Source organism: Schistocerca piceifrons, chromosome 2 (assembly GCF_021461385.2).
Source record: "Schistocerca piceifrons isolate TAMUIC-IGC-003096 chromosome 2, iqSchPice1.1, whole genome shotgun sequence".
In the NCBI taxonomy this organism is placed as follows: Eukaryota; Metazoa; Arthropoda; class Insecta; order Orthoptera; family Acrididae; genus Schistocerca; species Schistocerca piceifrons.
Window position 1 is genome coordinate 1,060,682,610 of NC_060139.1, and position 576,716 is coordinate 1,061,259,325.

At 42.4% G+C, this 576,716-nt stretch overlaps 1 protein-coding gene across 1 annotated transcript; it reads left to right on the forward strand.

The window, feature by feature from the left end:
* The first annotated feature begins 12,109 nt into the window (after positions 1 to 12,109).
* LOC124776121 (MFS-type transporter SLC18B1-like) lies at positions 12,110 to 319,249 on the forward strand. The gene is made up of 12 exons (XM_047250961.1): positions 12,110 to 12,769; positions 100,677 to 100,772; positions 132,528 to 132,601; positions 169,386 to 169,533; positions 186,277 to 186,345; positions 200,725 to 200,815; positions 215,265 to 215,404; positions 229,796 to 229,989; positions 244,668 to 244,763; positions 267,296 to 267,370; positions 282,481 to 282,574; positions 318,986 to 319,249. The coding sequence occupies exons 1-12, from the start codon at positions 12,257 to 12,259 to the stop codon at positions 319,247 to 319,249; spliced, it is 1,854 nt and encodes a 617-aa protein (XP_047106917.1). The 5' UTR covers positions 12,110 to 12,256.
* Positions 319,250 to 576,716: the final 257,467 nt, after the last annotated feature.

Consider the following 576,716-nt stretch of genomic DNA (forward strand, 5'->3'; position numbering starts at 1 on the left):
GTCACAAGCGATTAACTCCCGTGACCGGGCAGAGGATGCTGTTTTGATTAAGACTGACCCAGATCTCATTTTGGACAAGCCCTCCACCTCCCAGAACTTGTCCTCTAAATGCTCAACTAAAAACTGAGACTTCATCGTCATGAAAGATTCTCCATCAGCTCCATAACATATAAGGTACCAGGGCAAATAAGATCCGCTGCCATCCTTAGCCCGACGTTCCTCCCATGGTGTCACCAGGGAGGGGAATGATTTGAGGTTGTACTTCTGTGCATTGAATTTAGCTCATAATCACTCAGAGACTGCTGGTGTTTCACCACCAGCAAGAGACGACTGACTACCCTACATCGCATGTCATCCGCCCTGAAGCCACACATTCTGACCAGGGTGCCTCCGCACAGGTGCCACCCAACCGCAACAAAGGCTACCCGGCAGGATGGCCATTGCCGGGAGTCCCAATGCCCCAGAGGGATGGGCATCTATGCCTTGGCATACGTGGGGAGTTATGGAGCAGGCATCAGCAGAGCGATCCTTGTGTTGTCAGGGGGCTAGAACCAACAGGGTACATGGCGGCCCCACTACAACATACTGGCTACTGGATATTAAGTGCAAAGACGTCCATGGTCACTGTCTCTGCAAAAAGCAACACTGCACAGTGCATAGTGGTAATCGCACCCAGGGACGTATCCTCGCCCAAGAGATGGAAAACGAGCAGGACAGCATTGTGACGATGAGAAAGCTGACTAAAGTTATCAATGCACGATGGATACAATGCACCATGTAAAGTTCCCTTCCCCAATTGGCTCACTCTTCGGAAGAATTTGGAAAGATGGAGGTCAAACCTGAGAGGGGACCATCACATAAGGCCGAAACTTTTGAGACTCCTTTTAGTCGCCTCTTACAACAGGCAGGACTACCACGGGCCTCTTGTTACCCCCGAACCCGCCGTGGGGGACTGAGACTTGAGGTAAACAATTGCACCATGTGCAAGTGAACTGCGTACTCACACGGTTAGTAAGGACGATGCTACATGTTTCCGTTCCTATTTGTTTTCATTAGTTTACCCGGAAATGGTAAAGAAAAGGGATATGTTTATTAGGAGTACTTTGTTCAGAATCGCCACTAGTAGCACCTCTCAAAGCATGTATCTTTCCTCCTGACACACCCTGTATATTACAGATACATTAATTTGGCACAGATGGTAAAATATGAAATAAAGATCTTGGGTATTGGCCACGGCCTATCCTTAGTAACCATCCCAGAACATACGGGGTGGTGGCAGAGAACATTTGGTTGTGCAATTCTGTAGTCATGTGCTGGTGTGGTACTGGATTTGCGGTGTGTTTCTGAAAATAAATCAAAGGTATGTTGAATGAATTACTGAACATCTTTTGATTGAACCTGGCAATAATGGAAAGAACAAACATAAGTAGAATAACATCAATAATGTTAAATTAGAAAAGAACTAAGAATGTACAGATCAGTAATATGAATTTTGTATTTATCGTACACCACTGCTTCGTCAATGAGGTGCAAATCAATTTCAAATGAAGTACCTAGGAGTAAAAACTCCTACATTTGTGCAAATATTAAGTTGTCAACTGGTGAAACACATAATAAGCTAATCTGATCAGGTATTGCATTCACATTGTAAGTGGGCAGCTGGAGACAGCGATGTTAGTGTTTACAGACGGTCATTTTGTAGGTGCATCTTCAAGGCATTAAGCATTCTAAAAGCATCTTCACAATATATGCACTTATTAATGAGGCTAGACATACATATAGCATCACAATTTCAAACAAATAATGCTTTCTTCCACTCATTCATCATATTCTGTACATCCAATTAAGAAAGTGAACCTACGGGGCTACGGAACAAAAGATAACCAAACACAGCTTAAGCCGTACACTACATTAACAATAAACTATAACAATAATGCTTAATGCTAGTTCTGTTTATGCCATTAAATGTGTTCTAGTGAATTAGAAAGAAAGCTGCAGCTACTACAGGTATATTAGGCAGCTGCAGGCTGTGTTATTGGGAACAACCTATTTACTTGGTTGATCAAGTATTTTTCAAACAGAAACCTAAATTTGTAATTACAAAGGAAAGTTTACAACACACTTTGCCATCCAGCTAAAGGAGGATTCAAATCCTTGAACTAAGATAATCAGGGAAAGGAGTTACTAATGAAGTATGTTTTAAATTTTCTTTTGATTTGGCTGAGATAATCACTTACTTGTTGTATGTTAAATGGGAGCTTTTCAAATGTCTTCACACCATACTACATAACTTTGTTAGATCCTAGGTAAGGATTCAAAGTTTACACGAAAGTCATATTTCTGTCTTGTATTGAGAGTGCAGATCATAGTTCAATTTGAACTGGTTTTTCACAACTACACTACACCTTAACTAAAATAACTCTGTGGTCATGGCAGTGGCTAGGAGTCAGCCAACTGCACTTCTTTCTTGGAACTATGTGCCTGCCATAATCACTAATTTTATTAGGCACCATACAACTTTCTCTGGCACACTAGTATGCATGGGAAGGGAAGAACTAACTGCTTCTCTAACCACCACTGCCGCTAACATACTTCCCACTGACACTGACGACGACAACAATAAAAATAATCTGCATGTACAGTTGGTTGGTTGGTTTGAAAGGGGGGGGGGGGGATTTAAATTGCTAGGTCATCTGTCCCTTGTTCCGATTAAAATAATTCCACAAGGGTGGCAGTAAAATAATCGACACATACAAAACACAGCTCTGCTGGATGAAGGAGAAAACCACAAGAATGAAAGGACAAAAAAACACTTAAATGGACAAAATCGGACAGAAAAAATACAGAGGTACAAGAAACATGTAGAAGAGATGAAAACAAGAGAGCAGGTTACCATGCCTGGCTGATGATGAGAATAAAAAGGAGAAGGCAGCAACTCTGCAACACATTAAAACCTCCATCCTAAAAGCACTAGTGTGAAGGACACAGAGGGACAAAGGACATGGGCCAAAACTTAGATCAAATGATAAAACCCACCCTCATGAATAAAAAGTAAAACTAAAGCTGCTGTTGAGGCAGTCTCACCCAAAATTGAAGGTAGGGTGCTGAGAAAGTTAAGAGTCCACCGCAGAGCAGCTAAAAGTGAGCAGTCCTGCAAGAGGTGGACAACTGTCATTGGTGAGCCACAATGACGCCGAGGGCGATCCTCACGACGAAGGTGGTAACCATGTGTTAGCCATGTATGGCCAATGCGGAGCCGGCTGATGACAACTGTTTCACTGTGAGACGACCACATGGAAGATTTCCTCACATTCACAGTCTCCTTAATGACACACAGTTTGTTGTTCATACCGTTATGCCATTCTGCCTCCCAAAGCCGAAAAACCCTGCACTGTAAGACAGAACGCAGGTAAGTTTCAAACATGCCCATCTCCAGAAGCAGATTCCGTGTAGCCTGTTTGGCCAGAATGTTGGCAAGTTCATTGCCTGGGATTCTGACGTGTCCTGAGGTCCACATAAACACCACTTAACAACGGGACCGTTCCTGGGGCATAGATGGCTTCCTGGATGGATGCTACCAAAGGATAGCACTGGTTGACAGCTTGTAGGCTGCTCAAGGAGTCAGTACACAGGATAAATGACTCCCCAGGGCATGTACGGATGTGCTCAAGAACACAAGATACAGCCACCAGCTCGTCAGTGAAAACACTGCAGCCATCGGACAAGAAATGCTGTTCAATATGTCCTCCATGGAAATATGTGAAGCCAACGTGCTCATCAGCCATTGAGCCGTCAGTGCAAACTACTTCATGGCCTCGGTACATGGTGGTGGTTGTTGGGATGTTTAAGGGTGACTAAACAGCTAAGGTCATCAGTCCCCCATTCCAAAAACAAGCGAGACAAAGAGACAAAGTTGCAGAGCAGATAAAACCCCAAGGGGGAGGAAAGCCCCCCCCCCCCCCCCAGGCACTAAAGAACACAAATTAGGCAACGAAAACGACAGAAAAGAAGAGTACAGACGAACACAAGACAGAAAGAAACAGAAGAAAAGAAGATGGCCGGAGACTGGCTGACTGACCACAAGAACAAAAAAAGGGAAAGAGTCAACCATTCGACGACACACCAAAACAGCAACAAATATTGAGAGATGCGAGGACAAAAGACACAGAAAGGGAAAGGTGCAGGACCCCCCTAAATGGAACCATAAAAAGGACTACCACGGATAAAACGTAAAACATTGTCAGCCACAGAGGCATCGTCGCATAAAATCAAAGGCAAAGTGCCTGGGAGATTAAAAGACTGCCAGAGGGTGCGCAGTCGGGGACACTCCAATAAAATGTGGGCGACCGTCAGCCGGGACCCACACCGACACGGGGGGGGATCCTCCTGACGCAAAAGATGGCTGTGCGTCAGGCAGGTATGGCCGATGCGCAGCCGACACAGGATTACAGAGTCCCTGCGAGAAGCCCGCAGGGAGGAGCGCCACACATCGGTCGTCTCCTTGACAGCCCGCAGTTTATTTGGGGCTGTCATGCCACGCCACTCAACAGACCACATCCCAAGCACCTTACGGTGCAACACCAACTGCTGATCGCGAGCCGTAAGGCCGATCTCCAAAGCTGGGGCGCCGATCGCCCCTTTGGCCAGCCTGTCAACACGTTCGTTCCCTGGGATGCCAACGTGACCTGGTGTCCAAACAAAGACCACCGAACGACCAGAGCGGGTAATGGTGGAAACAGACTCCCGAATAGAGGAAATCAGGGGAGAAGAGGGATAGCAGCGGTCGATGGCCTGAAGGCTGCTCAGGGAGTCACTGCAGATGACGATGGACGTACCTGAGCAGGAACGCATATGCTCATGAGCGCGCAATATGGCCACCAGCTCTGCAGTAAAAATACTGCAGCCAGCCGGCAAGGAGCGCTGTTCAACATGGGCAGCATGAGCAAAAGCGTAGGCAGTGCGACCATCAACCAGGGAACCATCAGTGTAGACAGGCTCACGGCCAGGAAATGAGGCGAGGAGCGCAAGAAAACGGCGACGGAGGGCCACAGGCGGAACTGAGTCCTTGGGTCCCTGTGCCAAATCCAGACGGACGGCCGGGGCAAACACCAGGGAGGCGTAGGTGCACGGATCCGGAAGGGAGGCAGAAGAGGGAATGACCCTAGTTCGGACAGCAGGGACTGGACGCGGACAGCTATGGAAAGCCCAGACCTAGGTCCCCGTTCAGGCAGATGGAGGACCACGGCAGGGAAAAGCAGGCGATGATTGGGATGGCCGGGCGAGCAATGTACGTGGACAGCATAGTCGGCGAGCAGTCGATGGCGGCGAATCCGCAGCGGGGGAACCCCGGCCTCCACCAGTAGACTATCCACGGGGCTCGTACGGAAAGCGCCAGTTGCAAGCCGAACCCCACAGTGGTGTATGGGGTCTAATGACTTCAACACTGAGGGTGATGCAGACCCATAGGCCAGGCTCCCATAATCTAGCCGGGACTGCACAAGGGCTCCGTACAATCGCAGCAGCGTGCAGCGATCTGCACCCCAAGACGTGTGGCTAAGGCAGCGGAGGGCGTTGAGGTGCCGCCAGCACTTTTGCTTCAGCTGAGTAACATGAGGAACCCACGTGAGCCGGGCATCAAACACGAGTCCTAAGAAGCGGCAAGTCTCCACCACTTCAAGCAGGTGGCCGTCGAGGTAAAGTTCAGGATGAGGGTGGACCGTCCGACGCCTGCAGAAGTGCATAACTCGAGTCTTGGCTGCAGAGAACTGAAAACCGTTAGTCAGAGCCCATGATGCTGCCTTGCGAACGGCTACTTGCAGCCTGCGTTCGGCGACTCCAGTAGTTGTGGAGCTAAAGGAGATGCAGAAGTCGTCGGCATACAAAGAAGGAGACACCGACGACCCCACGGCTGCAGCCAGACCATTAATGGCCACCAGAAACAAGGAGACGCTCAACACTGAGCCCTGTGGGACCCCATTTTCCTGTATATAAGAGGAACTAGAGGCGGCACCCACTTGCACCCGGAAAGAGCGGCGCAATAAAAAGGTTTGAAGAAAAGCCGGGAGCTGACCACGAAGACCCCAGTCATGTAACGTAGCAAGGATGTGATGCCTCCATGTGGTGTCATACGCCTTCCGCAGATCGAAAAATACAGCAACGAGATGCTGACGTCGGGCAAAGGCCGTACGGACAGCAGATTCCAGCCGCACCAAATTGTCCGCTGCAGACCGGCCCCGACGGAAGCCACCCTGGGATGGAGCGAGGAGACCGCGCGACTCAAGGACCCAACACAAACGCCGCCCCACCATACGTTCGAGCAATTTGAACAAAACATTGGTGAGGGTAATGGGACGATAGCTGTCCACAGCCAGTGGGTCCGCACCAGGCTTCAAGATGGGGACAATAACACCCTCTCGCCATTGCGACGGGAACACGCCTTCGCTCCAAATGTGATTAAATATCGCGAGAATGTGTCTCTGGCAGTCCCTGGAGAGATGCTTCAGCATCTGCGCGTGGATGCAGTCTGGTCCTGGTGCTGTATCAGGGCAATCGGCGAGGGCAGCGAGGAATTCCCTCTCGCTGAAAGGAGCATTGTATTTTTCAGAATGACGTGTGTGGAATGAAAACGGCGTCCGCTCGGCTCGCTCCTTTAGAGAGCGAAAGGCGGGGGGATAAGATGCAGTCGCAGAGCTCTGAGCAAAGTGCGCGGCAAGCCGTTCAGCAATGGCGGCAGCGTCCGTGCAGACAGCGCCGTCCAAGGAGAGCCCAGGGACACCCATAGGGGTCTGGTATCCATAAATCCGCCGGATCCGGGACCACACGAGCGAGGGGTAGACATGGGAACCCAAGGATGAGACATACCTCTCCCAGCACTCCTGCTTACGCCGTGCAATAAGACGACGGGCCAAGGCACGGAGCCTCTTAAAGGCGATGAGGGTCTATAGAGACGGGTGCCGCCTATGACGCTGGAGAGCCCGCCGACGGTCGCGAATAGCCTCAGCAATCTCCGGCGGCCACCAGGGTACAGCCTTCCTCCGAGGGAGGCCACAAGAGCGGGGTATGGCAGCCTCGGCCACCGAAATAATTGACGTGGTGAAGACGCGGACCACCTCGTCAATGTCACCCTGTGGGGGAGACTCAATGGTTGCAGCGGAAGTAAAAGCCGCCCAGTCAGCCCTATGGAGAGCCCAGCGGGGCAGGTGCCCAGAAGAATGACACTGGGGCAGTGACAAATAGAGGGGAAAATGGTCACTACCGCACAGGTCAGGGTGCACCCTCCAGTGGAGGGATGGGACAAGTCCGGGGCTGCAAAGAGAGAGATCGATGGCCGAGAACGAGCCATGGGCCACACTGAAATGCGTGGGAGCACCGGTGTTCAAGAGGCTAAGGTCGAGCTGAGCCAACAAATGCTCCACGGCCCGACCGCGGTCATCAGACACACTCCCACCCCATAGAGGGTTGTGGGCATTGAAATCGCCCAGAAGCAGCAATGGTGGCGGGAGTTGAGCCAGCAGCGCAGCCAAGACATGTCGGGGGAGCTCCCCATCCGGAGGAATATAAACAGAGCAAACAGTAATAGCCGGCGAGAGCTCAACCCTGGCAGCAACTGCCTCTAAAGGCTTCTGAAGAGGTACTGGCGAGCTACAGACAGAGTGGTGAACAAAGAGGCAAACCCCACCTGACGCTCGTTGACAGGCAGCACGGTTCTTATAGTATCCCCGATAACAGCGAAGGGCGAGGTTCCGCAGTGCAGGAAACCAAGTTTCCTGCAGAGCAATTCAGAGAACAGGGGAAACACTCAGAAGCATCCGGAGCTCAGGCAGGTGGCGGAAATAACCGCCGCAGTTCCATTGGAGAATGGAAGCAGGAAGGGACTGGGGGAGGGGGGGGGGGGGGGGGCGTGAATGCGACTAAGAGGCAGACAGCGCTTCAGAGCCAACTGCCGCCACCGGGGGAGAGTTAGCTGAGTCCATAGGAGAGGCCCCCAAGGGTTCTGTGAGGGCGAGATCCGCGGCAGAGGCGAGGATCTCCACCTCATCCCCGGAGCCAGGACTATGTACAGCAGGCGGTGCTGAAACCGCCGGAACGTCCTTCTTCTTGGACACATGCCGTTCCTTCTTCTCACGTCGGCCCTTAGGGTGAGAGGGCTGGGAGAGCTTCTCTGAAGGAGCGTCAGAGGCTGACGACGACGCAGAAGCCCTACGACCAGCAGGTGGCGGAACCTTCAGCCACTGGCTGACATCCGGCTGGGTAGGAGAAGAAACGGAGGAAGGGAGAGCCCCGAGGGACCACTTCCGCGAGAGAGGAACCGGCAGAGGCAACACAGGCGGAGAAGGAGGGGGAGGGATCGAGCCTCCCGGTTGTGGAGCAGATGTCACTCCCGAAGTAAGCGTGGGGGGAGCGACAGAAGAGGGTTTGCCCCGAACTGCGAAGGGGGCAACAGAGGAAGGCTTGCCCCCAGACATGAGGGGGGCAGACAGAGATACACGGCTCCGAGGGCCCACTGAAGGCGGCACAGATGAGGCGACAACCGTCGCTCGTGCGGGCGATGATAACGTGGCTGCAGCATAAGATGTTCGAATGGAAGCAGGATACAACCTTTCATATTTCAGTTTTGCCTCTCGATAAGTAAGCGGGTCCAGAGTCTTAAATTCCATGATCTTCTGCTCCTTATGAAGAATGGGGCAATCCGGCGAGCATGGAGAGTGGTGCTCCCCACAGTTGACACATACAGGCGGAGGCGCACATGGAGAATCGGGATGAGAGGGGCGTCCGCAATCTCGACATGTAGCGCTGGATGGGCAACGGGAGGACATATGCCCAAACTTCCAGCACTGGAAGCACCGCATCGGGGGAGGGACGTATGGCTTGAGGTCGCAACGGTAAACCATCACCTTGACCTTCTCGGGCAAGACATCACCCTCGAAGGCCAAGATAAAGGCACCGGTAGCCACCCTGTTAGTCTTGGGTCCTCTATGTACACGACGGACAAAATGTACACCACGTCGTCCCAAGTCGGCTCTCAGCTCGTCATCGGATTGTAACAAGAGGTCACGATGGTAAATAATCCCCTGGACCATATTTAAGCCACTGTGGGGAGTGACGGTAACAGGGACATCACCCAGCTTATCACACAAGAGCAACGCTCGTGACTGGGCCGGGGAGGACGTCTTGAGGAGGATGGACCCATTCCTCATTTTAGACAACCCCGCCACTTCCCCAAACTTATCCTCCAGGTGTTTCACAAAAAACAGAGGCTTCGTCGTAAGAAAGGAGTCACCATCAGTCCTGCTGCAGACAAGGTATTGCGGTACGTAAGGCTCCCGCTTGGCACTAGATCGGCGTCCCTCCCATGGCGCAGCCAACGAGGGGAACGACTGAGGGTCATATTGCGCAGCATCAAAGGCTACTCTACCTCGCTTAGAGACGCTGGTGGCCGTGCGACCACCAGCTTGGTGTGATTTATTGCGCTTCATTGCGCCACATCCGCCCAGGTGCCACCTACTCCGAACGAGGGCTCTCCCCAAGGGCGCCACCCAGCCAAAGCAACGGGTACCTGGCCGATATCCCATTGCCCGGAGTCCCCGTGCCCCAGACAAGATGGGCACATACTCCTCGGCATGCATGGGGAGGAAACAGCTCTGGCATCTGTAGTGCGATCCCTGCGTGGTCAGGGGGCTACCACCAAGAGGGTACATGATGACCCCACCACAACGGACTGGCTACCGTGCTGGATTTTAGGTGTTGAAAGGGTCCACAGGTGTCGTGGGCGCTAAGAAGAAGAGTGCGCACAAGACGAGAAGGAGACAACCCAGAAGATGTTGGGCATAGTCCCCCCCATACGACAAAAGGTAACATGCAAGATGGTGGAGCATGATGGACCAATAGAAAAACACCACGTAAGATGTCCTTCCCCAAATGGCACGCACTAACACCGGAAATTTGGAAAAAAGCGGAGGTCAAACCCAAGAGGGGACCATCACAGAAGGCCGAAACGTTTGAGACTCGTTTTAGTCGCCTCGTACGACAGGCAGGAATACTGCGGGCCTATTCTTACCCCCGAACCCGCAGGGGGGCCTCGGTACATGTCAAGAGGAAGTGGCAGCGGCGAGCTGCAGGGTTAACTGAGTCCTTAGGACTATGTGAAAGGTCCAGGTGAAGCCATGGGCTATGTGTACACCATGGAGGTGTATGCGGATGGACCTCAAGTATGGCTGGTAAAGGCAAGAACTGCAGATCGGAAACAAGGAATCAGACACAAACTGCAATTGGAAGCCCTGACCTCGGCTGCTGATGCAGGAGATGAACTGCCGTGGGTGGGTAAATAAGACAGTAATTCGGATATGCAACTACGAAAGTGTGCAACGTAACTGGCCAGCAGTTGTGCACATCTAACCTGCAATGGAAGGACTCTGGCCTCCACCAGGATGCTGGTCACCAGACTCGTCCTAAAAGCTCCTGTCACTAGGTGAATGTCACAGTGGTCTCTGGATGTATGTTTTGCTCATTCTAAGCATGTGGAATGTTGTATACAGCCAACAACCCTGCACCCGTATAGTTTGTTTGTCAGCCATCAAGTTATTTTAATCAAAATTTATAATAAATAATAATCATTTATCACTAAATCTGCCAAATGTTCATGAAAGTTTTCAACAATGGCCACAATAGTTTTATTATTTTCCTACTAAAATAATCTGACAGGAACCAAAACAGTTTTAAAACTTTATGGTCTATCCATTATAGATATGGGACACTGTGACTGTCATGAATAAAGGTTTCCAGAAATTACTGCTATCAGCTGCCTTTTGTATTATTTTTCAATATTTATTTAACATGGCCAGCTTTGAATCACTGTCATCAGATGGTACATATTATTGTATGCTCGCAGCATTTTTGGAGTTGGGCAGCTGTGCTGTGGCCAAACATGAACTGTACTTCTCAGAACATTCAGTGCACACGTTTTCTCACATCTTGCCATAGCTACTAGGCCACAAACAGAACTGACAGCATACTTATATTCACTCTGTCCTACAGCATTTTCTTTTCAAGGAGTGCAGCTAAGATCTAAAAATTGTCCATCTTAACACTGAAGTTCTTATACTTACATCCCAAATCATTTAATCCCTAATGGTACTTATGATTAGTAACAAAGAGTAAATTTAGTAGACATTGATTTGATATTCGAAATTTCTTAATGTCAGCTGAGGCATTCTTATAAACCCCCACCTGCTTTTTCAGCATCTGGTTTTGCAAATGCAAATTTCCCATAGTATCTCCTGTTTTTCTTTCCTGCACGTCTCCTTCTACTTCAATATTTCAGTAACTGAGAATAAAGTTAAAGAACTCAATTTAAATGAGAGTAAACTCTGAAGAAGCCTACCAACCGTGATTACAGCAGTAATGATTTGCCTACAGCACACCTAAAAAACTAAATTTGCTGTTTATAACGCTCATCAGTACATCACAGTATTAAATAAATCATATACATTTATATTCTATGGAGAAATATGATATTTTCACTGCAATCATTTTAACTGTTCAACTTACTTGCCTCCCAGAATGTGAATGTATATTACATTTCCTATTTTATCTCCAACAATTCTACAACAATTTTGCAATCCGACTTTCATGTCTAACAAATCATAGTACCGCGCAGCATATGGCTGAATGGCCGAGTTTCTACTACTGTTCTCTGTAGCATCACAATCCTGACGAAAACAATGACAAACAGTCAAACACACACCTTCCCGCCCGCAAAAAATTTCGTGTTCGAAGTGATAGCAGACTATCGTACTAGTAACAACGCCATCAACTGAATGTTGTAACTTCTGTGAACTGCGTCAGTTCCCGTGTTTCGCTGTCGCCGAAGCCATGTTGTTTTGGTTCGTAAATCTCATATTTTATGGATAAAAATTTTAAGAAATGAAGACTTTGCTACTCGCGATTGAAAACAAGTATTGTGCATGTTGTATTATCAGAGTTATTATTTTTTTGTTTTAAGATTTTTCAATGTGCGGTAATTTTAGATAAAAACGATGATTTTAAGTACAAAATGCCATAATTTTGTCTTCTGAGGTTGGCAACACTGTTATGCAGTACAGTACCACAGTAGGCTGATTTCGTCTGCTATTTGCGTGTGCGAAAATGTTTAGTATTTCAGTCGGTTATAGAAGGCACGTGAATCGTGGTGCTGGATGTGAAACTCAGTGAAATTGAATGTGTCGAGTTACTGTGTGCTTCACTATATCGTATAATTATGGCGAGTTTTGATATTTCCGTTTTGTACTCTGATGTGTATGGTGTTACGTCTGAAATTTCAGTTGGTACAGATGATTCCGATGATTTGGAAGGTAATTCAGATAGAGACAGTGATTCGCTAGGTTCCGAAAAAAACTTTAATTTCAATAGGTGTGGTGCGATGATAGGCAGGAATGTGGCACATAGTGCCGACGCTACATTAGTGACAATGGACACCACATCTCGTGAGTTTGACAGTCACTGGAGAAGAGAAATAATAAGAACTGAAGAATCTGGAAACGTGAGGAAGTATATCAGAAGTCAGTCTCTATCGACATTTCAACAAGTGAAGTATACTGCTGGTGAAATCCGGTGCATCAGAGACCGCTTGTTGTTAGCACATAAGAGCTCGCGTTCTGGTTCTCTGAGAAACTTCACTCGTATGCAGAAATTGACACTGACGTCGTTGGCATTAGTAGACTTCACGAGCTTCTGTTCTATGTCGATCATGGCACCCTTTTTCCCTAAAGAGGTTTGTTTAGATTCTTTGAAAAATGTAGTATAAGTAAGCATGCTACACAAATATTCAAGTATATGTCGTTTTGCTGATAATAATTTAATGCTAGGCTGGTTTGTTGGAATTTTTCATTTATGAAACAACAATTTGTGCATATTGTAATAACTGATTGACCCAAGTATGGTATAAAATAAAAAACATGAAACATGCTGAAAGGTGATGTCATGTGACTTCTTTGAGCACTGATAACATACTTAAAACTATAGTGATTGGCATGCATGCTTTGCTAAGTAGTTTGTTATCTCTTAATTTTTTCACCCTGTATCACAATTTGTGAAATAACACTGATCTCACAAACAATGTGAATCACAAGAGGTTATTGTAGAATTTGAAAATCTAATTATCAGACAAATAGGACATTTGTGGTAAATGGATTAATAAAACTGGTAACCGTATATACAGAAGAGTAATGTGTAGAGAGGAGCCCTAACTGTAGAGGTAGGCTATGCCTTGTATAGCATGTTTTATGGCACCTGGCCTCCTTCATAGATTTGTGCACTTGCCAGATGAATAGTAGTGCAGCTTAAGAATTTCCTAATGTTATAATAACCGTACAATGATTACTGTTATTCAAATAACCTATGAGAACGCAACTAAGTGAAGTTGGCAATTGCCGACATTTTGACTGGTGCACACCGTGTCATTTTCAAGGCAAAAGAACAGGTCAACATCACCATTCCCTTAAGTTATTGAACATTATATACGCTAGGAAAAACTCAGGTCTCATGTGAGGTTTTTTACCTTCTGCAGAGTGTTTTTGTGTTGTCTGTATGTGACAAGACACCTAAATGTGGGACCAGGATTCAAACCCAGACATCAGTGCCATACAAATTACACCTCAGCTCAAAGCATCAACTTACTAGGGATTTGCAACTTTCCTTTCAAGATCTGCAAAGCTCTTTTCCTTATTCTCTACACTTGAGCAACAACTTTGAAGCTGAGGGCAAGGCACTCACCTGCTGTGCCTGTTTCCTGAAACTGTTTATCTCATAGCAGTGTAGGAGAGCTATTGAAGTGTTTGGGAGATCATATGACCAATTAAAGCAATGAAGGGTGTTTGGATGGGGTAGTTAGTTGCCATCTATCTGAAAAAGGCACAGATCCTAGTTTAGCACACAGCTTTAATTTGTCAAATATAGTGAAATGAAATTGACTGGATTGAGGTATTTTTTGGTAGGGAGAGCAGCATGTTATTTTGGCTAGATACTGATCAACATACATAGAAATGATGTAGGGTGTGAGCCAGGGAATTATGTTGGGATCCTTATTGTGTGTGTGATATATATTAATCAACTGTCATACAATACATTAGTAACCCATACTTTTTGCAGATGATGCTTTAGATGTTCAGGAATGTAGAATTTTGCACTTCACAAAATGAAAGACATAGGAGCACCTGGGATGTAGGGGTCAATTGTCGTCCAGCTATTGTACGAACGACTACTTGTTGTCAGTGTGATGACAGGTGTGACAGGTTTTTCTGTAGTTCTCTGGCATCTTTGCATTGTCTCTTCAGTTCAGGATGACCGAGGCTCAGGTGAGCCTACACCCAGTCGAACTGAAGAGAGAATACCAAGATCCTAGAGGACTACAGAACAACCAGTCACACTGACACAACGACAGGTCATCCACACAAGAGCTGGATGACAAGTCAAATTCAAGCACCCCTACATCCCAGATGCTCTGCGCTTTAAGGGGGAGCCATGTGGGAACGAGAGACCAACCTGAGAGTTGCATTGTTTATTCCTTGGAAGAGTAACTGATTTTGAGAGTTAGATGTTTATTCTTTGTCTTTCTTTAGAGCTGTTGCTAACTAAATAATTTCTCGAAGTGGTTTTGGTTTCTGACCTACACTACAGTAGGAGTTACAGTTGGGATTATTCAACTCAAACAAATGCCAACATGAGGGGATGAGCGGAATGATCACATAGGCTCAATTGTAGATGAAGCAAGAGGTGTTAAAAGTTAAGAGCTAGACCACCTTGCATCTTGCGTAGTTCATGTACCAGATATATGGATAATATGCATCAAAATATTCTTTGGAGACTCATGATTATCTTACATAAATTTCCTGAATTTACCTTGCAGTTTTAGTTTTATGATGAAAGTGCTTTAAATATAGGCAAGCGCGTTCAGATATTGCATGAATATAAATATTAGGCTATGCTACACTTCTTTCTGTTAAAAGATTTTTTTTATACTCTCTCTCTGCCCCTTTTTTTTGGGGGGGGGGGGGGAGGAGGGAGTGCAAGTGGCAAATTTCAGTTCATGGTTAGGATACTAGGAAAATGCATTCAGACTACATATTAGATTGCTTGAAAAATGCTTGTGTGTTTCATATCAAAATACTGTTGAAGTGTGTGGGATTCATTCCAAAGAAGAGTAACAGGTGGTACTGAATCTTTGAAAACCTACTCACAAAGTATGAAGACCCCTGCATTGAGGGAGGAACTTAGGAAATAATTGCCACCTCCTACATATTGCTCCTATGGAGCAATATGTAGTAGGCTATGTGATTTCATACATACACGATGACCGTCACAGTAGGACCCATTGCACCTTTTGTTTTAAGAGAATGATAGTTTTAAATGTGTTTCTTAGTGTTAAGTGAAACTGATGGTTGTAGTACTACTTGTTGGCTTTAATGCATGACCTTCATTTCAAGCTCGTTCTATGTGGTGATCATGAAGTCAGTTGTTACATACATGAACAGACACAAATAACATGAAAAATATTTACGTGCAGAAAAAACACGAAACTAATTCAACTGCTATCTGAATTAGGGGGTTTTGTTTGGGGACAACTAAATATGCAACAATCCTACAAACACAAAACTCAAGTAAACAAAATCCTCAGGAGAGGGGGGGGGGGGGGGGGGGGGAGAGACTGGTAACAGAAATTTCAATGAAGCTCAAACAAAATTCATGATAGCTCAAAACCCCACACAACTTGATGAATCCAGTATTTAACCCAGCACTGGGCCTATCAGCTCAAATGACGTTTGCAGCACCGCAAAACCAAAACTCGCTCATGTAACAAATATGAAAAGCCTAACCTCACCAATGTGGGTGAAACAAACTTCACGAATACGTACCAACCACAATCCAACATACTTCCCTCCCTCCCCTCCACACAGAGGGTGGGACTGACATCATTTTTGCAACTACATGCACCCATGGGACCACAGGGTTTGCAGCCCTCCTTCCTGTCCGTACTGCAACTCTATCCTTCTAGTATCTTTTTTTTTTTTTTTTTGCCTCTCTGCCTCTGCTTGTGCCTTTCCATTGGATGGTCTTCTTAGTACGAGTTCTGGTTTGTGATTTTGAGCATTCACTTTCTTCCCTTCCAGCATTGTGTAACTTCATTTTTAGCTATGGTCCACTTGTTGGGTCTGACTTGGTACTTATCAAAATTTTACACAAGTGCATATTCTGCAGGGAAGGTCACACAGTGTGGTGTATATTCCACCTCTTTTGCCTTCTTTCTTTGGACCATTCCTTCCTTGCAAAGGTACTACACCCAAAACTCAGCATGGTAGCCTAATGGCCCCAGCAGTCTCTTCAGATGGAAAAGATTATTATAAGGCAGAGAGATATGACCAACAACATTCTCTTCCCTGTGTACAACGTTGGACATTTCTGAGAGCAAAATATTTCACCCAGTACTTGTTCTGTATACAGAGTGATGGGGTTACTTTTACAGCAACAAAACCGTTATTTGTTGTTGCAAACATTGAAGACAGATTTGGGGAAGTTAAGTCTCTGAGGAAAACATGAAATGGTTCGTATTTAAGTATAACTTCCTCTGCTGCACAATCTACAGCTCTTCAGGCATATGATTGTGTACGTGTCATACCTGAAGCCATTGGCCCCCACACAAAACTTCTGACTTCTTATTCTCCAACTGGATGAGAAACTATGGCCTAATCCCAATGGTGAGATGTACATTTTATCAAACATATACAAAAATCACTCAGGAATAACCATAAGGATACATGTGCCTCTCTGTTGGCTTTTTAAGGGAATATTCTCCCAGAGAAGGTTAAGGTCATGCTCTACATCCCCCTACGCCCCCTTCCCTCCCCAGGGGGTCCACAACTCTTTTGTGGGTACATGCGTAGCGAGCACGGGACCCCGAGCTACTGTGGCCCTCCTTCCTTTCCGGGCTGAATACCTTCCTTTTCCACATCCTTCCCTGTGCCCCATCTTCGCCCCCCCTTCCCTCACCTCTGGCTCTTTCCTTCCCTTTCTCCCCCTCTGGGAGTATGGTTTGTGCCTACGCCTGGAGACGGACGCTCATAAGTGTCACACATTCTTCGCCTTCTCTGCTTATATGTCTTCATCCTACCTTTGTCCTTCTCTTTTCCTTACCTCTTCTCTTTCCCCTTTTCTCTGCTGCGGCGTTTGAGACCTCTCTTCTTTCCTTTCCCTTTCTTTGTTTTTCTCTTTCTTCCTCTCTGTGCGTGTCTGAAGGCCGACCCACGCATTTTTGTGCGTAGCTGGTGACGGGGTAACGCGTAATTCCCTGCCCAGGGTAGACAGGTAGGACACGTACGTACCCCCTGGTAACGGCCAGGCCCAGGGAGGGGTGATTACCCGAGCTGATACCTTCCGAAAGTGCGGATTGGTCCCTCCATCCGTTTGTCGGGAGGTGTGACCTGAGGTGTGTGAACAATCACCTAAGGCGGGAGTGCCCTCAGAGAGGGCCCCCCACAAGGGAGGAACGCGCCATCGGAAACGCCGGTAATCATGGGGGATTCTTCCGCAATGGTTTCCTCACCTTCCACTATGTCTGCTCACAAGCGTAAGTTCACTGAGTCTCAGCCACAGACAGTTCTTCCATCGTTGCCACAGTTCCTTGTTGTTTCTCGGTCTGACGAAGGTCACAACTTCTCCACGGTCAACCCTTTCATTATTCAGAAAGGTGTCGATGCAATTGCAGGTCCTGTAAAGTCTTGTTCCAGATTACGGAATGGCACCTTGTTGTTAGAAACAGTCAGTGCCCTCCAGGCACAAAAATTGCTGCGTACTTCACTGCTCCACACCTTCCCTGTCCAGGTTGAAGCGCACCGCACTTTAAATTCCTCGCGTGGAGTCGTTTATACACGCTCCCTCGATGGATTGTCTGACGAAGAAATTCGGCACTACCTGTCTGACCAGGGCGTAATGGCTGTTCATAGAGTTATGAAAAGGGTTGACACGAACATCATTCCAACCCGCACTGTCTTCTTGACATTTGACAAAGTTCAACTCCCATCAAAAATCAAATCAGGCTATGAGATAATTTCCGTTCGCCCTTACGTCCCAAACCCTCCGTGTTGCTATCGGTGTCAGCGGTTCAATCGCACCAGCCAGTCCGATTCCAATCCGGCCAAATGTGTTACATGTGGCAAGGATGCCCATGAGGGTGCTTGTCCACCTCCATCCCCTCGCTGCATCAACTGTATGGGTGACGACGCTGCTTCCTCTCGAGATTGCCCCGTTTTTAAAGACGAAAAGCTCATCCAGGAAATCAGAGTGAAGGAAAAGGTGTCGACCTTTGCTGCTCGAAAATTATTCGCCAGTCGACAGCCCACCGTGCCTCAGACAGGAAAATACAGGACTGTCCTTGCTTCTCCTCGGCCAACAAAGGAGGCGGCCACACAGACTTGCGACCTCACCTTTAGTGCCACGGTCGTCAGATTGGCCAGCGCAAAGGTCGCCCGTTCAATGTCACCAATTTCGCCTGCCCACTCTATGGCTCGCCCTTCATCAGTTTCTGCTAAATCTCGAGCCCAAAAATCAGACACCAAGACTTCGAAAAAAGAGCATACTCGTGAAGATTTTTTACGTACCCCAACTTCACAACCATCGGTTCCTCCTCCATCTAAACATCATATTTCCAAGAAGGCTACTAAGAAACCCAGTTCATCTCCTTCTCTGCCAAGGCGTGTCCCATCTAAAGCACCACCTGGCGGAAATCGCCCTCGGCCGTCTTCTGTGTCGCCGAGGTGCACTGCTGGTGGCCGATCAACCGGCCGATTGCTGGTGGCAGGAGCTGCTCCTGACCAACCTATGGATCAGGATCTTCTGCCTTCGGCTGAATGCCATTCCATGCTGTCGGTTGCAAGCTCTGAGCAGTTGTTGAGTTGACGGCAACCTTGGTCACATTCCTCCATTTTCTGTTCACCCTATGTCCATTATCCACTGGAATATCCGCGGCATTCGAGCCAATCGGGATGAATTGTCGATCCTCTTAAGATCCTACTCGCCGGTCATCCTCTGTCTTCAGGAAACAAAGCTGCGTCCCCATGACCACTTTGTTCTCCCCCATTTTCAGTCTGTCCAATTTGATCTCCCCTCTGTTGAAGGCACTCCAGCCCATGGAGGACTCATAATTCTTCTCCATGATACTCTCCATTATCACCCAATCCACTTAAACACTTCCTTCCAAGCTGTCGCTGTCCGTCTTTCCCTTTCTGGATATACCTTTTCTCTTTGTACTGTATACATTCCATCGTCCACACCAATGGCACGAGCTGATCTCCTTCATCTTCTTGGTCAGCTTCCACCCCCCTATTTGCTGGTTGGGGACTTCAATGCCCACCACCCGCTTTGGGGATCTCCACATTCTTGTCCATGTGGCTCACTATTGCTAGACGTCTTCCACCAAGCGGATCTAGTTTGCCTCAACACTGGGGTCCCTACATTTTTGTCTGCCTCCACGACAAATTTCTCTCATTTGGACCTTTCGGTCGGTACTGTTCTGCTAGCTCGGCGCTTCGAATGGTTCGCTCTTGCTGATACACACTCGAGTGACCACTTTCCGTGTGTCCTTAGACTGCAGCCTCAACTGCCATATATGCGCCCGCGATGCTGGAAGTTTGCCCAAGCCAATTGGACACTTTTTTCGTCTCTAGCGACATTCGATGACTGTCACTTTCCCAGCGTCAACGATGAGGTCACACATATTGCCGACGTTATTCTTACAGCTGCGGAACGTTCAATACTACGCACCTCCGAATTGCCCCGGCGCCCCCCAGTTCCTTGGTGGAACGAGGTGTGCCGTGACGCAATACGTGAGCGGCGACATGCTCTTCGCGTTTTCCGCCACCATCCTACTTTGGCCAACTGTATCCGCTATAAGCAGTTTCGTGCTCGATGCCGTCACGTCATCCGCGATAGCAAGAAGGCAAGCTGGAAATTCTTTATTAGCTCATTTAACACCTTCACTCCCTCCTTGGAAGTTTGGAGTCAGCTTTGACGGTTCTCAGGTGCGCCTAATTTCTCCCCGGTCTCTGGACTCACTGTCGCGCATGATACATCAGTGGACCCCGTCGCAATTTCTAACTCATTGGGTCAGCACTTTGCTGAGATTTCGAGCTCTTCAAATTACCCGCCAGCGTTTCTCCCGAAGAAACGTGCAGCGGAAGTGTGACCTCTTGCTTTCTCCTCTCAAAATCGCGAAAGCTACAATTCTGTTTTCTCCATACGGGAACTCCAACATGCACTCTCTTCTTCTCGCTCCTCCGCCCCAGGACCGGATGGTATCCACGTCCAAATGTTGCTGCATTTATCAACCCATAGTCTGCGTTACCTCCTTTGCCGTTATAATCGAATTTGGACCGACAGTACTTTTCCCAGATGATGGCGGGAAGCTATCGTCGTTCCTGTTCCGAAACCTGGAAAGGACAAACATCTCCCCTCTAGCTATCGCCCCATTTCTCTCATGAGTAGTGTATGTAAGGTTTTGGAGCGTATGGTTAATTGCCGTTTAGCTTGGTGGCTGGAGTCCCGCAGTCTTTTAACACCTGCCCAATGCGGATTCCGAAAGCATCGTTCTGCAGGTTGACCATCTTGTTGCTCTCTCCACTTATATCATGAACAATTTTATCTGGGAACGCCAAACAGTAGCAATATTTTTTGATCTGGAGAGAGCATACGATACCTGTTGGAGGACAGGCATCCTCCGCACACTGTTCTCTTGGGGCTTTCGAGGTCGGCTGCCCTTTTTACTTCGCGAATTTATGGCAGGGCGCACATTTAGAGTGCAGGTGAACACTACTCTCTCCGGTACTTTCTCCCAAGAAAACGGGGTACCCCAGGGCTCTGTGCTGAGTGTTGTACTGCTTGCCATTGCCATAAATCCAATTATGGATTGTCTCTTTTCCTGATGTCTTGGGCTCCCTCTTTGTGGACGATTTTTCGATCTACTACAGCTCTCAACGGACCAGCCTTCTTGAACGACGTCTTCAAGGATGTCTCGATCACCTCCACTCTTGGAGCATCGAAACCGGCTTCCGTTTTTCTCCCAGTAAGACTGTGTGTGTTAATTTTTGGTGATGTAAGGAGTTTCTTCCACCCTCCTTACATCTAGAACCTGTCAACCTTCCGTTTTTCGACGTCGCTAAATTCTTGGGTCTTATGTTTGACAGAAAAGTGTGCTGGTCCTCCCACGTTTCCTATCTTTCGGCTCACTTTCTGCGATCCCTCAACACCCTACGTGTCCTGAATGGTACCTCCTGGGGAGTGGACCGAGTGGTCATAGTCTACTCCTCTGCTCGGCCGTCTATTCTTCGGCATCTCGACTCTATCCACCACTGTGGATTACGTTTAGTGTCTGGATCTTTTTACACCAGCCCTGTGGAAAGCCTTTATGCTGAGACTGCTGAACCTCCGCTGTCCAATCGGCGAGCAGTCCTTCTAAGTCGTTATGCTAGCCATCTGTCTTCCATGCCTGCTAATCCAGCCCATGACATTTTTTTCGACGCCTCCTTTGATGTAGGGTATGCAGGCCGTCCCTCCTCCCTACTACCACCAGGAGTCCGCTGCCGTCAACTGCTCCATTCTCTTTCCTTCCGCTTTCCTAAAACCTTCTTGGCAACTTGGGGTACAGCACTGCCTTGGCTCCGTCCCTGGATCTGCCAGCTCCGTGACCTTTGTCAGTTTCCCAAGGATGGTACCCATTCACTTGTTTATCGCCGGGCATTTTCTGCTCTATGTGCACAAATGAAGGAAGCCACATTTATTTACACTGATGGCTCAAAAACATCGTTTGGTATAGGGAGTGCCTATATTGTTGGCGACACCCCAAATCAATTTCAGCTTCCCGACCAGTGTTCGGTTTATACTGCGGAGTTTTACGCTGTTCTCCAGGCTGTCCACTACATCTGCCGCCATCAGCAGATACAGTATGTTATCTGTTCAGATTCTCTCAGCTCTCTCCTCAGTCTCCAAGCTCTTTACCCTGTCCACCCTCTGGTCCACCGGATTCAGGACTGTCTGCGCTTGCTCCACCTGGGGGGCGTCTTGGTGGCGTTCCTCTGGCTCCCAGGACACGTTGGTATCTGTGGAAATGAGGTGGCCGATATAGCGGCCAAGGCTGCAGTCTCTCTTCTTTGGCCAGCTATTCAATTGATTCCCTTCGCCGATCTACGGAGCGTTTTATGTCGTCGTGTTGTTCTTTTATGGCACGCACATTGGTCGACACTTCCCCATAATAAATTGCGGGACGTGAAAGCTCTTCCTTGTGCTTGGACCTCTTCCTCCCGAACGCGTCGTCGGGAGGAGGTAATTTTAACTAGACTCCGGATAGGGCACTGTCTTTTTAGCCATCGACATCTTTTAAGCGGTGATCCTCCCCCACTCTGTCCCCACTGCTCTCAGCTGTGGACGGTAAGACACCTTTTAATTGAGTGCCCCTATTTTACTCCTTATGCGCCCACTTACAGCTGTCACCTAATATATCGTCAATTTTAGCAGATGACACGTGCTCGGCCGATCGCGTTCTCGAGTTTATTAGTGCCAGTGAAATGACATCAGTCATTTGAAGCTTTTTTTGAGGACAACCAACCCCTTTCTGTAGTGGATTTTTAAGCCTTCCTTCTGCTTTTAGTTTCTCCAATTTTTTGAGTTTTGTTCCTATTGCTGCTGGTTTCCATTTTCGGTTTTTTACTGTTTCCTAAGTCACAGACTGGGCACTAATGACCATAGCAGTTTTGTGCCCTAAAACCAAAACAAACAAAAAAAAAAAAAAAAAAAAGAACAGGCTAAGGATGGCAGCAAACTTTATTCGCACCGGTACCTCGTATCTAGGAGAGCTGATGGGGATTCCTTTGTTTCTATGAAGCCTCAGTTTTTGTAGAGCATTTAGAGGACAAGTTTGGGGAGGTGGAGGGTTTGTCCAAAATGCGATCGAGGTCAGTCTTGATAAAAACAGCATCCTCTGCCCAGTCACAGGCATTACTCGCTTGTGACAAGCTGGTGGATGTTTCAGTTACCATCACACCTCATAAGAGCTTAAATATGGTCTAGGGTGTTATATTCCACAGGGACCTTCTTTTGCAGTCTGACGACGAGCTGCGCACCGACTTAGTGACAAGGAGTTCATTTCGTCCGGCACGTCCATCGGGGTCTGAGGGATAATCAGGTTGCCACCAGTGCCTTCATTTTGGCCTTCAGGGGTGACACATTACCCGAGAAGGTCATGGTGATGGTCTACCGCTGTGATGTCAAGTCTTATATCCCTCCCCCAATGCGGAGCTTTAAGTGCTGGAAGTTCGGGCATATGTCTTCCCGCTGTACTTCTAGCATCACATGTCGAGATTTTGGACGTCCATCCCATCCCAGTAATCCATGTGCCCCGCCTTCCATCTGTGTCAGCTGCGGAGAGCATCATTCCCCTTGCTCACCAGACTGCAGTATTTCACAGTGAGAAAGGAAAATCATGGGATACAAGATCCTGAACCGAATGACCTACACTGAAGCCAAGAGGAAATTTGAGCATGTACGTCTCATGGCTATGACCTCTTCTTATGCCGCCGCTATGAAAACGGTTGTAGTCCTATCAGTTCTGCGAGTTCCAGTTGGCTACACGTGCCCCCTTGATGGCGGGGGGGGGGGGGGGGGGGGCACTACCGTACCTTTTGCTCCTGCACCACCTACCTTGGGGCACTGTCCCCCCAACCAGTCCTCACTTCTCAGCTGGAGAAGCTTACGCCTTTTTTAGACTCCTCTCGCTAGGAAGAGGTCCCTTGGGTCACCCCTTTCCCAGGTTTCTGCTAGTGGCAATGATGACACCCGCTGGTGGCTAAAGTGCCCAAAAGCAGCTGGTCATAGGAATTTGCACTCATCCTCAGTTCCGGAGACTGAATCAGTGAAGCCCTCCCAGCCAGAGAAACCCAAGGAATAAGCGAGAGAAATCCAGAAAGGAGACCTCCAATACCAAGGCAGTTGTGGTGGTACCCACACAAACTCTGCCTACAAGCTCTGCGTCTGAGGATGAGACGAAGATTGTGGCGTCCACTCAAGACCTAGATCTTGCCAGGCCCTTCAGAGACACTGGATATAGCCTGTTCAGGAAGTTAGTCGGTGGCAGCAGGTGACCCTGAGGCATAACCAGCCCTCTTCCGCACTTCATGCCTTCCCAGCCTCATGACAGTGTCATCCTCCAGCGGAATTGTGGCAGTTTTTTCCGGCACTTGGCTGAGCTACGGCAACTCTTCAGCTGTACAGCTGCATTCTGCATTGCCCTTCAGGAAACCTTGTTCCTGAAATGCGGACCACTGTCCTCCGTGGCTGTAGGGGATATTACAAGAACTGTAGTGACTATTATAGTGTGTCAGGTGGAGTTTGCTGCTACGTCCTGAACTCAGTATGCAGTGAACCTGCACCCCTTCAAACCCCTCTTGAAGCTGTGGCTATCAGGATAAGGACGACACAGGAAATAACTGTCTGCAACGTACATCTTCCTCAAGATGGTGCAGCACCCCTGAACGCATTGGCTGCACTGATTAACTCCCTAAACCTTTCGTACTTCTGGGATGTTTTAATGCTCAGAACACCTTGTGGGGTGACACTGTGCTTACTGGCTGATGCAGAGTTGTCAAAACATTACTTTCTCCATTCGACCTGTGCCTCTTAAATACAGATGCCCCCACACATTTCACTGTGGTACATGGCACATATTCGGCCATTGATCTCTCGGTTCACAGTCCTGGCCTTCTCCCGTCTATCCACTGGAGAGCACAAGATGATCTGTATGGTAGTGACCAGTTCCCCACTTTCCTGTCACTGACCCGGCGTCAGGCCCATGGACGCCTGCCCAGTTGGACTCCAAACAAGGCAGACTGGTGTGCTTTCACCTCTGCTGTCACCATTGAATCTCCCCCACATGGTAACATTGATGTGATGGTTGAGCAGGTGACTACAACAATTGTTTCTGTGGCAGAAAATCTCGCTCTTTAAGTGTGCCCTGGTGAAAGGCAGTCCCTTGGTGGTCGCCGGAAGCAATGAAGGAGTGTAGGCGAGCTCTGCAGTGGCATGAGCGGCACCCTTCCCTGGAGCACCTATAGCCTTTATACGGCTCCATGCTCGCATTCGCCAGCTTATCAAAAAGAGAGTGTTGGGAGAGATACGTCTCAACCATTGGGTGCCATATGTCATCTTCCCAAGTATGGGCAAAGATCAAATTGATTTTTGGGTATCAGACCCTAACAGGTGTCCCCGGTGTTAACATAAATGGTGTGTTATCTACCGACACAAACACAATTGCTGAGAACTTTGCTGAGCACTATGCTCCCACCTCTGCTTTGTAGAATTACCTCCAGCATTTTGCACTCTCAAAGGGCGGATGGAAAGGACAGTCATCTCGTTTACAACATGCCACAGTCAACCCTATAACACCCCGTTTACAGAGTGGGAGCTCCTCAGTGCCTTTGCACGTTGCCCTGACACAGCTCCTGGGCCTGATCAGAACCACAGTCAGATGATTAATCATCTCTTGTCTGACTACAAGTGATATCTCCTCATCATCTTCAACCGGATCTGGTGCATTGGCATCTTTCCATCACAGTGGTGGGAGAGCATCATCATTCCAGTGCTCAGACCCAGTAAAAACCCGCTCGATGTGGATAGCTATCGGCCCGTCAGCCTCACCAACGTTGTTTGTAAGCTGCTGGAACGTATGGTATGTCGGCGGTTGGGTTGAGTCGGGTCCTGGAGTCACGTGGCCTACTGGCTCCATCTCAGGGCAGCTTCAACCAGGGTCGCTCTACCACTGATAATCTTGTGTCCCTTGAGTCTGCCACCTGAACAGCCTTTTCCAGATGGCAACACGTGGTGCCGTCTTTTTTGACTTACGTAAAGCATACGACATGACCTGGCGACATCATATCCTTGCCATATTGTAGGAGTGGGGTCTCTGGGGCCCACTGTGGATTTTTATCCAAAACTTCCTGTCGCTCCATACTTTCTGTGTCCAAGTTGGTGCCCCTCATAGTTACATCCATATCCAGAAGAATGGGGTCCCCCTGGGCTCTGTATTGAGTCTCTCTCTATTTTTAGTGCCTATTAATGGTCTAGCAGCAGCTGTCAGCTGTCGGGACCCCCTCCTCACTCACCTTCTCTGTAAGCAGATGAGTTCTGGATTTCATACTGCTGCCCCAGTACTGATGTTGCTGAGCGTCACCTACAGGGAGCCATTCACAAGATGCAGTCATGGGCTGTAGCCCACGGCTTCCAGTTTTCAGCCACAAAGTCATGTTTCATACACTTCTGTTGGCGTCGTACCGTTCATTCGGACCCAGAACTTTACCTCCATGATGATCCACTCACTGTAGTGGAGACATATCGATTCTTAGGACTGGTTTCCGATACTTGATTGACTTGGCTTCCTCATCTTTGTCAGCTTGAGCAGAAGGGCTGGCAGCACCTCAATGCCCTCCGTTGCCTGAGCAACACCAATTGTGGTGCAGATCGCTCTACGCTGCTGTGGCTCTACAGAGCCCTTGTCCAATCCCGAATTGACTTGGGAGTGTGGTTTATGGTTCGGCAGCGCCCTCGGTGTTGCATTTACTCGCCCCTGTACCCCACAGGGGGTTCGACTGGCGACAGGAGCTTTTGGAACGTGTCTGGTGACCAGTGTACTGGTGGAGGCTGAGATCCCTCCATTGCAAATCAGACATGCACAACTGCTCACCAGTTATGCAGCACACATTCATAGTTCTCTCTCCTGAGTATCCAAATTACCGTCTCCTTTTCCCACCTGCAGCAGTCCATCTCCCGCATTGGCGGCCCAGGTCGGTGCTAATGATTGCAGTTCGCAAGCGGTCCCTTCTCTCCAAACTGGAGTCCTTCCGTTCACCAACTCTACTTGCAGTCCATTCACGTATGCCTCCATGGTGTACGCCTTGGCCACAGCTTTGTCTGAACCTTTCACGTGGCCCTAAGGACTCCGTTAACCCTGTGGCTCTCCGGTGTCACTTCCTCTTGATTCTTGACGTGTTCCGGGGCTCTGAAGTGGTTTACACGGGTGGCTCGATGGCTGATGGTCACGTTTGCTTTGCCTACGTTCACGGCGGCCATATTGAACAGCATTCCTTACCCAATGGATGCAGTGTATTCCCTGCAGAACTGGTGGCCATTTCTTGTGCACTCCAGTATCTCCTTTCATGCCCTGGGGAGTCTTTTCTTGTATGTACTGACTCCTTGAGCAGCCTGAAAACTATCGAACACTGCTACCCTTATCATCCTTTGGTAGTGTCCATCCAGGAGTCCATCTATGCTCTAGAACAGTCCACTCGTTCAGTGGTGTTCGTATGGACCCATGTTCATGCTGGAATCCCAGGAAATGAACTTGCTGACAGGCTGGCCAAACAGGCTACACGGAAACCACTTCTGGAGATGGGCATCCCCGCAACTGACCTGCGTTTGTTATTACGCCGCAAGGTTTTTCAGCTGTGGGAGACGGAATGGCAAAATCTCAGAATGCACAACAAACTGCAAGCCATCAAGGAGTCCACAAATGTGTTGAAGTCCTCGATGAGGGCCTCTCACAGGGACTCTGTGGTTCTCTGTCATCTCCAAATTGGCCATGCATGGGAGACCCATGGCTACCTCCTGTGCCATGAAGACCCACCTCAGTGTCGGTGTGGTGTCTCGTTGACAGTGGCTCTGACCTTCTTTGGCTGCCCTGTGACTTCATCTTTGGTTGCCGGACTTTTTATCATTGATTTTAGCAGACAACGCCTCATCGGCTGATTTGGTTTTAAGTTTCATCCGTGAGGGTTTTATCATTCGATTTGAGTTTTAGAGCATGTCCTTTGTCCCTCTGTGTCCTCCACCGTAGTGGAGGTTTTAATGTGTTGCAGGGTGGCTGGCTTTTCCTTTTTATTTTTGTGGTTGGCCAGCCACTGCAATCCGCTTCCTTGTTTTACTTTCTTCTAACTGTTTCTTGCATCTCTGTTGTTTTATTGTCCTTTTGTTCCTTTAGGTGGAAGAGGTCCCTTGGGGTCACTCCCTTCCCAGGTTTCTGCTAGTGGGAAAGAGGACACCCTCCAGTGGCTGAAGTGCCCAAAAGCAGCTGGTCATAGGGCTTCACACTCGTCCTCAGTCCCAGATACTAAATCAGTCAAGTCCTCCCAGCCAGGGAAACCCAAGGAGCAGTGAGAGAAATCGAAAGAGAAGGTCCCCAAGACCAAGGGAATTGTGGTGGCACCCTCACCACCACTACCTACAAGCTCTGCATCTGCAGATGAGCTGGAGATTCCGGCATCCATTGAGGACCTAGATCTCGCTGGACCCTCAAACACAATGGGTATAGACTTCTCAGGCACTAAGTTGGTGGCAGCAGGTGACCCTGATGCTTAAATTGCCTCCTTGAATGTTGAATGCCTTCCCAGTCTCACAATGTCATCATTCAGTGGAATTGTGGCGGTTTTTTCTACTGCCTGGCTGAACTACGGCAACTTTTAAGCTTTTAACCTGCCATCTGCGTTGCCCTCCAGGAAACCTGGTTCCCTGAAATGTGGACCCCTGCCTTCTGCGGCTATAAGGGATATTATGGGAACCATAGCGACTATAATCAAGTGTCAGGTGGAGTTCGTGTTTATGTCATACACTCTGTTTGTAGTGAACCTGTGCCCCTTCAAATCCCACTTGAAGCTGTGGCTGTCAGAATAAGGGTAATGCAGGAAATAACTGTCTGCAATGTGTATCTTCCACCAGATGTTACAGTATCCCTGAATGTATTAACTGCACTGATTGCTCAGCTCCCTAAACTTTTCCTACTTTTTGGAGATTAATGCAGATTAACGCCCATAACCCCTTGTGGGGTCGCACCGCGGTTACTGGCTAAGGCAGAGATGTCGAAACTCTACTGTATCAGTTCAACCTCTGCCTCTTAAATACTGGGGTCACCACACATTTCATTGTGGCTCATGGTTGTTACTTGGCCATTGATTTTTCAATTTGCAGCCCTGGCCTTCTCCCATCTATCAACTGGAGAGCATAAGACAGCCTGTGTTGTAGTGACCACTGTCCCATACGGATGCCTGCCTACATGACCTTTAAACAAGGTGGACTGGGAAACGTTCACCTCTGATGTCACTGTTGACTCTGCCCCACATGGTAATATTGATGTGATGGTTGAGCAGATGGCTACCACAATCATTTATGTGGCAGAAAATGCGATCCCTTGCTCTTTAGGTTGCCCCCAGCACAAGGCAGTTCCTTGGTGGTTGCTGAAAGCCGCAGAGGAAATTACAGTGTGTTGGCAAGCTCTAGGTGACGTAAGTGACATCCTTCCCTAGAGCATCTGATAGCCTTTAAGCGGCTCTGTGCCCATGTATGCCAGATTATAAAACGACAGAAACAGGAGTATTGGGAGAGGGACCTGCCGATAATTGGGTGCCATACGTCACCTTCCCAAGCATGGACGAAGATCAGACGTCTTTTTTTGTACCAGACCTCAACAGGTGTCCCTGGTGTAACCATCAATGGCGTGCTATGTACTGATGCAAACGCGATTGCCGAGCACGTTGCCGAGCACGTTGCCGAGCACGTTGCCGAGCACGTTGCCGAGCACGTTGCCGAGCACGTTGCCGAGCACGTTGCCGAGCACGTTGCCGAGCACGTTGCCGAGCACGTTGCCGAGCACGTTGCCGAGCACGTTGCCCGAGCCTCTGATCGGAGAACTAACCCCCAGCCTTTCACACCCACAAATGGTGGATGGAAACTAAAGTCCTCTTGTTCACTACATACCACAGTGAAACCTACAACACTCCATTTATGGAATGGGACCTTCTTAGTGCACTTGCACATTGCCCCGATACAGCTCCTGTGCCTGATCGGATCCACAGCCAGATGATTAAACATTTCTCGTCTGACTAAAAGTGCCATCTCCTCATCATCTTCAACCAAATCTGGTGTGATGGTGTCTTTTCATTGCAATGGCGAGATAGCACCATTATTCTGATTCTCAAACCCAGCAAAAACCTGCTTGATGTGGATAGCTATTGGCCTATCAGCCTCACTAACGTTTGTAAGCTGCTGGAACATATGGTATGTTGGCGGTTGGGTCCTGGAGTCATGTGACCTATTGGCTCCATGTCAGGGTAGCTTCTGCCAGGGGTGCTCTGCCACTGATATCATATCCTTGCCACATTATACGGGTGGGGTCTCAGAGGCCTGATCCTGATTTTTATCCTGAATTTCCTGTTGCTCCATACTTTCCGTATCCAAGTTGGTGCCTCCTGTAATTCCCCCATATCAAGGAGAATGTGGTCCCGCAGGACTCTGTATTAAGTGTATCACTATTTTTAGTCTCCTTTATTTGTCTAGCAGCAGCTGTAGGGTCGTCCATCTCAGCTTCTCTATATGCAGATGACTTCTACATTTCGCACTGCTCCACAAACACTCATGTTGCTGAGCAGTGCCTACAAGGAGCCATCCACAAGCCGCAGTCATGGGCTCATGCCCACGGCTTCCAGTTTTTGGCCACCAAGTCATGTGTCATGAACTTTGTCAGAGTCGTACCGTTCATCCAGAACCAGAACTTTACCTCCATGATGATCCACTCACTGTAGTGGAGACATACAGATTCTTAGGACTGGTTTTCGATGCCCGATTGACTTGGCTTCCTCACCTTCGTCAGCTTAAGCGGAAGTTCTGGCAGCACCTCAATACCCTCCTCTACCTGAGTAACACCAACTTGGGTGCAGATTGCTCTACACTGCTGTAGCTCTACAGAGCCCTTGTTCAATCCCGCCTTGACAGTGGGAGTCTGGTTTATGGTTTGGTGGTGCCCTTAGCATTACATTTACTTGACCCAGTGCATCACTGTAGTGTTCGCCTAGTGACAGGAGCTTTTAGGATGAGTCCAGTAGCCAGCGTCCTTGTGGAGACAGGAGTCCCTACATTGCAGGTTAGGCATGCACAACTGCTGGCCAGTTACATTGCACACATTCATAGTCCTCCTGTGCATCTGAATCACAGTCTCCTTTTCCTGCCCACTGTGGTTCATCTCCCGCATCCGCGGCCCAGGTCTGGTCTTCCAATTGCAGTTCATGTCCAATCCCTTCTTTCCAAACTGGAGTCCTTGCCTTTACCACCTGTGTATGAGGTTCACTCATGTACACCTCCATGGTGTCCACCTAGGCCGCAGCTTCGCCTGCACCTTTCACATGGCCCTAAGGACTCAGTTAACCCCGCAGCTCTCCACTGCCACTTCCTCTCGATTTGTGACGTGTACCGAGGCCATGAAGTGGTATACACTGATGGCTCGATGGCTGATGGTCACATCGGCTTCATGTATGTCCATGGAGGACTTATTTACAGCATTCCTTGCCTGCTGGCTGCAGTGTTTTCACTGCCGATCTGGTGGCTATATCTCATGCTCATGAGCACATCTGTTCATGCCCTTGGGGGGGGGGTCCTTTCTTCTGTGTTTAGACTCCTTGAGCAGCCTACAAGCTATTGCTACCCTTGTCATCCTTTGGTAGTGACCATCCAGGAGTCCATCTATGCCCTGGAATGGTCCAATCGTTCAGTGGTGTTTGTCTGAACCCCAGGTCACGTTGGAATCCCACGCAACAAACTTGCCGACAGGCTGGCCAAAAAGGCTACGTGGAAACTGCTTATGGAGATCGGCTTCTCTGCAAGTGATCTGCATTCAGTACTATGCTGCAATGGCATAATCTCAGCACGCACAACAAACTGCTTGCCATTAAGGAGACTACGAATGTGTGACAATCCAGCCTCTCGCTGGGACTCTGTGGTTCTCTGCTGGCTCTGCATTGGCCATGCCTGGGTGACACACGGCTACCTTCTGCACCATGATGGCCGGCCGGAGTGGCCGTTTGGTTATAGGCGCTTCAGTCTGGAACCGTGTGACCGCTACGGTCGCAGGTTCAAATCCTGCCTCGGGCATGGATGTGTGTGATGTCCTTAGGTTAGTTAGGTTTAAGTAGTTCTAAGTTCTAGGGGTCTGATGAGCACAGCAGTTAAGTTCCATAGTGCTCAGAGCCATTTGAACCATTGCACCATGATGACCCACCTCAGTGTTGGTGGGTCGCCCGGCTGACAGTGGTCCATATCTTGGCGAGCTGTCTTTCTTTGGCTGCCCTGCGACGGACTCTTCAGTTACCGGACTCGTTGCCATTAATTTTAGCTGACAACGCGTCATCGGCTAATTTAGTTACAGCAACCAGCCACTTTTTAACGCGTTTTATTAATAAAACGCATTAAAAAGTGGCTGGTTGCTGTATTTTTGCAATAAAATATCATTATCCACGGCCATGGAGCTCAACAGTCCAAATATAATGGACAAATTGTTAATTTAGTTTTATGTTTTATATGTGATGATGGGTTTTATTATTCTATGCAAGTTTTAGTTCATGTCCTTTGTCCCTTTGTGTTCTCCACTCTAATGCTTTTAGGGTGGATGTTTTAATGTGTCACAGAGTGGCTGGCTTTTCCTCTCAATTCTCGTGGTTGGCTAGCCATGGTCATCTGCCCTCTTGTTTTTACACCTTCTACCAGTTTCTTGCTTCTCTCTGTGGTGTTCTTTTCCTGTTTTGTCTATAGTAGTATTGATTGTCGTTCTTCTGGTTCTTCCTTTCTCCTGTTATTGTGCTGTATGTCTCCTTTTTTTTTCTTTTTTCTCTTGTGTAGTTATTTTACTGGGAACAATGGGCTGATGACCCCACAGTTTGGTCCCTCCCCCCCCCCCCCTTTTAAATCAACCAACCAACCAGCATCATGGTAGTGTCCCTATCTTTTCCTACAGCTTTGCAACATGCCACCCAACTTTTGCCTCACAGGGCGAAGTCACAAGCTATACAACCAGCAAGTTGGAAAAGACAGAAGAAACACTCCTGTGAAGTATTTCTACATCCCTCCAGCCAACCAACATATGAGTCTTCCTCTGCTAACCGGAAAGCCTCAAAGAAGTAGAAAAAAAGGCATACGGTCTTCTCCTTCGCAGACTCTGAGATCCCCTTCAACGGTGTTGCCACGTGATACCCACGCCCGGCTCACCTTGATATCGCTGGTGTGCACCATCAACCGTTCTGCTGCACTGAACTCTGCAGATTGACAGAGGGAGAATGCCCACACTTCTGTAGACCTCGTGGAGTGGGATCCTCCTACATCTGTGCCCTATAGTAGTCAGTCTTCGAAGGCTGGCACTCAGCAGCGACCGATGTGACACCTCTTCGTTTTTTCCTCAGCACAACTCTCCTGCAATGGAACATTCACAGCCTCAAATCCAAGAAAGAGGATTTATGGCTGCTCTTAGAATCACACCGCCCACTTGTACTTTGCCTTCAGGAGACAAAATTGTATGCTCACGACCGCTTTGAGCTTACATTTCTTCCCAATCCGTTTTGATCTCCCCCTCGAGGACGGAATTCCATCTCAAAGGAAGTGATGCTGCTCATAAAGGACTTTGTCTCCAACCTTGTCATCATTATGGGGTGTCCAGGACTCCTTCATACTCAGTTTGCTAGACAATCAAATCAAACAAATCGTATTACTGAGTTTTATTACAAAATGAAGAGAGACAATACTTTACTTTGTGATTACACAGATGTCACAAGCAAAGGGCAACAAACAAAATATTAAAGTTTCTTCAGTATAAACAATCCTAAGTTGTTTCGATACAAGTCACTAGTCTTGACGCTACTATTGAACTGGGCTACGACCAGTCGGCCACAGCCTTTGTGCCCTCTTCACATAGGGGCTGTTGCTGTCACATTATCATCCTGGAGAAGGGTTGGTCAGCATTTGATTGGCTGATGTCTTCTCACAGCCATTCTTCTCTGTCCTTCCTGACTGGTGTGCCGGAGCTTGACTTTACACTGTAACACAGGATGACATTCATAGTCAATCTATTTCCCTGACTACCCACCTTCAAGTTGTTGCAGTTTGACTTTTCTTTCCTCACTTGACCTTTCCCCTTTCTACTGTTTACATCCATGTGTCTTCAATGTCACAAGGGCAGACTTCCTCCGGCTTATTGGGCAGCTACCTCACCCCTTTCTGCTGCTTGTTGACTTCAATGTACATCACCCCATTTGCAGTTCTTCCAGCACTTGTCAGACATACCCTCTTGGCTGACCTTCTTAATCAACTTAACCTCTTCTGCCTTAATACAGGAGCACTCAATTTCTTTCAGACTCAGCACACACCTATTCCAATTTGGACATATCCTTTTGCACTCACAGCTTGCTTTGGTGAATTGACAGAAACCACCGCGGCAACACCATTGGTCTTCAGTATGATCCAGAAAATCAGAATATAAGGGGCTCTTAAATGAAAATGACAGATGGAAAAACATTAAGTAAACAGTTTATTATTTCAAATATAATCATCATAACTGTTAATACTTTTATCACACTGTCAGACAAGATGGTCAATAACTCATGGAAGAATGTTTGTGTTTGCCTACAGAACCATGATTTTACTCAGGCATGCACGTCTTCCTATGAAGCAAATCAAAGGCTATGAATATCATTCTTCAAGGCTCCGAAAATACAAAAATTGCATGGGGAGAGACTGGGACTGTCCACATGGACACTGCAAATTTCCAGGGATGTTGACAGATGGCATCCTTCCATTGCAGGTTAATGTCAGCCCACTTGTTGTCAGGGTTATTTTGACTACATTGCTGCACAGCTCTTACACGTTGGCCACACAGTCCCAGTCTGTCGCCATGCGATTTCCATATTTTTGGAGCTCTGAGAAAGACATTTTTGGCAGTCGATGTGCTGTGGAGGGGGTACAATCATGGTTCCACAGATAATTGCAACATTTTTTCATGAAGGCATTGGACCCTTGTCTCACAGTGGGATAGATGTATTAACAGTTATGACAGCTAATTTTGAAATAGTAAACAGATTACTTCTTTCCATTTCTTCTGTTTTCATGTGACTGTCCCTTTTACCATTCAGGGACATTGAGACTGCCTGTTCTGTTTGCATGCAAATTATGTTGTACCAGGTTGAGATGTGAATAGAATAACTAAAAGTGTATGAAAAAGAAATATGTGATTACATTTTTTAATGGATTACAAAAGTTTTAAATTTATATTAATTAGAATGCTGTCATGTGGATAACACAAATTGTCTCCATGCAGGTATTCTGATATTGTACCTAGATTGTGATAATTCAGTTACTTCAAATTTAGAACATTTTTCAAAGAAAGTGTTGTGAAGTAGAATGAGCAGTGCTGGCATGTCAGACTTTGCAGGATTACTAGATGGAAGGTAACTTCCTCCTCCTCCTCCTCCTCCTCCCCCGCCCCCCCCTCCCAGTCTTTAAAGAATTGGGGATATACTGGTAATTTCTAAAAGAGAAACCAGACATGAAAATTTGAGTCACATGCACAAAGCTATTTATTTTATTAGTCTGTTTATGAGTGCCATGGACCCTTGCTGTGAGTGGTATCACTAGGATGTAGAACATATCAGATTATTATAGTAATAATCATATGTCATGAAGCTTACACTCTAAATCATATGTAAACAGATGCATGAAAAGTGAGGTTAAAGTGTTAAAATAACAACACAGTTTATAGTACTGATAATGGTCATATGAGCAAATTATAAGGCTTACATTCTAATTCATATAAAAAGCACCCTGTCAATAACTGACATACCAGTGCTACATAGTCCTTATGGGAATGCTTAAAATTAAACACATTTCACCAAGTATTACACGTTGCCAAAATTTCCTGTAAGGAATAGAAATAGCTGCCCAAAGGATAAAGTTTTAGTTTTTTCGTCATTTAGTCATATCCTCAATGACTGATTTGACATTAACTGGAAGTTTATTGTGTACTTTTTTACTTGAATAACATACTCTTTTGTTTACTACACAGAGTTTTTTTTATATGTTCGTGAAGATCATTTTACGTCTTGTATCGTGATCATGATATATGCATTGTTTGTTTTGTAAATTGGATCATTATTGTTCACAAAGCACATTAGTGGAAAAGTATGCATGGTGAGGGTGCCAAATTGTTTGAACAAATTTTTGCAGGAGCATCTACAGTGCACTCTGCTCGTAATTCTGATGATCTCCTTGTGTGCAATAGAGACTTTTTGTTCCTGACTGGTTTCACCAGAATATGCCGCCATATGTCATAAGTGAATGAATGGAAATGTCTGAGGTATGCAGCTTTGATAGTACTGAATTCAGCATTTGCCATTCACTCAATTGCACCTGTTTGTACAGGTGCAATTGAGTGAATGGAAAATGCTGCTGAATTCAGCCTTTTACATAGGCCACTGATGTGAACTGACCAGTTTAAGTTGTTAATGTTATCCCAAGTATGTGAAAGACTCAACTCTCAATACATCTGTCACCATATTTAAATTAAACATTTTCATGTTTTTTGTTTGCTGTTTTAAACTGTCCAGCTGCTTAGCTGGGTGGTAACGTGCTTGCAACCCATGCAGCGGGCTTGGCTTTGATTCCCGGCCATGTTGGAGATTTTATCTGTTTGTAAACTGGGTGTTGTGTTGTACTCATCATTTCATCCTCATCACCACATGCATGGTGTCCAACGTGGCGCCGACTGAAATAAGACTTGCAGTCGGTGGCCGAACTTCACCGGATGGGGCCTCCTGGCCAACAATGCCATATGCTCATTTCCATTTTTGTTTGAAACTGAATGAAATGAGTTTTGTTAACATTGTGGGACAGAACATTTGAAGTGAACAGATCTGGAACTTCTTTCAATATACTGCTCGCAGTGTTCTCTATATTGCAGTCAGCTACTTTGTCAGTCAAAATGGTTGTCATCTACAGGTAGGGTGTGTTTTTTTGTGTCATACACAATGGCGGGTCATTGATAAAAATTAGGAAAATTAAGGGATCAAGCACCAAGCTCTGTGGCACTCCACATTTCACTGTGCCTGAGTCAAAGCAGACAGGTGCCATTGCAGAATTATTCAGTACTACCTCCTGACTTCCATCCTCTAGATATGACTTGAGCCACATTCCTACTTTATCATATAAGCCATAGTGTTCAGTCTGTCAAAGTAGAATTTTGTGATATATACAGTAGAATACTGTAGAGAGATCACAAAAGATTCCAGGTGGTGACATTTTATTGTTGATGGATTTGAGGAGTTGGTCAACAAATGAGAAAATGTTCAGTTGAAATACTCATTTGGAATTCAAACTGATGATAGAAATGAAACTGACTGGTAGTTGATAGCCTCAGATTTATCACCTTTATTGAACAGTGGTTTAACAGTTGCATATTTGCGTCTATTATGGGCATTACGTAGATATATAGACTCAACAGATATGTCGCAAATAAATTTAAGATTTAGTTGAGTACTTTGATAGATGTAGTATACACACCAGTGGAATTTTTATTTTTTATTTGGCTTATTACCAACTCAGTCTCATCAGTTGAGGTTTGGGGTACATGCATCTAACAAGTTTTTGCTCTGCACTGGTTTCTATAGAAGGTACATGGCTTCAACCAGAGTCCCTTTGCAACCAAATTGATCCACTACTGTCAAAAATGGTTGTTGAGAATATTGGCATGTATTTTACCTTCATCTACTTTGCTTACATTATGTCAGACTTCAATACTGTCTGTAGCTTCAGAAATTTTTCATATCTCCACTTTGATCACCTTTCAAATTGTTTTTATTATATTATTTGAACTGTAAATTTCAGATTTAATTAACATACTGGTGGTTTTTTAAAATTAAATTCTTTAGGACGCTATAATATAATTTGTAGTGCTCCCTAATGTGAGGTTTATTAGGATTTCTGATTAGAGTGTAAATCGTTATTTTTGTTTTACAGGATGTTTAGATTCCCTTAGTGAGCTACTGTCTCCTGCAGTTACCCAGGTCACCAGCTTCAGGAAGGGTAATAAATTCATGCCAAAATGGGTTAAATTTATCATATACTATGTTCCAGTCTAAGTGCTGCAAATGTCTGCTGAAAGTTTCCAGGGTCGACAGAAGCGTCCGATCCCATGCATCGGCTTTGACCCGTGACGTAAGGGTGTTGTCGTGTGTGACGTCATGACGGCGCGGAGTTTGGTTTGAGTGTGGCTGTCTCCAGTTTTGTTTTATCTTATTTTAGTTACTTTTCTGATCTGCTCGTTCTATCTCGTGAGATTTTTTTAAAATTTAAAAACACTTATTACTTATTTTAATTATGTTTTTCCTCGAATTTCTGTTTTAGTTTATTATATTTATCTTTCTGATCTGTTAGTTCTATCCCATGAGATTTTTTTAAAAAGACAAAAAACACTAATCAGCTACTGAAGCATCTTTATCTTCTATGGGTTGCAGGGGTTACGACCCCTGGGGAGGTGGGTGGGTATTCATGCATGGCTGTCTTCACTTACACATTGTAGCTACGCAAGGCATCTAAATTTGTTTATATTTAGTTTGCCCCCCACCCAAAACACCCCATTTCCCGCGCTTGTCCCGGTAGTGTCATTAGGCTTCTTGTGGAAAGTGTGTGTGTTTGTTTTTGTTTCCGCCATATTTGTGACGTCATGGGTCAAAGCAGACGGGTGGGATCGGACGCTTCCGTATTTCCAGTGTCCAGATTCTAAACTACTCTTGGTAGCAGGACCTAACAACATGCATTTTCAACAGCTACCCATCCATCATGGTTAGAAAGGCCATTTAAGTTTTGTGACACATGTGTTATCAATTGTGTTATTATCTACTAAAGTATTGTCAACCAGATTTGGGCAGTTCTTTGTCACTCTTGTGAGGCAAGCTTACAATTGCCTGTAGCTTAAGAGCTCATTACACTCTCATAACCTGTTCTATCATTATTACAGGCAAAAAAAAAAAAAAAAAAAAAAGAAAAGGAAAAAAAAGGAGAATTAAGGGGTTATTTCTTTAGTTTTTGAGAGCAAGCAAATTAAAAGCGATACTACTAGTTTGGAAGCTCTGTAAACAGTAATGGCATAAAAAAGTAGTGTATTAACATACAGTTCAGTGTAACACCCCTCAAAGTGTTGATAAACACAACAATTTATTACACCTGTAGACTTACACACTATACTATTTTTCACATATGCTATCACTCCACCTTTATCCATTGTATTTCTAGTGTAATAAGCCACTAAGCTGTATTTATCTAGTTGCATCATATCATTCCTTGCCTTCAATCTTTTTCAGTAAAATATAATATATGGACATTGTTTACTGAATAACTGTCATTAATGCAGACAGACAACTGGTCCAGTCTGTGCCTTAAATGCATTATATTCTGGTGAAATATTCAAAGTTTGTCATTCCCTAAGCTCTTTGTCCTGATGACACTGTTTTGTTGTGAATTAAAATTAGAGATTATAGGAAGTGTACCTGCAAGTTTCTGACTTAACAATCTTGAATATGGCTGACATTTAGGAACCATATTTAAATTTTAATGAAGGATAAAAACAGCCAACCGGCTGCACAAATTTTATTGAACTTACCTAATTTTGATACCGATAAGGTTATCAGGTCTCGGGTGGGGGGGGGGGGAGGGGGGGGGGGATTAATCAGGAGGACGTCGTTATCAGGAGAAACGAAACTGGCGTTTTGCGGTTCGGAGTGAGGAATGCCAGATCCCTTAATTGGGCAGGTAGGTTAGAAAATTTAAAAAGGGAAATGGATAGGTTAAAGTTAGATATAGTGGGAATTAGTGAAGTTCAGTGGCAGGAGGAACAAGATTTCCGGCTAGGTGAATATAGGGCTATAAATACAAAATCAAATAGGTGTAATGCAGGAGTAGGTTTAATAATGAGTAAAAAGATAGGAGTGTGGGTAAGCTACTACAAACAGCATAGTGAATGCATTATTATAGCCAAGAGAGACATGAAGCCCATGCCTACCACAGTAGTACAAGTATATATGCCAACTAGCTCCGCAGATGACGAAGAGATTGAAGAAATGTATGATGAGATAAAAGAAATTGTTCAGATAGTCAAGGGAGATGAAAATTTAATAGTCAAGGGGGATTGGAATTCGATGGGAGGAGGAGGAGGAGGAGGAGGAGGAGGAGGAGGAGGAGGAAGAGGAGGAGGAGGAGAAAAAGTACTAGGTGAATATGGAATGGGGTAAGGAATGAAAGAGGAACCTACATGGTAGAATTTTGTACAGAGCCTAACTTAATCATAGCTAACACTTGGATTAGGAATAATGAAAGGTGGTTTTGTAAGTGGAAGAGGCCCAGAGACACTGGAAGGTTTCAGATAGATTATATAATGCTAAGACAGAGATTTAGGAACCAGGTTTTAAATTGCAAGACATTTCCAGGGGCAGATATGGACTCTGACCACAATCTGTTGGTTATGAACTGTAGACTAAAACTGAAGAAACTGCAAAAAGGTAGGAATTTAAGGAGATGGGTCCTGGGTAAACTGAAGAAACCAGAGGTTGTAAAGAGTTTCGAAGAGAGCATTAGGGAATGATTGGCAAGAAGGGGGAAAAAATACAGTAGCGGATCCTTGGGTAACAGAGGAGATATTGAATTTAATTGATGAAAGGAGAAAATATAAAAATGAAGTAAATGAAGCAGGCAAAAATGAATACAAATGTCTCAAGAATGAGATTGACAGGAAATGCAAAATGGTTAAGCAGGGCTGGCTAGAGCATAAATGTAAGGATGTATAGGCATATATTGCTGGGGGTAAGATAAGTACTATGGACAGGAAAATTGGAGACCTTTGGAGAAAAGAAAACCACTTATATGAATATCAAGAGCTCAGATAGAAAACCAGTACTAAGCAAAGAAGGGAAAGTAGAAAGGTGGAGGGAGTATATAGAGGGTATATCCAAGGGCAGTGTACTTTAGGGCATTATTATGGAGATGGAAGAGGATGTAGATGAAGAAGAAATGGGAGATATGATACTGTGTGAAGAGTTTGACAGAACACTGAAAGACCTAAGTCGAAACGAGGCCTTGGGAGTAGACAACCATTCCAGTAGAACTACTGATAGCATTGGGAGAGCCAGCCATGACAAAACTCTACCATCTGATGAGCAAGATGTAAGAGACCGGTGAAATACCCTCGGACTTAAAGAAGAGTATAATAATTCCTATCCCAAAGAAAGTAGACATTGATAGGTGTCAAAATTACTGAACTATCAGTTTAATAAATCACTGCTGCAAAATACTAACTCGAATTCTTTACAGACGAATGGAAAAACTGGTAGAAGCCGACCTCGAAGAAGATCAGGTTGGATTCCATAGAAATGTTGGAACATGTGAGGCAATACTGACCCTACGACTTATCTTAGAAAATAGATAAAGGAAAGGCAAACCTACATTTCTGGCATTTGTAAACATAGAGAACGCTTTTAACAATGTTGACTGGAATATTCTCTTTCAAATTCTGAAGGTGGCAGGGGTCAGATACAGGGAGTGAAAGGCTATTTACAATTTCTACAGAAACGAGATGGCAGTTATAAAGAGGTGAGGGTCATGTAAGGCAAGCACAAGGTTATCTGCATCAGAATGAATTACAGTTACCTATGTTTAATAATTTTTTTCTTACATCTTTGTGTTTTGTCACAGCCTTGGATACTTAGGGTGGTAAAAATCTTACGGTCTTGATCACATGGTTGTAGCCTATCCCTGATGTTGTTCAATCGATATATTGAGCAAGCAGTAAAGGAAACAAAAGAAAAATTTGGAGTAGGAATTAAAATCCGTGGAGAAGAAATAAAAAGTTTGAGCTTTGCTGATGTCATTGTAATTCTGTCAGAGACAGCAAAGGACCTGGAAAAGCAATTGAACGGAATGGACAATGCCTTGAAAGAAGGATATAAGATGAACATCAACAAAAACAAAACAAGGATAATGTAGTGTAGTTGAAGTGATGCTGAGGGAATCAGGTTAGGAAATGAGACACTTAAAATAGTAAAGGAGTTTTGCTATTTGGGGAGCAAAATAACTGATGATGGTCGAAGTAGAGAGGATATAAAATGTAGACTGGCAATGGCAAGGAAAGCGTTTCTGAAGAAGAGAAATTTGTTAACATCGAGTATAGATTTAAGTGTCAGGAAGTCATTTCTGAAAGTATTTGTATGAAGTGAAACATGGACAATAAATAGTTTACACAAGAAGAGAATAGAAGCTTTAAAAATGTGGTGCTACAGAAGAATGCTGAAGATTAGATGGGTAGATCACATAACTAATGAGGAGGTACTGAATAGAATTGGGGAGAAGAGGAATTTGTGGCACAACTTTACTAGGAGGAGGAATCAGTTGGTAGCACATGTTCTGAGGCACCAAGGGATCACCAATTTAGTATTGGAGGGGTGCATAGAGGGTAAAAATCGTAGAGGAAGATAAACAGATGACTACATTAAGCAGGTTCAAAAGGCTGTAGGTTGCAGTAGGTACTTGGAGATGAAGCAGCTTGCCTAGGATGGAGCAGCATGGAGGGCTGCATCAAACCAGTCTCTGGACTGAAGACCACAACAACACAAGGTTATCTGCATCAGAATGAATTACAGTTACCTATGTTTAATAATTTTTTTCTTACATCTTTGTGTTTTGTTACAGCCTTGGATACTTAGGGTGGTAAAAATCTTACAGTCTTGATCACAGCTGATGTTCAGCAACCATATTTCAGTTCTAATGAAGGATAAAAACAGCCAACCGGTTGCACTAATTTAATTGTATTGACCTGGTTTCAATACCAACGAAGGGTATCTTCATCAGAGTAAGTTACAGATACCTGTGTTTGATAATTTTCTTCTTACATCTTTGTATTTCATTACAGCCAACTGGTTTTATCCTTCATTAAAACTTGAAAATTGTTGCTGAATGTCAGCCATGTTCAAGGTTGTAAGATTTTTACCAGCACAAATATCTAAGGCTGTGATGAAATACAAAGATGTAAGAAGAAAATTAGTAAACACAGGTAACCGTAACTTACTTTGATAAAGATACCATTAGTTGGCATCAAAATAGGTACATTCAATAAAATTTGTGCAACTAGTTTGCTGTTTTTATCTTTCATAAAAATTTAAATACTTGAGCTAGTCCTGGAACTGAGATCAGGTACCAAAATTCCTGTAGAGATGTGCGTTTCCTGATTCTTGCACTTCTGAGATCATAAGAACTCACACCGTAACCTTAGAACACCAATAAGTAAAAGAAGTTCAAAGTGACTACACGTTGAGCCCAATTGATGAATGGAAAGATAGCTTTAAACAAGGACTTCCTCTTGGAGAGAGGTCCACAAAATACTCAATAGAGACAATGAAGGTTCCAACCCAAGATTAAACGGTCTTCGCCGTATTGCTATGACGGATGAAAAGTAAAATGCGGTTGACAGCTCACGCATCATTCACTAAAATGGCTGATAACTGAGACGGAAAACATATGCTGGAATGTAAGTGAATAAAAAAGTGTGTTTGGTCAGGAAGTGGCAAATCATGAAAGGTTGATGACAATGGACACTGTGGGAGGACCAAACTGATGAAAGGTCTTGAGCCGCTGATGACACTGCTGGTAATGAATACAAGGGGACAGCAGTTGTAGGCTTGATGGCTGCATTTCAGACTTGCAAGATCACTGTTGCTGCACTTGAAGTTTGTGATAATGTTCCTGCCGATTCTTCCATTGTGTGCACAGGTATGGTTCAGTCTCCTAAACCTGCCTCTGCTGGCAGGGGAATTGTGATATTGTTTACTTTAGTTGTTGGCACACACGGCTTCTTTACCCCTGTTATTTCTTTGTGGACCATGTTTTGTAAAGAACTCTCTTACAGAGCTTTGAACTGGCATTAAAGTTGCATTGGGAAATGATTTGCAGTTTTTTTTTTTCTTTTTTTTAGTCTCCTGTTTGTGTCTGCAATTTCAGTATTAACACATTGATTATTTTTTTGTTTAATGAAGTCATGCCTCCATGCAGAAGCCATAGCAAAAAGGATGACAGGTGATAAGTAAATACAAGTAAAAAGGTTGATACTGAACGAATTGGATAATTCTAAGCAATCCAATCTAGTAGCTGAAAATTTATGTTTTGTACTGTATGATTAAATGATGATTGCGTCCTCTTGGGTAAAATATTCAGGAGGTAAAATAGTCCCCCATTCGGATCTCAGGGCAGGGACTACTCAAGAGGACGTCGTTATCAGGAGAAAGAAAATTGGCATTCTACGGACCGGAGCGTGGAATGTCAGATCCCTTAATCGGGCAGGTAGCTTAGAAAATTTAAAAAGGGAAATGGATAGGTTAAAGTTATAGTGGGAATTAGTGAAGTTCGGTGGCAGGAGGAACAAGACTTTTGGTCAGGTGATTACAGGGTTATAAATACAAAATCAAATAGGGGTAATGCAGGAGTAGGTTTAATAATGAATAAAAAAATAGGAGTGCGGGTTAGCTACTACAAACAGCATAGTGAACGCATTATTGTGGCCAAGATAGACACGAAGCCCATGCCTACTACAGTAGTACAAGTTTATATGCCAACTAGCTCTGCAGATGATGAAGAAATTGATGAAATGTATGACGAGATAAAAGAAATTATTCAGGTAGTGAAGGGAGACGAAAATTTAATAGTCATGGGTGACTGGAATTCGTCAGTAGGAAAAGGGAGAGAAGGAAACATAGTAGGTGAATATGGATTGGGGGGAAGAAATGAAAGAGGAAGCCGCCTTGTAGAATTTTGCACAGAGCATAACTTAATCGTAGCTAACACTTGGATCAAGAATCATGAAAGAAGGTTGTATACCTGGAAGAATCCTGGAGATACTAAAAGGTATCAGATAGATTACATAATGGTAAGACAGAGATTTAGGAACCAGGTTTTAAATTGTAAGACATTTCCAGGGGCAGATGTGGACTCTGACCACAATCTATTGGTTATGAACTGCAGATTGAAACTGAAGAAACTGCAAAAAGGCGGGAATTTAAGGAGATGGGACCTGGATAAACTGAAAGAACCAGAGGTTGTAGAGAGTTTCAGGGAGAGCATAAGGGAACAATTGACAGGAATGGGGGAAAGAAATACAGTAGAAGAAGAATGGGTAGCTTTGAGGGATGAAGTAGTGAAGGCAGCAGAGGATCAAGTAGGTAAAAAGACGAGGGCTAATAGAAATCCTGGGGTAACAGAAGAAATATTGAATTTAATTGGCGAAAGGAGAAAATATAAAAATGCAGTAAATGAAGCAGGCAAAAAGGAATACAAACGTCTCAAAAATGAGATCGACAGGAAGTGCAAAATGGCTAAGCAGGGATGGCTAGAGGACAAATGTAAGGATGTAGAGGCTTGTCTCACTAGGGGTAAGATAGATACTGCCTACAGGAAAATTAAAGAGACCTTTGGAGAGAAGAGAACCACTTGTATGAATATCAAGAGCTCAGATGGCAACCCAGTTCTAAGCAAAGAAGGGAAGGCAGAAAGGTGGAAGGAGTATATAGAGGGTTTATACAAGGGCGATGTACTTGAGGACAATATTATGGAAATGGAAGAGGATGTAGATGAAGAAGAAATGGGAGATAAGATACTGCGTGAAGAGTTTGACAGAGCACTGAAAGACCTGAGTCGAAACAAGGCCCCGGGAGTAGACAACATTCCATTAGAACTACTGATGGCCTTGGGAGAGCCAGTCATGACAAAACTCTACCATCTGGTGAGCAAGATGTACGAGACAGGCAAAATACCCACAGACTTCAAGAAGAATATAATAATTCCAATCCCAAAGAAAGCAGGTGTTGACAGATGTGAAAATTACCGAACTATCAGTTTAATAAGTCACATCTGCAAAATACTAACGCGAATTCTTTACAGGCGAATGGAAAAACTGGTAGAAGCGGACCCCTGGGAAGATCAGTTTGGATTCCGTAGAAATGTTGGAACATGTGAGGCAATACTAAGAAAAGGCAAACCTACGTTTCTAGCTTTTGTAGACTTAGAGAAAGCTTTTGACAACGTTAACTGGAATACTCTCTTTCAAATTATGGGGGTGGCAGGGGTAAAATACAGGGAGCGAAAGGCTATTTACAATTTGTACAGAAACCAGATGGCAGTTATAAGAGTCGAGGGGCATGAAAGGGAAGCGGTGGTTGGGAAAGGAGTGAGACAGGGTTGTAGCCTCTCCCCGATGTTATTCAATCTGTATATTGAACAAGCAGTAAAGGAAACAAAAGAAAAATTCGGAGTAGGTATTAAAATTCATGGAGAAGAAGTAAACGCTTGAGGTTCGCCGATGACATTGTAATTCTGTCAGAGACAGCAAAGGACTTGGAAGAGCAGTTGAACGGAATGGACTGTGTCTTGAAAGGAGGATATAAGATGAACATCAACAAAAGCAAAATGAGGATAATGGAATGTAGTCAAATTAAATCAGGTGATGCTGAGGGTATTAGATTAGGAAATGAGACACTTAAAGTAGTAAAGGAGTTTTGCTATTTAGGGAGTAAAATAACTGATGATGATCGAAGTAGAGAGGATATAAAATGTAGACTGCGAATGGCAAGGAAATCGTTTCTGAAGAAGATAAATTTGTTAACATCGGGTATAGATTTAATGTCAGGAAGTCGTTTCTGAAAGTATTCATATGGAGTGTAGCCATGTATGGAAGTGAAACATGGACGATAACCAGTTGGGACAAGAAGAGAATAGAAGCTTTCGAAATGTGGTGCTACAGAAGAATGCTGAAGATAAGGTGGGTAGATCACGTAACTAATGAGGAGGTATTGAATAGGATTGGGGAGAAGAGAAGTTTGTGGCACAACTTGACTAGAAGAAGGGATCGGTTGGTAGGACATGTTTTGGTGGGCATCAAGGGATCACAAATTTAGCATTGGAGGGCAGCGTGGAGGGTAAAAATCGTAGAGGAAGATCAACAGATGACTACATTAAGCAGGTTCAAAAGGCTGTAGGTTGCAGTAGGTACTTGGAGATGAAGAAGCTTGCACAGGATAGAGTAGCATGGAGAGCTGCATCAAACCAGTCTCTGGACTGAAGACCACAACAACAACAACAACAACAACAACAACATCAGAACCAACTTTTACTATGCAACAATTTCATTTGATGAACAAGGGTCTTCCTTTAGAGTGCTTGCATCAACTGTTGGTTTACCATAGGAATGAAAAAATCAAGAGAACTGTATCACAGTGTTATGTGCACATTGACTGCACATTTTTTATGTGCACAATTGACTGCTCGATGCTTCAGCTGTACAGTGCGTTGTTTCCCCACTCCCCCCAATATTGATTATGATTTAATCAGAGTTTCTAAACCTACATCCATTACTCTATAATCAAGATGGCATAAGAAGATCCCTGATAAGCTGACAACAGTGTTGCGAGCTTTCAACTGCGAAGCACTAATGGCTGCATCCAAAAACAGTTTCCATCTACAGAGCTGTGAAAGAATGAGGCATTACTATAGAGTCTTTTACAAAATTGTGTTACGGTATTGGCATTGCATTGTTATCTGACACAGGTGGAAGGTGTGCTTTGTTGGTGATCTGCTATTTTCATGATTTTGACTGATAAATTGATTATACAATGCTTTCACACTCTACTGTACTAGAAGGCATTGCAAATTCAGTTAAGTAAAAACTCTGTCTGTTGTGCATGTTTATTTATATTTGTGAACTGACTTAAGAATTATCTGCACAGTCAGAAAGGTCTGATTTGAAATTCTAAATTCTGATACTTTACTGCATAATTTTTCATTATTTGTGTCAAGAAGTTTGGGTATTATAAGATATTGTGTATTTTTGAATGTTGGCAAGTGCCATGCAAAATTCATACTAAATTGTCAGTTGTACATCTAATTTGTGCTTTCTAGAACTTGTCTAACCTCTTTCAAAAACAAATGTCCCTTAATCTCATTATTCATTTACATGAAAATAGTGTCAAAGTTTGTTTCCCCTAATTTTACTGTATACATACATGCATAAATAAATTTTTGAGACTTTCCAGAAGTTACAAGTGTTGTGCATAACATGTTACATTCTGTAGTAAATTGGTGTTTGTGATTTACAATTAAAAGCTATTGTGGATGGGTTTGGTGGGAGGGCTACAGAGAGTTGCACATTTCCAGCTTATGGTCACTGTGATCGGCCACTGCGCCTAGTGTCAACTTGGTTTGCACGGATAGTATCAGTCGCCAAAAGTACTTCAAATACTATCCTCTCCTGTGGATACTATCTGCTCTACAGGAAACAGGATCTATCACTACTCATACACTTGACTGTGAATGGCATGTCAGTGGTAGGTCTGGGTGCCCTGTACAGAGGAGACATGGACCAGGGAAAACTCGGGGTGTTCCTCTCATGTTCCCCAACCAACAACTTTGTGGTGTCTATGGGACTCACTTCACCTGTGGGGAAATGTGCTTTGTTCTGTGTCAAAGGGAGGCAAATGCAAATGGGTGGGTTGCATTGTTGACAGTTGAAATGAATGGAAAATAGTGGTATCCCTTAGGGAAGCGGCAACAAAGAATGGAAAGAAACACAAGGTGCACTTAATGACTCTGCCTGGGGACTCATTTAACTTGTTGAAGAGGCTGTTTCAGCAGCAAGAAACATCATGCAACCAACTCTGGATTGTGGCACACATTGCAACGAACTGTGTCTGTCATCTGGGCCCAGAGGTCATACTTGGATCATACCATGATTGGCAGAGATGGTTGCAAGGCCAGTGTTGCTCACAAAATTTCAATGAAGCTCACAGTCTGCATCATTGTTCTCAGAAGTGATTGTTGCCCCCAGGTTCTAAGTCAAGTAGAAGGCTTCAGCCAGAGACTTCAGAATTCTGTGACAAGCTAGATTGTGATTACAGAGACATGTGCCATAGTGTTGAAAATTGAAGTGTGCCTTTAAGTGGGTAAAGTATGCATTACACATCAGAGGAGGCTACCGAGGTAGCTGACTGTTTGTGGGTGCAGAATTTTTTAGGTAATTGACCTGAAAGTATCTATAAAAGATCCAAAGAAATGCCCCAAAGGTGAGAGTATTTATCTTCTAGTTTTTAGTATTCACAACAAAGTGCCAGAGTTTGAGTGTACTGGAGCTCACATAATACTTAGCACACAAAGCTGTTTAAAACTTGAAATTTATAGCAGGTGGATTTTTGGTGAATATTTAAGTGTAGATCCAAAGGCTAGGTTAATGCGAAATGGAGGTGATGTATTTGTTGCTCAGACAAGAATCTCAAATCCACCAAATGGAAATTGAAGCTGCACGTGAGTTTATTTTGGCAAGAGTGATTATCAAAAGTTGCCACAAACTTATAATTGCTTCTAGACTCATGTTCAGACATAATCAAAAACTTAAGATAAAATCTCAGTTTGCTGGTACAAATTCCCCTATCATACTGTTGTCATTGGGAGAAAAATTTAAATCACCCAACAATTAATTGAGAAAATTAAAGTTTCGTAAGTGGTAAGCATGACAAAACATACTGCGAAACATACTTAATGTCTTCTGTGGTAACTATCTAGAACAGATAGTTCAGAAGCCTGCTCATGGCCGTTTAGAGAACTTCTACATTGAAACCAGTATCAGTGACTATGGGTCATTTCAAGTAGCAACAATGATTACCAAACCACAACAGGAAACATTTAACTCCAGAGAGGAGCATGTAGAAGAACGGTGGCTGAAATATAAAAGAGTAGTTGATCGAGATGTAGCGGGCAAAAATACACCTGTCGGTAAAAAGGTGGTTTCTTTACTGTGTTGCAGGAGGAGGCCAAGTGGATGCTAAAAAACATAAAATATTAGTTCACTTTATTATAACACAGATAAGAAAAATTGCTTAACTTCGGATAATCCATTTCCAGATGAGTGTCATGTGTATTTATGATTGCCTCTGAGCATTATCATTCAGAGTACATTTCACAGTAACTTTTCATGTTCTGCCTTATACGTTGATCACACAGCTAGCCTACTAGAAGACAATGATGTCATATTAGTCAATGATCACAGGCTGAACTGAGCAATCCTGTACTTGGCTGTAAGTAGATGATCTGTAGCAGAAAGTTTTTGGGCAAGGCTCTGCTCGTGTTACTGTGTTACTCATTCTTTTCTTGTGGTTGCATTGTGAGGTACATACTTTTCTTTGACAACTCACTGTCCCCACCCCTCCCCCACCAGATGCAAGTGGATCTTCTTGGGTGGTGTGATGATCATCTGAGAGTGGTGTGTCCATGGACATCAGTTCGGTCTGCAGGACAGACGCAGACATCAGTGGTGACACCGGCAGGGCATTGACCTCCGTGGGCACCACTGTGGATCGTGCCGGCTTCGACTGTTGAAAAAGTGGAGGCAGCTGTTTGCGTGGAGCCCGGCTGTGTGCTGGGTCTGTAGGCAAAGTCGTAAGTGTGCTGCAGCTGGGTCTGGTGATACAGATGCACCTGAACGAAACCTTGTATGACAGAAGAAGGATTTCAGATGGCTTTTGTAATGACACCGTGCTCCAAACACTGTTTCTTGCCAAACATTTGAAAGAAGACTTCATCCTGAGGCTGAAACTTTGTCTTGACAGGTCGAATAAAGTGTTTCTGTGGCAGACGCAGAAGAGGCAAAAGGGGAAGAGGCCTGAAACTGTGTAATAATTCTGTCGGTGACTTCCCGTCGAGTGGCAAGGAACTGTATGAGGACAGAAGAATCTTTAAGGCTTACTCCCATGTATGGGAGGAATGGAATTTCCACATGTGATTATTGATTATTTGAATGAACTGTTCAGCTTCACCATCGGACTGAGCATGAAAAGTTACAGTAGTCACATGCTGGATGCCATTGGTGGCACAGAACTGTTGGAAATCAGCTGACTTGGATTGTTGTGCATTGGCTGAGACAGTGCTCTCAGGCAGACCTTAGAGACAAAAAATAAATGACAAAGCTGGTACTGTACTTGAAGCAGTGATGGATGTAATGGGAACAACAAAAGGGCTTTGGCCAACAACCATCGTATAGACAAAACTTCCCAGTGCAGGGTGTGAGGAATCACAACACACACATTGTCGTTCTCCATGTGCAACAGCAGTACAACTGTCTGTGCAGATAGTGCATGATGATGATGCAAAAAATAGCAAGACACACAGGGCGAGGAATTTCTTTCAAATAACACAGCCACCCGTAGAACATGTATTGCAAAACAACCTGAAGGGTTGGGTCAAAAGTAGTTACGGAGGCAATGTCCCGAAAGTTGAGAGGAAAATTTTCAAGACTTTAAGATTCGTGTGTATTGACTTGAAACATGACCAGTAGTAGAGACAAGAAGTCAGCATTCGAATGTTGAGCACTGGGGATGTAAAACAGCTCATACTCATCAGAAAATAAGAGTCCAGTGTTGCAGCTTTTGCACTGCCTGAGGTGGAATGGACTTGGAAGAATTAAAAAAGGCTGCTGATCTGCAATCAAATAGAACATCCCACCATACTAATATTGGTGGAATGTGGTAACACCGTAGATAAAGGTGAGCATCCCTTTTTCAAGCCGAGTGTTCTTTCACTGCGCTTAGTTAAGAGTTTTTGAGCCTAAAGCAGTACATCTATCAGAAGAAACACTTCTGTGGGAGAGCACAGCCCCAATGCCATAAGGAAATGCATCCACAGTTAATGCAACAGGCATAACTGAAGCAAAATGAATCTAACAATGATGACATAATAATGCTTCCTTTAGTTGTTGAAATGTTCCATGTTCCTTCTGTGTGGTTCCAAACATGTCATGATGCATTTTTCCAGCACACCCAGTTCATTGTTGCAATGATTCGTGCAGTGTTTTTAATGAATTTGATATAATAGGTAAGCTTCCCCATGAGAGCTTGAAACTTTTTAATGCTATCGGGTGCCTGCAGATCTTTTATCACAGGCAAGTGCAAAGCAGGAGCATGAATGCCCTGTGCATTTATTACATCCTAAAAGTCAAGTTCTTCTCACAAGGGAAACTCCCCATTGCACCCCCTCAGATTTAGTGGTAAGAGAGCCCAGTCAGAAACAGAACACAGATCAAGTATGGAAACAGGAAGAAGTGTACTTGACTGTGAAGAAGCAAAAAAAAGCCAAATAGAAACAGTGTACAGTGAAAGAACAAGAAGTGCAATATAGAGCAGGTGGTAAAAGAAATGGCCTTCTGGTTGACTGTCAATCAGGTGAGCCGTATTCAAAACCTCCCTCATGCCAATTTTCCCTTGTCAGAAGAAGGAACACTTTTCTTTGTTGCACTTTAAGCCAGCTGCAGAAAGAACTGTAAACAAACAGTCTAAATGTGCCAAAAGCTCAGCTGGCTTATGACCCTGACCACAGTATATTCCAAATAATTTGTATGAGAAGGGAGCTTCACTGTTAATTGTTCCACAAACTACAGAGAAATAGCAAGAGCTGAAGCTCTTCTGAATGGTAGCCTCTGAAATTGCAGCGAACATAGGTGAGTGTTAATCACAAAATATTGCTTGGACTGCTCATCCAGCAGTAACTTTAAGTATGTTCACATAAATCAGTCTTGGAAAAGAACCTTCCCTTTCCCAGTCCTCCATTAATTCCTTCAGTTGCCGAAGAGTAAAAGAGTCCACAACAGTTTGTGGATTTACTGTTGCCTTAAAATCAGCACATAGACATAAACCACCTGATGGCTTTTTTAGAATAACCAAAGGCAATGTCTGTTGACCTGCAGAAACATGTTGGATAACCACAATTTCTTTCCATCTTTGAATTCCTAAGCAGCCTACTCACATATTGCATGGGGGATAGGCCATGCATGAAGAAATCATGATTGTGCATTGTCTTTAACAGTTATGTGCACTTCAGAATCATTAGGCCTATCTAAACCTTGTAGGAACACTTCCTTGTCTTTATTACCAAAGTCAGAAACATTTGTGTGAGGTACTGAAACATTGATTTGCAGCACATTGTCTTACATGTACAGGCTGAAAAAATCAAACAAGTCTAACCCTAAAATGTTTGCAATGCTTCTTGGACTGAGTACATGAAATGATACACCTTTTGTAGCTCCATGAAAAGTTGCTGGCAAACTGCACATACCAAGTATTGGAATTTTGTGTCTTTTATATGTGGACAGAACAAAAATAGGGTGCTGAAGCTGTGGCTACCAAACCTTTCATGTGTGTCTTTACTAATGAGGGAAACAGAAGCACCAATACCTAAGTACAGTTTAATAGCTCTTTCAGCCACTCTTAATTGAACAAAAAGTTTGTTGTCCCATCTGCCTACTGCAACAAAAGAGCTCTGCAAAGTGGAAGTACAAGCCAATACTTTTGCTAGCTGTAATGGCCTCACTGCTACAGAATGCATTTGTTGATACTTTTTCTGCGGTCATGCACCTGCATGGCATTGGTTATTGCCTGAGCCTGGATTGCCTTGTAAGTACACTGTTTGAATATGACGTTGCTTTTCACACTGCAATTTTCTGTGCCATGACAGACAAGTTTTTGGTCATGATCCTAAGAACACTGAGGACAAGACTCACTCATAGTATTCAGTAGTACACATTCTGTACCAGAAGACTGAAAGTTTTTATGTCTACTTTTACTGTTTGCTGAGCCCTATGTTTATTTACTTTAACACTAGTATTAACTTTAGACTGAGTCATGCACTTAGAACAAGAGAGATAAATAAAGCCTCCAAATCAGTTTTAGTTGTGTCCACAATAGATCGAGACTCCACAAAGACAGAATTGTTTTTAGATCAGGATCTGGCAATTTGAGAATAGCAGTGTGAATACATGTGCCTGAAACATTCTGCATGATTGCATCACTGAGTCTACAAGAACACTTAAACTGACAATGTCTTCTGCATGAGATTTTCACTCTGCAACAGAGTGTGCACTGATATGAAACTTCCTAGCAGATTAAAACTGTGCGCGAGACAGAGACTCGAACTCGGGACCTTTGCCTTTTGCGGACAAGTGCTCTACCATCTGAGCTACCCAAGCACAACTCACTCCCTGTCCTCACAGTTCCAATTTTGCCAGTACCTCATCTCCTACTTTCCAAACTTTGCAGAAGCTCTCCTGCAAACCTTGCAGAACCAGCACTCCTGAAGGAAAGGATATTACGGAGACATGGCTTAGCCACAGCCTGGGGGATATTTCCAGACTGAGATTTTTCACTCTGCAGCGGAGTGTGCACTGATATGAAACTTTCTGGCAGATTAAAACTGTGTGCCGGACCGAGACTCTAACTTGGGACCTGTTTTGAGTCTCGGTCTGGCACACAGTTTTGATCTGCCAGAAAGTTTGACAATGTCTTGTTAGCCCTCTGAGTCTGGCAATCCACTGTTAGAAATTTTTGTGCCAGCTAGTGCTTGAGTCAAAAAAATTTGAACCTTGGTGAAACATGCACCTGTGGTCAGCAGCTGAACAGCTGATCATAAGACAAGAATCAGGACACAGTTTTAAAGTCCAAGACAGTACACATTGGTTCCAACAGTCAATAGAAAAAATGCTTTGCAATCCATATATGTAATGCTGTATGCAGTTAAATGGGTCTCCAGCTGCACCCCACACTATGACCATTCCTCTTCTGTACTATTGAAAGGTGGTCACTGAGCAGTAGGTGCTCAATATAATAGGCCTGTAACTGAACAGCTTTGTTAAGAGAAAACACTTTATATAATAAACAAAAAAATAGAATTAGATAGATGGCTAAGACATGTGCAGCATGCGTACATAAACACTTCAGAAGCAGGTGAGGCAAGTGTATATAACAACCAGCCTCAGTACCATTTGTGTTACCAGACAAAAATATGCTCATCAGTAAAATACTGGGATCTTCACTATGCTCTGAGATGAGAGCAAGTGGATACAATAATACATAAAATATTAGATCACTTCATTGTAACATACATAACAAGAATTACTTAACTCTGAACAGTTTGTTTCTACAGGAATGTCATTAATGTTTACAATTGTCTCTGAACATTAACATATCACTAGTTCACTGTATTATAACATAGATAAGAAGCATTACTTAACTTTGGACAACCCATTTCCTAAGGAGCGTCACAAGTATTTACAATTGTCTCTGAACATTAACGTACTACTTGATAACAACAAAATACAAGTGTCTCACTCAGAGTACATTTAACAATAACTTTAATGTGAGTTGTGCATAATACATTAATCAATCAGTTTTTCTACTAGATGATGTTGTTTTAGTTGACAATCATGGACTGGGCTTAGTGGCCCTGCACTTGGTGGTATATAAAAGATCCGTTGCAGTGTTGTAGCAAAACATTTATGGACATGGCTATGCTGGTGTTGCTCATTTGTTGGTCCAGCTTGCAGTGCCTATCTCTTCATGTGGTTACATTGTGAGGTACAAACCTGACTTTGGCACCTTGCTCTTTGGACAACACCACAGACCGTGTAGTTGATAGATGTGTACCTTGAACAGTTTGTGATGGGAGGAACCCACTGTGGTATCCAGTCACTGTAAAGAACACAAAGAAACAGCAGGAACTACACAGTAATTTCCAAAACAAAACAGCAACAGGTCAATAGATGATGAATGAAACACATTTGTCTGTCGAGAGCAATGTGTGAATGTTCAGTGAGTACCATAGCATAATGTTAGCAACAGATCTTTCACAAAAAACCAAAGAAATTCTGTTCATATGCAATGTTAGTGGCACAAAAGCTAGTGACCAGACATTTATGAATGAGACAGAAACCGGAATTGAGGGTAGCAAAACAACAGAACTGCCGTAATCTGATTTCAAATCTCCTTTACAGAGGAAAATCTGGGAGTACTGTTCCAATTTAATTTTTGCACAATTGCAAAGATGAATGAAGTAGATATTAGTGTTGGTGGAGTTGAGAAGTAGCTGAAATTGTTAAAACTGAACCAAACGTTAGGGCTCGATGAAATACCTAGTAGTGGTAGAGTTGTCCTCTTTCTTAATCATATAATATACCGTAGATCCCTTGAACAAAAAACTGTGCTAGGTTATTGGAAGAAAGCACTAATTAGGCCCGTAAACAAGAAAGGTAGCAAATGTGATTGCCAAAACTTTTATACAGTAAATATGACATCAGTTTGTTCTAGTACATTAAATGTATGAGGTATCACAAACAGATAACTCTTGGATTTTCCATTGTTTGATCAAGGCAGTCAGGTAGACAGTAGGGCCTATTTAATGACTTCAGAAAAACATTTGACTCAATACCATACCTATGCTTTTTATTGAAACTACAATCATATGGTGTTTCAAGAGAAACTGTCTTGGATGGAGAGTCATCAACAGATGTAGGAGGTACTTTAGGTATGCCCCAGAGCAGTGTGTTGGGCCACTTGCTTTTTGTGTTGTCTGTTAATGACCTAGCAGAGAGAATTAAGAGTAGCCTCAGATTTTTTTCAGGTTGTCGTCGTCGTCGTGGGGTCAAGATTATTGGGTATACAGATGGTATGCAAGTATATTGGTGGCTGGATTGCCTTCCTAATTGCACGCACACGCGCGCGCACGATTGCAGTCTCAGACAACTGTAGCCACACTGCGAGCAGCAGCAGCAGCAGCAGCAGCAGCAGTAGTGCATTATGGGAGTGGTGACTGGGTGGGGGTAAGGAGGAGGCTGGGGAGGGAAGGGGGAGGAGTAGTAGGGTAGGAATGGCGGGCAGTGCAGTGCTGCTGGGGAGCATGCAGGGACGAGGTGTAGAGGATATGGAACCAATGTGCAGTTGGGAGGTTAGATGGAGGGCAGCAGAGAGGTAAGGAGAAGGGGTAGCAGAGAAGGAGAGAGGTAAAAAGACTGAGTGTGGTGGTGGAATGGGAACAGGAAGGCTGGATGGGTGAGAACAATGACGTTCTAACAAAAGTTGAGGCCAGGAAGGTTACAGGAACATAGGATATATTGCAGGGAAAGTTCCCACCTGCGCAATTCAGAAAAGCTCATGTTGGTGGGAAGGATCTGTATGGCACAGACTGTGAAGCAGTCATTGAAATGAAGGATGTCATGTTTGGCAGCTTGCTCAGCAACCAGGTATTCCACTTGTTTCTTGGCCACAGTTTGGTGGTGGCCATTCATGTGGATGGACAGATTATTATTTGTCATGTCCACATAGAATGGAGCACAGTGGTTGCAGCTTCGCTTGTAGATTACATGACTGGTTTCACAGGTAGCTTTGCCTTCGATGGGATAGATGACGGTTGTGATCGGACTGGAGTAGGTTGTGGTGGGAGGGTGTATGTATGCGTCTAGGTCTATTACAGGCTTATGAGCCATGAGGTAAGGGGTTGGGAGCAGGGGCTGTGTAGGGATGGATGAGTAATGAGTATTTTGTGTAGGTTTGGTGGATGGCAGAATACCATGGTGGGAGGGGTGGGAAGGATAGTGGGCAGGACATTTCTGATTTCAGGGCACGATGAGAGATAGTCAAAACCCTGGCAGAGAATGTAATTCAGTTGCTCCAATCCTGGGTGGTACTGAGTTATGAGGGGAATGCTCTTCTGTGGCCAGGTGGTGGGGCTTTGGGAAATGATTGGGAGACTGGAAAAATGAGGCTTGGGAGATTTGTTTTTGTACAAGGTCGGGAGTATAATTATGGTCTGTGAAGGCTTCAGTGAGACCTGAGCCTTATCTTGTTACGTTATTTTTTCATCTCAAAGGACAGGAAGCGACATAGCTGAAAAAAATCCAATTAATTCAGAAGATGATTCGATATACAGTATCACATTATTGGCGGGGAGACCCCGTCAGTGATTGCTTGGCCACCTGGTGCAGGTCCTCCTGTTTGATGGCTTCAAATGGCTCTGAGCACTATGGGACTTAACTTCTGAGGTCATCAGTCCCCTAGAACTTAGAACTACTTAAACCTAACTAACCTAAGGACATCACACACATCCATGCCTGAGGCAGGATTCGAACCTCCGACCGTAGCGGTCCCACGGTCCCAGACTGTAGCGCCTAGAACTGCACGGCTACCCCGGCCGGCTTCCTGTTTGATGCCACTTTGGCAACTTGTGCATCAGTGAAGATGAATGAAATGATTACGACAACACACACACTCAGTCCCTGAGAGAAGAAAATCTGTGACCCAGCTGGGAATGGAACCTGAGACCCCTTAATCCAGAGACAGCAGCACTAGCAACGAACTGTGGACATTCCAGAAGACAAAGATGAGGAACTAGCAAACTCAGTTAGATGTATGGCCAAATGGGGATTTGGAGTAAGAAAGGAAGTGAAAGACATGAAAACCTATCTGACTGAACACTGCATTTATACTACTTCAACCAATAACACATTAGCAAAAGACTGGTTCCAAAACTTCACGGTACACCATGATCTGACAGGAGGAAACCAGAGCCCTTACAGCCAGCTAGAAGAGATGTGACAAATGTTTCATTCATAGTTAACAGGTTTTATGTCCTGGTGAAAGATGAAATGAAGTGACTTGCTATAAAACATGATCCTAAATGTATTTACAATTTTGGCAAGATCAGTTTCTGCCTTCTTTCAGGTGGCTCATGACTCTTTTTGTGAGTACGTGTTTGGTGAGCATGAGCCCCAAGCTATTTGTGGCACCTACTTCCTTTTTTGTGCTGCCACCTCCCATCTCATATTGTCCTTCCTTCTTAAGGAAGGTTCTGCTGTCCTTTCTTAGAATATTCATTCATTCGCATTACATCACTTTTTGAGAAAAGTAATTTTTGTTCCCACGGGGTTTGTCCTTCATGTTCTGATTTTTTCTGCAGTGTGGACTGATGGTGCACACTGCATGCAGTGTTCAAGACATCTGCACACAGTACCACCATAGGTTCTTATATGCATTGCAAAGCAAATGCAGTAGCCAATTTGATGATGTGGGGTCTTTATGCATGCACCCTTTTGCATGAGCGTCCTGACAAACATGGATCACACTGCTGATGCCAGAACTCCTAGCTCCCCATGCATGTCAAGGAGCAGATGCCTATCTTACTGGACAATCACAACTCGTGGCAGTGGTCATTGTGCCCAATGGCCTTTAATGCAGATCGGTGGAGATAACCCTTGATTGGAGTAGTCTTGTGACCAATCAAAGATCTTCCTTCCTTCATCTCATCCTTCAGGGTGGTCTCTGTGCTTACACAGTGGCATTTGCTGATCACTTTGAGACACACTGTGTGTTGGTGACGGTATCGGCCACATCTTCTTATGCAGCTGCCTTTCATATGTGTAAACAATGAAGTGGAGCTATCTTCCATCTCCTTCACTCCTCGATCTCCTAATTATGTAATTAACCTTTCAGTGACTGTGAGTTGCTCACTCTTGTCTCACATGGCCCTGAACCCTGATTCCATTCACTATCAGATGATATAACATCTGACTTTTACTCTTACACTTCCATATCCTCAGGATATTCAGCCATATGTGGCTCAGTGGTGTCTTCCATTCACAAAGGTGAGATAGTATAATTATTTCAATCCTTAAGCTGGGAAAAAATACAATACACTCTGCAAATTGCTTAAAGCAATGGTTGCCTGCCATCTATGGGGGTTCTCAAATCTCAAGGCCCTTTGTCCCCCTATCAGTGTGATTTCTGGGAGGGATGATTCACAACTGACCATCTGGTTTGGTTGGAATCAGCACTCTGACAGTCTTTCTCTAAATCCCAACACCTCATTGCAGTCTTTTTTGACCTACATAAGGCCTACAGTACCACCTACTACCATCACATTTTACTTACCCTCCATGAATGGAGCCTGCTGTCAATATTTGTTCATCAGTTTTCATCCCACCAATTATTCTGGGTTAAGAGTTTGGATTTCACTTGACTCTCAGCAGGTCCAAGAAATTGGAGTCCTGCAGGGCACGGTGCTGAGTGTCACACTCTTCCTCATTGCCATCAATGGTCTAATGACCACTGTCCGGCCACTGGTCACCCCCCTGGGCTATATGTTGATGACTTCTGCATTTGGTACAGCTCCTACTCTGTAACCTTGGCTGAACGCCAGCTCCAGGGCACCAATCCACTATCCGTCCTGAAAGAGAACTCTACTTGGATACTAAGTGCTTGTATATTGTTGCACAGTCGATTTCTTGCTTGGACTGTGGTTGCCAGTTTTATGGCTCAGGGTTGCTACCTTTGGCTATAAAATTATTAGACCCAGTCCTTCATCATGGAATTTGACTGACCACTGGTGCCTTCCGAACTAGTGTCATAGACAGTCTCCTTGCGGAAGCAGGGGTCTTTCCTCTTCAGTTCTGATGGTAGGAACTCTTGTTCACCTATGCAATTTCTATTCGACAGTTTCATGATCATTCAACATATACTATTCTTTTTACATACAAATGCTTGCCTTGGATGGGATTTTTAGATGGAATGCACCTCACAGCCCTCTGCCAGGACCTCCTTAGAATGCAGACCCCATGTTTTCTTACACATCCCCCTTGGTTGGTACCCAGATCATGAATTAGCACTGATCTATTTCAAAGACCTAAAGTCTGTCACCCCCATGAACTTTCAGATTCTGTTCCTTTCAGCTCTTCAGGTGTATCAGGTTGCTACCATCTATCACACTGATGGCTCTAAAACCATGAATAAGACGAGTTGTTTCTACATCTGTCTCTGGCCAGAAATAACATTTATTGCTGGCAACAGGGAGTATTTTTATAATAGGGCTGATGCCCACTGAAAAAGCCTTTCATTTTATTAAATGGGCCTCTCTTCACTGCCTTTTAATATATGGTGACTCAGTGAACAGTCCCCAGGCCATTGGGCAATGTTAATTTTGTCATCCTTTGATATCTGCCATTCATGACCTTCTCTCTGAACTTAATCATATTGCCTGCTTGGCAGTCTTTCTTTAGATCCTGAGTCATGTGGATATCCCAGGGAATGAACTGGCAAACTGAAGAACTGATTACTTGCCCCCTCCCCCCATTCACTCTGATACTAGCTATGGATTTGTGGGTGTAACTATCACCTCTTCTTACTTGTAGATGAAACATCACCTGGTGTGCTACTGACATACCTAATAAACCCTGCAATGTCAGGAAGACTGCTGCTGCGTGGAACTCCTTCCATCTCCTGGAAAGAATCCAATGCAGCATGTCACCTCCATATCAGTCATATCAGACTGTCCCATATTTTTATTTTATGTAACCAGCCATCCTGACATTGTGGTTGTGGAGCCTTCCTGACAGTTAATCACATACTGTTTGAATACCCTCTCATTCTGGCTCATGCATAACACAGTCTTCTGAATTTTTGGCCTCTCACATTGGCAGGTGACTCTCAGACATATGAACTGGTTCTCCATTTTCTCCATGCCATTATTCTCAGAAATAATGTTCTCAAACTCACTTCTGGGTTCTGGTTAGGAGCACCTCTTGCCACATGCTGCATCAGGGGATCCTTGAACCTGCCTCCTTTGCCCACTGCACCTCCCTTCTTTCCTCTGTTTTAATTGCTTTTAGTGGGCAGTTTGCCTCTTTTTCTGCTACACCCTGTTTCTCATTTTTGGAATTGATTAGTGGGTGCTGTCCTCCTCTGTGACATTTTGCCTATGATGGATCAGAGGTTGGATGCCTCTACAAGTGAAGAGGGCAGGCCCTCTTCACTTGTAGAGCCCCGGGGAACGCCCACATATGACCTTAAATATTTCTCTCATCTTGTTTTGTTATTAACAGTCCAACTGATGTCCATTCCATTTTTCGCTTTTTTCCTTTTACTATTCTCCGTCTCTGACTAGAAGGAATTCTTTACTATGTAGCTGTCTTTACCCATAATCAGATTGGTGAGGGTTGGATGTGGGTAGGGTTTCTCTCGGCGTGGCTGAGCCCAGGAAGACCACTTATCTGCTCTAACGTACATACTGATCCAGTCCATATATTGTTACTTCCTTGTAAATTGTTGTCAGATTCAGCATCAGTTATGTCTTTGGTACCTCACTTTTACCACTAATAAGTACTGTCCCCTTTGAAGCACATTCCTGGTGGACATCACTACCTCTAGATAAACAAACCCTTTATCAAGAGACTGATGACTTCACTGTATAGTCCCTTACCTGCAGCCAGCCAGCCAGCCAGCCAACCAACCAACCAACCAAACAACCAGTTTCTGCATAAAACCTTAATTGTAAACAAAGGAAAGATCTGATGGATGTTGAAATGAGGTTTTTAAGTGTTAGGAGATGATAGATATTGGTGGCCATTGAAAGAACAAGTGGAAGTTTTTTCAAAATTTTTCTTTTCTTTTGGGCCAACCAAGACAGAGTTGACTGACATGTTTGTCATTGTTATTATGGTCTCCAGTCCGAAGACTGGTTTGATGCAGCTCTCCATGCTACTCCATCCTGTGCGAGCCTCTACATCTCCAAATAACTACTGCAGCCTATATCTTTCTGACTCTGCTTACTGCATTTGTCTCTTCGTCTTCCTCTATGATACTAAATTGGTGATTCCTTAATGTCTAAGAATGTGTCCTATCAACTGATTCCTTCTTTGGTCAAGCTATGCCATAAATTTCTTGTCTTCCTACTTCTTTTCAGTAAATTCTTATTAGTTATGTGATCGACTCATCTAATATTCAGAATTCCCTGTAGCACCACATTTCAAAACCTTGTATTCTCATCTTGTCTACACTGTTTATCATCGGTATTTCACTTCTGTACATGGGTACTCTCCAGACAAATACCCTCAGCAAAGACTTCCTAATGCTTAAATCTATTTTTGATGTTAACAGATTTCCCCCTCTTCAGAAATGCATTTCTTGCCATTGCTAGTGTTCATTTTATATCCTCCGTACTTCAGCCATAATTAGTTATTTTGGTGTCCAAATAGCAAAACACATATAATACTTTAAGTGTCTTGTTTCCTAATCTGATTCCCTAAGCATCACCTAATTTAATTTGACTATGTTCCATTATCCTGGTTTTGCTTTTGTTGTTGTTCACCTTATGTCTTTCTTTCAAGACACTGTCCATTCTGTTCAACTGCTCTTTCAACAGAATTGCAATGTCATAAACAAACCTCAACATTTTTATTACTTCTTTGTGAACTTTAGCAAAGAATTCGTGTTAGTATTTTGCAACCATGACTTATTAAACTGATAGTTTGATTATTTTCACAGTGTCAGCAACTTATTTCTTTAGACTTGGAATTGTTACATTCTCCTTGAAGTCTGAGGGTGTTTCCCCTGTCTCATACATCTTTCACACCAGATGGAAGAGTTTTGTCATAGTTGAGTCTCTCAAGGGTATCAGTGATTCTGACAGAATGTTGTCTTCCTCTGGGGCCTTATATCTTTCAGAGCTTTGTCAAATTCTTCTTACAGTATACTATCTCCCATCTCAACTTCATCCATGTCCACTTCCCTTTTATAATATTGCTTTCAAGTTCATCTCCCTCATATATGTGTTCTATATACTTCTTTCATGTTTCAGCTTTCGCTTCTTTGCTTAGGACTGGTTTACCATCAGAACTCTTGCTATTAATATAGCTACTTTTCCTTTCCCCAAAGGACTCTTCAATTTTCCTTTCGATTGTATATGTCTTTCCCTAGTGAAATATGGCTCTAAATCCATACATATGTCTTGTATCCATTCCTGCTTACCAATTCTGCACTTCCTTTCAATCTCATTTTTTTAAACGTTTGTATTCCCTTTCACTTGCTTCATTTGCTACATTTGTAAATTTCCTCCTTTCATCAATTAAATTCAATATCTCTGTTGTTATCCTAGGATTGCTACTGTGCCTTGTCTTTTTATCTGTGTGATCCTCTGCTGCCTTCACTATTTCATCTCTTAAAGCTACCCATCATCTTCTACTGTATTCCTTTCCCCTGTTCTAGTCAGCCATTATCTAATGCCCCCTCTGAAATTCTTAGCAACCTCTGTTTTTTCCAACTAATGTAGGTCCATTTCTTTAATTTCCTACCTTTTCCCAGTTTCTTCAGTTTTAATCTACAGTTCATCACCAGTAAATTGTGGTCAGAGTCCACATCTACCCCTGGAAATGTCTTACAATTTAAAATCTGGTTCCTAAATTTCTGTCTAAAAATTATGTAATGAATCGGAAACCTTCTGGTGCCTCCAGGTCTCTTCCATGTATACAACCTTTGTTGATGTTACAAGGCCACATCGGTCAGTCATCCAGAATGTTGCCCCTGCATCTACTAAAAAGGCTGCTGTCCCTCTTCAGTAACTACACATTTATCTGGCTTCTCAACGGATACCTCTCCTTTGTGGTTGTACCTATGGTATGGCTATCTTTATCACTGAGGCACCCTAGCTGCTCCACTGACGGCAAGGTCCATAGTTCGATGGAGGGCCCTTAAGGTTAGAACCAATTAATTATGTGAAACTACTCTACAGCAGTATCAGAAAGTCACAATAAGCTCCCCTTAAGATTCGAAACGTTAAATTTAGGTTGTGAAATTTGATTTATGTTGTAATGCTCATTGTTCCATAAATGTCTGAGATTTATCCTATTGCATGGGGTTATTTGCAGACACCTTGTTACTTTTTATTAGTATCTTCTGTGAGATAATTGTGTGAAATCTTCTCCAGATAATAATTTTCCATCTGAGGACATCACACAAAGAAAGTATTAGAAAACCATTGGTATCAGAATTACAGCAAAAGTTAATCTTTTCTGAAAATTAGCCCAGGCTACACTACATGTTTTATGTATGGATTGGAAAACAGGTAAGAAAAAATGATTATTTAAGGAGTGGCATTACAGCAAGTGGAGCAATGCCACATTACCGTGCTTCAGTGTCTGAAGTACCTTGTTTTCTCTACTTGTACTTTGTCACAGGTCACTGCTTTACAATTTAATTTTCTGATCGCCATTTCCAGTTTGGTCATGATGGTTTATGGAAAGGTCCCAAAGTTGTGAATTTTTTGTATTTTCTATGTGGGTTGTCTATAGTGTAACGTCCCCCCCCCCCCTCCCCCCCTCTGCGGGTCTGGGGGTTAGAATAGGCCCGAGGTATTCCTGCCTGTCATACGAGGTGACTAAAAGGAGTTTCACACATTTTGGCCTTTATGTGATGGTCCCCTGCAGGGTTTGACCTCCATTATTCAAAATTTTCCCAAAGAGCAAGGCCAATTGGGAAAGGGCACCTTACAAGGTGCATTGTGTCCATCGTGCACTGAGATCTTCATTCCACTTTCTCATCGTTCCATTGCAGTACTATCCATTCTCCATCTCTTGAGCGAGGACACCTTCCTAGTGGAAACACCATGCACTATGCAGTGTCGCTTTCTGCATCGACGATGGCCATGATCTTCTTTGCACCTGATATCCAGCATGGTAGCCAGTCTGTTGTGGTGGGGCCGCCATGTACCCTGTTGGTTGTAGCCCCCTGACTATATAGTGATTGCTCTGCTGATGCCTGTGCCATTAACTTCCCACATATGCCAAGGAGTATATGCCCATCCCCCTAGGGCATCGGGACTCCTGGCCTGTGGGAAGGGCCCCTGATTGGAATGGGTGGTATCAGGGTGGATGACACGTGATGAAGTGTAGTCCATCATCTCCTGCTAGTGGTGAAACACCAACAGTCTATAAGTGATCACGAGCTCAATTCAACGCACAGAAGTACAATCCCAAATCGTTCCCCTCCCTGGCCACACCGTGGGAGGAACGTCAGGCTAAGGATGGCAGTGGATCTTATTCATCCCAGCACCTTGTATGTAAGAGAGCTGATGGGGAATCTTTCATGTTGGTAAAGTCTCAGTCTTTTGTTGAGCATTTAGAGGACAAGTTCAGGGAGGTGGAGGGCCTGTCCAAAATGAGATCTGGGTCAGTCTTGATCAAAAAACATCCTCTGACCAGTCACGGGAGTTATTCACTTGTGACAAGCTGGAGGATGTTTCTGTAACCATCACGCCTCATTAGATCTTAAATATGGTCCAGGGTATCATATTTCATAGAGACCTCCTTTTTCAGTTCGACAATGAGCTGCATGCCATTTTAGAGCGGTGAGGTGCACATTTCGTCCAGCGTGTCCACCAGGGTCTGAAGGATAATCAGGTTGCCACAGGTGCGTTCACCTTGGCCTTTGAGGGTGATACATTGCCCGAGAAGGTCAAGGTGATGGTCTACCAGTGTGATACAAGGTGCCAGTTCTGTCACCATCAGCTCTGCCAACCCAGGTCACCTCTGAGCTGGAAGACTACACCTGCCCCCTTGATGGTGCATTTCCCTTCCTGTTACCGCTGCACCACCTACTTTGGGACCAACGAGCTACACCCCCCCTCCCCCCGCCCCCGCCAACCATTGGGGACATCCGCCTCCCCATTTCTAAGCTGGAGACGCTTAAGACTTCTTTGGCTTCTTTCACTAGGAAAGGGTCCCTTGGGTCACTCCCTTCCCAGGTTTCTTCTAGTGGGAAAGACGACACCTGTCAGTGGCTGAAGAGCCCAAAAGTAGCTGGTCATAGGGCTTCACCTTCAGTCCTGGAGACTGAGCCAGTGAAGTCCTCCCAGCCAGGGAAACCCAAGGAGCAGCGAGAGAGATCCAAAAAGAAAACCCCTAAGACCAAGGAAATTGCAGTGGCACCCACACCACCACTACCTACAAGCTCTGCGGCTGAGAATGGGGTGGAGATTTTGGTGTCCCCTGAGGACATAGATCTCACCAGACCCTCAAACACAATGGATATAGACTGCTCAGGCAATAAATCGGTGGCAGCAGCAGGTGACTCTGAGGCGTAAACTGCCTCATTGAATGTTCCATACCTTTCCAATCTCATGATGTCATCCACCAGTGGAACTGTGGCAATTTTTTTCCACCACTTGGCTGAGCTACGGCAACTTTTAAGCTTCCACCTGCTATCTGCATTGCCCTCCAGGAAACTTGGTTCCCAGCAATGTGGACCCCTGCCCTCCACAGCTATAAGGGATATTACAAGAACCATAGCAACTATAATCAAGTGTCGGGTGGAGTTTGCGTTTATGTCCTAAACTTGGTCTGTAGTGAACATGTGTCCCTTCAAACCCCCCTTGAAGCTGTGGCTGTCAGAATAAGGATAATGCAGGAAATAAGTGCCTGCAATGTATACCTCCTCCAGATGGTGCAGTACCCCTGAATGTATTAACTGCACTGATTGATCACCTCCATAAACCTTTCCTACTTCTAGGAGATTTTAACGCAAAGAGGGGAAAGCAGAAAGGTGGAAGGAGTACATAGAGGGTCTATACAAGGGCGATGTACTTGAGGACAATATTATGGAAATGGAAGAGGATGTAGATGAAGATGAAATGGGAGATACGATACTGCGTGAAGAGTTTGACAGAGCACTGAAAGACCTGAGTTGAAACAAGGCCCTGGGAGTAGACAACATTCGATTAGAACTACTGACAGCCTTGGGAGAGCCAGTCCTGACAAAACTCCACCATCTGGTGAGCAAGATGTATGAGACAGGTGAAATACCCTCAGACTTCAAGAAGAATATAATAATTCCAATCCCAAAGAAAGCAGGTGTTGACAGATGTGAAAATTACCGAACTATCAGTTTAATAAGTCACATCTGCAAAATACTAATGCGAATTCTTTACAGACGAATGGAAAAACTGGTAGAAGCCGACCTTGGGGAAGATCAGTTTGGATTCCATAGAAATATTGGAACACATGGAGGCAATACTGACTCTTCGACTTATCTTAGAAAATAGATTAAGGAAAGGCAAACCTACGTTTCTAGCATTTGTAGATTTAGAGAAAGCTTTTGACAATGTTGACTGGAATACTCCATTTCAAATTCTGAAAGTGGCAAGGGTAAAATACAGGCAGTGAAAGGCTATTTACAATTTGTACAGAAACCAGATGGCAGTTATGAGTCGAGGGGCATGAAAGGGAAGCAGTGGTTGGGAAGGGAGTGAGACAGGGTTGTAGCCTCTCCCCGATGTTATTCAATCTGTATATTGAGCAAACAGTAAAGGAAACAAAAGAAAAATTTGGAGTAGGTATTAAAATCCATGGAGAAGAAATAAAATCTTTGAGGTTCGCTGATGACATTGTAATTCTGTCAGAGACAGCAAAGGGCTTGGAAGAGCAGTTGAATGGAATGGATAGTGTCTTGAAAGGAAGATACAAGATGAACATCAACAAAAGCAAAACGAGGATAATGGAATGTAGGCGAATTAAGTTGGGTGATGGTGGGGGAATTAGATTAGGAAATGAGACACTTAAAATAGTAAAGGAGTTTTGCTATTTGGGGAGCAAAATAACTGATGATGGTCGAAGTAGAGAGGATATAAAATGTAGACTGGCAATGGCAAGGAAATCGTTTCTGAAGAAGAGAAATTTGTTAACATCGAGTATAGATTTAGTGTCAGGAAGTCGTTTCTGAAAGTATTTGTATGGAGTGTAGCCATGTATGGAAGTGAAACATGGACAATAAATAGTCTGGACAAGAAGAGAATAGAAGCTTTCAAAATGTGGTGCTACAGAAGAATGTTGAAGATTAGATGCGTAGATTACGTAACTAATGAGGAGGTATTGAATAGGATTGGGGAGAAGAAAAGTTTGTGGCACAACTTGACTAGAAGAAGGGATCGGTTGGTAGGACATGTTTTGAGGCATCAAGGGATCACAAATTTAGCATTGGAGGGCAGCGTGGAGGGTAAAAATCATAGAGGGAGACCAAGAGATGAATACACTAAGCAGATTCAGAAGGATGTAGGTTGCAGTAGGTACTGGGAGATGAAGGTGCTTGCACAGGATAGATTAGCATGGAGAGCTGCATCAAACCAGTCTCAGGACTGAAGACAACAGCAACAACAACAACAACAACAACAACAATAATAACCCCTAGTGGGGTGGCACCGCACTTACTGGCTAAGGCACAGATGTCTAAACTTTACTGACACAATTCGACCTCTACCTCTTAAATACTGGGGCCGCCACATGCGGCCAAGTACTTCTCCCATCTATCCACTGGAGAGCATATGACAACCTGTGTTGTAGTGACCACTTCACCATCTTCCTGTCACTGCCCCAGTGTCGGGCGCACTGATGCCTGCCCAGATGAGCTTTGAACAAGGGGGACTGGGGAACTTTCACCTCTGCTGTCACCACTGAATCTCCCCCACATGTTAACATCAATGTGATGGTTGAGCAGTCGACAAGCACAATTGTTTCTGCAGCAGAAAACATGTTACCTCGGTCTTTAGGGTGCCCGAGGCGCAAGGCAGTCCTTTGGTGGTCGCCAGAAGTCGCTGAAGCAGTTAAGGAGCGTTGGCAAGCTCTACAGCAGCATAAGTGGCACCCTTCCCTGGAGCATCTCGTAGTCTTTAAATGGCTCTATGCCCGTGTTCGTTACCTTATCAAACAATGAAAGAAGGAGTTTTGGGAGAGAGATACATCTCCACCATTGGGTGCCACATATCACCTTCCCAAGTCTGGGCAAAGATCAAACTTATTTTCGGGTACCAGGCCCCGACAGCTGTCCTCGGTGTTACCATAAATGGTGAGTTATGTACCGATGCAAATGCAATTTCCAAGCATATTGCTGAGTACTTTGCTCGAGCCTCTGCATCAAAGAATTACCCCACAGCCTTTTGCACACTCAAACGGCAGCTGGAAGGGAATGTCCTCTCATTCACTACACACTGCAATGAATCCTATAATGCCCCATTTACAGAATGGGAGCTCCTCAGAGCGCTTGCACATTGCCCCGACACAGCTCCTGGGCCTGATCGCATCCACAGCGAGATGATTAAACATCTCTCATCTGACTACAAGTGACATCTTCTCATCATCTTCAACTGGATCTGGTGCGATGGCATCTTTCCATTGCAATGGCGGGAGAGCACCATTATTCCAGTGCTCAGACCCGATAAAAACCTGCTTGATATGGATAGCTATTGGCCCATCAGCCTCACCCACATTCTTTGTAAGCTGCTGGAACTTATGGTATGTCAGCGGTTGGGTTGGGTCCTGGAGTCACGCAGCTTGCTGGCTCCATGTCAGGGTGGCTTCCGCCGAGGTCGCACTACCACTGATGGTCTTGTGTCCATTGAGTCTGCCATCTGAACAGCCTTTTCCAGATGACAACACCTGATTGCCATATTTTTTGACTTACGTAAAGCATACGACATGACTTGGCGACATCATATCCTTCCCACATTGTAGGAGTGGATCTTTAACCAAAGCTTCCTGTCCCTCCATACTTTCTGTTTCCAAGTTGGTGGCTTCCATAGTTCCAGCCATATCCAAGAGAATGGCATCCCACAGGGATCTGTATTGAGTATGTCTCTATTTTTAGTGGCCATTAATGGTCTAGCAGCAGCTGTAGGGCTGTCTGTCTCACCTTCTCTGTATGTCAACAACTTCTGCATTTCTTACTTCTGCTCGAGTACTGTTGTTGCTGAGCAGCACCTCCAGGGAGCCATCCACAAGGTGCAGACATGGGCTCTTGGCCGCAGCTTCCAGTTTTCAGCTGCAAAGTCGTGTGTCGTGCACTTCTGTCAGCATCATACTGTTCATCCAGAACCTGCACTTTACCTTAATGACGATCCACTTACTGTAGTGGAGACGTATCAATTCCTGGGACAGGTTTTTGATGCTCGATTGACTTGGCTCCCTCATCTTCGTCAGCTTAAGCAGAAGTGCTGGCAGAACCTCAATGCCGTCCATTGCCTGAGCAACACTAATTGGGGTGCAAATCGCTCTACGCTGCTGCAGCTCTACAGAGCCCTTGTCCAATCCTGAATTGACTATGGGAGTGTGGTTTATGGTTTGGCAGCACCTACAGCATTGCATTTACTCAACCCTATGCACCACTGTGGCGTTTGATTAGCAACAGGAGCTTTTAGGATGAGTCTGGTAATGAGCATACTGGTGGTGGCTGGTGTCCCTCCACTGCAGATCAGGCATGCGCAACCACTCGCCAGTTACACAGTTCACATTCATAGTTTCCCTGAGCATCTGAATTACCATCTCCTTTTCCCACCCATGACACTCCATCTTCCGCATCGGTGGCCCAGATTGGGGCTAACAATTGCAGTTCGCATGCAGTCCCTTCTCTCCAAACTGGAGTTCGTCCCTTTACCACCTCTACTTGCGGTCCATTCACGTATGCCTTTATGGTGTACGCCTCGGCCGCAGCTTCGTCTGGACCTTTTGCATGGCCCTAAGGACTCCGTTAACCCTGCCACTCTCCGCTGTCACTTCCTCTCGATTCTTGATGTGTTCTGGGGCTCTGAAGTGGTTTACACAGACGGCTCAATGGCTGATTGTCATGCAGGCTTCTCATATGTTCATGGAGGACATATTAAGCAGCACTCCTTGCCAGTTGGCTGCAGTGTTTTCACTGCAGAGCTGACGGCCATATCTCATGCTCTTGAGTACATCCGCTCATGCCCTGGCAAATCGTTTCTCCTGTGTACTGACTTATTGAGCAGCCTACAAGCTATGGACCAGTGCTGCCCTCGCTGCCACCCTCTTGTAGCATCCATTCAGGAGTCCATCTATGCCCTGGAAAAGTCCCACCATTCTGTGGTGTTTGTGTGGAGCCCAGGACACGTCAGAATCCCCGGCAACGAACTTGCCGACAGGCTGGCCAAACAGGCGACGTGGAAACCGCTTTTGGAAATAGGCATCTCCAGAGCTGACCTGCGTTCTGTCTTACACCGCAGGGTTTTTCGGCTTTGGGAGATGGAATGGCATAACAGCACGCACAACAAACTGTGTGTCATTAAGGAGACTGTGAGCATGTGGAAGTCTTCCATGCAGGCCTCTGACAGGGAATCAGTTGTCCTGTGCCAGCTCTGTATTGGACATACATTTCTAACGTATGGTTACATACTCCATCGTGAGGATCCACCTCAGTGTCGCTGTGGCTCCCAAATGACAGTTGTCCACCTCTTGCTGGACTGCCCACTTTTAATGCGTTGCAGAGTGGCTGGCTTTCCCTTTTTATTCTCGTGGTTGGCCAGCCACTGTAATCTGCTTTCATGTTTTACTCTCTTCTGTTTCTAGTGTCTCTCTGTTGTTTTCTTGTCCTCTTTTGTCCCTTTTAGTGTTTGTTGGCTTCCCTTTGTTCTTGTGGCTTTTCCTTTTGTTCTGTTTTTTGTTATATGTTTCGTCCGTTTTATTGTCACACTTGTGGCATTGTTTTATTAGGAACAAGGGACCAAAGATCTTAGTTTGCTCCCTTCTCTCGCCTTTAAACCAACCAGTCAACCAACCTACAGTGTAGAATCGAAGTTTTCGAACCTGCAACTGTGTGCTAACTTGTGTGCAACCAAAAAGTGCAGATTTTGAAAATTTTTAAGTGTTTTGCCTATAATTTTCCCTGCTTGTATTTAAAGATGAAAAGAAAAAAAACACAGACATTCTTGTAGAACATTAAATTTTGAACAATTTTCACTGGTTAAACTTCTTTTTAACCCACTTACCAATGGCAAATTTCCCAGTCATCAAAAAGCTTCAAAAAGTTTACCTTTTAGCATTATACCTTTAATCTTGCAAGATATTTTTTAAATAGCATAATGTCATGCACCTCAAGCAGTCCCCACCCATCTGATCAGTGGATGATTTGGGTAGACAAGTATGCCAATTACCTTGACAGAGGAGAAGTGATCACTTCACTCCACTCCTCCATCATTGCATGGGCTGTTGTTGAAAGTGGGATTTCTTTTCATAGCATTGGAGTCCTTCTGCAGTGCTATGGATTCATCACTTCTCTTTGCGTACCCAAATGAAGAACTTCATTAAATCTGAGTGAGTGGGTTACTAGAAACTGCATTTCAAATGTGTGGAGAAAAAGGTTCTTTTCTTCTATGCATCAGGTCTTTCAAACTATGCTGAAAGTGCACATCTGTACTAGAACTCGCTCGACCTAAAAGGCAAAATAAATCCTCAGGAACTTCAAAAATTCATGGCTGAAGGCTACTTCATTATTCACTGCACTGAAAAATCCTTGTTGGGCATGTGAATAGAACATGATCATAGAGCAGGACCTAGTGACAGCGATGAAGAACTATAGAGGGCTGTCTCATGGTCACTGCATAACATATAGTGCATTATCTTGATGGAGATTTGGTATGCTATTCCTCTGAAATGTTTGAACAAATAGAGATGTTCACTCAGGTACATTCAGGAACATCTGAACAACACAAAGAAAGGAAACCATGCCATGTACCATCATTTGTTGAGACCGAGACTGAGGAGATAATCACTTATCACAGGAACAGTAGGCCATGAAAATGTGACTGTTACTTATCTCAATAAGTTAGCATCATCTGCGTGAAGAAAATAGTCTGAGAAGATTTTGGAGCTGTGTAGTTCACAGTAAGGGATAAGTTTATTATCCTACCCTCAGTTTTGTGTGTCTTGAAAATTGCAGACAGAGAGGGAACAGCCAATGCTTTTAGTCACTTCCAGTGTATTTGTATTGTCAAGCAGTCTTGTCTGAAACCGAGAGAATTGTTCAAATTTGAGCTTTTACCTTTTCCAATGTCTCTCTTCACGGAGGGTATTGTCTGCAGCTGCTCAAAGTCAGTGTTGTATGCAGCATTCACTGTAACAGGTGAAGATGAAGACCTTGGGACTCACATATGTACAGTAATTGACAGTGGATATGTTCTGAATGAAACTGTACGGAGCATGACTAAAACACCCATATTCAAGACACTGTTCAGCATCTGTATGGACCGTGTGTAAAAATACTTAGCACAGGAACAATAGGTATCCTTGTGCTATCCATTACGAAAGCAACAGGCTTTACTACATCTGTACAAAAAATTTAACTTCTCTGCAAACTACTGTTACCTTGTCACATGAAATTTATTTTACACAATGATGCCAAAAAAAAAAACTGAATTTCATTTCAATGTTAATAACTGAAACAGCTGCAAAGTAGGCAATAGAAGATACGAACATAATAATAATAATAATAATAATAATAATAATAATAATAAACACATCTTTACAAGAGGCTGCTGATTTTGGTAGTGTTATCATAACTTTCCAGTGAAGATACCCTGGTATTGCTGACAGCATTAGCCTCTTCTCAAAATAATGTCTATTCCCACAAGAATATGAGGATCAATTCTATCAGAGTTCTGTACTCGTTGTATGTATGTATGTATATATGTATGGTATTCTGCCTTAGGATAGGCCTTGTCATGGGTTAAGCCTCTTCCACGTTTGTCTGTCCATAGCCAGTCTTTTCATTTCTGAATATTTGTCTTCTTTGATATTGTCTAGCATTTGATATCCTCTTTTTCCTCTTCCCCTTTTCCCTTCCACCATTCCTTCTATTCCTTCCTTCAATAAACAGTCCCTCCTCACTCTAGAACAAACAGCTGGATCACAAAGGGAATAAGGGTTTCATGCCAGAAGAAAAGACATACTTCATGAAATATGTAACTCAAAAAATTCCTCACCTGTAGTACACGCATACTATAAAAAATACTCCAAAATATTGAGAAAAGTAATAAAAGCATCAAAAATAATGCATAATGATGAAATCATTTATAATTCAGCTAATAATCAAAGGCTATGTGAAGTGTTATAAAAAAAGAATGTGGAGAATACAGACAACCTTTCAAAAATATAACACTATCACATAAAAATAAAAATGTAACAAACCCCTTAGAAGTAGCCAACACATTTAACAACTTTCTCACTGGTGTTGCTGATAATATGTTACAATCAAACGTAAAGAGCTCCCAGGCAAATGAATATAAAATAAGTGGATGTAGAGGATCAATGTACATCAGTTCTGTTTCACAAGATGAAGTAGCTAAAGCAATAAAAGGACTAAAAAATTCCAAATCAGCAGGTATTGATGGTATACCTGCAACAATGTTAAAGAAGAGCGCATCAAACCTAATTGAAGTACTCACACACTTATGCGACTGCTCACTTCAGGCAGGCACTTTCCCTGATGATGTGTTGAAAACATCAAAAGTTATTCCTGTACATAAAAAAATGGAATAAAGACAATGTAAATAACTACAGACCCATCACAATTTCCTCCTGCATCTCTAAAGTACTGGAAAAAGTTATGTATGAGAAACTTATGAAATTTATAAATAAAAACAGCATCCTATGTAATGAACAGCATGGATTCAGAAATAAGAGGTCAACGACAACTGCTGTCTATGAGTGCATCAATTACATCCTAAACCTGATGGACAAAAAACAGGAAACAATAGGAGTCTTTATTGACTTGTCAAAAGCTTTTGGCATGGTGGACCATAAAATCCTGCTATCAAAGCTAGAAAGATATGGTATTCGAGGTCTGTCCAACAAGTGGATCAGTTCCTTCCTGACTAATCGTATGCAGGCAGTGTGCATCAAGCACACAAATATTGAACTAAAAACTGTGTCAAATCACTTATCTGACTATAAACAAATTAAATGTGGTGTACCCCAAGGATCAGTATTGGGACCCCCTCTGTTTCTTCTGTACATAAATGATCTAAGCTTAAATGTTGATGCACACAAAACAATCATATTTGCAGATGACACCACGATTCTACTAAAAGGAGACGATGACGAACAATTACAGCAGACAGTAAACACGGCCACGAAACAACTTAGCAGCTGGGCACAGAGTAATCAGCTTGTAATAAACAATAAGAAAACCATTGCTCTAAAATTCCACAATTTTCCTAACAAGGACATGTTTATCCCATCAGTCTCTATCAATGAGGAACCAATTGGTAACAATACTGAAACCAAATTCTTAGGACTTCGGCTGCAGAGTAACGTCAGATGGAATAAGCGTATTGAATGTCTCAATGCAGAGCTGAGCAAAACATGTTACCTTCTTTGTTCATTAAAATCGTGCTGTAGTGAGAAAACAGTATTGAATGCATATCATGCGTACTTTCATTCTCGTCTTAGATATGGTGTCACCTTCTGGGGAGACTCTAAAACAGCTAATAGCACTTTTAAACTACAAAAAAGGGCCATTAGAATCTTGTTTGGGTGCAAGCCTAGAGACTCTTGTAAACCCCTGTTTAAGAAATCTGGTATTCCTCCATTACCATGTGTATACATTATGGAAACCCTTTTGTTCATTAAATTAAATGTAATAGGCAAGGACCGGAGACTGCAAAAAAACTGTGATGTACATGAGCACTTTACCAGACAAAACAGAAACTTACATGTGACTCAGATCAGCACAGCACTGTGTCAAAAAGGTACTTTTCACATGGGAGTTAAGCTTTATGACTTTGGAAAATCTCTAAAGTCATATTTACAGCATCACTGCTTTTACTCCATTGAAGAATATTTAAATTTATGAAATGTGTTATATAAATACTTGCGCGTAAAGTGTATTATTGTAACCTTAAATATGTATGCCTTGAAATGACTTTCAGCTTGTATATTTATAACTTGACTTGTCCAATGTCTTATGCATAAGCTGCTATGTAGACAACAGGACCAATAAAAAATACAATACAATACGATACAATGTCCAGTCCTGTTCCGTTTTCTCTTTCTGATGACTTTCGGCATGTTTCTTTCTTCTCCTACTCTTCTTAATACTTCTTCATTCCCTGTTCGGTCTTCCCATTTCACTTTTCCCATTCTTTTCCATATCCACATCTCTAGTGCCTCCAATCTTCTTTCATCTTCCTTCCTCAATGTCCAGGTCTCCGCACCATATAGTACAATGCTCCAGATGCAACATTTGGCAAGTCTTTTCCTCAGATTTTTGTTTAGTGGTCCACAAAATAATTTTCCTCTTGAATCCTTCTTTTGCCATTGCAATTCTTTTCCAAATTTCTTTTGAGTAATACATATCATCCATTATTACACTTCCCAAGTAATTGAAGTTATTCACTTGCTCTATTTCCTCTCCCCCTACTTTCATATGGCATTTTCTCCCCTTTCCTCCAGTTACCATGCTTCTTGATTTCTTCTTGTTAATATTCATTCCATATTATTCTAATTTTGTGTTTAAATCCTCTAACATTTGTTCCATCTCTCTTGCACTCTCTGCCATCACAACCATGTCATTTGCAAATCTTATACGCTTCACTCTCTGACCCCCTATACAAACTCCTCTCCTTCCATCAAACTTTCACTAATAATTTCCCCCAGATATATATTGAACAGTGTCGGTGATAAACAACCACCTTGTCTTACACCTCTTCCCAGTTCAATTTCTTCGCTCATCACACTTCCTATTCTTACTCTTGCTCTCTGGTTCAAATATAAATTTCTAGTTAACCGTCTATCCCTCCAGTCAACTCCATGTTTCCTTAGGATTTCCATCAGTTTGTCCCATGTGACACAGTCAAAAGCCTTCTCAAGATCAATGAACACAACATACACCTTCCTTTTCTTCTCCATGTACCTCTCCCCTATCACTCTCAATAGCCCAATGGCATCTCTAGTTCCCACTCCTCACCTGAAGCCAAATTGTCCATCTCGTATTATGCAATTCAGCTTTCAATATAGTCTTCTGTTGAGTGTACTCAGCAGGACTTTGGCTGCGTGCAATATCAGGCTCACTGTTCTATGTTCCTCACAATTTTTCCTGTTCTTTTTCTTTTCTATAGGTATTAAGATATACATGGAAGAACCCTGGAGATACTAAAAGGTATCAGATAGATTATATAATGGTAAGACAGAGATTTAGGAACCAGGTTTTAAATTGTAAGACATTTCCAGGGGCAGATGTGGACTCTGACCACAATCTATTGGTTATGACCTGTAGATTAAAACTGAAGAAACTGCAAAAAGGTGGGAATTTAAGGAGATGGGACCTGGATAAACTAAAAGAACCAGAGGTTGTACAGAGATTCAGGGAGAGCATAAGGGAGCAATTGACAGGAATGGGGGAAATAAATACAGTAGAAGAAGAATGGGTAGCTTTGAGGGATGAAGTAGTGAAGGCAGCAGAGGATCAAGTAGGTAAAAAGACGAGGGCTAGTAGCAATCCTTGGGTAACAGAAGAAATACTGAATTTAATTGATGAAAGGAGAAAATATAAAAATGCAGTAACTGAAACAGGCAAAAAGGAATACAAACGTCTCAAAAATGAGATCGACAGGAAGTGCAAAATGACTAAGCAGGGATGGCTAGAGGACAAATGTAAGGATGTAGAGGCCTATCTCACTAGGGGTAAGATAGATACCGCCTACAGGAAAATTAAAGAGACCTTTGGAGATAAGAGAACGACTTGTATGAATATCAAGAGCTCAGATGGAAACCCAGTTCTAAGCAAAGAAGGGAAAGCAGAAAGGTGGAAGGAGTATATAGAGGGTCTATACAAGGGCGATGTACTTGAGGACAATATTATGGAAATGGAAGAGGATGTAGATGAAGATGAAATGGGAGATATGATACTGCGTGAAGAGTTTGACAGAGCACTGAAAGACCTGAGTCGAAACAAGGCCCCCGGAGTAGACAATATTCCATTGGAACTACTGACGGCCGTGGGAGAGCCAGTCCTGACAAAACTCTACCATCTGGTGAGCAAGATGTATGAAACAGTGGAAATACCCTCAGACTTTAAGAAGAATATAATAATTCCAATCCCAAAGAAAGCAGGTGTTGACAGATGTGAAAATTACCGAACTATCAGCTTAATAAGTCACAGCTGCAAAATACTAACACGAATTCTTTACAGACGAATGGAAAAAGTAGTAGAAGCCAACCTCGGGGAAGATCAGTTTGGATTCCGTAGAAACACTGGAACACGTGAGGCAATACTGACCTTACGACTTATCTTAGAAGAAAGATTAAGGAAAGGCAAACCTACGTTTCTAGCATTTGTAGACTTAGAGAAAGCTTTTGACAATGTTGACTGGAATACTCTCTTTCAAATTCTAAAGGTGGCAGGCGTAAAATACAGGGAGCGAAAGGCTATTTACAATTTGTACAGAAACCAGATGGCAGTTATAAGAGTCGAGGGACATGAAAGGGAAGCAGTGGTCGGGAAGGGAGTAAGACAGGGTTGTAGCCTCTCCCCGATGTTGTTCAATCTGTATATTGAGCAAGCAGTAAAGGAAACAAAAGAAAAATTAGGAGTAGGTATTAAAATTCATGGAGAAGAAATAAAAACTTTGAGGTTCGCCGATGACATTGTAATTCTGTCAGAGACAGCAGCGGACTTGGAAGAGCAGTTGAATGGAATGGACAGTGTCTTGAAAGGAGGATATAAGATGAACATCAACAAAAGCATAACAAGGATAATGGAATGTAGTCTAATTAAGTCGGGTGATGCTGAGGGAATTAGATTAGGAAATGAGGCACTTAAAGTAGTAAAGGAGTTTTGCTATTTGGGGAGCAAAATAACTGATGATGGTCGAAGTAGAGAGGATATAAAATGTAGGATGGCAATGGCAAGGAAAGCGTTTCTGAAGAAGAGAAATTTGTTAACATCGAGTATAGATTTAAGTGTCAGGAAGTCATTTCTGAAAGTATTCGTATGGAGTGTAGCCATGTATGGAAGTGAAACATGGACGATAAATAGTTTGGACAAGAAGAGAATAGAAGCTTTTGAAATGTGGTGCTACAGAAGAATGCTGAAGATTAGATGGGTAGATCACATAACTAATGAGGAAGTATTGAATAGAATTGGGGAGAAGAGAAGTTTGTGGCACAACTTGACCAGAAGAAGGGATCGGTTGGTAGGACATGTTCTGAGGCATCAAGGGATCACCAAGTTAGTATTGGAGGGCAGCGTGGAGGGTAAAAATCGCAGAGGGAGACCAAGAGATGAATACACTAAGCAGATTCAGAAGGATGTAGGTTGCAGTAGGTACTGGGAGATGAAAAAGCTTGCACAGGATAGAGTAGCATGGAGAGCTGCATCAAACCAGTCTCAGGACTGAAGACCACAACAACAACAACAACAACAGGTATTAAGATACTGTCTGTAAAGTCCTTTGGCCATTTCCCTATCATGTATATTTGATTACACAATTCAATCAACTCCATTTTCCCTTCCTTCTCCAATGACTTTAACAGTTCTGCGGGAATCTCATCAATTCCCATCGACTTTCCATTTTTCATCTCCTTCATAGATTATTCAGTCTCACTAGTTAGTATTGCATTTCCTTTGTCATCATCTGCAACTAGTTCTTCTTCTTCTTCTTCTATCCCAAGGTCTTCTTCACTTGGTTGGCTGTCTGCAGTGTATAGCCATCCTATATATTCTTCCCACTTCTCATTATTTCTTGGGGTTCACTCACCGTTTTCCCATCTGCTGCCTCTACGTTCTTTAGTCCATTGTTGTTTCTCTTTTCTGTGAATGTCAAATCCATTGCTTATTTGTACATCAGATCATATTTTCCTTCTTTCTCTAATTTCTCTATCTTGTCACACTTTTCTGTCAGCCATTTGTCCTTTGTTTTTTCTGTCTCCCTTCGTAATTCATTATTTAACCGCCTGTAGTTGCGCTTCCCTTCTTCTGTGTTTACAGTTTTCCATTTCCTGCAGTCATCCATCTTGGTTATCATATCTGGTGTTGCCCATTCTTTCCTCTCCTCGACTCCAAGCGTTTCCTTAGCTGCCTTTTTGATCCCATTTCTGCGCATTCTGTTTCCTGTCCTTTCATCATGATTTCACCATATGCATTCTCTAATTTTTCACAATTTCCTTTGTCTTTCAGTTTCCCAAAGTTAATGAGCTCTCTCTTCTATCCTTTCCAGGTTCTTTTCAATTTAACTACAACCTCAGCTATTACTAATATATGATCTGAATAAATATCTGGCTCTAGATAGCTTTTGACACTCTTTAGGCAATTTCAGTATCTTTGTTGTATCATTATGTAATCAATTTGATATCTTTTGTTGTCAAATCGAGATATCCAAGTATACCATCATCTTTTGTGGTTATCAAATAGAGTATTTCCAAGTACCATGAAATTTTCATTGCTGTATTCCAACAACCTTTGCCCTCTCTCATTTCTTTCTCCCAGTCCAAATTTTCCCAGAGCTTTTCCTTCTGGTCTTTCACCAACTACAGCATTCCAATCACCCATTATAACAATACATGCATTTCTTTTCTCTCTCTGTGCTAAGTTTTCTATCGTCTCATAACATTGTTCTACCTCTTCATCTAAATGATTACTTGTTAATATAGACCTGGATGATAACTAAGTCTTTCTTTTTCCCTTTCAGTCTCATAATCATTATTCCTCCACTAACATATTCAACCTTGATAACCTTGTCCTTCAGACTTTTACCTATCAAAATTCCAACCCCATACATTCCATTTTTATTCTCACCTGAATAGTACAATCGGAAGTCGTCACTTCCTAGTTCTCCACAACCACCCCACCCCATCTTACCTCACACATTTCGAGTACATCCAATTTGTTTCTTGTCATTTCATGTTTGGCATTTTCTAATTTCCCTTCCTGGAGGAGGGTTAAAAGAATCCAAATCCCAATCCTCAATAACCCTTCCTTCTTCTTCTCCTTCCTTTTCGATTTGCCCTAATCTCTGGAGTCCTCATTGTATTCCCCTCCTGGAGATCAGATTGACGGGAAGCTTTACCTCTGGAATATTGTACAAAGAGGTCCATCCCATGAACATCTAGGGAAGTAATTCCAGTGGTGGTTTCCCATTGCCTTCCACTGTCCTCCACATCCTGTCGGCTTGCTGACCCAGTTCCCCACCGGGGTTGGTTACCCAACCTTCCACTGGGTTGCTCAGCTTAACGAGGGCACCACGTGTAGATAGGATTTTGAGAGAGACTAAGAGAACTCTATTGTTGAGTTCTTGTACTCGCATCTCACCCCCATTTTTAGCCAGAATCGCAAGGTTGTAGCAGCGACTCCGCCAGTTAATCTCCCGGGCCCTGTACTCGTTAACATCATGCAAATTCAGTCCACAGGATATTCTTTCCTTTCATGCAGCAGTTGGGGATGACACTATTTCAATCCTCTTTCGACAATGGAATGTACATAATCACCACTTATGAGAAAAATGCTCCTCTGCCTGTCTTGGTATTTTCAAAAAGTCAGATGCAACAGTATGCCAAATTTCTGAAAGAAGGGAAAGGTTTCCTGTGACATTGTAAGGTGGGAACTTAAGAGACATACACTGGAATATATTTCCCCCTTACAGTTCTTTAAATTTGTAATAAAATCCAAATTCCAACTAGTGATCCTGCTGCCGACTTGAGAAATCACCCAGTACTTTTCTAATCATATCTAACTGCAAGTACAGGCATCGCTGGGTAAGTAAAAGATTTGATCATTTTGGTGCTGGGCACTAACAAATGGATGGGTAGTTTCCATAACACCAAAAAACTGAGGCTCCAGACTTCTCAGTAAAAATCATTTCTTGCAAATTTATGAAAGAGTGCAACACTTAGGAGCCTGGAGCTTCAAAACAGCAGGACTCTGGTGCTCTGACTTTGGCAAATATTGTTTGGCTGCACATGTGAGAATTCATTTGAGTTGGTCCTAAATGGGGAGGATGCTGAGGGAGTTTACATGATGGGGATACCCTAACTGATAACATTATTATAATGACTATGGAGGGAGATGCTGATGTACAATTTGACTTGCCTTGTGGACCAAAGTATTAAAGGCATGAACTTTCGTGTCTGGTTCTGCATTCTGTCATATGCTTTTCCGTTTATAGTAATTTTTGTTTTTTAAATATAAATTTAGCTGGTAAGAAATGACGATGTACTGTATGTAATGGAAATTGTTGTAAAACATTCATTAAATAGATGAAATGTTGTTTTCTATGTTTTAAGGCATTTTATTGTACATCATAAGCTGCACATAACACATTAAATTGTCACACTGTTATCTGGGCTCAGAGCCCATTGTAAGTGGCATCTGATACAGAGGACAAGCAAACAAATTTATACATACTGATATCTACATCATAACAATTGCTATTCGCTAAGTAGTGGGGATAGACAGGCACAACAGAAATACGTCTATACATTGAGCTATCAGCCAAAAGCCCCCCCCCCCCCCCCCCCCCCACACACGCACACAAAATTCACTCATGCATAACCATTATTTCTGGCTGCTGTGGCCAGACTAAGTTGTAACTGTGCCTGATGGGAGCAGCAATGCTGTGATGAGAGTAAGGAGGAGGCATGGGAAGGTGGGGGGAGGGGGAGGGGGAGGGGCAGGGGCGTCAAGAGCAGGGTGTGTTGTAGGAAGATGTAGTGCTGTATGTGGGAGCATGCAGGGATATGTCAGGAACAGAGTACGTTTGCTAGGTCACTCCAGTGCAACACAATCGTCTATTCCACCAACACACCCACTAGTCCTTTTCCCCTTTTCTACTCCTCTCCTTCTCTTTCCAATTTCCCATCCCCCCCCTTCCCCTGTCCTTGCCACCAAACTTCCCCAACTGTACCTAGCAGCCCTAGCCAGTCCTTACTCTGTTCCTTCATGCTCAAAGAAGTATCACCATATCTTCCCCTCCCCAACCCATGCCTCCTCTGTATCCCCCACCACCAGAGTGCTGCTCTCATCACACACAATTATGACTCAGTATGGCCACAGCAACTGGACACAGTGGTCATGTGTGTGTGTGTGTGTGTGTGTGTGTGTGTGTGTGTGTGTGTGTGTGTGTGAGTGTGTGTGTTTTCTATTTCAGAAGGAGGTCTTTCAGCTGAAAGCTAAATATATTGCAGTCTTTCTGTTGTGCCTGGCTGCAGCTCAGTATTTCTCTGTATGTTGAGTAGCAATCTATCCTTTTCATAACACAGTTATTATTCCAACCAGGACTTTAAATTGTCTGATACAACAATTTGTACACATATCAGTAGAACCCCCACCCCCCTCCCCCATGAACCATGGATCTTGCCATTGGTGGGGAGGCTTGCGTGCCTCAGTGCTATAGATAGCTGTACCGTAGGTGCAACCACAACGAATGGGTATCAGTTTGTAAGTAGGCTGTGTAGGTTTTTTATATTGGTAACGCTACGTAGCGTTCTGATGAAAATCACTGGCTGTGCTGTGTGCAGTCTGTGGCTAGTTTGCATTGTTGTCTGCCATTGTAGTGTGGGGCAGCGGCAGCTGGATGTTAACAGCACGTAGCATTGCGCAGTTGGAGGTGAGCCACCAGCAGTGGTGGATGTGGGGAGAGAGATGGCGGAGTTTTGAAATTTGTAAGACTGGATGTCGTGAACTGCTATGTATATTCCATATGAAACGTCCCCTTAGAACAATTATACATGACTGTGCTTAAACTGACACACAATATTTTTTTAGTGCAACGCAATCTGACTTTCAGTAATCCCTACAAGAGAATGGCCCTGACTAAATTAACCTACACGTTTCACAAATCACTTACCTCACAAAAATCTTCGTTACTCGAACTACTGCAATACAGCGAGTGCCACTACTGCCAGCTAAATAAAAGATTCAAACTACGGAAGGCACTAACTACTGATAGGCATAGTTAGCAAATGAAAGATTTTAATAGAGAACAAACAATGTATTTACCTTAATAGTGTTGAAAACTCATAATATACATAACAGTTCATGACATCCAGTCTTACAAATTTCAAAACTTCGCCATCTCTCTCCCCACATCCACCACTGCTGGCGGCTCACCTCCAACTGCACAATGCTATGCGCTGTTCACAGCCAACTGCCGCTGCCCAACACTACAATGGCAGACAACAATGCAAACTAGCCACAGACTGCACACAGCACAGCCAATGATTTTCATACAGGGCGCTACGTAACGTTGACAATAAGAAAATCTAAACAGCCTACTTACAAGTTGAAGGGGCCACACAAAGATGTGGTTCCCGAAGAGGGGCAGCAGCCTTTTCAGTAGTTGCCAGGGCAACAGTCTGGATCATTGACTGATCTGGCCTTGTAACACTAACCAAAATGGCCTTGCTGTGCTGGTACTGCGAACAGCTGAAAGCAAGGGGAAACTACAGCCGTAATTTTTCCCAAGGCTTTACTGTATGGTTAAATGATGATGGCATCCTCTTGGGTAAAATATTCCCCCATTCGGATCTCCGGGCAGGGACTACTCAAGACGACGTCGTTATCAGGAGAAAGAAAACTGGCGTTCTACGGATTGGAGTGTGGAATGTCATATCCCTTAATTGGGCAGGTAGGTTAGAAAATTTAAAAAGGGAAATGGATAGGTTGAAGTTAGATATAGTGGGAATTAGTGAAGTTCGGTGGCAGGAGGAACAGGACTTTTGGTCAGATGAATACAGGGTTATAAATACAAAATCAAATAGGGGTAATGCAGGAGTAAGTTTAATAAGGAATAAAAAAATAGAAGTGCGTGTAAGCTACTATGAACAGCATAGTGAACGCATTATTATGGTAAAGATCGACACGAAGCCCACGCCTACTACAGTAGTACAAGTTTACATGCCATCTACCTCTGCAGATGATGAAGAAATTGATGAAATGTATGATGAGATAAAAGAAATTATTCAGGTAGTGAAGGGAGACGAAAATTTAATAGTCATGCATGACTGGAATTCAAGAGTAGGAAAAGGGGGAGAAGGAAACATAGTAGGTGAATATGGATTGGGGCTAAGAAATGCAAGAGGAAGCTGCCTTTGGAGAAAAGAGAACCACTTGTATGAATATCAAGAGCTCAGATGGACACCCAGTTCTAAGCAAAGAAGGGAAAGCAGAAAGGTGGAAGGAGTATATAGAGGGTCTATACAAGGGCGATGTACTTGAGGGCAATATTATGGAAATGGAAGAGGAAGTAGATGAAGATGAAGATGAAGATGAAAGGGGAGATATGATACTGCATGAAGAGTTTGACAGAGCACTGAAAGACCTGAGTCGAAACAAGGCCCCAGGAGTAGACAACATTCCATAAGAACTACTGACAGCCTTGGGAGAGCCATTCTTGACAAAACTCCACAATCTAGTGAGCAAGATGTATCAGACAGGTGAAATACCCTCAGACTTCAAGAAGAATATAATAATTCCAATCCCAAAGAAAGCAGGTGTCAACAGATGTGAAAATTACCGAACTATCAGTTTAATAAGTCACAGCTGCAAAATACTAATGTGAATTCTTTACAGACGAATGGAAAAACTGGTAGAAGCCGACCTTGGGGAAGATCAGTTTGGATTCCATAGAAATATTGGAGCACATGGAGGCAATACCGACTCTTCGACTTATCTTAGAAAATAGATTAAGGAAAGGCAAACCTACATTTCTAGCATTTGTAGAATTAGAGAAAGTTTTTGACAATGTTGACTGGAATACTCTCTTTCAAATTCTGAAGGTGGCAGGAGTAAAATTCAGAGAGCAAAAGGCTATTTACAATTTGTACAGAAACCAGACGGCAGTTATAAGAGCCGAGGGGCATGAAAGGGAAGCAGTGGTTGGAAAGGGAGCCAGACAGGATTGTAGCCTGTCCCTGATGTTATTGAATCTGTATACTGAGCACCAGTAAAGGAAACAAAAGAAAAATTACAATCCATGGAGAAGAAATAAAAACTTTGAGGTTCGCTGATGACATTGTAATTCTGTCAGAAACAGCAAAGGAGTTGGAAGAGCAGTTGAATGGAATGGACTGTGTCTTGAAAGGAGGATATAAGATGAACATCAACAAAAACAAAACGAGGATAATGGAATCTAGTCGAGTTAACTCGGGTGATGCTGAGGGAATGAGACACTTTAATTAGTAAAGGAGTTTTGCTATTAGGGGAGCAAAATAATCGATGATGGTCGAAGTAGAAAGGATATAAAATGTAGACTGGCAATGGCAAGGAAAAGTGTTTCTCAAGAAGAGAAATTTTTTAAGATCAAGTATAGATTAAAGTGTCAGGAATCGTTTCTGAAAGTATTTGTATGGAGTGTAGCCATGTGTGGAAGTGAAACATGGATGATAAATAGTTCGGACAAGAGTAGAATAGAAGCTTTCAAAATTGTGCTGCAGAAGAATGCTGAAGATTAGATGGGTAGATCAAATAACTAATGAGGAGGTATTGAATAGAATTTGGAAGAAGAGGAGTTTGTGGCACAACTTGACTAGAAGAAGGGATCAGTTGGCAGGACATGTTCTGAGGAATCAAGGCATCACCAATTTAGTATTGGAGGGCAGTGTGGTGGGTAAAAATCGTAGAGGGAGACCAAGAGATGAATACACTAAGCAGATTCAGAAGTATGTAGTTTGCAGTAGGTACTGGAAGATGAAGAAGCTTGCACAGGATAGAGTAGCATGGAAAGCTGCATCAAACCAATCTCAGGACTGAAGACAACAACATCAGTAGAAATGTAACATTACATACATGTTGTGCATGTCCAAATTAAATGACCTGTCTGTCAATTATAAAATCTCTTTGTAGTTAAAATTGACATGTATCTAGAAGACAAAGAACACTAATTGACATGGATCTAGAAGACAAGGAACACTATGTCTATTTAAAATCTAAATATAACCACATCTACGTGATCATGATTGGATCCCACTTCAATGTGGCGTACTTACAAGCTGTGGAGCACCAAGCAAACAAGATTTTCACTTGTTTTCTGTGTAGTTTCAGAATGGTTTTCAATTTAAGGGAAGAAAAGGAGGTGGGGGTGGATATTCACAAGGTTAAGGAGTAGAAACACTTACTAAAAAAAATGCATTTTTCTACTTGTGTGTGTGTGTGTGTGTGTGTGTGTGTGTGTGTGTGTGTGTGTGTGTGTGAAAAAGATTATAGAGAGTAAAGCGGTCAGAATTTTTAAAAATATTATGATATTTGTTCTCTCTATGTGACCTCCCTTCAAAATCTTAATGGAATTTCTAAGTAGCAGCTCTACAATTTCTGTTATACCCAAGAAAACTAGGGGGCCCAATATACATAGTTGTTCTAGGTGATAAGTAGTAGGCAAAGATGCATAGTTAGTAGCTCCAGGTTCAAAGTAGCTATTACATAATGGATTTTGTGCAATTAATTGAAACAAATTAAGAAAATGTTGTTAGGTTCAGTAATCTTCATGGTGTATTGTTGCTTCTGTTTACGCTTCTGAGTTATATGCATTATGGTTTAAACATGGTTGACTACATTACGCAATATTTTAAAAGACATGCAAATTACATACATGACTTTCCCACAGCACATTTAGAAAGCAAATCATGACTCAATTTTTCTGTGCCAAATATGATGCACCTTTCCAAAGACAACACTATTTTTGCCTATTGATTTACTTACAAGGAGAAAATTTCAATGAATGACCTCAGAAAATAGAGAAAACCAGAGTTATAAACAAAATATCTTTACTGGCCTCCAAAGTGATCACTGTTAGCTAGAACACACTTCTGACATTGGTTGTAATTCTGTTGGGAACTTTTAAAAAACACATCTTGTGGAACAGCACAAAGTACTGTGGTTACACTTTGTAGGATATCTGCAATGCCTGTATGTTTTACTTTCTCACTCAACAGTAGGTGACTGTTCCTGAACACCTTCCTAATTTTCTAGATTTGGTGCCAGGTGATTTCTTTTTGATTCCCCTCTGTCAGTTACCTTGGAAAGGCTTACGCTTCACAGACAATCGGTGTGACCACTTTGCTTCAAGTGACTCCACAAGAAGCGCTTTCTGACAGATTCCAACAGCTTGAGAACTGGTGTTAGAAGTGTACTGAAGCTAATGGTGATTACTTTCAAAGCCAGAAAAGATAATTTGTTTTTAACTCTTGTTACCTTTGTTTTCCGAGACCATTCACCGAACTTTTTGGATGCACCTGTATGAGGGTCACTGATGATTGTTCAGATGAAGACTAAATATCGAACACGTATTGGTAACCTGAAAGTAGTATATCCACTTTTTTTATAACAATATTCTATATAAATACAATGTAGCATTACTATTTCCAATAGTGCAAGTACTTTGATCAGGATTGTCTGTTAGCGATGCTATTGGACTACATTGCAGTTCAACGTTGTACCTTGTCTGAATGTGAATTCTCAAGTTTTAAATATTGTTTTAATGTTATGAAAGTCCAAATATGACATTAGTGCCATTATTTGTATGAATTAGGTGTATGTTTGAAATTCGATTTGAAACACAATTTTCTACTTCTATACTCTGCAAACCACTGTGAGGTGCATGGTAGATGGTACGTCCCATTGTATCAGTTATTAGGGTTTCTTCCCAGTCCATTTGTGTATGGAGATTGGGAAAAATAATTGTTTCAATACCTCTGTAATTATTCTAATCTTATCCTCACGATCCCTGTGTGAGCAATACATAGGGGGCCGTAGTACATTCCTAGAATAATAATTTAAAGCTGGTTCTTGAAACTTTGTTGATAGACTTTCTCAGGATAGTTTACATCTGTCTTCAAGAGTCTGCCATTTCAGTTCCTTCAGTAACTCTGTGACACTCTCCCGTGGATTAAACAAACGTGACCATTCATGCTGCCCTTCTATGTATACATTAAATATCCCCTGTTAATTGTATCTGGTATGGGTCCCACACACTTTTGCAACATTCTAGGGAGGGTCACACAAGTGATATGTAAGAAATCTCTTTTTGCAGACTGATTGCACTTCCCCAGTATTCTATCAATAAACTAAAGTCTACCGCCTGCTTTACGCACGACTGAACCTATGTGATCATTCCATTTCATATCCCTACAAAATGTTACACCCACGTATTTGTATAAGTTGGCTGATTCCAACAGTGACTCACAGATATTGCAGTATAGTCATGGGATACTACATTTTTTCATTTTGTGAAGTGCAAAAATTTACATTTTCGAACATTTAGAGCAAGTTGCCAGTTGCTGCAACATGTTGAAATCTTATAGAGATCTGACTGAATATTTATCCAGTTTCTCGCAGATACAACTTCATTATATATAACTGCATCATCTGCAAAATACTTAATTTTACTATTAATATTGTTTGCAAGGTCATTAATATACAATTTGAACATCAAGGCTCACAACACACTTCCCTGGGGGCACATCTGTAGTTCCTTCTACATCTGACGATGACTCTCCATACAAGGTAACATGTCATGTCCTCCCTAACAGAAAGTCTTCAATCCGATCACAAATTTCACTTGATACCCCGTATGATCGTAATTTTGACAGTAAGGGTAAGTATGGTACTGAATCAAATCAAGAAACAGTGCATCTACCTGGTTGCCTTGATCCAAAGCTTTCAGTATGTCATGAGGAAAGTGTGAGCTGGGTTCTACATGATTGATGTTTTTAAAAACATTGGTGCTGAGGAGGTCATTCTCTTAAAGATACCTCATTATGTTTGATCTCAGAATATATTCTAAGATTGTTGTTGTGGTCTTCAGTCCTGAGACTGGTTTGATGCAGCTCTCCATGCTACTCTATCCTGTGCAAGCTTTTTCATCTCCCAGTACCTACTGCAACCTACATCCTTCTGAATCTGCTTAGTGTATTCATCTCTTGGTCTCCCCCTACGATTTTTACCCTCCACGCTGCCCTCCAATACTAAATTAGTGATCCCTTGATGCCTCAGAACATGTCCTACCAACCGATCCCTTCTTCTGGTCAAGTTGTGCCACAAACTTCTCTTCTCCCCAATCCTATTCAATACTTCCTCATTAGTTATGTGATCTGCCCATCTAGTCTTCAGCATTTTTCTGTAGCACCACATTTCGAAAGCTTCTATTCTCTTTTTGTCCAAACTATTTATCGTCCATGTTTCACTTCCATACATGGCTACACTCCATACGAATACTTTCAAAAATGACTTCCTGACACTTAAATCAATACTGAATGTTAACAAATTTCTCTTCTTCAGAAACGCTTTCCTTGCCATTGCCAGCCTACATTTTATATCCTCTCTACTTCGACCATCATCAGTTATTTTGCTCCCCACATAGCAAAACTCCTTTACTACTTTAAGTGCCTCATTTCCTAATCTAAATCCCTCAGCATCACCCGACTTAATTAGACTACATTCCATTATCCTTGTTTTGCTTTTGTTGATGTTCATCTTATATCCTCCTTTCAAGACACTGTCCATTCCATTCAACTGCTCTTCCAAGTCCTTTGCTGTCTAAGATTATGCAACAATTTGATGTCAAGGAAATTGGGCAGTTGTTTTGTGGATCACTTCTATTATCCTTCTTGTAGACAATGTGACCTTCCCTCCCCCCCCCCCCCCCACCCCCCCCCGCCTCCGAAGAACTGGGCGTGGTTTTCTGTTCGAGGGATCTACGATAGATTATAGTGACAAGAGGTGCTAACTCAGTCGCAAATTCAGTATAGAATCTGCCCTTCAGGGCGCTCAGCATTTAGTTGCTGGGTACGGGCTTGGCAACCCCGGGGTCCCTGAGCTGAGGACTGGGAAGCGCCACCAGTCCTCAAGACCGTAAGCTCTGAGCGTGCTTAAACGACCACCGTAAGGTGTGACGGTGGAACGTTGTATGGTATGGAGCCCGGGGATCTTGGCTTAACTGCCTGGGTCGCGAGGGTGGTATAAACCTCTATAAAAAAAAACCTCAATCTCAAGGTGTGCTGTGTGCCAAGGAGACGCATGGCTGTTGAGGTAGAACAGTTGCTAGTGGGTGACCTCTGGGGAACGTGCTGCCCCCCCCCCCCCCCCCCTTCCCCGGTTGTATTAGGCTTGCCCAGGCAGGCGGGGCTCTGTCTGGGTGGACATTCCTTCCCCTAGCTGCTCGTGGGAACACCGTGAAATGAAATACGAATAGTGTGCAAGCACGAGTCTCTAAGAAAGGAAAGTTTAATGCTTTACAGTATGACTCCCAATCGTTCCCTTCCCTGTCCACACCAGGGGAGGAACGGCAGTCTAAATTACCTGGTGTGACGTATTCTCCTTGATTTCTAGTTTGCAGCCGAACAGATGGGGATGCATTTCTGACCACAAAGCCTCAGTTTTTTGTGGAAAATTTAGAGGACAAGTTTGGAGAAGTTGAGGACATGTCTAAAATGAGGTCTGGAGCAGTCCTCATACAGACAGCATCCCCAGCACAGTCACGGGCATTGCTTGCTTGTGACAAGCTCGGTGATGTTGCAGTCTCCATTACGCCTCATAAGAGCCTCAATATGGTTCAGGGACTTATTTTTCATCGTGACCTGTTCTTGCAGTCTGACGACGAGCTCCGTGCAAATCTGGAACGCCGCAGTGTCCACTTTATACGACGTGTCTTCAGGGGACCCAAAGATAGTAGTCGCCACCGGCGCCTTCATCTTGGCTTTCGGCGGAGACACCCAGCCCGAGAAAGTCAAGGTGATGATATATCGATGTGATGTTAAGCCTTACGTCCCTCCTCCCATGCGCTGCTTTAAGTGCTGGAGGTTTGGGCACATGTCATCGAGATGTGATGCCAACCCTACCTGTCAGGATTGTGGACGTGCCTCCCACCCCAACGTCCCGTGTTCGCCGCCCCCTGTTTGTGTCAACTGCGGGCAGAAACATTCACCTTGCTCATCAGCCTGCATGGTTTATCAAAAAGATTGGAAGATTATGGAGTATAAGACCTTGGACAGGCTCACTTACACAGAGGCCAAATGCAAGTACAACCGACTTGACCCTGTGCGCACCTCATCGATGTTTGCTGCAGCAGCTCTGATGTCACCATCCCTGGCGACGAGCCCCCAAGCTCAGCCACTTTTTGTGGGCCCTCCAGCCCGGCTGTCTATTCCTGCCCCCCAGGTAGTTGGGGGAACACCCTCTTCCGTTGCTCCCCTGTTATCAACATCAGGAGTAACAACCATTCCTTCTTTGGGGATTCAGTCCCCACCTCTGAGCCGGAGAAGTGCCCGCCTCCTCCGGCTCCTCTTGCACGGAAGGGATTGCTTGGTACCCTCCCTTCCATAGTTACTGCCCCTCCAGCTGTCAGCCAGTGGCTGAAAAAGCCACCACCTAAGGGCTGTAGGGCTTCCAGGTCTTCCTCAGTCCTTGAGACTGGGTCGGAAAAGCCCACCCAGCCTGATAAACCGAGGGACAAATGGGGCCCTACCAAAAAGAAGAAAAAGCAAAAGAAGAAGGCATAGAGACAGAAAAGGAGTTCACCACAGCACCTGAAGATGATGTGGAGCATCTAGCGTCCACTCAGGAGCTAGATGTTGCTCGACCCGCAGCTCCTATGGAAGTTGATCAGGCTATTTTGCAATTGGTGGCGGTGAGCACTTCTAAGGCGTAACCTATCCCCCCCCCCCCCCCCCCCCCCCCACACCCCAGGTTCTTTCATGTCTTCACAGTCGGATACCATTACCCTTCAATGGAATTGCTGTGGTTTTTTCCACCACCTTGCTGAGTTGAAACAGCCTTTGTGCCACAGGAAACCTGGTTTCCTGTTCGGCGAACCTCCTCCCTCTGTGGCTACCGGGGCTACTATAAGAACAGTGTAAAATACGACAGGGTGTCTGGCGGTGTCTGTGTTTATGTTCTTGCCACTGTTCCTAGTGCCCCAGTGCCACTTCACATGGCTCTCGAGGCTGTGGCTGTTCGAATCTGGGCAGGAATGGAGCTTACCATCTGTTGCCTCTACCTTCCCCCGGATGAGGTTGTCCCTCTTGCCGACCTAGCTGCCTTGTTCGCCCAGCTCCCCCCCCCCCCCCCCCCATTCCTACTTTTGGGGGACTTTAATGCCCACCACCCTTTATGGGGTGGGGCCCAGATCTCAGGCCAGGCTAGGAACGTTGAGGCTCTCTTGGCACAGCAGGACATTTGCCTGCTTAACACTGGTGCTCCCACTTATTTTAGCTTGACTCGTGGCACATACTCGGCCATTGACCTCTCTCTTAGTAGCCCAGGTCTTCTTCCATACCTCAGTTGGAGGGTCCACTACGGCCTCTGTGGAAGCGACCACTTTCCTATCCTGGTTTTTCTTCTTCAATCCCAACCCCCTGACCAGCTGCCGTGATGGTCTCTTCGTGGAGCTGATTGGGCAGCCTACACCTCAGCTACTATGGCCATTGCTGCACTTCCTGGTGACATTGATTGGGCAGTGGACGAGGTCACTATGGCCATTGTTTTGGCTGCCAAGGCAACTGACCCCTGCTCTTCAAGTACCCTAAGGTGTAAGTCAGTCCCTTGGTGGACACCAGAGATTGCAGAAACTATCCGGGACCGCCGGAATCTGGATGGAGGGCGTTTTCCCAACTCGTTGGCAGTATAGCGTTACCATCCCGGTGCTGAAACCCGGTGCAGATCGGCTGGTGGTTGATAGCTATCACCCAATCAGCCTTACCAATGTTATGTGCAAACTCCTGGAATTGATGGTGAGTTGGCGGCTCATGTGGATCCTCGAAGCTTGGGGCATCCTAGCCCAGCAACAGGAGGGCTTCCATCAGGGCTGCTCAGCGATCGACAATTTAGTCTCGCTAGAGTCGGCTATTCGTACAGCTTTTACTCAGCGAGAACATCTAGTTGCTGTGTTCTTTGATCTTCGGAAGGCATACGATACCACCTGGTGCCATCATATCCTTGCTATGCTACACGAATGGGGCTTATGTGGTCCACTTCTGATTTTTCTACGGAATTTTCTCTCCAATCGCTCCTTTCGGGCTAGAGTTGGCACTTATTTTAGCTCTGCTCATATTCAGGAGAACGGTGTCCCGCAGGGCTCGGTTCTCAGTGTTCCCCTCTTTTTGGTGGCGATTAATGGTCTAGCAGCTGTGGTGGGCTCATCGGTCTGTTCCTTTCTATATGCCGATGACTTTTGTCTTTATTACAGTTCCCCAAGCATCAGTGTCACTGAACGGCGGCTGCAGGGAGCTGTCTGTATGGCACATTTTTGGGCATCCAGCCATGGTTTTCAGTTCTCAGCCTCTAAGACCTGAGTGATGCATTTCTGTCGTCGTCAAATGGTCCATCTCCATCCAGGGCTCTACCTTGCCAATGAACTCCTTCTTATTGAGGAGACGCATTGCTTCCTTGGCATGCTGTTTGATGCTCAGCTTACTTGGACACCTCATCTTCGTGAGCTTAAACAACGGTGCTGGTGGCACCTCAACATGCTTCGCTGCTTTAGCCACACTGTTTTGGGGCTGCACGAACAACCCTCCTACAGCTCTATAAGATCTTAGTCCAGTCCTGTCTCGACTACGGGAGCATCGTGTATGACTCAGCAGCATCTTCAACATTTCAGATCCTCGACCTGATTCTCCATTGTGGCGTCAGACTGGCAACAGGTGCTTTCCGCACTAGTCTGGTGACTAGCCTTCTTGTAGACGCTGGAATCCCTCCCCTACGATTCTGCCGACAACAGTTGCTTGCGTCATACATCGCCTGCATCCATGCCTCGCCCGACCACCCAAACCGCAGGCTCCTTTTTCCATCTTCTGCACTCCCCTCCCCACGACGGTGGCCTAGGTCGGGTCTCCAGATCGCGGTCCGCATTCGTTCCCTTCTCTCGTCGCTTGAGTCCTTTCCCCTTCCTCCATCCATCCGGCCCTCTTCTTCTACCCCTCCTTGGTCCCTCCCTCGCTTGCGGCTTTGGTTGGATTTGTCCTGCGACTCCTAGTCCTCTGTTCCACCTGCCAGTCTTCATCAACAATTCCTTGCTCTTCTTGCCTCGTTTCGCGATGCAGATGTAGTCTACACCAATGGTTCTGTGGTCGATGGATGCACTGGGTTTGCTTTCATCCACGGCGACTACATTGAGCAGCCTTCCCTGCCTTGTGGGAGCAGTGTTTTCACTGCGGAGCCGTTTGCTCTTTATTGTGCACTCGCTCACCCTTCTGGGGAGTCATTTGTTATATGCAGTGACTCCCTGAGTGGATTGCAAGCACTCGACCAGTGTTTTTCTTGGGTACCCTTTGGTGCACGGTTTTCAAGATGCTGTTTTTGCTCTCGCCAAGTGTGGTCGTTCAGTGACGTTTGTGTGGACCCCGGGGCCCCATAGGCATTCCAGGAAACAAATGTGTCGATCGGTTGGCCAAGCAGGCCACCACTTTGCCACCCCTGGCGCTTGGTCTCGTGGAAAGAGACCTCCGGTCAGCCCTACATTGCAAGGTCCACGATGTCTGGAGCTCTGAATGGTCTGTCTTGAACACACCAAATAAGCTCCGCATGGTCAAGTCGTCCATGACCGTATGGAACTCATCCTTGAGGGACACGCGTAGGGACTCAGTTGTTCTCTGCCGCCTCCGAATTGGACATATGTGATTGACCCACAGCTATCTCCTTCGTCGTGAGAACCCGCCCAAGTGTCGCTGTGATGCAGGGCTGACAGTGGTCCATCTTCTGATGGACTGCCCCCTTTTATTCCCCTTGCGGAAGTCCTTTAAGTTACCAGCTGCACTTCCTTTAATTCTTGGTGACAATGACTCTATAGCTGACTCAGTTTTACATTTTACCCATGCAGCTGGGTTTTATCACTCACTCTAGTGTGGGCGCTCTCCGTGATTTCTCAGGCTACACCCACTCCAGTGACTTTTAATTGTGACGTGGGTACCAAAATAGTGTCTTTTATGGTAACAAGTTGTGTTCATACCTCTATGAATGCTTTCCAGCTGGAGGTTCTTTGTTTATAGTTGAGTGGTTGAGCTTTTACCTGATCCATCAACCAGTGTAGTCTGTTTTACTCTAGTCAACTATTTGCTCTGCTCCTTTTGAGTGTCCTCTATTTTGTGTTACTGCAGTGTTCATTTTTGCTCTGTACCTCTTGGTGTTCCCTCTCTCTGGGTGCAGAGGTTACGCTTTTACTGTATAGGCCTTTTACAAGTATGTCTGTTTGGAACTGGGGACTGATGACCTCGATGTTTAGCCCCCATCAAACCCCAAAACCAACCAACCAACCAACCAGTTTAGAATCTGACAGGGATTCCATTGGGCCCTGGAGCTTTGTTCAGTTTTAACGATTTCAGTTGTTTCTCAACGCCACTGACATTAATGCTTATGTCATTTAATGATTATAAGGAATCCACCTCGATTGCAAATGGAACCCGGATGTTGACCTAAGTTTTGGTGTGGATAACCATGCCTTCTTCAGAACACACTAAAACTGCAAACCGCCTGAAGAGGCATGGTCCAACAGTTTGTAGTTTTAGTGTGTTCCAAAGGAGGCATGGTTATCTGACGTGAGCAACCACCTGTAGTTGGCTGCACCCTGTGGTCTTCATCGTATCCAGGAGGACCCTTTCCACATCTGGAATGACTCCACCCTTATGCACATGGAGTGCACATTGGTTTTCTTTCCCTTCTTGTCAGCCAAGTCCCTAAGGTGGTCCATAACACGCCTAATGTTGAAGCTCCCAACTAACAATAACCACACCCTCTGTGGTTGCCCGGATCTTGCACGCTGAGTGGTTTCCTCTGAAACAGGGCAGGCGACAGCATCTGGCTCAGCGAAAGTGTCAGCCACAGACAGCATCTGGAACCTGTTTGTCAGACAAACCAGGGAGGCCTTATGTGCAGCAGTCTGGGAAGTATTTCATCACCTGCTTTGCCCTGGGGCAACCTCCCACTCTACCACAGGTGAGGGGTCAACTGGGTTGGCCACCGGTGAGGACCAATCAGAGGACTCGGACATGCTGGACGTCTGTTGGATCCCCACAGCTGGCCCACAACAGTGGTGCCCATCCACTGCAGCCTCAAGCTGTGTAACCGAAGCCTTCACAGCCTGAAGCTGAGAGCAAAGTTTCACCAACTCGGCTTGCATCCACATACAACAATCGCAGTCCCTGCCCATACTAAAGACCGTGGAAAACTAAACTATGCAGATAAATGGACTATTGGCATGTGCTGCGCAACTCTACTGTAGACCCTGATGAACACGCAGGAACTTTTTCTTATAATATGCAGATATTCAAAAACTTAACTATCGAAGCATTCAGGTGAAACTAAATAATTCGCCCCTGATTAGGAACTTGTTATATGTGACAAAATCGGTTTACTTTCCAACAAAAATGAAAACACAAGAACTGTGGCTATTAGATATTAAATTTACATGTAGTTGCATCACTGTTAATGGCAGCAGCTGCAGCAGTAAAAGTACTACCTAATGAAATCCATTATGCCGTGCTTCATCATCTGTACCCTGAAGCAAAAGGACAGCTTTTGTCTTGTTTCAAACTGGTCTGGTTTCATGGACACTACCCCACAATTTGGAAGGAGGCAATATTAATTAAGTTCTTGAAACCAGGCAAGGACTGTAGTGCTCCTAACAATTACAGGAATGTAGCTCTCACCAATTGTATGGGTAAGTCTCTTGAATGTATGGTCAACTGCCACCTTGTCTGGCTGCTCGAATCCTGAGCTGCTCCCAATGCGGTTTCAGGTGCTACCCTCCCACCCTTGACAACTTAATTCTACTGCAGATGGCAATTCAAGAGGCCTCCTTACACTGAAAACATTTGGTTTGTGTGTTTTTAGCACTCGAAAAAGTGTATGACACTACTTGGAGGTACAACATCCTTCGCCAATTTCATGAATGGGGACTATGTGGATGCCTGCAACTTCTTGACCAATCCTTTCTCGAGGACTGGCAGTTTGTTATTGCATTTGTGATACCTTGTCTGACTATTGTGTTCATGAGAATGGGGTCCCTCAGTGCAGTGTCATCAGAGTCCCATTGTTTGCCATCAGTGTCAATCGCATTTTCTCCACAGTCAGGAGCCCTGTCAAATGCTCTCTGTTTGTGGATGACTTTGCAATTTTCTACTCTTTGTCTGATCTTACAGTGACGATGAGACAGCTGAGTTGACAAGTAGGAGGCTGGAAATAGGGGTCCAAGACAACTGGTTTTTGATTCTCGCTCGAGGAAGACTGCATGTATAAATTTTAACCATGCTCATCGAAGTTTTAACCAACCAGTGCTCACACTGGGGGACAATATTTTATGTTTTCAAGAAATTGTGCACTTCTTGGGTTTATTATTTGACTCACTATTAACTTGGCTCCCACATCTCAAAGACCTATGCACAAAGGGCTTATAGTCATTGAATATTGTGAAATACCTTACTGGAAAAACAAGAGGATCTGACAGGTCCTGCCTCCTGCAGTTTTATAGGGCATTTGTTCAATCATGTTTACCTTATGGCAGCATGGTCTGTGGATCAGCCCGTAATTCCTACCTCAAGATGTTAGACGCTGTCCACCATGAGGGCATTCAGATATCGACTGGAGCCTTTCAGACCAGCCCAGTTCTGAGCCTGTGTGCAGAGGCTGGTGAACCACTACTCTGGATTTGACTCTGTATACTTTTGGCTTGACAGACACTGAAAATCTCAGCATCACCTCAGTCATTGGCATTTAGTGCAGTGGTCCAACCCACCGCTGAATGGCTGTTCAGAAATTGGCCCCATGTGACCAAGCCATTTGGGATACGTGATACAGACTGTCTCAATGATCTGGATGTATCAGATATAAAAAAACAGAGCCAGGGATGCAACGCATTGCCGCCTTGGTGTCTTCAGAGGTACAAAGTGATTTTAAACTTGACAAGAAAACTTATTCTCCAGATTATGTACTTTACAACTTTGTTTTTGCCCATTTTAGGTATCTACCACAGCAAGAGAATGTCCTCGGTTGTTTCTGCTGTTTTCCGTGATAGTGGTTTTAAAGTGTGTCTTTCTGAATAATTTGCAAATTATGATGTGGAATTATAAGACATTCAGATGGCCCTGGAGAGGATTCATGAACATCACCATACAAGTTTTCTTCTCTGTTCCGACTGACTTTCTGCACAGCAACCAGTTCACCAAATGTATCCAGTAGACCAGCTGATTCAGCTTATCCATGACTCCTTACAGTGGCTCCAATATTGTGGCAAAGAGATTATCTTTTGCTGGGTACCTTACCACATTGGGATACAAGGAAATGACATGGCCGACAAAACTGCCAAGGAAGTGTGTCGGGATGGTGCTGTCACTCAATATCCCATCCTGTTGCATGCCATCATCTCATTTTCTGACATATGCATCAAGCTTTGATGGGAGACTGGTTGCAGATGACGGAAAACAAACTGCGGTCACTCAAATCAACCACAGAGTCATGGCCGCCTTCATGTCAGCCTCACCACTGGAAGGAGGTTCTACTTACCAGACTGTGCATCAGACGTAGCCCTTTAACACATGGCTTCCTCTTCTGGCAGGAGGAGCCAACACCCTGTGAAGTTTATGTTATGCCATTTTCAGTTCAGCATATTTTGGCAACGTGTATCCTATGTATTGATATTAGGGCAGCCCTCAGTCTCCGTGGTGATCTGCCCATCATCCTCACAGATACTGATTTCAGTGTTACAAGAGTCATGAAATTTTGTGAACTGTCAGGCCTCATCCCTAAATTGTTGGGGAAGGGAGGCAGACTTAAGTACATTATAACCTGCTTCTCGTGTGGGGACAGCCTTCGTCCACACCCATGAGATTGGCATACTGACTTTTTGTCAAGGCACTAATGACTATGATGTTGAGGGCCCCTCACCTCAAATCATCATCATCACCATCATCATCATCACCACCATCATCATCACCACCATCATCATCACCACCATCATCATCACCACCATCATCATCATCACCATCATCATCATCACCATCATCATCATCACCATCATCATCATCACCATCATCATCATCACCATCATCATCATCACCATCATCATCATCACCATCATCATCATCACCATCATCATCATCATCCATATAATGACTGTTCACTGAGTTTGATAGAGTCATAACAAACAAGAGAATTGCTGGTCCTGCAATATATCATCTCTCTGCAGTCTTGCTCACTGTTTCTGACATTTTCTAACTTAAGGTTTATTTGGGACATTATTTCTGTTTGTTGCATTTTAACAAACTTGAATGTTTTTGAGATTTCAGTTGTCATTGCCAGGTTTATATTTTCTCCTTTGTTTTGCAGGCAGCCCAGAAAGGAATGAGTGACACCATCTCAGGGCTAGTGTTCAGCTTCTATGCCTTAGTAATGTTCATCTCTTCTCCCGTGTTTGGTAAAATTGTAAGTTAATATTGTAGTTAATTTTCTTCATAAAATTCCTAAGTAAAGTGCTCTCTGTGATGTTTAGTTGTGCCAGTGCAATAGTCCAATGGTCCTTGTGTAAATTTATGTGGCATGTAATGGTAATATCAGCAGCAGTAGCAGCAACAGTAGTTGTCGTTGGTTGATAGATTGACAACGTGTGGTAGTATAAAATTAGATTTACTGAATAAATATACTAAGCATGTTAGACATCTAACTGTGGAGAAGCCAGACTACCATATGGTTCTTAAAGAGAGCAGCTGTTGTTCAATATTTGTAATAGCAAAATTTTGTTTTGGTACAAATTGTTTTATGTTTCTCAAAACAAACTGCCTGCACAAAAAAAAAGTGAATCACCAAGAGGATGTGATTGGATGACACGTAAGTTTTACTGTACAGCCGGAAGTCACACTCAGGGTTGACTGGTTTTGCATTTTTATTTAACAAGAACATGATCAAAAACTCTGGAATTTACAGGAATATACAAAGTATGATGATACGCACACTTACATTGGCATTAAAGAACATATTCCATTTATATTATGGTAATTTGCATTTAAAGTACAGTAGTTGGCTGATTACATTGTCAATATATATGGTTTGAATTTCTCAGTATATATCAATTACTACATTCTTATCAAACTATGGTAAATTGCTACCATTTGTTATGAAATTTAATTTTCTGCAGAAAGTAGAAATATAACCACTTTTATGAGCTTGTATACAGACATGTTGTTATCGCACTAGAGAAAATTTCATTGTGCTGTAATACCTGTTAAAATAGCTCTTAAAATACAATTTTGTCATATGATGACATGTTGGAGACCGTGGCTGTTTTTGAAGACAAATGTTGAACAGCAAAAAAAAAAAAAATTCAATCTCTCTACACTAATGTAAAAGACATTACAGTTTTGTAAAAGAATATATGATCCTTTCCAAACATAGGACATCATCGTCAAATGTTACGATATATCATAGCATCTGTGACACCCATATGTTGGTAAGCTCTTTGTATGTACCAAAACATGTGGTGCGTGGTTGGAATGAACTCAGTGACAAATCTAAAGTGTACAGTGAGAACTATTATGTGTGCAACAACGAGGATGCAGTGGGAATGCATTTACATCGATTGGATGAACGTTATAGAAACAATCACTCGAAACCGACGTTTCACGTAAGTCACATGCAACGAAAATCTGCAACGCAACCATCTGTGTGTGGCGTGTTTGTAATTGTGTTTTGTTTATATTTTAGGACAATTAATCTGTAAAAAACACACCAAATGTAGAAAGAAAGTGTGTAAACCGTCTGATGATGAATCGCAACGATTCGAAACCGGTAACGGTTTCCTTTGAATAAAGGAACTCAAAGTAAATTTGTGGCTGGTTGCTGTCCTAACACGATCAACATTTGCTCTTAAAATATCTTTACACATATATCGTTAAAATTATAAATTTAAAAATACAGTTTCTAAAAATATATTTGTTAGGGTAATATGGCAATAGATATTGCTACTCGCCATATAGCAGAGTTGTGACAAAATAAAACACCTACAGCCGTCCTTATGATTGTATTTTATTTTGTTGCAACCAGTTTCAGTGCTTGAATGCGTCATCTTGAGGCTGCTGTTGATGCGGTACGTGTTGATTTGATCCCTGTATATATCACATCAGTTGCCAGCATTACTCAGTTGGAAGTTGATGGTTGGAGTGCTGACACATCATCTGCGAATCCAGTAATGCAGGGATCACATCAACCTGTACCGCATCAACAACAGCTGGAAGATGACACATGGAAGCATTGAAATTGGTTACAACAAAATAAAATAAAATCATAAGGATGGCTGTAGGTGTTTTTTTTGTCACAATAGGAAATGGCCATTGTCCCAGAGACCTCCTGCCAAAAGGATGGACATACAAAAAATATAGCAGAGATTCTGAGTTGCAGATAGGCAGAACAAAAAGGCAGCCAGAAATCAAGCTTTTGGCCAACAAGGCCTTCATCAGAAATGGACAACATGCAAACACAACTCACACACATGTGACCACAGTCGCTGGCTGCTGAGAACAATCCATCCTGGATTTTCCTGGGTAATACGGTAGGTAGATGACACATCTTGGCTGATTATCTACAGCACTTTCACAAGTAACTGAAAGACTCCATGTAAATGAAATTCTTTTTGTTCATTTAATAAATTTTGATGGTTTTCTTGTTTTCTATGAAAATTTCTAATTCTTCTAAGACGTTGAGCAAAGGATGTTTATTGTGGTGTGGATGATTTTCATAGATGAAATCTAAATTGAACTGAGCATGTAACTGCATTGTGCAAGAAGGCATCTGTATCTCTCCATGCCCTACAAAAATATAAAAAGCCCTTCCATCTTGACACGAAAAAGAAACTTGTACAAACACTTACACTCCAATTATTGATTACAGCAATGTTATCCTGCATGGCCTTTCTCAGAAAATGTCACAGCAGTTGGAACTGATTATGACTCCCTGTGTTTGTTATATCTGTGATGTTTGGCTTTTTGATCATATTTCACCATCATATGCACAATTATCCTGGCTGCATGTAGACAAGTGCAAAGAATTCCATACCCTCTATCTTGTCTATGGCCTTATCAATGAACACTTTCTCTCACATCTCTCCTCAGCATTGATGCTCTTGTCGAACAACGTGGTGGAAAAACCCACTCCTATTAGAGCAAAATCCTTTCTGTCCCACTGAATTGTTCTGCCAACTTCTCAAAGTCCTTCTCAGTAGCGGGAACCTGACTCTGGAATAATCATCCATATTATGTTAGAGAACTAAGTAATATGTCCAGCTTCAGATGGCAGTTAATGACACATCTATTAAAGCAACAATAATGATTACCATTGTCCCTGTATGCACACATTACCCTCATACATTCCTCATTTGTACCTGATCTGCATTCTCAGCTGATGCAATCTCCTTAAATTTCCTTTTCTCAGTATTCACAATGTCTGAATACACCTATTTTGTACACCTATAAATTCTTCATACATCTGCCACTATCATGATTATTGTCAGTGTAATTATTAATCATCATCATCAGCAGCAGCAGCACCAGCACCATTAGTGGCATCAGCTGCAGCAGTAAAAGTACTACCAGTATTAACTTTATTAGATCATAGGCGGAACAATTTACTCACACTGCCATTTCAGACACTCAAATCATTTTAATACTACCTATCAAAGATGTAATAATTTTAATATGAAACTGTGATTAAAAAAAAAAAACCGTGCTGTAGGCATGAAACTCATGACCGATATAACAGGGAGCCTGATGATCCTAATCAGATCAGGTTAAACAAATAAATATGTACAAAAAAATTAATTTACATAGATTCTTCCAGTTTCCTGGAGAAGTGTTGAAGATAGGCAGCCAGGGCATAATCTCAACTAACTGCCACATTACCCTAACAGAAATATTTTAACAAAACTATATTTTTAAATGAATTATTTAGGAACAAAAGTGATGTCTCATCAAAAGGCAGAAGCTGTGTGTCGTTGACAACCACAGAAACAAAATGTATGAAGCTTAGCTAGCTTTTGGAATGCACTTTCTTTTTCTACCTGTAGGAAAAACATGCACGCACACGCACACGCACACGCACACGCACACGCACACGCACACGCACACATCTGGCTCCCTACATTGTGTTCAGTCAGTGGTGCCAGCTCTTTACCGGCCCACGGTGAGTGTACTGGAATGAGGTGAGGGTGTGGGGTGAGCAATTGAGAGGCAGGTGGCAGGGAAAGGGTTGGGGGGAAATGTCAGGCGGCTCGTGGGGGAGTGGGAAACTGTCTGTGGGTTAGCTATGGGTGCAGGTAGAGCGGATGGGTGACAGGCAACTAGGCACGCAATTTCATAGACATTGTGTGAGATGGCAGCACACAGCTAGCTGATGTGGGGGACAAATTGGGCATGGTATGGTGTACACACACACACACACACACACACACACACACACACACACACACACACACACCTAGTTGAAGCTGGTTGGTTGTCATACCAATGTAAAATGCTTTGCAGTGGTTGCAGAAGAACTGGTTTATAACAAGGCTGCTTTCACAGGTGGTCTGGCCTCTGATGAGGTGATGGGACTGGAGTAGGTGGTGCTGGGTGTGTATATTGGGCAGGACTTGCATCTGGATCTTCCATAGGGTATGGTCCCTGTGGCAGGGAACTGGGGGTGAGAGGGGCATAGGGGTGGGATAGGAAGTTGTGGAGGCTGGGTAAGCAGCAGAACCCACCTTTGGAGTGGTTGGAAGTATCTTAGGTGTTATGTCCCTCATTTCAGGGCATGACGATAGATAATCAAAAACAAAGTATATACTTAAGTTGTTCCTGTTGGGGTGTTATTGGTTTACAGGGGGGGTGGGGGGGGTGGGGGGGGGTGGAGGAGGTGCTTCTTTGTGGTTGGTGCTTGGGATAGATGCGAGGATCAGGTGTGTGAGAGGATATGGCACAGGAAATCTGTTTATGAATTAGATATGGAGGGTACTGCCTGTCTGCGAAGGCCTGTTTGAGGCATTTGGTTTACTGGGCAAGAGAGTTTTCATCACTGCAGTAGCCACACTGTATGGCAGGGATTTATTTGGTGTAAAAGAGGTGACAGTTATCAAAGTGCAGGTACTGTTTGTGATTAGTGAGTCTGATGTGGACCGAAGCATGGATGGAGCCATCTTAGAGCAGGAGATCGACACCTAGAGAGGTGACATGATGGGTGATGGAGGTCAGTCCAGGTGAAGTGGATGAGAGGGAAGGTGTTGAGGTTGTGGAGGAATGAGAATAAGGAGTCCTGGCCTTGGATCCAGATTGTAAAGATATCATCAACAAACCTGAACCAGACCAAGTTTTTTTGTTTTGGGAAGTTAGGAATGTTTCCTCACAAAGACCTTTGCAGACAGGCAATATCCTGCAGACCTGATTCATAAACAGATTTCCCACGCAATATCATCACACACACCTGATCCTCACATCCATCCCAAGAACTAATCACAAACCCACCAGGGAGCTCACGGTTCTTTCGTGAGTATGTGCGTGGCGAGCATGGGGCCCTGAGCTATTGCAGCCTTCCTTCTTTCCAGGGCTGCATTTCCTTGCCCTTCCCCTCCTTTCCTCTCCTTGCTCCTTCGCCTTCGCCCTCTCCTCTCCCTCTCTTGGTGTCCTTTCTTATTTTGGCCCCGCTATCCTCCTGGTTATGTTGGTTTTGCAATTTAGTTTTGTTGCACAATCACCTCATCCTTTTGGCATTCCCTGGTCCCCCTCTGGGGTTTGACCTCCATTACTAAATTTCTATTCCATAGTGTGAGCCATTTGAGGAAGAGCACCTTACCTAGTGTCTCCTAGTTCATTCCACCTTTTCTTTAACGTCATTTTCTGATGCTAGGGTGCATAGCCAGCACGGTAGCCAGACCGTGTGGTGGGGTCACTATGTACCCTGTTGGTTGAGCCCCCTGAACACACAGGGATCACACTTCTGATACCTGAGCTATGACTTCCTCATGTCAGCCTAGGAGTGGTTGCTTGTCAACCTGGAGCATTGGAACTCCCGGCAATGGCCGCTGTGCCAGACGACCCTTGCTGTGAGTGGGTGACGCCCGTGAGGAGAGCCCCTGATTGGAGTGGGTGGTATCAGGGCGGACGCTATGCAAATGAAATGCATACAGGTCCAGAACTCTAGCCGTTCTTCTGCGGCCGTCTCTCTTCGTGGAACTGATTCTTTTAGTGCTGCTTCTCCTGCCCCTTCGGCCTTCCCTTCCATGGCTACCCCCTGGGAGGAGGGTCAGGCCCATCGGTGAGGGGTGAAACCTTTTCCCTGGTATCTGGTTTGCACTAGGACTGATGGGGATACTTTCAACAATACCAAACCTTTATTCTTTGTGGAACATGATAAAGACAAGTTTGGCGAAGTGGACCCCCTGAGCAAGATGCGGTCGAGTTCGTTGTTGATCAAAACTGCTTCGGCTGCCCATTCTGTGGCCCTTCACGCCTGTAACCATCTTGGCACAATTCCTGTGTCCATTACCCCTCACCAGTCTCTAAATATGGTTCAAGGTGTGATTTTTCACAGGGACCTCATCCTTCAAACTGATGAGGAACTTTGGGACAATCTCGGACGGTGGGCTGTTCACTTTGTTTGCCATGTTTAGAAGGGTCCGAAGGACAATCGCATTGATATTGGTGCCTTTATCCTGGCCTTTGAAGGAGATACCCTCCCTGAGAAAGTAAAGATTATGGTTTATCAATGTGACATGAAGCCGTACATCCCACCTCCTATGAGGTGTATTAAGTGCTTGCGTTTTGGACACGTCTTCCCGCTGTTCTCAGGCCCCTCTCTGTGGTGACTGTGGATACCCACTTAATGAGGGAAGTTCCTGTGTTCCCCCTCCTGTGTGTGTTAATTGTCATGGCAATCATTTTCCATGTTCACCAGATTGTCGAGTGTATAAGAAGGAAAAGAAGATACACCTGCTGCCTTAACTGCCCTTCTTCAGCAACTTCCTCCTCCTCGGGGATTTTAATGCTCAGCATCCCTTGTGGGGCAGTGCATTTCCATCTAGACGAGATCTTCTCATAGACCAGTTTATTGCAGACCACGACTTGTGCCTTCTTAATGATGGCTCCCCTACTCATTTCAGCATCGGTCATGGTACCTTTTCTGCCATTGCGCTTTCTCTTTCTTCTCCCTCCCTCCTCCCTTAATTACACTGGTCGCCACCCGCCGACCTTTGTGATAGTGACCATTTCCCGTTGATTCTCTCGCTCCCTTCCTGCTCCCCGATGGACAAGTTACCTCGTTGGTCTTTCCATCGTGCCGATTGGCCTGTATACACTGTGCAGGTTGTGTATTCTCCCTCTTTGTCGGGTTGAAGTGATGACGTCATATGTGACCTGTCTCACGTGATTGTTCGTCCTGCTAGCCTTGCTGTACTACACTCATCTGGACCATTTCGCCACTGGCAAGTCCCGTGGTGGAGTACAGCCATTGCCATTGCCATCTGTGATCGCCGTCGAGCTTTGCAACACCTTAAGAGGCACCCATACATTGCCAACCTTATTACCTTTAAACACCTTCACGCTAAAGCCCGTTATTTAATCAAACAGAGCAAAAAGATATGTTGAGAACATTTTGTTTCTTCCCTCAGTACTACTGTCGCTATGTCACGGGTATGGGCTACACTTCGCTCTCTCCAAGGTCGCCATCGGCAGTCCACCCTCCCAGGCCTTCATCTCCCAGATGGCCTTTGTATGGACCCGTTGATTCATGCGGAACATCTTGCGACCCATTTTGCAATGGCATCAGCATCAGCCTACTATCCGGCTGCTTTCCTTCACCAGAAACAGCGGGCCGAAGCTTCTGCCTTATGTTTTACCCCTTGTCAGTCAGAATCTTACAACAAACCTTTTACTGAATGGGAATTTCTTTCTGCACTTTCTTCTTCTCATGATACGGCCCCTGGCCAAGACTCCATTCATAACCAACTGCTTCAACACTCAGTGCTCCACAACAGCAACATCTTCTCTGGGTGTTTAACTGTATTTGGCTCCAGGGTGACTTCCCTTCTCAGTGGAGAGATAGCATCGTGGTTCCTGTCCTTAAGCCTGGTAAGAACCCCCTATTTGTTGAAAGCTATCAGCCAATTAATGTGACAAATGTTGTTTGCAAGTTACTTGAACGGATGGTAGCTCGTCGGCTCAATTGGGTCCTCGAATCTTGGGATCTATTGTCCCCTTACAAATGTGGCTTCCGAGAGGGACGGTCTCCGATCGATCATTTACTGCAGTTCAGCAGGCTTTTTCCCAATGCCGCCATTTGGTTGCAGTGTTCTTCGATCTTCACAAGGTCTATGACACGACTTGGCGCCATCACATCTTACTTATGCTTCATCAGTGGGGTCTTCGTGGCCCACTCTTGATATTTATGCACCAGTTCCTGTTCCATTGGTTGTTCAAGGTTCGGGTTGGTACTGTTTTTAGTTCTCCATGGACCCAGGAGACTGGCATCCCACAGGGTTTTCTATTGAGTGTACTTCTTTTCCTCATTGCTATTGATGAACTTGTGGCCTCTGTCGGTCCTTTGGTCGCCCCTGCTCTGTATGTGGATGATTTCTGCATTTGGTTTAGTTCCTCTTTGATGGCCTCTGCAGAGCGGCAGCTCCAGGGAGCTATACGGTGTGCCTCTGCATGGACCTTCTCACACGGGTTCCCATTCTCTCCTTTAAAATTGCGGGTGGTCCACTTCTGTTGCCATACTACGATCCACCCTGATCCGGAGCTCTATCTCGATGCACAATGATTTCCTGTGGTCCCACAGTTTCGTTTCCTGGGTCTTCTTTTTGACAACAAGCTCACTTTGCTGCCTCATATCAGACTTTTGAAGGTAGGATGTTTCCGTAAACTCAATGTTCTCCGCTTACTTCCCCACACCTCTTGGGGTGCGGATCACTCCATCCTTCTCCGCCTTTATTGTGTTTTAGTTCTGTCTCACTTGGACAATGGTTGTCAAGTTTATGGCTCGGCTGCTCCTTCCACACTGCACGTGCTGGATCCAGTCCGCCATTGTGGTATCTGTTTGGCCACTGGTGCCTTCCCTACTAGCCCTGTTGATAGTCTCCTGGTTGCCTGGTTCAAGTTGGGATTACCTCCCCCCGCCCCGCCCCGCCCCCCCTTTCTGTTTGGCAGTCCGGGCTTCTGGAGTCATATGCAGTCGCTATCCATTCCTCTCCCACTCTTCCTTCCTAGACTATCCTGCTCACAGACCATGGACGTCGCCCACCTGATTCCCGCCCTCAGGCGGGTTTACCAGTTGGGTTCCCCGTGCATCTCTTCGCCGTGATTTTCAACTTCCTTCTTTGTCCTGTCTCCCACGATCCCTCCACAACACCCCTTCTTGGTTAGTTTCTCGGCCCCAAATTTGGATGGATCTCTGCCAAGGTCCGAAACATTCCATCCCCCCCCCCCCTCCCCCCGCCCCCGCCCGATGGTGTTCCTTTTTCTGCTGAATTTTATGGGAGTTTCGAGATGCTGTTGTTTTTTGCACCGATGGCTCTAAATCTGCTGATTGTGTGAGCTATGCCTTCACGTCCTCTGTTGGCATGGAAAATCATCTGCTGCCACCTACATGTGGGGTGTTTACTGCAGAATTGATGGCAATTTTCCAGGCCCTTACCTTTATTAAACAGTCCCAACACAAGCACGTTTTGTTATGTACGGACTCAATGAGTGACCTTCTGACTATTGACTGGTGTTTTTCACGCCATCCCTTGGTCTCGGCCATCCATGACGATCTCGCTGATCTTCACCGTGCTGCTTGTTCTGTTGACTTCCTTTGGTTCCCTGGCCATATGGGTATCCCAGGTAATGAGCTTGCTGATCGTTTGGCTGGGGGAGCAGTCACTTACCCTCCATTCTCTGTAAACCCTCCTGCAGCGAATTTACGGCTTCACATCAAATCCCACTTTGCACAATCATGGGCCAACTCTTGGGAGGCCACCTCCCTGTCCAATAAACTTCATGCAGTTAAGGTGACACCAGGCCCGTGGTGTTCTTCCTTTCATCTCTCTCAAAAGGACTCGACCACACTGTGTCATCTCCGCATCGGCCATACCAGGCTGACCCATGGTTTTCTTGTGCATAATGAGCCACCCCCACTTTGTGGTTGTGGAGCCTTCCAGTCAGTAGCCCACATTTTGGTGGAATGCCCCCTTCTTTTGGCTCTTCGTACTAAGTACAGACTTCTCCACACTTTACCTTTAATGTTGGCTGACGATTCCCATATAGTCGAACTGGTTCTCAGTTTCCTCTGGGAAAGTGGTTTTTATTCTCAGTTTTAAGGTTTTTAATCTCACTCTGGTGTGGGGGCAGGGCGGTGAGTGTTCAGGTACCTCCCACTGTAAGCTGTGTTTGGAGATTCCTGACTCCCATCCTTGGCCAAGATCCTCTTTTCTTCCCCTTTTTCTCTGTTTTTATCATTTTTTAGAATTGGTTTGTCTCCTTTTCCCATATGCACTTCTACATTCTAGTGGTTGAATGCTTTTAAGTTGCAGGTGGTCTTGCCTCTACTGCTTCAGAGGTGGGATATTTCCTGCCTCTAGTATAAGCCTTGGGGTCACTCTCTTGCTGACTTACCTCATTTTGTTTTTACCATTGACGACACGACTGCACTTTTACATTTTTTTAGCCTTTTCCCTTTTATTGTTCTGACTTTTCTGAGATGTCAAACTATCTGAATAGACCACATTTGAAACAAGGGACTTATGACCTTGCTGTTTGGTCCCTTCAACCCCAACCAACCAACCAATCACAAAGAAGCACCCCCTTGTCATCCAATACCTCCCCGGACTGGAACAAGTGAATCATGTCTTCACCTCCATAACATTCTAGTCCATTCCTATGCCACTCCCACCCCCAGTCCCCTGTATAATGCCTCTTCTTCTTGATGATTTGGTTTGATTTGTGCTTGGCCTTGGCTAAAACTCGGCGACAGTCGGTAGAGTGTTGAGATTGTTATCAAGTTACGAAGACGACGTTACACAAAATAACAGTGCTGAACCGAAATGTCAACGTGCGAGAGATATTTACTTCACCAAGAATCGTAATTAATTGTTTGTAATCGATGTTTAACTGATTAATGATAAAATATTAATGATAAAACCAATGCAGTCACATCCACAACAAATTCCCTACAAGCTGGTCATAATTTCAAGTATCCAAGAAATCGTAACAGTGGTCTTGTTATTTGAGTCAAAGATTCTACACAAGCGCCGAGCGCTACAGTCAAATATTATCGCTGCGCTTAATTGTTACTCGGGAGTTTCATGTCAATAATTTGATAGAATTTTAAATCACAAATGCACGACTTGGCATGAGAGGGTGTTTTATTGCACAATATCAGTCACTTCCTAACCGAGCCTTGAGAAGAAAACTTTCCCAGGTGTTGGGAGGATTTAAATTATATGCTTTGGATCTATCAATGAAGTTCCATAAACCACTGGCTATTATGAATGAAAATTGTCTATCAGTGTTTGTTGCCTAAATCACTGTCTAAGTAATGTTTAGTTCAATTATCTAGTTAAAAGTTCACTTTATTCTAGTAGGTAAGTCCTCCGTTCGAATTCTAATGCCATGATATTTGAAGTCAGAAGATCGTATTACTGCATCATAATAGATCGCAATTATTCAGTCTCAGAAACAATCTAAGCGCGCCTACATGTATGAGCGTACGAGCATTCAAATATATGACCTGCTTCGGCTAACTCTCGTAACATAGTGACAATGTATTGAATTATACTTAGTCATTATTCATGATCCCCAAAGAGTACTCACATGGAGTATTCTTTGGGATCGTTGGTTCTACTTTGCAAATGTTAATTTATGCTAATTTTGCAATTTATTATGATTTTGATTTTAATTTTACTGAAATTTAATCTTAATTTCGTAGATTGCTAAATTGTCAAGTCTTAGATTCCTGATTTAATTACTTGTTATTGTTCTAATAATAGTGATAAATGGAACTTCGTTCACTTATTCAGTTTTCTGGGAATTTGGGACTTGGAGGGAAATCTTTGGCGTATTGGGAGCTAATTTTTGATTTTTATTTCTCATTCGAGGAAGTGGCATTACACCTGCCACGGGTATCATGCCCCTTTGGAAGACCCAGATGCAAGTCCTACCCAATCCACCCACCCAGCACCACCTACTCCAGTCCTGTCACCGGTTTATCTTCCCCCTTCAGAGGCCAGGCCACCTATGAAAGCAGCCATGTTATATACCACCACTGCTGCAACTACTGCACAGCATTTTACATTGGTATGGCAACCAACCAGCTTCAACTAGAATGAATGGCCACTGCTGAACTGTTTGCAAAAAACAAGGTGGGCTGCCAGATGGCACAACATGCAGCAGAGCACAACATGCAAGATTTCAGTGGCTGCTTCATAACCTGTGCCATCTGGATCCTTCCCTACCGCCACCAGATTTTTTAAGCTGTGCAAATGGAAGTTATCCTTAGTGCACATCCTTCACTCCTGTACCTTCCTGGCCTAAACCAAAAGTAATTCGTCAGGTGCAAAACTGTTCTTTGCAAATTTCTTGTTTGTGTTTGAGACCCTACTTTCAAACAAGATTTGTTACGTAAGAGTGCTCAGATGCAAATGTCTTGGCCATATCTAGAGCATCATTCTTCATCTCTTGTTATTATGCTATCTTTCCAGAAAGATGCTTTTCTATTCTGCTAGATGTTTCATTTGTCTTTATTACATATGAACTATATGTTACAAAACACTGATTTTCAACCACTTTAGAAACATTTCTGTTTTTTGGAACTTGCATTCATCTTTTAGAATGTAACATTCCCCTTTTAATGCTTTGGGCCTGTAAATAAAACACACATTTAGAAAAAAGAAACAATGCAGATTTATTTTCGGGTGAAGATTACTTAATAAGGGCTGCTGGGGGAACAAAAGAAGGTACCTCCAGTGGCCCTGGAGCAGAAGGGAAGTGAAAAGGTAAAGTTTGATTTACAAAGCCTTTGAACATATGCTCTGATTTTCAACTGAAAACAGAAGGGAGCTCTGTTCAGTGGGTGCTGCTCTGAAAGCCCTCTGTCTCATAAGCCAAGTGACACTGTGTCACAATTTGATTGGTAGGATAACTTTGCTGATGGCAATTTGGTTTACGTTGCATTAAACTCCTCAGTTGTTGTCACTTTGCCGCACAGAGCGGCTGTGCCATGTCACGGACTGTGAGGCCCTTCCCGCTGGAGATTAGAGTCCTCCCTCTGGCGTAGGGGTGTGTGTTGTTTTGAGCATAAGCTAGTTTACATTAGTTTAAGTAGTGTGTAAGTGTAGGGACTGGTGACCTCAGCAGTTTGGTCCCTTAGGAATTCACACATTTTGTTGTCACTTCAATGAAAAGGCAACAAATGGGCATCTTGGATGTCTTCTCCTCTCTCCCTGAAACAATTCAACACAGATGAATTTGGTAACATCAGTGGGACCTTAAATTTATGGATAAAAATATTGTAATGCCATTCAACAATTCAAGTACTGAAACAAAAGTACAACAGTTATTACAGTCATTTTAAAATTAATGATGGAAGTGATTGATTGATTTCTAGCAATGGTGGAGGAAGAAACAGGTCTTGCGTGATCTGTTATAGAACAGGGGCATTGTCAGGATTCAGTCTGTCTTTCAGAGTGATGGGGGCCTACACTGTCAAACTTCGTTACAGTGACTATGTAACCACCAACTGGTCGATAAGACAACAGTTTGTTTTAACTGTAATCAAGGAGAACAGAAACCTTGCAAGTAAAATCTATTTTTAATTTGTTAGCACCACCAATTATGTCCTAAGTTGTATCGTAGCTGTAGTTTAGTGATTAAAGAAAAGTTGTGAAACTTAATATATATTAATAAAAAACAAAGATACTGTGACTTACCAAACCAGAAAGCAGTGGTAGATAGACACAATAAAAACACACAAATTTCAAGCTTTCGCAACACAAGGTTGCTTCATCAGGAAAGAGGGCAGGAGAGGGAAAGACTAAAGGGTGTGGGTTTTAAGGGAGAGGGTAAGGAGTCATTCCAATCCTGTGAGCGGAAAGACTTACCTTAGGGGGAAAAAAGGACAGGTATACAATTGCGCGCACGCGCAAGTGTATACATATTTACATATGTCTGCCTGTGTCTGTATATGTGCGGACGGGTGTGTGTGTGTGTGTGTGTGTGTGTGTGTGTGTGTGTGTGTGTGTGAGTGAGAGAGAGAGTGCATACCTGTCCTTTTTTCTCCCTAAGGTAAGTCTTTCCGCTCCCGGGATTGGAATGACTCCTTACCCTTTCCCTTAAAATCCACAACATTTCGTCTTTCCCTCTCCTTCCCTCTTTCCTGATGAAGCAACCTTGGGTTGTGAAAGCTTGAAACTTGTGTGTCTGTGTTTGTGTTTTTTGTTGTGTCTATCTACCAGTGCTTTTTCGTTTGGTAAGTCACAGCATCTTTGTTTTTTATATATATTTTTCCCACGTGGAATGTTTCCCTCTATTATGTTAATATATATTAATGCACAGAAGACACCAACTCAACAACTTGATTAAATATAACACCAACTACAAAACATGATGCTGCATACTGAAGCAAGATATTGTATAGACAAATATTATGTTACTTCAAATGGCGGGAACAGATGGGAGGATGATTCCTTTGAGCCAAATTTGTGCGATTCCAACTACAAAGTAATTAAGTTGATCAATACTCTTTGGAAATATTGTAAAAATAAATGCTATAATAAAAGACTTACTTTCAAGCAATCACAAAAGTAAATGGTTCATAAAAAAAACAATGGAAAATCCAGGATGGAATGTAACAATACCAGAGAAGGGAAGTTGCTACTCACCATATAGTGGAGACACTGAGTCACGATAGGCACACCAAAACGATTCGCACAGTTGTAGCTTTTGGCCATAAAGGCCTTTGTCAGCAATACACACACACACACACACACACACACACACACACACACACACATGCAAAAGCAACTTGAAGCAACTTGCAGACACGTCTGCAGCCTCAGAGAACTGAAACCACACTGCGAGCAGCAGCACCAGTGCGTGATGGGAGTGGCAACTGGGTGGCAGTAAGGAGGAGGCTAGGGCGGGGAGGGGGAGGGATAGTATGGTGGGAGTGGTGGACAGTGAAGTGTTGCAGTTTAGATGGAGGGCAAGAGAGAAGGTGCGGAGGGGGCAGGGGGTAAGTAGCAGAAAGGAGAGAAATAAAAAAGTAATTAAAAGAATGGGTGTGGCGGTGAAGTGGCAGCTGTGTGGTGCTGGAATGGGAACAGGGAGGAGGCTGGATAGGTGAGGACTGTGACTAATGGAGATAGAGGCCAGGAGGGTTATGGGGACCACCTGTGCAATACAGAAAAGCTGGTGTTGGTGGGAAGGATCCATATGGCAAAGGCTGTGAAGCAGACATTGAGATAATGTTTGGCAGCGTCTTCAGCAACTGGGTGGTGCACTTGTTTTTTGGCCACAGTTTGTCGGTGGCCATTCATACTGACAGACACCTTGTTGCTTGCCATGCCTACATAGAATGCAGCACAGTGATTGCAGCTTAGCTTGTGAATCACATGACTGGTTTCACAGGTAGCCCTGCCTTGGATGGGATAGGTGATGTTAGTGACCGGACTGGAGTAGGTGGTGGTAGGAGGATGTATGGGATGGTCTTGCATCTAGGTGTATTACAGGGGTATGAGCCATGAGGCAAGGGATTGGGAGTAGGGGTTGTGTAAGGATGGACAAGTATTTAGTGTAGGTTCGGTGTACGGTGGAATACCATGGTAGGAGGGGTGGGAAGGATAGTGGACAGGACATTTCTCATTTCAGGGCATGACGAGAGGTAATCGAAACCCTGGCGGAGAATGTAATTCAGTTGCATCAGTCCCGGATGGTACTGATTTACGAGGGGAATGCTCCTCTGTGGCTGGACTGTGGGACCTTGGGAGGTGGTGGCAGACTGGAAAGATAAAGCATGAGAGATTTGTTTTTGTACAAGGATGGGAGGATAATTACGGCCAGTGAAGGCTTCAGTGAGACCCTCGATATATTTTGAGAGGGACTGCTTGTCACTGCAGATGAGTCGACTATGGGTGGCTAGGCTATATGGAAGGGAGTTCTTGGTATGGAGTGGGTGGCAGCTGTCGAAGTGGAGGTATTGCTGGTGGTTAGTAGGTTTGATATGGACGGAGGTACTGATGTAGCCATCTCTGAGGCAGAGGTCAACATCTAGGAAGGTGGCTTGTTGGGTTGAGTAGGACCAGGTGAATCAAATGGGGGAGAAGTTGTTGAGGTTCTGGAGGAATGTGAATAACGTGTCCTCACCTTCAATCCAGACAGCAAAGATGTCATCAATGAATCTGAACCAGATGAGTGGTTTAGGTTTCTGGGTTTTTAGGAAGGATTTCTCTAGATGGCCCATGAATAGGTTAGCATAGGTTGGTGCCATGTGGGTGCCCATAGCTATACCATGGATTTGTTTGTAGGTAATGCCTTCAAAGAAGTAGTAATTGTGGGTGAGGACATAGTTGGTCATGGAGACTAGGAAGGAGGTTGTTTGTTTGGAATCCATAGGGTGTCTGGAAAGGTAGTGTTCGATAGCAGTAAGGCCATGGGCATTAGGAATGTTAGTGTACAGGGAGGTGGCATCAATAGTGACGAACAGGGCACCGTGTGGCAAAGGGACAGGAGCTATGGAGAGTCGGTCGAGGAAATGGTTGGTATCTTTTATATAGGAGGATAGGTTCCGGGTAATAGGTTGAAGGTGTTGGTCTGTGAGAACAGAGATTCTCTCAGTGGGGGCACAGTAACCGGCCACAATGGGGCGTCCTGGGTGGTTGGGTTTATGGACTTTAAGAAGCATGTAGAAGGTAGGAGTGCGGAGAGTGGTAGGGGTAAGTAGAGAGGTGGACTCTGGGGAGAGGTTCTGAGATGGGCCTAAGGATTTGTGTAGTGACTGGAGATCCTGCTGGATTACTGGAATGGGATCACTGTACCATAGTTTGTAGGTGGAAGTATCTGACAGCTGACAGAGTCCTTCTGCCACATAATCCTTGCAGTTCAAAACAACGATGGTGGAACCTTTGTCTGCAGGTAGGATTATAAGGTCGGGATCAGTTTTTAGATGGTGGACTGCGGTTCTTTCTGTAGATGTAAGGTGAGTTTGTATGTTGAGGGATTTGGGGAATGATGGTGAGGCAAGGTTCAAGGTTAAGAAACTCTGGAAGGTTAACAGGGGGTGGATCACGGTCAGATAGAGGAGTGAACAGAGTTCGGCACGGTTCAATAATGGACTTTGGTTGAGTCTGATTGGTCAGGTTGGTGGCGAAAAAGTGTTTCCACTGTAGGGACTGGGAGGAGGAGAGAAGGGCTTTAATTAGTCCTGCATAGTTGAATTTGGGAGTGCAGCAAAAGGTGAGGCCTTTGGAAAGGACTGATATTTCTGTTGGACAAAGGCCTCTGGAGGAAAGGTTCAGAACTGTGTTGCGGGTCTGTTTAGGTTTGGGTTCTGTGTGGTGGTGGGAGGGAGTTTTGGAGAGTGGGGTAAGTGTAGTAGGTCTGCGAGTCAGGGTTTGTCAGCTAAGAAGGGGCATGGGGGAGATTTGGAGGTTGTTGTAGAAGTGGTGGACAGTGGTACTCTGAGGCGGGAATAGGAAATGAGCGGGACTGAGAGCTTTTTGAGGTGGTGTTGCGCATGTTGCTCAAGTTCCTGTAGGGCAAGAGTTTGTGTGTGTTATTGGTTCCAGAATTTGGGATTACATAGCAGGATAATTTTGCGGTTGGAGAGAAGGTACTGCAAGGAGGATTGGGCTTGGTTGATATTCTTTTGCAGCATATTGTTGGTGAGGGCTAAGGATTGCCGAAATCTGAACAGGTGGAGGTCATTATGGAATGAGGGGTGGCAACCAGAGATGGGTAATTTGATGGTAAGGCCATTAGGGGGATTGCATGAGCCAAACAACAATGCAGGAACAATATGTGGGACTGGGATCGTGCTAGGAATAAGGAAACTTTTCTGTATTGATGCAGATGGAAGGAGCAAGGATCCATGGTGGTGCAAAAAATGCGAAAAACTATGCAAGAAAGTAGAATTACGCCCGAAAGATTATGCAAAAATTACCCAAAAATACACTCAAATACGAGTGAAAAATACGAAAATGGCAAAATGGATGCACAAGGGGAAAAATGAGATGAAATCTGAGGAAGACGATGGTGTGGAAGGCGAAAACTCACTAAAATTGCTGAGAAGTCACAAGGGTCAAAGTAGAGAATAACAAATCATTAATAAAATCAATATAATAGAAGGAAACATTCCACATGGGAAAATTTTTATATAAAAACAAAGATGAGGTGACTTACCGAACGAAAGCGCTGGCAGGTCGATAGACACACAAACAAACACAAACATACACACAAAATTCAAGCTTTCACAACAAACTGTTGCCTCATCAGGAAAGAGGGAAGGAGAGGGGAAGACGAAAGGAAGTGGGTTTTAAGGGAGAGGGTAAGGAGTCATTCCAATCCCGGGAGCGGAAAGACTTACCTTAGGGGGAAAAAAGGACAGGTATACACTTGCACACACGCACATATCCATCCACACATACAGACACAAGCAGACATATTTAAAGGCAAAGAGTTTGGGCAGAGATGTCAGTCGAGGCAGAAGTGTAGAGGCAAAGAAGTTGTTGAAAGACAGGTGAGGTATGGGTGGCGGCAACTTGAAATTAGCGGAGATTGAGGCCTGGCGGATGACGAGAAGAGAGTATATACTGAAGGGCAAGTTCCCATCTCCGGAGTTCGGATAGGTTGGTGTTGGTGGGAAGTATCCAGATAACCCGGATGGTGTAACACTGTGCCAAGATGTGCTGGCTGTGCATCAAGGCATGTTTGGCCACAGGGTGATCCTCATTACCAACAAACACTGTCTGCCTGTGTCCATTCATGCGAATGGACAGTTTGTTGCTGGTCATTCCCACATAGAATGCATCACAGTGTAGGCAGGTCAGTTGATAAATCACGTGGGTGCTTTCACACGTGGCTCTGCCTTTGATCGTGTACACCTTCCGGGTTACAGGACTGGAGTAGGTGGTGGTGGGAGGGTGCATGGGACAGGTTTTGCATCGGGGGCGGTTACAAGGATAGGAGCCAGAGGGTAGGGAAGGTGGTTTGGAGATTTCATAGGGATGAACTAACAGGTTACGAAGGTTAGGTGGACGGCGGAAAGACACTCTTGGCGGAGTGGGGAGGATTTCATGAAGGATGGATCTCATTTCAGGGCAGGATTTGAGGAAGTCGTATCCCTGCTGGAGAGCCACATTCAGAGTCTGATCCAGTCCTGGATAGTATCCTGTCACAAGTGGGGCACTTTTGTGGTTCTTCTGTGGGGGATTCTGGGTTTGAGGGGACGAGGAAGCGGCTCTGGTTATTTGCTCCTGTACCAGGTCGGGAGGGTAGTTGCGGGATGCGAAAGCTGTTTTCAGGTGGGTTTGATGTGGACGGACGTGTGAAGTTGGCCATTGGACAGGTGGAGGTCAACGTCAAGGAAAGTGGCATGGGATTTGGAGTAGGACCAGGTGAATCTGATGGAACCAAAGGAGTTGAGGTTGGAGAGGAAATTCTGTAGTTCTTCACTGAGAGTCCAGATCGTGAAGATGTCATCAATAAATCTGTACCAAACTTTGGGTTGGCAGACTTGGGTAACCAAGAAGGCTTCCTCTAAGAGACCCATGAATAGGTTGGCGTACGAGGGGGCCATCCTGGTATCCATGGCTGTTCCCTTTAATTGTTGGTATGTCTGGCCTTCAAAAGTGAAGAAGTTGTGGGTCAGGATGAAGCTGGCTAAGGTAATGAGGAAAGAGGTTTTAGGTAGGGTGGCAGGTGATCGGCGTGAAAGGAAATGCTCCATCGCAGCGAGGCCCTGGACGTGCGGAATATTTGTGTATAAGGACGTGGCATCAATGGTTACAAGGATGGTTTCCGGGGGTAACAGATTGGGTAAGGATTCCAGGCGTTCAAGGAAGTGGTTGGTGTCTTTGATCAAGGATGGGAGACTGCATGTAATGGGTTGAAGGTGTTGATCTACGTAGGCAGAGATACGTTCTGTGGGGGCTTGGTAACCAGCTACAATGGGGCGGCCGGGATGATTGGGTTTGTGGATTTTAGGAAGAAGGTAGAAGGTAGGGGTGCGGGGTGTCGGTGGGGTCAGGAGGTTGATGGAGTCAGGTGAAAGGTTTTGCAGGGGGCCTAAGGTTCTGAGGATTCCTTGAAGCTCTGCCTGGACATCGGGAATGGGGTTACCTTGGCAAACTTTGTATGTGGTGTTGTCTGAAAGCTGACGCAGTCCCTCAGCCACATACTCCCAACGATCAAGTACCACGGTCGTGGAACCCTTGTCCGCCGGAAGAATGACGATGGATCGGTCAGCCTTCAGATCACGGATAGCCTGGGCTTCAGCAGTGGTGATGTTGGGTGTAGGATTAAGGTTTTTTAAGAAGGATTAAGATGCAAGGCTGGAAGTCAGAAATTCCTGGAAGGTTTGGAGAGGGTGATTTTGAGGAAGAGGAGGTGGGTCCTGCTGTGACGGAGGATGGAACTGTTCCAGGCAGGGTTCAATTTGGATGGTGTCTTGAGGAGTCGGATCATTAGGAGTAGGATTAGGATCATTTTGCCACGAAGAAACTTGTGACAGGATACTATCCGGGACTGGATCAGACTCTGAATGTGGCTCTCCAGCAGGGATACGACTTCCTCAAATCCTGCCCTGAAATGAGATCCATCCTTCATGAAATCCTCCCCACTCCGCCAAGAGTGTCTTTCCGCCGTCCACCTAACCTTCGTAACCTGTTAGTTCATCCCTATGAAATCTCCAAACCACCTTCCCTACCCTCTGGCACCTATCCTTGTAACCGCCCCCGATGCAAAACCTGTCCCATGCACCCTCCCACCACCACCTACTCCAGTCCTGTAACCCGGAAGGTGTACACGATCAAAGGCAGAGCCACGTGTGAAAGCACCCACGTGATTTATCAACTGACCTGCCTACACTGTGATGCATTCTATGTGGGAATGACCAGCAACAAACTGTCCATTCGCATGAATGGACACAGGCAGACAGTGTTTGTTGGTAATGAGGATCACCCTGTGGCCAAACATGCCTTGATGCACAGCCAGCACATCTTGGCACAGTGTTACACCATCCGGGTTATCTGGATACTTCCCACCAACACCAACCTATCCGAACTCCGGAGATGGGAACTTGCCCTTCAGTATATACTCTCTTCTCGTCATCCGCCAGGCCTCAATCTCCGCTAATTTCAAGTTGCCGCCACCCATACCTCACCTGTCTTTCAACAACTTCTTTGCCTCTACACTTCTGCCTCGACTGACATCTCTGCCCAAACTCTTTGCCTTTAAATATGTCTGCTTGTGTCTGTATGTGTGGATGGATATGTGCGTGTGTGCAAGTGTATACCTGTCCTTTTTTCCCCCTAAGGTAAGTCTTTCCGCTCCCGGGATTGGAATGACTCCTTACCCTCTCCCTTAAAACCCACTTCCTTTCGTCTTCCCCTCTCCTTCCCTCTTTCCTGATGAGGCAACAGTTTGTTGCGAAAGCTTGAATTTTGTGTGTATGTTTGTGTTTGTTTGTGTGTCTATCGACCTGCCAGCGCTTTCGTTCGGTAAGTCACCTCATCTTTGTTTTTATATAAAATCATTAATAAATATATGTATATTACTGTGGGTAGCAGGTTTGAGGGCAGATAAGCATAAAGAAGGGGAACGGCAGGTGTGACTGGATGAGGTGGATTTAGTGGGTGCGAACAGGGATAGAATGGAGAAAGTGTAGGGGATGGTGGGGGTTCGTAGGTAGCGATGTAATATCGCATGACACTGGAAAGGTATGGGAGATAACACGCAATTACTTCTCCTTTGAAGGCATTACCTAAAAACAAATCCATGGTACGGGTATGGGCACCCACATGGCACCATCCTATGCTGACCTATTAATGGGCCATCTAAAGGAGTCCCTCCTAAAAACCCAGATCCTAAACAACTCACCTGGTACAGATTCATTGATGACATCTTTGCTGTCTGGATTGAAGATGAGGACACATTATTCACATTCCTCCAGAACCTCAACAACTTCTCCCCCATTTGATTCACCTGGTCCTATTCAGCCCAACAAGCCACCTTCCTAGATGTTGACCTCTAGCCGAGAGATGTCTGCATCAGTACTTCTGCCCATATCAAACCTACTAACCACTAGCAATACCTCTACTTCGACAGCTGCCACCCATTCCATACCAAGAAGTTTCCATTCTTACAGCCTAGCTACCCGTGGTTGTTGCATCTACAGCGATGAGCAGTCTCTCTCAAAATATACTGAGGGTCTCACTGAAGCCTTCAGTGACCTTAATTATCTTATCCTTGTACAAAAACAAATCTCCCATGCCTTATATTTTCAGTCTCCCACCACCTCCCAAAGTCCCACAGTCCGGCCACAGAGGAGTATTCCTCTCGTAACCCAGTACCATCTGGGACTGATGCAACTGAATTACATTCTCCACCAGGGTTTCGATTACCTCTCATCGTGCCCTGAAACGAGAAATGTCCTGTCCACTATCCTTCCCACCCCTCCTACCATGGTATTCCGCCGTACACCGAACCTACACAATATACATGTCCAACCTTACACAACCCCTGCTCCCAATCCCTTACCTCATGGCTTATAACCCTGTAATAGATCTAGTGCAAGACCTGTCCCATACACCCTCTTACCACCACCTAATCCAGTCCGGTCACTAACATCACCCATCCCATCAAAGGCATTGCTACCTGTGAATCCAGTCATGTGATTTACAAGCTAAGCTGCAACCACTGTGCTGCATTCTGTGTAGGCATGACAAGCAACAAGGTGTCTGTCAGTATGAATGGCCACTGACAAACTATGGCCAAAAAACAAATGGACCATCCTGTTGCTGAACACGCTGCCAAACATGATCTCCCTCATCTCAATGACTGCTTCACAGCCTGTGCCATATGGATCCTTCCCACCAACACCAGCTATTCTGTATTGCGCAATTGGAAACTTTCCCTGCAATACATTCTGTGTTCCCGTAACCTTCCTGGCCTCAATCTTCGTTAGTCACTGTCCTTACCCATCCAGCCCCCTCCCTGTCCCCATTCCATCACCACACAGCCGTCATTTCACCGCTACACCCAGTCTTTTAATTTCGTTTTATTTCTCTCCTTTCCGTTACTTACCCCCTCCCCCTGCCACATCTTCTCTTCTGCTCTCTGTCTAAACTGCAACACTTCACTGTCCACTGCTCCCACCATACTATCCCTCCCCATTTGCCACTCCCATCATGCACTGGTGCTGCTGCTGGCAGTGTGGTTTCAGTTCTCTGAGGCTGCAGATGTGTGTGCAAGTTGCTTTGCGTGGGTGTGTGCGTGCATGTGTGTATGTGTATCTACTGCTGCAAAGGCCTTTGTGGCCGAAAGCTGCAATTGTGTGAATGTTTTTTTTTTTTTTTTTTTTTTTGTACCTATCGCAATTCAGCGTCTCCGCTATAAGGTGAATAGCAACTTTCCTTCTCTGGTATTGGTTCATAAAACAAATACAGAACAATAGATTTTAATTAAGAAAACAATTCGAGGTGTGATTGGAATTGATTAAAAAATTACTGAAGTTAATGGCAGTTGGGAAATAAAAGTCAACACTGCACTTAATATTGGTTCAATCAACTGGAACCTGAAGCAGATGTATAATCAACTGGAGAAGGTGAACATTTTCAGCTGTATAACTTGTATGTGTAACAACAACATAAAGTAATCCCATGCAATCAACTGATCTGAGGACCAGAGAACTTCAGTGTTATTAGTATCTTACAGAAAGGCTATAGCAGGATGTGTACTGAGAGAGAAATTCAGGATTCAGTAACAAGTATGGTTCAATAATAACATTCAAATTTTCTTTTGGTTGTTTGGAGAACTGGAAACTAGGTTCCAGGATACTTTGAATATTAATCAGTGACACCTGGCACATGTGTAGAGTGAAAGTCTGATCGTAACACATAAGTGAAACCAGAATGAGGTTCAACTAATAGTCAGAGATATGACAGTTGTTTAGTTTGTGTAAATAATAGAGTAATTTCACAAAAGAAGGTATTGGTGTATAAAGTTAAATCAGTACAAATGTAGTTTGAGATCTACTAGGAATTCTGTAACTCTGCAGCAGACAAATGGTATGTGCTTGTTGATTACCTCTGGATCTTTGTGTTTTATGTGCAAGTGCTCTACTGACTTAGTTACCCAAGTATGACTCACAACCACGTATCACAGGTTTACTTCCATCAATGTCACTTTTCCTATTTTTCCACTGTCACAAAAGTTCTTCTGCATACCTTAGTGAACAAGCACTCTTGGAAGAAATGAAATTGCAGAAAAGAGATACTGTCATGAGTAAAGCCTGAGGATGGGTCATAAGCTATGCTTGGATAGCTAGGTCAGTATGGCACACAACTGGGAAAAGCAAAGGTCCCAGATTTGAGCCCCAGTCCAACAAACAATTTTGATCTCCCAAGAAGTTTCAAGTCTTAGGTACTTAATTGTTTGCCAGTGTATGTAATTCCAAGTAAATTTTCAGGGACTAGAAAAAATGAAAAGCCTACATCCTTCCAATTAACAATTCAGACAAAGAGCAGGAATCTGCAAATGAAGAATAAGTTACAAGTAACCTTGGTGAAATCCACAGTAATGCAGTTATATTACTGTGATATAAATCCAGAAGTGAGGGGATAAATCATTTGAAGAGGGTAGTGAAGTTGTATTGAAATATTCATAGGGGGATGGATAAAGTGTTCAAGGGGAATTAAAATTAAACTAATGTATTTTGTAGGCTGACACTAATGTAATCACTCAGTCAGAAAAGAAATTTATTTTCCAAAATATTGTTTGTAACACAGGATGTTTTTCCAGTTGCACATATTAAGTTGGTTCTGTGTAGCATTTATACCCTGCATTATTAATTTATGAATGAGCTTATAGTGAGATAGCTACTGGGCAATGACCCAACTGTTTTCCATTAGATATGGTAGTAGCTTCTGTCAGTAGATCTATACTCTAAGGTGCAAGCTTCCTTAGATATAGAATTCCATTGTAGAAGACCACCCACATTCAGGGATCTCAACCAGGAGAGCATTGTCTGCTTCATTGAGCATTCAGAATCACACACACATGCTAAATAGATTTTGTAAGGTGGATAATATGCCCTACTAGCAAATTCGTAAATGAACTCAGGGCTACATTTCTATTGAAGAAAGAAAACACAATTGAAAACATGTGCGCAGTGGAAAGGGGAAACTTCTGCACCTCAGAACAACCAGTCAGGGTACATATGATACAAAGTAAAAAAGGGGTCAAAGACATAGGTAACAAACTGACATATGAACATACCTAAAGTGAGGAAAGAGAAACTCTCACCTAGAAGTCACTGCAGAATGTCCTTTCTTCCAAGTAGAAACGAAGTCTACAAAAAGTGTTGTATTATGTCACACATGTGTAGAGACATTGCCACATGCCCTGCCTTCACACACACACATTTGAGTCAATGCATAGTGCAGCGTTTTGCTTACTTGGCAGCCGATGAGCAATTAGTGTCTTGAGCTCTATGCTTTCATACTACAAGTTTTAGAAACTTTATAAACCTTGACCATAATTTCACCATAACGTACAGTGGTTAAAACTGTGTGATTACAGTGTCTCAACATATTGAAGAAATGCAAACATATAATGCAAAACTATCCAACACTAGAGATGGGTAATAACAAAATACGGCAATAGGAAAAAACAGAGATCAGATGAGGCTGGAAAGGGCATATCAGATAATTTTGGGACAATGGGGACTGTATAACATGTCAATTAAGATTAATCAGTTTTTGGAAATTTAATGTAACTGGAGACAGAAAAAAGCTACTCTCCAAGAGGCAGCAGAAGAACACACATATATAGGTATTTAAATCTTCAAGCTTTCAAATCCATTGTCTTTTTCTTCTGGCAGAAAGATTGAAGGAGAAGGAAGAAGAGTGAAGGAAAAGGACTGATGAAGTTTAGGAAATGGAGAGAGTTCAGTAAAGTTGCCCAGGGCCCCAGGTTGGGAGAGACTTACTGGACAGGATGAGAAGGAACAACTGATTGTTGGGGGACTCCACTGAATGAGATTTGAAAACCTGAGAGCTTAAAGGGTAATACACAAAATGGAGATTACAGTCAAAACATCATGCATGAGCTATAGGAGTGGAAAGCTAAGTGCATTGTATGCGATAGAGTTTGGAAGGGGCGGGATTATAGGAGAGGGGGAAAAATAGACAGGACAGAAAATGAAAGTTCTTGAAAACCAAATCGGAGTGAAGATATGAATAGTTACTGTAAAGAAATGCTGAGACAGAAGAAATCAATGTAAATTAAGGTCAAGCAGGTGGCGAGAACCAAGGACATGTTGAAACTTCAGTTTCCACCTTTGGGGTTCTGAGAAATTGGCGTCTGGAGGAGGAATCCAGAGGGTGCGTGTGGTGAAACAGATCTTGACTGTCATGTTGTACTTGTTCTGCAACAGGATATTGTAAGTTGCCTGTACACACCCTCTGCTTATGCCCATTCATCCTAACCGATAATTTGGTGGTAGTCGTACCGATATAAGAGGCCAAACAGTGTTTACATAACAGCCGGTATATGATGCATCATCTCACAGATGGCTCTCGTTTTTGGTATATGTTTTTCCATTTACAGGGCTGCTTTAGGTGGTGGTAAGAGGGTGCATAGGGCAAGTCTTGCAGTGGGGACAGTCATAGGGGTAGGAACCATAGGGTAGGGAGAGGGGTGCAGAAGGAACATAGGGTCTGATGAGGATATTATGGAGATTGGGAGGGTGACGAAAGCTATCTTTTTGTGGTGTGTAAAATGTCAGAAAGAATGTACCTCACTTCAGAGCATGATTTTAGGAAGTCATGGGCATGTCGAATAATTGATTAATGAACAATGAAAAATCCAGGATGGAACATAACACAGTTGCCTGAGACTGTGTGTGTGTGTGTGTGTGTGTGTGTGTGTGTGTGTGTGTGTGTGTGTGTGGGTGCTCGTGCGCCTATTATTGACAAAGGCCTTAATGGCTGAAAGCTATAATTGTGTGAATCTTCCTGTTCTGCCGATCGCGGCTTAGCATCTCCGCTGTGTGGTGAATAACTGATTAACATATTCAAGACCAGGATAATACTGAGTGACAAGTAGTGTACTCCTACGTTGTTTTTTGGAGGGACCAGCAGTACTGGGATTGGATGTGATAGCCCGGAAATTTGCTTTTGAACTAGGCAGGTGGGGTAATTACATCCAGTGAAGGCTGGGGTGAGAGTGGTGATGTATTGCTGTAAAGAGTCTGCATCTAAAGAAATAGGTTTTCATTTAATGCCAAAGCTGTATGGGAGGGAATGCTTGACATGGATAGGATGGGAACTAACAAAATCTGAGTAATGTTGTTTGTTGGTAGGTTTAATGTGGACAGAAGTGTGAAGCTGCCTTTGATGAGGATGAGACCAACATCAAGAAAAGTGGCATGGGTTTTGGAATAGGACCATGTGAAATTTAACTGGGAGAATGTATTCAGAGAGTCCAGGAATTTCAACAGGTCGGAATCACCAGGAGTCTATATGGCAAAGATGTAATCAATGTGTCTAAACCAAACCAGGGGCTGAAGGCTTATGGATCCCAGGAAAGCCGGTTCCTAATGACCCACGAAAAGGTTGGCATAGGAAGGAGCCTTCCTGGTTCCCATGGCTGTTCCCCTGGTCTGTACATATGTCTTCCCCTCAAAGATAAAGCAGTTGTTGGTTAGTATAAAGTTGATCAAGGTGAGCAAAAAGGATGTCATAGGTTTGGAATCAGGTGGTCACTGACTGAGGAAATGCTCAACAACACACAGATCATATACATGGGGAATGTTTGTATAGAGGGAGGTGGCATTAGCAGTGACAAGCAAGGTGTAAGGTGGGAGAGGGATGTTGTGGGAGTGGGACAGGCACAGATTTCAGATGATTTCAGAAATGGTTGGTATCTTTGATATAGGAGGGAAGTTTTTACGTTCGGAGGGTGCTTTGAAGCTAGCAACTACAGGGTGGCCAGAATGAGTGGGTTTGTGACTCTTAGGAAGAAGGAAAAAGATGGGAGTGCGTGCTGTGGGTGGGGTGAGAAGTTCAATAGATTGAGGTATTAGTCCTTGTGAGGGGCCTGAGGTTTTAAGGAGGGCTGTAAGTTAGTCACAGGAATGGGATCTTGATGGCAGACACTGTATGTAGAGGTGTCAGACAGGTGGTGTAGACTTTCAGTAACATACTCCTTTTGGTCAAGTATCACAGTGGTAGACCCTTCATCTGCTGGGAGAATAATGATGGAGTCATCAGCTTTTAGGGAATGAAGAGCCTGAAGTTCTGCAGAGGACAGATTAGGGTCATGTTGTAGTGACCTGAGGAAAGGTTATGAAGCAATGCTGGATCTGAGGAATTCTTGGAAGGCTTGTGAGGAATGATTTTGAGGTAGTGGCGGCAGATCAAGCTGGGACCATGGTCAGAACTTTTCAAGGCAGGGCTCAATGTCAGGTTTGCTGTTGGAAAGGTTGTGGGGCTCGGTTGCAAAGTGATATTTCCAGTTGACATTACATGTGAGGTAAAGAAGGTCCTTCACAAAAGCAGCATGATTGATCGTAGGTTTAGGGCTGAAAGCGAGACATTTGGATTATATAGTTAATTCAGGAGGGGAGAGCACTTTAGATGAGAGGTTGAGTACACTGGACAGTGGTTACTGATTCTTGTGATCATGAGCTATCATTGGAGGCAATACTGAAGACTTGGGGAATGTTCAAAAGCTCGGCCAAGCTCAGTTTGTAGGAGAGAAGTGGTGCTTCATGATGTTACTGTTTAGAGAGCTGCAAAGGGACATGAAGGGAAACATCATTATTCAGGTAGTTTAGCTTTCTGAGGTGAAGTCTGGCATGTTTTTGCAGTTTGAAGTTGGCTTGGCAGGTAATGCTATCCGAGGAAACATGAGGGCAGATAACTACAGGTTTTTGTAGGAGGAGGTAAGTCTGGTGGAGTGGAAATTGGCGAATGAGGTATATAGTTCACAGAGTAATTGGGTAAGTGCAAGAGATTGCTGTATTTGGAATTGTAAAAGAGTCTGGTGTGAAGTTGGATTACAGTCAGAAACAGGGATTAAGTGTTGGGCCTGTGGGAGTAAATCCCAGGGACAATCTTGTTCCTATATCAATGATAAAATCAAACAATGGGTATGTCCCAAATGAAATAACAACAGTGTGGAAAGGATAGATTGCTACTCATGACATGGAGGTGGTCTTGAGTTGCAGACAGGCGCAATGAAAAGGACTGCCACAATATTAAGCTTTTTGACGAAGTCCATCTACTGAAATAGAAAACAGACATGTATGGTTACAAGTACAACTAACACACACATGGTCACTGTCTACAGGTGCTGTAGCATTCTAACACTGAAGACAGTGGCCGTGTGTGTGTGTGTGTGTGTGTGTGTGTGTGTGTGTGTGTGTGTGTCTTTCTATGTGGTGAGTAGCAATCTATCCTTTTGATATTGTATTAGTGATCAAGGAAGACTGTCTGCCTTTACCTTGCAAAGTTGTGTTAGTCACTGGAGTGTCTCTCTTTCTCTCATACTGGATTCACTTTGTGGAAGTGGGAGGAGGGGCACTGGCGTAACCACTCCTTTTTGCAATACATATATTCCCATTCCTATATGAGCTCTTTCCACTCAAGCTACTCAGTAACATCTTTGGTTTGAGAGATGTCATAAAGTCTGACAGATCACTCTCTCATATCTGATCCAAACACTCTGCTGTCTTATGGTCTGGCCATCCACAGTGAGTGTAAAGCAATGAATGCACATCTAATGGGGCTTACCTTCTGGGGCAGAAGGATGGAAATGGATGAATTGGTAGCTTTCATCACGTAGAAATGAAATTTGTATGACCTCTTGTAGTATGCTTGGAGAACTACACTTCATCCAGCACCTACATGGGTATCAATGCTTCAAGTGAAATATTCAGACAATGAGTTTCCACTTCGTTGAAGAAAGCAAATGAGTCTACACTGAACTACTGCTTCACTAAGAAGAACCATGTTCAGCTCATTAATTCTCTCCCCCCTTCCCTCCACTGTTGACACTTGTGCCATGAGACAGCTCTTATCAGATCAACAAAGCCTTCTCAATCCTCTCTAAAATTTTGGCATATGGTGAAAAACTTGTCTCTGTAGCAGCTAATACTATACTTTTGTCAATATTTATTCTCTTGTCCTTGTACAAGGACATCAATTGATAATATTTCTCAGCCTTACATGGAATCTGCATAGGAACTAGCTGATCTTTCCTTGCAACTTTAGGCTGTTGACTACTACCTGTATTTCAGTTTTATTGTATGCAGTTTTATTAATGGCATGGAAGTGATAGGCAGCAATAGGGCGGCAGCAGAAGTAGTGATGTTGGAGCCAGTGCCTGGTGTTGTGACACTGGGCTGTCATACCTGCACTGGTAGCTTTGAACAGCAGCAGCAGCGGAGGTGCTGTGTTGATTATGACAGGTAGCCCAGACTGCCTGTGATAGGCAAAGCATGTGGCCAGATGTGCCTATGTGGCAGTTTAATGCATCTGCTCATCAATTCAGAAATTGTTTGTGGCACATCAAAACCAGAAGCAGAAGTAATTTGGAATCCCACACCTGACACCAGATTGTATGCCTCATTCGTGGGCAGCCATATATTCAGGATTTAAGAATGGTCTGAACTTGTAAATGAAATACTTCTTTAGGAAAAAGAAGCTGTATAGATTTGTTTTCCAATGGGGATTACATATTGAGGATTTCTAGGGGGTGAGAGAAGATAACTCCAGTGGCCTTAATCCCATCTCAGAGAAGGAGCAAAGTGAAAAGTTAAAGTTTGAGTACTAAGCCATTGGTCATCTGCTCTGTTTGACAACTCAGAACAGAGGAGAGCTCCATTCAGCAGGTGCTGCTGTGAGAGCCTTCTGTTAGATGACGCTGTGGCACAATCTTGAGTTGCAGGGTGACTTTGCTGAAGATGATTCAGTCTATTCTGGAGTGGACAGGTCAGTTGTTATCATATAAGTGGAAACATGATGGATGAAAAAGACAGTTTATATAAAAACTTTCTTTTCCTGGGGTCGCCATGTACAGCTTTGATATCACTTAGCAACACTTTCATTTTTGTATTCTTGTTTCTCATAATATTTAAATTCTTCATTTCACTTGTTCTAACTATACACTTGTAACATGACACCAGTTATCAGTTTTATGTTTATTTTGCAGCAGTTTTCATGAAACTGCAGTGTGCACTGTTTGCACTGATACTTTTCCAGACAATTGTGTTACAATTATCCTCAGTTTTAACATCACAGTGCTCAGGGAAATTTTCATCTGCTAGTCTGATTGGTGCCATCCTACCTCAATAAATGTTGTTCTTGACCATTGTCGTAACAAACCTGTTACCAGCTTTTTGTACACTCTACTCCTTCTATTCCATTAATTTTTGTCCCGCAGAAGGTATATGCTATAATGAAATGTTTTACTGTGTGCTGTCAGCCTTGCCAAATAATCCTTATCTCAGAAACTCGGATGAGAAAATACTTTCTATTCCTTAACAATGTTTATTAAATTCTCATTTCTGCAATAAAGAGGCTTTTGTATGTGTTTTAAGTGATACAAAACTTGTTGAAGTAGCATGGCAGTAAAATGCTGAATTCACGCTGTGGGAAGAACTGGATGCAAATATTGTTCCAGCCATCCTGTCTTAATTTTTTTGTGACATTCAATATTCCATTTGAGGAATGCTGAGATTATTACTTTGGCTGCACTTGTCACAAAGTCAGTACTAGTGGATAGAGCTGTATATCTGCAAATTAAATGAGATTTATTTCTGCCACAGTGTATTTTAATCCCAAGAAATGTCATTAGTGCATGATAACAATTGTGATTTTTGAGGATCTTTCTAGAGAATGGATTATTAAATAACTCGTGAAACCAAAAGTCATTTCACTGATTATGATGTTTTGCTCTATTTTAGTTGCCTCTCACTGGTGCAAAGTTTTTGTTCATGACTGGAATGTTTGTAGCAGGCAGTTGCAACTTCCTCTTTGGGTAAGTTTGAAAGCAAAATTTTTTCTATTAGCGCGTAGTCAAAATATTAAGTTGAACTTTTAAGGTCACAGTAACTGATAAAATGGAGAGGATACAATCCTTCACATCAAGTCTTGCTATTTACCTAACAGAATCACCCAACAGGAATGAAATAGTTAGGGACAGTTACCAACTGATAGGAGCAACTTTTCTTCCAATATGAATGTTATTACACCTTTTATGTCAGAAGGTATGAGAGTACTTCTTCATGTTATCCTATTTTTGAAATTTAAATTAACATGTGCATAAATATTGTTTTGAAATTTCTTAGTTTTAAAATAATAAAAAATAGTGTTAGGTGAAAAAGACAAACAAATGACCTCTCACCAACCTTTGTCATCCAGCAAGTGGTCTGCTGCACTGTGGTGTGTCAGTGGCCATAACCTGTGACAATTAGCAGTGACCCCTGTCATCAGCATGTTGTCCAATGCAGGTGGCACTTTGCACTCAAATCATGGTACTCTTAGTACACTGTAGACATGCTACCACTTGAAAATGCCAGTGCTTATAACATAATGGAGATGTTATCTCCCAAGCTTTGTGTAGCCGTGATTTTTCTATGATTGTGCCTTATATTTCCTTCTGTTCTACTGTTTTGGCCCACACTGGCAGCCATATGTTCTGAAACTGTTTATGTTATGAGATGAATAAAACACATTTCACATTTCATTATGAGGCGTGACCCAGGAAACTTGAGGGTCCTCAAGTCTATAGCAGTTTTGTGAGCATTTTTTGAAACAAACACAAGTAGTGGCATCTGACTAGTAATTCCAGTTATGTTGAGAACAATATACTAATCATATAGATCCTGACTGCAGACCTCAAAAGTCATAGTAAAATTGCAAAATTGACTCAGAAAATGATAAATGCCGTTGTTTTTATGAAGAACCACTAATTTCAAATGTTGTGATTGGTGTTCCCCAGGACCGAGATGTGGATACATAACCTATAAAGTTGCCAAATCCATTTCAGAGAAAGTATTGGCCTTTGCACAAGCATATGTGGTTCCACAAACAGTTCAAAATTTGTTTCACAAAAAGATAATGTTGTTAATGCACAGCTTGTTCACGATAATTTGATGATCTTGCTGGTACTGCCAGAAGTGGAGAAAATTGGCATTAGTTGAAAGATATTCATTTCTCTCTGAGCACTGCCAACATTAAGTTGCTCATAGACCTGAAGTATTACTGTACACATCATTAAGGGTAATGGTGGCAACACTGCCTTCTCCCGGCAACACTGCCTTCTCCCGGCAACACTGCCTTCTCCCGGCAACACTGCCTTCTCCCGGCAACACTGCCTTCTCCCCAATGCTTATCTCCCCCCAACACTCCTAATGTGGGGCAAGGAGAGCCTCCTGCCATTCCTTACAGCCAGTGCATGAATCGTTAACTTATTGTGGATGAGCTGTACGCAAGACACCATAACACTGTAAAACGGATTAGGCAGTAGATCGATCATAAAACTCAAGTGACTGTACCATGTGGTGCCTGGATAAAGCATAAGACAAATTCCACATTTTTTTCCTCATCTGCCTGCCACTGAATCTAGATTGTCGCACAGATGATAAAATGGTAGATATCGAAATAGACGACAGAGGGATAGAGAAACAATTAAAATCGCTCAAAAGAGAATGGCCTCTGGACCTGATGGGATACCCGTTCAATTTTACACAGAGTACGCGAAGGAACTTGCTCCCCTTCTTGCAGCGGTGTACCGTAGGTCTCTAGAAGAGCGTAGCATTCCAAAGGATTGGAAAAGGGCACAGGTCATCCCCGTTTACAAGAAGGGACGTCGAACAGATGTGCAGAACTATAGACCTATATCTCTAACGTTGATCAGTTGTAGAATTTTGGAACACGTATTATGTTCGAGTATAATGACTTTTCTGGAGACTAGAAATCTACTCTGTAGGAATCAGCATGGGTTTCGAAAAAGACGGTCATGTGAAACCCAGCTCGTGCTATTCGTCCACGAGACTCAGAGGGCCGTAGACACAGGTTCACTGGTAGATGCCGTGTTTCTTGACTTCCGCAAGGCGTTCGATACAGTTCCCCACAGTCATTTAATGAACAAAGTAGGAGCATATTGACTATCAGACCAATTGTGTGATTGGATTGAGGAGTTCCTAGATAACAGAACGCAGCATGTCATTCTCAATGGAGAGAAGTCTTCCAAAGTAAGAGTTATTTCAGGTGTGCCGCAGGGGAGTGTCATAGGACCGTTGCTATTCACAATATAAATAAATGACCTGGTGGACGACATCGGAAGTTCACTGAGGCTTTTTGCAGATGATGCTGTGGTGTATCAAGAGGTTGTAACAATGGAAAATTGTACTGAAATGCAGGAGGATCTGCAGCGAATTGACGCATGGTGCAGGGAATGGCAATTGAATCTCAATGTAGACACGTGTAATGTGCTGCGAATACATAGAAAGATAGATCCCTTATCATTTAGCTACAAAATAGCAGGTCAGCAACTGGAAGCAGTTAATTCCATAAATTATCTGGGAGTACGCATTAGGAGTGATTTAAAATGGAATGATCATATAAAGTTGATCGTCGGTAAAGCAGATGCCAGACTGAGATTCATTGGAAGAATCCTAAGGAAATGCAATCTGAAAACAAAGGAAGTAGGTTACAGTACGCTTGTTCGCCCACTGCTTGAATACTGCTCAGCAGTGTGGGATCCGTACCAGATAGGGTTGATAGAAGAGAGAGAGAAGATCCAACGGAGAGCAGCGCGCTTCATTACAGGATCATTTAGTAATCGCGAAAGCGTTATGGAGATGATAGATAAACTCCAGTGGAAAACTCTGCAGGAGAGACGCTTAGTAGCTCGGTACGGGCTTTTGTTAAAGTTTCGAGAACATACCTTCACCGAAGAGTCAAGCAGTATATTGCTCCTCCTACGTATATCTTGCGAAGAGACCATGAGGATAAAATCAGAGAGATTAGAGCCCACACAGAGGCATACCGACAATCCTTCTTTCCACGAACAATACGAGACTGGAATAGAAGGGAGAACCGATAGAGGTACTCAAGGTACCCTCCGCCACACACCGTCAGGTGGCTTGCGGAGTATGGATGTAGATGTAGATGTAGATGTAGATGGAGAACATGTCTTAATACATTCTGTCAGTACCTCTGTGGAGGGCAACTATTTGTTATAGCATTATCTAAAAATGTGATCCCATTCTTCATCACTCCATCCACTGTAATCCAATGAATGGTCTTTGGTGAATTTTCTTTTCCTGTGACTTTTTCTTTCAGTTGTAGTAGTTCGGTGAACTGGAGAAACTGTGCAAGCTCCATATTGCTTTGGGGCTTATATGACAGGGGAAAGACCTATCTTGTGCAGTTTTTTTTTTAGAGCTCATTCCATTGTGTTCCCTGTCTTTGAAGTCTTTAAGGTAAAGTTAGAGTGCCTCCAAGAACAAAATGTAATTAGACCAACTGCAACCAGCCAACATACCAGGCTTCTGCTGGTGATACATAAAATTTGGCTCTCTGTGGCCACTTCAAAGCTAAAGTTAAAAAATAGTCCAAAATTGCCACTTATCTGATTCCTTGACCAGGACAGCTGATGATCAAGCTTGCAGTTGGCCAGTACTTTTCTAAATATGACATAGCAAATGTTTATTTCCATGTCCCTTTCAATGAGGGAAGTAAATATACAAAATGGATTTCAAAAAGCATTGTCAAGCAAAACACATCTCATCATTCTCTCGCGTGATGTCCTGAAAACCATGGAATGAGGCCGTCAGGTAGATACACTATTTATTGATTTCCAAAAAGCCTTAGCAATAGTTCCAAACCAATGCCTATTAACAAAATTAGCATGAAATGTGTTATAAGACAAATTTTGTGACTGGACTGATAACTTCTTGTTTGGATGGAAGCAGCATGCTGTCTTGGATGGAGAGTCATCAACAGATGTAGAAATAAATTCAGGTGTGTCACAGGAATGGGTTTTGAGATCCTTACTGTTCATGTTGTATATTAATGGCCTAGCAGACAATATAATAGTAACATCAGACGTTTACACCTATAATGAAGAACAATCATAAAAAAAGCTTCATAAATAATGTCAGTTGTTGACAAGATTTCAAAGTGGCACAAAGATTGACAACTTATTTTTAATGTTCAGAAATACAAAGTGGCACACTTCATAAAACCACAAATGTAATATTGTATCATTACACTATTTGGAAGTAGTCAACTTTGAGTGTACGACATTTTTGGGAAATGTCGTGGAACAATCGCATAAACTCAGTTGCAGGTAAGGCGGGTGGAGATATGAAATTCAATGATTAAATTGCCTCATCTGTAGGTAAATCAGGCGACAGACTTTCATTCATTGTTAGGATGCTGCTCGTTGAGACCATCTTCTATCTCTGATGTAACAGCAAGTCCTGCCTCAATGACATTGCCACTGCAAGCCACAGTGCTGCTGTCTAAACCAAGACTGGTGGGGAGCGAAGGAGATTGCTTTTAAAAACCTTGGGTGAACTAGCCTAGAATATTCGAAAATATGAAGATATTCACCAAATATCATGTGAACGTCTACTTACAAAGTTTCAGGATCCAGTACTAAGTGAGGAGGCCCCAGACTAGCTGAGGATGACACTTCACTGTGATGATATTGTGTCTCTTAATCTGGCTTCCGAACTTGAGACCTTCAAACAAAGAGCATCAAATAATTGAATATTTCATAATGTCCCATCAGAAAGTCTTGGGAAAGTGACAGGTTCTGACTTTAGTTTTATAGGATTTTTTTCAGGTGTTGATTGGATTATGGCAGTGTGGTTTATGGATCAGTACGTACTTCCTATCCGAAGGTGTTAGACGCTGTCCTTCTCCTGGCTAGAGAAGCCCTGAAAATCTTAGCACTGTGTGATTCATTAGCACTGAGTGCAGCAGTGTAGACCAACTTTGAGAAAGACTGTTCATTGGCCCCGTGCAACCAAGTGCTTCAGGATGGCCTAAAGCAATTTTAAGCTTTATGCAATACAAGAAAACTTGTACCCCACACTACATTTTTGTTGTTGTTGTTGTTGTGGTCTTCAGTCCTGAGACTGGTTTGATGCAGCTCTCCAAGCTACTCTATCCTTTGCAAGCTTCTTCATCTCCCAGTACTTACTGCAACCTACATCCTTCTGAATCTGCTTAGTGTATTCATCTCTTGGTCTCCCTCTACGGTTTTTACTCTCCACGCTGGCCTCCAATGCTGCATTTGTGATCCCTTGATGCCTCAGAACATGTCCTACCAACCGGTCCCTTCTTCTTGTCAAGTTGTGCCACAAACTCCTCTTCTCCCCAATTCTATTCAATACCTCCTCATTAGTTATGTGATCTACCCATCTAATCTTCAGCATTCTTCTGTAGCATTTATCGTCCATGTTTCACTTCCATACACGGCTACACTCCGCACAAATACTTTCAGAAACGACTTCCTGACACTTAAATCTATACTCAATGTTAACAAATTTCTCTTCTTCAGAAACACTTTCCTTGCCATTGCCAGTCTACATTTTATATCCTCTCTACTTCGGCAATCATCAGTTGTTTTGCTCCCCAATAGCAAAACGCCTTTACTAATTTAAGTGTCTCATTTCCTAATCTAACTCCCTCAGCATCACCTGACTTAATTCGACTACATTCCATTATCCTCGTTTTGCTTTTGTTGATGTTCATCTTATATCCTCCTTTCGAGACACTGTCCATTCCGTTCAACTGCTCTTCCAAGTCCTTTGCTGTCTCTGATAGAATTACAGTGTCATTGGCGAACCTCAAGGTTTTTATTTCTTCTCCATGGATTTTAATACCTACTCTGAATTTTTCTTTTGTTTCCTTTACTGCTTGCTCAATACACAGATTGAATAACATTGGAGAGAGGCTACAACCCTGTCTCACTCCCTTCCCAACCGCTGCTTCCCTTTCATGTCCCTCGACTCTTACAACTGCCATCTGGTTTCTGTACAAATTGTAAATAGCCTTTTGCTCCCTCAACATTGTCAAAAGCTTCTCTAAGTCTACAAATGCTAGAAACGTAGGTTTGCCTTTCCTTAATCTTTCTTCTAAGATAAGTCGTCGGGTCAGTATTGCCTCACGTGTTCCAATATTTCTACGGAATCCAAACTGATCTTCCCCAAGGTTGGCTTCTACTAGTTTTTCCATTATTCTGTAAAGAATTCGCGTTAGTATTTTGCAGCTGTGGCTTATTAAACTGATAGTTCGGTAATTTTCACATCTGTCAACACCTGCTTTCTTTGGGATTGGAATTATTATATTCTTCTTGAAGTCTGAGGGTATTTTGCCTGTCTCATACATCTTGCTCATCAAATGGTAGAGTTTTGTCAGGACTGGCTCTCCCAAGGCCATCAGTAGTTCTAAAGGAATGTTGTCTGCTCCCGCGGCCTTGTTTGTCCTGTAGCCATCCGTGCTTAGCCATTTTGCACTTCCTGTCAATCTCATTTTTGAGACATTTGTATTCCTTTTTGCCTGCTTCATTTACTGCATTTTCATATTTTCTCCTTTCATCAATTAAATTCAATATTTCTTCTGTTACCCAAGGATTTCTACTAGCCCTCGTCGTTTTACCTACTTGATCCTCTGCCGCCTTCACTACTTCATCCCTCAGATGTAGCCATTCTTCTTCTACTGTATTTTTTCCCCTTATGCTCTCCCTGAAACTCTTTACAACCTCTGGTTTTATCAGTTTGTCCAGGTCCCATCTCCTTAAATTCCCACCTTTTTGCAGTTTCTTCAGTTTTAATCTACAGTTCATAACCAATAGATTGTGGTCAGAGTCCACATCTGCCCCTGGAAATGTCTTACAATTTAAAACCTGGTTCCTAAATCTCTGTCTTACCATTATATAATCTATCTGATACCTTCTAGTATTTCCAGGATTCTTCCATGTGTACAACCTTCTTTTATGATTCTTGAACCAAGTGTTAGCTATGATTAAGTTGTGCTCTGTGCAAAATTCTACCAGACGGCTTCCTCTTTCATTTCTTTCCCCCAATCCATATTCACGTACTATGTTTCCTTCTCTCCCATTTCCTACTCTTGAATTCCAGTCACCCATGACTATTAAATTTTCGTCTCCCTTCACTACCTGAAATAATTTCTTTTATCTCATCATACATTTCATCAATTTCTTCGTCATCTGCAGAGCTAGTTGGCATATAAACTAGTACTACTGTAGTAGGTGTGGGATTTGTGTCTATCTTGGCCACAATAATGCGTTCACTATGCTGTTTGTAGTAGCTTACCCACATTCCTATTGTTTTATTCATTAATTAACCTACTCCTGCATTACCCCTATTTGATTTTGTATTTATAACCCTGTATTCACCTGACCAAAGTCTTGTTCCTCATGCTACCGAACTTCACTAATTCCCACTATATCTAACTTTAACCTATCCATTTCTCTTTTTAAGTTTTCTAACCTACCTGCCCGATTATGGGATCTGACATTCCATGCTCCGATCCGCAGAACGCCAGTTTTCTTTCTCCTGATAATGCCGTCCTCTTGAGTAGACGCTGCCTGGTGATCTGAATGGGGGACTATTTTACCTCCGGAATATTTTACCCAAGAGGACGGCATCATCATGTAACCATACAGTAAAGCTGCATGCCCTCGGGAAAAATTATGGCTGTAGTTTCCCCTTGCTTTCAGCCGTTCGCAGTACCAGCACAGCAAGGCCGTTTTGGTTAGTGTTACAAGGCCAGATCAGTCAATCATCCAGACTGTTGCGCCTGTAACTACTGAAAAGGCTGCTGCCCCTCTTCAGGAACCACACGTTTGTCTGGCCTCTCAACAGATACCTCTCTGTTGCGGTTGCACCTACGGTACGGCCATCTGTATCGCTGAGGCACACAAGCCTCCCCACCATCGGCAAGGTCCATGGTTCATGGTACATTTTTGCATATCTATTTTCTTTGATTTTGAGTAGATACCACAGTTTTGTCGTTTATATGAATGGCTCTCAGCAAGTGAATGCACCTGGTTGTTCAGCTGTTCTCCCCGATTGGGTTTTCCAAGTACACTTTTTGAAACGCATATCAGGTTATGATACAGAGTTATTTGGCATTTTGACGGTACTGGACGACTTCAAAGCCAACACAGTATGAAGTGTCTTGTCTACTCTGACTCGCTTAGTGCGCTACAAATGATCCACTGCTTGTACCCAGTTGACCAATTGATTTAGATCATCCATGGCACTTTACAATGGATCCAACACCGGGACAAGGAGGTGGTCTTTTGCTGGGTACATGGACATGTCAGGATGTAAGGTGGTGACGTAGCCAAAGAAACTTTTTGGGATGCTGCTGCACATTTGTGTACCATCTCCTTGCTAGGTGTGACCTCATTGTCTGACATAAGAATCATGTGTCAGTGAGAAATCAAATGGCTGGAAGTGGCAACAAACAAACTGGTCACTCATCTACACAAACCACCCTAATGGAAAGGAAGTGCTGCTCACTAGACTTTGCATAGGACAGTGTCCACTAATACATTGTTTGCTCCTCTAATGGGAAGTTTGCCGCGTGCCACTATTGTTTCAGCATGTTTCGGCTACATGTGTTTTATTTATTGACAGTAGGGCAACCCTTTTGACACCAGTATCACAAGGATTTTGGAATTTTGTGAACTGTTGGGCTTCATACCTAAAATGTAAGAGAGGGGAAGGCAGCATTCTCCAGATGGACAGTTTGTCAGGGCAGTTTAGCATTTGTATGAATTGGTTTTCAATGTAATGGTTCAGGGCATCATAACGACTGTTTTTTTATAATTGCTAGATGGGCTCTCGTGCATTATAAGCAACTCCGCCTGGGGAGACTGCCTTTGTTCCCACCCCCAGTGAATGGTTTGCTAACACTTCACAAGGATGCCAATGTCCATGTGTGATAGTTCGCCTCCTTTTATTTCTTCATTGATTGTCCTCGGTGTCGACGTACTGCGTTGCTGCAGTGGCTGAAAAATGAGGAGTGGAAGTACAACACTGACTACTTTAAATGATGGAGCCGACAGGGTAGGTTGCAGGTGAACATTCACATACTGCAGCAATAATTTATTATTGAACATCTATGAATAGTAAAAACCTAACCACGAAGTTCACAGTTCTTGAAGAACAGAAGGGTACATATCGGCTGTGAACTGATTATCTCAGGACCGAAAATCTGGCCCTTACATATCCTCACAATAATAGGTACTGAGACTACACATTGTTCGAAGTTAAATTTACAGAAATTAAAATTAAAACTTAACCCATTAAATTAACTGAATACATCAAAACATTGGTTCTTTTTAACAGTTTCTTGTATTATGAGGTTTAGGCTGTATTATTTGTTTAAATCATGAAATTAACTTATATTGTTATGTAAACAATACTTTTGACAAAACTGTTAATTACTTTGGAATTAATTAAGGGATGGCTTTGCTAAAATATTTTCAAATAGAGCCAGATAGATCCTTTAAGGATACTATTAGTTGTTCCTCCAAATGTTTATCATTAGTACAGAATTTATATTTGTTTATAAGTCAACAATAGAATTTAAGTTGCGAAACAATTACTGATTTTGCCCTATAATGAAAGATACTAACTAATAATAGTCAAAATAAATTAGAAAATCAATTACATACATAAAACTAGGCAAAAAATTAGATCTGGTGTTATATTCTTTAAAACTGAGGGCCAACCTTTCTCTTTTGTGGAAATGCAGATTCTACTCGTGTATATTAATGGTAATTAATTCAAAAATGAAAAAAATGAATTCTAAGGAAGCAGATGGCAAAACAAGAGGGGAAGTAAAAATATCCCAGCTAGCTTCGCCACACTTGCTGTTAAGTGGCCCACATTCAACGCCATCACTTAGTGAGCTGGCACATTGGTTAACACAGTCGACTCACAATCAGGAAGATGACGGTACAAACCCACGTCCAGTCCATCCTCATTTAGGTTTTCCATGATTTCCCTAACCAATTCAGGCAAATGCAGGAATGGTTCCTTTGAAAGGGCACAGCAGATTTCCTTCCCCATCCTTCCATAATACGAGCTTGTGTTCAGGCTCTAATAACCTCAATGTCGATGAGACATTAATCACTAATCTCCTCCTCCTCCTCCTCCTCCAATGTCATCATTGTCATCATCATCTGTGTGATTCATTCCAAATAGGACTAATGGGCCATTCCATGTGACGGTGAAAAAGGGAAAATTTTCATAATGTAGAGGGCAGAGGTTGCTCTCTATTGTTGTGTGTTGTAATGGTACAGTGTGGAGTGTGTTGATGCATTTTGTATGCCAGTTGGCACAAATAAAACATCATCAACAAACAAACATTCGTTGTTCCACAATACATGGTTGTCTCTGTTCACAGCAAAAGTGGGCAGAAGTGGTGCGCACCAAGCCAGAATGCACTGACAGTCACACGCGCCCTGCTGTCTCGGTCAATACAGCAATGTAGTCACAGAGTCAATGTCTGGCAATGTCACAGGTCACTGGCTTCAGCTCAGATGGTGTTGTCCAAACTGCCTCAGGTGCTAACAGCTTGGGGGGAGGGCTGACCAGAACACACTCATTGATGTCATAGACAGTGCCACAGTAAGTGTCCACTGGCTCTGCACAGAATGTGTGAAATGGGGCTGAGTCACGCTGTGGCATCTGACAGGAGTAAGGCCCACAGCATCAAAGTACTTGTCAGGAACAGGAAGCAGGTGGCAGCCACAGCATGCCCCTAGTTCGAAGATGGCCGCCAAGTGAGATCAGAGATATTTTCTTCATCTGCTAAAAGAACTTATTTAAGAGGAAATAATGTCAAATTCAAATTTTCTTTGTTTTGTATACTTGCTGTAGTGTCCATTCTTGTCACACAACTGAATATTAGCACCCAGCAGAGCTTTTCCTTGAAAAAACGTAGTGCTATCTAAAGTCCTGATAATCATGACATAACTCAAAATTTTGCGTGACATAAACACAAAAAATTCTATTCAAGTTTTCTTGATAGTGTGAAATTTGTTGAAAAAAGACAGCTGCTATTTTCATCAGTGCCTATTGTTACAATAAAAGTGTAATTAAACATTTCAAAATCATATTTAACTAACACATCCCATATTGTTTACTAGATAGATGTGATCTAGGCCTTATAAATGTTTAAAAACCTGACCAAACACATTTGATAATGTAAATTCTCCAAAATCAAAGCAATTATTAATTCATTCTTCTGTCATTGTATCTGTAAATCAGCACAATAATGACAAGTGCACATAAGACCTTTGTGTCGTTTTTTGTTTTCACTCAGCCAGTCTTGCGTCCTTGACAAATTTAAAACATTCTTTAAACTTAATTATTCTTTCGAAACTGACCATGAGTGAGAAATGTGGGAGCTGTTATAGGGTAGTGAGTAGAGGGATTTTTTGCCAGTCTTGTAGGAAATATTTTCACTGGGGGGGGGGGGGGGGGGGAGGGAATGTTGGGATAGGCTCTCTCCTGGAACTGCAGAGTATGGAGTAGGAATATTATTTTGATTGGGGAACAGGAAAGGAAAATTTGTGCCCTTCAGGCTCAGTTGGAGGAATGAACTGATGCAAATCAAGAGTGATAGGGGGGAGGAGGGTGGTTGGGAACTGGCAGCTGGTAGGAGGATAGGAAGAAAGAGAACACGAGCTGACAGTTTTATCATCAACCCCAAAAACAGATATCGACCACTGCCAGAGTTAAGTGGAGAAGAGCCTCAGGTAGAGTGAGGTGCAGGAAGTGTGCAACACACTTAGAGGCCAAGAACCGTAGGAATGTACAAGGTGTTAGGAAGAAGTAGTGCTGCTGCTAGGTAGTAGCAATGGATGAGGCGTAGGTCCTCACTTACAGGAAAGTTTAGGGGCAGCGTACCGGGCCACCAGTATCTTCAAGCCAAATGCAGGACTAAGTCATGTGATAGAGGACTTAGGGTCTTTATTTAAGAACTTTACGAAAGAGGAGCATGTAGTGATAATGGGTGGGGTGGAAAACAGTTTGGACAAGGATGGGGCATATGACATAGGTGGTAACGTGTATAAGATAGCTTCCCTGACTCATGGCACCAATGTACAGTTTGTTGAGCTGTTCTGGCAACATGATTGACTGCACCTTGATGGAGCTGTGAGGTGAATCAGTGTGGGGTTAGGGATGGCTCTGAGGACAGCCGACTTTGCTCATTTTTTTCTGGTGCCCATCGGGACCATCAACAGAAGGGGTTTCACTAGGCATGGCCTACACCTAAGCAAGACTGGGAAGGGAAGATTGGTACAGCTGATTCAAAAAGTATAGGGGGTGGATCTCAGCCCTCACATGATCAAATACGTGTTGTCATGGGTATGAAAAGTAGGTCTTTTTTTAGGTTAAATCCAGACAACAGGTTCCCCTGCCTAAAGAGTAACTCCAGCACTTTAAAAAAATACTGAAACAATCACTCACAAGACAGATTTTAACACTTCAAATATCACACATACCAGATGTCACAAAGAAAAACAAACCATTGGAAAGAGTAACATGGGGCATTTCACAGACATAACAATACTCCATCAAAACATGCAATCAGTAAAAAATAAAATACAACTATTAGAATTTGAGCTCCAATCTTTGAACTGCACAGTAGTTTGTGTTACTGAACACTGGTGTAGAAACACGAAAATCCAACATGTAGTGTTATCATTGTATGAAAGGGCAAACTCTTAATGCAGAACTGCTTCAAGGGGTGGAGGATCATGCATTTATATCAAAAAAGGAATGCAGTTCAAATCAAGACATGACCTCAGTACAGTAAGTGAAGACAAACACTTTGAAAGATCAGCTATTGAATTAACAGGGCTTGATATCACCAAGAAATTACACATTTTGTATGTGTGTAGATCTCCCAGTGATAGTGTGGACACTTTTTTCAATTAATTAACAGAAGGTCTAGATAAAGTCTCAGGTACAAAGGTCAACATAATTCTGTGTGGGGACATTAACATCAACACTAATATCATAAATGAATCCAGCAGCACCCTCATAAATATCGTTCAAAGTTTTGGCATGTCCCTATTGGTCATAACAACAGTAAAATCAGGCATCGAATCGTTCCCTAAACTACAAGCATACAAACTACATCTATCAGAAATCAAAATAAAAGATTTTTTAAAAGAACTAGCAAAACAAAGCTGGGATGAAGTGTATATGGAAACAATGTGAATATGAAATTCTCTAAATTCTCCACATTATATTTAAATTGAACTTTGAAAAGGCATTTCCAAAAGTTTGTATGTCTGTATCAACATCTGACTAAAACAGATGGATAACAACAGGTATTAAGAAGTCCTCCCAAACACTTAAATACATCAGTTCCGTGAAAAAGGGTCATGATGATCCAGAATTCTTAAATTTCTATTATAGATACAAAAAGATCTATAGGAAGGTGCTGATTGCTGCAAAAAAGTCATTTAATGACAAAATAATATATAATGCAGGGAATAAAAGTAAAGCAGTCTGGGATGTTATAAAAAAGGAATCAGGAAGAGACAAACAAATGCAGAATAAGATACTGGTAAGGGAGGGGGATACAGTAATAAATGATCCACAACACTTAGCAAACTATGTAAATGAGCATTTTTCAAGTATTGCAGAGAAGTTACAAAAAAAATCCCAAAAACAAATATAGCACCTGTAAATAATGTTTGCACTAAATACAATGATGTTACTTCCAACCACAGAGAATGAAATCAATAAAACTGTTCAAAAGCTAAAAAATAAAAAGTCAGTAGGCTTAGATGAGATACCAGTGTGTGTACTGAAACAATGCATAGGGATTATACCAGGCTCCTTAACAAATATGGTAAATGAATCCTTCAGAGCACTTAAAACAGGCAAGATGTGTACCTTTGCTTAAGGAAGGTAATGCAGAAGACATAAAAAATTACTGGCCCATTTCCCTGCTGCCATTGTTCTCAAAAATAATAGAAGCAATTATAAAAGACAGATTAATGAATTACCTGAATAAATACAATCTTTTAAGCGAATCACAGGTTGGTTTCCGAAGTAGCAAAAATATGGAGTCAGCCATAGTAGAATTCACAAAAGTTGTACTTGATGCTCTTGATAAAGATGAGCATTTCACAGGCATATTTTGGATCTTTCTAAGGCCTTTGATACAGTCGACCATGAGATTCTATTAAATAAATTGGAAGCATTAGGAGTAAGAGGGGTAGCTAATGATTGGTTTCAATCATACCTAACAGATAAGGTACAAAGAGTAGAGATAACACATACTTCAATAGATCTAAACATTTAGTAAAACACTTAACAGAATCAAAATACATTAATATGGGGGTTCCACAAAGTAACATATTAGCACCAATACTATTCTTGATATACATCAATGACTTTCCTAGTAGAGTTACTAATGGTGAAAAAATTCTCTTCGCTGATGACAGCAATATTATAGTCACTGAGAAAAAAGCAGAACTTCTTGCAGAGAAAGCAAATGAAACTTCAAAGGAAGTTTATGATTGGTCAATAAGCAATAAAGTGACATTGAACATAAAGAAAACTAATGCCATGAATTTCAGTTTGAAGAGGAAAAATGAAAATTTTAAATTGAATGTAGATGGCACCTCTATAGACTATGTAACAAATGCAAAATTTCTAGGAATTGAATATTGAATCTCAGTTGAAGTGGTGTGAACACACAAAGGTACTTGCAAACAGAATGTCATCAGCATGTTATGCCCTTAGAATCCTATCAGTTTGTAACATGCACTGTCTTTTAGTTACATATTTTTCATGTATACACTCAATTCTTAGCTATGGCATTTTTTGTTGGGGAACAAATGCACAAAATATGAACACAATTTTCAAACTCCAGAAAAGAGCCGTAAGAATAATAAACAAAAATACTAGTAGAGCTCATTGTAAAGATCTGTTCAAAACACTGTGGATTTTAACTGCTCCATGTGAATACATTTACCAGTCAGTTGTACACATCAAAAATAACATTGGTAATTAAGGCAGAAACAGCTCTGTCTGTGACCATGGAACAGGAGCTAGACTCAACTTACATTTACCAAGAAAAAATAAACATAAAACTCAAAACAGCATTTTCTACCAACGAATAAAACTGCACAATAAATTACCAAAAGTGATTAAAGAAATTACAAAAATACACTTATTTAAAAAGGCAGCTAAAAAGTACCTGTTAAGCAATAAATTTTATACATTGAAGGATTACTTAGATAAAACAGAGTAGGGGTTTGGAAAAAAAGTTATACAAATAAATAAATAATTAATAATAATAATAATAATTATTATTATTATGATTGTAAAACATCCAGAATTCCACATAACACCTTCACACTGTGTTTTTTTCCCTTTTCTAGAAATACTTATCCCCAAGCTAAGCATAGCACAATACTAACACCTCTTCCTCTTTCTGAGCTCAACATGTCACTCATTATAGAGGGATGCTGACTCAGTTTTCAGGATAGCAAATGGGAAGTTTCGGTATAGAAAATGGCCCAAAGATCTCATGTACGTGTGTGTGTGTGTGTGTGTGTGTGTGTGTGTGTGTGTGTGTGTGTGTTTTTATGAAAAATTGTGTATATAGTATGTGCAGTGACTGATAGTGAGATATGAGTGAACAGTCTGGCATTACATTATTAAATAAATATTTGTAAAAAAAGTATTGTATACCTGGAGTAAATCAAATGCTTGTCCCTTAACTGGAAGTCTGTAAATGTATGTGTATCTGAATTAGATTATTTAAATTGGTCTAAACTTTGACATGTCCTATCTCCTTGTAAGAATATATCTATGAATGAATAAAGCTACTACTAGTGACGATGATTGTTAATCACTCTGTGGACCTGCAAGTTTGGCAACCAGAAGACCTAGTGATTGATGTCTCCCACAGCTCCCCACCAGTCTTGATCTAGACAGCAGCACTGTGACTTTCAGTTGCAATGTCATTGAGGCAAGACTTGCCGTTCCATCAGAGATAGAAGATGGTCTCAACGAGCAGAGGATAAGCCAACATAGGTCCCTCCTTCAGGCTGGATGGCTGCAGACTAGCATACTTCCACTGGAACAGGAGTAATATTTATACAGGGCTGGTCCAAATGCTTTACCTCTGTGAGATGTTCATGACATCACCTTGTGGAGTTTACTTGTCTGGCTAGTTTCTCTGTTCACTCTAGTTGCAGCTAAGAGGTGTCTCAACTTTGCCTTTCAGGAGTGCTGACAGATGTATTTTGTGGAGTCAGTGTGCTGAATAGTTATTCTTGTGTCCTTGTTTTTCATTCTTACTCCACTCTGCATGGTCAACACAGTGATGGCACCCACCTCTCTCTATGATGTCATTCTGCTGCATTGGGATTTTGGACACTCAGCTCTTATGTGGTGTAACAATTAACTCTGTCTTGTGGCCATATTACTTGCAACATTAGCAGTCATTCTTTGTTTGCATTCCACTTGATTGCTGCATACTGACCTGCTGTACTCACTCGTTGTGTTACTAGGAGGAGACTTCTAAAATTTTACTCAGTTGCCAAACCTATTATTTCAGGGTGTTTCAGTCCCCTTTCCTTTAATGGATGCTGATCTGACTATAGGTGTTTGTAAACAGTTTTAAGAAACATTTCCTAAGAAGTTTACATTGTACATTTTAGTTTTCCTCTATGCTCCAGTTGAGCTCAAACCCAAAGTTCTTCTACTTAATCACAACTTACTGTTCAGAATTCAGCTCACTGAACAACTTGCATTACTATTATTTACATTTCCTAACTCATTACTTACTTGCCAGCTTAATCTCTTCTCATAACCATAACCCATGCACATTCAACTTTACAATCTCCTTAATTAGTAATCCACTATTCTTATTCTCAGTTAATTTAACTTATCCACTGTTGATAAATCAATTGACTTCTCTCATTTCAACACACAGATGTTATGCCATTAAATCACAAAGTAAAGAACCAGTAAAATATACCACAAAAATCTTCCTCCTCAGGTTATCATTCCACAGCAAATGGTTCCACTTACTTATTTCTTATGTTTGGCATCTACCTTCATCTATCAGGTGGCTTTTTACCCCACTGTTTCAGTATATCATCTGGAACTTTGTCTCTGAAACTGAAGTTTCCCTTATGTTTCCTCGAGTCAGACATCCTTAAAACTATGCGTATACACAAATTTCTTACAGTACTAACATATACAACATACTGACCTGTAGCTCCAATTATTCTCTTGTCTTACAGTTAGTCACACTATTGCGAAGCTATCTTATACTGTTTCATTTCAAAACCAACTTCCTGGTGCTTTTTGACACTTACTGTGTGCATTGAATCTTAGTGATGCCATATGCAGATTAGGTGGTTCTACCTTCATGACAGTAGCCCCATGCAGTGATGTAATACTTGCAACTGTCTACTTCAGCTGAAGCATTGTCACACTGAGTTTGTGCATTTAAGAACAGTTAGTTGCAATTTCTTCTTACTGTCATTACCTATAACATTGCAAGTATTGTTAAATTTACCCTAATCCTCAGGCACAAATTTCTGATAGGACTGAGTGTTTTTGGCTTGATCATCAGTCTTACAAGCATTTATTCTCCTCCTCCTCCTCTTCCTTCCTCCCAATCTGGAGAAGGTGGTGCCACCACAATTGGTAATTACCTCGTGTCCTATCCACAACATTCAGAAGTGCACCTAACATGATCAGTAGCTCCTGCGCATTCTCGACAATGTCTACAACAAAATTTCTGTCTCCTATTCCACTCTTGTATGATCCAAAATTCAGTGACACACGTACTTCCCCCAGATCTATACCAGGCTTTATGGTCTCAAAACAGCAACCATTATCATGTAGTGGCACACCTAAATCCACATCAGCTATGGTTCAGCTCACACCCTCATTCACAGCCCACTACAGCATATTTACTAAAGCAGGACCATGTAATACTGGAGTTTTTTCACATAAACAGCACTTTTCACATTTCAATGCAATATTTTCTTGCTTTAGCTATGTCAGTTCTGCTCATCAAGCCCATCTCCAATCTCTGATGGAACAGCAAGTCTTGCCCACTGCAAGCCACAGTGCTGCAATTTGTATCAAGACTCATGGGAAGTTGTGGGCAACATCACCCAGCACACCACCTGTTGGCCTAAACAATAGATCCATCGAGTGGTTAACAATAGTAATCATGAGAGGCATGCCACGGTCACTTCCTCCCTTCCATTATTATCAGCTTACTTCAATGCTGTAAGCATTACTCCTATCACAGGCCACAGTGTGACTCAACCTACCATCAGACACTCAACGCAGATCCAGTTGGTGCTCACTTGTTATTGTCTATGGTGTCAGTGACTGCACCCTAGTTATGCACTCCTACCCCTAGGCATGCAGACAACACTGGCCTAGCTGCAGCCAGTGAACCATGCCATTGCTGGATGCTGAGTATGTGCCTCCACTGCTGCAGCAGTCAAGACAGTTCAGTGTGCAAAAGCATCAGCACATTCCAGCAAAGTGTGTACAATTTCTGCCCACTGTTGCTGCTAGCATCCATGACTGGAGGCAACCATGTATTATGGAAAAATAAATGTTTGATTGTAAATTATGATTTACTAGTGCCCATGGATGTCAAACAGTCATCAACCCATTCTACACTGCACCACTGCAATCCACAGCAGTTTGGAGCAACACTGCCAACAACGTTTGGTATGAGAATGGTCTGTTACCCACAAAGACGATGGTGTGGCTATTACAAAGTTGTAGTTTCATCTAAGTGCAGTAGGATGAGTGCAGTGTTTTTTTGTTTTGTTTTTGTTTGACTGTGAGGGCCATGATGAATGGGTTTTTGCCAAATGTCTAGCTGTGTTTGTATGCTTAAGAAGAAAGATGTGAGTGCAGATGATATTCAAAGATTGTGTGTGTTAATTTGTACCATTTGCAATGGGCAATGCATTTTGTTATGGGCAAGAAGTATGAGTCATTGTGTTTAACTATGTGATAATGATAGCTATGAGTGACCACTCGTGCGGAAAGTTATATTGCAACAAGTGTTTCCTAATTATGTATTTGAGTACTTGCATCATCATTTTAGCTTTTTCTCTTGTTGTTTGTTACATTTTATGTAATTGTCAGAGGGGCAGGTATGTCTGACTCAGAAATGCAGGAAGCATTGTGAGCTTTGGCAATGCAAATATCCCAGCTGCAAGAAAACCATGCAGATACATCAAAGTTGGTATGCTCTATGAATGCAGGCACAGCAGCTTTGTCAGATAAAAAGAAAACAGAGAGGCTGTTTCTAGTTTACCTGCTCCTGCAGTATCCCCAGCTACCACTGGCCTACTAAAGAGCAAGAAAGACTGTGATGATGACAGGAGGGAGGCTTTCATGACTAATTGTGCTAACAAGGAGAGAGCTGTAGTTGTACAGGCTCGTGTGAGTTCATATAATGTGCAGTGTTCTAATGTTGTGGATGTTAAGCAGAGTAAAATAGTAGTATCAGCTCCAATATCTTGTGAAAATGAGGAGTCTGAAGCAGCTGTAGTGCCTTTTGTAGCACTAAGAAAGACAGAACCAAACCATTATCTGGCAAGAAATGTGCTAATGCCTGTAAGTGATAGTCAAAGTAGGTATGTTATCCACTGGAATATAAATGGTTTAAACACTGATGATGCTTCTAACAATAAAAGCTCCAAAATAGAAGACTTGGAAATCATTCTGTCAGAATGCGCATATATTAGAGTTGTTTGTTTAAATAAGCACTGTTTTACTGTGGACACAATTAAAATTCTAAACAAAATAGGGAACTTCAGATTAGCAAGAAGCTTTTGCAGAAGAAACAAGTCACATGGAGGCTCATGTATACTTCTTCATAGTGATATAAATTATGAGACTAGAAACTGTTTTAATTATTTAAATGAAGAATGTGTGTTTGAGAGCTGTTGTGTAGAAATAGTGGACTCCCTAGCAGTGTTATAATAATCTCAATATACAGAATTCCAGGGACATCAAAAACAGAACTATTCTTATCTAAGCTTCAAATTATGCTTGAACACCTCCGTAGAGAAAAAAATAAAAAAGTTATAATAGCTGCTGATTATAATATTGATATCACATGTGATAGTAGCCACACTTCAAGATTCACTGACTTAATAAAGAAATATGGTCTCAAATTGAAATTCTTTGAATCTACCAGAGACAATGGGCAATCAGCAACACGCATTGACAATGTTCTAACTAATTATGCATATGAAGATGTGTATAAATTTTGTATAGATCTGGGGTATTTCAGATCATTGTGCATTGTTCATTGAGCTGCCACAGACAGACAAGAACATTTCACATATGAGAACCCATATGAGCAGGAACTTTCGCAAAGAAAACTTGCTAACATTTAGTGAGAAACTAAGAGATAAAACATGGCCTTTTCATTATTGTAACTCAAGTGATGAAAACTTTGAGAAATCCCTAAATAGTTTTCTTGGTGTCTTTAATGAAACATTTCCACCTAGACTCCGCAGCAATAAAATAACAAATACAGTAAAGTGGATTTTCCAGGGCATAAAAATTTTCAGTGTAAGGAAAAGGCAACTGCACGGAGAACTAAAATATAATAAAGATATTCATTTCATTAAATATGTGAGACACTATAAAACCACATTTAGAAGAGTTTTGAGGGCAGTAAAAAAACTGGCAAATAACAGACTAATTTTAAATAATAAAAATAAGACAAAGGCTGTGTGGTCAGTCATTAAATCTGAGGTAGGTGTTAAATCCTGTAACCAAGAAATATCAAAAATTGACATTGAAGGAGATACTATTGTAAATCCAACTCAAAATCAGGTATTGACGCTGAAGTGTTATAACTCAGTGTATAAATTCATGCAGGACAAACTGGAAATCTGAGCTGGGTACAATGTGTTACATGTTCCAAGAAATATCCTTATAGTGTTGTTATTTATTATAGTGCTATTATTTATTAATGTAAAAATCATTGTAATTGTTTTATAAATTTTTGACATGTCTCCTGTATGCAAACCAATTGTACATCATGAAATGAATAAAACACAATTCACACAATTCATTACCATCACTTCCTCTGATTACTAACCTTTTTGGATTCTTTCTGCACTGTCTAAGGCCCTTGAATGTAAAGTCCATGACTACCTAGCTACAATCAATCTACTAGACAAATACCAGTCAGGCTTCCGTAAACATCACAGCTCATCATCTGCCTTAATAAGGGTAACAGAGGAGTTGAAGCTTGCCATGTATGCACAAGAAGCCACTGTCGAGTATGACATTTTAATTGCCAACATTAGCAGCCTGAATTTCTCACCAAGTGCAGTGCAATGGTACTGCTCATACCTGTTGTCGCACTGGCAGTGCTGGTCTGGCACCATAAAGTCACAATGGAGCAAGGAAGTATCAGGTGTTTCCCAGGGTTTAGTATTAGGTCCTATAATCCTTTCACCATACATAAATGTCATTAGTTTTCTCCTACTGTAAATACCACATGTGCACTGATGGTCTCCAGTTGTATCTAAGTGCAAAACCAAGAAACCTGAAGACAGCTGTTGAGAATCTCAATACCGATCTGCATGGAATATTAAAATGGATGCACATTATAGGGTTAAAGCTCATCTTATCCAAAACCCAAGTGGTACTCGTTGGTCATTCTAGGCTCATTAGCCTGAAATACAGGGAATCTTTACCATCTGCAACTATAAATTGGACAGATATCAACTTATCTCTTACAGCAAGGAGTCTAGGAGTAAAAATAGATGATAATCTAAATTTGACTCAGTACATAACTGCAATGTGCAAGAAGGCATCAACTTCTTTCCATATCCTAAAAAAATATGAATAGCTCTTCCCTCTTGATCTGAAAAAGAAACATACATGAACCATGGACCTTGCCGATGGTGGGGAGGCTGGCGTGCCTCAGCAATACAGATGGCCATACCGTAGGTGCAACCACAATGGAGGGGTATCTGTTGAGAGGCCAGACAAACATGTGGTTCCTGAAGAGGGGCAGCAGCCTTTTGGCAACAGTCTGGATGATTGACTGATCTGGCCTTGTAACACTAACCAAAACGGCCTTGCTGTGCTGGTACTGCGAACGGCTGAAAGCAAGGGGAAACTACAGCCGTAATTTTTCCCGAGGGCATGCAGCTTTACTGTATGGTTACATGATGATGCCGTCCTCTTGGGTAAAATATTCCGGAGGTAAAATAGTCCCCCATTTGGATCTCCGGGTGGGGACTACTCAAGACGACGTCGTTATCAGGAAAAAGAAAACTGGCGTTCTACGGATTGGAGTGTGGAATGTTGTATCCCTAAATCGGGCAGGTAGGTTAGAAAATTTAAAAAAGGAAATGGATAGGTTAAAGTTAGATATAGTGGGAATTAGTGAAGTTTGGTGGCAGGAAGAACAGGACTTTTGGTCAGGTGAATACAGGGTTATAAATACAAAATGAAATAGGGGTAATGCAGGAGTAGGTTTAATAATGAATAAAAGAATAGGAGTGCGGGTAAGCTACTACAAACAGCATAGTGAACGCATTATTGTGGCCAAGATAGACATGAAGCCCATGCCTCCTACAGTAGTACGAGTTTATATGCCTACTAGCTCTGCAGATGGTGAAGAAATTGATGAAATGTACGATGAGATAAAAGAAATTATTCAGATAGTGAAGGGAGACGAAAATTTAATAGTCATGGTTGACTGGAATTCGATAGTAGGAAAAGGGAGAGAAGGAAAGGTAGGTGAATATGGATTGGGGGTAAGAAGTGAAAGAGGAAGCCGCCTGGTAGAATTTTGCTCAAAGCATAACGTATTCATAGCTAACACTTGGTTCAAGAATCATGAAAGAAGGTTGTATACATGGAAGAAGCCTGGAGATACTATAAGGTATCAGATAGATTATATAATGGTAAGACAGAAATTTAGGAACCAGGTTTTAAATTGTAAGACATTTCCAGGGGCAGATGTGGACTCTGACCACAATCTGTTGGTTATGAACTGTAGATTAAAACTGAAGAAACTGCAAAAAGGTGGGAATTTAAGGAGATGGGACCTGGATAAACTGACTAAACCAGGGTTGTACAGAGTTTCAGGGAGAGCATAAGGGAACAATTGACAGGAATGGGGGAAAGAAGTACAGTAGAAGAAGAATGGGTAGCTCTGAGGGATGAAGTAGTGAAGGCAGCAGAGGATCAAGTAGGTAAAAAGACGAGGGCTAGTAGAAATCCTTGGGTAACAGAAGAAATATTGAATTTAATTGATGAAAGGAGAAAATATAAAAATGCAGTAAATGAAGCAGGCAAAATGTCTCAAAAATGAGATTGACAGGAAGTGCAAAATGGCTAAACAGGTATGGCTAGAGGACAAATGTAAGGATGTAGAGGCTTATCTCAGCAGGGGTAAGATAGATAGTGCCTACAGGAAAATTAAAGAGGCCTTTGGAGAGAGGAGAACCACTTGTATGAATATCACGAGCTCAGGTGGAAACCCAGTTCCAAGCAAAGAAGGGAAAGCAGAAAGGTGGAAGGAGTATATAGAGGGTCTATACAAGTGCGATGTACTCGAGGACAATATTATGGAAATGGAAGAGGATGTAGATGAAGATGACATGGGACATACGATATTGAGTGAAGAGTTCGACAGAGCACCTAGGTCGAAACAAGGCCCCAGGAGTAGACAACATTCCATTAGAACTACTGATGGCCTTGGGAGAGCCAGTCCTGACAAAACTCTACCACCTGGTGAGCATGATGTATGAGACAGGCGAAATACCCTCAGATTTCAAGAAGAATATAATAATTCCAATCCCAAAGAAAGCAGGTGTTGACAGATGTGAAAATTACTGAACTATCAGTTTAACAAGTCGCAGCTGCAAAATACTAACGCGAATTCTTTACAGATGAATGGAAAAACTGGTAGAAGCTGACCTTGGGGAAGATCAGTTTGGATTCCGTAGAAATGTTGGAACACGTGAGGCGATACTGACCCTACGACATATCTTAGAAGAAAGATTAAGGAAAGGCAAACCTACGTTTCTAGCATTTGTAGACTTAGAGAAAGCTTTTGACAATGTTGACTGGAATACTCTCTTTCAAATTCTAAAGGTGGCAGGGGTAAAATACAGGGAGCGAAAGGCTATTTACAATTTGTACAGAAACCAGATGGCAGTTATAAGAGTCGAGGGACATGAAAGGGAAGCAGTGGTTGGGAAGGGAGTGAGACAGGGTTGTAGCCTCTCCCCGATGTTATTCAATCTGTATATTGAGCAAGCAGTAAAGGAAACAAAAGAAAAATTCGGAGTAGGTATTAAAATCCATGGAGAAGAAATAAAAACTTTGAGGTTCGCCGTTGACATTGTAATTCTGTCAGAGACAGCAAAGGAGTTGGAAGAGCAGTTGAATGGAATGTATAGTGTTTTGAAAGGAAGATACAAGATGAACATCAACAAAAGCAAAATGAGGATAATGGAATGTAGTCGAATTAAGTCGGGTGATGCTGAGGGAGTTAGATTAGAAAATGGACACTTAAATTAGTGAAGGAGTTTTGCTATTGGGGAGCAAAAAACTGATGATGGTCGAAGTATAAAGGATATAAAATGTAGACTGGCAATGGCAAGGAAAGTGTTTCTGAAGAAGAGAAATTTGTTAACATTGAGTATAGATTTAAGTGTCAGGAAGTCGTTTCTGAAAGTATTTGTATGGAGTGTAGCCATGTATGGAAGTGAAACATGGACAATAAATAGTTTGGACAAGAGTAGAATAGAAGCTTTCGAAATGTGGTGCTACAGAAGAATGCTGAATATTAGATGGGTAGATCACATAACTAATGATGAAGTGTTGAATAGAATTGGGGAGAAGAGGTGTTTGTGGCACAACTTGACAAAAAGAATGGTCTGGTTAGTAGGACATGTTCTGAGGCATTAAGGGACCACAAATTTAGCATTGGAGGGCAGCATGGAGGGGAGGGGAGCTTGCACAGGATATGGTAGCATGGAGAGCTGCATCAAACCAGTCTCAGGACTGAAGATAACAACAACAACAACAACAACAACAACAACAACAAACAACACATATGTCCAATTATTGATGAAAGCAATGTTATCCTGCAAGGCACTTCTCAGGACAGCTCATGGCACCTGAACTAGTTATGAATGCCTGTGTTCATTATATTTGTTATGTTTGACTCTTTGATCACATTTCACTAACATATGCACAGGTAGGATGGATGCAGAAAAATGCAGAGATTTCCTTACCCTCTGTCGTGCCTACTGTCTTATGATTGACACTGTCCTCCATCTCTCTCCTCAGCCTTAACACTCTTGTCTGAACAAGAAAGGAGAAAGAGCTGCTCCCATCAGAGTAAAATCCTTTCTGTTCCACTCCATCATTCAGCAACTTTTTTGAAGTCTTTCTCAATAGCATGACCTTAACTCTGGAATGTCCTCCAGCAGTACATTAGAGAAATGAATAACATCTCGTTTCAGAAGACAGTTAATGACATATCTACTGAAGCAACAATAATGACTACCATTGTCCCTGAAAGATAAGGTAAGATAATTTTATTGTCATTAGGCCATTACAGCAATAGACAATTTTTTGTACAATAGACAAGTTTTTTTGTACAGCACAGTAATTACATTAGTAAGCAGAATAATAAAGCATTGTTGATTTACAATTCAGTGTCACAGTCAAAGAACTCTTTTAATTCATAAAAGGGATTGGCAACAAGCCACATATTTAATCTTTTCTTAAATTCACTATTTTGTAGACCCATAAATTCTTCGTATATCTGCCACTACTACTACTACTACTACTACTACTACCACTACCACTACTACTGTTACTATCACTATTGTGGCAGCAGCAGCAGTAATAGTACTACCAGTATTAACTTCATCAGCTCATAGTCAGTATAATTTATACACAATGCCTTTTTAGATACTTGAATAATGTTAATACTTGTTATCATATTAAAACATGTTTTTTACATAACTATGATGTAAAAAAAAAAAAAAAAAAAGTACTATACGTGTGAATTCCAGATCAGATGTAAGAGAGGGCATGATGGTCCTACAGTTGCCTAATCACCCTTGTGTGCATTACCTGGTTAGCAGCCACTAATGGATAGTACAGACCTAACCCTGACACAAGCCTAGGAAATTCCAGCCAAGCTTGTCACAGAACCTTTGGACTCATGGTTCGAGCCTTCCACTTGACCCACAAGGGAACTGTTTGAGTCCTACATTTTGAAACGCGCCCTGAAAATTTTTGTACAGAGAAGAATACACAAAAAATACAATGTCAAAATTTAGCTGCTAAGACACAATGAAAGTATTTTTTTTAAAAAAAGTTGAAGTTTGCCAGATTCATAGCTCACGAAGTGGCTGGATAAGTGTACATCCCTGCTGTAGCTGTAGCAGGCAGCACATGCCCAACTTGGTGGGCATATCAGTAAACAGATAACATGGCTCAATGTGATTGTAATTTGTAAAGTGAATTTCACTTTCCATTGATAGTTTCTCTGACACAGTTGTTCAAAGTTACTGTTTGCTTGAATTTACAACTCATTTAATATTCATAATAATTAGCAGTTGCTTTTGCACTATTACTAAGTGTTACTAATGGAAATAAAACTGAATTAATTTTCTTTGTGGTTTCTTTGCATATGCTTGCTAATAGCATTTGTCTTTGTGCAGGTTCCAGAGTTTCACAATAATGTGGAACCCAATTAATGTTTTCAATGTTGCACAGATAAAATACAGGGGATAGGCAAAATAAGAAAAATAAAAAAGGTCATGGAAAGACATCATTGCGTAAATATAACAGTGACCACAAATCTAAACTAAAGGACAGATATCGTTGTACGCTGATATGAACTGGGGCAAAACAGCACAAAACTATGGCAGCTAAAGTGACTACTGAGCTCAATAGCCATCTTTGAGACTCTGTATCTATCGACACTGTCTGCTGAATATTCATAAAGTGAATATTCACGGATGAGCTACTATACCGAAACCATTAGTGATGACAACCAATGCAAAGAAGTGTAAAACATTGTGTCATGAGCATAAATCCTGGATCACTGATCAGTGGAAGCATAAGAAGCCTGCAATCCTGATTCCACTCTTCAATAAGAACCTCTTCTAACTCCTGTAGTGATGAGGGAGGTGGAAATCTGCTCTGGAGTCAATGCTCCAATACTGTCCCCAAGGGGACAGTTAAATGTGGATGTGGAAGTGTGATGGTGTGGGCAGCCATATCATGGTATTCTGCTGGTCCCATCATTACTCTCAAAGGCCATGTTACAGCCAATGATTATGTGAACATTTTAGGTGATCAGGTGCACCGAATGATTCATATGTTTTTCCTTGACAATGATACCATATTTCATAATGATAATGCACACATTCCTACAGCCACGACAGTACAATTGTGGTATGAGGAGCATGCAGCAGAAGTGCAGCATCTTCCCTAGCCTACATGGTCCCTAGAATTGAACATTATTGACCCCTTGGGGACAGTATTGGAGCATTGACTCCAGAGCAGATTTCCACCTCCCTCATCACTACAGGAGTTAGAAGAGGTTCTTATTGAAGAGTGGAATAACATTCCATTCGAGACTACATAATCATTATATGCCAGTATTCCAAGAAGAATTGTATCTGTATTATGGGCAAATGGGGGTCTAACCCCTTATTAATAAACCATTCCCAAGTAAATACAGGTATTCATGTTATTTTACCTATACCAAGTATACAGAACATGCTACACAACTGAAGTCACCTACTTCTCCTGTAGATGTATGTTTCTGTTATTTATTAGTTGATTTCTTGGCCATTAATTTCAATTATATCATCATTCCGTCAGAAATTTTGGAAACATGAGAAGAAATAGGAAATAATCCAGACAATTCCATGAATTGTGATTTGCATGATGATTGTAATGGTAATTCAAGTCCAGAACAAAGAATACCTTCCAAGCCCAAAGAAAATATCTACAGTAATAGCTATCAGTGACAAAAAAAGGCTTTAAATTTTTTGGTTGAACAAAGGAGGAAGAAAATGCTTAAATAAAAGCAGTATGCAAAGCCAGTTTCATTCTATAAAATGTAAATGTGAAATTTTATTTATATGAAAGATTTAGAACTGCTCATGAGCGTCATTAATGAAGGAGAGCTTCGAAACTGGGCACACTGAATTGCAACTGAGATGAACAATACTGATTTCCAATTTTCTTTGATCTGTTCAGACAGATTCAGGAAATTATACAGAATAGGAAGTTGCAATATTATGAAGTTTACCTCAAGAAAAATGTGTAGGGAAGATGTTATTAATAGGTAAAACTATAGAGAAATTCGTACCTGATGTGAAAGTGAAGCTTCTTGTTATCTCCTAAAAACTGTATATAAAGCCAATCAGTCAAGTTACATCCAAACCGGAATTTATCATTTTCAACAAGAGGAAAGGGTGGGAGGGGGGTGAAGACAGAGTGGCTTGTGCAGTGAATGAATGCTGTGACACATTCATAAGCAACAAAGCCGGTGATAGGTATCAGTGGTTTACTGTTTTTACAAGTTTATCTATGTCTTCAGAAACAACAAGCCAAATTAGGAGCAGGGATTTACAAAAAAAATAATAAAAAAAAGCAGATTGTTTACTTGCAGAAGTCTTGCAGTCAAGCATAGCAAAAGCTGGAAAAAGGGAGAGAATAATTTTCAATGTTGCATCCAAAACATCATCTTACTATTTGTAGAGAATATTTCATTGCTTTTTTGTTTTTTGGACTTTTGGCTGGGCATAATTATGCCTCTTTGCTTATGAGGATGACGAAAAGACTATTAATAGAATTCAGATTCTACCAAGAATTTATAATGTGAATCACCCTCTCAATAAAAAATTTTTCAACAGTGTAAAGCATTTTTCAGATAATTGTCAGACAATATAATTTCTTATAGCTCTTTCTCATTTCAGGTTTATCAATGGAACAGTATTGTTAAACTTTAGTCATTTCTGCATGTTTGCTTGGACCACCACATTACAATTTTTGTCAAGTATGCCTAGAACACAGCAAAATATGCAGAAAAATGGCCACAATCATTTGTACTCCATTCCAGTTCAGTCTAAATAAAATTAGAAATTATTGTGAAGTGCCTGAATACATTTCTTCTTTTATCAGATATGCTTGGTGTAAGGGAAAAGTTTGTTTTTGAAATACATTAGGTACTTCACATTTTTGTGATGACTACAGGGAATAAGGAAGGAAATGTTTCATTGTTAGCAGAATATACGCTATTGAAAAATTATCCTGGGAATGGTCTAGCACAACTGTTGTAAAATATATAATGTCAACAAATTAAAGTCCTGACTGATATAAGTAATCTGTGATGTAACGCCCGTACACTGCCATGATTTTCTTTCCTCTGCTAGTCACTTGCATAACAATTACATCTGCAACACTTTGCTTGTCAAAATGAACTGCAAGTTATTCAAAAAAACTGATAACAGGAGGTTTTTTGGTATAGTTTTATGGTTTAAATCCTTAAAATTCATGTGTGTGACTTCGGACTTCATGCTTCATGGCACTGCATCCCTTTGTCATGGCTACATCTGCTTATTTTACCAATTCGAGCACTAGACAGGAAGGGCTGCTCAAACCACTTTGATAAGCAGTTCTCCATGCAGCAAAAATGAGTAACTTTAACATTTCTTAAAAAATACTTGTAATCCACTTCAGCATTTAAAATTTTGACTTCCCATTTCTTTTTGTGTGGTCTACCTGCATGAAAAATTTCAGGGTAGGTTTCAATATGTCAGTTGGACCATTCCCTTGTCAGAATCATTTGGTCATGATCTGCTCTGGGTGCAATGCTGCAGATTGTGGGACATATTGCAACTCTGTGAGCAAGGCTGATCTCCTCAGTTTTCTCTGAAATTTTCTGGAATGATCCAAGTACAACTTGGAGCCCAGATAGAAGCATGTGCAACACTATCTGCAGTTGGTTGTTGACTGTTCCCTCAATGGCTATCAGAGTAGCCTCTTCAACATGATGAATGAGGCTCTATGGCACACACACTGATTAAACCTGATGTCACTTCTCATTCCGTGCTGCTGTTTCCAGTACTTACCTTATATTTGAACTGCTGATAGATCCTCACACTTCTGGATTTTCCTATCCTTGACATGGGAAACTAGGTTTCCTGCAATAGGTGAACTCAGTCTCAGTGGCTCATTTTCAACACCATGCATTCGCCTGGTCGCAGACTCCCCAGACCTTAGGTCTACCTCTTACACAACACTCACGGTATGCAGACGAGTTGTTATAGATCTTGTACTTCCTCTAGAGGAGACAAGATCTACAGGAAAGAATAGTACTTGAGGTATCTCTCTTATCTCTGATACAAGACTTTTCATAGCCCTCAACACACAGCCCTACTGTGAATTCTGTTCTCAAACATTCATAAGCTATTGGATATCACCCTCAGTATTGTCAAAAGAATAAGAGCTGCTGTGAATGGCTGTGTTGTGGCTGGTGCTATGTTTTATTGAACAGTAAACAAGTTTATAAACTAAGCATGGTTATTTGCTTTTAATTTCTGGATCTGATATGCAATGAGTATTACTAGTTCCCTTAAAGAAATGAAGCTATTAATACACAAAAAGAGACAGCCAATCGAAAAGCCTGTGTTAAAAGTTGCTCATTTTGTGAAACTGTTTCGACATTATGTTCATTGATAAAACAGAGTTAGTTTATGATAAATGCAAACTATATATACTCATTTTGAAAGAAAAAACTAAATAAAGCACAATGTGTTAATTAAAATATGTTCTACAGTAATTGTAAATCATGAATGTTGATTTACTCTAAAATATGTTATGCACAACACTCATAACTTCCAAAAATTTTCATAAAATATCTTTATTTTCATAAATATATGCTGAAAATTGGGATGAACTTTTCTAACAGATATACACTCCTGGAAATTGAAATAAGAACACCGTGAATTCATTGTCCCAGGAAGGGGAAACTTTATTGACACATTCCTGGGGTCAGATACATCACATGATCACTCTGACAGAACCACAGGCACATAGACACAGGCAACAGAGCATGCACAATGTCGGCACTAGTACAGTGTATATCCACCTTTCACAGCAATGCAGGCTGCTATTTTCCCATGGAGACGATCGTAGAGATGCTGGATGTAGTCCTGTGGAATGGCTTGCCATGCCATTTCCACCTGGCGCCTCAGTTGGACCAGCGTTCGTGCTGGACGTGCAGACCGCGTGAGACGACGCTTCATCCAGTCCCAAACATGCTCAATGGGGGACAGATCAGGAGATATTGCTGGCCAGGGTAGTTGACTTACACCTTATAGAGCACGTTGGGTGGCACGGGATACATGCGGACGTGCATTGTCCTGTTGGAACAGCAAGTTCCCTTGCCGGTCTAGGAATGGTAGAACGATGGGTTCAATGACGGTTTGGATGTACCGTGCACTATTCAGTGTCCCCTCGACGATCACCAGTGGTGTACGGCCAGTGTAGGAGATCGCTCCCCACACCATGATGCCGGGTGTTGGCCCTGTGTGCCTCGGTCGTATGCAGTCCTGATTGTGGCGCTCACCTGCACGGCGCCAAACACGCATACGACCATCATTGGCACCAAGGCAGAAGCGACTCTCATCGCTGAAGACGACACGTCTCCATTCGTCCCTCCATTCACGCCTGTCGCGACACCACTGGAGGCGGGCTGCACGATGTTGGGGCGTGAGCGGAAGGCGGCCTAACGGTGTGCGGGACTGTAGCCCAGCTTCATGGAGACGGTTGCGAATGGTCCTCGCCGATACCCCAGGAGCAACAGTGTCCCTAATTTGCTGGGAAGTGGCGGTGCGGTCCCCTACGGCACTGCGTAGGATCCTACGGTCTTGGCGTGCATCCGTGCGTCGCTGCGGTCCGGTCCCAGGTCGACGGGCACGTGCACCTTCCGCCGACCACTGGCGACAAAATCGATGTACTGTGGAGACCTCACGCCCCACGTGTTGAGCAATTCGGCGGTACGTCCACCCGGCCTCCCGCATGCCCACTATACGCCCTCGCTCAAAGTCCGTCAACTGCACATACGGTTCACGTCCACGCTGTCGTGGCATGCTACCAGTGTTAAAGACTGCGATGGAGCTCCGTATGCCATGGCAAACTGGCTGACACTGACGGCGGCGGTGCACAAATGCTGCGCAGCTAGCGCCATTCGACGGCCAACACCGCGGTTCCTGGTGTGTCCACTGTGCCGTGAGTGTGATCATTGCTTGTACAGCCCTCTCGCAGTGTCCAGAGCAAGTATGGTGGGTCTGACACACCGGTGTCAATGTGTTCTTTTTTCCATTTCCAGGAGTGTATTAATGCTAAAATTGTGTAAATCTCAAATACAAACATTCAAAAATGCACAAAAGGTACAAATTTTTCACATATATAGACAACAGAAATAAGGAATGATTGTTTCTGAACAAGGATTGTTGCCATGTAGAAAAAGTGCAAATTAATCTTACAATTTTTTGCAGTACTTATGAACTTTCAAAAATAGGTAATACATCACTACACTCTTGTGCACATGAGTGAGAGATTATGTGAATAAAACATGAGCAGTGAAATATTAGAATCTAGAATTTCAAATAATACCTATCTGGCCTGGTGGTTTCACACATAGAAAAATTCAGGACAATTGTGGCACACCAACAAAGTACGCCCTCTTCTTGGGGTGGCTTACAATGCAGTTCCGTTCTTCTGTAAATACTTTGAGTCAGTAATTTATAAGCATAGAAGTGTGTGAACACAAATAGCTGTACAGTTAGCCATTGAATTCACAGTATAAAACTGTAACATATGCAATTATTGTATTATGATTGCTCACCTTAAACTGCATAATTTATGTTTTGACTACAAAATTTTCTGCTGTTATGTATTTTATGGTTTCAACAGCATGTCATATGTGAAGTAGCCAGTAACAGATTTCCTTGCTCGAAAAGTAATTGTTCTTCTGTGCTTTCCCATAAGTAACAGTAGAGAATATTGTACATTTTTTGGTGTGGCTTGTGGATTGCAATTATATGAAATCTAATTTCGCACCCATTCAATCTCTTTCCTGTTATCTGTTGTGAATAGAAACTGTATGTTAGATTCATTTTCATATATGTTCTGAGTGCCTTATTTGCACTGGAATTTATGTAAAACATAATGCTGATGAGGAATCTCTCAAACAAATCCAGACTTGGAGGATATATGGAACACTGTGGTGAACAGTTGTGGTCACATAGAGGCAGCATCAGTTTCAGGAGGTGCATTGACAGTCTACAAATGAGTTTTTCTGTTAAGTCCACTTCAACATGTCCTGAAGTGATGGTCATCTACACGTGAGGCACTATTGTGGTGATTGCATTCCAGAAGTGTGTACTATCGAATGGAACAGATGAAGGACACCAAGTTTGGGAGTTCATGTTTTCGTGGAAAACAACATGCAATATCATTGAATGTGTAACGAGAGTAAGCTGTGTAGTTATCATTGCAAAGGGCAGGTCCAAAGGCCTGAAGTTCTGCTAACAAATTGGTGTGCTATATGTCAACAGACCAACATCTGACAGTGTTTGTTGAGAAATGACAATTACCGTTGTTTCCCCGTGACACATATTCGCCTGACATATTGTCCATAGATTAGATTACATTTACACTGTTCAACAATTTACATGTCACTGTCCAGTATCAGCCATTGCTGATAAGTGTGGAGCTGAGCTGTGCCTCGCTTGGGTGAGTTGGAGGAAGGTTTCTGGGTCTGCAGCTGATACGTCGAATCTCTGGATGCAGTGCATGGTGCCTATACACCCTACTGAAATCTCGAAGTCGGTGATTGTGTGTAGTTACTATGTAATCCAAATCATTCATTTATTATGAGGTATTAAGTTCAGTTTTGTCACATTGCACAGCAGTGAGGCCAATGATGTGCCCTTTCCCTCTGGACACCTGACGTCCATTTGAATTTGACACCTTTCAGTTTGCACAAGCCTGGGGAACAAGAAGGCATGCTGTGACATGTCTTGTGTACTGCACCTCTGGGCAATGTGGAACACCAGATGTTATACTCTACATATGCCATAGAAATAGCTCTTCATATCTCTGATGTCAGTAATATGTTTTATTGGGAAGAGACAGACAGACAGAGTAAATATTTTTTGTTAAGAATGTTTTCAGTTTAATTGTAGTGTAAGGGAGGAAATGAATTGGTGCTAAATGTTGTTTAGTTGGTCCAAATCCAGATACAGTGAACACATGCCTCAAGTACATCCTTTCCTTCAGAAAAAAATAGCATTTGCTCAAACAGCAGTCTGAGTTTACGTGGTAAATAAGGGAAAATACATTTATAGTTATTTGTATGTTACTGTTATTATGTCCAGGCAGTTAATACAATAAGGAACCAATGATGTTAGTTGTTCCATATATCTTCCAAACAATGCAGGTACACTTGATTCTCCAAATGATAGTTAGTTATGATAGTACAACCTGAAGGGTGTACCCACTACCTACACTTGCTGTGATTCCTTCTCTAATGGCAAATGTAAATATGCATCAGCGAGATCTGCCTTTCAACACTATATTTTGCACTCTAATTTTGATTGTAACGCTTTGGATCCTAGTATTAGATATATTTCTGTTATTGACAGAAAAGTTATAGTCCCCTTAATTTCACCACAAATCTTTAAAGATCCATTGGGCTCTTAACTATTACCAATGGAGTAGTGCAACTACTGAAAGTGATGGTTTCCAAAAGTCCCTGTGCCACTCTGTTACCTAACTGTTGTTTAATTTCACTTTGGAAAGTCAACAGTATCTGTCTGGCTCTATGAAATGTAGATGCTGCTGGTGGCTTATCTTAATGTGCTCCACAATTACAGGCAGGCCCTATTTAAGATTAAAATGACATAAGCCACCACTTGGGGCACCAAGCTGGGAGGGGTGCCAGAGGTGCCACAACTGTAAGATTCCTGTATGTGACATATCACAAGATTTCCGTATAGAACTTATCACAATTACTAGCAGTTTTTTGGGATTCAAAGCTAAGAGGGGCACCAGATGCACCCCAAGTGTAAGACTTACATACAGGATGCACCACAATTACAAGTGGCCGCTTGGGGCATCAGGGTGAGAGTGGCATCAGGGGTGCCTAGGTGCAAGATTTGTGTACAGTGCATATCACAATTACTAGTGAAAACTGACCCAGGCGAAGGGGGGGGGGGGGGAGGGAAGAGAGTGGGGCACCAAATGATAAGTCCTTTCTGTAGGAAAATGTTCTTGATCTGGCCATGGTTATTGGCATATTCTAAGCTCGGTGTGAACATTGTACTGTCTCAGGTTGCCCTCCATGGGGTGCGTGCATGCAGCGACTGTGGTTATATTGGGTTAGATAGAGCAGCAATCAGTCGTAGAATTAAGTTGCTTTTGACCTGAAATCTGATCTGCATTGTGACTATAAATGTCATATTAAAGCAACTTAATTCTATGACTGATTGCTGCTCTATCTAACCTAATTATACTATATTCTATGTATTTGAAATTTCAAATGTTAAATCTTGTGAAATAATACCTACTGTATCTTAGATTCTAAATCAAAAATTTGTAAAGGCATCATGATCAGACCTATCCTGTGCTACAACTTGCATCTTCACTTAGATTGTGATACTTGACTGTACATTACTTCAGTAGCAAACACACTGTTGTTTATAATTCTCTACTCGTAAAATAATATCAGATGCCACTTCACTTTTACCAATGGAGGGGAGCCTAATTTGTGATATGTCTCCATAATGAATAATGTGGCAGCTGCCTCTGTATCTGAGATTCTACTTTTTTCCAATTTATGCAGAGTGTGACTGTAAATTTGCATGAGCTACTCATACCTGTGACTGTACAGTGGGACTTGAAGGCTATTCTTTGAAATTCACTTTATTTGAAGAGAAAAATCAGTGACTATACAAAATTTTAAACCTTGCAATGCTCTAGAGATGCTGTTCAGATTAAAAGAAAGGGTTTTTCATTGGGCAGTGATGTTGCTATATTGCATCAATTGGGAAACTGGACCTCATTCTGATAATCAAATGAAGATGCAAAGGCTGATAAGAGTATGTGACTGTATTTAGTAGTATGGTGTTATAATGTAAGTCAAGATCACAGTTATACTGCACGAGCTTTCTGTATTACTAGTTTCAACAAGTGACTGTCATTGAGTCTTGATTGTAATGGAATATGTGACTAGGTACTTCATATTGAAGATAACACTGAGCTGAACCGTGCTGAACAACTGCCAAGACTTATGTAATCTTAAAGATTTGTTGTGTAATGCCCACATTGTAAGTGAAATGACCTATTACTAATTGGTTGCTGAACTCTCAAATACTTATTTTCTGTTCCTGTAAAGTTTTTATTTTTTTATAACCCAGTAACCTTTACTACCTGGATGACCCTGAAAACTAATAGCTGTAAGCTCACAGTTTTGCAGATGCCATTTTTGGGTTCCAGCAAAAAAAAAAAAAAAAAATACAATTCTTTTTAGCAAAATAAAATAAAGTCAGAAGTATGAAGTTCATAAGGATCTCATTGAAATGTTAATTGCTGTTATCCAGTGACAATTCGTACATTTAATTTTTATGCTTGTTACAGGTTATTAGCTCGCATTGATTCATATACAATTTTTACGATGTACTGTTTCCTGGTGCGTGGAATGGAAGCTCTGGGAGCAAGTGCCTATGCTACCGCCAGCTATGTGTTTGTTGTTGAAGTATTTCCTGACACAATTGGAACTGTTTTGGTAAATAATATCTGCTTAATTGATATTGATAACGTTTTTGCTTTGCAACTGAGGTTTAATTTTCCATATCATGTTAAGGTTATTTGTGTGAAATACTATCGTCGCCAATCCTTCGTTCACCAACTACCGTATATTAAATTTCTCACCCATGAGATATGGCTTTGCAGGGACTCTTACAGTTTTATTACTTAGAATGTCAGTCTTTACATATTATTATTTTTATATTTGTTTTTTATTTTTAAAATAATTCGTTCAGTATAGATGACAAATTCTCATTTTATTACTTTAGTTATAGCACATATTTGAAGAATGTTGTCTCTTAAAACATTGCCATGCCACACTTTGAATGCAGTATATTGCGCCAGTTTTTTTGAAAACTGGTAGGCCTGTCAACAATATGGTTTGTTTGGACTTAAGTTTTCAGTTGCTGTGGAAGTATTTTTTCTGTGAATTGTGTAATATGTTGCATTTTATCAATTTAATAAAGAGCTCTATGATTATGACCACTGATATTGTAATATATTCTGTGCTAGTGATAGGGAAATGAATTTGTAAAATAAAGAACAAATTATTGCATTCATTAAATAATGGGGTGAGTGTTGACTGTGTTGACTGTGCAGTGTGTGGTGCAAAATTTAGCATTGGAGGACAAGCAACATTTATAACATGTGTAAAATTAAACTTGCATAAAGGCATTCTTCTAAATACATAATACAGATTTAAAGTTGATAACTGCCAGTAAGGGAAAGCAGTTACAAATATGGAAACAAATTTTCTGTGCAAGAGACTATGTTTATATTGCTCACTTTGATGTACAGTCAGACTTTAAGGTTAATGAATTACAGAAATGAGACTTCTAAGACTTTTGGCAAGATATGAATCAGAAGATCATAAAAATAAGTGAGATAAATGAGGAATTCTGTGTTCTATGAATAGTAGAAAAGAGCAACAGTATAGAAAGGAATGGGAGAACCATCTACTACATATGAATCAAAGCCAGATACCAAGGGAAACCTATGCTGGCTGGCTCAAAGATTGGAGGAGGATAGGATAACCATGAAGAAGATGGTGCAATCAGCTCTAAATTGTTTGATTTTGGAACAGTCAAAGATGTCTAACCTGAAAATGTACATCATATGAGAATTATTGCACCTCTTGTACACTAAAATGGCAAAGAAACTGGTATAGGCATGTAGATTCATATACAGAGATATGTCAACAACCAGAACAGGGTGCTGCAGTTGAGAACACCTATATAAGACGACAAGTGTCTGACACAGTTGTTAGATCAGTTACTGCTGCTACAATGGCAGTTCATCAAGATTTAAGTGAGTTTGAATGCAGTGGTATAGTTAGTGCACGAGCGATGGAACACAGCATCTCTGAGGTAGTGATGACGTGGAGATTTTCCTGTATGACCATTTCACAAGTGTACCATGAATATTAGGAACCCAGTAAAACATCCAATCTCCAACATCACTGCAGCCGGTAAAAGATCCTGCAAGAAAGGGACCAACTATGACTGAAGAGAATCGTTCAACTTAACAGAAGTGCAACCCTTCTGCAAATTACTGCAGATTTCAATACTCGGCCATCAACAAGTGTCAGCGTGCAAACCATACAACAAAACATCATTGATATGGGCTTGCAGATCTGAAGGCCCACTCATGTACCCTTGATGACTGCTCAACACAATGCTTTATTGCTTGCCTGGGCCTGTCAACACTGACATTGGACTGTTGATGACTGGAAACATGTTGCCTGGTCATATCAAATTGTGTCTAGCAGATGAACTTGTATGGTATGGAGACAATCTCATGAATCCATGGACCCTGCATGTCAGCAAGGGACTGTTCAAGTTGGTGGAGGCTCTGTTATGGTGTAGAGCATGTGCAGTTGGAGCGATATGGGACCCCTGGTAAGTTTAGATATGACTCTGACAGGTGACACATGCATAAGCATCCTGTCTGATAACCTGCATCCATTCATGTCCATTGTCATTCCAAGGAGCTTGGGCAATTCTGGCAGGACAATGAGACACCCCACACATCCAGAATTGCTACAGATTGGCTCCAGGAACTCTTTTCTGAGTTTAAACACTTACGCTGGCCACCAAACATGTATATTATTAAGCATATCTGGCATGCCTTGCAATGTGTTGTTCAGAAGGGCTCTTTACCTCCTCATACTCTTTTGGATTTATGGACAGCCCTGCAGGATTCATCGTGTCAATTCCCTCAAGAACTGCTTCAGACTTTAGTCAAGTCTATACCATGTCACGTTGCGGCACTTCTACATGCTTGTGGGAGCCCTATGCAATGTTAGTCATGTGTACCAGTTTCTTTGGCTCTTCAGTGTAAGATTAAAATGTTTTTCATGTACTCAAATGAAAATTAAATTAGTCATCACAAATGTAATTGTGCATTTGCTATGGATCTTAAACAATGTACATTCTAATTAATTAGTGATGGATTGTTCCAGTCATGCAAAATTCTAATTGAGTTTTTTATTTATTTAATTTTACCATCCGGATAATTGTATTGTAGGTAGGATATTGGAGTTGGTGAATTTTGGTGTAGAAACTGTAGAGCATTTGCCTTCCTATGCTTTAGATGAACTGAAAAAGTTCAGTGTTGAGAAAGTGGCAATAGGAGTTTCGTCTGAAAACACAAATACCAGTTAAGGAGGAAAACATAGGAAATCTGTTGTTATCAGTTAAGAGAAAAGACTGAAAATAAATTAATAGATAAAGAATGATGTGGCCCTGCTCATACTGGACACATTGCCATGCACATAACTGTCAACTGTGAGTGATGACAGGAAATGTAGGCAGGGTGGATGGCAAGAGGGTAGGGACGGGGTGGGAGAGACAGATATCATAGGTGCTGAAGCAGCCATTAAGATCAAACATGTTGCGCCCAGGAGTGTGTCTGCTACTGGGTGATCAATTCAGTTTCAGGGTGGTCATTCCTTGACGTGGACAGGTGGATGGTGGTCATGCCCACATAAAAAGCTGTGCACAAATTGCAGCAGAGCTACTATATTATATGGTTACTATCACATCTAGTCCTGCCCTTGATAAGTTACAATATGTTTATGACTGATGGGTGCATTAAAGTTTCTTGCGCCTTTCTCTAGCAGTTCCTCTATGCTTGGAACACAGTGTCATCTGTGAAGTGTAGGTTGTTTAACTGATTTCCATTAATTTTCATCATCTTTCCTTCCAGTTGGCTCTTGGACATTGCCATATCCAACACACCTGTAAAGAGATTTGGCAATATTGCGTCTACTTGCTTTACACTTTTTACTATAAAAATTATTCAGTTGGCTTCTCAGTGGTGATGAATAATTGTTGACACCGTGTAAATGTTGTGTCTCACCCTCATTCTGTTAGCGCCTCTATGATTTCTGTATGGCAGACTGAAGCAGATGTCTTTATTAAATTCAACAACTGCATTTACATCTACATGTACATACATACTGTGCAAGCTGCTGTAAGGTGCATGGTAGTGGTTACCCTGTACCATTACTAGTCGTTTCCTTTCCAGCTCCACTTACAGATAGAGCAAGGGAAAAATGACTGTCTATATGCCTCCGTATGGTCTCTAATTTCTTCTATCGTACGTTTTATGTTTGTGGTCCTTACACAAAATGCATGTTGGTGGCAGTAGAATCGTTCTGCAATCAGCTTCAGAGGCCAGTTCTCTAAATCTTCTTAATAGTATTCCTGAAAAAGAATGTTACCTTCACTCCAGAGATTCCCATTTGAGTTTCTGAAGCGTCTTCATGACACATGCATATTTTTCAAACCTAGCGGTAACATATCTAGCAGCATATATCTGAATTGCTTCAACATCTTCCTTTAATCGGACCTGGTGCAGATCGCAAACACTCAAGCAGTATTCAAGAATGGGTCACAGCAATGTCCTATATGCAGTCTCCTCCACAGATGAACCATACTTTCCTAAAATTCTCCCAATAAACTGAAGTCAGCCATTTGCCTTCCCTACCACAATCCTCACATGCTCATTCCACGTCACATCACTCTGGAATGCTGTGCACAGATATTGAAATGGCATGACTGTGTCAAGTGGGACACTACTAATGCTGTATCTGAACATTACAGGATTGTTTCTCCTACTCACCTGCATTAACCTAAATTTTTCTACATTTAGAATTAGCTGTCATTCAACACACCAACTAGAAATTTTTGTTTATGTCATCTTGCATTATCCTATAGTCTCTCAGTTTCGACACCTTGCCATGCACCACGGCATCATGAGCAAACAACTGCAGATTGCTGCCCACCCTGTCTGCCAGATCATTTATGTATATAGAGAATAACACTAGTCCTATCACATTTCTCTGGGATACTCCTGAGAAGACCCTTGTCTGTGATGAACATTAGCTGTTGAGGATGAAATACTGGGTTCTGTTATTTAATAAGTCTTTGAGCCACTCACATATCTAGAAACCTATACTGTATGTTTGTACCTTCATCAATAGTCTGCAGTGGAGTACCATGTTACATGCTTTTTGGAAATCTAGAAATATGAACTGTGCTTGTTGACCTCCATTCATAGTTGCAGTATATCATGCAAGAAGAGGGCCAGATGAGTTACACAGGAGCAGTGCTTTCTAACATTGTGTTGATTTATGGACATAAGCTGTTCAGTTTCAAGAAAATGTATTAAATTCAGACTCAGAATATGTTACAGAATTTAAACAACTGCAATGTTAGCCACCCCAAGTGGAAGATGTACTTTGTTGGTTCTCTATGGTTTTCTTATTTTGAGTGTTGTAAAATGATGCTAAAGTGTTTATTTTTTGTATGCTAGTGTAGAAGGTGTCAAATTCAGCTAAGTAAAAAGTCTATGCATTTCACACATTTACTTTCATATTTAAGCCAACTTTTGGATTTTTCTTTGTGTGAGACTGCTTATGCCCAATAGATTCAATTTGGAATACTATATTATAACATGTCGCTATTCTTCATATTGTGATGTGCCATTCAGAATTTATACTATGTCATTAACTTTAAGCCAAATTTGTGGCAACAGTGCCTTCATTCAGAAACACTTATTCTATAATTTTATTACATATTTATATGATAAAAGGTATGTTATTTAAACCCACAGTTGTGTATTCTGTAAACTTTGGCATCAATATTTTTTGAGAAAATCATCTCCGTTTATTGAAGTGTAAGTATTTATGTGTTTAATGCAATATTTCCACTTTTTTTGCTTCTTTGTGCCTACTACAACTATCATATCATATTGCATTTAGTTTCCTTATTGCATTTAGTTTCCCATTTCTACATCTACATCTACATGATTACTCTGCAATTCACATTTAAGTGCTTGGCAGAGGGTTCATCGAACCACAATCATACTATTTCCCTACCATTCCACTCCCGAACAGCGTGCGGGAAAAACGAACACCTAAACCTTTCTGTTCAAGCTCTGATTTCTCTTATTTTATTTTGATGATCATTCCTACCTATGTAGGTTGGGCTCAACAAAATATTTTCGCATTCGGAAGAGAAAGTTGGTGACTGAAATTTCGTAAATAGATCTCGCTGCGACGAATAACGTCTTTGCTTTAATGACTTCCATCCCAACTCGCGTATCATATCTGCCACACTCTCTCCCCTATTACGTGATAATACAAAATGAGCTGCCCTTTTTTGCACCCTTTCGATGTCCTCCGTCAATCCCACCTGGTAAGGATCCCACACCGCGCAGCAATATTCTAACGGAGGACGAACGAGTGTAGTGTAAGCTGTCTCTTTAGTGGACTTGTTGCATCTTCTAAGTGTCCTGCCAATGAAATGCAACCTTTGGCTCGCCTTCACCACAATATTATCTATGTGGTCTTTCCAACTGAAGTTGTTTGTAATTTTTACATCCAGGTACTTAGCTGAATTGACAGCCTTGAGAATTGTACTATTTATCGAGTAATCGAATTCAGACAGATTTCTTTTTGAACTCATGTGGATCATCTCACACTTTGCATTATTTAGCGTTAACTGCCACCAGCCACACCATACAGCAATCTTTTCTAAATCGCTTTGCAACTGATACTGGTCTTCGGATGACCTTACTAGACGGTAAATTACAGCATCATCTGCGAACAACCGAAGAGAACTGCTCAGATTATCACCCAGGTCAATTATATAGATCAGGCACAGCAGAGGTCCCAGGATGCTTCCCTGGGGAACACCTGATATCACTTCAGTTTTACTTGATGATTTGCCGTCTATTACTACGAACTGCGGCCTTCCTGACAGGAAATCACGAATCCAGTCACACAACTGAGATGATACCCCATAGGCCTGCAGCTTGATTAGAAGTCGCTTGTGAGGAACGGTGTCAAAAGCTTTCCGGAAATCTAGAAATACGGAATCAACTTGAGATCCCCTGTCGATAGCAGCCATTACTTCATGCGAATAAAGAGCTAGCTGCGTTGCACAAGAACAATGTTTTCTGAAACCATGCTGATTACGTATCAATAGATCGTTCCCCTCGAGGTGATTCATAATGTTTGAATACAGTATATGCTCCAAAACCCTACTGCAAACAGGCGTCAATGATATATAGGTCTGTAGTTCGATGGATTACTCCTACTATTCTTCTTAAACACTGGTGCGACCTGCGCAATTTTCCAATCTGTAGGTACAGATCTATCGGTGAGCGAGCGGTTGTATATGATTGCTAAGTAGGGAGCTATTGTATCAGTGTAATCTGAAAGGAACCTAATCGGTATACAATCTGGACCTGAAGACTTGCCCGTATCAAGCGATTTGAGTTGCTTCGCAACCCCTAAGGTATCTACTTCTAAGAAACTCATGCTAGCAGCTGTTCATGTTTCAAATTCTGGAATATTCCATTCGTCTTCCCTGGTGAAGGAATTTTGGAAAACTGCATTCAATAACTCCGCTTTAGCGGCACAGTCGTCGGTAACAGTACCATCGGCACTGCGCAGCGAAGGTATTGACTGCGTCTTGCCGCTTGTGTACTTTACATACGACCAGAATTTCTTCAGATTTTCTACCAAATTTCGAGACAATGTTTTGTTGTGGAACCTATTAAAGGCATCTCACATTGAAGTCTGTGCCAGATTTCGCGCGTCTGTAAATTTTAGCCAATCTTCGGGATTTCGCGTTCTTCTGAACTTCGCATGCTTTTTCCGTTGCCTCTGCAACAGCGTTCGGACCTGTTTCGTGTACCATATGGGATCAGTTCCATCTCTTACCAATTTATGAGGTATGAATCTCTCAATTGCTGTTGCTACTATAGCTTTGAATTTGAGCCACATCTCGTCTACATTTGCATAGTCAGTTCGGAAGGAATGGAGATTGTCTCTTAGGAAGGCTTCTACTGACACTTTATCCACTTTTTTAAATAAAATTATTTTGTGTTTGTTTCTGGTGGATTTGGAAAAAACGGTATTGAGCCTAGCTACAACGACCTTGTGATCACTAATCCCTGTATCAGTCATGATGCTCTCTATTAGCTCTGGATTGTTTGTGGCTAAGAGGTCAAGTGTGTTTTCACAACCATTTACAATTTGTGTGGGTTCATGGACTAACTGCTCGAAATAATTTTCGGAGAAAGCATTTAGGACAATCTCGGAAGATGTTTTGTGCCTACCACCGGTTTTGAACAAATATTTTTGCCAACATATTGAGGGAAGGTTGAAGTCCTCACCAACTATAATTGTATGAGTGGGGTATTTATTTATTACGAGACTCAAATTTTCTCTGAACTGTTCAGCAACTATATCATCGGAGTCTGGGGGGTCGGTAGAAGGAGCCAATTATTAACTTAGTTCGGCTGTTAAGTATAACCTCCACCCATACCAATTCGCATGGAGTATCTACTTCAACTTCACTACAAGATAAACCACTACTGACAGACACAAACACTCCACCACCAATTCTGCCTAATCTATCTTTCCTGAACACCGTCTGAGACTTAGTAAAAATTTCTGCAGAACTTATTTCAGGCTTTAGCCAGCTTTCTGTACCTATAATGATTTCAGCTTCTGTGCTTTCTATTAGCGCTTGAAGCTCAGGGACTTTCCCAGTACAACTACAACAATTTACAACTACAATTCCGACTGTTCCTTGATCCAAGCACGTCCTGTATTTGCCATGCACCCTTTGAGATTGCAACCCACCCCGTACTTTCCCGAGGCCTTCTAACCTAAAAAACCGCCCAGTCCACGCCACACAGCCTCCGCTACCCGTGTAGCCGCCAGCTGAGTGTAGTGTTCAACTACAGTGTCAACCACTGTTTACAATACTGCTACATAATCTGTTATTGAGCATAACCTTAACAAGAGATTGAGATACAAAGTTAGTGTCATGCAACCAGTAAGTTTTATCCCAGGTTTTTCTCTTAGTGTTTGCACTTGGGCATTGTAGCTTCAGATCTTAAACAGAACTTTCAGTCATTGTAATGTAATAAACATTGAAATTAAATAATATCAGTGAGGATAATTTAAGGTTGATTTGTAGTGTTCAGATAAATACTGCATCAGTCAAAATACAGCTATAATGTGAATAATGTTCTCAGGCATGGCACACATTAGTTGCTCTTCATAAGCAGCAGGAAATCAGTTTAGTTGCTCTTCATAAGCAGCTGGAAATCAGTGTGGTTGCTGTTGAGTAGTAGAAAACTGTATGGAATGGGTGTGTTGGATGAAATTCCAAGAGTCTTGTATCAGAGATTCTCAAGGTACTTCAAGTACTGTCCCCTTCAATGGATACTGTACAGGATCTATCATCACTCGTTCACTTGATTGTGAGCAGCATGTCAGTGGTAGGTCTAGAAACCGTGTACAGTGGGATCAGGAACCAAAGAGACATAGTGATATACACCCGTCCCCATAACCAGTAACTTTGAAGTGCTGAAACTGACACTAAGTCAGTGAGGCACACTTTGGATGCTGGGTAGCCTGCTGTGACCATTGTCAGGGGGAGGCAAACACAAAAGACTAGGGCTCTGTTAATTATCAGTAGTTCAAACATATAGTGAATAACGGTACCCCATAAGGAAGTGGCAGAAAGTGGTGGGAAGGATCAAGGGGTTAAAATCCTTGCTATATCTCCGAGTCGCTGGGTACTGTTGAACACATCAGAGAACAGGTGAGAAACAATGATGATGCGAGGTGGGAAGACTGCCTGTGGTTGAGACTCCTACCCATGCAGGAGTGCACAGGGCAGTTGAATGGTGGACCCGACACAACAAGAGCAAGACAATATTAATCTAGGCTACAACAAAATGGATAAACTTTTGACACAACGCTGTCAACAGATCATGTATGAGCCACAATCCAAATTAAGACCAGGGAGAAAACCAAAACAAAGCGAAGTCATTGGCAAGTAGTCAGTAGTACAGTGGAAACAGCAACAAATGCTATCAAGTGAAGTACACAACTGACTGAGTGGTCGAGGCACGGCGGTATTTATGCCGACCAGAAGGGACACTATTGGCCAGTGTATTCATGTGGTGAGACGGTGCCGCACCCATTAGGCAAGAGCATCACTGAGGTGACACTCCCCTCTATTGGCCATCAAGATCCATTTGTTCCAGCAGCATTCAATTTCAGTGTGGCCTGATACCAGATCTCTCCCACTTGAAACTGGTGCATATGGGTGGAAATTCCCCGAACAGTGTCATGGAATGTGAAACAAAGGTAGGGGCAAAGGTACATTCAAATCAACTGTAGGCTGTGGGGAGGAAGTGCATTCGGCAGTATCCATTGGAATATTGCTGGAGATGGGCATTCCAGGGGGGAAACACAGATCCACAGGGAGCCAGAGGGGAGGGCCAAGGCAACAACGGGATGTCAGCAGTAGCTGGCTGGGGCTCTGGCCATAGTATTAAATTGGCACCAGAAGGTGGTAGAAGAAGGAGATGTGTGGAGGGGGGGGGGGGGGGAGGGATGCTTGTGTTTGAGGCCTATGCTTATTGTGGTGATGGCATTTGATCTCCTTCTGTGTTTGGATTGACATAACTCATTGCCTGTGGATGTTGGATTGACATAACTCATTGCCTGTGGATGGACACCACTGTTGCTGGTGTCCAAGGCTCAGCATTCCCATAGGAGCATGCCCGCACTGCCATGCAAGGGGTGTAATGTCCGGAGGGATGCGAGCGAGATTTTGATGGCGATGGTGCCGACAGATGAAATAAGGTCCAAGGATGGCGACCATGGAGGAGCTCTGCAGTGCTATGATTGATAATTGGTGTGGTGTAATATGTGCTGAAAAATAAGGTAAGGGCTGCTATAGTGGTGAAGGATTCAATAGCCTTCTTCATCTGCTGCTTAAAAGTCCAGATCAGACACTCAACATCACCATGGAAGGAAGTGTGGAACAGAGGGGCACAGATGAGTTTGATGTCATTGGCTGCACAGAAGTGCTCAAAAGCAGAGGCCATGAATTGTGGGCCATTGTCAGAGACCAATGTGCGAGACAACTCTTTGGTGGCCAGAACTTGGGTATGACGGTAACGGTGGTGTCGACCGTGGTGAATGCCATGCATGTGACTTAAGGGTACTTCAAATAAGCACCCACAGTGAGCAACCATGTAGAAACCAGTAATGGGTCTGCAAATTTGAGATGGAGGTGGTTCCAAGGGAGGCAAGGAGTAGACCAGGGGCAAAGGGTTGAAGGGTGGGGAGGGGGGGGGGGGGCTGGTGGCAGGTGCATGCTGCGCAGCTACAGACCATATTTTCAATATCATCATTGATCTCAGGCCAGTACACATGGCAGCATGCCAGCAGAACATGCCCTAGTGACCCTGGTGGAGCAAACTCAATACCTAATGATTCCTTCAGAATAACCACTTGATGTGCATTTGTGTCAGTATCCAAAAGGATGATACCATCTGCAACCGAGAGACAATAATACAGCTGTTTCCAAGGATAGAACTCTATTGTCAAACAGTGAATGAGATAATAGGGCCAGCTATGGATTACATAGTGAAGGATCTGTCGTAGGGTGGTGTCATGGCATGTTTCAGCTGCAACAAACATGGTTGTAAGGGAAAACTATCCAAAGTATGTTGACATAGGTGTGGAAGTAGAGGACCTCCCTTTGGTCAAAATCTGGGTCCGTTTCAGCCAGTAGATGGGACACTGCATCGGCATTGGAATGCTGGGCTGTTGGCTTGTGCTGGATAGTATAGTTGTAGGCACTGAGGAACAACACCCAGTGCTGGAGACACTGCATTGTCTCTTCTGGAAGACTGGAATGTGGCCTGAATAGCAACACCAATGTCTTGTGATCCACAATTAGAGATCTGCAATTAGAGAGAACTGTGTCTCAAAAAGGTAGACATAAAATTTCTTGACTGCGAACACTATTACCAAGGCCTCCTTTTCGATCTGTGAATAGTTGTGCTTTGCCAGGGTCAGGGTCTTGGAGGCATATGCAATAGGCTGTTTGGAACTGTCACTGTTCCTGTGTGCCAAGATTGCTCCAGTAACATAGGTAGATGAATTGGTGGTGACAACCAGTGGGCAGTCAGGAAAAAAGGGTGTGAGGCAGGGTGTGGATGTCAGCATAGTTTTCAAGTTGACAGAAGCCTGGTTGCAGGCACGGTCCAGGTGTAAGGGACCCACTTTTTTCTGCAGTTGATTGAGAGGTTGTGCAATGTGGGCCATCTGGAGTAAGAATGTACTATAATAGTTGAACTTTCCCAGAGACACTTATAATTCAGGTAAGTTGGTTGGGTGAGGTAAAGAAGTGATGGCAGCAACGTTCTCATTGGTAGGCCAGATTCCCTCTTTGGAGAGCCAGTGCCCAAGTACTCCACTCCTGGCAGAAAAAAAATCTGTACTTCTCCAAATGACAACACTGGTCTGTGTCCCTCAGGGCTGTGAACAGGGTGCAGAGTTTTTCCTAATGCTCCTGGTGGGAAGATCCTGTGGCAATAAGGCAATAATATCATTCTGATAATTGAACAAGCCAGAATATTCTGTATCAACTGTGCCAGAAATTGCTGGAATATTGAAGGGACTGAGGAAATGCCAGAGGGAAGTCACTTGTACAACCCCAACCAGTTTATTGAGGAGATCTCCTTGCCAGGGAATAGAATAGATTTTTACCTGTGAGTGAGCATTGATGGTCATCTCGAAATTCCCAGGAGATCCATTCAGCTTCCAGGTTATTACTAGGGGCATGGCACATGCACTAGATTTGACATGTTCGACAACAGAGTTCCTGCTTCATGGCAGCCCACAAGGCCACTGGAATCAATGTGGCATGTTAAAAACATGGTGTGGCATCCAACCAAATGGTGATGTGAATCTGAAAGTCTGAAGCACACACCAAATGCAGTTGAAAGAGAGGTGAAAACATCATGCAGAGGTTGTTCAGTTTCCGAAAAAGGACCACTGTGAAAACATCCCCTGACTTTGTACGAGATAGAAAATTCAAATGCCTTGAAGGCTTCAAGGTCAAAAATGTTGGTAGCCAACAGATGGTCGATGACAAAGAATATCCAAAGGCAGGTAACATATTTGTAAGTTGTTGCAGTTGAGAACTGCCTGTGAAGAGGAATCACACTGTCACAATAGGCCACCATATTGGGGGAGGGTGTTGCCAATATAGGTGAACGCATTCAGACATGTCACCCGATTGATCAAATGGACAATGTCTGCAGTGTTCAACTGAAAGCAGATGTCCAGGTGAGACACAAGAAGCATGAGAAATAATTTCTGCATGAAAGGGTCGTACTGGAAGACAGCTGTCTACCGTACATATACTGTGTTCTAGTGTGGTTGTGGCGTCGGGAGGGGCTGGGTCATGCGACTGTGGCATACTGAGCAGAGGTGCCCCATCTTGCCACAGCACGTAGAGGAACTCCAGCAATCTGGACAGTCTGCTTTGGAGGGAGAGGGAAAACACTCGGGGCATAAAGGGAGCGGCCTCCATAGCTGTCATTGAGGGGTGACTGAAGGCTCAGAAGTGATAGAGACATAGGGCAAAAAGGAATCATGATGTTGTTGCAACCTGGCTGTCATTGTAAATGACATGCAGTGAATCATTTGTTAGCTGACTGCACAATTTTGAATGAATGAGCGATGCGCAAGATGTCCTCTAATGATGGGTCATCCAGTTTCAGTACCGCTGTGCAAACCTCTGGGTCAGGTGCCAGTTGAGCCCGTACATCACAAATCAAGGAATCAGTGTAGCAAGCCTTACATTTTCGACTAAGTCCTTGTAAGTCCGTGACCGACATGCAGTATGACTGCCCCGGCTGTTTATGGTATTGATGAAATTCTAGCCTGTAGGTAACCACATGGTACCACTGGGAATAATAATTAGTCAGCAGAGTGTACGTCTCCTGAAAGGAGAGATCAATGGAATCAGACAGAGGTGCCAATTTTTGGAGAAGAAAAAATGTCTGGCAATGCCCAAGACAGAAAGAGTGACCACTGCAGTGAATCATCCATGACTTGAAACACCATGAAATGTTGCTTTAGGTGATGCAAATATGTGTCCCAGTCCTCCGTAGCATCATTGAAAGGAGAAAAGGACAGAGGCCAGAATATGGTCCCTGTGGCACAGCGGCCTCCTGCACATGGTGTTTGCCCACCGAGAGCTGAAGCGACTTTTGTAACAAGTCCATCTTTATCTGCTACTGATGCATTCCGGTTGCTATATCCATGAATAGCTGGATACCGGTACACATGTCAAAAAGAGAGAGAGAGAGAGAGAGAGAGAGAGAGAGAGAGAGAGAGAGAGAGAGAGAGAGAAATGATGAAGCAGCGCAGGAAGACTGCCTGAAGTCAGGATTCAAACCCACTGGAGTCAAGCAACAGGGCAGATGAACAGTGGACCTGACACAATAATAGCAAGACAATAACAATTTAGGCTACAAGAAAATGCAACAAACTTTAGACACAACACTGTTAATAGATCATTTATGAGCCACAATTCAAAGTGAGACTAGAGAGAAAACTAATATCAAAGTGAAGTCATTGGTGAGTACTCAGTAGTATGGTGGAGATAGTAACAAATGCTATCAGGCAAAGTACATGACTGACTGAACAGTTGAGGTGCGGTGGTATTTATACTGGCCGTGGGGGACACTATTTGTTTGTGTATTTGCAGGGTAAGATGGTGGTGCAGCACTGTGGCGACACTGCCCTCTACCAGCCATCGAGATCCATTTGCTCCAGTGGGCATTAATCTTCCGTGTGGTCCAATACCAGAATCTTGATGATCAAATGCTGCTGCATTTGCAACAAACTCCCAGAATTTGAAGCAGTCATGAAAAGCAGTGGAGCTTAAGTAATACTAGGCACAGAAAGGTGGCTAATACCTGAAAGAGACAGCAGTGAAGATTTTGGAGTAAAGTGTGTATCAAAAGGATAAACAGACAGGAAATGGAGGGTGACTTTATTGTAGAAGCCAAGAAACTAAAGTCCACTGAGATAAACATGGAAGATGCATATGAAATTGTTGGACAAAGTTGAGTATTGAGGGTGAGTGTAAACTTGTGATTGTATGTGTCTGTTGACCACCACACTCATACTCTGATATAACTGGAAGACTTAGGGAAAATATCAGTTCACTAGTACAAATGGTACCCAATCATACTGTCATCACTGGAGGAGACTTGAGTCATCTAACAATCAATTTGGAAAATTACAGTATTGTAAGTGGTGGGTGTGACAAGGTATCCTGCAGAACATTTTCTTTGAAAACTATCTAGAACAGATAATAATTTGGGAACTCACTCATGATGGAAACACAGACTTATCTTCTTTGACGATTAACATATAGAAATTGAATGAATCATCAGATTTGGCAAGCTTAGTTGAAGGGGTGACCTGATGCCCTCCCTTCCTACGACCACCTCGTAACCCCCCCCCCCCCCCCCCCCAGGACTGAATTAGTGTACCCCAACTGTATGCAACTAGTATAATCCATGAAATAGTGCTGATGTGTTCAGATGTCTGTGAGCCATGTAAGTGAGGTGGGACGTGGGGATCAGCCCGGTATTTACCTAGTGGGATGTGGAAAACCACTTAAAAACCACATCGAGACTGGTCGGCACACTGGCCTTCGTCGTTAATCCGCCGGGCTGATTCAATCCGGGACCGGCGCGCCTACCAGAGTCCAGGAAGCAGCGCATTACCACTCTCGGCTAACCTGGCGGGGTGAGGCAGCTATCAATTATGAAAAACAAAATTAAAAATGGCAGCTGAAAGAAGCAGTAAGACTTACATATTCAGTAATCCTGATAAAGAGGCAGTCATGTCATACCTCAAAGAAGGACTCAGAACATTTACCTCTGGACAAGTGCGTGTAGAAGACTGTGACTCAAGTTTCAAAAGAATAGAGAGTGAGAGCTGGATAGATATATACGTAGTATGTAATGGCAGGGACCCTTCATCTCTCACAAAACTAAAAAATTCTGATCCTGTGTAAAAATATAGTGACAACATAGTTAGTGCCCATACAGTAATGAATGAGACACAGGTTGTTGTTGATGGTAGCAAAGCAAAAGCAGAAATACTGAATTCTGTTTTTAAGCACTCCTTTGCTAAGGAAGATACTGAAGTACTTCCGCAGTTTACTTCTTGCACCGCTACAAGGATTGTGATGTAGACACTAGTGTCATTGGAGCTGAAAACAGCTTAAATCATAAAATTAATCAACACTTCAAGGCTTGATGGAATCCCTGTTGTATTCTGTATAGAATTTGTTGGTGTTTTAGCTCCTATTTTAACAAGAATCTACCATAGATCTGTTGAATAAAAAACTGTGGCCAGTGGTTGGAAAAAGGCACAGATCACACCCACCTACAAGAAGGGTAGTGTAAGTGACTCACAAAACTACAATCCTCTCTCACTGGCATTCATTGCAGAATCCTAGAATATATTCTGAGCTGAAACATAATAAGTTATATCAAACTGAATGACCTTGTCCATGCCAGCCAGTTTTAGCCTGTAAACATTGATCATGTAAAACCCTTTAAGTTTTAGTGCCTCGCTGGCCACTGTGGCCAAGCGGTTCTAGGTGCTTCAGTCCAGGACCAAGCTGCTGCTATGGTCGCAGGTTTGAATCCTGCCTCAGGCATGGCTGTTGTGTGATGTCCTTAGATTAGTTAGGGGACTGATATCAGACCTCAGATGTTAAGTCCCATTGTGCTTAGAGCCATTGAACCATTTCTGTACCTCAACTATGGAGTCATTTACCTCCTATTCACTGACATTTCGTACTTTGACTGGAACTGCTGGTATGTCAGGGTCATCTGCTGTTGCTGGTAGCTCCTTCATTTCTTTCGATTTTTTTATGTGTACTATGGTAAAACTTGCAGATTTACTGAACTACTACTTCTCTTTGTTACATATGTGTTGTTATCAACTGCTATTAATTGTTTCCTGTATATCATCTTCAGCTCCTTAACCTTTTTTCAGATTTTATGCTTAGCTTGCTTTATAGATTTTTCATAGTGTTTCCTGATGCCGTCTTTCATTTCCATATTTTATCAGACCAGGCAATATTTCACTTGCTATTGACACTGTTAACACACAATCACACGAAATGTGTACTGACAACATTAAAATATGTTTGTATAATAGTATACCATCTTAAATATGTACCTTAGTTTTATGTTACATGAAATAACAGGAGTCTGTTTTCCACACTATAATGTGTTTTAATCACTGGCAAGATACCTGTAGTATAAACATATGTGCTTATTTTTGTTTCAGGGCATCCTGGAGACATTTGTTGGGATGGGGATGAGCATAGGGCCAGCAGTTGGTGGACTTTTATACTCGGTAAGTTCATTAGCTGTGCTACATAAACATTTTTTTTCATGAAAATTCTGTTTTGAATGATAGCAAACATTGAAAGACTCAATGATGTAATTGAATTTTTATGTTACCTTTCCATCCTTCTCCATGGATTCAAAATATAAAGAAATGTCTGTTACATGCTGTGCATTATAAGGTACTAATTTTAATCATTATTATAAATTACTCCAGTTTATTAGCTGATAGGCTGAATTTGGTGGGAACATGAATTTCCTTGGTGCTTCGTTTCACAAGAGCTCCACGTGGAAACTTGTGGTTGTAGCGGTCTTCAGTACTGCAAACAGTGGCTTTATTCTAGCTATTATGTGCGAGCTGGGACAAGGTCCTGTTGTTGTCTGTATGTCTAGTTCAATCTTACCCTCATCTTTAGCCAATGGAATCGTTCATGCTTTGCAAAATCTTGGGCTTGCATTGAGCTTTCAGGAAGTGTGGGCCTTAAAGTCAACTGCATTCACCCACCACACACAGTTCAAACAGTGACATGAATTGCATGCAAAGTGAATGGCTTCACATGGTACTGACAAATTGATGGAATGCATTTCATGATGTACAAAACATCTGAAGTTATGAGTTGATGCCAAATATGTTCTTGACTAATGTTCTATTAGTTATAACTAAAAATGGCAGTGTTTGAGACACCTGTTAGGTCTCACATGACCTAAGAGCAACTCTGCACAGTGGCCATTTGTCCACAACACTGAAATCATTTCACTGAGCAAGAGAGCACCCACACTATACAGACTGGTTAATACGAGGTATGATTTTTAAGTAAGTATCATTTTGAATTAAAAAAAAAATGTGCTAAGATATCTCAATAATTTTATTTTTACAAAAAGCCTGTACCTTAATCTACACACTGATGACATTACAGTCTGATTCTTCCTTGTTTACGTTGTGTACTGAGTGTTTAAGATGCCTCCGATAATCGTGAGTCCCGCCGACTGTAAAGTATGGGCTGTTATAAGATTTCTTAGTGCTAAAGGCCTAAAAGCAATCAATATTCATCATGAGATCTGTGCAGTTTATGGAGAAAACATTATGAGTGATGGAATGGTAAGAAAGTGGGTGAGAGCATTTAAAGATCGCCACACAAATGTGCATGATGAACAACGGAGTGGGTGTCCTTTGGTCTTTAATGAAAGTTTGGTGCAGGAAGTGGACAATAAGGTGAGAGAAAACAGATGCTATACAATTTCCTCCTTGTGGTATGACTTTTCTAATGTTTCTCATAGTGTTTTGTATGGCATTGTGACTGAGCACTTGAATTACTGAAAATTGTGCGCACGTTGGGTACCGAAAATGTTGACGGATGTGCACAAAACCAAACATTTAGACAGTGCATTGACTTTCCTTGAGCAGTACCACAATGACGGTGATGATTTCTTAAGCCAAATTGTTACTGGTGATGAAACATGGGTGGCCTACGTCACACCAGAATCAAAGCAATAGTCTTTGGAAGTTGAGCAAGGGCATCGTTTTGCTGCAAGACAATACCCGTCTGCATGTGGCGAATCAGACCAAAGATCCCATCACATCTTTTTGATGGGAAACTCTAGATTATCCTTTGTACAGCCCCGATCTTGCGCCCAATGACTACCATCTGTTTCTGCACGTGAAGGAACACCTGGGCGGTTAGCATCTTCAAGATGATGACGAAGTCAAAACAGTGGTGATGCAATGGTTAACAAGTCAGGCAGCAGACTTCTATGAGGAGGATATTCAAAAACTGGTTCAACGTTATGACAAGTGCTTCAATATTGATAGAAATTATGTAGAAAAGTAGAGTAAGATACAGGCTTTCATGTGAAAATAAAATTATTGAGATATCTTAGCATGTCTTTTTTAATTTCAAAACGGTACTTACTTAAAAAACACTCCTCGTAACTGAGATTGATGCACTAATATCAAAAAGATAAACCACCTGAATGTTTAGCACAGTTGCATGTAAGAAAATTTTATATTGTACCAGCACATGATCTCTGCCTGAAATTTTGTTATTTTGTAAGGCTGGGACTGCTACAGCATGCTAATGCAGTGTGAACTCTACCTAAACAATTATAATACTTGTTTTCACAATGTGGACATTCCTATGTGGAAAGCATTGGAAAATGATCCAGGTAAATTTGGAGCAATGATTGTTATTGCAAACAATGCCTGGTACTAGCACAGGACTGCTGAGAATGTGTTTAGGTGGCCATTGCTGAGTGGAATTTGTTTACCACTGTAGAACCTGTGTCGGCAATTTGCTGCACTGTATCACTATGCCTCTGGGCCGTGTGTGAAAAGTCAATGTCTGCTCAAAAATTGTCCCATGTGGCAGTTAAATCACTCTTGTAATATAGATCCAAATGTAGAATTTGAAGCACTGCATTCAGGGTGGGATCAGACTGTTTTTAATCTTGTATGTGGATGTCCTCATTGGGGCTAAGTGAATCACTGTATCATTTACTAGATAAACTTTCTGTGTACAACTTACCAACCTCCCATGTGAATTTACATTTTTGATTCAATGCCTGCAAATCAGTAATCCAAGATGTGTAATGTGATGTGTCAGACTAACAGTGTTGTAACTGTTCTAACCTTGTCATTACGACATGTATTTTGTTGGAAAAATGATCAGATAATAAAAAGAACATGCCAGACGATGGCAAGAAAGATGGACTGGACAATGGATCTAACTTTTGATCGAAGGAATATGACTGTAGATTCATGGACAGCAAAAAGGCTTGTTAGTAATCTGTACACATAATATTAAATGCCTGAAAGGGCATTGTGATAGTTTTTTGACAGACTTCCCCAATCTTTGTGATTCTGGTTCAGTTGTTGCAGCCAAAGCTCCAGAAATTTTGCATCTGTTCTAGAGCATGGTGAAGCAAAACTGGGACATCATCATTGCTTTAACGCTCACTTAAGGCCAACAACGTTTATTGAACATAATTAACTTCCATAACAACAGAATAAAATTATCTGTTAGTTCATGGAACCAATAATAACAAATCTTGATGGAAAGTAATGTAAGCCAGATAGAAATAAATATGCAGTAGTTCCTCCTTGAAACTGATGTAAGTCCAAGTACTAATAATTCACTATGCATACATATTAGAAGTCTGATGTTAAGGAATGTACACAAGAAAAAACGGAACACCTTGAATGACTAGAGATAGGATCTTCATATTCACAGGACATGTAAATTGGTGTGTCCTGCACAAACGATTAGCATTTCGGTCACCTTGGTTTAGCATGTGTCCTGATGCCAGGTAGGCACAGGGTATGCCACGGGCCCTGATAACTTGTTCCATGTGTGATGGCATTGATGTGATAAGGCACAAATGGTGTCATGTGGTATAGCTATGCATGCTGCATTTACCTGGTTTCCAAGTTCATCTTTGGTCGTTGGCATTGGATCACAGCACTGCACCTGTCTTTTCGCCATATCCCACACATTTTTGATTGGCAACAAGTCTGGTGATGTGGCAGACCAGGGCAAAAGGCTGACAGCTGATGACACCAAGGAGGCACATGTTCGTGCAGCAACATGTGGTCATGCTTTGTCTTGCTGAAAAATGGTGTCTGGGGTGTTGTGCAGAAAGGGTATGGCTACTGGTCATAGGACGTCATTCACATAGGTAACACTGGTCACAGTGTCCTGGACATGCACCAACTATGGTTTGTGGCTGTACTCAGTGAAGTTGTTTCATACACCATTGCCATCTAGCATGTTTCTGCACATTTATCGAAGGTAGGCAGAGAAATGGACAACGCGCACATAACCAGTGCCATAATAAAAGGCAAAGGACTGTCATCGTGGTAGTGTGCCATGTGTTCCACTGTTCCACTAGAGCTGAGGAAGATGCTGATTGTCCTGCAGTGCCATTCAGATAAGGTGTCAATCTCCTCGGGTGCCCAGTCTGTCTTGTGACCTAACACATCCCAATGTGCTCTACGGCCTACCGTGAACCATTTTGCAATATTTTGAAATATTTCATCCCACATGAGTAGCAGTTTCCCAGATTGGTGCATCACATTCTCTCATGCCAATAATGCGCCCTCTTTCAAAGTCACTCGTTTGATGGTGTGATTTGTGCATACATCTGTGAGGCATCATGCACATCTGCTCAAGTCACACTAATGTATTACCTTCAGATTATAGCAACACTAATGTACGTATACTGTGTGAATGTCCTATCTCTAGTCATTCAGGGTGTTCTGTTTTTTTTTTTTTTTTTTTTCCTCAACACGAATGTGCTATGTCACATAAGTATGAATCAGTCCTGGTAAACAGCACTAGCAGCCATAATTTTACTTGTGGAGGCAAAGTCAGCTAACAGTAACTGAGAGAGAGCATACTGCTGGGCGGCCATATATTAGCCATTATGGAAGACCACATGATTGGCCTGCTGTATCAGCAGTTTTACCAGCGCATGTACATGGTTGATATTACACATATTAATATGCGCATATCTTCCATTTGTTTGGCTGGCAGGATGGTTAAAAAAGTAATAATGTAAGGAATTCAGTTTCTAAGGCTCATGTTACTAATGAGTGAAATTTTACATAGCATGGTGCAGGTACAAAAGTAGCTGGGATATTCCGTATCACCAAAACATTTCTCAGTATCCCTAAAGATAGATTTAAATCATAAAATCCAGACAGACAAAGAAGGAATACATGTTTATGGAACATTTAGGAGTCACGAAAAAATAAGGAAACACCAAAAACGCAACACGTTACCACGCCTAATACAGTGTAGAAAACTGGTTGGTATTGAAAACAGTTTCCATTCATGTCAAAATGGGTAAATACAGGCACTGTATGGGTTTCCAAGGAATCTTACACCATTCTTCTGGAAAAATACCTGCAAGTTCAGGTAACAATGATAGCATGCATAGTGATCGTGCACCCTTCTCTTCAAAGTAGATCACAAAGGCTCAATAAATACTGAGATTGGGTGACTGTAGTGGCAAGGGGATGTGCTCACAAAACTCATCCTGGATTATGTGAATAGGGGCCTTGTCCTCTTCGAACACAGTGGAATACCATGACAACGGCTGCCCAAATTATCACTGAACACCTGCCATGTTTCACTCTTTGGATATAAACTTGGAAACAGTGTAAGACAAGACTCATCTGACCAAATCAAATTCTTCTATTACTCTATAGCACAGGTTTTATGGCTTTGGCATCATGTTTTCATGTTTCAAGGGTTTCCATCAGTTATGAGTCATTTTGGAATTCAAGCTCACCCTCCAATTTCTTGTTTCTGGGGCTCCATTTGTGTTGTTTTGGTGGTGACAGTCATGCAAGTGTGACATTCAGTTCTGCAGTGACTTTTACAGCTGTTGTCCTCTTATCTTTACTCACAGTGCTCTCCAGTGATTGATGATCACCCAACACAGTTTTTTCCACATCATGACTTAGCAGGTGACATACTTCCAGTTTTTCTGTATGTGGTATAAATCTCTGTTACATGTCTCATAAAATACCAGACACTTTGGCTACCTTGTTTATGGAAGCATTCATCATATGAGCACCAAGAATCTACCCATATTCAAATTCACTTGCTCTGACATAATGTACTCACAGCTACACAGAGCACTGTTCTGGCCATGACTGACACTGGACATCGCACAGAGGGCGTTCATGGTCAAACACAGCAGCACAACCTGCAAGCTTGGGGAACAACTGCATTCAAGTGCAAGTGTGCGTTTCTCATGGTGTTTCCATATTTTTGTCCAACCTCTGATCCACCTTCATTTTGCTGATGATAATTTTCTGTTGGTTTTTCAGGGTATATGAAGTGTATGTAAAGCTTAATAGGACAAGCTTGAAAGTAGTCTGAAATCAATTATGATAACACTGAAATAATTAATAATACGTACATTGAAAAGAAAGCAGTAAAAATTAACAATGAAGTCTTAGAAAAAGTTGGTGGGTTTTGGTTACGGCAGCTTCAGGCAACAACTGGATGGGTGACAAAAGAAATAATCAGAAGAATAAATGTGACCTGGAAAATTATGGTAAACTAAATAGGGTTTTCCAAACTGAACTTCCAGATTGTCTTAATATGGAAACTTTGCAGTCAGTGTCTATAATCAGTTTTGAATTATCAGAATAAGACATGGGCTTCTGATGCAAAAGCCACTCAAAAACTGAGAGTTGTCCATTGAAGAAAGGAGATGTGCTTGTTGGGAATTATTAGGAAAAACAAGTAAACAAATAAGTGCCTCAGGGAGTACGTAAATGTGGAGGTGTGTAGGACGTGTAGCGAGGAGAATGGGTGGGAAATTGACCAAGTAAGTTCTATGCTGGATTCTAAGAGATAAGAAAAAACTGGGACAATGCCCTGTTGGAAAGTGTATAGATGTTACTGGTAAACATGCAGGAGTGCAATGAAGACCACCATGTGTGGTGGAGGTCTTGAAGATGAGATTCACTCTCAGGCCATCGCTGTTTTAGGAACTGTTCGTTGTGGGCAACAGTTTAATAGGATACATTTCTACAATGGTACCAAGAGAGAGAGAGAGAGAGAACATAGATTTCACCCAGTCTGTTGTGTGGTTGCTAACCTTCTGATAGAATGCAGTCCTTTGCAAAACAAAAGCAAAGACATATTCTGAGATACTGTAGTACAAGGCGGTGCCCAAGAAGAATATGGAATGTCAAATTAGTTGCTGAACTGGAATGACATATTTATGGAGTCTCACAAAGGCCCATATTATGCTGTTTTGAACAAGTGACAATGGCTTTTCTCCACCGGAGGTAGACATGGGTGGCCACAAACTGAGGGAAGCACAGTGTGTAAAATTACATGAAATCCACACATGAATAAACCTATCAAAAATCTAAGTTAATTGTGTTACCCCCTTGCAGGCATCTCTCATTGTGTTGACCTATGCTAAATGTGTTGGTTCATTCTGCATATTTTTAGATCCTGTTATCTTATGGAATTATCTTTGACATCAGTGCACCTAAAGTAAATAAAATGTTTATTCAGTGGAAGTGAACACTAAGAATATTGTGTGAAGTATGTAACCATATATCTTACAAAAATTTTTCGAAGGACCTTGGGATTCTTACACTGATTTCCCAATACATTTACTCCTTAAATATTTTTTTGTTGCTGATAATAAAAACCTGTTTCAAGTGAACTGTGATGTATACAGTCACAAACAAGGCACAGAAATAATATTCATGGAGATTTGGCCTTTTGAAATGTGTACAGAAGAGAGTTATGAACACTGATGTTAAGATATTCGAAAGTAAATATGAAGCCACTAATAGGAGCTTCTTTAAACCCAGCTACTTTTTTTCTAATTTGATCGATTAATTTTAGATGGCAAAAGTGTGAATAGCATTAAACAATACAGTGATAGTTTACTGTTAATACAGTAGACAAGATAAGTTTCTATGATGTCTTTGTCATACACTGATCAGTCATAACATTATGACCACCTACCTACTATCGAAATAAACCCATCTGGGCGATAGGAGTATCACCTGGTGGTGAATGGCTGCTAGTCAGAAACAAGTACAGTGCATGTAGTATCAGAGAGCATGCTGCCCATCTGTAGAATGGGGAAGACAAGCGAAGTAACTCAGTTTGGCTGAGATCAGATTGTGATGGCCCAGAGGCTCAGCACAAGCATTTTTGAAACTGCAAGACATGTCAGGTGTTTGAGGAGTGCTGTGGTGAGTGTCTTCAACACATGGTCAAACGCGTCCAGTGTGTACTCGCAGATGCTGAGCCGAGCAGATGCAAGAACACCAGTAGCCGCAGCAGCAGTTGTCTGATAAACAGTAACTTAATTTTTCTCTGTGTGCTCCTGTAAAGAAGTAAATGACACCTGTGTATTTTACTGTGTAGACTAAGTGGTCAGCAGAGTTACAGCCAGATTCAAGACTTCCTTGCAGATAGAACTCACCACATTGCTCTTAATGGAACAACATCAGCAGATGTAAAGGTAATTTCTGGAGTACCCCAAGGAATTGTGATAGGACAGTTACCATTTATATAAATGTTCTAGTAGGAAGCATCAGATGCTCTTTAAGGCTGTTCACAGATGATTCGATAGTCTATAACAAAGTGGCAATGCAAGAAGATAGTAATAGTTTGCAGAATGACCTCTAGAGAACTTATAAATGGTGCAGGCTTTGGCAGTTGACCCTGCATGTAAATAAATTTTTATTTTTTTTTATTTACACACCAAGTTCTGTAGGACCAAATTGAGGAGCAAATCTCCAAGGTCATGGAATGTGTCAGTACATGAAATTACAACATAAAAGTAATAACAGATAAAAATAAATGTTCATGAACGTGAAAAAAGTCAGTCCATAAGTTTAAGTAAATGCTATCAGCAATACAATAAGGAACTCCTTGACAGAATAGAAGGAGTGACACATGAGGAAACTCTTCAGTTTCGATTTGAAAGTGCATGGATTACTGCTAAGATTTTTGAATTCAAGTGGCAGCTTATTGAAAATGGATGCAACAGTATACTGCACACCTTTTTGTACAAGAGTTAAGGAAGTCCGATCCAAATGCAGGTTGACTTCTGCCGAGTATTAACCGAGTGAAAGCTGCTTATTCTTGGTAATGAACTAATATTGGTTACGAGAAACAACAATACGGAATATACATATTAAGAGGCCAATGTCAAAATACCCAGACGTGAACAGAGGTCGACAAGATGTTCATGAACTCACACCACTTATTGCCTGAACTGACCTTTTCTGAGCCAAAAATATACTTTTACAATGGGCAGAGTTACCCCACAATATAATACCATACGACATAAGTGAGTGAAAATAAGCAAAGTAGACTAATTTTCATGTCGAATGATGACTCGCTTCTGATACCATTTGAATAGTAAAAATGGCAATATTAAGTCTTTGAACAAGATCCTGATTGTGGGCTTTCCACAACAGCTTACTATCTATCTGAACACCTAGAAATTTGAACTGTTCAGTTTCACTAATCATATGGCCGTTCTGTGAAATTAAAACATCAGGTTTTGTTGAATTGTGTGTTAGAAACTGTAAAAACTGAGTCTTACTGTGATTTAGCGTTAGTTTATTTTCCACAAGCCATGAACTTAGGTCATGTACTGCACTATTTGAAACAGTCAGTGTTGCACACAACATCCTTTACTACCAAGCTAGTGTCATCAGCCCCAACACTGATCCCTGAGGCACCTCCCCACTTGACAGTACCCCACTCAGACCCAACGTCACAGTCATTATCAGCATTGTGAATAATGACCTTTTGCTGCCTGTTCCTAAAGTAAAAGGTGAACCAGTTGTGAGCTACTTCCTGTATTCCTTAATGGTCCAACTTCTGGAGCAATATTTTGTGGTCAATACAGTCAAATGCCTTAGTTAGATCAAAAAATATGCCAAGCATTCGAAACCTTTTGTTTAGCCCTTTCAGTACCTCACAGAGCAAAGAGAATATAGCATTTTCAGTTGTTAAATGACTTCTAAAGCCGAACTGTACATTTGATAGCAAATCGTGTGATATGAAATGATCAATTATCCTTACATACACAGCCTTTTCAATAACTTTACCAAACACTGATGGCATAGAAATAGGTCTAAAATTATCTACATTATCCCTTTGTCCCTTTTTATAAAGGGGCTTTACTACTGAGTACTACAATCGCTCAGGAAACTGACCATTCCTAAAGGAAAAATTACAAATGTGGCTAAATACAGGGCTAACATGTGCAGTACAGTACTTTAATATTCTGTTAGTCACTCCATCATAACCATGAGAGTCCTTAGACTTCAATGATTTAATTATTGATTCAATCTCCCTCTTGTCTGTATCACAGAGGAGTATTTCAGACATCAATCTCGGAAAGGCACTTGCCAAGAAAGTTATATGATCTCCTGTAGAAACAAAATTTTTATTTAATTCACCAGCAATGCTCAGAAAATGATTGTTATACTGTGGATATATCTGATTTATCATTAACAGAAATATTTTTATTGCGAACTGACTTTATATCGTCCACCTTGTGCTGCTCACCAGACATTTGCTTCACAACTGACCATATGGTTTTAATTTTATCCTGTGAATTAGCTATTCTATTTGCGTACCGCATACCCTTTGCCTTTCTAATAACATTTTTAAGCACCTTACAATACTATTTGTAATGGGCTACTGTAGCTTGATTGTGACTACTTCTAACATTTTAGTATAATTCCCACTTTGTTCTAGATGATATCCTTATCACACTAGTCAGCCACCAAGGCTGCCCATTACTGCTAGTACCCCATTTAGAATGTTCTAATGGAAAGCAACTCTCAAAGAGCATGAGAAATGTGTTAAGGGAAGCATTGTATTTACCATCTATGTTATTGGCACTATAAACATCCTGCCACTCTTGTTCCTTGACAAGGTTTATAAAACTCTCTATTGCTGTTGGATTAACTTTCCTACATAGCTTTTAATTAAATATGACATTGGTTTGTGTGCAAAAGCCTATTAGTGTTAAGATTTGTGCATCATGGTCTGAAAGTCCATTCATGTTTTTACTAACAGAATGCCCATCTAGTAATGAAGAATGAATAAAAATATTGTCTATGGCTGTGCTACTGTTCCCCTGCACCCTAGTTCGAAAAAACACAGTCTGCATCAGATCATATGAATTTAGGAGATCTACCAACATCCTTTTTCTTGCACCATCATATACAAAATTTATGTTGAAGTCTCTGGTACTTCCTACAAAGTGAATTAAGAACCCTCTCTAACTTGAGCAAAAATGCTCTGAAGTCGGAGTTAGGAGACACATTAACAACAAAAATTAGAAGTTTAGTTTCACTAAATTCAACTACCGTTGCACAACATTCAAATATCTGTTCAGTGCAGTGTCGTGATACGTCTATGGACTCAGATGGAATACTGTTTTTTACATACATAGCCATTCCCCCACCCTGCAAGGAACTCCTTGAGAAACAGCCAGCTATTCTGTAGCTTGGTAAAGGAAGCTTCTGAATTGTGAAATTATTTAAGTGGTGCTCTGATATACCAATAATTTCAGAGTCAACATCTATAACCAGTTCACTAACTTTATCTCTAATATCTCTTATATTTTGATGAAATATGCTTATTCCTTCTCTACTTGGAAACATTACATCCTCAGAAGGTGAGCCCTTAGTTAAAGGGACTTCCTTTAAGCAGGTGTACCTATTGGCTGACTTCAGTCTAAAAAAGGTGCAGCTCTAACACCAATTACTACAGGAATTTTTCCATGAGTGGCACCACCACCACTACCACCAGCACCACCACTACACTGTCACCTACAAGCGTAGCCATCCTCCCCTTCCCATACCTATTCAGGTGCAGGACATGCCTAGTGAAACCTGATCTATTGATAGACCCAACTGGGACCACTGAGAAGTGACCCATGCCCTCTGCCACAGTGCCCTCCCCAGCCCCACGTTAATGCACATAACAGCCGCATTAAGGTGAGGCTGATCATGATGCTGAAACAGTTGCACGAAATGCACATTAGTGCCACCAGTTGAGTAGCTATCTTAACCAGGTCACCACCTACATCATATTCCCCGTCCCTGTCAAGACTGTTCCTTGCTCCATCCACTATCACTACCTGATCCTCCTTTGTAAAATTCTTACATAACTCCCCTATGCTGTCAGTCACCTGAGCCAACCCTGCACTAGGCTTCACAATGCTGGTGACCTGGAACTCACGCCCCAACACTTCCTGCAACTGCTGGCCCACACCTCTACCATGGGAACTACATAGCAGCAGAACCTTTTTCTTTCTGCTAGACTTTGCAACTAACCTAGTCCTCCTGGTTACTGAAGACTCCTGCATGTTCCCTACATCTACAGCTACATGAGGCTCCTCTCCACTCAACTCTGACAGTTAGTCATATCTATTGCATGTAGGCAAGGTAAAACTGTCTGAATACCTCTTCTTTCTAGCTGCCTTCTTGCCAACTGCCAGTTCCCATTCCCCACCACCCTTCACCCTCCTCAACCTATCTAGTAACATATTGGGCATAGATAGGAAGAAAAATCTACTGCAGTACAGTTACACTATTGATGACAAACCCCTGGAAACTGTATCTACTGTGAAATATCTAGGAGTAACTATCCAGAGCAACCTGAAGTGGAATGACCATTTAAAACAATTAGTGGGGAAAGCAGGTGCCAACTCAGATTCATAGGAAGAATATTAAGGAAATGTAATGTTTCCATGAAGAAAGTAGCTTCTAAGACACTCGTTTGGCCGTTTCTTGTACTGTTCATCTATCTGAAGTCCCTACCAGGTAGGACTGATAGAGGAGATAGAGAAGGTCCAGCGAAGAGTGGGGTGTATTGTCACCAGATCATTTAGCTGGTGCAAGAACATTATGGAGATGCTCAACAAACTCCATTGGCAGACATTACAAGAAAGGCATTGTATATCATGGAGAGATTTACTATTCAAATTTAGAGAGAGCACTTGCCGGGAGGAGTCAGACAACATATCACTTCTACCCACATATGTCTCATGTAATGACCACGAGGAGAGAATTCGAGAAATTAGAGCCAATATAGGGGCTTATCGACAGTCATTCTTACCACACACTATTTGCGAGTGGAACAGCCACCATTAAGTGGCTTGCCAAATATGATAGAGATGTAGATATCATGGGGATTGGGCAGCCACCACTCATTACAGATGCCGGACGTTGTAGGCTGGGCAGACTGATGAAACAGGACAGGTGGCGAACTGTGGCAGAATTAACATCAGACTTTAATGCTGTGTAAAGTACAAGTATGAATGAACACACAGTGCACTGAATGCTTCTAACCATTGGCCTCTGCAGCTAATGACCCATGCATGTGCCATTGGTAACACCACAACATCAGTAACTACTACTGAAATGGGCATGTGAACATCACCACTGTACATTGGCACAGTGGCAGAGCATTGTATGGTTTGATGAATTCCAATACCTTCTTTATCATACCCAAAACCATTGTCTTCCAGGGGAATAACTCCTTGACACCTATACTGCGGGATGGATACAAACTGGCAGCAGTTGCATTATGCTCTTGAGAACATTCACATGGGCATCCATGGGTCCAGTAGAGTTCGTACAATGCCCCATGACAGCCAAGGAATATGGTACATTGTTTGCTGACAACATACACTGCTTCATGATGATCATGTTTCCCAATGGCAATGGAATTTTTCAACAAGATGATGCCCCATATCACAAGGTCAGGAATGTAATGGAGTCTTTTGAGGAACAATGTGGTGAGTTCTGCTTGATGTGCTGGCCCCTCAACTCGCCTGATCAAACACATCTGGGATGTGATTGAATGTGGTATCAGAGCTCATCACCACGTTCCCTGGAATGTCAAGGAATTAAGTGACTTGTGTGTGCAGGTGTGGTGCCATCTCCCTCCAGCATCCTACCAGGGCCTCATTACTTACATGCTATGATGCATTGTTGCTGGTATCCGTGCCAAAGGTGGACATACCAGCTGTTTGGTAAGTGGTCATAATGTTGTTGATCAGTGTACGTTAACAACAATATGAAAATGATAGATAGCTGCTCACCTCTTTGGGTTATGCCTTGAGCCACAGACAGGCACAATGAAAAAGACTGTGAAATGTTCAAGCCTTTCCACAAAAAAGTCCTTCTTCCATACAGATATTCTCTTGGGGTGCTGTCAGGCCTCAGCATCCAGAGACAGTGGGAAGTGGCCATTCGTGTGTGAGTTGTGCTTGTGTGAAAGCATGCATGTGTGTTTTCTATTTCCGAAGAAGGACTTTTTTGTCCAAAAGCCAAAAGCTTAAATGTTTAGCAATCTTTTTCATTGTGACTATCTCTTACTCAGTGTTTCCTCTGTGTGGTGATAAACAATCCATTCTTTTAATGTTGTTGTTATTCTATCCTGGACTTCCCATTGTTTGATTTTCTGTTATGTTGATGTGTACCTTGACTATAAACACAGATTGAATACCAAGGATCCTGAATCCACAGGATGTGTTTGACCTTAAAAAAACGTATGTATTGACCCAGAAAGTAGACCCCCACTCCAATGGAAAGGTGCTAGGAAGAAGAAGAAGAAGAAGACTTGTCTCATTCCATGTCTGTGAAAGTTTTCCTTCTTGATGGGAGCTATGGAACATGATGAATGAATCATGAATGATTGATTGGTGTGAGGTTCTTGGAACTTATGGAAACATGTTTTAAATATGTGAATTCAAAGCTCCTCAGTGGTCATGCCACTGTGTATGGTCACAGTATTGCAATGTACAACATATTGAAATTTTATTGTCCTCTTCTGCCTGTTTATCTGCAAAATTCCTCTTTCAGATTGGAGGATTTGAACTGCCTTTTTACTCCCTGGGAATCCTTATGGTTGCTACAGTTCCAATAAACTTTTGCCTGCTTCCTTCAACTGGTGGTAAGTTGCAAAATACAAAATTTATGATTATTTTTACACTGATTATGAAGCATGATTATCAGACCATCAACAATCAATTCAAGTATAATTTTATTAGGATGTTTTAATATGTACCAAAATGGTTTAATTTGAAAATGTATTTAGCAAATATAAGTTTATATTATTTCAATTTTAAGACAAATCCAACTAGGGAGTGGGGACTTACAGTTTCATGTGGAATCCAAGCCATGTGTCATTCCTGGAGACTCCTCATGTTGTTGAGAGGTGAAGGCTAGCTTAATGACAGACTGAAAATTTCCATGGTCCAACTGGGATTCGATACCACGACCTCCTAGACCTCCAAGACCACCAGGCCTAACATAAAATTAATTAAGCTCTTTGTACTTGAAGATAAAAATAACCTAGGAAATGCAGTTGTGCCTGAACCGTGGATTTACTTTCAAAATCTTTTCTTAAAGAATTTACTTCATTTACTAATGATTCATCAAGAACATTAACACATTTAATCACACTATGTGATCGTGGAAGTAGTTGCCAGTGGGTAACTGATGAAAACAAATTAAATTTCAACAAATGGAAATTTTATTCTTAAAACCCTTTCTATTTAAAAAAAAACTAATTTAAAAATTATAATCAGAAAGCACCCTCTAAATATCAAGTTACAATTTATTCAGAGACAGAAATAACTTTTTTTTGACAGTATGAGCTTTCGGGTTGAGAACCTTGCCGCTCCCTTTTAACACGGCCGTAGTCACGACTGCTCTCAACAACGTCTGAAAGACTACACTGGTGCAAATCTGCAACACACCAGATTACTTTAAACTAAAAATTTTAACAACTCACACAAACACACAAACTATGTAACCTGTATGAGGGATGGAAATGGTACAAAACACTCACATAAAAAAAAAAAAAAAAAAAAAAAAAAAAAAAAAAAAAAAAAAAAAAATTACTTGCCACTGAAAGTGCAGCTTGTTTTTAAAGGAAAACTCTTACGGTGGAAGGGTGGCAACTTTATATACTAAAATGACCATTTAAATAAAAACCCATGAAATTCAGCCTTACATAAAATGTACAAACATGCTCTACATTACACATATACCGCCTATCAAGATGATAGGCAAGATAAAAACATATCTCAGGAATTTGGCCTTTACACCTTAAGCAATAAATTTGTTAATACCAAATCCAACAAACATGACAGAGGCAGCTATTAATGTACGGCAGACCGACAGACAGACAGACACTCACTAACTGCCTAATAAATGCGGACGAGAAACAGACGAGCAAGCTGGGGACGAGAGACTGACCAAGAAAACAAGTAGAATTTAACAGGTAAATAATAAACTGTGATTTCTGGCGAATACCTGGTGTAGCACCCCCAAAATGCTCTCCTGAACCGTCCGCTTCCAGTTGCTTCAACAGACGCAGGAAGGTGCGCCGATCTCCCATCTCACAGCATCGCAGCTTGCGCCGGCCAGACTCACGTCGTGGGTTGACTCCTGTTGCTCTCGTGTCGGCTGCGAAGCCACTACTCCTCGCTATACACTGCATCCCACTGAACTGACGTGGCGACCTCACATGCACTGATGCTCAAGACAGACAAGTTATCTTGTGTCTCAGTGCGCGACTGACCAGCTGATCGATCCAACCGCCAATGACCATTGCCTGAACAAACTTGAGCAGACTGGCGGCCTAACACATACTAGCACTCCAGACGACAGACAGACACTGACTGCCCCAGACTGACCTGGCTGACCAACTGAACTTGCCTCAACTGCACCGACTCAGACTGACAAACTGCCGAGCTCATAGTGCCTCTTAAATGGACGTCAACAGGCTACCTTTCCCCTTTCACACCAGAGGGAGACACCAAAGCTGCGATTGCCACAGCGGCACCACCACCAGAAACGGAGGGTGACTGCTTTACACTATGAACTGTGGCGTGCTCTTCAAAACAGCTAATTTTACCATGTCTCAGTACCCTACTGAAAACCTCATTTTGCCAAGTTTCGCTTACCTGAAAAAGTCATAAATGTGAGTGATTGCAACATCACATTTATGATGCAGAGTTTTGTATGCTTTTGGTCGACTTCTTTGTAAGGGTACCCAGTCAGCTGCAGAATATAGTTGTGGGCATTAATGATGGCTAATTCGTGTTTGTTTTGTATGAAATGAGACAACATATAAATATTTTTAGTGACCGGACTGCATCAAAAAAGCAGTGTCTAACTTAGGTGAAGTTATGGAATCTGGTGAATGCTGATGTACTGTAAACAAACTTAAGACATAAGAGAGAGTTTTCTATGACTTAAACTGTAATAAAACACTGTATAGAAAAAACCTGTTCTGATTTTCAGAGGTGTTTCTTATCATTTTTGTGTGTTACTGGCTTAGTTACGTGGAGTAATGGGAGTAATAGTTCGATAGGACACATGTCGCTGAGGTACACGATTTGAAACTTTTATTAACATCATACGTGTACCTTGGGAATAAAGCTATCTGTTAATGGCATCAAGATAAAAGTTTCAGGCCAGACCTATATGGCAGTAAAGTAAAGAAGCCAGTACTCAAGAATCAACATTAATTTAAAACAGGCTTATGGCCTTAAAAATGTCTTTCTGTGACAGAACTGAACTGCCAGATCTTCTGACACAACCACTGTGGAGGAGCATTTACAGTGAACTCCCTTGGACAGCACAGAAGTGCTTCAGTATTTGGGTGCAATGGCTGCAAGAAAATCAAACCCGAAACTTGGATTACTGCACATGAAAAACATAACTGAAAACGACTGTAGGTGCAGCAAGGGAACAATGAAGGAAGAAAAAGAAAAAGAGGCAGGATTGCATTATGAACACACACTGAATGAGCAAATGCAATATCACAGCACACAGCATCCACCATTAGCAGAAAATGACAAATTTTAATGTTGCAAGTGCTATAGGTGAGTAATTGGAATCATTGTAGTGAGTAATTAGAATTGCTGTGTTATGAAAATATTATAATTGCTGCAGCAGGCTATAATAGTGTCAAAACAGTGTGTGACAAAGCTGGATATAATAAAGACTATAGTTGCATGTTTTGCATAATATTTCTGACAAGTATTTGTGAGAAGTAGATGAGGAAATATAATTGGTACAAGAAGAGAAACAGAAAACTAATGATAAAATAAAGTCACAGTTAGGGGAACACAAAACAAAATGCAGGAAATCACAGAAAAACACCGTGAAGCAATGCTGAAGAGTGTACACAGTGTAAAAGCACAGGTACAGGAAAACACACAGAAGCAAAAGCATGTCACATTATGTGTATTGCAGGTAGAACAGAAAGCAGACACCATACAATAAATGGTGGGAAAACTCATAGAACAAGCAGTGAGTCATTAATTTTGTCTGGAAGGAGATTTGGTTAGCAGTTGTTGTTGTCATGGTCTTCAGTCCTGAGACTGGTTTGATGCAGCTCTCCATGCTACTCTATCCTGTGCAAGCTTCTTCATCTCCCAGTACCTACTGCAACCTACATCCTTCTGAATCTGCTTAGTGTATTGATCTCTTGGTCTCCCTCTACGATTTTTACCCTCCACGCTGCCCTCCAATGCTAAATTGGTGATCCCTTGACGCCTCAAAACATGTCCTACCAACCGATCCCTTCTTCTAGTCAAGTTGTGCCACAAACTTCTCTTCTTCCCAATCCTATTCAATACCTCCTCGTTAGTTACGTGATCTACCCACCTTATCTTCAGCATTCTTCTGTAACAGCACATTTTGAAAGCTTCTATTCTCTTCCTGTCCAAACTGGTTATCGTCCATGTTTCACTTCCATACATGGCTACACTCCATACAAATACTTTCAGAAACGACTTCCTGACACTTAAATCTATACTCGATGTTAACAAATTTCTCTTCTTCAGAAACGATTTCCTTGCCATTGCCAGTCTACATTTTATATCCTCTCTACTTCGACCATCATCAGTTATTTTACTCCCTAAATAGCAAAACTCCTTTACTACTTTAAGTGTCTCATTTCCTAATCTAATCCCCTCAGCATCACCCGATTTAATTTGACTACATTCCATTATCCTCATTTTGCTTTTGTTGATGTTCATCTTATATCCCCCTTTCAAGACACTGTCCATTCCGTTCAACTGCTCTTCCAAGTCCTTTGCTGTCTCTGACAGAATTACAATGTCATCGGCGAACCTCAAAGTTTTTATTTCTTCTCCATGGATTTTAATACCGACTCCGAATTTTTCTTTTGTTTCCTTTACTGCTTGCTCAATATACAGATTGAATAACATCGGGGAGAGGCTACAACCCTGTCGCACTCCCTTCCCAACCACTGCTTCCCTTTCATGCCCCTCGACTCTTATAACTGCCATCTGGTTTCTGTACAAATTGTAAATAGCCTTTCGCTCCCTGTATTTTACCCCTGCCATCTTCAGAATTTGAAAGAGAGTATTCCAGTTAACGTTGTCAAAAGCTTTCTCTAAGTCTACAAATGCTAGAAACGTAGGTTTGCCTTTCCTTAATCTTTCTTCTAAGATAAGTCGTAAGGTTAGTATTGCCTCACGTGTTCCAACATTTCTACGGAATCCAAACTGATCTTCCCCGAGGTCCGCTTCTACCAGTTTTTCCATTCGTCTGTAAAGAATTCGTGTTAGTATTTTGCAGCTGTGACTTATTAAACTGATAGTTTGGTAATTTTCACATCTGTCAACACCTGCTTTCTTTGGGATTGGAATTATTATATTCTTCTTGAAGTCTGTGGGTATTTCGCCTGTCTCATACATCTTGCTCACCAGATGGTAGAGTTTTGTCATGACTGGCTCTCCCAAGGCCATCAGTAGTTCTAATGGAATGTTGTCTACTCCCGGGGCCTTGTTTCGACTCAGGTCTTTCAGTGCTCTGTCAAACTCTTCACGCAGTATCTTATCTCCCATTTCATCTTCATCTACATCCTCTTCCATTTCCATAATATTGTCCTCAAGTACATCGCCCTTGTATAAACCCTCTATATACTCCTTCCACCTTTCTGCCTTCCCTTCTTTGCTTAGAACTGGGTTTCCATCTGGGCTCTTGATATTTATACAAGTGGTTCTCATCTCTCCAAAGGTCTCTTTAATTTTCCTGTAGGCAGTATCTATCTTACCCTTAGTGAGACAAGCCTCTACATCCTTACATTTCTCCTCTAGCCATCCCTGCTTAGCCATTTTGCACTTCCTGTCGATCTCATTTTTGAGACGTTTGTATTCCTTTTTGCCTGCTTCATTTACTGCATTTTTATATTTTCTCCTTTCATCAATTAAATTCAATATTTCTTCTTGGTTAGCAGACAAACTGCAATAGCTGTTAGAAACAACCCTCAAGTGGATTTCATACAAAGCTACAAATTTAAGAAGTTCCACGTGAAAGAGAGTGCATGATTGGAAAGAGAACTAAAAAGAAGTCAATTTCTGGAGATGCAGCATGACAAATGAAATATTGTGCACTTGTTGGTCTAGGGACTCCTATGCAAAGTATGCAGTCATCAAACAGGCATGGTAACAGTGACAGTGGAGCAAGACTGAATGTGAAGTACGTGGCTACCTAATAGGCAAGGGTATATAAGTGATGCAACAAGAAAGAATACTACTAATGCGGCAAAGAAGCATAAAGGAACAGCCAAACATGCAAAACAAGGTTTTTGACAGGCACAGGCAGCAGTCTGCACTACCAAAGAGAAACAGATAATAATCAGTGGGCATGGGATCGTGAATGCAGCAGTGCAGAAGATAACTGAAAGAGAAGAAAGGCATGGCATGAGCAATGAAGAATACTAAGAATGGAAGACGAGAATGGGCAAATAAATAAGTAAAAATCAATTAACCAATGAGAATACAGGAAACTCTTGCTAGTTTCTGGAATGAAATCTGTAAGGCCATAAGCAGCTAATGGTGTGCAGTCAGTTTACAACATTGGAACATGAAAATTAAATGATGAATGGAATGACTTATGAGAAGAAGAAACTATAATAAAGAATAATGTGTTAGTTACTCAAATTATTGAAGATAAACTTCGTGGGTGTGTAACAAGAACTGAAGAGATTCAGTGTGTCAGCCTTTCTACAGTATCAAGTAGCATATATAATGAGTATTGGACACAGGATTTTAGAGCACAGGTTTATGGGTTAATGGCTTTGATAATAGAAGTTTCCTTTTGAAGGATTGTGGAAAACCTGCGAATGCCTAGTGTTGTTGGAATTTGAACTTAAGGAACAGTTGTACTGGATGGATGCAGGCATATGCGATACTTATAAGATGGAATCATCATTGAATCATATTGGTGAAAGATGAATAAAGGATAAATAGGATGCAGAAGAAACAAAAACTGAGAAGATAAACTATGGAAGAAATGAACTAACAGTGCATCTAGAAGAAAGGAGAAGAAAGAAGAATTATTTGTTTTTTGAGAAGACAACATTGCACCATGTACAAATGTTTACTTGCAGCTGTGCAGTAGCTAAGTATGCAGTTGGGGAGGAAGAGTTTTGACCCAACTGGTGAATCTCCGATGAATGATGGAGCAGAACCAGAACTGTCTAATAACCTTTGTAATAAAATAATTAATATAAAAGATTAGAGCATCCTGAAGTGAGCAAGATGCTTGAATATTGTAAAATACAAATAATTTTCACTGTAACAACCATAAGACATAAAAGGGACTCCCACAAGAGTAAAAATAATACCACATACATTGAATTTGTGTATCACATTATCATAAACTACAGACAGAAAAAGTAGTAGTTCAGAGTGTGTGTGGGGAACCAGGGGGAGCAGGGAGAGTGCATTGATGTGTTGAGAGGTGGATATTTTGTGGATATGGTGTTGGTACTCGCTTAGAAATAGGGCCCACCTATGTAATCACTGAGCTATTTCTTCAGTTTACAGCTGTGAGGTCCAATAGGGTGGCCAGAAGGTTGTGGTTGATAATTAGATGGAATTTCACTTTGTAGAGGAAATTGTGAAACAGTTGAATGCCAAAAATTATAGATAATTGTTTTTTATGAAAACTTAGCTATAGCTGAGTAGAGTGAAATGTAATGTTTGTGAGGCATATGCTTTGGGATGTTCTGGCCTTTAAGGATATTTTGTCCAATAAAACTGTACCAATGCCGAATTGTTAGGCCTGGGTGGCGGGGCCAATAGTTTTGTGGTGTAAATGTGGCTAGGCATGGTCCACAGCAAAGGCTACTCTTTAAGTGATCAAAAACTTGTTGGCAAGAAGTGCTCCACTGAAATTTGGCATCATTTTTCTGAGCAGATTCGCATCTTTGGATGTAGCTGACGTCTGAGAGATAAATAACTGACTTTATCCATGAAGGATTGTGTTTCTTTAATATTAGATGGAGGAGGGACTTTGATGATTCCATCAAAGTTTTTATGCATTGGGCGTAAGCTATACATATAAAGCAAGTGTGCCAGATGGTCTGCTTCTAATTTAACAGAATTCACATTTCTTCAGCTAGGAACAGAAACTATTGCATTTTAAGGTTTGGAGAGGAAGGCAAAAATTACATAGATGTGCTTCCCTCATTTCAGTGGTAATGATGATGTCATCCAGGTAGTTAGCAGGCAGCAGAAGACCTTCCAGATAAACTTTTCTACATAACTCTTAAAAAGTACAGGGACACCAGCCACATAAAAAGGGAGGCAATTTTAATGATAGATGATTAAGGGAGAATTGATGTCCATGAAGTGCTTCAAAACTTCACTTAATGGTATTTCTAGATAACTCTCTGTTACATCAATTCTGGAAAAATATTTCCCTTCTACTAGTTTTGACACAACATCCTCAGGGCACAAAATGGAATGAGTCTCAACAACTGATTTAGCATTGATAGTTATTTAAAGTCTCCACAAACACGAATTCTGATATCAGGCTTCTGGAGAAACACCAGTGTTGTTGCCCATAGACTTATTTTAATATTACTGCCAGCAGATGCCCTGATGGAGCTGGATGAGCTGGCATGAGTAGAACAGTGAATTAGTTCAGAAACATGCCGTGGAGTTTGTACATATCATGTCATGTTGGCAGACCCACTGAAAGAGGTGTTTACCTACGAGCAGCAGTAAGCGGAGGAGACCATTGCTCTAGTGCAGTTCAACCACTCCAGACCTAGCCTCGCACTTGTGTCGAGAATTGTTGTGTGTTCAGACATGAGCCACGTGTGCCAGCCCCTTGCTGGGTATATTGTCATGCATGTTTCTACATGGATTTGGATGCTCTACTTCCTATAGTTCAGTTAGCATGTTGAGTTTATTCCACTCACAGAGTTCTGTTCCCAGTTTGTTACCAAATGACCATCAGCCATTGTAGGACCCATACTGTCTGTCTCATGTAGCAGTGTTGTCCACCTACTGCAGATACTAAAGTGGTGATGAAGGACTCTATTACATGTGCGACAATCCTGTTTTTTCTTTTTTTTCTGTTTCTCTTCTCCTGTTTTCATAGTGTGTAGTTAGGCTGAGCATGGACGCAACATTTCCACAACAGTGATTGTGGGCTGGTGGCTGGTTGAATTTCAGATAGGCAGGCAGAGTTGCTGGCAAAATTGTTGGGAGGGGGAGGGGGCAGTGTCTTTCCCGCATCGACCTGAATGATGATTATCTGCAGTTGCTGTTGCACACAGTTTCTTAGACTTCCCTGCTCCCAACACTTCCTTTGGCCTTTACCAGTTTAATCGATTGCCTTTTGGAATCTCGTCTGCACCAGAAATTTACCAAGAATATTTTGAGCAGTTGTTTTGGACAATCCCAGTTGTGTGAATTACTTTGATGATGATCTGGGTCACAGGCCCTACTCGGGAAGATCATTTACAGAACATTCAGTCAGTTTTCCAGTGCCTGCTGGAAAATGGCCTTCATTGCCAGCTGGAAACTCTTGCTACTTGGAAGAGCCAGGTGAAAGAACTGATCAATCAACCCACATAGCTCTTCCTACTCCAGTCCTGTTGCAGGCTTATCGTGTCCCACCAGAGACAGAGCTAACTGTGAAAGAAACTATGTAACATACCAACTCTGGTGCAGTCACTGCACAGATTTTTATGTCTGTATGACAACCAACCAGCTGTCGCCAGAATGAATGGACACCGCCAAACTGTGGTGAAGAATAAAATTGACCACCCAGTGACACAACATTTAGCTGAGCACAAAATGCTAGAGTTCAATTGCTGCTACACAATCTGTGCAATCTTATCCACCACTAGCTTTTTGCGTGCATATGCACACACACACACACACACACACACACACACACACACACACACACACACACATTGTACCAAGAGGACACACAATGATCAGAATGCACTAGTTGAAATGCTGAAACCGATCCTAGCATTTGGTGTTCAGCCAACACAATATAAGATGTCTGTTTTTGACTCTAGCTCAATAAAGGATGTATTACGAAAGCCAGCAAGTTCCCTTTCTCTTTCGTATTTGCATGTCTGTGACTGAACATATCTGTTGTTTGGTAAGTGGCCTCCTGTTCTCATGAAGTACTTGCATTCTGCCAGAGATGTCCTCCCTACATTAATTATTCACTTTCTTTAAAGAAAATGATCTATGGCTGTGTGCTTGAGAAGGACTCTTGAGTTTGTGTCCTCTATGTTGTGGTCTTCAGTCCTGAGACTGGTTTGATGCAGCTCTCCATGCTACTCTATCCTGTGCAAGCTTTTTCATCTCCCCGTACCTACTGCAACCTACATCCTTCTGAATCTGCTTAGCGTATTCATCTCTTGGTCTCCCTCTACGATTTTTACCCTCCACGCTGCCCTCCAATACTAAATTGGTGATCCCTTGATGCCTCAGAACATGTCCTACCAACCGATTCCTTCTTCTGGTCAAGTTGTGCCACAAACTTCTCTTCTCCCCAATCCTATTCAATACTTCCTCATTAGTTATGTGATCTACCCATCTAATCTTCAGCATTCTTCTGTAGCACCACATTTCGAAAGCTGCTATTCTCTTCTTGTCCAAACTATTTATCGTCCATGTTTCACTTCCATACATGGCTACACTCCATATGAATACTTTCAGAAATGACTTCCTGACACTTAAATCAATACTGGATGTTAACAAATTTCTCTTCTTCAGAAACGCTTTCCTTGCCATTGCCAGCCTACATTTTATATCCTCTCTACTTCGACCATCATCAGTTATTTTGCTCCCCAAATAGCAAAACTCCTTTACTACTTTAAGTGCCTCATTTCCTAATCTAATTCCCTCAGCATCACCCGACTTAATTAGACTACATTCCATTATCCTTGTTTTGCTTTTGTTGATGTTCATCTTATATCCTCCATTCAAGACACTGTCCATTCCATTCAACTGCTGTTCCAAGTCCTTTGCTGTCTCTGACAGAATTACAATGTCATCGGCGAACCTCAAAGTTTTTATTTCTTCTCCATGAATTTTAATACCTACTCCAAATTTTTCTTTTGTTTCCTTTACTGCTTGCTCAATATACAGATTGAACAACATCGGGGAGAGGCTACAACCCTGTCTTACTCCCTTCCCAACCACTGCTTCCCTTTCATGTCCCTCGACTCTTATAACTGCCATCTGGTTTCTGTACAAATTGTAAATAGCCTTTCGCTCCCTGTATTTTACCACTGCCACCTTCAGAATTTGAAAGAGAGTATTCCAGTCAACATTGTCAAAAGCTTTCTCTAAGTCTACAAATGCTAGAAACGTAGGTTTGCCTTTCCCTAATCTTTCTTCTAAGATAAGTCGTAAGGTTAGTATTGCCTCACGTGTTCCAGTGTTTCTACGGAATCCAAACTGATCTTCCCCGAGGTTGACTTCTACTAGTTTTTCCATTAGTCTGTAAAGAATTCGTGTTAGTATTTTGCAGCTGTGACTTATTAAGCTGATAGTTCGGTAGTTTTCACATCTGTCACCACCTACTTTCTTTGGGATTGGAATTATTATATTCTTCTTGAAGTCTGTGGGTATTTCGCCTGTTTCATACATCTTGCTCACCAGATGGTAGAGTTTTGTCAGGACTGGCTCTCCCACGGCCGTCAGTAGTTCCAATGGAATATTGTCTACTCCGGGGGCCTTGTTTCGACTCAGGTCTTTCAGTGCTCTGTCAATCTCTTCACGCAGTATCTTATCTCCCATTTCATCTTCATCTACATCCTCTTCCATTTCCATAATATTGTCCTCAAGTACATCGCCCTTGTATAGACCCTCTATATACTCCTTCCACCTTTTTGCTTTCCCTTCTTTGCTTAGAACTGGGTTTCCATCTGAGCTCTTGATATTCATACAAGTCGTTCTCTTATCTCCAAAGGTCTCTTTAATTTTCCTGTAGGCGGTATCTATCTTACCCCTAGTGAGATAGGCCTCTACATCCTTACATTTGTCCTCTAGCCATCCCTGCTTAGCCATTTTGCACTTCCTGTCGATCTCATTTTTGAGACGTTTGTATTCCTTTTTGCCTGTTTCACTTACTGCATTTGTGTCCTCTAGAGGTTTGAATAAACATACCATCAAGGTCTATGACTACCCAGATGAAAATTGAAATAGCTATTAGCACACCTTAAGCTCTTAGGCGTGAATGCATACTCCCATAACTTTTCCTAAAGGGTGGAATCAGACTGTCACAAATTGGTTTGTAGTACCACAATTTCTCCAATACCAAAACAGCAGTCAAAGCATTCATTTTGTTTCCTTATACTGTTGCTACAAGTGTGTCAATTCTTTTTTTGACTCAGTACAAAGGATTCAAGTCGCAGAGAATCTTGGTAGTTCCTTATATGATCCCAGATAGAATTAAAAAAAAACACCAGTACAGACATATGTTGTGATAACAATACCTTTATTTAAAATGTCACTCTTCCTTTCCTCTTACAAAACATCATATATACTGTGTGTTTTTACCATAAGTAATTCATATTTTACTTAATTTGGATCTTTAGAATCTTTCTTAGGCTCTAGACCAGAAACCATTACATGAATGTATAAAGGAGATGCACCATGAAAAATGTATTCTCTGCTTTACACATGGTTATCCACTTTCATTGAGCTGATCGGCTCATATTCAGTTTTGAATGAAGCAGAGTGTCATGCAGGATCAGAGGATTTTTGGATGACATTGTAAAGGAAGCCATCAACATTAGGACTAATGATAATCTAGTGTATAGAGATGCAGGCTACGAGGGGATGCTACCAAGGGTCCTCTGCTGGGGACCTGTTACTGGTCACTATACATTGTGAGTACTCCCAGTTGATGAGAGCCATCCATATAGTACACAGGCACAGCCTAGTTAACTGTGCTTGCACACTAATGTGGTCCCTCCTATCCATCGAAGCCCTAGTAGGTCATGGATTGGTACTGGCACTGCCTGTATTAAGACAACACAGACACTTTGCCAGAATTGATGAGGGGTGTCATGCATGATCACCTTCAAGATTGCAGCAATTCAACATTTTACTTATATTAAGAGACAGGCGAATCTGATGATGATTGTAATGATTCAAACCAATAATTAAATTAAGCAAAGACATTTTTGATCCAAGTTTGAGTTTCTATGTACATTTTGCCAGAATATGATGGTAATGAGACTCATGTTAAGACTGCACAATTTTGATGAACTGACACATTTGGAAACTTGAGATGTTTGTAACATTTTTTCCAATTTGTGCTGGACTTTTTACATTACTTTTTCCATTGTAGCAAAGGAACATGTCTTTAACTGAAGTGGTTAGCAGAAGAAAATGCTAACCCTCTGTTTAGTGAGAAATAGACTGATCATTTTATTGATTGTGTTTTTGAATGTGTGACATGATGGTAAGTAGTAGTTCCCTGTTAATCACTAAAAAGGCCTATGTACTATATAAACTGTTTTGTCTTATTATAGTTTTGGTTTTCATTTTAACCAGACGTCAGATACGCAGTATCTCAAAATATGCTCTTATGTGTTAGCCCTTTCAGTTCAGTTGCTTATCCACTTTCTATAGCCGGCCGCGGTGGCCGTGCGGTTCTAGGCGCTGCAGTCCGGAACCGCGGGACTGCTACGGTCGCAGGTTCGAATCCTGCCTCGGGCATGGATGTGTGTGATGTCCTTAGGTTAGTTAGGTTTAAGTAGTTCTAAGTTCTAGGGGACTGATGACTTAAGATGTTAAGTCCCATAGTACTCAGAGCCATTTTAACCATTTGAACCACTTTCTATGAGCCGATCAGTGTTAAAGTTACAAGGACGCAACACAAGGTAAATAGTAACAATGTGCTAATGCACCGCAACAAATACACTGTGCAACAAAATTAAAGGATCACATTTTCAGAACCACGTAACTGTCTCCTATTGTGCTGTATAAGTTTGAAATTTGTCTGAAAAGTGCTAAAACCTTCCTCTGTAATAGTGTAAAAGTGTGGCACCCTGCAATGTCACCCTTGCGCTTGGTGATCTTCACACAGTGAGCTGTTGACACATGTGAAAATGGTCACAGTGCAAAAGTTCATGTAAGCTGCAAGGTGGTTTAACGATGTCACATTGGCGTCAAATTTCACCATAATTTTGCTCAACACCACCAGGGACGTGCCACATGATGAGAAGGGTTTTATAGCTCTTCTTACCCACATGTCATCCCTTCTTTTGATGTCTTTGTGATGGAAGTCACACACAGTATTGAAATTGGGCAGTTTTCTTATGGTTGGCCAAGGAAAACATTATTGTTGGTTCCAAGCAGTGGTGTATTTGAAATGTTTTCCTCACCCACCCATCAAAACAGTACATGGCTGCAGTGCTGGGTGTCATCATCTTGACCCCCCTCACAGAGGTGTCAAAGGAAGGGATGAAAAGTGGGTAAGAAGGGCTGTGATAACTGTCTAATCATCGACATGTACACTGTGGTGTTGGGCAGAACTGAGGTCAAATTTGGTGCCCACGTGGCATCATTAACCCACATTACAGCTCACATGAGCTTTTGAACTGTGGCCTTTTTTTTTTTCGCATATGTCAACACCATGCTGTTTGAAGCATCACCAAGCCCATGGGTGATGCTGCACGGAGCCATACTTTTGCACTATTATAGAGGGATGTTGTAGATACCTTTGAGGCAAATTTCAAACTTATGTACTGCAATGGAAGTCAGTTTTGGGATCCTGCAAGAGTAATCCTTTAATTCTGTTGCACAATGTAGTTCCTTAGTATACTATTTCAAAAGAATACAATAGTTTTGAACATCGGTTTGGTTGAAGTGGCAGGTAATCATAGCTTGTGTGTGTGTGTGTGTGTGTGTGTGTGTGTGTGTGTGTGTGTGTGTGTGTGTGGGCGCGCGCATGGTGCGGGTTGGGGGGGGGGGGGGGGGAAACCCATCCTTGTGCCAATAAAATTACTGTCTGGAATTCTTGAGTGACTGTGAAAAATTGCATATTTTGATTGAAGTTTTGGCTTTGTTTTGTAGCTGGATCTATAAACAAACATACTGGTTCACTGCTGCACCTGGTGAAACTGCCTTCAGTGATAGTGATAAGCCTAGTTATTGTTGTGGTGTCAAATACTTGGGGATTCCTGGACCCTACTCTCGAACCACACTTACGGGAGGTATGTTTTTGATATTCTTCTTTTTAAACACTGAATTCTTTTGTACCTGTTGGTTCTTAATTGTTTATATAAAATAGCTCCCTAGCCAAACTGATTACAATAAAATATTTTATCATAATTGCTTAATATTTATTTTTTAATGACAGTTGTTAGTGACTGATGGTAGTTACATAAAAATCCAATTTGATACACTGTTATTATCATTGTCACAAAAATACATTTTTGAGTTATTTAGGATCCTACACTTGTTTAATGCTGAGGAAGGGAAGAATAGAGGTGTGTCATCCTATGTTGTAAATGAGACTGTGAACCCTACAGCATTGTAGCTGTTATAAGAAAACTGCCAGGTAACTTTGTATTTGGTGGCAGAAATGTTGTCATTTTCCATACCAACCCATTACAAATTTTACAGCACTGATAAATCCTACAACATAAATTGCACAGTGCAATGTGAAAGCATGTATCATATTTGTAAGCAACTTCCATATCTTCACTGAAGGACATTTTAGAAAAGAATGATCACCTGAAACTGGCTGAGTGTGTTAAAGGACACAAAAATACTGTTTGCCCTGGGGGAACTCAGTACCTACCTTCTGAGCATGCTCTGCTTCATGACTGGAGGGGTCTGAGTGCTTGGTACACCATAGTGGCTATTTGGATCCTCCCACATGAGATGAATTCTGGAAATGAGGCCTCACTCTCCCATATATTGTCAAATTGTGCCTTCTTTCTGGATTTAACCTCAATAAATATACAATCTCCCCTCCCCTCAACTTCCTTTTATGTTCATATACACACATCAAAAAAAGTTTTACATCACCTCAGTTCTGAGAGCTTCGGAACCTGTGCAGAAAATTGGAATAGAGATGAACATCGTTCCTGCCCTTTTTATTGCTCATAAAAACCACACATTGTATGTTGTACCATCATACAGCAAGACCTTCACAGGTAGTGGTCCAGATTGCTGTACACACCAGTACCTCTAATATCCAGTAGCACATCGTCTTGCATTGATGCATGCCTGTATTCGTCATGGCATACTGTCCACAAGTTCATCAAGAGTCCAGAGTGTCCCACTCCTCAACGATGATTCAGCATAATCCCTCAGAGTGGTTGGAAGGTCACGTCATCCATAATCAGCCCTTTTCAATCTATCCCAGTCATCTTCGTTGAGCTGATGTCTGGAGAACATGATGGCCACTCTAGTTGAGCGATGTCATTATCCTGAAGGAAGTCATTCACAAGATGTGTACGATGGGGGCGCGAATTGTCGTCCATAAAGACGAATGCCTCACCAATGTGCTGCCGATATGGTAGCACTATACAGGTCGGGGGACGGCATTCAAATATCGTGCAGCCATTACGGAGCCTTCCATGATCACCAGTGACATACATTGGCCCCACATAATGCCACCCCAAAACATCAGAGAACCTCCACCTTCCTGCACTCGCTGGACAGTGTGTCTAAGGCATTCAGCCTGACCGGGTTGCCTCCAAACACGTTTCCAATGATTGTCTGGTGGAAGGCATAAGCACCACTCATCAGTGAAGAAAATGTGATGCCAATCCTGAGTGGTCCATTTGGCATGTTTGTTGGGCCCATCTGTGCTGCTCTCCATGGTGTCATGATTGTAAAGATGGACCTCACCATGGATGTTGGGAGTGAATTTGTGCATCATGCAGCCTATTGCACACAGTTTGAGTTGTAACATGACTTCCTGTGGCTGCACAAAAAGCATTATTCAACATGGTGGTGTTGCTGTCAGGGTTCCTCTGGGCCATAATCCGTAGGTAGCTGTCATCCACTGCAGTAATCAGACAGCTGTCCTAAGGGACCTGGTTTCGATTCCTGGCTGGGTTGGGGATTTTCTCCACTCAGGGACTGGGTGTTGTGTTGTCTTCATCATCATTTCATCCCCATTCAGCAGGCAGGTCGCCCAATGTGGTGTCGAATGTAATAAGACCTGCACCGAGGTGGCCGGACCTGCCCTGTAAGGGGCCTCCCGGCCAATGATGCCAAACGCTCATTTCCATTATTCACTGCAGTAATAGCCCTTGGGTGGCTTTAGCGAGACATGTTGTCAACAGTTCCTGTCTCTCTGTATCTCCATATCTGAACAACATCACTTTGGTTCGCTCTGAGATGCCCATACACTTCCCTTGTTGAGACCACTTCCTGGCACAAAGTAACAATGCAGATGTGATCGAACCTCGGTGTTGACCATCTAGGCATGCTTGAATTACAGACAACATGAGCCATGTACCTCCTTCCTGGTGGAATGACTGGAACTGATTGGCTGTCGGACCCCCTCTGTCTAATAGGTACTGTTTCTGCATGGTTGTTTACATCTTTGGGAGGGTTTAGTGACATCCCTGAACAGTCAAAGGGACTGTGTCTGTGATACAATATCCACAGTCAACGTCTATCTTCAGGAGTTCTGGGAACCGGGTTGACGCAAAACTTTTTTTGATATGTGTTTTAGTAAACATTTTTATTTTTGTTTATTATTTCACTGATTCTATTTATATCACCATATCCATCTACTCTCTCTCTCTCTCTCTCTCTCTCTCTCTCTCTCTCTCTCTCTCTCTCTCTCTCTGATAATTTCTTTATGTTTTTCCTTCTATAATTTTACCTTGAAACCAAACCCTTACAAATTAAGCATAAAAATGAAAATTAATGTGTTCTTGAAATGCACATGTTGCAAATGACTTCAGAGCATACACAATGCTAATCTGCTACAATATATTCCAATGGACAAGAGGAGTGGTTCAATTAACATACTCTTTAGTTAAATGCAATTTTTAATATTTGTCATTGTTCTCTGAAAAAACATGGTCATTGTGTTGAGGTATAATGGGCTTGAAATGAAAACTGAGACATTACATTGATTTGAATTTCCAATATATTTCCCATGAATGGCCTGGGTGGTTGCTGGTTGCATAATAAAGCACCGTTGAAACAGTGGCACAACTGTCATCATTTCAAACACTCACATTACAAATGTTTTTATGGTTCTTCACTGAACAATATCGAAAAGTCCGAGCATACTACCATTTAAACAAAGTGAAACTAATTCCATAAAGAACTGTATGTTTTGAGGACACATATAAGAAAACAAAAAGAGTACAAATTACTTGCAAAGAAGATAGAATGAACTTCTCTGTGTGTGTGTGTGTGTGTGTGTGTGTGTGTGTGTGTGTGTGTGTGTGTGTGTGTGTGGGCGGGCGTGCGTGCGTGCGTGCACATGTGTGGGTGTGTGTGTGCAAAATACAAACTACAAGATGTGTGATGGCACTTTCGACTATTACTTATAATGTGTGTGCCTACCAGAACATTATGGAAACCTCCTTTGTCATATTAATTTTAATGTTAATATCTCATTTTCCCATTAGTAAAGATTTAGATGAAACTGTGTGTTTTGTAGGTAGAAAAGGCTAAGAGCATAAGGGGTTACAAAAGATATGTTAAATAATCAAGAATTCAGAATCAAGATTTACAGAATGTCTCATCTGTGTAACTTGGTTTACACATTATGTTTTGTAGCAAATGATTTTTTTTACTGATTTGCACTGAAATTTCATAATAGCAAGGTGGCTATTTACCTAATAACAATAAATTGTTATTCAAGATTGTGTAAGTACACATTGTGTTTATCATCACTTGAGCACTTAAATGATGACAAATTACATTATTTTTGGAAACAATTTTTTCCACTATTATGTTTCTATTTACTTTCATCTATTTTTAAAGTGAAATTGATAAGATTACCAACTTTCTGGATTGTTATAATTTTCTCAGGTGAATTTTCCATTTGATACAGGTTATGATGTATTCTTTTACTTTGTTTTGGAGTATTTGGGGATTTTCAGTTACCTACCCAAAGTCTTCTGGTATTTGTAATTTTAAAGTCTTTATTGTTTTATTGAAGAATGAGATGTTGTTAATCTTCTGTGGGATTGCTATGTTGGGAGCTGAAGAGTATTCTTTAACTATACTTTGGTTTTTGAAAAATTTTGTAAATAATTTTGCAACTTACTCGCTGTGTTTATTCTAGTGTCTCCCAGTTGACATTTATTGATAAATATGTCCTCACAGCTTCAATGCTCAACTCTGTGCTACCTTTTGCTCTTCACTTAAGCTCTTTTGGATGTTTTTAGCTACCAGACAGAGTCCCCCATAGTATGAAGAAATACAAAAACACATTCTCTCTCTCTCTCTCTCTCTCTCTCTCTCTCTCTCTCTCTCTCTCTCTCTCTCTCTACACTTCAGGAGGCTTTATGCAGCTGGGGACAAGCAGGGAAGTACGAAGGGCTATGCATGTGTGCTGTAGGGACAGATGGCATGTGCGATGTTTTAGTGGGAACAGGAAAGGGCATACATGCAGGTAAAGGACAGGGACTAGAAGAGCTTGAGACTAGAGCCCTGAATGTATGCTCCTATCCACATGGCCCATATGCATCTGCATTGTGCAAAAGAGAGCATGAATACACTTCATGAATGTTAGCAGACGTTGCCAAAGATTACCAATGCTAATGACAGCCATGAGAGTGCTTGTACATGGGCCACATAGATGTCTCAGCCACATGAGGCTTGTTTGTAGCAGTGTGGCTTTTGTGTGCCAACACTCGGTTGCACATATTCTGTGAACCTGAAGTGTGTCCATGCACCATGTGCATCTTACCAGTGGAATTGGGTGTGTATGACGAATAACAGAAAATTATCAATTCCATTCTGGGTTTTGTCAAATAATTTGTTGTGATTCCACATTAGTTTCATTTCTCACATGACATTCCTTTTTTTTTAACATTGTTATATCATTTGAAACTCATGACTGTATGCCTTCAACATTGCTTTGGCTATTTTATATGTGTAGCCTCCTTTGACCACTGGCAGCAATGCAGCTAAACTATTTGCTTTTAACTTGTAGATAAGATATTGATGCAATATTTGCATTTGTAGAAAGCCAAAAAGCATTTCCCAATTGTCTCTTGACACTTTCAAGGTACAAAAGTTTTCAGTGTGCTGCAATATTATGAACTTACTTATGTACTCAGACCCAATTTCTGTTCAAAAATTTTTGAATCTCAATTCTCTATGTAACTCCATAGACACATGTCAGTTCAAAAAGTATTTTATATATTTCAGTACATGAAGTAAACAAAGAGAATACAGTGGCATTACATGTTATAGGTTGGTTGGTTGGTTTGTGGGGTTAAAGGAACCTGACTGCTACGGTCGTCGGTCCCTACATGTTATACTTTATTTAAATTACAAAGAATTTATTCATGAATAAATTTGTTTGATCTAATTATTTGGATAATTATCCAGATGGAAATTTATTCGAGTAATGTCCGTCTCTGCGTAACACTGCAACTTATACTTACTTTCACTTTCAGTTCACTGCAATTCATATTGTCATTTGTAACAAGTTCTGTTAGTTCTATCCTCAGTTTATTCATGAAAGCCTATGATGTAGCTAGACTGTAGTTTCTTGTTAATTACAACCAAAGTTGATGATTAAAGTCTATTGTAACACTCCTCAACACAAATCTATTAAAATGTTCTATCCAAAATATGTCTCAATGTCAGTACAAAGTTAGCAGCAGACTGAATGTCAGCATTATTTCATCAGCTATTATTTTACAGATATTTTCAGTTCCATACTTAAAACAGTGACCTTTAATAACATTCAGTATTTGATACCAATTTTAATTTTCATTAGAAATGATCATATTCTGTCACTGTGTTAACTCTTGCTGGATCTCAGGTATACAGCACACAGTTTCTCCGTGGAAAACATGGGAAAATCGACAGCTAAGCAGAAATATCAATTCTAAATGCATTCAAATGCTTGCTGGGCCCATTAGTGATGCTACATCGTGACAAAGCTGTGTAGGGTCTACGTTTCATTAGTCATGTGGCTCTGGCCACACACTGTTGCTCAATACTTGGCGAGTGAGCACTACTTGATACTGAGAGGGAACTGCCAGTTGCATACCTCTGCATGCAGATGCATAGTGAGTGATGCAGACAAACACTACTCATGTGGATTTGCCTTGCAGATGCAGTGCTCTAGCTGAGGCTGTAGGGATTACGGGATCAAAGGATGCAAGATATTGCAGGAAGAGTTCCCACCTGCACAATTGAGAAAAGCTGGTATTGTTGGTGGGCAGAATCCAACAGGCAAGGGCTGTGAAGCAGTCATTGAAGTCAATCGCTTTGTGTTGCATGACATTCTTGGCAACTGTGTGGTGTGGCTGTCTGTTGGCCACAGTTTGGCAGTGCAAACTCATGTGAGTAGGCAGCCTGTTATTGGTTGTCCTCACATAGAAAGATGCACAGTGGTTGCACTTAGTCTGGTAGACTACATGGCTGCTTCCATTGGTGGCACTGGCTTTGATAGGGTAAGAAATGCCTGTAATGGGGCTGGGGCTGGAGTAGGTAGTGGTGGGAGGATGTATCTAAATCTTTTACAAGAATTTGAGTGATGGAGCAAAGGGCTGGAAGCAGGGGTGGTATAATGATGGACAAATATGTTGTGTAGATTGGGTGGGCAGCAGGATACTACTGTGGGAGGGGTGGAAAGGTTAGTGGGAAGGGTATATTTCATTTTCAGGCATTAAAAGGCATAGCCGGATCTCTGACAGGGAATTTTATTCGATTACTCCACTCCTGGATGCTACAGATACATGAATGTGGCACTATGGTTTTGGTGACCAGTAAGGACTGTAGATTTGGTGTCAGTTGGTTGCTGGGAAAGGAAGTCTTCAGTGGTGTCACAGTGGCCAACTGAACCACAGTCTCCCAGTTGCTCCTCTCCCGTGACTACTACCCAGCAATTACTCCCATTCGGTCTTTTTAAAACCTTTCTTCCTACACTTTGCTTCCACTATCAGACTGCATCAGAGCTACAGATGTATATATACTTTTGACCTCAGTCTATAAAGTATTAAAGTGGTTGGACAGAGCTAGTCTGAAGCAAGCAGGTTTTCAGTGTCTCCTTGATCATTTCACTTATTTGGAAGACTTGAATGTATTCTAGTCTTCTGGTTTAGCTCTGAAATGACTACTGCAGGCTGCAGCTGATAAAGACGATAACTCTTCTTGTGGTACTTCCAAATCAGCTTGAACTTTCAGTATAAGATGTTCATTTTCAAGTGTAGTGTGGAGCTAGAGGTGATCACTGCATCTCGAGAAGCAACCAACATTTTTTCTTATGTAGATTCTATTACAATATCCCACATGAAATTAATGCTGGCATTCCTAACACTGGAAGGTATAACATAAGGCTCTGTTGTGGAAACATACTGTTTATAACATATTATGTTAATAATATGTCTTTGTAAATCAGAAAAATATGTTGTAACAATGATATCCTTGTTTGACCACATTTCTGTCTCCAGGTTAACAAATATTACCTGGTGTCATTTTGTAATTTGTTACCTTCTGAGATAAACTGTTATTCTGAATGAAAAATTTTGCAGTAAACAAAGAGCATTCACAGTCGTTTGGGGATGTCCATTAACGTCATTCATTCATTCATTCATTCATTCATGATGTTCTGTAGATCCCATCAAGTTGGATAATCCACGGGGGTATGGAACAATTCAATAGGTAGATGTTAAGAAAAGACAATGATGCCATAGAAACTTAAACAGCTTACTGTATTGACAACCAACAAAACAGTACACTACTTATTGTTGCTCACACTTACGCCATTTAAATTTAATTCGGCAAATTAGAATTACAGCTGCTATCTCCTCAATTTTACTTTCTGTGTAGCTAACAGAACTTTTCAATCCCTGAATATGGACTCATTAAAGTAATTTGTGATGTTTGCAGCTGGGAATGTTGTTGTCTGTGTGAAGCAAGTACCTTGTCATTAGCATATCACTACAAATACTGTGTATCTGCATCCTGAACTTCATTATTATGCAGTTGTTCTACATGTACTGTAAACTTCTAAGCACTTACCAGTAATATTAAATTCACAGGGTGAAATAAATATTTAGCAAGGGCATCATTTTAGGTTAGATACAGACAAAGTTGCTGTACATAAAAATTATTTAATTGCTGGATTGTTACATAAAGCTACATCTACATATTATGCTTTGCAAACCACTATCAAGTGCATAGCAGACATTACTTTCTATTCTGCCATATATTAGGGTTTATGCCGATTCTTCTCGTGTATGGAGTGTGGGAAGAATGATTGATTGCTTAAACACCTCCATGCGGGCTACAATTGGTCTAATCTTGTCCTTGCAGTACCTATGGGAGCGATATATAGAGGGTTCCAGTGTATTTTTAGATTCCGTACTAATGGTGGGTCTCGAAACTTTGTAAGCAAGCCCTTGTTGAACAAGTCATGTCTATCTCTCAACATATGCCAGTTCACATTTTTCAGCATCTCCGTGATGTGGATGAAACAAAACTTCAACCATTCATGTTGTCTTTCTTTGTACGCATACTTTGTTAGTACTGTTTGGTATGAGTCCCACATACTAGAACAATATTCTAGAATGCATTGATAGCCGTTTAGGTGACCACTCACATTAAGTGGGAAATTTGGGTTTGAATCCCAGTCTGGCACAAATTTTTGTGTGTCACTACTGCGCAGTAGATCTATGCCTAATACAGCTGATGTCAAGGAATTCACAACAGCAAACAAATTTTAAAGTACTCTAGAATGAGTCACATCAGTGTTTTGCAAGCCAACTCCTTCATAGGATGATTGCAATTTCCCAGTATCAGACTAACCCCATCATCAGTGGCCCAGTTTACAGAGAAACGTATTGTAATAGTAATTACAAACCAATGTAATGTATCATTAGTGTCAGAAAATGCAGGAGACAATAAATTAAGAATATAAAAATAATTAAAAATCATTTCCATGTGTTATCGTATCAATAAGTATTTACCTCTCACTTTATCTATATTTTCAACATAATATCTACCACAAAGGCTGCTGCTGCTAACTGCTTTAATCTGTACTATACTATCACATCTAAGATGAATAATTGAAAACTTCAATATATGATGGGCAAAGGTGCATGTCCATGCAGGAAAAAGTCTCTTTGAGATAATGACATAGCCAAAAAAATGATTGCCAACATGTGATGGCTGTTGAGTACTAAGTACACAAGACAATAAATCTTTATTTAAATGTAACTTAAAGAACACCTTGCTTGATATTCTATGTATTAATTAGATGAGTACTGGTACTTATGTGGGTGTGAGTTGAATCTGTTACACAATTTTTTCTTCATGTACCCACAGAATTAAAATATAAAGATTATTAAGTAGATTTCTCAGCACCATAAAGGAAAATTGTTTTCATCTTCTCATTTTTAATACTTTGGTTGGCTATAATGTAAACAGTGTAAACAGTCATGTTTTCTTAGATTTTTATTAGTGAAATTGTACAATTCCTTGTAACATTTATATGAGGGTTAGAACTTTAATAGTGGCAACTATTTATTTACAGCTCTTACAAAATAGATAGGTGTTTCAAAGTTTAACTGACCAGCATTGTGTATAACCTATTTCCAGCGATGTGGAAGTTGTAGGATACTCTTAGCAGTGCCATTTGTGTTGACAATTCGAGCAGCACGGTCTATTGCCCGATGAATTTGTAGTGGTTGTGAAGCGAATGCCATGAAGCATTTCCTTCAGTTTAGAAATTGAGTTGAACTCATGAGGGCTTCAGTCAGGGGAGTACAGTAAGTGGTATAACACTTAGCAGCCCCAACAGTCAAACAAATCAGTAACAGCTTCCACAGTATGTGCTTGAGCATTGTCCTGCAAAATGATCGTCAAGTCCTGCAGAAAGTGTCATCACTTCTGTCTCTATGCTGTTCATTTTTGGAACACAACCTATGACCAGCTAAGAAACAGAAGTGATGACACTTTCTGTGGGACCTGACCATCATTTTGCAGGACAATGCTCAAGCACGGACAGTGCAAGTTGTTACTGATTTGTTTGACTGATGGGGGTGCTAAGTGCTATACCACCTACTGCGCCCCCCTGACTGAAGCCCTCGTGAGCTCAACTCTATTTCTAAACTGAAGGAAACACTTTACAGCATTTGCTTCAAAATTGCTACAAATTTGTTAGGCACCAGACCATGCCGCTCAAACTGTCAACACAAATGGCACTACTAAGAGTATCATACAAGTTCCACATCACTGGCGATGGGTTATACACAATGCTGATGACTACTTTGAAAGTCAATAAAACTTTGAAACACGTATCTATTTTGTACAAGCTGTAAATAAATAGTTGCCACTATTAAAGTTTCAACCCTCGTAATTTTCTACATGAGATTTGCTGATACCATGTGGTTACTGTTGTAATATTTTCATTATTGTCTCTGTTATATGTATTGACTGTTTACACGCACAAAAGTTGCAATTATAGGTACTGTACTTATGGCTCTATGGAATAGCAGAGATGCTGAGTCCCAGATAGGCACAATGAAAAGACTGTCACAAATAAAGCTTCTGGCCAATAAGGCTTTTGTCAAAAATAGAAGGCGTGCACGCGCGCGCGCACACACACACACACACACACACACACACACACACACACACACACACACACAATGCAACTAACACATTCATCCTTGACTTTCCATTGTTTGACTCTATGGAATACATATTCTGTCAACAGGATCTGCATTTTCTCCACCTAACATAATCATAAAGAATGTAAAAGTTGATTTCCACTCTCATTTTGTACATTTATCCAATTAAATATATGTTATTAGAGCATAATCTTTAACTTCAGAAGTACAGATTGAATGATGTTTGAAAGCAATGAATGTCCTCACTATTGATTCTACCTGCTTCTGTGCCTATACTGAAATTGACATTGCTGTCAGATATTAATGTACCAGATTTAAAGAGATTGTAAAGTTACAGTGCTGGGCATTGGAAAGTCAGAGAGAAAGGTCACCACAGAATGTTAAGGGTAACAGGTAACTTCGTTGCTTGCTGCCTGTTTCTATTTTACAAAGAAATCAAATATCTTCGCACATTTGTATGCAGAGACATAAATTGCTTGACTCCTATCGTACTGCTCTTGTTGCCATTTGTTATTAAAAATGAATGAAAATGGAGTGGTAGCGAGGGACAGGGGGAGTAAATGATGTAAATGGTGACAGAAAGAATTCTGAGTTAACTAAGAGATCCACCAAGTGTTTTTTTCTGGAGTGTTGTATTGTATGACATTGCATAATAGACAGTCAAAAAGAAAAAAACAAAAATACTTGGGTAGTTTCAAAATGTGGCTGTGGAGAAAAATGTTGAAATGGAAGTGGACTGATTGAATGAGAAATGAAGGAATACTTGTAAGAATAGAAAAAGAAATAAAACTATTGAAACTGATGATAATCAGTAAGACATGTTTGGGTGGATTATAGACAGTGAGGTAATGGAATAGTGATACACATATAGAGATGGTGGTAGTATCATGTACAGAAGGTATAAAATGGCAATATATTGATGGATCTATCATTTGTACTGAGGTGGTTCAGGTGAAAAGGTGGGTGCATGATGGGAATTAAGACTTTCAACACAGAATGGTAGTTACAGCTAGATGCGTGGGACAGTCCATTTCAGAAATCATTGCAGAATTCAATATTCCGAGATAGACAGTGTCACGAGTGTACCAAGAAATTTTGGGCATTACCTCTCATCACAGACAATGCAGTGGCCGATGCCCTTCACTTAATGACTGAGAGCAACGGCATACGTGTTGAGTTGTCAGTGCTAACAGACAAGCGAGACTGCATTAAATAACCAAAGAAACTAATGTGAGACATACAACGACTATATCTGTTAGGAGAGCGTGGCAAAGTTTGACATTAGTGGGCTATGGCAGCAGACGACTTATGCAAATGGCTTTGCTAACAGCACATTGCCTGCAGAGCCTTTCCTAGCCTTGTGACAGTATCAGTTCAACATTAGATGACTGGAAAACCATGGCCTGGTCAAGTGAGTCCCAATTTTGGCTGGTTAGCTAATGGTATGGTTTGTGTGTGACACAGACCCCACTAAGTCATGTACCCAAGTTGTCAACAAGGCACTTTGGCAGCTTTTGGTGGTTCTATAATGGTGTGGGTTTTGTTTACATGGAGTGGATTGGATCCTCTGGTCCAACTGAACTGATTTTTGACTGGAAATGGTTATGTTTGGCTACTTGGAGACCATTTACAGCCTTCTCTGGAATTTTTGTGGGTGACAGTGCACCATGTCACTGGGCCACAGTTGTTTACAATTGGTTTTCAGAACATTCTGGACAACTCGAGCAAATGATTTGGCCCTTCAGATCACCCGACATGAATCACATTGAACATTTATGGGACATAATCAGGAGGTCAGTTTATGCATGAAGTTCTGCACCAGCAACATGTTCGCAATTATGGATAGTTATAGAGGCAACATGGTTCAAATTTATACAGGAGACTTCCAGTGACTTGTTGAATCCATGCAATGTTGAGCTGCTGTATTGTGCTGGATGAAGAGAGGTCCAACACAATATTAAGAGGTATCTCATCACTTTCATCGCCTCAGTATATTGCGGAGAAGTTGCTCGCAACAGAGGGTCCTTAAATGAAAGTGTGTGGTGGAGAGGGGAAGAGGAAGAAGTGTGTCTTGGATGCTGCTGATGTCCCATATGGATGGATGAAGTTACCTTACCATCAGATTAAAGGAGAGGCACAGAACTAATGAAAATGGATTAAGGTGCTGTAGTATGCAAGGAATATTGCTTATCAAAAGGATTATTTCAAGAGCTGTTTTTTATTCATTCATTTATTCATTCCATAATGGTACCATGAAAACTGTCAAATGGCAGTAATGCCAAGCTCTGTTGATCACATTAAGGAAATTTGTAATGTTCCCCCTCACTTTTGTGTTGTTTCTCTTGTGTGAAAGCCATGCACACAGTACTTTTGTTCCCATACTGCAGTGAGTTCTTGGAAACTGCAAGGTATGTACAATTGTACAATTAACAACTTGGCTGTATGGTCAAGTTTGCTAATTCACACTCATATTCTGGTGCTCAGTTCGGAGGTAAGCTGGTTCGAATACTGGTATGGATGAAAAAGTCACTGTCAGTAATTGACTGGAATGGGGAGAAGCGGTGGTGATGTAAACCTTTGGACCACCATTCTTTGCATGAGTGTTGTGGATTAAATTCTAAACCTCTGCACTGTGTCTCGTGAAGTGAGGGTACGTGACACTGCTCATTGTGATGTGTGTGTCGGATGGGTACATTAAGCTAAACAGCTCCCTTGATGCTATTTAAGAGAAGGCTATATGCCAGCACCAGGTTTCATTCTCTCCATCCTCTTGTCATCATCATACAACACAAACATAATATAAAACTATACACACATCGGTTTCATTTACCTATACACCACAAATCCATATATAGCACAACTCTCACATATTCTCAAGGAAAGGGGCCATTGTACATGGTGGAACAAAACTCATAACTCAGAGGCCAAACCTACCCCTAGGGACCTCCTGACAAACAGACCCATATGCCTTTACTTAACTGAATTAGCAGCATGGAATGTTGTTAAGTATATTTACTGCAGCATTCTTTGCAAGTATGTACATTTTATCTTAAGATTGGCAAGATCCTATTTGTAGGTCATGGAAGTTGGGGAGCAGATGATTATATTTTTTGTGTGTTTCTTTTAAGAAATAGCTTGATCAACAGAACAAGCATCTGCTTCTAGACTGTGATCATAGTTTACTACCCTTCATTCTGAGTTTGCCTTGAGAAAGAATAAGAAGACATTTGTGTCAAATAATCAGTGTACAGTTGTGATAAAGCTTAAGTTTGTATAACCATTATAGTCATTCATGTGGATGATCAGAACTTTTGCCTGTGTTTTTGCTGTTCCTTATGCATTTACAGCTACAAAAAAATTGAAATTTTCTAAAGTACCATAATCACTTGTGTTCCATTTAATTTTGGCTGTGTAATTGTCACACATACAGATAAGGAGTGCCAATAGAATAAGAATTCTCAAGAAAGTGAAACATATCAGAACCACAACATTTAAAGTTTTTTCCTTGTTAAAGTTAGTTAAAGACAAAACAAGTTCTAGCTTTTATTTCTTGCTTGGCCAGTAAAGAACACAGAATTTTTCTCACAAACCTTCATTATTTGTTAAGTTGAGAATTTAACATTACTAAGATGAAGTTATATGTCACTTAGAAAGAGACTTAGGAAACTGATTTAATGTTTGAAATAAGGACATTTTTTGAAGTTAGATTGCCAATGTTACAGAAAATGTTTAGTACAATTTCAGCTATGAATACATTGTATATTGATTAATATGTTTTGTTCTACTTTCACTTATCTGCAGTTTAACTTGAGTGCAGAGGAAGTGGGTCTGATCTTCCTGCTTTTTTCTGCACTGTACGGTATATTCAGCCCCATATGGGGCTGGCTTGCAGATCGAGTTAACAATCACTGGTCTATGATGGTGTGGGGTCTCCTTGCTTGTTCACTGGGGCTGCTGCTTCTTGGACCATCACCTCTACTGCCATTTCTTAACAAGTAATTACTACTCTGTCAAAGCATAGTGGCTTCTGTACTTTTTTGTTAACTTATTTATCTTTCGTAGCATACTAACTGCTATTTGTGCAGATACTATGATTCTTTTCCTGGGATATTTCTATGTAGCTCTTGTAAATCTATGTAATGTTCATTAATAACAATGAGTACTTGTAAAATTATTTCTGCTTTTTTTAGTTTCTGGCTATTTAACAAGGATTGCAAGTAGATATGCAGTGTTGTATATATCTCCAGTCCCCTTTTTAAACTGAGTGGAATAAAATTGTAAGTATGCAGTTATAATTTAGAATTGTTCTGGAGCACCCAGCCAGATGGTATCATACAAATGGTGAGAAATTTCAGCGAGCTGACACATCACATTTCCATCTACAGGATGTCCTGATGATTGATTTCCTGCTGTTGGGCATTGTCTTATATAACACCCCCCCCCCCCCCCCCCCCCCTCCTCCTCACTCTTTCTGATCTCTTGGGCTTAGCTCCTCTGGCAAGGTGGAGGGGGATCTGAATTGGAGGTACCAAAGTCACAGCCCTCAGACACTGCACTGCCATGCCATATGGGGGTCAGGATGTTTGTTGCTGATGCAAAGGTGATGCATTTATGTGGTATGGTCTCATGTATTTATTTGGTGTGGTGTGAACCTACCTTTCTGTAGGCTGTTGTTGCACCTTGAGCATGCTCAGTAATTGGTCCCAAGCTTTAATTACAGGGAAACTGCTGCCTTTATTTGTCAGTTCATCATGTAGCTTGATGTCTAAAGATTCCTTTATGATGCCATCCCAGAAATTGTTGGTGTGTTTTTACAACTTGGTGGCATCATAACTCATGCTATGGACTTTGAAGATACTCAGTGCTGCATCAACTGATGTTGTTGGTTGTTCCTTATCTGTGTGATACTTGTGTACACACACATCTTTCATGTACCACTTGTGTGCAAGTATCGCAGATAAAAATTAAACCAACAAAGTCTGCTGTTCTACAGCACTAAATATCTAAAGAAAATAACATGGCCTGTGATGGCACCTATAACTATCCCTCACCAACAGAGAAGAGGAGTTGCATTGGTAAAGGAAATTATTTGAGAATGAACATATACAGACTCATACTCCGCAGCTGGGACAACAGGCTCATAATTTCTAATTTATGTTCACATGAATGTTAATTATTTTTAAATATGTCTGCTTGTGTCTGTATATGTATGGATGTGTGTGTGTGTGTGTGTGTGTGTGTGTGTGTGTGTGTGTGTGTGTGTGTGTGTGTGTGTGTGTGCGCGTGCGTGCGTGCGTGCGTGCGTGCGTGTGCGTGCGTGCGCGAGTGTATACCCGTCCTTTTTTCCCCCTAAGGTAAGTCTTTCCGCTCCTGGGATTGGAATGACTCCTTACCCTCTCCCTTAAAACCCACTTCCTTTCGTCTTTCCCTCTCCTTCCCTCTTTCCTGATGAGGCAACAGTTTGTTGTGAAAGCTTGAATTTTGTGTGTATGTATGTGTTTCTATCGACCTGCCAGCGCTTTCGTATGGTAAGTCACATCATCTTTGTTTTTGAATGTTAATTATTATAGATGTGCTTTTTTTATTCATGCTTATTCATTGGATGTCGTGGTGAAATAATAGCTGCAAGCTCTGAAAGAGGTTGCTACCATTAGCAGCGATCAGCATGAGATGTAGAAAATGGTTGATAATTGTTCATCAGCAAGCCATTATTCGAGAAAGCATTACAAGTACTTGCACAGACTGGAATTTCCTGGTTATCAGCAGTGAAAATGGTGATTTTTACTCTTAAAATAAACACACATACCTTTTTTGCAATTAATGTAATTATTATTAACTAAGAATTACAATGCTTACATAAGCAGTGGCCCAGGCAGGAGAGTGTAGACTAGCTGAATCAGAAGATAAAAAGTGTATGAAAACAAGTGATGAACAACTTACAAAAATTCAGAGATAACATTTTGTTCATTTTTATCACAATTACTGATATATATTAAGTTTACCTTCTCTGGGCATGTGTATGAAAGGTCATTCAACTTACAGACTCATAATACCATTTATAATAAAAAATATAAAAACATATCTAAAAAGAAAGATGATGAAACTTACCAAACAAAAGCGCTGGCAGGTTGATAGACACACAAACAAACACAAACATACACACAAAATTCTAGCTTTCGCAACCAATGGTTGCCTCGTCAGGAAAGAGGGAAGGAGAAGGAAAGACAAAAGGATATGGGTTTTAAGGGAGAGGGTAAGGAGTCATTCCAATCCCGGGAGCGGAAAGACTTACCTTAGGGGGAAAAAAGGACAGGTATACACTCGCACACACACACATATCCATCCACACATACACAGACACAAGCAGACATTTGTAAAGGCAAAGAGTTTGGGCAGAGATGTCAGTCGGGGCGGATGTACAGAGGCAAAGATGAAGTTGAAAGACAGGTGAGGTATGAGCGGCGGCAAATTGAAATTAGAAATTAGCGGAGATTGAGGCCTGGCGGATAGCGAGAAGAAAGGATATGCTGAAGGGCAAGTTCCCATCTCCGGAGTTCTGACAGGTTGGTGTTAGTGGGAAGTATCCAGATAACTCGGACGGTGTAACACTGTGCCAAGATGTGCTGGCCGTGCACCAAGGCATGTTTAGCCACAGGGTGATCCTCATTACCAACAAACACTATCTGCCTGTGTCCATTCATGCGAATGGACAGTTTGTTGCTGGTCATTCCCACATAGAACGCTTCACAGTGTAGGCAGGTCAGTTGGTAAATCACGTGGGTGCTTTCACACGTGGCTCTGCCTTTGATCGTGTACACCTTCCGGGTTACAGGACTGGAATAGGTGGTGGTGGGAGGGTGCATGGGACAGGTTTTACACCGGGGGCGGTTACAGGGGTAGGAGCCAGAGGGTAGGGAAGGTGGTTTGGGGATTTCATAGGGATGAACTAAGAGGTTGCGAAGGTTAGGTGGACGGCGGAAAGACACTCTTGGTGGAGTGGGGAGGATTTCATGAAGGATGGATCTCATTTCAGGGCAGGATTTGAGGAAGTCGTATCCCTGCTGGAGAGCCACATTCAGAATCTGATCCAGTCCCGGAAAGTATCCTGTCACAAGTGGGGCACTTTTGGGGCTCTTCTGTGGAAGGTTCCGGGTTTGAGGAGATGAGGATGTGGCTCTGGTTATTTGCTTCTGTACCAGGTCGGGAGGGTAGTTACGGGATGCAAAAGCTGTTTTCAGGTTGTTGGTGTAATGGTTCAAGGATTCCGGACTGGAGCAGATTCGTTTGCCACGAAGACCTAGGCTGTAGGGAAGGGACCGTTTGATGTGGAATGGGTGGCAGCTGTCATAATGGAGGTACTGTTGCTTGTTGGTGGGTTTAATGTGGACGGACGTGTGAAGCTGGCCATTGGACAGGTGGAGGTCAACGTCAAGGAAAGTGGCATGGGATTTGGAGTAGGACCAGGTGAATCTGATGGAACCAAAGGAGTTGAGGTTGGAGAGGAAATTCTGGAGTTCTTCTTCACTGTGAGTCCAGATCACGAAAATGTCATCAATAAATCTGTACCAAACTTCGGGTTGGCAGGCCTGGGTAACCAGGAAGGCTTCCTCTAAGCGACCCATGAATAGGTTGGCATACGAGGGGGCCATCCTGGTATCCATGACTGTTCCCTTTAATTGTTGGTATGTCTGGCCTTCAAAAGTGAAGAAGTTGTGGGTCAGGATGAAGCTGGCTAAGGTAATGAGGAAAGAGGTTTTAGGTAGGGCGGCAGGTGATCGGCGTGAAAGGAAGTGCTCCATCGCAGCGAGTCCCTGGACATGCGGAATATTTGTGTATAAGGAAGTGGCATCAATGGTTACAAGGATGGTTTCCGAGGGTAACAGACTGGGTAGGGATTCCAGGCGTTTGAGAAAGTGGTTGGTGTCTTTGATGAAGGATGGGAGACTGCATGTAATGGGTTGAAGGTGTTGATCTACGTAGGCAGAGATGCGTTCGGTGGGGGCTTGGTAACCAGCTACAATGGGACGGCCGGGATGATTGGGTTTGTGAATTTTGGGAAGAAGGTAGAAGGTAGGGGTGCGGGGTGTTGGTGGGGTCAGGAGGTTGATGGAGTCGGGTGAAAGGTTTTGTAGGGGGCCTAAGGTTCTGAGGATTCCTTGAAGCTCCGCCTGGACATCAGGAATGGGATTGCCTTGGCAAACTTTGTAAGTAGTGTTGTCTGAAAGCTGACGCAGTCCCTCAGCCACATACTGCCGACGATCAAGTACCACAGTTGTGGAACCCTTGTCCACCGGAAGAATGACGATGGATCGGTCAGCCTTCAGATCACGGATAGCCTGGGCTTCAGCAGTGGTGATGTTGGGAGTAGGATTAAGGTTTTTTAAGAAGGATTGAGAGGCAAGGCTGGAAGTCAGAAATTCCTGGAAGGTTAGGAGAGGGTGATTTTGAGGAAGAGGAGGTGGGTCCCGCTGTGACGGAGGACGGAACTGTTCCAGGCATGGTTCAATTTGGATAGTGTCTTGGGGAGTTGGATCATTAGGAGTAGGATTAGGATCATTTTTCTACGTGGCAAAGTGATATTTCCAGCAGAGAGTACGGGTGTAGGACAGTAAATCTTTGACGAGGGCTGTTTGGTTGAATCTGGGAGTGGGGCTGAAAGTGAGGCCTTTGGATAGGACAGAGGTTTCGGATTGGGAGAGAGGTTTGGAGGAAAGGTTAACTACTGAATTGGGGTGTTGTGGTTCCAGATTGCGTTGATTGGAATTTTGAGGTTTTGGAGGGAGTGGAGCTGGAAGTGGGAGATTGAGTAGATGGGAGAGACTGGGTTTGTGTGCAATGAGAGGAGGTTGAGGTTTGCTGGAAAGGTTGTGAAGGGTGAGTGAGTTGCCTTTCCGGAGGTGGGAAACCAGGAGATTGGATAGTTTTTTAAGGTGGAGGGTGGCATGCTGCTCTAACTTGCGGTTGGCCTGTAGGAGGATGCTCTGAACAACAGGTGTGGATGTGGGAGAGGAAAGATTGAGGATTTTTATAAAGGATAGGAGTTGATGGGCGTGTTGATTGGCTGAGTGGATGTGTAGGTGAAGGATTAGGTGGGTGAGGGCAATGGATTGTTTGGTTTGGAACTGGTATAGGGACTGATGGAAAGAAGGGTTGCAGCCAGAGATGGGAACTTTAAGTGTGTGGCCTTTGGGGGTGATGCCAAATGTCAGACAAGCCTGAGAAAATAAAATATGGGAGTGTAATCTGGCTAGGGCGAAGGCATGTTTGCGGAGGGAATGTAAATAAAACTTAATGGGGTCGTTGTGAAGGTGTTGTGAGGGTGACATGGTACTAGAAGGTGGAAAGTGGAACACGAGGCTGAAATGAAAATGAAAATAAATATGAAAAAATATATGGGGAGAGATAAAGGTAAAATTAGAAAGCAAATGGAGATCTGGTGTGAAAAAAGGCGAAAAAGGGTTGGTTAGGGCTGGGCTATGTTGATCCTGTGGTGAACTTGTGTAGGTAGATAATGATGTGCATAAAGGTTAGGTGGTTGTGTTGCCGCCAAAACACGTTAAAGGGTGGAGAAATTCGGGAAAATTTCGAAAAAACTACGTGAGGATGTATTAAAAGGAGTGGTTTGGTGGTGGCAGATTATGGAAATGAAGCTAACAATTGTTTGATGAAGAAATAATGACGTTAAAACCTGTGGGAAGCGGCTAAAAATGATCGGTGATGTGAGAAAAACGGAAATGGAAATAAAGCAAAAGTTATTAAAACTGCCGAAAGGGTTGTTTAATAGCTAAAAGGAACTGTTTGTGGACTGGAAACGGTGGATTTTATAGCAGCAAAGCGGAAAAAAAAAATTTTTTGGTTATGGTTTCGAAGTGATTTACGTATTATTACGTATTATTGAGTGTATATCGACGGGATAAAATTGTATACTGGATTACGGTAAAAAAGGAGAAGGTGAATAGAAAGTGAAACTGCTGGCAAAAACAGAAGGAGGAAATAAGACGACAGAAAAGACTTCGAAATGTAACAGTGACAATAACAATAACGATAACAATAACAAACGTGATTGTTGGCTTCAAATTAATGATATGAATATAATAGAGGGAAACATTCCACGTGGGAAAAAATATATCTAAAAAGAAAGATGATGAAACTTACCAAACAAAAGCGCTGGCAGGTCGATAGACACACAAACAAACACAAACATACACACAAAATTCTAGCTTTCGCAACCAATGGTTGCCTCGTCAGGAAAGAGGGAAGGAGAAGGAAAGACAAAAGGATATGGGTTTTAAGGGAGAGGGTAAGGAGTCATTCCAATCCCGGGAGCGGAAAGACTTACCTTAGGGGGAAAAAAGGACAGGTATACACTCGCACACACACACATATCCATCCACACATACACAGACACAAGCAGACATTTGTAAAGGCAAAGAGTTTGGGCAGAGATGTCAGTCGGGGCGGATGTACAGAGGCAAAGATGAAGTTGAAAGACAGGTGAGGTATGAGCGGCGGCAAATTGAAATTAGAAATTAGCGGAGATTGAGGCCTGGCGGATAGCGAGAAGAAAGGATATGCTGAAGGGCAAGTTCCCATCTCCGGAGTTCTGACAGGTTGGTGTTAGTGGGAAGTATCCAGATAACCCGGACGGTGTAACACTGTGCCAAGATGTGCTGGCTGTGCACCAAGGCATGTTTAGCCACAGGGTGATCCTCATTACCAACAAACACTATCTGCCTGTGTCCATTCATGCGAATGGACAGTTTGTTGCTGGTCATTCCCACATAGAACGCTTCACAGTGTAGGCAGGTCAGTTGGTAAATCACGTGGGTGCTTTCACACGTGGCTCTGCCTTTGATCGTGTACACCTTCCGGGTTACAGGACTGGAATAGGTGGTGGTGGGAGGGTGCATGGGACAGGTTTTACACCGGGGGCGGTTACAGGGGTAGGAGCCAGAGGGTAGGGAAGGTGGTTTGGGGATTTCATAGGGATGAACTAAGAGGTTGCGAAGGTTAGGTGGACGGCGGAAAGACACTCTTGGTGGAGTGGGGAGGATTTCATGAAGGATGGATCTCATTTCAGGGCAGGATTTGAGGAAGTCGTATCCCTGCTGGAGAGCCACATTCAGAATCTGATCCAGTCCCGGAAAGTATCCTGTCACAAGTGGGGCACTTTTGGGGCTCTTCTGTGGAAGGTTCCGGGTTTGAGGAGATGAGGATGTGGCTCTGGTTATTTGCTTCTGTACCAGGTCGGGAGGGTAGTTACGGGATGCAAAAGCTGTTTTCAGGTTGTTGGTGTAATGGTTCAAGGATTCCGGACTGGAGCAGATTCGTTTGCCACGAAGACCTAGGCTGTAGGGAAGGGACCGTTTGATGTGGAATGGGTGGCAGCTGTCATAATGGAGGTACTGTTGCTTGTTGGTGGGTTTAATGTGGACGGACGTGTGAAGCTGGCCATTGGACAGGTGGAGGTCAACGTCAAGGAAAGTGGCATGGGATTTGGAGTAGGACCAGGTGAATCTGATGGAACCAAAGGAGTTGAGGTTGGAGAGGAAATTCTGGAGTTCTTCTTCACTGTGAGTCCAGATCACGAAAATGTCATCAATAAATCTGTGCCAAACTTCGGGTTGGCAGGCCTGGGTAACCAGGAAGGCTTCCTCTAAGCGACCCATGAATAGGTTGGCATACGAGGGGGCCATCCTGGTACCCATGGCTGTTCCCTTTAATTGCCACGTGGAATGTTTCCCTCTATTATATTCATAAAATATAAAAACAATATTATGAAAAGGAAAGTTGCTGCTCACCATATAGAGAAGACTCTGAGTCACAGATAGTGTGTGCATATCTGCGGCTCAGCAGCTCCGCTATGTGGTGAGTGGCAACTTTTGTAAGTTTTTCTTTAATAACTCAAAAACTGCACACTCCATCAACAAAAACGTGTCTCACTACACAATAAAACTAAATTAAATTTGACACAAAAAGGTCCTATTTATTTTTTGTCTAGGACTAGCAGTTTGTGTGGAGAGATTGCGAGAGTATTGAAAATCGTGTGCAACGTGCATGCGCTGCAGCTTACGTGCTTTTGTAGGCCAGTTTGAGGTAGTTTTCTGATTTGATAGACCACAAGTGTCCTGTATCAAAATGTTTGTCTGAACTTCCTCTATATTACTGTGGTAGGTTGTAAACAATGACAATGAATAATACAGAAAATAAATAGAAATGTGCATTAAAAGTGTTCTGTATCAGGAAATCATACAATGATGGAACAACCAAAGACCCGTTGTCTGAACCAGGAACCTCCATTAAAGTTTTTCTGGACAGTCAGGTTAAATCAGCCAGGCTGCTTTGTTTAGACTCCAAAAGTCACATTGATAACCAGAATTGGTGATTTACATAGAAAAGACATAAAAATGGGAATTAGAGTGGTTGCACACATGAGTTACTTGTGAATGCAACAAAACAAATATCTGTAGTGAATTATCTGCTTGGTTTTAAATGATATTAGTCATTAAACTGTATGTTTGATTGTGGATTGATTTGAAAATAATTTTTGTGAGTGTAATAGAGGCCTAGGTAATTGCAGTGATCTCGCACTGTACCTATATGCAGAGTGCCATACATAGCTCTTGATCTAGTTCATTCACTTGATAGCACCTAAACAGAAAATAGCAAAACAGATGCTACAGGTGACATTGCCTTTTACATCATCATGTAGATTACAATGTTATCTTCATTAATCCATTCAAACTTCAATAATGTGGACTCCATGTCTAAGTCACCACCAATAATTAGGAGTAAACTGCATCGGCAACTGGTTCAAAGCTCAAGCCATTGTGTTGCTAGTCAGTGGTAGTGCCTGAACTGCGTGAAACACTTACGGAATTTTGTGTATGCTCTTTTGAGCTGCAACTTTTACTATAATATCAATTGTTCTTGGATGGGATAACATTTGGAGTGGACTACAAAAACTCATCCCAAAATCACATACCATATTGCAGGTACGCGAGTGTACTTGCTGTAGTCTATGCCTGTACCAGTTACAATGTTAGCTCTTCAGATCCATTTTAGAACTGGTTGCTTGAAATTGATTAGTGTTGTAATTCCTCTCCACTTTGCCTTATTTATATATTGTTTTACAAAAATGTTTCTAGGCCTCATTCACAAGAAATCTGATTAGAATACAGTTACTAATGTATCTGATGCCTTAACATTTCATTACAACAATTTGGACATTTACTGATTGCCTGCATATCTCGTTCTACAGAAACAAAGACTTTTTACAGATTGTGTCCCTGTCAATTGTTTCTAACAGAGCAGAATTGCTCAATAATGTCTGGCATCACTGGCTATTCAGTCACAACCACTTTAGGCATACCATGGATAACACCATACTTGTGCAAAAAATAAGTCTCAACTCCAAGACATGTTGTAAAATCACTATTTGCGTAGCTCCTTTGGAAAAGGACATAATGCATGCATCAAAACATTGCTAGAGTGCTTGTTGTCTTTCTTTGCTTGTGTTATATGAGATAGCTGACTGCTATTCTGCATGACAAAACCTACTGCTACTACATATACATGTATGCACGTTGAAACATATAAGTAATTCATAAGATAAATAATAAAAAATTCTTTGCTATCACTAGGTGACTATTCCAACATGGCAGTGATATTCTGCACTCTAATGTTATTGGTAGTACACTTTATTTTATTCGTGGGATCACTCATCACCATGTGGTTAACAAATTTTACTTGATTTCCATTACAGTGGACAACTAGTTAAATCATTTAGGTAATACACTATTCTCACATCATTTGATCATTTTGTGTAAGTACTTTACTACATGAAATTCATGTAACCAAGAAAGTGAAATTGGTTCCCATCGGATCACCGAAGTTAAGCGCTTGCAGTCTTGGCAAACACTTGGATGGGTCATTGTCTGGGTCTGCTAAGTGCTGTTGGCATGAAGGATGTACTCAGCCCTTGTGAGGCCAATTGAGGAGCTAGTTGATTGAGAAGTAGAGGCTCCAATCACAAAAACTGACAACAGCGAGGAGAGCAGTCTGCTGACCACATACCCAGCCATGTCCACATCCAATGACACCTCTCGGCTGAGGATGACGCAGCAGCTGGTCGGTACCACTGGGCCTTCCAAGCCCTGTTTTGTTGGAGTTTGAGTTTTATAAACCAATGTATGCATCCAATTATTGGAAATACTTCTTCAAGTCATGATGAGAGCACAGACCTTGATTTTCCTCATAGTAATATAAGCCAGCAAGACAAAGTGTGATCAAAAAAATGGGAATTTTTTTAATTTCGTGGGTTTTACACACACGATTATCAGTTTTTTTATCATGTTGGTACACATGTACCTGATGTATGTTTGCATTTTCAGCTGTTTTGAGGATTTAGTTTACTGCAGACAGTTGAAAGGGCTATACTAGTTTTTGAGTACTTGGTGAATTTTTCTTTCAAATAAGATGAATCAAAGAATCTGCATAAAATTTTGCTTGAAAAATGGGATAAAGTTCTGCACCTAATTTGAAATGTTGACTGTCACTTTTGGTTAATCTACTATGAGTAAGGCAAGAGGACTGGTATAAATATTGCAAAGGGGTCGAGAAGTAGTTAAAGATGATGACTGCACTGGGCACATTAGTGCATCAATTACTGACGATAGTGTGGAAGAAGTAAGAAAAATGGTTTTGGAAAATTACCAAATCATCATGAACAGAGGTTGCTGGTGATGTTGGGATATCCTTTGGCTCATGCTAAGTAAACGACCTACCGTCAAACATCAATGCCAGCACCAGTACACTCTTCGCAGATGATACCAGTATCCTCATAACAAGCAAAAATGAGCATGAGCTCAAAGAGGCCATAAATGGAAATACAAATGAACTTCGTGATTGGTTTGAGAAAAACAAGCTCATAGTTAACACAAACAAAACCACTTACCTAAACTTCCACCTGAGATGAAATAAAATTATGCCTGATATGAAAGTACATGGTTCCCAAATATCCCCAAATACAGAAACAAGATTTCTAGGCCTATGGATTCAGGATATTCTAAAATGGCAAACACACATTAATAAAACTAATAGTAAGCTAAACCAAGTGTGCTATGCCCTACGAATTCTCACATACTGCACAAGCCCAGAAACTGTTCACTCAGCCTACTATGCACAATTCTGCAGTGTAATGCAGTATGGTATTATATTCTGGGGAGACTCTACACATAGCCCAAACATTCTCCTCGCCAAAAAGAGAGCTATAAGAATAATGAACAAGGCAAAGCCGACCGATAGGTGCAGACCTCTCTTCCAAAAGTTGCTCATCCTACCCCTTGGCAGCCTGTATATACTAGAACCATGCAAATTTGTAAAAAGTAATATTACAAAATTTAATAAAAATGTAAATGTCCATGACTATGGTACTAGACAGAAAATGACACTCCATGTTAAAGAAATGTGCACCTCTGCCTTGAAAAACTCTCCCTTGAACAAAGGCATTAAAATATACAATAGCCTGCCATCAGAAATAAAAAACAGTCAGTCCCTGACTGTATTTAATAAAAAATTAAAATCATTCCTACTTGATCATTGTTTCTACAGTGCAAGCAAATTTCTGCTCCACGTGGGTGGAAAGAAACATGAAACAAATTGCAGCAAAGAATTTTGTAAAGAGTAAAACATTAATGCAATTATGTGCAAAAATCTTGCATCTATATCATCTGCTACTATGCAGATTAAGTGCAAAAACAATATCCAACCAGGTACTGTTGTGTATATGTGTTAGAGGAATACAGCACTAAAATACAAATGTGTAACTGAGTATGTAATTTGTGTGTTCATAACTTCTCAGAAAATATATACGTAAGCTCATGTTTGTGTAAAGTTTTGGCATATTACTTCATGCCAGCAAATTATCATAATGTCCAACATCAAATGTATGTTTGTGCATGACCATGTGCATGTCATATACAGTATTGACTCAGAGGACAATAAATAAATAAATAAATAAATAAATAAATAAACATAAAGCACAACAAGTAGATGATGTGAAAGTACTATCCAGAGAGAAGAAGGTGAAATAGACATTGATTTCTTTGAAATGGAAGAGGTTTTTCAGAGAAAAATTGTCTAAGTAAGACAAAACTTTAGCTGAACAAGTACATTTCATTAGCAGAAGGGTAAGGTTAGTAGTCAGTTACTTCAATTTATATTTTAATCATGGGTATTTGCATGCATTGAACTTTTAACTTTCCATTTCACTTTCATTTTGAAACAATATATTAAACAAATATTGTTATTCTGAGTTGTAATTAACTTTTCTTTTTTAAAAAAACAGTTATTCTGAAACTACAAAAGTTGCCTTTTTATTTTCATACATATGTTACAAAACTGATTTTTTATGTAAGAGTAACTGTTATTTTATATTATTACCAGCCAACCAGGCCCGACTCAACTTACAGAAAAAGCACTAAGTGTTGGGACTGGATGACTTGTCTTGTGTAGTGCTAATTTTGTTAGCAGCCACTATGTAGAGCTATGATTAAAATTCAGAGAGCATCATGTAACTGAGTACCAACAGTTTAATACAACTTAAATGATTTAAGTAGTGCACATCAGACATTATCAACACTGACACACATGATCTATTCCATATTTAATTTAACTACTGGCATTTGGAGTGATATTTCGTGGCAATAAAGGGAGCTGTTAGCTGCTGCCCCACCCAGTCTGTTTGACTGCAGCACCAGTGTGCCTTGAGCTGCATTTTCTGTGTGACCCTTTCCCGTATTTCTTGTCACACATCTTAAACTTAACTTCATACCAAAAAGTCTATCCTCATCAGCATAATATGTGATGCATACTGCATTATAGGTCATCAGCAATAGCTAACGCAGGTATCCCTGGTAGTGGCAGTTCATGCTGGCCTCACGGTAGTATTGCCTTGATGCTGCAGTTGGGCAGCTCTACATGATTCTGAGGACTTCTGCCATTCACTGCTAGATGACAATGGCATTCTATTCATAGTGGCAGGTTTTTTTAATTAGATTAGATTAGATTCAGTTTTTGTTCCATAGATCCAAAAAATGAGATGATTCTCATGGGTGTGGAACATGTCAGAAAGTATAACATAAAATATTTGAATATAATACAACCCTGATCATTTGTCAGGAAATTGTCAAGCTAGATTAATACAATGTGGTGAACTGGAACAGCTAATATTTACAGAATTAACATGCTGTCAGAATGAAACATTGTTATGCACTATCAATAAATTTATCATAAAAAAAACCTAATCTTGACTGTTGTGACAAAGTGCTGTCAAAACAGAAATCTAACAGACATTTTTACTTAAGCTGGCTTAACAGTCTCTGTTAAGATATTCATCTATAGAGTAGAAGGAGTTTGCCTATCAAAAATTCTTTCAAAGTGTGTTTAAACCGTGCTTTATCTGAAACCAAGATTTAATGGTTGCTTGAAATTTATTGAAAATGTGTGTTCCTGAATATAGGGCACCTTTTTGGGTCAAGATAAGTGATTTTAGTGATTTAATTATAGTTCAGCCAGTTCACTGGAAATATTTATAAATCATATACATAAGTGTTCCTCATGAATCGGTCCAGCTAGTAGTGAAAACCGTACCGAAATTTCTACAGTAGCCCACACGGAGGAAAATTGTAGCGGGAGACTTCAATTTGCGCGCGCGCGCGCGCGCGTGTGTGTGCGTGTGTGCGTGCGTGCGTGCGTGCGTGCGTGTGTGTGTGTGTGTGTGTGCGCGCGCTTTAATTATTAAAATGGGGGGGGGGGGGGAGAGGAGAGAGAGGAGGAGGAGGAGGAGGAGGAGGAGGAATGTTCTGGGCAATGGCATATCGTGGGGGGCAGGCTGCGCAGTGGTCAAGTGTCGGTATGAAAAAACGGGCCTTTGCCTTCTCTTGTATTGTCTATATTACAAGAGTCAGTATTGACACAGTATCATGTTGAGTCATGGAAGCCAAAATTCACACAGCACACAAACTTTCAGTATGTATACTATTCACATAACCATGTGTGTAAAGGAGTGAAGCCCAGGCGGCCAGTGTTGTACCGACCTAACCTCATAGGCACAATGTAAAATGACGTTTTATGAAATTAGTTATTACTTCATCAGACCTGTACACAGATGTACAACGTACTGCAGTGATTAATGAGACATTCCATTAGAAAGCACAGAACATCCCTCCTCCACAAAAAGAATCAATTTCGTGACTTGCTCTCACCAAACAGTTTCCAGATGACTGCATGTACACACTGGTCAATAATTGTCTTTTATCTACCACATGCTCATGCGTGTCTCTTCTGCTGACACTTTTTATGTGGGAACAATAATAGTAAGCTTTTAAGAAACAAAATTATGCATATTTCTGGTGCCAAATGCTAACTATACTAGTTAATAAGCAAATGATAATCTTCAAAACATGAGAGAAGATATGGATCTAAGTGCTGTTTACATTGGATAAATTGTGATTTAAATGGCAGCTATTTCCTAGTATCTAACTGTAGATACTAGTGCCTATATTTGCAAGGAATTAATATGTTTAATCTTTGCATCTGTGGTGAAATTTGTAGTAGTATTTATTTTATAATGCCATATCCTCTTTCATAAATTTTATTCTATTATTTACAGGTCACTTTGGCTTGTGCTGGTTGCTCTATCTATTCTTGGAGTTTCAGTGGCACTTACTTTGATGCCAACATTCCAGGGAGTCTTAGAGAGTGCCATGTAAGTCACCATTCCTCACAGTTTATGTATATATCTAACATCTTTACAGTTCTTATGACTTAAAAACACATATAGGTCTTAATCTACATATTGGACCATTATTTCGGTTTCTGTAAAATTGTAGCGAAGACATGCTGTATTATGACTTACAGTATTTTAGGATATTATGTTTATTTTGTAGGCAGCAGCCGTCTGTGTGACACAGTTTTTTATGAACTATTTGAGTTAAAGAAATGTAAACAAAGAACAATAGAATTATGTTTAGATGTCATGAAGGAAGATTCCCCTTTCTGTCTAAAGTTGTTATTTGAAAAATTTGTTTTCAGATGTCCTCAGCTGTGAGTATTCTGTAGTTTTTGTTGGGGCAAGGAGGGAGGTATGGGAGGTGGAGGGGGTGGGGGTGGGTGACTCAGAGTCCTGTGAGTGTTGGTGCTGAAACAGCTGCAGAAGCCATTGGCATTGTGCTGTCCAGTACAGTCAACAACCTGGCAGTAAATTTTCTGAATTTGCCAGTGGTCACTCATAAAGGCAGACAGGTATCTGGTTGAAATATCTTTTTAGAATACTGCAAAGTAGTGGCAATGGGACTACATTTGCTACAATAAGAAATGCACATGAGGAAACTGCAGTATGAGTGAATGGCTGTAAAGAACAGGCCTTATCGCTTGCACTTGGATCATCCAACTGCTTTGTGTTTTGAGAATGCAATTTTGGGAAGGATATCTTTCAGCTTAGGGCATAGCAGGAGACTGTCAGATTATGCTGAAGAGTGTGGTTAAGTATTTCAACGCCAGGTGATATGAAGAGTACTGAACAGTTGTTTGTTCAAAGTGACAATATGTCCTTTGCTATCACAGGAGGATGTGGGAAGGGATTACCATTTCAAGCTTAGCTGAGCAATCTGACTGTAAAGGCCCTTCAACTATGAAATGCATGGAAGACTGCAGTTAGTGCTGCATTGCAACTCCCTGACTGCAGGGTCCGGACTGCACTCCAGACGCGTTCCCACTGACAGCCCGAACTCACGTCGAACTTGCTATCTGAACTGGCTTATAACAAACGACGACTGGGAAGTCATAGCAATCGAACAAAGATACTACGAGAGGGGATATATTGATACGCACTGCTAGCGCTGGTCACGGTCAGGCAAAGCAGCAACTCAGTGATAGTAGTAAATCAAATTAACGTAGTGAGGTGGAAGTACATAAAAAACAGGGTGTAAAATACATGATGGCAGGAACACGAGCCACGCATGGCTCAACTTCCCATTATACTGCTTATGAGCATTTCCTTCCATTTAATTCATGTATGGAGTATGGGAGTATTGATAGCCTCTGTGTGTGCTGTAGTTTATCTAATCTCACCTTTGAATTTTCTGTGGGAGTAGTACATAGTGGACTGTAGTGTATTCGTAGACTGCTGACTTAATACTGGTTCTTGAAACTTCCTAAGTGGGCTTTCACAGGATAGTTTGTCTGTCTTCCAGTGTCTGCCAGCTTATCATTTTCGTAATGCTGTTCTTTGCATGAAACAAACCTGTGACCATTGATCCTGCACTTCATTGTATACAGTTGATATCCTGTGTTAGGCATATTTTGTGTATGTTCCATACCCTTGAGCAAGATTCTGGGACGAGTGGGATGTGTCTTCTGTAGAAAGGTTGCAGTTTCCACAGTACCCTACCAGTGAACTGACATTTGCCACCTGATTTATCTGCAACTGACCACATTTGATCATTCTACACTACAAATACATCTGTATCTTCACTCTACGAACCACTGTGAAGTGCACAGTATAGAGCAATTACAGTTTATATTCCCACAAATTGTTACACTCAGGTATTTGTATGGTTTGACTAATTCCAAATGTAATGTGTAAGTAATTTGGTTATACTTCATTTCTGCATTTTGTGAAGTGCACAGTTTTAAATTTTTCAACTTTTAAATCAAGTTGCTGGTATTTGCAACACATTCAAATAACATCAAAATCTGGCTGCATATCTGTGCAGCTTTTCTCGTGTAGTACTTCACTTCACTGTGGTGGCCATTAATATTGTGACACTAGAAGGCAGCAGGCAGCAAATGTCAATTTGGCATGAAGTGTACTACATGCTCTTGCTTATGCAAATTAGCAGCATTTCTGTGCTGCCACAAGAAGTAGGAAGGAGCAATTCTGTCTATTTTCTGAATGTAAGGAAAGATTACATGACAGGTTTCTCAAGTTTCAATGTTGTGATTTTTTATAGGAAGATCATATTATGTCTAGTGTAAGGGGGAGCAACTTCTATCAGCATATGTTGGAACTCAGTGTGGGAAGAGTTTGAGCTTTTGGACTGCAATTTATCATTCCGGGATGTTGCTGCTCTCGTCAGTTGGAACACTATGACTCTCATTTGTACACAGAATCGATGGCTTTGGAAGACCATACTCAAGACCTTAGAGGTTCTTCATGACTAAAGATTGAGAGGATAAAGGTATTGTTTGGTCAGCCATGCAGGATTGCATGGCCACATCTGGAGATGGGTTTCAGTTCATAGTAATTGGCGGAAAGTCATCGAGTAAGACAGAAGTGATTTCTGGCATTCCCCAAGGCAGTGTTATAGGCCCTCCATTGTTCCTTATCGATATAAACAATTTAGGAGACAATTTGAGCATGTATTTTAGGTTGTTTGCAGATGATGCTGTCATTTATCATGAAGTTGAATCATCAGAAGATCAAAAGTAATTGCAAAATGATTTCAATAAGATATCTGTATTGTGCAAAAATTGGCAATTGACCCTAAATAATGAAAAGTATGAGATAATCCACATGACTGCCAAAAGGAATTCATTAAACTTAAATTGCACCATAAATAAGTCAAACCTAAAAGCTACAAATTCTACTAAATACCTAGGAATTACAGTTACAAAGAGCTTAAATTGGAAGGAACACACAGAAAATGTTGTGGGGAAGGCAGACCATAGACTCTATTTTATTGGCAGAACACTTAGAAGATGCAACGGATCTACTAAAGACACTGCCTGTACTATGTTTGTGCTTCCTCTTTTGGAGTACGGTTACACAGTGTGTGATCCTTAATTTTGGTAGTCTTTCCTCGCAATTTCTAATGTGGTAAGGCTGGTGGCTGTGCCCTGTCTTGTATGTGTCCATTATGTTATCTCCTGACCTATTTCGGTGTGGAAGGTGTTTGACTGTAGCTTTCTTTGGTCGTCTCTTTCTCCAGATCTCTCACCCACTGACAACTTCACGGGTTGCTGAAAGACCTGCACAGCTGTATGGAATGGTGTACCAGTATCTCTTACCCAAGCTCAGCTGATCTCTGTACCCAATCAGGTTGGAGCCATTGCTGCTGCCAGAGCTGACACCATGTTATGTCATGTCATGTCATGGTAGACAGTGAGCTGCCAAAAATCACCTACATTATTTCTGTTTTTTAATTTGTTGGTGCTGCCAAACCACACTGGATAGTGTCAGTAAAGGTGAACTGTGCCTCAAGATATGTAGCTTATCAGGACAGTGGGGAGCCTTCTTTTTCTCTTTGATATCAGTAATAATTTCTTCTCTTTTTCCAAGCTGTTGCTCTAGAGACCGAAGACAAGGTTTGGCATACTGTTCTTATATACTAAGACAGACAACTAAATTTACAAATATTTCACTTCAGGAAGGACAGAAGAAACAGCCAAATCTTAAACACATTTTGTCTAACTTAAAGTTATATGGAGGAAAGCTACATGCTTTTCTTATTTATTACACATCCAGTTCCATAGGACCAAATTGAGGAACAAATCTCCAAGGTCATGGAATATGTCAGTACATGAAATTACAATTTAAACATAATAACAGATAAAAATAAAATGTTTATGAACCCAAAAAAAGACAAGCCATAAGTTTAAGTAAATGCAATCAACAACACAACAGAAAAATCACCTTCATTTTTCAAGAAACTCCTCGACAGAATAGGAGGAGTGGCGATGAGGAAACTCTTCAGTTTCAATTTGAAAGCATGTGGATTACTGCTAAGATTTTTGAATTCTTGTGGTAGCTTGTTGAAAATGGGTGTAGTAGTATACTGCACACCTTTCCGCACAAGAGTTATGAAAGTGCGATCCAAATGCAGGATTGATTTCTGCCGAGTATTAACTGAGTGAAACATGCTTATTCTTGGGGATAAGCTGATATTATCAGGAGTTGACAAGAGGTTCATGAACTTACAACACTTATTGCCTGAACCACCTGTTTCTAAGCCAGAAATATCCTATTAGAGTGGGAAGAGTTACACCAAAGTATAACAACATAAAACATAAGTGTATGAAAATAAGCAAAGTAGACTAATCTTTGTGTCGAACGATCACTTACTTCAGAATCCGTTCTATACTGGGTCAGACTGTGAAATAATCTGGATAAAGCTGTCAATCAGACAAGGATTTACCATTGTATTAGGATGTTTTTATAGACCACCAGCATCCGAAACAGATGTCGCAGAACGTTTCAGGGAACATCTTGAGTGCACAGGAAGGTCCCGATGGGCCACTTGTGGCCTGAAGATGGAGTGCTGCTGCTGCTGCTGCTACATAGGAAGTAAATATCCAAATTATCCATTAGTTATAGGTGGAGACATTAATCTACCATCCATTGACTGGGAAAATTACACGTTTATCACAGGGGGCAGAAGCAAAGATGCATGTGAAGTTATTCTAGGAGCACTCTCAACATACAACCTTGAGCAGTTGATTAGAAAACCAACTCGAGATGGGAACATATTAGATATCTTGGCGACAAACAGAGCTGATCTTTTTGGGGAAGTTAATCTAGAAGGTATTAGTGACCATAATGCCATTGTGGCTTCTATGTCAGTGGAAGTTAAAAAAAAACCCCAAAGAATCAGTGTAGAGTTTTCTTGTTTGGGAAAGCAAATAAAAGTGTCATTAATGAATATCTTCATAGTCAGCTTCAAGCATTCACCGTGGGACACAAAGATATTGAGCACCTTTGGTCGGAATTTAAAGGTATTGTCCACCATGTGCTAGAGAAGTATGTGCCTAGCAAAAGTATAGGGGAGGGAAAGGATCCACATTGGTACAACAAACATATTAGGAAGTTGCTGAGAAAGCAGAGTATTTTGCACAGTAGTTTTAAATGTAGTCCTTGTCCCGCTGACAAACAAAAATTTTGCGAAATGAAAGCAGCTGTCTGAAGGACACTGAGAGATCTTTTAACAAATTTGAAAGCAATATTTTATCTGCAGATTCTAAAAATAACCGCAAAAAATTTTGGTCATACGTAAAACATATGAACGCTTCAAGTAATTCAATACCTTCCCTTGCTGACAGCACGGGTAATGTAACTGATGGACTGATGACCTAAGATGTTAAGTCCCAAAAAAAAAAAAAAAAAAAAAAAAAAAAAAAAAAAAAAAAAAAATAAAAAATAAAAAGTAACTGATGATGATAAACAGAAGGCCGAAATTCTAAACCTAGCTTTCAAAAACTCATTTACGGTAGAGGACTGCAACACCATTCCCCCTTTGAAATATCGAACAAACAGAAGGATGGCTGACATAGTGTTTAGTGTATCTGGGATTGTAAAACAGCAAAGATCCTTAGATGCCAGGAAAGCATCTGGCACAGATGGTATCCCCATAAGATTTTATGTTGACTAAGCTACAAATATAGCACCATGATATCCATCATCTATCAGAAATCATTGGAACAGTGGAAAGTTCCACGGGACTGGAAGAAGGCCCAGGTCATAGCAATCTATAAAAAGGGTAGAAAATCGGATGCACATAATTACCGGCCAATTTCACTGACATCGATTTGTTGTAGAATCGTGGAACATATTTTGTGTTCAGACATAATGACCTTTCTAGACCCTGAGAAGCTCATCTGCAGAAACCAGCACGGTTTTAGGAAACAGCGGTCATGCGAGACACAGCTGGCCCTCTTTGTGCATGATATACAACAGGCTCTAGATACCGGCTCCCAGGTTGATGCCGTATTTCTCAACTTCCGAAAGGCATTAGACTCAGTTCCACACTGTCACTTGCTACAAAAAGTGTGCGCTTATGGTCTACCTGATGACATATGCGGTTGGATAGAAAGTTTGCTAACAGACAGGGAGCAGTATGTCGTCCTGAACGAGGTGACTTCAACAGAAACAAGCGTAACTTCAGGTGTGCCCCAGGGCAGCGTAATAGGTCCTCTGCTTTTTACGATTTACATAAATGATCTGCTTGATGGTACTGACAGCGGCCTTAGACTGTTTGCCGATGATGCTGTAGTCTACAGGAAAGTAGTATCACACGAAAGTTGTGAATGTAAGTGTAACCTACTGCATATAAAAAGGCAAAAATCCCCATTAATATAAGAGTACAAAATAAATGCCCAGCCTTTGGATGCGATAACGTCCGTCAAGTATCTGGGTGTGACTATTCGAAATGATCTCAAATGGAATGATCAGATTACACAAGTAACAGGTAAGGTGAACTCTAAATTGTGATTTATTGGTAGAATCCTGAAGCGATGCAGTCCTTCAACAAAGGAAATAGCATTCAGTACGTTAGTTTGTCCAGTTTTGGAGTATTGTTTGTCTGTATGGGACACTTAGCAGTTGGGTCTGATTCACGAGATTGAGAAGGCCCAAAGAAGAGCAGCAAGATTCGTGACTAGTACATTTAGCCATCATGAGAGTGTTATAAATCTCATAGAAAATCTGAAGTGGGACACACTTGCAGATAGACGGTGCGCTAAACAGAAGGGGCTGCTTGCTAAATTCCGAAATCCGATCTTCACCAAGGATGTAGAGTATATATTATTACCACCAACTTTCAAATCGCGCAATGATCACCATTCAAAGATAAGGGGAATAAGAGCTCGTACTGAGGCGTTCAGACAGTCGTTTTTCCCTCGTGCGATCCGCGAGTGGAACAGAGGGGCGGGGGTGAAATAAGACTTTGGCACGAATTGTGTCCTCCGCCACACACCGCTTGCTGGCTAACGGAGTATGTATGTAGATATGTCGATATGTAGGTGTAGATAGTAAAAAAGGCAGTTTTAAGTCTTTGAACAAGATCCTGAACATGAGCTTTCCATGACAGTTTAATATCTATCTGAACACCTAGAAATTTGAACTGTTCAGTTTCACTAATCATATCCCCATTCTGTGAATATAAAACGCCAGGTTTTGTTGAATTGTGTGTTAGAAACTGTAAAAACGGAGTCTTACAGTGATTTAGTGTTAGTTGTTTTCTACAAGCCATGAACGTATGTCATGAACTGCACTACCAAGCTAGTGTCATCAGCAAACAGAAATATTTTAGAGTTACTCATAAAACTAGAGGGCATATCATTTATATAAATAAGGAACAGGAGCTGCCCCAACACTGATCCCTGAGGCACCCCCCATTTGACCATACCGCACTCAGACCCCACATCACAGACATACTCAACACTGCAAACAATGACCTTTTGCTGTCTGTTGCTAAAGTAAGAGGTGAACCAATTGTTACTCCCCGTATTCCATAATGGTCAAACTTCTGGTACAATATTTTGTGATCAACACAGTCAGACACCTTAGTTAAACCAAAAAATATGCATAGCATTCAAAACCTTTTGTTAACCCACCCAGTACCTCACAGAGAAAAGAGTCTATAGCATTTTCAGATGTTAAACAACTTCTAAAGCCAAACTGTACATTTGATAGCAAATTGTGTGATATAAAATGATCAATTATCCTTACATACATGGCTTTTTCAATAACTTTAGCAAACACTGATGGCATATAAATAGGCCAAAAATTGTATACATTATCCCTTTCTCCCTTTTTATAAAGTGACTTTACTACTGAGTGCTTAAATTGTTCAGTAAACTGACCATTCCTAAAGGAAAAATTACAAATATGGCTAATACAGGGCTAACTTGTGCAGCACAGTACTTTAATATTCTGCTAGGCACTCCATCATATCCATGAGTCCTTTGTCTTCAGTGAGGTAATTATTGACTTCATCTCCCCCTTGTCTGTATCACAGAAGAGTATTTCAGACATCAACTTCGGAAAGGAATTTGCCAAGAGAGTTATAGGATTCCCTGTAGAAAGTAAATTTTTATTTAATTCACCAGCAATGCTCAGAAAATGATTGTTAAATACTGTACATATATCTGATTTATCAGTAACAGAAATATTTTTACTATGAACTGTTAGTGATTTTATACTTAGGAAAGGAAAAACACATGCAGGAGAAACAGCAAACGCTTAGACAGATTGAAGATTGGTTCACATATCTCTGCTTCTGATCATTTGATAGTATTTAGCTTCAGGAAGCGAAGTACAAAGTACTGATGTATTGGAGAGGAAAAAAGATAGAAAGTGGAATAAATAATGGAGTTAAAAAATAAGTGTGGAGAATTGGTTGTAGTTTTGGCTAAAAAGACTGAAATACAAAGGTAAAAATTTAATAAGGTAATAATCAAATCGTACTCTTTGGAGAAAGGCATCATTTTATTGCAGACCATTGTGAAGTGCGTGGCAGACAATGCTTCTCATTTTACCACCCATTATGCACGTGGAGCACAGGTTAAAAAATTGCCTAAATGCCTCTGTGCACATTGTAATCAATCCATCTATCATCAAATATTCTGCCATTTCAGGTTTTTCTGAATTTCTGTGACTGTAAATTCATGATAATTGAGATTCGTATAACTGATGCTTTTGGAATCTGTTCTAGTTAGCATTCCTTTTGAAGTACATTACGTTTGAGATTAGGATACCTTCTAAGATTCAACAATGAATGCATGTCAGTGATAATAGTTATGTGAACCATGTGGACCACTTCTGCTATACTACACTGGTGTGACCTGTGCATCTATCAACCACTGGACACAGGTTTTTGTTTGAGAGTCTACAGTATCTTATGTTTAAGGGGGGAAGGGCTTGTTTGGTTTTAGCAATTTCACAAAGCCATTAGCACTATTATCTATGACACTTATCTTTGCAGTGATGCAAGTATCAGAATGACACTTATCCCAGATCATCTTTTCTATGACACTCATCTTTGCAGTGATGTAAGTATTAAACTATGGCAATAATCCCAGATCATCTTTCCGAAGGGAACATTTGTTAACATTTCTGCTCTTTCTTCACTAATGTCAATTGGAATTCCTGTGTTGCCTGTGAGTGCCTGGATAATTTGAAGTGTCGGATACCACTCTGCCAACTCAACCAATCTACCACCTTTCACCGTAATCTAGACTTTGGGCTATGCTACAGGTTAGTATCTTACAACATCTGAGATTTTGCATCTGCTTTCAGTAGCTTCACCAATTCTCAACCAACTGTCACTCTTCACCATAACCTATACCTTGGCTTGTGCTACAGATCAGTCAGCCACAACTAAAATTCCAATAATCAATGAAGACTTTAGGAATTATTGTCAGTATTCTCTTCTTGTATTTGCACATGTATGACATTAAACACCACATCATTATTAAGTTACGGGATGAAGCCGAATCTAGTACTGATATGTATAGCTGACCCGACAGCCTTTACATATGATCAGAATTTTTTTGGGTTTTGTCATAGGCCTTTTGATGGACTTTGCTACTTTAACCATTGAAGGCTTCACACATTGCCTTGTGAAATCCAAATGCATTTTGTTAGATGTCCCTTTATCACTAGCATTGTACTTTATTTTGCACCTATTGCAGGACTTGCTATTTCATTAGAAATTTCTTTACAATTATTGTATACTATGAAGGGTTCTTCATATCATGAACTGTTATACAGGGTACATGTCTGTCCAGTGCTTCTAAATTTGAGCCATAGTTCATTTACATGCTTGTTTGCAGAACTGTAATTTAAAGTTCCCTCTTGAGGAATGACGCTACAGCTTCTTCATCTTCTTCGCTGAATATGCAAGCTTTTCTGTTTGCTTTAGTTGCCCTTTATACTTTAGTAGCATCACAGTCATCAATACCAGTTTCAAAGTGGACATCCTCAAAGAGGCCAGTTCTATTGGTTGCCATAAGATATTACCTATTTCCATCATGAGTTGACTTTCAAAGAATCTGTTTTCAGCGAAGGCATTTAGTATTATGTCAGAGATTGTCTTGTCAGTGTCAGCCACTTACAAAACTGATTGTTGACTCTTTTGATGATGATGGTATGATTAGTGAGAAGATATTTCTCTACAGGTTTTGCTTACATCTGGGGATGAGCCTGGTGGTCAACAGAAGGAGCCAATGACAAGTTCCAGCCCACTTCACTTCTGAACATTTTAGTTTCTTCTCTTCTGTGACAAATAGATTGCACATCTTTTTCTCATTAGCCTATGCTTTTGTCGTATGACTAGCTCCTTGTACCTAATATTTGTGAGCTCCACTGTTTTTTAACAGTACTCCCAAACTCTGGGACTTTCTTGCAAACACTTTGCCAATTTATTTGTAGGATGACAACAGTCTCATTTTTTGGGGGTGTTTCTTTATGTTCTTTTACAGCTATCATTATTTTGATTGGATGGAGAGTTAGCTATTATAAAAAGCCCTTGCATGCAACCCACACACACAGTCAGCTACCTGGTTCACAGACTCTGATGTGTAGCACATCCCTGCACCCCTGACCATTGGGTGCAAGTGTAAGAAGTATCAGAACTCTTTTTATGCATTATTGCATTCACTAGGAAAAATGCAGTTTTAAATTTTTCTTTTATCTGCACTTTTATCATATATCCTTATAAAATTAGTTTTGTTCTCCAAATTTGTATAACACACTGGTGTCCAAAATTAAAGCAACAAATTGCTATTTCCTCTTCTTGTGTCTAATCCATGGTGAAATCATACAAACTATCAAGAGATGTTCATTCACTCATATTCTACACTGATTGTGGCATTTCAGCCAATGGACAAGCATGTCAATGATGTCATCAGAGCACCTCTCAAATGGGGTAGTGTGTACTGGGTCTCAAATCCACATATGCTGTGTATACACTCACAGACAGGGCAGTATGTCACAAAGAAGATGCCCACCAGACTCTTTGGTGGAGGGCCATAAGAAGAATGGAAGCAGGACAGTTGCAAATTGATGTGGCCCAATTGTTGGCCAAGCACCTCAAACAACTGCTTAGCCCTTATGTTGGGAGATGTACACACCATATCCGTAACTCCATGGATTTCCTGTGATGCATGTGAATCATTATGTTGTTTCTCAAATGTGGTGACAGTTTATAAAGAACAAAACAGTATCCCGAAGACCATGCGTGATATCAGAAAGAGAAGAGTGTTATTTGGCTGTAAGGGCATGATGCTACCACCTTAGTACTGCACAGCAACTGGCATTTGACCTCACAGTGTCCACTGGACAAGTTGTATTAAGACAAACAGTGACAGAAGGCTTTGTCAGAGTGATTTTTATTGTCGGAGACCTGCTGTATGTATACCTCTGATGCGTCTTCATAGCAGGTAATGTCTAGAGGGAGTCATCAGCATACCACCTGGACGTCCAACAGTGGGCTAAACTTCTTTTCACAGATGAGTCTCTATATGGTCAGGAGAGAGATTCTCCAATCATTCTCATCTGGGAGGAATGGGGCACATTTCAGGACCCAAGCATTGTGGAGAGAGACCAATATCGAGGAGATTCCCTAATGGTGTGGGCACAGATTATGTGGATCACTCGAATAGCCCTTCATGAAATTGTATGGGTGAATTGGCAAGGTTTAACTACTTTTAGATATCGTGACGAGGTCTTGGGACCTCATGTGTGGTTCTTGTGAGGTGGTGTGGACCCAGACTTTGTATAGATGGCTGACAATGCTCGACCTCATAGAGGATGGATGGTTGATGTTTTCTTGGAAATGGAAAATGTTGCACGCATGGCATGATCTGCTTGTTCTCCTGATGCAAATCCCATAGAGCATGTCTGGGATGCACTAGGGAGACAGCTGCATCACGTCAGCATCCACCAACCATGCTCAAAGACTTGCAACCAGCTCTGCTGGAAGAATGGGCATTATTGCCTCAACATGTGATTGATAATATCATTCACAGCATACCCCACTGTTATTGAGCCTGTATTGCTGCCAGGGGTGTTCACATCCCATACTGAGCACATTAACCAGTTGTTGGAATGTGTGTGCAAATCAGTTAAGTTGGAAAAAATGAAGAAAATTTTTGTCTACCATTATGCATATAGTAGTTATTTACATTTTGCATTCTTTACATTGTTTCTACTTTACTGTCACATGTTTATACTGCTTTCTTGCAAAATAAATTCAGCCTTTTAAAATTTCCATTTGTTGCTTTAATTTTGGATACCAGTGTAGTTATATGTGAAGTATGCTGCAAGCATCCCTCATAGTCAGTCCAGGGCACAGAAACAATGCCCTTGATTAGATTGAGACTAATGTTTCATTAATTACTTCATCACTGAGGTATTGTGGGGCCATGGAGAAACAACTTTTTTATTAAAGGTATTTAAAATCCTTCTTTGCTCCTACAAATATGTATGTATTCATATCACAAGTGTCTTTTGTTTTATCAATATAACACATAAATAGTGGCTGTAATTATACATATTTACAATCTGGCTAGCTTTCTTGTTCTAAAAACGTTTCTTACAGAAGAAGTGGTTTTACTTGTGGTATTTTATCTTCAATTTTTGGTTACATCAGGAAATGTTGGTTGCTTACACTTATCTTGGTATAATTGAAATACCATAATTGAAATCACATCTCAGTATCTCCTGCAATGAACTGTTTTTAGATCTAGAAACCAAACCAAACTGAAAATACATTTCATTACAGACCACTGATGTTTTATAGAACTAAAACAAAACACATATGGTTTTATAATTACATACTTTCTTGTAGTTGAACTGATGGGTTTTAAGTACCTTTGATAGTTCTTTCAAACAGTGGAAAATCCAGGATGGAATGTAACAATATTATGCAAAGGAAAGTTGCTACTCACCATATAGCGGAGATGCTGAGTCACAGATAGGCACAACAAAAAGACTCTTACAATTATTGCTTTGAGGCATTAAGGCTTTCTTCAATAATAGACATATGCACGCACACACGCATGGATGCATGCATGCACATTCACACACACACACACACACACGCGCGCACACGCACACACGTGGGAACGCTTGCGCCCACACACACACGCGTGCACACACACACACACACACACACACACACACACACACACACACACACACACACAAAAAAGTGCTGTCTCAGGCAACTGAAATCACACTTTGATAGTTATTTTGTATGCTCCTCTGCAGCTACAAATTGTATGAAATGCATTGTAATGATAGTGCATCAGAGTTGTTAGTTTATAATTGCTTTATTTATTGCTAGCAGTTTCCAGCATGGCTCATTTTCATACTTGAAAAATACTATTTACAATCCCACCGTGTACTGCTTGAAAATGAACCAGTAGCAATAAATAAAAAAATATATAAGAAACACCTCTGATAGGCAATCATTGCGATGCTTTTCATTAAATGCCTTTAATAATTATAATATGAAAAGAATACTTAACATATAGAGGAGATGTTGAGTTGCAGACAGGCACAACAAAAAGACTGCTGCTGTACATTTCAGCTTTCAGCCACAAGGTCTTCTTCAAAAGTAGAAAACACACACACACACACACACACACACACACACACACACACACACACACACACACACACACAAGCATAACTCACACACACATGATCACTGTCTTGGCCGCTGACGCCAGACTGCGTACAGCGACTGCAGATGATTGGAAAGCAATTTCTGGGTGGCGGAGATAAGGGGGAGGTTGGGGTGGGGAATGGGATGCGTAGCAGGTTAGGGATAGGGGAAGGTGTTGTGCTGCTTGTGGGAGTATGCAGGGATGTGGTGGGGATTGGGGAGGACTGCTAGGTGCAGTAGGGTGGTTTTTTTTTGGGGGGGGGGGGGGGGAGGGGGGGAGCAAAGTATGAAGGAGGGAAGAGATTTGTGATTGCTTTGGTGGAATAGAAGGTTGTGTAGTGCTGGAGTGGGAGCTGGGAAGGGGATACATTGTTGGAGGACAGGAACTTGGGAAGGTTGAGGCCAGGGGGGTTATGGGAACATCAAATATACTGCAGGGAGAGTTCCCACTTGAACAATTCAGAAAGCTGGTGTTGATAGGAAGGATCCAGATGGCACAGGCTGTGAAGCAGTCACTGAAGTGGAGCATGTTGTTTGAGGCAGCATGTTTTGTAGCTAGATGGTACAGGTCCCTTGCCTACAGATTTTTAGAGGCCATTCATGCAGATGGACAACTTGTTAGTTGTCATACCCACACAGAAAGCAGCACAATGGTTGCAGATTAGACTGTGTTTACAGGTGGTCATACCTTTGATGGAATAAAATATGCCCATTGCTGGACTGTAATAGGTGGCAGTGGGAGGATGTATGGAATAATACAGGGTGATTCAAAAAGAATACCACAACTTTAAAAATGTGTATTTAATGAAAGAAACATAATACAACCTTCTGTTATACATCATTACAAAGAGTATTTAAAAAGTTTTTTTTTCACTCAAAAACAAGTTCAGAGATGTTCAATATGGCCCCCTCCAGACACACGAGCAATATCAACCCGATACTCCAACTCGTTCCACACTCTCTGTAGCATATCAGGCGTAACAGTTTGGATAGCTGCTGTTATTTCTCATTTCAAATCATCAATGGTGGCTGGGCGAGGTGGCCGAAACACCATATCCTTAACATACCCCCATAAGAAAAAATCGCAGGGGGTAAGATCAGGGCTTCTTGGAGGCCAGTGATGAAGTGCTCTGTCACGGGCTGCCTGGCGGCCGATCCATCGCCTCGGGTAGTTGACATTCAGGTAGTTACGGACAGATAAGTGCCAATGTGGTGGCGCTCCATCCTGCTGAAATATGAATTGTTGTGCTTCTTGTTTGAGCTGAGGGAACAGCCAATTCTCTAACATCTCCAGATGCGTGCTACATTTTCATCACTCGTTCTCGGCCGTCCAGAACTTTTCCCTTTGCACAAACACCTATTCTCTGTAAACTGTTTATACCAACGTTTAATACACCACCTATCAGGAGGTTTAACACCATACTTCGTTCGAAATGCACGCTGAACAACTGTCGTCGATTCACTTCTGCCATACTCAATAACACAAAAAGCTTCCTGTTGAGCGGTCGCCATCTTAGCATCAACTGACGCTGACGTCTAGTCAACAGCACCTCAAGCGAACAAATGTACAACTAAATGAAACTTTATAGCTCCCTTAATTCGCCGACAGATAGTGCTTAGCTCTGTCTTTTGTCGTTGCAGAGTTTTAAATTCCTAAAGTTGTGGTATTCTTTTTGAATCACCCTGTATTATGCATCAAGGTCTGTAGAATGGATATGAGGCATGGGTTTGGATGCAGAGATGGAGTAAGGATAGACAAGGATATTGCATAGGTTTGGTAGGCAGCAGAATACCACTGTGGGAGGAGTGGGTAAGATAGTGGTTAGGGTATTCCTCATTTGAGGACCTGATGAGAGGTAGTTGAAACCCTGGTGAAGAAGGTGATTCAGTTGCTTCAGCCTTGGGTTGTTCTGATTCATGAGATTGTGCTGCTTCTTGGCCAGATATTTGATATGTGGTAGGTGTTAGGCAACTGGAAAGACAAGGCATGGGAGACCTTTTCTGTACAAAGTTAGGTTGGTAATATCAGTTTGTGAAGGCCTCAGTGAGGCCCTTGGTATATTTGGAGAGGACTGCTCATTACCATAGATGTGAGGGCCTTAACTGGCTAGGCTCTATGGGAGGAACTTCTTAGTAAGGAATGGGTGGCAGCTGTGGAAGTAGTGTCACTGGTGGTTGGTAGATTTGATATGGACGGAGGTACTGATGTAGTCATCCTTGAGATGGAGGTCACCATTGAGAAAGGTGGCTTACTTGATTAAGGAGGACCAGGTGAAGCAAATAGGTGGAAGGTGTTGAGGTTCTGGAGGAATGTGGATAGGATGTCCTCACACTCAGCCCAGATAATTAAGATTCCATCTACAAATCTGAACTAGGTGAGGGGTTTGGGATTCTGGATAGTTAGCAAGAATGCCTCTAGATGGCCCATGAATAGGTTGCTGTACAATGGTGCCATGTGGGTGCCCATTGCTGTACCATGTATTTATTTTTAGGAGGTACAAAGGAGAAGTAATTGTTGGTGAGAATATATTTGTTATGGTGAAAGGCAGTTGTAGGATTGGAGTCAGTCATGCTAGGGAAAGGTACTTTTCAACAGCAGCAAGCCCATGAGCATTGGGGCTATTACTGTGGAGAGAGGTGTCATTAATAATGTTGAGCAGGGCACCGCGTGGTAAAGGAACAGGAACTGTAGAGAGTTGGTGGAGAGAATTGTTGATGTTTCTTTTGTAGGAGGGTAAGTTAAGGGTAGTAAGCTGAAGATGTTGGTACAGAAAGTAGAGATTCTCTCAGTTGGAGCCACAGTAACCAGCCACAATAGGGTTTCCTGGATCGTTGGATTTGTGGACTTTAGGAACCATGTAGAAAGTAAGTGTTTGGGGAATGATAGCGGTGAGCAGAGAGACGGACTAGGGGTAGAGTTTCTGTGATGGGACGAATGATTTGAGGAGAGACTGGAGATCTTTCTGGATTCTGGAATGGGGTCATTGTGGCAGGGTTTGCAGTTGGATGTATCTGACAGCTGGTGGAGTCCTTCCGCTAGGTAATCTCTGTGGTTCAAAACAATGGTGGTGGAGCCTTTGTCAGGAGGTCAGGTTCAGTTTTTATGTGGCAACTGCTGTTGTCTATGTGCATGAATGTTTAGTTTCCATGTTGAGGGATTTGGAGAATGATGGTGAGCCAAGGTTTTAGCTTAAGAAGTTCTGGAATGTTAATAGGGTGTGATTTGAGGGTAGTGGTGGTGGATCATGGTTGGATGGAGTAATGAACTGAGTCAGGTATTGTTCAACATTGGCTTTGGGTTGAATCTGATTGGTACAATTGGTGTCAAAACATGTTTCCCCTGTAAGGACCAAGAAAAGGAGAGAAGATCTTTAGCAACTCCATCATGATTGAATTTGGCAGTAGGGAAAAGGTGAGGCCTTCGGAATGGACTGATACTTCTGTGGGACTAAGGTTTTTGGAAGAAAGATTCAGGCCTTTGTTCCAGGTCTTTGTAGGTTCTGGATCCTGTATGGTGGTGGGAGGGAGTTTCAGAGAATGTGGTAAATGAAGTAAGTCTGCGACTTAGGGTTGATAGAGTGTGAGGGGATTCGGTGCAGGTTTGGAGTCTGTTGTGAAGGAGGTAGATAGTGGTAATCCAAGGTGGGAGTGGAGGTGAACAGGTTGGATAGGTTTTTTTATTGTTTTTGTGCATACTGCTCTAGTTCAGGAGGGCAAGAATTTCACTGTGAGTGATGAGACGAAAGAATTTAATGGATGGAGAGGAGGCATTGCAAGGATGTTTGGACCTGATTTATGTGGTTTTGCATGACTAGGTTGGTGATTGCTATGGACTGGTGGAATATGAACAGAAATAGGACATTGTGGAAGAAGGGATTGCAGCTAGAGATGGATAATTTGATGATAAGGCCATTTGGGGGGATTCCATGAGCTGGGCAACAATGCAAGAACAGCATATGAGACTGGATTGAAAGGAGCGAGAATCCATGGTGGAGGATAAAAAAATGCACAAAAATACGTAATTTCCATGGTAAAATGAGCCCATTTATCAGTATGATGATGTACCCACTTGACCTTGATGCATGCACTGATTTGTCTGGAGAAGGTGTCATAAAGCCATTCTATCCTTCTCTGAATCAAGCTAGCCTACAGCTGTTGTAACTGGTGGTGATATCCTGGTTACTGGCACTGGGTCAGAGATGATGTCCGAGCTGGTACATTTACAACAGGGGACAGATCTGGGGATGCTGCTGACCACAGGGTCAAACAGATAGTTCATAGAGACACTCAATGTGTATGTGAGCACTGTCTTGCTGAAAAATGGTACTGCGATATTGTCACGTGAGTGTTAACATAGGTGGACAGGATTTCTGTAATGTATCAGTGTGCTGTGAGAGGTCTCCCACTTGCTACCAGCTGTGACTCAAAGCTATAGCTGATGGCGTCCCACATTATGACTTTACAGGTGACACTACTATTTCTCCAAAACATTCAAGACTGGGACTTCTACCCAGGTTGTTGCCATATTCACTGATGGTGAGCATCCAGGATAGTGCAGAACTGTGATTCATTGCTGAACACAGTGTGATGGCATTCATCAGCAGTCTATACTTGATCATGGTTCAATTCCAAACAAAGGTGTTTCTGTTGTGGTGTTAACAGTAGCCAGTGCATGGGGCAGTAATCTTCTTATCAGCAGCTGCTAGTCCTGAAACAATGATGCAGAATGAAACAGTGTTACTGGGAGTTTATTACTTATTTTTGGATCACAGGTATAGATCTGAAGGGGTTACTAAGGTATCTGCAGAAAGGTGAAATAGGGAAAACACACAGGTGGAATATTCTTAACAAATGTATTATACTTAAACCAATCTCTTCTGACAGGAAGATGGATCAAACACATTGTCGTTAACAGTGTCAATTCTTGAATATTTAACAAACAAGAAAAATAACTCTGAGCAGAAAGCTGGCAACTCTTTTTCATGTAAGTTTGTGGTGTACTAACACAAGTAATGTTCTTTTGCCAGAGACTGCCACAGTATCTTGGATCACTGGAACTCTGACTCCAGGAACATGGCTATGAATTTTACACTGCCACAGTCAGTAAGAGACGTACACAAGTTAAGGAGCTGAGAGAATGAGCCAAAGTGAAAGTGCAGAAGGGGTGTGCAACAGTATAAGTCTGGCATAGTGTCAATAATCAGCAAAAGAAGTATTATAGAGTTCGGCAGTTACAGAGTCAGACGGCCAGTCACTGTGACGGTCTCCATGTCCTCTCGAAGCTACAGCCACTTTGGAAATTCTGGGACGCAAAGGAAGACACTGAGGGGGACAGTGCAGCAATGGCCCAGAGTGAGTTCCCAATTATTGGAATGGGACTGCATTCGTTGCTTGGCCCAGGAAGTCCACTAGGAGTGAACTCAGCTCTCATGATCCGAGTGCTGGCGTAAGTACAGCCCAGCCCTGGTGCTGGGATACAGGTGATCCTACTTTGTCTCATGTGGTCACTGTAAGGAAAAGGTACATTGGGCCAGTGATCTCTGATAGCACTGAGGTTGCCATCTGGTGGCAGTGTGGAGTGTGGCAGCCTTTGTCAGTCACCTGTTAGGAAGACAGCTGTACATGTAACTTGGATGTAATGTGCATCACTGGCAAAACTCGTGTATACCCATAATACAGCAATTACGGTGTTCTCAGTGCACAATAAGGTGATCTTCCCTTGTGATCAGACACGCTTGATCAGAACCTAGATGATGAGTATGCCTACCATTGTGTTCCCGTGCAGTCCATCGTCAGGCCACTGTCGCATCTTAATGCCCTACAAACCTGCGTATTTCACAATTTGACAAGCCGGCCAAATGGAGAGGCACAATGGAGCCCCTTTCAGACTCTGCCAGGAGCTGATACAATGCCTCCCACGAGTATGCATCATCTCCATGTCCTTCAGTGATTGCTCTACATTTACCAGACCTGGTAATGATGCTAAATGTGAACAGCACTAATGAACTCTGGTGACTGTACTGCCTGTCACAAAGTGTTGCAACTCTAATCATTTACATTCTCTGCCAATGGTGTGTATGTGCACAAAGTTTTATTGATTTGCAGTGATGTCTTCTGTGTGATGCACTTTTTCTGTTGGGAGTGCATTGGTGACAATTCAAGTTTTCTTGGGAAATTGTATTAATTAATTCTCATTAGATTGTCAGTAGAGTCACAGTGTTTCCTGGAAGTTATCGTGTTGATAATTTCCCTGCTGACATTCTTCAGTTGTTGTGTGTACTGCCAGATGTTGTAGTCTTCCTGACAAGATATTTCATTGATGTGACTTATCACCTTCACCAGGTGCTGCCTGAGACTTACTGTCAGATGGAGGTTGTCTGTAATTTGTACCCTCTGCCTTCCTGTTCCATCTACTGTCCACTCCCACTTCAATCCTGCTGCACGTGCAGTCTGTTCCTGCTGGCCCCGTGAATGGATGTCATGCCACCTTATGTTCTGAATGCCACCTGCAACTGCACCTGCAGATCTTTGTGGCCAGTTCCCACTTGGGGCAATCTTGAATATTCTGTTGTCAGTCCATTACTTGCGGCTTCTGTGCTGATGAGTTCTGCAATCATTATGTTTGTAATAGACCCAGTGCAGGGTACCAGGTATTGCTGAGATGATAGCCTTTGTCCTGACTAATTAGTTTCCTTTAGTCAAATCTCAATTGATTCCCTCACTTTGCTGTTCCAGTATCTGGGCTTTTGGGCCAGGATTCTCTTATCTTCATGGCTTGTGGAACAATTGAGTTCTAAACAGTGTTCAGAAATGTCTGACATGGTTGCTCTCCTCCAATCAATATCAAAGAACTACTGGAGAATATAATAGAGGGAAACATTCCACATGGGAAAATATATCTAAAAACAAAGATGATGTGACTTACCAAACGAAAATGCTGGCAGGTCGATAGACACACAAACATACACACAAAGTTCAAGCTTTCGCAACAAACGGTTGCTTCATCAGAAAAGAGGGAAGGAGAGGGAAAGACGAAAGGATGTGGGTTTTAAGGGAGAGGGTAAGGAGTCATTCCAATCCCGGGAGCGGAAAGACTTACCTTAGGGGGAAAAAAGGACAGGTATACACTCGCGCGCACACACACACATATCCATCTGCACAGACACAGACACAAGCAGACATTTGTAAAGGCAAAGAGTTTGGGCAGAGATGTCAGTCGAGGCGGAAGTACAGAGGCAAAGATGTTGTTGAAAGACAGGTGAGGTATGAGCGGCGGCAAATTGAAATTAGAAATTAGCGGAGATTGAAGCCTGGCGGATAACGAGAAGAGAGGATATACTGAAGGTGCAAGTTCCCATCTCCGGAGTTCTGACAGGTTGGTGTCTGGATACTTCCCACTAACACCAACCTGTCAGAACTCCGGAGATGGGAACTTGCCCTTCAGTATATCCTCTCTTCTCGTCATCCGCCAGGCCTCAATCTCCGCTAATTTCAATTTGCTGCCGCTCATACCTCACCTGTCTTTCAACAACATCTTTGCCTCTGTACTTCCGCCTCGACTGACATCTCTGCCCAAACTCTTTGCCTTTACAAATGTCTGCTTGTGTCTTTGTATGTGCGGATGGATATGTGTGTGTGTGTGCGCGAGTGTATACCTGTCCTTTTTTCCCCCTAAGGTAAGTCTTTCCGCTCCCGGGATTGGAATGACTCCTTACCCTCTCCCTTAAAACCCACATCCTTTCGTCTTTCGCTCTCCTTCCCTCTTTCCTAATGAAGCAACCGTTTGTTGCGAAAGCTTGAATTTTGTGTGTAAACTACTGGAGAATGTTAGAGATGACCTTGGCATATGAAAGACAGGAAGTTATAGTGTGTCTTGCCAATATAGAAGGTATCAATGTGGAATGTCATATTTTGGAGCCACTACAAGACATCAGATGCCCAGAACACCAGTGCCACATGCATCTGCAACAAGAAACTTCATTAGTCTTTGCTAAAAACCATTTATAACTTGATCATTCCATGAGATCTGTAGGGACAAGAATCCTGTCCCAAACACACAGGTATAGGGACAGTGTAGTGAGGAAGTTGATCCAAATTCAACTAATGGAGAACCGACCAATCTGGACATGGGCTGTCAGCTGAGCAAAGCTTGGGATTCACCACTAGTTTTATTAAAAACTCAGTGAATGTGAATTAGCTTGGACTGCAGCCAGAACACTTGAGGGCAGTGCCTGCAGGTGCAGACAGTATTCAAATGTCAGGTGATACAGTCATCTGGGGGTCGTGCCTAAAGGAACAGGCTGTAGATGGACATGTACAAATTAGGGACATGCTACATCCAGTGGCCAGTCTCAGGTATCACCTGATGAAGGCTGTGAGTCACTTCAATGAAATATCATGCCAGCGATACTACAGTACCTGGCAGCACAGCTGACAACCCAAGAATGCTAGCACATTAACAGGAAAGCCTGAAGACCTACAATATACCTGGTGATCATTTTCAGCTGAAGATGCTGAGCTTGAAAATTGTTGAGACATTGCTTGGAAATGACTCATTCATACAAGATGTGGGGCTGTTATAAATGTTCAGCATGTAGTCATATTTATAGTTTAATCTGTGAGGTAAATGTAAAATGACTTGTTCCACATCATTAAAATTTGTCCTGCAAAGTGATCCATGGAATGTGAAACTATCTTGCTACAAAGCTGATCAGTTCCATTCCATAGCTTAAAGGTAATTTTCTAGTCTCATAACTTCGACCAAGAAGGATTGTTTGTGGGCAGATACTTTGAAGGTGTTAAATTATGTTTTTACTACTAAGTGTGCTGTGATATTTCCTTTTATTTACAGAGAAGGAGGCTGCAGTGATGAGCTGAGTACATACAGCATGGTTGCTGGTGTATGGTCGTGTATGTATTCCTTGGGGTAAGATTATATTTAATGTCCTTACAATATATACTAACTCACTGAGACTGTTGTGAAGTAAGAACTGTTTATTTTATCTTCTGTAGGAAAGCTAACGAATCGTGCTGCATTTAGCAATGACAAAACCACAATTTTTTTCACTTTTGTATTTGTCACATAGTAGCAGGGCAATAACCTGGTCACAATTTTGCAATTACCTTTATTGAAAGTGTGTGAATTAAACATTATACTGTTATTCGATTATTTTATTATTATCTCCTGCCAATTAAATACTTTTCTCAAGTTATCTCCATTTTTCTCATCTAGCATAAAGTCAAGTGTTCAGCTATAGTCCTGACTCATCATCATCATCATCATCATCATCATCATCATCAACAACAACATCATCGTCATTGTCATATACCTGTTGACAAGTTCCTGATGCCATTGCTATCTTCATTTCATCCTGTTCCAAGCCAGTTGCTTCATAAACTGGTGTCTTCCTCTTTTTACTTCAATCAGCCATTTTATTTTTCTCCTTCCTATTTTCTCCTGTCCTTTCTCTGTGTTTTTGATAGCAGCTATTAGAATTCTTTTTTCTCGAAGTATATGTCCCATCCAGTTTTCCTTCATTTTCTTGCTAGGTTGAGGTGGTTTGCTTTATCCTTTCCATTCCTTCACTCTTCTTCACTTTATTCACCCATTTTATTTAATCCATTCTCTTTCAAACCCACATATTGAATGCTGCCATTTTTTCTCTTTCCCTCTTCTTTAGTGACCAGATTCACCGATGTACGGAAAAACACTCCACACAAAGCATTCAACCAAGATTTTCCTTAATCCCAACCCATTTTCCTACATAATAAGTGTTTCTTTATTTGAAAGCCTGTCTTGCCATTGCAGTTCTTGATCTTATTTCTTTCTCACTCGTGCAGTAATCAGTTAGTATTCCCCACAAATATCTGTACTGTGCATCTAGTACATTTGACCTTCAGTTTTTACTTTTATATTTTTATTGCCCACTGCTGTCATCACCGTAGTTTTCTTTGTGTCGATTTTCATTCAGTATTCTTGCAATCCTCCTCCAAGTCTAGATCTATTTTTTGAAGACGTATCATTTTACCTCCAAGTAGTATCACATAATCAGCAAGTCTGACGCAATTGATCTTACTCCTATTACTGAGCAAGGTGGTGCAGTGGTTAGCACACTGGACTCACATTCGGGAAGACGACGGTTCAATCCCACCTCCGGCCATCCTGATTTAGGTTTTCCGTGATTTACCTAAATCGTTCGAGGCAAATGCCAGGATGGTTCCTTTGAAAGGGCATGGTTGACTTCCTTCCCCATCCTTCCGTAATCTGATGAGACTGATGACCTCACTGTTTGATCTCCTCCCCCAAACAACTCAGCTCTTACTCCTAACCCCTCTACTTTGTCAAATATATCGCAAAAACCTGTGCACACCAATCATTTACAAAATGTATTACCACCTAATCCAAGGTTGTGAATTCAAGTGTTTTAACGAATATGAGTTCCATTGCAAGAATTTTGAAAAGTATCCACATATGTCTGTTTTTTGTTTGAAATGTTTTAATGTATTCATAGCCTTATATTATTTGAATGTGGGCAATCATTTTAAAATGTGGTATGTTTTATAAGTTGATACATCACCACTTCTAGTTTATGATGGAACTCACTGATTTTATTCATAGAAATACCAAAGATTTTCATCAGAGCTATTTCTGTCACAAAAAATCTTCTGTTACAGCTTGATCCTTTATTTTTTTTTCTTTTCTGTTGCAATACGTTAAACCCTTTTGTGTTTAAATTTCGTGATTACCTTCTGCGTTTTCACTTATTTTCATCATTTCCCAGCTTTTGAGCTTGACCTTTCGTTTCTTACCTCTGCCTGACATATACTCTACTGTGCCAGCTATTCATCTTTTTCAGACTTCCAGGTAGTGAATTCTGTGGCAAATTGTTCATTTGTAAGATGAACTATTCATTAATCTTTTTTCTTCCCTTGCTCAAGAGAGAATTTGTTATGTTGTTCTGACAAATTTGGATAATGTCTGTTGAGGCGTTCGTATTTTTCTTACCTCATTTGTAAGTTTGTTTGTTGCTTCAGAGAACACAGCCTGAGCCTGTTTTAACTCATTAATAACTGTAGAAATTTCATTAGCTATACCACTCTGCGACTCAGAAAATTCTTTTTCTATTGGTACATTAATGTCAGAACCTCCTTCACTAATGGAGTTTGAATTTCCTTTTCATTGTCAAATTCATGACCACCATTGCACTGAAGCACATTGACTACATTGTCAAAATTTGCAACATGTCTTGGATCTTTTTGGCAGTGTTACACTTTTCTCTCAAGAAACAGACCCTGCAAAAACTTAATTAATCATATGTGATGCTGATGAAATACCTTGAACCTCATTCAAGACTTTTTTTTCCCATGGCACCATGCAGATCTGCATGGATTACTTCCCCATGTTCATTACTGAAATCGAGTGGTACAAAGTTGAGTGTTGTAAATCCCTATACACTTCAAGAGAATGTCTGTACTCATCATACCAACATTAGTAGAACTAGGATGGCCAATGCTCTTGTCAAAGATTCTGCCAAAGTGTTTATTGGTAGAAACACTCAATAGTGCTGTTTACTTTCATAATCAAACTGAGCCTAATAGTGTTCATGGAAAGACACCATACCAGTTGTTAACATGGAAGAATGCTCATATGAATATACTGCATATTTTTAAGATCAAATTTTATGCAAGTTTTTGAAAAAGAGTACCATAAGACATGGGGATGCAAAGAGACAATACAGCCCTTGTTGGCAATGCTAAAGATGTTGGTTTTTGCCTCTGCATGAAAACTTATTGATGAATCATTCAGATGAGAGATGTGTTTGAATCAAAATGTACTGAAAAAGCCTTGACAATATTTTCTCATGAGAAAAGTAAGTCAACATCCTATAAAGATGTGGCAGATGTTTACAGCAGGGTCAGGTTAAGAAATGAAAGTGAACCATCAACATATCCAGTGGGATATGTACCTGAACCAGAAGGGTGTAGAAGAGAGATTCAACTCTGAAACAGGGAGCAAATGTGGGAACCCAAGCATTTGACTGAATATTTGTTAGCAGACATAAATAAATTAAGGAACTGTCCTGAAGCAATCAGGTCACCTGGCCGGAGCAGTTGGAAATCAGTAATGAAAGAAGAAATTGCGTCATTGTAGAAAAATTCTGTATAGACTTTGACAGAATTAACAGCAGGTTGCAAGGAATTACCAGCAGGTTGCAAAGCTATCTTTAATTATTGGATTATTTTGTGCCAAGCAAGATGTTAATAGGGAAATTTACAACAGTGTTAAGTATTGCTGCTGATTAAGGTTTATAGTTAGAACGGTCTGATGTGGTCTGCTAAAGGAAGAAGTATAAATGGAACAGCATAAATGGTTTCGTGATGGCATGACCAGGGTATGCAAACTCTCTTGGCGTATTATCATTTAACCCTTTAACATAAAATCCTGAGTTACCTTGTTTTTATTATTTTGACAGTGACTTAAAATCGTGAGTATCCTTTGGCAACTTAAGAACAGATGTTATAAGTATTTCAGCATTGATAGTTAAGTATGTGGTTGCTAGAGAACATCTGGTTCTGTGTTTGGAGCCTGGCTCTCGTGTTTTGTTTGAGGTGGTTGCCATGAGATATTGTCTTTATTCTGTGCAACTTTGGATATTCAGCTACAAACCAGGCACTTTCAGCCTCTGTCTTGCATTGCTGTTTAGACAATGCTTTCAAAAAGGATGGCTATAGTGATCCAGAGTTTGATATTCAGTTTAGCAACTGAGAAGGGAGGAAGAATGTGATGTTACTTCATTAGAGACTGCTTGCCAATGGTACGAGATAAATACATCCACTGTGCTCCATCCAGCTCCTCCAAGTAGGTGAAATACACGGTTAGACTTCATAACTACAGAAACTGAAAAATGACTTAAAGTTTTGGCTCATTTTAGTCAAAGTCCAGTGCGTGGGTATACTCAGGATCTTATTATTGGTGATCTTCAAAATTTTGTAATTCATTATTTTGAGATTTACAAGCTATTTTTATATTTCTGTATGTAATGTCATTCATTATAGGATTTTTTTTATCAATGAAAAAATATCATTTTTTGGAAGCTAATTTGAAAACAAATAAATAAATAAGTTTGTATGTTAGAGGGTTAAAACAGTCTCCAAGATGTTGGAAAGGTCTGTTAAAAAGTGAGCTTACAGTTTTGAATGAACTGAAAGTAGTGCAGATCCGTGTCTGTATACATTTCTAATGATGATAGGTTTATAATTGTTTTATACATTTGTAATGAACTTTTGTTGGATCCAAGAAGAGTAGTATCAGTGAATGTCTGAGTATGCTGCAAAATGAAATAAAGATTACAACTGAGCCTGTTGGGCATTTCTTGAATATCTCGATCAGACGTGATGATGATGGTTCAGTTTTTGTCAGTCAAAAGGTTTATGCAGAAAGTATATTCCATTAATTTAATACATCAGAGGCAAATACTATCTCCTCTCTGACTGAGAAATATGTATAGGTGAAAAAATTCACAGATATAAAGACTCAAACTCCTAACCAAAAGCTATCCGGATTGGCCGAGCTGTTCTAGGTGCTATAGTCTGGAACTACGCAACCGCTGTGGGTGCAGGTTCGAATCGAATGTGTGATGTCCTTAGGTTAGTTAGGTTTAAGTAGTTCTAAGTTCTAGGGGACTTATGACCTCAGAAGTTAAGTCCCATAGTGCTCAGAGCCATTTGAACCATTATCCTAACCAAAAAGCGAAAGTTGAGGGATATTTGATGTATTTGAAAATGACATATCCAGATATCTAGATTTTTGTCACAGTTTCTGGGGAAACCAAAAGGACAGTATTTTAAAATACATCAAAGGTTCAGTGTCACCTAGACTAGATACAGAATTTCTGAACTGTTAGAAGTGTTGGAAGCATGTAGTGATACTGATGATGCCTGTGAAGCAACCACTTGCTGTTCCATAAGTAGCCTTCTCTTCAAGTAAAGTGGTGGAGCAGGAAGGTGGCCTAGCAGCCATCAAGCAAGTGTGACCATATCAACAGCTAAAGCTAAGTTTGTAGCTACTAGAGAAGCTGTGCAAGAATTTATGTGGCTGACTCATCAGTTCAGTGAAATTGAGCTATTGAAAGCTGTACACTTTCTGTGAGTGACAGTGTTAAGTGCAATCTGTCTAGGAAGGAACTGCTGAAAGTCATATACACTCCTGGAAATTGAAATAAGAACACCGTGAATTCATTGTCCCAGGAAGGGGAAACTTTATTGACACATTCCTGGGGTCAGATACATCACATGATCACACTGACAGAACCACAGGCACATAGACACAGGCAACAGAGCATGCACAATGTCGGCACTAGTACAGTGTATATCCACCTTTTGCAGCAATGCAGGCTGCTATTCTCCCATGGAGACGATCGTAGAGATGCTGGATGTAGTCCTGTGGAACGGCTTGCCATGCCATTTCCACCTGGCGCCTCAGTTGGACCAGCGTTCGTGCTGGACGTGCAGACCGCGTGAGACGACGCTTCATCCAGTCCCAAACATGCTCAATGGGGGACAGATCCGGTGATCTTGCTGGCCAGGGTAGTTGACTTACACCTTCTAGAGCACGTTAGGTGGTACGGGATACATGCGGACGTGCATTGTCCTGTTGGAACAGCAAGTTCCCTTGCCGGTCTAGGAATGGTAGAACGATGGGTTCGATGACGGTTTGGATGTACCGTGCACTATTCAGTGTCCCCTCGATGATCACCAGTGGTGTACGGCCAGTGTAGGAGATCGCTCCCCACACCATGATGCCGGGTGTTGGCCCTGTGTGCCTCAGTCGTATGCAGTCCTGATTGTGGCGCTCACCTGCACGGCGCCAAACACGCATACGACCATCATTGGCACCAAGGCAGAAGCGACTCTCATCGCTGAAGACGACACGTCTCCATTCGTCCCTCCATTCACGCCTGTCGCGACACCACTGGAGGCGGCTGCACGATGTTGGGGCGTGAGCGGAAGACGGCCTAACGGTGTGCGGGACCGTAGCCCAGCTTCATGGAGACGGTTGCGAATGGTCCTCGCCGATACCCCAGGAGCAACAGTGTCCCTAATTTGCAGGGAAGTGGCGGTGCGGTCCCCTACGGCACTGCGTAGGATCCTACGGTCTTGGCGTGCATCCGTGTGTCGCTGCGGTCCGGTCCCAGGTCGACGGGTACGTGCACCTTCCGCCGACCACTGGCGACAACATCGATGTACTGTGGAGACCTCACGCCCCACGTGTTGAGCAATTCGGCGGTACGTCCACCCGGCCTCCCGCATGCCCACTATACGCCCTCGCTCAAAGTCCGTCAACTGCACATACGGTTCACGTCCACGCTGTCGCGGCATGCTACCAGTGTTAAAGACTGCGATGGAGCTCCGTATGCCACGGCAAACTGGCTGACACTGACGGCGGCGGTGCACAAATGCTGCGCAGCTAGCGCCATTCGACGGCCAACAGCATGGTTCCTGGTGTGTCCGCTGTGCCGTGCGTGTGATCATTGCTTGTACAGCCCTCTCGCAGTGTCCGGAGCAAGTATGGTGGGTCTGACACACCGGTGTCAATGTGTTCTTTTTTCCATTTCCAGGAGTGTATACTCAAAGCATATTGATGTATTGGAAGTTGCATTACCTGTGACTAATTGTTGAGCTCTCAATAGCTAATTGTATGCATGTCATCTTGCTGTAATCTGGTTTTATAATGAGTTTTCAAATAATGGGCACAAAACAACACTTAGTTAACATGACTCATTTTCACACTGATTCCCACTCATGACAATATGATGACCATCTTGTCTACAAGATTTCGTATAGAATGTAAATCACAGAGTAACACTAACAGTAAACTATGAAACTTTTGACAGTGACAATATTTTTCAGTGCACTTTCAAAACCTAGTTCTGACTGATGAACATCACACGCTTGGTTTTGATTGTACAGTCACTGAACACAATGGAAATTTTGATAACTGACAGCAACACACAAATGCTCATGTTATTGATGATGTGTAGAAATTAATAAAAAAGTTAAGGGAGACTTTGACACTTTAATGTAAACCAGGTGATGTCTTGATGCGACTTTTTACATGCAGCTGTTATCACAATCATTTCCAAGTGTGGACATTCTAAATTTTGCCATGTTTTCACATTTTTGTCTGTGACTTGGAAACCAAGTAATGTTACCATTACCATAATGAAAGATCATTAAATTTTGCACTGAATGACCTACATTTATGTCAAAATCAGTGCAGTTGTTTGGTCAGAATCAATCACCAAAATTTGTTCATTTTTACCAACTGGGCTAAAAAGTTAAATCCAATACCTGTAACTCAAAAATGGTTACTCCACATGAAAAATGAAAAATGTCAAGTTATCAAAGTTGTATAGCACAAAGTTTCATGATACAAAAGCATCTAGTTTTTCTGTTTTAGGCACTATTAAGCATTCATACATTTGAAAGCCAAAGTAATTCCATTTTGTCATTTTCTTTTCTTTTTTTTATGAATCAACGTTATTCAATGAATTGAAATTTCCTGTGAGAAGATGGCTCTCTAATGAGCACATGTGTCTTCATTCATGTGTATTTTTATTTATTTTCATCCATGCCTTAATTTGCAAGAGTGGATTGCTAAAATGGAAACCAAGTACTAGTAATGTTCAGTATGTATTTATATGTGGGTAATATAAAATTTCTTACAAATGAACAAATAAAAGGGCGTGACAACATTATGCATGCTGAGGAACAGTTCAGTCAGTATTTGCAACATCCGCATATTTCTGTGCATCCTGTTTTGCATGCGCAGGAAACCATCTTCAGTAGTGTGTGTGGTGCTGAATCTCTCATCATTTATGTGGTGTCACCGCCAGACACCACACTTGCTAGGTGGTAGCTTTAAATCGGCCGTGGTCCATTAGTATACGTCGGACCTGCGTGTCGCCACTGTCAGTGATAGCAGACCGAGCGCCACCACACGCCAGGTCTAGAGAGGCGTACTGGCACTCGCCCCAGTTGTACAGCCGACGTTGCTAGCCATGGTTCACTGACAATCACGCTCTCATTTGCCGAGACGATAGTTAGCATAGCCTTCAGCTAAGTCATTTGCTACGACCTAGCAAGGCGCCATCACCAAGTATATTGAAATGGAGATTATATCTGTACAAGAGCGATGTTATACAATTATGGATTAATGTTAAGTATTCCAGAAGCTACGTACTTTTCTTTATAGCATTCATTACGTATCCTGTTTCAGACCTCACGCCAGCCTGCGTGAGTTTAAGCGCGTGCCTTTCGGCTTCCTCTCATTGTGTCTAGGCTGTCTTGTCTAGACACAACAATTTAAATGCCAGAGATTCACATTTTATCACATTTCAGTTTCATCTAGGTTGTTTCGGAGACTGTGGCACATCCTGGTACAGTGTCCAGTCTTCACAATCCAGTGCACCATCTTCACTAACATATCTTCATTCTCTTCCTCATTCTTGTTGAGCAATTTCTGGGGCATTCCTGCGAGATAAGTCCCAACAGTGTTTGTACATTGAGGAACAGTTCAGTCCAGATTTATGACATCCACGTATAGCTGTGCATCCTGTTTTGCACACATAGAAAACCATCATCAGTAGTATGTGTGATGCTGCATCTTTTGTCATCATCATGGGAAACAAGCCTGATAAGTTTCTCTTTCAGCCCTACTGTCATGGATCAGTTTTCTTCTCCAGCCAACATTGCACTTTATGGTAGTATCGCAGTGAGCACCGCCCTGCTGCACCTGTTGTTGGTGGTAGCTCTCCAGGTTTGAAAGATTTTCTTGGGGCAGACTTTACAAAAAGCTTGTACCTGAGTTCAGCCAAAGTCACACAGTTGGAATTCCATTACAGTGCTTACATTACCTGTTTGCCTGCCCATGCTACTACATCTTGAGAACTTGAGGGTTCAACAAATCAGCACCTTGCTGATTCCCCTCTTCCCAGTTTGTGGAGGTACAAGTTGTTGTAGTTGTTTCCTTGACCCATTAGAAGAACAAGAACTTCAGTGTCATCATTCAAAAGTGCCACACTGTCAGACTCACCAACTTGGGGAATAGCTGTTTCTGCAATTAATGAATCTTCCTCTGCCTGTAGCACGTGAATACCTACATCCTCAGATTTCTGCATTAGCATCAAAATCAAGTGGTTTGTTGTTGTTTTCATTTGTAAGAATCTGCTCCTGTGGGACTACAGCATTTGTATCTTCATCAAAAATGATACCTGATGAAGAACATGATGTCTTTAAATGATGAGATCTTTCAGAAGACTTTGTTCTCCTTTGTGAAGCACCACTTGGATAGCCATTGAATATAACTGGGATTTCGGATCTATAGTGCTTTCTCAAATAGGTTTCATATTTCATACAGATGACCCCAAACTTTCCTTTGATGTACCAAACAATCTCGTTGATCAGGTGACCACCATCCATCACAAAGCTTTTTATTTTGGGTACTTCATCTGTTGGAGATGTGTGAATGCATCATAGAGAGACGATTTTGTACGCTTATTGAGACCACCTTCCGTGAATGACAACATGAGGTATGGCAAAGTTCAGATGAGATACAGAACTTCAAGTCTTTGTAAGATTGCTTTATGACAAACAGTCTTTGAAACAATGTTAATCGTAGTAATCCTCTTCTTCCCTATCTTGAGAGCCGTAGTGCAGGATGAAAGTGCTGTAAGCCTGAGGTTGCATTGAAATGAGATGCTTTTAAAGTTCTCTCCTTTAATTCTAGTGATCCCTTAATTCTTTCTACTAATGCCTCATGACAATTTACCAATTCATCACCAATTATTCCACTGCTTACCAACATAAGCATATTACAATTTGGAAAATTTGATGTTTCAACAGCCAGTCTTTCGGTTTGTCACTGTCTGCTGCATTTTGATCTCTGTGTGAAGCTCTTAAATCCACATATTGCTCACTTGTTTGTGATGATATATCACAGAACTTTTCAAATTTTGACAAATATTCTGTAAGGATTCCATTCCCTAAGTGTACTTTGTGAGCACAGAGTCTGGAAAACCCATGTCCGTGAGTTAAACCACTTTTCACTTTCATTAAAGTTTGCTTTGTTGTCGTATCAGACCATATACCACCGAATGGTGGCGTAGTGTTCAGCCATAAATTTGTTGAATGCAGAAGCATCCATTCAGTCTCCCAATGTGGTAATCTCTTTAAGAAATGGTGAGCACTTTTACCATACAGGAAATGACAAACAGCTTGGAAGTATGCATTTAAAAACCATTAAGAAAATTTTATCAAAGTCAGGTTTCCACTATACTCTGCTTCAGTGAACTGTTTTGTGTGCATAACCATGCTATAGTATGCACACATAATTAGCTGTTTTTCCTCGTGTTTCATTGCTGCAAATCACATTTTCAATCTTGTTTATCACATATATGTAATCTTCATTTTCATGGCATGTAAATACTGATGGTCCGTTATGGCGAAGCAATAATTCCTCTTACTGCTTGAGCATACTCATGCCCACTCAAAACTTTATCCAAACTCTTTTCAGCAAATATTGCAGACGGTGTCTCAAGCCGCTTCCTACCATTACTATACCAATGCAACCCGAGGAGGACAGTAGAAGGTGAAACCCACCTAATCATACAGTGACATGTTCTGAATCACTGTCACACTTCTTACATTATCCATTGCCTTCAAATAAAGTAGCTGATCAAAAGTGGCAAAACACCACTTTTGACCATGTTTTATGCATATTTTTCAATGCTGTTAGAAGAGATGTATATAGCGTGTCGTACAAAGTTGGAGGATAATTTAAGAATGGGAGGCACATTGTTTTTGAATGAACCAACTGTTGGTGAGAATTTCTTCCACTTTTCATAAAGCCACAGAATCTCATATCCAGAGAGCTATACCTTCAAGCACTCAGGGTTGTTGAAATTGAGTTCCTTTATATTAATACTGTTTAACCCATCATCATTTGCTTTATTACAGGTGATCATCTAAAGTACACCAACTGTAGATAAAAATTCAGGAGTTGACCATCTTCTTTCTGAACCACTGTTCTTGTCAGACTCCATAGCTGTGAAGGGAGTGACTGCCATAGCTATGAAGGGAGCGACTGCCATGATTCCTCCCATGGAATGGAAAGTATTCAACCTGTCAGTCATGCGGAAGTTAAAATTGGCATTATCAAAGATGAACTGGGTGAATCCTTCACTGGCTATGTTAGGAAGCTCAGGTCATGCAGTCAAGGACGTCTCAAATAGGGATCTTCCATATCTGCAAATCCAATTGCACTAAGAGTGTCGACAATAAGTTTTGATCCGAATCTTACGTACATGAATGTACTGGGCCTAATCAATAGTGAAGATAGAAATAACCATGGTCTTACTGCAGAAGTTACTGCATGTGACAAAGCAACACACTTTTTTTTCAATTTATGTAGAGATCTTGATTTGTTTTTCAAAGCAATAACTCAGAGAAAAGGAGCAATGATTCATAGATCACTGATTGGACATGTGATGAGATATAACCAGTTGGGGGTATTGTGATGAATTATAGACCTAGAGTACAGATGTCCTCGCAAAGTATATCTGCAGCAGTACATACAATTCTCAGATGCTCTTCTTGTGGATCTGATTGCTTGCTGCCATAAAAACTATCAGATAGAATCTTGTAGCCTGTACTTTTGAAACACAGTACTGAGCTCTTTTACTGTCTATCAACAATTGTCATTCTTCAACATATTTCTGGAAGAGGTGGGTTTTCATGGTCCTTACATCTGCCACCCAGCAATTCATCATATGGTTCTTTAAGTCCTGCAAAAAAACTGGCACTCTTCTGGTTGTCTGATAATAATTTCCACTGATTCAACTGGCTGTGTGGATCAAGGACTTCCTTTTTTTTCCCTCCACCACTGATTGGCTGGTAAAAATTCCTCTGACAAAAGCTATGATATTGAGCGTCTTTAACACAAACATCCTCACAAAAGGTACTTTCCAATTCTTTGCAAGCCCAATCATCACCTTGCCGTTTCAGCTACCCCATTGTTTAATTCAAGTTTCATCACTTTATGAACAAGTGTGCAAAGTTTCTCCCAATTGGCATCAATTTTTTCACCACAATAAAAGTAGTGTTTTTTAAAACCAAGTGCTTTTTTGTATGATGGAAGATTCAGCATTGGCAGTGCAGGACCTTTTGTCAAAGACGATCTAATCAGTTTTGTCTTATTTTACTTCTTCAGACAAGCAGTGTCCACTCCAGCTTCAGCCATACCAGTTAATAACTTGTGATGTGTTGTGATTTTCCTATCTTTACTGGATAGTAGAAGTATTTCCAGTCCAATATGTTTCATTTTAACCACATCATCATCTGCCATGTTGCCATCACATATAAAACACACCTCCTTGTGATCTGGAGCACTCATTTTAAATGCACTGACTACACAAAAACGTAAATTCATATGAGGAAATGTTGATTTGCAAGACTCAAGGAGTTTTGAACATCTCCCTTTTGCAATGCACGAAGACTGGATGTGCCTAACAATGGAAACAATAACAAAAGAACACAGGGGATGACAGCCTTGGCTGTTTATGACATGTCAGTTGAGAGAGATTTATAGGTACCTCTACACCTGATGGTGGGACAGATCTATGTATTGCTATTGGAATCCTCATTTTGTTGAATGAATTTGACTTACAAAAAACAACAAAATGGAATTACTTTGGTTTTTCAAGTGTATGAACAGTTAATTGTGTCTAAAACTGAGAAACTAGATGCTTTTGTAACATGAAATTTCATGCTCTACAACTTTGATAACTTAACATTTGTCATTTGGAGTAACTGTTTTTGAGTTACAGGTGTTAGAACCGACTTTTTAGCCAAGTTGTTAAAATGACTGAACTTTGACAACTGATTGTGGCCATACGGCTGAACCTATTTTGATATTTAAATAGGTCATTCGACACAAAATTTAATGCTGTTTCATTTTAGTAATGGTAACATTTTCACCAGCATGCATAGTTTCCAAGCAATAGGCAAAAATCTGAAAAAGCAGCAAAATTCTGTGGTCTTTTGCCATAAAGAGTTGTCCCAAGGGTTTTGAAAGTCAGAAACTTGGATTCCACATACTCTCAACTATACACATAAGATAAAAATAAAATATTCCACCTCTTTTTTTGCAAGCAAAGGACCTTTTTTGTGATACCAATTGCGGAGCACTTGCTATGCTTCTATATGTTTCCACTTTCTATGAGATTTTGTTCTGGAAATCATATGAGCATTTGTGCTCAGGGTCACACATTTGTGGTGGGCAAAGTGTTGGAGTAACTCTTTTATTACTGTTTTACTGCCTCGTCATGTCTATGTGATAAAGGATGTTTTTATTCCATTTTGATGCATACGTAGTATCAACAGAATAGGACATCATATTTTTATTACTCATACAGTTTTATTCTATTTATCTATGTAAATCAGCTTTGTATATGTGTTTATCTAATTATCTTCATTCTGCGTGAGTTCTTTACTGTTAACATTGTTTTACTAGTTTATCTTTGTTGCTATTGTGTACATGTATTGTTTTGTATATCCTGTACACTTGTCTAAGGCTAAGTAAAGGAAGTTAATACTACACAAATAGATCATTAATAAATCACTCCCCTCATATTTTGCTTGATTCATACATATAATCAGGCACTCCACAATAAAACATTCTAAAATCACAACAAATAGAACTACCCACTGAAGAACAGTGAGATTAAGTCTTGTCATTATATTATTGCATCACATCAAGCCATGTCCTTGTTTATTCAGTGCTGTCAACCTATGAAGCAGAAAAAATTACCCCTGTTTACTGATTCACTCTCACACACCTGACTCTGATAGTGTCTTCTAGAGCAGGTACTAATCTCATTCCCCCTTTTTTCACCCTCAGACTGTGAATAGATGAAAGGAGGTGACAACAAATCATTATAGAATTCATATATCTGCCAAGGAACTAAAAATGTAATGATATAAAAGAGTAGAATTGTACCTAGAAGAACATGCTGCAAGTGGTGATTTGTCAATATTACAAAAGGCAGTGGTAAGCATAGGTTATGGTTTTATTGGCAGAGTGAAGTTCTCTCATTGGTTATTTGCACATGTCTATAATTATGAATAGAATTATTATATTGATGGATTTTACAATTATATTCATTAGAGTAGTGAGGAAAAAAGATCATATTGCTTTTAATAGTGCAGACAATGGATCAGGAACAACTGTGTGCCTGTAGATATAGATTTTTATCTTTTCATAAATAATTACTTCCAGATTTATAAATTTCATGATGATTCATTTTCTTCTCTGGCTGCTTGAAATCCAATTGCTGCATTGCGAAAGCTCATTCGAGTGCATAGTAAAACAAGATAAATGCAGAGTATATATATATTTTTTTACTACTTTCCCACTTTACTGCTTCATCCACAAATGGTGTGTGGTAATTTTATATGTTGTAACATTCAACTGCAGAAAGAGAGATTCGTTCTGGAAGTGTAAGTCATTGTTTCTAAAACCATAAATTTAATTTTATTTCTTAATGTCCCAATCACCTGTGGGGAAGGAGGATGTTGTGGTAATTTCTCATCTTATATTTGTGTGAGGAAATGAAACTCCCTGGAAGACTGTAACTGAGTGCATGATTAAAACTCTGAACCTCACCTTCCACATGCAGTGCTCACATTTTCTGTAAAATACGTGATTCCAAGGTTGAGTTCAGTCTGGCACACCATTTTAATTTGCTTAAAAGTTAAAAACAGCACACACATTGTTTCAAAGTGAAAAGTTTCATGACATGTACAATTTTTTTTTTTTAATTTCACTTTCTTAGTTGCCAGGTACAGGTTGGTTCATTTAAATATTTACTGTAATTAATATGACAAATTCAAAAAGTAAAAAAAATATGCCATAGTTTTTATTCTGAAATAGTTTAATGTTTGCTATATGCGAATAATACTCAATTTACTTTTGTTCAGGGAAGTTATGGGGCCTTCTGTAGGTGGTACTGTTATGGAGTACTATGGCTTCCCTATCTGTTCAACTGTTATGGCTGGGCTCTCATTGCTGTTGGTGAGTTATAGCTGTTAGAGAATACTCTAACTTTTTGTTATTTTTTGCAAAAATGAACAATAAAGAGTAAACATGTTACAAATGAACAATGTAAGGAATGGACAGATTGCTACTTACTGTAAAGATAGCACATTGAGTTGCTGACAGATAATTAAGACACTTACACATTAACTTTAGGCCACACCCTTCACCAGAAAAAAAGAGAAACACTCATACATTCATAGCAGTGCAAGGTTGGAGCGATAGAAGAGCACTGTCTGGCAGTATTTGCAGGGATTAGACTGCCAACAGGGGCAGAGTAAGTAGGATGTGGGGCAAGGAAGTTTGGAGGAGGTGGAGGGGGCAGGTGGAGTGAAAAAGGAGAGGGACAGAGAAAGATGGGTGGGTGCAGTGACAAAGGGGGGCACACACAAAAAGAGTAGGAAATAAGAATAACGAGGGGATGATAGGACTTAGGGGGTGGAAACTGTCAGGTGGAGGGTGTGGAGAACTATGTCACCGTAGGTAGAGGCCAGGATATTTTTGGGACTGAAGAATGTGTTGTAAGGATAACTTCCATCTGTGCAGTTCAGAAAAACTGGTTGTGGAGTGGAGGATCCAGATGGCCGAGGTAGTGAAACAGCCATTGATTTAAAGTACATTATGTTCATCTGCATGTTGTGCCTTTGGGTGGTCTACTTTGTTCTTGGCCACAGTTTGGCAGTGGCTGTTCATCCTGATGGATAACTGGTTCGTAGTCATACCAATAAAAAAAAAGCTTTGCTGTGGTAGTACATGACTTGGCTATTTTCACAAGTGGATCGGCTTCTGATGGAGCAGGATAAGCCTGTGACAGGACTGCAATAGGAAGTGTTGGGTGGGTGGATTGGGCAGGTCTTGCATTTAGGTCTTCCACAGGGATATGATCCTTAGGGCAAGGGGTTTGGATTGGGAGTGGCATATGGATGTACTAGGATGTTATGGAGGTTGGGTGGGCAGCAGAACACCACTTCCTGAGGGCTGGAAAGGCTCTTGGGTGTCACTCATTTTAGGGTATGGTGATAAGTCATTGGAGCCATGGTGAAAGATGTAATCCAGTTGTTACAGTCCAGGGTGGTATTGGATAATGAAGGGGACACTCCTTTGTGTCTGTTTCTTGAAGGTGGTGGGAGGATTGGGGGGCTAAGGGGAAAAGGCACCAGAGATATGTTTGTTTGACTAGCTCTGGAGGATAGTGCATGTGTGTGAAGGCATTGGTGAGACCCTCTTGCATATTTGGCAAGGAAGATCTTTTCACTGCAGATATGACATTCCCTGTTGGCCAGGATGTATGACAAAGATTTTTTGGTGTAGAAGGGACAGCTGTGAAAATGTAGATACTGTTGGTAGTTGGGTTTAAAGTGGACAGAGGTGTAGATGAGCCTTCAAAGAGGTGGTCTTCAACATCCAGGAAGGTGGTATGCTGGGTTGAGGAGGGCTGGGTGAAGCAGATAGGAGCAAAGGTGTTGAAGTTGTGATGGAATGAAGATAGGGTGGTGACTTGGCCCCCTGAGTCCACATCATGAAGATACCATATATGAACCTGAGTCAAACTGGGGGTTTGCTGTTATGCGGGGCTAGGAAGGTCTCCTGTAGATGGCTCAGAAACCGTTTGGCATAGGAGGGTAGCATGCAGGTGCTCAGGGCTGTGCCACCAATTTGTTTGTATATCTTCCTTTCAGAGGAGAAGTAGTTGTGAGTTAGGATATAGATAGTAAGTTGTACGAGGAATGAGATAGTGGGTTTGGAGTCTGAAGGACATGGGAAAGATAGTATTCAATAGTGGGAAGATCATGGATGTGAGGGATGTTGGTGTATAGGGAGGTGGCACCAACAGTGATGAGGAGGGATCCAGACAGGTAGAGGGGTGGGTATGGTGGAGAGTTGGTGAAAGAAGTGATTGTTATTTATGTGGGAACCTAGATTATGGACAGTTGGTTGAGGGTGGGGGCACAATAACCTGCCACAATGGGGCATCCAGGATTGTTTGTTTTGAAAAATGGGGAAACTGCAGGACAGTTGTTTGATCCTCAGTCTTTTATTGTGTACATGACCAGTTTTGGAACACTTGTAGTTACATCAGCTTCTGTAAAAAATAAAATCACTTAATTGTCTGAGATCACCCTCACCCATTTTTGTCATGGAACCAAAGGTTCTGTGTCACAAAATTAAAAGGGGTCAGAATTCCATAACAACAATTCCCCTGTTCTGAACGACTGAGAACACAAAAAGTGCAGCATGGGCAAATGACTGTTATTGAATTTTTGCCCTTTTTATTCTTCTGACATGGAATCTTCATTCCATAACAATGAGGTGAGGATGACCTCAGATGATTAAGGGGTTGTTTTTTTTTCACTGTATGATTGAATATCAAATTTTCCAAAACTGGTCATGTACACAATAAGAGATTATGAATTAAGTAACTGTCCTGCAGTTTCTTCAGTTTTCTAAATGGATTTGTACAGTTGTGGCTGCCTCAAAAGAACAACTCTTCAGCATTGTTTGGTTTGTGGATTTTGGGAAGCATATGGATGTTGAGTGTGTGGGGTGTCATAGGGGTGAGAAAAGAAATGGCGTTAGGGGAGAGGTTCTGGGGTGGGGCTAAGGCTTTATGCAGGAATTGGAGATTTTGTTGGACTTCTGGGATGAGATCACTCTGTCAGAGTTTATAGGTGGAGTAGTCAGATAATTGGCTGAGGCCTTCTGTCAGTTAGTCTCTGTGATTCATAGTAACACTGGTGGAACCTTTGTCTGCATGTAGGATGATTAAGTCAGGATTTGTTTTGAGGCTGTGTATGACCATCCATTCTTGTGCTGAAAGGTTGGTGTTCTGAGGAAGGGACCTGGGGAAGAATTGTGAGGCCAAATTGTAGGTAAGAAAGTCCTTGAAGGTGACCAGTGTATGATTAAGTGGGAGGGGGGATGATAAAGATTCATTAGTTGTCCTGCATGGGGAGAAGCAGAGTTCAGTGGTGGTATAATGGGGAGTTTTGGTAAGTTGAATGGTCAGCTAGGCAGGGTTTGGGTGCTAAGAGGGCTTGACAAGGAAGAACCTCTGGTTAGGATAGGGTTTGGACAGTGCTGCCCTGAGGCAGCAGTAGGATGTCAGCAAGTTGGATAACTTATGGATGTGCTGTCTGAAACACTCCCCCAAGTGCTGGAGAGCAAGGGACTCAATTTCAGAGATGTGATACATAAACCAGGAATTGCACAGTAGCAATATCTTGCAGAGGGAGTAGATGTGGTTCTGAGATGTCTGTGCCGTTGAGATGTGTTTTTGCAGTACCAGATTTGTGACAACCAGGGACTGGCTGATTCTGAAAAAGTGAAGGTCATAATGAAAGGAAGAGTGGGATCTAGAGAAAGGAATTTCTGTGTGTAGACCATTTGGGGTGGGGTGGGGGTGGGCGTCCCATGGTTGGCAGCATTTAAGAAACAGAATATGGGACTGGGCAAAGGGATACTTTTCTGAACAGCTGCAGAAAGATAGAGCAGGTGTCTATTGTGGCAGGGATAGCGTAAGGAAAGTGGGAATGATGCAGAAATGGGCAAAACAAGGTGTTAGATGGTTGTGAGGTGAGCTGGATAACAGAAAAGACACACAAAAAATATGTGAAAACATGCAAAAATATGCACGGATATGTAAGAGTACACTCTACTATGTTAAAGTACTTGAAACAGCATGAAACCAGGTGGAAATACTCACAAATAAGTTAAAAACATACAGAAACATGAGCAAAACTGAATGGTTGATGTATGGGACTATGTATGTGTTGTGATAGGGGAAGAGAGGGGGAAAGGAGATCAGTTAGTTTGAGGATCACAAATTTGTGTGGCATGGATAGGCGTGGAAAGTAAAATGCAAAAGTACAAGGGGATGGGAGATGAAGCGAGATCAACAGGAAGAAATAAAATTATTGGTATGAAGTATTTGGGGCATCAGATGCTGCATAAAAAATCCCTACAGTCATGGAGTCATGTGTTGTGCACTGACGATTATTGATAAAGTGTAATTTGGAAGTGTATGCATTTTGGAAGGTTGTGAATAAACTAAACACAGGAAAGGACAGAAACTAAACACAGGAAAGAAACGAAAGAATGGACGCTGAGAAGAGTAATGCTGTAGAGAATAAAGGCAAACATCATAGGGTTGTGGGATGGAAGAAAAGTCATTAGGCAAAATCAAACAATGGAAACTCCAGGCTGGAATATCAGCAGTGTAAGGGAAAGTTAGAATGCTACTTACTGTAAAGATGATGCATGGCCACAACATTCATCAGAAAAAGAAAGAGAAATACACACATTCATTCACACAAGGAAGCACTCCTCATGCACACATGACCACCATCTTTGGTAACTCAGACCAGAATGCAACAGTCACGTTAAATGGAAGTAGCAATCTGGAGGGAGTGCAGAAGGGGAAATGGAGGGGGAAGGGGAAGGGATAGCAGTGTACAGGGGCTGGGGGGGGGGGGGGGGGAGAGACATTGTGTGTGCAGGGCCTAGACTGCCCACAGGTGCAACATTTGGAGGCTGTGGGGAAGGAAGGTGGGAGGAGGGGAGGGGGAAGGAGGGAAAAAGGAGAGGAGTATAGAAAGATGGGCAGGTGAATTGGAAGAAGGCAGCACACAAAGAGGGTGGGAGATGAGAATACGGAGGAGTTGATAGGACAGAGGAGGTGGAAACTGTTTGGTGGAAGGTGTGAGACAGTATGTTATCATAGGTTGAGACCAGGATAACTTTGGGAGTGGAGAACAGTACCTGCCTTTCAACAGCTGTCATCCCTTCCACATCAAAAAAAGCCCTCCCATACCACCTGGCCCCACAGAGACAGTGTACCTGAAGTGACAAGAACTCCCTTGCCCAGTGTGCTGAGGGTCTTGACAGGGCTTCACAGACAGGTACTACCCTCCATACTGAGTCCATAAACAGATCTCTTGTGGTATTTCCCTTCACACCCCCAATCCTCCCACCACCCCCAAGAACTAGCCACAGAAAATGCCCCCTTTGTCTCCCATACACCCTGGACTGTAGGCAACTGAATTACGTCCTTCACCAGGGCTTTGATTACCTATTATCATGCCCTGAAATGATGTACATCCTACCCAAAATTCTTCCCACCACTCTGAAACTGGTGTTCCATCACCCACCCAACCTCCACAACATTCTAGTCCATCCTATGCCACTCCCAATCCCAAGCCCTTGCCCCAATGATCATATCCCTGTGGAGGACCTAGATGCAAGACCTGCCCAGTCCACCCACCCAACACTTCCTATTTATACTAGTTACTGCCCACCATCCATGTACAGCATGTATTGGTCTCATCGCAGACTTCTAGTACTCAGCCACACACAACTGATTTCATCAAAGTGTATGGGACTGAAGATGGCATTGACACAATGTCAAAAGTAGTAGCCAGATAAATATGAAATCTTAAGTACAGCTGAAGGAGTTTCATTTTTAATAAAAAAAGTAAAAACTTCCTATTGCAGTCCTGTCGCAAGCTTATCGTACTCCATCAGAGGCCGATCCACTTGTGAAAACAGCCATGTCATGTACTATCGCAGCACAGCTTTTTTAATTGGTATGACTACCCACCAGCTATCCATCAGGATGAATGGGCACTGCCAAACTGTGGTCAAGAACAAAGTAGACCACTCAAAGGCACAACACGCAGATGAACATAACATTCTTGAAATCAATGGCTGTTTCACTACCTGAGCCATCTGGATCCTCCACTCCACAACCAGCTTTTCTGAACTGCACAGATGAAAGTTATCCTTACAACACATTATCCAATTCCAAAAATATCCTGGCCTCTACCTATGGTAACTTAGTGTCCCCACACCCTCCACCCGACAGTTTTCACCCCATATGTCATATCATCTCATTGTTATTCTCGTCTCTGACCCTCTTTGTATGCCACTCTCTGCCAATGCAGCCACCCATCTTTCCCTACCCCTCTTATTTTCTGCTCAATATCCCCCCCCTGCCCCCACAACCTCCCTACCACCATGTCCCACAACCTACCGATGCTGCCACTGCGGCAGTCTAGTCCCTGCACAGTCCACCAGACAGCATTCTTTTCTCACTTCATTCATATTCTGCTATCCATTCCCCTTCCCTGTCCCTCCAGGATGCTGCTTCCATTCCACAAGACAATTGCATTCTCTGTCTTTTCCTTGATATTGGATATTCCTGTTGTTGATATTCTAACCTGGAATTTTCAGGATACAAACTGGGTTTTAATAACAATAAATTACATCTACCTCGTTGAAGATCCTTAGGATGCTAGGAATAAGGCTTCACAACCTTAACAAAGGACATATGTAAATGAGGTTGATGATTCAAATACTTTGTTTGTAAAAGAGTGGAAATTGTCCATTCCTTCTAATGGCTTCTAATGATAAAAATAAAATTTTACCCCCATTTGAAATTAATAACGTGGTACACAGATTTTGACTTATTTTGTGTGTAAGTCACAAAGAGACAGTGGACAGGCTGATGTCCACCTTCAGTAGGTACAAAGCCCAACTCTACCCATAGACACCTGTGGCAGTAGTGCTGGGTGCTAGACCCTAGGAGAGGCTGCTTAGTTGTAATTTCACACAGATTCCAGACATTCACATACTTCATGTACAGCTGAAATTTTTGCACCAAAATAATTACAGCACATATATATTATGTGATGTGGCTCTTTTTATTATATATGGCAATTACAGTAATTTTTTGTTAAAAATTTGTGGAAAATAGTAGCAATTTTTTATGCTGTCTGAAGTCTATGATAAAAAAAAAAAAAAAAACTACACCGGTGTGCAAAATTTTAGGATGAAATGAACTTCCATGCCAAGTAACATAGTACAATGATATTTAGACCATACATAGAAAGAACTGGTACATATAGTGTAGTAGATAAGTGAAAGAAATATGCAACGAGACAAACAGAAATGTTACTAATGGTACTGTTTCAAAGATAATAATTACACTGTAGTCTTCACAATTTATGATGGTCCCCGGGACATTAAAAAAGGTAGGACATGTTTCTGTGATCACCACAGACACTAATGCATACTGTGCAATGTGCTTCCATGTTCGCTGCAAGGCTGAGTAGTAGTTCTTGCAGTAAGGCATTCCACTCATCTACCAGTGCAGTTGTGGTTGTTGGCGGATGTGGACGTGCTGCGTCTCCTCAGTGCGTCCCACATGTGCTTGATAACATTTAAGTAGGGGGTGGGTAGGGTGGGTGGGAGGGGGGTGGAGGAAGGGGTTGAAGGGAGGAACCAGCAAGCCAGTTCATTCACTGAATATCTTCCCATTCCAGGAGCTCTCCTGCACCTGCACGACTCAATGAAGTCACATATTGCCATCCATAAATATGAAGTCAGGGCTGGATGAACCTTGGAAAACATGCACATAGGGAAGAAGTACAGTGTTGCAAAAGTAGTGATCAGTGAGTGACTTGTGTTCAAAGATTTGGAGGTCAATATGACAATGCAACATTATGCCTCCCCACACCATAATATCCGGACCACTAAAATGTTCATGTTCGACAATGATCAATGTAATCTCATATGGTGAGAGGTGGGAACACATAATGCATCCATGAGCATTGCTGGGTTGTTTTGTAGTCCAGGTTTTACAGTGTGTGGAGGCATAATGTTGCATGAGTGTATTGTCCTCAAAATGTATGACTGCAGTACATTCATAAGTCAATGTTATTGTGATTCTGTACATCCCCTCCATGTGTGTCATTTGAAGGGTGCATTTGGCCGTGACTTCATTTTGATGAATGACAAAGCATGACTGCATCGAACAGTGCAGGTGGAGGAACTTTTGGAACAAAGAGTTACATGACGAATGGACTGGCCTCCCCATACCCCTGACTTAAAATCCATTGACCAGTTGTGGGATGTGTTGGGGAGATATGTTGCAGTATGTCCACATGTACGAGCAACCATCCAGCAGTTGTCATTTGTGCTCAATGCATCATTGAGTTAGCAAAACTCTGGCTGCCAATGATATTATTTAGCTGTGCTGTAGCATAACAATTAACTTACAGTGCTTAAACACCATTTATCATAAATATTTAGTTGCTGTAACATAATTTAACGTGGTTTATGCCTTCAATTAGATTTAGCAAAACTCTGGCTGCCAATGATATGGATTGCTGCAATAGTTAAAATCTTGTGAAATGAATGATAAAGTTTTTGTGCTTAACTTACAAGAGATTGATGATTAGTCACCACATAGATCAAAATTGACCTCGAGCACTTTCTGATAATCAAGCTCTTCAATTATTTATCACAAAGTACTTTTGAAAATTCAGCTTGTCACTTTTTGCCTCTCTGAAATTAATTGTATCACTGTTATTAAGGCTGTTTCCCTCAAAACAGTCCTAGAATCAAATTCATGAAAAATTCAGTGTGCTCCAACTTCATGAATTGTGTGATACAAAACTTTTCCGAAAACACAGTTTAATCATGAGAAATGTCTTCAGCAGTTTCTTCTGTTTCATGATGCATTTCAATATTGCCTTACAACTTGAAGATTCTGCGGACATTTCAGCTAAGTCAGTGTTCAGAAAAATAATTCTTCACTACCTTAATCAAATAAAGAGTACAATGACAACAGAATTTTAATGATGGACTGAATGTTTTATTTTTCATAATACAACATACAGTCATTAATGTTAACATCTTTACAGTTTGGAAATCCAACTAGAATTCTCTGCATTTTACAACATAATAAATCCATAGAATTTTATCAATGGTTGAGTGATGTTCTTGCTCATACAGCTTTCAGCTCTATTGCATTAAGTGTCCTGCACAGCCAGACACAGGGGGAACACTACTGGAATGCTGTCTTGGAAACTTCCACAAACACATGTAAGAAACAAAAAAAGAAATGCATTTTAATACACATTTTTAACATAAACTGATTACAAAAATTATTCACATAAACAGGGCTTACCTGATTTCACTTAAGCATAGAAGTAAGGACAGTGCATATCCAAACTGGTGCACTACACTTATCACAAGAACTTCTTAATAACCTTGTGGCCAATGTGGGAGCATGTTGCAGAACATGCATCGATCACCATCTGTGGTGATCAGACACCCTACTAAGAATCTTGTCCTGCTTTTTGTAACATCCAGGGGACCACCATTAATTGCAGTGAATTTAGTATGATTATTGTCTTTGAACAAAAGTGTCATTTCTGTTTGCCTCTTGCATATTTATTTCACTTACCTTCTTCATGGTAATGTAGCAGTTCTTTGTATGTCGGGTCCAAGTTTCATCAAACTCTGTTACTTCACAGTGACAGATCATGTGAAAGTTACATTTGTCCTTAAGTTTTGCACAACAGTGTAATTAGGAAGTGGAATTTATGATATGTCATTGTTTTCACAGTTCCAGCAAATATTGAGTTACATTGAGCAGAATACTGTGGAATGCACAACTTGCACTTTAGAACAAATGTACTATGAATTGTGGTGGGTATTGTCCATATCAGTATTTGCAACTCTGTTCGTAAATATGTATGAGCTGCAGAGTTCTTACAACAGCAGTTGCAAATGTTTGGGAGAGAAAAGCTCTTAATTCAAACTATGTCATTTTATTGTACTATTCACTTGCCATAAGTACACCTTCATGAGCTAGAAAGCCATACAATAGCCATATTTTTAGGAAACTGACTAGGAGGTACTAAGGCATAAAATGTACTTTTCTAGTTGGCACTTTTCCTGCTCATTCACATTTTTGCAGTAGGTGGCATGCTATTTGCATTCCCACCTATAGTGGTAACAGCTTAGAACAGTAATTATTAACAATGTAAGAAAGATCTTTTTGTGAGAATACTAAAGCAAACTCTTTGCATATGTAAGTTCAATTGCACTCCCCAATTGGCACAACAATGTATAAGTTATAGAATATGAAATTTAAAAAGGCAGGTACATTCCATGCCTCTGAAAACACAGACAGATTCTGAAATGCAGTGACTGTTAGAATGGAAAAGATGCCATAATAGCACATGAAGAGAAGGATGTATCCACTCAGAGATAAATGATGGCATACCCCACCCCCGTTCAAAATATTTTGCAAACCGTAGTCACATTCTGCGCCATCACATAGTATTTTCAGTATAAGCTTGTAAGTGTATGAACAGCAACTTAACCTTTGAGGGGCAGACATACAAACCGATCAGAGGCACAGCCAAGGGATCCAGGATGGCTCCTTCCTATGTCAACCTGTCCATGGGTTGCTTGGAAAGGGCTTTCCAGGAATAGCCTTCAGTCCCTGGTTTGGTTCAGATACATTGATGACACCTTTCCCATGTGGACTCATGGTAAGGTTGATCTGCTAAAATTTTTGGACACTCTAAATACATTTTCTCAATTAGATTTCACATGATTCTATTCTTAATTTGATGCTACTTTGGTTGATGGTGACATTATCCTCACTGAGACTGCATAAGCAAGTGTTACAGTGGTGACAGTAACAGCAGTAGGAGTCTTAGCATAGGAAACACTTCTGTTCATATTAAACCAACTTACAAGCAACAGTACATACTACTTAGCAGTTTCCATCCTGTTCATGTCAGATGTTCCCTCCTGTATAGCCTTGGCATTCAAGGTAAAAACATTTGTTCATATGCAGACTCTATACAGCAATACACCAACATTCTCAACTCAGTCTGGATGTAATTATTCCATCAACCTAGTTGAAAAGCAGATTTCCTGGGCTATTACATCCAATCCTGGTACTGCTGATCCCTCCAAAAAAACAACTTAGGAGTACACCTCTTCTCACTCAATACTGTTCTCGTCTTGAATGTATTAATCAGCTACTTTGACAAGGCTATGACTTCCTAAAATCATGTCCTGAGATATGGTCAGTTCTGTTTGACTTTTTGTCCATCACATCCAGAATACTTTTCAACCCCTACCCACCCCAAATCTCTGCAGTATCCCGGTCCAGACTCTATCCTCCATCTGCAACCATTTTCCTATAATTTGGCTCCTACCCCTGTGACTGTCACCTCTGTAGGACTTGCCCTATCCACCTTCCTGCCATCACCTATAGGAGCCCCATATCTGGAAAAACATATACTACTAAAGGGAGAGCCATTAGTGAAATGACACATGTCACATACCAGTAAAAATGCTGTTTGACCTTGTACATTGGTATGACTACCACCAAGTTATCATTTAGGATGAATGGGCATAGACAGACGATGTATACTGGCAACATACAATATCCTGTTGCAGAGCATTCTCTACAACATGACAGTCATGATCTTTATGCCTGTTTTACCGCGCGCACACACACACACACACACACACACACACACACACACACACACACACACACACACACACACACCATCTGGATTCTCCCCTCTGATGGCAGTTTTTCAGAGCTACACAAGTAGGAACCAGCATTATGTGTCCCATGGTTATTGCCTTCCACCCAGCCTCAATTTATGAAAATTTATTTGGTCTTAGCTTTTGTTTTTAGGAACTGTTCCTTTCTTCACTCCCTTTTAGTTTTTATATCTTTTATTTTCTGGCCTGTTTATTCCCCTTCACCCCCTCTCCACCCACATGTCCCTCACATGATTACCATCTACAATGCTCTTAGCTTTCTGTTGTTATTAACTCTTGCATGATATTTTATCAGTAATCTCTCTCTTCCTTTCCACCCTATGTTCAACTTTTGACTTGTCAGGTTTCAAAATCTTGTTCACTGCACTCCCAACAGTGTCTTTCCTTCTCATCCCATCCAGTATTTCTCCTCTGACCAGGAGTTCTGAACAACCTTTTGATAACCCTATCCATTTCCTAAATTTTGCCAGTCCTTTTCCTTCATCCCTCTTCCTTCCCAGGAGCCACTGGCTCTAAAAGCTTGCACATTTCCTTGACATTTTTTATGTGTTTCCTCCTGCTGTCATATGATGGGTGGATTTTTTTGTCTATCCCCTTATATTTTCAAAAACTGATTATTTTTGTTTATATACTTCTCAAATGTAGGTAATTATGATGGTGCAGTGCTACCTGAATGCTTGATTTTGGTTTAGGTTATAGTATTTGGACCAACGTTGCCACTTGAGCATTCACAAAATCATTACCTGTGTGTAATTTATAGGATAAATTGTGTCTATTGATTATTGTCTTGTGTAGTAGTTGTGAACCAATTTCACCTCATTCTCTTCAAATGTAAATATTATTACGTATCTCAGACTTGGCAAAGACAAATCACTACAGCCAAACAAACTGCCCTTACTAATTGTATTAACAGAACATTTCAGCAATAATTTCTATTACCTTTTGTGTAGAAGCATCATTACTCATAATATTTAGGCATAAAGTCATTATTTAAAGCAGTGAAATGCTCCTGGGGAGTTCTTGTTTATAAATTATTTAGGTAAAATAATCATTACAAAAATTCTCTTCCTGTCACCTTTCATGGAACAGTGGGAAAAATGATGATCGAGTAAACAATCATCAGAATTCTCATAAATTGAAAACAATTTGTGGAATATCAGTATTGTTTTTAAAACCAGAAAATCTATATCTTTTGGGAATACTACTGAAAATAGAAAAGTGGGAAAAAAATGAAGACAAGAATAGAGAAACTTTGAAATATTATGTGAATCTGAGTTGTCCATTGGTGTGTATAATGGCATGTCAGAGGTCATTTGCTTAGTTATGTGCTTGTTCCTAGGATTATAATTGCAACATCGTACTGTGATATGGAACAAGTCTGTTTTACAGTTGTAATACACAAGAATGGGAAAGTTAATACTAATAATAATAATGCCGTGTGGCTAGGGCCTCCCGTCAGGTAGACCGGTCACCTGGTGCAAGTCTTTAGAGTTGACGCCACTTTGGCGACTTGCATATCGATGGGGATGAAATGATGATGATAAGGACAACACAACACCCAGTCCCTGAGTGGAGAAAATCTCCGACCTAGCCGGGAATCAAACCCGGGCGGTTAGGCATGACATTCCGTCATGCTGATCACTCAGCTACCAGGGGTGGACCAACTTAATATTAAAATCTATGTAATGTCTTCTGTATCATTTTGTGTGTTGTCTATGTAGATTTCGAAGTTTTATTTTTATTTACTTATTTTCTGCCCATATAAGTCTTTTTTCCAACACTTATATCATGCTCAAGATGTTGAACAGAAAATCTTTTCACACATTGGTTTCACAACTTAGAAGTATATGTCATCTAAATTAATGCTACAAATTGGTTACCATATAATGAATTGTTACAGGTTTGAGTAAGAATTGGTTCACATATACTTACAATTTATTTGTAGAGTTACGTGGATGACTTCATGTTTTCATGCATGAGGTACTGTAAAACTGAGTAGATAGAATGCCACAGGTGTTTTTCAAACAATTAGTTCGGAAAGAGGTTATATATGTAATCTATTGCACAGTTTTGTTCCTGCATGATAGACACCTTTTAGACATGAGCTTGTGTTGCAGTGACTAATGTGTATTTCACTGTTAATTCTGGTGGTACAATCATAGAGAATACTCCAAATATAGAAATGCAGGAAATGATAAGATTTTTGATTCACTTGGTGCCCTGCTGCTTACATGTTGCCATTATTCTTATTATTGCTTTCTGTTTCCTGAAGACTGTTTTGGTTTGGTGTTCATTTCCCAAAAATATTATGCAGTGCCACAGTAATTCATCATGAGCTGCATTGCAAAAATTTCTTACTGTATAGCTCGTATTGGCAGTTCCAAATTTAGAATGCAATATGAGAACTCGGTTAAGATATCCTCGAATGTGAATCTCAAGAAGTTTAGTGTCAGTAACAGCACTAATATCTGTGTGGCTCTCAGTTGTCCAGCCAGGTGGAGTCATTTATGAAACATGATATTTTGACAGTACCCCTTACCATCAGCTTCATGTGATACTATTAGAATTTTGCACTTGACTCAGAGATCCAAATTCACCTCTATGGTGAATCTGATGCTGAGGTGCAGAGTGTTCAGATGTTGAAGGAACTCTTGAAGCTTTTCATGTCCATGCAACCACAACACAAATGTGTCATCAACGTATCCAAAGAACCATGTGGGTTTCAGTGCAGCTTTTTTCAGAGATTTTTCTTTAAAATCGTCCATGAAGAAATTTGGCACTACCAGTGGAAGATGGTGTCCCATGGCAACACTGTCCATTTTTTCATAATGGTTGCCATTGAAGAGAGAGGATGTAGATGTGAAGACAAGTTCAAATCAACTCATTATGATACTGTACTTCTCCTGATCAGCTTGAGGGAATCAGAAACCAGCACACGGGTGAAAGGGAGATTGCATCAGAGCTCAACGTAAGGACCTGGTTGCAAAGCTGTAGTTCCTGCCGTGATTGAATGATGTGGTGCTGACATTTAGTGATGTAGTGGCTTAATACTGCTGTTACGTTTTTGATCAGCTGCCATGTAAGTGCACCTGCATTACCTATGTACAATAGGCTGTAGAAGAATTTGTGGCTGTATATTTTTGACTATTTCCTTCTGCATGAACTGCTGTGTAACTTGAAGGCCTTCCTTTTAATTGTGTCTGTCAGGTCTCCTTTGAATTTTCTGTAAGTTGTACATTTTGCAATTGTAGTTTGACAATGGAAGTAGTACAGGTGCATTTCCTTTGTCTGCAGGTAAAATTACTTATGCAAGATTATTCCATAGTTCTTGAATAGCAGCTCTTTCTGCTTTTAGGATGTTCATTTTCTGTGGAATGGCTTTGGTGAGTGTGTGGCATGTTTTCCAAGTATATTTCCAGGTATAGTAGCCAGTGTGATGCAAAATTGACTCCTTTTTCCAGAACTAATTGCACCACATTGCTAATCTCTTTACCCATGAGATTGATTATGGTTTCCATCTTTGGTACTCATGCAACTGTTGTTTCCTTACTGTCAGACATTCAAAATCAGGCGAGAGTAAGGAAGCCATTCCTAAGGAGAACTTGAGCAATTCTTTAGATGTTATGTCCAGTCACTGATGTGTGTAAGTGATTCTTTGTCTTATAAGGACAAGACTTGCTTTTCTTGTATCCTGTGGGTGACTACAGCAGTATGATGGGTGATTCCCATGAACACTGCTATAAGGAGCAGTCAAAGGGAAATGAGACAGATGGAAAAAAGTAAGTAAACTGCTTGTTATTTCAAAAGTAACCACCATAATTCTTAATACATTTATCCCACTGTGAGGCAAGATGGTCAACGCCTTCATGGAAAAATATTGTGGTTGCCTACAGAATCATGATTTCATGCAAGCTTGCACATCTCCACTTCATCTGAAGCAAATTGATAGCCACATAGGTCTTTCTTCAGGGCTCCAAAAATATGAAAATTGCATGGAGAGAGATTGGGACTGTCAGAAAACAACCTGTTGCCAAGATTGTTTTGAGTGCACTGCAGAAGTTTTGATGGGAAGCTCTTACACATCCTCCATTCATTCCCAACTCATGTTTTTTGGTTGTCCTAGTGAGGCACAAAGTAAATGACACTTTGGGATGTAGTGTGTATGGAAGAGCCACCCACATTGGTTTGTGCCTGTCCATTTTCATCATCCTTCACAGCATGAGGCTGTCACCACAGGGCCCGTGCAATATCAGATGAAGAAAGCCTACCAAGGTAGCTCAATCTCCTTAAGAATGCATTAAAGAGGAATGAATATAATAAGAGACACATGGCTGGTTGATATCAGCTAACAATTTGACCTCAAGATTATGTCTACCCACTTCAGAAAACTCGCACACAAACAGAAAACATGGCGATCACCAATCCAGCAACTCGGTGAATACCAGATCAGTAACACAGCCATCTCCCATGCCCACTACAGATCCATCCATGATGTCAAAGTCCAATGAGGTGCAAAAATCGATTCGGACCACTACCTTACATGAATCAGAGTAAAATTTTTCCCAAGGAGAGTTCACCACAAAAAAGCCCACATCCAAAAGTTTGATGTATCAAAAATTCTACAGAAGAATGGGAGAAAGAACTGGTGAACAATTGGACTGACTCCTGCAACAAAAAATCAGAAAAGCAAAAGAATTGATTCCACTGCAAAAGAAGGTAAAACACCCCTGGTGGAATTCTGACTGTGATCAAGCTGCCATTAACTGCCGACTCACCTTCCAAAAATACAACAGCCACAAATCACCAGAAACCCAACAGCACTTCCTCAACATCTGCAAGCAGACAAACAGAACCATCAGGAAAACAAAATGCAACTACATCACTGAACAACTCAAATCAATAGAGGATAACATCAGGAACTTCAACAGCAGAAATTTCTACAAGACTTTCACAAGCAAAATTAAAGGTTACTCACTGCAAAATCTGACTTTCAGGAAATGAAATGAAAAACTTGCACTCACCAATCAAGGCACAGTACTTTTCCAACCTCCTCAACTGCCCCAAACCACCCAAACGTTTTCAACACCTAGTCCCAGAGCTCACAAAACCCAATGCAGAACCACTAACAAAAGAAGAAATCCATCACCACATCAAGAAACTCAAGAACGGAAAGGCATCAGGAGAAGATGGAATCATCACAGAATTACTGAAAAATCTGGGGCTGCAATCACTTCAGGAAATCACACAGATCACCCAAGAAATCTGGCAAAGTGGAAAACTCCCAGATGACTGGAAATATGCACTCATCCACCCATTCCACAAAAAAGGAAACAAAGCTGACATAAATAACTACAGGAGAATCTACCTCCTCCCCATCCCTTACAAAATGCTCTCTGCCTGCCTCCTACAACATGCACAAGAACAGCTCAAGCCCCTAATTGGTGAATATGAGACAGGGTTTAGACAGTACAGATCACGCACTGAACAAATTTTCAACCTGAAATCCACACTAAAACTTCGAGCCACACAAAATCTCCCAACCATCTGCACATTCGTCAACTTCAAAAAAGCCTGTGACTCCATTGATCGACAATCCCTCTTTAATATATTCAAAGAAAGCAGTCTTGACCCGAAAACACGATGACTCATCCAGCAAACCCTAACCGACACAGCTTCCAAAGTGAAGTTCAGCAGAGAAATCTCCCAATCTTTCCTCATCAAAACTGGCATCTGACAGGATTACAGACTCTCCCCACTACTCTTCAATATCATTCTCAATAAGGTCATCAAAGAATGGGAAAAGGAACTGAGAAACCAAAACAGCTGGAGACCCATCTTGCTAGAAAAAAATGGGATAACATCAATGTCACATGTTTAGCCTTTGCTGACGATCTTGTGACCCTCTTGGAGGATGAATAAACAGCAATTGGTCAGAGCAAAGTACTCAAAGAATGTGCCGAAAAAGTTGGGCTCCAAATCTCTTTCATAAGAACTGACTTTGTGGCCACAAAACATGTCAAAACAGAAAATTTGATCACAGAATATGGCACAATAAACAGAATCAATCACTTTAAATACTTGGGTGAAATCATTGAACCCACAGGAACAGAAAGATTAGCCCAAAAAGCACGTGAAGTCAAAATCTGAGAAAGCATGTGGGAAAACTGAACATCTTCAACAAAAGGTGCATGAATATCAAAACAAAAATTCGACACTATGTGACTACCATCAAACCCAAAACACTGTAGGCAAGTGAGACCCTAAACCTCAATTACAAAGGGGTTCTCAACAACATAAAAAAAGTTGAAAGGAAAATCGTTTGCAAAATCCTGGATCCAAAGGTCACAGATGAAGGATATCGGCTACATTCAAAGGCAACAACAGAAAAATACTCAAACATTGAAACAGACTTCCGCAAATGGTGACCGAAGTTCTATGGACACATCATGGGACTGGATGACAACAGATTAACAAAGAAAATTCTTGTGCTCACAGAAACTAAAAACAGCAACAGTATGGATTAAACAAGTTGAAACTGATCTCAAAAATGCTAACATCACATCCGCAGACATCGCAGATCGAAAAAATCTTCAGACAGAATATCCACTGCTGGGAAGTTGCGCAAGAAGAAAAGGCCAAAAGATCTATGGGGAAATGGACAGAAGAACACCGAGCTAAACATAGCGAGAGGATAAATCAATTCTGGAAGGACAAGAAAAATATCAACAATTTAAAGAGATAAATAAAGAGACATATAAGATGTACTTTGTAGCAGAAGGGGTTTTCAGGCAAGAACAAAAGCTGTCTCCTGTTGGTCAAATTTAGGGCCTACACCTGCCAGAAAGTGAGACAGTGAACTCGCATTAGAATGATGAGTGAAAGTTGATAGTGTATCGAGTATTTAGAACTTGTCAAACAGGGAGACTATCAATGAAGATGCTGCACCATACACTCTGGCAATTTTGCCTTGGGTCCAAAAATGGACAAGAATGGTTCATGGGTAGTAATAAGATGAAATTGTGAGTATGAAAAAATTAAAAATTTATGGACACCATAGCTGATGTCCAAAGCTTCTTTTTCAATCTGTGAATAATGTTCTTGAGCTGGCATAAGTGTCTTTGACATAAACAACAGTGGCCTCTCTATACCATCCCCTAACTTATGAGGGAGAACAGCTCCAACATTCTTAGGGATGCATCTGTGACCATCATCAACAGCAAACAGGGCTGGCCAGTCCCATGGGAGAGTGTTGATCTGAGGGCTGATTTTAACTTCTGAAAAGCCCAATGGCACTTTTGTGACAATTGAAAATGCATTTCATTTTTATGGAAATGATTTAATGGATGGACTGTGGAGGCTGCCTTGCACTGTAAATAAATTGCATCTTGTAATTTGCTTTTCCTAGAAATATTTTAAAGTTATTAGTATATTTAGACACAGCCATATTATTAATATTCCCTACATATTGCTTACTGCACCAGTGGTCCTTTCCACTGAGGACTTAGCCCAAATAGATGGCCACTGGTTTAAAGAAGATACATTTGGAGGAGTGACACTCAAGGCCTTTAGGTGTCAGGTCCACAAGAACTAAACACTCGTTACATAAATGTTCTGTCATGCAATCAGTGACGAAGATGTCATTGAGACATTTTACATAACACAAAATCCCTGTGATTTTTGTTCAAGAAACCTATGAAATGTGATGGGGATGCAAACCAGTTATATTGGTATGATCCAAATGGTGTGTTCAAACTAAAACCTTGCTTGAGCCTTTGTCAGAAGGCAAGTGAAAATCTACCTCTGCAAGACTGATCTTTGAAAAATGTTTGCTTCTTGATAGTTTAGAGAAAAGTTCATCCACAGATGAGGCAAAGGATAAGAATCAATGTCTTTTAGACTTAAAGCAAACCTTAAATGGTCAAGCAGATAGTGATGCAACTACCAGAGTTTGTGGAGGATTACTTGCCTCGGCTACACTGTGGGAACAGTGGTGGGTGCACACGAGTTGCAAAGTTTCTCAAATGATTTTAAAGAAACTATTTGGTTAAAAAAAATTGATTCTCACACATCTCATAGTGTCATTTGTCAGCTTCATGATGAACTGCCTATCATTTCACTCATAGTCACAGTTATTATGATATTTCTGCATTTATTAATGTATTGCATTAAATTGGAATATTTTGTAATGAAAAATAAGGGTCATTATGAGTTTGCGTTTGGTGCTTCCTAGTCCACATATGATGGCATACAAAACTGAGTTAACATATTGAATTTTTCACTTGAGATGATCTGTATTTATCATCAATGTTGAGAAAATGGATTGTATTTAGTGCGCTCGTGTCCGATCATCTGCACTCGGATGTGAAGTATTCATACCATCCTTCAGATTTCATAAGTGGTTCGAGATACCAAAATGAACTTTTGGCTAATGATAGCATGCAAAGCGGACAGTATTTTGCTTCATAGCTAACATGCGAAAGTTTATTATCTACTCCTGTATATGAGTGAGTAATGATTGTTTCACCAAAATAATGCAATTTTTTGGGGGACTATTGATAGATGGTGAAATGAGAATTAGATGATGGATTTTGTACACCATAAGTGAAGAAATCATACTGTTATTTTTATACCAAGCATGAATTCTCATAAATTATTGACCATCAGTTGTCCTCGGTTGTTTGATTAATAGCAGACCCACTGCAGCTGCAGTAGGATACTAGTGAGGTGGAACCATTTAAACACCAGTGTGGTTCGGGAAAAGAAGCTAATTTTAACGTGGGAACAAGAGAAAGAAAAAAGATGTACAAGGCAGGTGAGCCATTTTGAGTGTAATCCTGTACCCATAGTGTTTTTAATAATAAACAGCTGATTTTAGGAATTATTTGTCATACTGGCATAACCTGTTAATATTACTGTTTGCAGACTCACTAGCTGTAACTTACAAGTTCTACAAGATACATGTTTTTGTGAAGGCTTATGCTGTATAACTACACCTCCTCTACAATTCTGCCCCATCAGCAAGGAAGCTCCCTCTACTATTTTTCCCCCCGCCCTACTGCACCTTCTGTGCAGCTAGCAATCGAGTAATACTGCACGCACTCTACTAATGGCAAAGCCCATTGATTGTAGCAGAAGGGGAACAAAACTTGATGTTGGTATAATCAGTCTAATTCACTTTTAATCTGATCCTTAATGGCCAACCTAATTGGATGAGCTTTGCAAAATCTCAGACTTTCTGTTGGCTTTATAATGGTGCAGAAGGAGATAATGGATAATTCTTTTTTGTCAGGACATGTCCGAGTCTTCTGTGGGTATTGTGTGGGTTCATAGATGGTTTGGGGATGTGTGGAAAAGCTGCAGACAAACCAGCATTGGTCATATAACACTTCTTTATTATTTATCAAACAATCTTCTGAATGCACTCTACTTTAGTGGTGCAGTCTGATGTAACCTTGCAATATTCAGTTCCATAGTTATAGGCAATGGTGTATGGCAAACAGAGTGCATGCACTGACTGGGAGATAAATTGCTGGCCCAGTGTCTCTGGTATGCCGAGTGAGGTGGCATGATGCGACCATTGGTGCTAAGGATACGAGGTAGTCACTAACATCTTCTCCACTGTGGAAGGTCATGGCATCTCAGCTACACAGCGAATGTTGTTACCTTGAATCAAAGTCTGAACTGACAGTGTTGAACAGGGGTGGACGGCTGGCTCAGTGTTGTCTACCTGGGTTGGGCAGACAGGCAGTGGTCCCTTGTTCGTGATCATGAGTCAGCAGAGATACAGTGAAAGTGCTGATTGACACAAACTGGGTGGCACATACTGCCCAACTGACCAAACTGTGATGAGTTCATTCAGCTGTGGTTAAATACTACTGTCCCCTGCTAGGTTGTGTCATTCTGGGCCAGCCGATGACCCCATTATCGTAGTTGGTTGCCGGCTGGACTGGTGTAGTCTGTCAACACAGAGGCACTGCAGAGGTGCCAGACATGTAGTCCACTGGCCAGCTGTGACTTTGACTGTGGCTTGATTTCACCAAGGTGCTCCTCTGCTGGTTCCAAGTGTCATTTATAACTTTTACCTTTTACAGCTTTAAGACAATGGCGTCCTGAAGGCCAACTGTTTCTGCAAAACAAGATTCAAACAGTGGCACAATTTGCATACCAAATGTATCAATGGCAGCACTGGATACCAATGAGCTGACAGAGTGCACTTTGTGATGCAATGAAAATATGAAGGTGGAACATATGTTGAGGCCAAAAATGTTCTCAATAAAGGATCTGCCACAATCAGAAATGGTAACATTTGAGGCACCTGATTATAAATGATGGTCAATTGTGCACGACCTAAGTGTGACACCTCATGATGGCCACACACCCACAACTTCAACTGCATGTCACTGAGTAGAGGAGCAGCAACACAGAAATACATCAGTTTGTTAATGAATGAGACTGATCATGCCAGCACTGAAAAGAAGTCATTGGAATGTCTTGCACTGTTACAAATAACAAAATTTTACATTGTGCGAACCTGAAATGTCATTAATTTGAATTAACTGGGGCTAATGCCTGATACCCACTGCACTATAGCATGCTACTGCCATATGATCTCTGCATAAAACTTACAAAATTCACCCTCACAGTGTGGTTATTTCCACCTGGAATGAAAGGAAAATCAGTGTGGGATGCTTGGAAACAATGTGTGTCACTGCAAACAATGCTTGGTACTAGCCCAGCATTGCTGTGAATGTGACTGGGTGGCCATTGCTCAGTGGAACTTGTTTATCACTTGAGATCACCAGGCAACTTGCTACACTCTGCATCAGATAGTAAACTTTCTGTGAATTTACATTTCTGATTCATTCCCTGCAAGTATGCAACCCAAAAGGCATAAATTTTGAACCTAATAATACACTGTGGAGTCATATTAATGTGAACAATTGGCAAAAGCATGAATAACCATGTTTTGAAGTGCAGGCCACTGCAAGACTTACAGGAAAAAAGAGTCAGTGAAGTTCTGGAAGATACCAACAGGGATGCAGGCCCATGTTGGCTCCAGTGGTATGGCCAGCTGCACTAAGTTTCTCAGTTGTGGATCAACGGCGCAAACAGCTCGATCAAGGTGCTGCCACAGATTCTCAATTGGAATTAAGTCCAGGGAGTTTGGTGATCAGCGAGTACAGTAAAGTCATCCTGGTGCCCTTCAAAACATGCATGTACACTGTGAGAGCTATGTGACATTTTGCATTACACTACTGGTAGATGCCATACTAAAAAACAAATTGCATGTTTAGGTGGACATGTCACTCATGGGTAGATGCATACTTGTGTCAGTTCTTGTGCCTTTTAGAATGAGGAGATCACCAAGGGAATGCCATTAAAATATTCCCCAGACCATAATGCTCCCTCCACTGGCCTGGACCCTTCTGATGATTGATTGCTTTCAGACGTTTCATGCTGTATACGCCAATGGCCATCGCCCGATCAAAAACAAGACGCGATTTATTTGGAAATGCCACTTGTTACCACTTATTGGATGTCCAGTTGTTGGTGTGCAAATTCCAGTCTTCACTGCCAATGAACAGCAGTAAGCACGGGTGCATGAACCAGGCACCTGCAGTGAGGCCCATATACTGTTCCATGTCTATTCACCTGTACCCATCTCTGCAGCCATTGTTCACTCCTGTTATCCCCTATGGCCCATGATGCACCACAGTTTCCTCAGCACCGGCTTTGGATAGTGGAATTTTGCTGTGTACACTTTAACTATGGGAGCACTTGAACAGTTTATAAACTTAGCTATTTCAGATATGCTTCCACCCTTCACTGAACGTCAATGATCGTACTCTGTTGGATGTCAGTTAAGTTCCTCTGTTCTTGCATTATGATGATGATTGAATTGTTTTCCATGTCCCCCCAACACTATTTACATACCCTTCACTGCTAATGCTGCCACCTGCTGCCTGTGAGTAGTTACTGAACATTCACAGTATCAATGGAGGTCACATTAATGTGACTGGACTGTATATAAATGTGGATTCTTGGACAACAAAAATATCTGTCTGTGATTCGAAAATTTGATATTACTTGTCTGAATGTGGAGTGAAATGGATTTTTTATATACTTTTCAGTCTTTTTGAGCCTCGTTAAATGGCTGAAATATTGGGATGGCTGGTAGCACCTCTGACTGATGCAACAGTGTATTAGTTACATGATTGATGAATTTCTGGTATTGGTTTAGATGCTGCTACATCAGAATTTTATTATCCCTAGCAGTGCTTGGTAAACCACAACTGCAACCACCTTGTCAACAATATTGTGACACTCACTTAAGGTCAACAATTTCTAAATTAAAATTGGTTATTAGTCCACAAAACCTAACAATAACAATGCTTGGCAGAAACTCATATGTGCTGAAATAGAAGTTCTTGTGGTTGTTTCATGAGTAAGTTTCATTAAAGTCTAAGCACTACTTAATTCCTATGCATACATTTAGTGAAGGCTGGCAGTGGTGGAGACAACACATTCATAAGTCAAAGCACTGTGCACAAGATTGAAATTTGACCTGGTATACTGTTATGGTGCTTGGAGCTCACTGGTAGAGGTGAGTCAAATACAGCAACTGAGAAAGAGACTGCCATTGGGTGGCCTTAAATTTGCCCTCTATGGAAATTCACATGACTGGCCACCCATATTGGTAGTGCTCATGTCGCAGACATCCTTGGTGGAGGTGGTGACATTACACGTACCAGTATGTCTGCATCTTCCATTCTCGTATCTGGCAGGGTTACTAAACACACTATAAAGTAAATAGAACTCCAAGCTAATGAAGTTACATAAACACCTACTATGGCTATCAGCACAAGAACCCTGTTCATCTCTGTCTCAGTCAGTTTTGTTGAAGCTAGAGGCTCATTCAATGATCAAGCATTTCCTGTTAAATGTATTATGCTGGTCAGCATGAGGCTTCGTAGCACTAGCGTTTTGGAATGCAGCCGCAGTACCATGTGACATTTAGGTATCTTCATTTTGACATACAGATGCGCTATCCTCACTGAGCATGTACTGTCTACGTACTAAAAGCAAATCTGTATTTATTATGTTTCTGCATGTATTACATTTCTAGTCCTTTGTAGGGTTTTTTCTCTCCTTTCAGCGACAGGTCTAACTCTTCACAGTGAAAATGAAACTTCATTTCTCTTGTAGCACACCTTGCCACTTTTTGCCATTTTTCCACAGTTTTCACCAAGGTTTTCAATAGACCTAAACTCCACCTGAACAGGTCATGAAGGCCCAATGGTACTGACCGGCCACTGTGTCATCCTCAGCCCACAGGCAACACTGCATGCGGATATGGAGGGGCATGTGGTCAGCACACTGCTCTCCTGGCCATATGTCAGTGTACGAGAATGGAGCCGCTACTTCTCAGTTGAGTAGCTCCTCAGTTTGCCTCCCAAGGGCTGAGTGCACCCCGCTTGCCAACTATGCTCGACACACTGGATGGTCACCCGTCCAAGTGGGTAGCCCAGCCTGACAGTGCTTACCTTTGCTGATCTGACAGGAACCGGTGTTACCACTGCAGCAAGGCTGTTGGCTTTTCAGGACACTTAGAGCTTAGCAACAGTTCTCTGTATGTTTCACTTTCATACTGTTTTTATTTTTTAGTTCATATTTTAGCAACCACCAATAATGTCTTCTTTTCACTCCTTTATCTTTAAAGCTTTGTGCAAGTCATCTTCATTGCAACTTGTGTTGACCACATTTTTCACAATGAGTTTACATTTATGCATTTGGAGTGATACACGGTTTTACAGTTTGCATACGTAATTGACTAACTCACACACATTTTACAGAAACATTGAGGTGAGTTGTTCATTTTGCATGACTTTAAAGCCAAAGTCTTTGGTCCATGTGTGTTTGCATTTTCACATTTCCCCCATTACTTTCTTCCACTGTTTTTATTATGACATAGCACAGCTTACACAATTGGTCACAATATTCACTCGATAATTTGCAATTTAAATGTTTTCCTTGTGCTTTTATGCTTATTTGCAATGCTGTTATATTAATAATCTACATTCTGCACCATCTTCAGGGTGGGAGGGACTCTCTGTGATTTATAGTCACTATAAACAAACTTTTAAACAATCAATGACCACTACATAACAGGTATAAAGTGTATCATAGGCTTTATATATTTTAGGCTTCCCAAACGATAATGTGTGAAACCCCTGTTTTAACCATATAGTAAAATTTAAATTAGTAATGAACTGACCTCTGCTGGATGCCAAAAATATAATAAAGTGGAACATTGATGTGACATGGCCATGCACTGGGTACCAAAATGCAGTGAAATGGAAAATTGACACGGGCCTGCAATCAGTGCCAAAAATTAGTAAAATCAATATTGGCAATTCAGGGAAAAATTTACATTTGTTATAATCATTCAGAAATAATCCACACAATAAGCGCAGGGTTAGTTTAATTGGGTATAAACACAGCTCAGTAATTGGGCATGTTGGAGGAGATTAGTCTCTTAATTTTGTCACCTGATGGAATTGATGTGGTGTGGCCAGGCGGTGTGATGTCGGCACATTGTGTTGGTCTCTTGAGGAGACATACAATTTGGGATGAACACCATAACTTAACCTCTGAAGAACAAAAATAAAAACTTTGTGACTGAGTGGATGCTTAAATAATGTAAGTTATGGAAAGTAACAGTTACAGATTGAATTTTGTAATACTGGCAGAAAGTCCAACACTTGCCAAGTGTAGGAGATGTAGCAAAATCCTTTCCACTGAGTCCTTTCCACTGAGCAGCATCCCATTTCGCCAGTCCCACTTCACAGTGATAAGGAAGAATAGAGGAGTTGATGATGGTAAGCACATCATCCATGCAAGGTCTTCCCAATGTGGCTGGTTGTGTTGGAACTCTTGGCTGCCATTGTGGCACAGGCCTAAATAGTCATCTTGTGGAGTAACATTTCTGTTTTATTGGCCCAGTGCCTGTTGCACTTGTCGCCACAGCTGTCTTCCCCAGAGGAGACAGTCTTCTGAGTCTTCTTCAACATCCATATCCACTGTCTCCTGGAAGGGGGGGGGGACAGTCATTAATCCACATCTATCAGCAATGACTGGGATCTGGGATGCTTGATGGTCATCATTGTGTGGGCAGTTAATGTCCTTGCCAGTGGATGTTGGCGGTGCAACTTCTGAAAGTGGAATGTTTGAAATCATGGTGTCTGGAACAGAAAACCAAGTTAGGCCTTCCACGGGCATTGAATAATACTGACGTGGTCGAACTTGGTTGATGTGTGTCCAGTGACGGGAAGCATTTGTGAGCTCAACTCAACTCTGACCAAGACTTGTCCCAGAAGTCAAGTGATGGAGGCTGGTGTTCAGCAGGGGTGTTATAGCCTGTATAGTATCATGTACAGAAAACAAATTGTGGCAGGACAGATGGGAGGGAGGACTCAGCCACAGAGGGGTGGACAACTGTTAGTTGCGATCAATGTTGACAAAATTTCACTCATCTGTTCCTGAAGGCATGCACAAATCTTTGCGCCAACCCGTGTGACACTGGATGAAAAGGAGCAGTATGTGCAAGAGCAATACTATGAGTGGTGCAGGAATTGGAAAACTCGGAAGAAGTGAACTGTTGGCCATTATCTGTAACAACAGTTTCTTGAAGGTCCTCAAAGGCAAACGTGTGGATAATGCTTTGATGGTGTGGGTAGAGAATGTGGAGGTCATCCTGGTCACAAATGAATAACTTTTTCATGTTTCTATTGCAGTGAGCCATGAGGAGCCTAGAAAGGAGGCTGCAAACTCAAGATGAACATACAACCAGGAGGTGGAATAGGTGGGCCATGGAAAATAATGGTGGGGGGAGGGGGGGTGGACTGTTTGCTCTTAAATGCTGTACATGAAGAGATCAAAACAGTGATGCCTGTGTCCATATCTCGGCATGTTGTAATGTTGCTGGGTAATCACTTTGTTAGCAGCCCTCCGCCCCTCCCTTCCAGTGGCCCTCACACAGCAGTGCAATTCTCTGTTGAAGCATTTGTGAAATGACCAACCATGTGTGCCCATTGTCCCCGAGGATGAGGACCGTGCTCTGGATGGTGGAGAGCTTGTGGCAGCACTCCCAAAAACTCTGCACTTCATGGTGCTGTAGTGCCCTCCTGCTGCTGGGCTAGACTTGTTGAATGTAGTTTTTTACCCCCTGGAGGATGAGATCTTTCTTGGTGTGGTGGCTGACCAGGTGGGTGTCCAACAGCATCCTCTGTGTCATCATCTAAGTGACAACACACCACTGGATTGGTGTTGCAGTCTGGGATGGTGCCTATAGGCAGACATGACTAGAGGTCTGCATTCACAAGATTTTTAGTGGGTCCATAGTGGATGCCTCCGAATATTCTGAGAAGAATAATGCCCGCCATCATATAGGTCTTGCGATCTGTTAGCAAGGTGAAAGAGTGACCATAAATAATGTCGTGAAATTCTTTAATGCCAAAAATGATTGCTCCTCATTTTCTATTTGGCCATGATATTTCTGAGAAGGAATTAAAGTCTATGACACAAAAGCAATTGGGCATTTGACCCCATTGGAAACAGAGGAGAGCACTGTGCCAATACCATAACCAGGTGCATCAGCTGCAAGGAAAAGAGATAGCTCTGGGTTGTATGCAGTGAGGCATGTGGGCTGGAGCAGAGCTTGTTTAAAGTCTCAGAATGCTTTATCACAGTGTGTGGGCCACTGTCACAGTACATTATTTAGCAGATGGTAGTGGAGTGGTTCCACAACTGCCGCTGCATGTGGAATGAAGTGGAGGTAACAGTTTATTTGACCTAACACTGATTTGAACTGGGACCTGCCTTGAGGCACTGGTAGTCCCTGTGTTATGACTTTATATTGTGCTGTGGTTAAAACACCTGAAATACTGACAATATGTTCAAGATATGCCATTAGTTTTACAAAATATTCACATTTTTTCTCAATTACAATGAAGATTCCCTTTTTCAAACATGGTTAATGGCCCTCTCAGTTCTGTGTGAGATGTGCTGTATCTTTTCCAGCTACTAGGATGTAATCGAGATAGTTTACAGTCCCTGCAAGCTTGAGCGATAGTTGTTCGAGGTATCACCGGAAAACGATTGGCACAGTTGTGATACTGAAAAGTAGCCAATTGTACTGGAATAATTAAAATGCCATGTTAATGTCTGGCATGTCTTGAGAAGCAGTATCCAAAGGTAGCTGCAGGTATGCAGCTTTAAGGTCAATCTTTGCAAACATCTTTCCACCCATAGGTCAAACCATGTCATTGCTCATCTTGGGAATGGGACGTGTATAGTAGGTCAGAAATCAAACCCACATATACAGGGCTATTACAAATGATTGAAGCGATTTCATAAATTCACTGTAGCTCCATTCATTGACATATGGTCACGACACACTACAGATACGTAGAAAAACTCATAAAGTTTTGTTCGGCTGAAGCCGCACTTCAGGTTTCTGCCACCAGAGCGCTCGAGAGCGCAGTGAGACAAAATGGCGACAGGACCCGAGAAAGCGTATGTCGTGCTTGAAATGCACTCACATCAGTCAGTCATAACAGTGCAATGACACTCCAGTACGAAGTTCAACAAAGATCCACCAACTGCTAACTCCATTCGGTGATGGTATGTGCAGTTTAAAGCTTCTGGATGCTTCTGTAAGGGGAAATCAACGGGTCGGCCTGCAGTGAGCGAAGAAACGGTTGAACGCGTGTGGGCAAGTTTCACGCGTAGCCCGCGGAAGTTGATGAATAAAGCAAGCAGGGAGCTAAACGTACCACAGCCGACGGTTTGGAAAATCTTACGGAAAAGGCTAAAGCAGAATCCTTACCGTTTACAATAGCTACAAGCCCTGACACCCGATGACAAAGTCAAACGCTTTGAATTTTCAGCGCGGTTGCAACAGCTCATGGAAGAGGATGCGTTCAGCGCAAAACTTGTTTTCAGTGATGAAGCAACATTTTTTCTTAATGGTGAAGTGAACAGACACAATGTGCGAATCTGGGCGGTAGAGAATCCTCACGCATTCGTGCAGCAAATTCACAATTCACCAAAAGTTAACGTGTTTTGTGCAATCTCACGGTTTAAAGTTTACGACCCCTTTTTCTTCTGCGAAAAAAACGTTACAGGACACGTGTATCTGGACATGCTGGAAAATTGGCTCATGCCACAACTGGAGACTGACAGCGCTGACTTCATCTTTCAACAGGATGGTGCTCCACCGCTCTTCCATCATGATGTTCGGCATTTCTTAAACAGGAGATTGGAAAACCGATTGATCGGTCGTGGTGGAGATCATGATCAGCAATTCGTGTCATTGCCTCCACACTCTCCCGACTTAACCCCATGCGATTTCTTTCTGTGGGGTTATGTGAAAGATTCAGTGTTTAAACCTCCTCTACCAAGAAATGTGCCAGAACTGCGAGCTCGCATCAACGATGCTTTCAAACTCATTGATGGGGACATGTTGCGCCGAGTGTGGGAGGAACTTGATTATCGGCTTGATGTCTGCCGAATCACTGAAGGAGCACATATCGAACATTTTTGAATGCCTAAAAAAACTTTTTGAGTTTTTGTATGTGTGTGCAAAGCGTTGTGAAAATATCTCAAATAATAAAGTTATTGTAGAGCGGTGAAATCGCTTCAATCATTTGTAATAACCCTGTACTTTGAGACATTTATTTAGTTAGCTTACAGTTGGAAGTAACAACTCTAAAGAAAAACAAAGAATAAACATCCAACTCTCCAATGAATAAACAATGCACTTCACTGGTTGATCTCTTGTTCCCACGGTATCAACAACTGATTGTGCGTTGACTGTTACTTTAAATTTCCACAAACTCTCAGTGCCCCATTGGGTTTCCGCACAATGACTATCGGCATTGTCCATTGGCCATTGGAGACTACAGTCAGAATTCCTTCATCTTGGAGTTGGTTCACTGCTTTTCACAACAAATTTCATGCCGTGAAAAATTTGGAAACTGTGGGAGGAGAGTAATGTGTGCCTCAAAGTTCTGGACTCGTGTGGTTATTGGCATAAAGACTGACACAAAACATTTAAGGGGTATGTCTGTGGTTGTTGGGTTTTCCACAGGATTTACTGTGGGCTCAGCATTGTCGATTAAAGCCTTAACACTTGGAACAGGTTCATAACTAGAAGGTTTCATGTTCCAGATGCAGGAACATCTAGAATGCATGCCGTTAAGGTGGTAGCCCCATATTTGACTGAAGACTGGAAACAACCTGTAACCAATATGAGATTATTACTAAAACTTTTGAGGGGAGTAATAAATTGCTGAAGTGGGGGTGTGCCCACAGTTTGGTATGAGGGCCAGTCTGTAATTGTTACCCCAGACCTGGTGTCTATCTGAAGTTTGTCTGGAACCATGTTAATACTGACTGTAATCACCAGCAACTTCTGGGAATGTGGTAATACTGCCTGTATGAAAGCAATACCTGAGTGTTTGAGGTCCCCATGGGGCAATTGGTGCTGAAAAGGTTCTACATTCATCCAACTGACAGAAATGCTGGAAGTGGAATGATGAACTTCTGCCTTGTGTCCTACCTTTCCACATGTTGCACATTTTGTCCTTTAAAATCTGCATTGCTGACATGGATGCTTGATGAAGCTTTCATGACAGGAAGGTAAACTTTGAGGTCACCTGCTGCTGGGTGGTTCTTTGTCATTCTTGTAAGCCTGCTCGGTGAGAACTGCTGGGTGTGATGAAAAAACTGGAACCACATCCTGTGAGGAGGTCATGGAATGTACTGATTGTTCAAAAGTGTGTATGATAGGTAAGTTGGTGTCCAGTGTGAGGTCCTTCAGTGTTAACAAGTCTTGGTGTAGGGCTTCAACAGGTGCATGGATGAGCAACATTCCCGGAATGAGGGAGCATGCATAGGATTGCTAGCATTAATTGTTGGTACCTTGGAAATGTCACTCCCATGATAGACCTTGAAGCTATGTTACTCGTTCCCTGTGCGATTCAGCCGTAACTTGGGACAGCCACAGTCACATGGACTTGGGAATCAAGATACTCTGTGAGGCTAGATTTAATTGTAACATACAGTAGGGCTCTGATTCAGGATGGTGCAACTGTTGTATCAGTTGGTAAATAGAAGGACCGGCACTGGCAAGCAAAAATTCGTGCAAAAATTCGTGTTGCTGTGTATCACATTCACTTGTGTGGATGATGAAATGTTGCTCTATATACCAGGTCCAAGGCTCATCCTTCCATTCAAATGCTCAGAACAATGATGGTATTGGCTGGATATTGTGTATGGTTGTGTTGACCCACTTCTTTAGTTCCAACAAGGTGAGAACTGCCAATCATTCTACCAGTAGTTCATTTCTTTGCTGGATTCACTGTAACAGGATAGTCCAGGATGTGTCAGATCTACTTGTTCTTTGGCGGTGACCATTTTGAAACAATCCTAGAAATCCATAATGGTTACCTGGAACAGCATGCACTGAATGAAAATTTGTTCTTGAAAACCTCATTGCCAACTGAAATGTCCTTTTGTTTGGTTATATCACACAAAATGTTCACTAGGGTATGCCAATTAAGTAGTTTTGTTTGTTCCACAAGGGGAAAATCTCACAGATTTGGGGTGAACACATTAACTTCTGAAGAACAAAAATAAAAACTTCTTTACTGAATGGATGCTCAAATAATCTGAGTTCCAAAAAGTAACAGTCACAGATTGAGTTCCTTTAAGTCTGTAGCAATGAATTTTGTAATACTGGCAGAAAATCTGAAACTTCTCAAGTGTAAGAGACGTAACTAAACAGAATACCACATCCTCTCCACTCAGTGGCATCCCATTTGGCCAGTCCCACTTCACAGTGATGATGAAGAATGGAAGAGTTGATTGTGGTAGCACATTGTCCAGGTGAGGTCCCCCCAATATAGCTGGCTGTGCTGGAACTTCTGGCTGCCGTCGTGATATGGGCCAAAACATTTGTCTTGTGGAGAAGCACTACTGTTTGATTGGCTCACACTTAGTTTCAGCAGAAGCAGGAAATATTTTGACCTGCACAACATGATCGGGGCTATTCATGCACCTTGGAGATGTTACTAGCCAAGCTACTTTTGTCACCCTCTGTTAAACTGCTAGTAAGCTGATTGGTTTGAATTTATGCCTCATGGGGACCAGAGTTCTGTTGCCGTGATGCGTGCAGTGGAGGTTACTGTTGGCATCCATTTCACTTGTCACCACAGCAGCATATGCCACTGTTAGTGGCTGATTTCCTAATGGATTACACACAGGATTTTCTTGATAAAAGTTTTGGGAATACACTGAAGTGTTTCTCAGTATTACTAACCCATCAAGAAGGCTGCAGCTTAAGATGATACCCATTTGTATGGCATGTCGAGGTCTGTAAACACCTAATCAAGTGTCTCAGCTTCTTGGAACTTAGTGGGCTCTCTCAGCTGTCAGTCAGTCTTTAGACAGGACACCCCTTTCAGAGTAATGCATCATCATCATCATCATCATCACCATCATCATCGTTATCGTTTTCCAACTCCAGTTTCCCGAGTGTGGTGTACAAGCACTCAACATCTCATTCTGTCTTCATAGATATTCTGTTCCAGGACAGCTTCCCATTTCTGTCCTTTCTCATCCACATCAGAACTTACAGTTTCTATCCAGCATTTTCTTGGTCTTCCCTGAGGGTGAAATACCTTTCAGAAGGTCTTTGGCAGTTCATTCTCATTATGTGGCCATACCACTGCAGCCTGCATTTCTTTATGACACTGGTAACAGAAACCTCAATACCAGCTATTTTCCTGCTCATCTAATTCCTGATTTTGCCTTTTCTATTTGTTTGATTCATAGTTCTAGTGAATTTCATTTCTGTTGCCTTAATTCTGCTGAGGTCTTTGTTTAGTAGGGTACATATTTCTAAACCATATGTTAGATTGATACAAAATAGGTTTGGTACATGGTCACTTTTGTTTTTCATGGAATTTTATCAGTCCAGAGAAGAGTTTTGATTTGACTGTAAAAATTTGATTCTTTCTGTGTCCTGCTGAGTATTTTCTGCTTAATTGTATTGTCTTTAGAGATCATGCTACCTATGTACTTGAAATGTGAAACAGATTCTACTTTGACTCCTAGAAATATATTTGAGGTTGTTCCTTGCTTGTTGATGGTCATTTCTACTGTCTTTGTTTTACTTATTTGTAATCCATAATTTTTGAATGTGTTGCTCCAAGTATTAAGTTTCTTCTGTGCTTTGGCTTCTGTCTCTCCCCTTACTATTAAATCATCAGCAAAAACCAGGGCATTTGGTTCGCTGTCTATTTTCTTGATAGATTCTATGGTCTTTGCCATTATTACTACAAACAGGAGTGGTGATACGGCACTTCCTTGATGGACACCTCTCTTTGTTTCAAACCATTGTGATAATCTGTTGCCTATCTGGGCACAACTGTAACACTTTTGGTATAGCATTTGACTTTGTCGGTTAGTTGATTTGGCATCTTTGTCTTGGAAACATTCCCACATCTAATAATTTTTTCATAATGTGGGGCCACAGTCATAATATATTTCATTAAAGTCAGTACCACCACTAAACTGTTTTTTTATTTGCAGTTTTACATTTACACAATCATGATTTCAGCTTTAAAGTGCCATTATCAAGTGTTTTGGTGCTGTACAGTGCCTGAGATGGCATATTGTTATATTTAAAATACACTATTAGACACATTGTTTAAGGGTCAATATTTCTGGTAGAAGCCTACTGCTTTGTTTTATCACTGAGTATACCATCTTGACTCAAGAAATTCCCATAGCTTGTTTTTCAATGTCCACAAATACAATCACAAGATTTCTTCCATATTCCCAAAACTTTTCTGTTAACATTCTTACTGCAAAAATAAGATACATAGTACCTCGGTCGTTCCTGAATCAATGTTGTTCTTACTCAAGTGAAGGTTCTATTATCTTCCTAATTCTCATTTCTGTGATCTTTTCTGGCAGCTTCAAGGTGTGTGACAGCAGTGTGATGCCTCTGTAATTTCCACACTTTCATTGACTGTCCTTTTTAAACAGAGGGATGACGACTCCTTTACTCCAAACTTACGGGATTTTGTTTTCTTTCCAAACCACTGATAACACTCTATATAGCCAATTTAAGCCTAATATTCCAGCTGCCTTTATCATGTCTGAGCCAAGATCATCAAAGCCTTTTGACTTTCCATTCCGTATCCTCTTTAATGCTGTTTCTACCTCACACCATGTTAATGGATGTCCGTTAGTTTGGACTTAATCAATCACTCCAAAGTCGTTTATGGTTGTGTTGTCCCCATCTCCATTCAGCAGCAAGTTGAAATACCTTTTCATTTCATCCCTGATCCCTTCCTTTGTTCACAATCATCTGTTACCTGGGCAAGATTATTTACATATTCATTTCATTTGCTCTTTAGTACTTTGGTAATATAATTTCCTACTTCTCTGACAGTCTTCTTCTCTCCTTGTAGTAAAGTCTTCCCAGCACTTTTCCTTTTCTTCCTGGATCAGTCTTTTTACAGCTAGTTTCTTTCTCTGGTATTCCTGAGTGTTCAATTGCTAATTCATTTAGTCTATTATCTGTTTTCTGTTTTTCATGGTCTAATATCCTTTTCAGTACATTCCTAGCTTTTACTGCTGTCTGTAAACAATCATTCCACCAAGGTGTTTCCTTCTCTTTAGGTGCTTGTTGTCCACAGATCCCCTTGGCTTCTCGGACAAGGGTTTCTTTGAATAAGGACCATTCTTCTTATACTCCATCTTTCTCAGTTTTTGGTAACTTGGCTGATATTCATGCATTATACTTTATGTTCTTTTCCACATCCTTCAACAACCAAGTCCAAATCTGTGGCATTCTCTTTCATTTAAATTTTGACACTCGAACATCTTTTACGTCAGCAGTTAATAGCTGGTGGTCACTATCTAGGCACTCATTGGGTATGACTGTTACATCCTTAACATACTGACCAGCTTTTATTTCTGTAAAATGTGCATGACTAATGGAATAATGTGTACAAATTGTAAAACTGTTTATCATTCTAAATGCATGAATGTAAGTCCATTGTGAAAGATACGGTTTTGCATGACATACAATGAAGGCAACTTTAGCAAAAAACTAAACAAAATGGAGTGCAACAAAGAAATTATTACTAAGCAGTTAGATGGGATACATTCTTCAAAATAAAAACTGAAGAAACAAAAAAGAAGAAAGTGAAGCAAACAGAGAACTGTTGCTGAATTCTAGACCTCCCGAACACCTCAGTGAAGCGTGTGGAAAATGGCAGAATGTGGTATCAAGTGCATTAAAAGTTAAATGACTGCCTTGGTCCACAGCTTTCACAGTGCTACGTGAGGAAAGTGCAGGTTGGCTTTCACATGACTGATGGTTTCAGATCCACGCTGGTTGGTGTGGAGAAAGTCATTTGTACAATACATCTCATTATGTTTAAGCTCACAATATGTCCTACAATTCTATAACAGGTGGACATCAGAGAGACTGGATGGTACTTCTGCGGGTTACTTCTGCTGCACTTCTTTCAAATGGGTGTAATACTGTGCTTTCTACCAACTACTGAAAAATTCAAAGGAGCTACACTGTACTATAATTAAGGGGGGGGGGGGGACACCAGAGACTATGTGGAACGTTTGAAGAATCAGCATTACATGAGAAATCTGCAAATATACTACTGCATCATATTTAATGTTCCAGTAGTTACTATGATGTTAATATTAATCTAGAATTATTTAAGCATGGATTCTTACAGCACTTTGTGATTGAACAGAAGTGGAAGAAATGCTTGTACGTGGTATCATGCTAAGTACTCTCCACCATGCACTTCACTGTGGTTTGCAGAGTATTAACATAGATGTGTTTGGGTATTATAGTCTCAGAAACTTTATGTAAAAATTCTTATATGTGTTTATTTTTGTTTACAGGCTGTGGTAACCTTAGTCTATTTTTCGGTGAAGCATACACAGCAGCACCACACCCGAGAGCAGAGCACTGACAGCGGCATCAGTGAAAACTACGAGAGTGAAAGCAGCCCCCTGCTGGCAGGAGCTGAGGCTGGAGGCACAGTCTCAGACCATACCTACACGAGGGAAAGAGCTCAGTTTTATGGGGAATCGAGTGAAGGAAATGAAGCCACAGACTCCTGTCGAACAGTGTCTGTAACAGCAGGAGGTGCTTGTGAAGTATAGGGTGTTGCACTGCATACTGTATCATTTCAGAAAGAGAAAGAGAGAGTGAGCCTGTAGTGTTCATTTTTTTGTAAATATTCTGTTTCTCTTGGGGTTGCATTGTTTCTTTTTAGCAACTTATCTTTAATTTTTCTGTCATTTGAGTGACATTGTACAGTATTTTTTCCACAGTAGTCAGTACAGTTCAGCTACATAGTTCCAGAGTGATTTTAGAAATTTTAAAATTCCTGCAGTTGCAGTTGTTAGCTACTAAACATTCAGAACATACTTTTATCTGCACCCATTGATAATGCCTTCTCACGATAGTCGTATACATCTAAAAGACACAGATGCAAGCCTAACCAAATCGTCATTTCGTGTTGCACTTCTATATATGGTTATTTCATGCTGTGAGAAGCAAGAATACAAATGACATCAGTCATTACTCATATAGATTATGTTTAAAAGATTTCTGATTGAGCATGGTCATGAACATATTGCCCAGTTGTACAAACACGTCTTTCCAAACTTTGGCTACTGGTACGTCGAGCCTCCCAGCTGAAGGACTTTCTACTGAATACAATAATGGTCAAGTTGACAGGTGCTTCATGGCTCTTGTCATTTAGATTCATTTGACAGCTCCTGCAACACCTGTTTACATGCCTGTCTGCCTCTCGGTGAATCCTCAGTACGGTGAGTGACTGTCGTTGCTCATCTCAGTATTTACTCCCACTTTATCTTCAGATGGCAAGTAAATGGTTTTATTCGTCAGGATTATAAGATGCATTAAGCCTGTATGTAACTCATAGAATATTATGTTTCTGTGTTGCTTCTTTAAGAGATAGCTGGAAGCATAGGGTGTAAGAGCTTGAAAAAGAAAAATGAAAGATTTAGCCTTTAAATGAACAGGTGCATGGAAGATGTTTGAAGAAATGAAGGTGTGCACAATGGGACTAATTATATTTCATTCCATTAAATTGTTTGCATATGTGGCTTGAACTGCACTTGTTGGGACTTACCCTTTCATGCAAAACCTTTCCTCTTCAGATTTTGAAGAAGAGACTAATGACTTCTAAAGCTCACAGTCCTATTTCTTTGTTTGCGTTCACTTACATGCATCATAAGTGAAAACTGCTCTTTATGCATCTGTATGCTTTTTATGCATGTGGATATAGTGGTTTTTATTCTAACATTCCAATTTTATGTTTAGTTTTAATTTGCACATATAATATTGCGGTTGACTGGGTGAAGTATTGACTAAAATTTTAAGAAAATTTTCATTTAAGCTGAAAGAACTAACAGTGTGATAATGCCTGCAGAGTGTGTCATGTTATCTACCTGATTATTTTCATGATCACTACTGAAAATCACGTTGTTCCCATTCTCTCAGACATCTGCTTGTTCTGCATGTCATTCATACCTGGATCAATTCATTGCCCCAATTAAATGTGTTGTGTTGTTGTTGTAGCATGATATTTCCAGTGGGAGGCTAATTGCTGGATTGGAAAGCTTGTATCTCTCTTATCCTGGAGTTTGAGTGAACTTCCCTTCATTTAAGGTTCTTCGCTATATCCCTCTCTCCTCCTTCAGGAAGAAATTATTAGTTAAAAAAATTAGAGTAATTTTGTGTACCTTTTTGCATGTTCATTGGCAGTACTAAAAATTTGTCCACTTGGAGGTAAGATCTGGTCAGCAATTCATTTTTATAATTTTCTCAAATAAATTTTCTTTTGTTACAGTTATAACCAAAGTTCACACAGTTATCTCTCCTAAGTGAAACTGTTCAAAATGTATGTCAAATTCAATATTACATTTTGCATGTAATTTGATAAGTAATTGTACACCACCACGTCTTCTTCTATTGTTACAGGTAATGAGAAAGAGATAGCTCTAGACTGGTAGCCAGATACTGGGATTTACTGTCTCTGTGAAGAAAACATGGTTTACATATGATGGATGTTAAGAGTGAGTGTTGGTCAGTTTGTCTTCCTCTCAGGGGAAAAATTATGTTTTAAAATATTGACACTCTGGTAATTACACAGAACATTTTCACAACACAGTTTTTCTGTTTGGATGCATACAACCATATTTACCATGTTTCCTTTCTGCTTTGCGTCGTTTGGTGGCGCATGTCACAACTGTGTTGCCAGACACATATATCACCAACAGTTCATTACCTGCTCATTCTTGTACTGTTATCACATTTTGAATCTTTCCAGTTAAATTTGAAGGAAGAATGATTAGGCTTTAAGGTTCCACTGACAATGAGGTCATTAGAGGTGGGACTGTACTTGGATTTAGGAAGGATAGAGGAGGAGAGAGGAGAAAATCAGTCATGCTCTTTCAAAGGAACAATGTCAGCATTCAACTGTAAGTAGTTTATACAAGTCATGGCAAATCTAAATCTGGAAGGGCAGATGAGGATACGAACTTCTGTCCTCTCAAATATTCAACTGCATTTGGTTTGCCTTGATGTTCCCTCCACTTGTTCCATTATTAACTGTTCTTTTACTTTTTAATAACCATATGGAGAAATACAGTTATTATCATGAAAATGGGTCTTAGATCTACCAAAAGCCATCATAATCTTCATTCAAAGATAAGTAACTAGACCTGGGAACAAACCCTATCCATTAACCACTGTTACAATCAATTCCAGGTCAGCCAACAGAAACAAAAGCAATGATGCCAGCTTCATACTGTGAGTCAGCAAATGCTGACCTCCATTGTTTCAGGATATCGGTGCCTTTATCTTCATAACAGTTGAATTTTTGTTCCCTTCATTCATTGTCTTTTGATTGTAACAAATGTCTGTCAGTTTATCCAGACCCAACCTTTGCTTGAGTTTTATCATATTTTAAGCAACAGACACTGACAAAGTATGTCAAATTTTATCTCATCTGATTTCTGATTACTCGAATGACAGATCTTATTGGCGTTAATAGGGTATTGATGCTATGACTTCTTTTCAGATAACAACTTTTAGTTACTACTGTATTTACTTTGTAAAATTGTCTGTATTGGATATATTTTGTACATCTTTTATTCTAAGAAATGTTTTAAACTATTCTCTTAAAATATGAAAAAAATTACTCTACCGTTTTTATGTTTTTGGTGTATAAAACATATTTATGCTGAGTGTTTGGTTGTATAAACAAGTCTGATTTTGCAAGGTGCAGTTCCTTCCTGCAGTATAGAAAATTGATAGACTTTTTTTCATGAAGTGCTTTTTCTTCCATCAACCAGCTGTTAAAATTGATAGATGACTGTTTTTGTTCACTGAGTGACTCCTCATCATTAGCCTTCATGTTTTCCTCAAAAATCTCCACACACCCCTACAGGTATGTTCTCTGCCTTTCATGTACCATTGATGTAAATGCATTAAATTACCAAGTGCCAACATTGACTAATTCTTGTTATTCTTTGCATTATCTGTATTATAATGCAGAATTATTCAAAAATGATCTACCTCTTCTTGTGTGATCACTGTGAATGAAGAATTCTAGTAAATATTGAAATATTCAATTTCCAGTCCTATGTAGCTCAAATGTAATGCATAAGCAGTAATCCATGAATTATGTATACCAAAAGCCCTTCTAATGGAAAGTCCAGGTTGGAATATTAATAATGATGAAAAGGATAGATTGCTACTCATGGTAAAGGTGATGTGCTGAGTTGCAGACAGACACAACAAAAAAGACTATTACACACTGAGCTTCCAACCAAAGCCTTTTTCAGAAAAATAATGAAAACGCACACATTCACACAGGCAGGCAAAGCACACGTGACCACTCTCTCTGGCTGCTTTGTTCGGAGATAGCGTGTGTGTGTGTGTGTGTGTGTGTGTGTGTGTGTGTGTGTGTGTGTGTGTGTCAGCCTTTTTGTTGTGTCCACCTGCAAGTCAGTGTGTTCTCTGTATGGAGGGTAGAAATCTATCCTTTTCATACAAATGCTTCTTTAGTTTTATAAAGGCTTTAACGTTTTGTAGTTATCTTGAGGTATACAGCGACCTGTTCCATTTACACATTAAAATTAAAAAAAAAAAAAAGACTTCTCATTTTTCTTTGGTATTATTATCAGTTCACCATCCATAGACTCATCTTTAAAATTATGATAATTGTATCTGTGACATATTTAATTATTTTAGATAGCTTTACATAGTATGTAGTTTACTAAAAGCCGTCATGTACTAAAAAAATTGTAGGCCTTACAACTTTTAGATTGCATACTTTTACAACTGAGGTTCTGTGGGAATACAAGAACCAATTTTTAAATTTTGTATTCACATAGGTATGATATGAAAAACAACAATGTGAGTCACTTTTTCTATATAACTTTGTGTGCACCAGTGATGATTATTTCTGGTAAACAAGTTTGAAATGTGTGTTTTTATTTAACTGATATAAAAGTAGTTGGAATTAAGAGTAGTTAAGATAATTTTTCTTGATATGTAATATCCATTACTCAATCTTTAAGGTATTTTAATGTCAAACAGCGGTAATGACAAACACTGGAACAGATTGAAATTTGTGCAATATAGCTGCACTATAAATGACATCAATTACTGATAGTTTATAATTGTAGAAGACTGTTTAAGATATTTGTTAACTATTTATGAAACTTTACCTGATGGTAGATAGATACTAATCATTCAATACATTATGAATAATTTTGTTGTATAATTGTAAGGGAATGCCCAACGTTTTAATATGTCTATACTCGTATTCAGTATCATTTTCTTCACAGTTGTATGTATTTTTTAAACAGCAGGAAAATCTGTGTAAACAGCAGGTAATGAAGAGCAGATTTACATTATGTACCCTTAAATGATTAAAAACAAAAAATCTGTTAATTACTACTATTTTTCAGCAGATTTCAAGTAAAATCATCCTAATTAATGTTTATATCAAACATGCAAGAATACTGACAAGTTGCTGTTACTTGCAGTAGTTTGAACAATCAGTGGCTATTTAATTATATTAATTTCAGTATTATGTAAGAGTTTAGTATTGATATGTAAGATGTACAATGGAGATGACTACACCATTTCATAAATTATTTATAAAAAAAATTGAAGAACTGATGTAACAAGCACATATACAAGATGAATGTTATGGCAGAATCAATGTAGATGTGTGTGTAAGCAAAGCTGGCAAGAGTACTGGTATAGAATATATGAAAATATGAATGCAGAAGGAAAAAAAAAGATTAGTGGATAGAGGAGAAGACTGTGATGCAATTATTAATAAATTTGGAATAAAAGGTTACAAACAGTGACAGGAGGGCAAAAAATGGAGAGAAATACTATAAAGAAAAGCAGAAACAGATAAATGTTTGTTGGGCTAAAAGGTTTTGGCTTAAGTACTCATGATGTCTGAGATGCAGCAAAAGAACACAGTTTGGCTGGTTGGTGTCATTACTGCGCATTGAAATGAATTAACTGCCACAAAATACCAAAACAAAACTGTGGGAGGTTCCCCATTGAATGAAAATCTCTTCTGTGTTGACTTAAGGCTCTTATAAGTATTGAAATTTTGATAAAAACATCAGATATCTGCAAGTGGACCACAAGTGGATTTGATGGACACAAAAAACATGGCTTTGATGGAGGCCATCCATTTTGAAGCAATTTTAGATGCTAAGTTGGGAAGAAAATACTTCTGTCACACTTTAAAACAAACACTGTTTCAGAGAAAACTACTTTTGTGCATAATTTTTCTTATGTGAATTTTGTTTATCTGTGTTTTCACAGGGTTTAATATTTATGTAGGAAAGAAAAAGAGGTTTTGTAAACTGTTGAAACCAAAAATGTCTCACTTAATTTGTTTTCATGCTCTTATGGTGTCTTTGTGATAGTAAAAGCTTTATTTAATATCTCAAATACAATGTGAAATTAAGAGGACAACTGTAGAGTAGCAAAGTTGATATTATAAATTCTGGGATTAGTTGTAAACGCTGGAGTCATGAGAAAAAGATGTTCATTCATAACTCTAGTCATGTAATCTTGATTGCTATCCTGAAATTCAGGTTCAGTCAGTAAAAATGAAAGTCTTTCTGCATTCTGCAGTATTCTTAGTTATTATAAAGAGTTGAATATACAACACAGTTTCTAAAGTCAAAACTGACTAGTGCAAAAATGCTGAATATTACTGCTGTAGTACAAATCCTTAACATTCAGTCTCAACTAAAATATGTTTCATTAATGATTCTCTTCAGTATCTGAAATTACATTTGTAGATTCTGATATTTTTCTAGTGGTAGTTAAGATGACAATCAAATCAAAATAGTTTTCACATCTCACTTTTTTATGTCTGTTGTTACATATCTTTGACTGTTTCATAGATTACCAGATCTGCCTCAGTAACCACACTACATTTTTATTATTCATCTCAGAATTTAAATGATTTTGGCATTGGAAGTGTCTGGGATAGTAGTTTACATTATAGAATATTATTATTTGTAAATGATATAGTAACATTTTATATGAAACACAGAGTATGAACTATAGGTGCTTGTTATATTTACTGGTTTGTATTTATCTCAAATGCAAGTTTAAAATAACAATGCCATATGGAATCTCTTTACATAGTGTAGTATTCAGAACATGTGGATTTTGAGAGAGTAGTAGAACAGCAGTTAGTACAGTAGCTCCCAGTTTCTGGCTATTATAAATCAAAGAAGTGTAATTACCTTGTACACCATCACTGGAATTCACTTCCTCAGTAGGAAAATAAAAAACATTCAGTGAATGATAAATAGCTTTGTTATGTTAGGGACATGAGAAAATTGTGATGTGGCTGGTGATTGGTATGGCACTGCAGTAGCAACTCTGTTACTGCAAGAGTCCTGCCAAGAAAAAAGTCTATCATCAGTGTTTTATATGTGTAGCGCAGACTAATGCTGCTATCACAGACTAATACTGCTGTGTCACAAGGAAAAATAGGTAAGGTAATGCCAGCACTGCAAAGCCTAGAATCTGGTGTCTATACCTGATACATGTAACTGTAATCCTTGTCATTACCCTCTGAGAGAACCATTATTCCTTTGTTGGTGCAAATTTATGTACATCACATTTTTTTTTGTTTACAAAATAAATTTGCTGGCTGTGATTTTGTGCAAATATATTGCAGCATTGTTTCTTCCTTTTCATTTATTATTATTATTTTATTTATTTTTTGACAGTATTGGATATTCAGAGTTCAGTGACTATTTTTAAGATTTGTATACAGTTTCAGTGATGTGAGTGAAAGAATTGTACAAGATGTTTGTCATCTTTGATACTGGTTCTTAGTGATATGAAATGCATCATATATTTTGTTTCACCTCATACTATCAGCTTCCATGGTTTTCTTTTGATACTTTAAACATTTTCCATTTTTGGTCATCTATATTTCAGTTGCAGAATTGTAGTTTTTGACTGTGTTGGGAAAACCTGTTCTCAGCCACTGCATGTAATTTTAAATGTACATCAAGTTTTTCATTTTTCATGCATGAGTTATTATTTTTCATTTCCTTATCTTAGATGTGAATGTTTAGTCAGTGTTTGAACAACAGCATTCACCCTCTTCCTCAGGTGTTATTTTGATGGCTCCTGCTGTTGTGCTCTCCTCCTTTAGTTGTCATTGCTGTGCCAATTATACATTAGACCACTCCCATCCCTGTCCCCCATATCTAGTGCCTGAAACCATTTTCGAGGTGTGGCATATTCCAGTATAGGCTCCATTGTTAGATAGGTTACTATGTTGGACCAGTGCTTCTGCTACCTAAATCGATAAAGGCAATATTATGCCCCATAAGGATAATGTATGTAGGTCCAGATGTTCAGAGTTTTAATGTATTTCATAAATGTGTTACTGTGTTTGTGTGGGGTACTGTGCATGGTATTTGTGAATGTAAAACTCAGAAATGCAGAAAAGTATACTGATCTCAGACATAACACAGTAATAGACGAATGATTGAATTTAAAAATTTTACAAATGTAATTACGTGAGTGTTATGGATTTTTATCAACAAACACAATTCTTTCCACTGGGACAGTAAATACTTATGAGTTGGTTTTGAAAACATGAGGCAAAAATTTAACAAATGAATTTCATTGAAATGGTACCATAGCACTGTAGGTGTCAGTTCCTGAATCTGGCCTGCAATGGAGTCTATTACTTCTTTCACTGACTGCCAGGTAATGTGTTTTGCAAATGGTAGATTTAAGGAGGAATCCCAATAAAAACTCTGGATGTGCCTAGTGAGGGGCAGATGAGGGCAGCTGCCTTCCTCTAACCAGCCCCCACAGAAAGAAATCTTATACAACCTATACTCCTTCAGTCAAGTACATTATATGTACAGGCACCTATTATAAAGTGGTTCGATTACTATAGTGAATAACAATAATAGTTTTTCAGTTTAATTTTGTATGAAATTTTGCATTGTTTCTTGAACTCTTCCCCTCCAAGAAACTAATGCGTTATTCTCCCCCTGCTCCCCCCTCCTTCCTTCCTCTCCCAGTAGAGATCCTGAGTGTGGTTTGTACCTACAGCTGTCAGAACTGTTGAGAAAGTGAGGAAGATGATGATGGGAATCCAGAAAATGTTGACTTAAAATTTGTAACTGACATGGCTAGAACACCAGTACTTTTTATATACTAAATTTTGTTACTCTATCTTGTACATCCTAAGGATTAAAATATCTCATTATTTTTTTGTTGTAACCAAATTAAAAAAACTGCATTATTCCATCTGTCTCATGTTAACAGCACATTGTGAAACTGTGTTGCTGTGTTAAGTGACTATATAGATAACTCTTGTAATAACTAGAGTGAAATTGTGTATTGGCACATCTTTTGTCAGTTTCATGTAGGTAGCTTTGCAAAAATTAGCTGTATTAGATGTTGAAATATTGTGAAACATCTAATTTGTAAACTGTTGTTCAGAAGGCTGTGATTTTGTTGACTACTTAAAAAATATTGGCTATATCAATTATTTTTTGTAATGTTGAAGATAATTGAGCATTTGAAATTAAAATGTTAATAAATCATCATGGAAGACGTGGCCCTTATGTATTAACTTCATTACCTATATCCAAGACTTTGTGACACGAATATGAAGCATGTACGGCATGCAGACACCTGTATCTTTGTGCCAGAAATGTACAATATCTTGACAACAGGATGAGCTACCATTATCAGGCATGCTGTTGCACTGGTCACTCCATGAGCATGCTTGATGATGACAATTTAATTTGTTGCTAACAAACTCAACATGTCTATTGTACTTTTTAATCCATCAGCACACCTAATGATGAAAACTTTGTTTGTTGTAAAAATATTGTGCATGTCAGCCACAACAGAGTGACTGTTAACTCGGTAACTTTAAATGCGAACAGTGAACTTGTTGTTTCATTTAATAACTCGGTAACTATTTCTACATCGTATATGCCAAGAAAAGTTGAGAAATTACGTCAAGAATTGCCATTGCTGCTCTGAACTTGAACTGTGTTGGTAAGTAAAATAATTGTTAAAATCAAAATAAACGCCAGGGCCTGATCGAATCTGTATCTAATTCTATACCCAACTCACAGCTGAGTTAGTCCCTCTGTTAACTATAACATATTGTAGCTCCCTCAAACAAAAAAAGTGTCCAGTGGTTTGAAGAAAGCACAGAATGGCCCAGTATCATGAATGTCAGGTATGTTGAACAGAGTGATCTCCTCCAAGCCAACCACCATGGATTTCAGAAATATAGATCATGTGAAACCCAACTAACACTTTTCTCACATGACATACTGAAAGTTTTGGATCAGGCAGTCAGATAGATACAGTATTTTCAATTTCAAAAAAAGCATTTGATGCAGTATTACATCAAGGCTTATTATCAAAAGTATAGTCATATGGGGTGTCAGACAAAATATGTGACTGGGCTGAGGACTTCTTGGTAGGGAGGACCAGCATGTTATCTTAGACAGACTTGACAGATGCAGAAGTAACTTTTTGATGAACACCAGCAAAGTGTATTGGGTCCCTTAGTGCTCATGTTGTATATTAACAATTTTGTGGACAATATTAATAGTAACATCAGACTTTTTGCAGATGATGCAGTCACGTAGAGTGAAATACAGCCTGAATGAAACTGCACAGAATTCAGTTGCACCTTAATAAGATTTAAAAATTGTGCATTGATTGGTAGCTTCCTCTAAATGTTCAAAAATGTAAAATTGTGCACTTGATAAAACAAAACAAACATATTATCCTAAGAATATAATACTAGTGAGTTACAACTGTAATCTGTAAAGTCGTACAAATACTAGGGTGTAACACTTCATAGGGACATGAAGTGGATTGATCCCATAAGCTGAGTCATGGGTAAAAAGAACTTTGGTTTACTGATAGAACGCAAGGAAAAAACAATTACTCTACAAGGGAAACTACATACAAATGACTCATGCAACCCATCGTAGAACACTGCTCAAGTGTATGAGACCCATACTAAATAGGACTGGCAGGAAATACTGAACAAATACAGAGAAGGGCAGCACCAGTGTTCACAGGTTTGTTTGACCCTTGGGGTGTGTCACTGAGAGGTTCACTGTATCGGCAGACTCTTGGAGATCGATGGAAACTATCATGAGAGAGTCTACACACAAAGTTTCGAGAACTGGTTCTAAATGATGACTCAATGAGTATACTACAACCCCCTACACATCACTTCCATATGGGTTGTGAGGATAAGATATGATTAATTACAGTGCATACAGAGGTATTTAAACAAATATTTTTCCTGCACTCCATACATGAATGGGACAGGAAGAAGCCCTAATAACTGGTACCGTTGGACATACCCCTTGCTATGCCCTTCTGAGTGGTTCACAGGCTATAAATAAAGATGTAGAAGAACATAATGACAATATCTTTCATCCAATACAGGTGAGATAAAAACATGATGGAGCTTTAAGCAACATGATCATAAAAGTACAGAACTACATCTTAAAGGTAATATGTGGTACGTTTGCTTATTATTTCTAGGCCCCAACTTTTATATCTGTGTGAATGATGTATTTTCAGTTGTAAGAAGTCAGTTATTGAAAATTCTCTTTTCAGGCACAAAAGAATTTGTGCAAGGCAATTTTTATGCTACCAAATCAGTTTTTCTTAAGTGAGGCACAAATTCTTTATTTAAAATTGTTGAGTTAAAAGTTGACAAATTTTTATAACAGAAATATGTACCTAATTTTAGGTTACTTCTCAGATGTTTAAAAATGCACTAGAAATATTTAACTCATAACTGCATATAACATATTTTACTGGCTTTTGTGCAGGTCATCTCCTTTCAGTGGCCTGTTACTGTTATGTCGACGAGAAATGAGTCGTCGCCAATGTTGACTGGTGGCCAGTGCTAAATAGAAACACATAAATCACAGCAGGTTTGTCAGTAATGTTGATAAGGTGCTGGCTGCATGGTCTGGACCAGCAACGACTTAAATAATTAGAAGTCGTTGGTAAAATGATATATATTGTACTTAACTGGTTGTACAGGATTCTCCTTGGCTGCATACATATAATTCTAAACGGATAGCTATTAAGGCCTCACTTAGGCCATACGTTACTAAGTGTCATGTTAGAGGTTGCTTCCTATCAGCTGAAGACTGTGCTACTTTACTACTTGACGTCCCGAGCAAGAGTGGACGAGAGCTCACTAGAAACTTGATACAAGCCGCGGAGCAGCACTAGTGCCACTGGTCATGACTCGCAGGTCCAACAATACTAATACAGACTGCAGTTGATAACTGCAACCCCTAACAAGTGTGGTATTGAACATTAATCCCACATTCCTCCCCCGCAAATCTGCAGACGGCTGTTGAATATGGCTTACAACCACCATGTGGAGGACCCCATGCTGATGTAGTCGAGGAGGTGGGGAGCCTGACTGCAGGTGAGATATGCCCACCCACACCCTGCCATTTGGACCGAGGGGAGACAGGAAACACCTGAAAACCAACTCCAGGGTGCATGTCAACATGAGGTGTCTGCGCTTCTACAACTATGGGAGGAACCGAAGGGTCAACCTCCATTGGGTCAGGGCACCTGACCGGCAACAGACTGGAAACCAGGGAGTGCAGACTGTTCAATGGTGGTGGACAGTGTTGTAGCCAGAATTTCACTGTGCCCTATCACAGTTGATGGCACCTGCTCCATATGGTCATCTGGTTGCCGCAGCGATGCTGGTACTGCAGGTGACTCTGGTGTGAGACATGGCATCCGCGCTGGTGCATTGTCGCATGGCAAAGGCGAAACTATGGGCGCTGGCACCCAGGAGTAAGGAGAACAAGGAAGAGGTCATCGTAGGGGCAGCCCCAATGGTGCCGACACTGAAAACATAGGGCAAGCGGCAGAGACCCCACAACTAAAGAAGTGCATCTGATTCTGATGCCTGCCCACCTCACAAGATGAACCTGATGTGACAAACATAGCGTGGCCAAGATTGCGAAGAATGTGCCCTTTCAACCATCAGTGATTGCCATGGAAATGACGAAAATAGACAATATCATCTGGCAATAATTTGTGGGTCTGCTGTGACAAAGTAATGCGGTGCAGAGGATGCAACAAATTCATCAGAGTTCTGTGAGGTTGATCATGCAAAAATTCAGCTGGCAAAGCACTTTTGCATGGCTCTGATTGGTACGAAGATAAAAACATCAAAAGAGAGCATCTTTGCGAGAATGAGAGTCATGCAATTTAAACATGGGTGTAACATTGCAGAGCGATATGAAGTGGGACAAGCATGTAATGGCAGTTGTGGGGGAAGGCGGATAGTCGTCTTTGGTTCATTGGTACAATTTTGGGAAGATGTGGTTCATCTGTAAAGGAGACCACTTATAAAACACTAATACGACCTATTCTTGAGTACTGCTTGAGCATTTGGGATCCCTATCAGGTCAGATTGAGGGAGGACATAGAAGCAATTCAGAGGCAGGCTGCTAGATTTGTTACTGGTAGGTTTGATCATCACGCAAGTGTTACGGAAATGCTTCAGGAAGTCGAGTGAGAGTCTCTAGAGGAAAGGAGGCGTTCTTTTCATGAATCGTTACTGAGGAAATTTAGAGAACCAGCATTTGAGGCTGACTGCAGTACAATTTTACTGCCGCTGACTTATATTTCGCTGAAAGACCACAAAGATAAGATACGAGGGATTAGGCAATAGAGGCATATAGGCAGTCATTTTTCCCTCGTTCTGTTTGGGAGTGGAACAGGGAGGGAAGATGCTAGTTGTGGTACGAGGTATCCTCCGCCGTACACTGTATGGTGGATTGCGGAGTATGTATGTAGATGTAGATGTAGACATTTGCGACTTAAACGTCCGAACAAATCTTTCAGTGGCTCCATTTGGTTGAGGGGAGAATAATGCTGAAGTTAAATGCTGAATACCATTAGCTTCACAAAAGGTTTCAAACTCTGCAGACACAAATTGAGGTCCATTGTCAATGACAATGACTTGTGGCAATCCTTCTATGCAAAATATAGAAGACAAGGCTTTGATGGTAGCAGACAATGTTGTTGATGAAATGTGAACAACAAATGGAAAACTGCTAAAACAATCAACAAGAATTAACCATCGTGAATCCCAAAAGGACCAGCAAAATCTAAATGTAAGTGATTCCATGGCAAAGTTGCCTTAGGCCAAGAGAAAAATTTCTGGCATGGTGTGGAGTGGTTTTCTGCACACACAGAACAAGGAGAACAAATCTTGGTTATGTCAACATCAATTCCAAACCAGGTACAGTGACAGTGAGCTAACTGGTTTGTCTGTATGATGCCCCAATGACTTTGGTGAAGAAGTTGTACCACAGCTGACTGCAGAGAATGTGGAACAATACGAGACTAATCAATCTCCGTGCGGAACAAGATGACGCCATGCTGGACAAAAAGTCATTGTCTGTGCACAAAAAAATGACAAACCAATGGATCTACAATCCGATTTTTAGACAAAGGCCATTGCGTAGTGACATAATGCAAAACAACACTTAATACTGGGTTGTTAGCTGTTGCTGTGGCTATATGATGAAAGTCAACAGGAAAACTTTCTACATCATCATTTTGCACATCAATGAACATCCAAGGCTGTTCAGAAGAGTCAAACAGCAAGTCTTCAGCTATTGGCAATTGGCATAACACGTCGGCATTATCGTTCTGGGCAGTAGGCCAGTACAAGATGTTGTAACAGTACTGCAACAAAAATAGTGACCAATGAATATATTTTTGAGCCATATGTGGAGGCACGGGCTTTGATGGGTGAAACAGATGTCAAAGGCTTACGGTCAGTGAAAACTGTAAACTTGCGACCATATACAAAGTTGTGGAACTTCGTAAGTCCAAAAATCGAAGTGAGAGCTTCCTTCTCGATCTGCGAGTAGCTACACTGTGCGGAGGAGAGCAGCTTCAATGCAAATGCGATCGGGCAATTATACAAACCAATTTTGTGAGCAAGAACAGCTCCGATCCCAAATTTGGAAGCGTCAACCATGAGGACAAGAGGTTTTGTAGGATCAAAGGGCGTAAGATATGTACTACATAACAATGAAGATTTAAGCTGCTGAAAGGCACGTTTGCATTCAGGCGACCAAATGAACGGAACGTTCCTTCGACATAGTCGATGTAACGGTGCTGCAAGAGATGATGCGTGAGGCAAAAACTTGTGATAATAATTGAGCTTTCCAAGGACAGATTGTAATTCTTTAACTGTCTTGGGTGCTGTTAGCTCTGATATTGCTCTTAAATGATCCAGACTTGGGTGGATACCTTGAGAGTTTATTACGTGTCCCAAGTTCAGAAAAAAATGTACACTTGTCCTTATTGAGTTTAAGTCCATTCTCAGGTAACACTTCAAATAAGTGTTTCAAACTATGCAAATGCTCATGCAGCATAAAACCAGAAACTAAAACGTGATCTAGGTAATTACACACTGAAGGAATTGACACACAAATAGTCTGTAAGTACTGCTGAAATAGTGCCGGTGCAGAGAGACATCCAAATGGAAGCCCCTTAAATTTGTAGAGACCTAAATGCATATTCATGATGAGAGTCTTCTGGGATTAGTCATCCACAGGTATTTGAAGATATGCATCTTGCAAATCTAACTTAGAAAAATATTTGCCTGGACACAATTTGTCAAACAAGTCTTCTGGACGTGCAAAGGAAGCATTGCAACAAGAAGTTGAGGGTTCACGGTGGCTTTAAAATCCATGCACAGTCGCAGTTTGCCTGATGGTTTTGCTAAGATAACCAACGATGAAGCCCATAGTGATGCTGTCACTGGTTCAATCACTCCTTGTTCCTCAAGTTCATGCAATGTTTTGGCAACTTTGTCACGAAGCACGTGAGGCACTGTGTGAGCGCGGAAAATTTTAGGCTGTGCATTGTCCTTCAATTCAATATGCACCTGAAAATTTTTCATGCAACCTAAACGTGGCGAAAAAATGTCAGAAAACTCTTGACACAGTTCGGAAACACTGTTTGTGGGATCACGTTTAGTGACGGCTAGTATGTCGCCGCACACAGTAAAGGAGAATACATCAAATAAATCAAGATCAAAAATATGTACAGGTGAGGACGAACACAGTACATGAAAACAAACCAGTTGAGTTTGCCCACGGTATGTCGCTGGGAAACTGCACAGTCCTAAAACTGGGATACTTTGATGACTGCAGATAGCTAACATAACATTTGCGTTACGCAATGGAGGTGAACCAAGCAATTCATAAGTTTTACGATTCATGAGTGAAATAGATGTTCCAGTGTCCAACTGAAAAGGACTCTTATGATTCTGAATGTTCAATTCTGCATAAAGTTTGTTCTGCCGCCGGTGAAAAATGTCATTCTGAGAAGCAATGTTCACTGACCAATGTTGACGGGTAGATCGTGCCTGGCGGGACTTCTTACGTCGGCGTGCACTGGCACCACAAGCAAAATTATCACACTCGGGCAATGTCACAGGTACTGGAGGTGAATCTACAACATTTATTTCCATTGTTTGTGGCTTGCTGTGATAGGAAGTTTTATTTCGGAAACCATTCTGGTGGAAGCTACTTTGTCCGGAAACATGATATGGAGTGTCAGATTTTTGTCTTTTGAGGCAGACTGCCTGGACATGTCTCTTCTTATTGCAAAAATGCTACACAGCTGTGTGTGATGGACAGTTCTGGCATGAGTGTTTTGAATTACATTGCAGACACGAGTGCAAAGCAGGCGTCTTCTGCTGGCGCATAACAAGTGTCTGTTTTCTGGAAGGGAATTGAGCAGGCACACACCAAGCTGGTACAGCATCATGTATGTGTTATGTACACGCAGCTGGCTTGCTAACCTGACAGACAGTGGGAGGCGATTCAAAAGAATTTGCAGCAAAGTCCAAAGTGTCCTGCCTGTCCAAAATCTCCAACACTTGTTCTAAAGTGGGGTTGGATAATTTAAGAATTTGCTCTCTAATGCATGTGTCTGACATGTTTTGTGCAATAGCGTCCCGTACCATTATGTCATATATGACATGCCACAAGAGCATTAACATTCACAGTCACGAGTGAGGCCTTGCAAAGTGGCTACCCACTCATGGTAATTCTGCTGCGGAGTACGTTTTGTGCAGAAAAATTTGTGCTGCTGAGTGACAACATTCACACTTTCCTTGTAATAAACAGTTAATGCTTGAACAAGTTCTTTGAAACTGTGCTGACCTGGAGAACTTCTCGGTAAGAGTTTGCGGAGAATGCGGTACGATGCCACGCCGACACAAGATAAAAGCGCATGCAGCCGTGTTTTACCTTGGATGTCATATGCAGCAAGGTGCACATGCCACTCCTGTCAGCTTTCCATGATCGCGTCGAACTCGTGGAATGGCGGAGCTGTGGCCCGCTGTACGGCCGGCTCCTGTGCAGCCGGTACCTGTGGCACAGCTTGTTGTTGTCTCTGGATGAGCTGTCCCGAGGCGTGCAGTAGTGTGTTGGACTGCTGATTCTGTAATCGTAACAGTTCCGCCAGTACATTTTGTTCCCCTGGATTTGTCATCACAACAAAATCAAATTATCACAAATGGGAGTAGGAAAACATATCATGCAGTCGTCAATCACACCATGTAGAGAGGATGGGTGGTACAGCTGGGTATATAGTCTATAAACACATATAAGTAGCTCTGCTTTCACTGTTCTCCTTTCCAGAAAATCTGTACCTTTAACCTCATCGCCAATTGTTATGATGACGTCGAATGAGTCGTTGCCGTTGTTGACTGGTGGCCAATGCCAAATAGAAACATATAAATCACAGCAGGTTTGTCAGTAGTGTCGATAAGGTGCTGGCTGCATGGTATGGATCTGCAATGACTAAAATAATTAGAAGTCGTTGGTAAAAAATAATATATATTGTACTTAACTGGTTGTACAGGATTCTTCTTGGCTGCATACATATAATTCTAAACAGATAGCTATTGAGGCCTCACTTAGGCCATACATTACTAAGCACCTTGTTGGAGGTTGCTTCCTATCAACTGAAGGCTATGCTACTTTACTACTTGACGTGCCAAGCAGGAGTGGACGAGAGCTCACTAGAAACTTGACGCAAGCCGCAGAGCAGTGCTAGCGGTGGTGGTCGCGACTCGCAGGTCCAACGATACTAATATGGACCGCGGTCGATAACTGCAACAAGTGTGGTATCAAATGTTGATACGACAGTTACTATATTTAATTTCATCACTGATTCCTGCTTAGATATCCAAAGAATGAAATGTGTTTCTTGCTGATAGCGTTCATTACTATTTCCAATTCTTTGATGACTGTTTCATTAGTAGCTAGTCTACAGTTCCATTTTCCTGGTTAGTCTGATTAGTCTTCTCTCTATCTTGAGTACTCTCTGCTGTCTCCTCCTAGGGTGTTAGTTGTTTTGCAGAGGTTTCAGTTGCATATGTTTATCAACAAATACCAAAAGTGATGCGACGAGTAGGATTCAGAGGAAAACTGTGGAACTCATCAGGAAGCTCGATTCCAGCAAAAGTTGCTAAGGGTTTGCATCAACAGGCTGCAGTTTCTCCTAGACTCTATGGTCTACCCAAGATCCATGAGAATGGGGTGCCTCTCTGTTCCATTGTAAGTAACAAAGGAGCACCTACTTATTTTGTTGCCAAATACCTGACATCACTATTGGGCCTCTCGTGGGCAAGTGCGACCATCACATTCAAAACCCTGAAGATTTCATAGGTCGCCTGAAAACCCTTAGATTGCGATCATCGGATCTGTTAGTAAGTTTTGATGTTGTGGCTTTATTTACAAAGGTGCCCTTGCAGGACTCTTTGGAGCTCATTAACAACAAGTTTGAGAAGGACATAGTAGCATTATTCAAACACGTGCTTACTTCAACATACTTCTTATTTCAAGACCAATATTTTGAACAAGTGGATGGTGTCACCATGGGAAGCCCTCTGTCTCCTGTGGTGGCCAATTGTTCTATGGAGGACTTTGAAGAAAAAGCACTACAGTCAGCCACTCTCAATCCCTCTTGTTTTCTGCGGTATGTGGATGATAGATTTGTCGTGTGGCCACATGGACTTGATACTCTACCTACATTTCTTCAGCATTTGAATTTGCTCCATCTAAATATAAACTTCACAATCGAAGTGGAAAAAGATGGTACTTTACCTTTTGTTGATGTCTTGGTACGAAGGAAAGTAGATGGAACCTTGGGACACAGCGTCTACCGCAAGCCAACGCATACATATCTATATCTGCAGGTCACAAGCTGCCATCATCCTGCACAATGTGGTAGTGCATTATGTACATTAGTTCATAGAGCACATGTGATATCTGATCCTGAGAGCCTGTTGAGTGAAATACAACATTTGAAGACAGTGTTCCGACAAAACAGTTATTCTGAGAGACAGATACATAATGCATTCAGGCCCAGGCGAGTTCAATCTATGGAGCAGAATGAAGATACAAAGACACCCACTGCTTTGGCCTTTTTACCATATTTTGATGCCATCTTGTCAAGAATCAGAAGAGTCCTCGGAAGATACGGAATTAAGTGTATTTTTTAACCATCTGCAAAATTGAGAAACCTGTTGGATTTGGTTAAGGATGACCTTGGACTGAGGAAATGTAATGTGTACAAGATTCCTTGTCAGTGTGGAGCAGTGTATATAGACCAGACATGCCGCACAGTACAAGAACGCTGCAATGAACATCAGCATCATACACGCCTTCATCAACCGGAAAAGTCGGCAAATTGTGGAACGTTGCCTGAATACAGGACATCATATGATTTATGAAAATATGGAAGTTTTATCCCGGCATCATCTTTCTGGGATTGCATCATTAAGGAAGCATATACAATCTCATCAACAGGGATACAGGATTTCAACTGAGTGCTGCCTGGAACCCTGCATTGGCTACTATTAAATCACGACGCGAAAATCAAGAGTCTTTGATAACAGGCTTGTCATAACACTGGCCTCGTATGGCCATTGGTGAGTAAATGTCTGGCCGCACTGTTGACAAACGCATTTCAGCAGAGGAGTTTGAATATGGCAAATTATTGCTCATATGCGATTTCCGTGGCTGCACATCCTTCACGCGTGTTCTAGAAACAGGGCATCGGCGAGCAGATACCATCAGCCGTACCTAGCCATGAGCAAGGTTGAACCACCTGAAGATGTCAGACAGTTGCTCTCAGGAAATATTGTGGAATTTGCACAATGTGATCCGGTGGCAAACCTGTGAAGACTATTTACAACACATCTGCTGGGAAAACTCGAACAGTCACAACAAATACCGTGCTCAGATAGTACAGGCACTCATGTGCACCCACCATGGGACAATAGGAAACAACAACTTTCAAATAAGGAATGAGAGATTCTGTGTGTGTGAAAATGGTGTGTAAAGTATTTTCCAATTTTTGTTTTGTTGGTTTTTGTTTTTCAGCATACTTCTAAAGTAAATGCAGAGTTTTAAAAACTGTGTAAATGAAAGAACGAGAATAGGATGAAACATCAAGGACAAGGACATTGGGAAAGATAATATATGATCCATTTCTGAATATATGATAGTCTAGTTAGTTCCTTGGATACTATGAGAAATATGGTTGTGTAATTATATATAGTCTGCAAAATGCTGAATATGGCACTGAGGGAAAAGTCATTAACTGTCTGCAAAATCACTTTATTAGTCCAATATTACATGTTTCAGAATTTTCCATCATCAGATAGCTGTTGGAGTAAAATAAATTGCACAACTAGGATTCATATGAAATAAAAAAGAGTAAGGAAACAAACATAGACACACATTGAAAACATTACAATCATAGAAAAACACACACCCTGGAAATGCAAATAACCAGTGGACGTAACAGTTACATGTGTTAAAGGAAGCAGACATAAGCAGACCAATCCAAGGTTACTGTCCATTATATGAGGATCCAAATTTTGAACATGAAATGACATTGCAAGAGTGAGTGAGCTGCTTTACAGCACTATTGTATGAAATTACATATGACTTACAAACAGCATTAAACCAAGATAATACTAGGCAATTTACAACAACAGTGATGAATGTTTATAGAAGATAAGTATAATGTAAAAAAATTATATAAAACACAGCATTTTCACTGTGACTATTGAGGAGTATACAAAGGAAACTGATATTATTGTATAAATAGGTACAGACAGTGGGTACACAGAAGAGTTTATTCCTAAAATAGGCAAATTTGTTTTTGATGAGCATGCTTCCATCCCTGTTCCAAGTGATGACAAAATTAAGTATGTCTCTATTTCATATTCAGGTTTTTTTTATTTTTTTATTTATTTTTTTACTTTTTTTTATGAATTGCTGTTGCTTTTGGAAAAGCTTAAGTGCAGACTGGATTCCATACATAGAAGAAACTCAGTTGTGCAGTAGATGAAAAGGTCAAATGTTTACAGAATTGCGTCTTGTGATCATATATATGTGGAGCAGACTGGTTGTGACTTCAAGACTAGATTTAGAGAGCATGATTATAAGAATTCTACTGCCATTGGATGTCATTTAGCTAGCAACAATCAGTGTCTAAGTCCAATTGAAAGTGCCATGTCCATCTTGCACTTGGAGTCAAAAGGTATAGATTTAGATATAGAGGTACTTAAAAAACTTAAATTTAAAGACATAATAGGAATAATCCACACTTAATCTCAAATGAGCAAACCAGCTGAATTTGTAGCTGGTTCTTTGATGGCAATGGTATTTATATTATTCGTGTGTGCTCATAACAGCTTATTGTTATGTTTATGGATTTTGTAATTAGTCTTGCCCAGGGGTCTTTGGTCATTTTAACATTGTTCCGTTTGGTATAAATAAAATTTACACAGCATCTGTTCTGATTATTATCCTGGATAGTGCTACCTTCATTACAGTAGTACTGATTTCTATAAGCATTTTTATTTGGTACTGTTGTGCTGGTATGTTGGCACTAAATGTGTAATTTTTTGTAACCATTTATACCATACAGTGCATGTAGCTCACTTTAGTGCTTATGTACTGTACAATTAATAATGAACAGGCAGAGAATTGTACTGTTTTGTTGTGTCAATATGTCAGCACTAAATATTTATTTCCTTGTAACTATTTATGCCATAAAGTGCATGTAGCTAACTTGACATGTATGTTCACTACTTTCCATTTTGAACAGGCAGAGAATTGTACTGTTTTGTTTTATGCTAACAAGTTTAGACCATGTGATCCCTGTAGCTATCTTAGCATTTATATATGCAACTTGTAATTCAGAACTGGCAGAGGATTTTACTGTTTTATTGTGCTAATATGTTAACACTAAATGTGTAATTCTTTGTAAATATTTATGCCATATAGTGCATGTAGATGTTTCAGCACTTATGTACACTACTTTTGATTTGGAACAAGTGAGAAATGTACTGTCCAGGTTATGTGATTTGCACTTTTCATCTACAGCCGAGCTTATTTTCATTGCGATTATATTACATTTGTATGTACCACCAATTACAACTATGTCAATATGTAGCATCATACTTGCATGTGTCATATGACATTGAACACTTGTACCCTTGTCACAATGAAAATGTTGTGAATTACACTGTGTAATTTTTTTGCATTATACTTGTCTTCTGTAAACATTTATCAGTGTCATTATAAACTGTGTTGTATTCTATTGGTTTAATGGTGTTTGTAAGTCATGTAATTTCATATGATGGTGCTGAAGAGAGCTATGCCCATCTTACAATGACATCTGACGCTCAAAATTTGTATTCTCATATAACGATCAATAATCATATATCAGTCATGTCTGTTACCTCTACAATATGAAACTATTATGTCCACTGGGTACTTATAGTTCCAGGGTATGTGTCTTAATTGTATGTCTATGTTGGTTTTGTAACCCATGTTTATTTTATACATTTTTATGTGATTTATTTTATTTCAAGATGTGTCTGATGATGGTAAATGCTGAAATGTGTAATATGGGATTAATGAAGTCATTTTACATTCAGTCAATGACTTTTCCTTCATTGAACTACTCAGCGTTTTACAGACTACATGTATTTTGCAAGATGGTTGTATGCCTCCTTCATGACTATGTCATGGTTATGTCATTTGTGCAATTGGCTTATTATGAAAATAATATTCGTACCACATTAATACATATTAATTAATATTGTTTTCATTAACTGCTGCAATTTCTTGATAATTTGTATGTGTTATGATGATCTAATGTTATTAAGGCGTTGCCTAACAAATGGGAATGTATGAGTGACGGTTGAATGTTTTATCTATGATATTGTTATATAGCGTGTGGGTGTGGGATATGTCATTGTGTTTCATAGTAACTTGTGAGTTTTATGTTTTCCTGACCAGAAGGCTATTAATTCTTTTCCTTTTTCTTTTCACAAATTTTGGGTAAATTTGGAAAAAGATTTAGTAGGATAAATGGAAGTTAAAGATAGTAAGACTCCTGTGCCTTTGGATTATTTCTTATTTGGGTTGAAGAAAACATGGCAAGTGGAATAATGTGTGACTGTCTGAGGCGAGAAAAAATTCATGAGGGCTAAGTAAAAGAGAAGAAGAAAAGTAAATTTGTTTATTAATGTTTTGTTCCAATGAAATGAAGTGTTTTAATTGAACTGTTTTCAAATATCTTTATAGTTCCAATTTTTAAAGTGATGCGATACTCAACAATACAGTTCCTGCAGGCCTCAGCACTGTCAGCTCCTTGGGAGAGTGCAGTGGTGAAGAAGATTATGTAATAGTATGAGACAGTGCAGGCAATGGTTTGTACTGTAACCTTAACTATAGATTAGAATGGCATTATGGCACTCTTTGAGTGGTATGATAAGTGTTGGATATAGAGTTCTGTGTAGATGCAGAACTTGTGAAACCATAGTGGAGAGGGAAATGTTCACACATGAATGTTGCTGATACATTGCCCTGAACCAATCATGCCTGCCTCCCCCCCCCTGACCCCCCCCCCCTCCACCCCACCCCACCCCACCCCCCACACCCCCCATGGGTTCTTAGTTGAATGGAATGTTTGGAAGCTTAGAACTTTTGTATGTTACATATTTTATACTAATTCAGTAGTCATAAGTTGCAGTTTTAATTTGTTGCATGAGACTGTAATAGAGCATAACCTCAACAAAAATTCTAAGAATTACGCTAGCTTCAAGGAATCAGGAAATTTTATCTCAAGGTTTTTTCTTATTAAAACATAAACCACTCTCTTGAGTGTTGCAGCTTCAGTTCTTGAAAGGAACTTGTAATCATTGTACTGTAACAGATTCTTGAAATAAAAGAGAATTCATGAGTTTCCAGTAATTTAAAAGTATTTAAAGTCCATTAATTTAAAATATTGTCAGTCATCTGTAATCAAACATATTTATAGTTCTGGTTTGCTTCTAGATAAAAAAAAAAAGAACAGATGGTGGCATCATAATGTATCTTTCAGTCATCAACATGTGGATGTCTTGGAAAAAAATACCAATACATACTCCAGTCACGGCGAAGATGTGGACCGTGGACTACTAAATGAACAAATACACTCCTGGAAATGGAAAAAAGAACACATTGACACCGGTGTGTCAGACCCACCATACTTGCTCCGGACACTGCGAGAGGGCTGTACAAGCAATGATCACACGCACGGCACAGCGGACACACCAGGAACTGCGGTGTTGGCCGTCGAATGGCGCTAGCTGCGCAGCATTTGTGCACCGCCGCCATCAGTGTCAGCCAGTTTGCCGTGGCATACGGAGCTCCATCGCAGTCTTTAACACTGGTAGCATGCCGCGACAGCGTGGACGTGAACCGTATGTGCAGTTGACGGACTTTGAGCGAGGGCGTATAGTGGGCATGCGGGAGGCCGGGTGGACGTACCGCCGAATTGCTCAACACGTGGGGCGTGAGGTCTCCACAGTACATCGATGTTGTCGCCAGTGGTCGGCGAAAGGTGCACGTGCCCGTCGACCTGGGACCGGACCGCAGCGACGCACGGATGCACGCCAAGACCGTAGGATCCTACGCAGTGCCGTAAGGGACCGCACCGCCCCTTCCCAGCAAATTAGGGACACTGTTGCTCCTGGGGTATCGGCGAGGACCATTCGCAACCGTCTCCATGAAGCTGGGCTACGGTCCCGCACACCGTTAGGCCGTCTTCCGCTCATGTCCCAACATCGTGCAGCCCGCCTCCAGTGGTGTCGCGACAGGCGTGAATGGAGGGACGAATGGAGACGTGTCGTCTTCAGCGATGAGAGTCGCTTCTGCCTTGGTGCCAATGATGCATGTTTGGCGCCGTGCAGGTGAGCACCACAATCAGGACTGCATATGACCGAGGCACACAGGGCCAACACCCGGCATCATGGTGTGGGGAGCGATCTCCTAAACTGGCCGTACACCACTGGTGATCGTCGAGGGGACACTGAATAGTGCACGGTACATCCAAACCGTCATCGAACCCATCGTTCTACCATTCCTAGACCGGCAAGGGAACTTGCTGTTCCAACAGGACAATGCACGTCCGCATGTATCCTGTGCCACCCAACGTGCTCTAGAAGGTGTAAGTCAACTACCCTGGCCAGCAAGATCTCCGGATCTGCGTGTTTGGAACTGGATAAAGCGTCGTCTCACGTGGTCTGCACGTCCAGCACGAACGCTGGTCCAACTGAGGTGCCAGGTGGAAATGGCATGGCAAGCCGTTCCACAGGACTACATCCAGCATCTCTACGATCGTCTCCATGGGAGAATAACAGCCTGCATTGCTGCGAAAGGTGGATATACACTGTACTAGTGCCGACATTGTGCATGCTCTGTTGCCTGTGTCTATGTGCCTGTGGTTCTGTCAGTGTTATCATGTGATGTATCTGACCCCAGGAATGTGTCAATAAAGTTTCCCCTTCCTGGGACAATGAATTCACGGTGTTCTTATTTCAATTTCCAGGAGTGTAGATTTGTCTGTGATCACTGTACTGTGATCCATTCATAAAGTCATGAGCTGTGTTTGGTATTTCCCATGGTAAAAGAGAACCTTTGAGGATGTGGAATGAGTCAAATTAGCAGGCAAAAACAACCACTGGTGGCTACTTCTGTAAGTATGCAACAAATTGTGAGCGGCTCTAATCTACTAGAACTGATAATTATGGTACAATATAATGAAAAGGATAGTTGCTACTCACCATATAGTGGAGATGCTGAGTTGCAGAAAGGCACAACAAAAAGACTGTCACACAATTAGCTTTCAGCCATCGAGGCCTTTGTCAAAGTTAGACAACATACACACAGGCACACACTCATGCAAACACAACTCACACACATGTGACCACAGTCTCTGGCAGCTGGAGCCACATTTTTTCCAGAAATGTGGCTTCAGCTGCCAGAGGCTGCAGTCGTGTTAGCCATAGGCTTATATTGTGACAGTCTTTTTGTTGTCCTTATCTGCGACTCAGCATCTCTGCCATATAGTGAGTATTAACTTTCCTTTTCATTATATTATCATATTTCATACACTGACTGGCTAGATTGTAATATGCGTGGTAAATTGATCAGGTGGTCTTTCTTTCATGATTACTCTGAAAATTGTGACCCCAACATGGTTTCAACACACATAATAGCAACTGAATAACAAGTTTATAACATGATGAAGCCACTGACTGAGCCTGTATCTTCGTTCTCTTGGCTCACTGTGTGCTTACCACCCTTCAGGCCACATTATCTGCCATTGTGATTAATGCAAGTGGAAGTATCTTTACTGTAAGTGGCCATTACGGTGGATTCCATCAAATTTATGATTGTGGTAAGCCAACTAGATCATAAATACACTATGGAGATTTAAAACATGATCACTGCTCCACATTCAATAGACACTTATGAGAACCAGAATATGGAACTGATCTGTGGGGTATCTGCACCACAAGAGGAATGCAACAGGCAAGTTTTGATGCAAGAAGACATTGGTGACAGGAAACCACTGCAATACTCCAGAAACTTATGGAGTAAGGTTAACAGTGGTACTATGCCTGATAGTCTTCCACATGCATTGAGGAGTATCCACCTGCTGCCTCAAGTGAAATCTATCATAGCATCTCAAACCAGCATGGTCTCAGTCACAGTGGCTGAATTGGCTGATAAGACATTCACTGCAATAATGCCAGTACCTGTAAGTGCAGTGATGGTTTCATGGAATAGCTTGTCGACACCCATGGTTACACATGATGATCATGATGTTCTGGTTGCCAAGGCTGATTTTTAGACCATTACTGCAAGAGGTCAAGAAGCCACCCCTTAACTACCTCTTCAGTGTCTCGAACACATCAACACACTGTTGCTACCAAAAAAGATTTGGAGACCAGGTGCATAATTGTACTATGCCATGCTTCCACCCAAATGCCAGTGGCTGCTGGAAATAACCAGGTCAACCGATTGCTGGATTATGTCACAGCACCTATTCATAAGTGACTGCCTGTCAGGACAAAAATATCTAGTGGACACTGGGTTAGACCTATCCATATTTTCATGCAAGCAGATACACAGCAAGTGACCATCAACCACCTTCTGCCTGACCACAGCTAAGAATTCTACTATACCAACATACGGCACACTGCAAATAAAGCTGGATTTCGGACTGTGGCATGACCTAATGTGGGGCTTTACAATAGTAGATGTGTCAAAACTCATAATAGAAGTGGACTTTCTAGAATATTACCAGCTATTGGCAGACATGGCAAACATGCAGCTCATTGACAGCATCATTGGCTTAACAACCTCAAGTATTCAAAGAAGCACAGCAATGCACATGGCCAAACTTGTACAAGCCACAAGCAGCGAATACACAGAGTTACTGCAGAAATTCCTAGACCTGATGTGACCCCTGGAGTGCCAAAAGAGGTAGATCACAACACAGTGCATCACATTAAAACTACTGACAACCTACCAGTAATCTGTTGACCCTGATATTTGTCCCCAAACCTACTAGCCATAACAAAGGCAGAATTTGACAACATGCTTCGAGAAGGTGTTAAGCAGCATCTAGTAGTACTGGATCGTCCACCTTTCATTTAGCACCTGAGAGGTGTTGTGCATGGTGTCCATGTGGAGATTATCGAGTCCTCAGTGCCAGAACTAGACCAGACCGATATTCTGTACCCTGGTTGTGAGACTACAACTATGCGTTATGTGGTGTGATCTTATTCATTTTCCTACACTACTGGCCATTAAAATTGCTACACCAAGAAGAAATGCAGATGATAAATGAGTATTCATTGGACAAATATATTATACTAGAACTGACATGTGACTACATTTTCACGCAATTTGGGTGCATAGATCCTGAGAAATCAGTACCCAGAACAACCACCTCTGCCCGTAATAACGGCCTTGATATGCCTGTGCATAGAGCAAATGGAGATTGGATGGTGTGTACAGGTACAGTTGCCCATGCAGCTTCAACATGATACCACAGTTCATCAAGAGTAGTGACTGGCGTATTGTGATGAGCCAATTGCTCAGCCACCATTGACCAGACGTTTTCAATTGGTGAGAGATCTGGAGAATGTGCTAGCCAGGGCAGCAGTTGAACATTTTCTGTATCCAGAAATGCCCGTACAGCACCTGAAACATGCGGTCATGCATTATCCTGCTGAAATGTAGGGTTTCACTGGGATCGAATGAAGGGTAGAGCCACGGGTCGCAACACATCTGAAATGTAACGTCCACTGTTCAAAGTGCCGTCAATGTGAACAAGAGGTGACCAAGACGTGTAACCAATGGCACCCCATACCATCACGCCAGGTGATACGCTAGTATGCTTCCAAAGTGCGTTCACCGAGATGTCGCCAAACACAGATGCGACCATCATGATGCTGTAAACAGAACCTGGATTCATCCGAAAAAATGACTTTTGCCATTCATGCACCCAGGTTCGTCATTGAGTACACCATCACAGGTGCTCCTGTCTGTGATGCAGCATCAAGGGTAACTGCTGGCATGGTCTCCAAGCTGATAGTCCATGCTGCTGCAAACGTCGTCGAACTGTTCGGGCAGATGGTTGTTGTCTTGCAAACGTCCCCGTCTGTTGACTCAGGCATTGAGACGTGGCTGCATGATCTGTTACAGCCATGCAGATAAGATGCCAGTCATCTCAACTACTAGTGATATGAGGCCATTGGGATCCAGCACGGCGTTCCATATTACCCTCCTGAACCCACCGATTCTATATTCTGCTAACAGTCATTGGATCTTGCCCAACGCGAGCAGCAATGTCGCGATACGATAAACCGCAATCGCGATAGGCTACAATCTGACCTTTATCAAAGTTGGAAACGTGATGGTATCCATTTCTCCTCCTTATATGAGGCATCACAACAATGTTTCACCAGGCAACACCGGTCAACTGCTGTTTGTGTATGAGAAATCGGTTGGAAACTTTCCTCATGTCAGCACGTTTTAGGTGTCGCCACTGGTGCCAACCTTGTGTGAATGCTCTGAAAAGCTAATCATTTGAATATCACAGCATCTTCTTCCTGTCAGTTAAATTTTGCGTGTGTAGTACATCATCTTCATGGTGTAGCAATTTTAATGGCCAGTAGTGTAGATTGTACCAAGGTGTACACTAGTATCCCAGGAGCAGAGGCAGAAATACTGAAGATGGCCATAATCACCCCTTTTGGTTTATTCTAGAATCATCTCAAGGTTTTTGGCTTCTGAAATGAGTGAAAACTTGGCAGAGGTTTGTAGACTCGGCACTGCAAGGTCTCCCTTTTGCTTTTCTTATCCTTCTCTGAACAACACCAGCAGCATCTAACTGAGGTGTTTGAATGGTTAGAACAGTATGGCACAGTTTTGAGCATGATCAAATGAATTTTTGGTCAGACATGGATTAACTTCCTGAGCCATAAGATCTCATTGTCAGGTTCACTACCTGTGAAAGTTGAAGCCATTTTGTAAACTTCATGATTGTGAACCTTTAAAGAGTTGTGTTATTTCCTGTATGTCTTAATTTCTATTGCTGACACCTGTCACATGTGGCTGATTTCCAAGAACTGTTAATACTCACTGGGCCAAAGAGCAAAGGTAGCTTGCTGGTTTCGTGGATGAATAACATGATCTCTGCTTTTGAGCAGCAATGCAGAACATAGTGGACACTACATTATTCATCCACCCTGAGCTGAATGCAACCTTTTGCGTTAGTGGTCAATGCAAGTCAGAAATGACTGGTGGGACATAACAACAACTGCATGATGGTGAATGGCAGCTGCTAGCTTTCTTCTTACATGAGCTGTTGCAGTCATAACAGAAATAGAGCACGTGTGATAGAGAGTCTCTGGCTATCTATTAGGCTATTAACTATTTCTGACCACAACTAGAAGCCAGGGAGTTTACCATTTATATATAGTATAAGCCATTTATGTACACTTTCTGCCAAAACAATTGTTCAGCTTGGCAGCAGGATCAACTTGTATTTGTAGTCCATTTCAGCATGGATGTTAGAAACATTTCTGGGATTGACAAGGCGGTAGTGTACTAGCAAAAATTACAGCACAGTAGTCGACTGGCTTTCCCATGTCAGTAGCATTTCCAGAATTTCACATCCAACTGACTTTGCTCAACTTGCCAAAGCACAACAGACTGACCAAAAACTATGCAATCTGCACAAAGGTACATCATCAGTGTTGGACCTCCAATCAGTCAATGTTTCCGGGACTGACGTCAAGTTATATTGTGACATGGCAAATGGTAAACCTCATCCTTTTCTCCATACTGCATTCCAAAGATGTACATTCAACAGCCTACATAATCTGTTCAACTTGGAGACCAACTGATAACCTGGCTAAAATCTTTTCTCATTTATGTCGCTGAGCATCTGAAAGACCCACCAAAAATGGACTTGAATGTGCACCAAATGTTAACACAATGAGGTTAACGATCCTGTGCATTCAGCAATGGGAGACTTCCTCGATACAACTGCTTCCTTTGTGTATGTACACATTAATGTCCTAGGCCCTTTACCTCTGTCCAGTGACCAACGTTACCTATTGACAATGATTGACTGCATCATTCATTGGCCTGAAGCACTGCTGGTAGATAACATTTTAGCATAGACTTTAGTTTCCATGTTCTTTCCATCTGGATATCACATTTTGGCTGTCTCTACAAGTAATGGTGAACTGTGGACACTCATTCAAATCTAACCTGTTCACCCAGCATACTAAACTCTGTGCCACAATATATCACTAGTTCACAAACTACCACACAGCCAGTTATGGGATGATACGAGGGTCGGTCAAAAAGTAATGCCTCCCATTTTTTTTCTACTTAAAGAAATTAAGTTAAGTGAAAAATTTGAATTTGGCGCCATTCCTCAAACCTTCTTCTGCAATCCACTGCAGTAGTAACTTTCTGTGTCAACAGGTGGCAGCACAGCAGAAGTTTGTAAGATGGCCGACACCGATGTTCGTTTGAGACAGCGTTGTGTGATTGAATTCTTGAATGCAGAAGGTGAAACGCCCATACGCATTCATGAAAGACTGAAGAAGGTGTATGGTGTTGTGACAGTGGATGTCAGCACTGTTAGACGATGGGTTCGTCGTTGTAAGGAAGCTGAAGGGCAAACACCGTTGACTGACGAAAAGCGGAGCGGCAGGCCGGTGAGTGCAGTGACTCCACACAACATTCAGCAAGTTGATGACATCATTCGTGGTGACCGTCGGGTGACTGCAGATGAAGTGTGTCGCATTATTTCTCTTAGTAAAGGCAGTGTGATCACGATTATTAAACAATTGGGGTACTCAAAAGTTTGTGCACGGTGGGTTCCAAGAATGTTAACCAATCAGAATAAAGAGGCAAGGAAAACAATAGCCTCCCAACACTTGCAGCGCTTCCGTTTGGAGGGAGATGAGTTTCTGAAAAAAATTGTGACCGGGGACGAAACATGGGTGCATTTTTTTGAACCCGAATCAAAGAGGCAGTCAATGGAGTGGCGTCACACAAGCTCGCCGAGGAAGAAAAAATTCAAAACTGTGCGATCGCCAGGGAAAGTTATGGCAACAGTTTTCTGGGATACAGAGGGTGTGATTCTGGTTGATTTTTTGGAGCAGGGATGCACAATAAATTCTGTTCAATACGTCACAACCCTCAACAAACTTAAAGCACGTCTTCAGCGAGTTCGCCCAACAAAATCAATGGCAGATGTTCTTCTTTTGCATGACAATGCAAGACCACACACCAGTCGTCACACCTCTGACGAGATTGTCAAAATTGGATGGGAAGTTTTGCCTCATCCCCCATACAGCCCTGACCTGGCACCATCAGACTTCCATCTGTTCGGGCCACTAAAAGAAGCTCATCGTGGGATTCATTTTGAAGATGAGGAGGCCGTCAAAACATCCGTGCGTCAATGGCTTAGGAAGCAGAGCTGTGATTTTTACCGTGCTGGGATACATGCCCTTGTTCAAAGATGGACCAAAACTGTAGAGATGGGCGGAGATTACATTGAAAAATGACAAAATGATCCTCAATGTTGTGGTTTTCAACCTATGTAATTGCATTTAAATTTCCTGACAATTAAACGTAGAAAAAAAATAGGAGGCATTACTTTTTGACTGACCCTCGTACAACAATGGCACTGTTCTCTCAAGGCAGCCCTCATGTGCCACAATACAAACTGGACTGCCACTCTACCGATGGCTTTACTCACCTTGAGATTTACCTACAAACCGGATACAGATTCTTCAGCAACTAAATTAATATACAGCAAAGAATTATGTCTGCCAGGAAAGTTTGTGGATGCACATTCCCTACAGCTGCCTGACAGTGGCAACTGTGAATTTATTAGTCAACTGAGGGAACATATTTCTTAAATTTGTGAACGTCAAGGCACGGTACAGTTTCCAGCTATGTACATCAGGATAAGAGCACATACATGATGCTTCATACTGATTGTGTTAATCCTACACTACAACCACTGTACACAGGTCCACACAGAGTTACACAATGGCGAGTGTGTACCACAGATGTTCTTGTTAACAATAAGCCCTCTATCATATCTTTTGACCAGGCGAAGCCTGCGTATGTTTTTCAAGAAGAGTTATCTGCTGTTGTACCATGATGCTGAACAACTGCAGCACCAGCACTAGCTCCAGCAACAGAAACAGCAATGGCACCTTCAGCAACCAGTATAGACAGACCTCCAGATGTACAACAAGATCAGGTTGGCATGTCCACTTTCCGGCACACTTCTTAGATGATGATTCACTTTCCCTGAGAGACTTTATGCACTGACCAAGACCACCACTCCTCAGTGTTGTGCAGTGTTGTGCGGTGCAAGTGCTTATTTACATTGTGCTGTCAAAATAATTTTGCACTAATCATCAGAGGTCATTCTGCAACGACATTGCACTTACTCTTAGACTGAACCTTTTACCTTCCTTGATAATAAATAGTTCTTACTAACAGGCTAATTGCCTTGTCAGTTCCTTTTAGTGAGAATTCCACCATAAAGTAAAACTTCTTAAAGCTGTATTCTCCAGTGTCAAGATTTTCCTTCCTGTACATGGGTGAATAAAGTATTAAGAGCTGTTCTCATACAAGTGTTACAGTTCATACACCAGCCAGCTAGTTTCCAACAAGCATGGTAAACTGACTGGATGACCTCTCATTCACAGCCACTCTGAAAGTATGTATATGTTAGGAAAAAGTGGCTACTTTGTAAGGAACTACTGCTCCTCCTCCTAGACTACTCAACTGATACTTTAAATGAGTCATTTATGTAGCTTTACACATACAACTATCAGCTACCTGTATACTGGCAAAGTAGAGATCCACACGATACAAATATTAGTCTCAGGCAACTGAAACCTCACTGCCAAATCCAAGTATTCTGATAAATTGTAGGTGTACTTGATGACATGTTCTTTTATTTTATAATTTTTTTAAAAAGTATTTTAAGATGTTGAATTTTCTGCTTCATGTCTGCCAGTAACTTGTTACAAACCCTTGCACCAGAACACAAAATCCCTTCTGAACCTTAGAGAGGGATGCATGGCTTGTGTGGAAATTATTTCTACTCCTAGTATTGCAGTTGTCAGTTGTTGAGTTCATCCTAACTTCACTTTTGTTATTAACCACAATTACTGTTAGCAGGTGCATTTACTGTACCAAAGCAGAATTTTTTACAGAAAACTAATAAATAGTGAGACAGAATTGCTGGCCTTCTGGAGGTGAAATATATCCTACTGCTGGTAGACACACATAGCACTAAAAGGGACCTACCTTTCAGAAATAATGGTTCCTTTTTTGGGGAGGAGAGAGGGACAGGCTGGGGAAAATTAAAAAGAAAGAGCATATCACTTAGATTTCAGGATTAAGAGGTCCACCAGTAAGGAGTTTGACAGCAAAGATGATGAGGGCAGTGTAGAGATTAGGTCAGAGGTGCTTCATTGCTAAGTACTGTGCAAGCTTCAGGCCAGAGATGGTGACACAGTGAGAAGTAAAGATAGACTGGGGGGAGTGGAGATGAGTGGATTAGGGGGAAACAAAATGAATGTAAGCATGTTAGTAGAACTTCACACAATACTGTTGTTGCACCTGTAGAATAATAATTTTCTCACCTTAGCTGCAATGCTCCAGAAGGTTATGCCATAGAGCAAAACTGAGTAGAAGTGTGTAAAATATGGAAGCACTCCTGTCTGAAAATCAACACAGTGAGGGAGATTTGTAAGTGCAAAGCAGACAGAACTGAGCTTTTTGTACTGTAGTAGCCACTGTAGTAGGTATTGCTCATTTTATCGTCAGATGGTACTTTGATTTGGGAAAGCAACAATAAGCTCCCCAGTGGTAAATAATCATTTCATTATGTTAATATTGCTACACCAGCCATGCCATAATTGCTAACTGCTGCACTATACATCTAGAGGGCTGTAGTTCAAACCTACTGTGGTGACAGGCACGTTTTTGCATTATCACTTCTCTTCTCTCAGGGAACAATTTGTAAAAGTGAAATTGCACCATGGTACAGAGTCCACCTGAAACTAGATAATTCATTTCTAAGGTTGGAGAATGGCAAGCGCATACCAGAGGCAACAGGGCCATTCCAGTGGCAACAATGTTCCCTTTACTGCAATAACCTCTACACATACATCAACACCCTGTAAGCCACTGAGATGCATGAAAGAGGATACTTCCTATCATGTTGCATATTTGTGTTCCTTTGCATTTCATTTCCATATGGAGCAAGAGATGAATCACTAGTTAAATGCCCTCATATGCTCAGTAGATAGTCTAACCTTGTCTTAGTGGTCCCTGTGTAACTATGTTGAGAATGACAATACCCAGTTAATACTGGTCCTTGAAATTCTGTAAGTAGTCTTTCATGGGATAATAGGCATATATCTCCAAACCCAGCCACTTCATGGTTTTCAGCATTTCTTCCAACCAAACCTAGAATTGGGCTACACGACAGCAATCTGGCACCATAACATAGATTCTGCCTTTGAGATGAAGTCATTTATAATATTTAAACAAAGATAATGGAAAAGTGTTGTATATATCAATAAAAGAAACTCCTAAGAGTACCAAAAGCAGAAAATTGAAAAAAAGGAATGGAATACAAGTAATTTGTATAATTTTGTTACCACAACTGAGCTTTATGCTTCAAAGAAAAATCATTGATAAATTTGAACAGATAAGGTGCAGGTGTGCTATTTATATGTGTGAGTATCAATACCTAATGTCAATATGCAACAAAAGCAGAATGTGAGGGAATCCACAAAATGCAATTAATTCATGTGATACAGGCATCAAGACATATCTTTTGGATGGAGGTGGGGGTTGCAAGTAAGAAAACAGGCTCATTATACTCTAAGTGCAGAAAAGAATGGAGAATAAATACTTCGTGGCACTGACAGTGTGGTCTCTCTCTCTATATCAGGCCCTTGTATATCCTGGTAACTGGCAACAATGTCACCACATCAAGCCATTGTTTCTGCTTCTGACTCTCTGCAGAATAATTTATATGATAATGTAATACTGGTCTTGTCTGCTTTATTTAAACTGTAATAAACCTCACAGTTGGTAAGTACCCTAACCATACTTAAACCAACATGAAAATCAATGCTAATATTCTATGCACACTCCAATGTGCATGCCACAGACAGAGGCGACAGAAGGTTTGTTTAAGCAGCTACCAAAAAGCTACCTTCAATCTTCAGAAAACAGGCATTACTGCACACGCTCAGTTATGATGACGTTTGAACCCTCTGCTTGGTGTTTGCTCTGCCCAAAAGCTTCTCATCGCGCTTCTCTTTGGAACTTCGTGTGTCATTGGGCATCACATGACCATGTGCAGCATCACTTTGACTCAACAGTGGCCTCAAAAATCATGGAACAACTAGCCTGGCATAGGAGAGAGTACACTTTAGTCACTGGTGCCTTGACTTGACTAACAAATAACTATTAATATTGCATCTTCTAGTATTATAAAAAAAAATTATTAGGTTAAATATATTTCAATTCTTTCAATTTAAATCTGTGTTTCATACTAGAATGTCGTGTTCCCAGTTTGGTACAGCTTTGCCACAGGAGACACGAAAGCAGTCGAAGACGTCCGTCTTCTGGTCAGCTCCTGATCGTTGTCAGAAGGAGGCTAGTTTTTGATTACGCAAAGACTTCTATTATTTGGAAAAGAACAACCCGGATTTCTTTACGTAATCAGTATGAATTTTATAATTACCTAAGGGACCTTTAACAATGAACAGTAAAAAAAAATTGCATTTGCAAATGAAATCATTAATAAATGGGGCAGCTATGAGTTGTATAGAAGACAAGGGGCGGCCTTCTGTACACAACCAGGATGCCGCAGTATTCTCTGCTGTAGTAAACGCTGTTTGACATTTATAAAAATAATATGGCATGGAGGTTAAAAAAGTATAAAGGAAAAGAACAGAATAAGAAATCTGGTAAACACTAAATATATTCAAACAATTCTCATTAGCAAATTAGGGCTTATTTATAAACAATATAACTTACATAAGTACTTTTCTAACTGTATAGTGCGATCAGATTTCAGCCTGCCCTGTGCTGCCTCCTTGGTTTACATTTTTGTCACAAATTACAGTCATTACTTTTCTCCTTCGTTAAAGACAGTTCTTGCACTGTTCAACACCTTCATAACAATAACTTGCCGATTTACAGTTTCAAACATAAATTACTTGAATTTTATCAATTAATAATGTTGTCTGCACGCTGCCAAGACTGCTCACTTTTCTAGCTTAAAGTCGACCTTCTTTTATGTTTTCACATTACAAGCAGAAGTAGTACATTAAAATCTGAAGATCTACAAAAGATTTTTTTTATTTTTTATTTTTTTTTTTTTTTACTATCATGTTTTATTTAGATCAAAGCGGAATGTCGGTTCAGCTTCTATTGAAATGTTTCCTTGTCTGCGCAATCGATGTATTAGCGTCCACGCTAGATGCACATCTTTACAGTTACGTAAATTATATAAAACAAATGTCTTTCAAAGAATAGGTCTCATCTCATAGGTTGATCATTTAATATACAGATAGATGAATGCCTTTCCAAGGGTACTCACAGCTTTCGTACTATGGAAATCCCAATAATATTACAATCTACAGCTGGCCAACCAGTTCAATTCTTGGATGTGAGAATGGGTTGATGGTGTCACATGGGCTGCAGGTAACTCCACACCCCATTGTTAGCAACACTGGTGTCCTAACATACTCACTCAGTAAATATCTGAAGAATTAGCTTAGCCATTACATCAGGAAGTGTTCACACCACATTTGCAATTGTGTGGATTTTATTAGCTGCCATAACAACTTTAAGATGAAGGATATGGACATTTTTGTGAGCTTTGATATTGACTCTCTTTTTACCAGAGTGCTTTTACAGGAATCCTTAGAATGTATTAGACTTATTTGACACAAGAGGCAACGAACCTTTTTAGGCCTCTCTCTACAATGGCACACTTTATTTTTGATATTGGCTACTAGGAGCAGATGGAAGGAGCAGCAATGGGGAACCCTTTCACCAATTGTCACCAACATGTATATGGAACATTTTGAGGAGGAAGCCCTACAATGGGTGTGAGGGAATACTACATTTCTTTCAGTGTGTAGACAAAACCTTCATCATGTGGCTACATGGAAAAGACAAGCTGAATTACATCCTCGTACATTGCAGTAGGCTACTACACACCAGAACATCAGATGTATCATGGGATTCAAAGGAGATGGGCCACTTCCCTTTATCGACACCCTGGTAAAACTAAGAGTAGATGGCAGATTGGGCCACATTGTTTATCAGAAGATGACACACACTGACCTATACCTACATGCAGACAGCTGCCACCAACTGGGGCAGAGGAATGGGGGTTCAAAACATTGGTACAATACGGATTGCACCCTCTCTGACAATAAAAAGCTCAACCATGAACTTGAACATCTGACGACAATGTTCCAGAAGGATGGCTGCAAGGAATAGCATATTCAGAGAGCACTGTGTGCTAACCCACTGTACAATCAGTGGAAACAGAAGAAGAGCCTCAGGAGGATATAGCCATTCCATATAATACTTTTTGTACCACAGTATATGAAAAGATAGGGTGAATTCTCCAGTAACCCCAAGTGAAGACAGTCTCGTCACCAGCTGAAGCATTGGGCATTGCTTGATAGTGTCAAAGACAACCTTGGACTATAGAAATCTGGGTCTATCAGGCTAGATACCTTACCAATGTGGTGAGATGTATATAGGTCAGGCGATACAACTGTCGAAGATCATTGCCAAGAACACCATTGCCACATTAGATTGCAGCAGCTTTACATGTTGGCACTCATGTCATACTGCCTATCTGAATTACACAGAATGGATTTGATCGCAGTAAGGTTCTGACACAGACATCTAACTTCTGGGACTATGCCATTAAAGAATCTATTGAGATTTAAGTAAGGGAACTGCTGATCAATTGCGTTAGTGGCTACATCCTTAGTAAGGCCAGGGAATCCACAGTCTGATTAAGAAGAGGAAGGGAGTTTCCCACAATGAACTGACTTGGGGGGCAGCCAGAGGAACAGCAGAAATACCAGTCGCATGTGCAACTAGGTACGAACATAGGCTGGAGCTGCAAACAGGAGGGGGGAGGCAATGCAGGTTCAGGCAAAAATGCCACACTGCCCCTTGAATGGTCAGTTCCTGAGTGCTCATAATGGTGGGAATGTGCTTGCTTGCTGAAATATTGTGCTTGTTGGGCACTGACTTCAAGCCATTCACCCCTGAACTATTTTGTTATTTTAAAGCTATTAGTGAAACACTCAGGGATGAGGACTTCAGTATGTTGGATATTTCTGCTAATAAATAACAATTACCTCTAGCCATTGAATGTGGTAAATATGCTCCCTTTCAATTTGATAAAAAAAAAAAGTGTTATCAGTTTAAGGGGCTGCCTTTAAGGCTCAATGTGTCAATCTGAAAATTCAGTAGAGAACTCTAGATTTGCCACAAGGGGATCAAACCAAGCACAGAATAATTCTGAACATCAATGACGTGTTAGTAGTGTTAAATATCTAGGTGCAACATATTGGTGTCCTTCAGTTAGTGCTGAAAAAATCTGAAGAGAAGACAATTACTATTAAATTTGCAAAGGCTGAATTTGGCTGTGGAAAACTGAAATTTGAGGGGACTGTCATAAGAAGTCAAGGTGCTCAGCCAAATCCAAAGTAACTGCCTACCATCTAAAACAATTGAAGAGGCATTCAGGCAATTCTTAATGTAATAAGATTGTGTAAACATGCCCAAATCAGGCACAAACTTAATGTGCAAATTATGAAGCAGTGCACACACAAATTTTGTTGTTCCTCTTCCTTCCAGGGAAGTGGGCACTGTGCTAATGTCCACTTCTTCTGTCATTGACATTGGTTGTTGAGACATGTGATGATTGGCCACCAGTGCATAGAGTCAGAAGTGGTGGTGTAGGAGGTTGTGGTGAAGGTGGCCGAATAGGTGGCACTAGCTGTGATGGAGGCAGAAGCAGTGGAGGCATTGGTTACGACAGTGCGGGAGCTGGGGTCCTCCCTCGGCCTCCAACAGCTGAAGGAGGGACCCACAGCAGAGGAGACAGTTGTGAAGGCGTCAGCAGCAGGAGCAGAGAAGGTGAAGGCACTGGCTGCAGTGGAGGAGATGGCTGGGAAGACAGAGGATGCGAGGGTGCACCTGGTGCACAGCCATCTATGCGAGGTCATAGGTGGTCAAAGTGTCACGATGCCCTCCCCTCAGCAATGTGGATCATGCAGAGGTATTGCTAGTTGGCTAGGGAGACTCTCGATAACTGGTGGAACCCATTTCAGCTAGTAGCCAAAACTACGAGCCCAAACAGCTGTGCAATGCCGGAAATGTTGCTGCACCAGTGTCAGTGGATGGCCCGGCATCAGTTGAAGTAGATGTAACAGAATCCAGGGCTGATGGTCATGCAACAACTCTGCTGGATTCTTACCTACAAACCTATAAGAACTGAGGAACCAGTGAAGAGACACTTCTGGTGACACATCCTAAACATGTTTTTTCATTTGAGTCTTAAGTGTCCATACTAGTCATTCTGCTTCCCCAGTTGATTAGGGTGGAAAGGAGGAGCTGTGACATGGCGAGCACTACTTTTGTTTTAGAAAAATCTTCAAATTCCTGAGATGTGAGCTGGGGGCCATTGTCTGTAACTAATGTATACTGAAGACCATCCATTGCAAAAATCTTTGAGGGAGCTGAAATATCCTCAAAGTAGACATACAATGCACCATATAACAGGAACTTAGAATGTACATCAGCTATAAGAAGCCAGAAGAAATTAAAAAAAAAAGATCTGACAAAGTCTGCATGAATTCGTTCCCATGACCACTGTGGAGCTGGCCATGGCAACAAGTGGACCACCTGGTGGATGTCACACAGTGGACAACCTGCAACAACTCATGCTATTTCCCCATCAATGCCTGGCCAAAAATGCGTTAACGTGCCAATGCTTTTGTGTGTGACACATCCCTATGGTCCACATGTAATAAATGCATAATCTCATGCAAAGGGCAGACAGGACTACAACCTGGAGAATGGTGCCCTTTGTTCCAAATGGGAAGATGATTTCATAATACAAAATAATTTCTCAGTGTATCTGAAAAATGGCCCAGAGGTTTGTCCGACCAGCCATGATTCACAAAAGAAACAACTTTATTTAAAATGGCATCTGCAACTACTGTGGCTGCAATTTCAGAGCTAGTAATAGGAAAACCATCAGCATTTTGAGCTTCCAGATGTAAATGAAAATCTTTATCAAACTTTGAATCTGGATCAACTGGCAAACACAATAACGTGTCAGCATTTACATGTCGTGCTGTAGGTCAAAAATGTATCTCTTAATTGTATCATGACAAAAAGGAGCCCATCGCTGTATGCAGTGTGGAGCTTTGTCCGTCAAGGATGATGAAAAATTAAAAAGAGATACCAGTTGTTTGTGGTCTGAGCTTAGACCCATATAGAAAAACGTGAAAGTTTTTTAGAGCATGTGACTGCTAAAGCTTCTTGCTGTATCTGAGAATAATGCAGTTGCACTGAATTTAAGGTTTTAGGGACATACGCAACAGGGCATCCTGATCCATTCACATGCATATGAGCAAGGATGGGACCAAGGGCAAACTGAGATGCGCCCCTCGCTAACAAAGGTGCTGGCCTGGTGGAAAAGAGGTTGACTGCTGCTGAGATTTTAACAACTTGAATGTCCAGCCATAAGCTGGGGGCCACTGGCAAGGAACATCTTTACATAATAATGCATGGAGTGGTTTGACACAGTAGCAGCATCTGGTATGAATTTGTGGTAGTTCACAATTTTGCCTAAGAATGCCTCTAATTCCTTGATGGACATGGGGTGTGGCAATGTGACAATAGTGTAAGTATGATGGTACTATGTTTTAATGCCAGCATGCAACACTTCGAAACCAAAATAAGTAATAAGGGGTTGAAAACACTGTGTCTTGTCCAAATTGCACTTTAAAACTGCAGATTATAGAGCAGGCACCAGACAATACAGTCTCATCTAAATAGTTGATGCAGCCTGGAACTGATGCAATAAGTTGCTCAAAAAGGTGTTGACAAATAGCTGGTGCACTTGCCACAGCAAAAGGCAAACATTGCTATTGATAAACCCCTAATGGTGCATTGATAACTAGTAGGCATTTAGATTCCTCTTCTAGCGGCAGCCTTATATAAGCACCTGCTAAGTCAATCTTTGAAAAATCCTGGCCATCTGATAATTTTGCTAACAGGTCATCAGAGCACAGGAAAGGATAGGTATCAGTGACTGACTGTGCATTAATTGATCTTTTAAAATTGCACAGATACATAATTTACCTGTAGGTTTTTTACTATCTCCAACAGTTTTGACCATTCACTGGAAGAAATTGGTTGGATATTATCAAGAGACTGACGATGATCTAATTATGCTTTTACTGGATCCCATTAAGTTACTGGTACTGCACGGGCCTGGAAAGAGCAGGGATGATCAGACTATTACATCATAATATAAGACTGAAATTCTGTTTCAAAACCCAGTTCTGGAGAAAATAAAGAGGAAAATGCAGCACAGAGAGCATGTAACTGTTGATATGGAACTTGATCAGAAAAAACCAACTGTCCAAGAGAACCACAGCCTTGTAACTCACAAATGCAGAAAACTTTTCAAGAATGGGAATCTGTTGTTTGTTATCACTCATCATCCAAATCTGTTGTGTCTAGGAATCCTGCATTCTAGGTTTGCTAGGCAAACAAACAACTCGTATTAATGAGTTTTATTACAACAGGACAAGTACAAATACTTAACTTTGATCTGCAAATTCTAGTAGTCCTTTATACATGATCATCCATAAGTGCAATTACGCAGATGTGTCACATACAAAATAATCAGTCTTCTTCAGAATGGACAAACACAAGTAACATTTCTGGTCCTAGCAATCACTTCTAACAAAATTCTGTCAACTGAACTGTGGTGACTACTGATCTCTAACTGTACTATGTAGAGATTACTAATGAAGAGGCTATGATGTGTTAGCTAATGAAGTGGCTGATAATGAAGCTGCTATCTCAAAGCCACCAGTCGGGCACGGCGCTTATGTCATCATCACCTAGAGGCTGCTGCTGTTGCGTTGTCATCCTGGAGGGAGGTCGGTCAGCTTGCAATTGCCTGACCTCTTCTCGCAGCTTTCTCTTCCCTGTCATTCCTGACTGGCATGCTGGTGCTGACTTTACGCCATAACAGTCCTCCCCCCTCTCCCCCCCCCCCCCCTGCAAGACTGTCATTGTGTACGAAGCACAACAAAGGGGGGGAGGAGGAGCCAGAAGTGTGGATGCTCTGATGGACTGGAAGTTGTGGCTGCAGGGGATGTCAGACTTCCGGTCGTACCCCTCCACCCAGACTTCATTCTGGTGGAAACAGCCCCTGGAAAACACCCAGAAGTGTACATGTCTGCCTCCTGAGGCCCATACCAAGATGTAGAAGGCGTCGGCCATTGTGGAGTGGGCAGGCCAGCTTCATTGGTAGGACAAGAGGAGGCAGAAGAGGCGAAGGCTCTGTCTCCATGGGGTCATCCTGTGGCGTCGTGATGACACCCTCTGCTGTGGCCGTGTTGTCCTTGGGATCTGGGAAGAGATACAGAACGATCATCATGCACATGACAGTGGCGAATCTGATTGTGATGTTGGCACTACAATCCATCTGGGCCTGAAATGAGATATACGCTTGCGCCAAGTCGACGAAGGATCTTGCCTTGCACTCACTGTCTGCTACCACAAAAAAAAAACCTGAAAAACACAATATCATGTGGTGCGAAGCGATACTTGCCGCCTTCCTTTGGCGCCGGATGCTGAGGAGGGCGGTGCAGGTGGAGCAGTGCCCGATGGTGGTGGCCATGAAGCAATTCCGCTGGCGATGGTCCATCTTGTGGATGCAAACGATAGGAGGCGACAAACAGTTGCAATGCTTAATCCCTGGTGTGTGCGGTGCGAAGTTTGGCCATTTGCTGCTTGAAGGTTCTGACAAAACGTTCCGCTTCGCCGTTTGACTGGGGATGGAATAGTGCACTAGTTCGGTAACGTAAGCCATTGTGTTCACAGAATGTTTCTAATTCATTTGATGTGAATTGGGAGCCGTTTTCCGACACTATGACTTCAGGCAAACCTTTGCGGCAAAAAATAGAAGACAACGCCTGAACTGTGCTACATGACATGTCGAGTTCATTGGCACAGGAATAGGAAACATGCTATAAGAGTCGATCACAATCAACAAACGAATATTCCAAAAAGGGCCCACAAAGTCTATGTGCACACGTCACCATGGTGATTGCCACCAAGCAGAGGATTTTTGTGGCGTAGCGAACCGATTTTCCGCACGTGGGGGACACTGTGAAGTCATCTGTTCTATTTGTGTGTCCTGTCAACGTGCTAATTTTTTCATCGTACAATTCCCCAGTGTCCTTGATGAAGTAACTGGAACACTTCGACCATAGATACTACATTTATGGTCGAAGCTACAAAACTTCTTTTTGCAAAGCTTTGGGGATCAACACATGTGGCTGTCCACTGTCATTCTGAACAAGAATCACACGTTTCTATATAGCGAGGCCCCAGCTCCCAGATGGTGCACAGCGACCAGCGCCTAACCTGTCCATGATATCCTCTGGGCGTGGCATGGATAAGCATCAATTACAGTTTGTGAGTCGACTGTGTATTTAAAGTCAACACAGAGGCGAATGCGATATGAAGGTCTGGAGAACCAAACCAGTGGATTTGCCCATCGACTAGTGTGTATGGGCGCAATATCTCCGCTATCTTGCAATTCCTGAAGTTCAGCAGCTGCTTTGTCCCGTAATGCAATGGGAACAGTTCTGGCCTGGCAAAATTTCAGCTGAGCATTGTCTTTCATAGTAACATGCGCAACAAAATTGTTAGCCTTGCCTAAACCTTCAGAAAAGAGTTCAGGGAATTCTTGCCACTGAATGCAATCACTGACAACACATTGACCTGAATTTGAAAGCCAAACAAATCTAACGAATCAAGGCCAAATATGTTTTCAAAATCGTGTGATTGTAGCACAGTGAAAGTCACATTTCACGTATGTGAGCGATACATGGCAGACAAAGCCCATTTTTCGAGAATGGGAATGTCTTGTCCATTAAAAGACGTCGGTTCAAATGGCTCTGAGCACCATGGGACTTAACTTCTGAGGTCATCAGTCCCCTAGAACGTAGAACTACTTAAACCTAACTAATCTAAGGGCATCACACACATCCATGCCCGAGGCAGGATTCGAACCTGCGACCGTAGCGGTCGCGCGGTTCCAGACTGTAGCGCCTAGAACCGCTCGTCCACCACGGCCAAAAGACGTCGGGTGCGTGCTAGTAGTAAATAGATGTGGGGAGCCTAACAGTTCATTTGTTTTACGATTCAGCTATCTAACTGAGGCACCCATGTCCAGCTGAAATTTAACACGTTTTCCATTAAGATGCAAATGATTAAAAAGCGCGTTGATCGGGCATAGCACTGAAGAAACTGTTTGCTTGGTAGTTTTGCTAATGCCTGCAGCCGGCTTTGAATTCTCTGCATTGATTAAATGGGCCTTGTGACTAGATTTTTGTGAGTGTGCAGAATGCCTATGTTTGTTCTGTTGCTAACATATGGATTGGACGTGACCTTTCTTGCCATAAGCGTAACACTGTGCTTGTCTGGATGGGCAATTTTTGCTTTTGTGCTGTGAATAACACCGAGGGCGTCACTTAATTCTATTCTCTGATGTAGCCGCCTGTTTCGAGAACTGCTTACGTGGCTTGGCATGCACATGCTACTGCTGCCTGCTGGGCCGGCCGTGAGCAAGGGGCGACTCAACCCGACGAATTGCTGGCTGCTCCAATTTATAAGCTGCTACGGCACGTGAATCATACTGATCTAGAATTTGCAATACATGATGAAATGATGGATCTGACTGTTTCAAAATCTGTTCTCTAAGGTTGACAATAGTTACTTGGTACACGACCGCAACGTGCAACATAACGTCTGAATATAAAGCACCACAAACACATTTGAAATTGCATTTCCTCGTCGTACCCTGCAGATCTGTTACTCATTCGTGATAAGTTTGTTCTGACCTTTTCTTGCAGTGAAAGAATTGGTATCTAGCTGCCACCATATTCACTTTTTGATCATAAGATCTAGTTAGAGAACCTACAATGTGATCATAGGAAAGTTCACTTGTAGTGGCGTTAGGGAACTCTGAATGAGGCGTAAGACTGCACATCCTACCACTGACAAAAGGTAATGCAGTTTCACAGTACCTGATACTTTGCGGGCAATGATGTTGGCTTCACACTGTTGCAAACACTCGAGTCATTCCTCCTCTTTTTCATTAAATTGGCAAAATGGCGGTGTGGCTCTTGGAGCTACAGTTGTTGCATGTTGGCCAGGTGGTCGCGCTGCGTTTGTTGCTTGGTTGGCTAGTAACTGCTGTACCGTGTTTAGAAGGGTTGCATCCTACTGCGTCTGAAACTGAAACATTTGTGTTAGCTGCTTGCAGCTGAGGTGTCTGAGCACAGGGTGGGAGAGGTGGGTTGCTCATTTTGGAATACACAAATGCGATAAACAGAGAAAGCAAGCAATAAAAATAAGCACACAAGCAAAGAAAATTTCTGCAACGCCCACCTGAAAACACTGAAGAGAGAGAGAGAGAGAGAGAGAGAGAGAGAGAGAGAGACAGAGAGACACTATTAAATCATGTGAACACACCCTTGCAAAGAAAAGAGAAGCTAGAATTAAGGCGCCAGGAAGACACAAAAACCCATGAGAAAATAAAACACAGACAATTTGTGGCAGCTGGTTTCTCTGGATACGAAGCATTAACCGGTTGTCGCTATGCTATTGCTCCTATACTGTCAGCATCATGTTATTCGTACATCTTGCTGCCATGTTGTTATGTCTAGGAACCCTGCGTGCTTGGTTCACTAAACAAACAAACAACTCATATTAACCCTAGGATACATATACAGGGCCTCCGAGGCCCTTGTATGTCTTCATTTTTAAAAAAAAATTCTGTAATTTTTTGTTTGATTTCAAACTGCTTTCCAGTACTATTTCACTAACACTGTGACATTCCTCCTATCAAGTCTGAACGAGATACCTTTTTAAGTTTTTTTTTATAATTCAATACGTTTATCCATACACCGTGAATGCATGAGCAGGGCTTCAGAAGCCCTCACACATTTATAAATGTTCTTTAGCCTATATTGTCTTCAGCATTTGTTTGGGAGCAGTTATTAATTCAACAATAACTGTGGTGGTATTTCCAGCAACAGGAGTGCCAACAGCAGCAGTAGCTTTAGTAGTAATAGTATAACTAAAAAATAATTCACACTACTTTCACATATTGGCGATGTCGGTGTATTATTGATCTTTTTGCTATCAAATGTTTTATTATTGCATAGTATTGTTATCCTGTGCTGCTCTTGTCAGCCTCATTGTTACTGTATTTTGTTTGTTACTACAACGCCCATATTGTTACGAGTATGACTCGTTTAGTGCTGCACAAGCTGCTGTTCGAGAGACACGCCTTTTGCTGGGGCTCCGACAAACAAAGCAAGAGAGTCAGTACATGCAAATGCAGCTAATTTTGAAAGTGTTGTGGCTCAGTGGTTTGAAAAAGATGATTCTTGCGAGGAAGGAAATATTTTTGAAGGTGCAAGTAGTGAAGAATCAGCCAATGAACTGCAGATGTGAATATTGAGGCAGATGACAGTCCTTCTGATAATATTACTTCATCAGAGTCTGAAAATGAAGAACCACAAAAAGGTATAGAAGACCACACATACATTAGTCGGAATGGAACGATTTGGAAATTAGATTCTCCTGAAACTTTTCGTACGCCTGTCCATAATATCGTAAAGAAGGCACCTGGTGCAGCCTGTGGTTTGAAAACCTGTAAACCTAAGGATGCATGAGACTATTTCATCTCCAAGGAAATACTAGAGGAAATCATCAACTGCATAAATATTGAAGGCAGAAGAGTGGCTGCTTTACGTGGTAAAACGTGGAGAAACGTTTTGCTTGCTGAAATGGAAGGTTTTCTTGGTCTTTTACTGCTTTCTGGTGTTGAGAAGAGTTGTGATGTCCTGATTAGACAATTATTCTTGGATGAAAAGGCAAATCCTACATATAAGGCCACCATGTCAGTTAATAGATTCAAGGATATAAGGAGAATGATTAGATTTGATGACAGGCGTACCCGTGAAGCTCGATCTGCAGATGACAAACTTGCAGTTGTTCGCTATGCATGGGAACTATTTCTTGACAAGTGTAGAAATAGAATGATTCCCAATGATTCGCTCACAGTTGACGAACAGCTAGTTCCATTTCGTGGAAGATGCAGCTTCACCCAGTATATGGCTTCTAAATCAGCCAAGTATGGCATAAAAATATTTTGGATATGTGATGCTACATCTGCATATGCTTTAGAAGGAATTGTTTACATGGGAAGGAAACCCCATGAACCTAATCAGAAAAATCTTGGATTGAATGTGGTGAAAGATCTTGCTAAAAGCATTGAAGGATCATCAGAAAATATTACTGTTGACAACTTCTTTACTAGTGTACAGCTGGCAGAAGAGATGCTTCAGAAGCAAATTACAGTGGTGGGAACAATCAAACAAAACTCAGCGGAGCAGCGCCTCTGAGGAAGTCCAGCGCAGTTCTGGACGAAACGTAAGGAGCAGAAAAGTTCTTGGACCACGACCTCACATCCCAGAAAGTATATCAACAGCCAATCAAACAAAATAAACCAGATATTCCTAATGAGATGAAACCATCTGCCTCAAAAGTGATTCATTCCTCTTCGTTTGCATTTAGAGGTGACATTACAATGGTGAGTTATGTTCCCAAAAAGAAAAAGTCCGTAATTCTCATTAGCACACTGCATCACGACAGAAACATTGATGAAACTCATGCAAAAAAGAAACCAGATAAATAAAGTTCTATAACTCTACGAAGGGTGGAGTTGATCAAATGGACCAGAAAATTCGTTATTACACTTGCAACAGACAAACAAGAAGATAGCCATTTGCATTATGGATGAATATGATGGACGTTGCAGGAATGAACAGTGAAATTTTATTTTCTGCCCAACATCTGACATACCATAGTGGAAGAAGTGATACAAGGCGTTTGTTCCTCAGAGATTTAGCAGAGGAAATGGTAAGACCACTAATGGAACTTCGTATTCAGATCCCTAATCTTCCAAAGAAAATCGTTGATGCCATGCAATGATGTGCTGTTCAGAAAGATGTCATATTGCTGAACCAACTACCTGTTTCAGGAAAAAGAAGAAGATGCAATTATTGTCCATATAAAAAGCACAGGAAAAGTGCTATGACATGCATTAAGTGTAAAACCAACATTTGGAAGGAACATAGTGGCGTTCTTTGTGTTTCTTGTTTGTCACATGTTGAAAACTAAGAAAAATGCAGTTTTATGTGAACAATGAATAATAACTTTTTGTCAAAATATTGCCTATATACATAATATTGTGAATAATGAGTATGTTTTAATTGAAGAAATTGGTTGTAATAAATGTTATAAAATGTAAACTGCTACTGACAAGTGAATTAATAAAATTATTTATATTTGTTGTATATAAATGGATGTTACTAATAAAACGGTCCCATGACGAAATGCGCCGCTCTTCATTGAATCTTCTCTACCTCCTCTGTCAGTCCTACCTGATAGGGACCTCAAGAAGATGAACAATACTCAAGAATCGGGCGATCAAGCGCCTTATAAGCCATTTCTTTCGTGAATGAGTTACATTTCCTTAAGGTTCTTCCTATCAGTCTGGCACGCTCTTTTCCCACTATTTGAATTGTATACTTATTCTACTTAAGGTCGCTCCAGATAGTTACTAATAGATATTTTACAGCAGATACTGTTTCCAGCGGTTTGTCATCAACAGTGTAGCTGTACAGCAGCGGATTTCTTTTCCTATGTATGCACAACACGTTACATCTAGTTACATTCAGGGCCAAGTGCCTGAACCTGCATTATTCATCAAAATTCAGAAGTTCATTCTGCAAATCGTTGCTACATTCTGGCGTTGCTATTTTGTTATAGACAAATGCATCATCTGCGAACAGCCTTAGAGAGCTTCCTACTAGATCGTTTCCTACTACGACGGTTCCTACTAGATCCTTTATATATATTGTAAGCAGTAACGGTCCTATCACACTTCCTTGGGATACACTGGAAATTACCCTAAGTATTCAGCTCTGTCTGCAAGGAAGTCTTGATTTAGTTTCAAATCTGTTCTGTTACTCGATAAGCTCGTATTTTTTCGCTAAACAGCACTGCGGGGCAATATCAAATATCTTCCTGAAGTCAAGGAACACGGCATCAACCCGAGTGTCATTATCTACAGCACTGTGGATCTCATGGAGGAACAGATCGAGTTGAGTTTCATAGGATCTCTGATTGCAGAATCCATGTTGATTTTTATGGAGGAGATTTTCCTTCTCCAAGAACAATATAATTCTTGAGCATAAAACATGTTCCATAATTGTATAACAGATTGACGTCAACGTATACATCTGTAATTGTTTGCATCTGTCCCACGGCCCCTCTTAAAAACTAGAATGACCTGCGCTTTTTTTCAGTTGCTAGGTAGCCTTCATTGCTCAAGAAATCTATGATAAACTGCAACAATACAAAAGACAACGCACAGGTGGCTGGCAGAGCCGTGCACTCTGGCCTGTATAGGCATTAGTTCTAACAGGGAACACAGATGGAAGGCTGTTCATGCAGCTGCTGCCATACTAGCAGGCTGGTTGGCCTCTGGTGGACAAATCAAGCACAAACTTCACGCATGAACTGTGGAGCGGCGACCACACAAATGTGGTAGTTACAGCACTAAGTAAGAGTGACTTACATCTGCATCTACATCACACTTCGCAATCAACCTAATGGTGTGCGGCAGAGGGTACTTTGGGTACCACTATCTGATCCCTCCAACTCTGTCCCACTTGCGAATAGTGCGTGAAAAGAATGATTGTCGGTAAGCCTCTGTATTGGCTCTAATTTCTCGAAATTTCTCGTCGTGGTCAATACGCGAGATGTATGTGGGGGGAAGTAATATGCTGTGCGACTCCTCCTGAAAAGTGCTGTCCCAAAATTTCAATAGTAAATCTCTCTGTGATGCACGACTCTCTAGTAGCGCCTGCCAGTGGAGTGTGTTTAGCATCTCCGTAACGCTCTCTTGCCAGCTAAACGATCCCATCACGAAATGCGCCGCTCTTCGTTGGATCTTCTCTATCTCCTCTGTCAGTCCTACCTGATAGGGACCCCAAGAAGATGAACAATACTCAAGAATCGAACGCGACAAGCGCCTTATAAGCCACTTCTTTCGTGAATGAGTTACATTTCCTTAAGAGTCCTCCGATGAATCTTAGTCTTGTGTCAGCTTTTCCCACAATCTGTTTTAGGTAGTCGTTCGAATTAAGTTGGCTCTGGATACTTACGCCTAGATATTTTACGGCAGATGCCGTCTCCAGCTGTTTGTCATCGATAGTGTAGCTATAAAGTAGTGGATTTCTTTGCTATGTATGCATAATATGTTACATTTATTTACGTTCAGGGTCAACTTCTAGTACCTGCACCATTCACCAATTCTCTGCAGGTCGTTCTGCAAATTCTTACTATCTTCTGGCGATATTACTTTGGTATAGACAACTGCAACATCTGCGAATAGCCTTAAAGAGCATCCGACACTTTTTACTAGATAATTTATATTGATTGTAAACAGCAACGGTCCTATCATACTTCCCTGTGGTACTCCGGATATTACTTTAAAATCTGTCGATTTAGTTCCGTTAAGACCGACGTGTTGAATTTTGTCTGCAAGAAAGTCTTGAATCCAGTCGCAAATCTGTTCTGATGCTCTGTAGGCTCGTATTTCTTTTTTTATTAAACAGCAATGTGGGACAGTGTCAAATGCCTTACTGAAATCGAGGAACACGGCATCAACCTGAGCGCCGTTGTCCACTGCGCTGTGGATCTCATGGAGGAACAGAGTGAGCTGAGTTTCGCAGGATCTCTGTTTGCGGAATCCATGTTGATATTTATAGAGGAGATGTTCATTTTCCAAAAAAGTATATGATTCTTGAGCTTAAAACATGTTCCACAATTATACAACAGATTGACGTCAACGACATAGGTCTATAATTGTGCGGATCTGTCTTACGCTCTTTCTTAAGAACGGGAATGACCTGTACATTTTCCAGTCATGAGGTACCCTTCATTGCTCAAGCGATCTACGATAAATTGCTACTAGAAAGGGAGCAAGTTCTTTTGCATAATCTTTATAGAATCTCATAGGTATCTCATCTGGTCCTGACGCCTTTCCACTACTATGCGATTGTAGCTGCTTTTTAGTTTCGCGATCGGTTATCTCAATATCTGCCATTTCGATGATCGTACGATGATTGAAAGGAGGACAGTGTTTTCAGTAATGGTCCTCAGTTTGTGGCTCAGATGTCTTAGGAATTTATTTATAGGAACTAACAGTGAAACTGATTCTACAAAGCAATCCATTTAAAAATTGGTAATGCATGATCTGGGAATACTATTTTGAGCATATTATCATACGAAGCACGCATTGCGGGTACAATATTTGAAAGAATTTGAGATAATACTGACCAGCTTACCACATCATAATATGGGATAGCATTAAAGGTAGGCTTACCATATTTTGAGTTGAACCCAGGACATTACCATTTTTGGGATGCAACCGATCATATATTACAATATTTTTTGAGTTGAAATGTCTGGAATTACTTACAAGTCTTAACAGTTTACTGAAACATTAAACTTTATTTATTCAGTCGTACTTATCACACTTGTTTTGTCAGAAATGAATTACATCACAAAATTCACAACAAAAAAATTATATTCCTGTAGCATTGAAAACACACACACACACACACACACACACACACACACTCTTTATTATGCTAACTCATTGCTAAATGATGTGTCAAAAAGCAAATAGAGATGAAATGATCAAAAATGTGTAGACAAGTTACTTCACACAAAAAAAAACATATAATCAAATTGCCCCTGCTGTGTTGGCTAATATCTAACAGTAAATGAAAAGCTGTGGTGGAACCGGTAGCTAGACCTTCCTTCCTTATCAAGGCTTGCTCCAAGGCTAACTGACAAGGCATGACGATAAGAGAACATTTAAAAACACAATCTTGAACATAAAGGTCTGACTTTTTTTTTAAATCCTCATCAGTCATAAAATTTTCAACCCCAGACATTTTTGCAGTGCTGTACAGCAATAAAAATCGAGAACACCCTGGGCTAACCTCAAACTTATGGTAAGCCTAGCTAAAGGATAATTTATGGAGAACCAATTAAGATAGATAAACTAGCTGTCTGAGGAGGGAGGGAATACAGGAAAGAGAATGACTACAGGCATTGACAATTATACTCTTGAGTGCAGGGCAAAATACTATCAAAGGAAACACCATCAGAAAACAAAAGCACCTAATATCAGAATAGGTAACAGAGTCTTTGTGAGGACCATAACAAAAATATTAAAACCAGAATATGTATTAAAAAATGTCATCTGCATCAAGTACTCTTTCTGGTGGCAGAAAGAATCAGAAGGGGCCAAAGCAAGACACAAAGTTTTAAGAAAAATAGATGTTTGTGAAAATCAAATATGTAGAGAAATCACCCACCAATCTCATAGGCCTAACTAGTTTTGTAATCAAACTTCAGCATCCTATATTTATTATGAAAAAATAATGTATCCACTGTATATAATGAAATATTAATCAACATTTTGTTTTATACTATTAATGTTAATTCACAATATTTCCATATATACATCAGTGACAATAGTGCATTCTGACAACTGTAAAGTCTGTATTTAATTAGAAATGATAATCAGAACAAAATGGTTCAAATGGCTCTGAGCACTATGGGACTTAACTGCTGAGGTCATCAGTCCCCTAGAACGTAGAACTACTTAAACCTAACTAACCTCAGGACATGACACACATCCATGCCCGAGGCAGGATTCGAACCTGCGACCGTAGCGGACCCGCAGTTCCATACTGTAGTGCCTAGAACCGCACGGTCACTACGGCCGGCATTATCGGAACAAAAAGGAAAGAATTATCATTGCAAATAATCGCATTCTGTGGCTTGAGGTTCAGATAAAACGTCCAGTATGACTCCGATTATGAAGACGATGCTGTGCTTTAGGCCCTTCTGGTCCTCAGTGCCCTGTATGTACTGAAAGGGCCACGATCTGAATGGGTTGTGAGCTTATACTACATTCAGATTTGCACAAATGCATAAGCCAACATCTCGTGTAGTTCAAAGCTTACAGCAGTGACTAAATACTTACTAAGATACATTTATTATTTCTTTAATCACAAAATAACTGTGATGGAAAATATTGCCAATCGGGTGTGAAGCACTATTATAAAGTACTTATGCCAACAGTGCACTGAACACTCAATACTGCACATTGTGAAAGATGATACATTTCTTAATAATGTTTATTTTATTTGGTGACAAAACAGGTGAAACGAATTTTTTTTTACTTATTTATTGTGATTTTTCGCCTGAATACAATAGAGCCTTCTCACACTGCTTTGAAGTTTTACAGAACAAGGCTGCATTTATCACAGAATTTCACTCATTTTCTTCTTTGTAATACTCATTTTGGCCCAGGAAACCATATGCATTCTCTACACTCTTCCACCAATCATTTGTGTTCCTAGATTTTTTGGTCTATTCTCCTTTTTTCAGGCCCATTGTCTTCACATCCCTGTTGATATCATCCTCCCGTCTTGTCCATGGCCTTTCTTGTCCTCCTATGCCTTCCACAGATCCTGAGGATGCTGCTGATGGTAGTCCTTACTCTTCCATCCGAATGAGGTGTCCACCCAACTTCAATCCTGTTTTCTTCATCCTTCAGATAATATCAGCTTCTGAGTACAGATCTGCTAGTTCTTGGTTTTTTTAATATCCTCCCTTCCTGTGACTGGCTGTCCCTCCTGGGATCAAATATTCTCCTTATTAGGTTTCTCAATTTTTCACTTACATGGTTGATAAAAGTCTCTCTTCAGAGTTTGGAGTGAATATAAATACCTAAAGTTTTACTGACTTAATTTATATTTTATTTGCGTCCCATTAGAAGTAGCTGGGCTTCATTGGGATTAAAAAGCAGTTCATTACCTGCAAACCAGTCCATGGTCATATCAAAAGTTTCTTTCGTTATCCTACTTGGATCTGAAATTCTCTCGTGTGTGGTAAAGTAGTGTTGTATCATCAGCATAACAGGTGACAGAGTGAACCATGTTATTAGGCAAATCATTGATTGCTGTAATGAAAAGCAATGACAATAGATCATTGTGGAACACATGTGGCGATTTCCATTAAGGACAAAATTATATTTTTGATTGAGTCAGATTGTTTCCTATTACCTAAATAAGAACTCATCATAGCTAATGTGCTCCCAAACATCCTATGAAACTCCAGTTTTCTTACTAGAAAGTCAACAGGAATGCAATTGAATGCTCTGCTTGTTATACGTACTCAGTTTAACAGCTTGCATTCTAAAATTAAGATTGTAGTGGAAACACAAAAATAAAAACAATGCAACACTCCCACCATAATATTAGCAACAATGCTACATTATTCTTCCTCTCCAAATCTTTTTCTCCTATCAAGCAATCATAACTATTGGTAGTACTGTATATTCATTCAAATTACCAATTTACTCAAATAATAAATTACATGTTCCCTCAGAAGCAGATTACAATACAGGCAATAAATAATCAAACTAGCAGTTACTAATGACGGATCGCAAAGTTACTGTTGGAATTTCTATTTCTCCAAAAAACTTAAGCTACACTTTGATTCAGAATAATCCCAAATATCGCAATGCTTACTAAATTTCTTCAAATTGAAACTTCGTGTATACTGTAAACATGGCACAAATGGTTAAACCGAACATAATCTCAAAACAGATCCAATTTCACACATGTGTCTAGCCACTGTTGTACAGCTACAGCTCCAGGCTTATTAAGGGAGCTGAGATCAGGTGGGAAATATGAATTTCAGTGAACTTCGGGTGGCAGGCAACATGAAGCCGGCTTCTTATTTATGGTTGACAACTCTACTGTATTAACATTGGAATCTACAGTCCAATGACAAAAGTTATGGGATAGCAATATGCAAATATACAGATGTTTCCGTTGCAATTTTGGCCACACCGTGAGATTTAATAGACTTTGAACATGGAATGGTAGTTGTAGTTGTAGCTAGACACATGGGACATTCCATTTTAGAAATCGTTAGAGAATTCATTATTCTGAGATACACAGCATGAGAATACCAAATTTCGGACATGACATCTCACCACAGACATCACAGTAGCCAATGGTCTTCACTTATCACCTGATAGCGGTAGCGTTTGGGTAGAGATGTCAGTGTTAACAGACAAGCAACAATTCATGAAATAACTGCAGAAATTAATACTAAATGTACAACAGATACATTTGTGAGGGCAGTGTGGCAGTGTATTAATGGGTTATGGCAGTAGACGACTGATCTGAGGGCCTTTGCTAACAGCAAGACAGCATCTCTCCTTGGCTTGTGACTAGATCAGTCGGACCCTAGATGACTGAAAAACCGTGAACTGGTCAGATGAGTACTGATTTCAGCTGATAAGAGTTGATGGTAGGGTTTGAGTGTGCTGCAGACACCACAAAGCCATGGATCCAAGTTGTCAAAAAGGCTCTATGCAAGCTGGTGGTGTCTCCATAATGGTGTGAGCTATATTTACATGGAATGGACTAGGTCCTCTGCTCCAACTGAACCAATCATTGACTGGAAATGATTATGTTCATCTACCTGGAGATCATTGGCAGACATTCATGGATTTCACGTTCCCAAACAATGATGCCATGTCCCCAGACCATAATTGTTTGTGATTCCTTTGAAGAACGTTCTGGACAATTTGATCGAATGGTTTGACCACCCAGATTACCTGACATGAATACCATTGAACATTTATAGGAGATAATCGAGAGGTCATTTCCTGCACAACATCCTGCACTAGCAATACTTTTGCAGTTATGGATGAGCAGTATGGCTCAGTATTTCTCCAGTGGGCTTCCAGTGACTTGTTGAGTCCATGCTGAAGTGTTCTGGCTTGACTCACGTCCAGGCAGGGGATGATGGTGGGTCGATGTCCATTGAGATGGTGGGTGGAAGCGTCAACAGGCTCAGTACACCAGATGCTGGAAGCAACACATCATCAGAATGCGCAGCGACCAACTCAGAGTCCTGTGTATCTGGAAGTCGAATGGTTATACCCAAAACTCAATCTTGCACAACCAGTTTATGTTCATAAATATAAGTTCTTCAATCCATTAGCAGTTCAAAAATAAAAAATAAAGTTATTCTTGAAAATAAAAGAATGACTTCATTGGCAACTTAAAGTTCTTGGGAAACAACATGAGTAAATCTCTGGGTGAGACCATCTTCTGAAAAGTTCTCTTGCAAACGAAATATACTATGTTCTTAGGCATCATTATTATGCCAAAAATTAAAGTCCCATTTCACAAGCAGTACAAGCAGTTCCAGCATCTGAGTCCACAGCCAGAGCAGCAGTGGTCCCAGGTGGCAAAGGCAACATTGAGCCTGGGCAGCAGTGTCGTACTAGTGATCTTTCGATCCTGCTTGCAGAGATGGAACAGCCTGCTGCACAATGGACAAGGGCAGTTATACCTATGTGGTGGATGACTACCATATAGCTGTAGTCTAGCCATGTGAGGCTTTTTGCAGATGATGCTGTGGTGTATCGAGAGGTTGTAACAATGGAAAATTGTACTGAAATGCAGGAGGATCTGCAGCGAATTGACGCATGGAATGGCAATTGAATCTCAATGTAGACAAGTGTAATGTGCTGCGAATACATAGAAAGATAGATCCCTTATCATTTAGCTACAAAATAGCAGGTCAGCAACTGGAAGCAGTTAATTTCATAAATTATCTGAGAGTATGCATTAGGAGTGATTTAAAATGGAATGATCATATAAAGTTGATCGTTGGTAAAGCAGATGCCACACTGAGATTCATTGGAAGAATCCTAAGGAAATGCAATCCGAAAACAAAGGAAATAGGTTGCAGTACGCTTGTTCGCCCACTGCTTGAATACTGCTCAACAGTGTGGGATCCGTACCAGATAGGGTTGATAAAGAGATAGAGAAGATCCAATGGAGAGCAGCGCGCTTCGTTACAGGATCATTTAGTAATCGTGAAAGCATTACGGAGATGATAGATAAACTCCAGTGGAAGACTCTGCGGGAGAGACACTCAGTAGCTCGGTATGGGCTTTTGTTAAAGTTTCGAGAACATACCTTCACCGAAGAGTCAAGCAGTATATTGCTCCCTCCTACGTATATCTTGCGAATAGACCATGAGGATAAAATCAGAGAGATTAAAGCCTACACAGAAGCATACCGACAATCCTTCTTTCCACGAACAATACGAGACTGGAATAGAAGGGAGAACCGGTATAGGTACTCAAGGTACCCTCCGCCACACACCGTCGGGTGGCTTGCAGAGTATGGATGTAGATGTAGATGCAGATGAGCTCAGACTGGCAGAGCCAAATGGGCCAGTAGATGCAGCAAATGGACTGTAAATGTGGCAACCTGTACTGCTCTTGTGCACACCTACTGAACTATCCTACTTCCTACAGGTCAGACAAAGATCCGGTGACTTTGACCAGTGCACCCTCGAGGAGTGATCTGCATAGCAGGGCTATGTTGCAGCTTGGCAGCATTGCAGGAAACCCTGGAAAAGCCATATCTGCCCCTCTTCCCCAAGAAAGACCGAGTCGAGGGCAGCATCACTGTCAAGATCAGGCAGGGGAGTCCAGTGGGTCGATGTTCATCGGGATGGTTGGTGGAAGCATCAACAGATTTGGTGCACCAGATGCTGGAAGCAACACATCATCTGGATGTGCAGCAACCTGCTCAGAGCCCTGTGTATCTGGAAGAGAGACCAGAATTGTAGAGTTCATCAGAAGTAGGAATCATGATGGGGGTGGTGGTGGCTGATATGCTTGCAGTATTGGGAGTCACCGAAGAATGTGATGAGAAGTGTAGTTTGGCCTAGGAGACAGGAAACAGTGGCCGGCAGCCACCAGGATTGGCTGCAGAAAAAAAGTTATAGCCCATTCTGGGTCCCCAGTAGATAAACGATGTTGACAGGAAGATGGGGAAGAGAAGGGATGGTCCGTGGGATGGAGAATGGACAGAGATGAGCAGAGAACCATTCATGGAGCTGCTGCACTGGACAGGAGCCCTCCATCAAAGTGGCTCAGTATTATGTGAGAAAAAGATGAAGAGCCTTATTGAGGGCATATTTTGGACATTTGATATGTACAAATTGCTCGGCAGTTCCATTGGTGGCAAGAGGAAAGGCGTGGTTTGGATTAGCACAATACAGTGAGTAGCACAGAAGTTGGAAAATTCGGAGGAAGTAAACTGTGGCCTATTATCGGTGAGAGCATATTAAGGGAGGCTCTCAACGGTGAAAATTTGGGTAAGGGCCTGAATGGTGTGGGAAGAGGAAGGGGCCATGAATAGAAAACTGGATTCAGCATCCACTGCAGTAAACCACACAGAGCCAAGAAAGCGGATGGCAAAGCCCAGATGGACGCAGGACCAAAGAACTGAAGTAGAGGGCCAAGGGAAGTAAAGCTTCAGTGGGGCCACCTGCCATCTTTGGCAGGTGGGGCAGGCAGTGATCAAATCCATGAAAGCAGAATCCATCTTCCACCAGTAGACATGATGGCGGGACAGCAACTCAGTGAGAACAGTCCAAGCGACCTTCTTGGAGCAATCAGGGGATGTGGTTGTAGAGAGCCACCAGAATGGCCATTAAAGTGTTGCCATTGTTGCCCTGGATCAGGACAATGCTGAACATGGAAGAGACGTTGTGGCGAAGTCTCCACTACAACTGAAGATCTGAGTGCACTAGAGCCTTCCAGTTGGGTGGCCAGCCATGCTGGATGTGCTGGAGGACGACATGGAGGACAAGATTATCTGCAGTGTGATGTCAGATGAGATCCACATCCAGGGGTATCCATGTGATGGTGACAGCAAAGTTGAGATGGCAACAGATCTCTGGATCAGTGTGGAACACTGGGTCCTGTCCTAGTGCTATCCTGGAAAGGAGATCAGCATAGGCATGGTGGGTAATGGGATGAAACCCTGTCTCATAGGAACAGGCAGAGAGGAACAGGGCCCAGCACTGGAGGCAGCAAAGTGTTTTGGCGGGGCAGGTGCCAAAGCCTGGAGATAGGGGCAGCAAGGGTTTGTGGTCCATATAGATGGTGAACTGACGTCCATAGACATAATCATTGAACTTTTTGAGCCCATAAATAATGGCAAATGCCTCTTTTTCAATTTGCCTGTAGTTGCACTTGGCAGAATTAAGAGTTTTAGACACAATGGCAATCAGCCGCTCCACTCCATCGACCACATGTGAGAATTTCCCACACCATCATCAGGGGCATGAGTGGCAAGGAGGGATCATAGGTCATCAAACAACTGGGCTGGAAGAGCGCATGGTTTTATATGTGGAATGCCCCGTCACATGGAGGCTCCAGAACCACATCTGCATGGGGAATGAAATGGCAGTAATACTTCAGTTGAACTAAGACAGATTTTAAATCAATTTTGTCGCAGTGCACGAAATGTGTGGTCAGGTGAACGCCGGAAGCACGAAGGATGTGGCCTAAATATTCCACTTGTTGTACAAACAGTTCACACTTGTCTTTGCTACAACAGAGGCCCACATGATCAAACACTGTCAACAAAATGTTCAGATTATGGGCGACGTCTTCAGTGGAGGCACTGGCGACGAGGCTGTTGTCCAAGTGGTTGGCAGTGTGGGCTACAATTCACAACAGTTGTTCAAGATACCACTGGAAAATTTTCGGTGCTTTGGCGATACTGATAGGGTACCAATTATACTGAAAAAGACCAAACAGGGTATTTATAACCAAAATGTCCCTGGATGTTGTGTCCAAAGGGAGTTGGAGATCTGCATCAAAAACCTTGCTGTCGCCAAGTTTAGACAAAAACTTCTCATCTTTGGAAATAGTCCAAGAGTCCACCACCGACTGGGCGTTGACTGCTGCACTGCCTTTGGGCTTCTCAATGGTAATGATGGGGGCAGTCCAGCGACTTGGAGGTGCGAGGTAGGACACCAATCTCCTGGAAACGATTAAGTTCCTGGTGAAGACTGTCTCTGAGTGCAAATGGAACGTTATGAACTTTGTGAAACATGGGAACGGCCTTTGGGAGAAGTGTGATACGTGCCTCAAAGTCCTTGCTCCTGGAAGAGGGCGCAGCAAACACTTTGGGGTACATGGCAAACAATTCGCAAGTTTGGGAACTGGCCTCTACCTGACTGACAGGAAGAATGCCATTGCGGATCTTCAGCCTCAGAGCAGTGAAATGGTCCAAGCCAAGAAGGTGAGAGGCGCCAGGGAAATTAACCACCAAGAGATGCCCCATGACAGCTGTGTCCACATAGTGAACATGGGCAGGGAGGGCGCCCTTGAAAGGATTGAGGTTGTTGCTAAAACTGCATATCTGGGTATGGAAGGGGTGGAGGAGGAGATATTGCAGGCCCTTATTTGTCGATCAGTCCACGATGGTGGTGGAGCTCTGGTATCAATTTTGAGGGAAACTGGGACATGCTGAAACAGGACAGGGAGAGACATTTGTGGGAGGAACAGAGCACTGTGTGGGTCCAAAGAACAGATAGCATAGCATCATAGTCCCTAGATTCCTCAGAGGCAGGGGTGGCAGGAGACGCCTAGTCAACAAACATTGCTGGGGAATGGCAAACATTGGACTAGTGGCCTGACTTTCCACAGGTGGAAGATTTGGTACGGTGGAAACATCATTGCTGCCCCTAATGGCTAATGAAACATTGATTGTAAGAGGGAAGGGCGTATGGGCAACACCACCTGCTGGCCCATGTTGTGGGGACTGGGGGGTTTGGAAGGGGTGGAAGGCTTCTGAGGCAGCTTAGAGGCAAAGACCAACGCTGCATCCTGCAGGGACGCCAAGGAGCGCTGAGATTGCTTGTCCAAATAATGGGGAACCACAAGACTTAAGACAAGGATCCTTAAGCTTGAGCAATACGTGATGGAGTGCCTCATGTGGGAAGTACACTAGAACCATGTCACATACCAATGAGAAAGCGTACGAATGTTTACACGGGTCATTAGCATGCAGGAAGTGACAGTCCCGAGAGAGTCTCTGGAGACACATAATCTATTCCTGATAATATTCACGAGAAAGTTGGTGAGAATTAAAGAATCCATGGTGGGCCATGGCCACATTCTGGACAATCTGATCGAATGATTTGGCCACCCAGATTGTGGGACATGAATACCATCGCACACTTATTGGACATAATCGAGAGGTCAGTTCGTGCACAACGTCCTGCACGAGCAACACTTTCGCAATTATGGACTATAGAAGCAGCGTGACTCAGTTCTGCAGGGAACTTCCAATGACTTGCTGAGTCCATGCTGAAGTGTCCTGGCTTGAGACAGTGTCACACTAAGTCAGTTGATTACACTCAAAAATCAATTTGGCGCAATCAGTTTATGTTCACAAATATAAGTTCTGTGATCCATTAGCAGTTCAAAACAAATAAGAAAAGTTCTTCTTGAAAATAAAGGAATGACTTCATTGACAATCGAAAATTCTTGGAAAGCAACACAAGTAAATATCTGTGTGAGACTATCTTCAGAAAAGTTCTCTTTCAAATGAAATAGACTATCTTCTTAGACATTAACAGTGGGCAGAAAATTAAAGTTCCATCTCATGAGCGGTACAAGGAATTCCAGCAGTTGAGTCCGAGGCTGGAGCAGTGGTTCACGATGTGCGGGGGCCCTGTGTGGCCAGTGTGACGTCGAGTTCGGGTGGCAGCGTCGTGCTGTCAGCCTACTTCCGCTTCGGCGATGGAACTGACTAATCCTCGCAGAGTGATAGCAGTTATCCTCTCTTAGCAGGTATCTACCAGATAGCTATTGGTCTAGTGGTGGGGATCGGATTGCCTGAGGCAAATGGCATCGTGGATGCAGCAACAGGTCCGTAGATGTGGCGGCCTCTGCTGTTCTTGCATGTGTCCTCTGAACTACCCTGCTTCCTGCTGGTCAGGCGGAGTTTTGCTGACTTTGCCCGGTGCGCCTTTGGAGCCGAAATGGTGACCCGCATAGCAGTGCTACATTGCGGGTTGGTGGTGTTGCAAGAGATCCTGGAAACACGCCACATGCCATTTCGAGTAGCTATTCTACACTGGGCAAAAGGACATCTGACACGATATTAGGAGGCATCCCGTGACTTTTTCACCTCAGTGTATATTATTATACAAATGGAAGATACTATTTAATTTTTTTTTAAATCTCGAGAAGTTCTTGGCCAATTTACTTCACATTTTTACACATTTAGATGAACATTGGCAGTGTGTACATATATAAAAGTCCTTGTTGGTGCTTCACATTTGATGTTTGCTCTGTGCGCCGGCGAAGTTTCGAACCATGCTGGCAGATGGCAGAGCCGTAGTACAGCGTCAAAATGGCGTCTACATACGACTCACCTTACAAGGTGCGTGCTGTTATTGAGTTCTTGTATGCAGAAAAAGAAACCGCAGTGAACATCCATACACGTTTGTGTGCAGTGTACGGCGATGGTTCAGTTGACAGGAGTACAGTTGGGTAAAGGAAGTTACAGCCTCAGGAAATGCAGAAACAGAGCGCCATGCTGAGCCACGCTCGGGACGCCCTGTCACAGCCACTGCTCCAGACACGTTGAATCATGCGGACGCCATTATTCGTGCCAAGCGGCGCTTCCCAACTCGGGAATTGGCTCTACAGTTGTCGGTCACTATTGGACGTACGTCTGCAATGATAGAGACTCTCGAAAATTCAAAGAGCTGCTCACGATGGGTTCCACGAATGCTCACATCATTGCCTCATCCACCCTACAGTCCAGACCTGGCACACTCAGACTTCCATCTCTTTGGGCCACTTAAAGATTCTCTATGGGGAACACACTTTGAAGATGACGAGAGTGTCAGTCGTCAGTAAAAACAGGGCCACACCGACAGGTCAAGAGCTATTACCAAGGAATACATGCTCTTCCGCAACATCGGCATACGGCCATAGAACGTGATAAAGACTACGTAGAAAAATAGGACAAGACATGTTGATGTATATTGTTACCATATTCTGACTCGTAACAAATCTCACTTGTTCATAGATTAAAAGTATGCAAAATACCGTCACTGATGCTGTCCTCACAGACCCAGCAACTGGTGACATCGCATACCCTGTATACCAAGATGCCAACCAATTTACCAATTTATTTTAAGCAACTTCAGTTCTCAATGAAGTTTTCATTTGCAATAACAATAAACAAGGCTCAAGGTCAGAGGCAGGGGTAAGAGCAGATGGATAAAGAGGGGGCGGGAGGGAGTGGAGAAGGAAGGAAGCAGATATAGGGAGGGGGGAGGAGGAGATGGACAGAGAGAGGGGAAGAGGGGGTGGATAAAGGGGGAGGGGTGAAGGAGATTTGGACATGACTTCACATGATTGATGTAAAACAGGAATGCTGCAGCTTTGGATAAATACATTTTAATAACAATAGATTACAAAACAGAGTAAACAGCATCCACATACAAAGCAAGTCAAGAAAGAACTTCCAAAGACCATCAGCTCTGGAGAGATTGCTCGTGTTAGTGAGGTTGATAATCAGTCCACTGTCGATCCCCATTACAGACTTATATTCAGTTACCATATTTATTTAGCAATTGTCAAACATTACTGGGTTCAGTAAAAGTATCTAAACACACTGAAATAAAATGCATTTGCAAAAGAAATATCTTTTGTTATACATAGGCCTATTATATAAAATATCAGTGTTCATTCTCCGCTCGTGACAGGAGTTGATTCCACAAACTAACTTCTTGTTAAATGCGTTGACACCCAAGCCACCTAAGATCATTTTTACTTAAATTTATCTATGTTGTATGTGATCTGAATATGAAAGTGTTAAATGATGGCATTTTATTTGTTACTGTACCCTATATGACAGACAAATAAATTTCCAACAAAAATGGTTGAATTTCGGTACATAGCCTCATGGACACACCATGCAAATAATGCTCATAATACTTCAAATTAATGTACATGTAAATATAATAAGCCTGTTATACATAAGTGACCTTGTGGTCAAAAATCAGCTACTCGAAGTGTTGACAAGATGATTCCAAAACAGTCACTGGACAGATATGACTTTTGACGTTGGAAGAACTTTGTGGGAAAATTTTCATATTTAGCTGTGCTGAATAACTGTGATGTCAACCTCCACTAGAGAAACAATACAGTCAAGCTGCAATAACTAGTACATAATAAGTTCTTTTCGCCAAGCTTGTTCAGAGTACTGAAATATTTCGGATGTAAACAGGATATTTGAAGGATCACTCGCTACAATTTGAAATCCCGCTGAATTCATATTCTGTTGTGCACCATGTGTATTATGTCTACAACTTTTATTCATTTTATGTGTATCATGTAAAAATCATTATGTTTACTATAAGGATTTTGTATCATGTCAGTGAGTCACTTATTATTTTCAATTAACAAAACACATACAAAATTTAAAACATAAATAAAACAAATAATTAGACCAATAATAAACATTTAGATATTAAATTAGTTCTGTTGGAAATACTCTGATGGAATGTTGTGCACAGCGTATTTTTCAAATATGGCATTTCAGAAACCAGCTTTATTGCATATGTATGGGATGGTGTGAAAGCATCTTTAACTTATATTGTACTCATAACAAAAGTTTTCATTTTTCAAACTTAATAAATGGTGGAAGGATATCGAGAAAAAATTCAAACGCCTACAAAAGCTTATTGTGCAGTTTTCAACAATGTTAATCACATTTAAACTTGTACATGAAACACATTTTTAAATATCATGGTTTCTAAGATATACCCTCTAAACCTTATATGCTAAATTATATTTTGGGGTGTATTTTATCCCTTACAAGCGAGACTGGGTAAAAATGAAAAAAATATATATTGCTTTTTTTTACCCTTCTACACACCTACCAAATTTCCATTGGTTCATTTATTTACACCTGGAAAAGTTTTCTAGTGAGTCTAGTTTTGGCTCAGTTTGATGACAATGATAATCCACAGTACGTGTTGATCACATCACAGTTCAACTAAACTGCCCATTAATATAGGCCACAAAGATCAATAAGTAAACTTTAAACTTTTTGAGTTTTGCTGTTGCTGGAGGGCATATTCTTGCACACAGAACATACCTAATAGAAACATGAGGCAAGCAAGGACAACATGTTTGGGATAAGTGTTTCTTAGTAGCTCTCAAATTACAGACAAATTACAGACAGAGATCCTGCGAAACTCAGCTCGCTCTGTTCCCCCATGAGATCCACAGCGCAGTGGACAACGGCGTTCAGATTGATGCCGTGTTCCTTAATTTCAGTAAGGCATTTGTCACCCTTCCGCATTGCCGTTTAATGAAAGAAATACGAGCTAATGGAGTGCCGGAGCAGTCTTGCGATTGGATTCAAGACTTTCTTGCTCTTAACGGAACTAAATCGACAGATGTAAATATCTGGAGTAGCACCGGGAAGTGTGATAGGACCGTTGATATTTACAATATATGTAAATGATCTAGTAGAAAGCGTTGGATGTTCTTTAAGGCTATTCAGTAATGCAGTTGTCTACGCCAAAGTAACAACGCCAGAAGATAGTAAGAATTTACAGAACGACCTGCAGATTGATGAACGGTGCAGGCACTGGAAGTTGACCCTGAACGTAAATAAATGTAACATATTGTGCATACATAGCAAAAAAATCCACTACTTTATAGCTACACTATCGATGACAAACAGCTGGAGACGGCGTCTGCCGTAAAATATCTAGGCGTAAGTATCCAGAGCCAACTTAATTCGAACGACTACATAAAACAGATAGTGGGAAAAGCTGACACCAGACTCAGATTCATCGGAGGACTCTTAAGGAAATGTAACTCATTCACGAAAGAAGTGGCTTATAAGGCGCTTGTTCGTTCGATTCTTGAGTATTGTTCATCTTCTTGGGGTCCCTATCAGGTAAGACTGACAGAGGAGATAGAGAAGATCCAACGAAGAGCGGCGCATTTCGTCATGGGACCGTTTAGTTGGCGAGAGAGCACTACGGAGATGCTAAACACACTCCACTGGCAGGCGCTACTAGAGAGACGTCATGCATCACAGAGAGATTTACTATTGAAATTTCGGGACAGCACCTTTCAGTAGTAGTCAGACAACATATTACTCCCCCCCCCCCCCCCCCCCCCCCCCCCACATACATCTCGCGTATTGACCACGACGAGAAATTTCGAGAAATTAGAGCCAATACAGAGGCTTACCGACAATCATTCTTTTCACGCACTATTCGCGAGTGGGATAGAGTTGGAGGGATCAGATAGTGGTACCCAAAGTACCGTCCGCCGCACACCATCAGGTCGCTTGCGGAGTATGATGTAGATGTAGACTATTTCATGACCGAGATGCCCTTGTGAAGACTGGCACAAGAATTAACAATTTTGGATTACAGAAAACTAGCCAAGTACCCGGCATTGCCATGGTGTGTATTTATTCCAATTCGATTAGTCCATCTCCTCCATTCCCCTATTTTGTCCATCTCCTTCTGCCCTTCTCGGCGTCCATCTGCTACTTCCACCCCTCTCAGTATCCATCTGCTCCTCCCCCCTCTGTCAATCTCCTCCTCCTCCTTGTGTCTATCTCCTCCTCACTCTCTGTCTGTCCATACCTCCTCCATGTTCAATTATCCTCCCCTCTCTCTCTGCCAATCTCCTCCTCTTTCCCTTTTGTGTCCATCTCATCCTCTTTCCTTTCTGTGTCCATTTCTCAATCCTCTCCCCCTCTCTCTTTGTCCATCTCCTCCTTCCCCCTCTCTGTTTGTATGTTTCCCCCTCCCTCTTCCCTGTCCATGTTATCACTCCTCCCCAATGGGAGGTTGCTGGATGTTAGCCACACAGTATTTTTTTTCACATTGAATCAAGTTTGACTGAAATCGGTCCAGGAATTTACAAGCTTGGTACGTGTGGCTTTGCCCACATTTGTACACGTCACATTTACTTAACTTATATTTAATATACTTCACATAAATCTGTACACATACAATCACGCTCATAAATTACGGATAATGCTGATACATGGTGAAACAACGCTGTGGCGCGCGGTTGGCGGGTTTAAATCACCTCGGGGTATTACCATGCGGTGCATCTGACCTCCGGTCGTCGCACGGTGGCGCTGGCAGCAGTCTACATACGCAGAGGTGTGTAGGTGCATGTCAGAGTACGGTGCAGAGAATAAGTGTACAAACGTTTTCAGACGTGTTAATGGTGACTGTGTGTTGAAAGTGGCACAAAGAACACAAATTGATGACGTTATGAGGGGTAGAATACTAGGGCGATTGGAGGCTGGTGGAATACAGCAGGTCGTAACACGAACCCTTCGTGTGCCACAAAGTATGATCTCAAGATTATGGCAACGATTCCAGCAGACAGGAAACATGTCCAGGCGCTACAGTACGGGACGTCCACAGTGTACAACACCACAAGAAGACCGATATCTCACCATCTGTGCCAGCAGACGTCCACGAAGTACCGCAGGTAGCCTTGCTCGGGACCTTACTGCAGTCAATGGAACAGTTGTCTCCATACACACAGTCTACAGACGACTCAACAGACATGGTTTATTCACCCAGATATATGCAAGGTGCATTCCACTGACCCCTGGTCACAGGAGAGCCCGTAAAGCCTGGTGTCAAGAACACAGCACATGGTCACTGGAACAGTGGTCCCAGGTTATGCTCACGGACGAGTCCAGGTATAGTCTGAACATTGATTCTCGCCGGGTTTTCACCTGGCGTGAACCAGGAACCAGATACCAACCCCTTAATGTCCTTGAAAGGGACCTGTATGGAGGTCGTAGTTTGATGGTATGGGTTGGGATTATGATTGGTGCACTTACACCCCTGCATGTCTTTGACAGAGGAACTGTAACAGGTCAAGTGTATTGGGACGTCATTTTGCACCAGTATGTCCGCCTTTTCAGGGGTGCAGTAGGTCCAACCTTCCTCCTGATGGATGATAACGCACGGCCCCACCGAGCTGCCATCGTGGAGGAGTACCTTGAAACAAAAGATATCAGGCGAATGGAGTGGCCTGCCTGTTCTCCAGACCTAAATCCCATGGAGCACGTCTGGAATGCTCTCGGTCGACGTATCGCTGCGTGCCTTCAAACACCTAGGACACTTCAGGAACTCCGACGGGCACTGGTCCTAGAATGGGAGGCTATACCCCAGCAGCTGCTCGACCACCTGATCCAGAGTATGCCAACCCGCTATGCGGCCTGTGTACGTGTGCATGGTGATCATATCCCATACTGATGTCGGGGTACATGTGCAGGAAACAGTGGTGTTTTGTAGCACATGTGTTTCGGGACGGTTTTCTCAACTTATCACCAATACCGTGGACTTACAGATCTGTGTCGTGTGTGTTCCCTATGTGACTATGCTATTAGCGCCTGTTTTGTGTAGTGCCAAATTGTGTGGCACCACCTTCTACAATTATTCTTAATTTATGAGCATGAGTGTATATTTGTTTCTTTACAAACGAATGAAAAAAACTCATAGAAGTTGACATTGGGGAAGATCACTTTGGATTCCGTAGAAATGTTGGAACACTCGAGGCAGTACAGACACTAAGACTGATCTTAGAAGATAGGTTTAGGAAAGGCAAACCTACGTTTCTAGAATTTGTAGACGTAGAAAAAGCTTTTGACAATGTTGACTTGAATACTCTCTTTCAAATTCTGAAGGCGGCAAGTGTTAAATACAGGCAGCGAAAGGCTATTCAGAATTTGTACAGAAACCAGATGACAGCTATAAGAGTCGAGGGGCATGAAAGGGAAGCATTGGTTGAGAAGGGAGTGAGACAGAGTTGTAGCCTATCCCCAACGTTATTGAATCTGTACTTTGAGCAAGCAGTAAAGGAAACAAAAGAAAAATTTGTAGTAGGAATTAAAATCTATGGAGAAGTAATAAAAACTTAGAGGTTTGCTGACGACATTGGAATTCTGTCAGAGACAGCAAAGGATCGGGAAGAGCAGCTGAATGGAATGGACAGTATCTTGAAAGGAGAATATAAGTTGAACATCAGCAAAAGCAAAACGAGGATAATGGAATGTAGTCGAACGAAATCAGGTGACGCTGAGGGAATTAGGCTAGAAATTGGGACACTTAAAGTAGTAAATGTGTTTTGCTGTTTGGGCAGTGAAATAACTGATGATAGGCGAAGTAGAGAGGATATAAAATATAGACTGGCTATGGCGAGGAAAGCGTTTCTGAGGAAGAGAAATTTGTTAACATCGAGTATAGATTTAAGTGTCAGGAAGTCCTTTCTGAAACTATTTGTTTGGAGTGTAGCCATGTACGGGAGTGAACATGGACGATAAATAGTTTGGACAAGAAGAGAATAGAAGCTTTCGAAATGTGGTGCTATAGAATAATGATGAAAATTAGATGGGTAGATCACGCAGCTAATGAGGAGGTACTGAACAGGGGAGAAGAGGAGTTTGTGGCACAACTTGACTAGAAGAAGACGTCGGTTGGTAGGACACGTTTTGAGGCATCAAGGTGTCACCAATTTAATATTGGGGCGCAGCATGGAGGGTAATAATCGTAGAAGGAGACCAAGAGACGAATACACTAAGCAGATTCAGAAGGATGCAGGTTTGCAGTAGTTATTCGGAGATGAAGAAGCTTGTAGAGGATAGAGTAGCATGGAGAGCTGCTTCCTACCAGCCTCCAGACTGAAGACCACAACAACAACAACATATTTGTACACACATTTCACCTATATCTCTAGTGAATTTCGGCCCAAAATTTCGTTTTCATGCTTCTCAATCTTTATGATGACCTATTTCGTGAACCATGTGTCATACAATAATATATTTTTGCGCGTGCGTTTAGTGGTATATGTAGACATACTGTCTGCAAAATTTGTTGCAAATAGAGTTATTAGTAAAGAAGTTATAAATTAAAAGATCATGCCTGATGCGGCACTCTACTGGACGAGAAGCGAAAATATAGTAAGAGAACATCTTTTTCCTTTTCATCATTTTGTGGGGTCTGTGAGGTAGAAAACATCGCGTAAAGATGTGTACACTTTGTTTCAAGTCACTAAGCGCTCCAATTCTGAAGTACTGGATGAACGTCGTCCTGCTCTTTGCACGTCGTGAGCTACGCTTCTTTTTCACCTCAACCCTTTGAGAAGTATATGTTTCTTCCAGGATGAGATTTTCACTCTGCAGTGGAGTGTGCGCTGATATGAAACTTCCCGGCAGATTAAAACTGTGTGCCCGACCGAGACTCGAACTCGGGACCTTTGCCTATGTTTCTTACCCGCACAGTGTTTTTTTTTTCAGACTGTAAGTGACATATGTACCAAATTTGGTTGAAATCGATCCAGTGGCTTAGGAGATGTGAAACATGCGACCATACACCCACTTTTACAATATGTACTACCTGTAGTGCCCGGTGATGTAGTGTCTGAAATCTGGTATTTTCGGCACGCACTTGACGCTATGGATCTTGGAATACTGAATTTCCTAACGTTTTCAGAAATGGAATTTCCTATGCGTATAGCTCCAACTGGCATTCCACGTTCTGTTGATGCCCGTCATGCGGCCATAATCACGTCGGAAACCTTTCCACATGAATCACCTGAGTACAGATGGCAGCTCTGTCACTGCACTGGCACTGTATACATTGTGCACACGACACCACGGCCATCTGTGTCTGTGCATATCGCTATCCCATGACTTGTAACTTCAGTATATACTTATGTATTGTGAATATTAAGAAATATATGGCCTATGTTCACCTAATGTTCATCAGGGGGGCCAAGAACTTTTAGAGATGTTTTGGTAACGATATTTCCCCTTTCTATATTATATATTCAAGTCAGATGCGAAATGCTATGCAGACAGTGATCTTCCTCTTGTCTTGTTGGCAAACTGTGCAAAATTTTTTTCAAGATGGGAATAAAGCTGTAGATTTGTATGAATTACAAATAAAAAAACTAACACTCATCTTTATAGGTAGATGGATATTGTTGCTTACAAATTAATAAAAATACACTACTGGCCATTTAAATTGCTACACCACAAAGATGACGTGGTACAGACGCGAAATTTAACCGACAGGAAGAAGATGCTGTGATATGCAAATAATTAGCTTTTCAGAGCATTCACACAAGGCTGGCGCCGGTGGCGACACCTACAACGTGCTGACATGAGGAAAGTTTCCAACCGATTTATCATACACAAACAGCAGTTGACCGGTGTTGCCTGGTGAAACGTTGTTGTGATACCTCTCGTAAGGAGGAGAAATGCGTACCATCACGTTTCCGACTTTGATAAAGGTCGGATTGTAGCCTATCGCGATTGCGGTTTATCGCATCGCGACATTGCTGCTCGCGTCGAGATCCAATGACTGATGGGAGAATATGGAAACGGTGGGTTCAGGAGGGTAATGCGGAACGCCATGCTGGATCCCAACGACATCGTATCACTAGCAGTCTAGATGACAGGCATCTTATCCGCATGGCTGTAACGGATCGTGCAGCCACGTCTCGATCCCTGAGTCAACAGATGCGGACGTTTGCAAGTCAACAACCATCCACACGAACAGTTCGACGACGTTTGCAGCAGCATGGACTATCAGCTCGGAGACCATGGCTGCGGTTACCCTTGACGCTGCAACACAGACAGGAGAGCCTGCGATGGTGTACTCAACGACGAACCTGGGTGCACGAATGGCAAAACGTCATTTATTCGGATGAATTCAGGTTCTGTTTACAGCATCATGATGGTCGCATCCGTGTTTGGCGACATCGCAGTGAACGCACATTGGAAGCGTGTATTCGTCATCGCCATACTGGCGTATCACGCGGCGTGATGGTATGGGGTGCCATTGGTTACACGTCTCGGTCCTCTCTTGTTCGCATTGACGGCACTTTGAACAGTGGACGTTACATTTCAGGTGTGTTACGACCCGTGGCTCTTCCCTTCATTCGATCCCTGCGAAACCCTACATTTCAGCAGGATAATGCACGACCGCGTGTTGCAGGTCCTGTACGGGCCTTTCTGGATACAGAAAATGTTCGACTGCTGCCCTAGCCAGCACATTCTCCACATCTCTCAACAAACGAAAACGTCTGGTGAATGGTGGCCGAGCAAGTGGCTCGTCACAATACGCCAGTAACTACTCTTGAGGAACTCTGGTATCGTGTTGAAGCTGCATGGGCAGATGTACCTGTACACGCCATCCAAGCTCTGTTTGACTCAATGCCGAGGCATATCAAGGCCGTTATTACGGCACCCAAACTGCGTGAAAATATAATCACATGTCAGTTCTAGTATAATATACACTCCTGGAAATTGAAATAAGAACACCGTGAATTCATTGTCCCAGGAAGGGGAAACTTTATTGACACATTCCTGGGGTCAGATACATCACATGATCACACTGACAGAACCACAGGCACATAGACACAGGCAACAGAGCATGCACAATGTCGGCACTAGTACAGTGTATATCCACCTTTCGCAGCAATGCAGGCTGCTATTCTCCCATGCAGACGATCGTAGAGACGCTGGATGTAGTCCTGTGGAACGGCTTGCCATGCCATTTCCACCTGGCGCCTCAGTTGGACCAGCGTTCGTGCTGGACGTGCAGACCGCGTGAGACGACGCTTCATCCAGTCCCAAACATGCTCAATGGGGGACAGATCCGGAGATCTTGCTGGCCAGGGTAGTTGACTTACACCTTCTAGAGCACGTTGGGTGGCACGGGATACGTGCGGACGTGCATTGTCCTGTTGGAACAGCAAGTTCCCTTGCCGGTCTAGGAATGGTAGAACGATGGGTTCGATGACGGTTTGGATGTACCGTGCACTATTCAGTGTCCATCCGACGATCACCAGTGGTGTACGGCCAGTGTAGGAGATCGCTCCCCACACCATGATGCCGGGTGTTGGCCCTGTGTGCCTCGGTCGTATGCAGTCCTGATTGTGGCGCTCACCTGCACGGCGCCAAACACGCATACGACCATCATTGGCACCAAGGCAGAAGCGACTCTCATCGCTGAAGACGACACGTCTCCATTCGTCCCTCCATTCACGCCTGTCGCGACACCACTGGAGGCGGGCTGCACGATGTTGGGGCGTGAGCGGAAGACGGCCTAACGGTGTGCGGGACCGTAGCCCAGCTTCATGGAGACGGTTGCGAATGGTCCTCGCCGATACCCCAGGAGCAACAGTGTCCCTAATTTGCTGGGAAGTGGCGGTGCGATCCCCTACGGCACTGCGTAGGATCCTACGGTCTTGGCGTGCATCCGTGCGTCGCTGCGGTCCGGTCCCAGGTCGACGGGCACGTGCACCTTCCGCCGACCACTGGCGACAACATCGATGTACTGTGGAGACCTCACGCCCCACGTGTTGAGCAATTCGGCGGTACGTCCACCCGGCCTCCCGCATGCCCACTATACGCCCTCGCTCAAAGTCCGTCAACTGCACATACGGTTCACGTCCACGCTGTCGCGGCATGCTACCAGTGTTAAAGACTGCGATGGAGCTCCGTATGCCACGGCAAACTGGCTGACACTGACGGCGGCGGTGCACAAATGCTGCGCAGCTAGCGCCATTCGACGGCCAACACCGCGGTTCCTGGTGTGTCCGCTGTGCCGTGCGTGTGATCATTGCTTGTACAGCCCTCTCGCAGTGTCCGGAGCAAGTATGGTGGGTCTGACACACCGGTGTCAATGTGTTCTTTTTTCCATTTCCAGGAGTGTATTTGTCCAATGAATACCCGTTTATCATCTGCATTTCTTGTTGGTGTAGCAATTTTAATGGCCAGTAGTGTACGTGGACCCTATTTTTCTTATACTTTCATTAAATGAGTCTCTGAACTTTTTGGAGTGATGGGGTACATGACGATATGTGTACAGTAAGTATATGTGGAAACAGAAATCCACTGTGTTGGTCGTTAGTTGGAGACTGAGCTGGTGGAGAATTGCTGTTACGGAGAGGGACGGCAGAGGGCAGAGTGCAGGCCAAATTAATGGAGCGCGGGGCCGCAGCCTGATAGCGGCCGCTGCCGACTGCTCGAGGTATTCGCTAATATCGCGGCCGGCTTAGCAGGTGGCGCTGCGCCGGCTCCTGGCGCGTAATTTAATTCCGCGGGCCAGGACGGCGCGGCCGCAAGTAATGGCGGAGGGGTGCGGTCGCAGGCGCCGCGCAGCGCCCCTACCGCGCTCGTGCCTATCCCCGGACGCACCGATCCAGCCGAGCCTCACTAATTTTTCTGGGCCTCGTGACGGGAGTTCATCCCAAAATCGTACTACACAAATAACATAGTTTCTGCGTCAGTCACTTGTTTATTTTGCCATTCACACACAGTCATCTTCAGGTGGAGAAATGTTTATTTATACGGTTAGCGTTGGTGAAGAGCACAGACCTCTTTTCACAGTAGCAGATGTTGTGTACGTAGTTCCGCGTTGTCAGCACGTACACAACTTTCCCACTAGAGCGCGCCCCGCTAATTACAACAGCGCAGGCGCAGCTCTCGTCCATCTCCGCACTACGAGATGGCGCTACCATAGAGACAGACCAAATTCTGCTTCCGCCGATCTGCGTATTAATATGTAACGCAGCCAATGAGATTGCTGCTAACGTAGAACCCTTTCTCCTCACGGATCACATTCGCGCAGTGATACATGAACGCGCGAGGTATTATAACGAGTGTACAGACCTCCGATTAGTCAGTCTACATTTGTCCTTACCAGTCTACAGTCAAGTTTCAGTCTGCGCCCAATAAGATTACCATATTCCTGTACATAGCCATGAAGATAAATGTATAGACACTTTTGTCAAGTATCAAAGGTATATGTGAGGATAAGATGAACGTACCAATACCAAAGGAACTTCAGATTATCAATTGTAAATAGCATCCATAACCAAGTTAAGTAATTTTTATGCTTGTTATTATTTTAATAAATGTGTGTGTAAATTATTCAAGTTCTGTTTAAAGTTGGTCACCGTCAATCTGCTACTCTAAGCGTGCAAGTGGCATTTCTATCGTCTGACCTAACGGCAGAAGATAAACACGCCACGATAAGACCACGAAACATATTGCTGACACTCGCCTACTTCGTTAGAGCGACAAGTCAAATAAACTGATGGTGTGTGTACTGAAGGTCTTACTGTACGCTCACCACACAGATCAAGGGTAGTATTGGTTATTTTGCATCTTTTGCTAACGATAAAAATTGTTTATGTAGGAAAGGCACTTTAGAGGTTAAAAAATATGAATTTCTGACAGTGAATTTTTACAACGCTATGGTCGCTATAAGTACAATTCACTGCCAGCAATTTATGTTTTTTAACATTAAAGTAGTAGATGAGTTTCACAATTTGAGCAGTAAAATAACTGATGATGGCCAAAGAAGAGAAGATATAAAAGGTAGACTGGAAATTGTAGCAAAAGCGTTTCTGAAGAAAAGAAATTTGTTAACATTGAATATAGATTTAAGTGTCAGGAAGTGTTTTCTGAAAGTATTTGTAGGGAGTGTAGCCATGTATGGAAATGAAACATGGATGATAAACAGTTAAGGCAAGTGTTACAGAAGAATGCTGAAGATTAGACGGGCAGATCACATAACTAATGAGGAGGTACTGAATAGAATTGGGAGGACAAGAAATTAGTGGCAAACCTGACCAGAAGAAGGAGTATGTTAATTGGATACATTTTGAGACATCAAGGGATCACCAATTTAGGTTTTTTTTGGGGGGGAGGGGGTGAATGTGGATGGTAGAAATTGTAGAGGGAGACCAAGAAATAATACAGAGAGCAGAACCAGAAGGTTGTAAGTTACAGTAGATTTTCAGGGATGAAGAGGCTTTCACAGGACAGAGCTGCATCTAACCACCCTTCAGTCTGAAGACCAGAACAACAACCACCTATAAATTGCCTTTTCTAAATAAACAATTTTTCTCATAAGAAAAAAGGAGTAAAATAATCTACATTGCCCTTGGTCTACTATTGTGAAAAGACGTCTGTACTCTTCACCAATACCAGCCAGGTTGAAAATTGTTTATTAACGGTGTGAACTATCGAAACGTCCAGTGACAAATTAAACAAGTGACTGAATGTTTTATTTGTATTCGCCAAGAGTCGCATCCCTTATAATGCCGTCCTTTAAGGACGGAATATCGAAAATCGTACTACTTAAAGTCGCTTCTCCTTGCTCATCACTCGCACTCGTGCCACTTAAGATCATTTTCACTGCTTTCGTTATGAGACTGGCAGAAAGTATAACTTTTAAGGAACATAAAAAAGACACAGTAATGAGCTACTGTGAGCAAAGCATAAATTCGAGTTCTCTGAAAGGAGTAACTTGTCCCTATTGCACCAGACTTCTCTCTATTTGGAACACTTCAGCTTTTTTCCTCAGATTTTTTTCGTACGTGTATTTTTTCTCTGTACTTGGTGACTGTGACATGAACAGCACAATCTTCTTCCCACTGGTTCTTCCATTCGTGGAAGCCAATCATCATAAAACGATTCAGCTACATCTGATACACACATCTCAGCCTGCGCTTTATCTGAGTCAGTTCTTGTTTCATAAAAAAGATAATGCTGTCAACTCTTGAATTCATTTGTTCCGAATGAGAAAAGCACAAGAAAATCCTTTTTTATCATCTCATCAAGCGCAAGGATCGAAATTAATTCAAAACCGTAACTATTGGTTCCATTGATGCAAATACAGCCGCTGCTATACTTTTTTAGCATTTCACCTTGAGCACTATTCATAATAATGAGTTCGTAGTATTGTTTCGTCCAGAGTGAAAGCCTTAGGCAACTTACATCTTGTAGCCTGTAAAATCTGAACTGATTTTACTGTCTAACGGCAAAATAATTACATGAGTGTAAAGTTGCACAAGCAATGTCAACCTACAGGGGTTATCTCGTACTCTTATACGCTGATAACTATGCCTTTATGTCTCGTGAGACCTCAACTTAAAGTATTGTATTGGTTAACGTTAAAGAAAATATTTTCTTTTACTGGATGGATTCGCCCTGACTTGGAAGCAGATATAGAATCTCGTATTTTATCGTGTACTGTATGAAACTGAATTCTGTCAGCGATATCAACAGCTACTACTTTTTTCCCGTTTCTCTTAAGCCTAAATGATTTACAACTTTTGGATGACCTACATGACTAGTCAGATATTTGATTATGCCGCTACTATCTCCAGTCTTAATTACTTTAATGCTGGGAATATAGACACTTTGTATTCTGTTGTCTGCTGTAGGCAGCCGCAAAACGCTCGGTAATACTCTCGCGATTTTCACAGTCAATACGAATGCTCGTCAGAAAGGAAAGGCGGTTGGAAACCAAAGTACATGGTTGGCAAAAGTGTGCTGTATGTTAACACTACTCTGTGAGACACAGTTACAGGTGCGTCTTTTCGCCTCCGCTACTTCTGGCCTCCTCCAGCCTTCCCACTGAGTCTAATGCCAGGTTGATGCCTGACCAGTTGTTGCTGCTTGCACCAATGCAGGACATTACGCCCACCTAATTTATATAAATTACACAAGTACAAATAGTCATATCTTTTACAACTTAGCTCACACAAACAAGAAAATAAATGACTGAAAAAAAATTACGTCCACTGCACACAAAATAAGTTCAGATAGTGAATGAATAGCACTGCAGTCTGTTTCCTGTGGAATAGCACGGATCTTCGACAACTCGCACCAGCCCATCAGGACCATCGTGTGTTCACACTGCCACACAAGGGGTGATGAGTTGTCATCCTTCAGCAGAACCAATGTACCTGGCTGCTGATTGTCTTTCGTTGATGAGCACTTAGTTATCTCCGACAGCTGTGATAGGTAGTAATTTGACCACCTTTCCACACATGCTGTTTATACCGCTGGATGAACTGCCGTCGCGATAACCTGGATGATGGCTCTGAAAGCAACCTGGCCCTGAGACTGTTGTCAAGGGTTCATCCATAAGAAAATGGTGTGGTGTAAGGTATGAGAATTCATCTGGCTTATCAAGAAGCTGCGTAATGGGATTTAAACATGCTTCAGTTTGAGTCGGAAGTGTGTACAATATTTCAAACAACACTTGGTCTCCCGCGATTGTCTTTAAATGAGACTTAGTGGATTTTATACCTTCTTTCCATGCGGCACATGAGGCGCGATAAAATGCCACTGTATCCCATTTTGCGACGCGCAGTTCTGGATTTATGATGCGTAGGACAGAGCCGAACAGTTTGTGCACTACACGCAGCTGATCCCTTGCCCCCACGAAAATTTTCCCAGCTCTGACTATCAACGTTTATGCAAATGCCTCGTAGTGAAATGAATCTTCAAAGTGCACCAATGAAAGGTTGAGAGGAAAGGTCAGTGACAAGCGCAACGTGTACTGCCTTTGCTGCCATACAAACGGACCAGTCAATGTAGACCTTTGCCCTAGTTTTGCTCCTCTTTCTTTCGTTCCTAGGGTATAGTGTCCATCTATAGTCAACTCCACATTCAAGGAAAGGTCTCCTTTATTCTACTCGGACTGAAGGAAATTGTCCCATGAGCTGTGTTGCAGTGACTGCCTCCAAGCGGTAGCGATGAAGATACTTGTGAGTTAGTCGCCTAATTATAGATCTTCCTTTGGATATCCAGTACGTTTATCTGAGGATTACTAACAGGAGTTGAGATTCTGTATGAAACAGACAAAGATGTTCCCGCATGATTACCAATTTAGTTACATGATGCTTAGGAGGAAGAGTCATAGGCTGTTTCTAGTTGGCGAATAAAGAGAGAGTTCAGCACGATTTGCGATTGTTCAAAGCAATTTATTCAAAGGGTGGCTCTCGTGAGGGGGGTTGTATCTCCTCGTCTACGTTCCACTCCCCCCCCCCCCCTTTCCCGCATCACCCACTTACCATTCCTTCCCCGACTCATAAATTGATCTGTGCTGTGTTGGTGGGGAGGAAGATTGTAAAGTATTTATTTACTTTACTTGTTGCTGAGGGTGTTTTCCTGGTGCTGGATTGTCCTGCAGCTGCATCCAAACTCCGTAGCGCCCCATCCCCACTATCCACTGCCCTGTGCCCACACTTTCTCTGGTCGCGGATGTGTGTGTTTGCCTCAAAGTTTGAAGACCAATTGCTCTAGCCCACAGTACCACTGGAAATTGATAGGAAAATGTCCTGCAGCTGCTGCCAGAAGAATTTTCTTTATTTTTGGTGGGGAAACCGAACCGACAATTATCCAACAGTCCTGCTACTTGAAATTAGAAATAAACAAAACTACTTAAAATTGGCGGGACGATAGAAAAATGATCTTGTGAAAAAACAATCGTCCACTCATAGAAAAACGATGAAACATCTATAACTGAAACAAAACCATAATCTCGCATACGTATCGACAAACACTTTGTAATTCATTGCGTACCACAAAATACTTCGAACTATACATAGAAAACATCCGAAAAAATTCGACCAAAAATGAAAAGGTCATACAAAACCAATTATCACGAGAACACAGATACGTGGTAGGAACGGATATCGCAGGAAACTATCACTGAAGTATACTAAGAGTTGCCTTCTACCAGCCTACAAGTGCATAGCAGCTGAGAAGGTTGTACACAGATATGTACCGTTGTGGGTTGGCAGGAGAGCCAACACCGGGTTACTAGAGGAAGCCGAAAGGCACGTGTTTTAGCTCACGCAGGCTGGCGTGAGGTCTGGAACAGCACAAGGAAATTAGACTTTAGAAAAAACGGACGTAGCTGGTGGAATACTTAACTTTAATCCATAAATGGTGAACGTCGCTCTTGACTGTACATTATTCACAATATCAATAGTAACTGAACATGGCGCCTTGCTAGGTCGTAGCAAATGATGTGGCTGAAGGCTATGCTAACTATCGTCTCGGCAAATGAGAGCGTATTTTGTCAGTGAACAATCGCTAGCAAAGTCGGTTGTACAACTGGGGCGAGTGCTAGGAAGTCTCTCTAGACCTGCCGTGTTGCGGCGCTCGGTCTGCAATCACTGATAGTGGCGACACGCGGGTCCGACGTATACTAACGGACCGCGGCCGATTTAAAGGCTACCACCTAGCAAGTGTGGTCTCTGGCGGTGACACTACATTCCTCCCCCGCAAATCGGCGCACGGTTGTGGCATAAGGCTTCCGCCCGCCGTGGGAAGGACCCCATGTTGATGCAACGAGGTGGGGAGCCTAACAACAGGCGAGGCTGTGCCACCCGCACCCTGCCATTCAGACTGCGGGGAGCTAGGAAACGCCTGAAAACCTGCTCCAGGGTGCACGCCAACATGCGGTGTATGCGCCCGCAGAGAGACAGGAGGGGCCGAAGGGTCGACCTTCATCGGGCCAGGGCACCCGACGGGCGAAGACGACATATGGTCCGGAGCGGGCAAGAGTTCCATGTCGGAGGACAACTGGTCACGGGAAGCGATCGGCGGATGTAGCAAAGACATCAAGGTTCGATGAGGGCGACCGTGGAGCAACTCAGTCGGCGGGCGACCATCTCGGGGCTGAGAGTCATACGAGGACAAAAAGCGCAATAACGCGTCCTCCCGAGAATGCGACTCTTTCAACTTCAACATCTGTGACTTGAAAGTCCTGACCAATCGTTCAGTGGCACCGTTTGACTGTGGCGAAAACGGCGTGGACGTCAGATGTTGAATACCATTCGCCTTGCAGAATGACTGAAATTCTGCGGACATGAAGTGTGGGTCATTGTCGGAAACAATAGTCTGTGGAAGACCTTCAATGCAAAAGATAGAGGATAACGCTTGGATGGTGGCAGATGACGTAGTGGAAGACATCCGGACAACAAAAGGAAAATTACAGAATGAATCTACCACCACCAACCATCGAGCATTCCAGAATGGACCAGCAAAATCGATGTGTAAGCGTTGCCAAGGGAAAGTGACTTTTGGCCATGCAAAGAATTTCCGCGGTGGTGCTGGTTGTTGTTCGGCACACACCATGCAAGAAGAGCACATATTCGTAATCGCGGCATCGATTCCGAACCAAGTACAGTGCTGACGAGCAAGTTGTTTCGTTTTCACTATACCCCAATGTCCCTGGTGGAGAAGCTGTAAGACAGAGGACTGTAACGAACGTGGGACCACGACCCTGGACTGATCATTATCAGAACGCAACAGCAAAACACCACGTCGTACAAAAAGTCTCTCCTGGTGAGCAAAAAATCGGCGAACCAAGGGATCCTCAATCCGTGACTTTGACAAGGGCCATTGCGTAGCAATAAAACGCAGAACGGTAGCAAGGACAGGATCGGCAGCTGTGGCTGTAGCTACACGACGAAAATCAATCGGAAACGATTAGACCACGTCATTGGTTTCCGAATCAATGAACATGCAAGCAAGTTCGGAGGAATCGAATGCTCTATCCTCAGCAACAGGCAAACGGGACAACGCATCGGCGTTTCCGTGCTTAGCAGTGGACCGATACAAGATATCGTAGCGGTACTGCGAGAGGAAAATAGACCAGCGAATGAATTTCAGAGCTGTATATGGAGGTACAGGCTTGGTCGGATGAAAAAGCGATGACAAAGTTTTGTGGTCTGTGATGATGGTAAAGTGACGACCATACAAGAAATCATGAAACTTTGTAACACCAATACGAGAGCCAATGCTTCTTTCTCAATCTGTGAATAATTTCTTTGCGCAGACGAGAGCAATTTGGACGCAAAGTCAATTGGCGATCGTGCGAACCATCTTTCTGCGCAAGCACAGCACTGATCCCGAAATCCGATGCATCCACCATCAACAAAAGGGGCTTCTGGGGATCGAATGGCGTAAGGCAAGTGTTGGAAAGCAACGCCGATTTCAACTGGCGAAAGGCGCCTTCGCATTCCGTCGTCCAGACGAATGGAACACCTTTACGCGTAAGCGATGAAGCTGAGCTGCAATGGAAGAGGCATGAGGAACATAGCGATGATAGTTAATTTTTCCCAGCACACTCTGTAGCTGCTTCAAATTCTGCGGCGAAGGCAAGTCTTGTATGGCACGGAGGTGCTCTGGACTGGGATGTATGCCTTGGGCATTGAGTACATGTCCCAGGTAGGGTAAGTCACGAGCAAAAAACACACATTTGTCCTTCCGCAAGCGAAGACCATTTTGTCGCAAGACCTGAAATAATGTTCTGAGATGGGCTAAATGTTCTTCTTCCGTCTTTCCGGAGATCACAATATCGTCCAGATAGTTTGCTGCAGTAGGGACCGACGCCCAAACAGTTTGTAGATATTGCTGAAACAATGCAGGGGCAGATGCACACCCAAATAGCAATCGTTTGAATCGATACAAACCAAGATGCGTGTTAACCACCAAAACGCACTGGGATTCTTCGTCCACCGGTATTTGCAAGTACGCATCTGCTAGATCCAACTTCGAAAAATATTTACCCAGGCACAGTTTGTCAAAAAGATCTTCCGGGCGGGGTAAAGGAAAAGTTGCAGTCACTAGTTGTGGATTCACTATTGCCTTGAAGTCCACACAAAGTCTCAATTTTCCCAAAGGTTTTGGCAAAATTACTAAGGGTGATGCCCAGAGAGAAGCCTGCACACGTTCAATTACACCTTGTGATTCCAAATCGTGTAATGTTTTTGCGACCTCATCACGCAATGCGTGGGGAACATTGTGCGCTCTGAAAAATTTCGGTTGCGCGTTGACTTTCAGTTCCAATTGTGCTTTATAGTTCTTAGCGCAACCGAGGCCCAGTGAAAAATGTCTGCAAATTCCTCACATAGACGAGAAACACTGTTGGAAGGCACAGTCTGGTTCACTGATAGGACCTGATTGACTATAGACAAGTTAAACAACTGAAATAAATCGAAACCAAACAAGTTCACTGCAGAAGAAGAACGAAAGACGTAAAATGACACAAGTTTTGTTTGTCCTCTGTATGTTGCAAGAAGGCTGCACTGTCCTAACACAGGGATCTTGTGACCTGAATAGGTAGTTAACTTAACAGTTGCGGCATGCAATGGAGGTGTGCCCAGCAGTTTGTAAGTGTCTTGATTGATCAGTGAAACTGCAGCCCCGGTATTGAGCTGGAATGGTATCCCTTGCCGTTAATGTCCAAGTCCACAAACAGTTTATTGTCCTGCTGACGACAAGAGCGACTGTCTCGTGCAACGTGAACTGACACTGGTACAATATCACTTGCGACTTGATGGGAGTTCCGGCGATGTCCACGCACACTATGTGTGGGATGAACACAGTCACTGTTAGAGAGAGTGGCACTGGGCAGAGTGGAATGAACTATATGAATTTCCATGGGCGAAGGTTCGCGAGCCTGAGTATCCTTGGTTCGATTCCGATTCCGGCGCGAAGCAAAGGGCCTGGAATGGTTTTGAGCTTCCGATTGGAGCTTTTTCTGGCAAACACTTTGAACATGTCCTTTTTTATTACAGTAAAAGCAAATAGCTTGGCGTGACGGGCAATATTCACGCGAATGTCTAGTAGCAAACCGCGGGCATGATTTTAGCACTGCATTTGCTTGCCGGCATGGTACACGTGGCTGCGAGCCTGGCGGCAGCGGCGCGGCCGGGTGCGAGGACTGTTTACTGTTCCATGCAGCTCGCCCAGCGGGCCGGTTAACCTGACACACAGGTGGCGAATTTTCAAATGATTCCTGAGCAAAGTCAAGTGTGTCCTGCCGATCCAATATGTCCATCACTTGTTGAAGGGAGGGATTGACTAGTTTCAAAATCTGTTCCCGTATACGAACATCAGAAACGTTCTGTGCAATTGCATCACGTACCATAGTATCTGAATAAGGGAGTCCACATTGACACTCAAAAGCACAATCCCTAGTAAGGTCTTGCAAGGTTGCAACCCACTGCCTATTTGTCTGACCTGCCGTACGTTTTGTACGAAAGAAGGTGTACCGTTTGGCAACTACATTGACTGATTCTTTGAAATATGCATCTAATGCAGAAAAAATTTCGTCGTAGGACAGAGTTGCTACGTCACGTCGGGGAAATAATGTGACTATCACATGGTACGTGTGCACCCCTACGGAAGACAACAAAAAAGGCTGCCGCATGTTACCTTGAATTCTGTAGGCGGCGAGATGGAATCCAAATTGACGTGACCATTCCGTCCAGCTTTCCAATGCTGCATCAAAAGGACGAAAAGTCGGTGCAACTGCATTTTGGGGCTGCGTTGCGGTGGAGCGGCGGCTGCCGCATCGTTTTGTAGCGCACGTTGACCCTGGACGAGCTGTCCAAGGGCATCCTGTAAGGCCTGCGTCTGCTGATTCTGTAAGCGATAAAATTCGGTCAGTACATCTGGAGATGGTGGCCAAGCCATTACACAAGTAAATCAGGGCAGTATACTTAAGAACGCAGTGTTGCCTCGTCGCCAGTGTTGTGGGTTTGCGGAGAGCCAACACCAGGTTACTAGAGGAAGCCGAAAGGCACGCGTTTTAGCTCATGCAGGCTGGCATGAGGTCTGGAACAGGACAAGGAAATTAGACTTTAGAAAAAACGGACGTAGCTGGTGGAATACTTAACTTTAATCCATAAATTGTGAACGTCGCTCTTGACTGTACATTATTCACAATATTAATAGTAACTAAACATGGCGCCTTGCTAGGTTGTAGCAAATGACGTAGCTGAAGGCTATGCTAACTATCGTCTCGGCAAATGAGAGCGTATTTTGTCAGTGAACCATCGCTAGCAAAGTCGGTTGTAGAACTGGGGCGAGTGCTAGAAGTCTCTCTAGACCTGCCGTGTGGCGGCGCTCGGTCTGCAATCACTGATAGTGGCGACACGCGGGTCCGACATATACTAACGGACCGCGGCTGATTTAAAGGCTACCACCTAGCAAGTGTGGTGTCTGGTGGTGACACCACATGTAAATGTTAATAAGGGTCAGGGAAGCAAATTATCATTGAGGTGTCAGAACAGTTGCTTCCTGCTGATCTACAAGTTTATAGCTACTGAGAAACTTACACACACACACACTCACTCACACACACACACACACACACACACACACACACACACACACACACACACACACACACTCAGACGCAGATCCTGGTTCAATACATGCTACCACGACTGGTAGCAAATGCTTCACTGCTCTAATTAACTGTTGTGAAAAAACCACCACTCATGAACAATGGATCATAATGTAATCGTGCACTGGGAATTGAGAAAAATCATCGTAATAACGTAAGTACCACAAAAATTGACCCCAAAAGAGAGTGGCAGGAGCTATAGGTGTGTTCACCTCGATGTGTGGATACAGACTAAGCAGCTTGGAATTAGTCTTACCTCCCCTCCTACCTCTCCCTCCTATCTTCCTTATGAACCCCTGTAGTTTTCAAATGTTCTGGATGTGCTGATACTGTGTGCAAGTGCTCCTCAGCAAAGTAATCGGTCTCATGCAGAAAAAGCATTCAAATACTATGTCCCGTGTAAATGCGATACGCATGGATCTTTATACTAGTCATCTCACTGTGTGCTGATCTGCCTGCTCTGACGCTGGCAGGTGGGGAGCACTGTCCACAATCGCTAGTCTCCACTGCTGCTTGTGGCTGTAAAACGTTATTGCCCATGTTTATTCTACTTCTTCAGGTAAACTGTCCAAAGGCTCTCTGGTAGAGGTTTCAGATGGTCCATTGTAACGAATAACAGTTGTGTGTGTGTGTGTGTGTGTGTGTTTTCTAGCATACTTTGGAAGGACGAGATATTTCTCTCGTTCCACAGAATGTCGTCTTTATCACTGTTATTTGCAAACATCCACCTAAGTAAAATACTTTGTTGACAATGCTGTATGTACATCCGTGGATAAGAATATGACCACACAACCATTGAAGGATGTTCAGGCATTGCTGCTGAAAAGACTGGGGTGGAATTTTACACACGTCATTTGCTCCTCGTGGAGTAACGCACTGCGTTTCCGCTTAAGGTGTTGCTGTTCTTAGCTGCTCGACTGCTGTAATGTCAGCTCATTTATTTAAAAGAAGTGACTAAATAAACACGAACACTCATTTACTGCGTGAAGTATTACCATCGTGTATTATCCAGGTGCGATTCTTATGCTTGCTACAGCGAATAATGTACCGACAGACCTCACCTCACATCGTGTAAAGGATAACGAATAATGTGACAGCTACAGTGCAAATAGTGGATACGGTACTAAAATCAATGAAACCTCCAGCGAAATAAGTGTAGAATCACTCTCCAGGTGTGAGTCATACTTGCTGTAACGGATATTGTACCGACAGATCTCACCTCACATTATGGAAACGGTGTAGTCTTTACGCTCTGAAAACAAATACCGAGACGGCAACAGTGCAAACAGTGAATATATTACTAAAACCAATGAAATCTCCAGCTACATATGTGTAAACTCACTCTTGCGGTACGTTCTCATGCTCACTTCGATGAATGTTGAACCAAGAACATTGAATATTGGGTTGCATATGCCAGAAAATAAGTACTTAGCGCCATCCAACATTCCTTAAACATACATTCTGGTAGCAAGTTACACGCACTATGATGTTCAAACCCATACGTAAACCCTACACGCACACCTGCAATTGCTTCTTTTTGCAGTTACAGTAGTGTTCGCCTTATACCCCAGTTTTTGTTTCATGACTTCGATGTCATGTAGCTCCAGTTTTCTTTTCCATACACGTAGAACGTTAACCGTACTTAGAGGAGTAAGTCTGTTAGATACATTGGCTCCTCTCCTTAATATTTGTGGGAAAAAACATTGTTTGCAAGAAGGAGCTCTACTGCGGTAATATCCATATTCAACGGTAAGTTGGAGAACACTGTCATAGATTGGGGTAAATACGTTTCACCTACTTTAGTAGAGCGCTTTTGTGTAGTACTTATACCGTCTCTGCTGGAGTCATTGTTACAAATCCCCATGTAGTTTACAGGTGGATAATTAAAAGTGAATACAAACAGAGCATAATTTATGCGTATTATTGGTTATGAGCGTTGGGAGGTTGACATTGTATCAAAACGCTCCCCAACAGCATTAAAATGTCTATCAAAACACATACAAACTGCAATAAACTGTTTCTGAAACTACAACAGCCGTTATCACAGTTCTCAGCTCCTCCATCACTACAAGTACCCCAAATACTGACTTGACTTTTCTACAGTGCAGGTGACAAAACTTTACACAGGTCTTTGATACGCCTGTGGAAACGACTTCAATAACAGACCCATACATGCAGCACAATAGATCAAATACCGAGCAGTTATTCTGTGAGTGACGCATTTCCGCTGCACTCCAAGTGTAAGTACAGATATCCAGCAAGAACATGCCATAGCAAAATTTTACTGATTTTGTGACTTTTTCCATGCTTTCGATATTTATGCCTATTTATATACACTTATTACTTAGCAGATGTGACTTGCTATTTCTGCTTACAGCATCCAGCTCTGGTACATGGCTCCCAACCCAGTCACATAATCTATAAACTATCACAAAAGCACACATGTAGTGAGGTAGAATGTTGACAGCATTCTGTTATAAACACACACATAGCAGAGTCGCAATTACGCTTTTATGTGTGTTGGATCCCCAAGCTGGGAACTCCTACACTCCACTGACACCTGAGGCGTCGTCATCCACTGAAAATTTCCGTCACACAACGAAGTGTAACAAAGATGTACCGGCACACTGAATGTTTTCAGAGGTTAAAGTTCTCACTTTTACTAAAATGGGTGTTTCGAAATAACAAGGACTTTCTGCAGTGATTAGTACTTTACAGATAAAAATAATGGAAGTTTATGATTCATTTAGGATGTGTTTTCGATTTTATGCATGACAGACATGTACAAGGATGTGTCATAGTTTAAAACTTGTATCAGCTATATCGTTTGTGAGCTCCGATCTCGACAGTTTGCTCATCCACCATCGACAACGCTATCATGGGCCGAGTTTATAGTTTTGCTCAGTTGATTGTTACAAAATAACAAGTATGGGTAGGGAATGAGGATTCTAGCTTGCTGTCAGGTGTAAAAATCGCTGTGTATTTTTTTTTCTGACTTGCAAATAGATAGTGTGAAAGCTGTTGTACTGTATTCATATTCGTGCATCTGAAATGTATGTACCCACATGTGTGACAATTTACTTACAAGACTTCTGCAGACACTAAGTTTGATTGCTCAGAGACTAGAAAAACACACAGGGGTATAGGAGAATGCCAGAAATAGCCGACGGCAGTGGGATTGGGGGGGGGGGGGGGAGGGAAGTAAGCGGCAGTGCATTGAATAGCAACCGCAAGCAGTGGTTGCAACTGCCACTGGTCATGGCGTCTGCAAGACGTTGCCAAGGCCGTAGTAAGCTGTTGGCCATTCTTCTTCGGGTGAGTAGCCTCTGCCCTATCTGTGAAAAATAGTAAAGTATTTCGCTATTCTTTCAGGGGTTGTCACATCACAGAAATACGAGTACATATAATTCCTTCAGACCTGAAACAGTATGTCATAGCCAACGCAACACCGAGCAAAGCAGAGCAACAGCAGTGGATGGAGATCTTTTAGTATCATCAGCGACAGGATAGAACAGGCCTGGATAACATGTATTGTTAACTATGAAGGAAGGAGGGGGCGGAGAGGAGAGGTGGGTGGAGAGGGGGGAGAAGGGAAGTTGGAGGGGAGGTAAGTCTGGTTGTAAGCTGCTTAGTCAGTATCCACGCATCGATATGAAGACACATGCACTTTTCTGGTGGAAGTTCTTTTTTATTGTTGTGTGATTTTATTTCAGTGTTTCGTCTTCCTGAAGAACCAAGCTTGGGATGCACTCACAGCATACCGTAATCGTTCCTTTTACGTTTCCCTTAACAGTTGCTCACTTATAAGAATGTTATGTCTCTTTGCTCCTAACACACACTGGTACCAATCATAAGAAAAACACATCTATCCATCCTGGAATGTTCACTCAATATTGGTTATCATGTTGTTGTATGGTCCTACTACCATTACGTACCAAGATGAAATGTTCTAGGTTAAATATTAAATATAGCAAGTGTAAGTTCATCCCACGAGAGTGATTTTACACTTATTTAGTTGTAGACTTAATTGATTTTAGCACTATATCCACTATTTGCACTATTGCCGTCACAGTATTCCCTTTAAAAGCGTAAAACTACACCTTTTAAATGATGTAAGGTCAGGACTGTCAGTACAATATTGATTGTAGCAAGCATAAGAATCACAACTGGCCGGCCGGAGTGGCCGAGAGATTCTAGGCGTTTCAGTGTGGAACCGCGCGACCGCTACGGTCGCAGGTTCGAATCCTGCCTCAGGCAAGGATGTGTGTGATGTCCTTAGGTTAGTTAGGTTTAAGTAGTTCTAAGTTCTAGGGGACTGATGACCTCCGATGTTAAGTCCCATAGTGCTCAGAGCCATTTGAACCATTTTGAATCACAACTGGAAAATACACGAGAGTAATACTTTATGAAGTACATGAGTGTTCGTGTTTGTTTAGTCACTTCTTTAAAGTAAATGAGTTGGCATTACACCAGTTGAGCTGCTAAGAAGGGCAACACTTTAGGCAGAAACGCAGTGTGTTATTTCGTGAGGAGAGAGTGACTTGCATAAAATTCCTCTACCATTTGTACAGCAGGAATGCTTTTCTATCAACACCAACGTTCCTCCGAGGTTGTGTGTGAATATTCTATCCGGAGTAGGTTTCAACCATCCACGGATGTACCTAGAGCATTGTCATTAGGTGGGTGTCCGTAAATGACAGAGACAAGGATGACATTCTGTGAGGTGAGCGGAATATCTCAACCTTCCACAATATATGAGAGCATACCTTACACACACACACACACACAGACACACACACACACACACACACACACACACACACACACACACACACAGCTGTTTTTCGGTACAATGGACCATCTGAAACCTCTACCAAATAGCCTTCGGACAGTTTACCTGAAGAAAAAGGATAAACATGGGCGACGGCGGTTTACAACCACAAGCAGCAGTGGAGACTAGCGATTGTGGACAGTGCTCTCAACTTGTCAGCGTCAGAGCAGGCAGATCAGCACACAGTGAGATGACTAGTATAAAGATCCATGCGTATCGCATTTACACGGGACATAGTATTTGAATGCTTTTTCTGCATGAGATCGGTTTTACTTAGCCGAGCAGCACTCCCACACACTGCCAGCACATCCAGAACACTTGAAAGCATGCTGCAGTTGACCGTTCAGTTCTTCATCCGGGACGGACAGTCAAGTATTTCGCTGTTGTTCCAGGGAGACCAGTATTTCCGAGTAAAATGGTTAACAGCTTGCAGGAAGAGTCCTGTTCTTGAGTCATTTTTGCATTTGTGACTGATTTCTGCATATCGGAAACAGTATAACACTGAAGGTGAGGTAGGAGGGGAGGTAGGAGGGGAGGTAAGAGTGGTTCTAAGCTGCTTGTCTGCATCCACACATTGAGGAGAACACACATGCACCTGCTGCCACTCTCTCCTGGTGAGATCTCTTTGGAAATTTGTGGTAAGTTCCTATGGGACCAAACTGCTAAGGTCGTCGGGCCCTAGGCTACTTAATCTAACTTAAACTAACGTACGCTAAGGACAACACACAAACTCATGCCCCAGGGAGGACTCGAACCTCCGACGGGGGGAGCCGCGCGAACCGTGGCAAGGCGCCCCTAGACCCACGGCTACCCCGCACTACTGAGATCTTTTGGTGTCAATTTTTGTGGTAATTGTATTGTTACTCTGATTTTTCTCAATTCTCAGTACATGTGTTGCATTATGATTCATTGTTTACGATTGGTAACAATTTAGAAGTCTGTCTCTCTCTCTCTCTCTCTCTGTGTGTGTGTGTGTGTGTGTGTGTGTGTGTGTCCTCAGCATCGTCCTTTCCCTTTTTACCATGTATCTACGTACAAGCTCCCCAGCAGGTATACACCAGCAGATGGGTAGGAGGCAACTCTTTCTACACTTCAGTGGTAGTCCCTTGTCCTATCCCTTTTTACCTCGTATATGTGGTATCACGATATCAGTTTCTGTTGTGTGACCATTTCATTGATAACTTTCGATGTGTGTGTGTTTTTATACCTGTACAGATGAAGTTCTTATATCTGTATCAAGCAGTGTGTTATTAACACAGCTGTTTTCTCATCGAAGTTTTTTGTAAGTTTTTCTAGAAGTAGTTCGAAGTTTTTTGCGACTTGTGGTGAGTTACAATCCGTTTTTAGATGTGTGTTCGAGATTATGGTTTTGTTTCAGTTATCGTTTGTTGATCGAGGATTTTTCTATCGTCCTGCCAAATTTAAGCCATTGTGTTTATTTGAATTTCAAGCAGCAGGGCTGAAGCAAATTGTCTGTTCGGTTTCCCCATCAAAAATAAAGAAAATTACAGCGGCTGTAGGACGATTTCCTGCCAATTTCGAACGGTATTCTTGGGCTTGGAGAGTTGACCTTCAAAGTTTAAGGCGAACAAACACATGTGCAATCAGAAAAAGTTGGGGCACGTGGGGGCTGAGAGTGGGGCCAGGTGGCAATGGAGAGTGTATACTGCTGTAGGACAGCGCAGCAGCAGGATAACAACCTCAAAAAATAAATGGAGTAAATAAATGGAGTAAATAAATACCTAAAATTTTTCCTCTCCATGAACTCAGCACAGACTAAGGTTTTTTCCCACCAATTCACGAGTGCAAGAGAGGAGGGGAAGTCGGGGAGGGGGTGTGTGGGAGAGGATGGTGAGGGGGGGGGGAGGGGGAAGAGTGAGGGTGGTGACGTCATCAGTTACCACATTACCCCCCACAGAGAGAAGTTGGGGGCTCCTCCCTCCCCCCCCCCCCCCCCCCAGTCCCCAGGGAGAATCACACATCTCGAACAAATTTTGAAACAATGCAGACTTTGCTCACTTTTTTTTCATTCCCCAACTGTTTATGATTGTAAGAAGCCTTTGACTGTTCCAATCTGCCGTCTACATTTACCAACTGTCCTTGTCCAGAAAAGGTTGAAGTGAGTTCAGTTTGCTTTTCTTGGGCTTTGTTTGGTCATGTCGTGATTGTTCGATCTCCTTCCTGTTTCACCAACGAATGAGTGTCTTTGCTGTAGTGTGGAGATCTCCTGCGGTCAAGTTTCCTCTGAACAGGTTTTGCAAAATGCTTCTCACGTAATCTCTTTTTCCGTGTACACAGAAACAGACTTGCACGATGTGTCTTGTAAAGTTAGGTAGTCCTCCCTCTCCAGGTTGCAATATGTCAAAAAAGATTAATGCTTCAAGCAGATGATCAATCTCACAAGATTTACTGCATGACGTATCTGCTAACTTAATATGTTTAGGGAGTTGTCAACCGGAGATTTCAAAGGATGCTGTTGCGATGGCCCTGCTGTACGTGGAAGTAATGCACAAACAGCATGTGTGCGGAGCTCAGCACATCTTGAGGAAAGTACACCTCGCAAATGTGTAACGATTCTATTGTTTGAATATCGCTGATATCAGTTATCGGAATCGGATGCCGGCTGAGCTTTAGTCCCATCGGGTCTGCAAAACTCTTGGACATGAAGTTAATTTGTGAGGCACTGTGAAAAAGTGCTCTGCATTAGTACTCCTTACCACTTCTGTCTGTGATATTTATAAGGGCAGTTGATTAACATTATTTTTGTACACTGGTGGTTTCCTTTTAACTGTGCACTATGTTTACTTTTCTGGTATACCCGTTCCTTGCTTTCTATCAGCTTTATGACTGGCTTCTTCCTTGTGCAGTTGCGTATTGTGATACTTGTTTCAAATGCGGCAGTCGCCAGCACGACATTCGTTCTGCCTATGATTCGTGCCCAGACAGCTGAAACATAGCTTTTGTCTGTTCACAGTGTTCTGCTTGCAATACCTCTCTGTTTGAACCTGTGAGACCTACTTATTCTGTGTATCGAATTACAGAATCCACAGTCGATAGTGGTGGCGAGAAATGTTCATTGAAAACTGTACGCTTCTGTGTTAGTATACTGCGTGGCCAGGTAGTGGCATTAGTGCAGCGTTTTGTCTGAATAAATAAGCTCTAATATATGGCACCTGGTTTCTAGAAATACCACCAGATCTTTCAGAGGAGGAAATGTAGTGTTACCTGTTTAAGATTCCCACTGTTTTCTCAGATTCACGCTAATGTGATCCAGCAAAATGTGTGATAGAAGTGCCTCATGCAACGGAACGACTTACACGAGCTCAACCGCGTTCGGATAACTCATTAGCTGGTTCATCGACATCTGTAAGCAGATTAACTTTTGACGTTGGTCAGATTCAAGAGTTCTTGTGTATGCAAATCAATATTTAACTTTGGGTTGTTGTACCTTTGAACAATCAGATCCTATGCCATCTGAAAGTTACTGTCTGTAACCGATAAATTTTCAATCAGCTTACTAGGTTCACCAGACTCAGACGACCATAAATAATAATACCGCTGGACATCAGTTAAAGCGTCATTGCTAACAGCCCTTCAAAGGTATCGAAAAAACGCATGAATTCTGCGACGTCACCACTGAATTTTGGCAATGAAATTGCTGGTTGCTATATTTCACGCGATCTACATGAACTTGCAGAATGAAGTGGAGGTACAACATTTGACAAGAGTCATGACGTTATTTGTGGTTCTATATGTAAGCATAAGTCTTCAAATGACTGTCTACATCATGAGATTCTTGTAGATCGTTAATCTCTAACTGAGTTTGGACTTAGATGTGTCATCTTTACTCATATATTATACTGGATGTCGCTGAGATTTGATCCTTCCTGAAAGTTGTTAATAAATATGGAGAGCCTAGTCACTCGTGACTTGATCACTGCTCTGTTTTTAATTACAAATTCGTTTTTCGACAGGGTCCACTATTAAGGATATTAGCACATAGGATAATAGAGTAAGGAAATAATAGAGTCAGACGGCTTACAGAGCAGGAGACGATACCTGTGGTTGTGGTGCGCTGACTGAGCACATAGGATAATAGAGTAAGGAAATAATAGAGTCAGACTGCTTGCAGAGCAGGAGACGATAACTGTGGTTGTGGTGCGCTGACTGGGCTACAGCTGCCGGCGGCGTTGGCGACACATGCCTTTATTTGTATATACGTCTCGCGAGATACTGTCGCTGCACTCCTTTCAAAGATATACTTTGGCTGTCTCGAACGCATCGATAGATGTCTCTGTTGTCAAGGTATCGTCGTGACTGCGGCAGTCATATTAGCAGACAAATGAAAGCAGAAGCTCTATCTATATGTTCAGCTCGTCCATTCTTTGATAATTTTGAAACTGTTGCTGCCTTTTCTTTCTTTGAAAGTGACATTTCATACTCGTTATTTATGTAGCGGTTCATTGTACGAAAAGTACTTATGAAACTCCCAAACGCTAAATAAGTGTACTGGTTGTGAAGAGTATTCTAATTTGTGCAAGAAATTGAAACTGTTGCTGTATTTTCTTTCTTTGAAAGTGAGAATCTGTCACCTGTGTTCTAGTTCTTTGCGTAGTGGCATGTATTGTGTAAAGTACTTAGGGAGAAGCTCCATCACTGTTAAATAAAAGTGCCGGTTGTGTTAACTATCTTCTAATTTGCGCGAAAAATTATAATTCACTGCCAGGAAAGTAAACTCCTTCCTTTTCTTTTGAATGAAACACACCTGCACCAGCACCAGAATACATTTCGTCTGCATAAGAGCTTAAGTAGAAGATGTTCTTGTTTGGAAAAGAAGTCTCCTAAAATAACTAGCCTGCTAATTTTCTTTTATACGTTATAGGTTATAAAATTACGTTTATCTTAATAATATGAATATTTATATATGTGTTTGGAGAGAGAGAGAGAGAGATTGATGTTTTATTGAGATTTTTACTTTAAGTCGTAACTGGTACCTGTATTTTGGTTGCTGCCTCCTTGAATGATCAGCTTCTGCACAAATTGGTGACGTATTACAATTTGGAGGAAGTTATTGTTCTTTAAGGTTTAAAATAAAACTCTGTTAGTTACTTGGCCTTATTGCGGATAGCTTTGAAGCCAAGTTTTCGTAGCTTTTCATACCTAAGGGACCACTGTTGTAAGTAAAGAAGATCAAATAGCTCACAAACTTCCTTCAGACTACACGTCCTGCTACATCAAAATTGGTCAGTGGAGTTCAGCACCATACTATTGTACAAGAACATAATCCAATTACTGTAATTAAGAAATTATGAGACATTGTTACATATTGAATGAAAACCATAGAGAATGCATTTCTTTTCCTGTATTTTAGTGAACTTTGTACACTTACAATTCTATCGATTGATAGACGGCAACGACAATGAAGTTCACCTCCTTTTCCAAAAACAAGATATTTCTATTCTTCACTTCCAGAAAATTTGTATACATAAATGTTTGGCAACTCTTACACGTACGTTACTCGGTTTTATCACTAAAATATCAGTTTTCATTAAATGTAACAGTACGTTCTGAGCGACGGGCTAGCAACACGTCCTCTTTCCACAAGATACAGATTAACAGTTCTCTCATTTTTTTTAAAATAAATCAATTGTCTTTTTTTTAGAGTCCATACTCAAAGATTCTCTAATGCTATCGTTGCAGGGATTGCGTGCTAAAGAATTTCTTGCTGTCCAGCTGCGCTTCACTTCACTTCAAGTAATTTTTGAATAACATTTACATTTACGGTATTTACATACATTACTGAGCTTCTCAGAATAAAATCAGGCACAAATTAGTTTTAAAAAAAGCAGTGAGGCACACATAACATTACAAGGCGGCTTACAGTGAAACTAACTCACCTTTTAATTCTTTCACGCACGCGTCAATCTTTTTCGTGTTTCTTATTCTGACGATGAGTGGTAGTTTGTTTTTACCAGATAATCGACATGTTTTGAAAATTCGCTTGCATTTCCATGTTTCGTGTTTAACTTGTAAATTATTGTCAACGACAAGTCCCGGAAGCCCTCAGAAACATGAAGGTGATTAATAAAATTTTTGTAGCTGGCAGGACTCGAACCAAAACAACCCCGTTTGTAGTTTACTCTCTTTGCCCGTTTATGGTGGCGTTATTCACTACACTGCACTAAGCAGCCGACGTTTATTATTTCCGTCTTGTGTCATACGTCCCAGAAACATTGAAACACTAATAACTCATTATCTGATGATTAATATCAATAAATTGTATCTTTTCGAGAGATTACCAATGTAGTAGTGTTTTGGAACAGGACATCAATTATAATACGGTTATAATGTAAAACTCACGAAATACGAGTTTAACGAAATCCAATATGGCCTCACGCAGGTGCTTCAGCTAAAGGATATCTTTGAAAGGAGCGCAGCCGCGCTGCCTCTCGAAATGTGTCCATGTGTTGGCGGAGGGCGGGGTGGAGTTCCGACGTCTGCTGGCTCAACGTGCACTTCGCTACACAGGGCGACTCCTGCGGAATCTGCAGCCTGGAGTGCGCTGTTGCGGAAGCACTTCACTGTTCACAAAGAATCACACACAAAGACAAGGTTACGGGATACCCGTAATTCGCGGTACGTACGACTCAAAGCACGCGATGTTTGTGCTGGAAAGCTTTCCAATAGTTTCATTCCCGACCCTAGGACAAAAATGCAGATGGCCTCAAAACACACGGTAATTCTACGCTGCCTCACTCTTTCTACAGTCCATGCGAATGCATACACTTCTTGAGAAGGATAGGTGGCTGAAAACAAAAGTTCGTGGTGGGTAAAAGCGAACTGTACATTTAACACAACATTGTGAGACACAGTTCCACTTACGTCTTCCCGGTTTGGCGGTCAACACCCGTCTCTCAAAAGCTTTTTTTAAATGATCGAATTTCTTGTTTCAGTTGAGTCATCGAGACATGTGCGTCTACTACAGCGCCCCTGGTGTTTTGATCCCATGCCGAGTCTTCTCTGTTTTCAGTGGTCATATTCATTTATACGTCTGTGCCGAAATTGCCGATGTAGTGAGAGCTGTTCAATGGCTCTGAGCACTATGGGACTTAACTTCTGAGGTCATCAGTCCCCTAGAACTTAGAACTACTTAAACCTAACTAACCTAAGGACATCACAAACATCCATGTCCGAGACAGGATTCGAACCTGCGACCGTAGCTGTCGCGCGGTTCCAGACTGAAGCGCCTAGAACCGCCCGGCCACTGCGACCGGCAGTGAGAGCTGTCTGCCGTGCAGTTTGGCATCTGGACGGTGAATGTGAGGTTATGAAAGACTATCCTTTCTACGAAAAATCGAAATATAGTAACAAAATGTAGGATCAAGCAATGACTGTAGAGTTTATTAATGACCGAAGCAGAATTCATATGGTTCAAATGGCTCTGAGCACTATGGGACTCAACTGCTGAGGTCATTAGTCCCCTAGAACTTAGAACTAGTTAAACCTAACTAACCTAAGGACATCACAAACATCCATGCCCGAGGCAGGATTCGAACCTGCTACCGTAGCGGTCTTGCGGTTCCAGACTGCAGCGCCTTTAACCGCACGGCCACTTCGGCCGACAAGAATTCATAATGGAAATTCTTGTAAAATGTTGTGTTATAAATTGTTCACACTTCTGATGACTGGTTATCCAAACATTTCACAGCATATACATTAATTTGCTCGAGAGAACACAGTATGTACTCGAAAACACTCCAGACAATATGTAGAATGCAGTAAAAACTCCCTTTTTGCTTTATCCTTTGTATTTTGTTTTCTTGCTAATTGTCAAATAACAACAAAAACTAATTTTCTTGTCCAATAATTTTGACTTTTTTACCATCGTAATAATTTTTATTAAAACGTTGATATACACTCCTGGAAATGGAAAAAAGAACACATTGACACCGGTGTGTCAGACCCACCATACTTGCTCCGGACACTGCGAGAGGGCTGTACAAGCAATGATCACACGCACGGCACAGCGGACACACCAGGAACCGCGGTGTTGGCCGTCGAATGGCGCTAGCTGCGCAGCATTTGTGCACCGCCGCCGTCAGTGTCAGCCAGTTTGCCGTGGCATACGGAGCTCCATCGCAGTCTTTAACACTGGTAGCATGCCGCGACAGCGTGGACGTGAACCGTATGTGCAGTTGACGGACTTTGAGCGAGGGCGTATAGTGGGCATGCGGGAGGCCGGGAGGACGTACCGCCGAATTGCTCAACACGTGGGGCGTGAGGTCTCCACAGTACATCGATGTTGTCGCCAGTGGTCGGCGGAAGGTGCACGTGCCCGTCGACCTGGGACCGGACTGCAGCGACGCACGGATGCACGCCAAGACCGTAGGATCCTACGCAATGCCGTAGGGGACCGCACCGCCACTTCCCAGCAAATTAGGGACACTGTTGCTCCTGGGGTATCGGCGAGGATCATTCGCAACCGTCTCCATGAAGCTGGGCTACGGTCCCGCACACCGTTAGGCCGTCTTCCGCTCACGCCCCAACATCGTGCAGCCCGCCTCCAGTGGTGTCGCGACAGGCGTGAATGGAGGGACGAATGGAGACGTGTCGTCTTCAGCGATGAGAGTCGCTTCTGCCTTGGTGCCAATGATGGTCGTATGCGTGTTTGGCGCCGTGCAGGTGAGCGCCACAATCAGGACTGCATACGACCGAGGCACACAGGGCCAACACCCGGCATCATGGTGTGGGGAGCGATCTCCTACACTGGCCGTACACCACTGGTGATCGTCGAGGGGACACTGAATAGTGCACGGTACATCCAAGCCGTCATCGAACCCATCGTTCTACCATTCCTAGACCGGCAAGGGAACTTGCTGTTCCAACAGGACAATGCACGTCCGCATGTATCCCGTGCCACCCAACGTGCTCTAGAAGGTGTAAGTCAACTACCCTGGCCAGCAAGATCTCCGGATCTGTCCCCCATTGAGCATGTTTGGGACTGGATGAAGCGTCGCCTCACGCGGTCTGCACGTCCAGCACGAACGCTGGTCCAACTGAGGCGCCAGGTGGAGATGGCATGGCAAGCCGTTCCACAGGACTACATCCAGCATCTCTACGATCGTCCCCATGGGAGAATAGCAGCCTGCATTGCTGCGAAAGGTGGATATACACTGTACTAGTGCCGACATTGTGCATGCTCTGTTGCCTGTGCCTATGTGCCTGTGGTTCTGTCAGTGTGATCATGTGATGTATCTGACCCCAGGAATGTGTCAATAAAGTTTCCCCTTCCTGGGACAATGAATTCACGGTGTTCTTATTTCAATTTCCAGGAGTGTATTTACACTCTTATTTATGTGTAGTGTAGGTTTTTCCTTTGTAAAAGAAGATACTTTCTGCTTTCAGATATTTCGTCTGTCTTGTAGACTAGAACAATAGTAGGCAAAAATTCCAGGACGTTCTGTAACTTTTCAGTTTCCACGAAAACAAAGCAAACAAAATAATGAAGATCAAGAAAATGCGAAAGCGGAAAATCTATTTCTGTAATAGCAGCGAGCTCGACCAGAATAGATTATAAATTCCGACGTTAGCAGGCGTCGCCATGGTTCCTTGTCTCTGCGCGTGCGCAGTATTTTCGGATATTTAGAACTCCACACTCGGCACAATCTATAGATCGCTGACGTCATAAACGCACATGCGACGTGATTGATTGTTGATTTACACGCAGACGCGAAAGGCGCGTGTACTTTGGGTAGGCAATTTTGAGCAGGAAGTCGCTGGGGTATAACGGGCTGTACTTCCGCCCTTGCCTGGCTGTCCCACTGTGTCGAAGGCCAGGCAAAAATACTTACCAGCAACGGCTGCCCGGTCGCTGCTGCAGCCTCGCGAGGACACCTTGCACCAATACATAGTACTTGTCATTGTCATGTGATATTATCTGAAGCATAATACGATCCGCAATTAAGTGACAATATGTTTGTTTCACTATTCTGTTTCCTGTCACTGAACCCTACAAAAAGCCGGCCGCGGTAGTCTCGCGGTTCTAGGCGCGCAGTCCGGCACCGTGCGACTGCTACGGTCGCAGGTTCGAATCCTGCCTCGGGCATGGATGTGTGTGATGTCCTTAGGTTAGTTAGGTTTAAGTAGTTCTAAGTTCTAGGGGACTGATGACCACAGCTGTTAAGTCCCATAGTGCTCAGAGCCATTTGAACCATTTGAACCCTACAAAAATTCAGATTAAGTATCTTTCGATACAATCGACACGTCATGTTTCAATGGGTGGTGATCAAATTAAATTACGATCTTGGTTAAGCTGTTTGCAATATAAACTACGCAAATTATTTGTTGTCTTGTAGAACTGTAGCTCGAAGACTTTTTAAATAACAGAACCCAGTATGTCCTCGGCGGCGAGTGTTCATCAGAGACCACGGGATCGTCTGGAGCGCCCCAGGGAAGTGTTACAGGACCGCTGTTGTTCTCTGTACAGAGGGGTGCAAAAAAATGTATCCACTGTCTAAAAGTCCATCTGTGGTAGTGTCATAGTTTGTAGTTCCAGCAATCGCCACAGAAGCGTTGTATTGCGTTGTCTTGTTTTGCCAGATGACATGCGCCAGATAGTGTTTTGTTCTTAGTTGCACCTAGTTACTCGACTAAAAATGGCTGGCGCAAGGCCTACATTCGATGAAAGGAAGTCAGTTTTGAAGTGGTGTTTTAAGTACGAAAACATTGATACTCATTTCGCCATTGCCGTTGAACCTCAAACAGAGCACCGACACGTTTAACGATTCGTCGCATTCGAGACAAATTTGAAGCCGAAGGCTGTCTTAAAGACCTGTAACAGTAACAAGTCCAGCTAACTCCCGTCGTGTGTTACAGCAATTCACTCGTTCACCACAGAAGTCTGTGGGACAGTGTGCCCGTAAAACTGGAGTGAGTAGCTCAAGTGTTCGGCGAATTTTGAAGACAGCAAAGTGGAAGTGCTACATCCAACGATTGCTACACGCAATGAACGAGAACGACCCAGATCGTAGAATGGAGTACTGCGAGTGGTTTACTAACATGGTACGCAACGATGAAGAGTTTGCAGAGATGATTATGTGGTCTGATGAGGCACATTTAAAACTCGATGGTGCAGTAAATCGCCACAGTTGCATCTACTAGGCCGCCGAAAGTCCGAACGTCCATGTAGACAAAGCCGCGAATTTGCCAGGAGTAAATGTGTGGTGTGGGTTGTCGTACCGGGGCTTGATCGGGCCATTCTTCTTTGACGGCACAGTTACCGGTGAGGTGTACCTTCAGAAGCTTCAGGCATCTATTTTACCTGCCATCCGAGACTTGTATGGAGACGGAAGAGTTTACTTTCAACAAGATGGTGCCCCAGCCCACTACCAAAATCGTGTTAGGGCGTATCTCGACGAAGATGGATAGGCCGTAGAGGTGCTGTGGAGTATCCACCACGTTCCCCAGACCTAACTTTTACCTGTGGGGAACACCAGAGGACGTCGTTTATCGACAAAGGCAACGCACATTGGATGAACTTCGAGAATCTATCGTACATTCATGTGTATATATCCAATTGAACACGTTGCAGTCAGTAGTTCGTGCTGCAGTTCGTCGGCATCGTTTGTGTGTGGATGTTAATGGTGACCATTTCGAACACCTACAGTGATAGCTTTACGTTGGACTTTAAGCTACACTTCAACCAAAAGTGAGACAACTCCGTCAATTACTCTGCAAGTTATGGACTTTTAAACATTGGATACATTTTTTGGACCCTTCTGTATATATAAATGATTTGGCGGTCAGGGTGGGCAGCAGTCTGCGGTTGTTTGATGATGATGCCCTGGTGTACGGTAATGTGTCGTCGTTGAGTGATTGTAGGAAAATACAAGACTACTTGGTGTGATGAATTTCAGCTAGCCCTAAATGTATAAAAATGTAAATTTATGCGGATGAGTAGGAAGATCAAACATGTAATGTTCGGGTACAGTGTTACTTACGTCCCGCTTGACGCAGTCAAGTCGTTTAAATATCTGGGCGTAACTTTGCTAAGCGATATGAGACGGAACGCACACGTGAGTACTGTGGTAAGGAAGGCTGATGGTCGACTTCGGTTTATTGGGAAAATTTTAGGAAAGAGTGGTTCACATGTAAAGGAGACCGCATATTCTTGAGTACTGCTCGACTGTTTGGGGTCTGTACCAGTTCAGATTGAAGGATGACATCAAAGCAGTTCAGAGGAGGGCTGCTAGATTTGTTACCGGTAGGTTCGAACAAAATGTAGATGTTACGAAGGTGCTTCAGGAACTCAAATGGGAGTGAAGGCGACGTTCTTTTCGAGAAACACTACTGAGAAAATTTGGAGATCCGGCATTTGAAGCTGACTGCTGGACTATTCTGCTGCCACCAACATACATTGCGCGTAAGAACCACGAAGATGAGAGAAATTAGGACTCATACGGTGGCATATTGAGCGTGGTTTATCACTCGTTCTATTTGCGAGTGGAACAAGGTAGGAAATGACTAGTAGCGGTACAGTGTACCCTCCGCCAGGCACCATACGGTGGCATACGTAGTATCTATGTAGATGGAGATGCAGATGTAGGTCCCGTGAGCGATCTGGTCCGTGGAGCCGCAGCTGAACATCAGAGACCAGACACAAAGAGGACGTGTCCTTGGCGGCTTCCGCCTCCCTCTGTTGGCCGTCTACCCTCTCTCAGCGGTGCGACACCATTCAAATTTAGGACGATCGCTTACTCTGTAAAGAAAAGATGGTAATTTGGTGCGAAAGTTGGTGCATGGCAATCACAGATGCTGGCTTTCACGGGTAGTGCTTCGCCACGAGTACACCCAACGCATCAGGCCCTTGCCGCGGGTTCGTGCCGACGCCTTCCAAACGCTCCCCATCGTGCTGTAGCGCTTGACGCACAGCTGGGATGTACACGTGAGAGCTTCCGCTTTGAAATGCGCTTATTATAACACTTTTATCCGGGACGTCCCCTTCTGCGGACTTTGGCAGCGTGATACAGGTCTTTTTATTTGCTGCCTCTTTGGCGGCTTGCGCGTCAATGATGAGGACAAAACACACACACACACACGAACACACACACACACACACACACACACACACACACACACACACATACACGGCCTCGACCGGAGAAAATCCTCACTTGACTGGACGTCGAACCCAGAGACCTGTGATCGAGACTCAGCAATGCTGACAACAAGACCACAGCGTTCACCTTGATCACAACCTAATGAGATGGTGCGTCCTTACGCTGTGGTGGTGCATATACTGTCTATGTAGCTACCAATCGATTAATGAACTAGTGTCAACATAAGTAAACCAACCAGAGGCTTCATTATAAGTCATTTTGTAATGGCCATGGGTAATTCGCTCTATGCTGAGATTTGCCAAATATCAAATATGAGGTTGTTCTATTGGGAGACTGTTACTCCATCCAAACCATGTAGTACCTTATATATGGGAACTGAAATGTTGCTCCGCTGGGAGACAGTTGCTCCAGCCAAACAATGCAGTAGCCTACATGGGAACGGCAATGTTGGGCAATACAGGATAAACTCAACTTGGCGGCACACACTGCGTCATGGCCACGCGCTGGGTGAGTACGGAGACTCCAGAACGCCCTGACGCGAAAAGCTGGCGGCAGTCTTGGGATAAATGCACATGGAGAAAGACATATGTAATGAGAGAGTGTGTTTTACTGCTTTCAGTTCTGTGTCATTATTTTCTTTAAGTGTTTATTATTACAAGTGGTACGCGTTCCATGGGAACAGTTCTCATGGTAAATATAAACTATCATGGCATCCCTAAAACTTACTTATCTACACATAGGCAAAAGCCCAGCGCCGATAAAACTTGTAGAGATCCTTGTGACAGGGAAGGTAAGAGCTTTCAACAGATCTGCAACAATGCGATATCTTCTGCATGAGGGACTCAGCTATTGGACATGCAAGCTGAATGGGAAGAACATACATGCCGTGCGCATGGAGTGTCCAGCTGCAACATCTGCGATAAACCTCTGGTTGTTACAACCGTCCCACACCGTCACGTTTTCGACGGTAATGTCGCTTGGAGCTATCCCAGTTTGACACTTCAGCAGGGCAAGAACCTATATTTCTTCTTCATTGCAGAAATAACTAGTTGCGTCTGCAACTCCATTCTTTTTTTGGTCTTGTTCTTTGTCTTACCATCTCTTCTGGAACTTCTGAGCATGCATGGTTGAACGACCTTTCATTTGAAGTGCATTTCGCATTAAAACTACATGTCTAACTCCAGTAAGCCAAAACTGGTACCACACATTAACTGAAAATATTTCTTAGACGCATCGGAGAAATCGCTTTCGGAACCCGTTTTGTCTCGTCAAAAGCATTGTAAACAACTTAATTGTGCACTCTGAGGGGAAAACATCGATAGAAAAAAATCTAAAGTAACAAAATTTCGGGAATAGATTTGTCTTGGTAACATATGTAAGTGATTAACATTGCAAGTGTGGTGTCACCGCCAGACACCACACTTGCTAGGTGGTAGCATTTAAATCGGCCGCGGTCCATTAGTATACGTCGGACCCGCGTGTCGCCACTGTCAGTGATTGCAGACCGAGCGCCGCCACACGGCAGGTCTAGAGAGACTTCCTAGCACTCGCCCCAGTTGTACAGCCGACTTTGCTAGCGATGCTACACTGACAAATACGCTCTCATTTGCCGAGACGATAGTTAGCATAGCCTTCAGCTACGTCATTTGCTACGACCTAGCAAGGCGCCTTTACCAGTTTATATTCAGATGGAAATGATGTACAGTCAAGAGAGAGACCTCACACCAGTCTGCGTATAATTAAACGCGTGCATTTCGGCCTCCTCTAGCAACACGGTGTTGGCTCTTCTGCCAACACATCAGCAAGAGCACAGGTTAATGTAAACGCAAGATAAGCCATTGTAAATGTGAAATGCTGGTACATTAATTACGGGTGTAGCCGCTAAAATGTTGAATGCAAGCATGCAAACGTGGATGCATTGTGTTGTACAGATATCTGATGTCACTTTCTGGGATGGAGTTCCATGCCTGTTGCACTTACTTGGGCAGTGAGTACAAGGACGGTTAATGCTGTTTGTGGATAACACTGAAATTAGTCCGATGATGTCGCATATGTTATCGATTGGGGACAAATCTGGTGATCGAGGTGGCCAAGGCAACATGTCGACTCTCTGTAGAGCATGTTGGGTTACAACAGCGGTCCAGTGTGTTTAGCACGCAGACAGGTTGGTTGCAAGCCCTTAGCTGGCGTCCTCCTAATCAACACACGGCGATCACTGGCACCGAGGTAGAACTAGCCTTCACCAGGAAACGCAACAGACCTCCACCCAGCCCCTCAATGAGTTCTCAGTTGACACCATCGAAGTCGCAAATGACTGTGGTTCGTGGATCAGGGTCAGTGGAATACACGGTACTGGGCGTCAGTCTCGGAGTTACCCTTCAAGTAACCGATTTGTAACAGTTCGATGTGTCACTGTGACGCCAACTGCCACCCAAACTGCTGCTACGGATGCGCCGAAGCCATACGCCGAACATGATGGTAGTCCTTCTGGACAATGCCACGTGGTCGTCCAGAAACCCGTCTCCTTCAGGCCATGTATTCTCGTGACCGTCGCTACCAGCAGTCGAGTACAGTGTCCACATTTCTGCCAAGTCTTGCTGCAGTATCGCAGAAGGAAAGTCTATCGCGGAAGGAAAGTCCAACTCATCGTAGCCTTATTACACGACCTCGTTTAAACTCAGTGAGGTGATGGTAATGGTGTCTTTGTCGCCTTAAAAAACATTCTTGACTGACATCAGCTCATCACGTCCTGTGTCAAAGGTGTGACTACCGCTCACGACCATTACAGCGTGTAGTTAAACCAAACCTGATTTGCATCCTCTTAGTGGCGCTACTTGCACCACTCTTATGCGACTGGCGCGAAATATGGATAGCCATAATCTTTCAGATGTAGAAACACGCTTATCAACTTTCGTTTATGTCGCACAACTCCTTCTTGGTAATGCGATTTTTTCTCCATCAGTTTGTTTCTCTATTTTTCTGCTCAATGATTAAACTTTCTTCAACTGTCCAAAAAAGTAAACTCACCAACAAGTTTATGATTTTATCATTTATTTATAGTAATTGCTTTTTGAAGGGTTACTTATACTTTCATATAGATTTACATCAAAAGATTTTCAGGCATGATTTATGTCATGCTTTACCAAGTGTTAGCAGGGCACAGTGATCTACCTTGGGAACACTTTTTAAGCTTGTCGCTAACCAGCATTATAGTATAGGTGTAGTACATTTTCTTATTGTATTTTGAAATAATAGGATTCTCTTCATGCGTACTATAGTCTTTTTTTGAAATTACAAAAACTACTCCGAAAACTAAGGTAACCGAAACGTGAAAACCAATAATCAGAGCCGGCCGAAGTGGCCGCACGGTTCTGGCGCTGCAGTCTGGAACCGCGAGACCGCTACGGTCGCAGATTCGAATCCTGCCTCGGGCATGGATGTGTGTGATGTCCTTAGGTTAGTTAGGTTTAACTAGTTCTAAGTTCTAGGGGACTAATGACCTCAGCAGTTGAGTCCCATAGTGCTCAGAGCCATTTGAACCAATAATCAGTAAACCCGCCAGGTTAGCCGAGAGCACTAATGCGCTGCTTCCTGCACTCGGGTAGGCTTGCTGGCTCAGGATCGAATCCTCCCGGCGATTAACGACAAGGGCTGGTTTGCTGGCCAGCCTGGATGTGGGTTTTAGGCGGTTTTCCACACACCCTGAGGTGAATACCCGGCTGGTCCCCACGTCCCGCCTCAGTTACACGGCTCGCAGACATCTTTACACGTTCGCACAATTCCATGGATTAAACTAGATGCATACAGCTGGGTTGCACTAATTCCGTCCTGGGGAGGGGGGGGGGGGGTGCGAGGTGACGGCAGGAAGGGCATCCGGCCACCCTTTAACATTAACTTTGCCAAATCTGTACCTAACCGTGCCGACCCTGCGAACTGCGGGATAAAGGCACAAGCAAATGAAAGAAAAACCTTAAAAACTCTGTCCGAACAGGCCATGAAGGCCCAACGGGTACCGACCGGAAGCCGTGTCATCCTCAGCCCACAGGTGTCACTGGATGCGGATATGGAGGGTCATGGGGTCAGCACACTGCTCACCCGGCCATATGTCAGGTTACGAGACCGGAGCCGCTACTCCTCAGTCAAGTAGCTGCTCACTGTGCCTCACAAGGGCTGAGTGCATCCCGCTTGCCAACAGCGCTCGGCAGACCGGATCGTCACCCATACAAGTGCTAGCCCAGCCCAACAGCGCTTCACTTCGATGATCTGACGGGAACCGGTGTTACCACAGTGGCAAGGCCGATGGTAAAAGAAAGAAAGAAAGATACTAACAATCAGTAAGTGAAATCAGAATAAGAAGAATTGTTGTTACAAATCAGTTAATGTTAAAAACATTTTGAAATAGAAACTATTGCAAGTAACACAAATTTTCCGTTTCAAGGTAAGGAAAATTGTTAAGGCATTAAAGGAACTCGATCCATTTGTAAATAACACGTATCCATGGTGGAAGATCTTCGTCCATTTCGAGGTACGAGGTGCTGAACGAGCTACGAAGTGTGGCCTAAAATTCCACACGTTATGTAACTAGTTTTAAAAATATTCAGATTTTTCCTCCCAAGCTCTAACTGAAGAATTAAGGACATCGTATCAATAGCTTTAATATACAGTGTGTATCAAAAATAATCATGCGATTTGGCACGTCTATATTCCGGGAACTAATAAACATACACAATGAATTTTGTTTTTTGATGAACGGGGAAACTAAAAAAGTTTTTTTTTCATACCTTTACATGAGATGCACGACATATGTAAATGCAGTATCCAAGGTGTTCTCACACTGCAGTGAGCATGTCTTGAGTCACAGCTTCCACAGCTGCTGTTACGCTATGTCTCGGTTCATTCATTGTTGTTGGTAACAGAGGCTCATAAACAGAGTCTTTTATAAACACCTTGGAGGCCAGTACTGTAAGGCTGAATGATTTGGTCCAGTGCGACTGATACATCGTTCAGTAATTCTTTGATTTAAAAATTCACGCACTTCCAGATGCCACTGTGGCGGTGCCCCATACTGTTGGACAATGAAGTCTCCAACTGTGGGAAAAGAAAGTTCTCAGGCATATCGAGATAAGTGCTTCTTGTAACAGTGTTCTCGGTAAAGAAAAATGGACCATACAACTTTTCACGTGAAACTGCACAAAACACATTAAATTTTGGAGAGTTCCTCTCATGTTGTACAACCTTATGCGGTTATTATGTATCCCATATTCTCACACTATGAAGGTTCACCTTTCGATTTAAATGGAGTGTTGCCTCGTCACTAACCACTAAGCGTGGAAGAAAACTGTCATCCTCCATCTTGCCCAGAACGAAATTACAGCACTCCAAACGTTGTTGTTTGTCACCTTCACGAAGAGCTTGCAGTAGCTGAATTTTGTATCGTTTCATGTGTAAACGTCGACGCAACACAACCCAGACGGACACCGGGGGCATGTTGAGCTGTCGAGCTGCACGGCGAACTGATTTCTGCGGACTCCTTGTGAAACTATGACGGATGTGTTCGACGTTTGTGTCAGACTCTCGAGGACGGCCCAGAGATTTGGCTTTATACCTACAACCTGTTTATCGGAATTGTTCATGCCATCATCTAATGCTCTGTGCTTTAGGACTATTCACACCATACCTAGTACGAAAGGTCACCCTGAACAGTTATTACTGACCCGCACTGCGCAAAACGTAGGACACAAAACGCTTTTTTGTCTCGACACCATTTTTACTAGAACTGAAGTGGGTGCATACTGCTGCTGCCTAGCGGGAATGATGTAAAACTCGAGAGTTCGCTGTTTCCAAGAGTACATTGTTCACGCATATATCTCAAATAACCTAATAGTTATGTTTTTTTTCCAAATCGGATGATTCTTTTTGATACACTCTGCATAATACAGCACTTAAATATCTAGAACGCATAATCCCCACTGCATGGAAGACAAGTAAAACGATAATGCTACAAAAAGCGGACAAACCACGGACAGACCCGAAATCTAACCGACCGATCTCCTCTGTTAGACGTGACAGGAAAGACATATGAACGTATCATCACGGACAGACTCAAAAAACACACAGAAAGCAAAGACCTCCCCAATACGCAATCCAGATTCCGACCCAATCACTGGACAAACGACCCCCTATTCAAACTGAAAAATACCGTGACAAAAGGCTACAACACAGGCAAATGCGCCCTCGCCGTCTTCCTCGACATTGAGCGTGCCTTTGATAAGCTGTGGCATCGGGGTTTGCTGTTCAAAATTACGCAACTCGGAATACCAGCCAGAATGATAAGAATAATTAACGCCTACAGTAAGCAACAGGACCTGCAGGGTACACGTAGGAGACCAATGTTCAGACCCTTTTACACCACAAGCAGGCGTCCCCCAAGGAGGAATAGTGTCACCGCTACTGTACATGACACCTGACAAGACAGTAGCCATGTATGCAGACGACGCTGCATACTGGTGCACCAGGCTGATAACAACAACAATACAACGAAAGACGGGAACATATCTCCTCAAACTAGAGGCATGAATGGCAAAATGGGGGATAAAACCAAACCTACCAAAACACAAACAATCCTTTTCAGACATAGAAACATGACAAAAAGACGAACACGAACACACGAAGACATCCGACTAACACTATGGGACGCACAAGACTAAGTAGAACAGCCAAATACCTAGGTGTGCAACTGGACGACTACATGAACTGGGAAACCCATTTGACGCACCTACTACACAAAATAAGGAAAAGACAAAACCTAATAAGACTAATCCAAGGACTCTTCCACAAATGCGACACTAAGACGGCGATACATACATACAAGACATTCATCAGACCACTAATAGAAGCCGGCCGAAGTGGCCGTGCGGTTAAAGGCGCTGCAGTCTGGAACCGCAAGACCACTACGGTCGCAGGTTCGAATCCTGCCTCGGGCATGGATGTTTGTGATGTCCTTAGGTTAGTTAGGTTTAACTAGTTCTAAGTTCTAGGGGACTAATGACCTCAGCAGTTGAGTCCCATAGTGCTCAGAGCCATTTGAACCATTTTAACCACTAATAGAATATGCCACAACACCCCTAGGAGGCATTTCAAGACCAGTCGCGAACCGACTCTACAGCACCGAAAGACGACTACTTCGAAGTATACAAAGACTACCACCACTAATTCCGAGCAACGACGTATACCGAATCACAAAAACAGAACCCCTACAGACCAGACTTGCCCGACTCCGAGCGAACTACGGCAAACACATCCTACAAAGACGCCCTGGCGTGGAAGACCTAATCACGACTAGATCACCGACCAAACGAATACCCCGACGCAGATACATAGTACCAGCGTGTACAGTGGCACACAATACAACGAAAGTATTCCCAGAAAAGGCCCCACCATCGAACTTATAACGTAAAACGAGCCACAGTACCCACACCTAGACGATCGACAAGAGCAGTGAAACATAAAAGACATACAAACAAATAGGAAACACAAGACACAATGACATAGCAAAACACAACACTCTACAGGCACACACACACACACACACACACACACACACACACACACACACAAGTAAGTCAACTGCCTGCGCCACCGCACAACCAACCCAGCATGTATTCAATATGACTCAATGTGTGTGAAACAACGAAGTAGACACAACAATACACCCCCAACCAAGACCAATGTAAAATAACATACCCATGTATATAGAATAAAACTCGTAGAATAAGATTTCATTGAAAATTATGAAATGTACACATAACGACAGAGCACTATAAACAAAAATATTATAAATATTGTAATTGTATATGTAGCTTAAGTACCGTAGAATAAGATATTGTCAATAAGTATAAGACCAAAATCAACAACATGTAAAGCAAGAATATATAAAATGCACTTCTGTAAACGAATTGCAAGAAAATTATGAAATGTTAAATAAAGAAATTAATGTAAATCCTAATCCAAGTACGGCTGAAATGGGCAATGCAAGCCTTAAAACAACTCGAGAATGAAAAGCGCAAAAAAAGAAAAGGCAGACTCTAGTGTGCATTCTTTCATGCGACTCTAAAATCAGTCACTAGATTGAAACACTGACCAGGAAATGTCATATGGTCTTGGTTACACTGTCCTCAAGGCACAACATTGCCCCTACCTGAAATTTATTTGCGTAGGAAAGCAGTGTGCGAACACCCCTACAGAACGCAGAATCGACCAGCAGATGAGACGAGGGGTGTACCCGCTAATATAAAAAGAGGCGGTGAGTATTGTGTTGTCAGTAGAGGGAGCAGTAATGCTAGCATGGGTCATTCAGGGGGGCTCAGTGATTAAGAACGCCACCTGACTAACAAATCCACGAGACATACTTCAACCCTTCTAAAAGTGCCCAAGTGGATTGTTGATGTGATTGTGAAGTGGAAACTCGAAGGAACAACCATAGCTGAGAGAAGACCAAGCACTTCATGTGGTGAAGGGCAGCGACTGTCGAGCACTGTGGAGGACGGATGTAAAAAAGCTGCATGAAATCATTCACGAGTTCCAAAGTGCTGCAACAGTCAATGTACCACAGGGATGGGCAGACGCGCTTTAGTCAGATTAAAATTACTTGACAGTTGACGTCTGTTACTTGCCACTGCAGTGTTGCCACATCGGCTGCTGCTCGGTTACAGTCTGGACAACGTAACAATTGCTGTTACGCGTAACACGGAGCGGTGTTGGAAGGGGCCGCCGCCAGGCATCCCAGAAATGCAAGATGATCTGTCGACACCTGATTATGACCAGTGACCAGTGACTGAACCGTGGCAGACGACACGTTTTGTTGCCGTGCATTTAAACTCATGTCCTAATCTATCCACAACCTTGTGATATGAAACGTTTATCAGAAAATGGCGAGTCTGCGTTAAAAGTAGAAGCACAGTCTCTTTTTTCAAAGTGATTAAAGCTGACCCGTATGAGAAAACTCAAGACAGAAAAAATTCAGTTTTAGCGGTAAACGCAAACTGTTCTTTCTCGCTGTCACTGGTCGCCTGGAAGTATCTTCAACACTGGCTACACGGGCTGCCGTGTTACCAACCAATGAGCAGTCCTGCTTGACACTTGTTTGCAGATTATAGGCGACGCAGGCAGCTTCCATATGAAAACAGAATGATAGATAGAAAATAATAGCAAGAAAAATAAGAGCAAGTCATAAACTCAATATGATGATGAAAACGATCTCGTAAAGTATTAGAAATAAAAAAATACATTTAAACCAACTAATTGAATAATAGTAACAATAACCAATGTGCTTTGATTCTATTTAGAAATTTAAAAAAATCCAAGACAGTGATGAGATTCGAACCTATGATTTTCTCCACATCTGGTTCATATACTGTGGCCCACGCAAGATACGGTGGGCAATGCGCAGTAACCAGTTCTCGTCCAAAGCGCTTGGCGAGTTCATTCGTTTGTTCAGGAGTCGAGGTTGACACGTCTTTTCCACCTTTCGGCCGGTCAGCTGTGACACAAACGAGGGGCACACCCTGAACTCTTATTCAAACAATTGTGCAGAAATTATTTGGTAAAAAAATTCATTTTTGCTTTACTTATAGCTTTGTATATCAGGCTCATGATGATGTGCCCATCATTTCGTTAACGGTCATAGTTATTGTGATATTTACGTGGAAGTAAGATACTGCGCGGGATTCGGTAAAGTGTGTAACGAAGAATAGAGGTCACTATGATTTTGCGTTGGTTGCTTATTACATAACATGTTGTTGTGTATGAAATTTGGCTAACATATTGAACATTTCTTTAGACTTGGATAGAGATATCTAGATGTTACCATCTCGACAAAACTGATCTGATGTAGCAAACTCATTTGCGGTCATACCGCGCCAGGAATAAAGCTAGAGTGAAATATCCACTATATCCGTATTTTTCATAAGTGGCTTGAGATATGGAAATGAGATTTTGGCAAACGATAGCACGCAAAGAGTGTAGTCTTCTGCCCTATCGTTATTATGTAAAACTTCATTATCTACCATGTTACTGCAAAACCTACAGACTTTTTCGATGAAAGAATGTAGTTTTCAAGGGCCAACGATGGCTGGTAAAATGAGAAATGCTATGGGTTTTGGAACAACATAAGTGAAGACATTACAAATTTTTTTGCGCCAAAGATGTGGTTTATCACAAGCTACTGACCTTACTTTCCTCTGTTTGTCACTTAAAAACTTGATAAACCACTGTTTCAGAATTCCCTCACAGTCGTGTCTGTGCAACATGTTATTGAGGTAAAACTGTGTAAAATCCGCTGTGTTTTGGCAAAAGCAGCAAATTTTAACACGGCAACAGGAGAAATGTGTAGGTTTTGCTCAAAATTCACCACTCACGATGCTTCTCAGAAAGTTACAAATGGTTAGCAAGCTGGGCGAAAATAAATCGCTACATTTTCGTCCGAGATCTTTTTAGATACTAACGAAGGCAGAAGTGACAGCAGATCTTTTTGAAAGGCAACCATGCAGGTGTGGGCGTGGAGGAACCCCACTTAACATTTACAGAAAATGTGAGTATGGGCTGCAGTTTAGAAAGGCACTTCCCCTCCAGCACTCGGCATTTCTCCTACAGCGCCTTTCTGCAACCCCCACCACTACTGCTCTGTCTACATGCACCCTGCTCTATGCGCATCTACCGGCCACGGCGTTCTGTGCGGAGTATACCCAAAGAAATGGCAAACGACCTGGAAACACAATTGAAAGATAAGACTAAACATATGGTTTTTCGCCTTTGGCCTTGGATGAAAGTAAAAAGCTACCAGATGTTGCGCAACTTTCTGTATTGCGAGAGGTCTTGACCCTGAGCTGAAGTTAATGGAGGATTTAGGACCAATGCACGATCAAACTACGACAGATAATATATTTTATTGCTTATGAAACTTTATTGACAGATAGGTCCTTTGTTGGGAAAAACTTACACTGACTGCAAGAGATGGAGTTCCTGTAATGACTGACGAGATGTCTCCTGTAGTTACTTTAATAACGAATAAGGTGAGAGAAATTCCGTACCCAGCAGGAAATACCAGCGATACAAGGCGTCCTACATTGGGCTAGTCTGGTGGCAAAAGTGGACTCATGGACGTTGTTGTAAAAACAGGTGATAAACTGAGATCGCACTGTCTGGGACGGCTGCAGTTTAAATCCTTCCTGGCAGAACTGGGATATGATAAAGGCGATGTACCGTATTTTTGTGAAGTACGCTGGCCGTGTCGATGTGTTGTTTTTGAAGGTTATTGAACCTTCTTAACGACACAGCATTATGCACAGACATGAAATGAATGCGAGTAAAAGGAGTTTGATGAGTCTCAGAAGGCATCAGACCTCACGTTTCTGACCTTAGAAAGCACCTGAGTGCCTTTAGTAGAACTTTGCAGGGCAGATATAAACTAATTACCGATGTTTTTGATACCGACTGTGGGTTTTAAAAGAAGATTACTGTTGTGGATAAAGCAACTTTCACAAACGTCATTTCCGCACTTTTGAAATGCTGCACTGTCGACGAGCGAAATAAATCTTGAAAAGAAGACGTTGACCGAACATTTTGGTAAATTTGTTACGGTGTTAGAGGCTTTGTCACAACACTTCGATGGTAGTTTCCAGAATACATGTTTGATTTGCACCTTACTTTAGCCCAATGATTCTTAATATCCGCTCTTCCTCATCTCCGGTAATGTCATAACAATTACAAATTACGCGTTCGGCATCATAGGCATGCCTCCTTCGTATTATAAAGAACAATTGAACATTTTTCTTGGAATGAACACTTCCTCTTCGGTATTTTGAGTTCACTTGAAACAATCAACACCTTAATAACAAATTAACCCTGATACGACTCGGAGAAACAGAGAATAACTTGGCTGCAAAGCTGAAACTAAAGTGAGATATAGACGTTGGTGGTGGTCCATCAATAAGGCTTCGCACATTCGTGTCATAGTGCTTAAAGCAGGCCTCATACTTTGAAATGAGTTCATCCATTTTATATGTGTCAGGTAGCGAATAAAATCTGCGTGACATATATATCACGTAGTATTGTACAGGGAACACGTAGTAATCAAAAGTAGTCAAATTAGCTAGTTTCGTATAAATATCCGACAGCACATTACACATATTTCTTGATTTCACTTGCTCAAACACGTTGTGAGCAGTAACATTACGTTTTCCTAGCGAATCCGTAGTCCTCGAGGCTAATTGTCGTAAGATACTGAGGAAGTAAAAGCGTTGCGCGCATTTTCGGAGAATCTACACAGCAACAGCCAGACGGAGGGATCCGCAGGGCTGGGCAGCGACGACGAGGGAGAAATTGTAAAGAAAGTTCAATAAATAATTGTGAAACTCCATGCCGTCTCAGTCTTTGGCGCAGCCACTGTGTCTGCTGCTAACAAGTGGTGCAGAAGTCGTAACAGGTGGTGTCAGTCGCACCCACTCCACGACTTTGACTAGCAACGTGCGGAGAAACCGAGAAACACCGAGTAGGGTGAGTCCAGCAACTGCCTTCTCTCTATGTTTTCTGTGTAGCTAGACATGTCGAAGATAACGTTAAGGGATGTGAGAGTGTCATTTGAAAGGCCTAGCAGCCCTGTAGACTTATCGCAGTTTCGTGGGAATGATAGTCACGTTAACTTAGTACCATCTAAATGTGTAGTGTTTGGATTAACAGGTCACGTTGCTCCTTGCGTTAAATTTGTACCAAGCCCTTGTGATGTGTGTGGCTTCTATGGTCATGTAATGGGGCAATGTGGTAAGTCTAGATGGCTTGCCATTAGACGTGCTAGGAATTAACTTGCTTCTGGGTAATACAATTTTATTTTGGTGAGGTGAGGTATACGACATGGAAAATGCCAGAGACACGTGGAACCGGGACAAGTGACAGTGACGCCGTAGTCGCATTGACAGAGCAAGTTAAGAAACTGACTGAAGAAAATAAGTTGCAAAAGCAGCACATGCAGAGGATGGAGCAACAATTGTTGCAAAATACTCAATCAGGCTCGGGAAGCGATAGTGTAGAATGCAAGGGTACTGTCTTTTCCCGTGTGGCAGATTGTTCAGCGACTAGTTTGATACCTTCCTTCTTGGGTAAAACATCAGAGGATGTGAATGTTTTCATTGGTGACGTACGTAGTACGGCTAGACTGCGTGGCTGGTCGGATGAAATGTGTTTGCAAATGGCGAGGTTACGGTTAGTAGGTGACGCAAAGACTTATGTGGCGTACCACGAAGGGTTAAAGGATGCTACTACGTTCCCAGAGTTGGCTGAGGGATTACTGCAAAGGTTTAGGAAACAAAACAGTGCCAGATTGTTTAGAGAAAAATTGGGGAGGATGATGCAAATAACGGGTGAAACGGTAGAAGAATTTTCAGACAGAATTAGGAGAACGAATGCGCACACGTATGAGTTAACGCAAGATGCTAGTGCAAATGAAGTTCTATTGAAAGAAGCAGTGAACAGAGCTTTAGACGCATTTTTTCGAGGGGTGTCACCGGATTTTTCACGCCGGATACGGATGGAGAATCCAAGTGACTTAGCAGCAGCATTGCGCGTAGCTACACATTTGTAGGAAGTGGATAGCGCCACTAGAAGTCGCAATGACAAGAAAATTTTTTCGTCTTCCAAAGAGTGTTAGTTGTGGGAAGCAAGGTCATTTTAAGGAACACTGGCGGGAAATGCAGTATTTCAATTGTCAGAAAATAGGGCATAAGACACGGCAGTGTAAAGCCAAAAAACGGGTTAATGATACAGCAGGTAAAAAACTGTTAAACGAAAGATGCAGTGTTCCTGCCGTCGGGAGGCATTCCGAGTAAAAAGAGGTACTCAGAGAGTGCACGAAGAGGCGGATTTTAGTTTGATGGTCTGGATAAAAGATAAGTGGCGAAGAGTTTTAGTGGATACTGTAGCACATGTATCAGTTGTCAGTGTGGGCCTCGTGGGCAAGAAAGGATTGGAAGCTCCGAGATGCAGTTTGCACGCAGTAGGTGATAAAAGATTATATGCACTAGGGACAGCACAGCTCAGGTTTAAGATGGGGAACTTGTGGTTCTTGAAGCAAATGGAGGTGTTGTCAGCTGTGGGACAGGGATTTTCAGCGATACTTGTGTTGGACTTCCCGATTAAACATCACTCCAAAATTGACCTTTCGCAACATATGCTGGAACTCGATGGGGCCAGCTGGAATGGTCGTGCGGTTCTAGGCGCTGCAGTCTGGAACCGAGCGACTGCTCCGGTCGCAGGTTCGAATCCTGCCTCGGGCATGGATGCGTGTGATGTCCTTAGGTTAGTTAGGTTTAATTAGTTTCAAGTTCTAGGCGACTGATGACCTCAGAAGTTAAGTCGCATTGCGCTCAGAGCCATTTGAACCATTTGAACTCGATGGGAACTTGTTCTTAATGAGTACAGCCGTTGCAAATGTTTCAGAGTCGCAAGGTGCACAGATAGCTAAGGTGATACCAACTAAACTGCGTACAAGTGCATTAAGGTGATTTCGTGTGACAAAGTACGAACAGGTACAGGGAACTTGATCTGGGTACTGGTGGATGTCGGTGTGCCACAGCAGGGGTTATTCTTGGTAAAGCCACTACCGAGTAATGAGGTTTCAGACGAAAAGCATTGCTTGATTCGTAGGTGTGTATCACGGGTAACGAACATAACCGGGCAGTTTATGGTTCCGGTGAGTTTAGATAACTTCAGGCGGGATGATGTCGATCTGCCGAAGGGATTAGTAATAGCCACAGTAGAGTTAATGGATGAAGAGGACATCGATAGTTCGAGGCTAGACTATGATGTAAAGCAAACCGTCAGCACGTCTGCACTTCGTGACAAGGTAAATCATTTGAGAGGAAGTGATCGTTCGGGTGTGGAAGCATTATTACTAAAGTATAAAGCATTGTTTGAAGCACAGGGTCCGTTACCTGCTACACCGATAACACAGCATCGTATTCCGACAGAGAATCACGCTCCGGTGTATCGTAAGCCATACAGACTACCGAAACAATTACAACCAGAAGTAGAGCAATTAATAGAGCAATAACTGGAAGATGGGATAATCCAGCACAGTAATAGTCCTTGGTTTAGTAGCGTGGTCCTAGTTCCGAAGAAGACACCAGACGGGTCCAAAAAATTTCGCTTTTGTTGCGATTACAGACATTTGAATGAACAGACAGTGGCGGACGAATATCCGAATCCGAATATCACAGAAACGTTAGACAACCTAGGGCACTGTAAATTTTTCTCCACCATGGATTTGCGAAGCGCTTATCACCAGAGTGAAGTAAGTCCGGAGGACAGGCCAAGAACAGCATTTACGACGCATTGTGGTCACTTCGAGTATAAAAGAATGCTGTTTGGAATAAAAAACGCTCCAGCAACATTTCAGAGGTTGTTGGATGGAGTCCCCCGCACAGGGTCCGTTACCTGCTACACCGATAACACAGCATCGTATTCCGCGGGTTGAAACCGAAAAAATGCATGGTGTATCTGCATGACATTATAGTTTTTTCAGGAGACATAGAGCAGCATGTGGAACGGTTAGAGGAGGTGTTTAAAAGATTAGGGGCAGCACGGCTAACATAAAGTTTGGACAAATGATATTTTGCGCAAGCACAAGTAAATTTTCTCGGGCATGTTATCAGTCAGGACGGGGTACGGACAGATCCCCATCTCACTTCTGCAGTACGAGATTTTCCGGTTCCGCAAACGGTTAAACAACTGCAATCGTATATTGGTCTTGGGAGCTATTATCGATAATTCGTACAGGGGTTCACAGAAATAGCGAGGCCACTTAATTAGTTGCTAAGAAAAGGTGTTACCTTCCAGTGGACGTCAGAGTGCGAGAAAGCATTTCAAGAGTTGAAACGGACACTGACATCAGATCCAGTTTTGAAGTTTCCAGACTTTTCGAAGGAGTTTATACTACAGTGTGACGCGTCTCACCACACTCTTGGGGTTGTACTCGGGCAAAAACTTGATGGCAAAGAACATCCGATTTCGTTCGCGTCTCGTCAACTTAACAAGGCGGAACAAAATTACTCCACGACAGAGAAGGAATTGTTAGCGGTAATATACGGGATTTCGTACTTTCGATGTTATCTGTACGGTAAAAGTTTAAGGTTGTGACGGATCATTCAGCTTTGAAATGGTTATTAGGTCTGAAAGACCCAGTGAGTAGGCTGTTGAGATGGGCACTGAAACTCAGTGAGTTCGATTGTGAGGTAATGCACAAGCCAGGTGTGAAACATGCCAATGCTGACGCATTGAGCAGGAAAGTGGCAGTATTACAAGTAACAGGTGTGACTGAAGATGAGTGGAAAAGGGCACAAGCCGTGGATAGTGACTGCCAATTGTTCAGAAAGCAACCGCAGTTCCTAGGACTAGGACGGATTACTTTGCAGGTCGACGAAATGTGACCTGCGCGTCGTCGTACCAGCAGCATTAAGATATGAAGTTTTGCAACAGGCGCATGACCATTTTCTTTCAGGACATGGCGGGAGAAGAGCTACGGATAGGCGGATAGCGGAGAAGTTTTGGTGGAGGACACGACGTCAAGACGTGGACGAGTACGTCAGGAATTGTGTGCCATGCGCACAGCTTGCGGACTTGAGCCATCAAAAGATTCAGCTTCAAAGATTACCAGAGGCAGACAGACCTTTCCAACAAATCGGAGTTGATGTATTAGGCCCAATTAACAGGAGTGCAGCAGGGAATAAGTATGTGTTAACAGTGATTGATCACTTTTCTAGGTATTTAGTCATGGTCGCATTACCAGATCAGAAAGCAAGTACGGTGGCACAAGCTTTAGTTAATAATTGGTTACTCAGGTATGGGATACCTCAGTCCTTAATCTCGGATCAAGGTACTAATTACACGTCTGATCTGATGAAGCAACTGTGTAAGTTACTGAAGGTAAAGAAACTACGGACTAGTCCATTCCATCCGCAAGCAAACGGACGAACGGAGAGAATGCATCGCACGATCGCTAAGATGTTGAATCACTATGTAAATTGTCAACATACCGACTGGGACGTGTACCTGCAATTCGTAACCAGTGCATATAATAGTAAGGTACATACGTCGACAGGATTGTCGCCGTACGAAGTGGTGTATGGGTGGAAGATGCCATCACCTTTTGACATGCTTCGTCCAAGGCTGGGAACGGAGGGTGAGCATTTAAGGCAATTTGCGAAAACCATTAAGGAAGTAGACGAGCTAACACGAAAGCGTTGGAACGACAAGAACGGGTGGGAGGTACAACGAGGAAGTTGTCACAGTACAGAGTAGGCCAATGGGTGCTACTAGCTAATCCGTGTGTTCCGAAAGGGAGATCCAAGAATTCCACAAACAAGTTCCAGGGCCCATACCAGGTAGTGGAAATGACATCACCTGTCAATGTAAAATTACAATTGCCTACCAAGACTACGGTGGTTCACGTTAATAGAGTTAAGCCTTTCCAGGGGGTAGCAGATCCGTGTATATGTACTTTTCCTTCTGGCATAAAGCGAAAAGAAGCGCCAGGAGCAGACAGTAAACTGGGTGTTAAGTATAAGTAGCGTTCGAGGGATGTGTAGTTAGCAGTAATTATCATGTGTGTATTATTTTCGTGCGCGGGCTAGGGTTATTTTATTGGTATTAAGGGGTAGTGATGGGAGTTTTTTCCTTCTCTCTCCATTCTGTAGGTGACGCAGGATGGGGTACAAGTGGATAGTATGGGGCGTAGTCCTCTGGCAGCTGACACAAGCTGCCCAGGCACTGGATATGCCGTTGCGAAGTGGCGTGTTGTTCGGGAAACAACCGGATGTGGTCCTCACGAGTCACGAGTGGACGCTTCAGCTGGCGCTCAACATCCTGCAGGTAAGGAACGAGATGCGGCAGCTACAGGAGGTGGTACCGACTGTGGAAAAGGTTGCATCTAAAAACGGAATATTACGGGACGTGCAAGAAGAGTACGAAGCTTGGGATAGGTCATGTAAGGAAATAAGCGAACAACTGCGCCAAGTCGTGAGCATGATTCCAGGGAGGAGAAAGAGAGTAAAGAGGTGTTGGTTGAATGCAGGTGGGAAGTTGCTGAAAACAATTTTTGGAACAGCGGATAGAGACGGTATTGAGGGTTTGAACAATTCTTTAAAAGTTATTCGCGACAGGGAGGAATGCATAGGGAAGTTAGTGGATATACACACAACAGAGATACGGGGACTAGGTACAGAGTTATTGAATGTTACACGCGTGGTGCGTGGGATGGCACAAACGCGATTGGATATAGTGGAAAGGAAGCTGAAAATTGCTAAATTGCTGCGGGAACTGGTTAACAGCATTGGTGATGCACGAGTGAGGATGGATGAATTGCAAGAGGCATTATATCACGCATTGCACGGGCAGGTGAGTGTGACGTTGATGCCACCAGAAAAATTCAGACGGAGTCTGAAGCAGGCAGAGGGAGAGTTTCCAGAGGGGGTAGAGCACGTAGTGCCGATAATTGAAGCGAGTATTTCACTTTTTTATCTTATGTCTAGGATTAAGGTAACAACGAAGCTAGTTAAGATGTATATATAGATTAGATTTCCAATAACTAGTGTGGGGAGACAGTATCACTGTTACACAGTGCATCCTTATCCAGTCAGATGGGGGCGCATGGGGAGGGGCATACAGTTCCGGATACAGGAGGTTTTGTTAATTTCTAAGGCGGGGGATACTCATGCCATTATGTCGAGTTTAGAGTTGAGTAGATGTCTAACGGAGTCAGTTTCCATTTGTCCATCACGGGTTGATTTCACGGGCAAGGGGTCATGTGAGATTCAGTTATTTAGGGCAGAAGCAGAAGCTTTGGAGTGTCGGAGAATAATAGTGAAGACTACGCCACATTTTCAGCAAGTTGGGAGGCATTGGTTGTATTCAGTATTCGCTACGGAGAGGATATCAGCCAAGTGTTATGACATTGGGAATTGGACAGCTACCACGAAGATAGAATTACGGGACAGTGGTTTGCTAATCAATGGGACAAATTGTGAAATAGTAGGGAATCGTTTCAGCTTACCAGCGACAGTCACAGGAGTCACCAAGGTTACAGATACTGAAAGTTCCTGGCACATTAAAACTGTGTGCCCGACCGAGACTCGAACTCGGGACCTTTGCATTTCGCGGGCAAGTGCTCTGCCATCTGAGCTACCGAAGTACGACTCACACACGGTCTCACAGCTTTACTTCTGCCAGTATCTCATCTCCTACCTTCCAAAATCTGTGAGACCGGGCGTGAGTCGTGTTTCGGTAGCTCAGATGGCAGAGCACTTGCCCGTGAAAGGCAAAGGTCCCGAGTTCGAGTCTCGGTCGGGCACACAATTTTAATCTACCAGGAAGTTTCGTATCAGCGCACACTCCACTTTAGAGTGAAAATCTCATCATGGAAACATCCCCCAGGCTGTGGCTAAGCCATGTCTCCGCAGTATCCTTTCTTTCAGCAGTGCTAGTTCTGCAAGGTTCGCAGGAGAGCTTCTGTAAAGTTTGGAAGGTAGGAGACGAGATACTGACAGAAGTAAAACTGTGAGAACGGGCGTGAGTCGTGCTTCGGTAGCTCAGATGGTAGAGCACTTGCCCGCGAAAGGCAAAGGTCCCGAGTTCGAGTCTCGTTCGGGCACACAGTTTTAATCTGCCAGGAAGTTTCATATCAGCGCACACTCCGCTGCAGAGTGAAAATCTCATTCTGGTTACAGATACTCATCTGACGTTGTACTGACCAGATGCGTCATTCAGCATCGCTCCAGGAGAAAATTTCACGTATATTAAGAACACCAACTAGTAGATTCAGAGAAAGGTCAAATTTCAATGCAGCAATTATTAAGGCATGTGGAGGACTACGATACCAGGCGGAAACGTAGCATAGTGACCATTGGTATTTCAACCAGTACTATTAGCGTGTTGATTGTATTTATCGGTGCGGTATATGTCTTATTAAAAGGGAGGATTCAGCATGTTAATGCAAGACCGCTCCATGAGATTCCTGTGTAATGGATTACCAGTAGAGCATGAGTTAGGGCAACCTGGATGTATATGGGGAAGGAGCAGAATATAGGATAGAACTAGAGTTAACATATAGGACAAATTCGGGGACGAATTTAATTTTTAGGAGGAGGCAGTGTTACGGCCACATGTAGTAAGTGTTGCTTCATGCGGTGGAGAATGGAAAAACAGAGGCACGCCGGCGACCGAGGCGTTGCAAAGCAGGTAGGCACAGATAGCCTTGCTGACAGCAGCAGTCTACCAACAGATTGATGCAAGGACGCACACAGACCGAGCGCCGAGCGGAGCCTGGAGAGTGCTGAGTAAGGGAAAGTGAGGTCAGCACGCTAAGTTACGCTGCGATATACTGCGGAAGTAATAACTAAAAGCTGCCACCGAGGGTAAAAAACGTCCTCCTGTCGGATATAAATAGTGGAGGGCAGGCGGCAACAGACAGAAGCCATTAGAAAGCAGTTCGGATCTGAGGACGGACGTGGTCCACGTCCAAATGTTCAGTCTTCGTAGGTGACGATTCTGGAAGTCTGTTCCAGCTCACAGAAGCCATCCGTTCGCCGCCAGATGTCAACTTTAGCTCTGGAGGTCAGCTCGAGTTCGGTCAGCACCATGGCTAACTAACTACAGCGAGAACTTCCAGCAGGACCGGCCGCAGCGCGGTCTTGGTCACAGGCGCCGCCGGGGACTGACGCCCGGACTTCACCGCAACCCGGCCCCACGCCGCGTCGTCCGTCCAATTTTGAAAATTCAGCTCCTGCACACACATATTATAGGATCCAAACAAGTCTGTATAAGTCGCCGTTCTCGCACTTGTAACAAACAACATCTTTGTATAACACTCTAATGGGCCCTTTTGTTTTTCGTAACAAAGTCAATTGCGCCACCACTAACAACAGCTCTGTCTCGCAGTGATCCTTCTCCTGCTCCAAAGTATTAAAGGGATACGGTGCTTGACAACTAGAACTTAAAATGTGCTTAGACTCGATACAGAATAGTTTTGCGGCTTCTGTACCCTGCGGTTTCTGCTCTTGAAATTTAACCCCGAATGGTGTAGCATATATTACACTCGCAATGATGTCTTAGTCAGGGGAAACTTGTGTGATCTGGGTGGTGGTAACTGGGTCTCCAGTAGCCATGCGCAGAATGCACTGACACAAACCCCGAATTGGCGGTCTGAATATACAGGGTGTTACAAAAAGGTACGGCCAAACTTTCAGGAAACATTCCTCACACCCATAGAAAGAAAATATGTTATGTGGACATGTGTCCGGAAACGCTTACTTTCCATGTTAGAGCTCATTTTATTACTTCTCTTCAAATCACATTAATCATGGAATGGAAACACACAGCAACAGAACGTACCAGCGTGACTTCAAACACTTTGTTACAGGAAATGTTCAAAATGTCCTCCGTTAGCGAGGATACATGCATCCACCCTCCGTCGCATGGAATCCCTGATGCGCTGATGCAGCCCTGGAGAATGGCGTATTGTATCACAGCCCTCCACAATACGAGCACGAAGAGTCTCTACATTTGGTACCGGGGATGCGTAGACAAGAGCTTTCAAATGCCCCCATAAATGAAAGCCAAGAGGGTTGAGGTCAGGAGAGCGTGGAGGCCATGGAATTGGTCCGCCTCTACCAATCCATCGGTCACCGTATCTGTTGTTGAGAAGCGTACGAACACTTCGACTGAAATGTGCAGGAGCTCCATCGTGCATGAACCACATGTTGTGTCGTACTTGTAAAGGCACATCTTCTAGCAGCACAGGTGTAGTATCCCGTATGAAATCATGATAATGTGCTCCATTGAGCGTAGGTGGAAGAACAAACTAAAATGAGCCCTAACATGGAAATTAAGCGTTTCCGGACACATGTCCACATAACATATTTTCTTTATTTGTGTGTGAGGAATGTTTTCTGAAAGTTTGGCCGTAACTTTTTGTAACACCCTGTATGTATAAGACGCCGCTGTGTTTTGGCTGTATTCACAAGTATCAAAAATACGAAAAGGTTACGTGGAAGTGGTGAAATCGGTAAAACAAAAACCTTAATTATGGTAGGGTCAAATATATGTTGGCGGCAGACTTTTTCGCAGTGCAAAAACAACACCCAGCTGGTGTGAGTGTGGACGCATCATAATTTTTTATACACCTATAAATGAGAGTCGAAATGTTATGCTGCTTGAACTTAAAGATACTGTGACTTATCAGTCGACTTTTGTGAGAAGTAATCAAACTGTTGTTGACGTTAAAGAATTAAATATATCTAGTCGTAAGGGGAGAACAGATTTGATTTGGTGAACTGTGATTTCAGCGCATTGAGGAGAATATCCGGACGTAAGTGGTGACAGATTCATTTCGTAAAAATGGTTCAAATGGCTTTGAGCACTATGGGACTTAACATCTATGGTCGTCAGTCCCCTAGAACTTAGAACTACTTAAACCTAACTAACCTAAGGACATCACACAACTCCCAGTCATCAGGAGGCAGAGAAAATCCCTGACTCCGCCGGGAATCGAACGCGGGAACCCGGGCGCGGGAAGCGAGAACGCTACTGCACGACCACGAGCTGCAGACTTCATTTCGTAAAAAGCTGCACAGTACAGCAGTGCAAGGGTTCAACTGGATCTGTTATAGTGTACAAACAGGACGGGCGATACGGCTGTAAAGAAAATGGATACACACGACAGCCCCTCATCTGCTCCTCTAAGCATATCCTCTCGTTTTCCTTGTTGCGCTATGGACAGAGATGTTGATTACAGTACGTCAACCCGTATCGGTGATGTAGATCAAACCCTTTCGTCCGCGGGAGCGTTGTTCAAAATGGTTCAAATGGCTCTGAGCACTATGCGACTTAACTTGTGAGGTCATCAGTCGCCTAGAATTTAGAACTAATTAAACCTAACTAACCTAAGGACATCCGTAGCGCATAGAACCGCACGGCCACTCCGGCCGGCCGAGCGTTGTTGATTATCACATAGTGCCGGTCGCCTGTGCTTTATAGCACTTGTTTGAGAGAGTCTTGGCAAGATGCAGCACCTTCAGAAAGAGCTGACTGGAAAACTTAAACGTCAAGTAATTTCCTAGAACTGAAGAGAATCGAGACACGTAGTCGGTGTGAGTGTGAGCATGGCAAAATTTTTCGGGTGCTCTGTACATATAAACGATAACTGCAATGCTTGTCTGAAATGTACATATGTTTCAATGTAAAGTTACTGTGGCTTATGTTCCGACAAGCTCAGAGAGAATGACTGTGTGTACTATCGTGAGAAGGTATAGACTCAACACATCGAAAGATGTAAGGGTATGAGAGAGTGAGTTTACATGGAAGATTGTGTGTACTATAGGTACTGAAATTTCAACGTGAGATTCGTTCCAGAATCTCAGCCGCTAACAGGAGAGATTTCCAGTACATCGCTCGGTGTTAGACTACAACAGGAATCGTAATATTTAATTGTAGTTACATTGATAAATGTGTGAGTGGTTCCCAATATTCTTGTGAGTCTGGAGATGACCGTAGAAAGTGTAGCAGCAAGCAGGCAGGTCGGCGCCAGAAACAGCGTCTCGGCGGACGCCTGTGTTGCGGGCTGGCAGGAGCTTCCGCCGCTGCGGTCACCGGCCGCGTCTGCTGCGGTGGTTTCCTCTGCACGCAGCCGCGCTGCAGCACGGTGCGTGTGGGCGTCCGGAAGGTGGATTACGTGGGATGCAAGTCCTCAACGATCTCAGGCATCTAGCCGCGAATGGATCGTGTTTCTCAATACATCGCAGAGGTATTTATTGCTTTTACTGTCCTATCACGCGGTAGACTTGTAACACTACGCTACTGCGCACGATACTTATTAAAGCCTGTACTATGGTAAGTTGACGGGCTTCACCTTATAAGAAAGGATTTTGGTATATATTTTGACCGCGTGTACCTGAATGGAGGCAAATCAGACTTACACCGACTCAGTAATAACAATGATACGTCAAGCAATTCCGGAGTGCAACCACACGTTAGGACGGACAAGAAACAACACAGCAGGTGCTACCAAATTGTTAATAATACTGTCGCCAGCCTAATTAGGCGTTAACTGAGTTTCTTCCCTGTACAAGTTGCTGTACTTTCATACAAAACAACACGTAATAACACTGCATAATATGTCAACTTTTAGAACCAGAAAATCTACTGAACTAATAATTTCACTTTCTGTACTAATATGGACGAGCCATAAATACACAACAATACACTATAATGTTTACTACAAACTTCGTACTGTCTATTGATCTGATTAAAATCGGGCATAGGTTACCCTAGCAATAGCATTTTCGAAACACACATACAATGTCAATTTTGAAAAGGGTAAAACACTGATAAATTTAGGTTTTATATTGACTTTAACTTTGCTGGTCAAATCGGTTCAGTTCACTTCAGAATTCAAATGAATAGAAAACAAAAAAAAGGGGGGGGGGAGACCCTGAAACTGTTATGATCACTGTATTGAAAATATTGATTAAAGGATTCATTAAGCATTCAAGATTTCCAATAGGTGAGTTACTACTCTTCTTAGCTTATTTCCTGCTCATTTAATTACCATTTTTATCTGCCTCAAATAATTAAACTTTATTACTAAACCAATGTCAACATTATCTTCCAACTTTGCCAGACCTATATATTCATTAACAACAAAGTTCTTTAAACATCATTCTAACATAGATAGGTCTGCAGGTAAGTATTATTAACATAAACTTTAAATCTTCATTTCGGGACACTCGGATTGCACAACATGTGGAAAGGACCCTGTCTAGGTTAGTGATGAGGATAATTAAATGATAGGACAGTTCTGGTAAAAGTTAAGTTGTTATTGAACAGTCAGGAACAAAAGTAACACTGGTCCACACGAATACAGTACTAAAAGTTTCAACCTGTTCGTGTCGATGCGGCGGTTGGCGGGCGGCGAGATGGCGAGGCGCAAAGCACACATACAATCACAGCTTTGGCTCTTGATGTATCGGCACTTTGCTTCTTCATTGCGTCGCAATATTTTTCCATTTAGTGCCAATGGAATACTGCCATGCTGTATAGGCGTCGGAAACGGCACATCCGAGGCTCAATGAAATCGCGTTTTCCAGGAGAGCCTCCTCGATCCAGAGCGTGTTTCTCAAATGGTTCAAATGGCTCTGAGCACTATGGGACGCAACTGCTGAGGTCATTAGTCCCCTAGAACTTAGAACTAGTTAAACCTAACTAACCTAAGGACATCACAAACATCCATGCCCGAGGCAGGATTCGAACCTGCGACCGTAGCGGTCTTGCGGTTCCAGACTGCAGCGCCTTTAACCGCACGGCCACTTCGGCCGGCCGTGTTTCTCAGACAGATGCCCAACTCCGACTACTACTGCTGAGCCCGTTATGCCGTGCCGCGCCCGTGTGCATTTTCCCGCGCTCGCCTGCCATCCACCTTTTACCGCTCCCCTACAGACAGGGTATTCACCCGAGGTTTTGCATTCTACATATCGTAATACATTGCCTACGTATGGACCAGGCGCACAATTACAACTTTAACATCTTACAACAGTTTCAACATTTCTTACATTTCAATTTTGTTATAACATTAATTGCAATTTGACATAAAGATAAATATTCACATCGAAAATTGTTTACAGTTTCTTTAACATAATGACATGAAAAGAAAAAGAAATGAAATCAGAACATTGATTACACTAATTTATCGAAAATCAGAAGAAAAAATTATTATATGTACAGTTGTTGTTGTTACAGACTCAATTCTCCGCCCTTCTTCGTCCTGGTGAGGCTGAGAGAACCAGTCAACTTAGGAATTCTATAGCGCTTTAAAAAAGAAAATACACTTAGCAGACCTGTAGTGATCAGGAACTCTATAACCGTGAGGGTATATATTCAATTCGAAATTTGAATTTGGTTCAAATGGTTCTGAGTACTATGGGATTTAACATCTGAGGTCATCAGTCCCCTAGAACTTAGAACTACTTAAACCTAACTAACCTAAGGGCATGACACACATCCGTGCCCGAGGTAGGATTAGAATCTGCGACCGTAGCGGTCACGCGGTTCCAGACTGAAGCGCCTAGAACCGCGCGGTCACAACGGCCTGCAAATTTGAAATTCCAACTATCAGTTCATACATTACTACTTCCAATCGTGACGACAAATAATAATACGTTTGGATTATTTTATGAAATATCTCATTAAAAAGATAATGCTGTTGTTTATGTACCCAAACTACTGGCGGCAGTATCGATCTTATTTAATTTCGAGTAGTTTTAAGCTGTGTGAAGCAAATTGTTTGAACGCCATTTTAACAATTAATCTTTTCCGTGGCGTTTCTTCAGAAGCAACATTTGTGATAGCTTCAAGACGCGATACTCTGCACCAGATTTAATAACTGCTGAGGCAGCTCATGAAGTACAGCACAAGAAAGTGCGCAAGGAAGACTGGGGCAGCTTAGAGCCCACAGCAGAATGATTATCCCATGCTAGTTCCTATGTCATCTGCAAAGCAAACTGCAGCTCTCTCTCGCTCTCTTTGTACGCAACGATCTTCTTTTCAAAGCATATTTCGAGTCAGCCTGGTACTAGCTTCGTGACAACGGCAATTTGTGTATGTGAAATAGCTAGCGCATCTGCCTTATATCCCCTACATCACGATCATGTGACCGTAAATTAATTATTTATTAACTTCAGCAGTATTTCTGCGTCGGTCCCCTGTCAGGAATTTGCTTTGACAGGAAGCCGACTTTTACGTACACCTGTATCCGACGGGTTTGTTTTTGCATACACACCACTTGAGATGGTGGTGGTGGGGGGGGGGGGGGACAGGAACTTCTCAGGTATCAACATCAAAGCGGTGCCGCCACTCGACGTTTTTGTTCAGGTATTAGCGCGGTACTTCATGCAACTGTGGAGCCCTAGGGTGCGCGATCGAGGCAGCCTGTGCGGTGTCGAGACGCGAGAAAGTTTTTGAGATATGTTTAAGCGGTCTGTGAAAGTGTAAATACGTGTTTTCTTACGCGGTCGTAATGACAAAGTGCCGTAATTGTTTAAATACTCCACATACTGCAATCGATTTCCTGCCAAATTCTTTACATAAATAATATACTATATATGACTCTGTAAATATGTGTTTCCGTATGCGAACGGAATGAAAAACCGCCGTAATTGTTTGAATATTCCACATACTGCGGTTGACTTCCCACACTTTCATTTCGTAAATAATCGTTTTGCAGAACAATGCTCAAGCACGTTCAGTGCAAGCTGTTACGATTTGTTTGACTGATGGGGCTGCTAGCTGCTTTACCACCTACTGCATTCCCCTGACTTAAGACATCGTGAGTTCAACTCGATTTCTAAACTGAAGGAAACACTTCACGGCATTCGCTTCAGAACTGCTACAAATTCGTCGGGCAACAGACCGAGCCGCTCGAATTGTCAACACAACCGGCACTGCTAAGAGTATCCTCCGACTTCCACATCGCTGGCAACGGGTTATACACAATGCTGGTGACTACTTTGGTTAGTAAAACTTTGCAACACGTATCTATTTTGTGTGATCTGTAAATAAATATTTGCCAGTATTAAAATTCCAACCCTCGTATGTTGGCGGCAGTAGAATCGTTTGGCAGTCAGCTTCAAATGCCGGATCTCTAATTCTTCTCAACAGTGCTCTTCGAAAAGAACGTCGTCTTCCCTCGAGGCATTCCCATTTGAGTTCCCGAAGCACCTCTGTAACGCATGCGTAAATTTTTGTTTATAACAGATTTGACGGTGAAATACTAAAAAAATGGCTCTGTGCACTATGAGGTCATCAGTCCCCTAGAACTTAGAACTACTTAAACCTAAGGACATCACACACATCCATGCCCGAGTCAGGATTCGAGCCTGGGACCGTAGCGGTCGCGCGGTTCCAGACTGATGCGCCTAGAACCGCTGGGCCACACCGGCCGGCTGGTGAAATACTATTAATGACACAATGGATTTGATAGTAATTTGATATACTTAATTTAACTGATATTTGCTCTGAGGTGTGTACACATCGCCCGCCGCTCTCATAATTGATTATTCTATTGAAATTATTTTAAGGTAGCTTCAATTTATATAATTCGTAACATAGTAGATGTACTGGAAAGTGTATCTAGGAAGAGGTTCAAGATATTAGATTCTCGAACCATCCGGTAACAAATTACTTCGATGTCTCCTTTAAACGGACGCTGTGCGGATCCCAAATACTCGAGCAGTACTCAAGAATAGGTCGCACCAGTGTCCTATATGCGGTCTCCTACACGCGTGAACCGGACTTTAAAATTCTCCCAATAAACCAAAGTCGACCAGCTGCCTTCTCTGCCACAGTCATTATATGCTCGTTCCATTTCATATCACTTTGAAACATTACGGACAGATATTTAAACGACGTGGCTGTGTCAAGCAGGACACTACTACGCTGTTTGTGAACATTATAGCTTTGTTTTTCCTACTCATCGCCATTGATTTACATTTTTACACATTTACAGCTGGCTGCTGTTCGTCACACCAAACAGAAATTTTGTCTAAGTCATCTTGTATCCTCCTACAGTCACTCAAATTCGACACCTTACGGTACACCACAGTATCATTAACAAATAACCGCAGACTGCTGCTCAAACTGTCCGACAAATCATTTATGTATACAGAAAACAACAGCGGCCCTACCACACTCGCCGTCGAGGACAACATACTGATTTCTCTGACTTAAAAAGTGTTCGAGCTACTCATTCATCTGCAGCAAACTGAAGATTAGAATATTGGTCCGTAATGTTGCGGGTCTGTTATTTTACCTTTGTTATATACAGGTTTCACCTATGCTTTTTTTCCAATCGCTTGAGACTTTGCGCTGGCCGAGAGATTCGCGATAAATGCAAGCTAGTAAGGGGCCAGTGCCGTAGAGTACTCTTTGTGAAACCGAATTGGGATTCCGTCCGGACCAGGTGACTTATTTGCATTCAAATCTTTCAGCTGTTGCTCAACAACACGGATACGTATTACTAAGTAGTCCCTACGGGAGTGTTTGATACTGAAATGGCGGTATATTTGTACGATTCTCCTGCGTGAACGATTTCTTGAACGCGAAATTTAAAACTTCGCCTTTCGTTTTGCTGTCTTCAATTGTCACACCAGACTGGTCAACAAGGGACTCGATGGAATCCTTAGACCCGCTTACATAGAACCGGATTTTTCTTGGGTTCTCTGTCAGATCTTTTGTAGGCTATAACGGTGGTATTAGTTGTATGTTTCGCGCACAGATATTTTCACAGATGCAAGAATCTTTACTCATGTTTGCTTGTCGTCATTTGTGCTTTCCCTTTTGAACCGAGAGTGCAACAGTCTCTGCTTCCTCAGCATTTTGCAAATTTCGTTATTAAACTCTCCAGACCGCGATTTACAATCAGCTTAAACTTTGCCCATAATACCTCTATGTCCATCTTACTGGAAATAAGTGATGCCAGTTCACTATAAGTGAGAAGATAACAGCTGCTTATCTGCTCTTTCTAGCGTAAATATTCGTAATCATAGTTGCTGCAATGACTTCATGAACGCTAATCCCTGTTTCTACACCGGCTTTGTCGATAAGGTCCGGCTATTTGTAGGTACAAGGTCTAAAATATTTCCATTGCTTGTGTGCTGACGAACTAGCTGTTCAAGACAGTTTGCAGTATTCAACTGAGGGGAAGGCGTCGTTACAAAACATAACAACCAGAAACTGCCACCAGATGGCTTGGCTGTATTCGTAGTGACTATTTGCTTCCGCAGAAATAAAAGAACAACTTGATAATAAAATTAAAAATAGCGCAGAAGTAAGAACAAGCCCACTTGGGTCGTTGTCATCTAGCATTTAGGATTATTCTCTTGCTTTTAGTGTTTGATTCTTTTTATGAAGTTTGTTTCCGTATGGCTTGCTGTTCTCGTAATATGCTGCCCCCGTCTGCCTCCCTCCCCCTTTCACTCTCCTGTCATATTTTCTTCCCCTACCCTATCGGTCGTAGCTGAGTGTTGTATGTTTTATGCACTGATGTGTTTACTTTCTGAATTTAAATATAAATTTAAAATTTTGGTCCTATTTTTGTACTATTTTCAATTTTATTGTCAAGTTTTTCATTTATTTCTGGGCACAATCAACGCCACTGTACAAATACAGTCTCGTCACATGATGGCAGTTCCAATTAGCTATTTTTCGTAATTACGACTCTCCATCCATTGAGTACTGATCGTAAGGACGGACGCAAGTGACCCAATAGTTTGTATGAAGAGTATTCTTTGTAGTATGATTATTTTTTGAACATTTTTTATAATGCTTCCTTATCTTTACCCTTGAAGACTTTAATGAATTGTGCTTGTGCTTATGACTTCGTACTTTTGTTTTGGCAGACGTTTTGAAGAAACATGTCAACATAACAAACAGATTTTGAACAAATGACTAGTTCTGTGATATCGCCCACAGATTGCGGTGTTACATCAGTATCAGCAACCCAGTTTGATATCACGGACTTTGGTCAGGCGTCGCTACAACGTATGGGATGCGCCTCTGAAGACTACGCCTCCCCTCTTTGCACTACAGAGTGCTCGCATTGAGTTCAGTATGGCGTCGGGCATGCAGGATATCTTCTCAGATCGTGACTTCAGCTAAAGCAGTCAACGTCATCGTTTAGGATCAACGAGTTGCTTAAGTTCAGATGGATATGTACTGTTGTAAGCGTCGAACATTGTATCTCAAGAGAACAATTTGTTACTTAGCGCATTAAGTGATGCTTTCGTAGTCAATGATAAATCTAAGTTATTCAGTACTCCTTTGGCAAAGAAGTGTGGCGAAGTTAAGCAAATATTTTATTAATTTACGTAAAAATCTGAACTAATATGATGTGTTCCAATTTATGATCCTTCTCCCAGAGCAATCAAAGAACCCGCAATTGTGGCTGGAGGAAAGTAATTTCGTCTGGTCACAACGAGTCCATTTCTAGCGACATATTAGTATTGACGCATGTTGTCTCCAGTTCACAAGGCGATCTCATGCAGTGGCCACCTTTCATCAGAAGGTCAGCGGCGAGAAATCAATTTCCTAAAGTAGCCCCTCACATTTCACATAAAAAAAGTTATTCGAGTTCTGTTAAGTACAAATTATTTGACAGATTATAACGAAATCACCGGTAGCTGAATTTGTAGCGTGTTCGAGTAATTGTAAAATCATTGCTATTATGGCAGGAGCAAATTTTTTAGAACTTTTATTTTAATCCTTTATTCATTATAAAATAGGGATCATCCTAGTTAAGATATAGGCTGGAAATGGGGAAATCCATTGAGATAAGGAGTTTGGCCAAGGGCAGCTTATTATAACGCAGAGCCTGTGAACGAGTATCTCGAAAATGGCGAAATCAGTCGAATGTTCACGTGCTGCTGTCGCGAGCATTTACGGGAGGAGGTAGAAGGACAGTGAAACTACCATTAGGTGCTAAATGGATGGACGTCCACGAGTCTTCAAACAACGTGGGTTCTGGAGGCTCGTCTGCTCTGTAATGTTGAAAGACGGTGATCTGTGGCATCTCTGCCGGCAGAGCACAATGTTGATGTACCCACAAGTGATTCGGAGCACGCCGTTCAACGTACATTGTTAAACGTGGAGCACCGCAGCAGACTACGTGTTCACATGTTGACCTAACGAAATCATCAATTACGATTTCATGGTGCGCGGGACCACCAGGATTCGACTGTCGATCAATGGAACGTGTCGGCTCTCTGGGTGAATTACATTTTTGCTACACTTGGTCGATGGTCGCCTCCACAAAAGCCGTCATCGAGGTGAACAGCGTCTCGAAACGTGCAGCGTGCCACGGACATAGACTGGTGGGAGCAGTATTGGCGTGGGACCTGTGGTAGTAATCGAAGACACGCTGACAGCTGTGAACCACCTGCATCCCCTCATGCTTGATGTCTTCCCCGACGGCGATGTCATCTTTCAGCAGTGTAATTGTCCATGACTCGGAGCTTGTTGTTGTTGTTGTGCTGTTTGAGGGAAGAGACCAAACAGCGAGATTATGGGTCTGATCGGATTAGGGAAGGACAGGGAAGGAAGTCGGCCGTGCCCTTTCAAAAGAACCATCCCGGCATTCGTCTGGAGCGATTTAGAGAAATTGCAGAAAACCTAAATCAGGATGGTCGGACGCGAGTTTGAACCGTCGTCCTCCTGTACGCGAGTCCAATGTGCTAAACACTGCGGCACCTCGATCAGTGACTCGGAGTCAGACCCGTGCTACAGTGGTTTGAGGAGCATTATAGTGAACTCAGATTGATGTCTTGGCGACCAAATTCTCCCGATGCTGAGGAAAATCCTATGGAACCCGTCTAGGTTGCTAGCGGGCGCTATCACCGCGTACGCAAATCACCGGCCCCTTATTCACGCGAATTACATGACCTCTGCGTAGACATCTAATGCCTCATACCTCCATAAACCTACTAACAAACTCTCGGATCCCTGTTACGCAGAATTAGTGATGTATTCCGTTCCAAAGACGGACAAACAAGCTATTAAGCAGGTGGCCATAATGTTTTGGATCAACAGTGTAATCGCATAAAGATACATTGCCTGACGAAAAGAGTCAAACTTGCAGAAAGGGAGCAGCAAATGAAACTTGACGCTTTGAGACGATACGTGATGTTATTTGACTGCAAAATCGAGCCAAATTTACAAATAACTTGGGAGTATGAACCCACTTATCCTTATAAGATTGCGCACTCTCTGTCTTGGATGAATTCACTGAGTCGATTGGGAAAATGCGTCATAAAGCCTTTGTGTCCTCTCCTAAGGAAAGCTGGCCCACAGATGCTGTAGCTGATAGCCGATATCCCAAATACTGGCACTGCTATGTAGTTGACGTCCTAACTGCTCCCTTCATATTCCATTAGGGACAGATCTGCGGATCTCGCTGCTCACAGGAATACCTCAACATCAAGCAGACAGATGGTAGAGACATGAGCCGTGTATGGGCAAACATTGTCCTGTTGAGAAATGGCACCACGATACTGTCTACTGTCCCGTAAGAGGCAACTCATCACGACTCACAACATACGCGACACACCACTGTGCTGTCAAAGTCTATCCCAGCTGTGACCTGAAGCTATACTTGATGCCTGCCCACAACACTGGAAGGAACACCGTTGTGGCTCTCCAAAACATTGGAAGAATGAGGCTTCTCCGCAGGCCTTTGTCATACTAACCTACGGTGGTCATTCAGGTAATGCAAAGGAGCGGTTCGGCGCTGTATACTCTGTGACGTCATTCATAAACAGTCAACCCTTTCCTTTCACGGTACCAATCCAACGCAGCCGTTTGTGTTGTGGTTTTACCGGTAGGCTAAGCATGGGACGGTAATTCTGCTGCCAGTCACCAACCAATGGTGCGCAATTACACACAGTGTTAGAGGGAGTCCATTTCGGATAGCAGGCGCAAATCTAACGAGGTTACCTCGTGCTTAGAGCACAATACGACGATCCTTCGTTGGGGTGGTAAGATGTTGTCGACGCGAACCTTGACGACAAAGTATGTCCGCCCTCACATTCGCATAGTTCAATATCGGGCTAACGTTGCATCTGAGTGCTCTACAAATCTGGGCACTGCACCAGTGGAGTAGTCGGCCACATGGAGATCCACAACGAGGCCCCTATCGACCTCTGACAGGTGTTGATAACGCTTTCTCGTACGAGTGCGTGACACACCCGTGTCGTCGATAGTGATTATCAACATCTAACGCTGTTTGCACCCTTTATATACAGTACCAGGCCTGGAAACAACGCAAAACACGAACAACACAAATGCACTCTATTGACCGTTGACCTATTAGAGAGAATTGCAATTCTTATAACCGTTTACACACCCGAAGTACACTAACAAGGGGAGAACACGACATTTGGAACGCGGATTTACTGCATATTTTGTACACTCGTAGTACTCGATGAGAACAACAAAATGTGTAAGCAGTAGCGCGTACTTCTCAAGCGTTATCGAGAAAATCGCAAGATAATTTAGGTCGCCAAATATATACCTGAGTGGCCATTTTTACCATGAAGCTGCGGCAGCCGAGTGGTATTCGCTGCTCGGCCGCCGAGCTGGACGGACGTGTGGCGGCAGCGCTAAGGAGGACTGGCGTACACAGCGGCTGTGTGACTGTTCCGAAGGTCAGTAGCGCGCTTTGCATACTTTGCATCTTTCAGTGATTTAAAAAGACAAAATGAACGAAATTAAATGTGAAAGAAGAGATACGGTTAGATTCACTTTTGACTGGACCTGCAAAAGACCAAAGGCTTTTGAAATCAAAAGGTGGTTGTCAGAAACAGTTAAGATCACAGGAGACGAAATTATTGGCGTGCATCTTCTTTTGTTTCCAATTCTGTCTTTTTAAAATTGATTTCCTCTGATTTGTGCTCCTCGATAGTTGACAAGTGTGGTGGCAAAATGAAATTTAATCATGCAGACGGAATCGTTAGTGACGTTCTTGTTTCCCACGCTGGGCTAGGCATTCGAACAGTGAGAGTTTTCGAACTGCCGTTCGAGGTCCCTGCCGGAGCAATCAATGCTGTTCTTCAGCCCTATGGTAGGGTTATATCTAATATTACAGAAAAATGGTCTGAGCAATATATGTTTCCGGTTTTGAATGGAGTTAGACAGTTTAAGATTGAGCTCTTACGACATATCCCTTCTTACTTGAATATCTGTGGCCATCGTGCTCTCATAATTTATGATGGGCAGCCACGGACTTGTGCGTTATGTAACGCCACAGGGCACGTCAGAAGTGAGTGCAGCAGAAGGCGTGTTCCTCAGTTTCCGACTAACGAGGCGGCTGTCCCGGGGCAAGTTCTTAGCATGCAAGTGACGTACGCTGCCGCTGCAGCTAGCCGGGCTCCCTATCAACAGAATACGGCCGAGCAGGCGGGACCTTCCGACGCGCGCACGGAAACGGGAAGCACCGCGGAGTTGACTAACGATGACAATCAGAATCTGGCCAGTAACGACGTCACTGAGGGCGCACCGCGCTTGCTCTCTGAGTCTGACAACTCTTCCAACGAGCGACAAGCTTAATCGATAATACCTGATGTAGACATGGTAGAGTACGAAGCGGCAGTTACACACGAAAGAACCAACACCCCAGAGGGAACTACAGTGGTTGTACATAAAGAGGAAGTGAAGCAACAAATAACTGACAACCATACGGATGACAGGACACCACAGACAGGTTCAGGAAACATCAAAGGAACAGGAGGGGCGCAAGAAGAAGAACCAATGACACCAACCATCTCACGTGTCTTAGAAACAGCAGCACCGGCCGACTCCGAAATTAACGGAGCTCAAAAATCTTCCGCCACGAAGGCGGGACAGGTGACTTCTCCTCGACCTTCCATGGAGTCGCCAGGAAGTTCACCAAAGGTTTCTCCCCGATTTCACCGAAATCATCAAAAAATAAAAAGAGACGAAGAGCACATCAAGCTGCAGAGAACTTGGCCCCTCCTTTAAGAGAGCGGCTGAGGAAGATACAGGAGACCGAAAAGAAGGACGAAGATACACAAAAGGAAGCGGTCGGCGAGACTTCGGATCGGAACAAGGAACAAGAACGGGCTGACACGCCACACGGAACATTTGAATCCTTGCATGACAATACGACATCAGATATGGACAATGAAACCCGACCTGGACAAGGACATAGACACCACATCACCGAGCCACGATTTAACTGGGCGGACGAAAAGGAGGATCAGACCGATGCAATGAGGGCGGAAGGGGTTTTTGAGGGAGAATTTTTTTATTAAAAATTGTCACACTGAACTCTAAGAGGAAAGAAAAAAAGAAAAAAGAAGGAAAACCTTCAATGGAATAAAAGTAAAATAAAATAACACTATGTATATCTAACCAGAAGTTATTGTACGCGGCTCCAATACCTCATCCTCTATTTACTGTCTTGTAGCGTCTCACAGTGTAGCATACATATAACGTGACCATCTTAAACATAAACAAAATTCAGAGTCAAGCAAAGGTAGCTGCACCAAAGGACTTTCTGTATCAGTCAGATACAGATATCGCCTTCCTGCAGGAACTTAATGTCAAAAAACTGTATTTTTCAGGTTACAAAGAGGTCTTGAATGTGGCTCCAGAAAACTCGTGTGGAACAGCCATTCTTGCTAAAGAAGGGATCGAGATGACAAACGTGTGCCTTTTAGAGTCGGGGAGGGGAATTAGCTGCAAAATTTTTAACACCACTTTTATAAACCTTTACGCACCATCAGGCAACAATGCGAGACGAGAAAGGGCAGCCTTTTTTAAAAGTGACATTTTATTTCTACTCGAAGAAAACCCTGCAGAAATTGTCATTGGTGGAGATCTTAACTGCGTTTTAAATAAAAAGAATCAGCGACCAAATTTTAACTTTTCCCAAGAACTGCAGGCGTTGGTCACCAACATGAAGTGGTTTGACGGGTGGGAAATAAAATATCCGACGCTGGTTCGCTTCACATATAGCACTAGTGCTACACAGAGCAGAATCGACAGAATATATGTGACCCCCACTTTAGCCACCAAAGTCAGCAGTATCGAGGTGATACCAGCTGCCTTCTCTGATCACCTCAGAGTGAGGTGCAGCATCAAATTAACCAGGCAAAAGACATATTGGGGTCGCCCACTGTGGATATTAAATATCAGTACCCTCTCTGAAAACGCTCTAGCTTTAAAGATGCAAGAACTTGGCAGTCTGTTTTAAGGATGCGTACTAAACATAGAACAACTATTGAATGGTGGACTATGGGCGCTAAGAAAAAGATAACAGCAGCGCTGATATCTTACGCCAAAGAAAGGGCAATGTGGTCAAGACACACAATGGAGTTTTACTACTCTTGCTTAAGAGACCTTTACGACCAACCAATGTCTCAAGACGTCTTTATCAATATTAAAAACGTTAAAGCCAAAATAATAAGTATAAAGAGGGTACATTTGAAGGGATTGCAAATCAAATCACACACTAGAACGACGGTGGAGGCAGAAAACGCCTCCATCTACCACTTGATACAACACACAAAAAACAGAAGAAGAAATTTTATTGCCAGCCTCAGAACGGAAGATAACAGAGTCCTGACAGAACAAAGGGATATCTTAATGAAGCACATAGATTTTTTCAGCAATTATATTCTGAAAATGCTTCTGACGACAACTCAGTACAAGAGATTTTACAGAACTCCGGGATAGAGGCAGTTGTGACAGAGGAGGAGAACAGAAGTTTAACGTTGGAAATTACGAATGACGAGGTTTTTGATATACTCAAATCTTCACCTTCACGGAAGTCTCCCGGCCCAGACGGCCTGCCTGTGGAGTTTTATAGGGCCTTTTGGCACCTAATAGGTTCCCAATTCACGGAAGTAGTTAATGACGTCTTGAGGAGAGAGGAAATTCCTGCTGCTTTCAAGGAAAGTGTAACTGTACTACTTCCAAAGGGAAGGAGTACGGACACGAAAGATATTACTAAAATGAGGCTGATCAGTCTAATAAACTCAGATTACAAGGTAGTTGCGCGTGTATTTAAAGAACGAATGGGACCGATTTTAGAAAAAGTCATTGGATGCCACCAGACGTGTCTCCCTCGACGTACCATTTTTAAGACTGTATGTGAATATCGAGACATTATTTCTATTTTCTCATCATCGTCAGCGAATGGAGGCATTGCCTTCATTGATTTTGCTAAAGCGTTTGACAGAGTCAACTACGGATATCTGTTCAGAACCTTGAAACACATAGGTTTCAATGATGGCAACTTAACGGTTTTAATGAACATTGTCAGAGGCATACGAACCAAAATCTCGATCAATGGACAATATACTAATGAAGTATTGATATCTAGTGGAGTTCCTCAGGGAAGTCCCCTGTCCATGTTGTTTTATGTGGTTTCTCTGGAACCCCTTTTACGGCTTTTGAACACAACCTTAGAAGACATAACAATAGCTGGGCTGAAGACGGTTGGAAATGCATACGCTGACGATGTGGGAGTTCTGGTAAGGAGCGATGATGACTGTGCCCAGCTAACGGACAAGTTATTGCTTTATAGCAGGGTAACTGGTGCGAGGATAAATGAAACTAAAAGTTCCTTTTTAAATTTACAGGGTCTTGACAATGTGCAGCTACCGTGGGGAAACAGGGTGGACCGTCACACTGCTTTGGCATAACGTTTTACAGTTGTCCATTAAGAACAACGGCTGCTAAATGGAAACAGGTGTTAGGAAAAATCAGAGGCAGCTTAATACTGCATGAAACGAGAGACTTAAATATCAAGCAAAGAATTAAACTATTAAACTGTGCAGTTCTTTCGAAAGCTGCATATGTCGCTCAGATTTTACCAACACCTCTAGACATAGCGAAATCTGTAATGAGCACAATCTGTCGATACGTATGGAAAGGCCATATTTTTAGAGTAGCAGTAGGAATGACTACTTCGAGACCCGAAAACGGAAGCCTAGGGCTGACAGACCTTCGGAGGAAAAACACTGCCCTCTTCATTAAAAGAATGCTAAAACTTATAGAGACGCAACCGAACAGCATAACTGCCGCTCTATTTGACCTTTTTAAACCCGGAAGCATGCAGCCGCCAGCAGATGTTCACAACATAAATTACAATCTAAATCATATTAAGGATTTTTATGTAGAATTAAGCTACTTGACATGCATTTTAACAGACAAAAATAAGAGGACAAGTAAATATATAGTAGAGAAGTTATAATCACGCGAAAACCAAAATAAAATGGAGCTGAAGTATCCCAACAAAAACTGTGAAAAAATATGGACTAATATAAATAACAAAACACTGACTAGGGAAGTGCAAGCGTCATGGTACAGAGTTGTCAACAACATAATTAGTACCAATGAATAACTGTACTCAATAGCACTACATGCAACCAATGCGTGCCAAAAATGTCACAATTTGGACATCTTAAAGCATCGCTTAATCTGTAATGGATACAAGAATATTTGGAATGACATTGTATTGCAAGTCGCTTTTCTCAAACGGACCGATGGAAGAGAAATCACACTACACGATATACTCTTCCCAGAAGAAATTTCCTTTCCACCACAAAAAACAATGTCATCTTGTGGCTATTCGGAAATTTTGTCAATTATGTTGTCAACAACAAAGGCAATGACAATCTACAAGAATATCGAGAATATATGAGAGACGAATACTTCAAAATATACCACAAAAAGAAGTTCGGGAATATGATGCAAATTTTGTTTCAGAAACAAGGCATCGGTTAATATCTAAATAATATGAAATCGACCGAACAAGATAGACTGCCAAAGTAGGGGAGTGCTGTTGAGGGTGAAGTACGGTGGGGACTTGCGTGTGCCCCGGGACCGATACGGTAGCCGTGAAGGCTTCAACAGAACCCCGAAAAAGCATGTTTTCCCAAAAAGTAACAGGAGTCATGCCACAGCACAAGAATAGTAGGGAAAAACTATTCTCATGCATAAGATGTGCATCACTGAACAAGTTTAATTTCCTCTCTTAATTTTTACTTTTGCTTCTCTCTCATTTTTGTTTAAATTCTAATGGAAGAATATTTTGCGTTCCGTTAATGCAGTCAATAGTATTATAGAGAGAGTTATTTTCACGGTAATCTATTCGGATTACAATATTCTAACATTGTCCTCAAGATGCAATTCAGTTTAATAACCCATTAAAAAAATAAAAAAAAGTGGGGCATTGAAGCTCGACGAAGAAGGCGCATGAAGGAGAGCGAACGGAAGGGCTAGAAGGGGAGACGGGAGGCCCTAAATAAAAAAAGTGGTTAGCGTTCAAGCACCGTAATCGCTGTGTTTCTGGATCGAGTCCCGATCGCCAGTTTTTTTGTTTTGTTTTTGTATTTTCAACACAGTCATTTTCTTTGCTATTTATATTACATTGATATAATGAGAAAAATACGTGTAATCGGATGAAATTTTATTAAATTCGCAATGTTATTTGGCAGTCTACAAATTTTTACTATCACAAATACACTCCTGGAAATGGAAAAAAGAACACATTGACACCGGTGTGTCAGACCCACCATACTTGCTCCGGACACTGCGAGAGGGCTGTACAAGCAATGATCACACGCACGGCACAGCGGACACACCAGGAACCGCGGTGTTGGCCGTCGAATGGCGCTAGCTGCGCAGCATTTGTGCACCGCCGCCGTCAGTGTCAGCCAGTTTGCCGTGGCATACGGAGCTCCATCGCAGTCTTTAACACTGGTAGCATGCCGCGACAGCGTGGACGTGAACCGTATGTGCAGTTGACGGACTTTGAGCGAGGGCGTATAGTGGGCATGCGGGAGGCTGGGTGGACGTACCGCCGAAGTGCTCAACACGTGGGGCGTGAGGTCTCCACAGTACATCGATGTTGTCGCCAGTGGTCGGCGGAAGGTGCACGTGCCCGTCGACCTGGGACCGGACCGCAGCGACGCACGGATGCACGCCAAGACCGTAGGATCCTACGCAGTGCCGTAGGGGACCGCACCGCCACTTCCCAGCAAATTAGGGACACTGTTGCTCCTGGGGTATCGGCGAGGACCATTCGCAACCGTCTCCATGAAGCTGGGCTACGGTCCCGCACACCGTTAGGTCGTCTTCCGCTCACGCCCCAACATCGTGCAGCCCGCCTCCAGTGGTGTCGCGACAGGCGTGAATGGAGGGACGAATGGAGACGTGTCGTCTTCAGCGATGAGAGTCGCTTCTGCCTTGGTGCCAATGATGGTCGTATGCGTGTTTGGCGCCGTGCAGGTGAGCGCCACAATCAGGACTGCATACGACCGAGGCACACAGGGCCAACACCCGGCATCATGGTGTGGGGAGCGATCTCCTACACTGGCCGTACACCACTGGTGATCGTCGAGGGGACACTGAATAGTGCACGGTACATCCAAACCGTCATCGAACCCATAGTTCTACCATTCCTAGACCGGCAAGGGAACTTGCTGTTCCAACAGAACAATGCACGTCCGCATGTATCCCGTGCCACCCAACGTGCTCTAGAAGGTGTAAGTCAACTACCCTGGCCAGCAAGATCTCCGGATCTGTCCCCCACTGAGCATGTTTGGGACTGGATGAAGCGTCGTCTCACGCGGTCTGCACGTCCAGCACGAACGCTGGTCCAACTGAGGCGGCAGGTGGAAATGGCATGGCAAGCCGTTCCACAGGACTACATCCAGCATCTCTACGATCGTCTCCATGGGAGAATAGCAGCCTGCATTGCTGCGAAAGGTGGATATACACTGTACTAGTGCCGACATTGTGCATGCTCTGTTGCCTGTGTCTATGTGCCTGTGGTTCTGTCAGTGTGATCATGTAATGTATCTGACCCCAGGAATGTGTCAATAAAGTTTCCCCTTCCTGGGACAATGAATTCACGGTGTTCTTATTTCAATTTTCAGGAGTGTAATATAATATTAACTTTATGTTTTCCATGTTCTGACGAAAAAAGAATCCTGCAACTTGTACTCGTAATGTCGAAAGCGACGATTAATTGTACAGCTTTCGAAAGCCGTGTGTGCCGCTCAAAACTTGCAGGTAAAAGGTAGTTTCGGGCTCCTTCCAGGTATAAGGGATTTCTCAAATCACGGACGAGCACACATTTGCAGTATCACTTTATGCGTTTGGTCGTTTACTACTCGATAGTTATGAATATTATATTATTTGTGATAATAAAAATTGTAGACTGCCAAATAACATTGTAAATTTAATAAAAGTTCATCCGATTACACGTATTTTTCCCATTATGTCAATTGTAATGTAAGTAGTAAAGAAAATGACTGTTGAAAATACAAAAATAAAAAAAAAATGACGATCGGGACTCGAGCCAACGATACAGCGATTATGGTGCTTGAACGCTAACCACTCGGCTGCCGCAGCTTCATGGTAAAAATGGCCGCGCTCAGGTATATATTTAACGACCGAAATTATCTTGCGATTTTCTCAATAACGCTTGAGAAGTACGCGCTACTGCTTACAAATTTTGTTGTCCTCATCGAGTACTACGAGTGTACGAAGTTTGCAGTAAATCCGCGTTCCAAACGTCGTGGCCTCCCCTTGTAAGTTACATTGTTATCTGACAATGTTTTTCAGATACTTCACCTTAATTGGAAAGCAGTGTGTAACACGAGAACTCTAAGGCTCTACTGATTTATTTTGCCTTTTGTTTATTCAACATTCTGTCGTTAAGCTCTTGTAAATATTGTTAGATCGTATCGATGACATCAGAGGGTTCGCTTTAATCTTTGTAAAAACTTTGCTGTCCGGGTTTAATCCTATGTAATGTATTAGCTTTTGTTAGTTAAATTCTTTGCCTTACTTGGAGGGAGACAAAACTTATCATATATAATTGCAATTTGTGTAAATAATTTTTTGTAGAATTGTCAATATGTGCAAACGATATGTTTTGTTCAAAATGTCTTGTTGCTACTTTGTATTTTGCTGATCCTCACTTAGGTTTCTTAGTTCTTTATATGTATAAAAGGTGGTGTAGTTCACCTCTGGAACGAAAAGTTGCAGCGCGCGCAAAATGTGGTTGGCGAGGATACAAAGGTGGAACCAAGAGTCAGTCGGCGACGAGCTATCGAACAGTCAACAACTTATGTTCAGTGTATTGCGCTGGTGCCGGGAGAGGCATTTTGAACTGGTTTCCACTATGCCAAAGTCTCGGATGGATGGATGGATGGATGGATAAATAGCTGCCTCTATTCTGGAAACGATACTTATTAATCTGAGGATCGTCGCTACCAAGAAATGTCAGGGCTCAGCATTACCGACTACAAAATGGTTCAAATGGCTCTGAGCACTATGGGACTTAACATCTGAGGTAATCAGTCCCCTAGAACTTAGAACTACTTAAACCTAAGGACATCATACACATCCATGCCCGAGGCAAGATTCGAACCTGCGACCGTAGCAGTCGCGCGGTTCTAGACTGAAGCGCCCAGAACCGCTCGGCCACAGCGGCCGGCTACCGACTACAAATCCACCTGCCAAGACGTACCCGCCACCACACTGCGCAATAACTGCAACGGAATTAAGGAATCGTAGAAACGTAGAGTGAAGGATCAGCTGATGTGGATGCTTTATTTGTTTCCAATAATAAGGTAAATTATAAACTATTTCTGAAAACTTACCTTGATTTATCCCCAGTCGCATAACCACTCAGGGTCCTTCCCTTACTAAGTATGCTTACCGAGTGTCCATGTTGTGAAAATAGAAAAGCCCAGTTATTAATTTAATAATGCCACTTGAATATAGTATGAATAAACTAATCAAAGTTAAAGTTAATGTGGTAAAAGCGCGTGATATAGTAAATAATGCTTGCTGAAAATAATTTTGCAATTAAAACTGCTCATTAAAAGTTTGTGGACTTTCAAAGACTAAAGTGAATAATTGAATGTAAAGTAATAAAGTAGTACAAACAGGCATTTAAACAATTTGCTGTCAACTTCAAAAGTAAATGTTCTCAAAACTGTGGCTTATAGAGTTTAGCATACTAAATGATCGTAGTGCAGCTTGTTGAAAATTGCAAGAAGGTGAGTCATTGTCTTATAACTATGTTAATTTGTATCTTACTGCAGTAAAAGTTTAAAACTTTCACTTTTGAAAGTTATATACTTATAGTTGCTAAATTCATGATCCTCACATATGTGGAAATTGCATATTACCAGTGCAACAGGATTCATAGTTTGTCTATTGTGCTCACTGATAGAAAATTATTAATAGAAATATCATTTCCTGTGGAAATAGTAATTTCTTTTATTCAGAGGACATTGAGAAATTGTTTGCTAATGAACTGCTTTTAATTTTCTGGTCAGGTAGAAAAGTATTTGGTAAAGAGAGAGACTAAACCCATGCCTAATTCATAATTTTGCAGTGAACTGTATTCACATTTTATGTCAGATAGGAAAATATTTGAAAAGTGAAACTAAATCCATGTTTAATTTTATAATTCTAAAGGGAACTTCAATAGTGATGTTATTGAAACCATTCAGTTTGACTACGCCCTGAAAGGAAAAGTGTGTGTTATTATATGTTGTGCTTATGCAAATAGGTTTGTTCTACTGTGACTGTTAGCACTTTAGTTAACGTTAACATATGCTTGTGAGAGGGTTCGTTGCACTGTCACATGAGAAAGTGTAGGTTGTGCCTTGCCATTAAAGTTACTCACATTCATTGTCTTGAATAGTAATATCACTCATTCTTGTGCCTAATTAGGTTGGCGACGCTTTTTCTTTATTATTTAAACAGTTTCAATAGGAAAAATATTATCCATTACTTGTTGTATAATTACGTAATTCTGAGTTTCATGTCCGATAGGCAACCTCCTTTAGGCGCAACACGGTCAAAACAACAAAATTCCTTTCAGAGGGTAGCATTGCAGTGCTTCTTTATACCATATTTGATTAACAAAATAGTCTCATTACAAAAACGAGAGGCAAGGAAAGTGTTATAAGTGTATTTTTTTTATTATTTATTTTATGGCCTCCATTGGACCACTCTAGTCAAAAATACAAAGTTATAAACAAGTTGTTACACAGGGATACAATTTGGCTCAACAATAACTTAATATGATATTTAAGTAGTATAATTATTAGCGTTTATTCTTATATGAAAGGTGTTTTGCTCTTCTGTCTGCCCAATATTTCTTCATTCTTTCAGATATTTTCTTTCTTTCTTCATTTCAAACCACTCTTCCTGTACTCCTTTTATTTCATTTGTAGTCTAGTTTGCGGGTCTTGCAGTAGTCTGGTTTTCTCTGTCTTGTTTTTTAGGTCATCTGCTGTAATTTGGAGTTCTATTATATCTTACATTTTTGAACATGGCCGATAATGCAGCAACCGTAGACGAAATTTATAATATTACTTGAAAATACAGCCCTTCGGTTGCACAGGTAAAAATTTCCAACTTTACCTAGGTTTCAACTGCTCTAAGGCAGCCTTCATCAGAAGTAAAAATTTCTTACACTTCTGATGAAGGCTGCCTTAGAGCAGTTGAAACCTAGGTAAAGTTGGAAATTTTTACCTGTGCAACCGAAGAGCTGTATTTTCAAGTAATATTATAAATCTTTTATATCTTCCTTAATTTCTGTGATCCATTTAATGTCGCTCTTGCTATTTTTGTATAATTTTTTTACTAATTCTGTTTTCTGGAGTTCTCATCAGATGTCCAAAGAATGTGATGCGTTTCTTCCTGATCGTGCTCATGACTGGTTCTATTTTCTTATATACTGTTTCATTTGACGCTATTCTCCAATGTCCATTTATTTTATACTGTTTATTTATACATGTCCTAATTATTCTTCTTTCTATTTTTAGTATTCTGTCAATTTCTGCTGTATTAGTAGTTTTGAAGATATTATTTCGCCTACATATTTAAATTTATCGACAATTTTGATTTCCTGTTCTCCTATTGTAATTTTGTTTGCAAGTGGTGGATCAGTTAGCATAATCTCCGTTTTTTCAAATGATATTCTAAGGCCTACTTTCTCTGCTATTTCTTGTAGTGATTTCACTTGTTGCCTGGCTTCTTGAACGGTGTTGGCTAGGAGAGCAAGATCATCAGCGAATCCCAAGCAGTTTAAGCTAATATCATCTTTTGCACTTCCAATTCTTATCATCTTTGGATTGTCCTTGTACCATTCTCTCATTATGTATTCCAGTGCACAGTTGAACAGTAGTGGTGATAGGCAGCCTGTTTTTATGAGGAATGGTTCCGAAATTTCTCCTCTAAACTTCACTTTTGATTTGGTGTTGGTTAGTCAGTTGTATTAATTTAATTAGTTTTGGATGGAGTCCTAGATTTCTTAAAATTTTTAATACTGAAGGTCTGTGGAGACAGTCATATGCCTTCTTAAAATCTACAAATGTTATTGCCAGAGGTTTGTTCTGTTTCTTGTAGCATGCCATAATCAATTTCAAACTAATTATCTGCTCTGCACAGCTTCTCCATGGTCTGAAACCTCCCTGATATTCCCCTAACTCCTGTTATAATTGCTCCTTGATTCTTTCATATAGGATCTTGGATAGAATTTTGTGTGTGCAGTCTAGGAGAGAGATTCCTCTGTAGTTGTCTGGGTTGCTCTTATCTCCCTTTTTGTGTAGTGGGTGGATGATAGCTGTGGTCCAATGTTTGGGGAATCGTTCTGTTACCCAAATTTTTGTTAGAGCCATGTGTGAGGAGGTCTTGACTGTGTCACTTGCATATTTCCACATTTCAACATAAACCTGATCTTCTCCACATGGCTTATAATTATTTTGTTCTTTAAGAATTTTTTCTACTTCTTGGAAAGTTGGAGGGTCTAGATTGTTAGGTTTGGTTTTTATTGGGGTATTTATGTTGATTTGCAAGAGTTCTTTGGGTTCCTCGCAATTCAGAAGTTTGTTAAATGTTTTTGCCATGATTTCTGCATTTTTCTTGTTACTGTGTGTCATTCTTCCATCTTCATCTTTCAGTATTAGTGTAGGGGCCTCATATTGTTGTAGTTGTTTCCCAAAGATTTTATAGTAGTTCCTGGAGTTGGTTTTATAATAATTACCTTCTATCGAGTTTATATCTTTATGGAATCCTCTCTTGATTCTTCTAATATTTTGTGTGAATTTTTTTCTTTCATTTTTTAGGTTGATGGCATTATCTTCAGTTTTGTGTGTTTGAAACGTTAACCATAAGTGTAAATTAAGATTTGGCATACAATATGAACTATTGTTAAACGAAAAATTGTATTTTCTGTTTGATATTTCGAAGTTCTGTACAAAATTTGAATGTATTGTGAATATTTTCACTTTCGTACCATTAGAACTTAAAAATAAAAATATATTATATTAAAAATGTCAGATCCAGTGGTCTAGCGATATAGCTCGTGCCTGAAAACTGAAAGGTTGTGGCTAGTATTCGGTTCAACCAAAGAAACTTTTAATCTGCGTTTAACCTAGTCCTCATCTCTCAACGATGTGGAATTTCGCCAGAAGGGACAAGTAGTTCGTATTCGAAGCTGAACTGGAGGTCGCCTTCCATCCGGCTGTGTAACTGCGGTAGACTAGCGACTTCGTTAAGTGGCGACCAATTGAAAGACTTACGCACATGCACTCAGGCACGGGAAATTGATTAATAAAAGTATTATACAATATTTGTTAAAGTCTCATCCCCGTTTGATAATAAATATAGAAACCAAGCAAAAGTTTAAAACAAAATCGCCGCTGGTGAGGGTCGTATGCACAAGTTTCCGATTACTAGCCTAATGCGCTAGCAATTCAGCCGACAGAGATTTCGATAAACTTTGTGAAATGCTTTGTACCTTATAGCGCTCGGAATTCTTCTAGTCTCGAAAGGCATTTCTTTTCACTTTTCTAAGGATAAAAGGTTCGGACTGTTGTAAAGTTCCAGCGCAATACATGCGCTTTATTATTTTCCCTTTAAAGCGTAGCGCTAGGTTGATCCATTAAAGATGTCTGCTGTGTGATGGAATAAGAGCTGCAACTGGCGGATAATCAATCTATTAGTTGTCTTGGAAATCTGCCTCATGTTGAGCGACGAGACGCCACGCAATATCTTAGACCGTCAGAGACTGTGGTGATGATGATGTTGGGTTTGTGGGGCGCCCAACTGCGCGGTCATTAGCGCCCATACAAAGTCTCATTTTCTACACGGTCCAATTTGTACGTTAGTTAGAACTATAGCGCGATCCTCCGAGCTCTAGCGGCAGCCAGGCGAACTACGTAGCCACTGGCGCTGCATGTAGCTGCAGCGGCTAAGTCAACGCAGCCATGCATATACACCCACCCACCTCCCCAGGGGTCGGAACCCCTGCAACCCACAAATTGATTGTAAATAATTGAAAAATAATAATTAGATCTAAAAGATAAAATTTTAGATAAGGTAGAGGTTGACTTTAAAAAAAAAAAATCTCACGAGATAGATAAGGATGCTTCGCAACTTTATAATAAAGAAATATACATAACAACAAAAAATAAACCATTTTGAAATAAATCTGCCAACTAAGAGAATAAAAAAAAAAGACTTAGACAAAATCCAACAGTGACCCAGAGACAATCCCAGAGTGACCCAGAGAGCATACCAGAGTGCCCCTGAGATCTAAAACACTAAGAAGAATCGCTTCTCGGCTTTTGACAAGATCAATGAGTAGTATTGTTTATTATAGATAAAAAAACTATAGCGCGATCCTCCGAGCTCTAGCGGCGGCCGACTGAAACTTGTTCAAGGTCACCCGACATACATGGCGGCGCACACAGCCATATAGAATATGGCTGTGTGCGCCACCATATTGGCGGGTGACCTTGAACGAGTTTCACTCGGCCGCCGCTAGAGCTCGAAGGATCGCACTATAGTTCTAACTAAGCGCGATCCGCAGTTAAAAATACCGGAAGCGGTCGCCATGTTGGATTATCAGAGCGGTACTTCCTGCCACGCCCAGTGCTGCGGTGCTTATCAGTGTGAACTTCCGCAGTACAGGCAGCTGCACGCTCATTCGACTCGAGGCAGCCGCACTGAGCACACAGCCATGCCGTACCGGAGGAGAAGATATGCAAGAAGATCAAGAATGCCTGTGTACAAGACCATGGATACATTTAGTCTTACTCCTAATAATGTAGCACAAGAAGAGTTGCTAAATGGACCTATTACTTTTGTAGGAGCTAAGATAAATTTTTCTTGTACAACTACAGAGGTTGTAACTGGTAATAGTTGGTTAACTATTGCTATTGTAAGGGGCAGTGATAAGCCTCAATTAGGCTTGGAATCATACTATGATAGAGACATTATATGTTATCGTACCTGTTCTATTGGAGTTCTGTGGTGACGATGATGTTGGGTTTGTGGGCCGCTCAACTGCGCGGTCATTAGCGCCCGTACAAAGTCTCATTTTCTACACGGTCCAATTTGTATGCAGCCCAATCTAGCCACTGTCACGGATGATGATGATAATGAAAGGATGAGGACAGCACAAACACCCAGTCCCCATGGGGGGAATGTAGTAGCTGGCCGGAGAGGGAGTGCGCTGAGGCGGCGGCGCGGCAGTTGCTGGCGCAGCGCAGAAACTGCAGATGGTGTTGCTGAGCAAACGGAAAATCTCAAACAAGTTGTAAAGCACCAGTCTTAAGCTTGTTGCTACTGCAGATTCTTGTTAAGTATTCATGTACGCCACGCCAGCATAACAGAAACTGATACAATTTGATTTTTACTTAAAGAAAGAGGTGCACTAACTGTAAATGATCCAATCCATGTGAAATCAACAAGCCAAAGTATCAGTTGCAACATCACGATTTTAGATTTAAATCGAATTAAGCACAGATATAGGATATCATGAGAGAGTGCCATGTGCAATATATAACATGTATATTTTAAGTTTTTCTAGAGTTATTGATGTTATAAAATCAGGACAGTTGATAAGAATATCGATGCATGCTATTAGTTATTTTGCAACTCATGACCTATTTAATCTGGAAAGTTAGTTCTGGGCTCTTTTCGAATCCCATAAATTGAGCATTTCTATTCATCAAACTGTCATGAAAATCATCCATTAATCAATTCATTAACCATGTCGTGTATTTCTTGAATCGACACTATTCAAAAAACCTACAAATTCAACAAAAAATGTTGTAATATAGCTGTACATGATTAATATACTAGTGTGCTGCAAGTCTGAAGTCGGAACTCTTAATACTTAACGACGAATGCAATTCGAACAATTCATAATACTATTTTTAACCTTTTGTTCACCAGGACATTCTTCACAGTTACCAAAATAACACTGTGGTAGTGGAGGGTTACATATTAAACGTGACATGCAGTCATTATACGAATTTAATTCAGCTTCAGAACGTGAAGTTCTTTGAGATTAGACCTTTCACCACTAATTTTACATCCTGATGCTGGGTACATGCACACATAGAATCTGTACCTGATGCACCAGCTGGGACTACATGTTTTGCTCTTAACAGGCAAAACTTGGTCAACACTATCTTAGTTTCGGGATGATGATGTTTAAAATCCACATATGCTTCGTTTGAATAGGATAAAACCAACCTCTTTTGTTTCTGTACTCTCTTGCCATCTTCCTTTACAGAGACAAAATCCTTTTTTCCAGGCACTAGCTCTTTTGTCTTTTAGCCATATAGTTAGAAACTTGAAATTCTTCTTCAACTCTTCGAGTAGTGCACCTCTGTGATAGTGTTGTAAGTATTTGCATTTTCTCACTCCTCTTTGTAGTAGATTTGTGAATTCTTCATTGGACGGAATTTTAAAATTTTTATTCTCTAAAAGTCCATCATCTTCGTTGTCTTTTTCTTAGGATACTGTTTCTCTTCTAATCGTTCTTATTAGTAGGGGATTCCCCCACAACCTGCAGACATGACTGTGTTTCTCTTCTTTGAAAGGGCTGCAACAGAACAGGTGCTCGTGTACATTCATTGTAAACAGTAAAAATTGGCATTCTGCTGAGCAGTGTTGATAGAAATATAATAATTGGATGAGATTTTCGCATTGCAGCGGAGTGTGCGCTTATACGAAACTTGTTGGCAGATTAAAACTGTGTGCCGGACCGAGACTCGAACTCGGGTCCTTTGCATTTCGCGGACAAGTGCTCTAACAGGAAGTTTCATATCAGCGCACGCTCCTCTGCAGAGTGAAAATCTCATTCTGGAAACATCCCCCAGGCTGTGGCTAAGCCATGTCTCCGCAATATCATTTCTTTCACGAGTGCTAGTTCTGCAAGGATCGCAGGAGAGCTTCTGTAAAGTTTGGAAGGTAGGAGACGAGGCACTGGCACAAATAAGGCTGTGAGGAGGGGGCGTGAGTCGTGCTTGGGTAGTTCCGTGGTAGAGCACTTGTCCGCGAAAGGCAAAGGTCCCGAGTTCGAGTCTCGGTCCGGCACATAGTTTTAGTCTGTCAGGAAGTTTCAAAACTGATGTTATATGTGGATTGAGTGCTCAGGCAGTGGAGACTGGACCTGTGTCAGACCTAATCTATAACACGTTAAATGAGAGAACCACCACACTGTTTCAGGAAATTAAGTCCATATGCTGATCTTCAAGTTTAACAGTGTAGATACAGGATGACATTATTGAACCATATGAAAATGAAAAACGTCAATTAGTTACAAACTACCGCGTGCACACGCTTTAAGATATTCGGATTTAGGTTATGACATGTACGATATGCCTGCCATCATTGGCGATGATGTAGCGCAGACGAATAGGGAAATTCTGAATGACCCGCCAAAACGTCGGAGCATCGATGCTGTCGATGACCTCCTGAATGGCTCAGCGAAGGGTTAGGGGTTATTGCCATACATGTTGTCTTTAATGGAGCCCCTCAAAAAGAAGTCTATGTGTTGAGATACGGAGAATACGGCGGCCAATCGAGGCTCATCAAAATGGCCTCTGGTACCCCAGAGCGAGAATGCGGTCCCAAAGGTGCTCCTCCAGGATATCAGTCTCCTGCTTTGATGGAGTCGAGCTCCATCTTGTGTGAACCACATCTTGTCGAAATCAGGGTCACTTTGCATAATGGGGATGCATTCATCTTCCAAAACCTTCACGTACCATCGGTAGTCATCGTACCATCTATGAACATTCACCTATTATTCCCTGACTGGACACTGCACACTACACAGTGACCTGTTGAGAGTGAAGAGATTTCTCGATCGCGAAATGCGGATTATCAGTCCCCAAAATGTGCCAATTTTGCTTACTGACGGACCCATCCAAATGAAAGTGGGCTTCGTTGCTAAACCAAACCACAGTCACATCAAAGTCCTGTTCGTCAGTTCTGTTGACAAAAGCGTTGGCGAAACAAAATCGCTGTCCCCTGACCCTGGGGCTTTATGGCAGATAGCTTTGAATTTCGTATGGGAAGAGATGCAGGTCTTCAACAACAATTTGTCGCAGTGTCTCCCGGCTGATTCCCACGTGTTGTGCAGTTCGCCTGGTCGATTTCCTGGGGCCGGTTTCAAACATAGCGCGTGTCTTTTCGATGTTTTTAAGCATTTTCACCCTTTTCGGACCAGTGTCAGTGCCAACACTGTCTTCACGAACACTATCCATTCTCTCAATCTTGGGAATCAAATTCTTGATTGTTAGCACTCTTGGGCCAGTTGTGTTCAGCCAACTCGATCGCAAACATCCTTTGAGCCGCAGTTTGGCTGTTATTATTCGCATAGTAGGCCTTCACAGGTACTACACTACTGGCCATTAAAATTGCTACACCACGAAGGTGACATGCTACAGACGCGAAATTTAACGGACAGGAAGAAGATGCTGTGATATGCAAATGATTAGCTTTTCAGAGCATTCACACAAGGTTGGCGCCGGCGGCGACACCTACAACGTGCTGACATGACGAAAGTTTTCAATCGATTTCTCATACACAAACAGCAGTTGACCGGCGTTGCCTGGTGAAACGTTGTTGTGATGCCTCGTGTAAGGAGGAGAAATGCGTACCATCACGTTTCCGACTTTGATAAAGGTCAGATTGTAGCCTATCGCTATTGCTGTTTATCGTATCGCGACATTGCTGCTCGCGTTGGTCGAGATCCAATGACTGTTAGCAGAATATGGAATCAGAGGGTTCAGGAGGGTAATACGAAACGCCGTGCTGGATCCCAACGGCCTCGTATCACTAGCAGTCGAGATGACAGGCATCTTATCCGCATGGCTGTACCGGATCGTGCAGCTACGTCTCGATCCCTGAGTCAACAGATGGGGACGTTTGCAAGACAACAACCATCTGCGCCAAAAGTTCGACGATGTTTGCAGCAGGATGGACTATCAGCTCGGAGACCATGGCTGCGGTTACCCTCACAGACAGGAGTGCCTGCGATGGTGCACTCAACGACGAACCTGGGTGCACGAATGGCAAAACATTATTTTCTGGGATGAATCCAGGTTCTGTTTACAGCATCATGACGGTCGTATCCGTGTTTGGCGACGTCGCGGTGAACGCACATTGGAAGTGTGTATTCGTCATCGCTATACTGGCGTATCAGCCGGCGTGATGGTATGGGGTACCACTGGTTACACGTCTCGGTCACCTCTTGTTCTCATTGTGGCACTTTGAACAGTGGACGTTACATTTCAGATGTGTTACGACCCGTGGCTCTACCCTTCATTCGATCCCTGCGAAACCCTACACTTCAGCAGGATAATGCACGACCGCATGTTGCAGGTCCTGTACGGGCCTTTCTGGATACAGAAAACGTTCGACTGCTGCCCTGGTCAGCACATTCTCCAGATCTCTCACCAATTGAAAGTGTGTGGTCAATGGTGGCCGAGCAACTGGCTTGTCACAATACACCAGTCACTACTCTTGATGAACTGTGGTATCGTGTTGAAGCTGCATGGGCAGCTGTACCTTTACACGCCATCTAAGCTCTGTTTGACTCAATGCCCAGGAGAGTCAAGGCCGTTATTACGTCCAGAGGTGGTAGTTCTGGATACTGATTTCTCAGGATCTATGCACCCAAACTGCGTGAAAATGTAATCACATGTCAGTTCTAGTATAATATATTTGTCGAATGAATACCCGTTTTTTCTTAGTGTAGCAATATTAATGGCCAGTGGTGTATATGCTCAGGCACGATGTACGGTGACATTTTCACGTGCAAGTGACCGACAACAACAAGACGCTTGCGCATGCGCGTGCAAGTTCCCATCGCGTCCCGGCGGCCAACCGTGGAGTTTGAAAGTCCTAACGCAAATCGTTCAGAAGTTGTGACAGTTTTATTTCATATAGTTCAATAATCGTAACCCTGTGTGAAGAAAACGGAAAGTGGCCGGTATAGCGTACGTCCGCCTTATCAGACGCTGGTGGCGCCCTAGCGCTACCCCCTCCTCCTCCCTCTCGTGAAATAACAGGCAGTGTTCTCGAGCACAGAGAGGCTGCGCTGTGGCGGCACGTGGCTGTCGTAAGACGGCGCGGCGGTAGGCCGGGCAGTAATTTGGCGGCCGGGCACACGCAGCGCGGCCCGGGCTCATGAATACAAATCGCCTGCAGCGGGGGCCGCGTCGTTTTAAACGTCTGCCCGCGCAAAGGCAGGGGGCCGGCTGCGGCCTTTCAGACGCCGCGCGGGACCAGAATGGAGGCGGCCGCGGCGCCGGGCGGAACTTGAGGGGCCCCTGGCCCTGCCCGTGCAGTGCGCAGCCAGACGGGGCTGCGCAGCGGCCAAGTACGCCCTCCTACACCTCTCTGCTTACCGCTGCCCACGGTTCAGGTCTGGCCGAACTTACATCACGTGCCGCTTCCGGGTATACTGCGTCCTCCCGTTTTTTGGCAAGACTGTCACGTACAGTAATTAAATTCCAATAAATTAACAGGTACAGACAGTTTAAATTAACCCCAAGCTAGAAAATACAGTAAAAGTACGGTTAAGGTCCATGTCAGTGATTGCCACATCCAATTACTAGACTATCGTACTGAATTATTCTTCTGCGTTTCTGGTCAAATGAAGCTGGGAGTCTTATTCAGCACAGGTTTGACAGACGGCGCAGCCAGTGTCCGGCCATTGGGTGAATTGCAGGCCTAATCAAAGGACAAGAACTGCCAAGAGGATGACAAGTACAGATAGAAACCTGGGACATTGTATTGCACGCAGGCTAATCTCTGCCAAACAGGCATATCTATGTCGTGGCCTAAATAACTGAAAGTCACTGTATCAAAAATGGTTCAAATGGCTCTGAGCACTATGGGACTTCACTACTCTGGTCATCAGTTCCCTAGAACTTTTTGCCAAATTCGGTGTTATTTTTTGCCAAATTCGATATCATTATTTGCTAAATTCGGTGTTATTTTTTGCCAGAATGTTGTTTTTCTACCAAATATTAGTGTTTTTTAACCAAATTCCGTGCTTCTTCTCAAATTCCCTATCTGATGCAAAAATACCTCTCGATTTTGCCAAATTCTGTGATTTTTTTTCCAAATACAGTGGTGTGTCAGATTCTGTGTTTTTTTTTTGGCAAATTCGGTGCTGTTTCTTTTACAAGTTCGGTGTTTCTATGTTTTTTGCTAAATTTGGCGTTGCTTGTTTTCTTGCTAACTTGGTATTTTTGTCAAATATGGTGTGTTTGCTTTTTTGCCAAATTTGGTGTTTCTGCCAAATTCGGTGTTGATTTTTTGCCGCATTCGTTGTTGTTTTTACCACATTTGATGTTCTTGATCGGTACCAAATTCGGAGCCATTTTTGACGAAATTTGGTGGTGTTTGTACCAAATCTGGAGGTGTTTTTTCGCCAAATTCGTGATGTCTTTTATCACATTGAGTGATATTTTTTCGCCAAATACGGTGGGGTTTCTAGCTAAATTCAGTGCTATTTACGTGTTAAACTCAAAGTTCGCTACGCAGACAATGAACTGTTATTTCAAAATCATACACGCAACCAGAGGCTTGACCGGAGTAGAAGACACAATGCAGTTGTAAGACTGAGTAACTATCCGTTACGACTATTAGTAAGTTGCCGTGTTTATTTTTATAACATTTTAATACACTTTAAAATTACAAATTTTGTAGTATGTAGTAAAAGTCGCCGAATTCACGTTGTTTCGCTGAAAACTGCTAATTTGGCGTTATCGTTTTCGCGAATTTTTCCTGTCCCTAGCTATCACTTCTCGATACTAACCCGCTGGCTGCAAAGTTTCAGTCAGACGCCGATAGCCGTCTTGTCGGATCCGGCGGACCCAATGGCGCCCGCCCACTGAGCCACGCCTCCAGCGGTTCCGGACTGCGAGCGCCCTCTGCGCTGGAATACAGGACCGGTGGCAGCTACACAGCCCACTCACACGTCGAGCCACTTCCCTATGTGATTCTGCACAAACGCCGTCCAGTTGCGGCCCTGTATCCATTGTTCGTGCTATAGTATGGAGAGCCTCATTCTTGTTGCTACTGTATGAACTTGGAGAAATACAAGTTGAGTAAACCTCATTTGTGCTCCTGTCCAGCTCTACTAGACGACAGTTGCTGCACCACTCCGTAGCCCACCTCTCCCTACCGTTGTGCAAAAAGTCGTACACAAAAGCTTGCAATGAAGGAACATAGTTCTGCAGAACCCTCCTGCGCTTAGTAAAAAGTCAGCATGCTGGAAACGCTCGAACTGAAGCACTACACATGTAAATATTACTGAAGTGCAATGAGACGAGAGGCCACACAGCGCTTTTGTGTTTAAGAACGTAGGACCCGCAGCCATCAGGATGGTGCCAGGTTAATTGTATTCTTGTTGACTCTGTTAATAAGAGCCTCTGCTATATGGATAGAATCTAGAATGGGAGGAAAGGAACCACTGTGCATACATGCTGTACACCTGGTTGGCTAAAAATGTTAGATGGGATAGACGGCCGGCAGCGGTGGCCGAGGGGTTCTAGGCACTACAGTCTGGAACCGCGCGACCGCTTGGGTCGCAGTTTCGAATCCTGCCTCGGGCATAGATGTGTGTGATGTCCTTAGGGTAGTTAGGTTTAGGTAGTTCTAAGTTCTAGGGCACTGATGACCTCAGAAGTTAAGTCCCATAGTGCCCAGAACCATTTGAACCATTTTGGGATAGACGATGGGAACTGGGGCAAGTGTTCTGAAGTCCGGTACTGAAAACCCACATGATTTGTTAATTGTGTTCAAACTGAGTATGGAACAGTAATTGTTGCAACGTTGGAACTGAATAGATTGATTGGTACTCAGACAAATCACTGTCATTGGTGCTCAAAATCCCACAAAAGTAAAATTTCTGCTTCTTTCTGGGAGCTCTCTATGGGACTTAATGCGGTAGTGTACGAAGATTGCAGCACCAAACCGCTGGCAACACATACACTGATACCACGGACATTAGCGATGTCTCTCTGCAATGGGAAAGGCTGAAAGGAGGCATGCCCTCTCCCTCAACACAGCTGCGTTCTCACACGGAGGTCAATACAGAGGCGAGCGTGGAAACGCTCTTCCACCGTTCGTGACCTCTCGTGGAGAACTCGACATCATCGCTAGGGCTAAAGAGTTATTGAAGTCTCAGATGGATATGTACAGTTGTAAATGTCGGACACTATACTTCGAGAAAGCAGTTTGTTAGTTAGTGCATCAAGGGATGCTGTAATAGTCAATGATATTTGTAAATTATCAGCACTCCTCTGGCAAAGGATTGTACAAGTAAATCATTTTATTATTCATGTAATAAAGTGAACCAATAATTCGTATCTTGTACGTCCAATGCGCAATCTCCAAGAGCAGTGAAAGAACCCACAGTTATGGCCAGACAACTGAACTTTCATCTGCTCATAACACTTACTTCCATTTGCGACTCACCAGAGAACGCGTCTGCTGAGAGAGGGCTTGGATTCCTGGCGCTGAGCCAGATCAGATGAGCAGCAAATTTCAACCACCACAGCCGCCTCTCACAGGCACCGGTAATGCTAAACATGACGAGTGACGGTTGACAGTAGGACCTCCATATTTCTAATTAGAATACAGTCATTACCAATCTCGAACTTCCTATAAATCTTTCTTACCTCTCGCGAATTTAATTGTCCCCCCCCCCCACACCCGCCAGTGTTGGACTGACTTTAACGTATTCATATCCACTTCATTACCCAGATTTCCTTTCTTTTTTTTCCCCCCAACATTGCCATTAAGTGGGAGTGTCGCACAAATGTTATTTGGTTACGTACGCTAATTATGTGGAACATTGAGGTGGACCATAGTGGTAAACCATGCAAATGTCCTTCATCGAAGCCCATTCTTCCTGCTGAATGTGGTGAATAATTCACTTCAAATCGATCTCTCTTAAAATGAGAAAACTATTTTTCGATGTGATTTCTTCAGTGAAACTCGCTCTATATAAGGCACAAATGTTGCGAGATACCTTCATCCGTCTATTACTCGTAAATCCAAAGCGAATAAAATGCCACAAATATTTGACTTTTTCCATTTTACCTTCGGTTTTCTAATGTTTAATCAACATAACCTGGGAGTACACAACGTTCAGTACGTCACCACAAGATCAATACTAGGACCTCAAATAAAAACTGATGATTTGCCAAAGAGAAAAACCACGAACCTATATATCAGCCTACTTTTTCAGGTAAATGTTATCCGCAGTTGTAGATTCCACACTTCAATATTCTTCAAGACATTTGCAGACTACAGGCTGAAGGCGCGACGCGTCGTGATCACCTCGGCTGGCGTCCACTGCACCAGGAGGAAACTTTCAAGCAGAAATTATTCGTCCCACAACAGGCAGCCTCTTGCAGAAACTTTTTCAGTAGCTTTTACTGTTACTGGCGGTTTGGAAAATGAAGTAAAACGTCTTTGAACTTCCAGCAGGCTAATACTTTTAGCAGGAGGACGAATTGAGATTTAAAAAATGAAGGAACGAGTGCACTCAACCTCTCAGCTTTGTGTTTACACTGCGCTACGAACAGATACAGCATCAGAACAGTTAGATTGGAAGGCAAGACTCCTATAGAAACTTCCGCATTTACGGTATTGCTGCATCGTTCGGATTGACGTTATATAATTTTATTTCAGTGATTACAAAATCTAATCGAAAGTACACATCGTCTACTCGAGGCAGATGGTGAATGGAGTTACTTTTTTTACAAGGTTACAACAGAACCAGGAGATTAATGAGTTCAATGGTTCGGAGTCCATTTGCAGGTAGGTAGCGTGACGCAATGCTCGACGGGACAAAGTCATGACCCAGGCAAGTGTTTGCTTCAGTGGTCTGGTGGACTGAAACTTTGTTGCCATGCCCCATATCTGGTTCATATTCCCCTCTTCATGCGACCATTTGATAGGCACGAACAGAAATGCACCTCTGGGAACGCCAAATTAAGAACGTTAGATTACACCGTGGTGCGTAATCCTGACTGCATATGATGTCCTTTAGCTTCCAGCTGGGACAAAGTCGATATATGTTGCGTTATGACAGAGGCAGATGTAGCGACAAATGGAAACTCGTTTACTGGTAAGCTTTCTTACACCAGAAATCCGGTCATTTTATAAGGCCACTGTGCTTTTATTTTGCATTTAATTTGAACTTAATATGTCGAAAATCTTGGTACTTTACTGGTATTTGAACTCGGATCTCTCGAATCAAGGCATTTTACGCTCTCGATAAGATACTGTTGCATCATTTTGTCGCTTTCCCGAAGATTCCAAATCACTCAACGTCCGCATCAAAGGCGCTAGTTTGGGATCGAATACTGGTCCAGTACAATAATTTTTATCGTGTTATTTAAATCTCTAGCATGTACATATATAACTACGGCTGCAAAACCAATTCGCTTTTTAGCGTTTCTTCGCATGTTGTGAAAAAAAATGGTAGGTGCCTATTTCAATTCCCAGTCAGACACTGAACTTTTCAGCGCATCATTTCTAGTTCAGACATTTCACTCGTAGCTGTTGGCTAAAAAGAATTCGATATCATGTGTAGTCGACAATTCGACAGCGACGATATATGCACATTATTTTTCGTCGCGTTATTTCTAGTTGAGCCATTCGCACATCTCGATAATGGTGAAGAAAAAAGATAATTAACGCCAATATGTGGCTAGGAAACAATGGCGGCAGATTCCGGCTTTGAATCCCAGCAAAGCAAAAGAGTATAATGTTGTTGTTTCAGGTTCCAGCATATCATTAATAGTGAAAAATACTGAAATATGATATCTGTCAACCGATTAGATGCTGTGGTTCAATGCCCGCACTTCAAGAAACCTTACATCACGCCATTTCAAACTTAAACAAGCACACAGTTGGTTACTTTTTAAAAATTTTTTAGTCGTTAGTCCTCTGTCTGGTTTGATGTGGTCCGCCAAAAATTCCTTTCCTGTTCCAACCTTTTTATCTAACAGGAGCACTTGCAACCTACGCCCTGAATTATTTCCTAGACGTATTCCAGTCTCTGTTTTCATCTACAGTTTTTACCCTCTATAGCTCCTTATAGTATCGTGGAAGTTGTTCCCTGATGTCTTTCAACATGTCCTATAATACTGTCCCCTCTTCTGTCAGTGTTTCCTATATATACCTTTCTGTATATTCTGCGGAGAACTTCCTCATTCCTTACTTTATCAGTGTAATATCCAACATTTTTCTATAGCATCACATGTCAGATGGCTCGATTCTCTTGTGTGCCGGTTTTTTCACGGTCCATGTTTCACTACCATACATTGCTGTGCTTCAAACGCAGATTCTCAGAAACTGATTCCTCAAATAAAGGCCTAGGTTTGATACTAGTAGACTTCTCTTGGTCTGGATTGCCACTTTTGCCAGTGCTAGACTGCTTTTTACGTCCTTCTTGCTCCGTCCAGCATCTGCCTAGGCAGCAGGATTTCTTAACTTCTTCTACTTCGTGATCCCATATCCCTATGTTAAGTTTCTTGCTGTTCTCATTTCAGCTACGTCTAATTACTTTTGTCTTGCTTCGATTTACACTCAATCCATGTTCTTTACTCATTTGGCGGCTCATTGAAGACGTCCTATAATTCTTCTTCACTTTCTCTGAAGATAGTTATGTCCTCAGCCTATCTTATCATTGATATGCTTTCACCTTGAACAATCGTTTTGTTGCTACTTCCCCCAACGATTCTAGAAATTCCGATGGAATTTTATCTATCTCTTATGCCTTACTTTATTTTAAGTTTTCCAGAGCTCTTTTACATTTTGGTTCTAATACTGGATCACCTATCTTTTCTACATAAACTTTTGATTCTTCTCCTATCACGCCATCAGACAAGTCTTCACACTCACAGATGTCTTCAATGTATTCGTTCAACCTATTCGATCTCTCCTCTGCATTTAACAATGAATTTCCCATTGCACTCTTAATGTTATCGCCCTTGCATTTAATTTGACTGACGTTTGTTTTGGCTTTCCTATATGCTGAGTCAGTACCTCCGACAATCGTTTCTTTTTTGATTTTTTCACATTTTTCATGCAGAAAATTCGCCTTAGCTTCACTGCACTTCCTCTTTATTTCATTCCTCAGTGACTTGTATTTCTGTATTCTTGAATTTCCTTGAACATTTTTGCAGTACCTTCCGTGATCGATCAACTGAAGTATTTCGTCTTACCCGTAGATTCTTCGCAATTACCTTCTTTGTCCATATATTTTTCTTTCCAGCTTCTGTGATTTCCCTTTCTAGAGATGCCAATTCCTCTTCAAATGAACCCGCTACTGAGCTATTCATTATCGCAGTAGCTATTGCCTCAGAGAACTTCCAGCATACCTCTGCATTTCTTAATACGTCTGTATCCTACTTCTCTGTGCAATGTTGATTCCTGACTAGTCTCTTAAACTTCAGTATACTCTTCATGGTCAGTAAATTATGGTCTATATGTAAGCCGGGCTACGCTCTTCAGTCCGATTTGGGAATATTTGTCTCATAATGGTGTAATCTAACTGGAACCTTCCCTTACCTACCGGCGTTTTTCATGTATATCTCCTCCTCTTGTGACTTTTTAACAGGATATTCTCTATGTTAGCTATAAAACTTCGTTACGGCACTTACGAACTTTGTGCAATCTCTTTCGTGGTTATTAAACCGGTATTAAAGGTGAAACTTCCTGGCAGATTAAAACTGTGAGCCGGACGGAGACTAAAACCCGGGCTAGTGCCCTACCAACTGAGATACTCGTACTTAAGCACGACTGACGCCTGTCCTCACAGCTTTACTTCACCAGTACCTCGTCACCTACCTTCCAAACTTCACAGAAGCTCTCCTGAGAAACTTGCAGTACTAGCAGTCCTGGAATGAGATACTGGCGGAAGAAAATCTGTGAGGACGGGTCGTGAGTCGTGCTTGGTTTGCTCAGTTGGAAGAGCACTTGCCCACGAAAAGCATAGATCCCGTATTCGAGTCTCGCTCCGGTTTTTTTCTTTTTGGTCATCAGTCTACTGACTGGTTTGATGCGGCCCGCCACGAATTCCTTTCCTGTGCTAACCTCTTCATCTCAGAGTAGCACTTGCAACCTAAGTCCTCAATTATTTGCTTGACGTATTCCAATCTCTGTCTTCCTCTACAGTTTTTGCCCTCTACAGCTCCATCTAGTACCATGGAAGTCATTCCCTCATGTCTTAGCAGATGTCCTATCATCCTGTTCCTTCTCCTTATCAGTGTTTTCCACATATTCCTTTCCTCTCCGATTCTGCGTAGAACCTCCTCATTCCTTACCTTATCAGTCCACCTAATTTTCAACATTCGTCTATAGCACCACATCGCAAATGCTTCGATTCTCTTCTGTTCCGGTTTTCCCACAGTCCATGTTTCACTACCATACAATGCTGTATTCCAGACGTACATCCTCAGAAATTTCTTCCTCAAATTAAGGCCGGTATTTGATATTAGTAGACTTCTCTTGGCTAGAAATGCCTTTTTTGCCATATCGAGTCTGCTTTTGATGTCCTCCTTGCTCCGTCCGTCATTGGTTATTATACTGCCTAGTTAGCAGAATACGTTAACTTCATTGACTTCGTGACCATCAATCCTGAGGTTAAGTTTCTCGCTGTTCTCATTTCTACTACTTCTCATTACCTTCGTCTTTCTCCGATTTACTCTCAAACCATACTATGTACTCATTAGACTGTTCATTCCGTTCAGCAGATCATTTAATTCTTCTTCACTTTCACTCAGGATAGCAATGTCATCAGCGAATCGTATCATTGATATCCTTTCACCTTGTATTTTTATTCCACTCCTGAACCTTTCTTTTATTTCCATCATTGCTTCCTCGATGTTCAGATTGAAGAGTAGGGGCGAAAGGCTACAGCCCTGTCTTACACCCTTCTTAATACGAGCACTTCGTTCTTCATCGTCCACTCTTATTATTCCCTCTCGGTTGTTGTACATATTGTATATGACCCGTCTCTCCCTATAGCTTACCCCTACTTTTTTCAGTATCTCCAACAGCTTGCACCAATTTATATTGTCGAACGCTTTTTCCATGTCGACAAATCCTATGAAAGTGTCTTGTTTTTTCTTTAGCCTTGCTTCCATTATTAGCCGTAACGCCAGAGTTGCCTCTCTCGTCCCTTTACTTTTCCTAAAGCCAAACTGATCGTCACCTAGCGCATTCTTAATTTTCTTTTCCATTCTTCTGTATATTATTCTTGTAAGCAGCTTCGATGCATGAGCTGTTAAGCTGATTGTGCGATAATTCTCGCACTTGTCAGCTCTTGCCGTCTTCGGAATTGTGTGGATGATGCTTTTCCGAAAGTCAGATGGTATATCGCCAGACTCATATATTCTACACACCAACGTGAATAATCGATTTGTTGCCACTTCCCCCAATGATTTTAGAAATTCTGATGGAATGTTATCTATCCCTTCTGCCTTATTTGACCGTAAGTCCTCCAAAGCTCTTTTAAATTCCGATTCTAATACTGTATCCCCTATCTCTTCTAAATCGACTCCTGTTTCTTCTTCTATCACATCAGACAAATCTTCCCCCTCATAGAGGCTTTCAATGTATTCTTTCTACCTATCTGCTCTCTCCTCTGCATTTAACAGTGGAATTCCCGTTGCACTCTTAATGTTACCACCGTTGCTTTTAATGTCACCAAAGGTTGTTTTGACTTTCCTGTAGGCTGAGTCTGTCCTTCCGACAATCATATCTTTTTCGATGTCTTCACATTTTTCCTGCAGCCATTTGGTCTTAGATTCGGTGCACTTCCTATTTATTTCATTCCTCAGCGACTTGTATTTCTGTATTCCTGATTTTCCCGGAACATGTTTGTACTTCCTCCTTTCATCAATCAACTGAAGTATTTCTTCTGATACCCATGGTTTCTTCGCAGCTACCTTCTTTGTACCTATGTTTTCCTTCCAAACTTCTGTGATGGTCCTTTTTAGAGATGTCCATTCCTCTTCAACTGTACTGCCTACTGCGCTATTCCTTATTGCTGTATCTATAGCGTTAGAGAACTTCAAACGTATCTCGTCATTCCTTAGTACTTCCGTATCCCACTTGTTTGCGTATTGATTCTTCCTGACTAATGTCTTGAACTTCAGCCTACTCTTCATCACTACTATATTGTGATCTGAGTCTATATCTGCTCCTGGGTACGCCTTACAATCCAGTATCTGATTTCGTAATCTCTGTCTGACCATGATGTAATCTAATTGAAATCTTCCGGTATCTCCCGGCCTTTTCCAAGTATACCTCCTCCTCTGGCCGGCCGCGATGGTCTCGCGGTTCTAGGCGCGCAGTCCGGAACCGCGCGACTGCTACGGTCTCAGGTTCGAATCCTGCCTCGGGCATGGATGTGTGTGATGTCCTTAGGTTAGTTAGGTTTAAGTAGTTCTAAGTTCTCGGGGTCTGATGACCCTAGCTGTTAACTCCCATAGTGCTCAGAGCCATTTGAGCCTCCTCCTCTTGTGATTCTTGAACAGGGTATTCGCTATTACTAGCTGAAACTTGTTACAGAACTCAATTAGTCTCTCTCCTCTTTCATTCCTTGTCCCAAGCCCATATTCTCCCGTAACCCTTTCTTCTACTCCTTCCCCTACAACTGCATTCCAGTCGCCCATGACTATTAGATTTTCGTCCCCCTTCACATACTCCATTACCCTTTCAATATCCTCATACACTTTCTCTATCTGTTCATCTTCAGCTTGCGACGTCGGCATGTATACCTGAATTATCGTTGTCGGTGTTGGTCTGCTGTCGATTCTGATTAGAACTAGCCTGTCACTGAACTGTTCACAGTAACACACCCTCTGCCCTACCTTCCTATTCATAACGAATCCTACACCTGTTATACCATTTTCTGCTGCTGTTGATATTACCCGATACTCATCTGACCAGAAATCCTTGTCTTTCATCCACTTCACTTCACTGACCCCTACTGTATCTAGATTGAGCCTTTGCATTTCCCTTTTCAGATTTTCTAGTTTCCCTAACACGTTCAAGCTTCTGACATTCCACGCCCCGACTCGTAGAACGTTATCCTTTCGTTGATTATTCAATCTTTTTCTCATGGTAACCTCCCCCTTGGCAGTCCCCTCCCGGAGATCCGAATGAGGGACTATTCCGGAATCTTTTGGCAATGGAGAGACCATCATGACCCTTCTTCAATTACAGGCCACATGTCCTGTGGATACACGTTACGTGTCTTTAATGCAGTGGTTTCCATTGCCTTCTGCATCCTCATGTCGTTGATCATTGCTGATTCTTCCGCCTTTAGGGGCAATTTTCCGCCCCTAGGACAAGAGAGTGCCCTGAACCTTTATCCGCTCCTCCGCCCTCTTTGACAAGACCGTTGGCAGAATGAGGCTGACTTCTTATGCCGTAAGTCTTCGGCCGCCAATGCTAATTATTTATCAAAATTTAGGCAGTGGCGGGGATCGAACCCGAGACCGAAGACGTTTTTAATTATGAATCAAAGGCGCTACCCCTAGACCACGGGTTCTATCTCTCCGGTACACACTTTTAATCTGACAGAAAGATTCATATCAGCGCACACTCGGCTGTAGAGAGAAAATTTAATTTCAGTAAAAAAGGTAATGATTAGGATCAATCGTCTAGCACGTCATGCAATTTGAAGTTGATGCTTGTCAACTGATAATGGTGAAAACTTGGATATGTCAATCTTCTTTATGCCTAGTCGTCAACGACGATCAGTGCTGTATTCGAGCCTCGGTGCTGTATTCGAGCCTCGGTTGGAAGCTAAAGCTTCGCGCAGTTAACAAAGCTCATCGTGTCATTTAAATTCAAACAATGCTCGCAAATATGTGTTCGTTAACTCCTCAGATACATGAAATCACTTTCTGCTAGGTAGCAAGTCGTGACTTTGGAGCTGCACATGAATTTACGTGACATCATGAGCACAGCGCTGCTTTACGACTAGACGGGTTGCTTACACGGCAGTGACCTCGTACTCTCGACTGTACTGAAGAGTGATTACAGGACTTGCAAGTAAATGAAATAATGCGGGCTGCATGCACATCAGCTGTCCCAGGGGACACCGTCTTGTCGAAGGCGCCCTTAGTGCCGGCCGGGAGGGCTTGCCTGCTCCGTAGAAGTTAAGGGCCGTTCCGGCGGTAGCATAGCTACCGGCAGAATCATTCAAGCCAGAGGGGTCTTGACAGTGGTGCCAGACAAATGTGTCCCACCGTTTGAGGCGAGCTTTCGTAGCGAGCGCTTCCTGGTCTGCTCCGAGACGTATGCGCGGACGCGTGTGGCGATTCGTACTCTTTGTATTCTTATAAGTGTTTTTATACTTGTATCGTCGATCTCGCAGCGGAGAAACATTTTCGTATAGTGTAGTGTCTGCAAGAGTTGTGTGCCTTTTCCTAGACACACCTCTGCGGCTGTAGTAATTCCCAGTTAACTTCACAAGTGGCCGATCCTCCTGACGCTGGTCAGGGCGTACAGTCGACACTGAAAATTTGCCTTGAGAATGCACCTGCCGGTATCCCGTTGTCGTCGATGTCCGTAATTCACTGTGAATCCAGAAAGGTCAACTGCTGTCTCCAGACGTGTAATTTCTACAACAATGTGGACTATAGCACCATCAGGAACACTAGCCCCTGCACCAGCATCATTAACAACTACAACTTCGGCAGCAACAACTGGCCCTGAAGTTAAAATCTTCTGGGTTATTAGGCCGCGTCATGTTTCTTCTAAAATGATCGACGTTCCGACCCCTCTGCTGGCATCTTCCTCAGGATCTTCTGGTGGTGAGTGTTCTAGCAGTAGTGGACACCAGAAGATCCTGAGGAATTCCAGCAGAGGGGTCGAAACGTCGATCATTTTAGAAGAAACACGACGCGGCCCAATAACCCAGAAGATTTTAACTTCAGTGACAACGGTCACGAAAGCCTGGAGACTTACATAACAACTGGCCCATCGGCAACAGTCGGCGCAAATGCAACAACAACAATAGCAGCAACAGCATAAACAGCAGCAGCAACTACTTCAGCTGTCTAAGCAAGTCAGCCATCACGTAACTCTTACACTTGACATCGATGCAGATGACCATCGTCAACAGAAAAGCGGTCTCCTTAACAAACGGCACTGTGTCGACTCTAATACCATCCCAGACTGTGATCTGCGTGAGATACCAGTTTCGGATCCCCCTTCGGCTGGCGGCAAGGTGCAGAGAAACACAGAATACTCTCAGGGTCATCCCTCGACCCCTCACAATGAGGTTGCGCAACCGAGCGTCAACTATCGCGAAAGTCTAACTGATACAGTCCCATACATTGCCTTTGTGGAGCGCTTAGATAAGAACATTGGCAAACTCCATACTATGCCTGTTGGCGAGTTGTTGTACGCCAGCCTCTCTCATTTAATAATTATAAAGAATCCGCCTCGATTGCAAATAGAAACCGGGTGTTTGCCTAGGCTTCGGCCCACCGAACGTTGGCTGGGGTGAGAAAGCACGCCTCTGACGTTTGAGCTAAGTACAGCTATTGACATGGTACACACGTACCGCCTATTTTACATTTTATGTGAGTCTTTTGCACTTTTGGGCGTTCTGTATTAATATTGGACCATGCCTCTTTAGGCAGTTTGTAATTTTAGTCTGTTCCGAAGAAGGCGTGGTTATCCGCGCCGAGACATAGGTAAACATCCGGTTTCTATTTGAAATGGACGAAGATTCTTTATAATCATTAAATTATTCACGATTGCTGACGCGCTGCAATGTTAAAAGTTCTCACGCTCTCATTTAAAGCTACACTCCTGGAAATTGAAATAAGAACACCGTGAATTCATTGTCCCAGGAAGGGGAAACTTTATTGACACATTCCTGGGGTCAGATACATCACATGATCACACTGACAGAACCACAGGCACATAGACACAGGCAACAGAGCATGCACAATGTCGGCACTAGTACAGTGTATATCCACCTTTCGCAGCAATGCAGGCTGCTATTCTCCCATGGAGACGATCGTAGAGATGCTGGATGTAGTCCTGTGGAACGGCTTGCCATGCCATTTCCACCTGGCGCCTCAGTTGGACCAGCGTTCGTGCTGGACGTGCAGACCGCGTGAGACGACGCTTCATCCAGTCCCAAACATGCTCAGTGGGGGACAGATCCGGAGATCTTGCTGGCCAGGGTAGTTGACTTACACCTTCTAGAGCACGTTGGGTGGCACGGGATACATGCGGACGTGCATTGTCCTGTTGGAACAGCAAGTTCCCTTGCCGGTCTAGGAATGGTAGAACGATGGGTTCGATGACGGTTTGGATGTACCGTGCACTATTCAGTGTCCCCTCGACGATCACCAGTGGTGTACGGCCAGTGTAGGAGATCGCTCCCCACACCATGATGCCGGGTGTTGGCCCTGTGTGCCTCGGTCGTATGCAGTCCTGATTGTGGCGCTCACCTGCACGGCGCCAAACACACATACGACCATCATTGGCACCAAGGCAGAAGCGACTCTCATCGCTGAAGACGACACGTCTCCATTCGTCCCTCCATTCACGCCTGTCGCGACACCACTGGAGGCGGGCTGCACGATGTTGGGGCGTGAGCGGAAGACGGCCTAACGGTGTGCGGGACCGTAGCCCAGCTTCATGGAGACGGTTGCGAATGGTCCTCGCCGATACCCCAGGAGCAACAGTGTCCCTAATTTGCTGGGAAGTGGCGGTGCGGTCCCCTACGGCACTGCGTAGGATCCTACGGTCTTGGCGTGCATCCGTGCGTCGCTGCGGTCCGGTCCCAGGTCGACGGGCACGTGCACCTTCCGCCAACCACTGGCGACAACATCGATGTACTGTGGAGACCTCACGCCCCACGTGTTGAGCAATTCGGCGGTACGTCCACCCGGCCTCCCGCATGCCCACTATACGCCCTCGCTCAAACTCCGTCAACTGCACATACGGTTCACGACCACGCTGTCGCGGCATGCTACCAGTGTTAAAGACTGCGATGGAGCTCCGTATGCCACGGCAAACTGGCTGACACTGACGGCGGCGGTGCACAAATGCTGCGCAGCTAGCGCCATTCGACGGCCAACACCGCGATTCCTGGTGTGTCCGCTGTGCCGTGCGTGTGATCATTGCTTGTACAGCCCTCTCGCAGTGTCCGGAGCAAGTATGGTGGGTCTTACACACCGGTGTCAATGTGTTCTTTTTTCCATTTCCAGGAGTGTAGATAGTGAGCATTAGTCCGCCGGGCAGAACAGATGTCTACTGCGGCTGCCAATAATTTAACAGATGCCTGCATTCTCAAATAAGGTAAGTTCGATGTGCATTTCCCCATCTTCCTGCTCCGTACGTATGGCTTTGTTACCGACGTTGTTTTACAGATAAGGGAATAGTCGAAAAAACGGAGAATAATTATGTACCCTGTCGCAGGTCTCAGACGCTGCACCAAAAAACATCATTCAAGTCCCGAATTAACGGTGCCGATTCCACTCTGAATGGTAGTTTTTCGTTCCCAGACTTTATCCTCACATGTTGCTATGTCGAGGACACGCTGTTCGGTGGAACCTTACGTCATCCTAGTCATCCAATGTATAATTCCTGGCGTTTTCATCATCGGACGAACCAGTGAAGAAGTGATCCACGTTGCAGCAAGAGCGGGTATCAGCACTGAAGGAATTCGTGCAGGGCGACAATTCCAGCTTGCTTAAACTGCTCTGGTTAGCACACAGTTACAAATAGGTCGAGCCCGGTATTTGCCCATCAACAAGACCTATAACGTGAAAGGGCTTACGCCAGTCTGGAAGGCTAACTGGAGGCTCGCAGCTCACATACTGCCTCAAAGTCGCATGAATTTTCCATCAGTACCTCAAAGATCTCATCACAACTGCCCATCGTTAAATAATACTATTCGAGAAGACATCTGTCACCACTGGTGCCAGCCCATTGGTTTCTCTCCCTCAGAGAGCCGGTCATCATCAGAATGAGTTTCAGTCAAGTCAACAGACAGATTGGGTGCCGTCTGTGGCACAAGACGTTCATTGTCTCAGTCCAGCCTGGCGACAGGGCTTTTCAGAAATTAGTCAAGAAAATTCTATTCTCACCATATCGCTCTACAACACCTTGAAGATGCGAAGACACAGCCACCTAGAACTTTACAGTTACAGCCTAGTGTCTTCACGATGTCGCGTCACAGTGTCATGTTACGACCGTCGCGTTGCGTCTGTGTGGGATCGACGTCATGATATTGTCAGCTTTGGTCTTCACATATATATCATTGCTTAGCCATCACTCCATTAATAATGTGTGACGTCATAGTGTTAGAAACGAACTCGTTGTTAGAAACAGTGATGTCAATAGGGAATTCTATAATTCAGAGATATTGTATCGGAAATACCACACTACACTACTAGATTATGTGACTTCATAGTAAAATTCTGATGCCTTCAACAGAAGATACTGTATTTGTAGCACACGTCTAGACAAAGTCGTCCAATATCTGCAACAACCCCAGCGAAAATCATGTCACCTGGTAGAGGCTAGATCACTGCTGCCCCTTAGACTCCGACGTATGGGCTGCAGCCACTAATGCCGATGATCGAGGACCCAGTGCCCAGAAATTTCAGAGGTTGGTGCACAACTTTGCCACTGTAACAGTTCTGGCTGAGAGATCTCGCACAGTAATAAAGGCTGCTTGTGTCAGTGACACCCCCCTTCTGTAGGGCAGAAAGCGTTACTGCTACCCTGGGATGATTCAAAAAGTAATGTACCTTGTTTAAAGGGGCATCACGATGAGAATGATGAAAATTATGCACCCATTATTGCGCCGTACCGGGACCAAACCACCTTTATGACGACCCATTTAGGAGGCGGCCTATAGAACGAGACGGGTGTCTGAGCGAACGTTGACATACGAGGAGTCTAGTGATTAGACCTCATAGGACAAGGAATAGTAGCCCATGCCAGAAGCGGGAAAACAGACGCCGAACACAATGTCAACGGCTGAGAGCCGCTGACCAGTAATGGAAGTAATTTAGGGGAACCATCATTGAGACCAATGAGAACGAACTCGTCGAGAACCTCCCGAATCCAAGCACATAATATATCATTAAATGCGCAGCCCCTTGGTCTGTTGGGCACGTTAAAATCCGCACAAAATACGAAACGAGGTCCAAGTGCTATACCAAAGCGTACCACTCTTTGAGCGGAATACACGACTGCAGCCAGTAGTAGAAAGCCACAATGGTTATTCGACAGAATGGAGACGAAGGCCAGATTGCTATGACTTGAAAGCTGTCGATAGCGTCATGGGATATCAGTATTGAGGTGTGGTACGGCACCATTATTGATGGCAACTCTTCCTCGGCCATGCTCTCTGTCTTGTAGATATACCCGATATCCTCGAGGGCGGACGACAGTATCTTGTTGAAACGGTCTGTCAAAGACGGCTGAAATTGCAATGTTCCGCACCAAACGTTCATCTTTGAGTTCATCCTTAGTGGGCGATCGCAGATCGCGTCTTCCCTAGGAAGATCCCAAACAGTTGCTAGGTGTTAAAAGAGCCATAGTGCTATACCAAAGCGTACCACTCTTTGAGAGGAATACACGACTGCAGCCAGTAGTAGACAGCCACAGTCTCATCGTGATGCCCCTTTAAACAAGGTACATTACTTTTTGAATCATCCCAGGGTAGCAGTAACGCTTTCTGCCCTACAGAAGGGGGGTGTCACTGCCACAAGCAGCCTTTATTACTGTGCGAGATCTCTCAGCCAGAACTGTTACAGTGGCAAAGTTGTGCACCAACCTCTGAAATTTCTGGGCACTGGGTCCTCGATCATCGGCATTAGTGGCTGCAGCCCATACGTCGGAGTCTAAGGGGCAGCAGTGATCTAGCCTCTACCAGGTGACATGATTTTCGCTGGGGTTGTTGCAGATACTGGACGACTTTGCCTAGAGGTGTGCTACAAATACAGTATCTTCTGTTGAAGGCATCAGAATTTTACTATGAAGTCACATAATCTAGTAGTGTAGTGTGGTATTTCCGATACAATATCTTTGAATTATAGAATTCCCTATTGACATCACTGTTTCTAACAACGAGTTCGTTTCTAACACTATGACGTCACACATTAGTACTGCAGTGATGGCTAAGCAATGATATATATGTGAAGACCAAAGCTGGCAATATCATGACGTCGATGCCACACAGACGCAACGCGACGGTCGTAACATGACACTGTGACGCCACATCGTGAAGACACGACGTGATGTTGACTTATGACTCGCATAATTGGGTACAATGCGCAAAATTGTGGAAAATGCTTAAAACTGTGAGTATTTACGTATTACCTGATAGGCTGAGGCGTCTGCTGGTGATTCCAGCTATTAATCAAATAGACCTCAAGTGACGTAATGTGTCACTAACAAACAGACTCGGCCTATCCCAATGGTGAACAGATACCAGAGTGTCCATTTGGGAGATGTGCCTCATATCAGTTATATCTCATTCTGCATGTTATTGCCTGTGTGCGTCATGAAGTCGACGTGATGTTGGGAACAGTCTCAAAACACTTTATTTGTCAAAATACGTTAACCTGTGGAAAATCTCGTAAAAGTATGAAAAATTGAGGAAAATACGTAAAAATATGTAAAACTGAGAGTGCTTATACGTCTGCTTAGGTGAGGTCTCTGCTGGTGTCATATAGTACTAAATTGTTGTTAACAAATAGACCTAGAGGGATGTAATTTGTTTATAATCATATAGATAACACCTATAACTTCAGCCTATGTTCCACAGTGCCTCCAGTTATATAATAGGAAAACAGGTGAAAAACACGTAAAACTGGGGAAAATATGAAAAAAATACATAAATATGAGAGCACTTACATGTATGGATGCCACGTAATATTGGTATTAACACACCCTCCTAAGCTGTCGAGCTACAGGATAACCCCTCTGCCTCAAGTGTCCCAATTATAAGAGATGAAAGTGTGGAGGGGGTGCATGGTTCTCATTGGTTCATAGGAGAAGGGATGGGATTGCCACCACTTTTATGTCACGTGATATTAAATGTAAGTAGCACAATCGGCTGGGTGATTCCCCTGGCTGATCTTGATCAATTTCCGGTAGTTCCTATGGGAAGAGGGAGTGGGGGAAGCAAGGAGCCCAAGTGTGTAACCTGGCACTGGATGAGTACCTTCTCTGCCTCGTGATGACTCGGTGTTGTGTGGTATCCTTAGGTTAGTTACGTTTAAGTAGTTCTAAGTTCCAGGGAACTGATGACCATAGATGTTAAGTCCCATAGTGCTCAGAGCCATTTGAACCATTTGATGAGTACCATAACAGCGGATGCGATAAGGTAGTTATCTGGGGCCGTACATACACTTCTTCCCTACTGAGGCTAGCTTGCAGTCGACTCGAACACAACATACCACGTGGGGGAACTATGTTACTTACAAGCGGACGGATGCAGCTACTGAGCGGTTTCTCAAGGGCTGAAAGAAAAATAAATAAAAAAAGACACGAGGAAAGGACAGAAGGGTTTAACGGCATTATAGCACCGCCCACTGCTCTGCCAGCACCAATTGTCCTCTCGGTGACCAGTATTGCTGACGATCTTCAAGATGGATTCATCTCACCATTCTCACTCGCCGAACTCCACAGGATTTTGAAGTACTCACAGGATACATCACCCGGATACGACCAGAGACATTATCTCATGATCAGCGACTTGTCCGAGACTCAAGGTGCGTTCGTCAGAGCATCTTCATTGATAATTGGAAGGACGGGAACATTTCAGTTGTTTGGACGACTCAAATGTGCCCATGCTGAAACCTGTCCTGTCTTGTCGTCATGTATGTGTAAGACCTTTGGACGTTCTCTCAAAATCCGCTTGGAATGTCAGCTAGGAAACCAGGACTTGCTCTCCTGGACGCAATACGGCTTTCAAAAAAATGTTCAAATGTGTGTGAAATCTTATGGGACTTAACTGCTAAGGTCATCAGTCCCTAAGCTTACACACTACTTAACCTAAATTATCCTAAGGACAAACACACACACCCACGCCCGAAGGAGGACTCGAACCTCCGCCGGGATCAGCCGCACAGTCCATGACTGCAGCGCCCTAGACCGCTCGGCTAATCCCGTGCGGCGAATACGGCTACCGTTAAGGCAGAAGTACAGCTGAAAATATGACATCTCTTGCGATGGACTTTGAAGAAAACTTCCTTCGAACGGGTTCCTGATGGCTTTATCCCTTGATTTTTCTAGGGCTTAAGAGAATGTTATGATAGTTATGACACCTCAGCTCATTAACAAATTGAAACTGCTCCACCTCATGGCATCATCTTTACGAATTATCTACGGGTTACTCTGCTGTCGTCCATCTACTTTCGCGACCAGAATAACGTGTTATATGGGCCTCTCATACTGTCCCGTGGCCTTCCACAGCACGCGATGTTGAGTCCCTTATTATACATCCTTTATGTCGCCCATCTGGAGACTGTTTAGCCCCGACGTCAAAGATCTTCAGTACGTGGACTAGTTTTGTACGTACGCCCAAACGCCGTGCTTTTGGGTGACAAAATTATGGCTTCAAGACGCATGTGACAAGTTGGCCACATGGTAGTTACGAAATGCACTCACTTTGTCGCCCAAAAAATCTCCAGTTGTGATATTCACAAGAAAACGACTCAATTACTTCTCATCTGAACTTCAGCTTGGCCTGTGCAACCTTCCTTTTCGGTCAAATGCTAAGCTACAAGGTGTCTACTTTGACTGCAAACTGACGTGGCCACGACATGCTGCGTACCTCGTAGAAAAGGCGAATCACACTGCTAATGTATTGCGGATGCTTGCTAGACTTTGTGACTCGAAACCGATAGTCCTCTTAATATTGAATAACGTGTTGATCCTCTCTGTACTCGGTTAAGGCATCATCGTCTATACAAAAGTGACGAAATTAACTTTGCGTGAACTGAATGTCCTCCTGTATAGGGTTCTTGCAACCAAGAAATCAAAGCCCACCAAAGCACTGATAGCGGAAGTGTCTGTAATGCCGCTTACCAGACGTCGGGGCCGGCCGTTGTGGCCGAGCGGTTCTAGGTGCTACGATCGCAGGTTCGAATCCTACCCCGGTCATGGATGTGTGTGACGTCCTTAGGTTAGTTAGGTTTATGCAGTTCTAAGTTCTAGGGGACTGATGATCTGAGATGTTAAGTCCCATATTGCTCAGAGCCAACTGAACCATTTGAACCAGACGTTAGTTGATGTTGTCCTATAATTTTCTCTTTGTCAATCTTCCATATTTGATTGTACTTCCCTCAGGGTGGTGGCTCATTTCTAGGGCGTCACGCAGGCATCTCACAGATGAAGGACAAAACGAACTCCGTTACTAATTCTCATCTATGAGAAATAGCAACATCTTTTACTGCTAGTCCTACCAGACTCGAAACTTCCTTCCTTTCGCTCTCTGTTTCATACATAATTCGCCCCAACCCCCAGTGTAGTATTTGCCAACCGATTTCAGAATGACGACGAACATTAATCGCATCTTGTAACGTATCCTTCCTTACTGGCAGAACAAAATTTGGAAAAAAGTATTTAGCTGTAATCAAAATGTATGCAATGCAGTAAAGAAAGGTTTTCTTAGGGGAAGATACGTGACAAGTGTGATGACACAATGCGGCCACTGGATTAACACATATGATAAAACTTTCACCAACTTAAGTATCTTACTTCTGTCATCGCTAGTTTGATGTCCTCTCGATGTACCAGGACATGGTGGCTACAGTGCGTCATCACTGTTTGAAAGCATTGACCCTGAAAATACATTATACTGACTTCCGTGCACGAAGTGGTAAAAAGCAATAAAGCGGACTTCAGAAAAATAGTGCAAGGATTCGACTATGTATGTACGTAACGGTAAATAGACCCGACAAGATAAGCTGTCAGCCGTTTTGCTTCCAAACAACGTGTGCACGACCCTGATATAGAGGTCTGAAATGTTAAAACTCATGAACCAGATTAAAACGCGGAATTACAAAGAATTCTACGAATGACCGTAGACACATTCATCACAAACTGCACTATTACCCATTAATAATTACAAATTACAAGGAGAAATTACATGCATCTGTAGTCGTTAATGCAATACAAGAAGAAGTGAATATCCAGAAGAAGAAGTTCACGCTTCATTCTTTTAAAGACTAATAACATTTAGGTATGATCTTCGCTGGTTTTCGCTATACACAATCTATGAATTAAATGATCCTCAAATTAAAATTTATGTTTGAAATTTACACAAAAAATGTAAAAACTTACATTCTTCTTACAAGATATGCTTCACTGTGACCTTGAATTCTGGAAGTTATGGTTCGTAGACATCTCACCTCCAGAATTGAACTTAAGTCAGTTAATAGCAATGGGACATTGTTTTTTTTTAAATAAGAATAGAAATGTTTCATTTAGGCTACACTCTGTTTCACAAATTATCAGAAATTACTCTTCGTACAGCAGGTGTTGAGTGTTTATTGGCTCGCTGGCTCCGAATAAATGTTGGTTCGTTCATCCACTCGGACACGGGATCGCTGGATAACCGACCGGAAAACATCGATCTGAACCGTAGGACTTCCTTGTTTCTAATATTTTATAATTACGAAGTTTCTGAGTAACTGATGCAATTACGTAAAATTGACGAACGCTGTACAACTCATCAGTTCATTAAAAGACAACTTAAGATTTTAATTACCTGGTTCCAGAAGTATCGTATACTATGTTTCGTTGAAGTTCTTTTGGTACTTTTTGTCGTAGTTCAGTGTTCACGTCTATAATTTTTTTATGGATTCAGTAGTTATTGTGCCATGCCGTTTTAATATTTTCACAATAGGAGTCTGTTATTCGTTTGCGTATCAGCACGGCTTTGTTATGGAACCTCTTCTGCAGTTTTGCAGAGAAGTTTTTTTTGTTGTTGTTCTTATCACCTGACGTCGAGGCTCTCCAGTCGTGGCCGTGCAATGAGCGCCATGGTAGGTGGCTTGCCGTGACGTCACAAGCCGAGACGGCCGTCAGTCAACGGCAGTTGGGTTCCGCCGACGTTGATCTACGCCCACCAGGTCGAATGGTCGCTCATCAGGGTTGGTTACAGGCAACTTTTGTACGGTACTATCAGCTCTCTACTGCACGTAGGTTATCATACACGAAGAACAATTGTGTTAATACATCGTTTTTTCGCTCTACGATAGTTTAAAATAGCTGCTTTAAAGTGACTTCTTTTATTTATTCGAGCAGTATTAGTTATTGGAGATTTTCACTTTGTTTCATCAACGGTAGCATGCATATTAAACGGCAATGACTTCTCATCTTTGTTTTACACTAAGAGCTTTTCAGTTATGGCAGGGAGTTACCTCTTTGATTTACTAGTGTTTATGCATTCAGTAACCACGAACACAAGCACTTTTTATAGTGCCCTTCAATGGTTAGTTCTGACCGTAGTTTCCAGTCAGTTAGCAGCTGCACTGTTCATTCGCGTCCATTTAAAAAGTGACAACTGATCATCGTCGCGAACCGTTAGCTGCGCTCTCCGCAGACCGGTGTTGCCATTCGCGTGTGCCATGTTGACATCTCTGAGGTGACTTACGTTGTGATCAGCGAAGTGCTTCACGTTATTGGAAAAGTCCATCCGCTCAACTATTTGCCAAGGAATTTGCTCAATGCTCCATTGTAGTTACTTTCCACTGTAGCTTCTGTCCACTGTAGCTACATTGCTATTTTTTTGCTTTACTCTGCCACTGCACACTTATCATCTGTGATTATCATTCACATGACAACCTAAAATTGTCGTCCGTGTGCTAACACGAATACCCTTACCATAGTGCACACTGTGACACATCTCTCGCACATTCGCTTACTCCTTGCGTTCTATCGGTTTTTCTGCTATTGTGCTCTGTGTAATTTATGTCCGCAACGGATCGGTAATTTTAATTTTTATTTACAATAATTTTAAAGTTTTCGTGAGCACTCTACATTTATTAGCTTAATATCATTATTTACGTTGGTAATTTACCATCTATAGAATCATTTCATGACTTCAATGTGAAGTCAAGGGCCTGATACATACAGAATTTCTTGGTGTTTTCTTTTTTTTTTTTATTTTAAAATTGAGTTTTAAAAGCACTTATGTACATCTCAATGTCTATTTATATTACGTACAATCCTAGTAGGACACTCTTGTTGCCGGTCGGTGTGGCCGAGCGGTTGTAGGAACTTCAGTCTGGAACCGCACGGCCACTACTGTCGCAGGTTCGAATCCTGCCTCGGGCATGGATGTGTGTGATGTCGTTAGGTTAGTTAGGTTTAAGTAGTTCCAAGTTCTAGGGGACTGATGACCTCAGATGTTAAGTCCCATAGTGCTCAGAGCCATTTGAACCATTTTGACATTCTCGTTCGTTTCCAAACATAACAAATGGTCTTAATACCTCGGGAATAACGAACGTGCCGGCCGGAGTGGCCGAGCGGTTCTAGACGCTACAATCTGGAACTGCGCGACCGCTACGGTCGCAGGTTCGAATCCTGACCGATGCTGACCAGAACTGGTTCAGAAAAGCCTTTTCGGAGTCTACATAACTTTGATTCTTACTGACACGTGTACAGCCAATAGTGCGGTGTCTCCTTCTCCCTCTCTCTCTCTCTCTCTTTCTATCTATCTATATAAGTAAAACTGGAGAAGAAAGTTCATAACAAGATAGGTTCGCAAATCTTTAGTTACGGAGTTAATGTGAATAAAACATTTTGCCTGAAATTTAGCAACTTCGCTAATATGGAGCCATCGCAAATCTGTACAAGGTTAAAGTAAAGCGCGATTTCCATTTATTTTGTTGTTATTGGTCTGATGAATCTAATATAATAGGTCCCAGACGTGTATCTGCAGTAGTTTTCCAGAACATCCAGAGAAGCAAAGATTATTATACAAGTAAATTCGTTTACTTCCATTAAGAGTGTAGAAACGTTTATGTCATTATTGGCAACCGTTAGTGAGTTGTTTCAGTCGTTTTCTAATCTTGAAGCGCCTTAGTTTTCTGTACTGTTCAGTGAAAGAAATAATGACAACAGTATATTTAAGTGAAATCACATAGTAATTGTTGTAGATTGTAGATTATTTATGAAATAGGGATGCCCTTCAAATTTACGACAGAGGAATACGCTGATATGGTTAGATAACGACTGAAACAACTCACTAACGGTTGCAAACAATGACATAAACGTTTCTACATTCTTAATGCAAAGTAAACAAATTGATTTGTGTAATAATCTTTGCTTCTACTGCAGATACACGTCTGGTATATGTTTTCATAGATTAACCAGACCAATAACAACAAAGTAAATGGGAATCGTGCTTTACTTTAACCTCATACAGTTTTGTGATGACTTCTTATTAGCAAAGTTGCTAAATTTCAGGTAAAATCTTTTATTAGCCGTAACTCCGTAACTAAACATTTGCAGACCGATGCTCCTTTAGTTTTACTTGTAAAATAACATATTAATATACTTGCATATCTTCGTGAATCACCCTGTATATATACAGGGAGATATGAAAGTCAACTTTGTTTTTTTAAATGGGATACAACTATAGTATAGTAAAATTTGGTACTTATTTTCTGATAGCGGCTATCGAGACGAATCCAACGATGTGTAACAGTAAGATCTTTGAAAGTCAATGATGGTCACAAAGGTGGTACCAACGTTCATTTACAGAAGGTGTTCGAAGTGATGACTATTGGTATCAACGCAGTGCTGCAATCCCCTATCATGGACTGAGTGGTATTCCTTATCGCATCGGCACTTATCAAAGCACAGCTCTGACAACTCTCTCTCGTATATCTTCAGGTGTAACTGGAACATCTTTACAAACAACGTCTGTTAAGAATCCCCACAAGAAAAGATCCATTCTGTTTCTTGTTCCTAAAGTCATTTTTGCCAATAACAGACCTAATGTTTCTTGCAGGAATGTGGTGTACTTCTTACTATTAAGATTTCCTTCGATGAAATAGGGGCCTATAATTCTGTCCTCCAGAATCCGACACCACATATTCACCGACCACGTGTTTTGGTGTGCAAGTTGCTGCAGCCAACATAGATTTTCAATTGCCCAATAATGCATGTTATGCAAATTAACATTTCCGTGGTTCGTGAACGTAGGCTCGTCAGTAAATAAAATCAAATTAGTAAATTTGTCATTGCCCTGAATCTTAAGTTGAACCCATCGGCAGAATTCAATGCGACGCATACAATCCGTACCAGTTAATTCTTCGTGGAGACTGATATGGTAACGATGATGATATTTATGGCGATGCAGAACGCGAACAACACTACTCTGGCTCACGCCAGACTCCTTTGCGATTTGACACGAACTAAAACAAGGACCTCGAACCACAGTGGCGAGAGTACCATTTTACGTTTCCTCGTTAGTAACTATCCTTCGCCGGATACAGTTGTTCTCAATTTATCATACGTTGAGGATATCTTTCAGCGTAAAAGTCTCTAGCTGTCACTGAATTTCCTTGGCATTCTCGGTAAATGAGAAGCATATCGACTTGTTCTTCGAAGGAATACATCATTCACATTCACTTGATTCGACGATACTAGCCTTGCCGTTCCTCTTAGTGTTGTATTGCGAAACCGTCGAATGGTGTTTACGTGTCAATGGCACGTCAGATGGATACGCCGTATTGGGTGATTATTTACTATTTGCACGATATGCGAGAGAGAATTGTCAGAGCATGTGCTTCCATAAGTGCCGAACTGATGAGGAATACCACTCAATCCATGATTCAAATGGTTGAAATGGCTGCAAGCACTATGGGACTTAACATATGAGGTCATCAGTCCCCTAGTCTTAGAACTACTTAAAACTAACTAACCTAAGGACATCACACAGCTCCATGCCCGAGGCAGGACTCGAACCTGCGGCCGTAACAGCAGCGCGGTTCCGGCCTGAAGCGCCTAGAACCGCTCTGCCATAGGGGCCTGCAATCCATGATAAGAAGATTGCAGCATTGAATTGATACCAATAGTCATCACTTCGAACACCTTCTGTAAATGGACGTTCATACCACCTTTGTGACCATCGTTTGACTTCAAAGATTACTACACATCATTGGATTCGTCTCGATAGCCGCTATTAGAAAATATGTGCCAAACTATGGTATCCCATTTAAAAACACAAAGCTGACCTTCATATGTCTGAAGCGACCCCACCTAGCAACAAAAACTATATATATATATATGTATATATATGACTAATTTAATCTTTTGTTGGTCACTCCATGACTGAGGCCGCAGCTCGTGGTCTAGTGGCTGGCTAGCGTTGCTGTCTCTGGATCGCGGGGTCCCAGGTTCGATTACTGGCCAGGTTGGAGATTTTCTCTGCCCTGGGAGCTGGTGTTTGTGTTGTCCTCATAATTTCATCATCGTTCGTGTCAGTGGCTAGATTGGACTGTGTAAAAGAGATTGTGTAAAAATTGTGACTGCACGGGCGATGATGAACTGACAGTTGAGGTGCCACAAACCAATCCTCATCACCCCAGGACTGACAAGGGGAAGGCCTCAGACACGGTCAACCGATTCGGCTCAAATTTGGCAGGTCGCTTGTGTACAACCTAAAACGAAGGACTCTAAGATATTTTGGGTCAACACCCAGCAATTTTGAGAAAATCACCCCTAAAGGTTATGACGAGCAATCGACCCAAAATTGTGAGGATCGGTAGATAATTGTAAATAGAGCATTTTTCATTATCAGGTATGGGGTCCGCAAACGAAATCTTTTCCAGAAATCGACGAAAGAAACTTTTACAATTGCCGCTTCTGTACCCACATGCTAAACGCGTTTCGCCGATAGCGCAACGGCCAAGGTAACTGGCTGGGAATCGGAAAACCCGGGTTCTAATCTCGAAGAAAGCTAGCGGATGTTATTCTTTTCGTTTGTATTTTTCCATATCTAAATTGATAGGGATAGGAGGGTTAATAAGGTAAGTAAATCAATAAGGAATGATAATAAAAAGGTAGGCAAACTAATTTTCCAAACGCCGTGAGTTAGTAAAGTATTAAACTTTTAAACCTTGTCACATGAAAACAATCCGAGTGAGAGTGCTGCGAATTCCTCACGAGGGATCACAGATAGCCAACCGGGAGACACTTGTCTACAGCGAGGCACGGGACAGAATCCACGCGGGGAGAGCTACGTTGTCCCGGTTGGCTCTTCGTCGTATCATACTTGTGAACCTGGAAGAGTGAAGGTGTCCAGCACGAGCCTTATAGAAATCAATCGGAAAGAGTTGTTTTCCGTCAATAGGCTGCCGCGAACCTCGCGGATTCATATATGGATTTTTCCATCGTTAATGCGACGAATTATATACGTTTTGTGAATGAATACAGCGTTCTTCCGTAAGTAACATATGACGAGTACTGTATGTAGTTTGTAGTAATTAGCTCGTATGCTTATGCCGTAGTAACTAGTTATTGTTTGTTGTGTCATATCTTTCAAGTGCATAATCTGAATAATGAAGGATGTACACCCTTCGACTATCGCTGTAATATATAGTTGGGAGCCTGTAACAGACGATGGCAAGCGGGAAGTTACCGACGCTGTGTTTTGGTTTGGGGATTGCAAGACAGATGCATTATCAATGCACTACCTGAAGCAGGCAGTTCTGTTTCTCAGCGTTCCAGATTGATAGGAGCGGCTATCGTCGAGCGATTTTTGCAGCTGACGAAGTAAATGACTTTTGTTGATACTGACGTACTATACCATGAAGATGAAGCAGAATGTGATTCAGTGGAAGACATCCCGACTAGTGAATCGAAAAATGGTCCTAACACTTTGGAAATCTCCACGTCACTGGAAATATGTGCTTCATCTGTTCCCGATGAGTATTACGAACCGGCTACTAAACGATTGAACTACGGCGCGATACCCCTCGAAGTAAAAGTAAAGGCGGTAGCGCTAGCCAGGCATCATCCAAATTGGAACTTACAAACACTGCAAAAGAGTGGAGCAGCAACAGCCCTGAAAGATAAGAAGGACATGAAATTGTGGGAAAGTGATATCGTTAAAGGAGGGACAACATACGACAAATACCAGGCGATAAATAAGTGGACATACGGCCGATTGCCGAATCTCGTTGTCGTAACGAGAATGTAACAACGAGAATTCTTCAGGAGTGGGCTGCGGGTGTAGCGCTTTAGTATACGGCCAACAAGGATTTTACGTTTGCTGCACCTTCTTTCTTGGGCAAGAAATTTCAAATCGGAGTATAAAATTCGTCAACGGCACGTCAGTAAATACGTCTCTCATAAGGAGGTACAAAATATAGAAAATATACAGAAAGTGGCGGCCATTTTCCGCGCGCAAACGGTGTCACTTATGACCGGTTTTAATCGTGATTACGTGATCAACACCGATCAAACAGGGTGCGAGTATCGGTGAACATTCGATGCAAGTTATCACATAAGGGAGAAAAACAAACCCTTGTCGCAGTTGGCAGTAAAAACAAACTGACACATTCGTACACGGCCATCACAGCCTCTGGAAAAGTGTTGCCTAAGGTTTTCCTGCGTTTACAAGAAACGAATGTTACATTTGGTTCTCGGGTTATAGAAGAGGTCAATCGTTTAACCGACTCGTTGAAAAATGTTTACATTACCTGCTCCAAATCCGGGAAAGTGACGAACACGATTTACAGAATATTTCTTGAGAATGTTTTAAAACCACACGTTCTGATAACAAGTTTTGTCTAATGTTGGATTCCTGGAGTAGACAAATTAATACTACAATATATGACACAATGTTTATAGATGGTGAGGCTCAGCCGACGTGTACAGTAAAAGTAATACCGCCAAACTGCACACCTGAGTGCCAGCCATGTGATGTTTATTTCTATCGCCAGGTTAAAAACTTTATTTCCAGGCTTCACAATTGCAGTGAGCTTCTGGAAACCCAGCGGGAATTGCATAACCGCACGGATGCAATAACTATTCACAGCGTAATTCATAACTTTTTTTTAATCGTTGCGTTTGGTCGTTGTGGACGTCACATGACATCCGTTCAAATTCGTTGTTGATCCTTTCACTCAGTTTTTTTTTTTTTATTACAGAAGCAGCTTTCTGACCGAACACGCTGAGCTACCGTGCCGGCTTACTTTGGCCGTTGCGTTATTAGTGCTGTCGGCAAAAAGCGTTTACCATGTGGGTACAGACGCGGTAGTTGTAAAAGTTTCTTGCCTCGATTTCTGGAAAGTTATGCGTTTTCGGACCCCATATCTCATGATGAAAACTGCTCTATATACAATTATCTATCAATCCCGCCAATTTTGAGTTGATTGCTCGTCATAACCTTTAGGGGTGATTTTCTAAAAAACGCGGAGGTGTTGACCCAAAATATCTTAGAATCCTTCGTTTTAGGTTGTGCACAAGTGACCTGCCAAATTTAAGCCGAATCGGTCGGCCGTGTCTAAGGCCTTCACCTTGTGAGATAGTGCACCTTTAAATCCTCTTGTAAACACAACTGGGTGCAGGAATTTTTTGTATGGCACAAACACCTGAAATGGTCGATGTTTCAGATGGCTTGCTCCTAGCAAGACGGCCTGCTTGTTCGAATGACCTATTTGTACGTGGACTCATCGGTGCCGTTGGTTCCTTGTAGTGTCTCCCGAACAGGCGCATGCCGGCGTTCCAGCAGGCATCACCGGCATGGGCACTTGCAGGTGACGCGACCAAGTCTTCCTGCGCTGAGATCCCCGCGCAATTGTGCTCCTTCGTTTTTCAGTCCTTCCGTGAGTTGTTTTAATTCGCTGTCTGCGACTTCGTTCGTTGTATTGCATTCATACGCCACCTCTTGGCTTACGACCTGCGCAGCTGCGCATAACTCACTACTAAATGGCTCTGAGCACTATAGGACTTAACATCTGAGGTCATCAGTCCCCTAGAACTTAGAACTACCTAAACCTAACTAACCTAAGGACATCACACACGTCCATGCCCGAGGCAGGATTCGAACCTGTGACCGTAGCGGTCGCGCGGTTCCGGTCAAGCGACTAGAAGCGCTCGGCCACACCGACCGGCAACTCACTACTGAGTGAGTGATTTACTTGTGCCTACTGGATTCGCAGGGGTGACGAAAAGCCATTTTGGAGTTTTTGGCGCATCCTGTCAAAGCTTTAACTATTTCATGTTGCACAGGTAAATTTTGGAATTGGTCTGAGAGTCGCTGCACAGATAAATACATTGCAGACTGCCCTATATTTCACTCACCAACCTCATTAGACAATTGCTTTACAATTTTGGGCATACCTTGCTATACTTTTTTCAACTTATTCATCATCAAGAATAATATTGTATAGGAATTTTCAGTGAGCGAACTCACGACGTTCAAGCAAAAAGTGCAGCAATAGTGATCCTGCTAACTTTCGTTACTTTGAGTTAGAGCATCCAGTACTGCTACTCCAGACTTCTGAACCTTGCGTATTGAATGCATATGCTGCAAAACATTTAAAACGGACGCAGTTCACAACAGGTCTGTCATCGAGACTTCCAGAAAGTGGAAAGTCTTACATGCAAGAACGGTCCTTCTTTAACCAGAAGACCCTTTTCCGACTATTTTTCCAAAAACGCTCACCCAACACACAATAAAAGGTTCCGAGCTGCCTCTATTGCCGTCACCTCTATGTTAAACCAATAGCGATTATTATGTCTCAAATGTTAGACCTTTTTCCATTTGCGACTCTATTTTACGATTCTTGAGGTACATTCATAAGTTTGAAGCACGCAAAATTGCATATGTAACAGCAAGTAAGAAAACGGTAGTTGATAAGTCATAGCATCGTATCGCATTAGGCGGTTGGTGACGTATGGCCAGTAGCCGAAGACTGGTGGCCGCTGTAGGGCGAGGAAGCTCTCGAGCGTCAACTGTTCTGATCTTGACACAAGCTGTTTGATGGAATTTTTTCTGTAAGCTTATGCTATGACGTGTTAGACAGTGAAACAAATTATCTTTGCGGTTCCATCAGTCAGAATTTCAGCAGACACCTGAAAGGCGATTTGAAAATTTAGGCATTGAGGGGTCTCGAACTGGCGACTGCATTGCGTGACCTCAGTCAGCTACAGGCTAGAGGAGAGAAGGTGGGCGAATCCCAAGGCCTGGCCTCTCATCGCTGGGTTGCATCCTAATAAAGCATTTTTTTGCACATATGGGTTTATTTGTCGAAAAAACAAAGCTAGTACACCTATCCTGAACTGTGAAAACCCGGCAAAGTGATAAAGGGCTTATGGCTGGGGAGTCGAAGGGGTAAGCGACGCATGTTTTGCTCCATATCGGATGTGCCCCTGCCACACCACGAACATTCCGACTTAGTCGTGGCGTGGTAAAAGCGCTGTTAAGATAATTGGCAGAATATGTGCCATAACGGGAAAAGTGCCCAACTATAGTCCACGAGCAGAAGCAGCTCTACAGAGGCTCATGGAGAATGACAGCACTTCCTCCATACACTTCCGCATCCTGCAGTGTTGCCAAATCGTGCGTATGGCGGGACATAAAATTCTAAGGGGCGACCCGTTGTATTGGCCGCATTAAGTGAACAACTCAGTCTTCATCTCTGCATTGGGTGGTCAGGTTTTATGTCTACGACTATACCTGTGCCTCAGTCTCAACGGCAGCTGAGTCTGTAATTTCGGTGTTGAATTCCGCCATGTTGCCACTGTCGACATATTCATGGAGTGGTATTACTTCTATGTGTCATACCTTATCCATTTTACCAATTTTCGTCGTAACAAAGTTAAATACTCAGAAAATTAATGTCAACTGCTTCGCGCAAAATTGTGTGTGTTTGAGCAATGCTACTACCATTATTGAAAATTCTCACAAAACCTTCCAGCAAAAGCCCACTACGCTACAAAACAGCAAAGTCATGCCAATATTTTAACTATGTCCGCTGTAAAAGCGACCTTTACTACGACGACGACTGCACTGTTCTCCTCGTCCCCTGGACGTGCTCTACATACATGCTGCCATTGCTGCCATCTGCGGTCTGTGAGTGGCTATTGCACGCTGGAATCGATCATAGGCGGTAGTCACATTAATATGGCTGGATCGTGTATGAAATATAGCACTTGGTGAAATTTCAGAGTGTATCTCGAATCCCATTTTCTGCACATTTTGTTTAGCCTATTTTTGTTACAATACTGGCATCTACAGACTTACATTTTATATTCTGCTTTGCAGATATTCATTAAGAAATCAACAGATTGAATATGTATCATAACAAAGGGGAACATAAAGAAGGCAAAAGAACGGAAACACATACTCTAATCATTTTAGTAGAAATTCATCTGCTTTGTTGCATTTGGAATTCTGCTTATTGCGTTCGCCAGTAGATTAACAATCACAAAATATTAGTACACAACATTATAATTTTAATTAATATTGTGTTTATACTGGTTGCTGGTGAGGAGGAAAGTTAGTTATTAGTATTTTTTTCATGATCTTATTCATAAGCAGCCATACCACAGTCATCACAGTCGCTCAAGAAAGTTATAATTAAGCTTTACTTGTTTAATCAGAATCGGACGATGACTCTCCGTGTCCGCAGTCTCGATGATTCGAAGCGATCTGCAGTCCTGTGTAAATAAAATGTTTTGGTTTTCTTGCGTTGCGTAGTCAGTCGGGAAACCTCAGATCAAGCGGGAAGTTTGCTTTGATAGAGTTTAATTATCCGATGAAATAATGGAGCTCTTGGATCTAATAATTGCAGGTTCGTTTCCAATTCATCGTAAGTTCCCTTCTGATTACCAACGAAACGACACCTCCCTGCAAATTTCCTTTAGAGAATACATATATAACGAAATTCCTTACAGATATTTGATGTAAATGCTCAGTATATATTCTCTTGATTAGCATAAAATATATTTCCAATCTTTTTCTTCCAGTAATCTCGATAGCAAAATTACAACTATTCAGTGCTGTTATTCGGCACGGAAAAGATCCTAAAGTCCCCCCAACACACACCAGAGAGAATATTACAAAGAGTAATTATGCGCTCATGGAATAGTAATAGTACTGTACTACATTGCGCATCGATTCTGCGAGTATATAGATGGTCAAGTAGGAAACATAATTCACTCATAGAATTGTGCAGGGATAATTAGTAGAATATAAAGAGATATTACAACATGACAGCTAACTTCATGTGCGCCATATTGTCCACTTCATGGTGCTACATTGACGTATTACTGTACGACTTAACAAATAACACTGAAGGGCTAAAACACATTTTTGCTCAAGAAATATCTGAATAATAATTTCATGCAGACTTCGCGTGTCCCTCCGACCCCCCCTCCCCCCCCCCCCCCTCTCTCTGTATACATGGCCCAAGGAGCGGGAAATGTGTCGTATACTCGTATACTTTTAATATTCGTCATACAGTTATCCAGCTGTTTGGTTAGATCCAACTGCTACTCATTCTGTAAAGTAGTGGACCCTTGGACATAGAATGCCGTAAATACTTAGTTCACAGTGTTAACAATAGGGAGAATTATGTGCCAGCCTGCATGAAAAACAAGAATACACAAAACAGTGAGAAAAAGTGATGAAGAAACATGTACCATCACCATTCAAAGGCTTTGGCTTACTATGAAGTAGATTTACTAACGCCGTCACAGAAAACTATACTAGAATAGACTCGGCAATATAATAAAGTGCCATATAAAACCGAAAAATAGATGCGGTTGCCTCAGAAACAGCAAAATTATGAGACTTGTCGCAAAGAAGCGAAATGCCCAGTATATTTTCGGTACCAAATGCAAATTGTTGTGGTGTCTAACACACACCTACACTAAGTCCACATCACCTACGAAGGGAATCAGTTTGTACTGTCGCTGCAATAACATTCGAAGTTTATAAGGAGCGTTACGGAGAAACCTATGCCATCTCGAGGTCACGTGACCAGCACGACAATATACGCTGGCAACATGAAATATGTTCTGCTGTAACACAATATCTCCCTCTGGCAGAGATCAAATTATATTCTGTATCTCTGCTAATGTCTAGCAGTCGCTTCTGTAATTTCATTTTTCAATTTTTAAAGTAACTGGCGCACTGCAAGCCTCCTCGCTAACGCCTCTAGTCTTTCGTCTGTATTCATGTCAGGACGCATTTCCTTGTCACATCTAACTTTAGTAACAATAATGGTGATATTTAAGTTCTATTTCTTCGCCAACGGTCTTGCTGCAGTGGTGGAGGGGCAGGAGATTAGTGTTTAACGTCCCGTCGACAACGAGGTCATTAGAGACGGAGCACAAGCTCGGATGAGGGAAGGATTGGGAAGGAAATCGGCCGTGCTCTTTCAAAGGAACCCTCCCAGCATTTTCCAGAGATGATTTAGGGAAATAACGGAAAACCTAAATCAGGATGGTCGGAGACAGGTTTGAGTTCCCGTCACATCACCGAAATTAAGCGCTGTCGGGCTTGGCTAGCACTTGGATGAGTGACCGTTTGGGTCTGCCGACCGCTGTTGGCGAGAGGGATGCACTGAGGCCTTGTGCTCTGGTCACTGAAACTGACAGCTGACTGCCCATTACCCTCATTACTCGCGGCGTTTCATCAGTTGCCGTAAGAGTTCAAGTCTGGTGTGCATCTCCACTGAGGTCACTGGCTGTCCTCGCCACATGTCCGAAAAAGCAGACACCACAAATATACAGAGTGAGTCATAACTGAGGAAAAATATGTCGTGCAAATTGTCACACACTGAGCTACAAAGATAAATTCGTTTTTCGCATGTTCCTGTGTCAATAAATGACAATTCAATTGAATGGTAAAAATCTGGAAATATGAATTGGACTTTTGGGTGTTACTGTGCGCTGACATTGGCCAAGGGGATAGGTAGGCAACACGGCACAGCATGCGAGTGTTGTAGGTAGTCTAGCCGCTCACGAGAAGGCGAGGCATGCGGCGTCAGGCGACGGCCTGCGTCACACTGCGAGCAAAGACAGCGAACACATCCATCTAGTACCGGTTACGCTGGCTAGTTGGCATAGGGAAAGGAACGTGAGGAGGGGCTGCACTACTGTACATGCATGGTTTATAATTTGGTTTTTGTGTCCCAGACTTAGTTTTAAGAAACGAGTACACAGATGCAGAATAGAAAATACAACTACACAGGTATGTGAGAGTTAATAGAAACGAATACAATACAGCTGTACAAATCGAAACTAACATAGAAACACATGACCAGAATCTGCAGTGGGGGTTTGTAAGTACTGTTCGAAATGATGGCCACGATGTGTGTGGCAAAGTTGAATTCGCAGGAAGGATTGCTGAACACGATCCAACATGTATGTATCTCTTAGTGTAATATCACAGGGATGTTGCATTCAGCGTTGAAGGGTATTGACATCAACAACCTCTCCTTCATAAATCACAGATTTCAGATGGCCCCACAAAAAGAAATCCAGTGGATTCAGGTCTGGTGATCTTGCTCGCCATGCTACAGGGCCGCCACGACCGATCCATTTCGAAGTGAACGCATTATCCAGGTGGCGTCGCACAGTGCCGCTGAAGTTCGCGGGCAAATTATCATGCATGTACCACAGGTTCATACGAGAGGCCAAACTTCCAACGATTCCGGTAATGTAGCACCCAGGAAACGCAGATACCGCTCTCTCCTGTAAGCCATTGTCGTAGCACATGTGGCTCTATGAGATGGAGATCATTAATACCACATCAGATATTGACACTGCATCGTTGTGGGTACCCTCGTATCCGCGAATTACGGGAATTCACTATACCCTCCTTCGTGAAATAGGCTTCGTCGGTGAACGGTATTGTTCGTGAAAAATGCTGGATGGTAATGGTTTCTATGGAGTACTCGCATAACAGTAGATTGTGACTTTCTGACCGCATAGCGGCGAGAGACCAGTTGTTTATTGTTCGGTCCTCCGCAACAGTTTGTAACACTTTTTCTTCGTCATCCGCACTGTACGACGGCCTGGAGGTGCTACACATGCACCATACTCCCTCAAGCGCCTGTCCACAGAGTAAAACGTTTTTGCGAATGGAAGGCGCCGGCTAGGAAACCTCTTGTGATGTAGTTCTTTTGCAACGTCAGCTCTTCCATCTGCAAGCCCGTAGGTGTGGTGGATGTCGGCGTATTGCCCATTTGTGAAACTTGCTACGGTACTGTAGTGACACTGCGACGCGGCCGTTAGCAGCTCTCGACACGTCCAGTATCGGGCAGAGTGAGTAGCGCAGAGGCGTTGTAAACACATCATGCAGGCCGCGGTTTTACTTCCGCCGTTGACCACTCTTTCCACTTACAGGACACACATTCCCTAACATGGGACTGTACACTCCGTTACTGCCATTCACAAGTTCTGATACAATTTCGCATACCGCTGGCAGATACGCATCAGCTCATTGATGTGTCATGTGTTGTATCTATGGGTGGATGACATGTAGTTATCGTGAGGCTCGTCGGTATCTCGTTCAATGGTTAACGGGTGTTTTTGTTTTACGTACACAGTACACCGAGGACAACGAAATTAACAACGGTGCGTCACGTCTTACGCATAGGAACATGCAGTCCTCGAAATATTTTTTCTCATTTACGAGTCACACTATATAAAAATGCGTTTACTAACGATCTGTTCAGAACATGTTTATCTTACAGTTATTTAACCAAGTTGGGAAGCGATTGGTTTGAAGACTTGGCGATCTCACGCTATCAGCGCGCTACCTTAGGCAGTTTCCCGTTTTCTGCAAATGGAAACTTGCAATAGAATTTTCCCATTACGAAGTCGGTTTCTGTGTTAAGCAAATCATTTGAGTCCATATAAAAAAAGTACTCCGTCTTCAGGCCACGAGTGGCCTACCGGGACCATCCGACCGCCGTGTCATCCTCATTGGAGGATGCGGATGAGAGGGGCGTGGGGTCAGCACACAGCTCTCCCGGTCGTTATGATGGCATTCTTGACCGAAGCCTCTACTATTCGATCGAGTAGCTCCTCAATTTGCATCGTGAGGCTGAGTGCACCCCGAAAAATGGCAACAGCACATGGTGGCCTGGATGGTCACCCATCCAAGTGCCGACCACGCCCGACAGCTCTTAACTTGGGTGTATCCACTGCGGCACGGCCGTTGTCATTTGGGTGCATATACTCCATATTTTCACGGTCCGCTGTCACCACTCTTTCCTGATCTCCAAAGAGTACTCTGCATCTGATACTAAAAGACACCCCAAAAAAGTGCAGGTAAAGGAGCCGTCTTTGGCGAAGTAGGAGTTGTAGTACAATTTAACGGTGACAATCCAGTTATTCGTGGTTTTTAATGTGCTCCTGCCATGATCATTTCCGAACAACTTGTTTTCGGAAGAGTTCAGTTCAGTCAGTTTTTCATGCGATACATTAGGCAGCGTGTTTGGAAGCTCAGTCCAGAGATATTTGTGCTGCACGCGTCGTAATGCTGTTCAGGCTGCAGCCGCGGCGCGGGTCTGGCGCTGGTACGCTCACCTGTTGACAGGGCGCGCTGGCATCGCGTTTGTCACCTCCAGGGCGACCGGTATGAAGAGTTACGCGGCCGCTGACAGCCTCCGGCCCCCCACAGACCGGTTTAAGGGCTGTGGCCGCTCTCTGTCAGCGATATATCTCCATCCCCAAGGCCCTCAACAGCCGTCCGGCGAGACCAATTCCTCTTTCCTCTCTCACATTCCTCTGGAATCCGAGGACAATATCAAAGTGATGTAGGATGCTATAATCGAAGATTTATCATACGTGTTACCTGGATAGCGACATTTTACAATAATGATGCATTTTCTTTTCCTGCTTCCTGTTATGCAAAACATGTTCTATAACTGAGTGAATAAACCTTTTTTTCTGCAAAAATGTCTCATGCTCGCAACTGTCAAGTAACAATAGGGACTACTTTTATACACTTTCCTTCCTTGCACTAATGCAAAAGTGTGCTGTATGAGATCCAGTCCAGTCTGGAGCATTATTTACTTACTGGTCTTAGCCGTTAACCTTATAGTCAGAAAAGTGATTATTTTGAAAATGGACTCACAGTCTTGACCACAAAAATAAGTATTTTATAGTAATTGATTTTGGTCAGTTTTTGACCCTCCTCAGATCCCCAAACTACTATGGTACGCAATGGCGGTGAACGGAATAGGTGTACTAACTCCACGAACGTCAACTGTTTGTGCCCATTTTTAAAGCACATGTTGCCAGACCGCTGTTTTCTCGAGAAATGTTCTCAAAAATTAGAGATGGGATTAATTACACTCAGTACAGAATATCTTACGTACAGCACAGACATTGGAATTTGCATTACTACTAACTAAACTTCATGCTACACTCTGTACACTACCGGCCATTAAAATTGCTACACCACGAAGATGACGTGCTACAGACGCGAAATTTAACCGACAGGAAGAAGATGCTGTGATATGCAAATGATTAGCTTTTCACAGCATTCACACAAGGTTGGCGCCTGTGGCGACACCTACAACGTGCTGACATGAGGAAAGTTTCCAACCGATTTCTCATACACAAACAGCAGTTGACTGGCGTTGCCTGGTGAAACGTTGTTGTGATGCCTCGTGTAAGGAGGAGAAATGCGTACCATCACGTTTCCGACTTTGATAAAGGTCGGATTGTAACCTATCGCGATTGCGGTTTATCGTATCGCGACATTTTGCTGCTCGCGTTGGTCGAGATCCAATGACTGTTAGCAGAATATGGAATCGGTGGGTTCAGGAGGGTAATACGGAACGCCGTGCTGGATCCCAACGGCCTCGTATCACTAGCAGTCGAGATGACAGACATCTTATCCGCATGGCTGTACCGGATCGTGCAGCCACATCCCGATCCCTGAGTCAACAGATGGGGACGTTTGCAAGACAACAACCATCTGCACGAACAGTTCGACGAAGTTTGCAGCAGCATGGACTATAAGCTCGGAGACCCTGACTGCGGTTACCCTTGAAGCTGCATCACAGACAAGAGCGCCTGCGATGGTGTACTCAGCGACGAACCTCGGTGCACGAATGGCAAAACGTCATTTTTTCGGATGAATCGAGGTTCTGTTTGCAGCATCATGATGGTCGCATCCATGTTTGGCGACATCGCGGTGGACGCACATTGGAAGCGTGTATTCGTCATCACCATACTGGCGTATCTCCCGGCGCGATGGTATGGGGTGCCATTGGTTACATGTCTCGGTCACCTCTTGTAAGCATTGACGGCACTTTGAACAGTGGACGTTAAATTTCAGATGTGTTACGATCCGTGGCTCTAACCTTCATTCGATCCCTGCGAAACCCTATACTTCAGCAGGATAATGCACGACCGCATGTTGCAGGTCCTGTACGGGTCTTTCTGGATATAGAAAATGTTCGACTGCTGCCCTGGCCAGCACATTCTCCAGATCTCTCACCAATTGATAACCTCTGGTCAATGGTGACCGAGCAACTGGCTCGTCACAATACGCCAGTCACTACTCTTGATGAACTGCGGTATCGTGTTGAAGCTCCATGAGCACCTGTACCTGTACACGTCTCCAAGCTCTGTTTGATTCATTGCCCAGGCGTATCAAGGCCATTATTACGGCCAGAGGTGGTTGTTCTGGGTACTGATTTCTCATGATCTATGCACCAAAATGGCGTGAAAATATAATCACATGTCAGTTCTAGTAAAATATATTTGTCCAATGAATACCCGTTTATCATCTGCATTTCTTCTTGGTGCAGCAAGTTTAATGACCAGTAGTGTATATTCATACATTCAACACAGTCCATATCTCATATCTTCTCGAGCAGGATCCTTTGTGTTTGATTTATAACTGTATTTCCGCTTGCCGCAGAAACAGGGCAATTCTAGAGCTCGGTTCTCTTCAGACACGCACCAGAGAGCCGGGAGTGGCAGATAGGGGAGCTTTAAATTGAAAACAGTTGGGCGGTTGGAGTAGCAATTCTTGGGTACTCTACAGATAATTTACATGTTTGAATGAAATTTCCCCTCTCGATGTGCATCGTTGATGGCGAAACTGGAAACTCGGGGACTGCCGTCGGCGTCATCAGTTGCCGCCACCACCTTCCGTCTTCGCCTGTCATTTGCTTTGCCACCGCCACCGTCACGTCTGTCATCTGCCGTGCTCTGCCGCCATCATTGCCTCCCACCCACGCTGGCACCGCTGCTTCCATCACCTGTAATCCACGCCGTTCGTGCCACTGTCGTCACGCCTCATCCATGCAGTTTATCCTCTGTACCCAGAGTAGCAGTCATGACTTGTCATTAGTGTTTCCACTGCTGCCACTATTACCACAATGAGGTAGCAACAATGAGAAGTCTTACATGTACACGTATGTGTAGCCAATTCTGCTGTCATCACATATGATTCATGTTGCTCCCACTGTCGTCATCGCTTCTCCTCCTCGTCGCCGACTGCTCGCCCTCACCATTGTCACCAAACGAGGTGGCGCTGTGGTTAGGATACTGGACTCACATACGGGAGGATGACAGTTCAAATCAGCATGCGGCCCTCCTGATTTAAATTTTCTGTGATTTCCCTAAATCGCTTGAGGAAAATGCTGGGATGGTTCCTTTGAAAGAGCACGGCCCATTGCCTTCCCCATCCTTCCCTATGTGCTCGTCTTTAACGACCTCATTGTCGACGGGACGCTAAGCACTAAACTCCTCCTCGCCATTGTCACCTGTCAGTCACGTTGCTACCGCTGTTATCAGCAGGTGTCGTATGTGTTCTCTTCGCCGCCATTACTGTCTGCCGTCTACGTTTTCACCATACCCATCGTTTCCTAACGCTGAGTCGGCAACCCCCTGTTATCTCCGTTGCTGCCATCCCTCCAAACACATATATAGCTACCCCATATTTCTTATCCCTATCGGTATTTCCCAAGCTTATCATCTATCTCATGACCAGGTCTCTATCTATAGTCCATAACGTACATCTACACCTACATCTTACTCCGCAAGCCACTAAATGGTGTGTGGCTGAGCGTACTTTCGGTACCACTATTGATCCCTCCAACCCCGTTCCACTCGCGAATAGTGCGTGGGAATAATGATTGTCAGTAAGCCTCTGTATTGGTTCTAATTTATCGAATTTCTCCTCGTGGCCAATACGCGAAATGTATGTGGGGGGAAGAAATATGTTGTCCGACTCCTCCTGAAAAGTATTGTCCCGAAATTTCAAAAGTAAATCTCTCCGTGATGCACAACGCCTCTCTTGTAACGTCTGCCAGTGGAGTTTGTTCAGCATCTCCGTAACTCTCTCTCGCCAGCTAAACGATTCCGTGACGAAATGCGCCGCTCTTCGTTGGATCTTCTCTTCTATCTGATACGGATCCCAGATAGATGAACAATACTCAAGAACTGTGTTGTGACTTGGCAAGACAGCCAAACCACTATGAGATAGACGAAAGGCACGCGTTCAAGCTCACGCAGGCTGGCGTGAGGTCTGGAACAGTTAAAGGAGTTGAGTCTAGTAAAAAAAAGTACGTAGCTTCTGGAATACATAACTTTAATCCATAATTGGTAAACACGGTCTGACGGTACATGCATCACAAGATAAATAGCAAATGATAATGGCGCCTTGCTGGGTCGTAGCAAATGATGTAGCTGAAGGCTATGCTAACTATCGTCTCGGCAAATGAGAGCGTAATATGTCAGTGAACCATCGCTAGCAAAGTCGGCTGTACAACTGGGGCGAGTGCTAGGAAGTCTCTCTAGACCTGCCACGTGGCGGCGCTCGGTCTGCAATCACTGACAGTGGCGACACGCGGGTCCGACGTATACTAACGGACCGCGGCCGATTTAAAGGCTACCACCTAGCAAGTGTGGTGTCTGGCGGTGACACCACAAACTGTCGAACAAGCGCCTTATAAGACACTTCTTTCGAGAATGAGTTACGTTTCCTTAAGATTCTTCCGAAGCATCTGAGTCTGGTGTCTGCTTTTCCAACTATCTGTTTTATGTGGAAAATGAGCAATTAGCGTCATGGCCGGGAGGCCCCTTGCGGGGCAGGTCCGGCCGCCTTGGTTCAGGTCTTATTACATTCGACACCACATTGGGCGACCTGCGCGCCGGATGGGGACGAAATGATGAAGACAACCCAACACCTAGTCCCTGAGAGGAGAAAATCCCCAACCCAGCCAGGAATCGAACGCGGGTCCGTAGGACGGCAATCCATCACGCTGACCACTCAGCTATCGGGACGGACTATTTTATGTGGTCATTCCACTTACAGTCGCTCTGAATAGTTACGCCTAGATACACACATAAAAAAGTCTTGCATCACCTCGGTTCCGAGAGTTCCGGAACCTGTACAGAAAACTGAAGTACAGATCAACATAAACATTATTTCCGCCCTTTTCATTGCTCGTATAAACCACACATGATATGTTGTGCGACCATACAGCCAGACCTTCAGAGGTGGTTCAGATTTCTGTATACATCGGCACCTCTAATACCCAGTAGCACGTCCTCTTGCACTGATGCATGCCTGTATTCGTCGTGGCATACTATCCACAAGTTCATCAAGGCACTGTTTGTTCACATTGACCCACTGCTCAACGGCGATTTGGCGTAGATGCCTTAAAGTGGTTGGTGGGTCACGTCGTCCATAAACAGCCCTTTTCAACCTGTCCGAGGCATGTTCGGTAGGGGTCATGTCTGAAGAACATGCTGGCCACTCTAATCGAGCGATGTCGTTATCCTGAAGGAAGTCATTCACAAGATGTGCACTGTGGGGGTACGAATTGTCGTCCGTGAAGACGAAAACCTCGCCAATACGCTGCCGATATGGTTTCAATATCGGTCGGAGGATGGCATTCACGTATCGTACAGCCGTTAAGGCTCCTTCCATGATCACCAGCGGCGTACGTCGGCCCTACATAATGCCACCCCAAAACAGCAGGGAACCTCCACCTTGCTGCACCCCCTGGGCAGTGTGCCTAAGGCGTTTAGCCTGACCGGGTTGCCTGTTCCTGAAGGGATATGCGACACTCATCGGTGAAGAGAATGTGATGTCAGTCCTGAGCAGTTCACTCGGCATGTTGTTGTGCCAATCTGTACCGTCTGCATGGTGTCGTGGACCTCGCCACGGACGTCGGGGGTGAAGTTGCGCATCATGCAGCCTATCGAGCACAGTTTGATTCGTAACACGACCTCCTGTGGCTACATGGTGGCGTTGCTGTCAGGGTTCCTCCGAGCCATAATCCATAGGTAGCGGTAACCCACTGCAGTGGTAGCGCTTGGGCGGGTTGAGCGAGGCACGTCATCAACAGTTCCTGTCTCTCTGTATCTCCTCCATCTCCGAACAACATCGCTTTGGTTCACTCCGAGACGCCAGGACACTTCCCTCGTTGAGAGCCCTTCCTGGCACAAAGTAACAATACGGACGCGATCGAACCGTAGTATTGACCGTCTAGGCATGATTGAACTACAGACGACACGAGCCGTGTACCTCATTCCTGGTGGAAAGACTGGCACTGATCGTCTAATAGGCGCTGCTCGTGCATGGTTGTTTTTGGGCGGGTTTAGTGACATCCCTGGACAGTCAAAGGGACTGTGACCGTGATGCAATAACCACAGTCAAAGTCTATCTTCAAGAGTTCGGGGAATCGGGGTGATGCAAAACGTTTTTTTGATGTGTGTATTTAACGGAAAACACTGCTCCAGCTGTTTGTCATTTGTAGTGTAGCTGTACAGTAGTGGATTTCTTTTCCTATGCATGCGCAGTATGTTACATTTATTTACGCTCTGGGTCAAGTGCCAGAGCCTCCAGGTCGTTCTGCAAATTCTTACTGTCTTCTGGCGTTGCTACTTTGTTATAGATAATTGCATCACCTACGAATAGCCTAAAGGAGCATCCGACGCTTGCTACTAGGTCATTTATATATATCTTAAACAGCAACGGTCCTATGACACTGCCCTGTGGTACTTGCATATTTAATTACATAAAATCCTTGCGTATTCTCGTATTTGAGGGGAGTAATATCGCTTATTGATAGCCGTAGAGTATAAATTCGCGCAGTCGTTAGATATTAGCAGTAGGATGGATAGGGTGTGTGCGTGCTGTGTGCGGGTGCAGGAGGAACTGGCCGCAGTTCGCGAGCAGCTGAGCTTGCTGTTGGCCACGGTCAGCCGCCTTCAGGCTGCTGCCTCGAGGTGCAGCTACGGCGTAGGGTCTGGCGCGTTGCTTGACACACCCCAGGTGTCGCTTGCTGCGTCCGTTGACTCAGCCGCCGAGGCACCTTCTAGTGCACCCGGCGCGTTGGGGCCGCCCTCACCTCAGGGTGAGTGGCTGACTGCAACGCGTTCGCGTCACTCGAGGCGGAGGGTCAATGTGGAGGCTGTCCGGCTGGCCTCGCCCGTTCTTCCTGTCAGTGGGCAGGTGGCCGCTCCTTCAGCAGAGCCCGAGCAGGTACACGGGGGCAAAGGTTTACTGGGAGCTCCAACGTTAGGCGGGTGATGGAGCCCCTTAGGGAAATAGCGTACAGGGCTGGAAAGAAATCCAACGTGCACTCGGTTTGTCTGGCGGGGGGCCTCATCTAAGATGCGGAGGCGGCCTTGCCTGCGGCTTTCGAGCGTACGGGGTGCAGTCGCCTGCAGGTAGTTGCTCACGTCGGCACCAATGGCGCCCGTCGCTCGGGTTCTGAGGCGATCCTCAGTTCGTACGGGCGGCTGGCGGATTTGGTGAAGACAGCTCGCCTCGCACGCGGGGTGTAAGCAGAGCTCTCTATTTGCAGCATCGTTCCCAGAGTGGATCGGGGTCCTTTGGTTTGGAGCCGAGTGGAGGGTCTCAACTAGAGGCTTCGTCGACTCTGTAACGGTCTTGGCTGCAGATTTCTAGACTTGCGCTATTGGGTGGGGAATTGTAGGACGCCCCTTGATAGTTCAGGGGTGCACTACACAAAGGAAGCGGCTACTCGGGTAGCAGAGTACTTGTGGCGTGCACATGGTTTTTTTTTACGCTAGGCAGTAGTGCGAGGTGTCCTGATGAACACTCACCAGTCGATGTGCAGGCAGGGAAATCAGGACGCGCTCAGTGTAAAGACACTTCAGCTATCAAGATATTAGCAGTAAATTTTCAGAGTTTACTGCTCTCCAGGAAACGTGTGGTGCGCAAATTATTCTCGGGACTGAGTCCTGGCTGAACCCTGAGACAGGAAATTCTGAAACATTTAGTTGAGGGTTGGAACTTGTATCGGAAAGACAGATTAGACACAGTAGGAATTGCAGTTGACAAAAATATTGTGTCTATTGAGGTCGAAGTAGAGTGTGATTGTGAAGTTATCTGTCAGCCGGAGTGGCCGTGCGGTTCTAGGCGCTACAGTCTGGAACCGCGAGACCGCTACGGTCGCAGGTTCCAATCCTGCTTCGGGCATGGATGTGTGTGATGTCCTTAGGTTAGTTACGTTTAAGTAGTTCTAAGTTCTAGGGGACTGATGACCTCGGAAGTTGAGTGCCATGGTGCTCAGCGCCTTGTTGGGTGTTATTACCGACCACCAGGTTCCACAGTGACAGTTCTAGAATCACTCAAAGGGAGTCTACACTCTGTATCGCAGAAGTACCCGGATCATGCTATATTAGTCTGTGGCGACTTCAACCTACCTAGTATAGACTGGGATGTCTATGGATTCATTACAGGTGGTACAGACAAGCCGTCGTGCGAATTACTTTTGAACACATTATCCGAAAACTGTCTTGAGCGGCTAAGTCGACAGCTAACACATAATGGAAATATTTTAGATCTGGTAGCCACGAACAGACCAGACCTCATCGACGGTGTCAGTGTTGAGACAGGGATTAGTGGTCATGATGTCATTAAGACTACGGTTACGAAAGTTAAAAAGTCGGTCAAGAAGGCTAGGAGAGTATTCTTACTAGAAAGAGCAGATAAGCAGTTGTTAGCATCACACTTAGTAAATGAATCGACTTCATTTACTTCCGGTACGATGGACGTGAAGAATTATGGGCAAATTTTAAACACATTGTAAATCACGCTTTGGACAAGTATGTGCCGAAAAAGTGGGTTACGGACGGAAAAGACCCACCGCGGTTTAACAGCGCAATTCGGAGAATGCTCAGGAAGCAAAGGCAGTTGAACTCGCGGTACAAGAAAGATCGGGAGAATGAGGACAGGCAAAAGTTAGTAGAGATTCGTGCTGCTGTAAAAAGAGCGATGCGCGAAGCATTCTACCACTACCACCGTCATACCTTAGCAAAAGACCTTGCTGAAAACCCAAGGAAATTCTGGTCTTACGTAAAATCGGTAAACGGGTCGAAGGCTTCCATCTGATCAGTCTGGCCTGGCAACGGAAGACAGCAAAACGAAAGCCGAAATTTTAAATTTAGCATTTGAGTAATCTTTCACGCAGGAGGATCGTACAAACATACCACCGTTTGAGTCTCGTACAGATTCCCGTATGGAGGACATAGCGATAGACATCCCTGCGGTTGTGAAGCAGCTGAATGGGTTGAAAATAAATGAATCACCAGGTGCTGATGGGATTCCAATTTGGTTTTACAGAGAGTACACTACTGCATTGGCTCCTTACTTAGCTTGCATTTATCGCGAATCTCTTCCCCCAACGTAAAGTACCGAGCGACTGCAAAAAAGCGCAAGTGACGCCTGTATATAAGAAGGGTAGAAGGACGGATCCTCAAAATGACAGACCAATATCCTTAACATCGGTTTGTTGCAGGATTCTCGAACATATTCTCAGTTCGAATATAATGGATTTCCTTGAGACAGAGAAGTTGCTGTCCATGCATCAGCACGGCTTTAGAAAGCATCGCTCCTGCGAAACGCAACTCTCCCTTTTTTCACATGATATCTTGCGAACCATGGATGAAGGGTATCAGACGGATGCCATATTCCTTGACTTCCGGAAAGCGTTTGAGTCGGTGCCCCACTGCAGACTCCTAACTATGGTACGAGCATATGGGATTGGTTCCCAAATATGTGAGTGGCTCGAATACTTCTTACGTAATAGAACCCAGTACGTTGTCCTCGATGGTGAGTGTTCGACGGAGAGGATATCATCTGGAGTGCCCCATGGAAGTATGGTAGGTCCGCTGTTGTTTTCTGTCTATATAAATGATCTTTTGGATAGCAATGTGCGGCTGTTTGCTGATGATGCTGTGGTGTACGGCAAGGTGTCGTCGTTGAGTGACTGTAGGAAGATACAAGATGACTTGGACAGGATTTGTGATTGGTGTAAAGAATGGGAGCTAACTCTAAATATAGATAAATGTAAATTAATGCAGATGAATAGGAAAAAGAATCCCGTAATGTCTGAATACTCCATTAGTAGTGTAGCGTTGGACACAGTCACGTCGATTAAATATTTGGGCGTAGCACTGCAGAGCGATATGAAGCGGGACAAGCATGTAATGGCAGTTGTGGGGAAGGCGGATAGTTGTCTTCGGTTCATTGGTAGAATTTTGGGAAGATGTGGTTCATTTGTAAAGGATACCGCTTATAAAACACTAATACGACCTATCCTTGAGTACTGCTCGACCGTTTGGGATTCCTACCAGGTCGGATTGAGGGAGGACATAGAAGCAATTCAGAGGCGAGCTGCTAGATTTGATCATCACGCGAATGTTACGGAAATGCTTCTGGAACTCCGGTGGGAGTCTTTAGAGGAAAGGAGGCGTTCTTTTCGTGAATCGCTACTGAGGAAATTTAGAGAACCAGCATTTGAGGCTGACTGCAGTACAATTTTACTGCCGCCAACTTACACTTCGCGGAAAGACCACAAAGATAAGATAAGTGAGATTAGGGCTCGTACAGAGGCATATAGGCAATCATTTTTCCCTCGTTCTGTTTGGGAGTGGAACAGGGAGAGAAGATGCTAGTTGTGGTACCAGGTACCTTCCGCCACGCACCGATGGTGAATTGCGGAGTATGTATGTAGATGTAGATGTAGAGTGTCTATAAAAGTTCACTAGGAGTGATCTGTCTTTAAACGCTAGTAAAGAACTAATCCATTGATCGATAACTAAAATTACTTGTACATTGTCCAGTTTGGCTCTGTAGAGGAGTTCAGACACCGAGACACGGTCCCGATGCTGTCTGGCAATTATCTGACGATTGTCTTGAGGTACTACCTGCTAAATGGAGCCATGTGTCTGCTTATATTGGCGTTCGTCGGATGGACATCCATTTGGCAACTATAGAATTGTGTCACGTGACGCAGTTGCTTTTCAATCCTTGTTGTGTGGTCCCCTCTGTACTCTGACCTAAACTATGTTGCGCCTGAGCCATAGGCAGCTCAACACTCTTCTATGTAGGCCGTAATGGTTCACCCATACCTATCATTCATGACCCATGTTTGCACCTTTAATTTATATTGTAAAGCGTTCAGAATTTACGGACCTTACATGAGCTTCATCCATAAGTCAGATACTTCGTGTAACAATCAAGGGTATTGTCGTTAGCGCAACAGTAGATAGGGAGGGTGAGTTAACGCCGATATCAGAACCGTTATTCAATCTTTGCAATGGTGACAATGACTTATTCGAACAGAACAAAGTTCCAGAGGTGTTAAAGGTGAAACACAAATGGAAAGTCAAGAACTCAGCTGACATTCGGCAGCATTATTTGCTGAAGAATGAGACGATTTTCTACAGATGCATTGGATAGGAATTCTTGCAGGGGTCATACGGCAATTAGCCATGAAAATTAAAATATAAATGGATCACAGATGATACAGAAAAAGAATGTAGATATGTTACAGGTAGCAGCAGATCTCAAAAGGAAGACAGGACGTGTTTCAAACATGTAAATATTCAAATAGAGGTACAATAATACTAATCATTTAAATCGTTAAAGTAATTCAGAAAAAAATGAAAGAAAACTAATGGCATGATGTACTAATTAACTAACCTACATATCATCAATCCATTGTCATTCAAGAAGTAAAGGAACCATTATAAAATAAAGTAACTTAAGGTGTAAACGATAATTTTTCTGTAAACTCTTGAAAAAACTATTTGAATATTAATTGTATTATACATGTAAATATTCAATGTAAAAATTATTGTAAATTTATATAAAGGAACTTCTAAGTAGTAGCATTAAACAAAGAGTCATGGTAATCAGGTGAAACAGAGAACACATGCAGCGCCATGTCACTACAATCTTCTGGGGAAGGAAGACAAGCTGACAACAGAAGCGGAGAGTTTATACGATTGCACAATATGGCATTGGCGATAAACGAGAGACCAGAGTAAGGAATTTACTGACTCACGCTTCACAGTAGTGTGGAGACCAAACCAGGTGTATGAAGAATTTTGTCCCACGCCTCACCGCAATAGCGAGAGGACAGGGAAAGCCCAGTAACAGCAAGGGACAAAGGACATACACCTGCAAGGAAAAGGAAGCTATCCCATTAGCGCGACACACTAGAAGCGACTGACAATAGCAAACTGTCAGTAACAGCTCCATAGTACAACCGCCTAGAAAAATAAACTCGGAATTTTTCTCTCAATACTAGATGGAGAAACTGATAACTGACCACAGAAATATCACTCCCGAAATCATCTGTTCAGACTTGACCATATCTCATAACAACATGACTGGTAATCCTCCCGAATAACGTTCACTGTATAACATATCCTATCCTTATGCCCAAGAAGTTGCAAGTTCCAAGGAGAAGACATGAAGACACAGCAAGAAAGAGGAGAAGAAAGGGTCCCAAGATGAGGGCAAAAGACACCAAGATTCCTTTCTAAATCCTTAAACCAGTATTTGATTTGGCAGAATCAACAGAAAGAAATATTCAACAAAACCATGGTAGTTATTTCATTCTATCAAAACAACCAAAGGCGGTCAAACCGTCAAACAGAGTACACATAATGGGGCCATCAAACTGCAGCAGTTGTCGAGGAGCTACACTCATCAACCTCGATGGCAATGACGCCACTAAAGGACGGTGCCATCTATATTGTCGCATCATGGCATTACATTGAACGAACAGTTTGTCATCAAAACAATGCAACACAGAACTGATCATGTAATGGCATTCATGAACGAACACTCAGAACTGTAAATGCTGATAATCTTCAACAACATTGTGCAGAATCTACAACTGACTAGCAGCATCAACCACCACTGATCGACAGCAGCAATGGGAAGCAAATCAAGCCCAAAGATTAAAATGTAATGTGCGTTAAGAAAGAAAATGACGCGTGTGACAAATTCATTGTAATATTATAAAGAGTGCAAAAGATAATCACTTCAGCAAGTAGTGGAGATGCCTGTAAATATTCAGTCGCTCCTGTACCACTGAGAATTTGTACCTTATGTGTTGCATTTGTATTCTATAATTCGATTTGTAAATTGTTAATGTATGTCCATAAATGTACCATATTTTATATTTTGTATTTCATGTGTAAATTTGCAAATGTCCAATCATTCTAAAGATATATTAATAAGAGTTTGTGTATTGTAGATATTTTGGAAACATGTGTTTTCACGATAAATAATGTGAATGAATATAAAGTTTGTGTTATGTAAAAATATTAACTATTTTAGATATGGAGACAATTCGATATTGATGCAATATTTAAGTGTTGAGAATAGAGATAAGAGAAACAAATGCTTCCTTAACTTCAGTCATCAATATCATGAATGTTTGGGAGTTGTCGAATACCCGAAGTTATTGAAAATATAGAATCTAAAGGGTGGATGATCCCTTTTAGTAGAACTTAACCACGAGTACTAGAGAAAAATGTTGTAAAATTAGTCAAATAATTGCTATAAAGGACTGTAAAGCCACATAATAATCATCTAAAAAGAAAATGTCATGTAAAGCAATACATTTCAAATCAAAATAGAATGTTAAAACGACATCATCTAGCATAAGATAGACAAGGAGCTGGACAATGATTCAAATTAACTGAGTTTATAATTTTGCACTGCAATGAGCAATTCCTCAACCATTGATCACAGCAGCACAAAATTAATTCGGAAGGGACAGCATGTGTAAGGCATCCAGATTTTATGGACCTTACATGAGCTTGATCCATAATGACAGTACGATGCAGTATGAGATCCTCAGAAAATAATAATTATATTACATCATCAAATGCAATTGCAGTAATCTCATGTATCGAAAGCTAACAAAAATATCTACCGATATAGACAGGGGCATGAATAAAAAAGTTAAAGTGAAACGCATTTTGGAGATGAACCGAGCAGGTGGTTAATGGAATTGGAAAATCCTACTTAACAAGAGAACGGCGAGCTTCAGTACAGAAAAGGATAAGGCCAGAACACTACATTATTCCCTTTAACGTAAAGATGGCTGGGACTAAGGGTAAATGGCTGGATGGCTTTAACAGAGCTAGGCTGTGACCCGGCAAGAAAAATAAAATTCACCTCTAGCAAGACAGTGATTGGCTGAAGACATACTGCGCGATGCATACGTGACACAGTGCGGAGATCCCCATTATATAGAAGCATTTTGAGAACTAAAATTTCTAGATATCTCTCTCATCTCACAGCGGACCACACAAGTGTGAGGAAAATAGCTAAGGCGTTGAGAACTTTGCTTCCTGCGAAGTGTCGATGATACACTTCATGTATTGTGGCAACAGATAGCAAAGAGGTAGTTAATTCTTCCTGTGGGAATTTTTGCGGTCAAAAAAATTGTTCACATTGCTCCAACCCATAACGAGTGTGCAATAGCCATTATTTCGACTATGGAACTAAGGAACTAAGGAAAGTTGAGACTGAGTGAATTTATTCAAGGCCAGAGTAGGGAATTAGTGTTTCAGATGCAGCACGGAGACAACACAGTTGCAGATGCCGCTTGGTAAAGTACCATTGCACATTAGGCCACAGTAAATGTTGAGTCGAGATTTTGCTCACTCCATCTTGTGTGTGCTTTGATCATTGAATATCAAAAGCTAGGATACTATTGTACCCTCACATTGAGTACATGAGAGTTTTTTCATTGGTTCAAAAAGTAACTTTATTCTTCACCAACTCAGTGCATTGACCAGCTATGACATCATGATGTAAATGAGCTAATGAAGATTTAATCATTCTTTCCTGTGATAAAAAATTTTTCGTATATAGAGAGAACGATTTTAATAATCATCAGTTCAATACGTCCAAGAGTGAAATATTTTGGTATTGAGTGTTGAAGGTAATTGAACATGATTGTTGTGTATCACTTGACCCCTGAAAGCACAGCTGATAAATTATATGTAGAATAAAAAAGTGAATAGCTGTTTTGTCCTTCTAGAATAGACCCCAAACTTTCACTTTTATTAATTCATGCATTCTAGTTAAGCCACAGCAGCATTTCTAATGATTTTTGTTACGATCTGCACATAATATTAGCTGACTTGCAGGGCCAGGTTCATATTTATATAGAATGTCTGTTTAACACCCTGGGCTTGAGAAGATAGTTCAGATGTTTTGTTCGTTTGCACGCTAAGTGGTCAGCTAAGTTTTAACACATTACTCCACTCGCTGTGGAGATAAAAAGTGTGGACGTTCTCACAATATTCCAAAAATAAATGTTTGTATATATGTTTGATGTGTATTCCACATCCCCTCCCAAACCACTAGACCAACTTAAACCAAACTTGTTACACATATCACTTCTTGTCTGTAGAGAACCGCTGTGGGCTCAAGAACCACCTCCCTATAGCAGGAGTGCGGGTGAAAAGGTAGTGTAGCCCACGATGCACAAATATCCGTACTCTATTCCTCCAGTATTTGAGAAGGAGAACACTTGGTTACAGACAACAAACTTTACACATAATTTCACCCCCATTGCTGGTACACTGGATAGAATAGATGGTACTCCTGCCCATCATAAGAGCTGACTAAAATGAGTTTCCTACTTTTTGGCCTTATCAGTTCTGGTCCCTTTTTAGTGTTTGAACTCCACCTTCCAGAATTCTGGGGAATGACATCTTATGAGATGCACCATGTATCCATCATGCACTGAGACCTGCTGCACCTATTATTGTAATAGAAATGTAACTGCACCCATGATCCCGCCTTTTGGGCAAGGACATCTTGCGGGATGCACACTTTACATGCGTTGTGCGCTGTCTTCTCCTGCACACACGATAATAATGGATCTTTTCACACTGAGTATCCAGCAAGGTAGGCAGTCCGTCATGGAGGGGTCGTCATGTAGCCTATTGGTTGTAACTCCCAGAGAACATAGGGATGGCACTATTGATGCCTGAGCTGCAAACAGCCAATGTATGCCAAGGAGTAGATGCTTGTCTTCTTGGTGCTTCAGGACTACTGGCAATGGCTATCGCACCAGATTGGGGGGAGTGGCATCAGGTTTGATGACACACAATGAAGTGGATGAAGTTGTCCACTGCTAGTAGTGGTTGAAGAGCCCCGGCAGTCTCTAAGAGACATAAGGTGCTATATAATGCTAAGAGATACGAACCCAAATCATTCCCTTCCATGGGAGGAATGTAGGGCTAAAGGTCAAAGAAAGGCAAATTCTCCCCAATATTTAGTTTGTGCAAAGTCTGATGGGAATCCTTTATGACAACAACGCCTCTACTTTTCGTCTAGAAATCACAAGCATTCAACTGGTGGCAGCAGGTGACCCTGTTGCATAAACTGTCTCCTCGGTCCCTTCATGCCTTCCCACTGCGCTGGAAGCTTACCCTCCAGTGGAATTTCAGAGGTTTCTTCCACCACTTGGCTGAGCCATGACAACTCTTAAGCACTTCACCTGATTTCTGCATTGCCCTTCAGGAGACTTGGTTTCTAGTGATGTGGGCCCCTGCTATTCATGGCTATCAGGGATATAACAAGAACTGTACTAACTGTGATATGGTATCAGGTGGGTGTATATATATATATATATATATATATATATGTCTATCTTCTCCCAAATGGGACAGTACCCCAAAAAAGTATTGGCTGTACTGATTTATCAGCTCCTCCCACCCAACCTAATTCTGGGTGATTTCAGTGCCCAGAACCCTCTGTGAGGTGTAACCATGAGCATGGCTGTGGCGAAGATGTCGAAAATCTACTCGATCTTTGTCTTTTAAATACTGGTGCTGCCAAACATTTCAGAGTGGCACGTGGTATTTAATCGCATATTGATTTTTCAGTCCGTAACTCTGGTCTTCTACCACCCATTCACTGGAGAGTTCATGATGACCTACGTGGTAGTGATCACTTTCCAATCTTCCTGTCCCTATTCCAGCGTCATTCCACTGGCCGCCGGCTCAGATGGGTTCTTAACAAGGCTGAATGGGTTGCTTTCATCTTTGCTGCCACTACTGGATCCCCACCACATGGAAATATCTACGTGGTGGTCCGAAACCCAACTGAGACCATTATTTCTGCTGCCAACTTGACAGTCCCCTGTTCCTCAGTATCTCACCAGTTGAAGATAGTGCCTTGTTGATCGCCAGAAAGCGCTGACGCTGTCAGAGATCGCAGGCGGCTCTCCACTAAGGGGCACCCATTGCTGGGGCAAATAATTGCCTTTAAGTGGCTTTGTGCCCACGTCCGCCAATAAAGAGGAGGAGGCAGAAGTGCTGGGAACGGTGTGTTTCAACCAGTGGATCCCGTGCCTCTCCCTCTCAGGTTTGGACAATGATCAGATACCGTTATCGATTCCAGACCCCTGTAGGTGTACCTGGGATTTCCACGAATGGAGCTGTCTATATCGACCCAGACGCAATCGCCGAACATTTTGCTGCGCCTTATGCTCGAACTGGTGCATCTGAGAATTATCAGCCTGACTTTCGTACCTTAAAACGAGAGCCCTATCTTTTACTACACGCCATCTTGAGCCATACCTTGCTCCACTCGGTGAGTGGGAGTTTCTCAGTGCCTTTGCCCATTACCCTGATACAGTTCTAGGCCCAGACCGCATTGACTATCAAATACTTGAACATCTCTCAGTGGATTACCAGCATCACCTCCTTGCCATCTTCAACCACATCTGGAGTGAGGGGCCGCGTTCCCATCACAATGACGGGAAAGTACCATCGTCCCAGTTCTGAAACCTGATAAGTACCCCCTAGAGATGGACAACTATCGCCCCTTAGCCTCACCAATGTTCTGTGTAAGTTGCTCAAATGCATGGTGACCCGACGTCTGTGTTAGTTCCTTGAGGCCTTCTGTCTTGTCCCAGGGTGGTTTCAGCCAAAGTCGCTCCACCACTGATAATTTGGTATACCTATAGTCTGCTATCCATACAGCCTTTGCCCAACGTCGACATCTTATTGCCGTCTTTTTTGACTTAAGAAAGGTCTATGATACAGCATGGAGATATAACATCCTCGCTACATTACATGAGTGGCGTCTCCGGGGCTTGCTCCTGATCTTCACATACAGCATTTTTGGCGCTCCATGCTTTTCACAATGCAGTCCATATCCATGCGAGTAGGGTCCTGCAGGGCTACATGTTGAGTATGCGTCTGTTTTTAGTGGCATTTAATGGTCTAGCAGCAGCAATGGGGTACTCAGTATCACTTTCCATATATGTTGATTTTGGCATCCACTTTTGCTCCTCTAGTATTGGTGTTGCTGCACGACGACTGCATGGAGCCATACAAAAAGCGCTGTCATGGACCTTCACCCACGGCTTTCAGTTCTCAGCTGTCAAGACGTGGGTCATGATGCGCTTCTGCCGCCGTCGTCGTCGTACTGTCCATGCACATCCAGAACTTTACTTTGATGACCAACTTATCGGGTTTTAGGACTGGCCTTCGAAGCCCAGTTAGCTTGGCTTCCCTATATTTGTCAGCTTAAGCAGAAGTGTCAGCAGCATCTTAACACCCTTCACTGCCTGAATGACTCTAGCTGGGGTACGAATCGCTCTACTCTTCTGCATATGTATAACGCTCTAATACAGTTCCATCTTGATTTGAAAATCCGGCCTCAGCACTGAGGACACTGGACACAATACACCAGTGTGGAGTTTGGCTGTGACAGGAGCTTCCTGAATTAAACCTGTGAACAGCCTATTCATTGAGGCTGGGGCCCCTCCATTGCGGATCAGGTGCCAATAACTGGTTGTTAATTATGCCACACATGTCCATAGCCCACCTGGGAATTCTAATTATGGCCTTTTTTTCCCAACCTGGGTAATTCATCTCCTACAAAGGTAAAAGATAGCAGTCCACGTTACATTCCTTCTGAACTAGAGTTTTAACGTCCACCACCTGTTCTATGGGTCCACTCACGTACACCTCCATGATCCATACCCCGAGTGCAACTTCGTTTGGACCTATCGCAAGGCCCAGAAGACTCAGTTCATCCTGAGATCCTTGGTCGCCAATATTTCTCTATTCTAGGCGAGTTCCAGGACTCAGAAATAGTCTACACTCATCGCTCGATGGTAGAAGGTCGCGTTGGCTTAACTTCCTGATGCACTACCTCAACGACTAATCTAGTTTCAAGTTTCATTCGAGATGGGGTTTTTATCCCTCAGTCTAAGGGTGGGCGCCTTACCTTATACCCAGGCCCTCACACTACCAGCATCTTTTATTCTCCCTTATTCTTTATGGTGCTGTTTATGTTCGTCTTTTCACTATCTGTGTTTCTCTTCCTTGCATTTTTAAGTTGAAGATTTTAATGTGTTGCAGAGTGGCAGGCTCACCCTTTTTTATTTTTGCAATGAGCCAGCTAAGGCCGTCTGCTATATTCTCTTAAACCTTCTACGGATTTTTTCCTTTTAGCGATCGTTTTCAACTTTCGAATGATAATTTCGTTCTCTACTACAGTGTGGTTAAATACACAGTTTCACGGATTTTGATCCTTTCCCAGATTTCGTGTGATAGGATTATTTTGGGGCATGGTTTTAATCCGAGACCTGTGTGACTAAGGAAAAGGGTACCGATAACCTTGTAGTTTAGTTCCTTTAATCTCCAAACAAACGAACCAACCAACCATAATTTCAAACCTTTATGAAACTTTTTTCGCCGACAACACTCGAGAAATGTTGAAAGGACAAAAAATTAAAATCTTACTACATTTTGGCAGTTCATGCCTTTAAACTGCCGCATGAAGCATGACGTTTTACTTTATTACTTCTTTACTACTAACTGTATTAGTGGGACGTTTTCCAGACAGTGTTCGATGTACCACAGAATGTACCAGCTAAATATCATTGTACGACACATTGTTCAGAAAATAGGACGTTCCCCCTGTGGGTACGGGGGTTAGAATAGGCCCGAGGTATTCCTGTCTGTCGTAACAGGCAACTAAAACGAGTCTCACACGTTTCGGCCTTTATATGATGGTCCCCTGTAGGGTCTGACCTCCATTTTTTCAAAATTTTCTCCAAGAGCGAGTCAACTGGGGAAGGGGGCCTTACATGGTGCATAGTGTCCATCACGCGCTGAGACGTCTCGCATCTTTCGTCGACGTGGATCTGCACTTCCGCTCATTTTGCAGCTGTTGGGCGAGGTTACCCTCCTGGGTGCGTTTTCCTCCTTCCTCTGTGCAGTGTCGCTTTCTACGCTGTCGACGATAATGGACTTCTTAGCTCGTTTGCGCCTGATATCCAGCATGGTAGCCAGTCTGTTGAGGTGGGGCCGCCATTTACGCTGTTGGTTGTAGCCCTCTGCCAGCATAGGGATCGCTCTGCTGATGCCTGTGCTGTTAACTCCCCACGTCTGTCAAGGAGAAGATGCTCATTTACCCTGGGGCATCAGGACTCCCAGCAATGGCCATCCTGCCAGATGGTCTTTGCTGCGGCTAGGTGGCGCCCGTGGGAGGGCTCCTGATTGGAGTGGGTGACATCAGAGCAGATGATGTGCCATGAAATGTAACAATTCATCACTTGCTGGTGATCACACACCAGCAGTCTCTAAGCGTTCCAAGTCTCAGGACAACGCAAGGAAGTACAACCCTAAATCGTTCCCCTCTCCTGGCCACACCATGGAGGGACTGCCCGGCTAAGGATGGCAGCGAGATTTGTAGCTATTCTGTTTCTAGGAAACATATCTTATAAAATGCAGCGTGTGCTCCATGAACGCGACTGTAAGGTAGCATCTTCCACCAACAATAGTTTAAAACGGAATTTTTTATTTCAGCAATAACAATTATAATAAACCATTTCACTCAGGAGTTTATAAATTGAAATGTAATGATTGTTCGGCGTATTACATAGGGCAGGCAGGTAGATCTATAGCCATAAGATATAAAGAACATATGCCGTCGAGGGTGGGTATGAATAAGAATGGGTCAACGTTTGCTGAACACATCATCGAAGTAGGACATACGCCCCAACCTGTGTAACGAAACCGAACTATTGTGTAAAGAAGCAAAGGGTATGAGATTACAATTATTGGAGGAGGTGCAGATATATAAGCACAAAAAGTTTGATAATAGGAATTTACTGAACGATGAGGGTTATTTGAAAAGTTGCAGCTTCCTTGACGGTTTTCAGCCCGTATTCGGCGTAGCAGATAGGCACTGGTAGTTACTCGACTGCGCCATGTGTTTGTATGGTTATCTTTTGAGATAAACTAATGTTTTAGGACAATGCTGCAGTAGGAATTTGTCGTGATGAGCCATGAGCTGCTTTTATGTTAACAATGGTTTGTGCTGAGACAGATATGTTAATGTGCCTTCTGTCATATTGTACCATGTTACCGCACTCATGCACTAGGGTGCTAGCCGTAGAGCTAATGCCAACCATTGGTAGTGTGGCTATGTACAACGACTACGGTCGGCTGGCGGTGTTACCCTTATAAGCTATTAGAGAATATAATGTAAACTGAAGTTATATTTGCATATGATAGTCTCGTTTCTGAAATATGCATCAAATTGAGATATGACAAACTTGCTTACATGAAATTGTTAATGTTCTACAACTCTAATGATCGTATGCAACAGTATTTCATCTGTTGAACATTCGTATTATTAAGTATATGGTCCTTAATTTGCACATGTAAGCTTGTTATTACTTTATTGTCATAGGTATTGACTAGTTGCCTGATAAACGGTGCGACGCAGCTCAATGTGGTGAGTGCCACCTATGGTGCACGGGGTGCAGCACATTTGACGACCGTGCGCCCAGGGTAACAGAGGGAGTGGCGGAGGACATACGGTGCCATTTGTAATTTTACTTATGTTCGAAACAGGCTTGAGTCTGTTGATGTTATTTTATTGGTCTTGACGCAGCCGCTGGGCTAAGACATTTTTCATTTATTAGTGTGTATGTAAGTAATATGTTACCACTTCCGTAATTCTGAAGTTTATGTGTGATTGTATCACTGGTCTAGATGTCCTTTTGATCATTTTTAGGACTTCTGAAGAAGGCTATATTATTATAGCAGAAACCATAGTCAAGGTTTAAAATAAACATAATTTAGTGCAACTGTTGGCTGTTTTTGATTCGAGACAATTTCGTAACGGTTGCTGTTGTCGCTGACATGATGAAAATAATGATAAACCATGTACTTACCGACCGGGCCGAGACTCCAACTCAGGACTTTTGCCTTTCGCAGGCACGTGATCTACCAACTGCACTACCCAAACACGACTCACAACCCGTTCTGACAGCTTCAATTCCGCCAGTTCCTCGTCTCCTACCTTCCAAACTTCACGGAAGCTCTTCTGCGAACCTTGCAGAACTAGCACTCCTGGAAGAAAGGATATTACGGATACATGGCTTAGCCATAGCCTAGGGGATTACACAAGCGTGTCACTAGCTCGGGATTTGCTGAATAGAAACACCAACGTCGTAGGTAACTTGAGAAAAAAGATAGCGTCTGTCCCCCACCCTCACGAAGTAACAAACAAGAAAAGCTGAAGTCACTGGAAGGGAATCTAGAGGAACAGTAGTAGCAAAATGGCAGGCGGAAACAGATGTGGTGTATCTCACCGGTAAGAGTGGCATCGGAATGCGAACGATTGGGAAGAAAAGCAAGAGCACTGGCGAGGCAATATTTAACCCTACAATCATTTTTGATTATAATGAGTCAAAGCGAGGAATCTATGTTTCAGACTAGTTATCAAGTTATTTTCCACCATTGAGGTCACCAGTAACACGGTATCATAAATCGACGTTTGAAATTATGCTCAACACGGCAGTAATAAACTGCCACTTTTCGTTCAAAAAATTTATCGAGACAAATTTTTCTGTCAAGAATTTTAGGAAGGAAATAATCACGAGCTGCTTGGATACCAACGTCCATACACAGACTCCAAAATGAGTCAACTACCATACCCTAGTAGAAAGCATGGAGAGGTACAAGAGAAATACGAGGATCCGAAAGAGCTGCAGAAGTTGCTGCTTGAATATTTCAACAGAGAAAGAGAGAAATGAAGCACAGAAACTCGTAGTGAAGATAACAACTACCAGTAAAGAATGTAATACGTTTGTACGGATTTCCTGTTCTCTTCAGGAACTCGCAGTTTCTAAGAAAAACAATTTTTGTTCCTATTTGTATATTATCCATACATGCAGAATATTGTTTATTACATGGTTCAGGTGGATGCTTTCCAGATAATTTACAGCTTGATTCTTTACAAAGTCGTGTAAGAAAATGAGGCGGCCGGCGTCCTCATCCACCTCAATGGCAACCTCTCTGAACGCAGTCCCACTTACGAGTCATGAAGACGCGGGCTAACTCACAATTTAAGCTCTCTTTTGAAGCTTTCATACATTGGAGGTGCACTTCACTACGTTGGAACATATTAAGTGCATGGTTTGAAACCAAAATAACAAAAAAAAAAAGTTTTGGCCCTCATGGAAGCGAATGTGTAAAGTGTGACTGACTCCCGCCCTCTCCCTCCCCCCACCTCCACCGAGCAAGCGCTCTGCCGCCGCCCCTGCAAAGTCGCTTATCGCCGCGATTTCTTTCGTCTTACTCGCTCCGCCTGCAGAGAAACTCTGGGAAACGTTGCTTGGAGGCGGCCCAAACTTCTTCGTTCCGAAACCGACTGCGAGTTCACTCTTATCTCCGTAGTTTACCCGGTTCCTCAGCAGGTAAATGACGTAACGGTAATCTGAATGGAGGATCTGCGCTCCACTCTTCCCTCCGTGAGTAACGGCTGGACCCACCCGGAGCGGGGCTGTCTGCCACTGCCACTGCCTCTGCCGATGCAGGCAAACCTATCCAGACTCCGCCCTCCAAACACTGCGGCCGCTACGACGCAGAACCTATTCCAATAACTGCTTAACTGTGTACCTACCAACTGTGAAGATCTGAGCGCAAATAGTTTATAATTTCGAGTGGAGTTCAGCTGCAGAAAAAAAGTTTGTCTTCGAATAACGCAACGTTTACTTTCAGAAAAAAATTATTTTCGACTTGAAAACATCTATTCGCTCGTCTTTCTGACTTTCTTGTGTGATAAAACACCGTCAGATTTGAATCGCTAATAACTACGAGACTAACATTGTGCAAATAATGGTTGAGACCACATCATATAGACCACATCTGTACATGTTCGCCGGCCGCGGTGGTCTCGCGGTTCTAGGAGCGCAGTCCGGAATCGCGCGACTGCTACGGTCGCAGGTTCGAATCCTGCCTCGGGCATGGATGTGTGTGCTGTTCTTAGGTTAGTTAGGTTTAAGTAGTTCTAAGTTCTAGGGGACTGATGACCACAGCTGTTAAGTCCCATAGTGCTCAGAGCCATTTTTTTTGTACATGTTCGTTTGCCCGTGACGTCACCGTACCAGTGTAGGCGATTTCATGTGATTGTTACGAATTAGTCTTGTGCAAAAGTTGTAAATCGGTGTATCGCGGAAATGAATTTAGCTGCTACATTGATTCGTGTGTCTTTGTCAAGAGATGGCGGGGCGCTACCAGGAATCAAAGTGAGAAAATTAAAATATTCGATAGAAAAAGGTTGTTCAAATGGCTCTGAGCACTATGGGACTTAACATCTGAGGACATAAATCCTCTAGACTTAGAACTACCTTAAACCTAACTAACCTAAGGACATATACACATCCATGCCCAAGGCAGCGCGGTTCCGGACTGAAGCCCCTAGAACCGCTCGGCTACAAAGGCCGGCCGTTGGAACATAAGTGAAAATTGGTACTGAATTAAAAATAACAAAATAATGATAACTGACGTGTCACATGTCTCATAAATATACTCGGAATTATAGAAAATGCAAGTCAGAGGAAAGCTCGCATGGAAAAGAATCCAAAAAGTCAAAAAAGTTCAATGCCAAGCGAATGTACCGAGCGGGGTGGCGCAGTAGTTAGCACAGTGGACTCGCATTCGAGAGGACGACGGTTCAAACCCGGTTCCGGTCATCCAGATTCCGGTTTCCCTTGATAAATCGCTCCAGCCAAATGCCGGGATGGTTCCTTTGAAAGGGCACGACCAATTTCCTTCCACACCCTTGACGCGATCCGAACTTGTGCTCCGTCTCTAGCGACCTCGACGTTGACGAGACGTTACACCCAGTCTTCCTTCCTTTCGGGCGAATGTAAGAGCTAAGGCAACATCGGAAAGGAAATGAAGAAACGGCGCACAGCAGTTTCGTAGCTGGCGCCCTGGGCATACAGTGGAGAGCGGGAGTCCTTGTGATTCATCTTTTCTGTAACAATTGCACTATTTTGTGCAACCAATTGATTGAAGAGGCTGTTCAGTATTTGCAGAAGGCATGAAAACTACGCTACACAACACTTTCGGCACGGGTGCTTCACGAACCGACACTGAATCGGTAAGAACGGGGGATTTTTATTTTATTTTATTTGCTGCCATTTGCAGATGACCTATCACGTAGTTACTAAGACGGGTCGCATTTCCACAACATGAAATTGTACATGTACAAAACGTCAAACATATTTCATATTTATTTGTTGTAAAAACTGATAATATTGCAACTTTAAAGGCTTATAGACTTATAAGTAATTTAGAAACAAATATCTTAAAACTAACGAGTTATGAACAGGAGATATGAATTTAGGAAGGTAGAAAAGATGTTATGAGATACATTTTATGACGAATTCGAAAACGTTTTTGAAGATACAAGATTTTTGCATTTAAGAAGGAGAAATAAAAGACAATAGGAAAGTACATATATTTCTATTACAGATCCCACAACCTAGCTACCTCGGCTGCGAGGGCTCGGAAAGACATCGAGCCTGTAACATTCGAGGTAGCGTACAAAATATATATATTTAATACTCATTTGATAAATTTATTTGTACTGACGTGTATTTGTATTACTGTTATATTATATTTGTTACAGGTCGTATGTGCCTTACAAATGGTACAATCGGTACATTAGTTGTGCATATCTGACTTCCTTATTTCTACGTGTTGTGTCTATGGGGATTTTGTTGTCTCTAAGGTAAAACTTTATCTAAGCTTAATAACCGAATGCATCATTTTCATTACAAGTACTACTTTACCTAAGCTTACATCTACATATGCATGGATACTCTGCAAATCACATTTAAGCGTCTGGCAGAGGATTCATCGAACCACCTTCACAATAATTCTCTACTATTTCATTCCTGTACAGGGCGCGGAAGAAACGAACACCTATATCTTCCCGTGCGACATCTGATTTCCCTTATTTTATTGTGATGATCATTCCTCCTAACGTAGGTCGGCGTCAACAAAGTATTTTCGGATTCGAAGGAGAAAGTAGGTGATTGAAATTTCGTGAGACGATTCTGCCGCAACGAATAACGCCTTTATCTTTATGAGGTCCACCCCAAATCCTGTGTAATTTCAGTCATACTATCTCCCTATTTCGCTATAATACAAAAGGTGCTGCCCTTGTTTGAATTTCTCCGTGTACTTAGTCAATGTTATCTGGTATGGATCCGACAACGCGCAGCAACATTGTAAAAGAGGACGGACAACTGTAGCGTAGGCAAATCTGTTATATTTTCTGTGTTCTGCCAAAAAAACGCAGTCTTTGTTTAGTCTTCCCCAAAAATTTTCTGTGTTTTCCTTACAATTTAAGTTATTCGTAATTGTAATTCCTAGGTATTTAGTTGAATTTATAGTCTTTATATTTGACTGATTTATTGTGTAACGGAAGCTTAACGGATTCCTTTTAGCACTCACGTGGATGACCTCACACTTCTCGTTATTTAGGGTCAACAGCCAATTTTTGCACCATACAGATACCTTTTCTGAATCGTTTTGCAATTTTTTTTCATCTTCTGATGACTTTACTAGCTGGTAAACGACAGCATCATAGTCAAACTACTTAAGACGGATGCTCAGATTGTCTCCTAAATCGTTTAAACAGATAAGGAACAGCAAAGGACCTACAACATTACCTTAGGGAACGCCAGAAACCGCTTTCGTTTTTCTTTCCGTCAGTTACTATGAACTATTACCTCTCTGACAGGAAATCACGAATACAGTCACATAACTGAGACGATATTACACAAGCACGCAATTCCACTACAAGCCGCTTGCGTGGTACAGTGTCGATAGCCTTCTGGAAATCTAGAAATAAGGAATCAATTTGAAATCCCTTGTCAATAGCACTCAGCATGTCGTTATTAAGTAACAACTATATCATTTCAAATGGTTCAAATGGCTATGAGCAATATGGGGCTTAACATATGAGGTAATCAGTCACCTAGACTTAGAACTAGTTAAACCTAACTAACTTAAGGACAACACACACATGCATGCCCGAGGCAGGATTCGAACCTGCGACCGTAGCAGCAGCGCGGTTCCGGACTGAAGCGCACAGAACCGCTCGACCACATGGGCCGGAAACTATATCATTTGAGTTACGCGTATTACTCAAGATGTTTCTATATATATTAAAATATTTTATGACATTTCGTTTCCATGTTAGTTAATTTAGTCCTACTTACATGTAGGTCTATATATTAATCTCCTTGTTTGTATCTGTGTCAGCATCTAATCTGTTTCTATGTTTGTGTCTGCGTCATTAAAAGAATCCTGTTTCCTTGTTTATGTATATGTTATTTGTTGTGTATGTTATTGTTCTTGTTTGCATAATTCATGTAAGGTACGTGACACATCGTCGGTTACCTAATTCAGTATGCGCCAATCGTCCGGCCTTCCTAGAATTTGCCCTGTATTGTCATATTCAGTTCCGGGTCGTGAGTCTGTCACAGTGTGTAAAGTTACATGCTCAGGCGTTCGTAGTTCTCAGCAAGTGCACAAGGATGTTTGGCTGAGACTAATCTGATGGAGGTGTCCTGGATCTGGACAATGGACCGTGAGGAAATGCAGCATGCCACATTCGGAATCTGTATTTTCTGGCCGTATTCGTTCCGGGGAACAGAACCCTGTTAGAGGAACGAACTCGCCGTGCGAATTGGTCTACAGGAAGCAGAGCGTCTGAACCCGAGTCGATACGCGGTCGGCAATATAACCAGCTCGCAGCTAGCACAGGCTGCTAACGACTAAGCACACACCACCACTCGGCACGAATCGCAAGGCGAAGCCCGCGGCAGTTAATTCCTCATGAGCACTGGTCTGCTCCGCTTACTGCCTCTCGCGAGTCAACACTTCCCCCAGAGGGTCTGCCGACACAGGGGATACTAAAGGTTGATAATTGAATTACGTCTTAATAAGAAACACTTGTCGTGTTTCATCCCTACGTTTTCACGGGAAAATCTACGGTGTGGGCGCCAACTGCATAAAGTTTATTTTTTTTAATTTTTTTAAGTGCTCAAAGTTAATCGCCAGTGATAGCACCATGCTCAGAAACGCCATTTCACCCTATCTGAGTTGGGGTTTATGCTGGTCTGGTCCGGTCCCCATCTGTCCTTGCGAAAGTAGCACGGTCTCGCAGGATGAAAAATGGACGCACCTTCGTTTCTGACATAGGCCAGTGCCTTTGCCTTCAGTGAACAGGACAAAAGCGGCTCAGGCTGCTTTCCATCGGGATCTGCTTCACAGTCTACATCAGTGCCCAGCTAACCAGAGTGAAGCACTTGTCAGAGGGTTAGAGGCTTCTTTCCACGGTAACAGCCATTAGCGCTCCCTTCCATTCCATTCGCTTAAAGAATGGTTGCTTAAATTCCTCTGCGGACGATGTAATTAGTCTAACCTCGCCTTCGCGGCCGATGCGAGAGCGATATTTCGGGGCTTGTAGTATGTTCTTACATTCCTGACTTGTCACTTGTTTTTGAAAAGTTTTAATTACATTTTGCTTGGATAGTCGTAGTCCACCTGAAGCACCTAACAGCTGAGTTTTGTCAGAGTCCTTGTAAGTTCTCCCATGGATCAAAGAAGCCTGTCACCGTACATGCTGTTCTCGTCCAAATACATTCCTTGTCCCCTGCTAATCTTAGCTGGTCCGTGTCCCATACACTTCAGCAAAATTCTAAGATGGATCACACAAGTGTTTCGTAAGCACGCTCCTTCACATACTAAATTTTCCCATTATCATACCAGTGAAACGCAATTTGCCCCCTTCTTTACCTGTCGCAGTGCCTATGTTGCCATTGCATTTTAAATCCCTACAAATTGTTGAACGCAGGCATTTGTGTGACCGGACTGATTCCGGTTGTCACTGATCAAGATTGCAGTCATAGACAAACGTTGTCTGTAGGCTACTGATCCTTTAATGGATGCCATATCTGATATGCTGCATCCTCACAAGAAATATTCTGAAGTCTCGCACCTAGCAAGGTTACTAATTTACAAGTCCTCCATTGGCCGGCAGCAGGACAATAAAACGGTCTATATTATTCTGACCTAAAAAAGTGATCTGAAACGACAACTTCGCACACGCGCTCTCCTGCATACAAAGGAATCGCAAAATGAATGCCAAAAACAGTTGTTTACCTGAAGATGAGATCTGTAAACGAGTCCTGGAAGCCCAGTGAAACAGAGAAGTATCACCGGTAGCAGCGTTTAGTTCGCGACACTGTCAAGTCAGCCGCCAGTGAATATACAGACCTGCACACATGACTCTTCTTACACTTATGCGTCAAAAGTCATGGCATACCTCCTGATGTCGTGTCGCACGTTCTTTTTCCCGGCGTACTCCAGCAACTCGACGTGGCATGGACTCAGCAAGTCGTTGGAAGTCCCTTGCAGAGATAATAAACAATTCTGCCTCTATAGCCGTCCATAATTGCCAAAGTATTGCCGGTGCAGGATGTTGGGCACCAACTGACCTCTCCATTATGTCCCATAGATATTCGACTGAATTCATGTCGGTCCATCTGGGAGACCAAATCATTCGCTAGAATTGTCCAGAATGTCGTTCAAATAATTCACGAACAATTGTGCTCCGGTGACATGCTACTTTATTATATACAAAAATACCATCGTTGTTTGGGAACATGCAGTCCACGAAAGGTTGTAGATGGTCTCAGAGTAGCAGAAGTTAGTCATTTACAATCTGTGATCGGTTCAGTTACTCAAAGGACACAGTCCATTCCATGTGAACACAGCCCGCAACATTCTGGAGCCACCACCAGCTTGCACATGTCTTGTTCACAGCTTGGATCCATGGCATTGTGGGGTCTGCTCCACACTCGTACCCAACCATCAGCTCGCACCAACGGAAATTGGGACTCGGGACCAGGCTACGGTTTCCCCGTCGCCTAGGGTCCAACCGATACGGAGCCCAGGAGACTCGCTGCAGACGATGTTGTGCTGTTAGCAAAGGCACTCGCGCCGTTTGTCTGCTGCCGTAGCCCATTAATGCCACATTTCGCCGCTCTGTCCTAATGGATGCGTTCATCGTATGTTCCACACTGATTTCTGCGATTATTTCATGCAGTGTTGCTTGTCTGTTAGCGCTGACAACTCTATGCAAAAACCACTGTTCTCGGCCGTTAAATGAAGACTGCGTTGTCAATGGTGGGAGGTAATGCCTGAAATTTAGTATTCTCGGTACACTCTTGACAATGTTAAGCTTGTAATATGGAATTACTTAACGAATCCTGAAATGGAATGTCTCCCATACGTGTAGCTCCAACTACCATTCCGTGTTCAAAGTTTGTTAATGCGCGTCGTGCGGCCATACACCTTTTCAAAGGAATCGCCCTTTGTACAAATGACAGCTCCGCCAGTGCACTGCCCTATTATACCTTGTGTATGTGGTAGTACCGCCATCTGTGTATGTGTATATCGCTAACCCATGACTTTTGTCACCTCAGATAGGATTGAAACAAAACTTCCCGCTGAAGTTAATTCTGCGCGTTGTTAATGTATTTTGCCCTTTGTGATGAAACCAGGCTCACAAATCGCTGTAGGAGAGCGCTGTATTTGACCGTATTGAAATAACCGAACTTGGTATAACAAACAATGTAGACTGCAAGTTGTAAAAGAAAGAATCCAAATATGTACATGCTAACAAATTGATGGCGCGTAATAATCACATTGTCCTACTTTTACCTCCCAACGGTATTCAACTGCTGAGACCTCTAAGAAACTTGTACAGACAGTTAGCGGTATTTAAGGTACATATTTAATAAATAGTAAGTCATTTTAACTCATCAGCAAGATTATTCCTCATAATTAATTTAAAGCTACAAACATGAAGATCTGAAATGTATGTAGACAGATGAAACAATGTGAAGTAAGTCAGAAGGACACTAAGGAACTTCCCTTGTTTCATATAAAACAGGAACGAAATTATTCCGTTGACTCTAGTGCATCGAGTACAAGGATATACATATCTTTCTGCGTGATTCGCAATCAGACGATAAAATTTGGTTTGTTATAGTACACCAAAGACTCGTTTGCATGTGTGTGGTTGTCAGCCGCCACTGAATTCGGCGTGAAATTTTGTGACTCCAGATGTAATTGAATCGTATATTTTACGATTAAGTCTTCATAAAATGCGTCTGAAACTTCACCTGCGTTGGGGACTGTAGTAGGTGCATGGTGAGACACCGGCACAGTTTGGAGCTGATGTGACACGCGACAATGGGGTAAAAGATGGACGACAATGTGGTGAAAGATGGACAAGTCGAGAATGGCCTGAGCCTTGTATTCCAAGGTCGCCTGGCCTCTGTCGTTTGCACCCTTCTGTGTGGCGACATCCCAAACGTAAAATGTACAGCATCCTCGTCGATAATGTGCAAGAACCAGACAACAGAGTGCACAGACAGTCTTATGATCTGCACGTGTCTGAAACAAGTCGTAAGCCACTGCAGAGACGAGAGCAGTACTGCATCAAAACACAGGGACGACTCGTGGAGCGGCTCCACTGAAAGGTACGAGTCTACAGGAAACTCAAACGTGTGACATGCTGAATGTAGCCCAGTTATGTGCACATGAATATTACAATATTATACTACGGTTTTTTGGAGGTAGGGGAGTTAATGTGGAGTACTCAGTTTCATATTATCTGTTGAAGTTAATTTCTGATACCTTTGCTGTGTTATCGATAGTTCCGATGCCACAGCGTAGGTGCACGCTCGCAGGTTGGCACTACGAGAGCGGACCAACTACGCCGACCACAGCGCCCTCTAGCCGACGCTGTGGGGCTCAATGAGCGCCACTCTACTTTCTGCCCAGTTGATCAAGAGCAGACGACCTAGCAAATTAGCTTCGACTTCATTGGGGGCTAGCCATTACACACTTTGCCTTTGTTACTTCAATGATGCTACATGGACAACGGCTTCTCACCTATGTGCTCATCCTTACGAAAAGTTACGTATATGTCATTGACTAATATTCTCTATTAAATGTGCTTTCACTTTACATGCAACCTGGCGCATACATCACCACCTCCACTGATACCACCTCCTCCCCAACACCCAATGTGGCTTTAGACCTTCCTTCTCTGCCGATGACCCTCCTACGCCTCACTCATCTCCTCTCCCTCCAGCTTAGATCCCGTCTCTCGGCCACTTTTGTCTCCCTCGACCTGGAAAAGGCCTGCGACCGTTTCTGGCATCCCGGTATCCTGTTTAAACTCCAGACCTACGCCCTTTCTGTCAACTACGTCCGTCTGATTGCCTCCATCCTCTCCCGCCGCCCCTCCTATGTTACCATCCATAACGCCGATTCCCACACCTTCTACCCCTCTGCAGGTATGCCCCAGGGGTCTGTCCTCTCCCCTCTCCTCTACCTCCTGTACACGGCAGATATGCCCGCCCCCCCCCCCCCCCCCTCGAGTACATCTCCTGCAGTATGCCGATGGCACCGCATTCCTTGCCCTCGCTCCTACCCTCCAACGATCCCAACGTCTTCTCCAGATTCACCTTGACCTTTCTGCCACATAGTGTAACCAGTGGCTCCTGGAAATCAATCCTTCCAAGATCCAGGCAATCATCATAGGTCGTACCACTCGCTCCTTCCTGCTCCTTGATTTCTCCCTTACCATCTGCGCCTGTCCTGTCCGCCTCTCCCCCACCCTTACCTACCTTGGCCTCACCATTGACCGTCACCTCACCTGGATTCCTCATCGCCGCTCTATCCACTCCAAAGCCCACAACCACCTCTGACTCCTCAAACTCCTCTCTGGCTGAACATGGGGGTTGAACGCCTCTACCATCCTCCACACCTACAAATCCTTAATCCATCCCATCCTCTGTTATGCCAGTCCCGTCTGGATATCCGCCCCCCCCCCCCCCCCCAAATTCTGTAAGTCCCTGCAGATCCTCAAGCTCCATGCACTCCGCCTCGCTTTCTGTATAGGCTCCCTATCCCCCACACGGATCCTCTACGACCTGATTCCTTTCCCACATCTGCTCCTATTCCTCGAACATATCCACATACTCTACACCTCCCGCTGCCTTGATCCTCCACATGCCCTGGTTGCTCTTCTCCTCTCCAACCACCGCCCTCTCCCGTTCCTTCACTGTTGTGTCCCCCTACCCTCCATTTCTACACCCTTCATCTTCTATCCCAAGGTGACTTCTGTCAACTCCCCCTCCTGGATGATGCCCTCTCTCCCTCCATTTATCCCTCCTATCAACTCTGATCCTCACCTCCCCCTCCCTTCCTCTGTCCTTTTCCTGGTCTCCATCTCCCCCCTTCCATACCGTTTTTCCCTGCTTACCCTCTCTCCTATGAGTCCTCTGCCTCTGTCAGTTCTCCCACTTTAGTTTTTCTCTCCTCCCCCTTTTTTCCCCTCATCTGTCCAGGTCCCCCTCCATCTGCCCTTGGCTGTGGTGTGTCATCTTCGTATCGACTTTTTAGTGGAGTGTCTCCAGTGATCGTTAAGTGTTGTGCGTCTTTTCTGAAGTGTTGCGAATGGACATCATTCTGTCGCTGGGTGTGATTTTTATATCTCTTGCGAACAGAAAGCAGACTGTCGCATTTTTCTTTTTTTTTGATTGTCTGTCTACAACTTTACCTATCTGCTTCCTGTGTATTTTATTAGCATCGCCCACCCTTTGTTTTATGTTTTAACTTTCTAAAATTTTCCTCCGTTTTACAATTTAAGTCACCGCTTTATCGCCTGCTTTTATTGTTTCTTATCTGCTTATGTTTAAAAAATTTTGTAGGCAGAAGAGCAGCGTACAAAGCTGCTGCCAGCCCGTCCATTTCTGGGGCTATCGAAATTCAATAAAGGAAAAAAAAACCAGTTACATGTAGTACCGAAGTCCTTTACCTCTCCTGATCCTACTCGCTTCCTTCATTCGGCCTATTTTGCAAGTCACACCCACGCGCCGCCTTCCAAGTGGGATACAAAATTTTCTAAATATTCCTAATTGAAATTGACTTAATTCCCCAAAAGACATTTACTGATTGTTAAACAGTTAGTAATTAGTATTATAAAACTTTTTATCGTGTCTGCTGGTGGAAAAGCTTCTGAAATGGTAAAACGGTGCATAGAAAATTTTTACTTACTTATTAATTCCACCATCTGACATCAGATTCCCATCAGACCAACGAGAACGCTGACCGACGGCATAAATAAAAGTTTGGTAAAGTAAATGTCAACTGGGCCGGCCGCTGTGGCCGAGCGGTTCTAGGCGCTCAGTCCGGAACCGCGCGGCCGCTACGGTCGCAGGTTCCAATCCTGCCTCGGGCGTGGATGTGTGTGATGTCCTCAGGTTTAAGGAGTTCTCAGTTCTAGGCGACTGATGACCACGGAAGTTGAGTGCCACAGTGCTCGGAGCAGTTTGAGCCAAATGTCGACTGAACACAAGTAGAGTTCGGCTGTGGCCACCGAACAGTTCGTCGGCAAGTCTCCTTCGCTCCAGCCTGAGAAACCTCTAAAATACAACATAATAAATTGAGATGTGGCCTTACTGGAAGATAAAAGTAGGTTTCTTGATCCAGACACTGCTGTTACCGTTAAATTAACGTAATTATTTAGCCAAAAGTTACAGATACGAGAGCGATATTTACATTTTATGAGACAGCAATCAGTAACAAAATAGAGAGAGGAAACAGCAGCACAGCTCCTGCTTTAATACAGTCGAAACTAATTTCGGCGACTGCCTTCACCTTGCTTTACGGACTGTCTTTTATAATGTTTCGGTATATAAACATTTCTCGAACATTCTTTATACGAACAGTAAGAAGTACGTGTTTTGTTTTAAATTATGACCTTTTCGCTTTAACTTTAAGATTTATTTACACATAGGAAATTTACTCTTAACATCTTCTAGCATTAATTAAACGTTTGGGGCATATTTTATTAATTATTCAAAAAGTAACATTTCTGGCACTAATATAAAAGTAGGCAAATACTTTTCAAATGCATTTGTATTATCAACGACAGTACTTTGTACTGAAATAAAGTGTCAAGTAGTAACCACACACACGCAGTTTTTTCGCTAATGGCCCGTTTGTAGACTACATTTTCATATATTTTTACTTGCGCAAGTTTTTTTCTGTTCACTATCATAAGATACGAGTATAACTGATCCGGACAATCGGGGGCGAGTCCCGGTAGAAATGTTTTTTGAAAACGTTATCTGAAGCTATAAAGTAGGAATGCAACACTAGTTTACATAATGATTAAATAAAAACTAGATGAACTCTCATTTTATTCGAAACACTGTACAGATTCTTTACTTTACACGTAACTACTGCAATAATATCACAGTAATGGATAATAGGCGTTGACAAATTAAAGTTGCAATACATATTCAAAGGTTACATTTAACAATCTTGAAATACGAAGAGCTTCTCCTAGGAGTCGTCAGGTGAATTTTATTTGGTGTTTCGGCGAATGTTTAGTGTTTCATTTCTGGAGTGTGTTGCTGGAGTCGGCCCAAACAAATGCTCCTCATTATGTATTTCATACGACGCTCAGTGTTTGTTACAAAAAAAAAAAATGTTTTTTACAGCGGAATTTTACTTGCCCATTCGATAGAATGGTTACAAATCAGTCTAGTGCCACATTCGTTTTGACCATACGTACAGCAAGACACGAAGAACAGCCAGCCTTGTGCTCCAGCAGCGGTGCTGTCACTGCTGAAGTACTGCTTGTTCTTCGTGCTTTAATGTCCCTGTTAATACGTAAAATTAAAACGAATATCGCACTAAACTAATTTCGGACCGCTCTATCCAATGATCACTATGGGACTTAACATCTGTGGTCATCAGTCCCCTAGAACTTAGAACTACTTAAACCTAACTAACCTAAGGACATCACACACATCCATGCCCGAGGCAGGATTCGAACCTGCGACCGTAGCAGTCGCGCGGTTCCGGACTGAGCGCCCAGAACCGCGAGACCACCGCGGCCGGCCTAAAACAGGATTTCCGGCGCCCCAAAGGTAGTATTATAGGCCATTTGCTGTTCCTTATCTATACAAACGACTTGGTAGACAATCTTAGCAGCCGTCTTAGGTTGTTTGCAGCTGATGCTATCGTTTATCGACTAATAAACTCATCAGAAGATCAAAACAAATTGCATAACGATATCTGTATCGTAAGAAAATTAGCAATCGAAAAGTCTGTCATCCACATGAGTGCTAAAAGGAATCCGTTACACTTCGGCTACACAATAAATAAATCAAATTTAAGGGCCGTAAATTCAAGTAAATACCTAGGACTTACAATAACGGACAACTGAAATTGTAAAGAACACATAGAAAATGGTGTGGGAAAGGGTAACCAAAGACTGCGTTTTATTGGCAGGACACTTCGAAAATGTAACAGATCTACGAAGGAGACTGCCTACACTACCATTGTGCGTCCTCTTTCAGAATACTGCTGCTCGGTGTGGGATCCTTAGCAGATAGGACTGACGGAGTACATCGAAAAAGTTCGAAGAATGGCAGCACGTTTTGTATTATCGCGACATAGGGGAGAGAGTGTCACTGAAATGATATAAGATTTGGGGTGGACATCATTTTCGTTGCGGCTGAATCTTTTCACGAAATTTCAGTCTCCAACTTTCTCCTCAGAATGCGAAAATATTTTGCTGGCACCTACCTAGATAGAGAAACGATCACCAAGATAAAATAAGAGAAATCAGAGCTCATACGGAAAGATATAGGTGTTCGTTCTTTCCGCGCTACACGAGATTGGAGTAATAGAGAATTGTGAAGGTGGTTCGATGAACCCTCCGCCAGGCACTTGAATGCTATTTGCAGAGTATCCATGTAGAGGTAGGCCGTGTGCTTGTTCTACTTTAAATCACTCTTCGTAGATACTGGAGCATGCTTTGCGGTTGTCTCTGCATCCTGTGATTGATCGAAAGTGATGCATTAGAAGAAGTAAATATTTGCAAAACTCTGTACACTCGTGTACACTATTTAGTCAAAAGTATCCGGATACCTCTATTTAATGCAGAACTGGTCACCGGGTGTCACGAAAAGCGGGGAGTATTGAGTTGCGAATGTAGAAGCAGCATGAGCAGAATGGGTCGGTCAGGGGAGCTGAATGTCTTCCTACGTGAACCAGTCATTGGATATTAGCAGAACAACAAATCGATCAGGACATTTCAGTCTCTCTAAAGCTGCCCAAGTCGACTGTAGATGATGCGATTGCGGTGTGAAAACGTGTGGTGGGGAAACAACCACACCTGAACAAAGATCACCTGGATCTCATGTACCGACGGACAGGGTCCGCCGAACATTGCGCAGGGTGGTGATAAAATATCACACGGACTCAACGGAAGGAACAGCTCGTGAGTTCCAGAATGCTTGAAGCATCCCGGTAAGACGACTGTGCGTAAGGTGTGAAGAATGGGGAACAGTTGTCCAGCAGCACACTTCTGTAGCCAGTTCTAAGCGACACTCCAGATGGTGTAAAGAGTGAAGCCACTGGACAGTGGAGGGCTGAATGATCTGGAGTGATGAACTTGCTGTGCCGTGTGGTAATCCGACAGAAGCTCTGGAGGACGTTAACTGCCATCATGTGAAGCTGGACCAGTGAACTACGGCAGAGATGGTATTACGGAACGGATTTTTTTTGTGCTTAAGTGTGGTCCCCTAATTGCGCTCAGGATGATGCTAAATGTGGAAAGGCATGAACACGTTGCTCAGCATTGTATACTGAGTACAGTACGCGAACAGTTTGGAGATGATGACTATATCAGGTTGACAACGCCCACTGTCATGAAGCATCACTTGTGAGGCAACTATTTATGGACAACAACGTTCCTTAAATGGCCTGACCTGACCTGCCCAGAATGCTGACCTGACTCCAGTGGAATATATCTGGTGTGAATTAGGACGTCGACAGCGCTGCGGACCCCGGCGTACATCGCTACCGTGTGTGGTTTCGGTTCTTGAAGAAGAATCGGCTTCCATTCCTCCGCAGACATTCAGGCACCTGACTCAAAGTGTTTCCAGCAGAGCTGAGGCCATCGCAAAGCACAAAGGCCGAGGCTGGGCACACCACGTATTAATGTCCAACAGTAAGTGCCTGATGGGATATCAAACAGGGTGTCTATAATTAAAGTTACAATTCGAAAACGCTGTAGAAAGAGAACCACTGCTCAGAATGATGTCAAATCAGAACCTTATATTATTGACGCTGGGGGAAACGTCGTGGAACATTACGCTTATAAACTCAATCAGAAGTAATAATCAGAAGTAATACGGATTAAGATCATGTGATCTGGACCGCCAAGATGTATGGGAATGACGGCCGATAAGTACAGCATTTCTAAAGTGCCTGGGCGGCAGCCGCTTTACTGGCTGTGCAATGGGTGGATCAGTGCCATCTTGCAAAAAAATAATCCGACTAACACATCCACGTTGCTGAAGGGCTGGAATGACGGTGGTGAGGGAAAGGTTCTCATAGCGTTTACGGTACGTCACCAAGCGTCACGTAGCGTGACGGTAAAGATAACAGGACCTGCAGAATTTATCTCCTCGATAAAAATACAGCCCTATGTTAAATGGTGCCGTCAACCAGCACCACACAGTAACCTTTGCAGATTGAACTGATACTCGTTGACGTGGGTGCGGATTTTCCGTTGCCCGTATTCTGCAGTTCTCCGTATTGACATGTCCTCGGAGATGGAGCAGTCACCATAAGTGCTTTACCCTTCAGCGTGTGATTCTTCAAGGAGACAGTGATGCTGGGCGTCTCGGAGGCAAACTGGAGAACAGTCGTGTGCCGTACGTCTGTTGGTGTGCGTATTCTGACGCTTATAGGTCACCTGTTGCTAAAAGTTTTCGTCGTTTCGTTTCATCCCCCGTCGTTTCCCCTTCGTCAATAATATGCTGCTCAAATTCGACGTCATTCTCAGCAGTGGTTCTCTTGATAGAGCGTTTTGAAAGTGGAACTCTAGTTGTGGACACATGTACACTACTGGTCATTAAAATTGCTACACCAAGAAGAAATGTACATGATAAACGGGTATTCATTGGAGAAATATATTACACTAGAACTGACATGTGATTACATTTTCACGCAATTTGGGTGCATAGATCATGAGAAATCAGTACCCAGAACAACCGCCTCTGGCCGTGATAATGGCCTTGATACGCCTGGTCTTTCAGTCAAACAGAGCTTGGATGGCGTGTACAGGTACAGCTGCCCATGCAACTTCAACACCATACCACAGTTCATCAATAGTAGTGACTGGCGTATTGTGACGAGCCAGTTGCTCGGCCACCATTGACTAGACGTTTTCAATTCGTGAGAGCTCTGAAGAGTGTGGTGGCCAGGGCAGCAGTCGAACATTTTCTGTATACAGAAAGGCCCGTACAGGACCTGCAACATGCGCTCGTGCATTATCTTGCTGAAATGTAGTGCATTATCCTGCTGAAGTGTAGGGCTTCGCAGGGATCGAATGAAGGATAGAGCCACGGGTCTTACCACATCTGAAATGTAACGTCCACCGTTCAAAGTGCCGCCAATGGAACAAGAGGTCACCGAGACGTGTAACCAATGGCACCCCATACCATCACGCCGGGTGATGCGCCAGTATGGCGATGACGAATACACGCTTCCAATGTGCGCTCACCGAGATGTCGCCAAACACGGATGCGACCATCATGATGCTGTAAACAGAACCTGGATTCATCCGAAAAAATGACGTTTTGCCATTCATGCACCCAGGTTCGTCGTTGAGTACACCATTGCAGGCGCTCCTGTCTGTGATGCATCGTCAAGGGTAACCGCAACCGTGGTCTCCGAGCTGATAGTCCATGCTGCTGCAAACGTCGTCGAACTGTTCGTGTTGTTTTCTTGCAAACGTCCCCATCTGTTGACTCAGGCATCGAGACGTGGCTGCACGATCCGTTACAGCCATGCGGATAAGATGCCTGTCATCTCGACTGCTAGTGATACGAGGCCGTTGGGATCCAGCACGGCGTTCCGTATTACCCTCCCGAACCTACCAATTCCATATTATGCTAAAAGTCATTGGATCTCGACGCGAGCAGCAACGTCGCGATACGATAAACCTCAATCGCGATAGGCTACAATCCGACCTTTATCAAAGTCGGAAACGTGATGGTACGCATTTCTTCTCCTTACACGAGGCATCACAACAACGTTTCACCAGGCAACGCCGGTCAACTGCTGTTTGTGTATGAGAAATCGGTTGGAAACTTTCCTCATGTCAGGACGTTGTAGGTGTCGCCACCGGCGCCAACCTTGTGTGAATGCTTTGAAAAGCTATTCATTTGCATATCACAGCATCTTCTTCCTGTCGTTTAAATTTCGCGTCTGTAGCACGCCATCTTCGTGGTGTAGCAATTTCAATGGCCAGAAGTGTATATGTAGGGACTAGTGTGAAGAGCCTTCGATCTCCGTCAGGTCTTCGCGCATATCGCTACAATTCTGCGGCGATTATCGTCCTACTTTGCTATATCCTTCGACGCCCTCTGTGAACTGTTGCACGGGACTTCGAGTGCTGGTCGTCAGATTATCAACACTGAAAAGTGAGAACACAACGTTGGGCAAGCCGGCTGACAGTTACACATTTGTCGGTTCATCGTGTTGAGGACTCTCTCCCTCCATCTCTCTCTCTCTCTTTCCCTTTCTCTCCCTCCCTCTCCCTCCTTCTCTCTCTCTCTCTCTCTCTCTCTCTCTCTCTCTCCTCTCTCTCTCACTCTCACTCCCTCACAGACACACACACACACACACACACAGAAACAGTTCCACCAGTTTGTTATCAAACAGAGTGCAGTCCGCGAGACAGCGGCCGCCGCCCCCCATCCCCAGCGCCGGCCGCCGGCTTTTTCGCGGCCCCACCGCCGCCGCCGCCGCCGCCGCCGCCCACCTGTCAGCAGCAGCAGCGGCCGCCGCCTCGCCGCCCCGCCTCCGGCGCCGGGCAGCGTGACTAATGAGGGCGGCGTGGCCGTGACGGGCTGCCAGCGGCTGGGGGCGGCGGGGGCGGCGTCGCCCACTAAATGCTTAATTACTGCTGCGGCCGCACGCGGCGCTGGCAGTCGTGCACGGTCGCCACTAACTGCTGGCGACAGCATGCGCGAGTGTGTGTGTGTGTGTGTGTGTGTGTGTGTGTGTGTGTGTGTGTGCTCGCTCCTGTCTTCCACAGCACCATTCCAGCAAGAACGGCGAAGCGCAGAGGCTGTCCCAAATGGCCAAAACTGGTCCAGTGAGGAACATGCCGATCCAGGCTACATAAATACACAGTGAAACGACAAGCGCTTTCAAGGTCGTAGACTGTACTGACATTCATAATTTAAATAAGACCATTTACACTAAGATAGTTTCTGACATGTGTAGTTTTGTGACTGAAATGCATTCCCAGCAACCTATGTAGGCTGGGTGACAGCGGCCCTGGCGTCTGCCCATTCTGCACTGCATTTGCTGACGTTTATACTGTCACATCTCGTACTTCCTGAAGTCCACACATCAGTGGCAACACCTGTTGACTCCTTTGCTGTCAGGGGTGACACAGCCCTACAAGGAAGGTACAGTTTTCAACTCCTTTATTTGTCGTAGTATGACATTGAATCCAATGTTGTAACAGCACAATAAAAACTGTTACAGACAATAGCAGATAGTGACCTCGTTTAAATAATTCTAGTTCATTAACCAATATAGGCTGTAGCGGCCCTCGTTTCCAATAATTTTAAAACAACGTTTGTAACCCTAGATAAAATCTGAAAGCTGAAGTTTTTTCACGGGATAGCCGCGCTGTTAGGTACCTAAAATTAAAGTCGCCTGGAAATATCGCCACCGCGCGGGATTAGCCGAGCGGTCTGAGGCGCTGCAGTCATGCACTGTGCGGCTGGTCCCGGCGGAGGTTCGAGTCCTCCCTCGGGCACGGGTGTGTGTGTTTGTCCTTAGGATAATTTAGGTTAAGTAGTGTGTCAGCTGAGGGACTGATGACCTTAGCAGTTAGGTCCCATAAGATTTCACACACATTTGAACATTTTTTTTTAATATCGCCTAACAAGTACAAATATAATTACTGGGCGCCTTGAACACGCATCTGACTAGGCGAGTAACGTCCTAAAGTTCCTGGCGTCACTTGACTCCAACGAACAGTCTACAAAGTAAGTTTTGAAACAAAGAATTATTAAATGTCATTGAAACCCACTGAAATCAGCAATAAAAAGAAACTCTACACTTTTCATATAATTGGAAATAAAAAATAAAATAATTACACTTTCACCTCGGGTAGTTGTAAAGAATATGACGAAATACTAAGCAAAGATAAAATCACATATTCTTTAAAGATAAATAGACACTACGCCTCGTAATATTGTCTCACTCTGACCGTTTTTGAGAAGTAATGAAAGGCACACGTCAGACAGTCCAGAACCGATACAGAACAACGACTGCCGAATGCATTGGGCGGGGTGCCCGATGAGGGAGAGGGGGTTTGGCGAAATAGAATATCGCTTAACAAAAGGAGAGTTGGGGTCCTCCACCGACAAATTGGTAAAATTTGGTGTTGCTTTTGTGGTTTTTGGTAACTGTTTTGGAGTTCAGGGTAAAATAAAACTTATTTTAACATGGGAGATTTTATAAATTACATAAACCACAAAAAAGATCAACTGACAACAAATAAGTTTTCTTCAATTTTCTCGATACAGAAGATGACGTGAATGTAAAAACTTGAAGTTGACATGAATATAAAAAAAATTCTGTAACAAAATTCACTGCATATTTCCGTCTTCAGTCCAATTTGTCATGCTCATTCATCTCTGTTTCTTTTTACTGAATATGTCAATGATATTTTCAGTGTCCATATCTATTTTTTATGGATATTTGCAAGAGCCAATCCATTTAGTCTCACCTGCCCCATTGTGTTACGCAAATAAGTCTTTATTGGTCTTAAAGTAGAGAAGCTTTGTTCAGGCGTGCTTGTGGTGACAGGAAGAGTCCCAAATATTTGAAGTGAAAAATATACGTTTGGGGAAAACTGCTTGCCACAGTTATTTAAAGCTTCAGTTGCTGTTTCACGTCTTTTACTTTCATCAATCCATTTTTTCTTCCATACTTCTTGCTCTCCTTTCATTAATATGCATCCAGTGCATGTTAATAAATAAGAAGACGAGAATGAGATTTTTACTCTGCAGCGGAGTGTGCGCTGATATGAAACTTCCTGGCAGATTAAAACTGTGTGCCAGACCGAGACTCGAACTCGGGACCTTTGCCTTTCTCGGGCAAGTGCTCTACCAACTGAGCTACCCAAGCACGACTCACGCCCCGTCATCACAGCTGTACTTTTGCCAGTACCTCGTCTCCTACCTTCCAAACTTTACAGAAGCTCTCCTGCGAACCTTGCAGAACTAGCACTCCTGAAAGAAAGGATATTACGGAGACATGGATTAGCCACAGCCTGGGGGATGTTTCCAGAATGAGATTTTCAAAGGCAAAGGCCCCGAGTTCGAGTCTCGGTCCGGCACACAGTCTTTATCTGCCAGGAAGTTTCAAATAAGAAGACGCCCATTTTAAGTTAAGTGATATTTATTGGTTTAGATAGTAAGCTATTTGCCGCTCTTATTCTTTTGTTAAAATGTGTTTGAAATATAACACATTGCAACCTTTATTGCTACATAATTATAAAAAATGATTGAATATGTTGAAGTAGTCGTTTTATCCAATGTAATATAATACCACACTGGGAGGGGGGGGGGGTGGCTATAGCCTCCATAGCACCCCCCTGCCACGGCCCCTGGTGCTGGGGGTTGCCGGTTCATGTTTCTTGAAACGATAGTGACAATGCCACCATGGACCAATACAATTTAGTGAGATTTTATATATCAGTTTAAAAATAAACAACACTTGGAACGAAACACGGACAACAGGTTGCTGCAATGAAGCCTGTTGCCATGTACATTCTCCCAAATCTGACAGTCATTCTTAGATACTATTTATGAAGATTGGAAAATCGAATGTGATCTTCTGAAGGTTTGAAAACATGCTCTTTCCAGCTATGATTAGGTTGAAATCACGTGGTGTACATTCTTCCTGCACGTTATCACCCCCACTCCAAACGGGAAGCTGGTGATTTCTTTCCAGATCGTAACTAATATGTGTACGAAATTTGGCTGAAATCGTTCCAGGGATTTAAGAAGAGATTTTTTACACGTGGCTATGCCCGTGTCCTCACATCTCAAATAAATTTCACATGTATTTAACCTCTTCCACACGTATTTGTAAACAGATTTAAACTGTATCTCTACCGAATTTCATCCTGCGCTTGCATTTTCACTGGGCTCGGTGTTTATGATGTCTCTCCTGAACCCCTTGTCGGACAGTGATATAACTTTACAGGACCATCCAGTGGTATATGTAGCTGCTGTTTGCGAAATGTGTTGTGGATAGAGTATGTAATTAAGAAGTAATAAATTGAAAGGTCGTGCACGATTTGGCAGTTTTTCACTCAGTATTTCACGTCATATGTCGTACAGTATTTGGTGGTACATTCAGTGATATAGTGAAATACATTCAGCGAAATTTGTTGCGAATAATTAGTAGCATACAACTAATACATTTGAGCGTGTGCCCGATGCAGTAGTTTTACTGCACGAACAGCGAAAATGTATTAAGGGTAAACTCTCTTGCTTTCATCATTTGTTGAGGCTGTTAGCGAAAAAAGTTTCGTAAAGGTTTGATGTTACGTGTAAAGTTTGTTGCAAGTCAGTAAGTGCCCTCATTGTCAAACACTGGCTGAAAGAAGTATGGGTATTCAGGCATCGTGGGCTACACAAATTTTTCACCCCACCCCCATCCGCACCCCTTTCAAAGGTTTGTATACGAAAAGTATCGTATGTGTTAATTCAGAGTATAAGCTACCTCCATCCCAAATTTGATCCAAATCTGTCCAGTCTTTTCAGCGTAAATGAATAACAAACACACACACACACACACACACACACACACACACAAACACACACACACACACACACACACACAGACACACACACACACACACACACATGAATTCCCGCGTTTATGATATGTGTAAGATTCGTAAAACTTCCATGTTTTGCGCTAGGAAAACCTGCTACAAATTTCTGAAGTAGGCGCCAAGTGTCTGTTAAGAACAGTCATCAACAAAGGTGTTTGACTTCTATTCTCTGAGCATCTAAGAACAGAAGAGTGAATTCTCGGTAAGGGAACGAAAAAAAAGAAAAAAAGAAAAAAGAAAGAGAAGCGGACGAGAAATGCAGCAAAGAGAATGGGGTAAAATTAAAACATTTCTACTTCATACATTGGTATACATATATTCTATTAGTTTTTGAACTGAAGTGCATACTGAAGTGTAACCAAATACTTGAAACTGACTCCACTGCAAGAATCAGTATGCTAATTTTTCTTTTCGCAGCATTAGGCATTCTGCAGATGATGTTAAGTGTTCAAAAAACCAAACAACACTCTTTTCGCCTCATGCTCTCAGCCCCGTTATATTCTCCAGCGCCTTCATAGCGGCACAAATCTCCAAAAACTTGCCGAAGCGGTACGATGAGAGTGCCGCTCTCGCATCAGAAATTCTACAGTCGTCGAAACAGTGGAGATGAACAGCACCTGACGCTGCACCATTCCGCAGTTCCAATATCGACGCTAAGCAGATCAAAGACTGGGAACGAAGTTTACAGAAGAAAGCAAGAACAATTAATTTTTTCCAGCCTTCAAATGCGTTGAAAAATACACGTATGTAGGCATCTCTTCATTGAAACTATGTGTACCTCTAGACAGATTTTAGATGTTACAGGGAAGATTCCTCGAAACACGCGAGGCACTTGTCCCAAGACCTATGAGACACAGAAAATTAATGGAATATTCTAACAGAAAGGCAGGAGTCGAGCAATTTTCGGAACTGTCCAGATGCTTAAATCAAATTTCTGCCGTGCACCCCGCCGGTATCTTCCAAGTGAACTAAGCATTAAAACTCTTGTTACAGTATAAAATTGCACATGATGAAATCCTGCAAATTATTTACAATTTATTTCTAGCATTTTATTACAATACTGTGTTGTATCTCTAGCCACAGAATGTTGTTCCAAATTTCTTCTGCTTGTGGCAACGCAGGGATGCAGAAAAATCTACAGACTGATGTAAATGAAAGCTCCAGGCACTCTTTGGACATGTCAGGAGAAAACTGACGCAGAAATAACAGTAATCTTTGACTGTCAGAAGGATCATACGATCCCAAACATTCCAGATCAAGCAGCGGATTATTTACGCCAATTATAGTCACAATTTCACTGTTTGTGTACCAAATTATTAAGACACGCAGGCAAAAGAAAATAACAAAATATCTGCCTAATTTTGGCTCAAGAATTTGTACAAGAAAGGTTCTAATCAAAATGCATCAGTGCTGTACCGCAGGTTGACAAATATGCACAGCACGGACTATCATTTTGTCAAAATAAATATAAAACCAAGGTTTTGGCTGAAGATGCTCCGCCTTCATTAAATAACGTACCAACCTTATTTCCTGTAGTATAGAACTTATTTATCCAACTTGGTAGGGTTCAGGACGAATAAAGGGTGATTTCAACTCTACTTACTGACCAGGAACTCATAAACATCTTTGATGGCCACGGAATAGTGATTCGGCTTTGAATGAATTGCCCGTAATGAACTGCAAGGAAGCAGCTTCTAGTTTATTGAAAGAAACTGGTAACTGGCATTTCAAGCTTCAGGCCTGTAACAGAACCAACTACAACAACGGCTGCGTTGAAACTAAAAGCATACGGAAACGTAGTCAACACTTGAATGCAACTGCCCCATCACCAGTTCTGGAAGGTTCGAACGTACTGCTTACCGAATATCATGAGAAAGGCTCGTCGGAAAATGAAAGTCTTCTTTTCTTTAAACCATTGTTAGACAAACACAAAACCTTAGCAAGCTATTAACTTCACTGTGAGTCTGATCAGGAATCTCTGCCTAGTCCGCATCCGTAGCGCAGCGGTAGCGTTACCGCCGTCCACGCAAGGGGACCCGGGTTCGATTCCCGGCTGGATGTTGTGTGTCCTTCATTATCATTTTCATCACCGTTGACGTGAAAGCCTCCGAAGGTTCGTCAACTAAAAAGACTTGCAATACGGCGGCCGAAGCCCGAAGGGGATATCCCGGCCAATAAATTCATCTCTGTCGGGGGGGAGTGACGAATTATTCGTACAGCTGCATTGAGTAAAATAAAGACAGTTACATTTGTTGAAAGCAATAATATTTTTTAATCGGAAGTTTCAAAAGAAATTTTAGATTCCAGCACACAATAAATTTTTTAGTTTACATCTTTATTCGATATATAGTATTATTACGTATACAGGGTGATTCACGAAGTTATGCAAATGTTTTACTATGTTATTCTACAAATGAAACTAAGGAAAAAAGTTCATATAAACATAGGTTCGCAAATGTTTAGTTACGGAGTTAGGGCTAATAAGATTTTGCCTGAAATTGAGCAATTTCGCTAACATGAAGCCATCGCAAAACTGTACGAGGTTAAAGTACACACGATTTCCATTTATTTAGTTGTTACTGGTCTGGTGAACCTAATAAAACATGTAACAAATGTGTGTCTGCAGTAGTTTTCCAGAACATTCAGAGAAGAAAAGATTATTACACAAATAAATTTGTTTACGTTCCATTAAGAATGTAGAAACGTTTATGTCATTGTTGGCAACCGTTAGTGAGTTAGTTTCAGTCGTTTCCTAACCTTCAAACGAGTTAGTTTTCTGTATTGTTTAGTGAAAGAACATAATAACAACAGTTTAATTAAGAATAATGCTGTCAAACTGAAACGAGTAACAAAATGTCCATACATGTGCAGCTAAATGCACTGAACTCGGTGGAGACATTTATTGTGAATGAATTGTGAAATTGGATACACACTGTACAACTTCCTCAACATTGAGCTTTGTTTTTTCCGGTATAACATGAATTCACGAGTGCTGTGGTGTTAATAAAAGCAGATTATCTGAACATTCATACATTTTCAGTGAACGTTGTACCATCATTTTTCCAAAATTAAGTTCTCTGAATCTTCTGTTGAAAACTTTGTGCAGTTGTCAGGAATTTAAAAAATAAATTGGGCCAAATTGTTAATAAATTAAAAGTTTTACGAAATTACTTATTTGCTTCTCTGGATGTTCTGGAAAACTACTGTAGATAGAAGTCTGGGATCTGTTTTATTAGATTCACCAGATAAATAACAACTAAATAAATGGAAATCGTGCTTTACTTTAACCTCGTACAATTTTGCCATGGCTTCATATTAGCGAAGTTGCTAAATTTCAGGCAAAATTTTGTATTAGTCGCAACTCCGTAACTAAACATTTGTGGACTTATTTTTACATGAACTTTTTTCTTTAGTTTTACTTGTAGAATAACGGATTAAAATATTTGAATATCTTCGTGAATCACCCTGTGTGTGTACAAAGCTGCTTGTTTACTTTTATTTTTTCCGGACCGGAATCAGGATACAATCCCGCCATTATCGATCGTGTAATTTATTTTTGTGCCCTCATAGAAGTTCTGTAAATGTTCATGGAGATTTTAAGAATGTTCCCGTAGTTTTAGGGAAGGCCAGTCAACACAGGTGGTTGTGCTCACTGCTTAGCGTCGTGACCCCATGAACCAAGTGTATCCATGCCGGATGGTTACCAGCTTCTCTTAGAACCTGCTGAAGAGCTGGACCAAAATCATCTTGATTTGGTCAGTCCACCTGTTCGTTGCTCTTCCTCTCGGTATCTTGCCCTCATCTTCCCTTCCCGGATCATTTTTTCCAGGGTTTTCCCATCTCGTTTCACAACATGGCCAAATACCTGGAGAAATTTTTGGGTGACACAAGAAGAAGTGCGCTCGGAGATATTGGGTTGCTTAATAATGGACACATTTGTTCCTCTTTCAGTCCCTTTTATGTGCAGCATACTGCACCAGCACCAAAGCTCAAATGCATCGATGCGCTGTTTGTCTCTGGCTTTAAGGTCCACGTCTCGCAAACGTAAAATAAGACGGAAAACATGAGTGTTTCAACAAGCCTTACCTTCGTGGTTTTGGTTATTGCTGTGTTCGGTCAAACCTTACTGAACTGCTTCATAGCCATTCGCCTTAGCGTGATCCATCTTCACAGCTTCCCGGGTCACACATGGTTGACCAAGGGTAGATAATAATGTGCACAACTTCCAGTTCCTGTAATCGACATGGGTTGAACCTGTACTCATCGATCACTTATCAAATATTTGGACTTGCTGCTACTGAGGTGCAATTCATATGATAGAATAACGTCCTTTATTTTTGTTAATAGTCTTCCCTGCTGGCTAAAAGCACACTATGTTATGCTATACGGTGTGTCCGTAAAGTCTGGATACTTAGGGAATTCTAATAAATAATAATAAATCACAGTTTATTCACTTCAGTGTTAATAAGTAACATTTTCAATATGATCTCTGTGCTTTTCAATGCATAATTTGATGCGCTTTGCAAGATTATGATGAACTCGACTGAGTAGGTCTGAACTGCGTTCTATCTGGCGGATTAAACCTGTGATCTTCATCGAGTAAACTTTCTCTTTCAGCATACCCCAGAAAAAGAAACCAAGGGGAGAAAGGTCTGGCGAACGAGTGGATCGCTCCACATGATATCTTCTCCCAAAACCAACGAGGCAAATTATCATTCAACCAATCGCTAACAGCTGCAGCAAAATGGGTGGGGCCCCATCCTGCTGAAACCTGTTTGGAGTCCATCACCCAAAGGCTCCAGTTTGTCTCTCAACATGTTCAGATAAGACTTACCCGTTACATGTTCATCAAAGAAGAAAGGTCCTAGCACATGAGCTTTCCATAAACCACAGCACACCACCACCTTCTGGCAGCCGTGCTGTTCGTTTGGGCTCATACAATGTGGACTGCATTGAGACTAATGTCGAAGATTTTATCTGATCACTCCACCATTGACATAAAGCACAGCTTCATTACTGAACAACACACAGTCTTCAGTGAAATTGATGTTTTCATCCAATTTATCTGCAAACCGTTCACATATCTGCATGCGTCTATCATTGTCACTTTCATTTAAGTGATGCAGTCCTCTGACTTGTTTGCATGAAACCTCTCATCTCCAAGGAGGGAGAGGGAGAGAGAGAGGGACAGGGAGAGGGAGAGGGAGAAGGAGAGGGAGAGGGAGAGGGAGAGGGAGAGGGAGGAGGAAGTGATGCATCAGGCAGGTGGAAGATGCTGAGGAATACTGGAGTGGGTAGGTGGAAAAGAAAAAGAATGAAGTGGAGATGGAAAGAGATAGGGGGAGAAGGTTATGTTCAGAGGGAGGGGAGAGGAAGATACGATCAGAGGTAGGAGTGAACGAAATGGACAAAGGAAGGAGGAGGAAGAGTTGAAGAGGCGGAGAGAATGAAGAGGAAGAGAGAGACCGATAGAGGTGGGAGGGTTAGGAGGACAGACAGAGGGAGGAAGAAGAGGGAAGGCGGAGGTATGTTCAATACATGTGTCGAATGCATACGTGGCCGAAACTACCGGTAAAAGAGAGACAGAAAAAAAACTAAATTCTACAAAATTTTCTTTTTGTGATGTGATACGTTTACAGACACATTGATGCAGTTACAGGAAAAGGGGAATAATTTTAGAATACTACTTCTTCTCTCTTTTGATATCTATTTTTTAGGGTAAATTCATAAAAGCCTTTACAAAATTATTTTTATCTCAATTTCAGATTTTGCGTTGTCCACTGTCAAACGGTTGAGAATTTTGGACCATGTTGAGAAGAGGCCGCAGATAAGACCGAAAAAGTCTAATTAAGAACCGTGTACTCGTGTAGCAGATGATATCTGTGTGTGTATGTGTGTGCGTGAGTGTGTACATACAGTGAGAGAGAGAGAGAGAGAGAGAGAGAGAGAGAGAGAGAGAGGAGGGGCGGGGGCTTAGAAAATACAGCATCTGCGCATAAGTCTTAAATATATTAATCAATGCTTACGTTCTACATGTGGCAGTTTGTGAACTGTAGTATTTCTACATAACGAAATACTTAGTTTTTTTGAGAAAAAAGCACCATGAAACACACATGATTTTTTTGTTATTAGTTATAAGGGAAAGGAGCGACACTCTTAATTTATTTAAGGCTACGAACGTAACTATTATAATCAGATGTTGTACATAGAAGAATGGGAATATTTATAAAGAGTGAACTCCCATATACATACCTTATAGCTCCCACTCATCACAGGATACTTAAGCTGAGAATTCTTTACGCGTGTTCAATGTTGAAATAATTGTATTGCTCAACACAGTTAAAGGTTAACTTTCCTCAATTTCCGTGGTTGTCTCCCACTGCTATACAGAAGTTTGAAATTTGGCTCATACATGTCTACATCATGGCTTTGTAACTGTTCAAAAGCATGGCATCATGCAACGTCGCTATTGGCCTCGCCGACGCTTCAAACGGCAACGAGTCGACAAACTCGAAGAAAAGGTCACAAACTCACAAGTTCGTGTGAGCTGTGAGCTGCGTTGGTGACGCAACATTGACACAAATTTCACCGTAGTCTTGCCCGACACCACTGTGATTGTATCCCATAATAGGAAGCTCGTCACACCCTGTCCCAGCTACGTTTGACGCCTCTGCGATGGAGGTCAGAACCGTAACGCCAGCGTTGAAACTACGCAGGTGTCTAACGGCTGGCCAAGGAAAACATTTGAGACATACCGCAGCTCAGAACCGACACGAAAAGGCCCCTTTCGGCACCAGATAGAACCACACCTTCCATAGAGGCGTTCGTTCCACACATTTCGAACTCTAAAACGACAGTTTGCAGTGCAATGTACAACAGAATGACGTTCTTGGCAAATTCTAGCACTGTTCGGAATGATTCAAAGCTTTTCTAAGGCCGTCATAGGGATGCAACCCTATTGAATGTGATTTGACCCTTTGGACTGTAGCACGACTGCAAGTGTTTCTTTGGTATACAGGGTGGAATCATCAGGGAGCTTTCAAAACTATTCAATGGAATCTGAAAGTAACCCGAAGCAGGAAATGAAGTTCATGCTTTTTCTTCCCTTTCTCTTCGCACCCCTCTTTGGTTGTTATAAGGGGGTACAAAAAATGTCACGTTACTTAAGCCCACAGCCCCTTATTTATTTTACAGTCGGATTGTTTTGACATAGTGCCAAATTTCATTACAATACATTAATATTTACCCATAATGTACCAGACCTACTTAAATAAATACAGTTTGTTTGTTGCCATACGCGTTTCGCTTCTTTTATTTGGGAAGCAACATCACTGGCGATTTCCAGCTCTGCTAACCCATGTGTGTGTTCGTGGAGATATTTTCGTTAGTTTCCATACTCCAGCTGGCCGATTTCTGACGTTCTTTCACCCACATTTGTCACATTGCATACATCTCTTTAAACAAATATTTAATGTTTTTTGCATATCTGAACTGCTCTTGATATCTTTGAGTCGAACTACAATGAAGTGGTATTTCATCAGCACTATGTTCCAAGGGCTCAGCTGTAGCCTCAAGGACGAACATTACACCCCTCGGACTTAACTGCTACCTGTCTAAAACGGAGGCCAGTGTTGGTGTTATAAAACACCTTCTTCCACGTTTGTGTTCCTTACTTCAATTTACCTTATTTTCATCTACGAAATTGAAGCTGAACTCGGCGAGGGTCCTGTAAGAATGGTACCACCATCAGAATCACTCACTTAAACAGTTTCTTCATACGAATCATCAGCAGTTGCAAAGAACTCTGAACTGTTATCGCCCTTAATTTACCTTAGTTCCTCTTTCGTCGTCCTAATCTTCTCTCTTTTCTTTTTTGCTGCCAACTTCCATTCAAAACCCTCCAAGAACCTTTATAGTTTAAGAAGTGAACACACAGTTGTTTTCTTAGTTGGTGAAGTTAAGAAGCAAATCAGTGGACATAAATTAGTGTGCTGACTTACGCCTTCGCCAGCACACCGGTAGGCACTAGGAAACATTGTATAGCAGGCGCTGAACTAGGCGCGCCTATGACAAGAGAAGACGAAGACACGCCCCCAGGCTACGCGCCGACGTCCACTGGGCAGCGTGCACTTAGGCCGTCGCCGACGACCGAGCTGCCCCAATCTTTCAAGCTCAGTACCTCAGTACGTCGATCGGAGCTCAGTTCCCATTGAACCTCAACACGTCCCATTGTGTTCTAGTCTTTCACAACGAGAGTTGTCGCCTTGCACTTTAGCTACCTATGTGGTACCGTTAGTCACTGTATATAGCTGTGATATGGACACGGACAAGATTCAAGAATTAGTACATATTATGTGATTGCTGTTAACCACATAACTTCAGCTTGGACATCACTGAAGTACTCAATAGTTTCCTGTAATAAAATGTATTTGAACCACGTGTGCATTTTGTGCTGTAGTGAGAGGAAACCGGCCACCCACCTTACATACCACCCTTTCCTCATCCAGCCAGGAACCACAAAACATTACAAGAGAGCACAGCCACAACAGTTACCATCTAATCGACAGGTTTAGTCGCTTTTGTTGTGGGACATACATGAAATGAAACTGACTACCAGTTAAAGCGTTAATTTAGTCAGCCGGCCGGTGTGGCAGTGCGGTTCTAGGCGCTTCAGTCTGGAACCGCGTGACCGCTACGGTCGCAGGTTCGAATCCTGCCTCGGGCATGGATGTGTGTGATGTCCTTAGGTTAGTTAGGTTTAAGTAGTTCTAAGTTCTAGGGGACTGATGACCACAGATGTTAAGTCCCATAGTGCTCAGAGCCATTTGAACCATTTGTTAATTTAGTCACCCATAGTAAAAAGAGTTTATCATCTTCTATTTTTATCATGTTCAAAGTGTTACCATCGAAGAGATTATTTACAGTTGTGGAAGTCTTACGATCTCGTCTGTGTGACTGTTTGTTTTTCCATAAGCACTTTCTTACACATTGCACCACTTTGAACGCAGGTTTGTAAGTTTCTTAGTACAATGAGATAGGTCTCTTATCGTAATGCCAGCCTTCTCCCAGAATACTACACAGTCATAGGTGACTAAATTAGCACCTTAACTGATAGTTTCACTTGATGTAAGTTATACAACAAGATCCACTAAACCTGTCGATTAGATGGTAATTATGTCCACTGATTTTGTGCTTAACTTCACCGACTAAACAAATTACCATGTCTCTACTTCTGAAACTACTTTCCATGATGTAAACCAATAGTCAAAATGTCGCCGAATGGAAATCCACGCTCCACTGATGGTGGACAGTATGACGACAGTCGATCAGTTGCACAAGCAATAATAAACCAACACACAATGTCATGACACAACTTCTGGGCCGTTACAGTATGGCTTCATCGTTTTCACTTTCAACAAAATAGGTCTTCAAATTTTTCGTAAAACAAAAGGGATAGTACTAGGTGGGTGCCTGCGAAGAAATACGAAATTAGTAAAACAAGGACCATTCTAGCGTGCATGAATAAAATGGCGAAGGGTCCCCTAAGACCCCCCAGTTCGGCAACACTCCTGGTGCCTCTCGAGTACCTTTGTTGGTCACTTTAAAAAATTTCCCTGTACAGAGGTATTCCTTCGTAGATCTCTACCCACAGGCAAGACAGGCAACCCGCTCCACACTAGCGCCTGCTGGCCACCTGCGAAAGCAGAAGGGTGTCGAAAGAGTCGCGTATCTGGCCGGCGGTTACAGATCAGTAGATAGATGTCTCTGTACAGAGTCTTTTGTCGAGTACCCAACAAAGGTAAGAAGCCGTTGTCGAACTGGGGTCTTAAGAGGACTCTCTGCTGTTTTACTGAATGCGTTTAGATGTTGCATCCCCCCCTCCCCCCCCCCACCCCCACATACACACATAAAACCCACAAGAGGCATGAGAAAGGAGGGATGAAAAAGCATAAAGTTCCCTTACCTGATTCCGATCACCTTCAAATTTCGCTGATTGGTTTGGACAGTTCCTAGTGGTTCCACACCGATTTTTTTTTTTTTTTTTTTTTTTTTTTTTTTTTTTTTTTTTTTTTTGGCATCAGTCTACTGACTGGTTTGATGCGGCCCGCCACGAATTCCTTTCCTGTGCTAACCTCTTCATCTCAGAGTAGCATTTGGAACCTACGTCCTCAATTATTTGCTTGACGTATTCCAATGTCTGTCTTCCTCTACAGTTTTTGCCCTCTACAGCTCCATCTAGAACCATGGAAGTCATTCCCTCATGTCTTAGCAGATGTCCTATCATCCTGTCCCTTCTCCTTATCAGTGTTTTCCACATATTCCTTTCCTCTCCGATTCTGCGTAGAACCTCCTCATTCCTTACCTTATCAGTCCACCTAATTTTCAACATTCGTCTATAGCACCACATCGCAAATGCTTCGATTCTCTTCTGTTCCGGTTTTCCCACAGTCCATGTTTCACTACCATACAATGCTATACTCCAGACGTACATCCTCAGAAATTTCTTCCTCAAATTAAGGCCGGTATTTGATATTAGTAGACTTCTCTTGGCCAGAAATGCCTTTTTTGCCATAGCGAGCCTGCTTTTGATGTCCTCCTTGCTCCGTCCGTCATTGGTTATTTTACTGCCTAGGTAGCAGAATTCCTTAACTTCATTGACTTCGGGACCATCAATCCTGATGTTAAGTTTCTCGCTGTTCTCATTTCTACTACTTCTCATTACCTTCGTCTTTCTCCGATTTACTCTCAAACCATACTGTGTACTCATTAGACTGTTCATTCCGTTCAGCAGATCATTTAATTCTTCTTCACTTTCACTCAGGATAGCAATGTCATCAGAGAATCGTATCATTGATATCCTTTCACCTTGTATTTTAATTCCACTCCTGAACCTTTCTTTTATTTCCATCATTGCTTCCTCGATGTACAGATTGAAGAGTAGGGGCGAACGGCTACAGCCCTGTCTTACACCCTTCTTAATACGAGCACATCGTTCTTGATCGTCCACTCTTATTATTCCCTCTTGGTTGTTGTACATATTGTATATGACCCGTCTCTCCCTATAGCTTACACCTAATTTTTTCAGAATCTCGAACAGCTTGCGCCATTTTATATTGTCGAACGCTTTTTCCAGGTCGACAAATCCTATGAACGTGTCTTGATTTTTCTTTAGCCTTGCTTCCATTATTAGCCGTAACGTCAGAATTGCCTCTCTCGTCCCTTTACTTTTCCTAAAGCCAAACTAATCGTTACCGAGCGCATTCTCAAGTTTCTTTTCCATTCTTCTGTATATTATTCTTGTAAGCAGCTTCGATGCATGAGCTGTTAAGCTGATTGTGCGATAATTCTCGCACTTGTCAGCTCTTGCCGTCTTCGGAATTGTGTGGATGATGTTTTTCCGAAAGTCAGATGGTATGGCGCCAGACTCATATATTCTACACACCAACGTGAATAGTCGTTTTGTTGCCACTTCCCCCAATGATTTTAGAAATTCTGATGGAATGTTATCTATCCCTTCTGCCTTATTTGACCGTAAGTCCTCAAAAGCTCTTTTAAATTCCGATTCTAATACTGGATCCCCTATCTCTTCTAAATCGACTCCTGTTTCTTCTTCTATCACATCAGATAAATCTTCACCCTCATAGAGGCTTTCAATGTATTCTTTCCACGTATCTGCTCTCTCCTCTGCATTTAACAGTGGAATTCCCGTTGCACTCTTAATGTTACCACCGTTGCTTTTAATGTCACCAAGGGTGGTTTTGACTTTCCTGTATGCTGAGTCTGTCCTTCCGACAATCATATCTTTTTCGATGTCTTCACATTTTTCCTGCAGCCATTTCGTCGTTGCTTCCCTGCACTTCCTATTTATTTCATTCCTCAGCGACTTGTATTTCTGTATTCCTGATTTTCCCGGAACATGTTTGTACTTCCTCCTTTCATCAATCAACTGAAGTATTTCTTCTGTTACCCATGGTTTCTTCGCAGCTACCTTCTTTGTACCTATGTTTTCCTTCCCAACTTCTGTGATGGCCATTTTTAGAGATGTTCATTCTTCTTCAACTGTATTGCCTACTGCGCTATTCCTTATTGCTGTATCTAGAGCGTTAGAGAACTTCAAACGTATCTCGTCATTCCTTAGTACTTCCGTATCCCACTTCTTTCCGTATTGATTCTTCCTGACTAATGTCTTGAACTTCCGCCTACTCTTCATCACTACTATATTGTGATCTGAGTCTATATCTGCTCCTGGGTACGCCTTACAATCCAGTATCTGATTTCGGAATATCTGTCTGACCATGATGTAATCTAATTGAAATCTTCCCGTATCTCCCGGCCTTTTCCAAGTATACCTCCTCCTCTTGTGATTCTTGAACAGGGTATTCGCTATTATTAGCTGAAACTTGTTACAGAACTCAATTAGTCTTTCTCCTCTTTCATTCCTTGTACCAAGCCCATATTCTCCTGTAACCTTTTCTTCTACTCCTTCCCCTACAACTGCATTCCAGTCGCCCATGACTATTAGATTTTCGTCCCCCTTTACATACTGCATTACCCTTTCAATATCCTCATACACTTTCTCTATCTGTTCATCTTCAACTTGCGACGTCGGCATGTATACCTGAACTATCGTTGTCGGTGTTGGTTTGCTGTCGATTCTGATTAGAACAACCCGGTCACTGAACTGTTTACAGTAACACACCCTCTGCCCTACCTTCCTATTCATAACGAATCCTACACCTGTTATACCATTTTCTGCTGTTGTTGATATTACCCGATACTCATCTGACCAGAAATCCATGTCTTCCTTCCACTTCACTTCACTGACCCCTACTATATCTAGATTGAGCCTTTGTATGTCCCTTTTCAGATTTTCTAGTTTCCCTACCACGTTCAAGCTTCTGACATTCCACGCCCCGACTCGTAGAACGTTATCCTTTCGTTGATTATTCAACCTTTTTCTCCCTGTATACCAAACAAATATTGTGGTCACGCTACACAACAAAGGGGTTGCAGCCCCATTATGGCTTTAGAAAAGCGTTGATTCGATCCGGAAGTGTCAGCAGTGCCAAAATTTATCGAGATCGCCGTCCTGTTCTACAGTACACTACAAGCTGTCGTTTTAGAGCGCGAAATTTGTGAAAACGAACGCCTCTATGGAAGGGGTGGTTTCATTGACATCCTTTATGCTATCTCCTGGGGCCTTTTTGTGCCTGTTCTGAATGGCGGTGTGTCTCAGACATTTTCCTAGGCTATCTATAAGAAACTCGCGTGATTGCAACGCTGGGCGTAACGGTTCTGGCCTCCATCACAGAGGCGTCAAACGAAGGACTGAAACGTGGATGAGAGGGATTGTGACGACCTTCCCACAGCGCTACACGCCCACGCTAACGTTGGACAGAATTGTGCTGAAATTTGGTGCCGATGTGACGTCACTAACGTGACAGGTCACATAAACTTGTGAGTTTCTTCCGTTTATTCGCACGTGTCGACACCTTGCTGTCAGAAGCATCGCAGAGGCCGAAAATGACGACGCAGGACGCCTTGCTTTCGCACCGTGACAGAGGAATGAGGAATGCTGTAAGCACCTATAAGCCAAATTTCAAACCTCTTCGTTGCAATGGCAGACAGTTATGTGATTTGGAAAAGTGATCCTTTAATTCTATTGCGCAGTGTATTTTATTTGAAAAGAAAGAGCAGTTGCAACATGGACAGCATAAATTTAGCAATATCTTGGAATTGCCTTTTCAGGCAATTCCGTGCAAAGTAGGTACTGTTGCAGTATGGTTCGTGAAATTATTACTTTTGTAGTGGTGCGGGCCCTCCATTGTTAATAGAAGTGATTAGGACGACTACCTTTTCGTTACGCAGAGGACTTCGAGGGAAAAGTCGAGTAGTAGCAATTTCACTTAGCCCTGACTTCCCATTGGCAGACTTTTTTCAAGCAGAGTTTATACTTGACGCTGTATGTGGACGACTATCCTCAGTGCATAAACTTTTGATGGTACTGGTTTTGAAAGGCGAGTTCAAAACCGTGCAGTGGATTCAATGGAAAACTTCCAGGTAAGGAGGCCTAGTCTATATCTATACTACACAGCCGCCATCACCTGTCATATAAAGAAACTTTGTAATAACTGTCAGGAGACTGATTTGATGTGCCTGTCAATTTTTGGCGCACATGTTCATTGCATGATGGTGTGTTGTGACAGCTCCGATAACCTCTGGTGAAAAGGTACGCGCAAGAACTACAGTTAGGATATAACGGTCCGGAGAGTGTTCACCATCCAGAGTTCCGCTAAACAACAAACACGATGTGGTCAGTTAAAGTACGCATATACACTTTACACTGAGAAGAATTTAAACTGGTATCGATATCCCAGACATCTAGTTAGCCGATGGTAGTTGTCAATCGCTGGTTGTTAGGCTGAAGGAGGAACAGCTCACAGTGGCCTACAGCTAAGATATAGGCGACTGGACTCCTAATTACGGAAGAAATTTTGTTTGGGTCTCCCACTAACTCGCCATTAAGTTAGTTGATGGTTTATATGAAGTCACCATATCGGCATTTGGTTTCTCCAGATGACAGTAGATACCGCTAGGACTCTCTTTGTGTAGGCAGAGTCTTGTACCTATCAATATACAGGGTGGTCCATTGATAGTGACTGGGCCAAATATCTCACGAAATAAGCACCAAACGAAAAAACTACAAAGAACGAAACTCGTCTACCTTGAAGGAGGAAACCAGATGATGCTATGGTTGGCCCGCTAGATGGCGCTGCTATAGGTCAAACGGATATCAACTGCGTTTATTTTTAAATAGGAACCCCCATTTTTTGTTACATATTCGTGTAGTACGTAAAGAAATATGAATGTTTTAGTAGAACCGCTTTTTTCGCTTTGTGATAGATGGTGCTGTAATATAACGTATAAGTACGTGATATCACGTAACATTCCGGCAGTGCGGACGGTATTTGCTTCGTGATACATTACCCGTGTTAAAATGGACCGTTTACCAATTGCGGAAAAGGTCGATATCGTGTTGATGTATGGTTATTGTGATCAAAACGCCCAACCGGCAAGTGCTATGTATACTACTCGGCATCCTGGACGACATCATCCAAGTGTCCGGACCGTTCACTGCTGTCCAACAAAGGATACGTTACACCACATATATACTGATTAGAAAGTAATGATTAAAATGTAAATACAGTGTATTTAGAAATTCAAGTATTGTATAACTACTCTACACATGGAAATGTAAGTACCGCATATGAAAAATGTAGATAATGCATGTAGAACCATAAATGGGAAATACAGTATTTAAGATCTTCTAGCTTTAGTGTACCTGATAGTTACAAGTCTTGAGAAAAAATTACTTTGTAAATAAAACTATATACCAAGGCTGTCCAGAAAGTAAGTTACGATCGGTCGCGGAATGGAAACGACTATGAAAATCGGATAAAGCTTTGCAAAGATGTGTTTGGCAGTGTCTCTAGTATGACTCTAGGTAGAATTATGTCGCTCTTCTCATTCCTGAGCTCTTAGTGAGCACGTAAAGATGTTATAGAAAATAGTGTCTCCCGCCAAGTACGAGGGCCTAGTGAGAATTTTCCCCTGAAGCTATGCAACCAACATTACACAACTGTCGTGCGGTTTCTTCTTCAAGACAATTCTCAGCCTCATTCTGCAGGGGCAATGAAGATCGTTTCAATTGGAAATGTTTGGTTACCCACAATACAGCCTGTAATTGTCTCCCACTGAGTTTCATCTCTGCTCAAATGAACTGCTGGCTATGAAGACAACATTTTCGCACATACAACGAGCCTTAGGCCAGCGTAGAGAATTGGCGGAAAGCACTGGCAGCCGCCTTCTATGATGAGAGTATTGGAAAGTTGGTACAAT

Excerpts from the sequence above, each read along its gene's own strand:
- LOC124776121 (XM_047250961.1), top strand. The coding sequence starts at position 12,257 with ATGGCGAGTTTTGATATTTCCGTTTTGTACTCTGATGTGTATGGTGTT. Across the intron at positions 169,534-186,276 it reads ACACAATTGGAACTGTTTTG|GGCATCCTGGAGACATTTGT; the intron begins GTAAATAATATC and ends TTTTTGTTTCAG. Across the intron at positions 200,816-215,264 it reads CCTGCTTCCTTCAACTGGTG|CTGGATCTATAAACAAACAT; the intron begins GTAAGTTGCAAA and ends TTTGTTTTGTAG.